Source organism: Plodia interpunctella, chromosome 6 (assembly GCF_027563975.2).
Source record: "Plodia interpunctella isolate USDA-ARS_2022_Savannah chromosome 6, ilPloInte3.2, whole genome shotgun sequence".
NCBI lineage: Eukaryota > Metazoa > Arthropoda > Insecta > Lepidoptera > Pyralidae > Plodia > Plodia interpunctella.
In genome coordinates, this window is record NC_071299.1 from 7,466,714 (window position 1) to 7,920,970 (window position 454,257).

General features: G+C 33.4%; 9 protein-coding genes across 22 annotated transcripts; 5 read left to right on the forward strand and 4 right to left on the reverse strand.

Annotated features, from left to right (window-relative positions):
• Positions 1 to 36,039: 36,039 nt before the first annotated feature.
• Positions 36,040 to 370,957, forward strand: dnc (dunce). 14 transcript variants are annotated; one of them, XM_053746313.2, is made up of 12 exons: positions 96,558 to 96,811; positions 101,509 to 101,979; positions 108,756 to 109,188; positions 287,214 to 287,411; positions 293,300 to 293,335; positions 326,130 to 326,231; positions 335,141 to 335,205; positions 346,086 to 346,198; positions 362,507 to 362,600; positions 366,928 to 367,037; positions 367,143 to 368,270; positions 368,467 to 370,957. In XM_053746313.2, exons 3-12 carry the CDS (start codon positions 109,100 to 109,102, stop codon positions 368,527 to 368,529), a joined length of 1,998 nt encoding a protein of 665 aa, XP_053602288.1. In that variant the 5' UTR covers positions 96,558 to 96,811; positions 101,509 to 101,979; positions 108,756 to 109,099; the 3' UTR covers positions 368,530 to 370,957. The 14 variants fall into 14 exon arrangements, with proteins under 14 accessions (XP_053602282.1, XP_053602288.1, XP_053602289.1 ...); XM_053746314.2 differs by having other exon boundaries at positions 101,509 to 101,749; XM_053746307.2 differs by lacking the exons at positions 96,558 to 96,811; positions 101,509 to 101,979; positions 108,756 to 109,188 and adding exons at positions 36,040 to 36,401; positions 44,089 to 44,257.
• Positions 301,019 to 304,074, forward strand: LOC128670559 (uncharacterized). The gene has a single exon (XM_053746319.2). It carries the CDS (start codon positions 301,474 to 301,476, stop codon positions 302,743 to 302,745), a length of 1,272 nt encoding a protein of 423 aa, XP_053602294.1. The 5' UTR covers positions 301,019 to 301,473; the 3' UTR covers positions 302,746 to 304,074.
• Positions 370,958 to 372,758: 1,801 nt separating the features above from the next.
• LOC128670878 (trypsin, alkaline C-like) lies at positions 372,759 to 376,022 on the reverse strand. Its single transcript, XM_053746894.1, has 4 exons — positions 375,896 to 376,022; positions 375,002 to 375,170; positions 374,611 to 374,866; positions 372,759 to 373,346 (listed from the first exon to the last, which is right to left on the reverse strand). The coding sequence occupies exons 1-4, from the start codon at positions 375,936 to 375,938 to the stop codon at positions 373,023 to 373,025; spliced, it is 792 nt and encodes a 263-aa protein (XP_053602869.1). The 5' UTR covers positions 375,939 to 376,022; the 3' UTR covers positions 372,759 to 373,022.
• A 1,482-nt stretch (positions 376,023 to 377,504) lies between these two features.
• U2A lies at positions 377,505 to 380,385 on the forward strand. The gene is made up of 6 exons (XM_053746824.2): positions 377,505 to 377,773; positions 377,874 to 378,021; positions 378,202 to 378,366; positions 378,790 to 378,974; positions 379,121 to 379,270; positions 379,960 to 380,385. Exons 1-6 carry the CDS (start codon positions 377,692 to 377,694, stop codon positions 380,004 to 380,006), a joined length of 777 nt encoding a protein of 258 aa, XP_053602799.1. The 5' UTR covers positions 377,505 to 377,691; the 3' UTR covers positions 380,007 to 380,385.
• LOC128670826 (serine/threonine-protein kinase Nek8-like) lies at positions 380,378 to 382,888 on the reverse strand. The gene is made up of 6 exons (XM_053746823.2): positions 382,691 to 382,888; positions 382,380 to 382,470; positions 382,079 to 382,249; positions 381,533 to 381,693; positions 380,978 to 381,128; positions 380,378 to 380,841 (listed from the first exon to the last, which is right to left on the reverse strand). Exons 1-6 carry the CDS (start codon positions 382,774 to 382,776, stop codon positions 380,587 to 380,589), a joined length of 915 nt encoding a protein of 304 aa, XP_053602798.1. The 5' UTR covers positions 382,777 to 382,888; the 3' UTR covers positions 380,378 to 380,586.
• A 121-nt stretch (positions 382,889 to 383,009) lies between these two features.
• Positions 383,010 to 384,508, reverse strand: ND-B18 (NADH dehydrogenase (ubiquinone) B18 subunit). Its single transcript, XM_053746825.2, has 3 exons — positions 384,239 to 384,508; positions 383,857 to 384,025; positions 383,010 to 383,154 (listed from the first exon to the last, which is right to left on the reverse strand). Exons 1-3 carry the CDS (start codon positions 384,345 to 384,347, stop codon positions 383,076 to 383,078), a joined length of 357 nt encoding a protein of 118 aa, XP_053602800.1. The 5' UTR covers positions 384,348 to 384,508; the 3' UTR covers positions 383,010 to 383,075.
• A 2,474-nt stretch (positions 384,509 to 386,982) lies between these two features.
• On the forward strand, positions 386,983 to 404,127 carry LOC128670606 (uncharacterized protein). Its single transcript, XM_053746398.2, has 22 exons — positions 386,983 to 388,219; positions 388,534 to 388,683; positions 389,128 to 389,237; positions 389,315 to 389,438; positions 389,952 to 390,093; positions 390,530 to 390,660; positions 390,899 to 391,102; positions 391,503 to 391,646; positions 392,113 to 392,280; positions 392,503 to 392,632; positions 392,780 to 392,914; positions 393,264 to 393,471; positions 394,032 to 394,197; positions 394,556 to 394,717; positions 395,168 to 396,893; positions 397,159 to 397,357; positions 397,776 to 397,959; positions 398,530 to 398,708; positions 399,365 to 399,558; positions 399,971 to 400,165; positions 400,463 to 401,797; positions 402,152 to 404,127. Exons 1-22 carry the CDS (start codon positions 387,413 to 387,415, stop codon positions 402,316 to 402,318), a joined length of 6,960 nt encoding a protein of 2,319 aa, XP_053602373.1. The 5' UTR covers positions 386,983 to 387,412; the 3' UTR covers positions 402,319 to 404,127.
• A 4,651-nt stretch (positions 404,128 to 408,778) lies between these two features.
• Positions 408,779 to 417,651, forward strand: LOC128670735 (uncharacterized). Its single transcript, XM_053746680.2, has 5 exons — positions 408,779 to 408,957; positions 414,144 to 415,019; positions 415,241 to 415,328; positions 416,323 to 416,470; positions 416,949 to 417,651. Exons 1-5 carry the CDS (start codon positions 408,925 to 408,927, stop codon positions 417,103 to 417,105), a joined length of 1,302 nt encoding a protein of 433 aa, XP_053602655.1. The 5' UTR covers positions 408,779 to 408,924; the 3' UTR covers positions 417,106 to 417,651.
• Positions 417,635 to 420,778, reverse strand: Dera (Deoxyribose-phosphate aldolase). The gene is made up of 6 exons (XM_053746681.1): positions 420,625 to 420,778; positions 420,338 to 420,531; positions 419,816 to 419,966; positions 419,281 to 419,510; positions 418,870 to 419,016; positions 417,635 to 418,626 (listed from the first exon to the last, which is right to left on the reverse strand). Exons 1-6 carry the CDS (start codon positions 420,650 to 420,652, stop codon positions 418,462 to 418,464), a joined length of 915 nt encoding a protein of 304 aa, XP_053602656.1. The 5' UTR covers positions 420,653 to 420,778; the 3' UTR covers positions 417,635 to 418,461.
• Positions 420,779 to 454,257: the final 33,479 nt, after the last annotated feature.

Genomic DNA, 454,257 nt, shown 5'->3' on the forward strand with positions numbered 1-454,257 from the left:
TCAAACATTGTCGGGACGGAAAGATAATGTAAATCCAGAAAACGAGTGGTATTTGTAAAAGCCAATGCTAACACTGTAGGTATTCTTGTTCGTGACACAAATGTTAGTTTTACGTCTTTTTGGTTTAGGTAACCCGAAATAGCTAGTAAACGTTTGAGTTTGGTACATAGATCAAGGAAAAAGAAAAAAAAAATGTTACAGAAATAACACTCGAAATTTTCGATATTTTTATATAAAATAAAACGTCATATTTAGTATTTCTTACTTACATGATGATAGAAAATAATAAAAGGATAAGACCAAATCTAACGATCCGTTAGCCCGAATCAAGCGTCTTATGACCATTAAACCACCATCCAAATTGCATTGCACAACCAATATACATGAAGTACCTCTAACTGTGACAGACTTGTATGAAAATTATCAGACAATCAGCGATCGCATGATAAGGGGCACGCCACGGCACGGAACGTACGTAGTAAAGCGGTGTTTACAAACGCTCTAGGCAGCTATAGTATAAGGCAGTAAGCCGACGATACCTACCTAACCTATAGCGTAGAGGTGATTCAGTACTACCGAACGCCAGTCGTGAAAAGTGAGCCCGCTCGTCGCCACGTCTCGTGCCGTAGCCACGAGCTACGAAATCGTAGCAGCTCGTAGTAGCGTAGCACGTTCTACGACTACGAACAATTATTTCTTATTCGTAGACCTAATGAGATTTTAATGAGTGTAAAAGCTAATTAGTGACAACTTATGTAAACTATCCCAAATACTTTGACATCACCAGTGAATAGTGAAAATGTTTTAAGTAAACAGTGAGATTTGGTTTCGAAGACGTTTCGTGTTTAGCACATATTGAATAGTAGACTGTTTTTTTTATAAACTGGTGAGTATAGGTGATTCAGTCAAGGTTTTGATGCCTATGAGTTTAGTTTACATGGATATCGTTACAAACAACTTTGAAATTTTAATTTTTTTGGATATTTGAATTTTAAATATCTGTATAGTCATTAAATGAATCGGCACAGCGGTCCTTTTGATATGAATATTAAAAAGACGAGTATTTATCGTCCAATCTGCTATTTAGTACTATTAATTGCGAGATGATAAGATAACTGAGCCTCTACTTAAGTATTACACACAACAAAGTGTAATTATTGTTACTAACCGAATTAAGAATTATTTTAAAATGGAATAATAATATTTTTTTTTCGCTCACTGTTCACTAATTACAATCGGTTTTCTTGGTATTTTCTCCCAGTCTTTACTCTATGAATTATCTCACTCTTTCATTTGAGTGTTTCCCCATCAGTAAAGCGACAGTTTCAAGATGCTTCTATACTTCGGTTGGTTTTTCCCACAATTATTTTGATCCAGGAGATCTTTGCCCAATATTGCGAGTTTCCAATAATAATTTGTTCAATTAAAATTAGTCATTCATGCATTCATTTTATACTTAACTAGCTGAAGCCGGCGACTTGGTTCGCGTAGAATTATTACTCCGGCGTATTATAATTATAATACTTAATGTATTATTTTATTGCTTTATTGTCCCAAATACTTTGCTTTATTTCATGGTTCTAGTTAGTTCCTTGTGAGCTAATGAATATTCAGTCAGCAACATTGTAACTGGTTTCTTAACCTACTTATTATTACATGCATGCGAACCCTTGGTTGTCTCATATCGTTTTGACATATATTAGAATTACTTGTATGAACGTGAGTTTTAAGGCAAGGTTGATAGAAACAAGAATGTTTCTAACAATCTTGGTAAGATAGAGACCAACACTGTTTATGTTATTAGTTGAGAGAGTCTTTCGGCATTTCTTCTCAGCAGTGGTGGTTCTGAAATGCCAGTAGTTTGTAGCCTTTTGAGAAATTATTATAAAATATAAAATTTGATGTGAGAAAGAGCCTGTGAAGGTATACATTCTGAATAAATGATTTTATTTGGTAGTTGACACTGTATATACAATACTACTTCTAACTTAGATCGCTAAATAAAGAATCAATACTACGAGGTATATACATTTTTAGGAAAAATCTAGGAGGATATAGGATTCCTATGGACATGGGTACATGGGAAAAAATTACAAAGTGATTTGATTTTTCATTGATTGATCATTGTCTATGATTTTCGGATGGGTTTTGTACACGTGCCATTCATATACGATCCGACAGTATGTGAATTGTACTTGTGTAAAATGAATCTTCGAGAATTCCATCACGAAGGTAAATACCTATTCTTTTGAACACGGTTGTAAATTGAATATTTCCGATCGTAAGAGAAATCAATAAATATGGCTTATGTTTATCTTGTACTTTTTACTTTCACAAGCGATCCTATTTATTTGATGAATCTCAAGTTGGTTGATTCCAAATTGAACAACGCTTTGGTTTAATTACCTCTGTATAGTCTGCTGGCTGGTACTAATTGACGGTGGGTTAAAAGTTATATCAGATCCCTTTCGGCGATACGACATATATATGTATACTAGCTTTTGCCCGTGGCTTCGCCCGCGTGAATTTCATAGCAAAATCTCAGTAATTTTTTTATCGCGTACTCTGTAAGACTGGTAAATATATATGATTCAAATTCGCAATTTTTTTTTCATCTTTAGTTCAAATTTCTGTTTCCCGCTGCGTGTCTCGTCCCGCAAACTTGTCCAATCCCGCTTCCTGCTATGTAATGTAAAGTAGATATCCCGTACCGTTTCCTACATATTGTGCCATCATGTTTTTGCAATGTGTCCCGTCCTGCTTCCCACTACGTGTCTCCTCCCCATTTTCCGTTCCTACTCCCACTCCCACTTCTGCAACGCGTGCCGTACCATTTGTCATGACGTTTTACGTCCCGGTTTTTTATTAACCACAAACGTAAATTAAATATTTTTTGTATTTACTATTACTGTTATTTACTACAAAAAGTAAGAGTGCCAATTTTCAGCTTTTTATCTTGAAAATTGTATTAAGTCCCATACAATCTTTCACCCCCCTTATAAAGGGGTTGAGGGGTAATTTTCAGAAAAATCTGACGCACGTATTCATTACTTTGTTGTAAACAACCAAAATCCAAGTTTTCAAGTCACTAACTTCAACGGTGTAGAACTTTCATATTTCCAGTTTTTCACCCCTTTCACCCCCTTCGGAGTAGAATTTCCAAAAATCCTCTCTTAGTGCTCACCTACACTCACCTGCATAGTTTCGGGTGTATGTTGTCTGTCAGTCAGTCAGTCAGTCACTCAGTAACGGAAGAGTTTTATACTGATATATATTGATACATACTGCGCCCATTATATCTATATCAGACTTTAATCGATAAAAATAATTTGTTTATATTCTGTTTATTCCTTTCTACAAAATTTCAAAGTAAATCGGCTCGTGGATTGTTATTTTAATTTTCTTACAGGACTCCCCTTTTTTCGGGATTTTTGATTCATAATTAGTTTTTCAATTATCCTACGGAAACCTGACCGGGATGAAATGTATCTAATTTTCCTACAGGACCCTCCACATTTTCCGGGATGAAATGTCTATAAGATGTTAACCAGGGATTCTGAGGCATTTTTATTCATAATTAGTTTTTCAATTATCCTACGGGAACCTGACCATTTACCGGGATGTATCTAAGATGTTAACCCGGTAAGGTACCTACATACCAAATTTCAAGCAAATCGGTCCAGTAGATTTCGAGTGATGCGCGTTCAGACGTCTATCTGACAGAAAGACAGACATAAATTTCCAAAACTATATTTTCGTTATCTATATCAGTAACTAAGTATATTCCATGAAGAATTTGAAAAAAATATCCAATGTACAAATTTGGCCTTCAATTTTATTATGATGATTGATAAGTACGTTATGGTCTGAAAACTGCAGTTGTATAGGAAATACACGTAGAATATTTTCTTTTTTGATACTAACTACGCTTTTGTCGGTAGGACGATTTTATTTCTTTAAGTTTTCGTCTATCTCTGTGCCAAATTTTTGCAAACAAAAATACAAATCTTTTATCTTTGTAATATTAGTATGGATGTGGATTTATTTATGTTAATTATACATATGTACAGAGGATAGAGTAGGTCAAACTTAATGCTAATCATTGTCTACCAATACATTTGGGATACCTAGAGAGAATGTTATTGTATTTTACCAAGGTGTGTGTAACACATATATAAGTCTGTGTGTGTGTGTGTGTGTGTAACTATTATCTGTATGAAGCACCGATGTTTATATAGCATATAAAACAGCTCTCGTTTCATATTGGGGTTCAAACCTATTAAAATCAGTCTCATTTTAAAGCGAGTAGCTGAATATTTGTGCTCCTCGACGACATGATTAAAGCTCCATTGAAAATCTTAAGCCACTTCACGCATTAATTTACGGCACTCCACAGTATCGAAGCGAACAAAGCAAGTTCTGTTTAATTTATTCGAACAAATTCGTGTGTGAACTTCGCTTTATTTGTTGATTTATAAAATGTTGAAGATTGAAAATATTTTCTCGTTGATAGGGTTCTTATATTACATGTACACACTGGAAAAAAACTGATACGAATTTTGTTTGCCTACCTGTGTTACTGTTTTCTCGGTTTTGAAACACATGATAGTTAAGCAAATACCATTAAACAAATATGAAATGGATAAGAAGATATAAGTTATTTAAAAAACAATATTCATTCGAGAGATTTCAATGTCAAAACAGGATAAAACACGCTGAAATAACTTCAGTATTTAAATAAGACGAATCTTAAGTATTTTACGACTTTAAGTCGGGTGAGAATCGCAATACCTTATCATTGGGTTCGTTGTTGAGACTTTTCCTTACAAGGGCGATCGATTTAAAACTTTATAAATTCCATGATGAAATTTATACTCTATACAAAAACATGATAACAGCTATTGTTTCTTTATTTTGTCTCTCTCGCAATAGCTGGCGTATGCCGGTCGACTGTAATACACCGAAAGCCTTGTTATGCGTAAAAAAATAACTTTTACATTTTGAAGATTTGGCTGCGATCGTCTGTCGTATGTTAACCGTCTTTGAGAATTCTATTGTTGCATATCAGCTCTCAAGGCTTTTTATACTTTAGTCCGTGCGATATCTACGGGAGGTCGCCACAAAAGCCGCGTAGTTTATTTTTTCTACTTAGGTTAGTCACTGACGCAATATATCATAAAGCTTTTTCCGCTTTTACTCAACTGAGTATTTCTAGAATTCTTGCTCTAAGAAAATATCCTATCGTACCTTTATTACATTTTGAATATTTTTATCTTCTACAACGTCGTGAACTAGTTTTCACCTGAATTTTCAACAAGTTTTTCTTTTTATAATCTTCTTTTTCACATAGGAACAAAAATGCAAAAATGTAATAAAAAAGTGTCTTCAACACTGAAATATAGTAACACCCTAAATTCAATAAGGTAGAAAATGCTGAATAATTTAGGAATTCGCCAGTCCCAATTAAAAAGTAAATTACAATTAAAACAAGCTCGCGGTAAAAACGGACAAGCGTTAAAGTGTAAAAATTAAAAAAAAATTGTTTCAAATTTAAGATTTAGTTTTTAAAACTTAAGTATCTGTCTGTTATTCATTTGTGACGAATGTTTCGAGTACCTACTTTAATGCAGTCCTCAAAATTAATGTCTATTGTTGCGCTACTGTTTAATACTGATATTTGTGTGAGTACGTTTGTTTTCACGCACTAAGCAACGAGTCCCTTGTTGCTTAGTTGCTTAAGAAAAGTCGTCACATTTAAATGTTTTTTTTAGCAAGCATATACTAACGTATAACTACAGCTTGATATATCTCGTGTCAGAAGTTAAAGTTCACTTCTAAATATCATTCTTGGTTGTTCAATTCATGTTCATGTACATAATGTAGGTTATGTACAGTCCGACACACTTTGCCCTGCGTGGACCTTTATGCGGCGGTGAAAGGGGCGAAATTGCAATGAATTTTGGTAGGTTGTGTGGTTGACTGTACAATTGACTTGATAAAGGGTTTCTGTCGACGGAATTAGTCAAAGTTTTTAAACTCCTAATTGTTGTATGGTTTAAGTGCTTACACACAAACGCACTTGCAAAGTAGGTACGGTGTTCATAAAGAGGACAAAATGTATAAACTTCAACGCTATATTTTGCTTGATGTGGAATTTTTGTACCTCTTCTGCGTGACTTGATACTTATTTAAATATATTTTTACAATTTATTATCTTGTAAAAAAACTGCTAGAATTTTCACGGAAAAATGCTTCTTGTATATTAAGATAAAAATAAAAATATAATTTATCTTAATACTTTAGATTTTATGATCTTTAACGCTACTTATACTTAAATAAAATTTAAAATTAGCGCTACTTTCTTAAATAAAATGGAATTAATTTGAATATATTTAATATCCCCCGAAAGAGGCAAATATCAAGCAGTGGGTCACGGAGGGCTGCACCTAATATATCAAGAATGTATTAGGTAGTACTTTTATATTTTTTATACATTATCATTATTGTTAGTTAGGTAATATGTCAATATCGTATGTGAGTTGAGTTTTATTATTCACGAGCCTGTTCACTATTTTCAGGTAGATTTTTTAGCGCAAGTTTTGGAACAAACAGAGAATATTTTGTTTTCTCTAACCCATGTCAAACTGTCAGAACAATTGTACACGAATCATGAGTACCTAAGTAAAACATATTTCCGTCCTTATTTTTATACATAACTACAGATTATAAAACAAAGTCCTCTGCCGCGTCTGTCTGTCCGCGATAAACTCTAAAACTACCGGGCGGATTCTTGTACGGTTTTCACCAATACATAGTGTGGTTCCTGAGGAAGATTTAGGTTTACAATTTATTATGTTTTACCCGAGCGAAGCCGGCCGGGCCGCTAACAATATGCCGATATGAAGTAGATACCTAAATGATCAAGCAGTGCAAAAGTTTCCATTCTAGTATGTTGTAAAATAGTTGTAATTACAATTTTAGTTGGATTGTAATAACTATCTTACGATGACATCGAGCCATTTGAGAGACACAACTCAGCACACTTCCTCAATGAGTGACGTTTATGTTCATATCTTGTGTTGGGTAGGTTAGTTTGATGTAATTTAATTTGTTTTGAGGTCCAGCACTACACACTCGGTGACAAGGGTTGCCAACAATGTCAGATGGTAGATAGTGCCTGATGTACTGAGGGCTGATAGCAAACGTTTTGTAACCATATGCTTACGTATTTGTATAGATAATGTTATAATTTTATTTCTGAAACAAAAATTAATTTAATACACATTAAATAAAAATCTATACTTACCTGAATCGTTATAAAAACCTTATTTATACTAAGTATACCTATTTCACACAAAAACTTATCTACTATTCTATACTAATAAAACCTTCGAATAGTCACCAAAATTAAAATTTTACATCCCTATACCCTATAGGATTTTCCGACCAATGAAAATAAAAATGCAAATATTGCGCGATTTGATTGTCACGTTCTGCATAGGACAAAACGAGTTATGTTTGTGTGAAAAATCAGGATTTTTTATTTATTGCAAATTAAAATTTTGTGTAAGTCATTTGTTCATCCAAAATAAATACGAAATCAATAAAACTCAATAAGTTATGCACTATTTCCACACTAACCTATTTATTGAATTACATACTATAGTCAGGCGAAAGTTTTTTTTCTAATCTACAATTTAGAAAAGTCATACTAACCACTTTCAGGATCTTTCAAAAAGTTGAAAAATTTCAAAAATTTACCGACGAAATTTCACGACAGTAAGGTAAATTAAACAAAAAGAAGGGAGTCGTATAAATAAATTATTCTATTTCAAAGTATCTTATTCGTCGCGAAACTCTTTTAGTACAACAAGACGATATTTACAATGTTGATGCATTAATAATTTAGTACTTAACTAAGTAAGTATTTATTATATTAGCCCGTGTTGCGTCTATGGCCGATGTCAATGTTGTTGTTCTTTAAATAAATTACGTTAATCTTTAATGAAATATTTACTATATTTCTGAATCCATTACTTATAAGTAATAACTTGTAAGAAAGTATTTTTCCCTGGAAAATTTTATTTGCTTCAGGAATACATGTGAAGAAAATATGAATTCGTTTCAGAATCCGTGTTGGAATAAAATATTTCAAACCTGCTATTTTATAGTCAAGTACATAGGAAGCTTTGTATTCGTTACTTGGAACTTTGAATGGTTCATAATAAGACCCACATTTGTTTATTGATGTATTTGGTGAAAAGGCTGCAGTGAAATTTGCACTAGAATAGTTTTAAGTAAATTTTTGACGTCAAAATTCGTGATGTTCCTCCTAAGTTGAATAAAGAATTTTGAATTTGTAACCTTTATATCATAAATATTCGATGGATTGGAGGTCCTTAAACGCCATTAATGTTGTTTGATGTCAGCAAATACTCGAGGGCCTTTGATAGGGTTGACCTTCGCAAACATAAGCCACACACTTCACAAACAAATAATAAAACATTAACAACATTATTGTACACATCATATTGTTTATAGCCATTTTCTTTCAGGAAATTCTTTGTTTTCAGGATAAAAGGCAATATAGATGCCATAGATTATTCTAGTTCTAGAATAGAACCTCTCCATATCCTCCACATAACCGTGGTAGTAGATAGTCAACAATAGCATTCCCAAGGGCGTCAGACGTGCGAATATTCGAAATGAAAAAAGAAATTAACACTGCCCCCGGGCTTTGTGACGTCACAAATTCGAACACGTGCACGTGCACACTTTCGAATCTATGTGTAAATTAAACATTTATCACACACTGAGTCAAGGAAAATAATAATTGAAACTACATTCTTGTTCCCAATGTATACTTAGCTATATTCTGAGTAAAAATGTTTTCATGTACTTGACTCAGTGTGTGTAAATTAAATATTTATCACACACTGAGTCAAGGAAAATAATAATTGAAACTACATTCTTGTTTAGGTATATTCTGAGTAAAAATGTTTTCATAGACGTAAATAGTAAACGGCTGTAATATTTATGAATTACCTTTTATTATGTTAAAAAGCTATGTCAACATTCTACATAGACTATACATGATTTAAACCGTGTGTCTGGAAATATAACAGAGTCGAAGGAACCGCATACATAATGCTCACATATGTATGAAAGTGTGGCTGGTTGTGTCGTAGCGACTAAGCATATATAATTTTATACATACAATATCGAGCGAACTTACCACAGTTAGGTTAGAAACACTTCATAAGGAATCACGGAAGCACGACACGACCCAATAATCAAATTTTGACAGCACTGAAGCCCGAAAAGCAAATTTCTTATGCCAGCTCCATACTGTCACCGAACTCAGACACATGCCGACTTCAAGAGTAAACATTGCGTAGTAGTATGCGTGCTTTTATTTACCGCAATGAAAAACTAGTGTTCGATGTTAGTGTAGAACCGGCATTAAAGAATACATGTTTTTTCCCAAAGACTAAAAGCGGAGTATAAGTACTCTTCTTTTCCAAACTCCAACTACCTACTCTGGATCCATCCAATTCCGCCTCGTCTAAAATGCTTCTTTTTACTATCTTGGCGTATAATGACTATTTTATATCCCAACATATACTTATATTTTATTTCAAAGTCAATAAAGTTTAAATAACTTGACCGACTAGATAAATGACGTTGAAAAAAACCAAGGTGGCAGTTGTGAGATGCTATGCACGCAAACGCAGTTGGTCTGCACTGGCCTAAAACTGTGAAGTCTATTCGTAAACTAACTATGTAACATCGCAAGGTCATTCAATAACAAAAGGAGTCTTTCCCATTCAAATAGTTAACATTGTGTTGTTCTATTTTTGGCGTATTATATTATCAAATACAATGTCTTTCTTTGATGTTTTCCCTTAAAATATTTATATTTCTGGTAACAACTATGCCTGCTACACACTATCGCCGAACTCGGACAGATACCGACGCGAATTCATGAACATTGCGCAGTTTGTATGAGGTACTTTAATTTACCACAATGAAAATTCATATTCAATACATGTCGAATTCGCCAAGTTCGGCGAACTGGCCCGCGATAGTGTGGAGGGGCATTAGACTAGCGTTAAATAGAGTGTCCTGTAACTATTGACATTAAACAGTTTACTTTTACCTATTGCTAACAGTTTTACATTGAGAATATAGTATTACATATATACGACATAGAGGTCGCTCTATGTCGTATATATGTCCTAATAATCATGCCGGACTGCTACACTGGAGATCCCGGGTTCGATCGATGGTCTTTTTCAAATTGACCTGGGTATTTGATGTTTATGTATTATGGTACTACATAGTATTTGATGCGATTCAAGAGTAAGGTTAAGGTGTATTATTTATCATGGTTTTACATGAGCAAAGCCCGGATGGGCCGCTAGTATGTTATGAAATATAGTATCGTTGAATTAGTAACCCATGACACAAGTCTCGAACTTACTTTGGGGCTAATTCAATCTGTATGATTTGTCGATATATATTTATTTGTTAGTTGTGTTTCAGCTTTCAGCCAAGTTAATAACGGTATCATATTTCAAACGGTATAAACCGTGTGACGTGTGGTTTTACCCTAGAATAGGACGGTTACTTCATGTGGATGTTGTACGAGGCGACTAAGGGAACGTATGGCCGTGTATGCAATAATAACATTCCCAAGGAGGGTTGACTTGACTGTTTTTTTTTGTCGTAAAAATATTTTTGATAACGTTTATACCTAATTTAATATAACTTTTCACCAACAAACCAAAATGCTTTCATCTCACTCTCTTTAAAGTGCTTGTTTTTAACTAACTTTTCCATTCAAAGTTTGGTGAAATATCGTAGGCATCGGCTAACTAAATTTAAAATAGGTTTTAAAAATTTTATAAAATAATAATATTTGAAAATACAAAACTTAAAAAACACTGCGAGATTATAGAAAAAAAAAACCGGTCAAGTGCGAGTTAAACTCGCGAAGCAAGAGGTTCAACAAAATGAGCTTTGTTAGTTATATACATATATATATTAAATTTACAAAAGCATTAAGGTAATGCTTTTGTAAATTTACAACAACAAATTAAATAATTATTATCTTTAGCTCGTATAGACTTACAAATATGATTATTTCACAGCGGAAATAGACCAAACATAGTAAGTATTTGATATAAATTTCAACTTTATACCTGAGTGTTCGTCAGAAAAAGGTTATTCAACACTTGACAGGATAACTCTAGATCCGATAAGGTTCAAATTTTTATCTTTTGTTGCACGGTACCCGAAAAAACATTCGCGTAGAAAATGCGTTGATAGGTGTATTTATAAATTGTGTAGAAAACATTATGTAAATTGAGTTACAAGATGATTGTGTATACTTTGAGAGCTATTTCGTAATCGTTTACATTCTACAACCTTTTTGTGGTGTTTTTCTTCGCAAAATAATAAGTTTTTTGTAGGTTGCTAGTAGATTATTATGGTAGGTAATAAGTCAAAGTCATCTCAGATGCCTTTTGGCGACTTGAATAGAATCTGACATCAGTGTTGCAATAAAACACTTGATAAGAAATAGCATATTAAAACTGTATGCTTATCTACTCCTAACTCGTACTCAGCCAGCCGAATGTCAAGTTACCCTATATGGATCTCTATGCGGCGGTAATAGATGTTTTTTATAAAATAAACTATCATGAAAAAATGCAGGGAAAGAATAACATAAAATTTCTACTTTTCATATTTAAGTGTTATTATTTTATTGTATTTAATGTGGAAGAAAGAACAAAAAATAACACATAAATTATTCATATTCATCGATTTATAGATTTTCTACGAAACCATCTTGGTTTAAAGTTTAAAACGATTTGATTGAAATTTAAAGTCAAACAATCAACATACAACTCATTCTACCCTTATAAGCTTTTATAAAGTAGAATGTCAAAAATATCTTCTCAGATGAGAGAGAGAAGTGAAGAAGAAAAAGTAGGTAACTATGTGAATGATATGACGATGATATAAACATACAGCCGCGACAAACCATAGCGCGTTTTAAATTTGAACAGCGCCATCTAGAATTAGACAGAGAAACTTATTTAAAAAAATGATAATAATGTTGGTTATTTCTGTTTTGATTTGAAAGAAGGAGAGACAAAAAAGCACCCTTTCACATTTTAAGATGTTAGTATAGACTTACGAGTATATCGTAGGTACTAACTAAAATCGTTGTTATTTCGTGGTTGAGTTTATAGCAACTTCGGAAAAATTATTGATTCTTCTAATAAATCCTACATTATATTAGAGCGTCTGTCCATACGAACGCTATAAACTCAAAAACTACAGGACGGATTTTTGTACGGTTTTCAAAAACAGTGTGATTTTTGACTTGAGGCGTATAATTTATAATGTTTTTACACTTGAGCGAAGCCGTGAGGGGCCGCTAGTTAACTCTAAAAGTAAGAAAGATGAACGAAGGTACTGTGAGACCAGTGCCGTTTTTTCTAGTTTCGCGTGTGGTTTCCGCCCTAGAATAGCACCACTCCATATTCGGCGAGGTGACTAAGAAATAAGAACTCTGACATTTGGTAGGCAGCAATAGCATTCCCAAAGGGGGAAAGTTATAATACCACAGCCGTATCTTAAAAATTTAAGTACCAAACTAGGACCACGGGAAACCGACTAGGTGACGAAACAGAGAAGGTTACAGGTTACAAGCTTTTATTAAATTTGCAAGATATGCAAGATATGTATGCGATTATGTTTGTTCAGGTGGAATCTTGCTTTGATTGAGCTGAAATATTTTATACGGTTTATAAGACAATGCATTATCATGATATGCATGACCTGATGGTGCATTCAGGATTGGCTTTCGACGAGGGAACATCTCAACACAGTTTACTACACGGTCGTGATTTTTGTCACGTGTTGAATGCAACAAATCAATGTCGTTAATATTGTCGTCAAAATAAAAGCTTGTGTTAAAAAAACAAGTTGTAAAACAAGTTTATTTGTTGGACAAATTAAAAAATCTTCGACTTCAATATTCATTTTGCTACAACTTTTGAATGGTTGAACCGATTTTGATCAAACATATCTAAGAACCACCGCATAAAAATTAGCTATCAAATAAAAAAAGACGCATCCAATTCGATTCACCCGTTGATGAGCTACGGTGTCACGTATACAGACAGACGGACACATTTAGCGATTAAACTTATAATACCCCTGTTTTTGCGTCGGGGGTTAAAAACTTATTTATTCTGAAGTCGATTGTCGTAACCGTTAAGGCCGGTTGATGGTCGGCCTCCGACAAAAGACTCCTTGAAATAACCGTTATCCTAATTACGTTACTGATATTTTGTAAATCGTTTTTTTATTGCTACGGTCCAGTGAAGTGTTGGTGATATCCATTTGTACATATACGTACTTGTACTTACGTAATACGCAATTATTTACATTTTGTTTATCTTTCTGTGTCGTTTAAAAGACATTTTAAAAGTTGAGGTTTCTGAAAAAAGTTAGTTAAAAAAATAATGAAATAATAGGTTTTGAAAGCGGTATTCCTTGATTATAATTTAATATATTTTTTAAAATAGATTATACTATTGTAAATGCGTAATAATACCACCGTTCTTATTTGCATGGCCAATATTTTTTTTATTACTATTTCAGCCGATAAAGTTTAAAGACTCACCAATTAAAAAAAATAATTCGTTAACTACTTCAAAAAAAAAAAATACGTGTCACATTTATTTTCCAGCCAGTTACCCGCAAGCTGTATGCAATGAATGAGATAATGAAAAAATATAGTGAGCCAGGTGCGAAGTGCCGCGATAAATCCTCAACGTTGGAAAATGCCCACGAGATTATTAAATTAATTTTGACGAGAGCTCAACAATTGTTTGACATTGAGATTGTTTAAGGTGGAAAATAGCGTTCAGTGGCGTAGCTTGCATCATTAGCACCCGGGACTAACTTATTATTTGCCGCCCTATTGACGTTGTAATTTATTGCGCATTAGATTAGCGACTCTAGTATCTTACTAGAACAAGATTGGATAGAAACGTAGTACTCAATGCGTGAAAGTGGGTAAAGTTTTTTTACGACATTGAACGGTTGGCGGCATTTCAGTATGTGTCTGCGAAATACTTTCTTCAAAATTGCGTAGCCAAGCCTTGTGATACTTGTTATTGGAACAACTTTTTTCGTACTGTTACGTCGTAAACATCTTGCTTCATACTATATTTTTCAATTAGTTTGTTTGTTTGTGTGTTTCAATTCGGTGACTTAGAGTGGAGTAACACATTTTACTCGGTAAAATTTTGCCGCCCTTCTAATATTGGCACCCGGGTCGGACGCCCTTTACCGCCTACGCTACGCCACTGATAGCGCATATCTGACATAGACATAGCGGTTGTGTGTAAATAGATTCCAAGCATGTTACATATTATCGTATGATGTTACTGTCGAATAACTAATTACAATGCCAGCTCCACACTGTCGCCGAACTCAGACACATGCCGACGCGAATGCGTGAACATTGCGTAGTTAGTATGAGTGCTTACCACTGTGAAAAACCAGCAATGTATACCGAATCCACCAAAGTTTGGTAAACTATTTGGCGACAGTGTGGCTTATGAACTAGCTGCCCGTCCCGGCTGTACTCGGGTAAAACCATAACACACAAACCTAAAACTTCCCTAGGGATCACACTAGTTTATGACACATATTACTTAAAATGTGCTGTTTTAACTGCAATTATTGTGTGTTATGTTTGTTCGCCGCGAACTTAGACCACGCAAACACTTTTTTTTTTTATACAAAATTGTGAATATTTCAAAAACTGCTTAACCGAATCGTTGCTTAATGAACTTAAAAATTCGATTGGCAGATCCTACATACCTTTTAAATTTCATCAAAATCGGACCAACGGTTCGAAAGTTATCGCGTTTCAAACAAACAAACATACATACATACATACAAAAAATGTATTTTTGCCCCAAGTCGAATTGTCAATAAATATAAAAAAGTTCAACCGTGTACACGCTGCAGTAGACGTTTCTAGATTACGCGGTCGAGGCAGGGGGTCTCGCAACAATTTCCCTTATGCATTGCAAATAACATTATTTTTAGTTCTTAATGACTCTACACCGCAGTCCGTTCACTTAGTATAAATATAAACTGGCTAGACTTTACAGGACTAGGTGAATATTGTTAAATTTACTTCCATAAATGGCGTCTCAAATATAAATACACTAATTTGAACATGTCATGAAAAATTAAAGTTTCTTCTGTATACTTCTTAAATATGTAGATACATATATAACAAATAAAAGTGTATTTTTGTGTTTGACGTACCTATAAGTGGTTTAATAATCATGAATTCAAATGACAGAATAGCAACGAAATGATAGATAAGCAATTATACGAGTAGCCTGTTTTGTTTCAAATCCATGGTGGCATGGGAGTTAGATAATTAGGTTATTTTGAAAAAATATATTTTAATTTACTATAACAACTTTATATATTATGTTCTCTGCTACATTCCGGACCTTACAACCGTCACGCAGGGGCTTGCTTGACATCAATCTTTCTTGGGACTGCTATTTGTTGTCTGCTGCTGTCTTCTTGTACGGCATCCACGGGAAAAAGTTGAGTGATCCTATTCTATGGCGGACACGCCAACAATTAAAATTATTTAAATGAATATTATTGACAGAACAAATTACTTTTTCCACAATAATTTATTTTAATTTTAAACACGTGAACCGCAGCACATTTACTTCTTATTACACTTAATATAACCTTCCCCATTCCTTCCCGTTATATTATAGCATTTCCCCGGAGGAGGTAAAGCTACGAAGGTGTTCCAACTAACCCGCCCGAGTTGAGCCATAATGTTTAAATGTAAAGTTTTCTGCCATTACGCTCTTCTTGAGCCAGTAAGGACGCTAATCCACTAATGCGTATATCGGCATGGTAGCGTATATAATATGATAATAACAATTATACATTAGCTACTAAAATTACGCTTTTATACTATCTTTTAATTATATAAAAAAGTTAAAACCTATTTGTTAAAATATGCAGTAAAATATATAGCTCTATATATGTATATAATAGAATATATATAATATATTGTTATATGTAATAATAATTTAGTTGTATGTTATACATATATGTAGATGTATAGCGTTTCAAATGTAATGAATTACTTTTTGTTTTGTTGCTAATCAGATAAATTTTAAAAACTAATACATATATTTAATCACTCGATCCCAAAGAATCGAGACACTATCGGTAGGTGAAAGGTTTAAAATTATTTAAAAAAAATAGAACAAGAAAAAACTAATTGTTACTTGTTTGTTAAAATGGCAGTGAATTTAAACTGGTGTTAGTTTTTGCTGTGTACAGTGAGTTCTATAGCAAGCATATATTGCGTTTATCTGAGTACTTAGTACTGGATTGCACCTTAAAGCTGTTGCTAATGAGTCTATTACACACCGACCCGATGTCTTCTGACTCTTTTAATATTACTTTGTAAAACTTTCCCAGACTCTTTTCGTTTGCCCAAAGTCTGTATTTATTTATCTTCACTATGCTTAAAAGCTTAATTAAAGCTTAAAATTATTTTTTTCTACTCTTACATAAAAGTGTAAAATCTTACTTTACCTCACAGCTTTTGCACAAATTCTACTGGACGAATCTCGATGAAATGTACACACAGGGCACTTTTTATCCTCCTACGGGAGAGGATCGCCGGGGCGCAGCAAGTTATTTATAAAAATAAGACTGAATGTGTTTTATTTAGATAATCAGCTTGCATCCCAAGACCATACTAACTAACAAATTTACCAGACTAGGTAACATAGTATTAAGCACAATAAAAACACATACTTACCTTAATTGTAAAACCTATTAGCTTTTAGTAGTCGGGATGAAGTTTATTTTACGACTATGATTCATAAACTTCCTTATTCATAAATATTTTAGTGAAGATTGTGTAGATTTAACAAATTGTTCCTTTCGGAAAATATAATAAATATAACGCCGATATAATAGCAGATCTTATATACCACTATTTATCAGATTTATACTTAATTTAAATTCAAATACATATATAGTTTTTACCCAGGACGGTAAAGCAAAATTCGGCTCAGTTTGGAATAAAAAGTAATCGATTTGGGGCACCCGAACAACTCGATGAACCCTAGAAATGTGACCAAAAATAAACTCTAAATAATCACCTATTGAAATTAAACCTGAAACACACAGTCTTGCTTCTTCTTTTCGGGTATGTTATCGCTAACACTGTGACCGACTGTGTCGGATTTATAAGGTGCCTAAAGGCATTTGACATTACTTTTACGACTACCTACCGACTTGAGTCAGATTGGTATACAAACTCATGTGGTTCGAGTAGGATTCGAACCTGGGATATTTTGTTCTCCGGCGGATGACCGTAATCATTGGACTACAACCGCTTGAGATTTAGTAGTATTTTATAGGTTTCGATAAGTAGAGCGTCCTTTGATCAATTGTCAGAATATCAATGAGCAGATTCGGGGTTCCGAAATCCTTTTGTATGCGTAAATCATAATCGAGATTCCACATGTGCTTAAGCTTTATCGGAAAATTTGCCATGAAATCGATTGAACAGTTTCCGAATACGACCGATAATATGTTATTTATGATCCCATTTTTATGTACTTTTTCACCAGCCATCAAAAAGCAATAGGAGACTCGGCAAATGTTGCCAAAATGCCAACATTTTTAAAGTATTTACTTTCCGAGAGTTTCTCACATGAGCGGTACTCCTGACAAAGCTACTTAGCAAATCCGAAAGCAGGAATGCAGAAGTAAAAACGGATAAAGAAATAAAAAAAAATGGTACTCTTTGTGTATAACTTCTGGGATAACCCCAGAGGTTATCTCAAAAGTACGTTGTTTAATATAACCACTCACCAGCTAAGTAATAACCATTTATATTTTTATCGGATATCATTCGTTCAGTCAACCTGGATTATTTCTAGATTTCCTAGCATACTAATATCCTATAAGGTCTACTACTATTTACTCGTACTTAGTATTATGTTGTGGAGACAAAATAAACATAATTTTGATTTATTTAATAATAAGTAGTGAACGGATTAATCATGATAAGAGGATAATATAAACAGATAATAATTTGGAATCTGAATTAATTAACTGAAAACGCTCTTGTTTAATTAAAAGCAAGTTACAAACCGCCGAGAATTAACTTAAAGTCAGCATCTTCAAACAAATTTCGGTTTACTGACTAAAAAATACAATTTCGAAAAGAGCTAATTACAAGTTGAAATTGGTGCTCAACCATTTGAGCACCAAATTTAACTTGTAATTAAATACGGATCCCGATCTGTTGTTGTTCAAACTGTCACCGAAATACTAGAGGGAGTTGTAGAATATCAGCGCTGCAGTGCATCGCGCTGTGGCTGTGGCCATTGCGACATGAATTTAAGGTTAGGAATAAGTTTGTATTTATAGATAGAAATCTATTATCTACATCATCTACAACATACTTATTGTGTCGCAGTTTGTATTTAGCCAATAAACTTATTTAGCCAATAACAATTATTTATTTAATAATTATGAATGAAACTAAAAGAACAACTTATATACTCGTATAGCATATATATATATATATATATATATATATATATATATATATATATATATATATATATATATATATATATATATATATATATGTATTTACCTTAATGCGATATATATTGGCTAAATACAAACTGCGACATTTAGCCAATAAACTTATTTAGCCAATAAACTTATTTAGCCAATTAAAACTTGAAATAATTGAAATAATTATTTTTGTTCCAAATTTATGTCATTAACCACATTTATATTGCGATACTTTTTCTCTCTATAATTTTGTCAACAAGATTTTATTTTGTTATGTTAGTATAGTTTTACCCTTTCTATTGTTCTACACGGGGTGTTGTTTTACAAAAGTTTATATTCTTATAGTGCTCTCTTCGAGCACTATGCGTTGTGTATCATATTTCACAATATGTGACAGACAGAGTTACAAAGACGAAAGTGTGTTTGGACGGTTCTAGGACACTAGGCTTCAAGTTGCTAAACTACTATATTCAGTCAATGGTCCCGATGGAACTTTACACTTGTGTAACAAATAGCCAGTAACATATAAGTCAAATAGGTTGAACTTTGTTTTTTGTTAGTTAAGGACAGTACTTGTGTAAAATTTTATTATATGTACATTCTGTATTCGCCGCTAGGTTTCCGATTTGAAGAAACGCGTTATACAACGGGGACTTGCGGTGGCGACGCGACGTTGTAAAATGGCTTGGCTTGTGGTTTCCCGGTTACCTTCCTAAAATCCTAAAAGCATTGCTATGTTAAGGAAATGTGTTTGGAACTTTGTCAGTTTTATTAAGGATATTAAAAGGAAATGAACATTTTACCCCCATATAATTTTTAAGTGTATTAGCGACACGTAGGACGAAAGAGCATTGAAAGGCATTGAGAATAGCGACTGCTACAATGGGTTCGTTTGGTTGATGGCACCAATCGATTTTATTGTATAGCCAATGAATAGACCTGCCTGGCTAACTATCAACTGTCATTTTCTGAAAATAATTTTAGGATTAGATGAAATCTTACTTCCAAGGTTTTATGTAAATGACTCAATTTATTATTATTTGATAAAAATCAGTAATTCAAACAGATATTTATATAAGAACTTAAGTCAATGTAAACTCGCTTATATCTTAAATGATTGGAATTAAAATAAATCAACGATAAGGGCGGAATGATGAAATCTATTAGACTGTCTGAATGAGAAAATAACTTTAGGACGAAATTTAATATCCGAAGATAATTTTAAGGAATATTTGTAAAGGATGGATCTTTTGTAGCATTGTCGATATTTTTAGAGTTGAATAAAATACGATGTTCAATAAAGCGTGTCTTCCGAGGCCATTATAGGATACAACTGATAAGCAACAACAATAAATATGATTGACAACAGGCATGCGGTCGGTCGTAAAATTACAAATGAATCTTCGAAATTTTAAGGTCTATTTTTTCACGCTGACCCTTGGTTTTTCAGTTTGTCAGCTCCGGAAAAACCAGGAAAGCGCGGATGAGTGAGAGAGTATTAAATAAAGCGTGAGTAAAATCGTATTAACTGCATGTTAACAATATAACGCTTAAAGTAAACTAGGATTAGTTGTTTATTGCCGGTGTAGGGTGCAGGTGAGCCGCTATAAACCGCTTTTCCTTCTATAAGGCGCTCCAAATAGAGAAAGAATGGAAGTGAAGCTTCTTAAATATTAAAATAAAAAGCTCGTACCCGTTTTGCAGTTGCAGATAATAATAAAAAAGAAATAAATTTTAACCTTTCGCGTTTTATTATTAATTGGTCAGTACTATTAATTAGTTAAACGCGTGTTAACGTGTTACAACGGTCCGTGGTCACCGAGCGACGTAGCGACGAGCGAATTGTAACACGACCCGCCCCATCTAAAGTAATTAAAAAGGAATCATTTGGGTAAATATATAGTTGATTTGCATTAGACTTGTGGTATCCACACTAGGTCGAGCCTGTCTGTCTCTGTAGATAAGTTAAAACTTTTTGAAATTTGCATCAAACTTTCTCTCTCATCTGTGCGTTTTCCTGGTAACAGAAGAGACGTAGCCCACGGGTGGAGCAGGAGGCAAAAGCTAGTATTTCTATAATTTATTTATTTTGATTCTGGTTTGCGGAGTACATAGAAGACCTTAGATTCGATACGTCCGTCTGTCTCCACGTCTCTGCTTGAGGTGAAACACAACCCATTAGCATTTATATTAACCATTAAGAAAACAGCTTTGTGCAAATTAAGGCAAATTAGATTACAGCTCGATTCCCGGCCTTAATGACCTTAACAGACCTGCTTACATCCATGGCCTTAATAATTAATAAAGTTAGTGCCCTAATCACTTTGTGTCTCCTTTAAAGGTGCTTTTATAAGGTGCCTTAGAATTTTTACGCACTTTGAGCTTGTCAAAAACAATTTATGTTTTGTTTTTAAGCTTTATTTGATTTTTGTAAAAGTTAGGTATATTTTATAAAATAATTCTCTGTTGTCTCTTTAAAAGAATATATTTTTATGTTATAGTCTTGACGGTGTTTTTTTTATTGTAGATATGAGTGGGTTTGACCTAAATTTTGACCCGATGTACCTATTTGTAAGTAAAAAAGTTCCTTTTTCTGTCTCGAAAACTGACTGTGTCAGTTTTCGGTTCGATATTTCGATTATTTATTAATATATAGATAGGTACAGATGTATTTGTATCCCGGATATAATTGACATCTACACACTGGTATTGAATTAGGTACAATAACTTAATATTACTTCGTAATGCTTAAATTACCTTTAAAACACATGTGACATTTCACACGTACGTGTGATGTACACATACGTGTTTATTTCATGTAACTGTCAACATATAAAATATACCATCATCCAACATACCATTATCGACCAAATAATGTTTGAAAAAGAAAGGTTTTGCGATAAGCCTTGTTATTTTTCCAATAATGAATTTCCTCGTTCGTTGCGAGAACAATATTTTTAACTCAAACACTTAATCCTCTTATATATGATTGTACTGGCCACGTTCACGTGTGATGTTTAACTGTAAAATGTATTACCAGACACACATTCAGGTACTTGTTTTGAATTTATAAACGGCATAATTTTGCCTGCGGCTTCCCCGGCTTGATTTTACCACGGGAGCATATATTTTTTCTGGAGTGAAAGGTACCTCAAGTCCTTCTACATACTTACTACACTACTGTAGGTATGCAAAATTTCAAGAATATTGATCAAGAAGATAAAGAGATAACTTAAAACAAACTTTCACATTTATTATATTAGTTAGGATTCTTAGTTAATTTATTATAGGTAATTAAAAAATATTATGAAGTCCGACGTAAGGTTGCTTTTCCACCAGAGATAAGCTAAGCTACGTTTTGAATCCACCATTCACATTAATTTATTCACTTCGCATAGCACTGGTGGAAACGGGTTCTGCTAATCTATGTTTTCTTTATGAAAAGATTTTTAAAATCAAGTTTTATATTTTGTGATTTCATAATTTTCAAAGCTACAAACTACTAGTACTTCAGAATGACTACTGTCGAGATGAAACGCCAAATGAAAGAAAACTCATCGAATATACTAAACAATATACTACAGATTTTTAATAATTATATAAGTGGCTGGACTCTGGCTGGAAAACGACGTTTTTCCGGGTTCATTTAATCGAATGCCCCAACAAAAGTAATGAGCTGGTACTTCATATATCACGAGATAATATTCCATTACAAATTGGATTTCGTCGCGAAGTCGTTCGGAAGTTACGATGCCTTCATTACAAAGTTCATTCTGCGGGATGTCACAGCTTCTACAGGGAACTGTGATATTTTAGTTGTTATTTTTTACGGTGCGACCTATTATTTTTTACGGACTTCGTGTTTGTTATTGAAATAAATCGTATGTAATTGCGAGTTGAATATTTTAATTTTTATTCCTAAACTAGATAAGCCACCGACAAAACTTTCCTATATTAAATATTCTATATATTTTATTTTTCTACTTTATTTTATTTAACGTATGTATGGATCTTTCGTCTAAAAATAAATGATTTAAGTATTATATTATTGTAATTTCAGGACATATTTAAATGTGTGACTTTTATCAAATCTGTTAACTTTTAAAAATAAATGAAAATGACGCATAACTTAGGTATGTTATATGTTAAGTAGTAGTATGAGTTAAGTACACGTGTAACATTAGTAAATAATAGTAAAAAATACGTTGTTTAGATATCCCATCTAGATTTTCCAAAACACTTTCCATAATTAAACCGTTCACCTAAGTCATTCACACGAAGTGACCTATTTTAGGCCAACGCGGGACGAAGCACGGACCCATTCGACGTGATTAGCGGGACCGAAATAGTCTATGAGGAAGTATACAATGGGACTTATATCAGGGGATTAAGGTTCAAAGTGGCTAAGCGACTTTTGTTGGCGACAAATTGACAATAATAAATATTAGTTCAATATAAATCGATATTAATCGAAATATGGACAGAACCTCGTTTGGAATGGACTAAAATAGTTTAATATACAACATTAACTAGAGCGATTACGATGGCCAGACATCAGTCGAAAATAAATCGACATAGCAACACCAGACAAGAATAATTATTTCAGCTTTATCAAAACGATAAAAAAATATTCACAAAAATACGAAAAATTATCAGTTTATTTAGGTCAGTCAGGATAATTAGGGTCTGCCAATTTAGATTCTTAAATGACAAATTAATCTGATCAGAATTAGAAGCGTAAAACTGTATTTATCAAAGTTTTACTTGCCTGTAGGCGTGGGGGTCCACCTTAGAATAGGACCACTCCATATCATGTCTTTGTAGATTAATTCTAAAATGAGTATCCTTATCTAAAAGTTAAATTATTATGTGACACTTACTTTACTTACTTTTACAGCTCTCATGCCGGCTCCACAGTTTCGTCGAACAGTTTGCCAAAATTTAGCTGATTCAATACATATACATTGCTGGTTTTTCATTCCCGTAAATAATAGCATTCATACTAACGCAATGCTCACTGAGTTCGGCGACAGTGTGGAGCTGGCATCAAGAGTGTCACATAGTCTTAGGTGTATGCTGATTTCATTGGTCATCTGAGAAATTAGTGCATCCGACTTGCACGGTAATATTATTATTACGTATGCCTATCATACATTAAAATAATTAACAAAAAAGCATCAGACAATAAGTACTATAGCAAACATTCAGTATGACGTTTTATCCCTTACGGGGTAACCATGGGCTCGAAGGTTTTAGTTTTATGGTGGCCTTAAATTAGATAGTGAAAAATTTCTAGCCTTACGTCTATGAGAATCTCTAGTTTATAGCCGTTTTTCTATTGAATTTCTTTTAAAAGTATAGTAAAATATTTGCATAAATTGAAAATGATTCGAAAATTTGTTTTTAATCGTGGATAAAACAATGACATAAATCGAAGGGTAGGTACGTAGGTAGTATAAAATATAGGTATGTATCCTGCAAATCAATTTTGTCAATGTTTCACCTGTTTTATCTCACTCAATACGCATACACTCCGAATCACCCTTTTTACACATTTATTTTTAGAACGTGTAAAAAGTTCTTATGCGTGTAAAGGGAGAAAATGGAAATATTCCTATCCCGTATGTTCGCATCGACCCTCGTTCCTATAAGGTGTACCTTACGCAACCTTCTAATCGATAAACCATTGACCCTTATAATATGTCGGGACATAAAAGTAAAAGTTCGTCTAGCGCAAAACATTAAATAATAGGTAGCTATTAACACTGCAAATACAAATAATATACTAGCTGCGCCCCGGGGCTTCGTTCCCGTGAGAATTTCGGGATGGAAGTACCCTATGTGTTATTCCAGGTATATTCTACCCGTTCAAAAATCCGTCTAGTAAATTTTGCGTGAAAAGGTAACAAACAGGTGTATGTTACATACTACAACCTCACAAAATTTCGCATTTTTAATATAATATTAGTAGCAGTAAGATTACTTCTGTACAAATCAAATAACAGTAGAGAATTTTTATTTGCAAATACAATAAAATCTGTGAAACTGCTTCTAGTATTAAAAGAAATTGTTTTTTATGTAATAGTAAAATTATGAGATAAAATATATATTTATACAAAAAATATTATAGTAACATGAAAAATGAGAGGAACTCAAATTACGAATGATACAATTTTACGATCTAGTTCATAGAAAACCATATTAATATGTAGATTTGTTGTCCTTTGCCGCGTAATTAACAAACTAATAAATTTAATTCCAAGATGTTTGGGTTACGGCCTCCAACCAAAACAAACAAGAAGCTGCCATTATTCAGTTCTGGACAATGGTGATTTGAGAATTTAGGTGAAGAACACTTTGGGGTCAAATAAATAAATCTTATTTGTAAGTTATTATAGCAATAGTTATTATAGCATTTTGATACGAACGTCCAAATGTTGATTATTAGTCAAGAGAATTAAGCGCGAGGCAAAACTGTGCGCTATAATAAGACCGGCTATATAATGACCAATGCACGGGTATGTCATACGGCATTTTTCAACGTACTTGAAGGCAGCAACTATTGCGCACAATGGCGTAAATGACACTAGTGCTGTAATGAACAGCAAGTATGTAGAAAGAAATATTTTCAATTCGATAGATCATGAGTATACACATGCATGTACATACAGACAATCATGATTGTTTAAAGAATACTCTAGCAAAATATACTTACAGATAATATCGATAGGTACGAAACTCTGGCAATAAGGACACAATTTCCTTGTGGGTACAAAGCTTAAAAGAAAGTAACAAAGCAATTTCGGGAGCATTATCAGAAGGTTGATTGTAACAAATCGTTCAGTGTGTGTATGTTCCTCTTTCCTAAAATTGATTAGCTTTATTTATTTTGTGTGCCTATTAAATATGCTATTAACAAGTTTTATATAACTTGCATTGTAGATAAGTATGTAATTTCTGGTGAAATATTGTAACTCAATTTTGAAGCAGATACCTTTAACCGATTGAGCTGAAATTTTGTACACACGTTTAGTTTGGATAACAAAGCATTATTATAATAAGTATGACCTGATGGGCCACCTAGGAACGGCTCCCGACGAGGGAACTCCTCTACAGTTTACTGCATGGACATGAATTTTTTGTCACGCATTGAATTTAATAAAATCTCTCTGACAACAATAAAGTTAATGTCGAAAATGACATTTTTGCAAAAACTTGTTTGATCTTTTTGATTAAAACTTTTATGTTACTGTGTGCTTTATAATCATACTAACTTTACATATTTATTAAACACCTACGGCAAGCCTTAGTTGGAAATATTAATAATGATTATCTGTTTTGTAACTTCATTAGGCCTCTGACGATTATTTAATGTATTGAAGGCAGCGGCAGATATTTTGTTGGTGTCTTTTTCATTTATTTATTTAAAACTTTATTGCAAAAAAAAGGACATATGGTAGACTTAACGCCATATGACATTCTGCCATTCAACCATTAGACGACATTTATTCATTGGCGTAGGTCTGTATAATTAGTAACGCGCGTGTGACACCCCTGGTGTTGGCGTCCACTCATTGCGATAACCACCATCTGGTGGGTCGCATTTCTGTACGCTTGCTCAGTACCTTAAAAAATACTTAGTTTCGTATAAAAATGTTAGTTCCTTACATATTAAATTTGTTAGACATTCGAGTACAGAAATTTAATATGGTAAACTCGAGCTACATTGTTTTGTGAATGAAATAGTCTTAGATGCATACTTATGATAACAAAATGGATTTACAGCAGCGCTGAAAAAATATTAACTCTTTTCGTGATGATTGCACTATAGATTTAACGATAATTGTTTTCGATTGAAAACTATTTTTAAAATGGGTTATGTTAATAAAAAATGGGTGGTCTTTAAAAGTGTTGTATAATACGAGTTAAAGCAAATAATGCTAAAAAGATAAATCCATTCAGTAACTTTAAATTGTAAATAAACGGAGATAATGAAATTCCTTCTACATAGTTGGATTAGATTTATTGTTGAACTGACGCACATAAAACATTCTTTTGCACCTCGTAGATTCCTAGTGCAATCTTGTTGAGAGCTTTCTGCTTCGCGACACATGCCTGACACCAGGGCAACTGACTGGACATTCAACGAGAAACAATAAAACTGTGATGCATTCATTGTCTGCACCATCCATCGGTTTTAGAGATGTTATTAGCATCTTACATTTTATTTTATCACTATCTTAACCATTGTTAAGTCTGTTCTAGGTCTAATCACAAACTTACTTGATCTATAGGTGGCGTGAGCTTTCACCCTATATACAATAGGACCACTCCATATCTTTCGGATGTCGTACGTGGCGACTAAGGTTCACACAGTTTTGAATAAAGGGTTGACGGCCGGCAGGACGTCGTTTTTAAAATCACAGCAAAATCTCCAAAATTTTAAGGTTTATTTAGCTTCGTGACTTTACAGCCTCGAATGCACAATGAACTCACGAAGAGAAGAGAGGAACAACCTTAATAAATCAATGCATTAAAAATAACCATAAATAACTGGTATTTGCACGAAAGGTTTGTATTGTAACATGTATTCTTTATTATTACTATATTAGCAATGGGCATAACATCTAGAACATTACTAACCAGTTACGTTTTGAGATTTTCCATCTTTTAAGAAATGCAACCGACCTTTGGATAGCGATGTGTGTCAGGTAATGTACTGGCTTTCAATGCAGGTGTGTCCTAATCAGTGTCGATGCTATTTGCTTATAGTGGCAGCAATGTCTACAGTCAGCAGCACACGAAGCTACCTAAATTCATTGCAAATTCGCTCCTATTTCTTCGACATAGAGATTCATTCAGGGTTACATGACATGTCAGTCAACTACAAGACAAGTTCACCCATATAAATTCCTATGTCGGTGTAATAGCGGCGAATTTTCAGTGATTTGTGTTAGTTTTATGTTCTGTTGGCTATATTATAGTGGCTCCAATATAGTGACTGCAGTATTATGCACTGTATGCACTGTATGCACGGAAGGCGCGGCCATTAGCCGCTTTATAGCCAATGCTCGTGGCGTAATGACAATAGGGCGTAATAGGACACGTGGTCTTTCTAAAAGGGCAATTGTCTACTTTCCAACTGGTCATAACAGATACCTTTGTAATGTGTAATTTCAAGAACAAAAATCATCACAGTAATGCAATAAGATTATGAAGTTGTAAAGCATTTTTAAAATATTTAAATAATAACGAAAAAATAGTACTTGAATCACGTATATTAAAACTGATCAATTTCAGTAACACTTTCTCACAATCACAGTATTTATTGGTGAAAACCGCATGAAAATTCAAATCAAAAGTTTTTGAGTTCAACGTGAACTGACAAACATACAGACGCGCTGACAGACGTGGCAGAGGACTTTGTTTTATAATATGTAAAGAAATAAATTATACACATAAACTTTTCTTAGGATTCACACTATCTATTCGTGCAGTGTTTTTGAGTTTATCGCGGACAGATAGACATTATTTTATAATATGTAAGGATAAGAATTAGGTTCTTTAAATACCTAATGTTATTATTGCCACAGAATAATAAGCTTGTATCAGCTTTCAAGGCTTTCTATCTCTGTCGCGGGGAGTATATGGAGTGGTTCTATTCTAGAGCAGCCCCTACACGCCAACTATTATGATATTTTATCCAAACATAATTTGAATATTAAAAATCAGTGATATGAAAAATTAGCGCGCGTTTGTACACGTAGCACCTGTAATCTCAATCTCGCTCTTGTGACTCTGTCTTCCTGAATCCTTCATTTTCTGGACTGGCTATGTCATGGTTTGAGATATGTGAACAGTGTGTTTATCGATACATCGGTTGTCTGGATGAAAACGCTTTCAGCGATAAGATCGGACATTGTTTAAAATTCAATCAAAATATTAAAGCAGGAAAATTAGTATACCTTATTGTATTTACTGCATATTATTTAGATGATTTTTTAAAGTTGAAATTGTTAGTGTAGCAAGAATAGTTTTGTAAGGGAAAAATAATATGAGAAATTATAATTAAATATAAATAATATGGGGAAATTATTATAAATACATAAATATAAAATATTGAGGTCACGCGGCCGGCCTCCTGTTTCCGTGTCGGTTTTGATTAGGACTCAATTTGTCAACCGAGGGAGGTAAGAATAGGGGCAATTATATGGAACAGTGGGGAACGTTCGATAAATTAATTTGATGAGTTGTTTCACCTAAAATTCCCGGACGTCGGGCGACGATACTGGCACAGAACACTATGCTTCTGTGCTATCCTTGTACAGTCTCGCCTATTATATGATTTTTATATGACTTATATACTACTATAAAATGAAAAATACTGTAGGTCTAAGTCATTTGAATACGACTCGTAGTTTATCATGTTTTCCCTTTGAATTTGAACGATTTGATGATTATTATATAACTCTTCTCGATTTTTAAATAGAACACATGTACCTATACGCACAGTATTGTGCGTATAGGTACATGTGTTACGTAGAAACGCGCATGAACTTAAAGAATATATGTTTTTTCTATGAGGCTAAAGTAAATTAATCTGAATCTGCAGTGAAAGTACATACTTAATTAGGTTAGGTACCTACATAAATGAATGGTCGCCCTGCTTCTACAAGTTCTACGTTTTATGCACTAGCATGTGCCTCGACGTCCTTTATTACAACACGTTTAATTAGAAACCTTAGTACTTCATTTACACGTTCAATCCATTATAATTGATTATTAATTCCCTTTTTCATGGTTTTGGCGGGACGTGGAATAATTAAAGACATAATACTAATAATAATACTAATACTAATAATAATAATAACTGAAGTGTTCCTATTTAATTACAATATTTTTTTGGTTTGTTATTCCGTTTTGATGTAACATTGTTTTTAATTATTTCGCAAAAAATTGCATGGCAGTTTTGTGGCGAAATAATCACACATCCTAGTGGTTTAAAACTAAACTAAACTAAAATTTTTATTCGATTCGATTTCAAATACATATTCTACAAACTAAATATATATTTTAACATTATATTTCTATAAAAATGGCTCGAATTTTCTAGGTCCATTATTAGCACTTGTTTACATTAATTCTTGTAATTATGACACCTAAATGAATCAACTGTTATGGTAGAATATATATATATATATAATCTACCAATATATATATATATAATTAGAATCTTCTAGGTCCATTATTAGCACTTGTTTACATTCTTATATTGTCCTTGAGAGAAACAAGAAGAACTACACTTACAACTGGCATTGTTCCAACAAAAATGGAGTTCTTGGGAAAGTCGCAGAATATTTTTTTATTATCATCATATAGGTATCATGCTTCATCAGTTATCTTAGTAATATGTTATGGCAAATGCCGCGTAGCAGATTCAATAATGTTGATGCTACGTATTCAAACGTAAATGAGAAAATGGTCTCGAATGAACATAATGTGATAAAATGTAGTATTGAAAACAATATTGTATATTGTACTGTATGTTACGGCTAAAGAAATTTCAAGTCTATATCTACTTTATTTGATATTATTCATGCAGGGAAATTTACACGAGTACAAAAAAGTACATTTTCAAGATTATTGAACTCCTTTTGGTTTTCATCACCTTTTTTCGTTATTACCGAATTATAATTTGAAATTAACAAATAAAACGTGTTGTGTATTAATTAGCACAAGTACTGATTAATGTACATGGCTCATAAATGTATCTGATAACAATGATTCAAAATAAAAAATCACTTCAGTGATTATTAGATAGCTATAGAAAGGTGAGGTGAAAAGCGGTTTCGCTTCGTACTTTGCCGAAAATGCCCTATTACGACAGGGACCCTCTCCCCAATGAATATAGACATGGCAGTGTATTCTACGAATTGGGGAAAATCCGAGCTCATTTGTTGTCCGACGTACATACTGCGCACGCCTGATTTCAGTAAAATTTACAAGTGTATCTTCAGTTGGTCTGGATTTGTAAACCTACATACGTAATCACATGATTATTTAATACATAAAGTTGGCTCTGCTACACATTCGATCTCATTAAACATTCAGAAAAATTAAAAAGCTTTTGAAAAAACATAAACATTATTTGTTTTTATTTTTCGCTTTAAGGTATTTTCTTTCATACATACCTATATATTTTTTATTTCGGAAAACAAATAAAAAATCAGTCTGATTAACTTTAGGAGTTTTACAAACCGAAGTTTACATATTACAAACCGAAGTTTTGTTGTTGTTAACCTTGATTGTCGTAGGGTGGCGCAAAAATTTGTAAGTTTGAAGGTCGAGTCGCGCCAGTGCGTTGATGAGACACCCACGGCTCCCTTTGTCGGCCTGATTAAGTGAGGGAGCGATAATAAGGTGCTGCAATAATCCGGGTAAAAGATTTCAAAGTAAGAGTTTTCTGACACGATATTTCTCTGTTATGGAACAATCATTTTTCTTTCGTGATTTTATATTTTTTATGTGGAATGTACATGTAATTTTTTTTAAACTAGGAGCAGTAAATATTTTAAGTAAGTAGCAAATATTTTAGCAATAGATAAAAACTCTGAAAAATATTCATACTTATCACGTATTTGTCCTAAATGGGGCTTGGCCGCGTTTTTTAAGTTAATAGGTTTTTAAGTAAATAGGTTTAGGATTTTAGGATGTACCCGAATGGCTTTGACAAGAACCTCTACCTATAGCCCTTTCCATTGATAGACTCTTACAATCTGAGCGGGAAGAGAGGCTGTTAGTACACTATGTTTTCTTTCGCTCGCAGACCAGCATAGAAGCAATTTATTATTCGAAAAATGTGCTGGCAAAGTTTCAGGGCGGAATTCCCATATCTCAAATAAAATGATTTCCGGTGCCGTTGTGAAATGAATTATAGCGGTTAATAACAATACGCTAAAGTGACATGTAGGTGGCAGACAAAGTTCCAATATTAAACACCTGCTGCAATTCAATCGGTTTTGAAAGTTAAAGTTAAACAATTATTCTTGATATCCAGCCATATAAAGCCGGCCGTTACCCAGTCATATAAAGCTGATATGTTTGATCGTATTCGAGCTAGGATATAAAACTCGAACTGAGAAATGGGAGAAATAAAATGGCGGGCGCGTGTTTATTTTATCGCGTAATTATAATCTGGTCAGAGCTTCTGCCTTTCAACGTCGAGATTTCGATTCCTTTTATACCCTTGTTTATATAGAGATTTTGCTGGGAAATTGGCTCTCGTGAGAATTGAAATTAGTTGTTTGCAAATGTTTGTTTATGTTACAAGATAAATCTGTTTTTATGTTCTGAAACTTGGGTCCCAAGTGTCACAGTAGGGTAAAAATTTTTTTTGCGAAATCAATATCAATTTGCTCATGTTTTTTCAGCCATATTGAAAGAGTGGAGGGTTTGCGTGGTGTGAAGTGGGTCGAGGCGTATAGCTTGGCGTCCTAGCTGCGTTGCGGTTACTACACGACGCAATGCGACATATTACGGCAATGATATACCTCGTATACGGGTGTTACACGATATAAGACGCCATACAACGAGCAACACATTTGTGTTGCTATATATTTATATAGTGGTTGATACGAGTACTTTTACTACTTCACCTGCGCTTTTAGCTAGGTATAAGTTAGTTTGTAACGTCAAATTGTATCCAATGTTACAAATATAAATAATATAGTTTTTTTTTTAAATATAGATATTGTTGAATCACGCTGCTTCGCGTTTGTAACTCAGCCAGGACCGGCTAACAAACGGGTCTGGTCTCAAGGGTCGCTGTCGCCGGTCGCTGCCCTCACAGATTCCCTCAATGCAGTTCGTCATGCATCATTTGTATTATAAAAACACTGAAAATCTTTTCTGGAAAAAGTATTTTGTTTCCAAAATCTATAAACTAATCCTAATACATGCAAATGGAAAATATTTTTCATATTACAACCCAGATTTCTCTCTCACGCGAAAATTGTTGAACGACAACACCATATCCGTGTACTTTTTTAGGGTTTTTAGAGTTCCGTAGTATATATTCAGAAAAGTGTACCTATGAGTTTGCAATTTGCTTATTGACTGAACCCTGAACACCCAAATGGGTTTCAATCCGGATCAAATCGTTTATCAGTTATATGCAGGAGTAATTAATGTCGTCGCTGAATATGAAAGAGAAGGGTATAGGAACCTTATGTGTGTGTTAGGTCATACACAACGTGATCAATTGTGCCGCACTTCAAACCTTTGGCTCTTTTGTACTCATTTCCATGCTTATCTCACTAGCGACGGGGTTTCTGAAGAAACTCCAATGGAGGTCGATCAGACAACTAATCACACTTACACATTTAGTGTAATTCCTAATTCATTCCTAAACAAAGCAATGAATGAAACTAACATCTATATTTTTTAGATAAAGATCCAACTGCTTCAGATTTTTCCTAAATCCGTGATTTATGAAATAAATTAGCCAGCTCAATCTTGTGTGAGAGGAATAGAAGATAAATCTCGCATGAACAAGAAAGGGACAAGAATTTTCAGAAATTAATTTTCCTATCTTCCTTCCTTAGCCTATCTGCAGTGCAAACAGTTCTATTGTATAGGATATGTTTTACGGAATAGACGAAACAGCTTTTGTACATTGTCAAATATGGAACCAACATATCTGAACGTATCAGATTTCTGTTTGAAACAATACCTTATGTGTAACTCTATTCCCAGGCTCAAGCCGTATGCTGTAGGGCATTACTGATAGTCATAAAGCGAGGTTGTTTACACCGATCGATAGTAGGGTTAGCTGCAAAAATGTTTAACTTCGGTCGGGTCAGGCAGGCAAACGGATTTACGCAACAAATGCTTGCTAAAGTGTTGCACTTAATACAATGTTCTTGTTGTTGGCGATCGCAAGATTCCGTGGAACATCACGAATCATTCGTGTCAAATATTTATATAGTTGACCTAGTAATATTCATCCAGTTCATTATGACCTTCCAGGATTTTATCTCTTTAGAAATAAGTAACTCAAGTAATTATTATTTTTAAATATTTTAACCCTCCAGGGATGTTATCCAGTTCCTAAAATTTAATCAGTTTAGTCGTTCTTGGGTTGCCTTTCAACTGAAAGGGCTTTGTTTTAAGCAACAGATAATAATACTAGTTTTAAAAAAACCTTTTTACCATGATAAGGAAACCGACGCGTCTTACACGCATTTTTCACATATACTAAAAGTATTATGTAAGTATATCGAAATAAAGACATGACGAATGTACTTTAAATCAATCAATCAATTTAAGAACGAGGTTCTTGACATAGATGTATTTTCCTTATAGGGAGGTAAAATCTATGGCAGGGAACAGAGTACTTTACAAAAACATAATTTATTATCCTTATTATTATTATCTCGGCCTTATATCCTGTTTGTCTTTGGGAATATGGAATGTAGTGCAATACATATGATTACATAAGCCGTATGTTATAAATGTTAGAGCTATTGGGGAAACTATGTGACGTTAGAATGTAGGACAAACTAGATCGAACTGAATTATCCAAATTCAGCGAATTGTGGACGGAAGATATTTAGGTGCAAGAAGAAAATATATAAATAAAGAAACTATGTACTTATTCTTGATGAAAGGAGAATGTTATAAATCTATGTATTAATCTGGGTTTTAACGTTGGGTTAAACGGATATCTTTTGGCACAAGTGAATAAAATAAATGTGATAAAAAGTATTAAACTTTTGTACAATTTAAAACCCCGCGTGATTAAAACAAATAAATAATTTTGACGAAAACAGTCGCTCTCACCTTTCGTCGCGGGTCAAAATTACTCGGCTTTTACTTTTTCGCGTGTCTGAGCAGACGGCAAAGACTTTTTTGCATATTTAGAAGGACGTCAATCAAGGAAAATTTTCGATTTTATGTACTTATCTCACTCTATTTTGAATTTTATATGCAACTTTATGTACTTATCTCACTCAATTACGTATACATATTTTTTTTAGACCTGGATCTAGCATGTCACCCTATACTTATATGATGACATGCTAGATCCAACAAAAATATATCTATGGTGATAGATTTTTGTTAAATAAGATAAATCGATTCAATGGTTAATTTATTTAAATGTTCATTTTAATTCACTACATTACAACCACATCCCACTGCATTATTCACGCTCACTCAGTATTTAAAATGCATTTCAATATGATAAAATTGCGAACGCACTGTTATAATATACTAGTAAATATTTCATCAGTTCTATTTGCTTTGCGTGACTGTGTAATTGGCAGTTCCACGTATTTCCTTTAAACATAGTGAAATTGGAAGCCAGTGTTGCTATTTTTAAATAACTGTTGGGTTTTCAAGTTTTGTAGGAAAAAATAATATGAAGTGGTTTACAAAGGGTGTAATTACATTTGCAACATTTACAATACAGAAAAAGCCATGGCATACTTATATTTATTATTTATTTTATATATTTATAAGTTTTTACCTGTAAGGGCGTTTTCACTTGGTCGATTTTTTAAATAAAATGGTATTGGAAGATGTTCTATTTTCAAATACCAATATGTGAGAGAGCAGACCACCGCTAGGCTGGGATTACAGTTAACTATTATTGAGGCACGAAGCTGAACCCAACCCATTCGTGTTCCTATTGGATTACCTAGACTTAGTGCTATACACATAATGAATTGCAAAGATAGAACATAATCTACTTATGGGATCAATCGATTTAAAGTTAATAATGCTATTAAATTCAGGAATATTGGTTTGTAATTTCCTTATCAGTTAGTTTGTTGAACATACTGAGTCGAATAGATTACAAGCTTAGGTATGATTGAGGTTAGCAGCCGTGGGACTTCAAGCCACGAATATGTAATTGTATCTAACTATATTTATCGGTTATTGTTACTATATGCATTAGTTTTTATTTTATCACCGAGTATAAAAAGTTACCAAAATACTACTTGCTTTTCCAACGAGCACTTGCATTTCTTAATTCAGTGAAATGTTTTTTTTCGCATAAAAATGAGATAAAAAATATTGGCACCTAAAAATCGAGAAGAGATTTTGCTTTCAAACTTTAGCTATAATGTTTTTACAAAAGAAAGAAAATGTTAAGGTAGTTAAAAAACTTACGATTAAAACTATCATAATTAGACTATTGAATAAGTTCCTAACAAAAAGCTGGATAGGATCGCACAGCTGTCAGTGCCTTGCAATTAATTAACCTTGCTTGAACTTGTTTCGAAATTTTGACGCACCAATTTTGTTTCAGATTGACGATCCTCAAACATTGAGTTACTCGACAGCCGAATATAATCTGTAATGCCAGACATGTTCCACAAGAGGCTCTCTTAAGCATGATGATGTGACGTGAGGTGCAGTGTATAAATAAATTTGTGAGTGAAAATCAATACGTTTGGTGCTACATTGATGTTTTGAGCCAGCGTGCTCAACGTATTGAAGTAAATAAAGTAAAAACAAAAAAGTTATGTCTGCGTGTGTTCTGGAAGAAGGCCGCGATGAAGGTGGCGGCGCTAGTGTGCCGGAAACGAGTTCGGGTTCCAGTGCGGGCGATGCGTTGTATGAGCGCCCGCGCAGGGATGTCTTGTTGAGCGCGCGTGGTAGACGAGCCTGCTCTGAACAGGGACCACACCCTAATCTTCACATACGTAAGTGAATTTATACTGTTCATTAGTAACATCATTTTTATTTTCATTTATTATCTTGGACAGGAATGTTCTCAATGGAAGTATCTCAGGCGGGTCTTTATGAAAACCGACCCTTGCACGTACATGGACATCGCGCGATTGAGCCGCTGAATATGTGAATCGCCTTAGAATAACGATGCTTAGAACTCGGAATTATTGAATCATTTTTATAAAATGCGCAAAGGTTTTCATAGGTTTATCTTCACATTTTTGGACGTAAATACATTTCCTCTGCTCGTTTTATTAAGTTATTAATCAAACTCCAATGCAAGTATATTCTAGTTTTTCATAGATTTGCTTCTTAAAATACATTTCTTCCATTCAATTTATGAAGTTATTATTCTAACTCAAGGGTGTGTATCTTCATTAGATCACTTTGAACTCCAGTGATTAAATCTGCATCCATATTCATGTCTCGTAAGCAAGACTGACTGCAACGGAGAGACCTGATATATTATAGCTCCTATACTCTATCGGCAAACTCAGATGCTGACGTGAATGAACATAAATTGCGTAGTTTCTGAGTAAATTTTGATTGATTTTGATTTAAATTTAATTTGTTGTGAGCCTATACTGTAACTAAAAAACGAACAATGCACGTCTAAGGTTCAGCGAAGTATCTGTCGATAATGTATAGGGAGCGTTATATGCAATTATGTATAAATAGGTATAGAATGGTTAATTAAGTAGGAAGTTCATCACACAATAATATATTTTGAAACTGAAAATATATAATTTATAAGGAACCAACCATTGTAATTGTCAAGTGAAACACACTTATCTGAAAATTAATTAAATTAAATATGCCTTGAACAATTGTCGTACGTTTTATGTATTGGGTACTTAATTCTCGTTTGTTAGGTATAAACCTGGGATAAATGTATAATTTCGACGAAACCGGATAAAATTTCAAAATACGTAAGCAGTTTAATTTATCATATCAGATGAAGTAGATCGTGGTAGTAGGTATTACACAAAATTAATTCATTCTATGTATATTCAAAGTTACATGTGTTACGCCAGAATGTAAGTAATACCACAAAGGAGGAATATGATACAAAAGGCTTCATTTCGCTAAATACCTATTACAATTGAGGTTAAGTCACGCAACAGCGGCGTAGGTAATTTAATTTTAATTGCGAGCTTTATTTGAGAGAAACAAAGAGCGAATCAAGTCATGAACTGTTACAGAGAGTAACAAATATAATATATACTGCCGTCTGATGTCCGGCGTCATATTGCAAAATAATCAAGGTACAGAAAAATAAAATGAGGCATGTGGTCCCGCCCTAAAACAGTTCCATTCTATATCCTCCCGACTTGGCAGCTATTATTAGCATTCCCAAGAAGAGTCTTCAATTTTATTGTTTATTTTTTATGTTGATCTTACTTTATACAATGTTCTCGGGCTTCGTGGCGTTATATGCAACAGGAAACGCGTAAATATGAAAGAGAGAGAAAGTCGGCGTTTTTGGTGGGTAGATATATGAACACAACATATGTCCCTTAATTTTCCATGTGACAAATGCCCCTTTTTGACTGTCATTATTTTTGTTATAATTGAGATAGTTCCCATATATATATATATAATTAGAAACACGTGTAATCCGTATAAATATAATAAAAATATATATGTGTATGAATCCGCAAATACGCGTCTATTATCACATGTATAATCCCAAATCGTCTCCAATTGTTAAGAATATGTATTGTATGACTATAGTAAGTTCTTCCGTGGGGTTTTAATAATACTCTTTTATGTTGTTACACAGGAAACATTTTGTCATTGCGGACCATTTGTTATTAAATGAACAAACGGCATGGTTTCGGGAAAGTAATTTCCGGGCGTATTGCTTCAGATGGTATTGATTCTTATAATTATAGGTGTTATCGAATTTACACGCCTTTTATTTAATTTCGGAAAATGTGCTTCGTTACATCGATACCAAAATAAAAAAATTATGGAGAAAGATGACGGCGGAGGAATCGAAATTTAACAGACAAAAAAAATGCTGCAATCAATCAAAAGTAGTAATTTCAACTAATTGAATACGAACAATCATCTCCTTTGAAAATTAAATGTTCTAAATGAGCCTTTTGAAAATAACTGAGGCGTATGCTCACGAACTTTGCGAAGATAAACAGGGAACCCGCGTGGAGCGAATTATCCAAATTACACTTCACGAAAACATATACCATGTTGCCTAACACTTGAATACAAATGGAAAAGTAATGCATACTTATAGGCTTGTTTCGTCGTAAAAAAAGGGCATTTCAATTTTAAAACACATTGAAAACCCATAAAAGTTTAAGTAGTTATTATTTTACGAAAAGTTCAGTATTTATTATTACACAACTTTAATGCTATTTGTGAAAATATCTGAAATAGCGACCAAAATATGGAGTAATTATTTGGACTGCGAGCCTAAAATTTCCACTGAATTTGTTTCGTTGTACCGACTTGTCTGGCGGCATTTGCTGAGGGACTTTCATGGGCGTCCGTTATCAAGCTGACCTACAACGCAATATGTCATAAAACCAAGGCCGCAACATCTTGGCGCACTATATGTGTTTGGCAATCTCTATTTATTTTTATTGCTTACATATGGTTTCTCTTTATTCGTTATGTATTGTATCGTACAGCGTCCATTTACATATAAATTTATTATATTAATTACAACAAGAAATTATCATAAAAAATATATGAAATATGAACGTTAAAGAAGAGAAGAAGATTTTAAAACCTTTTATTTTTTAAGCAGGACAAGGCACAATAAAACGTTTTATTCAGGTGACTTCTTTTATCGTACTGGTTTGATGGCAAAACTTTTTCCGATAGTTATCCGTTTATGTGATTGTCTGGTCAGGTAGATGAAATCTTGACTATAAGACTTATATTTGTTAATTGACGACCTTGGAAAAAAGGCTGCGGTGAAGTTTGTTGCGCCGCTTCTTCTTCACCTGCGCTTTGAAAGCCGGCAGTAGACTTAGTTTAAGTAATTTTTGACGTCAATAAGTGATGTATATCATCCTAAAGTGAATAAATAATTTTGAATTTGACTTGATTTATTCTATTTTCAAAGGAAAATTAAAAAGCATTACTAAAAGAAAATAAAATTTTGATTAATTTAGAGCCTTAATGGTTCTTGTTCCGTTACGCTCATGTTGACGGATCAACGCAGATCAACGTAAACATTTTCTGAAGTTTCGGCGTTCGTAGATCCGTGTCAGTGTCAAAACCAACAGAGCTACAATGTGCTGAGGTGCTGAATGCACCACGATTGTATTTTTTATCACGTTTTTGCACCAACAGTCACGGCCCTGTTTATGATATATTATCAAGTTGTGTTATGATATATTATCATGTGTACTTGTCATACATGCCCTAGGACGCCTCTATCTCTCGATGTGTAACATGACGATCTTGCATTTCACGCACTGCGTCGATATTTCATGGTACAACAACTGATTTAGGCCGACCACCTTTAGTTTTGTTCGTGAGCAACAATTGATAGTCGGAAGAAACAAACTGTGATTTCTACAGTTTTTTCTCATTCCTTTTTATGTAGTGGTCAGTTTCAAAATTCATAAATAGCATTCTTCGTAAGGGAAGGTTACACTGTCAACCTTGACGTTAACTTAACGTGCGCAGAAAAACGCAAAGTATACGCCATTTTGTCTAAACGTCAGCGTTGCGCCAGTTAAAATCAACGTCAAATTTTACGGTGCAACTGACCCTAAGAGCTAAATATATAAGAGAGTTGACAGTGAAGTGAAGAATACGAAGTTTTTGCAAAGGATAAACGAAATTTATTATTTAGGGCGTGCTTCGTCATGCTCAAACATTTTTTATCATAAAGAGTTAATTTGAATAGTAATATCTTTTCAGCGTATAATGGATAAGTTAATATTGCTGGGGTTTTGCGAAACACGGTAAGATATTTAAATGACGGTCGGGTTTTGCCTTGTAGCATCTTTTTAACATTAACTTAAGGCAATTTGCATGTAAAAAGGCTACAAGAAAGGCTGCCATAGAGATCAATGGCTGCAAACAACCGAGACTGGATTATTCATTAAGGTGTATTCAGACTGCAATTACTTTGTTTATTATATTATGTCAGTATATTATAAATCTATGTTTGCAAGTGACCAATATAAAAGTTATTAGTATGTAGTGAATATAGGAAGTTGCTCAATTTTATGAAATAAACAAATCCTCTTTCTCTCTCTTGCTTGACTGCATGTTCCCGGTATTTTTGGTTGTGACGTCGCAAAGCCCGGGATCGGCGTAAAATAAAATAACACATGTTAAACTTTCTGTCTTATATCCACCCTCTTTGGGAATGCCAATATTGCCTGTCAGCTGTCTAGGTTGTGTATCTCTTAGTCGTCTCGTGTTATATCCAAAGGAGGATATGAAGTGGTACTATTCTAGGGCGGAACCACACGCCAAACTTAATGTCATGTTTTGTTAATTTTTATTTTAATTTCCTTTTCAAATTTCATTAATTAGTATAATAATAACCTTCTTAGCTCGTTATCAAATGCTAACACAGCAGACATGTGCATAATAAACGATTTGCCTGGCGTAAATCTCTAGTAACAATGAACCGCTGAACAGATTTTCACAAAATTTGGCTATGAAAACTCGGGATGAAATTATTTATGACACAAAAAAAACTAAACAAAAATCCGTTCATCCGTTTGGATACACAGACAGACACGTTATAAAACCCATCTTTTTGCAAAAATATTGATTTGTTACTGTGATTTTGCGATTTTGTGATTTGTTATTGTGAGTTTGCTTCCCAAAAAGTTGTGAACGCGTCATTAGAATTAACCTACATCTACTCACGTTGCACACTAGCTATAGATATACTACTATCGAAAACTTATTTATAAGTTTATGGATTCGTGGGTATGCATCGATGTATCTTTTTCATTAATAGCTTTGGTTCAAAAAAATAATTCTAGATATATGTAGTATAACCCATATATGTAGTATTTTTCCATCAGATAATATCCATTCAATCACATAATTGCATAATTCATTATATACGCATTTGCACGAATTAGTAACTGATATTAGAGAAATGGTATTATGATTATCATACAAACTGACAGAAGACAACGTATTTGTTACATGGCTACTGATGATAATAAAGAAAATTAACTAAAAAAAATTCTTCCAACGACGGAAGCAATAATTTATAGTAATTATTGTCCAGGAATTTCACGTATTTTTGATCAGAAATGTATCAGAAAGACAAGTCAACCATAAGTTCCTTTTTCAAAAAAATACAGTAAGCTATATGCAATTATGTGTAACTGGTATGTAAAAATGAAGAATTATTCATATTTTTTACATTACTCATTGTTAAAATGTCAGCTATGCATTGTCTAATCCCATCCAAGTCCACGATTTTTCTTGTTATTGCATGGTCTTGTCAAAACACAACATTTCATTGATTTGCCTAATGTAAATCAATGGATCTACACCATCAAAGAGAAGGGCGAAGTACTAAAATATCAAAGAAGTATTAAAGTATCGAATGTAAACACTTCTATTTTAAACGTAATACACACACTCGTTGCGAAGCCGAAATGTCGACAGGAAGGCAGTCGTGTTGTGAGAAATAAACAATCGTAATTTATTAATTTGGCGTCCATTTCTGATTTTGATTTATCTTTGTAACATGGCCGTGCTTGCTTTTATGTTCATAACATCATTTACTTTCGGTTATACTTGGGGTCTGACGACCTCGGTGGCACAGTGGTAAAGTGCTTGCCTCTGAACCGAGAGGTCCCAGGTTCGATCCCCGGTCGGTTCATGATGGAAAATGATCTTTTTCTTATTGGCCCGGGTCTTGGATGTTTATCTATATATGTATATATTATAAAATATAGTATCGTTGAATTAGTATTTATAGAACTTACTTTGGGGCTTACTATTTTAACGTCTAATAAAAGTCGTGGACAGAGAGTCATGGTGAAGCTACCCATATGTCTGTTTGTTTATGATTTCAGGCTTTTTAGGGTTCCGCAATAATCATTATTATTAATAATAATAATTATTGCATATTAATAATAATAATTATTGCGGAAACCTAAAAAGGGGCTTGAAAGGATTTGCGACTTAATTCTTGATAGAAAATAGAAAAAAAAACCTACATTTTTACGATGACTACCTTCAAAGTACGAAGGCAGTGACAAAGTTTGAGAAGATTTCCAGTAAGCTCTAATAGATTGCAGATTATTACTTATCCTCTTCTAACTTGTTAGATGCCTTTATTAATTACAAATTTACAACGGAGCTCTTAAGATTTAAAGCTAATTATGTTTATCGATATTGTAAGGGCGTTTAAACCCATTAAATTCAACAACTTAGTTGATAGTGCAATGTCGGAATAGATTAACATTGCAACTTTATTATCATACCTTAACTGTATTTTGTTGATTTCATAGCATTTTGTCTTGTTTTTTGTATAATTAACTTCAAAAAACGAGGCCGTTATTAAAAATATATTAAGAATGAATTCAATTACAAAGCTCCCAAGGCCCCATAGTTACTCCAACTAGATCTGACGATGGGATCCTGGAGAAATCGAGATAGCTCTTCGATTTTTATATATTGGTTCACTTGCAGCGATTTTGATATATTCTTTTATGCACCCGATCTTTCTCAGTACTGTATTATCTCATTTATGTACTACCTTTTACCTAGTTCGATCTTTAATAACATTTATAGGTATTTTACAATTTCACAAGTACAATTATCACAATTTGTGGATTCAGTACACTTGTGTATTTAGCACTTTTCTTGACAAAGTACGATTTATTGCTTCCTTTAGAACCGCAAACGGTTCGTGAAAAACTCCCTTATTATATTACTCTCCATTTCCTTTTCACGACATTATGTAAACTGTTTTTGTCACTTCAAAAAATAGAATTGTATTATGTTGAAATAACGGGATTTACTGTTGGAAAATAGCTATTATCTTTTGTTTCCTTATCCAGAATTCTAACAGGATAAATAGGCGCTCAGCTTCTGGCGCTCTTCGTTGTTATCTCAGTCGTTTATCTTTGCAGTTTTGGGATTAATGGGTGCATATTACGTATGGAATAGAAGTATCTATTTTTCTAAATATGTGAAAATCTTTCTCGCTCGGATTTGCAAAAAAATAGTGCTTCACCAATAACTTTAATATCAAATGCCATGTTATATCAAATGTTGTGTTAGGTACGTTAAAATTTTTCCATATTCTCCTACGGGGTTGTCTGACGTACATAAAATCAGAGCTGCCCATGGCTTTGCGGTATCACAACCCGAATACAATCAAGAGAGAGGTATTAGGTACGATTTTTTCATTTGGTAGACTCCCAGAAAAAGGATTTCGTTCAGAAAACTGTTCATTTTTTAATAAGAAAAAAATATTTTATTTTCAATTTATTACTTCTTTCAAACTATATTTTTATTTGATTATCTTTGTAGGCCTATGTCATATAAAGCACAATGTATCATGTACATGGAAGAAAGTACGATTCTCAACTTTTTTCGAGTGAAACAAATAATGCAGTTTAGGTTAAGGTTTAAGGCAAATATATTACAATACAACAATTATTAAAAATACCAAATGTTTTGTCCCAGAGCACGGGACGGCCCACCTCTGGGGCGCCAAGGGCGGGGGCCGCGGTTGGAGTCGAAAGCGCACGTCGGCGCCGCAGATGGGCTGCAACATCCACGGCTCCATGCCCAGGGTTGCGCTAGTGCTGCGCTCGCGCAGGAGCTGGCCCGTCGCACCGCAGTCTTATCGCAGGTAAGTAAATCCGGTTAGCTAATGCCGGCTATCACTATCGGCAAACAGTTTGAAGGTTTCGACGAACATTGCTGGTGTTTGGAAATGTTTTTCTGTGTATAATCTCTCGCACTTTGTTTTATTATTCGAGGTCAACATCGCTTCGGCCTAAGTTCAGCTTGACAGACTGACTGACATAACGTCACTAGAGATATTAAATATTTTATTTTTGAGTTGCCAGTTTGTTTTGAAAGCATAGTCCTACCTGGTTTTTTCAGAATGACTAATCATTCATGGAATGATGAGAATTCTACATACATTTAAAGTTGAAAGGCTGCCCTGAGCATGGCGTCTAGTATTATTCCTTACCTATATTTTGTGCTAAGTACGTAGGAGAAGCACATGGTGGAATTAAAGTGAAAGCTGGTGTAAATTGTGTATGTGTGCAAGGAACAATAGTGGTGTGTATAGTTAAAGATTTTTTTACTTCATACTTCAATACTAATATTGTAAAAGTGAAAATCTATCTGTCTTTTTGTTCCGCTTTCACGGCTAAACCGCTGGACCGATTTTGATATGCGATAATATAATATTCGAAGGATTTTGAAAAAAGGGAACTGGTTCAAACATAGGTTACCCTTTTTTCAAAAATCAACCCCCAAATTACTATAATTGGTGAAAGTTTGTGTTCCGCTTTCGCAGAGAAATTCATGCGGGTGAAGTCGCGTGCAAAAGCTAGTGGTTACTGATTACATAAATAGTTTTTCTTGGGTGCATTCCCCAATAAGTACCTACTTATATACCTAAATAAATGATAAATATTAAGTCACTAATAGTGAGATAGTGGGGATTATCGACATTTGCCAATTAACAGGACAAAATGACGTCACTAAATACTGGGTAGTATTAAGTTACGTCATTTTGATGATGGCTGATGGCCCGGTCACTGTAACATCAATAGATTTATGGAATCCAAGTGCTACTGCCGTTAGTATGTTTGGTTGTGTATATCACAGTAATGGTTATCACAGTTGATTTGGATGTCAATTAATTTCGGGCGCATAGGTTGTTACTTCATTGGTTGGTTTGTAACTAATTAAGTAGGTACGCACGTATGTGAGAAATCTAAAATGTTTGAGAAAACGTATAAATATTTCTTCTTTTTGTTTAAATTTCATAAAACAGCTGAATATTGAAAGTTAAAATAAATAAATCCAATTATAAGGAGGGCTATTTTCTTAAGGAAAATCTTACTACCTAATCTTATAAATGCGAAATTTAGTTAGTTTGTGTGTTTATTACCTTTTACGCTTTAACTGTTCAACCAATAGTGACATTTTGCATATATTAGTTTGAAGTACGGAGAAGTATATAGGGCACTTTTCATTCCGGTAAAATAAATGTTCCCGTGGGAAATTCGCCTGCGAAGCCGCGGGAAATAACTAGTTTAGTTATAAAAGCTCAAGATTTTCCTTGAGATATGAAAATTTCTATTGAGATTTAACAAATTTTCAATATAAATTTGCATAAACTTTGAATACAAAGTTTACTTCATACTTGAAATTATTCGACAGTATAAATAACCATTTCCACTTAGTTAATTTGACTTAAAAATGTACGTATTTTACTATTACTCAATATGTGTCCATTAATAATATTCACGTGATAATAATTACAGCCTTTTAGTGGAATTATAAATGTATTAATTGAATAACTATCCGCTAGAGTCATCAAATTATAGTAGACGGCAATTTGATCATCAACTTTGTACAAGTAATTAATTTACTTGTCGACGTCATTCCGTTGTACATGTACGGTCAGCAACACAACAACCTCCACAAATTCATTGCAAAGTCATCGCTATTACAGGTGAGTAGAAGTCTATGTCGGCTAACTTGAGAGTTGACGGTAGCTTCCAGTCACGTGATGGATGGTAAGTCGCCGACTCAGACTAGAAGTCTATCGATTCAACGAATAAGTTTATTCAATAATTTATGTCTTTTGTATGTTTGATAAGGTTTTAGGATCAAACCATGTGTTGGTTAGACATGATGAAAGTTGATGAAAACCATATGGAGTTGAATCTCACAAGTGAGATAGCGGATCTTAGGTTCATAACAGCATCTGAAATAACTAGGAAAACGCTCCGATAGAAAGCGTGCGCGATAAGTGCATCTTTTAATGAGGGAACATATATTTCTTTTGGACACATTGCTGACAAACTGACTTCATTTGTTGTCTAATTATTTATTTATAAGTTATTTATAAGTGGATTGAACTCTTTTGAATCAGATATTTCCTAAATGAATATTTCAAATATATCAGCGATATATTAGAGTGGCACATAAAAATATGTGATTTCACTTTTACTGAAGTGCTGAAAAAGTGTTTGCTCAGCTTGATGAACGAGCTCTCATAAATCACAGTATATCGGCAGGTGGTATAAATATCTTTTTTATACCTTTAAATTTTTACTAATCTTCATTTGCTAAACCGATGCAGATATAACCTACGTTAAGTATTATTTTAAATTTTATTTTGATATTTTTTCTTCAGTATAATTATAACATAAACATCACAGTAAAATCCATAATATTTTTATTGAATTCGTGTCCTCGCTCGATATTTCTTGCACAATTGCAGGATATTTCCTTCAGCAAATAATATAATTTATTCCATCCGAACCACCCACAGGTTTTATTACGGTTTGCAATGATTGATATCCCTTTCAAGCCGGTCTGATTTCCATCTATTGTCCATTAAAAAGATTTCAATCAATTGTAATGCCCTCGTTAACATTTTGTTAACAAATATTTCAATACTTTACAAGGTTTTATATGCAGCACAATATAAATTGTAATTATCAATCTTAATTTCTATACATCCTACTACTCTTTGTTATACTACTAGCAGTCGCACGCGGCTCTGCCTGTTGCGCAAATAGCCCGAGTCACTCTGTCCTCTTCCGAATATCTGAACTCCACATTAATTCATTATTCTGTTTTTACGTGAAAAGACAAACAAACACACTCATATTTTTATAATATTAGCGGGAGTTTTAGCAAGATTGTGTGAAGAGATTTTTCTTACCTATCACTTCTTCCTTTATATCAGTATTGTTAAGTCGCAAACAATCGCTAGGTTTTTCAGATCTCGAGCTGTGACGTCGCGTCGTCAGCTCGTGACCTACATTGTTGTCTGTACGTATTTGTGTGTGTGTATACACACGCTAACCCGCGGCATTCAACCGGAAGAAAACTAAATTGACAGACAGACAAAACGATATTGGTTTTAGAGTAGATAAAATGGTTCAGAAGATGATGGACAGTTATAAGCTGAGGTTATTAGACAGCAATTTTTTTTAAAATTTCTGAATAACGTTCAAGTTTAGGTTTTTTTACAAGCTTTTATTTTACTTGCAATAATATCGTATGGTAATAATGATTGTCACAATCATGTTTACGTGGAATCTTTCAAATCAATTTTTAAGCACATATCTTGAACCGATTGAGCAGATTTTTCTTTACAAGTTTTAGTTTAGTTGACAATGAACAAATATGATATGTGTGATTTGATAGTGCACCCAGGATCGGCTCCAAACGAGGGAACTTTTAAACGGTCTTCTGTACTTATATTTTTTGTCACGCGTCGAATGAAACAAGACCTCTATGACGACAATAAAAGCTTTTGTTAAAGATGACATTTAACCGAAATCCCAAAAAAAAAACAAATTAATGAATACTCGTGAATCTTGTGAAGCCGAGGCATATTATCTACAACTATTTTGTATTTTTTTCTCCATTTAAGCCTCAGAAAATTCATTGAAGATACTGACATTAAAAGTAATCTAATAGTTTCCAAATCGTTTTGTAATAGTAGTTGTAATTTTTGTAAAAAGTTTTTAAAATTTGAAGTAGGTTGTACAATTATTTAAAGGTAAACTCGTACGAAACTAGTAATATATGTATTACAAAGGGTGAGTTGTACCACTAAACTTTGACCTTAACTTTAACCTGCTCAGAAAGACGGAAATAATGCCATTTTGGGGTAAATTTTACGTTTTGAACGCCGCCATGGGCTTTCATTAGTGTTTATTAAAATGTACATAGTAATCAATTTAATTATCCTATTTTATAAATAAGCAAAGTACTGGTTCAATGTTAATTTTATAAATATTTTATAATTTATACATAAAAAAAAGATTCTTTATTTTAAAAAAATATGCGATACTAATGAAACGCTATACGCCGCGTTTAAACAGTCGTGAAATTCATCCTTTATTTAAACGACGTAGGTTAAAATTAACGTCAAATTTGATTGCAACTCACTCTTACTCACATAAACACCCCATTAGTATTCTTTTAGTATTCTTTTCATGTGTAGTCAAAATCCATTTCTCGCGATGCTCTACAAAAGATCTAAAAAGACAGGATTTTAAATCTAATTTTCTCTGAAAACCTTTTGGACTCTGATCTCCTATTAACAAATTATCAGTCTTTTAAGCAAATTACTTTCGACGTTCTTGGATGTGAGATGGTCTTGCCAATACTAGAAATTACTGTACTAGGAATAATTAACTACATAAGTCAGTTCGTTATTCTGAGAAATAATTTAACTGATGGTAGCATTAGTCATTCGCGTTCAATTTCAATGTTTAGCTACTGAACGTGGCACAATATGCTGTTTTATTGCTGTATGTCATCAATATATATAATAATACAATAAAAACATCTGTACATTTAATATAATTCCAAAAAATAATTTAGGGCGATGTAGAAACAGCAGTATAATAATAATTTTGAAGAAAAAGTCTGCCTGTTTGTCTGTATGATGTTTGTACACGCTAATCTCCGGATTTACTGAACGAATTTGAATGAAACTTTTTGTTATATAGCTATTAAGCCTGGGCAACATATAGGGTATAAATGATTTTGAAAACTGCAACACCTGATGGATAACAACAATGATGGAACAGCTAAACTATAGGAAATATTGAAATGTCGCCTTAACAAAAGTTATTCAGGCCGATGAGCATTTTCTGTTGAGATATAAAAATCGAAGATCTGGAACACCTAACGCAGACCCATGATGGTACAGCTGAACTACAGGAAATATAGAAATGACGCCCTAACAAAAGTTGTTCAGTCTGATGAGGATTTTCTGTTGAGGTATAAAAATTAAAGATCTAGAACACCTGAAAAAGAGTCATAATAGTTTAGCTCTAAACTATAGAAAATATACTGTTTCAGTCTGATTAGCATCTACTGTATGCATGTGTAGGTATCGTTACATTTGTCTGTACAATTAAATTTCCCTAATGATTTTGACTCCTTGCCAAAAATTGTTGGTAAGGAGTCATTATAATATAGTTGTGTTATGTTCAACATTGATGGTTTTATGGGGCACATGCATTACTATGTAATATTTCTAGTTAGTATAAATATTAGAAAAAAAAAAATACACTTATCTTATGAAATCTGAACATTTTCGATATAAATAGTGTTACACTGCGTTGTCCTCGTCATGTAATGACATCCATCGACGGATCAACGCAGAACAATGTACAAGTTGTATGAAGTTTCGAGGTACATCAACGCACGTCTATGTCAATACCTATAGAAAATAACGGAGCTGCAATGTACTGCGTCGTAGCAACAGAGCGATAAAGCAATGGGGCATGGCTCTAACATCTCAACGCTACGTAAGCAATCGCAGCGAACGTGTTGTAACGCCACGCATTATGACCTCTTTAGTCATATCGCGTGCGCGCTGGCATGATTTTTATTTCTTTCAGTCTAAATTCAAAATTTTAAATTATTCTTCCACTTGATATTTTGACTCATTCATTACCATAACGATATCGGCACGTACCACAGTACGGTGTAATAATAATCAATTATATATATAATAAAATATCTTAAATTATTTATAGACCCTTGAAGGGTAAGTGTTTTAATATGTTTTGGAAAAGTGTTCTAAATTTTACAGTGATTTAGTGTTAGTTATGTATTTTTTTTATTGTTCACAGGTCTGTATTTTACTTATTAGTTATATTATTATACAACTGTCTGCCTTTGCCTATTTCTATTCCAACCCTACCTGAGATTACCCTACCACCTAACAGTGTGAACGGTGAGCAAGCGAAGCGAGCCAAGCGAGCGACCTCTTTGGAGATATTATGAAACATATACCATATGTAATATGGTACATATAATAGGCCACATATAATATGTATAAATATAAATAATTTCCAAGACACTCCAAAATTAATCTATAAGAGATGCATTTTAATTTTAATTTTTAATAGTCAAAGTTTGTTCTAACGATCATGTTCGCATCTTAACAAAAGCCACAAAGAAACAAAATAGACAGGACATAATAAATCTAGACAACATAAAACACCTGGTACATTGCATTTTTTCAGTGTTACCTAATAATACACATGGCCATTATTCTTGTCTGTTTGTTTGTATCCATCGAGTCGTGATCGATCGTTCTTTCTAAATGTGTATACGAAGAACATTTGGGCTGGTCGCATGTAAATGGAACATAAGTTTTTTAGATCGTTAACTGAATATACTAAACGAAATAGAATAACGAAAGCAAATGCAATATTCATCGTAAATGGCTAATGAAAAATGGATTAGGTAGACGGTTAATATTTATTAGTAGTACTACATATTTACTGTATTATATTATACATATAATCTAAATTGTCATAAATATATTTTTTCTCTATTTAAAAAAAAACAGTTCTTAGACCATTGATTGTGTTAAGTTTCATATCAGATTTCTGGTTTGGTAGATATTTCACTGCTAAATTACGTAATCTTAATAAGAAGTCGTTTATGTGTTGTGTATAAATGCCGACAATTTGACACTGCTGCTGTTGTCATTCTCAGGAGCGTCGTGTGTAGCCTTCCTATGACTTTCCTCATTTTCCTTATTGTGTCTTATATCCCGGCTCACGTGGCGAGACACCTGAATAATGGCTCATAATAACGCGAGAAATAATGTGCCATAGTTTGGAAAAATGGGCGTAGAAAGATTTAACAATTTTGTAGAAATAATTTTATCAGAAAATCAACAACACAGTACGTCAAATTTACAACACGTTAATGATTGCATTGGGGGTAAAATATATTTGAGGAATCATCCACGAAACTGCACAGTGTTAAGTAATTATCTAACATAAAAATATTTAATTTACTCGTATTGTGAAATACATTACAAGCTTATCTACAACTTAGACGACGAGTAATAATAATAATAATAATAATAATTTTCTTTATTCACTTCTCACAAGGATATGGGTACATAAGTAGTTACAATTTCAAGGTTTACATACATGTTGTGCAAAGAGAAATACCTAGTCCTTGTGAGAGTCTGGAGTCTGAACTAGGTCGAAACCTGTACTACAGATCTCCAGGCTCCCTCCCAATACATAATCAAGTGATCAACATTTTGTAAGAAAGTGAACGTTCAAATATGAAAGAAAAAATACATGCTTTGAAAAGAAGTTAAATATTTATAATATATTTTTCTTTTTAGTTCCCATTAAATGATTACAAAAAATGAGTAGTATGTGTACAAATAACAGTCCTATGATCTTATTTTAAAACATCTAACAAGTTTTCAGTATCCTCATAAGATAAGGTAAGTAACCATGCAGAAACATTCCTTTTGCACTGGTATTTTGTACTTGTGTAAATAGAAATCTTTTTATGTATTTTACTATATAGGTAAGGTCCTAAAAAGGAGAAAAATTTATGTGCAAAAAAAGTATTACATCCTTTTATTTTACAAATATTATGAGATTTGCGTTTTTTTAATAAGGCTTCATCGAAATGCATCTTTCCATGTTGTGTGAGAATAGTTGCTACAATGAACAGTTGTCGGATTGTAGGAACTTCACATTCTTGATACAGAGTTTTAGTGGGATAAAGAATATTTTTAAATTTAGATATTTTTAAAATTCCTCTTTGTGCAACCTCAAGTGGTTTCAGAATTGTTTTAGGAGCACCACCCCATATCAAGATGCAGTATGTTGCTACGGTTTGACATAAAGCAAAGTATATTGTTTTTAGAGTTTTAGGCTTCACACAGTGTCTTAGTTTCTTAAAAACCACCATGAGTTTCCGTAGTCTGTTTGTGACAGAATTTATATGTCTTTTGAAGCTAAGATTATTATCATATATTACACCTAAATATTTTAGATAAGTTGTATTTTCTAAATGTGGACAATTACAAGAGTTAGAATCTAAAGCGCATTTATGTATTATCAAATTTGATTTTAAGTTTTGACTACTGATGGTATTTCTAATGGAAAAGCAAATGTATTTTGTTTTATTTGTATTAAGGGATAGATCATTGTTATTTAGCATAGCTGTTATATCATTAAGTCCATTCTGAGCAGCCTCAAAAACCTCTCTCCAGGAATCAGCAGCAAACACAAGCGCTGTATCGTCTGCATATGCTACAAGTTTACCATGTGTTAATTCAGTAAGACATATATCATTTATATAAATGAGAAAGAGAGTGGGACCCAGTATGCTGCCCTGAGGGACTCCGTGAGTAATGGGCATGGCGTCACTTAAGTACGTGCCTATCTTTACTTGTTGGCTACGGCCCGAGAGATAGCTTTCGAAGATCTGCAACTGGACCCCTCTAACCCCTATGTCTTGTAGTTTATTTATCAAGATGGAGACAGAGACCGTGTCAAAAGCCTTGGCCAAATCAAGAAAAATTCCTAAACATTTTTGTCCTGCATCTAGATTTTGAGTTAAAAATTCATTCAGATCTTGAACTGCGTCTGTTGTGGATTTACCTTTTCGAAAACCGTGTTGGTTCTTTGAGAATATATTGTACTTTTCCAAATAATTTACTAGTCGATTATTAATAATTTTTTCGAGTATTTTTGAAAATGCTGGCAAAAGGGAAATTGGCCTATAGTTTCCGACACAGTCTCTGTCACCATCTTTGTAAATTGGAACTACAACAGATTTTTTAAGAGCCGTAGGAAAAATTCCTCTCGTAAAGCACAGGTTGATAATATACGTTAGTATCGGGACTAGGAATGGTTTACAAAGTTTTATAATTTTATTTGATATTCCATCCCATCCGACCGAACACTCATTTTTTAGTCCGTTGATTACCGTGTTAACCTCTTCCTCGTCTGTTTCTGTTAATACTAGCGAATTTAATGTATTTTTTATCTTTTTATCAGCTGTTTTATTATGTTGTTTATTTTTTGTTATCTTATCTGCGAGATTTTTACCAACATTTGTAAAATATTTATTTACTAAGTTTAAAGAGTCTTGTGGGTCAGGCGCTAGTGTTAGTAGTTCTTTAGGAATAGAATTCGATTTATTTGAAATATTAGAAATAGCCTTAACAGCCTCCCACATTTTTTTATTGTCCTTACCTGCCTTTTCAACTTGATCACTGTCATACGTTTTTTTAACTGATTTTAAAAGTTCATTGCAGTAATTTCTATAACGTTTATAAGTTATTTTAAGGGTGTCGTTTGTGGGATCCTGCTTTTGCTTAAGATGCAGATTATCCCTATTTTGTATGCAGCGGAGTAAGCCTGGCGTCAGCCAAGGTTTGATAATTCTTTTACGCCGTGAACTTTGATAAACTCTGGTATTTTTTTGGATTAGTTTACTTATTTCATCAATTAGGTAATTTATACAGAATTCCGGATCTTTTGATTGGTATATGATCTCAGCTTTTATTGTATTAATATCTTCAATTAAGGATTTTTCATCAAGGATTTTATGTACAATCGGTTCTTGTTTACATACACTAGTGTTTAATAAAAAAGAAATTACTGGTTTATGATCAGTAATCGTGGCATTGGGAACTAGTGTAAGTGCTGGAAGATTTGATTTTAAAAAGACGTGATCAATACTCTTTTGACTAGCGTCACGGGTAACTAGAGTATGAGCAGGAAGAAGTCCATGATAAGCCATGACATTTAAATAATCCTCGGAACTCTGATCAATTTTATCAAGGTTAATTGCAATATTTATATCCCCCACATAAATAATATTTTGATATTTATTTAGCTTTGTTAAAAGTTCATTTAGAGAGGCCAAGAAAGGTGAGATATTAGAATATGAAGGGGAGCGATATGTGCCGACTAAAACCGTTTGATTGTTCAGTTTTATAATTATACAATTTGCATCCATAAAAATAGGTTCTTCAGAAGTTACATTGATGGTGTCCTTAACATAAACTACAACACCATCATTTTGTATAGGATTTCGAGTAGTGTAATAAGAGTTATAATTTTTTAGACTTGGAACAGAGTTGGTATTAGCAAGTCGACACTCGGTTAAGATAAGTATATCTATATCAGTTTTTATTCTATCTAAAAGAATTTAAATCTCATTACAGTTGCAGTTTATGCTTCTTATATTTTGCGTCAATAGGGATAATTTAATTTTGGATCTAGGTATATGTTCTACAACATCTTCTACATTACAGGATATTGATTTATATTTAGTAGTGTTTTCTATATCATCATATATATTTAACTGATCGAAGACGGGATAGAAAAATTTATCATGTGTATCGTCACATATTTGACAATTATTTGAAAAGCAGGGTATTGGTACGTATTTGTGATAATGACAGTATTATTTTTGTATCTGAAAAATATATAGTGATTTTTAGTAATTTTTGTTATGTTTTCTATCGGTAAAAATCGGTTAAGCAGGTAAGTTAAATATTTTATAGCTAATGTAATGTTTTCAAGTATATGTTTTGTATGTATGAGCGTGTATGAAATCCATAACATAAATGAGACAAAAATACCTTTTACATATTCCAACAACTTCTCGTGTGATAATATTATTATATTACTCAGATGAAATGAATGTTTTATTATTATTCTTTCATTTTTGTTTTTTAGGTTTCTAAGAATGTATGGACAGAAAATCAAATCATCATACATGTAATCTACATTTCTATATCCAGTAATCAATCGAGATGTACAAAAAAACAAAGTCCAACAAAAGCTTATCTTCCACACAAAGTTCATTTTTGTTGCAATGAAATCAATTATTTGTAAATAAATGTCTGCAATTATTGAGTAATATGACTCAATTATTATTTGAGTAATATTGTTTCTAAAGTACAAGTAAATAGAAAATATTAAAGTAGAAATTTTCTGTTGTATATTATTTACATATGTATAAATAGTTCTAATATGGAAACTCGGTTCTATTTTCTTACAAGTACTTACCAACATTTTAATGTTACGTAGCACAATATTCACACTCCACAAAGACCTATGCTCAAATCTATCTGCAAATTTACCACCAAGTATATAGTTGATATAATTTAAGTGGGAACTGAAAAAACGAATCAATAATATTTTAAGTATATAATAGGAATTTAAGTGTGTATCACGAGGTTTGTATATTGTATAGAAAAAACATTTGCACCTAGGAGTTATAAACATGTTTATAACAAAGGGCCTTAAAAATAACACATTTCCATTAAAAAAGAATGTCTGTAATAGTCAACCTGATAGTAACTCACGCAGATTATCTTCGGATACTATTCTTATTACCTTAGCATCTTGCTGATTTTTCTGTTTGACATATATTTTCCCATATGAGGTCCAGCACATATATTTATTGTGTTTCTTAACGAATTCCCTTGTCCGGTAATACAGCTCACTGGTGTGTTTCGTCAATACTTCATCAATGTAGATAGTGCAGGGCTCACCTGGTAATCCAATATGTGAAGTGTTTAATCTGTTATTTTGATTTTCTCTGTCATAGATTCTGGAGTTTTTAATCACAGATGTTTTTAAGTTCAAAGTAGTAAAATCGACTACTATGTGGTTATTTTTCACATTTTTTGATTTAAGACGATAAATATCTCGTATGTCTGAGTCCATTATGGGTTTTTTTATCGTATGCCCGATGTTCTTGACAATATCCATGAGTACATTCTTATTTTCAGTACTTTGCTTAGGAATATTTTTAATTTGTACGCGGGACATGCAGGAACCCGATTCCAAAAGTTCTATTTTTGATTCTAAAGTTTCAATCCGATTTTTGTATGAGTCATTTTCTCTTTCGAGACGTTCCATTTTCAAGATAACATCATCATATTTTAAAGATAGGAATTCAATACTTTTTTGTATCTCTAAATTTTGTTCCGTAATTGTGGTCAAAAAAGTATCCATTTTTGCATTTTGTTTGTTTTCGAAAGAGAGAAATAAGGCTGTGATTTGAGGCATAAGCTCCGAATATATATCGTCTTGGTCTACATCCAGCTTTCTTTTAAATCTGCGAGTAATATTCGCTGAGTCGCGATCTCGTTGTTTTGTTATGACGTTTAGTTGTGTATCGGATCCTCCGCTCATATTCAATAAGTTTGTAGCAGGTAGCATACTGCTGTGCGGTGGTGTATGCTGAGTCGACATGTCAAACAGCCCGGTAGTGCGTCTTTGTCTTGCAGGCTTAGATATGTATACCGCTGTGAGATCTTCCGTCGCTTCGTGCTGCGTCGAAGCAGAACAGAAATATTAGTTGTCTTTTGTCCTCAAGGTGGGGAGCGAGTGCCGCGCTCGCCGTGACCTTGCAATATGACGTTCAATTGATACTTCTTGCAAAACGACGTAAGTGCACTTCTATTATCGGCCGGAAAGTATGAACACACTGTATACACTGTTAGAACCGTTTTTTGTTTGAGCACTTAAATAATAATTTTATTTAAACTTGTGACACGTCCACCTTCGAAGCGATCTCGGACGTAAAAATGAAAGTAAAGTTTTTAAGAGGCAGAAAATACGTTATTAAACAATATATCCAGATAAACTGTACGATGACGTTAGAGCCGTGTTGAATTTACAACACGTTAATGATTGCATTGGGGGTAAAATATATTTGAGGAATCATCCACGAAACTGCACAGTTGTTAAGTAATTATCTAACATAAAAATATTTAATTTACTCGTATTGTGAAATACATTACAAGCTTATCTACAACTTAGACGACAAGGTAATAGATGCTTGCGAGTAAAGATTTTAAGAGGCAGAAAATACGTTATTAAACAATATATCCAGATAAACTGTATGATGACGTTAGAGCCGTGTTGAATGATCGCAATAATATTTACAAACTAACAGATTTAGGGCACTACATAGGAGGTATGCATCGGAGATTTTATGGTGCAGAGGTATTTCTGGTTCGTGAACTACATACGGATCGGTCGTTCTTCAATTGTTGTGATACTTTTTATTTATAATTAGACAGGACAACGTAGATATGCATATCTTCAAAATAATGCCTTATATATATATATTTTATAAAATTATTTTCTTCGTAAATTTTGTGAATTTTGCGCTTGAATATATTATATATAGGTATATAGGTAAGCAGCCGATGTCATAACATATTCACAAATCAATACGACATCGATTGTGTTTGCATATTGTTACAAGACAATATCCAATTTATATTTGAAATCAAATGGAATATTAAGCTGGTACTTATCGATTATAACGTTCTTATTCGGGATCGTGTGTGAAATATAAATTGTGTGCCTATACATAAATTATCCTAACTGTTAAGCCGTCTGGTACTTTATTTTTGATGGAATAGTTTTAAAAGGGATTATATGCTGGATGACATGCGGCTGGCAGAGATGGGTTTATGCTTAGTTTCTTCTCAAATTGTCCGGTGCAATCCCATCAAATAGTTGGGTTTACGCCCGACTTTTTCGGAAGAAACTGGCAAAATACTGGGAGTTAACCCGTCTATGGTCTGGAGTGTTATATAATAATATTGGGTCCACGTGTCTACTGTGAGATTAGGGATAATTTTCCGTAGATGTATTGGATGGGTCGTGTGATAATTCAGTATTATAATTCAGTAATAGGGTTGACACCGTGTTGATTTTATAACGTTAAACCAGAATCGAACGTTAACCGTTAAACGAATATTCGTCGGAGTTCCTTTTTTTTAAATAAAAAGTTCTTTTTGTTGGAAAGTATGAAAAGTATGGGGCGCCAGCCAAGTGGGCAACTAGGTAGCACTATTAAAATGAGTGCTGTTCGAATAGGTGCTTTTAGGGATCGCTTTTAGAATATTATGATATTTTACTTATGCAAACCAACGTACCAGTACCTACTTAATAATACAATACAATTTGATACTTTTATGAGTGTTATCCCCAAACGTATAAGAATAATACATTATTTACTGGTTATAAGAAATTTGGGGCCAATATATCATTTATTTGCCTAAGTAAATTATTTAGTAATTTTTGTGATTCCTGAGCAAAGTTTAGGTATGTAATTTTTTATGGTTTTACCCGAGCGAAGCCGAGGTGGAGATGGCTAGTTTGCTACATTACAGGACATTGTAAAGGGATTAAGGATTTAAGGATGCTGGAATTATACAAATACATTACATCCTTGAATTTTAGTGAAACTTTTATTACTTATAAACTTATATGAATTTATATGTGAAAGTTAGGCATTACGCAACATCTAATATTATATGTACTTCTCTGTTCTTGGAAACTGCTGACCGACAACCAGCAATAGTTCAAGGCGGAACAGAAATAGGTAATCTACAAATGATTTATTGTTTGTACTCATTTTTAGTATGGTGGTAAATAACATATTATTTACCTTCAATTTATTATTGCTTCAAGGCTCTTGTCAACAGACATAACCAAAATACATTTGAAATTTCCAATCAGCTGTGAAAATGATAAATATTTTAAAATCTTCGCAAAATCTTTCATTGATTCTTGTTTCTATATGAAAATTTAACATCACAGATTGTAAAAAGTGAGCAGTACTTCCTGCAACTTTTGAAACAAAATTTTCTACGTAATTTTAAAATATTCAGTCAAGTTTTAGTATACATCGAATTCAAAAGTGGCAAACACAAACTTTATTTTGCTATAAACTTGGCTGAAACGAGCGCCATCTTGTATGAATTTTCAAGAGTAAATGAAATTTTCCCGAGCATCAGATGATGCGTCGCTATGTTATAAAAGTTGTGGGAAAAGCACGAGAGATGGCGTTACATTCTATTTGTTCAGTGAACCTACTTTTTTTTTTATTAAATATCTGAATGAACTTTGCTAGATGTCGCTTATAAAAGTAAACTCTACGTTTTCATATTTTTTTATTATAACATATTTTGCGCTTCCAGGCATTCTGGTGATTGGAAGGGTTATTTCATCGAGAAGTGAATAAGAAGGTATTTTTTTATGGTAAAATTCGTTCGGTATTTGTTTATTTATGTACTGAGCTGAGTGTATTGTAAAAAACTGTGTAGTTTTCTTGTTGAACACAAAAACTAAAAAAAGTTTATAAAATAGTACCCATTATTAATTTTTATTATTCAAATTTTTAAAACAGCCGGTAACCTTTTGAAGTGTTACTTATTTATAAAATAGATAAATAGATAGCCTGGTAAGGTAACAAAATATAAACCGCACCGTGGTTTGTTGCCGTGACGTTTTATTAAATTACTTTGAACAGCGGAAGAAAAATCTTGAGGCACTTATTGCCGCCGTCGCTGTTCGAACCATTAATCATTGGGTTGACCATATTTCATATTCAGTTGCTTTCGCGATTTGTTTTCAGCTGGAATAAATGTCACTGAAAAAAGTGACTCAATATTTTTTTTGACGTCGAGTTATACTGTAAATTAAGTTTCTAGTTAGATATTCAATAATTACGTTAAATTAAAAAAAATACATATGACTCAGGAATAACTCTGTACTAGTCTTAACAAAAGTAGATCTGTTAGATTTTTCGATGAAGTATAATTGAATTAAAAATATGACTTATAAAGTGTAACTTTCTCCCATGTCTTAAGCTAATATTTAAAAGTAGATCAATTAATAAAATAAGTTTTGCTTGAAAAACAAAGTCGTTTTGAATTTTTATCACTGTTATAGGTACTACCCACATTAAATAAATTTCTTATAAAATAAACTCTAAGACATTGCAGTAAACAGCTTGTCATAGAACTTATAAAAATGATTTTCGACTGCACATCAATCTATACAAATCGCTGTAAACAGTACTTACACAAGATGGCGTAGTTTTATTTCGAATTCAGAACGATAATCTTCTCGTCCGGAGCGCGGCTTCAGATTTGCGTATCGGATTTGGAGGATACATCCGAGATATTTCTACGCGGATTTCTAAAGATGTTTACTGACCTTTGTTAGTAGGCGAGTGCTGAGTGTTAGTTTTCATACGTCTCATCGCGTTCGTAGTAAAACTATTAACGATTAGGTTTAAGTTTTTTTAACGCTTAATTAAAAATACCTATATTTAATAACGCGAAATTGTCACAACACGTGGTGTCGTAAATTTTTTTCTACAGACAATAAATCTAAATGATATAATTTTAACATAATTATAACGTAATCTTTCTCTATTTAAAGCATATTATCTTATAAATATGTATGAATTAGACATCGAGAGAGTCAAATTGTGTGGCCAAAAAATATAAAATTAAACAGAGTTTCTTTTTAATATAGGAAAAAAACTGGGTCGAAAATTTCATATCTAGGTAGCCATTACCGAAACGGTCTATTCTACATAGACCGTTGTAATCTGTAACATTTATCATGTATAATGGACTGCCGCACCGTAATGCCTTATTCAATAAACAAAGCATTAGGTAGGTAGGAGTCATTCCCTCAAGTTTACGTTTTTATTCTATTTAGTTATAATTTAGATTGCTGTTTTATATATAGATCAGGGGACTGATTATCACGCAATCGAAGTTCACTTCACCGGTTTTCACAATTTCTGAATTTCTTCAAAGATCTTGTTCTGTTTCTGCATTTACAAAAAAACATCGTCAAAAAGTTCGAGCGAACGCATTGATGGATCAAACTGTTTTCGTTTGTAAATTTGCTTAAAACCATCGAATAAAATTGGAGTAGGTACATTGTTGAAGTGAACTTATATTGCGAGAGCTCTGGCAATAATTGGATCTACAATAAAAAAATCTCACTAGATTATGGATCTGGACAAAGGGTCTAGTAAGAATTCTAGATTATTTGAATCCCTGATTCTTCTTTATTAAGTCGACTGTTCTAATTGCAACATATTATAATTTTTTTTCTAAGAAAAATCTATTGAAACATTAGTGTTTGCTTATTAATTCTATAAAACGGGCCTCTATCTAGCTAAACCTGGCCTTCGAGTTTGATTGATGTCCTCTGCCTACCCCGTGAGCACAAAGACGTGGTATTGTGCCTGTGTTTTCGTGAATTAATCTGATAAAAATTCTGGACCAATGCTGTTTCTATAGGTAGTATGAGGAAATCTACTCGCTTCGTCGCATTTCCGTTAACATTCTTCATGTGTTTATGTGCCAAGTAAATATTTTATTTCCTCAAGACCGTGTATGAAAAATTCCTTCAAGGCGGATCGCGAAAAATGTTAAAAGCGTCTCACATTCAAGCAGTTTATGGAATAATTTAATATTTGTCGACTTGATTACTCAAAATAATTTGCAAAACAAGTTAACACACGTCGTAAATAAAAGTCTATAGAATATGTAGATATTAGTTTTAATATTACACAGTGCACTTTGATCATATTTATTAATTATAATTGATCTGATTATATTTATTAATTATAATTATATATTTATTAATTTCGGCTATGATCACAAGGAACATTCTCTGGTTCTAGTTACGATTGGTTTCTTATTTTTGTAGTTTAAGTAGCATTATTAGAAATGGATTTGTTAGAAATATGATGTACCAATAAATCCAGTAATTCTTCATAGTGTTACGCAATATAGCTGATATGAAAACGTTCTCCTATATTTAGAACGAAAATTGTAAACATCTCTAATAATGTTTGTGGAATTCGTCTCAAAAGTCACAGACGTCTTGAGCGAATGAAATAATCGGGAATTAGCGGACACGCGACCGTCACGCGATATTAACAATGAAGATGCCGACGTAACGACCGTCTGATTACGGCTGCCAGTTCCTGGATCCGGCGACATCGCCTGTCGTCACTTCGCTAGAACTAGAATTTAATAAGAGACTCGAATTTTATTGAACTACTTAACTGTTGCTCGTGGCACAGATTCTGTAAAAGTATCTAGCTTCGCTTTCATTTACACATTCCTCATGTGGTGTTATTTTTTGTCTGAGAATTCAAGCATTAATATATTTTAAAAACTAATGTAAAGTTTTATAGTGAAATATTATAGTTAATCTATCAATTGATGGGATGATACATTGATTATACATTTTGTCAATAGAATATGCCCAAATGTCATGGTTGCCAAGAAAATAAAGGGTATTTACGCATAAGTATACATATTCTAAATAATCCCAAAACGAATAGCTAAGAATCCGCTAAGGAATGTTGAAGGAGAGACCAAAACCCTTCATGTAACTTTGCACGAGCAATTTCGGCTGGGTTAGGCAAAATACAGTTATGTTGTCACTACTAAATTGTTTAAAAATTCCCCAGAAAATATGAAAAACTAATCTTAGCAACAATATGTTGTATTCCATTGAATAAATAAGGATTTATAAATATATGTAAACAAACTATGCGAAGCTAGCGATGTCACGGGCGGTTTCAACAGTGTCGGCTAGAATCCTTTGGCTAATGTTTTGAAAAATCGACTTTACACACTTCTATTTTCAGTACGTGAAAAGTAGAGGAGGTAGGGTCTTGGGGTCCCGGGGAGGGAGGGGACCAGGGGGCTAGCATTCAACAGGCGGCGGTCGATAAGGCCGGCGCCGCGGCGCAGCGGCACGCTTACCCTACATTACCCGATCCACCATGCCATAACTGCTGCTAAAGGCGGCATGGAAACTTTTCACCAGCAATAAGTAGGGTGTTTGGCAATATTGAATTATATAATCTTATTAGTTCAGTACATGTTAAATTAGGCATGCAGGGATAATTAATTTACAGTGTCTAAAATATTTATCTAAACATTGTAATTGTTTGTCAATAACTTCAATAAAGCAAAAAACTAGATTTAATTTCAGTCAGTGAGAGCTAACACATATTCGAATGTGTACCTAACTAACATAAGCCAGCCAACTAATATGTAAAGTACTGGGCTTCGTTAGTTCGTCTGCCATCGAATTGCGGCGTGTTCATTTTCAGACTCATATGAAAAGTGTGGGACACTAGCCTTATGGCTACACAATTTTTTAAAATATATTTTTATTTCTTATCCGATCATTATTCTTAATTCATTATGTTTTTGCCCTAGAATATGACCATTTCAAATACTCCCATTTCGTAGGAGTTCTTCAGGTCATAAGCGATTCCAATCTTGTACGCCTCGGAAGAAATTAGGGGAGAATAAAATAGGGAGGTGTTAAGCAAATATTCCCCTATTTTTTCCCACCTCTGTCGTGCGTGTGTCTGGCGTCTGAATGTCATGCAGATCTTTCGGATCCCTGACCTCAGGGCTATTCCACTTATATCTCTTATTTATGTTAAAAGTTATTTATATTTAATTCGATCCGTCAAATATTTACAAAAAGTCGGCATTGTGAGCCGTGTCTGGGGGCAATATTTACCAGCTCGTGAAATTCAGCCGCCTCCATTGTTACCCGTTTCTTTTGTTGCCGATGGCGACCCTTTTGAATGAGAAAGTATCTGATATTCTATCTCTGTTACAAGTTTTTTTTTTATAGATTTTTTTACTATTAACTTATTTTTTGTCAATTTATTGTAGTTTGATTTTTTTTTGCGTAATATTGATAATATTACATAAGGCAGACTTTTGCCTAGCGGTGGTACACTACTACAAAGAATGCAAAGAAAAATACGAACACCTGTACTACAAAGATTGTACTACAGTGCCATAGCAAGAAAAATCTTTTTATTGAAAAAAAAAGTCACGGACCGAGTTTCATTCTCAATAATTATAATGATTATAACAAAGGAGAGGACACTTGTTCACGTCATTTAATAAAAAAATCGAGTTTGATTCGAAATCGAATAATTAAATACTATTCTTTATATTGTGTGCAAAGATTCCCAGTTATTGCGAATCGATTTTACCTGGAAGGCTGGTGAGTTATAGTGAGATACTTTGTAAACTAGTGTCTTCGTAGATCCAAGCTTGAGATTGCAGAAGCTCGCTCTCTAGCTCTTATCTTACGGGCTTTTGTGAAACGACTCTAGACGGAACTCAAAGATACGCGAAATGTTCTAACATGAACTCTGTGGAGAATTTCACTAGTTTTAATTAATTAATGTCTTTCGGAATAGTTAAGTGATTAACAAGAAGCAAAGAAAGGCTGTGTAAATCCATATAAAAAGGCTTTCCATATTATGTCTTCGGAATTCATAAGAATATTTGAATATATTAGAAACCCTGACATTTCGTTTTTATTACTCAACCGCTGAACAGAATTAAATGAAAAAGGGTCTTATATTCACGACGGCGGTTTCATTTAAATGTGAGGATTCCAATAAAAACTTAGTGTAGCGTGTAAAGGAGTTTTTATACATAAATAGTTCAGTGTAATGCGTGGATCTGCCAGTCATAATTCCCGAATAAAACTGATTTACATTGCCAATAATGTGAGAATCCTTTCGATGTGTGATTAGACATCGAATGGACTCGCATTATTACACAATACTCTAACCGAAATGATAATGGCTCTTCGAGTATCGCCAAGCATAAGGCTACACACCTCACCTAGGTGTAATCAACTGAGACCGGCTGGACATAGATATAGACGGCTAAATCTAGGTATAGCCGCACGCAACACATTACCTGCGTGTTGAAATTGCTCCAAAACAATAGTATAATTACGGATATCATAGAAATGATAATGGTGCTCTCAACGTCGGTCGGATCTATTGTGGCTCGTGTCAAAACCGTTATTATATTTAATGCATCCCACTGAATATCTGACCTTTATGAATATTCTAGAGTGGTAGGATGTTATTTTTGTTAGTACGAGTCCGGTGATTTACTAGTTCTACGGTATGTTAGTTCTATGCTTGTATATTTTAATGTTTAGTAATTTTAGAAAAACTGTTTCTCTAAACTGTACAATGGCCTCCTTATTATATTGGTAATTTACGAGTTTTCACTATACTTTACATATGCTTTATAGTTAAATGATATATAGTTATCGACTTCGTCTTTAAGAAATTGACGTCGAAATTATCCATCATCAAGAAGCAAGCGCGAGAACTTCAGTTAGTCGAAGTTTAAATTTTCATTACAATTACTTGATTTAGTTTTTATAAAAAACTAGCGGCACGTTCCGGCATCGCTCGGGCAAAAACTTAATAAATTATACACCTAAACCTTCCTCAGGAATCACACTATCTTTTGGTGAAAACCGCATGAGAATTCGTGCCGTCGTTTTTGAGTTTATTGCGGACATACAGACAGACAAGGCAGAGGACTTTGTTTTATAATATGTAGGATAAGGATAGAAATGTTGTTAGCAAAAATTATTTCACGACCCTTGGAAGAACTAATGCATGAGTTGAGGTTCAATTTAGGCACGAGAATCAATAGTGATGTTTCTTAGTATCGTTATTTTCGTAATTTTTTTTCCATCGTTTGATGTCGAGATGCTGCTATATTTGTGTGTGTTTCGCCACAGTGAATTTCTCTAAAAGTTTACGTGTAAGGGTTCGCCGCCTCCCGCGGCCCGGGCCTAGCTACAAGCATACGTTTATAGATACACTTTTTATTTCTTTCATGTCGACAAACTAACGAGCAAATAATGTACCTGAAAATCATAATATTATTCATGAATCCAACATTATTTTATTTGGAAGAGGAAATAATATTTTCATATGATATATTTAGAATATAATAAGTAGAATATGCTGAATCTGAGCTACGATACTCAAAGACTGAGTAAGTCAAGTAATAAGTAGAATACGTTAATACTTGAATGTGTGTAAAGCCTATTTTTTGTACTTACCGTAATACCTATAGATAAATGAAAAGGTTTAGGACCTGTTTCACCACTTTCTGATAAAATATCATATTTTATCTGACAAATAAAACTTACTGATAAATTTGCCTAATGTGATTGGCCAGTTAGCCCCATCCAACACTTGTGAAACACAATGTTTAACGCATTCTGTTCGATATGTTACATATAGGAAGACTATCAGGGACATTAGCAAGCGGTGAAATAGGCTCTTAGAAAGCTATTGGATTGGGGGCTGAACTTTTTTATACAACATGACATTTCAGCTTAATCGTTTGAAGAGATCTGTTTCAAAATTGACTTTCAAGATTCCACCCCACCCCAATAGACATAGGGATATACGGAAATACACCAATTCTATAGAATTAGACAAAAACATAACAAATCATGTACATATTTATTTATTTATTTGGTTGTATAACCAATTTGTTGTCATGTGTAGTATAATCGTACTCTTGAGTGATTTGATGATGTCAGAGAAACGTCTCCGTTTCGTAGACTAGCCCTGGCAGATGTTGGGATCGATACCCGGCCATGAATTATTAAGAAGGATATACCGTTTTTCATACCCTGCATGGAAAGCAACCTTATTATGCGATTGCTCGTATGGGATAAAAGTTACGATAAAATGAGAGATTGAATAAGAAACCATTAAAAAGCTTCTTGCGTTTCTGGCTGCTGGCTATACATGATTGCGAAACAGATCGCCAAATATCGGCGGATTCGGCATTCATCGCGGTAAATAAAAGCGCTCATACAAACAACGCAACGTACGTGCATTTGCGTCGGCATCTGTCTGAGTTCGGCGATAATGTGTAGCCGGTATTAAATGTAAATATTAAAGTGCATCGTTATACGTATATTTATTTACCTGTACTTGTATGTCCTTGTTATTAGATGGCGATAGGTATACGCAAGTCATGTCGATTCAGTCAGATTCGTTTAGGCGATATGAATAAAATCTGACACCAGTGTTAGCAATACGACACTCGAAAAGAAGATGTATATTTATAAATATAAAACTTTTCTGTGGTTGAGTGACTGTGGATATTATGCTCAAATAGGTTATGAACTTCCTTGCGAAGTGTAGGGAAGCACTAACAGACGATTTCCCGAAATTCTCTCTCAATAGCTATATTTCATTAATAATTTCTATGTTTATCTGTAAAATAGATTTTCTAATTATCAAATTTTGACGGCTTAAGTAACACATATAAATTACATAAATCATTCAGAAAATTAGTTGAGCTCCGAAACTTTGTTAAAGAGAAATTGAAATTGGAATCTTGTTTCATTACAATGTACGATTTCAAATGCTTCTGGTTATTTTTTGCCTTTGTGATGTTTAAATACTCTCTCAAATATATTATACGGATGAAAATATCTCAATTGTATGTAAACGTATCTACACGTCTACTCGATATTAACACACTTATTACCAAGGTACAATACAAAAGCCTGTATAGTAAATTACTATGTATGTAAGGGTACATTAATTAATGGCTTAAGGTGGGCTACACCGTCAACCGAACGTCACAACGACAAACGTTAACTTTAACGTGCGCGCCGTTGACGCTTAGACAAAATGGCGTGTACCTACTTTGCGGTTTTCTGCACACGTTACAATTAACGTCAAAATAGACAGTGCAACCCACCCTAAGTCTAAAATTAATGTGCCCCTACATACATACTTGCTAATATAAGGCGCATGCTACCTACCTATTTAACAAAATGTCCGTCTATTACTTTACGCATACACTTACACGTTCTAATTGTCGCCGAAATTTGGTTCAAACAGAATTTGCATATTTAAATCACCCGCCCGCCACTTTTGCCACCGCCGCCTCTTTGGGATAAAACCTGTATAAAAGAGACCATTTCCACCAAATGTTTCTGCAAAGTTAAAAGTATGGCGGCAAGTAAAAAACTCTTGGGTTCGCTTATGAGTTAACATATACTTTGATGTGAACTAAACTGATTAACGTGCCTGATCATATAATGGATGGATATTTGAATTATTAAAGTAAATAATGTATTCAAATAAAATTCCAAAACAATTGTATCTAAAACCACACAACATGCTTCGTCATAATGCAATAGAGTTTCATCAGCAATGCATCGTCAAAAATTATAAAAATCCACATGTCACGCTAAAACTGGCTCTCGTTAAAATAAAATCAGTACATAACACCACCTCGTAAAATATCGTTAACTAAAATAAAACTAAAGTTGCAAATAATTTTACCTTGTGTGAATATTTTTAGTTGCTGTTCAAAATATCTTAAGTAGCCTGAAGCTGAGTTAGAGAAGCTTGAAGTTATAACTAGACTCAGCGGTTTGCATTTAAGTGCGCAGAACAGAGATTCTAGACTGAAAAGACTGTTGTTAACTTAAAGTGGAGTGCTGCAAGTGAAGCAGCCCGCTTATTTCCGAAATTTCATACCGAAGCGTGAATTTCACTAGCGTTTTGAACTCGCCGCGGGCTGTCATTGGTGTTTATTAAATTTTACCATAGACTAATAAATTATATATAAATTTAATTACCTTATTTTATAAATAAAGTGCAGCTACAATGTTAATTTTATAAATGTATAATAAAATGTCGGATACTAATGAAACGCTACACGCCGCGTTCAAACGCTCGTGACATTCACCCAGATTACGTCATAGTAAATAGGCACCTCACTCCCCGAAAGTGGCAAGGCGATTTGAAAGGGTCGCGAGTTTAGACTTCGGAGTTTAATTTGGTTTGAGTTTTAATACATGTTAGAGTATTCATTGCATTAATAATAGATCTACGGCTAATTGTAAGTGGTAATTTCTATGCTAAGAATAGGTCGTCACTTTTCTAATTTTATTTGATTTCGACCTCATAATACTTAGCGTGACAAAAGTTTTTTTCCATAGCAACGATTTAGGTATTAAGGTCACTCTAGTATCGCTAGCTGACCCAAATAAATATAATTTTCTTGTCACATTCTAGACAAGACTACGAGTCCCCACTGACTTCTGTTTTATCGTCTATTGCTTCGCTGTCATCCACTTAGAGTAACATGCGCTCGGCTGAGTCCAATCTACGAGGAAATCAAATGTTATCTCTGTGATAGGAAATGCTTTTTGTTTTGTTTGTTATTTTCAGTTGACGTCATTTTGAAGAATAGTTCAGATAAGCGAAATCAGATACACGTTACATACTTAACAACTTTTATGCAATTCAGTGCTGTTAAATTACGACTGTTATCTATGAAAAACTTTCAAAAAATTTAACTTTTATTTCAACATATAAAGAGATAAAAAAAAAAACATCTACATCACATTCTATTAATTTCATTTCTGGTAGTAGTATATCTGTAGGTGCTATATATATAGCACAGAATACTGTGCTATATGTATGTACTCAGATTTTCTTCTTCATTGATACAAACTTGTAAACAACACACATAAAAGATAAGGGGGTCATAAAATCCTACTGCACCAGGACACGTTCGACCCACTTGGTAATTAACGGGAAGTTTGTTCGTGTCTCCAATTCTCAATGGATATTGAATGGATTCGAGCGGTGGCGCGCAAATGTAGACTAGCGACTGAAAAGTTATCCTAATCCTAACTGATATTATAAATGTAATAGTGTAGTTTGTTTGTTTATTTATTATTCACGCTTTATCTGCTTAACCAATAAGTTTGAAGTACCTACGCAGAAGGATATTATAGAACATACATCTTGTTTATATATAATTTTCGGCAAAGTGATCCTTTATACTCCCTAAACAACCTACATGCAAATTTCAACTTACATATAACGCACTATAGTGCGTTATATGTCTATCAGCTATAGAAAAAAATATTGTTTGCTAACAATATTGCTAAAAATATCGTAGGTCTATGTAGCCCAAGATAAGTACCAACATTTTACGACTTCGCCCCTTTCTTCTTTCCTTGAGACATTTCTCTCTTCAATATTGCCCTCATTAGCCCTTGGATCGGCATTCAATCTAAAGAAATGTATTGAAAACTCCCAAGTGTAATCAATATGCGACTGAGTTGACCTAATTTTTTTTATTTCTATGAATTCCAAATGGTTTTTAAACATATTGCACCGATTATATATCAGACTGTTTTAATTTTTGTCAACCTTTTTTTGTAACATTTGCTGTGCCATAATGATTATGTCGCCAAGCATAAACATATATATCCATATTAATATTTAGAAGGACCTTCAGGAGTAACATAGGCAATTTTTGAGTAAAGCCGGGACGAGCCTCTAGTAAATATAAGTAATTATAATTTAGCAGGATTACAAGATCATTTTGTTTTACGCTACTTTATAATGGATGATCGATTGATGATGATTCCGGAAACGGAAAAATATTTTTATAATATCACTATATTACTAAGTCATAAGAAAAATATTTTTATAATATCACTATATTTATGTTAAATTCTTGGAAATAAGTTTAAATATAATTCAGAATTTGTAGAAATCCCCAACGGATTGAAAGAAAATAAACTTTATGGGAGAAAGTTTATTCACAAAGTGCTAACTTGTTTTTGTTTCTTATTAAATGTAGATTATGAATATCAAAGTGTAATTTCATTTATTTGTACAGAATTCTAATTATACATGAATAATTTGGGTCCAATTTTAATAAATAAATCTGTGGGTCCGGTTGTCAGGCTCTCGTTACATTAAGTTCTTGAGTGTCACTACCAAGAACGTAGCGGACAAACAAATTTGAGAGCGTTTCGGAACGAGAGCCTGACGGGCGGACTCAATGATTTTGATACAACTCACACATATAATCATCCATATTAGGCATCGGATCTTGGTCCTAAATAAATATTAGGATACTAAGATGCTGAAATGAATAATTCAATAGACCAGCTATACAGCGAATAATTTAGTTGAAAAATAAAATGTAAATAAAACAAACAACTTCATATGCAGCGCGCTTTGTTTACATAAAGTTGATATTTCAAAATCTCTTTCCAAGCAATATACGCGAGAGTGCGAGCCGAATATTAAACAGCTTTAAATAAAACACGTACCTAAACGAGATAAATTGAGTGAAGCGACGACATTCAATGTCGGCAGTGTTTTCATTCTGTTAGTCCTTTTAGAGAACTCTGAAACGCGTCGAATGAAACGGTTTTCATATTCAAACAAAATGAGGTCCGAACAAAAATGCCTAATTGAGGTTTTGAGGATAGCGGTTTATGAATACAACACTCAATATGTAGATACGAGTATATTTATTTCTCTCACCTGAATCTTTTCCCGGTTTCGTCCACAGCCACAACAACACACATAGTGTTGGAGCCCAGGGCTCTTTTCTATTTCTTGTTCTTAATTGTGAGACATAAAACCAGCATTTCTTGGGGTTTTCATTTCTGCAAGTCCTGGTCCTGGCAGTGGAAGCGGAGTAGCCAGATATTTATTCCTTTTATTAATTGAATCGTTATTAAATTTTGATCGTCTTTTGTACATAACTAAAGCTAGAGAAGTAAGCAGGATTGATCCGGCCATGTTTTCATTGCTTTGGATTAATAAACATTCAATAAGTAATAAAATAAACATTCCAACTTCGTAGGCTAATATTCAGATGCGTTTATAACTGAAAAAATAATCATGGTTAACGTCATTTGATATGGAATGGTTACATCAGAGATAAGTTGATTGGATTACGCCCATTCGTAAAAGTTTTGAACGGCGCGCGGCGTAAAGCCTCGTAGATGGGGTATACGCCCGGACCCATCTTTGACCATAGCACCGTTGAAATCAAGTTTTAATTCAGTCCTTCGTTTCCTGTGATTCACATAATCCCGGTCGCAGTCCCTTTGCAAAAAAATATATTACTTAAAACCTTATGAACTCGAGTTAATTAGCGAATCGGTAAAGCTTTCCTGACATTTGTGCGTTGCTGTATCTATTGTTCATTTGATTGTAACTAAACATCTTGAAAAAATATAGGTAGGTTTTAATTTTGTTTTGAAAATTTAAATTTTTTGCTAAATTCACAGAAATAGCTGTGCAAAGTAATTTAACATTGTGTTATAAAAGTATCATATCCTTAAAATATTTGCCAACCATGGCTTAAGTTTTTGTATTTAGAGACCTACAAATTTAATTAACGCACCACATACTGGCTCTTTGCGGAAGTTATTTGAGGTTTCTTTGTCTGAAATTCCGATAGGCCTTATTTAACCAAAGCCCTTCATCAATCACTATTAATGCCTGCTATGACCAATCACTGCGAATCAATCAGGTATATCGACCAATCGCAGTGAATCAATCAGGTATATCGACGAAGGGAGATTGCAAACAATGCCAGCTTTTCCATAAAAAAATATTATTTCTCCGTCGTTTAGTTGGTTGACATTGACTTGTGTTCTATTATAGACATTGAAACGGAGTAGAAGCGATTTCAAATGCGCCGCACATTTGAAAAGCCATTAGACGAATAAGTTTTTTACGTAAATGACATTTTTGCCATAAGCTTATATTGTCGTCAGAGAGATCCTGTGGCATTTAACAACTGACAAAAAAACCTATGTCCGTGCTGTAAACTGTTGAGGAGATCCCCCGTTGGGAGCCCAGTCTGCTTGCACTTTCAGGTGATGATTATCATAATAACGCATTGTCATGCGCTGAAGCGACGTGGGAAATTCCAACTCTAGGACAACTGTAAGTAGGAGACAAATAACTTGTAAAATTTGATTACAATCAGACATGCAAATATCGGGCAGGTGAAACAAAATACAAGGCATATATGGCACAAACGACACTGCTATTTTCGTGAGTTAAGCAAATCTTTACAGCCCCATTTTCTTAAATACACGACTTTATTTCTTTAGGGGTAGACAGAGACAAGAGTGGTTCCGCCCTAGAATAGGACTAGCGTAGACTGGCGACTAAGAGACACCTAGCCTAGGCAGCTGATAGGCAACAATAGCATTCTAAAGGAGGGAAGGTAGCCGGCTGTAAAATAGCTGAATCTTTATAAATTCCTGTGCTAGTATATTTATACCTAATATTTTTAAATACAGATATATAAAATATATTTTCATATCATTGATTTTACGAGTCTATCTTGATTAAAAGTCAATACGTGCAGGATCGCCGTGGTCTGGCACTGGCGCGGAAATCCGTGTATTTAGAGGGACTTTGGACGTCCGGACTGAATCGTTTTACAATTTTTTCCTCAATACCGTATTGATGGTAGAATTACGTGTATATAAGATCAGAAAACTTGTTGTTATGTAGCAATTTTTGTATATAGCTATCTGGTCCACTGCTGGGTGGAAGAGGTTCCCCTTCTGTTTCCAACCACTTCTATTCCTCGCTTTGTTGCTATCAAAGGCCGACATTTCATTAGTACTGACGATGGATAGAGACTGATGTCTGAAATAAGCAGATGCTTGTATCTCAGAAGATAACCCATAACATTAGTATGAATAGAGACAAATCACGCAGATTTCTGTAGTTTTAACTAAAGTTCCAAACTTGTTTGTGTTATTGACAATGGCTTCTCGTAGCCTGTGGCTAGCCATTGGTTGGTAAGCCAAAGTGGAAATAGAATGAGCATTCACTCCTTTGGTGTAAATCAGCTTTTATGCGATGGCAGTGTTCGTATAAAAAGTGTCCTTAGTTGGCAGATCAGTATTATTTAAAACTCCTTTAATTTAGTGCTTGATGTACACACACCGTATCAGCGAGTTACAATTTTATTGATGCGATGACACCATTAAATAAAAGTGCTAGGTAGGTAGAGAAGTTTCGTAAACACAAACTATGTTGCTGCACATTTTCATATGTCTGACAGTATAAATTCAATATTAAATATTGCAATAAAATGTATAAGTAGTGTAAATTCATTGCATCGTGTATATTTTGAGCGTTGACGTTAACTCGTAAGGACTGACAGTAAATAACAGATAAATGAAGAGTAGCAGTCGTATAACGCTTGCACAGACATGCAATAATGTCAGTATTTACGTATCAGGCCTAGGGTTACCATCTTCTAGAGCAACGGATCTCAAACTTTTTCATAGATGAAATCCTATGGAACGTGATACATCTCGGACACTTCTGACTAAAAAATGTTTTATATGTAGTCTGTTTAGTATTACTTTATGTGTATTATTACTGAAGTATGACTTAATAACTGACACAGTAAGTTATGCACATAACAACTAATAAGTAATAAATAATTAATATTAAACGGTTTTAACTAATTATTTTGCAAAATTCCTGTAAACAAGTTTTGTGAACATGTTGTGCACTGAGCACTTGATCACAATCATAATATGTTTCAGTATACCTTTTGACCATGTACTTTATTGTGTACTTACATTGTTAAATTACTGATAAAAAATTATACATAAATTTATATTTAAAAAATGGTAAGCCCTTCTGGCATAATAGGGACCAACACTGTTTGAACGAGTTTCTTTCGGCATTTCTTCTCAGCAGTGGTCGTTCCGAAATGCTAGTAGTTTGTAGCTTTGGTAAACATAATTTAATTTAGAATATGACGTGAAAAAGTGCCTGTGAAGGCTTAATTTCTGAATAAATGATTTGATTTGATTTGTGAAAAAGAACCCATGAAGGTTTTGTTTCTAAACCCGACAGACCGGACGACCAGAGACTCATGGTTATTTGGACACATTGTTTTTTTTAACCCAAATAAGTCCGTGCAAACCAGGCCAGCCGGCAACCCTACGGGGCAAATAGCTGGTCGTTTTATTGAGCGACTCCATGGCTCGATGAAACTGTTTATTTCAATCACATGGCCGCCCAACGAATATCGGAATGAAACTTCGTTCTGAGGGCATGTCATATAAAGGTGATGAATTATTACGAATTCTTTTGTAACTGGAATTGCAGACCGAGATACAGAGATACAGAGAAAACCAAATATTTTCATTGGAAAAGTTTGATGAATAGTTTATTGAAGGATTAAAAAGTTACTTTTTAAAGATGATACGTTTATATACATACAATTTTGATGTAAAAAAAAAAAAATTTTTAAGATGACTGAAATATTCTAAATGGTGTAAAAAATATAAAATATTTGATATAGGTACATATTTGCACAATTTTGCATCTGCTAGATCTGTCGATAAATATTGATTTTGAAAAGACTTAAAAAATCTTTAGTAAATTATTGAAAAGGTCCACCGGATAAAGTAATTTTTATATTTTTAAATAATTAAGAAATTTTAGAAAAACAGTTTACACCTTTCTTTTACAACTTTATTAGCAACATGCTTCATTAAAAATAAGGTTACAATTATTACTTTTACGAAATTAGACAGCGCGTTTCTTATAATATTTAAGTACGTCTTTTTGTACTGTCTAACGCTAAAACAGTGTGTCCACAGGTAATAAATATTTACGTACCGCGACTACATCTTTTTCCTTTACATACATAAAATATATCAATGGTTCTTCGAAGAGCGTCACTGCTGTCCCGGCTATAAATACTTCAAAGGGAGGCTATAATCGGATCGTTTTTATTTATTGTATAATATTATGTCCTCTATTATTAGTTATTATTTATAGGATGAAATTTGTTTGACTTTGAACTTGTGGATGATATTATAAATAGCTTTTGTTCTGGTATGTTCAGGGAATTTGTCTTTATAGGTATTTTATAAATTTAATCAACAGGTAACGGTTGGATCTTTGCTAAAGATGCTTTTATTTTCATTGATATTTTTGAATAAATCAATGTCGGAGTTACGATGATGCGCTAGACATTATCTTTATAAAAATTTAAGGTATAAACAGCATGGTACAATGTGTTAAAGTGTACTTGTAGTTGCTGATGAACATATCGACTGATTTGGCAGTTGATTCTGTCATAATATAAATGATCATCGTATCCCGATGATTTGTCTACTGTTTTTCTAGTCACAAGTAAACAAGGTCTACTATTCAAACACTATTGAGATGTGATTTTGGCTTGACGTTAGCTGAATTGACGCCCTGGATGGAAGCAAAGCGGCGACTAATCAGAGGTTGTGATTTGTGCAAACGGTGAAGCCGTAATCCACTTAGTTATGACGTTAGCTTGTTAGCGGTTCAAGCATAAAGCACAAAATAGAAATATGCAACAAGAAATTGAAGCGGACATTTTAGGAAGAAAAATTGTGTGTTCTTAAAAAAGAAAGAAGTAAAACAATAGTAGAAGTGGGAAAACATTAAGATACTAGATACGACACGATGCATTTATACGATATATCATAGAGGTGAAGGTAGAACAAAGAATTAAATTAAAAGCACAAGAAAAAAAGGCGACAAATAAAGGAAAAGTTTGCTTCAAATTCAAATCAAATCATTTATTCAGAAATTAGACCTTCACAGGCACTTTTTCTCGTCAATTTTTATATTTATAGTTATTTTTCACAAGCTACTAACTACTGGCATTTCGGAACGACCACTGCTGAGAAGAAATGCCGAAAGAAACTCATTTGAACAGTTGGTCCCTGTCATGCCAGATCGGCTTACCATTATTGTTTTTTACAATGTTTTTTTTTCAGGTTATGATTGTGATCCGAGTGCTGATTATAATATATATATATATAGATGTGAAACACAATTAACTTACATGAAAATAGATGAGAAACGAGACGACCAGTTCGTCATTGTGGAGTAGGTAACTAGAAGTGATACTTCACAAAAACAATGGAAGGAATTCCATTGAGCCTCGGTCTTTTCGATGATGATGATGAAGAAACAAGGGAATATGTTTATTTAGGTTTTCAACTTGATTTGTCTCTCAAATTTATCATGATTGTGTCTTCAAACTAAAAATAGGGATTAACAGGTTGTAACCTATTATATAAAGAACCTGATATAATAGAATACCTCTATTTGTTATAAGCACGGAGAATTTTCATTAAATGATACATACGATTGATGAGTTCGTTAAATCATGATGAAAAATGGGAAACAAAATAATGTGCGTCAAGAACACAACAAAACGGTGAATACTGTTTCAATTTACTTGAAGTGCTGAGTTATTTTTTACAACGGCATAACGTTTTTACACAAACAATGCATAGCAATGATTTTCATTCGTTTTCTTATGGGATTGCTTACTTAATTATGTTTCGAGTTGTATTATCATGATGTTATCGTAATTAGGTATAAAAATATTTACCCTTGTTTTAATACTTTGTACTTAACAATTGATTTAAAGAGCAACATAAAAAACTTGTGCATGTCTTCGTACCATTTCTCAAAATGAATGGTACGGTGAGCAGAAAATCGGCCTATCGAAATCCATTTCAAAATCGTCTTGTACGTACAGAGATCGATGCAGGGTAACGCGCTCGACTGTACGCTGTGCCGACATAACATTAGTTTTCTGTCTTATCTGAAATTTTACAAGTAGTGTTGTAACACGCTCGAGTCGCAACGCAAACAGTTCGGTTTTTGTCTAAATTGCAGGTTTTTTATTGTGCTAAATAAAAACTAATGTTAACTACACACTACGTTAATTTGTCAAGCCGAGTTGCATTTCGATTTTCGACACGTTAGAATCAAAAGAGTTGTCAGGAAAATGTTAAGAAAAAATACGAATTCAAAAGCTAGTTTGTAACTAAACTTTTGGAATTCGTCATTTTTCTCAGCGTGGAGTTTCACGGTTGTCAGTGTTGATCAATATCAGGTCTCGGCTACGCGCCGAAATTACGTAGTTAACTACGTAATCTAATTAGGACGTTGACAATAAATCTAAAGAAGAGTCTTCAGATCTCGAAGATAGCTTCGCGAGTTACAATTACAACTCAAGCTTATGCTTCGAACTGCGTTACATCACTATACGACGCGGCGTATATTGCCAGATTCATTATGCAAGCCGTCGTCAGATGGCCAACAATTTATTTCAATATGCGCCCACTGCGCAACCCTGTGAAGGGACCCCTACATAAACCCCAACGTGTATGTAATTTGGATTCTAAAAATCCCTGTATCGCCTAATTCGGGTTGTTTTCGCTTTGCATCGAATTTGTTGTAATGATTTATTCATTAACCTTTTTAAGGCTTCGTTTCCCCATATCAATAATTTTAGAAACCTACATGAAATTTCGGATCTAATCTAGCATACTCGTATGAGCATGAAGTACATGATTAATGATAATTCATTTACAACGAGATAAATGAAACACAATTTCACTGAGGGCTATAATAAGGGTGACAATATCGTGGGAGTGGCGGCTTGGCAATCTTTTAAATTTTACAGAGGCAGCAACCATTTGCTACTAACTTTTATTAAACCTTTAATTTTATCCTGTTTTGATGTCTGATTGTTACACTTAAAAGAAGAATAATTAAAATCAGCTGAAACGAGTAAAATTTGCATATAATATTCATATTGAATTGGAGCAAAATGGAATAGCAAAATGAAGGCAGAAGGTGTAAATGGTTCGTTGTGACAAGTAATTTTATTGTGCAAGTAATTTATAAGTGCTGTCAACGTATGTAGGATATAATCAACGTTGTATTTGAATAAACTTGCTTACACTGTTAGTTATCAATAATTGCGTATTTACCTTGTATTGACTTAGAGTAAGTTTAATTTTACATAAGTACTTAGGTATATAAATAAAGACATAATTGTACAAGAACGTCATTGGAAGGCTGATTTATATCGAAACCAAAAAAATATCCTCTACGATCTGTCTACAAGTTATTTTTCTGTTATAAAAACGTTTCAGTCAAGCTTGAAATTACTTGTGCGGAACATCGTATAAATATATTTTAGGCGAGGATTTATGGCCAGACTTTTGATTAAGGTAAAAAGTGTAAGTGAAAGGTACTTGAAGCGAGTGTTAAATGTACAATAACAAAATAATATGTAGCCTTAGTACTTAGTATAATCACTAGTGCCATCTATACTGTATACAAGGTAATAGTTGTATTACATTTATTATCTGTGCCTGTACTTCTAACAATAAAAAAGACTTTTCAGTTGATTGAAACCTTTCACTGTATTTTTATTAGGTTATGGGCCCAGAGCCTTAAAATAAATAGTATTAGTGAGAAATAAGTTCAGTGTGTTCAGTTATAATGTCTACAAACTATTTAGTTAATGTTCCGAAATTGAAGGGACGCGAAAACTATGACGACTGGTGTTTCGCCGCAGAAAACGTACTCGTGTTGGAGGGAATGGCGGATAGCATAAAAACCCCTTTGTTATCAACTGCTACAGGGGATGAAAAAAAGAATGATTTAAAGGCAAAAGCAAAACTTATATTGACAATTGACGCGTCTCTTTATGTGCATATTAAACAAGCAGCTACAACTTTCGACTTGTGGAAGACCCTAAAGAACATGTTCGATGATTCGGGATATTCTCGAAAAATTAGTTTGCTGAGGAACCTTATAAGTATACGCCTTGAAAACTGCGAGTCAATGACGAGTTACGTTAGTCAAATCATCGAAACTGCTCAAAAATTGAACGGAACAGGCTTTGAAATAAATGACCAATGGATTGGATCACTTATGTTGGCCGGTTTACCAGAAAAATTCGGACCTATGCTTATGGCAATCGAACATTCGGGCATTAACATAACTGCGGATGCCATCAAGACAAAGTTATTAGACATGAGTGCAGATATTGAGGTTAAGTCGGAAAGTGCATTTGCCGCCAAAAATTTTCACAAGGATCACAGACAAGGTCGTTATGTTGGTAATACCAAAAATCAAGCTCATCAACATAATGCGCACAATGGAACGTCATCTGTCAATGTCAGTGGAAACAACATGACGCGGAAAATAATTCGTTGCTACAAATGCAAACAGATTGGACATTTTAAAAACCAATGTCCGGGTGCAGATAAAATGAAAACAAATGCATTTAGTGCAGTTTTTCTCACAAATGAGTTCAGTCAGTCTGACTGGCACTTAGATTCCGGCGCAAGCACACATATTGTATCGAACGTGAACTTATTGTCAAATACTTGTTTTCAACCGAAGACTAAGGAGATAATTGTTGCAAATAAAACGATTGTGCAAGTTTTATGCTCTGGAGACTTGCAGCTTACCACTCGTGTAGGAAATAAAGAGTATACAATTGATGTAAACAATGTTTTGTGTGTACCAAACGCTACCACGAATTTACTATCAGTGAGTAGAATAATTGCTAGTGGCAACAGAATAACGTTTAACCAGCGTGGATGCTTAATTTACAACTCACAGAATGATTGTATTGGTGTGGCAAATCTAGAAAATGGTGTATACAGACTGAATGTTGTGAAATCAGAAAATCTCTTAGTAGCTGCAGTAAAAGTCTCAGGTACTACTTGGCATAGAAGATTAGCTCATATAAATGCTAATGATTTGAATAAATTGAAAAATGGAGGAGCTGAAGGTGTGAGTTTTGATGGAAGATGTGATACTAGTAAGGCCAGTTGCATAGTTTGTTGTGAGGGAAAGCAAACAAGATTGCCATTCCCTGAAAGCACAAATAGGAGTCAGCAGATTCTAGAGCTGATCCACACAGATCTGTGTGGGCCAATGGAGAATATGTCTCTTGGGAAGGCTAGATACTACTTATTATTTGTAGACGATTTCAGCAGAATGTGCACTGTATACTTTCTTCGATCTAAGAGTGAAACATTTATGTATTTCAAACAATATAGAGAATTTGTTGAAAATCAGCAATCAAAGAAAATAAAAATATTAAGATCAGATAATGGGGGCGAGTTTTGCTCAGTGGAAATGACAAACTATTTAAAGCAATGTGGTATACTCCATCAAAAGACAAACAGTTATACACCGGAACAAAATGGTCTCTGTGAAAGAAATAATAGGTCTATAGTTGAGAAGGCACGATGCCTACTGTATGAGGCTCAATTTGAAAAATTCCTTTGGGCAGAAGCTGTAAACACAGCTGTTTATATTAAAAATAGATCACCAACATCAGGTTTGGACAAGAACACTACTCCGTATGAAATATGGACGGGCAGAAAGCCAAATTTGAGTCATCTGCGGATCTTTGGCAGCCCAGTGATGGTCCATATTCCGAAAGAAAAAAGGAAAAAATGGGACAAGAAAGCAAAGAAGATGTTCCTAGTTGGATATTCTGAATATATCAAGGGCTATCGTTTATATAACCCTGTTTCACGAGAAGTTTCTGTAGCCAGAGATGTGGTTATAATGGAAGATATTAATGACAGTATAACGTCTGTCATTGTTGAAGATGATAAACAACCTGATAAATCAACTGTTCCTGTGAGCAGTTCAGAAGATGAAGATCAAAATGATAGCACATATATTCCTGAAGAGTCTAGTGACACAGATGAAAGTTTTCTTGACACTTTGTCACCAGAAGAAAATAACATCTCATCAAGCCAAGGCGGTGACACGAATTTACCTGATAAACGTGTGAGACGTAAACCTGATTTCTATCAAGTTGCTAACATGTGTACTGAAATCTCAAGTGATCTGATTACTCTAAGTGATGCAATGACTGGATCTGAAAAAGATCAGTGGCAGCGTGCAATAACAGAGGAACTTAAATCATTTAGTGATAGTGATTCATGGGAATTAGTTGAAAGACCGGAAGAAGGCACAATTGTTAAAAATAAGTGGGTGCTGAAAAAAAAATATAATAGTGAAGGTGTAGTGCGTTTTAGGGCCAGACTTGTAGCAAAGGGCTTTACCCAGGTGAAGGGTGTAGATTTTAATGAGACTTTTTCACCAGTTTTGAAATATTCTACTTTCAGATTACTTTTAGCTTTAAGTGTTGAATTAGGATTAAAAATGAACCATCTTGATGTGCCCACTGCATTCCTCAATGGGTTTCTCCATGAAATAGTATATATGGAAATACCAGAGTGTTCTAATTTTGAAAATTGTATTAATAAAGTGTTAAGGTTAAAGAGGGCTATCTATGGCCTTAAGCAGTCGGCTAGGGCCTGGTATTCTCGTGTAGAAGACTGTTTATTAAAATTAAAATTTAAAAAATCCAACTATGAGCCATGTCTTTTTGTAAAGTGTAATAATAATATAAAGATTTACATTGCATTGTTTGTGGATGATTTTTTTGTTTTTTATAATTGTCAAAATGCCTATGAAGAGTTGAAAAATGTATTAGTAACAAAATTTAGAATAAAAGATTTGGGTCAGCTCAAACAGTGTCTAGGGATGCATGTAAATGTTTGTAAAGATAAAATTACCATAGACCAAAAGCTATATATTGATACTATTCTAAAAAGATTTAATATGGTAGATTGTTCACATTCAGATACACCAATGGAGGTTAATTTAAAATTGGAAAAAGATGTAAACAACAACCTTAATAAAAATTATCCGTATCAGGAATTATTAGGAAGTTTAATGTACCTCTCTGTGCTTACTAGGCCAGATATTTGTTATAGTGTAAGTTTTCTTAGTCAATATAATAATTGCTTTAATGATATTCATTGGAAACATCTGAAACGCTTGTTGAAGTATCTTAAGAAAACAAAATGTTATGGTTTGGTATATCGAAAGACTAATTGTAACATTCATGGTTTTGTAGATGCAGATTGGGCATCCTGTACCTTGGATAGACGGTCATACACAGGTTTTTGTTTTTTGATGTCTGGATCTGTGGTTTCTTATGAGGCTAAAAAGCAAAAAACTGTGGCTCTCTCTAGTACAGAAGCGGAGTACATGGCTCTTTCTGAGTCATGCAAAGAAGCAATTTATCTAAAGAATGTATTAAGTGAACTTATTGTTATAAATGAAAATGTGCCACTTTGTATAAATAGTGACAATCAAAGCTCTATTAAGCTGGCAACAAATCCTTTATTTCATAATAAGCGCACCAAGCACATAGATATAAGGCACCATTTTGTAAGAGATTGTGTTTCATCCAATAAAATAGAAATTAAGTATGTTTCAACTTTCGATATGCCGGCAGATGTATTTACGAAAAGTTTGGGAGCCGATAAACATTATAAATTTTTAAAATTAATTGGCATGTCTGAAGTTTAGTATTTTTTGTTTGTTTTTGGAATTTAGATTATTTTGTTAGGTCAGGCTGTTAAATGTACAATAACAAAATAATATGTAGCCTTAGTACTTAGTATAATCACTAGTGCCATCTATACTGTATACAAGGTAATAGTTGTATTACATTTATTATCTGTGCCTGTACTTCTAACAATAAAAAAGACTTTTCAGTTGATTGAAACCTTTCACTGTATTTTTATTAGCGAGAATATCCAATTTTTCACCGGGTACTATATATACGAGTACTAACATAAAAAAACATCATTGCAATTCTTTATTGTTTCTGTTTTGTAAACAAGAATCTAGATAAAATGGATTATAATTTTAATTACATTATTTTGCAAGTTGAGCCATTTACATTAATCAACATATTTTGCATTTTATTTTCCTTTTGTGGAATGTTAGTAGGACAATTACGATTTATCTCCAAAGTTAAGTCCTCGAGCGAAGTTTATGTCCACCATGAAATTTACTGGCGGACGTACCTTAGAGTTATAGCTGAGCATCTGGCGTATTTACTGTGCTATTGTAAAAAACATGCTTCTGCCCGTGTTTTTCACTATAAATGCTGTATATCCTAGTATGTAAATAACACATAAGTAACATTATGAAACAAATATGAGCTACATCCTCTTATAGTTATTACAAAAATGTAATTTATTCACCAGAATTGATATATTTAAAAACTTGCCGTAACTAGTTACCTAAGTTTTTCATAACTTCACGACATGTACGTCCTTGCTAGAAATAAGTTCTAGGTAATGTAACATGTAATTTAAGATGTCATAACAAAAGTTTGTTTCTTCTTTAATTGAGACACATAATGTAACCCAGAAACATCTATATTTCTTTAAAAAAAATACAGGAAAATGTCTCCAGACAACACCACAAAACTTTTTTTGTATCATTTAAGTGTTAATTAAGTTTAATATTCATTTAGATGATGACATAAACATAAAATGGTGGTTTGCTTGTAAAATTGTAAACCTCCCTTCTGTTCATACTTATTTAATTTCGGTTCTCGAATTTCCATTAGCCTGTAAGAAGTTGTATAATTTTGTTGTTTAAGAATCTGAATTTTAAAATAATCAACCTTTCAATGTAAGTATGTTTATTCAGTATTTTTGATAGATATTTTTCTTTTTTCAGGTAACGTAGGCACCTTGTATAATTTGGCGATAAAGATGACATCATTTTATTGTAAGTATCAGAAATATTAATAAAGACTTATGAATTAATGTTTCAACAACCGACTGTAATAATAAGTCAGAAATTTCTTATTAATGATAACATGTTTATTTCTTACTTCAGTTTTAATCAAAATAATTATTTTCTTGTTTATGAAACGCAAGTATTTTATTTAGAAATCTGCTCGCAGAGTAAATAATTAGAATATCTGCGTTTGCATTGTGAAGCAACATGGTCGTCTATTAGTGGAAGGTGGAATATTGTCATGCCGGCTACACACTATCCCTGAACAGTTAACCAAAATTTGGCGGTTCGGTATACATTGCTGGTTTTTCAAAAACGACCATACAAACTACTCAATAATTCGCGGCGGAATCTGTCCGAGTTTGGCGATAGTGTGTAACCGGCATCAAGAGATCCTTCAAAATTTCGAATGTTTCTGTTTAAGTTCACACAGCGACAGCCAACGTGGGGCGGGAAAGAGTACTAAGAATATTTGTATTAATATTAAATTTATTTAACAGTTTATATGAAAAGAAAAGATAAACAGGTAAGGTAAAGATATCTAAAAGTGGCAAATCCCCGAATCATGATTTGTCACGGCCAGAGCGGTAAATAACAAGTAAAATAATTTCGAGGTTTCGCTAAATTCAGGCTGGAAACTTTGACGAATAAAGTTTTCTTCCCTTTTACTTTAATGAAAAAGTAAGAGGGAAGATAATTATGGTGAAGGTTTAAGGAACAACTTCTGATATTTATTTATGAAATTCGATTTAATGACAAACGAAAATAGCGAACCCAAGTTTAGATTTTAAAAACTTGACTGAGCTTAGTTTAAACGTCGACTTAGTTTAGACGTCATAAAACTAAGCTCAATCAATCATGTCTTTTAGAAGAATCCCCAGATATTTTAAACAAATGTACACATTTGTTATTTCAGTATATAAGTTATTCGTTATAATAACAATTTTATAGATTAACATTTAAAATTCAGTTAAACCTGAAAAGGATAATTTTGAGTGAAAAGTTTATGCTTTGTTTGGAATCTCTTTCGATGTATTTCACCTGCGCTGGCACATTTGGATCTACTGTCATAAATTTTAAAATTCTAAATCCGCTCGAACACTTTGACGCGTAAACATTACGATCAAGCTAGCAAGGCAAGAATATAAATATTAAATAAAATAATAAGAACAGACCTAATAAGGGTCTTACCTTAAGTTTTATAATAAACTTGCTTTACTACCTACTGCCTAGTGCCTATTTACTATCCAAACCACGATAAAACCCCGACAAAGTGAATCAAATCTGGGACCTCCAGTGTACCAGTCCGGCATGATAACTATTAAGTTACAAAGGTCGTCAAATTGTGTTAAATACCACAGCGGTTAAATAATCCCGCAAGTTTAATTTCCATACGTCTCGCCTAATAAATTGGGTGGTATGTTTACGACAACTCCAGAAATGTAATCAGCGGTAACATGAATATAATCAGTTTGACGACAGGTATGCCGCTAGTTGCAGAATTGTGTTCATTTTGATTGTGTCACTTGTAAATTATCTGGAAGAAATTGGCTAAAATTGTAAATACCACATCAAATTACAGCAACACCGAGTGATACCGAGATGAATGAACGGATCAGTTATTGATCTTTATTGCTTTATGCAGCCATAACATTTTACAAAAAGTAAATTTCTGTGGGTAGGTATTACATGTTTAGTCATCTCTGACATGCTAGAGACAACATATGTGTGTTGATATTGTTGTTGATGCGGGAAGCGATTTTATTTGTTGTAAGTATATAGTAAGCTGGTAAAAGCACCTATTCATAATATTTATCTTCTAACAATTTCTCCAAGAGTTCCAAAGGTAAATTGGCAGACAATACTTAGTTAAGATAAGAGTTAAGTTTAGCATTTAGTTGAGTGCAAGAAGTTTTTAATAAATGATATTATAAATGCGAAAGATAGTTTAGCAACAAAGGGTCGATTTCATCCATTGAATTGTGGGCGTGAATAAAAGTACAGAGATCTATATTCAATCTATTGAATGTGAAACTCCGAGCATTGATGATTTATTCAAAACTTTAACAATCAATATTCGTTACCTATTTGTAACGTTATGAATGTTATTAAGTCTAGACAGAAAGCGAAGTGTTCAATTAGTAATTGATTTACCTACTAGATGCTCCGGTACGAATTATGAAATCACACATTAAATGATGGCTTAGAATAATCTCGAATCAATATTTTTTCAAATAAAAAGTACCTTGATTGACTCAGGTTTATCCGTTTGGGAGTTGTGACACACATAGAAATGATAAATGGTACACAGATACGTTAAAGTCATAAACAATGCAAGTTTACTTGGTTTCTAAGCAAATTACGTTGAGAGTTTGTAGTAAATAAAACGCATGAAGAAAAATAACTCGAACATCACACTATACAATTAGCTAGTTTCACGAATGTAGTAAGAATGTGTGTAACACGTACGAAAGCCTAATTTTCCTGATTAATCAACAACAAAACTTCTTTGTGGATTGTACAAGGATTTGTTTAACACAAACACTTTAATCGCAAACTACTCACATTGTTTTTTTAATATTAAAAGATATCGTGGGAAGTGGAGATGTAACAGTAGCAAAGCGAAACCTGGGAAAATGCTCATATGAGAGAGAGGGAGAGAGAGAACTGAAAAGAAACAACAATTTTAACAAAACAACGACACATTACTTTGCTTAGACGAGACGCCCGCCAATATGCTTGCAAATATAATAAATTAATTTGAAACAGAATATAAAGTGTTATGGAAAAATGCGCATACAATGATACAAGTTTATTTATTATTTCTCATAAACCCTACCACAAATTTGCATTAAAATTTCGCTCATATCGTTATATTTATTTAAGCTTTGTGTAAAATACCGATGCCAAGAGGTCTTTGCCAAGATTTACGATGGTAAACACCAGCGATACTCGTTTTTCTATATGTAGTCTTAACTCGGATACACAAATACCTAAAATATTTATATGAATCTTAGGTATGAATCATATCTAGACACGATTTCGTCATAATCCCATAAGACTTCGCATGGGTACAATATTGTGCATGTTATATGTAAATATATCCCTTCTTCTTGAATCACTCTATCCATTAAAAACCCACTTTAAAACTTTTTTAAACTTTGGTTTTAAAGATCTAAGCATTCATAAGGACAGACAGTCTCATCATTATACTATGTAATGATGAATAGTAAACTTTAAAGACGATATGTATTAATAACATTTAAAAAAAATCGATAAAATTACTCGATTATCGATAAACACTCGTATCGAGTCAACAGCATTGAGTGGCAACTGACAGGTCTGAAATTATGTTTGCCGTGAAATATTGAATACTAATGAAATTATAAATTGAATATCAGATAGAATCGATACATCCATAGAGCACGCATAGCGGATAAATTAATTGATTCTACCAAATATCTAAAAATTTAATTAGGACGTTTACATTCTAGATTGTTTATAATTATGCCTGTATTTATGAGTTTGACTATAATATATATTTTTTAACTTGACGTAGATTAGTACAAAATTTGGTTTAAATAATAATTATATTGTTAGTATAGATTGATAAAGACTTATATTCTCAAATATATATAATCGCAAGATGTTTGATATGGGAGGAAAAGTGTACAAAAGTTAGAGGAAAGACTCTCAGAATTATTTATCTCTCGTTATAATATAAAATATTGTCGTTGATTCATTTTAAACGATAGCCACTCTATTATTTGGAAATACCAATATGTAAAAGTTGTGGTTAAAATATCCAACATTTTGATCGTTCTATCCATGTTGCGGTTTTACTGTTTAATATAAAATTATACTTACACGTATGCTCATTTACTTCATTCAGTTTTATTTATAATTAGTTTTGCAAAATATTTTTGTTTTAATAGTCATAATATGTCATCACAGAACATTGGGACAACACTGTTGGGACACAGGCCGTTCATATGGATGGATAAAGAGTATGGGCGACTGCAAATACAACCGGGACTAACGGCTTAACGTGCCTTCCGAAGCACGGAGGAGCTCGAGATAACATATTTGTGGTGACCCATCCAATGACGATTGTGAGAGTGACTTAACCGCCACCGTCTTATACAGTCCGAGCGCGCTAACCATGCCATTGAGCTCCTCATTTACATGTTATTATGTAATTCAATGAGAAGGTCATAGAGGAAATTTCGATTGAAACATTAATGTAGTTGCCCTTAAACGAGGTAGGTAGTCGTAAAAGTCATGTCAGCTGCCTTTAGGCCACTTGAATAAAATCTGACACCAGTAATAGCAGCACCCGAAAATAAGAAAATGTAATTTTGTATATTTCATATTTAGAATTGACTTGTTGTTTTTAGGGTTACATACCCAAAGGGTAAACCAGAACGCTATTACTGAGACAGCGCTGTCCGTCCATCTGTCTGTCTATCATTCTGTCATCAGTCTGTATCTCATGAACCGTGATATTTAGACAGTTGAAATTTTCACAGGTTTTGTATTTCTGTTGCCGCTATAATAAGAAATAGAAAAAACATAATAAAATATTATTACAGAAAATATTAATACAAATCAAATATTTATTCATACGGGGCATGCATCCCATGCAACAAATGTTACTTTTTTGCTATTTTCATAGATAATGGAACCCTTGGTGCGCGAGTCCGACATTTTATTACATTTACATACGCTTATCTCTAGTAGGTACTTAATACTTTATTGATTAATATATCGCATTTATAGAGCCACAAATAAACGGAATGTCTTTGGACGACACGTGTGTTTTACACCACAGCGCTATTATGTCTGTCACCGCAAAATTCAGTGGTATCTGCAAATAAATGCAACAACCTAGAATATATTAAGCATTATTAATGTGTTCGTGCAGGTGTGTCAATACCGCTTGCTCTGCCAACGTGGACACTCTGTTAATAATGTTATCTTTGCCCGAATTCCACTAAATTGTTGATAGACATCTTGGAGAGTCTCCTATCCACATAAGGCGGAAATACATGTGCAAGCTGGTTCGAGCGAATACATTGTGCCTGCTACACACTATCGCTGAACTTACACACTATCATATATATATATCACTATATGCTCAGACAGATGTTGACGCGAATGAATAAACATTGCGTTGTTTATTGAGAGCCTTTCTTTATTTCAATTAGAAACCAGCAATGTATGCCGAATCCGTCAATATTTGGTGAACTATTTCCGATAGTGTTAGATAGTATTAGTAGGGCTAAGACTAAGCTAGAAAACAAGCGTTCCGGTGTCTGTGGCGCCCCTTTAATACTTTCACACACACTGCGACTCCTTCAAAAATATGTGATACTTATAAAATTTGACATTTATTAACTTATTATTAATAAACTAACTTATTATGATACATATATCGAAATAAATATAATAATATACCTAAATATAAACATATAAAATAAAATAAAATAAACACGCGATAAAATCTAAAATAAATAACAAATAACGTAAACTTCACAATATATATAGCCCTTCTCCCATTGCAGCGCCCGTCACGGTCCTTAATTGTTACTATTTATTGTAAACAAAGACCTGTATGATACATTAAGGAAGCAATAAATGATTTGATTTGATTTCATATTGCATGCCAGTAAATCTTCTCTTCTACTTGCATGCGAGGTACAGGTACGTGCAAGCTGGCACGCAAGTGTGTAAGCTACTGGCATTTGAATTCCGCCTTTATACGTAAATCATGGATATAATTATATGAATATTTCTGCCCGTTCCGATTCTATATTACACGATGCAAACATATATTTATATATTCTCCTATCACATAGTACATTAGATATTTTGAAATATTTGGTTGATTAATGTAATATGCAATAAATAACAATAAACAAGAATTTATGAGACAATTATTATGAATTATTGTAAGTATGAAGAGACATATGGCTAACATTTTGTATGTGCCAAAATATTATATGTGATGTAATATATGGATTCACCTGTATTGGGCAAGTTTGTTTAATATTTTCGTAGTCGATATTTGGAAAATATTATTTATATATAGAAAGACTATAGTGACTAACTAATTAGTCACTTGTAAATATTTAACGAGAAGTTAGCTTAATTGGCTAACTTGTCGTCAAACTCCCGTCAATCAAACTATAAAGAGGTCGTTGTCACGTTGTCTTTGTCTATGACGAAACATACAAACGGGACAAAAATAAATTTGCTAGGGTGCGTCACGCATCAATTGATGTGACCAAACAGTTGTCATTCGAATCGTGCAAGAATAGTCTGAGAATTGCTGAAAAAACATGAAATTTTCCACGAGCATTTTATAGAAATAGTTGACAGAATGAACTTACGAGTTATACATCATACTACTCGACAGTTTAAAATTAACAAACAGCATATTGCATTTTATATCTTGTATAGTTTTCTTGAAACTTAGTATGAATTATCTAATTTAAATAATGAATTATTTTTAAATGTTAACTCAAATGTATATAAATATTCAATTTGTGAGCAACAATTTTAAAGACATCAATTTGAGGCATTAAAGAGGTATTTCTATTCGTAGAAAGATGATTTCAAATGAAAGTTTTTTTTTGTGTATAAATGTATATTTAAATTCCTGTTACGAAAAATATGAATAACAGCTTGTGCTACTTATAATCGACACACTCATAATTCTTGTCAGTTACAAAAAACATATATCATAAGAGACATTTTGGCTACAAGTTCCCGTCTACAGGATGTCATATGCCAATGCAAATCGAGCGAGCAACATTTCATAGAAATTATGTTGACGATTGTATGATGTGTGTGCCATTAATTTGTCACAAATTGTATTATCATAAATATAAAATGATGTACAAAATATTTGGTACTTAAGGGAGCACTGAATTTAAATCATAAGTGTAATTGCATTTAGTTGAAATCCTATGAGACGTTATCAGATGAATATTGATGCCGTTGTACGACTTAGCTATTCGATATCGGCCGTCGAAAGTTTTTGAAGTCAGACGCAGTGAATCAATCATAATATGGCATTGTGACGTGACATGTGGCCATACCGCAATGTGATTGGTTCGCTGCGTCTTGTATTCGAAAACTTTTGACGTTAAATATCGAATGCCTTGGAATACAAAAAATATCGTTAATGTATTGTCCGTAATTAGGCAAACAGTATTCGACTGTCAATTCAATTATCGACTTGGCGGGGGTACTGCCGTGCCCCCAGATAGATCTTGAATCGGCAAAAATGGAATGGGGAAATACGCACGCCTGCGGTGAAGTGTCTGCATAATCTGACTCAGGCATAGCAGTTGGTTTCCACATAAGTTTTCTTTATAAGTTCTTACTTCCGGTGAATGAAAACATCGTGAGGAAACCAGTTATGTAGTTGACAATGTATCATGCATGTTATTACAATTTAAAATAAAACTGTAATTTTGTTGACGTATAATATCAGTTATTGGTCTAACTACAATAATAACCGATAACAATATGGTTTCCTAAACGGCTGACGGATAAATATTTATTCATGAGCTCTTCCCTGTTTACATTAGCTTTGATCGTGTTTGGAAGTTCATTAATCATTATAAGAGGCAGCGAAAAACGTGATTAGATAAATGCTATAAGTCGCCGTTACATAGATATAAGCATTAAATACATATTATACATCTTGCTGACTCCTAAGTAATGTGGTGACAATTGTGCGATTTTCCATGCGCGACAGATTGATGTGTTAGTACGTAAATATAAATATATTTGATTTGGGAATATTATATAACAAATGCATCAGTAAAGTTTCAACAATAAAATAACTCAAATGTAGTGATTATTCTTGAGATTTAGTTTTGAAAGCGTGTATGAAAGAATAGAGAATATTATTATTTACAAGAGCTAAATAATCTGATGTATCCTTCATAAGTAAGGTTTTACTATTTCTATCACAGATATAAAAACATATTGAAGATTTTAATGCTCTAGTCATATATTCACTTTGAATTGCAGCCTATAGCAACATTCAGCATTTTTGCTGTGACGGCGAGATTGTCATGTTAGAACAATAAGTAATTATTTAAGTTATTTATTTACTCCAGTTAATTTTCTCAATGTGGTTCCACACTTCGATAACAAAATAGCGGGACAAAACATTTAACTTAAATCTCTTTCAAATAAGGACATTTTAATATAGGTTGTAATGAGATAGTAAAAATTACAATATTTAGTTTTCATATTCCAAGATTGGTCCCGTCATTTTGACTTTAATAAATTATTGTTAATAATTATAAGCGAAATCCAAAAAATATTTTCAGGAAATTTACAGCTAAATTGATTACAATAAAGTCGCTTTTAAATGAATTATGCAGCACGCAAAATGTAGTTTGCGTCCAATTTCCGCTGTTCTCTTTGTAGTCACGTCTGGTCTCGCTCCGGAATTTATTATCTTATTTACAGGAGGCGACTCGATCAATTACTCAGTAAACGTTAATTAACATTCTAGACCTTATGGACTCAGCTCCAGTCAACGTATACTAAGATAAATTGGTGTAAACTTCTAGAGATTAACGCGTTCAAACAATGGTAGTGTCCATATATACATAGTATGGACTATATATGCTTATACATTGGTATTCCGGTGGCGTTTATAATTAGCCAATATTTGAGATTTTCGTACTTATTATATTTCTTATACCAGTAGTTATAGACGACAAGGATACCATTTGTGTAACGTTAATTATACTATTCGAAAATTTCAGTTTTTCCTTGAATTATGGACTTTATTTTACATCTTGTTAATTTCACACAATTTTATTTCAGTATATTATATTTCAAGTTGATAGATTGAAAAATTACATTATGACATTGTATCCAATTGGTGCATCACTAGAGCTTCCAATCAAATTAAAGTATACGTCAAACGACCGGCAAGGACATCATTTTATTATGTTGGTGACACTACATCTATTAATTAATATACTTATGGAATGAAAGAGCAAGCGAGAATATGTACCGATGTCACTTTAATATTTCATATTTTCAAACAACCGCGTAGGGTGTGTGTACGGGGATAATTGCTTTTTTTGTAAAATTAATTAGGCTATAGCAGACGTTGTGTTGGTCTGGAATCTTACAAAACGTATTTTTTTTATTTTTCGGGGTCAAGATAGAATTGTACAGTTTTCAAATTGACCTGGGTGTTTGATATTTATTCGTTATCATTGTTTATAGCCGTTAGGGTCCAGCTGTTGCGCAAGGGACTTTTTATCTTTATTTCGACCAGTGAAACTGATGTAGTGCAAATAGGAAAAACCTATGATACTCGTATTTATCCTAAAATTTAGAACACAGCGACCAAAACACACTTTTTATTTCGGTCATTCGGCCTCGGTCAGATTCAGATATAAATAGTGATCGATTTGGCTGCAAATTGATCGGTGAGAGGCGCCGCGATATCTACAAACGCATACATCTTCTTCACTAGACAACTAACATTAGTCTAAACATAATGTATATGTTTAGACTAATGTATGCACATGTACATAATATACTTCAGTAGTGCGTTCGTGCTTACATTCATTAAAAGTTCATTGAATACACAATTATAAGGTGAAAGAACATACAAAAGTTCAGGACCAAGTTTTGTATTCATTTTTACAATTTACAAAAGTTTTTAATCAATATAAGCTTTAAGTATATTTAATAAAAACAAACGCAACGGTCGACAATACCATCAATAGAGTTATTATGGAATGTCCTTGTTTGTTCCTAGCTTCTGCTCAGCCAGGTCTGCATGCTTTCCTACTTTTTATTGTATTTTACAGGGTCTTATTATCTTATCTTATATTATCTTATCGTTCGTTAGTTGTCGAACCATTGACTCGCACATCATTCTTGACGACATCAAGCCAGCACGTCCACAAATAAATTGATGAAATTGACTTATTTACTTATGAAATAAATCAGTTTCTATAGGCATACTAACAAACTTCGTTTAATTTTGAGACGCACGTTTTAGGAAAGAACCATTGACTCGGATGACCCAGATGTGCCAAACAAAATGGCGCTCATATAAATCTTCTAAGACGAAAGGTGTCGAAAGACACAAAGACTCCTCAATAAAAGATTTTCTCAATGTTAATTTCTACCTTTTTAGACCAGCAACGTCTTTTGCAATCGTATGTTAAACTTAGTTATTTATAGAATTTTCAACAGTTTCTAATCTAAGTTTAAGTACATTTTAGCCTTCTTTATAATTTTATTATATATGGCTCAAACTAGCTATAACATACAAAAGAAAGAAAAAGACAAGGTATCTTAGGAGATATCTATCAAAAATACTATCAAAATATATGGAACAACTGTAAAAAACAATCAGTCAATCAATTAAATTGAGACATATTGATGCACAGATGCAGTGAATGCGACTTTGTTGATGCAAATCTTGTGTAATCTCGATTTAATCGTAAATGGATTGGATTTACATATAATTGATCAGTTGCAGACTTTGTTCCCGAATAGCTTTATTATACGGGTCTATCCAATATGTTTCAAAAGAGTCTTTAATGGGCTTTTCACATCTACCATAATGCGAATGTCTAATTATATAACATCTAAATGTACTTTTTACAATTCTTATTCTTCTTATATATATATATATATATATATATATATATATATATATATTGTAATATAATAGTATATATATATATATATATATATATATATATATATATATATATAGACATGAGAAGAACTTATTATTTGAAACAACATAATACGGGTCAAGAATACAACAAATGTTTTGGAAATATTTTGAAACACTATTTTCAGTAGATGACATTAAGAAATATACTTTTGAAAAATAAAAATCTTTAAAGCCATAGTAAATAAGTGAATAAATACAAAAGCACAATTTTTAAAATTTAATTATTTTGATAAAAATAGGCATCGGTAACATAATATGTGCGTTCGTAGAGCTTTGTAGCACTTCGTAGCCAGTAACAAAAACTTTCACTATCTGCCTCTTTGTAGCACTGCTACGATGCTACGAGATATTAACTTGTGAGTCTACAAATATTATGAATTAAGTATGTAGTTTTTTGACTATTGAAGTTTTTCATTTCATAAGATTGTAAACAATGTTTTTTAGATCCTTATTTTAACTTTTAAACGCAAATGTGTAGTTTTATACAATTGCATGTCAAGGTTACATCTAGCGAGCCATTTGATACAATTATGTTTTTTTAACTCATTCAAGTTCGCGTGCTGAATATTATATCAATGGTAGAATATCATAGAAAATAATAATATTTCCAACGCGAAGGCGATTGTTGCGTTTATTAATTCATGGAGGAGTTAATAGTTAGAGAGAGTTATTTTTTATTTCTATACATTTTTATAGTACCTAGAATTCACACGTTGTGTTTTAAAAATATTCGCTTTATTAAAAATAAGGCGAATTAGGGAAAATATTTTTTAGCCCTAATTCGCCTTATTTTTATATGTACTATTTTAGGTTATACTCTATCGGTGTATCAAATTTCATCGTTTAGTATATTTAGCCTGGTTGAGTAACAAATATGCTCTCACATATATTTATGAGATTTTTATCCAAATAACTTATTTTAATTTATCATCCAAATAACTCCATTAATTTGAATTCTAAATACTACTACCAGATTGCCTTTATTGTATGGCTACTCAAGTCAAAGCAGATCATAACATTAAATTGAAACAACAAATTGACTGACATCCACACCACACGTCACGTGAATGCCGCGCGACATACATCACGGTCTCTGAAGGCTCGGCTAACACGTTCACGGCCAAACAACGGAGAAACACGCTCAATAGTGACATAACATCAAAACGACTCATAGCATAGGAAGGCTACGCAGCATCTCTATCTCCAGCGTCTACGAAACACGGGGTGAAAACCCTTTGGTGCAAAACCATAAGTGACCGCCGGCGAACAAGGTAAATGAGAATCAAGCCGGAGGGTTCAAGGGCTAGAATCGCAGATGGAGCGTAGAGGTATGGTTGTCCCGCTCGCTCGTGAGCCGGAGCGGTCGGCGCGGCGTCGCTCCAGTCGCGGTCCGCCGGCCGTCGCGACGCTCGGGGCCGCTCGCCGCCGCCTCGTCCGCCGCGTGTCATGCGGGGCTCGTGTGAGATGCACTGCTGAGCAACCTTTTTGTGCGCTCAGCTGACCCGCTCTCCTCTCCAGTGCTCGCAGGATTACTCGCTCGCCACCGCCGGTGCGCCGCGTCGCGTCCGGACTTTGTTTTGTGACAGTGCTTCCGATTTCCAAAACACTTTACAGTGGAAATACTTGCGTTTCCTAACAGTGGTATACTATCGATTCACTCGTGGTCCTTGTTTGTTATGGTTTCTGCTATGCAAAGAATTATTTTGCGCGACACGATCTTTGTTTGGATTTACGACACGACGAGATAACAGTTTAATCTAAATATCACGCGGTAAAAAACACGCATTAGCGCTTTACCCGACGTGATGTGTAAAGTGTAATTACATAAAAGAAACAAGGCCTAGTACTACACGAAATTACACACTTTACACACCAACCAATGTTTGTCCTCCTGACACGGAAGCATTAAACCGTGTAAACATTCCTCATACTCTTATTCGAAGACTTCTTAATTGAAAATGAAACGAAAAGTAAAACATTTAAGGTATATATATATATATATATATTTATGAGTTTTATTGATTTCACGAGCAACTTGTTGAATGTTTACTAAATCAGGAGAAGGGCGAATGAAAATAAACGAACCATTTCTTAATATTGTTAATATGTCCGTCGTTATCGACTAATTAATAAAATGTTAATCTATTGACACCGTCGAGTAGTTTAACTGGCCTGATTTTTAGGGATTTATCTATAAATTAGCTCGCTGCTAGATAAAACAAGATTTATGCGATTATGGCAGGTCTTAATTACCTTTCATTTGGTCTTTATCTACAATAATGTTTACAATGCCTTATATGTTAATCTCTTAAGACTATGCTCCACATATTATCATTATGTATTCTGACGCTAACTTATCTCAAATAATATTATTAATGAAGTAACACTCACTTAGCAGAGGCCTTTTATGTAGGCGGTGATAATGACTATAAAATGTTCGAATTTCTAATAGATTAAATGTTAATATTCCTAAATGTTCAGGTTTAATTTGGAAATTAGGCTAGGAAATAATACCTCTCTTATGGTTGAGTGATAAGGTCGCAATTTGAACGAGAAGGGTTTTGAAGGTTTGGCCATTTGAGGGCTTGGTTATTCGCTACGATCAAAGTGAGGCGAGTCATTCTTCCATAGTTCATTTATTGCGATGTGCGGCGGTTGTTATTATTTCGGTGGGTGGTCGCCGCAGCTGCTCACTGTAGCATGTCGTTTGATCGTGTCAAACATTTATTCTTATATCGAATTCCGAAAGGGATAATATTAGATATTGACAGTTGAAAGAACAAATATAGTAAAAAAAAATTACTAGTGAAATCATAAACTCAGAGATAATTAACATGTACTTAAATCTCACACCTAAATGGCACAGTTTGTATTTCTGCTATTTTCAACCGAACTTCATAAAGGGAGGAGATTTTATTTTTTATGTATGGAAATCAGTTTCCCTGCTTCTCTTAATTCTTCTTTCTTAGGGACCTAAATAAAACCTTGATAAGACTTAAAATCAAGTGGAACGAATTTCAATGGAGAATTCTCGGTGAAAGCACAAAAGAGCTAGTTACATGGAAAAAGATTAATTCCCATATTAAGTAAAATCTATGTTCGTGTCTGGATCCTAACAAAGGTACGAAAAAGTGGGCATTCCCACACAGCGTTCTCGACATTTTTCATAGAGAATACGCGGCATCATTTTATTGACTTGACGTCGTCGATTCGTCGCTACGAAAATAAGTTCACAATTGAACTCTACGACCGCTCAACTAGTAGTAATTGATTGGATTTAGGGTTGAAACATATCTGTGACGAACAGTATGAAATTACATATGAACAGTCACATAACTTTTTCTTTCCATGGTCTATCTAAACGATATATGGTAGAAACATACAAAGTCATTATATATTAACGTATAGTTTCACCATACCATTGTCATTAATCTCGCTATATTAGGAAAAAAGAAAATAAAAAGAATATCATAATATAAAAAAAAACTACGATACTAAAAATTCTGTGATAACCCTGAATATTGTCGGTCCATTACCGGTGCGCCCAATGTACTTATTATACCCATCCATTATTCGTCTATTGTTACGTATCAATGATTAAAATATGTAGATACGCCATTCAATCAATGGACGCAGTTTATTTTGACTGCACGAGGAAGCTATTTGACACAGTTCGCTTATAAATGTATTGGGTACAGACGTCCTCGGTTATTTCTATCTATTCACTCGTGGAAGGCAGGATGCTGGTGGGTATACTCGACCAAACAATCCGGGTATTTATCTGCACACATTTGGCTTGTTGTTTAAGTGTGCTGCAAGGAAAGTAGTAAATTAGGAAACGCCAATACAAAGAACGTGAAAAAATAAATAATTATCTACATCGAAACTGAACGGTTGTATTGAAATTTATCTAGCAAATATTTGATGTTAGAACACACCTAAGCGTATGTATCATATGATTTAATAAAGATTCAGATAAATTTTCATGGAAATTGATGTCCGTATTTTCTTGATTTGTCATTTCAGCAATATCACGTTTAGGCGGCCGGCCCTTTGTTTCGGCTTTCTTTAGCAGAGTGACAAAACTTATTAGTTGTCATTGATCTATTTTTTATTACAAGAACCTTGACCGGCTCGTCCTCTATGATGCCGAAGGAACGGTGTATAAACTATTATATTAATGACTATTATTTCATGTTTACATTAACCTTGCTCGGGGCCTTTGGAGACTATTTTGTGGTGGTTATGTTTATTTACACGACCAGCTTTTGCGAACCGGAAATCGCGAAAACACCAACCAGGCGCCAACATTTTGTGACGTCATTATTTTATATGAACTGATATTGATTAAATTTCGTATGAACAAATAAATAGGGCATTAAAAATAGGAACAATACAAACCTAAACTCAAATAGATACGTACATTATAACCATTCTACCTACTCGAGATAAAACGAAAGCAAGAGTTTCCCGAAGATCAAAATCTCATTTCTTTGGTCTTTTTTCAAATTGCTTTACCTACCCGCGCCTTCCAATAAAATGTTTCCTATGCAATGAACGAATTCAACGAATACCTTCTTAGTGCCAAAGTGGATTTGGCTGTCACATCGCGGAGTTTAGGAGGAGCGGGATTAGACACGAATTATACTATAGCTCTACAAATCTCGTAATCCCAGCTTAAAATTTATCTAAATTTTGGTATTGAATACGAAATTAATAAAATGAAGTGCTTTATAAAATAAGGATAATAAACTACAATTATTCTAAAATTATAATTTGATTTTATTATCTTTTACCAAATTCATTCTTAAATGTATAACTTTTGGTGATACGTATCTATAAAACTGAAAATGACTATATATATAACTACTAAAAATGACTCGGAGAAAACGAAGGTTGTTTGCTAGTTGGTAAACACGATAAAAATGTACAATTTTTCGCACCTATCTACCAGAGGTGACGTTTTCATTTGCACTTTATTTTTAATTTGATGTCGTCATAGTTCTCGAGTTCTAGCGGACTCAAAGGAAGAAGCTGGGAAATCCCTTAAATGAGATATAGACAGTTCTCGAGTTATACATAATATATAAAGTTATCATTTTGAAAGACGAATGCAGGACTGTTGTTATGAAATGTCCATAAACTCTGACGTGGGTATGTATAAAAATAAAGATTCACTATTATGTTGAGTGGTAATTTTTCCACAGGAAATGAAACTATTTAAACATTTCCGTTAAATATATTCCTAATAATAAATATATTCTTTTTACATGAATATTCATGAAAAACAAAGTTTCTTTTTAAAGGAATTAAAATCTTTTAGACAAATAGATGACAGATTTGTTAAAAAGTAAGTCCAACCTCACATAAAATAACATCGTATCGTAATAGTTAATGTGAACATGTCGTCACGCTAAGTATGTGGCTTCTGTGAAATAACGTGAGAACTTTAGGTGTTTATCTCAGCTTTGATATTACACAGAATAGAGGCCAAACACATTATATTCTAAGAGGATTCTACATGGAAGCCAGAAATTTCATTTTCTTTGGTTAAATTGTTGTCGGCAATAACGGCATATAAGCGCCGTATGGTCTTTTTAGTCCACAGAAGCGCTTTAATGCAGAAATAGTTTATATAACGGAATATTAGCATGAATTATTTTCCTGTTTTTTACCGTAATAGGGTAGCCCGTAGATATTTTGTATAGTTGTTTTCATACTGTAATTAGTAACTTTTTTTTGGTGGTGCCACGATAAAATCATCTAAAAACTCCGTGGAATATTAAAATGATAATATATTAAGATTATGTACCAAACAACGGCAAACCACTTAGAATTCCGACATTTCTCCCGCCCCTGTGTTCTGCGTACCCCCGAGATCCATTCCGCAGAAAGCATGTTGATTGGCCGCGAACGTTCATAAATAATTTTCAAATTAGGTGAGGCGAAACTTATTCCAATGTCACCCAAGATGAGCGCTTGAGGTGATAATATCTGAAGAAGCATTGGCCTGGCGTTCAGCCAACGAATACTTACGAAACGTCTCGACCACGTATGTATAATGTGCTTTGATCAACGACTGTCATTAAATTCGAATACATTGGCGGAATCGCCCCTTAATCATATGTTAATTAACAGCTTTGCTTGTATTACTCCACCAATTACATTGTTATACTGTAAATATTATGGCATTCTTGAATTATGGTTTACAGAGTAATTGAACTCGCTCGATAGACGCAAATGAGCTGATATAATTAATTAACATGTTTACGAGTGAAATGATAGTATATAGTAAAAGGAAACCGTAATTATTTTCACAGTGTTTATAATTTGTTCAGGTTATCCAGTGAATCAAGAAAATGGGTTAAAGTGAAAGTATGGTGCAAATAGTGATAAACGACAATATTGAAACGGTTGTAGTGAAATAAGTACAAAGAAGACAGTGCTAAGTTTGTACTCTTCAAGAACTTTCCCTGTCCTTCCCTTTTCTATCTAAGATTCTCGACTGACATATCTTAAGCTAATCTTCAAGACTGATCTTTGAGTAGTGGTAGTGTCTTCGAAAGCTGGACGTGACTGGTAAGTGCAGTGTGTTGCGAATGGTGATCACGTCGGTGTATGGTGGGGTGTGTGCACGGGTAGCGTGGGGAGTGGCGTTGGCTTGGTGGGCGCGCAATCCTCCAAGGTGGTCGGAGGCGGGGTGTTCCGTTGCTGCGTGCCCTGGTGCGGGGCGCGCGCGGCGGCGCCCGTCGACGACGCCGATTATGCGCTCAGAGAGCGCAGCCCTCAGCTCTCCAATGATGAATATGGTGAGCACGCTTCGCTGGTTTTGCACTTGGTTTACATGGAACATTCCCGGGATTGGCATGTTTTTTTGAGAAAGTAATCGTATCGACCAGATTAAAATTTTATATGGAAGGTTAACGATTTTGTTATACGTAAAACGAACTAGTTTTTATATAAATTTTGATATGTTCGGTACGATTAGGTTCTCTCATGCCAACCGCAATTAGTAAGTGTCATATTTTTCTATAACATGTTTGCCTATGAAGACCAAGTATTGTTTTATTTTCGTAGAAAATAGATGGCACAAGCGAGGATGTAACAGCAAGTTTTATTTATTTACTCAAGAGAACAAAGCCATTTCAAAGCCACGTTTTTAAGCCAACCTATGTTAAAACACTAAAATGTTGTCCCTCGAAAACTGTTTGGCTAACCATGTTGTTACAACTCGTTTATTCCGAATTTTATTTTGTTTGACTTTCGCTTTGGCAGTTGAAAATGCTTTAATGAGTTTATTTGGTTTTGATTACAAGTAGTTCTAGGGTCAAATATCGTTGTGTGGGTGAAATTAGTTTTGCTAAACGACAAGAAACGGCAAAAATCAATTTGCAATGTAAATTTGAAGTACCTTTAACGTTTTATTACTTTTAAATGTGTTTGACTTCTAACGAAACTAGTGCATTATACATAAAAACTTTTAACAGTCGAGTTTCTACTCTCGCGGCACATAAAACTAATTAGATTCAAACTATAAAAACCTTCAGCGTACTAGATTCATAGACGTTTTATGAATGGAATAAAACAGTCAATGCAATTTATTTGAAACTAGATATATTTAGATAAATTTATTTTCTAGATTATTTATCGAATTTTCCTTCCATAAAATAATTTAATTCTGCAATTAGCCGGTTAATTGGTTAGAGAAATCTTGTTTTATTCCATGATTTATCTTGGGGTGATATCGTGCTTTTCACTTTGTTTCATTTATGGTAAAAAAATGTAAGCCATTATTTATGTAATACTAATTGATATTACCTAAACTACCATTAAGTTGGCAGAGCCTACACATGACATTGCGGGCACAAACACAGACACAAAGCGCGTACAAAGTTCCCAGTTTACATTCGCCCTGACACACTTCCAACTGTAAGTTGACACAGAACAAAACCTTTTACCAGCGCAACGACGTCATGACTTTTTATATTACTCGGAAACAAAGGCAAGAAGGAAATTTCTAAGAATGTAATCAGTTCAGATATTTTGTATAAAAAATATTATATCCATCGAAGACTTGTGTGCACATACGATACAAGCTTAGTGCTTAGTTTGTGCCGTAGAATATTGTCCATTTATCTTAATTCTTCATACTAATATTTTGGAACTATCATTGCCGAGAAAAACACTCAAAAAATTTGTTCATTTAATTTTTTACGGTTTAGATCACACGGGCTGTTTTCTTCTTCTTCATCCCTTATCTTATTATTATTTTATAGTACCTATACAGATATTTCACTTGGATTGAAAGACACAGAAGATATTTATCACATATTATTGCTATTTTATTTGTATACTTGGAAATTTGACAATACAATTAAAGACAATTTTGTAGTAAACTTTGGAAGATAGAAGATCTCTCTCAAACGATCTGTTTAACAAATTTAAATTTATTTGCAATCGTAACTCTGGAGCGAGACAGGAGGAAAAGCAATTGAGCTTTAAACAGAGCATTCAAGTTCATTCGTTCCTTAATTAATTAAACAAGTATATAAAAATATTTTTACTTCAACAAATTGTTCTTCAAAAAATTATATTGTTATTTGGTTTAGTAAGAAAAATCAACAATTGAAATATTCTTTCATTTTGTTTTCCTTAGCATTAGTTACACAGACTTATAAATATAGAAGTTTGTGATTAGTTACATAAAAATGAACCAATAGTAAATTTAAAAGACATGTTCATAGACAGAATACGGAATTAAAAGTGATCTTAATAAAATGCAAAAATAAGGTAAATATCACGTAAGTAGGTAAGCAGAGGCGAAAGTAGACGGCGTGATTATTTTTTGTGAAGATTATGCTAAGTCTTGTTATTCGTTGGCCTTACAACGGCGATAAACGAGTCAGCCAAATTGAGGTTTCACGGAAACCAAATTAAATAATCTTAAAAAAATATTTCCGCTTCGTGCTGATAACTTGAAAATAAAAATGTACTTAGGTTAGATTTTTACATATATGATGTGTTACATTACAGGTTAGTTAGATTACATGATATTTGAAAATTTTTCTTTTTCTTGTAAATGGAAAATATAATTAAATACACTTTAAAAATTAACGAGTTAAAATCGCGCATTTTTTTTCAATTACGCGGAAAGCAACTTATCTTGCTTAATTGATTTTATTTCCGGAGGTTGAAATTTCAAAACTTAATTGTTTCTTTTCATTGCCTCCTAAAATAAGACGACAGAATCTGTTTCCTATTCAAACAAATTGGCAGTACAGTCGTTTACTATTAGTTATATTACCCCAACGAATAGGGAATTTAATGGCTTCGGCGCCACGTTAAACTATTGAACTATGAAGTATCTGACTGGTGCTACCTAGAAGATTAACTAGTGTGTCGATTTAATCGAGAAGTTTCCAGAATCGATGGAGTAACTTGTTATTCCAGCAGGCTCATATGTTACTTACGCCTCCTAGACTATGTGTGTCAAAGAATAAATAATTACAATACTTTTTTGATGCGAACCTATGATGAATTAACAATAAAACAATTACTTAGAGTAATAAACTAAATAAATTATAGCCATATATCTTAATTTATTTATTATATAATGTACATAGTTACATATTACTCATAATAGTATGTGTGTATAATAATGTATTAATTATTTATGTGTCTGTCACATATTTTGTTATTGACTTCTAGGCGTACTCAATACATTCTTTTAAATTCAATTATATTTAAAAAAACTAAAATATTCATAATATAAAATATTATAGGATGGTATTACAAACAAAGCCCAGCTCTGTAAAGTAGGTACAAGATGTGATTGCAACTAAAGTAGTATGAATTCAGCTTAGCATAGCCTGGAAACGTAAAATTGTATGCTGAGTGGGGCAAGCTTCTATATTTTTAGGGTCTCGTAAAAAAGTTGTAAAAATTAAACCCTGGTGGTCCCGATAGTCCCTTTATACGTCGTAATATTTCAGTTATTTTAAGTGCTCTTTCTTGATAAGTGTCGTTAGTTCGTTTTAGTATAAAATCAATAAAAGGTTATAATGTAAATGTTGTAATGTAAAATTTTGCAAGATAAAAGAATAAAATGGACCAGTGTTAAAGACTCTGTAGTCTTTGGTAAATATGGCGAACGACAATTTGAATGACACAATAATTTAAAAAAAAAGGGTTAATATGTGAGCGAATTTTTGAAAATAAATTACTTAGATTCTTGATAAATCATTAAAATAAAATACTTGCCATTTGATGAATTATCTATCTATTTTATTAGTGAATATGAAAAATCTTGTTATTTTTCATAAGAACCTGTTGATTTAAAATAAATCCATACGGAACCGTTGCTGGTATTTCGTTTCGCTCTACCGGATCCTCGTTTTTATTTTTATTGTGGCGCATACAAAAGTCAAAGGTGAACGGAGCGACAGTGCGGCACAGCATAGCTATGACCGAAACTCGTGTCAATTCTATTTCAAATGAAAATATATTTATTCTGTATAGTACATAAAAATGAGTTGAATAATTATTTTGTTTGAATATGAGTATTATTGTTTTAGCTTTATTGTTTAGATAAAATGTGAAACTTATTACATTTTCAAATATTAAACAAAACAGCATGTGTTATGATGAAATAGGGAAATCAATAGAGGAATGATGTATCATCAAGACAGTTAAATCGATTTATATTTACGTCGATATTTACTTAGTGTAAAATGGCAAGGCAATGAAGTGAGTTTAATAGAAAAGTTGAATTTGTATTGGAAGATGCGAACATTGATTATAAAATAAAAGACGCCAAATTAATTAATCTTGAAAACCCTATTGGGTAAGTTTTGATTTACGATTAACTAGAAATTAATATCAGTTACCCCGTCTATATTCATTTAAATGGATATTAACCCTTAATGCTGGAATGCCTTCATTATCTAGAAAATTAAATTAATTAAGAAACATTTTGTAGTTGTTTTGACCTGTTTGGTTCTCATACTGAGAAATTTAAAAGATCTTATCTGATTTAAAGAATATACCGACTTAGAATAGCACCACTCCATATCCTTCGGTGGATGCCGTACGAGGCGACTAAGGGATATAAAGCCTTGGCAGCTGATACTCAACAATAAAATTCCTAAACGCAACCTAATAGCATGTTGGTAGCAATATTACAGCAGAATCTTCAAAGTCGTAAGGATTATTTTTCATGCTGAAGACTTTCTAGTTTTACAGCCTCAGACGTAACAAGGATGACGAGAGAGAGAGTTCAAAAGGCTCAAACTTACCTTTATTATTTATGTTCATGACGATTCATCATTGGATCTGTGTTGATTGTACCTAAGTTACTTTAAAACCTCGTCAAACATTTCTTTTTTTTTTAATTTTAATTATCGGTAGGTACCCATTCACTGACATACCTATCAGAAAGGTAGAAAATACTATTCTTCGACGAGAAATTTCATAGATAATTCATGAACAGTGTCAATGTCTGATTTGTGTCACACTGAGTCCAAAGTCTTCACTTTGTGCTTTGTGTTCCAGTTTGCTATACCTATTCCTGAGATACTACTAGTTTTTGAACATAATAGTACGAACGAAGTCTCCAAATCGATATATATTAAAATATCGATTGGGCGATGAGCTTTCGGGTGAATAATTAAACACACACGATACACATACGATGCCTCGTTCCGATCTCTAATTTCTCAGCCGATTAACCCTGTGTCTATCGATACACTGTTACGCATGTCGGTCTCCCGTAATCTGATCACTACACCGCATGTAATAGAGTTTACTTTTCAACTTCACCAAAAGTGCAGCCCCTATGAGGCAAAAGCTTCACTTAAACTACAAATAAAACCGAATAAAAGGTTTAAACGTATCATCAGTGAATATTTCATTGACATAGATTTATTCGGGCATTTTCTTTAGTTTATTGTGTTTACATGTCCCTATTGCAAATAAACATTTAGGATTAGTACCCAGTATCATACTGAAACAATTACATTCATGTGCTCTTAAAACAAAAACGATTTAATAATAATTATTTACAGATTTGCGACGTCAATGGCACGACATCAAAGATTAACTTTATTACATTGTACATATAATAAAAAAATGTAACTGGTTGTAATCTTTTTGCACATTCACCTACACAATAGGTACATTCGTGGGAAAAACATTTGTATTTGTTTTTATAATATGCTCTGTTTATCAGCCAGTCGGAGACAGCTACCTTTTCCACTTGTTTTTCTAGTTTAGTATAGGAACGAAAGTTTTGTATAACTTAAAATACCTACTTATTGGTAACATCGCAAAGCATTTTTTTGCGAATACTACATTTATTTTCATAAATTTGCCTTTTGAATCTGGGATTAAAAAAAAAAATCTTAAAGAAATGATCTTACCAAAGAATTTTACCTATTATGTATATAATACACTGACTTATAACGCTATAAGTCAGTGTATTATATACATAATAGGTATATTTATACACAGCTTGTCGTCCCGAGCGCCTCATTTCGCTTCAAGAAAAGTATTTTTCATAACAAATTTCGTTTATCCGCTTCTCAGGGACTACCTGCCTAAAATGGTAATATTGAATTTTATCAAAGCGACACGGTACATTGGATATTAATTTGAAGCGTTGGTCATAATGATAAGCTTTCATGTTTCGAACCCTATTGTAACTGATTTCATAGACTTTTTTCGGTTTATAGAAACATAAGCGGCCCGTCTCGGCTTCTATTGGGTAAAAACATAATAAGTTATATCCCTAAACCTTCCACAGGAATCACTCTATCTATTGGTGAAAACCACATGAAAATCCGTGCAGTAGTTTTTGAGATTATCGCGAACAAACAGACAGACAGACGTGGTAGAGGACTTTGTTTTATAATATGTAAGGATAAATATGGTGAAAAAGCAATTTCATAGCTCCAATTTAATCTCACATAAAACTAAAGCTCCAATAAACTAAAGCTTTTTATTAATATTATTCTTATTTATTTGGAGTGTTGAATATTGATTGGTCCACGAAAATAGTATCCGATTAGAAATTCTTCCCAACGCTTTCTCATGGGGAGTAGAAATTTGCCGTTAAAACCTTATTCAAGTCGAGCACAATGAAGCTTGAATACGTAATTTCAATATTAATAATTAATAACTCTTAAATTCTCGATATTAAAATTATGTTCCAAGCATAACAAGAAATGTGTTTTATAATTTAATACACAATTGACATTTCGGCTATTAAGTATTTAAATAAATATTTTTTCCTTATCGTACTTTATATTTTGGTTTTTTATATTTCAAACCTGAATGTAAATCTTTTGTTATCACACTTTTATAAAGGATACCTATGTAATTTTGTTTTCAAATCTAAACTTTTAACGCACAATAAAATTCTTACAATAATATTCCGAGCAATATAATTCAATTACAATTTGTTAGAGTAATATAAAAGAATAGTCGGAAATAAATGTTTGGCAAAGCTATTTTTATCACTCACCAACATTGAAATATTGCGTTTACCGCGTCCTCGTGTTTGCTGAACGTTCCTATTGCTTGTTTGCAGTCGCCCCGGAGCCAGTGATAAGCTCGCCTCGTCCAATCGGTCAACAGTCGCCTTTGCCGGGCATCGAGGAAGAAGACGACTCCGATTGGCCTCTAGAGGACGCTACTGACGTCACAAAAACACCTTCCTATAAGAGCACTAAAAGTACTGACACGGCATATACAGCGTCTACTAGGAGTTCAGGAAAGAAGCGTAGTTTTGGTAGTCCGTCTTCGGTGAAGATATGTATATCGGCAGCGGCTAGGAAGTCGAAGAACTTGCGTAAGCGTGGCTCCAGCGCGGTTGGCACCCCATCCTCGGGCGCCGAGGAGGCAGCGCCGGCTCCGGCGCCGACGCACGGCAAGATGCAGGCCGAGCAAGGGAGCATCGGCGAGCTGCAGAAGTACCATGGCAGATACCTTAAGAGTCGCCGCCACACCTTGGCTAATGTTCGGTAAGTTTAGAAATTATGACGACAATTTCGACAATTTTAGATTTTTTTTAGAATATGTGTGATGAAGACCGTAATATTTATACGTACAGCAAGATATGACTGAACATGAAGCTTCGAATAAAGGAATAACAAATCGAAGTGGAATATAGAAACTTCTTTAGACTACGAACAAAAATTATTCATCCCATTCCAAAAATCTCTTTCACATTTCTATCTTCAGACTTACTTCATATAAAAGTTACATACTTATTTTCCTTCATAAAAATAACTGAATATCTTACATAATAAAATAGGTTATTAGAAAAGTTTTAATCAAAAGCTTAACATAATCCGACATGTTGATTCACATGAATGCTAGAGCGTTAATTCGTAGGAAGCATCGTCACTGAAAAGGCTTTAAACGAAAATTGTCCGTCTGAAATTCATATACATTTATATGACTTGGTTTTTAGGCTTGTCCTTTTTGGAAGGTTTATATAATTTGATGTAAAAAGTTTTGCGTGATTGATAACATTTTTTATTCAATCTGAAAAATAATTTTCAATATTAGGTTTATAGCCAAAAATAGAACTTTATAAAATTTTACGGCAAAATAATTAAAAACGTCCCCGAAATTTAATTGGCAATGAGATGAATTGTAAACTTTTCTAATTTGAAGCATCAAACTAAGGGAAGTTCAATTAATATAGTGACGCTTCTGTTCCGTACTGGCAGAGTTCCAAGCAAAATTTAATAGTTAGGATCATCTCGCCGTTTAGAGTCGGATTGATGTACAATTTAACAATTACATAGACGTCTTTGAGTTATTGCGATTGATTATTCGTAATTAGTTTCGATTGCAATGCTCAACAAGGAGCAATTTAATTTAACCTTAATTATAAGTTCCATACTGATTGGCTTTGGTTGAATAATTCCCACGCGCATTGTCTATGGACGGATATTATAACGTTATTTTTTTATATTTTTACTTATAGATTACTCGTTTTATATCTAATCCCCAATTATCTAATGACAAAATACATAGCTTTCCAAGTTATGTATAGCTTTTCACGTATTTCCATTTTATACAGATCTTACTTTGTACTTTAACTTTACTTAATTTATTCAATACTTTTCAAACTACATGAAAAACATGATGCAAAATTACTTCAACCACGTAATATTACAATACACAAAAATATACGAACACTGTTATTGCCTATCGACAGCATCGTGTCTCTGAAATTAAAAGAAAACAGAGTTTTCTATAAGACATACTTTAATCTGCTTCGAATGTTGTCTTTATATAATCGTTTCTGATGATGTTTAGAGTTTACAAAACTCTATCTACGGCTAGCTCTTGTGGGAATTTCGGGTTAAAAGTTATCTACTTATCTTCTAAGCTGTTTCGGTGTAAGTACCAAATTTTAATTAACTAAGTATCATTTTTCGTTGTTTGTCGCGTAAGTATGTAATGAGCAATGGTGACGTGAGAAAAATCCGACATCAGTATTAGTAATAACTAATACTGCCACCTAAATGTACAACTATGCTGATTCTTGAAAACTTTCGCATTTATGAATATTAGTGGACATGTATGGAAAATAGATCCACAAGTAAAAAAAAGAAATAGGTACTTCAAATAATTTCTTTTTCCGAGTAATTCAAGGACGTTTCTTTATAAGTATTCCCTGATTATGAATAGTTATCGTATATGGATGTATATCGTATATGGACGTAGGTATATGGATTAGTAGGTATTTTTTATAATAATAAATATTCTAATATTCAAATTTGCGATGTAATCGACTTTTAACTTATAATATTTATCGTTCAATAAATTTATTTAACTTTCGAAGGTCAATCTCCCCAGACAGGTCAAGCTATCACCATAAAATACAATTAATATTGGCTCCGATGTTATGATTCGAAATTATAGGTTCAAAATGTAAAACGGTTGCGTATTATCTTTTGTTTTTCTATCCTATTCTGTTATTCATAAAAAATATGAAGTATAATTTGTCACAACACATTTTAGAATATTTGACATTGACAGAAAGAGAGAAAACATATTCTAGCTTAAAGTACGCTTTAACGTTTTTTTATTTATATGTTTAGCGACACCATTATTTACATTTTATTTTATTACAAATATGAGCTTTACTTATAAAATGTTTGTTGTATGTTCGGTTAGGCTAATCTCGTAAGTAGGCAAGTACGTGTCTGCTACACGAATAAAATACGGATTACTATTGTGATCTATTTCTATTTTCGTAGCAAATAACGTTTCTCTAGTATTTGTTTTGTCTTTATTTGTACGAATACTTTTGTCATGAATATAAATTTATACGAACGGTTTTTTTAAGGTTCAAAATCTATCGCAAAAGAGATTTATACAGGAACACTTTATGTTCCTTTTATATAAAGATGAGATCCTTTGACGAAAGATATTGAGGTAAAAATAAAGCAATAAAACTTACTACTTTTTCTATACGTCATTACACTTTCAGACGTAATGCTGGCTACACACTATAGCCGAACTTATCAGATGCCGGCATTTTCAGACTATCACTATTTATGGTTTTATACCGAATTTTCCCCTAGAAACTTTCTGAGCATAGCTAATCTTCCATAATAGCGTCCAACCATATGCTTTAACACTCCTTGTCACAGTTACGCATAAAATTTGATGAATGTTCTGGGACAATGTACATCTAATATTTTTAGCCAAATATATATTCTGTCACAAGGTCGCTAGAGTATTTTTAGTTATGAAGAAAGTAAACCAGAAATTTTTCGTGAACACGAATCAAGTAACAGTTGTTACCTTTTTTGCATTTAAAAACATTTTTATTCAATGCGGACTCTCCCTTTTAGCTTCGTGCAGTTACTGTAATTTACTACCGGTCCCTTTACTTATTACAACCCTCCTGTGAATGTTATTGTTGCCTATGAGCTAGCTATGTCGGCTGGTATACGACGTCAAGGGCAGGTTATGGAGTGGTCCTATTGAAGGCCATCAAATAAGAGTTCTTTGCCAAAAACAATTTTATAGTATATCATGTATAATAAACAAAAGTAGCATCAGCATAATTACTCGGGATAATAACTAGAATTCGTTACAACTGATTACTTCCTCAGTCTAATAAGGTTGGATAATGATATATAACCATGTAAAGCAGCACGTAATCATTGTTTATGTGTCAATTAAATCCGAAATCACTTTCATTGTCGCTCACGACATTATATTGACATTGTAAATTGGCTAATTACCAACGGTTGAAGTTCGTTCATGCACGACATGTCGGTTTGTCGGTAATAAGAATTATTTATTTCTCTCTTCTAGAATAATTAAATATTATAGTAATATTTTATAGTTATCATATAATTAGTACATTCCGCAAAGATTTTATTACTATTATTGCACTAATACGAAGTTTTGAATATTACGGTTTTCCGCAAATTCCGCAACGGTTTGCACCTTAATTTCAAATCACCTAATGTCAAATTGAGGATATTTTTATCGTGGAAATACTATAAAGGAATGCACCAACATTTTTACCGACAATGATCTAGAAAATTGAAGAGTTTTTCACTGTTTAAAACTAAGGTTGACCAAGACCGTACAAGTAGCGTAAATGCAGGAGAAAAAGTAGGATGAGTACCCTGGGCTCCGACGCTCTTTAGCGGCGGAAGAAACCGGGAAAATGTTCAGATGAGAGATAGATTCTTCTAAGTCTAACCATTCCATTTATAAAGAGTAACTTTAACGTATGTAATATTTAGCAGTGATTGATTGAATCGCGGAAGATAGATTTGGTGTCACCTGATTGATACGCATCCTCGCGACCTCAAACACATTACCTACATTACGCATCCTGTTTACTAACACATTACATCTTTCAGGTTACGTTTTCTATGTTGTTCCCACGTATATAAATAACAAAAAGTATAGATATAACAGATATGCTATGATTAGAATGTACCACTATTTATAGGCGCGCGCCCACAAATGATGTACGGGGTCATGTATATTTTTTATTCCACGTCCAGTTGGGAAAATTATGAAGTTGAAAACACGACTCGTGCGATCGGCGTTACTCGTTAACTTGCCTTTTGGTCCCGTATAAAAGCGATTGTGATGTAAAAAGACTTCATGTAACAAGCTCTTTATAAAGATATTTACTTAAAAGTAAACTTAAATAAGTACAATTATTATTATAATTATCATATATTTTCTCCTATTTTAACATGTTTTCGATTTTATCTACATAGAAAATTTGTCGACATATCTGGCGGCTTTTTTTGGCATCACTTTACTTTTACGATAGATATATCTGGCGACTTTTCTTGGCATCACTTTACTTGCCTAGAGCCTAAGTATTTCATATTTTCTCAGACTAGCTATACACCAGATTGCGACCCTAGGGAGACAATTACTGGGGCTGTTTCGAGTATTAAGCTCTCACTAGACGATGTTGACATTTTCGTCGAGGGTTCGGAAAATGTTTCAATAAGGACAAACCTATTAAAATGGACCGTCCTAAATTCGAATTATTTGAACCTTTATCACCAGATGATAATTGAGTTGAAATTGTTATTGGTCAGCGGTAATTTATTTTATTTGTAATTTGTTTTATTTTCTAAGGTTATAAATTAGAGTAAGAAAATTATAAAATAGTTGGCTTAAAATTTATTTTAAGTAATTTAATCACACGTAAGATAAGGCAAAACGTAATTTATTTCAAAATCTTTTTTAGATTTTATTTCAATCAATCTAGTAGTTAACTATTATTACTTGTTTATTCTAACGCGCGTTTGACATGGTCATAAAAATAACCTTTACATACCGCAAACATACTATTTTATTACGGCATCTCGACATAACGGTAAGGTCATTTTCCCGGCTCTGACATAAAATAAGCCCTCATTTTCTGCAAACGTTTTTATTCCAAGGAAAAGTGTGACAGGCAAATTGTTTTTAAAGATTCCCTCTCACCAGTGAATGCAGTATAAAAGACTTCTTATGCGAAGACATCCCTAACGGTTACGCCTGAGGAAATGTATGTAAACATGGAAAGTATAAACATATGAGCGGCTTAAGAGTTTCAATATATTTGGTTCTGTCAATTACGTACGTAAGTGATAAGACCTGATAAAGAAAATTGACACAACTAAATGAAGCGAACATTTTCATTCTCAACTCATTCATTTTCAACTACCTAAACAATATTTTTGAATCACTTCCTGATTTTTATTTAGGAAATGAAATAACAATGAAAGTTACTGACATACCCACTAGTTCAACGGAAGAACTAGTGAGACATGAAATCAATGAAAAAATTCCCCTATCTCACTCTCCAATTCCCCAAGCATATATCATACCAAAAGCACCTCAATTAGGAAATGATGTCAAACACACTTTCACAATTTGGATATGGGTGGAAGTAGGATTTATAAAAAGTAATTTATGTTTTAGGATTACAACATAAGGTTTATATTCTACCTTCAATGTTTTGTGCAAGTACACTCAAGGGGCAGCCTGCATGCGGAATGAAGTATGAATGGCCCTAACAATCTGCTCGAGATCTTCTGTTTTACTGCACTGGAACTCATTACACGTTTTTAGAGAACAGTAGTCTAAGACGAGGCATCTTAGACCTTATTTCTTACCCGATAAATTTATTTCTAAATACGACAGCCGTTCTATGATGTTTGTGTCATTTAGCACAAAAGTCATGGTGAAAATAAATATATACAGTGAAGACCAAGGTTATGGTACCCTTGCTGCAAACAAATAAATTGCGTGGTGAATTTTATTATACAATACACTATTTTAACATATTAGTGTGGATAGATTTATCAGTAAATATTTTCTCAATCTTGGTTGTTGTATAAATATCGAAAAAGTGTTTCTGGAATACTTCAGGAAGCACTAGGTGGCATATTTTTGAAGGTCGTTTTACGATGCCCTAAAGTGGATTATGAAACACATAATTTATACTTTTTGCGGTTATAACAACTTTATGACTACCGACTTAGAGTTTATTTACAGAGTAAGGCGATGTTGATTGAAACAGAATTTACCCAAAATAAAAATAACCCGCAAACGTGACTAGTGACCTGTTTCAGCTGAAAACATGTTTATCCTATAACACTTCTGGAATTTTAAACGCCAGAAACTGACGAGTCTGAAAATAGTAATTACCTACATAAATAACGTGTTACAACAAATCAATGGAACTAGTAACATTCTATATGTACATTTTTTTGCGGTTTTCATACCTATATCTCTCTCATCTTTCAGCCCTTGAGTGTCGGAGCCCAGGGTCCGATTTCCTACTTTTTCGTCTCTACTTCGCACGGTCTACTTTCAGATATTCCACTTCTAATGTACTTTTGTTATTTCTCCAATACACTCGTTTTAATGAAACACATTGGCTGAACATCACCGACCGAGATACGATTCAAAGGAATGCATATAAGAATTGTAGATACGTTCAGGGCTTAGCAGACTTGATACTTTCAATATATGCTAATAATTTTTTTTTCCAATCATAAAAGCGTGGTCAATGACAGGAATGATTTTTTGAATTGCTTTAAAAATTTCAAAAATATTCATATTGTGTTATAATTATTTAAAATAAACTAAACTGTTTTAAATTTATTGAAGCTGCATTCACATCCATTTAATTTTCTTAGAATGTGTACAGTCAACAATACATAAAGCTATCCAAATTTATTGCAAATTCGTCGAGATTACCGTTGCATAGAGTTCTACGCAGGGTAACCTTACTCGTAGGTGAACCTGAGATAAAAAAAATCGACTCGTATGAGGTATATGATATTGGGCTGATAGGACTGATTGAAAGAATGGATAGACAAGAACATCGCATGTTGGTGATGAAAATATTTGGTAGGTTAATAATTTATTTACTTTGTGCGGTCAAACGGTTGAATCAAACAAAAAAGTCTTTTTGAAAGCATACATGTGCCAGACGAAACCACGCGGATACCGGGTGAATCATATATTTGCGCACGATATGGACTACTAAATTAGAAAAAAAAGCTGTAATATTATCCTGCTTGCCCTGCGTAGAGCTACTGAACCGTTCCATTTCACGTGGTTGTTGGCTTTTATACCCGCGTTTCATTTCAGTATAAAGATTTGGAGAAAGAACTATGGTTGTCGGACTATATGTGATTGGTTCAGACATAGTACTCATGACGTTGTCTAGCATTGAAAATGCTTTGGAATGAATTACTGATGTTTCTATCCATCTGGATACTATCTAGTTACTTTATATCCACTTAGCTATTCTTGTAACGTAACTTAGAACATTTACTTATGTAAGAGGGTGATATAATAACGCATCAATGCACTTCTATTTGGCTAACATTACCCAAAATTCAGTGACAGCGGTTTACTTTGAAGTGTAAAACTTCGTATTCACTCGAGGAAATACGTCGCGCCAAATAATGCTCTTAGAAGGCCACTTTGGGGAAGACTTCCAAGAGTGACGTAGACGCTTTGAAATACTTAGTAGTGCGCCAAAGACTTTTATATAAATCTTATGATTATTTTTTGCATCCAATAATTATTTCTGTATCTTAGAAACGAAAAAGTGGATATGATCTAAGGAAACATGTACATAAACTGGTCTGGGAGAAAAAATAAATATAATGTACTAGCAGATTCTCCTCCCATGATTGTTAAAGTCAATCAAGGGAAAGGGCTTTCTAGTTTAGATTCTTCTCAAAGGCGAAAGACACCTATCGGTATTTAATCTCAATACTGCCTTACAACTAATCAAGACATGAGTCCTTTGAGTTTAGACTTTTTAACGTTGTCTACTCCATAAGTTCTCATTTCTTAATGTATAATGTAATTATGCTGATAATCTTAGTAAATAAAATAAATACTATTTCTGTGACTGTAATTTTTTTTTATCATTAATCATCGGTGTAAGTACACATGCACAACAATAAGACAAATAATTTATGTTCAACAGTAATAGTCACATGTCAATGCTCCAATGCAGATCAAAATAAAGTATTCAAACAAACGAGAAATCAATATCGTCTTGTCTGAATTGTTAGAAACTCGGTTTAAGTAATTGGTAAACTGAAACGTATTACCGACTGTCGGTCGAGATTAAGATAAACGGCCAGGAAACTATCAATCAGGTATGTTATAAGTTTTAATTACATTTGTAAATAGCTATTGAGTCGTGATATTGTAGAATAAGGTGATCGAAACCATGAATGTGAATTCCGAAAGAGAAACATAACAATAATAAATTTGTTTATTTTGGATAATCTTATAGTAAAGTAGGAGTGGACCCTGGTCGAATGCTCCATGACCGCGGAAGTAACCGGGAAACGCTTAGATGACAGAGAAGGAAATAAATCAACAGAAACAGACTTCAGTTCACTCTACTTGATTATCATCTGATATAATTACATACATTTTTTTAATGGGACTACTAAGTCCCATAAATAAAGAAAAATGATTCGTACTAACGAACCTATTTTATTTTATGTATGTTCGAAGCGCAAAAGTTTTAAAAACACTAAACAAAACCAAGTACTAGGAAAAGAATGCAATCAAAGAAAATAGGCAGAAACAACCCTATATCGAATCATGATAGACGAATGCATGTTTGTCGATTGTTTTTTTTAACGTTATCGACACTCGCGCATTCAACATATATACATGTATTAATTATATATATATGTTGATTTTGGTGCGCCTAGGTGCTTTAAGTTATATCTTTTAACACTTCAAAACTACAATGAGAGAGCTAAGCGCTTTACGCCTGGTTTAACAGCTAATGATACTCCGCGTTAAAATTTAACGAGCACATTTCACACTTCTGTGAATTCAATAAAAATATGTTGTTAAACCATAAAATTGTACTGTAAGTAGTAAAGTTATTTCCCCTCGTAGTTTATTAGTCTTCGATTAAATGTCAAATAAATATATTTATTACATTACTTCACATTAAATTCCTGACGATTATTACTGGAAATGATGAAAATAAATGCTAGAAAATTTAATTTGTAGTCAATAATTTTTTTTATGATTTTAAAAAGTGTTGTTTATTCGCGGCTGTAATGTAACATGCAAAGCCCGTGGTCAATATAAAAATATCCTTTAAATTTTGAGGGTTTTGCCCTCATTTTATGACCATCAACTCCTTGGCTTGACATAACTCTGTATGACATAAACCGGTATGCTGTTGTTGCCTCTTAGCTGTCAAAGCATCCCTTAGTCACCTCGTGCGACATCACAGGGAAGTTATGGAGTGGCTTATATTAGGATCTCCCTCCACTAGATCGTACCTATATGATATAACATAAAATAATTGAGTTTATCGTTTTCCCTAATTGTGTAGGTTGATGATATAAGAGCATCCGTTGTGGCGTTAGATGTACCACTTGCGTTCCACAAATACAAACATGACATTTCATTAGCAGCCAAATTATTTCGGTGACAATGTAACTGCATTAATTCGGGCTAAATAGTTGGTGATTTGTTTCTATGTCACTTTTTGACAGAACTGATAATGAAGACGTGTCGCGTATAAAGACGTTACGACGATAATACGATAGAAGTTTGTTTAAAAGAAATATTTTTTTTCAAAGTATAAAATAATCGAAATTTTCCTCAGGAATCTATTGGTGAATACCGCATGAAAAATACGTGCACTAGTTTTTGAGTTTATCAGATTGACAGACAGATGCGGCAAAGGAATTTGTTGTGTAAGGATGAGGATTAAAATTGTGATTAGAATTGGTTACTTATTCTATAAATGTAAAAATATTTTAGAAATACTATTAGGAATTTTATTTTCCTCAAATTCGAAATAAAAAATAGAGTATTTGACATTTTGATCCATTTCCAACCTTTTTTAAAACAATTTATTATTATCGTATTAGCCACTTATATAACTAGCTTTAACCCGCGACCTCGTCCGCGTGAATTTCCCTGCAAAAGCGGAGTAGACAGATAGACAGACAAGCCTTTCGAATTAATAATATTAGTGTGGATATTTGTAGAGTATGGTTACGTTATTATTATAAAGAATGACTTAATAAAAAAAATAGGGTAATAAATGTCATTCCCAAACCTTGTAGTCATAATATTCAATCCTGCCATTGCACGAGTAACGGCGGTATAAATGCCCTAGGAATCACCTACAATGACTTTCTCAATTACCAATCCAAAAAAATCGTTCCATGCCACAGACGTTATGAGCATTCTCACAAATTAATTTCCTGTTAACAATAATTCTTCCACACAAGCTAAAGGCGTGTCAAGCGAACAAATATACTATTTGTGTAGACGCCATTACTGTGTCATGACTGGCAATCTTACCGCCTCTATGAACTTACCCTATTGTGGGGTTAGCCATATAATGATATAAATGAATTTGATTGCGTGGTAGATGTAGTATGAAACGGAAAAGCAAAACTTAACACGCTGGTACTTATACCATAATGAAGAAGGAAAAACATTGTACAGTTATTATTATTACTTAAATAAGTAATTTCCCAAAAGGTTGCCTGGAAGAAATTGCTTACAGCGAAAAGGTCGCTTTTTGCACAAATCATCTAAATCATTATATGTCAGGGTATGTATGTATACTATGTAATTAATTTGTTCAATAAAGTACTACTGTATTGTAAATAGGAGTATTACAGCTGATAGGTAACTAAAGTTTTCCCAAAGATAGTTGAGATGTCACACAAATAGCTGGTCGCTGAATTATAGCCGAATTTTCATCAAAGTTTAGCTTTTAAGCGGATCCCAGGCTTCGTGGCAATACATCCCTGAATGAAATCGAGACTACATTAAACATGTAAGTTTGTGTATATGCGTAACGTATATAAGCGTTTTATACACGACAAAAGTTATTTGTTAATTGGCATTTTTTATTAATTTACTGAAGTTGATAGGTGAAGCCAAAATACGTACGAGATCGCGCGGCATGCAATTTACAGATCTCAACTAGGTCATTTATGCAGCTCGGTACGTGCTTGAGATACGTGTGCGATGCAATCCGATGCATAGTACATTCCACATCGAACTATGTTCGAGGAACTAGAATTGAATCAAGTTTCTGTATACGTTGTGAATGGTAAAAATATTGTTCAACAACAAATATGAGTCTATCGTTATCAATAACATATTTTCCATGGTAACCCACGCATGATTGGTAATTTTTGATATATAACTATCTTAGCAGATATAATTTTAGACTTATGCCAAAAAAACCATAGATAAAGCTTTGTGTATGTAGAAACTGCAGACAAGTTTAGTTTACATCCAACACCTTAAGGTTTATGTTTAGACATTTTATCTACAAATGTTTTCAGAACAATCTGAGAAGATTTGTGAAACCACCCCGAAATCTCCTGCCGAAGGGCTTTTAGGACGAAAAGTCTTCAAATCCCCTCTGCCTCAGCGACAAGATTCCTTTCTTAGTACTCGCCTATGCTACTTAATAAGAACTTACCTGTTTTGTTTGATAATATGTTACAATTATTAAATCGATTTCGTTCCTCAATGTTCTTTCTGTAAAGCCCGAATAAAACGATATTCGAATACTGTCACTGCCATCTTAGTTCAACTAATTATTCTGTTTATTTGTAATTATAGTACCGGATATTTGTTAATTTAATTAATTTAATGATTTAATATTTGTACATTTTTAAATATCTGGTTTAATTAAACAAATATATAAGTAGTAACAGCTAATTTACTAGCTTTTCCCGACTGCTTGTGGGATTACTCATCTTCCAACCTCTATTCGAATAGAATATTATACTTTCTTACATCTTCGTTGGTCACTTGTTATAAAAGAAGTGCATTTTATGATAATCCCTATCCCAGTTTATAGTTTTCTTGGCAACATATTTTTGCTTGATTTAAAAGTTTATACATTCACCCCGTTATTAATATTATGTCGGAAAAAAATCCAACGTCGAGCGGTTTTGACTTAACCTATTAATCAGCGTCCGTTTGAATGATTTACTGGTGTTTTTATAATAATGTTGCCCACCACAAAATTAAATCATTATTATTTATTATGGACGAACTTTTACCATCTGTTTCGCTAACATGAACATTACATTTTCGTAGTGGTGGATATTTTAAACCCCTATTATCACCTAGAATTAACCTTGTTTATTATATTTGCCTTTTGATGTGTCTCACTGCTGGGCAGAAATAACCCAAAAAATCAAGTTTCTACTCTCAGTGGCTTCGTATTTTGTAAATGTAGGTATATTGAATATGATATCGAGTATCTGGCAAGTTGGGTTCCATTTTAACATGATTCATAGAAGAATTTTGATCCAGGTCAAAACTTTCTTGCTTCTAAATAAAGTTTTCATAATTTGAATGTTATTTGAAACTAGTGTAACTGTGTGTACATGTAATATAATATAAATTATTTGATTACCTCCAAGAAAAAGTAAACGGTAAGTAGTACTCTACCTAATGCGTAACTTAGTATGTATTGCAAGGGAAAAGTGAAGAAAGATAAGCTTCTTACTACACAAGAAAATATGCCTTATTAGCTCAAATCCCCAGAAAGCTATTGGTCCAAAATTAATGTCTTCACGGAGTTTCATTGATTCTGTTTGGTTATTTAACCCAGCGCAAGTTACATTTGATCGACTCGTACCTTTTCCTCAGAAATAAATATATTTTTTAGGCGGGAAATTCGCCATCGGCCCTACGCTACGTCTCGAGATCCGTATTGGACATTTATTGGATTACTTCGAAGATAACATTACAGACAGACGTGTATCGTTTGTGTTTTTGAGGTATTTGTTTTATTTATCCGTACTTTTGATACACTTTTTCATCACTTGAAGCAAAATCGACGGTGTTATAAGCATATGATGCTAAATAGTAATGTCTTATTTCGTAGCGCCCAGTCGATTAGTTTAAGTGCGCATTTTTTAATGTGTTAGGTATCTGTCCAAATATTCTTAGTTATTTTTGATGAAAATCGTTTCAGTTTTTTTACTAGACGATTATATTTATATTTATTTATTAATTAGGAAGAAATTGTACGATATTTAACATTTTCGTAACATTTATTATATCATGTTGTTTAGACTTCAAAGTTATGATAGACGCTAACCTTTACAAAATGTATAATGCACGAGTAATAAGAGGTTTCACGATGCAAAACATTTTCTCGACGAAACTGCAATAATGCAGCCGATGTTGATGGATTCTTGAGAACCTGAGGGAATGTTATTACTTACATTACTGAATAGTGATGAACATTCTCTTTTATCATATAGATATAAATTGTGTTTATACTTAGAACCTTGTATTCCACGATTTCCAAGGTCTGACAATTCAAAACTAACAAAATCACTGTATTTCAACTTTATAGTTGTAAACTACAATTTGTTAAAGTACAGTCAAAGTAGTATCAATAGCCAGACTTGATGTTAAAAGCGTTATCTAACGGTAATTTTTTGGGTCATACAAAATGCTATGAGTTTGTATTAAGTAAGTTCTAATGTACTGCTTTATACTAGGTATATAAGTACAAGAAAAACGTTCAGGATCCATTTATACGATAAATATTTTTTTTTAAATATATTTTTGGTCATTACATTGTACTTAAACGTTAAATTTATATTATAACTAAAAGAAAAAAAAAACTAATTAAAAATAAGAAACTATTAATAAACACTAAATTAAACGTTAATTGAATCGCCTCAATATTCGAACGGATCTCCGACCCATTCAATATTCGGCTATGATCAACGAGAACTAAATTCTCGTTATCCAATGATCGCGAGCGTTATAGTTCGCGACGTCATCGCGTCACGCGTCAGCTCATGAATCTAAGTGGGACATTCAATTACATTTTTATGAACATTTCAAGGGATTTGCGTCACCCCCTCATGCTATATACACTGGGAATGCATTATGGAAAACACAGAAAATACGATTGGTACAAAGCGATTAAAGTTTTTTTCGTCTGACACTTGTTGCTTGTTGGTGAAAATGATTTTATTTTTTTGGATTTTCCAATTTCTTATAAATAGGAAAATTCTTAAAAAATATAGCAATATTTGTAATATTTTTTTATTTCATTTTTGATGTTTTGTATTTTATATTTTCATACTCGAAAGATTATATTGTACCTTCATGAATCTAAATAGGCATGTGTTAATTGGATATCCAAACTGTATCTAACAAACATTCATTTGCAAATGGGTACAAAATATCGTATTATAAGTAAGCAGCACGAGGCTAGAGCGAGAGGAATAGAGGTTTCAAAAATAAACCGCTAATAAATAAAACTGTTTAAAAATATTTAAACTTATTATAATGATTAAGTATATATATAAAACTGAAACAAGATGTTCAAAAATCCGCCCACTGACTCAGACCGACCATGTGCCAACATTTAAGATCCTTGTCAATTGTACGATCCGACACGTGTAATCTACGTCTAGACTACGGGTAAAGATGTTGAAACAATTCACATTAATATGGAGCTGGGGTTAATATATAAGTCTGTGATATGGAGTAATTTCCGTACAATCTCTATTGTGTGCCATTAGGGATTCTCATTAGCATTCTATAATATTCGCGAGGCTATATTAAAGGGCTCTTATTAAATATCCCTTCTATAGCTATTAATCATGTCTCCTGTGAAATCAATTCTGTGTTCCTTTACCTTTAAGCTAATTATTACTTCATTTGGTTACGTGAAATTCATTTAGCTATTTATACTTTTCTAAACAAGTTTCTCTAAGGTGTTTCTTGAATTATTTTGATATGTATTCGAAAATGTCTATCAGTGTTTGACAACTGTTGTAATTTGCTATATTCGGGTGAACGAACATCGACCCCGTTATTAAAATAACTTAGATATTTCTTTTATCTATGACTTTGATGAATTATTTCAAGCTAAAGAACTTTGATAAAACTGACAAACATTTCTGATAAATGGAGTTATGAATTATTATGAATATTTAAGAATTATTTATTTCTAAATTCATTTCTAAGTCGCATACTAGACTGACTCATAAATAAACCATTTGCCCAGCAGTGAGACTAAAACAGCTACAAAAATATATACATTGTTTTCAAATTATTACAATACATATTAATACAATTTTTTGCTTTTTGCTTTCTACAATGTCCTGTTGATGGCGGCTGGTATTTAAAAATACATTATGTATATACTTTAAAAAATATTTTTTTATATTATTTGTATTGTATGTGTGAATAAAATAATAGTACACGGGCAAAAACAGTGATACACGAAACAGTGATATGAAACGAAATCAGTAGAAGCTTGCGATTTCAATTGAACTTCAGAGAGTAGTACTTATCTTAGGGAACTTAGTTTTCTCTGTACTTGAAAACATTGATCTGAAAAGACAAGTATCTTAACTCATTTGATATAGGTAATTATATTGTACCCATTACTCCTGAGGTCGTTTAATGCACTTTGAAGGACATTTACAGCTAGGTTACTTCGGTATTCTTTATTGCGATCCGCAAAATGTCACAAGCGAGCCTGAAACGTTATTACATTGTCTAACTTTAATTGGATTTACGTGGCGAGGGTCACTGATTTATGACAATATATCCTATCCTATGTATTGCATTTAGAACATTTTAATATATACGGAATGAAGACAACATTTTTTTTCTATTTTATGAATATGTAAAAATGATCGCATGATCTAGTTAGTTATCTGGACTGTCGTTACTGTTTAATGTATTTAAAAAAGGCTATCGAAAATTTAGTTAATTCTAATTCTAAAATTCTACACTGGATAGAAGAGAAGACCATTGTTGGATCAAAGTAGTGACGGAGTGGAGGCTGATACAGGGTCTCTGTAGACCGGTTGGTAAACTACCAGCCCTCTGGCAGGATGACATTGTTTGGATCATAGGAAAGAAACGGATGAGACTGTCACAGGACTGTATGACGTGAAGAGAAAAATGTAAATTGTAAAACGATGTAGGCTGAAAATGATGATGATGACATGTAGGCATAAAATATGAGCTGAAAATCCACGAACTCCAAACGCTGAGATGCTACCTATGTATTTATATACTTTCAGCTTTACCATCTTTCATAAAAGGTCGTATCTTTGGGCACCTATTAATAAACTATAAGAAGAGCAAGATTAGGTGCTTCCAGCCCCATTAGTAAATGTCACAGTTATGTGTGACCAATCGGCCGTAAAGAGTTAGCAACCAAGGCCGCCTACACAACTTCTCTTGAAATATACATAAGGTACTCGTAGTATAGAGGAAGACTGACATTTGTGTGTCTATTTTTGAGAGGGAAACCAATAGTAAATTAATTTAATCTAGCGCGTGTTATGTATGTACCGTCTTATATACTCCTGTCTTACAAAGTGATAAAACTGATAGGTACATGAAAGCTGAGGTCTTTCAGGTACCTATGTCAGTTTTATCACTTCATACCAAAAAGTTGATGTCAGGCTGGCGGGAGACGAAAATCACAGTTGAATCTTCAAAATATTATAAATGCCGTGCTTGGCGTCACAACCTAGTATGATAACAAGAACGCGTTCTTATGAAAAAGAGATTCAAATTCACTTCCGCATTTTTCCCCGCCACTCAGTGAATATGATTAATGGATTGGTAGACTTCGTTTTCCCTGTCTCTTTGTTTAACTGCATAAAAAAAACACTAGAACGCAAGTAACCATAATAAGATAAATATTGTAATGAACATGAAGAAAGAACAATATGAAACACGCCACACAGTGACAACACAAGCATATCATTCGACGACGGGGTTGCCCTCGAAACTATCGATTAAATGCTAAAATACGTTTCGTTTAAATTGGTACGCAACCTGCGGCTCATCAAATATTTGCAGCGTAATTCAATTTGGGAATATTCAATTGTAGAGGTTGCTATCGATTCCTAATTTGTTGACTTTTATAATGTAATCGGACATAATATAGTTTGTTGCATAGATTTATATAGTGTGCAAAGTGGTACCTACTGAATGAAAGGAATCATATTAATAGGATTAAAATTATAGAGATATGTATAGGAAAGGAATATATATATATATATATATATATATATATATATATATATATATATATATATATTCCATATATCATAGGAATAAAAGATGGCTTATGTCTGGGCGAAAATATTTTTTCTGGATTTGATCAATCTATAAGCAGTAATCCAGAAATCAATGTGACATCAAGCGCACACATATAGTAATTTATTTTTTTATAAATAAAAATACCTACGCAGAAAAAGTTCCGAAATCCATCTAAATATCTAAATGTTTTGATAGATTTGAATAATAATTTTACACAATTCGATCAAAAATAAACAGGTAAGATTTATCTTTTTTATCTATATTTTATTTTTATATTTTTTTATCAATATTTATATTTTATTTATCTTTTTTTATTTTAACTTATGACTCTAAGGCGTAGTATAAAAAAACAAATTTATAGAGGCAGTATGGTTACGGCAATGGCGGGAAAAAGCTGGTGAAATACGACACTTGTGGTTTAGTAGATCGTAAATCTGCCGAACAAGGGATACGGAAAGCGGCTATTAGCCTAAAATCCTTATATTAAACGAAGCGGTACCAACTTTTTACGTCGAGTAAGGAAACATAATTTCATTAACAACAGAATTAGGGGACACTACATATGGTGCCTATTACGGCATAAGAAATTGTTAGGTTTGTTGTCTATTTCTTCGTCTCCATTACCATTTTTATCTTATTACTATGGCGAATGGATTTTCATGAAGTAAAACAACAGACTTAAAGGGAGGTCCCCTTTAAGTATTAATATACTTTACTATTTTTATGTTCAGTCGTTACTAGCGTGATAATTATCGGCACTATATAGAACAAATACTTAAATGAAATTCTACTCGACACTACAAGCATTAATTATATTATTTTTTCATAGCACAACACTCCAGGATATTTATGGCGAGGTTTTAATTATAATAAGCGAACTATATTGCAATGATTGGCGGTATGCCACTCAAAATATCTTTTCGAATGTTGGTCAAATTCAGGTTGCCAGATAAAAGCAACATTGTTGTTAATGTCCCTGTTCTATATTTCAGCACTGAGTTATATTTCACTCATTTCATTAATCCGATCACAGATTATTATATTTAACATCTCCGTCATTTAATGATTTGTCGACGTCAAGTTTAAGTGACCCATCACATGCATTTCTTGCTGCAGACTGAGATGCTATTACATTTAGCTGAGTGTACCGTGGTGTCCTTAGGTGTTCTACTAGAGACCTATATAGTTCGGTAATTTCTTATTTAAGTTTCCTCTGTCTTTTAAAGACTATACAGTTCGTTTTCACATAACTGATTTCTATGAAATCAACTTCTCTCAGCGATATTCCCTAATAGTTTCCATATTGGGCCTTACGTGAAAAAAATCTATCGTTTTCTCAAAAAGTCGGCAATGCACCGGTGACCCGTGTCGGGTTGCCGGTGTCCATGGGGTGCGGTGTTTCTTACCATCTGGCAACCTGCATGCTCGTTTGCCCATTAGACTACAAAATACTACAAATACAAAATAATTAGCGGGTATTTTTAAAGGTACCTATGTCAAAAAACATTTTCCCTTGTAATATAACAATTCAGAAGACTTAGGGGCACTTGTATCCATGTTCCAACAGGCCGTAACTGTTTCAGTAACTGGTAAGTCTGGCAACTGACAAATAGGCACGTGCCTTCTCTGAAGATATGATTTGAGAAATATTTCTACCGCCCACATTCAGGTGTGGGATGAATTATCTCTAAGGAATACTCGCATCATTCATAGTTATTATATTTTGTCTACAAACATAGCTACATTATAAGGTTTTCAATTAAAAACATACGTGCTATTATTACTGTAGGACCTATTATATTGACTCTCCTACTTGATTTTGTAATGTTTGTACAAAAATATCAAAGATTTTTTCTTGATATATCCAAATTATACCTACTATCAAAAGTCAGAAATTATAAACATAATAAAAGAATAATAAAAAGAAAATATAGGTATTTTCTTGAAAAAAATATTTGCTTTCAAAAGAAAATTCTTGTCACTTGATACTTATTATTAATTCTGTGCTCGGCGGAACTTGATGTTATAACCAGATTATAGGATGAATATAAAAGTATGCTCGTTATAAAATGTTTTCTCTCGGTTAGTTACCTGTGCTTTTAGCGAATGAGTTTGTACCGACATTGCGTCTTGCTTATTAGGGATATTATGATGGAGATAGCTTCAAAGCGATGTACTTTACCGAGAGCTAGTTAAGTGCAAGGATAACAATGTTTTCAATGATAATTTTATATTTATGCACAGGTAGGTCTGGTATATAAACATGCAGGGCGTAAGCGAAAGTGTTATTGCATGTGTTAGTTTCGAGCTAAGCAGCTTTCAGCCTGACGCACCGTCAAGCAATCATTGAATCTTTTAATTCGAATGTTGTGTTCTCTTTATTTGTTCAATTCTGATCTCTAATCAAAACAACAGCATTATAAAGAATTTATCGTTTCGAGACAAAAATATTGCTCAAGTTGGAATTGAGCAAGTTACAGCGCCAAACAATCTTGAGTACGAAATTCTTCGAGCGTCCGGAATCAATTCAGAATTAGAGGTATTTGACGGCTCCGGGGCTCTATTTTGGAAGATATGAGTCGCTAAAAATTTACGAGACGTATTTTCATTCGTTTTAGTCAAGTCGAGTGAAAATTTTTCGAATGATATTTCCGGATTTTCGAGTTATTTCAAAAAATAGAACACCATTTCTTTACTTCGGTACTAATTCACCTGAACTCGTTAAATGTTTATTGGCACCCGAGCCCTAAAAATCCGAGTTCCAGTTTTCACTTTGCCATCGCTTCGGAAGACTTCTAAGAAAATCGATTTGCTTTACTCCCTCGGATTTGAGGAATGTTTTTCAGACGATTTTCCAACAAAATTTAGTATTGAATTTGATTAATTATATTAATTAAAATAATTATAACTCGTCATTATTATTTTCCAGGCTGATTTTTGAGACATATTTGCAGTATTAAATAGAAATTATTATTTTTTTAAGATTTTTTAATACTTTTTTTTAAGATCTTGAAACTTAAATCCACAATATAATACCTATATTTTTGACCATCCCAGACAATTGCTATTATAATGTCCCATCCCTAGAGGTTACCCAAACATGAAGCAATAAATGCATATAGTATGCTATAACGGCTAAGTATCTCAGCGTAAGTAATTGGATCGTAACTATATTCCCTGATACGATATATCTTCGTTTTATCTCGTTATACCCGTTTATCAAGGTTTATTATTCTTGTTGTAAAGAGTGAATGATATGTCTAATAAACAATTCAAATTATGATAGATCATCATAATTTGAATTTATTGTTCTCTAAAAAAGTGACTTCGAGTTGCGCTAATTAATTTTCAATTTTGCATTTTTTTTTTCAGTTCGATCGGTATGGTTTCTTTTACTGCTGTGATGACCCAAAGCCCCTTTAAATTTTGGAAAGTCCGATTCTATTCTATTCCGAAGGGAATTATTGGGATGCTGTTATTGGATTGCTTATCGTCTATCGACGCCTTTTAACCCTTAGTTGCCTCGTACGTCGTCCTCAGGAGGGTAAGGAGAGGTCTCTTCCATGGCGAAAATCACAAGCCACAATAAAGGTTTGATACCCAATTTTAATAACATTGGTTTATATCATTGTGTGTATTGTTTTGTGTATTGTGGTTTCATGTAATAATAGTTAATATTTCGTATACACAAATAAATGAAGAATGCCTTACTTTAGTTGAGAAATATTTCTCACATCTGCATAATGTTTCTTCGAATGGTAAGACAATTTATTGAATATTTATAAGTCTCTCTCTTTCTGGACCTGCAGTTTTCAAAGAAAAAGAGCGAAACTATTGATTATTAAAAAAATAAATTTAAAAAGACTATGGCATCGGTGCTTAGCAACCAATAATAAAAATGATCTTTTGAGAATTCTTACAACATATTTTTAATTTTATTCCCTTAACCACTGCCCAATTTAAGTAATTTAAGTGAAACTACTGAAAAGCTTTCCACGACTTTCTGACTTTATCGCTTTTAACTTTGAAACAGTTTATAATTTTATGCAACTATGAAGTGTTTAAACATATCTACGTATCAAGATAAAGGTTACTTTGTGTATGTGCCAAAATTGATATATCGATGGTATATGCATACTCATTTACTATATACACTTAGTAGATAAACTGGATATGAACAGGGGTTGACAAAATTTCATTCCTTTTTGTAAAATATTGGGATATGAAATGTAAATAATGTAATATAGTTTGTCAATACTTTTCTTATAATTTGGCTAAATTTGTTTTTAACTGATAAATACCTAGATCATCAAAAAGAAAAAAAGCAGTAGGTACTGCTTAATGGATATGAGTGGATTTTGAAGACATTGAAGTACAAAATATACACCCGAAATTAGCTTTTGTTATCACAATATGTTACACAAGGGAGCAAATTAAGTATATTTTAACTAGGAACAGGTGTTCGAAGATTAACATAATTTTATGGCAATTTATTATTAACATAAATTTTTTTGCACATCCATTGTCCGTAAAACATTCGTAGGATTTTTCTAAATGCAAGCATACAAGTAACATGGATTAAAATACAGTATAATAGTCTGTCTAAAGGAATCAGAAGTATAAATATAATTTTCCAAAGTATAACGAATGCGTGGTAAAAGGGTGCGTAAAACTTTTCGGATTGAAATGGGTTGGGTCCCTCTGGGCTGTATGCGTATTATAAAATATACTAGTTGTTTTCAATGTCACTAGAGTTACAAGTTGAAGTAGTTTGCATTCGTAAATGAAACGTTTAAACAATTCATCATTACACAGTTTAATGATCTGGGTCGAAGTAATACTTTCCTTATTACTTTTTAACATTAGAAATGCTTAAACTATGTTTCGAACATACTCCTTTCACTAAAGCTGATAAATTGTTCGCCAGCGATATCAGTGTGAGTGAAACTAAAACAATGAATAGCTATCGATCAGACATCTGAAACTATCATTAACAATAAATAACACGGAAACAAATATTGACAACGTTAACGTCGGCCTTATACGGAGTACGAAAGCGGTGGCGTCATATTTACCCTAAAGTATATAGGTTCTATGTTCAATAGAGCGACAATTAAGTAATTAGGCAGCCGAGTGTAGGTAACACCAGCTGTATGTTGTAAGCTGATAAATGTTTTCAACAATTTGCGGATTTTCCTTAGCACATCTCTTGTGGATGAAATTGTACGTTTGCATTTTGTTGTTTTTACAAATATTTGCTAAAAAATATGTCAAAAGTCAGTTCAGTCAGGGTCATTTATAAACAAACTTATTTGAATTTAAAAAGAAATCATACTCTTGTAGCTAGTATCGTCTGTCCGGTCATATAAAATGCATATCAGACCACCAGTTTTTTATCAAAGATAATTAGATTAGAACCGACAAAAAGAATGATCCATCTTATTCTTGTCGTGTCCATCTCAATAGGGTATTTACCAGTTAATGTGTTTATTCGTTAATCGACCGAGACATCTGACGAGCACACCCCATTTGCAAGAAGAATGAATTCCCCTTATGGCTCATTCCCGCGTCCTCATTACAAGTTTATCTTATTATTTGTATTACGTCTCCCAAGTGTGGGGGACGATTTATGGTGGCGGCATAAGGAAATTACCGTCTGGGTCTTGAATAGATTAAGTCACAGACATTTAGGATTTTTTCTTGAAAATAAACATTTTTTTTTTTGATGTAGGAATAACAATAGCTACTTCTACGAAAAACGTATAGACGTATTTATATTTCTATATTCGTATATTATCTGTATCTGATATAATTTTGGAAATCGATTGAGTAATTCCGAAGATTTTACTTCATATGAATTTTTATTAATTGTTATAAACCTGTAAATCATGCTAATATGGTTATCTATCGTTTACAAATGCTACAAAAGCAGAGGTGCAGAAATGATCGTTTACTATCTGGATATTAATGTAATTTCCCTGGGCACCAACAATGTCTGCATATAAGTCAAAATTCACCTCGGATAGCAACTCTAGTGTTACTATTACTAGCATATTAACTATCAATATTATATTTTTAGTAAGTACTTTAATTCTCAAAATAACAGTAGAATATAACCGTGCCAACAGTCAGCAACGCTCCAATTAGAGGCGAGGAAAGCTCGCTGCTTCACTCGATTGACATTGCTTCTAGTTTGTAGTACTTTCCTGGCGCCAAATAATGAACAATTTATACAAGTCGGTACTCGACGACACGTGTGTGCCAGGCATACCGGACAGTTAGAGCCATGCCCCAATGCTCAGTTGCACGCGTCGTTTTGGTGTTCGTCTACAGATAACGCAGGAATTATACGAAGTTTCGATGTACGTTAAAGCACGTCAGTGTCAAAACCTATAAAAAACAACGGAGCACAACGGACCTACAACGTGGGGCATGATCGCAACGGAGGACGACTGAGCAATGGGGCATGCACCTTACATACAAAATGAACATGTATTTCTTTACTTAGCGTAGATTTATTTGCTTGCTTAGTACCTACACCCAGCGGGAATAGGTCGTAAGGAATATGTACCGAATAGAGGGCTATTCAAGCTATGCCAATTATTAGTATTGGCATAGCTTAGGATATGAAGTACGATTAAGAATTTAGGATAGGTACATACATAAAATTACTTTTCCAATTTATTATATTCCAATATATACTTGTTTGAATCAAAAATGTCAGTTAGAAACTGTCACATCTGCATGCTTATTAATTTCGTTACCAATCGAATCCATTCCAGGCAGATGAAATTTTCATGGCCCTCAGATCTAAAGTTTCAGCGCATCGAGATACTAAATCTGTCTTTTCCGCTGATAAATGATTTTATCGACGCCTCACGGGCAACTGAATATTGGCTGTGGTAAGTGATTCCAACGGTGATTTACTTCTAAACATGGCCTCAAGTTACTTTGTATGTGTCGGAGTCCAAGAGTTATAGTGCGTTGCAAAAAGGCAGAGAATATGCAATTCTTAATAAGTATACTATCTGCGCCCCGGGATATTGTTCTCGTGATAAATTCGGAATATATATTGTCTATTGCCCTAAGTCTTATTCCAAGCCGCCCTGTAGATTTTACGTGATTGATTATCAAATATCCTCATACAAAATCTAAAATTTATATTCATTAATTAGACAGATATATTCTTTAATTAGGCAGACAGACAACGAAACGTGTTGATTCGAATAATACCGATTGATGTGGCGTGGATGTGACCGAACCGCAGCCGAAATTTGTCCACTAAAATTAAAAATGTATTTTTATACTATATAAAAATAGTGAAAGTGTGCCAAGTCTCATGAATTTATGATTTCTTGGCTGTCATTATTTATGGAAATTTTATAAATAAATACCACGTTTCAACACGAACATTAAAAATTCTTATTACAAAAGCAAAGCTATGGTTTATTTTCATTTTTAATATATGTATTATATTGTATTGTACACTGAATTTCCGAAATAATAATGATCATTATGGTACATCTATTGCTATATCGAATATATAATTATAGCATTTCTAAAAATACCTAACAATAAACTCAGAATGGCCCTTCTCGGCGATGAGCTTTGTTTGACAGTGCGTAAATGTGCTCGGCTGTATTGTAAGCCAAGTGTAAATAAAAGACGCTTCGGTAATTACACGCGTTGCCCGACTTGGCCCGTCGTCGATCGATAAACCAGATGAAACGCCGTTTGACTATGTAGCTCTGGAGCAACAAGTAAATGATTAGACAATGATTTTTGTTTTTGCTCTAAAATAGAATTTTAGAGGGCAAATAGTGCCAAACTTAACTAGCAATTAAAGTAAAAGATATTTTTATTACAGGTCCTCTAACGTCAACTAAAATAGTGGTTACTACAATTTTACTGCTAGTACTAGGTAAAAACAAACGCTTAACGTTAACGATTTTTGGTTTCATTTACAAACATACATATAAAATTAATGCACCTTTCGTGTGAAAATTTCCGCGTACCTCAACTCTTCTGGCGATCAGCTGACGTCATCACTTAATATTTCATTAAACACGAAACAAAAGCAACGAAGTAAATGTTTTGACGGCAGAATTTCAACTACAGAATTTGGGCTCGTGCGAGCGAGTCAGCAGTTTTGCGATGGTTGGTTTTCGTACCCGTCATTTGCGGGTTGCTTCGGAAGCATATTTTGACACTTGAGATTTAACAGGTTACTTGGCGTTGACGACGTTTTTACAGATTTATACAGGCTGACTTGTCGAGCTTTTCTACAAATATTCAAAATATCAAAAACTTTAAATAAAATTCATGGTGAAATAAGATTAAAACATCAGTTACGAGTATCATAGACCTATCATAGACATATAATTAAGTAAAATCCATGTAACTTTTATTTATATTTATTATTTTTTTTAATTATCTGCTATGATTTCTCTAAATTAGGTTAACTCATGCACAGAAAAATCCTTAAACTTTTGTTTAAAATGAAAATCATTCTAGTCACTCCTTGGATCCGATGAATTTGATAATACTAATTTGCATACAATTTTTGCCTTCACGCCGTTGCTCGGAAGTCGTAAATTAATAACTCTCGTTAAATATGTACTCTGCGAGTTAAAATTATTCCCCGCACCTAAGCCGCACCTGCATCAAGAAATTCAGGAATCAACGATGTTTGACTAATTTACTCTCTTTTGAGTTTTGTTGAAATGAGAATTTAGCACACTATCAGTAATGTTTATAATAAAATCATCCTATCTAACACTTATTACTTGTACGCAGTTTATAAATTAGGTATGCACCATAATGTATATATTTGAAACTGCAGTTTTGACGTTTTTCTTTGCTAGGCTTCGCAGTAGCTATTATTAAGCTGAATAGTGTAGTTTACTAGGAAAAGAGAGCCAGAGAAGTACAAGCATTGGCTGAAGAATTCGCAAATAGTTTTTAATGCTTTGTTTTTCATCTCGTTTCCGCGGTGCTGTCACGCAACTCATTTGTTCTGATACGCTAAACAAATGGGACACATTTTCCTTCCCTTCTTTACGCTAAAATTTCAAACTCATATCCGCTAAATCATAAACGCTTTTGTAAAATTCTCTCACTAGCCAGTTACAAAATTTCTTCTTACATTTCAAAATAAGAAGCAATTTAGTTTTAAAGCATTCCTAATATGTTTACTTTTTAAAGAGATCTCACAGCAGACGCGCTTGTGCATAGAAATAGAACAATGCGCATTGTTTACTATTTACGATTTTCCCCGCCAATATTTGGGTCTGCTTTTATTAGCGTAAACACGCGGTTAACGTTAGTGTTGTCATAAACATACACACTATATTCTACTTTTTATGACATGCTGTGATTAATTCGTTCGGTTAATGTCGGAAAGTTATTTAAGTTTTATTTCATGTATTGTAGTTTTTTTGCAGTATAAATTTAATGCGTTTGAGTGGTTATATTATTTCACGATGGCAAAGTGTATAAGCGCTACAGCAAAAAAGGAAAATCCGACCCATCTCGACCCAACTCCACAGGTGAATAAAAACGTGGTTTACTTCCCCTAGGGATTAAAAGTAATGGCGGGTTGTCACTCACAAAACAAATTCAATCCAAACTACCTCATTGAGTGTTCTGTTATCTGACAGCCTGACACGAGGGGACATATAAAATATATATTCTCTGTGGCTTGGGCAATTTTTGGAAAGTCATCTACAGTACACCGTTTCTCGTCTACAGTAAACCGCACAAGTATTCAAAAATCATTAATTTTGATTTATTTTTTCACGTAAAATTATCCCAATATAATGCAAAAAATAAATAAATATCGGTATATAGTGCGAGTTTGCTGACAATATGGATATGACCGATTATTAATTTATTTTTTTCATTAAAATAGGAACGTAACGTTCTAACAAAAACTTGCACCGAGGCCTCCGATCCCAAGTTTCACAAGTAGGATTACTCGAGACTACTTTGTGTGAAATCCCTCTTCAATCTGTGTTGAACTGAGAATCGTGTAAGTAGGTATTACCTACATATTATACTAATACATATAATAGATTATGTTAGAAGACGTGTGTTGGAAACAATATGGGTATAATGAGCTCTTTTCTCCGCAACGAATCTATTTTGTTTGACTGAACCAAAGACAACTACAAATTAAATTTTCACCCTATTTGAACTTAATCAAGAGTCTTTTCTAAAGTTTAAAACTTTAACTTAAGGTTTAACAACATTACCAAAGCTTTAACATATTTACGTCGATTTGAAGTCTATAATATGTACCACACTTAAATATTTATTTTTTTACAAAATTTATAATTATAGCTTGGAAGGGTTCCAAAGCTTTACCCTCTGATATACCACACTGATGCGTAATACCATGTTACATTAGTACCGCACTAGTGTTATAATAAATATAACTTGCTGATGTCAAGTTCATACAATAATACATACAACATGTGTTCACAAAGCATTCAACGTTAAAACATAAGTATACTATATTTTATAGTAATCGTCAAATTTGTCATTAACGTGTTTGATAATGTAATGAAGAAAATATCATCATTCTAATATAATAAATTTATAAGACACCACAGTAGTCACCTACCCGAATGCCTATAAATTTTCAGGAATTACAACTTTTATTAAGAAAATTTGTTTACCCTTGCAATCAATTAAGGAAAACTCTTCCGAACTATTATCATTAGTAAATTTCGTTTGGGTCTCGCGGTAAAAAGTTTATTTCAACTTATGAGTTATGGACTTGCCTTTCACAGTTCTCCTAAACTACTTAATTAAAGTTAGTAATACATTATTTTTTATTTATCAATCATATATTCAGGGTTTTTGTTTTTCGCCTACCTTGTTGAATTGAAGAGATCCTTTCATGGGACAATTTAGACAAATGAAAAAACTTAATAATAACATTGAGTTTTATATTTTGTTCTTGTTTGTGTTTCAACATGTTTAAACAAACTAACAGTGAGAAGATGAAGTTGTGATGACGATAAATAGTGAGAGAGAATTTTGTCACTTTGTTCTTTTATCTGTGGCGTCCATCCTATTGCTGATTACAAAGATGTCTACATATCAGACATATTGCTAGTCTAAGCCTCTTACATCCTAAATTGAGTGAGGGCAACAGCTTAATTGGAGATTGGTTCAGGCAGCTGTCGAGATAGCCAAGCTGTAATTACACTTTGTTTCCAGTTTCTGTACATTCCATTTTCCAGGATCAGTTTACCTACTTTTTCGTCTCAGATATTGTCACAGATATCATCCTTTACAATATCCTGCCAGTATTATAAAGAGATAAAACATAAGAATTAAAAAGAAATGCTGTTTTTGATTATTATATGCTACGAATTTTTGTCTCGTTTGAATGCTGAGAGGTGAAGCTATTTGTTAAGAATTACTGTATAATATTTTAACCCTTTAAACGTAAACAATGTTGACGGCAGGCCCCATAAAGCGTTATTTATGTTTTACAAGTAATTCTGTGTAAAGGTATAATTAATTACAAAGCCAAGTAAAAATATACACAACTTTTTATAACTTTTTATATATTAAATATTTTTGCAAATTGTGATGACGACTTCTGTCTTGGTGTGATAGTGTAGGAATGACAGATTGTACTGATTGCAGTTCTATTATAGTATGGGACCCCAGAACTAGATATTATCTAGGTAGATACATATTTATACCTACTACTTTATGTATCTGTACCACGAGGTACTTAGACAGGTATTTATATATTATCTAAGTATATCTTCTCCTTTTTTTGGCCTCAATATCATTATCTAAACGCTGCGTATGGTTTTCGCCCTAAAATAGGACTTTATAATTTCCGCCGTGGATGCGGGGCATCACAGACAATAAGACTCTCGAGTACGCAAGAAAGATATGGGGATAAGTTTTATCGCGAGCAGTGCCCTAGGGCGTAGTTAGATTACTATATATTTCTTAAGGAAAAACAAACAAAAACCACACTTAACTCCCATTTGGCTCGACTTCTGGCCCACAACTCTGTTTTAGGGCGTTTTTCTTTATCCAATTTACATTTATTTGTGTCGGCCGTCTTGATGTTTGCCACACATCCTCAATTAGATGTAATCCATCCGAGTTACATATTCCAGGCACGTCTGTAATTGTCTGCATGGTGTACTTTGCATCTTCGTGATCTGATTTATCGTAGCACGAATGTCATAAAGATGCTAACACAGGTTCGCTCGCTGGACCTCCAATTAGTGTCACTTTCACAATAGACAGCATTGGATAAGCGATCAAAATATTATCTCATGCTCCTTCGTGCTGTAGAAGTATAGAAGGTTGGTCTCGGCTCTATTTGCAGTAGTTAAAACCCATCAACACGTGTTCGAGCGTCATGTCCCTTATACATTATACTATAAAACCTGAAGTTAAATGAAAGCTTGAAAAAATATGTGCATATAAAATGTTTAGTCGAGAAAATATAGAACAATATTCAAGAAATAACTTTAATTATTAGTGTACAATCCCTCTTACACTCCTGTTGTTTATTAAATAGCTTTTAAAAGTTTTTATAAGTTTCACGTTAGAAGCAGTGTTAGTTTTTCTTTGTGCTAATTGTGCCCATTTTAAGAATTTATAATTTAATTGTGCTTATTCAGTCACGTATCATATTTTGTTTCAAAAAGTTTTGTTACAGGAACTCATATTCTACATTTTCTGAGTTGAAATTAAGTACCTAAAATGCGAATGATAATATATTGTTTTAAGCAAAAAATATTATTTGTAGTAAACTGCTTAAAGTCTTAAGTACATATTATTTCGAAACGCTATGTTAAGTAAATCATATACTGCACATGCTAATGTATATATGGGTATTTTCATTTGAACATATTTTAAATTACTTTATGAAGCTTTGAATTAAAATATTAGTGACTAAAATATTTGTGTAATAAAGCCTGGATTACGATCATGAGTAATCCAAATCCTAAATATGAAACTAATATTTGATAACACGAACTAAACAAGTCGTATAGAATTTTGTTAGAGGCGCTTTCCAATGTGACAAAGTTGTAAACAACAATATATTATGAGAAAAATATTCAATTTTCTCAAGTTTTGATGAAATTGTAAACGGATACGCAATATTTTGTGATATAAATTTTGATGATTACTGGCACTATACCTCTACTATTTTAATTTCGAGACAAATAAATTCGTAAAATTTTATGCGGACGTAAAACTTAATAAAAGAATTTGTAAATTTTATTAATGACTTTCGTTATTTTGGGACATCATGGTAATAAATGTTGCTATAAAATAGAATGACGCAAGACTGTGGACAAATGGCTGCGGATTCAGTAAATAATTCAATGGAATTTGGTCTATCCGTCTTTGAGTCAATATACTTTTATCGCAACCTGTTCATTATTCTGGAAACTAATGATGATCATTTTTCTTGTCACTATTGTTATAACGTCTTATTCAGTATAACGAGATAATCATCAATTTGAAAGGAAAATCTTTTTAGGTTTGATAATAAACTCAAATAAAAAATGTAATGTCAAACGTAATATCATATTCAATTCAATTTATTCAATAACAATTTTACAATTGTGTCTGAAATTCGGATAAATAATAATACAATAATAATAATAAAATTAACAAGAAATAATATCAATATACATTACAAGGACATTACATAGCATGGCAAAAAAATTGTTTTAAAACTTGTCACTTAAAGAAATCCTCTATATATGTATATATATTTTATAAATTAGTATATATATTTATAAATTAGTATATAAAATTAGTATGTAAAATTAGTATATATATTTATAAATTAAATATAACTGATAACAAAATGATCTTAGATACATTTTTGTAAGTAAAATTTTCCAGTTTTAACTTTAACTACTAATCTTTACTAAAGTAATATCAAATGATAATATAAGATAATTAAGATGCATTTTAGTCTAGGTAACTATATACTACGTTAAATACTTGTCATGGTGTTCACTTAATTTAATGTAATTATGTATAATTAAATTCCTAAGGGGCCCTAGCTTTACAACGCAAGGCCCTTAAGTGACGCCTTTGAACTTGTAATAAACTGGAACGTTCATGATCTATTGATGATAATGCAGGACTGATTAACAAATAACATTAAATTTTATGAGGATAAACGTGAGAAGTAGATTATATTTTTGCTCTACTTGGCGGGGGCACTACCATGCCCCCAGATAATTAAAAATGTGGGTCACTCATGTATCGACAGAGATGCCTATAGTTTCGATTTCTTAAGGCATTTCAGTCAATAATTACACATAATTTTAATAAAGTTTTACACTTATTATATGTATTTACCTGCCAATACTATTCCATCTGTATTGACAGATACTTATTATTGCGTTTGGTTCGCTAAGTGTTGGAAGTGAGCGCGAAATTTTCTGATACGATTAAAAAATTAAGTTTTTTTTTATAAAGGTTTTATACTAAATCAAACTTATTTTCTGGTTTACATATCATTGCTATTTGTTATTGCAAACTTTCTTGCAAAAAGAAAAAATAATTTTACTTTTACAAAAAAACAGGAGCAAAGTAGAAATGGAATTTTCACAACGAATACGTATGTACGAATATGTACGTAACCATATATCATGTTTCTTTTAATCTTATAACTGAGTGAAGTCATGAACAGAAGCGCGAGTACAGGTGATTTTCTTTGTTTGGTGAACCTTTGAGTTCAATGGACTCTTTCATCGAGTTTGTTTTGTTTGGTTTATTCAATTTCCTAAAAAAAAAAAGAAAATGTCCGTGCAATTGGGTTGGTCCGTTATTAATTTCATTCAGAGATGAAAATATGGACCAGTAAAACCAACAAAGTGTATGGTTTGTTGCAGAGATTAGAAGGATAATAATCCAAATAATATATTTTATTTATACATATAATTAATGTATAAAAAATTGACCCTTTCAACGATTCTTTAAATCAACACTCGGGCTGATTGTTTTTTATTTCTTATATTGTAAATAGAAGCTTTTATCGTTCCACTATACAACGTTGAACTTTACGAAGATTTAACAAAAGACGCAGGATGTGTCGAGCTTCTTCAAGTAGGTATCACGCTGTCAATTATTTTGATCCTAGATTAAATAATAATTAATAATAGGTAGAGTAAGTAGAATATTATCCATATTTACCGTGTTGTTATTTTCAAAAACTTACGATTTCATAATTTATAAGCTTGCTGGTACCACTTTGCATAAGGCGAGATCAAAAAAGCAAACATACTCAAAGTAGGCGTCAATTGATGAATACGGAACAACTCTAAGATTTATCTATGTACAAAATGTATGTATCAAACTGATTTATCAAATACACAAAGCACCTAGTTTTTATTTAAAAAAACATAATGTATCTGAAACAATCTTTATTGTTCTTGTCAATCATTACGGTTAAAGAAACTTATTTTATATTTATAGTCGTTATTATGGTCTTGATTTTTTTCTTTTCAGGTAAGTTCGAGATTACTGAATAATAAATAAAAATCTGCTATAGATAAACAGGAAATCAATACCGTAAGTACATAATGATCACGAAAATATCAATTTAGAAATTGAAACTTAAATATTCTGTTTTGATTATTTTCTCCATTTTAGAAGAATTTAAATAAAACATATACATAATATATAAAGTTCTTGTAAATGCCTTGTAAAATTATACTTTCTAGACAAAGATCGTAACTGCACAGCTCCAATTAGGAACTGCACTGTTGTTGTCGACATGCTTGAAGTCTTTGTATCATAAAGTTAGAAGAAAAGAATCATTTTTATTTTCTTCTCTATGCTTTGTAAAAGCAATGTTCGTTGTCTCCAATCCGGAAAAATACACAGTGTGAGTATGAACTACGTAAAGATAAGTCTTCTGTATGATTTTAATAAAATCATTGTACCTTGAGCCCAGATTAATCAAAACACGCAATTTTTTTATCCATGTATGGTCTTCTCCATACTATCGGTGAAAAGACGTAAATAAACGCACATTGCATAATGTGTATGTGAACATTTATTATCGCAATGACCAACTAGTAATGTACGTAGAAAGTGCCTTTATAATCTATATTCAAAAATTGTTTCACGCTGAAATATCTATCATATAAACAGAAATATAATATTTTATTTTGGCATCATGCCTTCTGCTGTGATATTTTTATTTTAGGATTTATATGATATAAATATCGCTAACTACTTATATCATACGAAAACAGATAGTAAAATATTACGAAACGCTTCCTGAGTGACGCAACGGGAACGCAACATTTTCAGGGAAACGTTCAGCGCCATCTATCTTTCACGTCTGAAGTTAGAAACGTAAGTGACTTCGGGTTTTCACTTGAATTTTCCGCGATTGCGAATGACTCTGTGAAGGTGCTTTCTTGGTACTGCAGCAATGTAGCTGTTTTTATAATATTCCAAGTGAGTAACAGATGTCGTGTTGATGTTTTATTTTCAGCAAATTAAGTATATTTTATTTGCCTGATTGTAAGAACTGAAAATAACTTAGCTATCTTTTACTTTAGCCTCGATTGCACTAATGGTCAAAGTTGACTGATGCATTACTGAATATTTTTAAATTCATAAGGAATCAATAAGTGATAAACATAGGACCCTTTTAAAGTGAATTACATAGCTATATCATTTTTGTCTTTAAAATTAACAATTGACAACATTCATTTTTCGGAATGCTATAAAACAAAAAAACCATTTGTTTATTATCGTCTCTGATGTCTGAAAAAAAAATACAAACAATTTTTTAGGTGATTACTTCAGGAGAAAAAAAAAATGAAAACCGAAAAATAAACAATGAGTGATGACGTCACGTTTACAGGAGTATCTAATGAATACATTTGCCAGATTTGTAAGTATTACATAAAATAAAATAGTCAAAAATTTGAATGATTTTGTGTCACTGTCATCATTTATGTCAATGTCACTTTAGTATATTCTCGTGTCGTTGTGCATTATTTTATTTTAATATTTTTATAACTTGACTTCATTATAAGCAAATAGATGGAATGGATTCTTCGGAACACGTACCAATGAAAGATCCAAAGTACTGTTTTATTCCAACATGTAAAGACAATTCTGGAAAAGATGTGAACAACATTTTTTTACCGTACCTAACTCAGCCAAACAAGAGTGGTGTAGTGCAGTAAATGATTCAAAATACAGATGATATTGTTACTGCTACATGTGGACTAATCAACCCACAAAATCCTATAATAAATTCAGAATAAAAGATGATTCACATTTATATTTCTTTTAATTTGCACTTTCTAACATATTTTTAAAAATAAATTTCTTCCAAAATTCTTCCGCACCCGCCAGCAAAGTATTCACATACTCTTCATTGTAGTCAATCCAGTATTTATGGATAATTTTGAAAGTTCGAAACTTGGATCTGCAACGCAAAAAAGTCCCTTTTTTTCTTTGAAGCGTGCATTCCCAACATTGTTTGTGCTTAAAATTTTTTATGTATTTTCCCATTCTTATAATAATTTTTAAGGGTTTTTGCACTTATGGGACATTTTATTTCTAGCCCCTTTCATCAGATAATCCATCTGGTGATACTCCAATGATGGGATTTATTAAAATGAATTTTGCAGTGCACAAGTTTCCTTCGCGTTTGATTTCCACGAAACCTAAAGCTGTCTCCACGTAGGCCTCGCGGGACGCTAATAATGCCTTGGCGCTTCTTGTTTCCGCAACATTATAACACTCATTTTCGTGCATATATTGTATTAACATTAGATAATCCACCTTAGGCAGATTTATGCTGTCCGCAACTTGAAATCCTTCAGAAGTCTTCATGATAATAAATAAATGAAATAAACAGAAAATAGAAATAAAGGGAGCGCAATTCGTTATTTTCAATAAGACAACTGACGAACGACTGTCAAGTCAGGAAAAATAAACGTCTGAGTGACATACTTTTATTTTTTAAAGACATAGCACGGATTTTTTTGCATGCGGCTGAAATCGTGACGTCATGATCACTTACGTCGTTTTGGAATGAGCAATAATATAAAAATTAAATTTTATATGAAAACGTGTTCATTTTGAAAAATAAAAAAATATGGGTAGTTTATTTTTATATAAATTATATTCTAACAAAAAAAATGTATGTTAAAAAAATGAAATGTTGTCAATTGTGTTTAGAGGAAAAAAGTTGGCAATAAAATCTACCTATCATTCGTAAAAATAATATCGATACAAAATGACATAAAATATAGAGGTCATAATTCAATTTTAAAAGCAACTATGTACATGAAGAAGGCGCAAAAATTGTTTCGACCCGAGTTTATTGCCGACAAACTTCGTTGTTCAATAAAATGAAAACTTATGACGTTCATTTTTCCCGAGCATATAGGAACTGCACGGTTACAGGTCTTTCCGATTTCACGTGATTCGATTCATGCGATTTACGTTCAATCGAGTATATCTTTTTATTTTCTGAATGTCACTGTTCGGCTAGGAATATAGATCTCATTTGTTCCGACGCAAAATGTTGATTTTTATAAGCTTTGATTTTATTCATCGAAATAATAAGTCCTTATGCGGATAATGTTCTATTTGTCTGTAATCAAATGTTATTTTCACCTATTTCAGCTTGTCGCTTATTGAATGAAAGCTAAAGATCTTCCTGACGACAAAAAAGCTTGTGCCAAAAATGACATTTTTGTGAAAATCCTATAAATTTTTCGCTAGCTTGCTTTATTTTAGTGCCCGAGTAAATAAATTAATTTAATAATAGGTATACATATATGTTTTAAATACTTTAACGTTATTAATTTTAGGAATCACATGAAAATGTGTTAATATTGGTAACCATATGAAAATTCGTTTCGAAGTTTTCCAATCAAAACCAATTGAAACTATTATCAAGTTGCCCCTTAGTTTGCTCAGTTTATTAATGCTCCAGTATGGAAAGTTCAAACTTCATTTATAAAACGGAAATTACTTCATTAGAAATATATAAGAAAATTTGTACAGCAAAATTTTGGAATTTTAGTGAAAAACATAAATTTGTCTAATTATTCACTAAGAGAAATTTTATTTAAAAAGGTATGATATTAATACACAAACCATAATAGTGATCAATCTTACACAATCTGTAAGCTGGAATCTGACCAAAAATCGTATTTCACCGTTAAGATAAGACACGTAAGGAGATAAAAAGGTTTAAAACCCAATTCTATAAGGATTGTAACCTTGGATTGTATAAGAAAATTCCTTATTCCAGATCAATGAAAATATAATAGAAAATAAAAAATTAAATCGGTCAATGGAAGGAATAAAATTCGTGAATATTATTTAAGAATCTTGTCTTTTATTTAAAGATTCATATTAAAAAGACAGAACATTTCAAATTGCTTTCGCCGGAGGCTGAGAATTTATTGTCGCCCAGTGAAAAGCGGCCCAAATTGTGACCGAGTAATGAAAAGGCTGACAGAATGGTGTTTTTATTTCTTGCTAGGCTTAGCCCGGCTCATATTACTGGTGTTTAACACAAATTACAAGTTTGAAAGGTTATTGTATTAAAGGTTGGCTTTACTCAATGAGGAAGAACTATTTATTATCTACTAGCTAGCTAGCTGTTGCGCGCAGCTCCGCCTGCACCCCTGTTGCCTATATTTGACCTTGGGTCATTAACTTCAATTATTCAAAATTTCATTTAATGCCCAGTTAGCCGAGAAAGCATGACAAATACAGAATTTCGCATTTATATGTATAGTATATGGATTACTTACGACTTATAAATGGAAATAGTAAAAAAATTGTAAATGTATTTTTTTGAAACACATGAAAAGTCGGAGCAGATATTCGGATATCGGATTTGCCATCTAGTAATGACTGTTTTCCATAGCACGTCAGAGATGTCCTTTCCAATTGACACAAAGCCACATATTTGTACTATATTCCCCCTTTTTGAGTTACATAGTGCACGCGACCTGGATCTTACAAGAAACTTGTGAGTTTTGAGCGCGAGTTTTGACTTTTAGAAATAAATTGTTCCACCGCAGCTCTCGTATAAAGCGCTCATTTGCACGACTTGTTTCGAGTTCCATTTTGTTATGGTAACTTGCCAAAATTAACTAGGAACTTTCTACCAACTGTTTCAAACTGTAGGAACGGTGCGTTTTCGTAATATCGATGTGATGCTAAATTTAAGAATAGATTTGTTGATTGTGTATAAAATAAAATGTATGAATGCATTCACAGAATGAAACACCATAATCAAATGTCAGTTTAATTGATCAATTTTACAGGTTTACTGACCAAGACGTATCTAATTTTTATTCAGATCGATATCAAAGGTCAAGTTTCCATAAAGATCCATTTCAGGAGCACCGTGCTCTTCAAACGTCGATGATGAAGCCTATTTAGACATAGTTTAAAAAGAATTTTTGTAACCTTTTAGATTTATTGTTGTAAGTATATTATAAACAATATTGGCTCTGTGAAATTTATCTAACAGTATGGTCTAAGGGCGGAGTTAAGCGGAGAGTGCTATATTCACTTTAAAAAGTTTAAAAACAACTAACACAAAAAATATTATCCTATCTTTAATGAAGGTTTTTACTGGGTTAGTCAAATGTAAAAGTATTTTTTACAAAAGGCCACAATAAAAGGAAGCAGATATTTCAATTTCTTTGCAAAAATATTTATTCCTGTTGTAAAAAACTGTGTGTAAAAAAACATAGGTATTGATATCGGTGCATCGTAAGTAGTAAGTGAAAGCACAGTGCTTTACTGTCTATCGTTGAAGTTTTTATGTTCATAATAAACTATATCTTACGCCCTCTCTCTATTCCTTATTCATCCATTAAAACGGCCAATGCCTCTTCATTAAAGCCATTAAAATGGCTGATGATGTCGATGAGACATGAGTGGAGAAGTCAAGACTCAGCCCGGTAGTGGAAGACAACTTCTGCATCCTCATAAAAATGGGGTTCTTGAAAAACGGCGTGAAAAGATTTGTCAGGTCCGGCAAAGTGCGTATTGCAGGTGTTGCAGGCGTTCACAGGCTACAGTGACCACTTTCCATCAGGTGGACCGCATGCCTGTTTGCTTGCTCGGTTGTATAAAAAAGGCCAGTAAAACCACTTCCAGATAATTTTTAAAAGACAAACATCGCAGACAGGACAGTGACGCAGTTGTAACAAACTATTCCAGCACGTTTAACACGCGCATTAACTGAACCCCGAGCTCCGTCATCTCACGTCATAAACCATGTTTATAACTCGGTAACATCGATTTCGGGTTTATGTACCGTTTCCTTTTGTATGACTGTACTACAAAGTATTTAAATTGTAGAAATGGCACTGTTTGGTTTTATACTACATGGCAAACTGGCTTGATGTAAAGAGGTCACCGCAACCCGGTGTTGCTTACAATACCAGAAGCAGACAGGGGTATCGTGGGCGCGTTGCGTTACCAACTTTACTCTTTTGTACCTATACTGATCTTAAAAATTTTATTTGAAAGTACATATTTTTATAGTTTTCTACAAGGTGGTCACAGTTGTCTACACGGATTTTTGAGGTCACCATTTTCGGTTTAGTCAACTGTGACTATGTTGTGTAATGGAAAACTATTATTTTTTTCTGGTGTCGAATTATTTCTCAAGATAATTTTTTTCGGCAATAAAATAGAAAGAAATTAAATTGACAAAAATGTGTAAACCAAGCATAAAAATATGAGCTATGTACCAGCAAAAACCGGAAGTCTTTGATATACCCGATATATATATGAATCCGATCCAAAAAAAAGTTATAGTTTTGTGTAACTCTTAATTATTACCATATATTTAAAAAAAGAGCTAGGAAAAAGTTATCATAGTAACCACTAATTAAACATGGAAAATTTCCGTCTGTCGTCAGTAAAAAGGTTTTATCAATTTAAATTCCACTAACCTCTATTATTTGTTAATACAGTCACACACGTAGGACGCTGTGCTATGTAAATAACTGGAGCGCTTGTTTATTTTCAAAAGTAGCCAGAAATCTACATTGTGAAATTTAAATCTGTTGACGCACAATCAAAGCTGAAAGGCAGCCAAAAATATTTGTTTAAATTATTTTATCATAGCATATCATCACGGCTTATTTCCGCGAGATGTCAGAAGTTTATGAGTTCTTGGAATAAGGGGAGAAGACGTTAGTTAGATGACCGTGATTGACTGTTATGTTTTCTTCTTGAATATTGAAAAATTGCGTGTGTATTTGTAACACAGTGCCTAAATGTAACAAAGGTGACTTGTTACACAAAAACTCTGATGTGTTTATTTTAATATCATCGAATGAAATAATGATCTCTATTGCGTTACAGGTCCGGGTACATTACTGCTTTACTTTTTATATTAATTTAAATATTTAAGTAAATTAAGTAATATAAATTTAACTCACAATTTTTATATTCCAACTGTTGAGTCACTGTGCTTCCTGGATTGATAAGTCGACGAGCCATTAAATTATAAGGACATTTTTGTTACTAACACATGGATCTATGGTCTGTAATAAACGTTATATATTTATTTATGATACAGAGACAGAGACCGGTTGATAAACCACCAGTCTTCTGGTCAGGTGACATTGTTTGGGTTACGAGAAAGCGAAAATGGAATGAAACTGGCACAGGACCGCAGGAAGAGGCGCGAATAAAAGAGAGGCCTTACCTATCGGTGGGTTGATATAGGCTGAAATGGTGATGGGTTTGAACACTTGTCATAAATATACATTTAATGTATGATTTAATATGTTGATGAAAATGCCAATTTTCTGAAAATGTTTCTCGTGTAATCATAAATTAAGAGAGATCCCTTCGAAAGTCGTAAAGGAGTCGACAGGTTAATCTTTCCACCATTCAAAATGATTTTATTTTTCTTTCATGTTTTACTTTTATATCTTCTGTCATGAAACACGACTGTTTGCTATTTTGGTGTATTTCACGTTAAATCACTTGAACATATTTTTTCAACGAGAAATTTTTCCATGAATTTATTTTTAAATTTAAATATACCTGTGAATCAAATTGACTAAAGTGAGCAATAAAACATTATGTGAAGGAAGCAATTAAACGAAAAAATATCTTTTATGAAATCAATATTTTCGCAAAGACTACCTTTATATAATAATTAAGTTACGACCTTTATAAACCATGTATATAACCTTTATAAACATATATAGTACTACCTTTATAAAATAGATATTAAAATACTTATATAATTTGGTAAGATACTACTTATTACTTTCTTAGATTACAATGCAAATGATATCGCTGTCGCTATCTACACGAGTGCAATATCGTTTGCTTCAGCTACTGTAGCAAAAGCTCGCCCTAGCTCGCCTGCTGTGAGCTTACGTAAGCTGGCGCCGGTCGATAGTGTTGCCTAAATGCTACCCACACAGCTCAAATGAGGGATGTGACATAACATTTCTGTACATGTTAATACTTTAATTTGTTTTGTTTGTTTTCTTTTCAGGGCTATTTGAAGTTAAAAGTTTATAATTTTTAAACATTGTGTTTTACGACAAATTAGATAATTTTGATTTACATTTATTTTTCGGACGTTTATTATCTCATCAATCTGCCAAATAGCCCTTCGCTTGAAGCTGTTCCTATGATAATTTTAGGAAATCCACTTTTTGTTTTGATAAAGTGACGAACGATTGGACTTTGATGACAATTAAATCTAATAAATATAAATATGTTTATTAGATTGTAGTTGATCTGTATCTCACTAAATAGTGAGATACAGATCAACTCTATCACGTCTTTATTTTGACGACCTCGGTTGCGCAGTAGTAACAGTGCCTAAGTGCCGGGTCATGATGGAAAATGATCTTTTTCTGGCCCGGGTCTTGAATGTTTATCTATATATGAATTTATTATAAAATATAGTATCGTTGAGTTAGTATCCCATCAAACACAAATCTCGAACTTATTTTGGGGCTAGTTCAATCTGTGTGATTTGTCCTAATATATTTATTTATTTATCCCTGGCAGCCAGGGCACGAGGCACACAGCCAAGGGTCACGAGACTCGAAGAATTCATCACAGATTAGGCATATAATACTAGAACCCGTTTAGCTAATAAGGTTGAATTGACATTCTGAAATAGTGACGTGAATAGCCTATTTCCTAAGATGAAAATTCCAAGTTTAATCCTCATTTTGATTGACTTTTACAATAAGCATAGGAGCAAAAGCAGCTGGCTCATTGTATATTTTTCTTTTGTTTCTAGACCAGCATTGTACCGTGTACCAAATTAGTATCATAGTACCATATTCAATAGTGTACCTAATATCCTTCCGATTCCAAGATTTATGTTATGTTACAAAATTTTATAGCTCGGGCGTAGTGCGACGGTTGTAAATGCCTGAGAAACCATTTCAAGCTGCTTTCCCTTAAGCAGGATGGAAAGCTCCTTAGGGTATATAACATATTATTCCATAGCAATGTGAAAACATCTATTCGAGGTTCTTATTATTCCACGATCGTACATTATTGAAATGGAAACGTTATTTGAAACCGAACTCCATCATGTAGAGGCACATAGATCATCTATTGTGAATATAATAGTAGAAGTCTACTACGTCAATATTTGGATCTTTTTTTATGAAATTATATTTGGAAATAGTCGCGAATACACGAGAACAAACATATCATGGAAATCTGTTCCTTAGGGCCACGCCTCTTTCCGAGGATGCAACACGTTTCAAATCCATCGTGCTGCGTTGATCCGTCAACGGATGTCATGATATGACGGTGAACGACGCAGCGCAACTGAGCAATGGGGCAGACCTCTAAGACGTGAAAGAGTATATTTGTCTATTTTGGATTTGCGTTAAAGAGCTTATATATATAAGGATGCTTAACAAAATCTAGATACACAAAAAACTATTAAACTTGCCCAACCTTATTTAGAACCAAATGTGTAATTATTATATCTACGCAAAACTCGGTCAAAGTGCTTCATAATGAAATAATATCACCTTATTACCTTCATAAAATAATGAGTTCCCACAGATGGCAATTATGTTCTTATACGCCATCTGTTGTCATTTATCGTAAATGAAAGCGAGCCACATATTATTAGATTGAACCAAATTAGGAAAGAAAATATTCTTACAAAGAAACCCTTTTCGGAAGAAAATGGAATCGTAATATTAGGTTCCATTCTATTCAAAATCAAAATCAAAATCAAAATCAAATCATTTATTCAGAAATTAGGCCTTCACAGGCACTTTTTCACGTCATAATCTAAATTAAATGATGTTTACCAAAGCTACAAACTACTAGCATTTCGGAACGACCACTGCTGAGAAGAAATGCCGAAAGAAACTCATTCAAACAGTGTTGGTCCCTATTATGCCAGAAGGGCTTGCCATTTTTTGTATATAAATTCATGTATAATTTTTTATCAGCAATATAACATTAAGTACATAATAAAGTACATGGTCAAAAGGTATACTGAAACATATTATGATTGTGATCAAGTGCTGATGAAAGGAAAATATATATATATATACTTATACATATACGTATAATTAACCAAACAAAAAAAAAAAAACTTTTAATAAAAGATCGAGCTGACCAGTTCCCCCGGCAGCACCCGTTCACGAGTTGACGCGTGAGTCAGCCATCGCGAAGCTCAACCACAATAGAGGGAACCTCCCGACCCGATCCACGACGCCGCCACCGGTTTGACCATTTGAATGTGCATGACATACTCGATCTCCATAATCTAACATAATAGATACCTATGTTACTTTCAGACACTTGGAGATCACAAATCACGTATATGTTTTACAATAAATATATGTAATAAACATGTCAAGATAATATATAAATAATAATAAAAAAAATTAAAATCAAGTGTGAGAGGTGGAAGTTTTAGGAAGGGTCCAAGGTTTTTTATCATTTAAATAGTCGCTAATCGTGTAATAAGCATTAGCCATTAAAGCATTTTTAATATATGATTTAAATTTTGGCATTGGCAAGTTAATAGCCTCTACAGGGAGTTTATTGAACAATTTAACACTTTGACCCACGAAAGACCGCCTAACCTATTTAAGTCGGAACCTGTTCATACAAAGTTTATGCCTATTACGAGTGACTACACTGTTAACATCGCTCAATGTTTTATACAGGTGTAAGTTAGATTTAACAAAAATAAGTACGTCGAAGATGTACTGAGATGCAACAGTCATAATATTTATCGATTTGAATAATTCTCGCAAGGAATCCCGTGGCTTAAGTCCATAAATAAAACGAATTGCTCGTTTCTGTAAAACAAAAATTTTTCCTATGTCAGCTGCATTACCCCATAACAATAATCCGTAGGACATTATGCTATGAAAGTAGCTGTAATACACGAGCCTAGCTGTTTCGATGTTTGTACACTGTCTGATCCTTCTCACTGCAAAAGCTGCCGAACTAAGTTTTTTGGCCGTGATTTCAATATGTTTATCCCACTTAAACTTACTATCCACAGTAATGCCCAAGAACTTGGCACTGTGTACCCATTCTAATACTTTACCATTAACTACTAAAGGAATATCAAGTTGGGGTGCGTTTGAAAGAGAGAACTTAATACACTTGGTCTTGTCTGTGTTTAAAGCCAGGTTATTAGTTGTAAACCATTCAAGCACAAGTGACATAATGTTGCTTACATTGTTATAATTTCTACTTTTTCTATCAACTTTAAACAGTAGTGACGTGTCGTCAGCAAATAAAATTACATCACACAATTGTTGGGCAAGACAAGGAAGATCATTTATATAAACTAGAAATAGAAAAGGACCAATAATGGAGCCTTGAGGCACGCCCATGTGCACAGGAGCGCTGTTAGAGGCTGCTCTATTAATTTCTACTTTCTGAGTTCTATTGTCTAAGTAAGAAGATAGTACATCAAGGGCCGCTCCAGTGACACCATAGAATTTAAGCTTATTTTTCAGTATGTTGTGGTCGACACAGTCAAAAGCTTTTGAAAGGTCACAAAATACACCTATAACATCCTGTCCGGCTTCCCAAGCATCATTGATAATTCCAACTAGAGTGGCTGCTGCATCAGTAGTGGAACGACCTTTAGTGAAACCGAATTGACTATTGTGTAATATTTTGTTTATGTTAAAATAAGAAACTAATTGAGTTAAAATTAGCTTTTCAAAAATTTTACTTAATGCAGGTAGAATAGAAATGGGTCTGTAATTAGTGGGATCGTTTTTAGCGCCTTGTTTGAAAAGAGGTATAATTTTGCTGATTTTCATGAGGTCAGGGAAAACTCCATCTGAGATGCAATTATTGAATATAATAGTTAAGTGGGGAGCAATCAGATCAATAATAGTGCTAAGCACTGAGACAGATATACCCCACAGATCCTCTGTATTTTTCATGTTGAGTGCTTTGTAAGCAGATAATAATTCTTCAGGAGAAATATGTCTAAATCGGAAGGTAGATTTAGGATCTGAGGCATTTCTTTTTAATAAATCATCTGCAGCACTGGGACAAGATGAAAGGGAGCCCGTAATATTTTTAGAAATATTGGCAAAGAAGTTATTGAATTCGTTGGCCACTTCGTCATTTGAATTAATGGTTTTATCACCAATTTTTAAAGAAATATTGTTGTCGCGTGGGTTAAACTTGCCGGTTTCTTTATTAATGATTGACCAAGCTGTTTTGATTTTGTCATTAGAATTTTTTATTTTATAAGTTAAATATAAAGATTTTGCTGTTGAACATACCTTTTTAAAAGTTTTAGAGTAACGTTTAACATATGATATAAATTCCGCATTAAAATTATACTGTTTTTGACCATAAAGTTCATATAACTTGTTTCTGCTAATATAAATACCATTTGTAGCCCAATCGCAAAATTTAAGTTTCACTTTATTATTAAAGGTCTTAAGAGGAAAAGTTTTTTTGAATTCTGTTTCCACTGTATTAAAAATCTTATTATAATGTTCATTAGGATTTTTAGTTAAATCTAATTCAGGCAATTTCTTATTTATGGTTTCGCGAAAACGCATTTTGCGGTACTTAGTTAACGGCCTACGGATTACAGGAGCGGAGATAAGGTTAGACTCTTCGTTACGAATAAGTGACACTTGTTGGCCCAGGTGGTCAGACCCCAGACAGGCGAACAGCTTTCCTTCAGAAACAGTACAATCACAGAAAATATTATCTATACATTTGGCTGAGGTCGAGGTTATCCTAGTGGGTTCAAAGAATGTGTGCTTTAAATTAAATGAATCGAGCAAATTTTTAAAGCCATTGCTTTCAGAACATGAAATCAAAATGTCTATATTAAAATCACCACATAAAACTATGTGCTTATTGCTGGAGGTAACTCGCCTGAGGGCTTCCTCTAAAACATCTAAAAGAGTTTCATAACAGGCTGTAGGAGGTCTGTAAGCACAAATAATAATGTATTTATCCAACTCTACACAGGAAAGTTCTATTTTGCATTCAACTGACAACCGTACTATGTCTTTCCTTTCTTTATGCTTATAATTTCTATTAATTAAAATTAAGGACCCTCCGTGTTCAGAACTTTGTCTTAGGAATGTACTTCCTACTATATATTTATTTGGAAAAGCTAATTTAATTTCATTTTTTAAAAAATGTTCTGTAACACAAAAAATATCAACCTCTCTATGTTCCAAGAATAAACAAATTTCATTATATTTGCTGGTGAAACCCTGTATATTTTGATGAACAAGGTTTATAAAAGAAGGTTTCACCTCTGTCTTATTACCTAGTTTAAAACTAAATTATTAGTACTAGTACTAATATCTGGTGACTTCGTTATATTTGATATAACGGGTTCATTACGAGTATGTCAGTTTTAAAACGATAAATTTTGTATTTTACATATCATATGCAGATTGCTTGATGCTAAATAACACGCAGTCTTTAGACACCAGTAAACCGATGAGGATCACTGACGCGTTGCCGACTTTATGCGCTAGAGTTTCTTGCTATATATACCCTTTAACTACACTCTCTCTTTCTCCCTTCAAACACAACTATTTGGTGGCAGAAACAGATGAGTGTGAGGTAATTCATGAAACATTTCACAGTTAATTTGAGAATAAACTTCTAACTTATACACATGATACACATATAGTATCATAATTAACCGTCATTAGATACAGCGATGTTACATTTGCCTACTATTAATTATTGGATTGTCAAACAGTAACAGCGAGGAAGATCAAATAATATAAGCTGGAGTACGTACATTAATCAAGCGAGGGATGGATGGTGAATACTGATAAAAGTATCACAGTTACATCGTAACCTTGTATATTAACCTCGTTTTAATTTCCATTTCTTTCAGAGGTTGATAAAGAATCTCATTTAATATTATGATTTTTCGAACAAACTGTAGAATTTCTCCAAGTACTATTATGAGTTACACAAAACTGATTTGGCAATATTAATAGGTAACAGCACTAATGTATTGTAAATATAATAATAATGTTGAAAATTGAGAAATATTAAAATAGGGAATTTTCACATTATGACATAATCCACATTCGGCAACATTATTGGTTTTGATCATACATATACATAGTTAAATGTGCAGCGACTTAGAGGTATTGTATTTCTTTAGTTATGTGATTGCATTCTACTGGTCAAACACAAGCCTTAATTAGCTCTAGTAACAAGAGATCGGTAGTTAACTGTAGTTAACAAATAAGGTTCGGTTCGCATTGGTTGGATGTGCAAATGTTGGGAGATGCAAATTTAACTCAAGGAGATCGAGAGCACGATGGTTATAATTGACACTCCAAGATGTTCCATCTATGAATATTGAAATGAATAGTTTGGTTAACCAAAAAGGTGAATTTTTTCGAATTTTTCGTTTCAAATCCTTTGTCTTCTTTTTTCGCCTTATGAAAAAATGAATTAGAATATGCTAAGATACTCGTAGAATCTTCTAATTCATTTTTTACGACCCTCTTCGTACGATCTACTGCATCCTTACTTGTTACGATAATGAAAACGTATAAATCTTGACATCAACTCACACTTTTTTTCCCTTAAGCCAGTTTGTGCTTTATAAATATTACTAAAAGTGTTGCCATTTTATGATCTGAGATGCCCCTCATAAACGTTATTATAACTGTTCACCAACTTTACGCGCTCCCACCGGTCTTCCAGGCCCACAACTTTCAAAACAGATGGCAATGTGGACAGAAGTTGCGGAAGTTTCTTACCAAGTTGCATGTATACCTTTCAGTGGACGACGTCGGTGTAATACAAACTAGATCTGATTTTATTTACAAACAATTGAAAAAGAAATATTTTTGGAACCCTTGCAATTTTTTCTTTTAATTTTTTCTAATCACGTTTGCAGTGAGAATATGCTTGTCTCAAACAAATTAGTGAGGGTTGTCTTAGTTAACTTCGACGTGAACTTCCTGCCCACAAAGTACACCATTTTATATAAACAACGAGGACGCGCTGGTTAAAATAAATGTTAAAGTAGAATAGTGCAACCGACCCTTAATCAGTGGCATTAATGCCATAGTAGCAAACTTCTAGACATTGGTAAATAGTGCTGCTAAAGAACACTGTAATTTCGCATGTCAGCGCAAACAAGGACCTCAACGAAGCGAAGCAAAAAGCGTGTTACAGTAAAATGCAACTAAAGTATTACTTCGCTTACGTAGTTTAACGTGGTACTTCTAGTGGAGCGTAGTTCGTGACATGGAAGAGGGCCAAAGCAATTAAATCGTGAGGCCGCGACGCTCGTTGCCACTTTTCTCCACGAAGATCTACCAAATTGGTGGCATTACTTGCATTTTTTAGGTTACATTTCAAATTAAAATCTCCCAACGTGAACAGACTGATCGTCTATAATTTCTTGATTAAACCCATCGAGGGTTTCGACCGTCGATAGATTTGATAAATAAAATTATAACCTAAATTTCACCGAATGTTGATACTGGAAATGGTATTTGTTATAATTATTATAACGAAATTGTGCTGATCATAAATCATATCATAATTTACGAGTAGATCACTATAATCATCTTGATAAATGAGCATTTCAAAACAGAAAATGGAAAACCAAACAAAACAACAGTAAATTTATCTATTGTTCTTAATTAATATCCACTTAGTTTGCGAATATTAAATGAAGTTTTGACCTCATTTCGTATGATTTAGTACAGTGCTACACTATGGAAATGAGAAATTGATATTAGGGCATCAACCTTCATTGACAGTTGAGATGGTAGCTAATTTATTTGCATAATCTATTACTATTTTTCTGTGAGCAGTCTAACCACTTATTGTATACGGTTTCAAGTGTGAATGTGCGTAGAATTTATAAATTGGGTAGATACGAGGCTTGGAAACCACACGTGATATCCGCAACAAGTTAATTTCGATATGCAAATTTTGCGAGTGTTTCTGTATCCGCGTGTTGTTGCCACCAACAACGTCTTGACTAAATAACATATTCTCACATTTTAATCCTTCAACAGTAAAGTAGTAGGTATATCATAAGATTGTCTATAGCATCTTAATACCATCTTAATAATTAATTACAATCTAAACGATTTAAATTATAATATTACATGCAGGAGGATAATAAAACTATTTCGATTGAGAAACTTTAAAGTTAGGTGATGAAGATGGAACCTAAAGTAATAACGAGTTGGCTATCGCCTATTTAGGTGAAAATCTCAGGCCTATTTCCTTGATTGACTTTTACAAACTACGCAGAAGGAAAACGAGAGTTTTCTTTTCTTTTTCCAATTTACTTTATTGTTTACTACAAATTGTCTGTATTGATGTAAATGTACTTGCATATGGCATCACTTTTATCTTTTAGAAAACAAAAAACCGTTGGATTTATACAATTCATATTTTGTAACATAAACTAATGTAATGTGTGGAAAATATGGATTTTTCCTCTAGGCTTTTTATATGGTTCGTTGTAGACTCTCATAACTCTCATAAGATGAATTCTACCCGCTACTTTCTTCTTTCTTTTTATTATGGTTTTATGAATACATTATTTATCATATTTTGAGCTACAATTTACGATGATGATGATGATTTCTAAGAATATAAATGATTATAAATGATTATAAATGATATATAGTTTTGTACAGTGGAATTTGATATGATATTAATGAGACTATCATCTAAAAGAGATTCAAATTTATTTGTTAAAACAAACTTTGCTCTAGTGTTGAACAGTGCTGAATGCAAAAGTAATCATTGTCCTGTCCATAGTAGTAGTAACAGTATAATAGTAGTAACAAGCCTTCTTAATTTTCTAATAACCAAACAAATGGTAGTATAATAACGTTGGATTCAAAGAAACCATTCGGTATGCTTATCTCGTCTTCAGTCCAAGAATGGACTAATGATGGCCAGCCAATAACTGCCAACTTACCATAAACATTGAATGGATGATAATTTCACGTTTAGTACTCGTTAAAGACCACTCATAAGACGCTTTGTTCTTACTAGAACTGTTGAAAAGCCTATGGAAAATTGTTCAACAACTGAATATGTAGAAAGCCACAAGGACAAAACCGTAGTCGTAAACAACTTCAAAATGAACGTTTTAAATTTCTTGTCACTTAAATGATTAGTTCTTGGAAAAATAGGAGAGTCTTTGTATGAAGTTCGTATATGCGGCTGTTTGAGTTATATAATATTACTGTTAGTATATATGTTTCAGGCCATTTATATCATATTCTTCATGTTTCAGGCCTATACAATGATCATTAAAACCAATTTAACGTCGCGTTCTTTGATTGTATTACTTAATTGTTAATTAGGTGTAGTACATGTTATAGTTCCTTACTGGAAAGTAATATTCTTCGATGGTATGGTCACGAGTCACGAGAAGGGAGGAAAATCACTTTGTAAGAAGGTTTATTATTTAAGGCGTATTTTAAAGTCGTGTGGAATTCCAAGGTGCATGGTCATTCAAACTCAACGTGTTTACGAAATTTGAGCTCGATCGGTTGGAGAAATCGGCTTCAAAAGTTGAGTTATAAGGTTCCACGCGAACATACATATATAAAATAAAATAAAAATCCGTCTCAATAAATAACACAAATAACTTTTTAGCACGGATGGATACTCATTCTTACTTGGAATGGCAGAACATTTGTGGAGCAATAAACGGTTATTACCATGTTATTACCAATAATACTGATACCGATTTGAGGGAATGCGTCTTTGAGCAATTTAATACTGGCTCAAATAAGCATTTTCAACATCTATATGCAAAGGGGTTAGGAGACAGTCATTTCGTGCGAATATCGAAAGTATAAGTTAAACAAACTGGACCACAGTCACGGAAAAGGGTAGACCCTTCTATTCAAATATTTTCTTCCAAATATCAAAAATAAATATTGTTATTGTGATTTACGAATTTCGAAAGGGATGTACCTCATATTTCTAAAATAAATATCCATTTAAGTATGTTAACTAAAGTAAATAAGTTTGAGCAGTAGATATTCAATTGCATTTGTTTAATTACTCAACTATTACTAGATATTAAACGGATTTTGATAAGGTAATTAATTGCTTTGGCAAGATGATTTTATCCCTTATTACTTTCTCCATGGTTTTAAATGCTCACCAAAGCATATCTTCTAAATAAAAAAATCGCTCGTCATAGTGAGATGCTGATACTAGCTTGGTTAATTACAATGGCAGTCGGGCGAAATAAATTGTTTAACTCATTTCCGAGTTTAAGCCCATTTCGCGGAGCATTCCTAAACCTCCCGGCTCAGTTACGTCACGGGAATGTGGGTCAATACCGAGGACATGCAGGGCTGTCCAAAATCTGCGCAATCCGATCATTGGCGAGTACAATTCAAGTGTGATTGATTACGCTCGTTTACAGCCATGATTTATTTTAGCTTTTATTTTATACACACAGGTTTTATTGCATCATCAATACGCTTTAACAATATATTTTCAATTTCGGTTTGTATTTATCATGACAATCAATTTTGTATGTGAAACCTTTTTTTTTGCAACTGTGTTTACTTTTTTATTTAATTTAATGTATATTATATATACTTCACACTTTATGTGCTTATCTAGTATTTATTTATTTTAAGCTTGTAATATAAGGTAGGCATGTAATTTTCTCATCACGTTCAGGAAAAATCATAATACTAAGATATCCACTCGTTCTTTTTTACGTAAAATATGAAAACGACAAATAGAACATCCCACGGTTACTGATTTGAATGTAAAGTAGGAGTAAAGAACATGTAAATTAGTATTTATACTCACAAGTATATTTATATTCAAAACAACCTCTACGAAATACGATGGAGAACAAAAATATTTTGCTAAAAGGTTGAAATGAGGTTGAAATACAAATACCTATCATGCTCCGTTTTGTGCAATAATAATTTTATTAACGTACCATATTTTCACTTAGGTATTTATGCATTGCTGATGGACCACTATCAATTAAATCTTATATACAAATCACAGGATATCAAATCTTGAGGTCGTATCGTACTTACATTTTTGTTTGACTACTATACAATTTTTTTCACAAATCTAATTGTTTACATTCAAAGTACACGAAACTTTTTGAAAAAATGTTTTATATATTGTGATAAGCTTGTTTGCGGTATTTTAGTATATGTATCTAACAATATAAGATTTTTTTGATGTATGCTATAGTTAATTAAACAATGATTCTTTTTAATCTATTGTTAATTTTATAATTTTGACTGTAATGTTAACTACACTTTAAAAATTATAGTAAATAACAAATATTTTACTCTAAAATAAACCGTTTCCATAGAACGAAAAATCCACTTCATATAATCTCGTGAATCACAACAATACGACCTTAAATGGAAATAAAAGTCGTATTCATGGAATTACGCAATTTTCAGGAGTGGCAGCTACACGGCCTTTCTCCTTTCAGATCGTCGTGTGAGCATTCACACCCCTTTAAAAATTGTCTATCTTTTATTTCCAAGGCTGTGGTTGATTTAAGGATCGTATTAGCGCGAGTTTGTGAAGAGCTCTGGTCTAAATTATATTGAATTGTAGTATTGATTGAACCACAAATTGATTTCAGTAACTGTTGCTGTAATAAAAATAAAATAAAACGCTACTAAATTGCTCTAAAATTCAATGCTCATATTGTAGAAAAACAATTTTACGTTCTTTTTTATGTATTTCAGTAATGTTTTTCATGTTTGTTTCAGGTAAGTAAAACAATATTTCGGTTTAAATGGATCTCTGTTGCTACGTGTTGGATAGTAAGGTAAGTACATAATTTGTATTTAGTTTTTTGTGAAAAAAAACCGAAACACAGCAACTAGTAATTATTTTTTACATTTTAATGGCTTCATTCAATTTGAAAATATCTCTTTTCAACTTGAAAGAAGCCATAAAAACAAAAACTGTATGATATTATAGTCGTACATAAATATTTTGAGAAGTATAAAAAATGAATGAAATCATAGGAATGCACCGAGTATAATATGTACTTTGTCAATTGCAAATCGAATACACATGCTGAGGTTACAAACAACGAGGCGAAACTTGCAAGACGATTGAGAGAATGCCTTTATAGAACTTTCAGACGTTTCTAAGAAATCTGCATAGAACGTGTTCCTATTTCCTCTGAAGTATAATGCCGGCTCCACACTGTCGTCGAACCGTTTGTCAAACTTTGGCGGATTCGGTATACATTGCTGGTTATTCGGTGCAGTAAATAAAAGCATTCATAATAACTACGCAATGCTCACGCATTCGCGTCGGCATGTGTTGTTGGCGACAGTGTGGAGCATGGTGAACATACTTTAACACGAGCTGAAATTTACTTGAGTTGGTATAGCATGGCTGCTTAGCGGTAGTTAAATCCCCCTCATGCCGCATGACTTGGGATACTAATTTGACTCGTGTATATTGTAGTAGATTTCATCGACAATGCCTTGCTTCTAGTGAAGGAAAACTGATTGTAGTGGATAATTTGTTAGTTAGTATATGTAATCAAAAAAGAAATACAAATTTATTGAGATCAAACAATAAAATATTTCATTAAAATGATTATAAAAAAACACCTGTACTAATCGTAATCTAATATGCGTATTTAGGTAATATAATAAGCGTAAAAAATTGCTCAGTATCTGTCGGCAGAGGAATGTTTGGTTATTAATCAAGCAAGTTCTCTCTGGAGTGCTGAAATAAATCATCTGAGCTATTTGCAAAATAGCTGGCAAAGTCTGCTGTTATATAAAAAAAGCACATAGTTTTAATTTTTTTTTTAGTAACTATAACTTTTTTGCACACCATTGTTACAGCATGTTGGTTTTATGTTTTTAAACATTTGTGTTTAAAAATTTAAAACTAATTGGTTTTAAAATATCTTAAATCTCTTTAGCATCTTAAATCTTATTAGCTTTTGGAACGAACAAGTCCCTACCCATAATGATAGTTTAGTTTGCACAATGGATTTTATGTATCTAATTAAAACTTGAAAGTTTTTGTTTTCGAAACTTCATTAGCAGTTTAATAAAATAAATCATATTAGATAGATAATAAAATATTAATGTTTTTAAAAAATCTTAATGTATGTACTAGCTATTAGGTCCTCATGAGATAAAATTATAGACGGAAACTTTCCTCGGAAACTTTTAGCAAAGCGAACATCAAAGAAATTTAAATTTCTAAACTCCCAGATAAGTGATATTTTCATCGGAGAAGTAATGTATACATAAGACGATTTCATGACTCTTTAAATTTAAATGTAGTTATGAAAGCAATATTATAATACATGAGATAACTTAATGTCGTCATCAGACTCTGTAATGCTTTTTAATGGCAAACTTTTAGTATGTATACTAGTATGTAATCTTAAATTATATAAGTATAATCTTCTGTGGTTCGGATGGCACGTTAAACCGTTGGTTCTGGTTATATTTGCAGTCGTAAAAACCCGCCAATTCGCATTGGGCTCGTGTGGTGGGTCATTGTCCATACTTTTTATCCGAAGGCCTGTACCCCAACAGTTGAGACGTTTAAATGACTTATTGAAATTAAAAAAGAAGAGACGTAGTAATCTAAAAATATCTTGTCTTACCATTGCCTACAAATAAAGTCAATAATAATCGAATTGATTTATCATCTGATCCCCAAGGGTGGCGACTTATGTCGTTACAGCAGGCAATTCAATTAGCAGACAGACGGTAATTCAGCCGTCCATCTTGTTTATAGTTCAGCAACATGTAATTGTAATCCAGACGATCAATTACAATTACTCTAAGCAATTTACTTAATTCACGTTATAACTGCTAAATTAAACAAAAAAAAATTTTGCTTTCCACTACATATATAAGTTGATTTCTTCAAAATTTTAAATAATAATACTCTCTTTTTCCTATTAGACATTACGAGAACAAATTGTTTTTTTAATATATTATTTCTTCTTATTAAACACAGAGTAATTAGTAATTATTAAGAAACAAAAAAAATATCACAATAAACGTTTAAGTTAATACTTAAATATATATTGTGATTAAAATATTGTGTGAAATGTATATTGTGTAAAAAGTTTAAATACGAATAGAGGAAATAAAAAATTCAAAAAACGGTTACAGCTATTTATGAAACGGGACGGGCAGAAATTACGTTGACTATAGTTCACAATCCATGTGGCCCGAGTAAACAATACAGCTATTTTGGTTACATTTACTGCCCGCGTAGACGAATGCGTTGTCTATAATTGTTAACGTCGAGAGGTGAATTAAATTATTTTTATTGAAAAATTGAGATCAGCATTTTCATTACTGAATAAAAAGGCTCTATCACCCAATACATTACCTTGATATAACAATACATAGATGGCGAATAAATATCAGGTAGAAAGACGCCCGAGTAATGTTTAAGGGTCCTGTTTTTTCCTTTTGAGGTACGGAACCAGTTCAGTGCGAGTTGGACTCACGCACAGAGGGTTCCGTGTCCTTAATTTATTACGTAAAGTTTTTTGTCATATATAATATAATATAAGGAATAACCTTAACTCCTTATGTGTAGGACAATCATGCTTCTTGCTAAATATATAAATTAGATTTCCTATAGGTTTTGATTCCACGTCGATCGTGTTAACTATGACATTGATTTTTTCATAGCTTGCTAAGACCGTAAACTCGAATAGGTGTTTGCATAATATACTAAAATAATGTTATAAATAGCAACTTGAACTCTTAACGTTACTAAAAAGATCTTGAAAGATGGACAGACAGACAGTTAGATGACTTCTCATCTCGGGCAGTCGATAATAAAGTTTTAATATATTTCGTAGGAAAACCCTAAAAACTAAAATTTAACATGAATAATGATCCAAGGAACTCATCATTATAACTACAAATACTTTTATGGTAATAAACTAAGTGTCTAGATCAATAAACAACAAATTTTCCTCCGATGATTGGTAGTGGCTGAAGGTTATGAATACTGGCAACATTCCATATTGAGATAATGTATCAAACAATATACTGTTGTTTAGTTGCTGAGTGAATCATGAATATCATTTAATAATCATAACATATTTTGGAAATCGTTATTAGATACAGCTTTTTAGTGCGAATTCACCCTTTTACAATTTTTCAATGTAAATTAGGCTTCAGGAATGATCTATATGATAAAATACAAAAAATAACTCGCACAACAAAAAAACCTGGAAAACTTTAGACTACTCAAAAACTGTTAACTCTGAGTCCCGGGTTCGATCTCCGGTCCGGAGGTATGCGACATGAATTTTCAGTTTAACGTTTGTGGTTGAAAGCATAGGTTCTACAAAAAAAGAACTAAAATATTTTATTAGATGTTGGAAATGGCGCCACATTTATTCATAAACTGTAATAGATTGTAATCATATCTACAATTAAATCTTAAGCGCGTATTTTGAGCACTATACTTTAGAGGATCAATTGTATGAATTACAGATTGACGTGATATTGTGTCGTTACGATCTGATAATTGAAGGACAGAACTCAAGGGGCATTGAAGGAAGGTTACCTGATGACGTCATCGCGTGACAGTTATCGCCGGGAGAAATATTAGCGCTATTAACACGAGCAGGGAATCCAGGTCGCCGCACTCCCCACATCGCTAGGGTTGCCAGGTCAATTAAGATTTTAAAAAAAAAAGTAACCTTAAATCAGACTATTGTAAAGGGCATTTAAACATCCGAAGTTTTGAACGGATGAAGTTTCCTATTTGTTCGTTAGATCGAACATTTCGCGCGATTGAAACAGCTGTAGTATCAATCTTCAACATGAAATTCGAGCCCTCTACCTCTTATCCATGAAAACATATTCCGCCGCCGTTTTATGCTCGCGCGTGTACAAGAGGTCTAGTTGATTTATTATGTTTGTCTATTTGTCTGAATTAACTAATTCCTTAAACAAAAAAACAGAATATTATTTAGACTATTCTCTTCCTATAGTGTGATTAAGTAACGGCGTGGTAGATATGAGAAATATCTCCGTAAACATCCGTGATTGATAAAATATCCGGTTGTGCTGCTCAACAAATAGTTACTACGTAATAATCATACATTTTAACTCGATTTTTTGCGAATGTCATATCGAATTTGAACCAAAATGAAACGCTATACTTATATATATATTGATCAAACTACCTGAATGCCGATCGAGTCAAATAAAATATATCCACCCCCTCTGGACATGACCATGAGTGGAACGTTTGGAAGCCCTACCCGTTGCAGAACTGATTTGCTGGCTAATTAACGATTGCTGATCTGAACTGGTTTCTATCAGCATATGTAGTCGAAAACCGAGCATTTATTCGATAGGTTAAGGAAAAGCCATTATTAATGGCTTTAATACTTAAGCCATACTTAACAACTATCATATATTTATACTCTTATTGCTTTGTTTGTACACAGTTTTTCAAACATCATTGTGTTAATTCTGTTAACGTCAAAAATAATTATGTCGCAGCTAAACTATTCAAAAAACTATCACAATTTTACGTTAGGAAAATCCACATATACATCAGTAACTACTGTCTAACTAGATACATAATAAAAGAGATTTTGTCCGTATAAATTACTCATAGTGATGTCCGAATATTACGCTACTCGCTGGTATATCAATCGGCGCGGAAGAAAAATATTTACGTTACACAAAAGATTCAGGTCAAACCTGAAATTACGAGACTTCCTGCGACAACAGGAAGTCTCAGTCAAATAAAATGAACTATCCGCGAGTATCAGTCCAAATTGTGTCACAAATTATATTGTAATGTTGGGAAATTTTGCACGGACGGATTTCGGTTCTAATTATGAAGTGATTGAGAAATGAAACAAGACGTTCCCGAAACTATTTTTCTAGAACCTACATGGATTGATAGCTGCTTAAATTGGGTAGTCCTTGAACCACATTTATTTCTGATCAAGTAAAAAAATCTTGATTTTATAATTATTAATAAGTCAATTGTATTAACTTACACACTCATTATAAATAATAAAAAAACTAACAATTGTAATATTATTATTTACCATTACTGTCGTGATGCATGAAAAGCCAATAAAAAAAATGTCTGCTCAGATACTCAGACAACTCAGATTAGTGTAATGTTTCTATCACAGAAAATGAAATGTTAACGCAAATATATTATTTACACTAAGACAAATTATATTTTTATCTCAAATGTGTGATTGCAAAAATATTATGTTATTTTTATAACTCCAGGGATGCCTGAAACTATTGCGTGGGAGTATTTTAACGTGTTTTACGTAGTTAATGCTGTATGCTACGTAATATTTCGGCACTAAAAATACTTAGATTACATGCAAAAATGCTACTATAACTTACATATTTATTCGTTTTGTATTTGTTATCATATTTTCGTCGTATTTGCGTTTTATTATAAAGGTAGCATTCATAGAAGAACTTTCAGAAAAGCCGTTGCTTTTCTTTTAATGAAATTTGATATTTTAAATAAAATAAAGTTAGGAAGGTACAACTCAAGAAGGGCTTCTGGATGAGTCATGAAACCTTATGCGACATAAAATATTTGCATTATGGGAGGATCATATCGAAGGTCAGGCGACGATATGAATTTTGGTCAGCACACATATTTTATCCTTTGTAATCAAAATGTCATGTTTCAAATAAAATCGAGGTGTGTTTTTGTGATTCAATTGTTATGATACGGCGATAGGAGATAAGAAAGTAGGCTGGGCTTTTCGCGTCGAAGTAATTTACACAGAAATTAGGTATTTTAGTTTCACGTCAGATTTACACTATTGTAATTTGTCAGAGAAAAAAAAATCTCATAAGAACTGGAAGCTAGTTATTTGCTACAGAGCAATATGTCTTGCACGACGCCCTTATGTTTTGGTCGTCAGAGTACGAGCGGTGTTCGCGGAGGCAGCGGACCGCAACCAAGAATCGCACGCACTCACAGTCCGCATCCAACCGCGAGCGAGTGCGCTGCCTGACGCGGCGCACCCTCCGCTCTCAGCGGCACATGCCTTCGATGACAGCCACTTACCTACATGCTTCATTATACCCGACTTACAATTAATACCGCCAAATAAAAGAGTCAGTTCACGCGACCATCCTAAAACTTCCTATACGTCAGTGAAGTTATAAGTAAGCATCGTGATTTTTATTACATAAATGGAATGTGTTGTTAAAATTCATAACCTTGATTGTTTAATCTCAGTGCGAGTGTTATTAACCGGTAATTAAGAATTAGCGTGTTGATGTTGCGTCGTCGATGACGTTTTTCCACAAGTTACTTTTGCAAGTAAAACAGGAAATAGTAGTGAATGCAACCTGTAAACGCATCATTGCATTAGCGTTCATGTGTTGACAAAATATTCATAAATCAATTAGAATGTGTGAACTCCAATCCGGTTTATGTTTACGGATATGAAGTGATAATGACCTTGACGGTAAGATTCGCTACTAACTTAACATGTGTTCTACCATTCTATGTTGTATATTTTGACAGATTTAATGTAAGGGAGCGGAGTGCCTATCCCGTGAGATGCCTACATATAAATATAGTATATGCATAGAGATGCATACGCTTTATTTATATCAAATGAGTTCAAATTATTTGATAATATTATAAAATTTGTTCGTACAAAATAAAATGTTACATTTGATGACCTGCCGAAGTGCCATGCACTACTTATGTTTAAATTTATCCAACACCATTTCTTATACTGACTGATTTATCACCACGAACTACAGTCTGAGCAACCTGAAATTGGACATTTGTATCTTATATTTCTTATTTTACCGCACTAAGCTATTGCTCATATAAGATTTACAGTGATTCCCACGCGGATAAAACAATAGTTAAGTTATTTAGTATCAGATACACAGATAAATTATTATTATTCTCATCTGTCTATTAATTCCGGAAAGAACTTGAATCGACAAGAAACATTAACCCGCAATGGACCTTATTAAGCATTTTTAACTATAGAATTTACAATACATCGTATGTGGTTACTACATATTTACTTTCAATATGAATACTCAGTCAGCATTATGGGATATGATACTCAGTCAGTCATAAAAAAGGCATACAAAATTTGATATTGAAAAATGACTAGAAATATAAAAACTTGCTACCTGTTTTTACGCTGTAAAATATAGTTTTTTTTTTCGTGTAAGTATAGTTTAATGTTGTGCAGACATTTATTATTTTTGTAGTTTCATTTTTCAATTTTTCATATTGAAACATTATAAAAACAAATTAAAAAATAAATAACAAATGGTGTCTACTGGCAGCTACGTAAAACCGCAAATAGATACATTTTAATGATATCACGTTACGTATTTTACTTAAAAAGTGTCTATAAGTGAGAGTCGGGCAAGCATATCGAGGGTCCCTAATAGCAAGTAGATAAATCAGTAACAATTAAAAGTTACAATCATTTCGAAAGCCATTTGAACGAAATATATATCGAATTGTTAAAAGTTCTTAAGCAAAGATAAAAAGAATAAATAGAAGATAAAATAAGAAGAGTGACTGCTTACAAATTGTGTCTAACACTGTTTTTATAATTCTGTCAAATTATTAAATATTTTTTTTTTAATTTGCTGTTTAAGTCCCTCTACTGGGACATTAAATTATAATATTACGTCTGTTCAAATTAAAATTATGCGCAATTTAAATAGCTTTTTATATCGACACGTTCCGTAGCAAAATTACCAAAAATATTGTTGTTCAACAAAATATAGGTAGTTCATAAAACACATTCTGTTAATACTCAATCATCAGTTTTTGTTCTGTGTTCACCTACTTACCTGGTTTATTAAATAGCGTAGGTACTTACTAGTAATTTTATGATAAACAAGCCATCAATTTTTAAGACGTTAAACCAGTATTCGGAGTAAGTATGAAAAACACGGTTTTCCGGAATCGGTTCTTAAGGAAACAAATGAAAAAATGCACGAAAACAGTGTGATGCTTATATGTTATTTTTTCACGATTTATTATTAAATGGGATGTAATTATAATGATTAATACATTAGCCAATGTCTAAATTGTTAGCATCTAAGTTGTCTCGCTATCTTCCCCGGGCGGCACCTACCAGGACGCTGAATAAAAATATTATGTTTGTTACATAGGTATATGGCAACAGAATGATAATAAATGGACGCCTAGATCGCGATAAAACATCACTCGACATTTTTTTCCTACAGGAGTCTATCCTTGAGAATATAACGCAAACGCCATTGACTTGCATTTTGAATAATTTATAGATACCAGTGTTGTTGTATGCCATGTATCAACAGACACAATACAAAATTATCTCCATAAAGTATAATAAGATAGATTACGGGAATGTTGAATCGGGAAAATAATAATTTAACAATATCAAATAAGTAGACGGCTTACAAAATTGAATGTACCTAATATTTTATTTACAATTGACATCCGAAAAATGTGATCGTCACAATTCGAATTCTCAATTTATTTTGCAACTTTTTTACAAAGAACAAAGGAGATGAAAACTAACTCGCGATAAACTAATGAGAACTACGTTCATTAGTCTTTACTAAATTACCCTTAATGACAGTTTTTGCATGTACTGGACTCTGTTATTATTTTTGTCAATTTATTCGGCTAAATAAACTGACATAATGAAGAGATATAATAAAAAATAATGAAAAAAGAGAAGGTAACCTTCGATTAAAGTTTTATCGAAAGTTACCTTCATTACAATTCTACTCATAGTATGCTATATCATAGAATAGGACCATTTCATATCCCCCCGTGGATGTCGTACGAGGCGACTAAGGGGGACTCACAGCCTAGCCTACTGAAAGGCAACAAGAGCACTGATGTCAGGCAGGCGGCCGGTTGTAAAATCATAGCCGTTACGTTACATTACAACCGGTAAAATGCGGAGATGAGAGGCTTGTTTATTCTTAAAGAATTTTGACAACAGAAATTAAGGTTTAAGACATTTATTCTCAAAAAGAATTACAAAAAAAAAAATTCACTTACATGAGAACATACATAATTTAACATAAGTAGTGATACGCGTACATAGACATCGAGAACACAAGTAGTTGTCGCACGGTACCCTCACAAATTTATAAAAATGTCAATCCACTGCACCGCCGGGCGTAGATAGGTAAGTAGATGGCCGGTAAACAAGATGCGTACAAAGATGTACGACTGCGACTCCGTACTAGATGAGACATCGTCGCATCGTGTTTGGAACTGCGTGAGGTTTATGTTTTATGAACATTTAGATATATAAAACCTAACCAAAAAAATTATACATGTGTTTAATATTATAAATGAAAATGATATGTTTTATTTTAATTTTACTTTTAGGCGAGTATATTATTAAGTAGGGTTTTTTTTTTTTTTTTAATCAAACAATACGCACAAAACTTGATATATATACATAGATATATACACATATATACATACATATATATACACATTATTTAGCATTTAGGTAATTAGTAATTAGTGGGTTAAAAGTTGTTACTGATGTATTGTTTTAATAGTTTTTTAAATGAATACATTGATTTGGCTTCTTTGATATTTTTAGGAAGTTTATTATATAGTTGCCCTCCTTCGAACAAAATAGTTTTCTTGCCATAATTTGTTCTAGGCGCTCTTAAAACAATGTCATTTGCACATCTTAATGTCATTTTATGTATCTGCCTTTTTTTTGTAAATTTTATTTCGCTGTGAATATCATTAGTTAGTATTTTTCGGATTAAAAGGCATGTAAAATATATGTACGATTGAGTAATATTTAGTAAATTGGTTTCTTTGTATATCTTTTTTGTAGAAGTTAGAAATGGATAGTGAAAAAGCACTTTGACTAATTTGTTTTGAGCTCTTTGGATAACATCTAAATGGGATTTGGCTGCTGTACCCCAGATTTGAATAAGGTAATCAATGTGAGGCTTCACCAGGGCGTTGTAGATACAGTATCGCGTATTTTTAGGTAGGCATTTTACAATTACACGCAAAGCTCCTGTAAGGGATGATAGTTTGGACTTTATCTTTTCTAGATGTGGTTTCCAGGTGAGTTGGTTATCAAGCAGAAGGCCGAGATAAATTTGTTGGTTTGTCTTACTGATAGGTTTTCCATTTATTTTTAGAGGTTGATGATTGTCAATTTTTTTATTTTTAGCTTTAAATATGATGTAGTTGGTTTTCAGAACATTTATTGTCAATAGGTTGAACTGGAACCATTGATTTAATAAGTCAAGATCACTTTGAGCGTCCGAGATCACAGAGTCAACTGAGTTTCCAAAATAAAAAAGACTTGTATCATCAGCGTAAAGCGTGACGTCACCCTTCAAGCCTATTTCATGAATATTATTTATATATATGAGGAATAGCAGTGGACCTAAGATTGATCCCTGCGGAACACCGTATGTGATAGATTTAGCTTGGCTATGTTGGTTTCCAATTCTGACTACTTGACGCCGATTAGATAGGTAAGATTTGAACATACTGAGCGCAGTTCCAGTAATACCTATGGAATTTAACTTTTTTAAAAGTATTTTATGACTTACGGTATCAAAAGCCTTTTTCAGGTCTATGAATACTCCCATGGCTATTTGTTTCTGATCTATATTTGTTTTTATTTTTGTAATTATATCAACCGTTGCAGAAAGCGTATTAGATTTTGGTCTAAAACCGTACTGTTTACTAGATATAATGTTTTTTGTTGCAAGGTAAGATTCAAGACGGTTATATAAGACTTTTTCAAAGATTTTTGACATAGTTGGCAGGACTGAGATAGGGCGGTAATTACTAGGGTCTGTTTTCTTTCCTGTTTTGAATATTGGGGTAACTTTTGCTATCTTTAGACTATCGGGAAATAAGCCCAGTTCCAAACATTTATTTATACTGTTGGTCAAATTTTCCAATATGAGATTTTTTAGACATTTAATTGTTCTTACAGTTAAGCCATCTATGCCCGAGGCAGTGTTACTTTTTAAATTATCTATAATTTTTCCGACTTCTTCAGTTGATGCAGGTGTAAAATTCGAGAGATCGTGCAAGTCTGGGTTCGGAGGGCGGCTAGCAGCGTTAAAGATGTTGTCTTTGTGGTATTTTTGTGGTATTTCATTAGCCAAAGTTTCACCTATTGTAGAAAAATAGTCGTTGAAGAACTCGCACATCTCTTTTTCATCTGTAATGATTCCATTGTCAGATACAAGTTTATTTGGTGAGGTCGTGTTGGAATCTTTTACTTTATTTAGATATAGGCTGTTAATAAGTGTCCACATTTTCGCTGGTTTATTTACACAGTTTTTGAGGGCATTGTGATAGTAGGTTGCTTTTGTTTTCTGAATTTGACTTGTGACTTCTTTTCTTTCTTTGATCAACGCTTCTTGTATTGATTTGTCTTTTGGATATTTTCTATTCATAAGTCCTAGTTCATTTCTTTTATTGATCATGTCCATAATGTTTTGGTTAATCCAATCTTGTCTCGGAGGATTAAGCTTTTTAGTTTTGGTAAATTTACATTTTGATACGCACGAAGTTAAGATCTCTTCTAATTTGGTATATTCCGCATCTGTATTGTTAAAATCCACGCCTTTGACTGTTTCCAGTAGTTTATCATAATTAATTGCTTCATATTGGGTTGATTTAATAGCCGCTGGTATATGTTTATCAATTTCCAAATATATATGTTTGTGGTCTGACAAGTTTGATTCTATAATTGCAAAGTGAAACTTGTTGTTATTTACGTTTGTACATACGTGATCTAATATTGATTTTGTCGAGTCCGTTTCACGAGTAATGTATAATGGATCAATTTTGTTGAGAATGTTGAAACCACTTTCTTCCATAGCATATTTGTAGTCAGCAGATTTTTCGTGACTTAATAAGTCATAGTTAAAATCACCGAAGACAACAGCTCGTTTTTGCTTCTCTAACTGCGACGTGTATTCTTCTAGAAAACTTATGCTATTTGTGCGACCAGGTTTATAAATTGCACCTATGTCTAATGAAAATTTGTCTTTGTGTATCCAGAGGTAATGGTTATCATCAACAGTTTTTTCTTCAACGAGGCTGTGTTTCAGCGTGTTATGAGTGAATATGGAAACTCCACCACCCTTTGAGTCGTATCTATGATTATAATAGTGAGTATATTCGGGTATTTGCGCGGTTTTCACATCCTCTTCGGATTTTATCCAGGTCTCAGAGATCACTATAATTTGGATAGTTTCGTGCAGTGATTGTAGAATACACTTTAGCTCGTCCAATTTACCGGCCTTCATTATACTTCGAGCATTTGCGTACAGAAATTTCAGAGATTTTCTATTCATAGTAATGTCGCCATACTTGATGCAGTACTGATGAGAGACGTTGTTTATCTCGTTTTTGCTTGGTAAACTGCTCGTGGCAGTTATTGCTGGTAGTTTTTTGAATTTGCAGGTACGACGATCTTGGGTATGCCTTTGATATATTTGATGATAAGATTGGGTTCACCATTTTTGATACGACGATCGAGTTCTTCTTTAACAATTTTCATGTATGATTGTTGTTGAGGTGTTTGATCGGAGAAGATTTTTATGCCCTCATCTTTAAGGTTTTCTTTCTGCCGAAGTATTTGTAAAGCCTGCTCTTGCGACGTAAAGATAACTTTGATTAGGCGTTTTTTGTCGGTATAGTATTTTCCGAGTCTGAACAATTTCATGGGTTCTGCGCTGTCAGGACAAATAGATTTGATAATGTTACAAACTGCCTTTCGGTCTTGTTCTTGCCTGTCTTTGATGTTATTCGTTGTAGGTTCAGGTACACCAGATATTAAAATGTTTTTGCATCTTATCTGGCGTTCGTTCAGCTCAGCCACTATATTTTCCTGTGTTTGAATTGAGTTATGTGACGTTGGTGCTGGCATTTCTTTCAGACTTGATTCAATGGTGGCAATTTTTTCTTCATTTCTGATATTAGAATTTTTTAAATCTGAAATTTCTATCTTTATACACTTTTGTTCTTCCGCCAGGTGGTCTGTTGCTAATTTCATACTACTGGCTTGTTCCTTAATAATAGATATGTCTTCACATAATTTATTAATTAGCATGCATCGTGCTCATAATTTAATGTATTCATTGTCATTATTTTATTAATTTTGTTTCATTGAAAATTCAGTTTCGTGAAAAACAATACTGACTGACATTGTATAGACTTGAGTACATTTTCTTCAGACAACAATGTGCAGAATTCCCGTATCAAATGTTCGCTAGCGCTCCGTTCTCGATCCAGAAGCGATTTTAAACTTTATTAAACTTTTATACATGAAGAGAATGTCTTGCTCTTTATGGCAGCACCTACAGCCCCAAATAATAGTACATAACAGAAACTTTTCCCTCTTATAGTCATATTCTTATAGCTGAGGGTCGTGGGCATTACGTCGAATGGGTCGACTTTCTTGGCAATATTAATGGATTAATTTGCCATTGCTTTCTTGATATAACCAAACCAAGATAGGTTTTGTCAGTCTTCGTTTTACACACGATGTACACGTAATAGACTACTCTCAAATCTACATGTCTAGGTTTAACCGCACGTCAGGTTGTAGCTGTAACATACAGAAATAAATGAATATGACTTCACCCATTAAATGTTACATTATCAACTTTACAGGTTTCATCACGATGTTTCGATGATGGATGATAACGACTTTACATGAATCAGATTAATATAAAAATCAGATTGGTGGGATTTGAACCTGGGACCTTTCGGTCACCAACTGGTAAACTATTAGACCACCACAGCTTCACGCATTACATATAATGTGACACAATTTTGAAAGTATCATCATTATCATTACTGGATGCATTTTACATGCCAATGCTATGCTGTATATCATTTTACCTTATTTAAATTTTTGTCTTTTTTACTTCTGTGTGCTATATTTGGTAAGGTTTGGTGTCCCAGTTTTACTTTGAATTTATGAGATTTCCAATTCTCGAAATACTTATTGATTACGATATTTACCGATGTTATATTTCAAATAACTGCCTCCATGGTGGTCTGAAGTCAAAAGAATAACATAGAATGTGCCAGATGCATCTCCTCCCGTCCAAATTGTAAAAGTCAAGTCAGGGAAGGGCTATAAACTGGAGATTCTTTTCATAGGCGATAGGCGAGTTATATATACCTGTTTAATCTCCATTCCACCAATAAAACCACCATTCAGCTAAACGTGGCATTCGAATTTCGCAACTCATGGCTCTGTCAAACCCGTAAGGGACGTGATAATATACCTGTATACCTAAAATACCTAGTATTAGCCAATTATTGCTGTTATACATTGAGCATTCGTATGTGTATATTCGTACTTATTGATTTATTGTATCGAATATGTTATTGTAAATAAATATTTCTAATTTAATAGACATAAATTAATTCTAAGTTGATCATTTGATTCTAAGTTAGCAGCAGTAAGCCACTATGATAACGAATGTTATTTCCATAACGAATATAAATTAATAAAAATAATATGTTAATTTTTGCAAATCGTCTCATCAGACAATAATTAATTTAAATATTTATAGCTCCGTAAAATATTTATCAACGAAAAGAGCAAATTTATGATAGATTACATGAAATTTTAATATGGACTTAGTCCAGAACAAAGAAATGAAGACGCAAAAATAACGACATACCGTCTTAATGAAAAACGGTAAGAAAACGAAGGCGCTTTTGTATTGGTCATAATGTATCTGAAAATACGCAGCACGCACGCACACTGTCTGCTCCTTTTGATGGTGGCAAATGGCATTTCTAACTGAATGCTCCAGTTTTATCTGAAAGCATTAATTCACTGGCAATCACCGATCTTCTTTAGATGAAACCCATGCTCAACTGTCATGGTTCAACCTTGGACCCACCGAAACTACGCATCAATTACCGTAAGAAAACGATTTTTCAAACATTTTTCTATCTAAGGTAATGCAAACCGACACGACGTGCGCTAAAGTTTCACTAAGATGTTGCTTTTTTGCCGATTTATTGAGCGTGTCTACGATATTTATGGGACACATTAAGTTGGATTTATTCGCTTGGATTAGTACAGCCAAGGATGCAGGTCCCGGAATTTTGCGGAGCGTAAGGGCTTCTTCGACATCCATAAATCTGAATCAAACATTTGTATTTTGCATTTGAAGGGAAACGTCCATTTCATATGACCCTTCTCAAAGTGCGACACATGTACAACTTGTTCATATTAATACGTTTCTTGTATCTTATCAATGATGTCATATCCTTTTTGCACCATATGAAATGTGCCAATTTTGTGTCACAAAGATATAGTAAAATTTATATATTTTCTTTGTTTGTTTTAGGATGTGATTTTAGCAGCATTCCTTTTATTGTAGCTAATATGTAACATGGAAAAGAAGAGGAAATACGTGGTTCTTTTGTAGCTTTGATATAAAACGAGTTATTACTCTGTAATGCCCTTAAACATTCTGTTACTGAATACGAATTTTATTTTTTTTGTAAGGATATAAAAATCCGAATCTCTGTTTCTACCAACCGAACAACTTGTAAAATGAAAATCTTGATCTAACAAGGTGTTCGTTCGGTCCAAAATTGTTAGAATTCTTTATTGTCAGACCTTTTATTTAGAAAACAGCTACTGCTGCGATAATCATTAGTCCAGATGCTTTGCTTCGATTTATGGTATGGTCTCCACTCAAGTATATTGTATGTTATACAATCACAATGCATTCTTGTCAAATTTGTTCATTTGTGGGATCAAATTTTGATGGTAACTGCAGACTATAACAAACAAAACTATCCGAAATCAGTCTTAGTCTTATGATTTCTTTTTCCGAAACAGAAAAACGTAATTTTGTGACCAGCCTAAAACTTCCTGCGTCACCAGATTATCGAAGACGAAAAAAGCAAATTTTCCTGCAATCTTGTCGACGTAGCTGAATGGCGCTTGATTGACACTCGTTCGATTACTCGACCGCCACAGGCGAGTATCTTGGATGAGTAATTCCTGAGCTGCAAGATATATGGGCGCGATAATCTTCACTCCACTTCGCTCCATGAAAGCAAAGTGGCGACCTTCATCTCAAAATGCTTTACACTTGAGATTAAGGAGAATTTATTTTGTGCTTTATCTGAGTACACGTTCTTCATTGTTTATTCATATTTAATCATCTTTTATAATTATATCCTTAAGGTTTTCAACAATAGTGTGATTCCCGAGGAAGGTTTTGGTATATAATTAATAATGGTTTTACCTGAGCGAAGTCAGGACGGGCCGCTAGATCTCTATATGTATGTATATGTCTCTCAATTATGTATGTAATTTTTATATATTTTAAAATGGCTCCCTCATGTGTGGTCCTCTCCTGGTTTCTTTCTCAGACGTTGACCGTCGGACCCCTAGGTCAGGGCCAGATGGGTGGCATAGCCAACTGTTCCCTACGTAATTTACATTATCTCGGGAAAATAAATAATTATTACAATTTACATAAGCTAAGCTTAATTAATTGAGGTATTCATGTTTATAATCCTAGGATAAAGATTCAGCACCCTTGTATTTACAGAGTAGGCTCCGAAAGCGTTCAAGTTTTGTCTAACCAAAATTTTTACATTATGATTTAAAAACAGTCAAGGAATTCGACCTACTTTCTCCGCCTTAACTATATGCGATCGAAATCCATCTCAGGATTTCAGGTCTGAATTCGGTTCATAATGGAGCATTATTATCTTATTGGGGTATCATAATGGCGTTGAAGTATCGTTACGGTGGTTTTTCTCCAACTTAATTTGCTATAGAAGTTATCCAAACCTAAACCTCACCACAAAATAAAAATAGCATAGATGTAGTTTAATTGAATAATACAATATAATTGCTTGATTTATTTTAGCACACATTTAAGAAAACAGATGAAAATAATAAGTTATCGTAAAGAATCGTCTGCATCGTGCAAATTTGCAGTTTCCAGTTCTTATTTCAAAAATCTATTCAACCCTCGTGACCAGAATGAAATTCTTACAAATTGCAATGAGCAGAATGAACACTGATGTATATCATTATTTATATATCGATTTCAATCATCGATGCCGTTGTTGTCATGATGAGACGGCAGAGGATAAACGTAAATAGAGACTGCTCCACCAACAAGAACGATATTTCTATACTCACCATATTTTTTTCTTTAGTAACCTACGTGTTTGCAATAAAAGAGTAGTCACGTAGTATGCGGCCATAATCTGTAGCGCCCCTTCGCTCAAGGATTTCAGTAATCGGCCATCTGGCATTAACCAAACCACTCGACTAAGAAACTTCAGTATTTATTACATTATATTGATTCGAAAAGAAAAGTACAGGGTATTTACAAAGGGATTTTTAGAGCCGCGCGTTTGCGACCGTCTATGATTTTTGATCACTTTTAACACCCATGGCAAAATATAGGGACACTTACGTACCTAGATTAGTTAACAGTTACACAACAGTATGATAAGAAATAGAAATTAATATTTATAGCAAAATAATGTGTATGGAAGACTAGCTTATGCCTACGGCTTCGCCCGCGTGAATTTCCTTATCTTTTATTTTTTCGACATGAAAGGTACCCCATGTCCTACTCCAAAGTTCATACTACATATATGCAAAATTTCACGAAGATTGGGTAAGCAGATAAAATGTGAAGAGGTGACAAACAAATTTATTTTTGCATTTATAATATTAGTTAAGATAGATATATTTCGCTGCATGCATGCATTTGTATTCGCTCGTACAAGTCCTATTTTAGTAATTTATCCAACTGACATGCGTTTTGGTTTTTGTCTCAATCTTCTTAGAACTAGGTAGGATTCCAATATTTCTAATGTCCGAATACATTACAAAAAGGTGTCCAAGACACATAAATGAATGTTTACTAAATTGAATCGATGTTTTATTCATCACTCCGTTTTTAGTTACCCACCTTATTTTCCTGGATTTCTTTGTTCTTCGCTTCCACACTAACCGCGATACATTTATTTGTTCTGATTATACTCGTACGATAAATCAACTTAGCATCTCATATTTCATAGTGGACTAAGAGCGAAGTTTATCCTGTATTGTACAAAACTAACCAAAGATTCGGAACATTTATTTTCCTTATATAGTTGTAGGTACAATTTACGAGATATAGGAGAAATCACCTTGTATAATTGTAAAATCATAATTGCATTAATTTTCTTTTAATAACCTCCTGTCAACCGCAGGCGTTCGTTATTATGTATCAAAGTAAACTTTTTGGACACAGTAACGCCGAACTAACCGACGCGGAAATAAAATTGTAATTAGTCAATCATTCATATATATTAATCAATGTAAATAAATTTTATATTTTGCATAAAATAATAAATAAACTACAAGAATGCTAGTTTGTTTACATTCTTTATCATAAACACACCTTTGCGTTTATCGGCACTGTTAACTTAGGTAGGTATATCTGAGTGTACCTACTGCCATTCAATACTTGCGTAGATATGCGAGAATAAAACGACGTAATTAGATAGCGTGCGAATATAACGTTACCTACCTCTGCATAAATGATTATAGAAAACAAAAGAAAAATCTGTAATCATTTCTCATGTATGTATCTTTGATAGTGGATCATAAAGCTCATAAAGCAGGGGATATAACCGCGGACCAAATATCTCGATGGACTCAGTATATCAACTTGTGCACTGCAACAATGAAATGTGCACAGAGGGGTTAGTACGCAGCAAACCAATCACATAGCGCTATTGTGACGCAACGAAAACCACACTGCTATGTGATTGGTTCGCTGCGTCTCACTTCGAATCGATTCGATGGTGAGAAGTGAATTGCAAACCCGCACTTCGCCCACAGAAGGAATTTTTGTTTTCGGTTCAGAAAGGGGTGGAACTATGGCGGAACCGGAAAGCCGCTCGGTCTACCTTTTAGCTTTGTGGATATGACTTTAAGTTTAAGTCATGCTCGTGCGATGTACGATGTAAAATGGTGATCCATTTAGCAAAATTTTTTACACTTTTTGCTATTTGTTTAATGATTATACATTACTATATATGTATAATCACTGTTCATGTTCAAGTACGATGAGCAGAATCGTTAAATTGTTATTCTTTTTTTATTTGATAAATAAACTATTAATCATTACAAATTAAATGATTAATAGTTATATTATCAAATGAGATTAATTTTGTGTTGGAGGATGGAGGATGTACACGTAGCTATTTATGTACATGTAATGTTAACACTAATTGTATACGTTAAAGTATGTAAAGCGATAAAATTTTAGCTACAGTAGAGCTTTGTATTTTTTTATAAATATTTGTATTAGTACAAGAAAATAAGGATAATAGATAGACGTACTACCCTAAAAGGACTTATTGTGTATCGAAATTCTAGTATTTTGTTATTCATAAGAGTGCCTCCACGTCCGTCCATATTGAATTTAGGGAGCGAGGACGTTATTTCCAAAATTCTATCAAAATGAAAATGTTGTCTAACGACCTACTACTGTAAACAAAGCAGGATGAATATTTTATCTTGTACACTATAGTTGCGCCTTTTGGGTTGTTTTCCTAGGGATTTCAGGGATAAAAAAAGAAAGGTCTTATTAGTTTTGGATCGTCGCGTTATTTAATCAAGTTCTTTATGTAATGGAATAGAATCACTAACACCCTTATGAACTTTCGCGATGGATAGGAACAAAATACTGTAACTGAAAAATCGAACTCTAAAATTTGTCAAAGAAGGAATGAGGGTATCGTATATTTTTGATAAAATACGTAAAAGAGATACTATGTGTTAATTAACTGTTCGGTATCGGCATCCTAACTGCTCTGCGAAACGCGATGTAATGCTAGGCGCTATTCGCAAAAGATTACGGCGGAGATGACAAGCCACATCTGACAACGAAGACAAAATTAGCACACAAAATTGACAATGAGCTGGCGTAACCAAATAACTTTTCAGAAAACGCGTCCGTACAATTTTCCACCGATCATACGGTAATTTAATTGGCTCTGTAAAACCAGGCACACGGCAAGGGACAAAAACATTGCGCTCTGTCCCGTTTCTTCTATTGTATTTCTTATATGCGCCGTATTCTTTCTTGTATGTGCGAAAAGGAACTTATGACGATGTTCGTAGTTTTCTCCGAGTCGCGCTACGTTGTTGAATTCTTAGTTTAGCTAGGACTCCGCTAGATGTAATTCAAAACATAATTAAAACCGCAGGTATGCGGGTTCACTAAAACGCAGTGACCATGGCGGAACCCGTGAACCGAGAATATAATACAGTAATTAACTCTTATCAGGATTTATATAAATGTGTGACTAACCACAAAATAGTGCGACTGTAAATTAAATTAGCCATTTACATAAAAATAAATATAAATGAAGGACTTAAGTAAAGGTTTTGTAAAATAAATACGCCTCCACTACTACAAATAATACAAAGTTAATACGCGACGCTAACAGAAATAATGAAAAAAATAATCTCCAGGCTAGCTATTATATCTCTCTCTAATCTTAGCGTTTTCCATAACGTTTTCGGCCACTGACATTGAGCGTCGGAGACCGGAGTCCAGTGTCCACTTCGCACGGTCTTTGGCATCCTCAGTTAGAGTAATAACACGCAACAATAAAAACATGTTACATGTTTTTAGGTACAGTACCTAAACCTCCCAGAATGCTTTGTATGTAAATGAAGTAAATAAATTGCAATAACTGACACAATAACAAATGACTTTCTATCTACTGTAATAAATGCGTATTTCCTTTATGAAACTTTTATATTGATGGCTTTCATTTGTTTCGGAGTTTCATAATTTTAATGTTATGCGAAAACTGCCATGTTTTAAATCTGTAATCACTCACTTAAATATATTTTAGTGGTGACGAAAATAAATTTAGTAAAGTTGTTTCAACTACAAATAGATACTCAGTTGCGATGGAGTTTTACAAAACTAAGTGCGTTTCAGAGTCATGTGTCCATGGAATCCGATGTTGGCTTACCATTAAAGCATGCTCTTTTGCCTACTATTCTAAAAAAATTGACTAAAGTATCTGTTAAAAAATTGATTTTTCTTATAACAATTCTAATTTGTTTTTTGTCAAGCTTATCCTTCTTGGAAAATTAACATATCCCATATATCGTGTTGTTTGTCAAATTATAATTTATTGCGTTATAGTTTGAGATAATAAAATCATCGTCAGCCCACAAAACATCAATTGTTCCTTATAAATTATAGTTTTATGAATCATCTAAATGTCAACTATTGTTTCTACACAGAAAAACACATCAATTTATTCCGAATACGCCTCGCTCCGTATGAAATCAGGATCAATGTCGTCTCCCTTTTCTTTCCAAACTCGATTTATAAGCAAATTTACGGACCTATAATAAAACAGACGACATATTCTATTCAGGATGTATAGGGTTCGATTTGAGGCATGGAGCTTTATTTATTGCATTATTTTCTTTCAAGTTCTCGTCGATGGAGGTTTTATTAACATTATTAATTAACATTATTTATTTGTCTGTTAAATGAAAAGATTTCAGACTATATTGGAGAGAAGAAAACTGGATGATAGGTACTGAATATTATATAGCATAAACTACAAACACAAACTAATCATCTAGCAGTTCTGTCATACTACAAAGTTCCCAGTGGTCCTACCAGTAGTCCAACTTGTAAGAGCTATGGGAAAAGTGTAGAATTTTTCACAATAAACTTGTATTCCCGTAAATAACAAACGACACATGTAAAATACGCCCAGCGGAAGATTTAGATCAATACAATTTAAATCAGACGCTATAAAATTACGGACATACGCAAACTGACTTACTTTATATGGCATAAATTATCATTACAATTACAACTGGATAGCATCTCAATTGGTAACGTCCTTGTAGCGGCGGACGTGCCGTGTGTCTGTTTGTAAATAAATCTAAAACTGTATTCTGTAATTCCTTCGCGGTGTCAGTGACGATTATTTGTTTGTCTGAATCGATACTGCTAAGCAAATATGTCTGGAATGGACTGCAATCTACTTTCCTATACAAACATGGCACGTACCGTACACGGCTTATACGATATGGGAGTTGTTTTAATTGGTGTTTTTGCAAAAATATATAACTTACTACTATATAAATTTGGTGACTAGCTTAAACATAATTAACCATGATCTGAAATGTAAATTCCAGAGCAAAATCAGTATAGTAAATACTCTACTGACAATTGACTAGTTCTAAATAGCTCTTAAATAAGAAGATGATAAAAAGCTGACATTACTACCTATATTTAAAAGTTTACCAAAGACAACAGTCAAATTGATTACAAGACTTTGTACAATAATTAATCTGTATTAAGCACAAGTAAGATACTATTGCTAATTATATTGATGTTTGGTTATAGAAGCGATTACTTCCTCAAGAAAATTGACGAATAGTAAACGTGTTGTACGATGATCATCACTGTATTTTTGTGTGACTTTGATATTCGTATTTCGTATAATATACTATATATAGCTATATCTAATACTATGTATAGCTTAGTCATCGGCTTATTTAAATGCCACATACAAAGTAAACAGTGTCGTCCAAAATAAACAGATATTTCCATTTATAAGTATTTGGAGCACCCTTTTTACCTGCGATAATTTGGGGTCTGCAAAGGTGTTAGTCACTCGTTTAAATAGGATCCGGTACTCTAAGCACGTTTACGTGGACACCCTTTAATGTTTCTTTCGTATACCTTTGTCCTGTAACAGACAGTATACACTAGTATATTAGTATAACTCCCTTTAATATACAAAATATATTTTTTTAATGTAAATAGTTTTTTTATTATTTCATGTTAGGATATTATGCAATTTTTAACAAAATTGACGATGCTCGAGAATCATTTATCATGCTTAAATCAATAACCACAATATCATAGACAGTCTATAAAATAATAATTTGTATCAAGTTACATACAGCTTGAAAATAAATCCACACATAGTTTTCCGAAATTCATTCACCAGTAAAACGATACATACTTTTGAGCGATAGAGTACATTTTATTCCGATATACTAACGAGAAGCTCCGGGACGTAGCTAGTTATACGATAAGCACAACTCGTGTGTACCTGAAACTTAAAAGCCTACCGGACGTGTATATTACGAGGGATGGCCGGCCCATAAAGGCAATTATACGGCCTATGCGATCCTAAATGGCGTTCCAGGTTCTCAAATATCAACATCGCAGTATTCGATTTAAGCTATAACATCCACTTTCTATCAGAGATATTTTTTAGGGTTTCATACCTTAAAAATACTTGAAGATCACTTCATTGTCCGTCTGTCCGCCAATTAAAAATAAAACAGTACCCCCCAGTAGTAAACCACAAATAAAATTCAATGTGTTTTTTTTCTTTTGTATACAATTTGGAAGTTCAGTTCCAATTGTTGTCTGAAAACATCTACATTCTTGAAAAGCCTTTTTAGTTAAATGTACAGTGTACCTGAAAGTTCTTTTAATCCTTAGATTTGTCCTAATAAGGATTCACATTCACAATCGAGCCTTATATTCTAGCATTGATACTACTGTGCTTCATAATATTTGCTTTAGTGCTGGGCGTCGGCAATATGCTCCAATATAATTATATTATTGTTATGTACTTGTATTAGTATTACTTCTCTTTCCTTTATCCAATTGTATAATTTCCCTTGTATTTGTATAGGATAAATATCTTTGTCATATGAATTGTGATTCACTACAAGAGTAGCACATTCTCATGCCTCATTTCTATTGTTATTCTGACGCTGTAACTGAAGATCTGTCTCTTGAGATAATTGTTCCAAACTAAAGCTGAAACTTTCTATTTAAACTAACATGTATAGACTTACGTGAATTTTAAATCCCAACTAATATTATCAATGCGAAAGTAACTTACTTGTTTATTTGATTGTTTCCTCTTCACGCATTATCTACTGAACCGGTTGTTATGAAATTACCGGTACACGATTAGAAAATAACCTGGAATTACACATAGGGTACTTTTTATCTCGAAATTCTCACGGAGCAAAATCCCGGGGCGCAGCTAGTATATAATACAAGCCCAATATTCGACAAATTCCTCTCCTATTTCTCCCTTATATAGGCATCCCTTTTTCTATTTGCCACTTTTCAAAGAGCATTATTATAGAGAAATAAAATTATCTTTTGATCCTCTACAGTTGGATCCCATTCGGTGGATCAAACAGCAATGAGAGTTCAAACTCATCGAACAGAATTTTCCCCATAAGTCGTACGTAATAACGTCTCAGTTCAGAAATTTCGGGATATTTGAAGTATCAAATACAAAATTGTTTTACAACGTACTCCATCTATGCATATAGTCAAGTTGCCACTTTTTCTCCTATGTTTACAAAATATTATATTTGTACATACTTTTTGCATTAATGCTGCGAAATGTGATTAAGAGTTTATGCCAACGCAGTTGGGCAGTACGCGTATGTAGTTGCAACGTACCACGTTTATCGCACATAAAAAGTTATGTGAATGAACTTCGTTTGAAAAGGTAACAAAAACACTGATTCGACGTAATCCCAAACAAATATTGAAACTCTAGTCGTAGCAATTACCATACTTTTAAATGTATGGGATGTATTTTTAACGTTACGTAGTTTTGAATAAAAATGTGTTTGGGCTTCATATTTATTTTGATAACGATTGTTGTAGCTCATTTTTATGAGCTCATTTGAGCTATAAGCACGTATCTGGGATTCTTATGATGCATGATCCCTGTATAGGTATCTATTCTTATCTATATAGATAAGAATAGGTACCTATATAGGGAAGATTCAGTATTGTATTTTTCCTATTTGTAATTGTTTTGTATTTGTATTACATAATACAAATCAGTACATACAATACAATCAATACATAACAATAATGTATGTATGTATGTTGTTTTTCGTCTCCAGAATTTTAATATGCACAATGTTGTTATCTGATAGGAAACGCAAGCTTCCATAACCGCGTTCATTGGTTGCGGTATCCTCTTATCATAAAGCAGGCTGTAAACTAGTTTGCGTCTTCAAAGCCTACCTCCTATATACTTTGACCCTTTTACGATATTCAGCAGATTTCTGTGTAATATCAAGCTGCTACGCCATAAGCACCGGTTGTTTTGTTTTCCTTTACTAGAAAAAAACATGTATGACGTGAAATTTTAAATATATTTTATATGTATGCTTAATATAATGTATGAACAATAATTGTTTTGTAAGAAGTGGTATTTAAAATCTGTCATTTCCCTGTAATTGTCAGTGCGATACATTCTTGAACAAATAATGGGGAATTAATTAATTTTACAATTTCCTTTACTGCAACGCAGCAATCACATAATCATTATTGCGTATCTATTATATGCATGTAAGTACACGTTCATTTGTTTATGTGTATAGTATTTCTTTTTGTAATATTATTGGACCTTGAGTTTTTAAAGTTTGAGTAAGTAACTAGTTGTTAAGATGTAACAGAATTATTAATAATATCTACTGCCTGCCTAGCTCATCATACAGTTAACATCACATAAAACTAATCCAATTCAATGCGGATTCGTTTCTATTACTGCACATAGTGTTCCAGGTTTTTGTGCGGTTAGCTGTACAATGACGCTGAATATTTCATGTATGATCATACATAATGTTGTTAAAGAATCGAAATGGTACAACTAGTTGAATTTCGTACCTACTACAACTTTTTGTAGGTACACATTTACATAAATATGTAGAGAATTGTTTTTCTGATGTGATATACAAGGTTTCTTACGGCAAATACAATTTAACAGTTTTAAATTTACCTTTTAATCCTCAAAATAAATTAAACAAGCGTTCGTGTCAAATCCGAGATAGGATGTATAGTTTATTTAAAGATCTTTATTGAATAATGATTTTATAAAAATAAGTGAGCATATATATAAATGTTATTCCTGCTATAAACATCAAAATATGCTTCCCTAACCTTAGAAACGGGACAGAGCGCTAATGTCTTGTGTCTTTTTTGTTCCTCAGCCTACAAGGACTTGTCGGTATTGAATGATTCTGTATCATACAGCGGCGTTAACCCCTATTATGGTTTTCTTTGGGATATTACTTTTTCTCGCTCTTCCGCGTGTATTAGTACTCCTGCTATCTCATCATATATAGGTACACGACGCTCGTTGTCCAACTAATTATTTCAATAGCAGCAATGCTAAATCTTCCCAAATTTCTGTAAACGATCAGTCACTTCCAACATCGACTCAACGACCTCAATCTTGAACTTGTGACGTCACGTATTTTGTAAATTTTCAACCCAATCACAATGTCATTGCCATAGTGTGTTAAAAAGTATCAAGTATAGTGACAGTATTCGCAATTGAACTACAAATAAAATGTAGTAAATGAAATGGAATAACATTTTAAATGCTCCTAAAATAATTTGCTTTTTAATTTTTACTTCGATAATATCCTACATAAGCATATATTTTTCATATTGTACATCTTGAACAAATGTTGTAGGTGTTGAAAATAAAATTCATTTATTTTACTTTCCGAAATTAGAAGCCACAAAGATAATCGACGGTATCTATTTTATTAATTACTCGTGGAGGTACAAATAATATTACTTAAACTAAATTAACTCGTGTAAGTACTCGTATAATATTCATTTGAAATAAAATTTTAATAATAATAATTCAGGTCGGTTCATTGCTCCATAAACGAATTCTCGGTAATATCTCTAAAGCAATAAAATATTTTAATCTCCGTCAAAGTTGAAGTTAAAAAAGTCATTTTCTTTTAATGGCCGCCTCTTGGCTTTTCCTTATCATTATGACGTAGTATTCTTGTGTTTCTAGACAATTACTATAGCGTGTTGGGTTTTAATTGTGATATAACTAAGTAGAGGGTTGGACGACTGGTTGAGTCTGTAGTTAATAATATATTATGGCAGATAAACAACAAGCATACTATTCATTTGTAATTCACCACATTAGTGTAGTACAGCTCTAATAATACAAATGCGAAAGTCATGCTTTCACAGTATGGCCGGTTATTAAAATTTGGTGTAAATATGATCTGAAGTCAATATAGACGCCGTGGGCTAATACTTACTGAATGAACTATTCATATCTAGCCGTACCATTCAAATGTCCAGGCAGTAGTTCAATCGCTTTGGATCACTACAATAAAATAACTGGTATCCTACTCGCGAACCAAATTTTATTTTCGCGAATTTTCCTTAACTGACTAAATAACATCCCACACTCACACACATTAACAGACATCCAAACCTTCGCATTTATAAATAGTAGTAGGATACAACGTATTTGTAGGAAGGTTAATGTTGCACAAAAAGGTGTCTTGCGAAGCGCCACCTCACCAGCTTGCTGGATGACGTCTAGACAATGGAACATTTATTTATCGATAGAAAACAAGTGGCGACGTGACTTCTTTTTAAACTGTCCTATTTATTTACAAACAATAATAGGAACATGGACTCGTTATGACAGAGTTATAATTAAAACAAACTAAAGCCGTTATGGGCAGCTTTTTAGGCAAATTGAAATGGTATTTCCTTTCTATTTTTATCCTTAAAAGTAAATTATGAAGATATTAGTAGCTTCATTCGTTTAATACACGTTTTAATACACGAAACGTTTGAAAACTGACTTGGATACACTTTAATACAGTATTTCCCACGGTTTCTTATGTAAAATGGCTATCACAATTGTTACGTGTTGCTTTATCTTTGGTTCCCACCATTAATCCCAACATTGGTCTTTGATCCCACAACGATTATTTTTGTATTTCCGTGTAGACAGTATGATAGAATGACTTATTTTGGAAATGTTAAAAGGCAACAGGTCGAAATATCCTTTGAAACAGTGTCTTTCTTTATGGAAATGTTATTGTTTATATAAATTAAAAAATTAAAACGAATTTATTTAACTAATTTACATAATCCCTTGGTTCCAAAACTAATTTAGATTTGTAGCAGTCCAGACAAAGAATATCGCATTTGATTGTGTGTAATAACCAACAAAATTGTAATTTAATTTATTAAAGTGATATATTTTCGAGATTTACGCATTAGGTACGTTCTAAGCGCAGCATTTATTCCCTTCCTAAATATTTCCCGAAAAATTGCGCAAAAAACTTCTGGCACAATGGTAAAATTCGGTTTACAACTGTTGCTAATTGGACAGCACTATGTAAACATCGTAGATCGTACCCGGACCGGCAATAAAATAAAACAAGGCATCTCTTGGCCGGTTGACGTCAGCTCACCATGGGCTCGCCACTTCCATGGCCCGGATTATTACAACGCCCATGATATAGAACCAACTGAAAGTGATTCACTACATAATAGAAAACAAAGTCGCTTCCTGCTGTCTGTGCCTATAATATGTATGCTTAGATCTTTAAAACTATGCAATAGATTTTGATGTGGATTTTCTAAATAGATAGATAATTCCTGAGGAATATACATATACCTACACTAAATTATACGCTTAGTAATAACTGCAATATAGCACTTTATGTATTACTTAAAGGTTGACTGTCAAGTCCGCCTATTGTACTTTTATAAATTGTATTTTTGTGCAGTACTGCCTTAATAAATATGTAGGTATAATAAAAACGTCTGATAGAATATAATAAAAGATTGGACCACGAGAAATCGTTTTTACGCATAATTCACCCGAGTGGACCAAGGGCTGACCAAATATTTTCCGCAGAACACTAATGTAACATTCAAAATGTGTCGACTTCTTAGTTGTCACTATAAAGTATGCGTGGTATATTTAATGAGGAAATAAGTTTTTTAATTGGGTTTTGGACAGACAGATATTAACGAATAGACCGCAACAAATTACTTCCTACCATAGAAATAATTGCTTTTTGTAAAATCACAACCACGTCAAAGGAATTGATGTCTTAAAATAAGAATATGCGTTCCAGTACAAGATTATCCTGGTTTTCCATATACCTACAAGTGAATCCATTACAATGACGACGCTAATTAAATTAAATCACACTATGTGTTTGCACAATGATATAGGTAGAATGATATCTTATGTGTATATTATGCCTAACTACGAGTATCTGAAGGATTGTCACGTCGTATTGTTATTATATATTTATCTAACTCAATAAGTGCTCCTGTATTTTTTATAAAACAGTTATAACTCTAAATTATTCCATAAGAAATTATTTTTTATTATTTTAATAAGAAATTAATTCACATAAACTTTTCAATATCATATTTAAAAGATGCTGCTGAGAAGAAACGCCAGAAACTAATCAATTATCATCATTTATTCGATTATGTCAGAATTATTCGGATAGGTACCTAGAAACACACACGCGGGCATAAACTAGTTAACATAGCGAAAACTTATGTTATTCCTATCACGAGAGACCCGTGATGTAGTACGCCAAAACGCCTAAACCTAATTCACATTTGACACTCTTTATTAGATAATACTATCGCGTGCTCACTGCGCCATTATCAGATTAATTAACAAGAAATCAATGATCTTATCATGTGTATGTTATGTGGTTTATGTTATCTATACAACAGATATAGTTAATATTGAAAGCTAGGTACATACTCGTTAACATTTTGTCGTAAAATTAGACCATGGGCCAGCCAATCTATGCCGTCCACTTATATGAAAGATTTTATGGATGTAGCTTTTTATTAACAATATTCTATCAAAAAGTAATAACGTAATTAGTTATCTGAAATTCTCATTTCATGAAATAGGTATGACTACATGTAGGTATGTATTTGTTATGTAAATTATATTATATTATTACCTTATTTGGTGGTTTAGTAAAGCACGATCGGAACATATTTATTTTTAATCAAAGTATTCAGTAATCCAAGTAAGTATTTCAGGATATACGTATAAGTTTTTAGATAGCAAAGGATTGTTTTTCACGAGAATGTCAAAGCGCCTGATGGCATATCATAGCAAATAGTATCAGCGGGGCGTGCGTGCCGGGTGGCTGTCAGGCGCGCGCACGCAAAGGTCGCGATCTCAGTGATCGCCAGGGTTGCTGTTCATAAGCAATTCGCTGAATGCTTATTTGAATATTACACTAAGTAACACTCTAACTCTAATTCAAAATGAACACTGAATTCAAGGATATAATATACCTACTTACTATAAGAACGTTGTTCTAACGCGGAAAGATTTACTATTTCGATAATGTACTGAGTTAGATATTTGACATTGCGTGGTAATTGTTCATAAATAAGATCCATTTTTTTCTCTCCTTCCGATAATCATTGCAAAACAAAGCCAGCAATGTACGGATTCGTTTGAATGTGGTTTACCTAAATCCAACGAATTCTTGGCCGTTATACCTAATATCTGGCATTACAAAGATGTTCGATTGGTCTATATCTATAGATCAATTAGAACTATTCGATTTTGCTAAGTTGAATCGGGTGCTGCACTGACAACCCTGCCAATGGAACGACATGAGCAGCTTGCCCTACCCTGTTATGGCTCTTACCAAGCCAGGGTTCCGAACAAGCGAACAATGTTAAGGTCAATGGCGCCAGCAACACCACCCTCCCTCACTCATAACTCAAAAATAAGGTCATTAAAACAAGGGGCGAGCTTAGAGGCTACCTATTAAAAGATTATAACTTAGTTCAATATTACTAACTTAACCTGCTAGAATGTGAAAACCGCTGAAATTACCCACTTATTTCTTTTTTTATAGTGATACTATTCGCTCTCGTTGGAATATGGGAATAAAAAGTACTTACCATAATACCTATCAAGATTATTGTCCTAATGGTAAAATAATTTCGGAAATCAGTTTCAGAGTAGATCCGTAGATTTTCCCATACACAAACTTGCAAACACTTCCACTTTATATTATCACCTAGATCATTTATTTACTCTCGTATCGAATATTCAATACTTAAATAACCTAATTGTTATACTGTTATGAATAAGTTGTCTTAAAATTTTATTTGTTATTAATAGGTTTCACAAGCAAAATTCAAGATGATGATGACGAGATGTCAATCTCGATATTTAGAACCACATTACCTTTGGTTAGGTAGTAAATATGTACAATGTAAATATTTATTTATATTTCTCAGGTATTGATGTTATGTCAATAATATTGAAATTAGTACATAGTTTCCATGGTATTTCGTGGTCCAAACAATATGGAGCCGAATAATAATACATGATTTTTGTTGACGGAGTTGTTTGCATCCTCCCATCAGCTGGAAAAGAGCTGTTGGTATCCCAACGGCTGCACACACATTTTCCAAACATTGCTTAAAACACTCTCGATTAAATTCGCTATTTAATAAAAAAAAACTAAATCAAAATTAGTTCAGCCGTTTTGCTGCTACGATGCCACGGATATACAAACAGATACACGGATACGCTAAACTTATAACTCCCCTCCACTCCCCTCCGTCTGTTGTCGGAGGTTAAAAACATCACTGTTAGACTAGAATCAATATTTGGTCGACATAATACCGGGCTTATTGAACGAATATATAAATAGGTTGTGGTTGGATCTTGAGGTGATATCAGACATTTTTATTTAGTAACTACCTGCACTCCGCGGTGTTACCAGCTTAATTATTATAAAAACACATATGTTTTTAGGTACAGTAGTGCCATCACCCATCAACATTATAAAGCACTATTGACTATAAGATTATGACCAATTCTACAAGAATCGCGTACCTACTTTCGCAATAAAAAACTATCCTATGTGTAAATTCAAATTTCATACAAATTTAAGATGTAACCAACATACAAACTTTCGAATTTCTAATATTAGTGGGATTTACAAGACTAATTAACTAATTGAAAGCTTGTAAAATTAATAGAATTATATGTTTCATTTGGACGTCCGGTCCGATGTAACTCCAGGAAATTCTTCCAAAACAATTCCCTGTCGGCTTTTCTTTTTATCTATGCCTTTTGTTCCCATGTGAACCGGCCCTTGTAGTATTTCTATAGATAGGTTAATACCGTCGGGGTTCTTTCCATGTTTTACCACGGATTCATAATTCCGTTCTAAATTATTATTCATATGAACAATTATATTTTCTGGACACACCAGTCTCTCTTTCATCACAGCGTTTTCTTCTTACTTTTTTCATCTTTATTAAGTATACCTCATTGATGACATCAAGCCAGCACTTTTTCAGTTTGCCCCTCTGCCTCTTGAAACTGATCGTTCAGCTTCAAAATACACCAATTTTTCATAATTACTGTCAGCAATATTTATTTACACCACAGATTTGTAATGTTCTGTCTGATAATCTGTGATTAACACCAATATTGAGTACACTCGTATTACGTATCAGTAAGCGGATCTCTTATTTTTTTATGGTGCCAGATTTTATTCAATATAGCAAAATAAATAAACGAAGCAATTATTAATGTTTGTTTTGGTAGGAACTAAATGAAAAACACACGTCCCTGTGTTTGTTCGGTAAAAACGAGATATAATCTTTATATGGCGATTGCGGTTTTTGACGGGGATGTTACTATAATGACATACGCCATTTTATGTTAACTGACAATTTCATTCGATAACTCGAATTTAGGATTTTCAATATGAAAGGATACACTTTTAGATAATTAGAAATTGATTGTAGTCAAAAGGAATTCTTCTAGCTTTTTTCTTAATTAAATATCCGTTTTAGTGCGCCCTTTTCTTTGAAGAGAATTTTATTGTATTGGATTTTTAACGTAAGGACTTTGTGTATAGTTTTGAAATTTATTCTTTCGAAAATAAATGTTAATAAAAATTGAATTTACAAAATTGTTAGGGATATTTATCATAGAGAGGTTTTATTGAATACATACCTAATAATTAAATTAAGTTTTTTTTATCAGACAGAAGCGATTGTAAATCCTAGCAAAATCATTGCATTGAAATGCTCAGACGTTTGTGTTTGACTTCAAAATAAACTAAATACTGTGTCAAAAGAAACAAGAAGATAGATTAAAATCTGTTCAGCGGTTTGGCTGCTACAATGCCACGGACAGACACATAGACGCACTGGCACGTTAAACTTATAACTCCCCTCCGACTGTCGTCGCGGGTTAAAAAGGAGGTCGCATCGGTGCAAATTTTCAGTTTCCATTTAAAAGCGACAGAAAGTGTCACCTAATTCTGTACCGGAATTAACTTTTAGGTCGACATTACGTGAAATATGGGCAGCCTTGTGCGCAGGGCCGCGACAGGTATTAGGCGTGCGGCCAACATATGGGACAATCATTTGGGACGTACCACCCACTGCAATATCACAATTTTCCCCACAAATACGAGTATGTTCCTGCTTGAGTCATGCTTTGTTTTCGTTTTCGCAGATGTAAGAATATGCGAAGTATCAGAAATAGCCAAATTGTTGTAGAATTTATTATCAGAATTCGATCGATAACTAAAATTGTTTATGTTTAGGCTTTATAAACCAATAGCATTGTTTTCAGAAGAGACAAAACACGATTTAATTTACTAAAATAATCATTCAATACTAATAGATAAATTAAACAAAATATGGCGACGAAAAAGATAATATAAATAATTAATTTATAGATACATAGCCTATAATGTTTTATATAAATACATAACATATTAAATAATGACGTAGGTAATTTAAAAACCGTTTGCAAAATACGGTGCAAATAAAACGGACATATAACTGGCATGCCGGTAGCTGGCATGTGCACCGTGCCATGACTTTGACATACCAGTTACTTAGCAACTGCCATGCAAGTATACAAGCTATGTGTGTATCTACGTCATAAAACACAGCATTTTTAGTTTGCGTCAGATGCGAACATCTTAAAGGCATAAAGAGCCCTTTTTAGGAAATAACGTCTTCCGACAAGCTTTGACATTCTCCGTCGCCAGCTCATGACAGTGGGTCAAGGTTGGAAAGTAACGAGTGAAAATGATAGCTAACATGTTCAACCTTTTTTAATAGACAAATGAGTCGAACTCCAAACTGAACTAATGCATGCAGAAAGGATACGTATAATGAAATAAACTACACTACACGTACACATTGAGATTAATTTCGAATTGTAGGGAAATGCTTCTTAGTCAATTACCAAAATTAGGTGCTGTTGTTGCAGTGACATCTTGTATTTTAGTTATTAGGCGCAAAATTTATACTTAGGTATAAGTACAAATATATTTTTTTACATTACTCTAAGTAACGTACATATCCTTAAGATATAGTGACGTGGTTGAAGTATTTAATTGGAGCGAAAAGTTCCTTAGTGGCGTTGTGCTTTTGTTGTGTGCGCGTTGTGCAAATATCAAATTGTTGTCTATCTAATCATGGGAATTCAACGAAACATATTCTTAGCAGTTTTGTAAGAGAAAACTGTCAAGGGTGAAAAGCATTAAACAAAATCTTCTTACGTTTAACACCGTCACTAAGCGGATGTCGCGCGGGGCTTCTGGAACATAGCCGAGTCTGCCCGATGTCAATGCGAACCTCAATAAAGCTTACGTCACACAGATTAGGATTAACCATTATAAACTAATACAAAAATACTGAAAATAAAATTCCAATATTTTGTCTAGACGAATAATTAATAAAAACAGTATAAAATTGAAAGTATTGCAAGTTTTAGTAATGTACATCTTTTAGCTGAAAAAAATGGAAAACAAATTACTTTGACTCAACATCAACATGATGTTCATCGAGTGAAGTTATAATAACGCTTTATTTCTTAAATTCTTGCTAACGAAGTTATTGTATAAGAAACGAAAGCCAGAACTTACACCATACGGTTTTACAAGAGTATTTTAGGGAGTGCCATAAAGATTTTTTGAGGGTATTCGGATGAGAAAATTCTTCAACATCAAGTCGATATTTAACAACACATTCCAAAATCAAAATTTCCGGACAGTTAGGCATTAAACCATTCTTTTGCAGGTCCAATCTGAACTTGAACCTACAATCAAGTAGGCAGATAAAAGTGGAGTTAAGTGACTGATGAGTAGTGTTTAAATTATGGGCTTTTGGGATAGAAACTGATTGTGATGAGCGGCCGCCACCAGCTGCGCGTACCCGAGTTGCGGGTGAGTGGTGCGCCTGCGCAAGACGAACAGGATGACCCTCCGGCTGCGCTGCCACCCTTCGCCTTGACCCTAGCTTCAATCCCCAGGCGGAGACATTCCTGGATATGTGGGTAAGTCGGCTGTTCGATTTATATAATTTTAGTGTCATCGTCTCAAGAGCTGCAAGAAGAAAATAAGTCCAATATGACCGACCATAATGCCATAATGACAACTTATGGTGGGGAACGAGGGGTGGAGAAGGTTTTAACATTTTAAATTTAAAAAAACCTTATTAAATAAATAGGGACAAATCACACACCATGAGTTAGCACAAAGTAATTTGAAGACTTTGTGTTATGGGGTAGAAATATTTATATCATATCGTTTAAAGTAAAACATAATACCTTCGTCAGGAATCACACTATCTATTGGTGAAAACCGCATAAAAATTTGCCCAGTAGTTTTTGAATTTATTGCAAACAGAAAGACAGACGCGGAAGTGGACTTTGTTTTATAATATACTTGCTATGTGTTATTACAGTTTATATTCTACCCGTGTATGAAATTTTATAACAATTGGTCCTAGTAGATTTTACATAAAAGAGTAACAATCATACATCCTCACAAACTTTTACATTTATAATATTAGTAGGATAAGGATTAAAAATCTATTTGTTTAAATGGATAATCATGAAAAACAAAAAAAAAATATTCGTGGTTCTCACAATTGTCCTACCTCAGTGTGTGGTCTTAAGACAACAGTAGTGTACACTTTGAATATTCATAAGATGCATGTAGCGCATTGACTATGTGGACATTTCCACAACAAAAGCATCGCATAACTACTAATCTCATAAATGAATTAGAGTGACAGCAGATGTGTAACTTCATATACCTCTCATGTTCATGAGCCAATGGACACTTTCAAAATCGGATGTTACTCTGAGTGCAAAATGTCATAAAACATTTTATACTCTTCGTGTACCTAGTGTTCTATTTTTAAATAAATAACTGCCATTTCAAGTGCAGCAAATATTTATAGGTACATTATTATTAAAGGGCGTACATAATATTTTGTACAACGCTATCACAGGTTTTTCTTTAACAAAAAAAAATCTGTGGTACTAGACATACTATTATTTATTTGGCTATGTGCAATGTCGTTACCAATGCCATGCACCTGTTTTTTGTTACTATTTATTTTATCTACGTAATGTTTATGCGTTTGAATGACAGTTTTGCATCTATCCTATCGTTGGTTTGTGTCCCCACTAACCTCGTTTATTATTATAAGATCACAGTCTTCGGCTGTTTTTGTTTAGTTTCCATCTGTCTTTCTCTTGAAATGATCTGCCCTACATTATGAAAACACAAACGGTTTTGTACCTGCCACTTTCAGTCCGATATTGTATTTAGGACTAGGATTCTGAAGTTGCTATAGACTGCGCTAAGTTCATTTTAACGTATTAGGTTATAACCTGTAATGTTAGATGTATGATAATAATAAATAAATAAAAAACTTAGTTTCAAATAAATTAATGATGTTCGACTGTTCTGCTGAATACTTTTATAAAATGACTAACGAACTTTGCTTATAGCTATAGGGTTGATTCTCTAAGAACGTAAAATAATTGGAGCTAAAGAAATTAATACAAACACAAAACTATATCTAAATCGATCCAACGTTATAAAAAATCAATTTTAAAAATCCCACTTAGGTTATTATTGTGTAAATATCACTTTATCAGAATTTTATTTTCTAATTTACCAAAAAAGGTTTTTATTTTTCCCCCCTTCATAGATATTTCATTGTCACATTCGTTACCGCACACTGTGAACTATAGTAGACCATTTATCACAGTTTGGAAATCTTGTAATATATACTATTTACAAGCTCGTAAAGAATATATGTAATTTGAAAATACTGGGTTACACTCGATATCAAAATTTACTGCTCGTCAAAGTTTTACTAAACTAAATATTTTAGTAAGAATGGAGTTTAGAAAAGAGGTGTATTTCTGGAGGAATTTTGTCTCGTAGAAGGAGATAAAATTTAAAGCGTCTCACTTTCAAAATGACGTGTTTTCATCAAAACTTGCTCTCACTTTCTCGCCTTTAGGGGTGGATTTTCCAGGATAAAGATAGGTTATTACGGTTAAAAAAGTAACAGTAATTATTTTTTCATCAATCGTACATGAGAAATAGACAAATTGTGTAGACATTGTATTATAAGATCGAAATTAACACAGAACATTATGTGAAAAAATGATGGTTACTTACTCCACCTACCTTATCGCATAAACATAAGGATATTATCCTTTCCTAAGCCTTTATTATATCTCCTACTTACATTGGAGTCCAGATCCCATTTGCTTTATATATTTGTTATATATCTTCGATAGACTTTTAATATGAATATATGAAGCCGTCTAAATCAAAAGGAACCTTATGACGCCCGGCAATAACGCCATTATTGCTGTTGTTTTGTATTCGATCAACAACAAAAAAGAACTAAGTGCCAGCTGCAATCAGTCCCTTTTGATTTGGACGGCCACATATATGTACTATGTAAGTCCGACGTTGTACATGTATCTTTCTTGGATTCATTTTAATTCATGTACTTTTTTCCATTCAATGAAGTTATTACAAGCAACAAACTTCTGTCCTTCATATCTATAATAGCGGCCGCTCGCGACTATCTCCGCGTTTATTCCAAGATAAAATATATTACTGGGAAGGTCTTATATATATTTGTATTAAATTTCAAACTACAGGAAAGTAACATCCTGAATCGTGATTTTGTTTATGCTGTAGATTACATAATTATAGATTACATAATATACATAATAGAATCCTCGCGTGTTCCCACTTAACTCTAATGCACAGGATCCGCCTGAAAATCTAATCTTCCAAAACTACTAAATATTTTTTTACCAGAGCTACTTTTGGGGCACAACGATATATAAATGTCTATTTTATCTATTTTCATGACAAACATAACTGAACAAATAAGCAAAGAAAGGCAGATCAAATAAAGCCTTTTAGCAGGAAATAGTCCTATTCGGAAAATCGGAAATAGCCATTTGGTACCAATTAATGCCGTCGTGTCCCCGTGACTGGACGAATCGGTACTTAGAATTTTTGTATGATAATGTCGGGATAAAGTAAATAGAACATTTATTCCTTAGATTATGATGATACAAAGATGTTAAAAGAGTAAGTAAGTTATAGCATATTCGGCCTATTAGGCATAGAAATCCTAACATCCAACTAATATTATAAATGCGAAAGTATGTTTGATTGTTACCTCATCACGCTTTGTTTGCTATCTTCAAATTGTGCATGCATGTAGTTTGAAATAGGTACGGAGAAGGACGTAGGTACCATTCATCCTGGAAAGAAAATGTTCGACAAAACCACGGGGGAAAAGATAAATGTTATATTAAATAAAGTTAAAACATAAGATTTCAGTAGATTTATATTATGTATCACCTCTTTATGTAAGGTTTATATTATACCCACACAAATCGCATTCTTTATGTAAGGTTTATATTATAGTTTGAGAAAATCTGGACAAAATCTTATAATCTTATAATTTTTGTTTCAACTAGCGCTTTTTCCCTATAACTATAAAGTTTAAAGTTTGTTTCGTTCGTTTGTTATTCACATAATTGTTCGAAAGATAATTGTTGTTATAATATATTTTAATTGGCATGAAATAGGTACTACTAACAAACAATAATTAGGAGTTTGGCTTTATACAACAAAAACTTCCTCTCTTATCTGATGTAACCTGATGTTACATATATTCTATTATAATAATTTTGAAGATTCGACTGTAATGTCTAAAGGAGCTTATTAAACGAATAAAAAATAATAATTTAATACCAACGTAATTAACTTTAACTTAACGAGAGTTAGGAATAGCCTTTTTAAATGCTTCATTTTATCGTTTAACTCCGGCAATAAGCCCGCGTCTCAAAGGAAAGGGTTTTCTGAAGGTACTTGCCTTATGCAAATCATGTTTTATTATAATTTTGGCTAGGGAAAAACATGGTCCAAATTCCACAACTTTTCTATCTTCCTAAGAATCTATATAACTCATAGAATTAATATATTTTTAGCTAGCAATTCTTTGCATGGCTGCAAAGGGACAAGGGCATTTAGCCGGAGGGAAGACACAAAGACATGAAAATTTATAAGAAATAAGGTTTACCTTTACTTAGATTTGTCAGAAACCAACTCTTATGAATATTGAAATAGTATTTTCGTAACAATTTCAACATTTTTATTCTCACGAAGAATGATAATGAGGATGTTCGACTGATCTCCATCAAGGCGACAACTTCAATGATTTTGAACTTGCTGGTAAACGTTCTCATATATTGAAGACAAATCGGAAACGAAAAATGAAACTCTAGGGCGGTTGGTTTAGCTTTACTGAATTATCGTGACCTTTTGTGCTCATAAATTACTTTAAATTATATTCATTTTGTTATCGTGTTTACTTCCACCCCTACAGAATAATAATTACACCATGTCAGAAAATCGGAGCCTTTAATATTATAATTTTGACTTCGCATTCGTAAATTCCTTCAATAATATTTTTCCTGGCATTTAAATGCAATATAAATTATTTGTAGCTACTGCGAACCATTGTATATAATTTATTGGTTAATCGTCATCACAATGTATGGTTCGGCACTTATATATACTTCTAATTCTTGTAAAATAAGTTTCATATATATAAAGCAATCAACTCTTGCTAATTTTAAATCAAATAATGTTAAAAAAGTATGTGTGTTTCATGTCGTCCGTTTGTCTCTTCAAATTTATATAGTTATTGCATTGTCGTTACCAGTTATATACTCAGTCAGTTGTGATCATATCTTAGCTTTCCAAGGACACGATAGAACTGTATCGTTTGTACTGAAATATCGTGAACTGAATTGACGCAATTCGACAAACAATGTAGTTCTAATCTTCAATCTAGTTTCATGTAAGTACATTGTCCGAGTTGTGGTAAAGTACAACCGTGTTAAACACATTTTGATACATTCTAACACGGAATTTAGAAAATGGATTGAATTTAAAATTGAATGAATTTAGAAGATTTTAAAATGTATACGTTTTGAATCTATGTAAAACAATTTAATTTGAATGCGTCATATAGTTTTTTCATTAAAAACAATTTAGGGATATTTAGGGATTATTGTATCTATTGTAATTTTGTTATAAACATCACACTGTAAAGTAAAATATTACAATAAATCGCCTCAAAAGAACGAATTGCAATAATTAATCTTCATTTCAAAATGCGTAATGTGGTAATACATTTGTAACATTTTATATTCATAATGATCCATTCATAATTATCAATAATTTATTTAATTGAAATGCTATGGAACCTTACACGATCCATCAAATAATCTGATGAACTCGCTTTTTCAATAAAGCATAACAAAACAGTTAATTGAGTGAATGCTGTATCGATGGCAAGTGTAACCTTGGTGGCAATATATTTTTTTATTATTTCGTTTCTGACCATGTTGTTTACAGAAGAGACCTTTTATAATAAGGAATTCTATTGTTTCTTCAATTTTTATACGAATAATATAATGTCTATTTTCTCCTGTTGCATTTAACTCTTGTAAACTTTTCCAACGTAATATTTACTCTGTGGATTACGAATTCTACAAATAACCTACTAGCTTTTTCATCGTGTAATTTCACGCCCTATTATAGCCATATGAGGGTTTTTTTTTTTAAATAGCCTATGTTTGAACGGAAGTCTTTAACTATATGCATACCAAATTTCATCAAAATCGGTCTAGTGGTTTAGCCGTGAAAGCAGAACAGACAGACATTTTATAATATTAATATTAATTAGTATGGATGGATTCGGAGACCTATACCTAGACCTATACCTAGACCTATTTTAAATATAAATTATTACAATACATCGTACTAATATTTGAGCATGTAACAGTAATACAACTCAATTCACTTAGCCGGGGCCAGGCTCATACTATAACCTGTTTTACGACTTCGCACCTTCCCTCGTAATGCAATAAAGTTTAGTAAGTATTGTATTGTGTTTCGGCTAAGTTGCTATCACAAAATAGTGTAAAACCAGAACGAAAAACATTTTGTTTTTAAATTGAAAGAACATTTTTTTATTTATTTCTCGGAAATACTCCAACGCTAAATAACAATAATAAATTTTAAAAAATGTTTGTTATGAATGATTTTAATTAAAGGTTTTGTTCATTCTAATAAATTGAATTAGTTTTGTCGTTGAATTAGTTTCGATATCGGAACTGTGTACACAACCAATTAATATTATCCATTTACCCAAATGATTTCGCAAGCGTTGTATGGAAAACAAGAGAAGATTGAATTTTTACGATAATATTCAAAAATGTTATCGCCAATTGGCCTTTTTTATTTCGAAGTAAAGATGAAAAGATTTTTTTGCTAAAATAGAATACGCTCTCTTGCAAATGAACGGCATCTAGGTATGGAAGCGTAACGATTTTTATTAAATTAATAACATTTTGTAAGGGAAATCGGCACGCGCGTATACAAGAGAAATGAAAAAGAAAAACACCAAACAACCGGTATAAGTATACTGGTGAGTAAAAAATATGTTACGTAAATCTATATTTATTTTTAATCATCTTCCAAAAAAGGTTATTATATGTTCGGGTATATATATTATTAAACTGCGTAATCAATCAACAATAACTGTCTGTGAATTCATTACTAAAACATGATCTTCTGTTCTTATTTCTAATTTCCATAACAAAGTCAAACTCAAAGCACATTCAGAAATTAGTTCTTCAAAGAATTTTTTTTCATTGCGTCATTATTACATATTTTTTCTTATTTTAAATCCTAATGAATATTATAAATGCGAAAGTAAGTTTGTTTGTTTGTTGACGCTCTAACTACTCAACCGATCTTCTTCAAAATTTGTATACATGTAGTTTGAAGCATGGGGAAGGTATTACATAGGGTACCTACATTTCGTCTCGGAAAAATAACAGTTCCTGTGGGAAAATTACACGGCCAAAAGTTAGTTATATAGTAATTCTCAATAGGCTACAGACTAATGACTATTTCGTTTTTATTTGCCCTTTCCGTGGAAGTGTTTGTTTAATCACAGAGACTTTCTATTTTAATACTCCTTTCTTAAAAGAGCTCTGTAATCGCACAAAGCTATCCAGTTTCTAAATAATTACGAGGGATCTCGAACAGGTTCAAAGATGTGTCGTAATCGTAAATGAACCGAATATCTATCTTGTTTTATTAATAATTTAACAAATAAAAATGCGAATGTGTATTTATTTATCCTTTTTGTGTGGAGATGAGATATTTGGGTGGAGAGGGACATAAACATTTTTGTAACAGCTAGTTATTTGTTATATTCGTAGTAGTCGTTACGTTACTCACATGTCTTCAACTGTAAATTTGTCGATTCGTGAAAAATGGTTCTTGCCAAATGAATCATACTGTCTTTCTGTCAATCACTTTCCATTCGTTCGCTAGATTTTTGAATACAAGCTGATAAAGGAGCAGAGCAGTTGGCGTTCTACTGCTCTGTATAACTATTTGGATTATGGTCTAAACCAGGTGTACGATAGTTTAGACCTAACAAGCAAACTGGGGATTCTTTTGGTTCCATTGCTTTTATTTAAATTTTAATTTACATCTCCTTTCCAATCACAGATATATAAAAACACTTCCAATACATTATTTTCTTTTCTCATGACGTGTAAAACCATTGTTTATGGCATAGACACGACGTCGTCACACATAAATAAACACAAGAGGACATCATTATGGACATTATTATTTGAGCTACAAGGAGTGGTCTTGACAAGTCTTCGAGTTGAGGTTTAGGACAGTGCGACATATTTGAAACGCTGCCACAAGCTATTTCTGTCCCGGTCGCACGCAAACACATACAGATGCGTTATTATTATATCTTGCAATATTAATATCCTATGGCCGATATCGCACGTGATTCATGTGGAATAATATTAATTGTGGACTTAAAATAAAAATAAATTAGCATTTTGTGTTTTGGTTTCAGAATCGCAGTTGAATAATATATTATTTATATTTCGGACTTATTTTTGTCGAACAGTGGTCAAAACTTTTCTGCGTTACCGATTAGGAGAATCAAAAACGATTTGTGTGGGTATAAGGAAAATTATTCGTAATAAAAATCTTTTATCTATAACCGAAAAAAAATTCGGATTAGAATTAAATTATTGGAGTATTTTTACAACAAACACATGTAATCATTCTATTTACTGCTGGAAAATACATACATTATGTGGTAATTTAGACTTCAATAGATACCAATTTTAAATTAGGTAGACAAAAATACAATTATTTTAAAAATTATTTGGCCCTGTATTTGCTTCTACTTTTAATTCTTCAATATCATTATTTTTAATGTATCACAATTATCCCCAAAAAGCGATATGTTTAGAAATTCATAATAACAAAATAAAATTAGCTTTAAAGTAGTTGTACGATTCTATTCTAAGAACATACAAGCGTATTTTGGTACATTTTTTTTTCATTCGTATGATTCCTAATGGTATAGTGTAACATTATATTTTACAGCACTCCTGAGACTATACACACATCTTTCGTTTATTGCACTTTACTTATATAAGAGCTATTACGAACTTAAGTAATTACTTAAGAGTTCTTATTTTGAGGGTTCCTTTATTACTTTCCCTTGTGTTGCTCTTTCAGGGCTACTAGCATATCAGTAAATCAAAGATACGAGATTAATTAGAACATAGTTAACCAGTTAGTTGGGTATATGAGTAAACCTTACAAATTGTCACCAGTATTTCGAAAATTATATGAAATTGGTGGATGAGTTTCAAATTAAATTGTCACATTAACCCGTCGATCGCGGAGAATCGAGACACAATAAATAAAAACATTTGTTTGACCGGCGCATTTGCACCGGTTCGTGAGGTGTTTTAAACCCTTCTTGAGTGAGTCCGACTTGCCCTTGACCAGTTTTATCTTTGGTCTTTCAATGTATTTATTTAAATTCTTTTAAATCTCCTTTCCAATACACCGGTTCGTGAGGTAGACGTTAAAGTCAAATAAATATTACTACCTGAATAATTATAATTAGTTACTAGTAAATTCTTATTCGCGAACAATATTACCCCATATAAGTATTTTTAATTAAACATTTTGCTTTTATAATAGCAGTCCGCAAAACATTAAGCCTTTCAAAATCAATGCAAATTCACTGCTATTGCCGTTTCTTAGTACTTGTTGACTGTACATTGTACATTCATTAATTGTCATTAGGCAAAATGAAATCAAGGTAATATTGGAAACTGTCAGCGTTTTGTCTTGCTGATGAGTGATGAGCGGAGAACAGTAGACAGTGACATATCTCGATAATATTTCTTGAACCAAATATCCAAAGAGACGTGTCATCAGCGTTCTCGAGTTGACGGCCGCCGCGCCAGCCTCACGCGCAGTCGGAAAAACACTCCGCGCGCTATAAACGTCATTCCCAATTAGAAAGTACTACTTATAACCATATTTACCGGACCTTTTACCCGATACTAAACGACTTACACTTTGCGTCCTGTGAGTTTCGAATTAGTGACTAATTTATCGAGTTACACGAAACAAATTGTTGTGTTTGTGCGATGCGCACTCTTGAATTAGTGACGTGAATGTGTCAGTGTTTTTATTAAAAGTATATGCAACAAGCCTGAAGTATTTGTGAGTTGTACCAAATATCGTTAAATAATTTTAAGAAAGTTTATTTCTTGCTCACATGAAAGTGTTTAATTAACGGAGATTGCGATTTAGATGTCTTATGCCTTTATAAAAACAAGTACATACGCGTATCAGTTACATCTTTTGGCAGATATAAAACTGAATGACGTAACACTCTTAATTAGTTTTTCATGACTGTTATCATTAGGAAATTTATTGGTTGGTTACGACTACAAACTATTCGTTTCTTTCCAAGAGTGAAACATGAAACAAAACTCTTTAAGATATTTACTTGGTTCAAATAGTTTATAAGGTTTTTTGACGTGTCTGAATAATCTTCACATCTATCTGTGGCGTCATAGCTAATAAATGTATGTACCGACGACCGTACGAAGTGAAGACGCAAAAGTAGGAAAGCGGCCCCTGGGCTCCTACGCTCATCGGCTGTGGAAGAAACTGGGAAAACGATAAGAGAGAGACGTTGTACCGATTTTGATTAGGCCGCCACCCCAGTCAGAGCCACCATGTTTAAATAGCGAGGGTTTTAAAAATTTTTAGTCACAACGGCTTAGATAATTTAGTAGTTCGTATTTTGTTGTTAATTTACTGAAGTTAGAGTAAATAAAACTAGTGCTAACAGTTTCCCCAGCTTATCTGTGGCTATCAATCTATCGCCTTTCGTTCTCAATTGCTCACTTTGAAAAATTGCGATTCTTATCACTCTTTGTAATTAAGACATTCGATATTTTTGCCAAATTTAATTTACTTTATAGCTTTCAGTGGTAACATATGTTTATTATTAGTGTAATAGTATTCGTACTTTGTGGTTGTGTATGCATTAGTAGAGTTATAATATGAACTTCATATTATTATCTTTTGTATTAGATTAATATTTCATGTTTACGAAATGTCAATATTTGTATTCAAACACACCAAAAATTTAAATAATTATCACGAACTTATCTGAATGTGAATAAAAAATAAAATAACATTCATACCCATACAAATTCAAGGCACAATCGAGTTGTTATCGCTTACAAAAGCTCTATGAGTATCAACATAAATTCCGAAAGCTATACAATCAAAACAGAACTTTCGCAACATTTTCACTTCACCAACTTCTTTTTAACGAGGAAATAATATTCTCGAACCAACTCCGAATTTCTCCCCACATTTTTCTTGTTAACAAACATTTTTTGAAAGTTAAGTTTGTATAGGGTATTCATTCAGTTCCAATGCCTAACTAGAAAGTTTGGACAAGCATTTGGGTATGTTGAAATTCAATCGCGCCTAGAAAACTGAACAGATTTAAGTATGGTATAGGTAGGTACTGTAATATACGGATTTAAACAAAGCAATAAGCCACTAAATATTAGTGTCTGACTAAAATTCTATGCAATCGCGATTTTTGTCCGAATGGAAACAGAATCTTCAGCTCTTTATTATAATATTTTTACCAAAGAAATACTTACTCATTTTTTCATTGTAAGCTTATCCTCATTTCTGTAAATAAGGATACCTTTGATGGAAGAGTTGAAACGTGCTGAAATTGTAACCTTAATAAGATTTTCAGGCTGAAGCGTGCCAAAAGCAAATATTTGGTTGGACACTAGGAAAAAATGCAACATGTTTCATGAACTAAACTAATTTCCCCAACTGTTATTATCAATAAAAAACGTATTGTTAGGCCAAAGATCAATAAAAATAAATAGTAAAATACACATTCCGTTACGACATTTAGTGATAACTCGTATATTTTCACAATCGTCGTCGTTTAGTAAAGCCCGGTAAATTGAAAAATCCCTTTTCATGAGCCATGCGACTTCGTATCATTGACCGCGTTTCATCTATTTTTACAGTTCTCTGTCATCTATTGCTTTCTTGTCATTGACGAGGTTCATAACGGAGCAATTCTAGCTTTCATTCAGCTTGTTTAATTAAAGATTTTGTTTTTATTTTTTTACTCTATAGCCGAAAAAACCTATAAGAGTGTAATTATAAAATTATGATTTTCATTTCGATCTATCTTTTATTATTAGTCTGTTATTTTGACATTCTATTCATCCATAACTGTGCCGGTATCTGAATCCCACAATGAATGGACACATCGTTAGAAAAGATTCATACAAAACCATAGATCAACAAAAAGATAAAAAAATGAGGATGGATTTAAAATACACTACGATAATTATTCAACTTCGAGATCGACAAGATAGAGCTTTTTTTACTACGAAATCTTCTTTATTTTTAAACCACTTTGTGCTTGCTTGATGCCGTCGAAAACAATATTTCAACGAGAAACGATCATGTTGTTTGCTTGCCCGATATTGCGATGAAAATTTAAAATTCTGAGAAGATTTCCACTTTAATATTTTTTGACGCTTTAGTATAACAATAGGTGATGTTGTTATATCATCAACACACAGTTTCGGTCAAGTTTGCCACTTTTACGACACAATTAATGAAGGCAGAAATTTTATTTCAAATCTCTTATCATAACGATTTCAATCTGGTCAATTTGATTTTATTCTTGCCTACTCTTCTTATTGTTTCTTACCAAATCCCATTTTACATAGGGTAGGCAACATGTCACACTCACCAATGCTTTTCAATTTATTTTTGAAAATTATAATGACATGAAAATAATAATTGGCACGTAATGTTTTTTCCTTCCACATTTGTATATTACATTATGCCTACTAAACAGGAGCTTATATCTCAGTAATAGCTAAGGATTTAAAGTAAGCTTTAGTGAAGTCTCACCTCACATCAGTATTAAGTTATTTTAGTATCCAGGTAAGTCTTAATGCTAACCTCTACCGGTTTATACAAACTATTTCACTTCGAAGACAACGTAATACGATTTGGGAATACGTGTCTAACCCCGAGCCCTTGTTGAATAAAACAATGTTTTCAATGCAATCTTTACTGAATATTGTACGGTACAGACCTGTCCAAGTTTCTTCTCAAAAATCTATAATAACATCACACACGTAACACTACACAAAGAAAACAGTGAAAGATGGCAAGTACCAATAATAAAATACCAAAAATCATATCAAAAATGTAAATAGAAAATAACCAAAAATTAAAACAAGCATTGTACATGCTTGTTTTCTTTTTCTTTTTTGTTATTTTCTACCAGGGAAAGCTATAAAAATACTTTCGCATATCTCTCCAAATATTAATTTTATAAAGGCATAATGATTGTAAATTCTTTTAATTAGCAAAGTTCAAAAATAGAATAGAACGTAAACAAAAATGTAACGAAACAGTGGCGACATCTATAGAGCAATAGCTGTATTGATTGGACTTCGACACGAACCTCGAGGATGCTTCCTATCGCCGAGACTGATGAGGGCGCCACCTCTGTGGCGGCAAGTGCGAGTCGTCACCGGAGAACCCGCGACCGCGTCGTGACGGCTGAAATGCGTGCTGTGCGCCGTCGACGTGGGTGGACCGTTGTTGGCTCTGAAACTAGGTAAGGTTTCAGGACGGTAAACGGTTTAGTTTGCTCTTTGTTTCACAGATGTCAGCCCTGGAGTGATGATAGAATCTTCTAAGAGCTTTGTGTATAGGCTCCACGAATATCAGACACCACATTAGTAAATTGAATGAATACATAAGTTACCGCTTATGAATGGAAAAAACTTAAACTCTTCAGGAGATATTTTGTATTCATGATATAAGCTACGAAATTGTGTTTGTTTTGTTATTAACTACGTTTCATCATTCCCACAAAAGCTAAGATTTGAAAATAACAATGATATGAAAAATTTCTGGAATCGAGGAATATCGAATCCACGCCTATGCCTTACCATCTACATATCATAGCATAAGCCCGAGCCACGCACATTACTCACATAGTTAGCTACATAAATAAAAGAAAAAGAAACTGTATGCAGTTAAACTAAGATTTTTTTCTTTTATTTATGAAGCTAACTATTTAAGGGCTTATGCTATGATATGTAGATAAGCTACGACAGGTGCTACAAAGGGGCGCTACGTAGGTGCGCTACGAATATGTGCTACGAATTTGATGGAAAGAATATGTGAGGAAGATGTGCAGTGCAACTCGGGCTGTGTAACAATAGCTGTCGTTATATAATCGGTACATTTAATTTTTACCAAAATCGATTATCAGTATATACATTGTTTTAATCGTTAGTGATCTATCGATAGTATGTCGATAGATAGATTGTCGATAGCTAAAGTATAATAATAATAATATGTATTTATTTTTCGCCACAAAAGTATAAATTAACATTGAATTTACAGAGTCGTAACACAGATGTGTTGTGGAGAACTGATGCCCGTAGGCTTTCGATATAATCGACATTTGAAAACGTAGTATAAAATACTGTTTGGTTTATCGTCTTTCATACCAAAACATATAGCGTAGTAAAAATCTTTTCCGCCATTACTATTTTACGTAAATCAATATATATCAGCGGATTCAAAACGTATCCATAGCAACGTAGCACAGCTTATATCTAGGAAATGCAGCCTCAGGCTTTTCATTAGTACGTCTCTTAACTAAAAATAAATAAAACGTTTATCCTATCAACTTTGCAAAAAATATTCGTTGCGCACCGGAAAAATATTACACAGGTAAAAGAAGAAATGTTTTCATTATATTTTTCAATGAAAACGTTGGATTTTATTCTGAGAGCGCTGTGGACCCTCTAATTGGCTATTAGCTGCCGCCCAAAGGCCATACTATCGTGAATCAGTCCTCGCGCCAATTTAAATGGCACGTAACCACCGGATTTGCTTGCTTTCTATGACATTTTGAAAACAGAAAACTGCATAAATATGTTCCGCCTTAGAATATCGCCTCGGACAACATCAACATCAATGGTGAGTCAACATCAATCGAAGTGGTCCACTTCGAATCTCACCGTTGATGTCGTCCGAGGCGATTAAGGATTGCGTAATCTAGGCAGCTGCCAGGCAACACTAGTATTCCTAAAGGTTGATGGCAGGTTGGAGGCAGGCATGTTTTCAAAATAACAACCGAATCTTAAAAGTTATTTTTTGCGCTGACTCCGGGGTTCGCGGCGTCACAGCCTCGAACGAAACAAAAAACATGCTGGAGATGAGGGGAATAGAGATAATGTTTTTGGAAAAATACCAACATGAGGGTGCTCTTATTTGTATTATTACCCACGAATAAAACAAATATATAAAGGTCATTGTATAATTTGAATATTTACCCTAAGAACTAATTCGTAATTTTTTAAATGACATTTCAGGGATTCTAAGCACTATATGCTAAGTTTCGTTATAAAACTTTAAGAGATATGAATTTTATTTAAAAAAATAAAAATAAAAGTATCAATTTCCCACGTCTCATACTTTTTTCAGTTGCAAAAATCATTATTAACATCTCACATTTCGCAAGTTAACTGCATTTTTCACCTAATAAATAAAAAAAACATTTTATACTTTCGAGAAAATTATTTAAATTTGACAGGATTTATTATTTATTTATGTTTTCTAACTTCCTTTCTCATCTGTTACAAAAAATATCTTCTCGCCGCAAAAATTAAATTTCGCTGATGTTTTATACTTTGCAGGAAAAACGTGTTTTACTTTAAACATGATTCAATAAAAAGCTGACCACGTTCAAGGAGCGCGGGCTTGGTCTCAAAGGAGCAGGCGACCTCTAAATTCTGCCATTTTAATTTGATCACAAATGAATTTCTTAGCTCGATATCCCAGTTAATTTTTCTTTATATGAAATAATATCATAAAATATATATTACATTTAAATATTTATTACATAAAATATATATAACATCTTTCGCACTTAATAAAGTTTAATATTCAATTTATGATTATGTGTTACAAGCCATACAGGTAAGATACAGATACACAATTACTTACGTACTTAATTAAATCACTTCATAGCAAATGTATGGTCAGTTCGTATGATGTGTTATTTGTACTAAATCCTCGCCTGTGTGTAAATTAACAAAATAAAAAAAATGAAACAAGTAAAATTAAATATTAAAGAAAATTAAAAACTAATTCACAGCTAATCTAGTAATCAATTACTAAAGTCTATTGTTTGGCAGAACAGAAGCTTTTGTGGAAAAATCGTTCGGATTTTAAACATTAAGGATTCTATTGTTATCCTTATAAGCCTCTCTCACTGCAATATATAAGCCTCTTTTCGTTAGTCATATAGCTACAACTCGTTATATGAAAACGGTTATTACCTGAAATTCAAACAGTTCTTCCATGATAGATATTTATAACTGTAATAGAAAGCTAACGAGCTTTAAACAATTTTTTTTCTTTTTTCAGCAATGTTCTATGAACTCGTTATGACCCCTGAAAACATAAAGCTTCAATTCGTGGCAGTCGTGTAAACTAATTTCTAGTTCCGCATTACGAATTGGATTTTGCGCCGCAGTCAGCGTCGAGACTGAACTATGCGTCAAGCGTGAGTGTTCAGGTGACAGTTGATAAGCCGCCGGGCGTGTTGGCACTCTGCCCTCACGGATATAGACCGGTACACGACATATACCTACCTAATTTCGTACATGTACCTAGGGAGATACATAAAGCACGTTTAGAACAAACGAGCGCACGCTAATTTTATCTGCACTCTGTGAACCAATGGTTGGCCCGGGCTGACCACGGTCCGTGGCCAGCTATTGGTTCTACAGCTAAAATGGAGACTTACATTTACAATAGATTACTTTCATTTACATAGTATAAAACAAAGTCGCTTCCCACTGTCCATCCCTATGTAAACTTAGATCTTTAAAATTACGCCACGGATTTAGTTTTTTTAAAACATGAGTATTATGAGTATGATTCAAGAGGAAGGTTTATAACATGCATAATATTGCACCCGTGCGAAGCCGGTACGGGTCGTTAGTTCAAAGATAAGATTTCACTCGCACACAGCCTTAACGCCATTGTATCAGTTTAGGTTCTTACATGCTGGGCTGTTGAACTTCGCTCAGAAAATAGTTTAAAAGTATATTTGTTTCATACGAAATCGGATTACCTTATGCAGCGCCATTATAGAGAAGCTTACATTTAATTTTAAATATATCCCACGTTGTTTTTATATTTACATGTATAATTGAATCGTAAAAGATTCTATATTTACATAAAATTTGGTCAAAAAATTTTGATCCGATTAATAATTCATATACATTCACTTCATTCAAACAGCCGATAGCTTAATCACAATTTGAAGTGCGTATTGCATATTTATCAGAGGTTTCTTTGAAATCGAATAGCGCAGTGGTCCGAAAAATTGGCAATTTCTGGAAGTAGAATAATGTGAGAAGTTTGTACTAGGCACGAATTTTACTTTGCTTATTTAAAGTTTTCTAATAGGTACCCAATAAATTCAATTATATTGAAATGTTTTCGGATTTTCGAATTAGGTACCTACCTGAATATACGTCGAATAAATGTCCGTAATTGGTTAAACAACTTATTATTTCAATAACGTATTTACTTATGGTATCTAAGAATTTTTGATAAAGATTCATCTCAATATTTTTATCAAAAAAGCTATTAATATACAATACCGACCAGCGACCTATATTTGTGTCTATATGTTTGATGTTATAATTATATTATGACATTATTTGTATTGTTTTCAAGCAAATGAATGCTGTCAAACTATTTTAAAGTATGGCTTCTTGCCATGCAATGATTGATGTCGGTTATAACTATGAATCTTCGTGTTGAACAGTTTGACTTATAGCTGCTAGATTGTTATCTATTTGTTATTTGTAAGTACATAAATTATTTATTTTCACAAAATTTCGAAAGGAAACATTTTATAAAATTCTACGTATTATAGTCAAAGGTGCATTCAGAATAAATAGAGAGAGAGATAAGGATTTTTAAAACTATGTTCATGAAAATGTGTTAAATTAATGAGTTGATTTGCCACGTATTTGTCGGGTCCATAAATTGAATGTTAATTCGTCCTATACATACATTTTTTCATTACGAATTGAATTGTGTGATTATAACCTTGAAGGACTGAATACTAATTATTTTAAAGGTTTTAATGCAGAAGCTTTACGTATGCTTCGTCGTTCAACAATAATAGAACATACAATACCAATTAATCCCCTTGTATGTATATGTGGTGTAATACAGACCACAAATCTCAAGCACTAACGCTTTCCCGGTAACATGTTTCCCCTCATTTGGCGAGTAAACACACTATCTCGTTAGTAGTTTATTATTTATTTATACGACCTATATACTTAGCTGTGCACAATATAACAACCGGAAGAACAAATACAATTCGGTTGAAATTATCTTTGAGACATGTAACTGGAATACAATCTAGTGCCTAACTTCACTTTGTGCCTATACTTAAGACCTGTTTTGATTTTAATCTGTTTGTGTATCAACTAAATATATAAATAAAAGTAAAAGACATCAGATTTCCTCGTTTCATATCTAAAAACATTTCTCTCTTTTACCATCTCTTATTTAAAATTGACTTTCGATAACTGTAAAATAAAAAAAAAGTCATTGGTGTTGATACCTTCATAATGTTAGAAGAAACTTGGAAATAATTAGATTTATTTCAAAATTAAAGATAACAATCCAATGTGCCAGTAATATTTTATGGCTAACATAATAAAGGAAAATAAATAAAAGCCTTCTATAGGTTATAACTGTGAACGATAACTTCGTATTTCAAAAAACGCTGCTGATATAAATTTCCTGGTTCGTCCCCTAGGGCGAGAACGGTAATAGTAATATAACGTTTCTTTTCCCAAATGGATCGAATCGTTTGAATGTATTAATAATTCTAGCTGATTAGACTTCGAGTTCAAGTATTCATGGCTGAAACTTGAGACAGCTCGAGATACTCCCAGATAAAATAATTCTGATTGTTTCTTATTTTAGAAAGCTTTAGTTTGCCGGTTGGCGCAGTCTTTCTTTGTTACATTTGATTAGCTTCGTGTGTTGGTCTAGAACCAACAATCATTAAATTATTATCAATGTATTTTTCTTTTTATTAGCTACAACCAAAAAATATCATGACATGTTATGGATTTTATTTGAAAATATTTTGTAGTAGTTTTTCATTATACATTGAGAAAATTGGAACAAATTCTCCTAAATAATATCCTAATGTAAAAATATCAGTGCTCATAAAATGGGGATAAAAAAGTATAATATTATTTAAAGTCTTTTAACTAATGTTTCTATAAACAGGGGGAAAAAGCTATATCCCATCATGTTGTCTTCAAATTAAAAAAAAAGACACGGTATTCATCATTTTGCTACTTTATATAAACCTAATCTTAACCAAAATCCATCCAAGTTTTGACATGCAACTCTCATAATTAGGTTACTGTTCATTCATGTAGCAAGTTTGTCTTCCCGGAATCTTTCCGGAAATATGTTCCACATATTTGCTGCTTTACTCGTACTATATTATTCGTTAGCTGACTACTAAGAATGCCGAAGACAATCGAAACAAGAAAAAATAGGAAAATGGATTCTGGCCTTCGAGGGTTTCACCTTATTTTTATTTTTACTTTATTTATTCACTCCAAAAAATGAAATAAAACTCTCAGCTTCGATTTACTTAAATTCTTTTTGTATTAACAGCTTCTGATTTCGGATAGAATTTATGTTTTTATTTACGAGGCGACTTAAAGTAATCTTTGCAACAATTTACTAAAGCCGCCGCGGGAAAAAGTTTCTTCTTTTATACTTTTACAGTCAACATGAAAATTAAATGAAATCTCCCCGTTTAAACATACGAAACGGTACAAATTTTGTCTTTATCACATTATAACATTGGTGTTGTAGTAACAAGTTGTTGTTAGTAACAAGCTTTTGCCTTTGGAAGCAATGGAAAACTATATCGTTAAAACTTTTAGCGCAATGTTCATGTAACGGCTGCTTTAACAAAGGATATAAGGCTTTAAAGTACTTCTAACAAGTTAATCACATTTGTAATGCAATTTCCATTGATCAACAAATACTTAATGTCTGTCCTCCTATCAATAAATACAGATTGATTGTTTAGTTCGATTAATTAAAAGCAAATAATCTTGTGATTTATCACAGTTAAAAACGAAGAAATAAGCGATAATATCAGAATTTGTAGATTCAGTTGAATTAACAAATATTTTCTATTAATATTTATAGACATAATCGTCAGTGATCAATTTCAAACAAGAAATACTGTATATAAAAAGTACAGTTCCATATAAATATTGTCAGTTTTGTCCATACCATCCCCAAAGATTATCGCTCCAGTTTAAACAAGGTTCTGTGGGTAGAACAAAGCTGAAATCTTTTCAAGCGTGTACTAAAATATCATAAACAACATGAAAACTATATGAAATAGCACCGCAATCCATTTATAGATCGCCAAATGTATATTTGACCACCTTCCCCACACAAATCATATTTCTATACCGTATTCCTAATGTACTTTTGGTGAGATATTTGATGTTTCTTATTCATATTCATTACTCTTACTATCGAATGCCGACAGCTTCGTATCGGTATTCTATAATAGATTTACATTTATGCCAACAATATTTATGTAAGTATTCCTCGTTGTATAACTATCCGGTGAAATATTTAATGTATCAATTGATTATTCCACTCTCAAAACAACGAAGGCGTTTCACTAAAATAGACACACAATTTTCAATAAATTATTATTACCGAACATCCGTTCAATACAAAACAAAATTGAGATATTTGCATCAAAACTTCATAGGCAAAATTATGGCCAGAAAATCAAATAAAAGTCTGAACTTCCTGGACAGATGGAGGACTTCAGTTTGGACTTTTACAAGCACTCTCACGTTATAGCAAACATATTTCCTTTGAGATTATTTATTGTCCGAATGAATGGTCAAAGATGTCAGTTCTATTCCAACTACTTAAAATTCATATTAGATTAGACGTACTCATGACAACTAACTGACGATGATGAATAAACATCATGAGGAAACCTGCACCCCAGTGAATGTTTTATCAGGTAATGTGTGAAATGAAGGAGGTGAGTGCAAACTGTTATATTACCGACCAAATTTCCTTTTTTTTTTTCATTAAACGTTATGACCACGACCCTTATACTCGTATGACTAAAATACAGAGTTGGAGGCATTTTTTATATTTCCTATTTTAGAATATTTTACACAATTACTAATTATGGCGGACTATTGTTAGTTGAGTATTGTTAGTTACATTGATTTTTTTTATACTAACATGCCGGCAGCAGGTATGCTGCCCACCTCTTGGTAAGTGGTTACCACAGACTATCAACTCCTGCTACACCAATGATAAATATATTCTGAAAATACACTTTGTAATAAATCGTAATTTTTGTTTCAGGTAAGTGGAAGCATTTATCTGGGACGTTCGCATTAATTACTTCAACGTGACAAGCTAAATTGATGCTACTTCTGGCAAAGGTTAGTCCATTTTTATACTCCAGTTTGAGGTCAAGAAAATTATTTTATTTATGTACAACAATGCAATAGAGAAGTAATGAAGAATGCATCGTTGAAAACATTTTGCGGACTGTAAATAAAATTATATATAAAAGGAAAAATACATTGTATACATTAATACACATTCGTATTATATTACATGATAAAATGTTCAAAAATAGAAAACATGAAGATTTCCGAATGAATGTCTCGAAATCTACTGACCCAAATAATTGTTATCTTTGGAAATTGTGACGTCTTCCGAAGGGTTTTCTCCGTAAATAATTTTAACCCTGGATTTGTTGGTTTAATTGGTATCGAGCTCAAACCTAAACAAACGACGACTCGAATAAGGGAACGGTAATTGCGTAACAATGTATTTATCGATTTGTAAAAAATCTACTCTTTTTAGGTAGACTTAGTACTATTATTTTGTATACCTGCATCCCTTTTTGTTGCAGCGAAAGATTGCAACGTGTATGTTTAGTCGGTCATTTCAGAACTTTAAGGGTTAGTTTTACTTTGACATTAATTTTAACCTGCGCAAACAACGCAAAGTACGCCATTTTGCCTTACCGGCGACGACGCGCAGAGAAAAGTTAAGGCCAAAGTTACTGATGCAACCCAATATAAGTTATGTTAGACTGTTATCTTTGTGCCTGCAAAATGGTTGTCACGCGCAACAATGTTGTTTGACGAATCGGATACCGAGTAAAGAGTATCGATTCCTAACATTACTTATCTGTTGAAATATCACTGGTAATGAAATGGAAGATGTAGTTATGAAATTGAATGTGAAATGAAATCGAGGAAGGCCAAAGAACAGAAGGATGGAGTGCGGCAGAATACGGCTAAGAGGAATGCAACAAATCAACTTTAGACAAGATGCATCCTGTCTAAAGTTAATCGAGGAGACTGCATAGCACGTCAGTCTCCTCATGAGGAGACTGACATGCTATACCCACCACACATAAAGCGGGAAAAGGGACGGATGCGATAAACTAAAATGATATTGTACATAGCTCCAATTTATTTTCCTAAATCAACTGATAGTTCTTATGAAACATGCTAACTCATTTGAACGTGCACCGAGCAAAACCAAACCAGCTTTATTTAATACACGTGAGCTTATTTAAATACTACTGAAGCTGCAACCGGCACGTTTATGAGCTTGAAGAATGAACAGAAGCTCCATTGTTCTAACTACCAAGTTAATACTTTAAATTTAAATAAAAGCAAAATAGTAAATAGGGTAGAATTGCCTGGGTAACAGTAAAATGTTTTTAACAAAGACGTTTAAATGAAACATTATTCTAGCTAGTTCAATATTTTATTACAAGCTTTGAGTTGAGTTTCAACTTTCCCGATTTTTGTCTGTCTGTAATTATATCTTGCAAGTTAAATTTCACACGCTTCCATTTGTCCTACAGAGTTGGAATTTTCCACGTCGCTTGAGTTTTCATGACAACGCATTATTATGATAATCACGATCAGTGCAGCCAGGATCGGCTCCAGTCCAGACGAGGTAACCCACAACAGTTTACTACACATGTTTTATTTTTGTCACGCGTTAAATGCGTCAAGATCTTTCTGACGATATCGTCACGAAAAGTGTAATTTTTGTTAATACATGTTTTAGTTCTCATTAAGGTATCATATATCGTATATTTGGAACGCTTTTTAACTCAGAAAACGTGATTTCGCTTTTACTCACTGTCATATAAGCCTCATATAAATTGTATCGTTTGATGATTTGAGAAAAATGACATTCGAAATCTCAATCCAATATTCAAACTTTTCTAGAACTCGCTTCTTTGCATATCGGTTTTCCTTGGAATTTCTGTTTAAAATAGGAAGATTTTAGATATTAAAGTGTTCACCTGTTCTAACTTTATCTTTAAAAAGACAGGTCTGTGCCTGAATTTCTTGTATTTATGACGAAATGATATTAGTCGAACAAATTATAAAATCATCTGCTCATCTAAATAACCAGTGGTGTACAAAGGCCTCTTACACCAACCTAAAACTCTCAATTTAATACAAAGATTTTAATTCAAATTCTTACAATTTGAATACAGCAATATTTATATAGATAATAATTCAACTAAATGTCTATTAACAATTTTATTTATTACAAACGGATTTCCCTAATGGTGTTCTGTACAATTGATTATGAACATAATCCCCTAATTATATTCTGTGTACAAATACATGGTAACTAATGAAGCGTTGTTGTTAAGAAGAGCAGTTTAGTCTACAATTAATAGTCAAACAATTGTAGACCGAACTGTTTACTGGTTTGATGGTTCTTCACCATATCTTAAAATCCAGTTTGGTGTCGCGAGCCATACGTGATCACATACATAAGATCATCTAACTTAAATTCTGTTATATGTTTCATCTCGATACGTTACTTAGAACCCGAGATTGGCAATAATAAGATATAAGCAGACGCACGAAATAAACGCGGGCGGAGCCGCGGGCAAAAGCTAGCATCACATACTCGTAGTCTGAAATGGTGGTGATACCAAGTAATAAATATCCTATTAGTGTATAGCATTTTCATCGAACACAAGTGGCTTTCAGTGAAAGAGTACATCAATTGGAAATCTGCATGGTGGGCTATTTAGTTCAGGAGTGTGTGCAACTACTGTCACTAAATGCTGCAAACGTAAAAGGCATGTGCAAAGATACCTTATATCGACGCCGATGATAAATGATAACAAATGATTAGAGAGAACAACGTATGCTTCCGCATCGCTACATGTCCGTTCCATCGCTCAGCGAGGACATGTTATGAGCATCGTTGAGGGCCCGTAGCCTGCGAGTGAACGAACACCGCACTGTTCACTGACTCTAAATAACCCTTTATTCAATTTCTCCCTTAACATAAAACAATGCTACACTACACGTGGTGAATTCCCTGGTTTTACGATCGTATTTGATAATATTAGTAACACGATGGGCCACGTACGCGAGTTATTACATTACATTTTATATATAAAATTTCTGAAGCATGTTTTTAGATTCTTCCTTGCGGAATGTAATATTTTTTTATGAAGCTCTCAAGTCGCACTGCTGGGCAAAATCCTCCTATTTTTCCAACCACTTATATTCTAATCTAATATTATATATGACTATATAGTGTAATGTATGTATGTATAATTATGTATGTAATTGTAAATTGTAGTCGTATGTACTGTATTATTTATATTTTGTCTGTTTGACCCAAAGGTTGACTGTCAGATAATGTTTTAGCATTAAGTCCGCTTAATATACTTTTATATAAGAAGATAAAAGGCATTATAACAATGGTCTAGTAAAATAAAAAATATATACCTATTTTTCATCATATGATCATAAAAGGGCAGCTAAAATATTATTTTCCTGTAAGATGATTTACTTTCAGGGCAGCTAATAGCCCCAGGCCCCCAATTATCAACACACGAGGTTATTTGGACATACAATATGTGATAGCTTACAGCATCTTCCGTTGTGTACTAATCAAACAAAATGATAGACGTACAATATATTGCCCATCGGAAGGTACCCACAATATGTGTGCGAAATTTCAAATGATTGGTTATGTCAATAAAGCGTAAAGTACTTAGCTACAAACTTTCTAATCTATAATATTAGTTATGACATTAGAGATATTCCCCGATTTCGCATCGCTGCAATAATATGCACAACATTCCGTTTGAATCACTCTATCGATTAAAAACCCGCATCAAAATCAGTTGTGTAGTTTTAACGATTTAAGTTACATAGGAACAGACACATATCTGGAAGAGACTTTGTTTTATATGTAATTTTAATAATAGTATATAAGATATATTTATGACATACTGCCGCTGTACACGTATATTTATCGTGAAAATAATGATTAAGTAAATAATAAGTAAAAATATAACATTTTTTTTTATTTTAAAGAAACTATACAAAGATTAGAAACTGTATAGTTTCTAAACTAAAGAGAGATTAGAAACTGTATAGTTTCTTATATCTATGCAAATACATATCTATGTTTTATATACAATCCTGGTCACGCTGCGCACGACTATGCACATGTGTCCATCGCATTGTTATCAAACAGCGACTCGGTTTTGAATGCCACAGTTATTAATTAGCTGCGGCTGTAAAGGATGCTTTGAATGATGTCATTTAATTAACAGGGCTTCCCTCGTCTGACTGTGCAGTCTGGTTTTAAATCGTTATCTACGGGTAGAGTGCATAGTGGTAAGGTTGCGATAAGCGCAGGCCAAACCGAGCGGCAGCCGCGGCGGCGGCGGCAGTCATAGTCGGTTGGCAACCGCGGCCACACGTACGCGGCACACGCTGCCCGCGCCCGCGACCGCTCCCGCGCCCGCTATACCGCGACCTTACCCCAGGTAAATAAACTGTGCATAACTTAACTACCTACCATAAACTTGCTTAAAAAATGCAACTCGAACAACCACCCCGGAACCGCTCACAACAAAATTAAAAGTTTGCATCGCACATTTGGAATAAGAACAAAAATTTTGAAGTGTTTATTTCATGGAATTATTTTTGTAGTGGCGACAGATGTTTCTGTTACATTTTATGACATTTGTTGAGTCGTCTATTCTGTGCCGTTTTTATGTGACAATAAGTACACATATACACAGAAACGGTTGATAAATGTTTCATCAATCGTAATAACTCGATAAATGCACTGGTGTACTGGAAATAAATTGTCCCGAAACGACAAAGCGAAATTGGCTTTTACATCAAGATTAATTGGCGTACAAACTGTTCCATTCAGTAATGAGTTCGCCCCAGATAATAACAATATTTGGCATCTCAACAATAAGACAGGAAACATTTTATAAAGCATCATAAAATGCAGACCATAAATAAAGATGAAAAACTAACGAGGATTACTCTCGTGGACGTAACAGATAAGCTTATCATCCGAACCTTGAGATGAGCCAACTTCTGTGGCTTATCAGAATTAATGACATATAACGAGTTAATAAAAATGTTATTGAACGTTACACAGTATTATCTCACACAGCGTTCATAAATATTATACTACGTCTGCCTGAATAAGATACCCATGTATAAGATAACTGTACCTATCTTGTAACTAAACGACGTCAATAAGACAACTTATAAATATAAAACTTTGAATATGTAATTAAGAAAAAGGTAAAGGTCAAGTGTAACAAAGACGTTGGCATAAGACCGACAGTAACTTACTAATGAAACGACTTGACAGAGATACTCTGCATGTGGGTTTCTCACGAAAACGGTATTACAATAGAAATTTGGAGTAGTAGTCAGATATTGATACATAAACAAATGCATTTTGTGTGCGGTTTGTATACTTAATCATAAGGATGCTAAGAATTTAGTTGGTAAATTTGACACAAAACAATTTTTTTCAACATTTTTGATAATTATTTTAAGTATATATAATGAATCCTGAATTTTATAAATATAAATAATTTTGAAAATACTTAATGAGATAACGATCTCATTAAGCATTTTCAAAATTATTTAAAGCAGACATGTATAACAAGCCACACAAACATTATTCAAATCTGAAGCGATGCAATGGATTGAATTACAATCTTGAACTATTTAAGCTTAGATGTAAAAATATACCAATGGACTATGAAACCTAAACATACAATTCATATAATCCATATATCCAACCCTAAACATTCAGTCCATCAATACAAGCAATTTCTGATGTGACATGGGTAGAAAAATACTAAAATATTCTTAAAACCACATTTTTGGAGCAGAGAGAGTATTTTTATCATTTCAACTTGACAGTGGTTTTATCAATTTGCCAGAAATTTGAATAAGATTTATTGAATATCAAAAAGCTATTGGAGATCTGACATCCGGTTTCGTAGAAATCCTACTGAAACTTTAATAAATACGACAGTGATTTGATTTTTACCTGACGCAAAGTAAGTTTATTTACTATTTTATTTAAACATTTATGTAAATATTTTATAGTTATCAAAAACATTCGTAACAGTTTAAATGGTTTATTTTTTACATAAGTAACATTACTATTTGACAAGCTCAAACCCAGGTCATGTAATTTTAATAAATCAAGATTAAAATTGAGTATCTCGTAAATTGCAAGAAGCTTAGTCCTCCCCGTAGAAATGACGACGCGTTTTTCATAAAATTTGCTGTCATTTGGAGTTAGCCGGAGAATTTCGTGAGAAAGGTGAATTGAAAAATGATCTTCTTTTACAAAAGTCTTATAGGTACTTTCATTCAAAAGTAAAATTAGCAATAATATTAAATAATAGCAAACATTTAGTAGAATAAAATTACTATTTTTTACTTAAAGTTGTATAAGTACTTAAAATTAAATCTATCACTTATGAAACTACAAACATATCATTCGACATCGGTGAGAATCGTCGTCAATTTACACATTAAACGCTGTAAAGTTCTAAAAATATGCATAAAGTGACAAGTAATAGGCTATTTATCGGCCATAAAAGATGATGCGTCATAAATTTGATCGTTGATCGTTACGAAGACGCACCCATTTACCTCTTACTCTGTCTAGTAAAAATCCCTCTTGAATTTTGGAAATAATCAGAATTTATTTTTATTGCTAAATTTTTATTGTTAATATAAAAACAAACAATCTTAAATATGTATAGTATTTATAGTATATGGCGCATAATTTAATTTATCTAACAGAAGTTAAAGTGTTTTTATAGTCTTATCTTGTTATAAAACATAGATTTAAATAGATATAAGTACTTAACTACTTGTGTATGAACCGATACTGTAAAAGTTTTGAAGCAATTATGTAGTGATCTGATCTGCAATGAATGAGATAACTTTGTTGTTTTTTTTTTCTCTTTTCTTTACACTTTAAAGAATATGCTATGCTGAGTTATTAAATGTAATATTCCTGCCTACTTTATAGCAATTTAGAAAGTGTTGTGATATTACAGACAGGGTACATATTTTTTCCATTTGGTTCAAGCGAAATATCACCGCAAAATACTGAACTTGTCGCTTTTATGACAAAAATTTTGTTAAATTCACTAAAAATCTTAAATTATAGTCTTTTAAAATTAATAATAGTCAATTGAGTTTAATAATGATTAACTTATTTTTTTGGTTGTATATTATTTTCTTTATTTCTTACTTTTATGAAATCGTTATGTTTTTGTTTTATGCGAAAACCTTTCTTGATTGTACAAAAGTTGAAATATAAAAAGCAACTAAATAAACAGATGCAGACTTCCAAGAGAAATTCCTCCAACGTCTGGAAAATAAAACAATATTTACTTTAACACTACTGACGGCTAAAGATCAAACGTTTTTCCGCGAAGGTGACAGCTACTTCCCACTAATTTCCTGATTGAAAACATTTAAAACAAAGATTACCCTACATTTATTGTTACCTTTAACGTCGTTATTACCTAATTTTCATTAGCTTTCCTTATTTCGTTGAATTGCCCGACCTTTTTGAACAAAGGTAAGTTAAGTAAATGTATGCCCAATTAATTATTAATGTGTTTACAAGACTGCGTCTTTGTAGGTATTATAACGTTTACCGATGAAATACTGATTAATAAATTAACGTCTGTGAATTACTTGCAATACAATCTACATCAATATTATTGTTTAACATAAATAAATATCCAAGTCCCGGATCAATCTGAAAAACATAATTTTCCATTTTGGTCTAACCGGGGATCGAACTAGGACAATTGATAGTCTGGGATACAGAGGTCGTCAAAATGAAAGAATATTTAATACATTATTTTACTTCTTAAACTTGTACAGATCAATGAGATTACTAACTTATCTATGATACGCATGAAAGATAAACAATTATAACCTAGTCCACTCGGTATTGTGGGTACTTGAATGGGTCCATTAGGCGTAAACGGCCCTCAGTTATAAATAGCTATACCTTGTCTGAAATCGTGACAGATCTCTCTCCATTCATCTACTTGTCACTCTCCTCATTATTTACTCATATATTTCAAACTGTTTCCTAAAAATCATTTCGCATTATGTTTAATGCGAACCGATTTTTAGGAAACAGTGCACTGTTTCTTTTGTTTTTTAGGTTTTCATATTTTCAAACTATTTTTTTATAATCAGTAGATTGAAAAAGTCAATTAAGGGAAAGTAAACTGAACTCTTTTCCTCAAAGGCCTGCAAAACTTTCACCATTTCGTCGTAATCCCAACAATACCCCTGCGGTTATGTGTGATTTTCAAATTTCGCTTTTCGATTTTTTCTGCAGGTCGGTATGACGAATAGTCGAAAATAAATCTGCATTTTATTTGTCTTATTTCACCATATAACTTTAGCTCTGTTACGAGTTGCAAAGGAATCTCAAAAATATCGTAAAAATCGTAGAGCTGATTTATTCTTCTTTTTATGAAATGGTATAAAAATATTAAAGGTCAAACGAGTTGTGGAAATAGAATATTAGTTAAATTGTTGTCTGAAATTTATTCCGTCGAAGCTATGGTAATATATACCCCCGGCTTAAAATGCAATCATGAAATTCAGAGTGGAGATCTATCGCTGGGCCTTAGTCCGTGACCACCTGGTCATATAATATTAACACAAGCTTTTGCTCGTGGCTTCACCTGCGTTAATTTCCTATTTTAACAGATCTTTTTCCTTTTCTGTTCTTTTATACTAACTATACTAATGCGAAATATAAAGACGATTATTTGAGAACTGACGTTTTATTTCTAACCTATGCTTATTTACGTTAAAAGAATACTATATGCATAAGTAATATAATATTACATCATTGTAGGTAAATGTTGGTAAAATTGTTTGTACAGGGGACTGTGGGTTATGTCAGTTATGTTAGCCTCTAAACTATGGTAATCAAGAGGAATTTAAAGATAATTTGGTGAGGTTCATTATATATTGACTGTACTTACATAATGTAAATGAAACTTACATTTCTCCTTGTCATTCCTTGACTTTAAGATGAACTAGTAAGTCATCATATATGTAACGTTTCATGGGTGGTGGTTTAATTTCTTTTGATCGATTTTTACTTAAGCATATTTTAATTAAATGCCACGCAAAATTTATTCAGATCAGAAATAAGAACACATACATAAAAACCATCCAAAAGGTACCTTTACCCATAGAGCGTCACGTAATAAGTTGAATATTTTAAATAGAACATACTTTTAACCTTGGCTTTCCCACGCATTTCCCACAGAAACTGTAAAGGCATAAAATGTATCTTGAAATATCCATACTCCTTGCTCAAGTACTTATTCGAAATTTCAAGAAGAAATAGTGGATTTTATAAACCGATGAGACAACAAACAATCTCATTTATACATGTATTATATATATATTAGACTCTGAGGTACGCTCTGAGGCACTCTGAGGCTTTGTTCTCGCGGGAATTTCGGGATAAAAAGTACCATATGTATCGTTCCACCCGTGTACCAAATTTCATAATAATCTGTCCAATCGATTTTGCGTGAAAGAGTCACAAACGCATTTATAACAGTAGGATTTGATGAGATAGATAGTTCATTTGGAATTTAACTATGATAAAGAAATACAGTTCAAAGAACGTATTCGTATATTCAGTCATATTTGGACTCTCATCTGTCATTCGTGTGTTCTTTTGTTGTTTTTATAATGAATCTTTTACCTTTTCTCTGTATTCCATGTCACATTACCTGCCTACTTATATCTGCAAATAGACCTTGGAGAAATACATACTCGTGGAATATTTAAAAGTACCTAATTACACTTGTTTTCCTCGCATTGTTCGCTTTTTTTTGTTTTCATTTTTTTAGACTGAGAGACATTAGTGTTAGCTATTTTTTTTATTTTACCTAATTTTCGAACAAATTAAGAGAAGAACGTAAAATGTATAAAAGTTCATGATTCATAATAATCGCGGGCGACCGCTATTAATACATTAGGATTACCAAAACAGTTTGTATTCTATTATTATAATGTTATATCAATTTGGTCTAAAATTAACTAGTCCATCTATTCCCAATCTATTTCCATTAGTTTGTTGAAAAAAAAACCGAATCTTTAAATACTTTTCAAACTGCCCTCCATCTCAAATTCTATCAAGAATTCTCAATATGTTAATATTTACTGTACCACAGAATCTATTTTAAATATCGGATAACCTAACCCAGTGTCCTAGGTTAGGAACAAACGCAGCAAGACCTACGCGATTCAATGCGTCAATATCGAAGTCCTTCAGTATAGCTTGATTAGGATGGTGGGTAAAGATAGTCTGCTATTTATTATGATATTGATCTAAACTGTAACGAAATGTATGGCGATAGTATAAGCTGTCACGTAGGCCATAAAACTTGATAGTATATATTTAATAGTCAAGTACTCAATTCTTATCAAGTTGCCCAGCAGTGACCTCAAAGCGGCCGTACTTTTTTTAAAAATATAGTTTATGTATACAGACGTATTTGTATTTAGACGTATTTTAATGACTCATTTGCACTCCTTCCACCACCGTCTTGATCCACTACTTGAACCTACTTATTTTATAGGATACTTTTTCTTATCCTCTTTGACATGATCCTATGAGGTGATTTAAAAATTGGGTAGATTGATGTGCTGTTTACTGTACACTGTTGTTTTCCGTACATATAATTTATTTTTTTTAGAGAGTGGACGGCAAAAAAATTCCGGCGTTATAAATTTATATATTATGTTGAATTATTCAATGTTGTCTTAACCGAAAAATACACAACATTGCTTTACCCTGAACACCTGTTGAACGCTCGGCTATATAAATACGTTACTTTCGATAACAGATACATAGTATATTTTTTATTTAATGAAAAATAAAATCAGTATTCATGGAGTATGATTATTTTTATGTTATTTTCAGGAAAACCTTTGTAATATTAGCCTAGGCTAACATAGTAACAACTTCGTATATTATTCCCCAGAAAAAGATTTATTATATTGACCGGTATTATTTGTCATATTGAATCGGTAGATCTCACCAGTTGATATCAATAACAACGATATATATTTATATTTAGTCTAGTGTGTGTTACTTGGCCAAAGGATTCCTTCTTACAAATTAGTTCGAAGAAAATTCTCGTACCTTGTAGGTAGGTATATGTAGAATCAAAGAACAAAATCCGTATTATCCATTGTATATCCGGTTGGATTCGGCTTAAGGAGCCAATCACGAGCCTGGTATTGGACAAAACGCTATACTGTCCGTGTAATAGGCTATTCATCGACTAAATGGAGAATATTTTCTATAGAAATTTAAGTTTGCTTGTTGTTGAATTCCATTTAAGGTCGGTACACACTGAATGTACATACAGCACTTTGCAGCACCGATGTCTGTCTGCAACTATTAATAAAATTGACACTCAACTTATTTTATTACAAAACGAATAATAGCTTAACATTATAATGTAAAAAAAACTGAATTCAAGTGTGTTTAGATTATTTGAATTGTATGCAATGCGGTCTATAGACAAAATTTTATACTATAGGTATTTCTTTTACGCATGCTCCATGCTGGATTCCGTCTTCACTGGCCTTTTAAACAAATGGTTTCCACGCCCCGTATTTCTGGTTTACTTTATATATTTTTTAAAACTTTATTTACAAATAAAACATGATACAAAAGGCGAATACTGAAAACATTCTCTACTAGTCAACGAAGTGACCAAAACTCACAATAAATAGAATTATTTTCCATGCTGTAGGATAATTTTCAACCGAGAAGAAATTATAAAACATGTACCCTAGTCCTTGAAAGTACTTCCACGTATTGAATTGAGATTATCGGACGGGATATTGTGAATTTTAAAATATAACTATGTTTTGAAACATATAAAACATGTTTAGTGTTTATTCTTTAATTAGCTTTTCTTTTTGTAATTTGTAGTATGTATATACAAAATGTATAGATACCTAGAAACACAACAAACTGGATATCAACAACAAAGTCGCGATCGACTTTATTGTTGATAGCATAGCTGTCTCTTTTCAGTCCCATGTTCCATTTCAGTAAAAGCTCACATGATTACCGCATTATTACGTATCTGAAAGACTGTTTGAGAGCAAGACTTTGTTGACAAATGCTTCGAGACATAAACGTGAGTCAGGTGAACTCATTTCTTAATGCTTGGTGACTTTCATGTACTTAAAATATTGCCATCGTGTGATTTCACGATGTAATAAGTATGTTACAAATGTAGGTATGTAGAGAGTACTCTACATACTCTACATACCTACATTTGAAAAAGTGAAAACAAACTCGATGAAAAATGATAAATCAAACACACGCATAAATGTCAGACACATACACAATCGCGAACACCGATATAGAATGGCCATCGCGCACATGTGTATGCACCATTTGAACATTTCTCGTCCGGTGTAAATACAGTTTAAATAAGATGCCTTTGTTGTTCGTGAGGTTTATGTTTACACGTTACAAAACAAGTGGGTTAGAGAACTGACCAAGGCCCTGTGGTGATTACTCTGAAACACGATACGATGTTGAATAACACACACATATGTCAGTTCAAAAGAGATGGAGGGCTGAAGGCCTTAACAAGGTTCTTAAATAACAATAATTTAATATATTTTTTATATAAAATTGGCGTTACAAAAATTGTAGTAGTTTAAGAATAACTAAAGTTAATTTTATAAATACACTAACGACCCGTCCCGGCTTCGCTCCGGTATAACCATAATAAATGTTACACACAAAAACTTCCTCTTGAATCAAAAAACCGTTACATAGTTTTAATGATCTAAGCATAATTGTACATAGGGACAGACAGCGGGAAGTGACTTTGTTTTATATTATATAATGATAATAAAGTTATGCCAATGTAGGTGTGCAAGTTTATACTTCTATATATTATGTAAGTACAATATAAATTTTGCATAAGTAAGCTTATGAGACATATACCCGTTTCACAGCCAGAACTATACTGATATGTAGAGGTATGTTAGAGTGATATATAAATCCTGAGTTTCTGTTAATATATTATGTAAAATTCATCGAATAATATTTTGTTTGAGAAATTCATAGCAGCTTAATAGAAAAAAAAAAAGATTGCTCTCTATGTATTTTCTCTCAGATTGCTATTTACTTTTCCTCGTATTGAGACGTTACATTAATTTGCCGCTTAGTTATTACATCTCCATATGATACAAAGGTGTTTGTCTTTATAAATAAACTGAGATATACTTAATCTTTAACATTGGTTTTGTCTTCGGCAAATTCTACTTCCGCATTAAGATTTTATTATTTTATCAAGACAACTACATCTTTCAACCTGCAATTTTCAGAAAGAGGTCAACAAACTATATCGATTTCTATGACATCATCATAGTCGTATTTCACAGAGATTTCTATGATTCTATGAGATGGCTAAGGATCATGATCGTTACGTGGAATGAAACACTCATAACTTTCTTGGCACCATTAATGGGGTCAGTCCTCTTCTCCTTGTCTGGCGTTAATATGATACTCTTTATACGATATACTTGTGCAAAAAAAAACCTGAACATATATGATGACATGATTGACGTCAATTTAGTTTTTCAGGAGAGTTATTAAAATATCGACAGCGTACATTTTAACGATATTACATTTTAATTGGCTTTCACAGCACGAGGTAGGGCCGGCCGATGCATTAATTGAGATCAATCTACTAGCCGATGCTCAGTCCAATAAATCGATGATAAATACATCAGCATCGTAAGTGTAGGAAGTTATTCGTAAGTTTGGAATTAGGCCACAGACTGCACCGATTTAGTATCGACGAATGTGCGTTCCGTGTTCCTGGTTATTAATATCTTCGTCAAATTTCAAAGTTCAACGTAATTATTATCTTATTCTAATTAGATAAAAAAATGGAATCAAAAAAACCGAGATTACATGAAACATGAACTGAGATTTATAATTTCTAAATATTTTTATTTTTGAACTGATTCCTATTTTCAAAGCTATCACAACGCTATTTTTCTTTCGTTGTTTTTTTTTTTCCTTAATATTTCTCATTAAAAAATACATTTACAAAAATACATTACAATTCCATTTTTACGCTTTGAGCTAAAAACAATACAGCTACGACTCCCTTGTTGATGGGGATATCACTATCCTTATCGCGATCCTTGTAACCGCAAGTCAGATTAACGTCAGCACGCAACCCTGTCTTTTTCTTTCCTTCTATCTTGTCTATCTTATCCCTTTACCGTTGTAAATTATAGCTATGGATGGATAGATTAAACGGTATCTACTTGTCTGTCATTAGTGCTTTTTACGAGAAAAGGTTTCTTATTACATTCAGTGAAGTAAATATAGTGCGAAATACGTTATTAGTTTGAAACTGTTTGGAGGATAAATAGCGCGCTGCATAGCCAAAGATTACATAATACTTCCAGTAGTATAGCTTTATGCACCACATAATGATATATTACAAAAGGATTCTGTATTTTTAATTACTTACATCATACTATTTAGAAAAATAATGAACCCGAACGAACAAAGCCAACTAAAAAGTTTAATAGATTGATAGATGGCATTTCAGAATGGTTCAGCTTTGCTGCATAAAAATCTTATCACAAATAATAATAATCCAATGGTTCATAAAGCGTTTATTTGAGATGAGTTTTTTGGACGCTTATACCTACAAAGATAAACAATCTACAGATTACGCAGATAAAATTATAAAAGTAGGAACTTCGACCTTGGTTTCCGAAGTTTACTGGCTGCGGTAGCGACAGGGAAAACGTTCAAATGAGAGGAGGTTACAAATCGGGTTAGAAACGATATTTAAACCTAATCAGTTTTCCAAAAAAATAAACCTATATTTCGAGATTAGATTTTATATTTTGAGAGATAACATGATGACAAAACTTCTCGAAGCAATCAATCTACTTTAGAGTGATTTAACATAATGTCGTTTATTACGCCGTCCGTTATTAATGTGATACTATAGTGCCACATCAATCAAAACGTCACTGATATCGTCAGTGAACCCCGACCTTACGATTAAGATATACCTGAGCTATATATCTCACCACTTCAATGCCGCCTAATGACATAAAGAAATGCTAACCATACATTTTATTACTTAAGGGCCCATAAAATAAGTATTCACGTTCTCATTATATTACTACTAAACATAGAAATATTGATTTTTCATTCAGTACATTCAGAATGTTATTAGGTTCTTCAACTCTGTGGTGAAAGGATGTCCGAAAGAAATTATAAGTAAATATTTAGCGAAAATAATTTCCAAAAACAACGAAGGGTTGACGCGACGACTCGTGTTTCAGGAGCTCTGTCTAAACATAATATTCACATTTATTCGTTGTTTCCTACATTATTTAATTATATTTATTGCAGGCCTGTCTCGCCCAGCCACCGTGTGACAGTAACTGATATCCAAAATGTTGAATATTCATGAATATTCGATATCCAGTGGACGCTCCAAACTGTAGTTGTTGACAATTTGACAGAATTGACACGCTGAATCTGCGCTACTTTATCTATAAAACAAGTTGAAGTAAATTTTTGAGCAAATTCATTTATATACCTATACTATGGATATTATTTATGTTTTCACTTTATTTCCGCAAAAAACTGCGTTACTAGGTTTGTTTAACTTATACTATAAAAAAATGAATGTTTAGCAAAATGCTTTTAGCAAGTGCTAAGTAAGTACTTATTAGATTGATAATTGCTTAATTCAATGAATTGAATACATTAATATTGTAGTAGGTACATTATTTTCAAATATTTCCGTGGCCTTCTCTGTGTAGAACAGCGGTAGTAATCTGGCAGAAGCTGCGAAACTTATATCACTTAATTAAAAGTTCTTAATCTTTTATTTTCCGTCGCATTTATTCCGAACGAATACCACAAAAGAGTTCGTGATAGCTATAGATGAAATGTTATCTTTTGCTAATCAACTGAGCAAACCTCCGAAGTTTGCTGTTTAATTATATTTATAGACTGTAATAATACCCAAATTATTGTTTTCGAACTTGCATTAAGTTTAAGTTTCATATTTCCATTTCAAAATAAACGGAATATTAAAAGTTTACACCTCATTTCTGTAAGAAAATATTCAGAAATATAAATAAATTTATACAATTTATGTGTCTCAAAAACCTTAACTAAACATCATTAACAACACTGAAGGCTAGGTATGCGTTCGATAAAGCAAATATAACTGAACACCTTCAATATACGCAATCAGTTGCGTGATTCAAGGTCGCCTTATGAAAAATATTACCCAAATTATAGAGAAAATCAAATCCTGTGCTGTAGTGAAACTTTCACCTTAGCAGCTACACGTGAAATCGTGTTGTACACGCCACATTTTACCTTGAAATTTGATTTTATCGACACAATAGCAAACGTATGTTGCTCAAATCGGAATACCGAATAAAGAGTTCGAGCAATTTATTTAGAATCCCAAGGCTTTTAAAAAGTGAACTGTGATACGCGTATTTAACCAGAAAGCATATCGCACATTTTTTTGAATGAAAAAAATAAATCATCTTGACTGCGAATTCACAGCAGTCATCATCACGGGAGTCTATTGTAACAAAACATGACTGTCAGTATAACTTAAACTTTGGGCATGACAGTACAATATAATCGAGGCGCATCTATTTAGAGTGAGTTGCACCGTCGAATTTTATGTTGATTTTACGTTTAAACAAAATAACGTACTTTGAGTTTTTCTGCTTAAGTTAAAGTTAACATCGAAGGTGACGGTGCAACCCACCTTTAAATATGAAACCTTTTTACACAGACAGCAGAGTAGACACGGACGAGGTCGTACTTGGCGCCTCAGGGTCTCAGTAAGGTTAGGTTAGGTCGAGATAGGCATCGCCGGGACGGAAGCCGGCCGTACCTCGCGTGCCTGCATTGTACAGCCAACAGCATTACAGCCGAATTCATACTTTCGCCACTATTTGTTCCCGCATCTTCTATGTGGGAACGAATAGTGGTGAATTCATGCTAAAGAATTTTACATGCAGTCGACAATACTGCCATGCCATGGTGCACTACGCTCTATTATCTAGGACAAAGGTCTCCATGCAGTGAAAGGTCATGCTCCGTAAATACATCTTCATTATACATTTTCCCTTAGCGATTTACATTGTACGTTTCTATTGATTCTAACACCATTTACAGCTATTCCAGTATGTCCGTGGAATAAATACACTGCGATTGAGAATTCTAGATTTCAACAAAGATTTCTCTTTTCTCTTACAATATTTTCTTTGAATAATGTTTACAACTTGCAAATTTCTTTAAGCTTGCTAAATGCATTTAAGATATTCTTTCAGAACCAAACACAGGTATACTGAGGATGTAACGACATGGTGAGATACGTATTTCAAAATGTGTTAATTTCAAAAGAGTATTTTAATGTTTTTATTTGTTTAACTTTATTACAAAAATGTAAACGGCAGACTTCAAGCTAATTTATTTAAATATTATAAAACCTCTCGTCTGCAAACAAGAACATAGTATCTTTTCTCTTTCGTGTTCACTTGCATCCCAACCGTTAAGACGCGGCGAATCAGATGAATTCATTCTACTTGGCAGTTGTAATATATGAACTACTTTCACATTCATGACTTCTTCTGTAATACCGTCGCTGGTGTGGTCTGCTAGATTAAAAGCAAGGAAAAATATAAATATATGAGTAGAGCATTTATGATTCTAATTTATAATATAGTTTGCAGTACAATTATGTATGTAAATTAAAAAAATAAAGGTTGTTAAAAAAGTGTTATTTATTCAATTTATAATCGGCTAAAGATTTGATAGTGAAAAGCGGCCGCAGTTCTCATGTGGTTATCAAAAATAATGAAAAGGATATTAACTTTATTAGTTTTTGTATAAAAAGTAGTCACATTAGTACTGGCCGCTAAACTTCTGTACTATTTCAAAATGATAAAGTGTTATTTCAAAAATACTATAATTTTTATGGTGATGGTATGGTTGTTTAGTATAATCTATGGCCTATAATTTTATTGTTATTTTTATGTGATTACAATAATATTTTTATTTTTACACTCTCCGAGTTTCTTTTAGTTAAATCCTGGCAATAGGTAACCTTATACAGTATACTTACTATACCTAATGTACTAAGGAGTATTTCGTGTTTAGGTACAGTTGACTTATGTTTAACTGATTCGCCTAGAATGTATTCACGCATGACCCAGTTCTATATCGCAGTTACATCTTTGCAGTAGGATTCCACTTGAATTGAAAATTAGGATGTATTAAACTGGCTGGTGATTATGACACTTTGAATAATGAAACTAAATTTAAAATTTGGTTGAAATTCAAAAATATACTTTCGACTTTCAACGAAATTTTTGATCAATTTTTTTGCCGGTGCTCTAGGTGCTTACTCGGGCAAAAATCTATTCAACTAGGCCAATACTTGGAAAATTATTTTTTTGCAAAAATATTGAACAGAGCTCGGTTCGGCTCGTAGCCCAGATACTGATATGTATATTTTTATATACATGTATATGTACATGTGTATATATGGAATACTGTAACTAAGAAAATCTTTTCATTCCAAAAGGATCATGAAAAGATTTTCTTAGTTACAGTTTTCCACTGTAGTATTTTATATTATTTATAGTAAGAAAATACATATATTATAAATAAAAATCTGCGATTCTGTATTAATGAAAGTATAATCAAGTGCCTAAAAGTGAGCCGTGAAATGATTAATTAATTCTATGTTTGAAAGCCACTTGTTCCTCATTATTAATTATTTAAATCTCATCTGAGCTTCTTTATTCAAATGTACAACATAAATCTTATATCTGAAGACCATTCGGAGCTTTTGTGTCTTTGTCATAAAGTTTCGGACAAGTTTGTTAATGGTCTTCATTTGTAAGTGATAATAATACTTTTTGTTAGCATTTCGTCTTTGGTAAGTTTATTTGTCGTTATTTTATTATTATTTAAACTTTACTAAAAATTAACTATAAGATTCATAGCATACAAGTCATTCTTGTCAGTCAAACGTTCGGACCAAGTTGAAAATGGCAAAAAGGGTCACTACACTTTTTACATTTTTCATTACAACTAAAATGGCATTAATGATATTTTATGACGTTCATTTTTTACATTTGGACTATTTTGAGTTTCGTATATATTTTTCGCTAAATTATTATTTATCAACAATTTCACAAATAATTTGTACTCATTTATGTAAAAAATAGCTCAAACTCCATCTATAATAATTAAAATCTCTATCAATTTTTTATGAATAAGTGAATGTATCAATGTTTGTTTTTATTTCAAAAGAATAGTTTTTTATAATGTACAAAATTTACAAGCAATTCCACTATTGAAATATTCACGTAAAATTTAACTAACATTACAACCTTCCTAGAAAGATCTCCAAATAACGCTTTGTTTGTAACAAATGATGTCAAGCAAAAAAGGGCTATCAAAATGAAACATCGTATCGCGAATATAAAACATTCGGCATAGATTCCTATTTCAAGTACGATCGGAGAAACGTGAGAAGAATCTTTTATTTCAACATACAACTTCGTTATGAAAAATATGTTCGTCAAGATTTGACTATTCGATATTTGTAGTCTCCTTCTCAGGTTCATTCGTGGCTGTGGTGTCGAAAAGACCAAAAAATAAGACTAATGTTACATACATTATATAAGCTAAGACTATGCCTAGACATCCATGGGATAATATGACGTGATAATTAGAGTTTCGCCAAATTTGTGCTTCACTTGTATCGGAAACACTGTTTGAATAATTCCCATTTCTATTTAATTCATTAGGTAGTAAAATTCCTTTATCATGTAACTAGTTCCTTCGTGTTTTGTCCTGAGCTCTTCTATTATTTTCTTCTCTCTATAATTTTAAATGTTAATGATTAATAATGATGCTTAATGAACCTGTAAATTATAAAGGTCGTCGTCGCCTTATCGTGGGCAAATGAAATCGTGGGCATAACTATTAGCTATTAGGTACCAAAGTCGCTACAAAACCTAGAACAAATTATACTAAGATAACTTTATGTAAATAACCCCCATTTCTGAACTTTACTTAAGTTTCCAAAATAAATTATAAACAATAAAAATTCAAAAGAAAATTTGATTGTTCTGATTGTATTTCAACTTGTAACATGTGCTCGTAACTATTACTTATATCTTAGTAAAATTTTGCGATTTTTGTAGGTAAAAATTTGGGTCCTGAATACTCTATTTTTTACGTATATTTATAGCGTGCGTCTCCCTCTCTCTCTCTCTCTCTCTCTCATTTAAGCGTTTTTTCCGAATACTTCCCCAGGCGCAGAGCGTTGGAGCGTTCTTCTTCTCCACCAAAATCAGAACATAGACACGCATATCATCCCTGGCTACATCACTCGTCAACATACGCGAACACCTTTTCGGGTTGCCACTTCGGCTAGGCCCGTTTTTTGTTATATTTATAGTAAATATTGGTTTTTTAAATGTCATATTCTTTCCATAAAATCGATGAAATTATATGCAATAAACATAGGAATTAAAACATATCCAAGAAAAACAAACCTTTACCCACTGTAATACTATAAACTGAACAATAAGAAAAACCTAAGCTATAAACAAACGTTTGTATACGTAATATGTATCTGTATCTTAATTTCATTCAACAAGTAAAACATCATGACATTTTTGAAATAATGTGTATTCACAACGTAAATTTCCTACTTTTTTATCCCTCCGTCCATTTAGTACAAATGTTACATTATCCAGGTCAAGTATTTTAAAACGTTTTATTTTATACTAAGCAACTTAAATAATTAACTTAATACGGATGACATTTTCTAGCGTAATCTTTATCTTATTTTATTTAATTAAAGAGCTTTCTCTATTTCTCTTTGTTGCTTAATTTAAACGCTTCCTCTATTTTCATGAAATACTACTCAACTTTAGCAACTATACCACGTTACACAAGCATGACACATTATTTTTTGTATAGGTAGACTTATGAACTCCATAAACATGACTGCACTTGATTACATTATGTATGTATGAATAGACAACTTAATAATATGTATATGTTTTATGCACTCACCTCTTCTGGCCGGAATTATGAATGATAGTCAAATGCTGTCGTTCATTTCCCCAGCCTAATTTATTTAACTTTTGATTGAGAACTAATTAATTTCTTGTTATTTTTTTTAAATAATATAGGTACCTACTCATACGTTAAGTATTTATATTACAATTTTCTTACGAGAGCGAAGCTCTGGGACGCGTATAGCCATGAATATTTTCAGCTCATGATAATGTATCTATTGTCAAATACCTAAGAGAATACATTTTATTTTTGGCACTCGCCTCGTTGAATCACGAGCTGATCTATGGAATATGCTGTCTCCTTCAAAGCGTGACTCATTGTTATTTGGCTGAATAAGATACGGAAATAAATCGGTTCACGTTTTGGGAATCAAACTGAGATTCCAGAATACGTGGGAATTCTCTGGTGCAGTCGATGGAGTTAGTCACGGGATCGTTGCCAATCGTTAGTCATAATGTAGTGTTTATTGCCGCTACATCACGCCAGTCATCGTCTGATTCTCAGTCTTATGACGTGCAAGAGCTATTTGTGCATCCTTTGGCAGTATTTTCGTCAACGATTAATCTCTTAAGATCACTTTTGTCCATTCGTTGACATATTTTATTAATGAAATATTATTAATTTATAACTCGGGAAGCGTTAGAGCGTTTAATTGATACCAAAACTTGCTTCAGACTTGTTTTGCGACGCCATCAATCTGTAGGAATCATTGTATCACACGTCAGAATTAATTAGCAAGTCGGTTAATTTGCCAAGACAGATGTTCCGATGAAGACCGATGTTTGGCCCAAATGGTCAGTGTGAAATGTATATGTACAGTCTACATGGGTAAAATAATATCAACCAAAACGGATTTTCATGTAACACCGGCAATTTTATTATTCTTGAGTAATGCAGGTTCCAACTTTTGAAATGATTTACAGTTCAACATTTCTCTAGAGAGATACGGAGCATGACACATCTCTTTGAATTGTAAAATTGGGTGCATCAGGTAAAATTAGTATTTTATATTGTGGGATAAAAGCTGCACTGCTTTAAATTGTGGAATGTAAATGCACGGAAAAGAATAAATTTGAATAAACTTAAATAATATTTTATTTTAATATTACTTAAATTTCGCTTATTAGTAGCGCAGTATTGTAATATCATTTGTTAAATAGCAACATAGTCGTATCGCGAAGTAGGCTTAGTGAGATATAGGCCCAACAACACTTATTTGAAAAGGCGTCTTAGTCTCTAAACTGCGTTATAGGTATATAGTGAGCAAAGGAAAAATACGCTCATTTTCAGTACTGCTAAACAGCTCAAAATATAACAGTTGGGTAAAATTTCCCGCATCGCACTGTACATGTGCGTATGCGCATTGCGACGAGCCGCCCACGCAAAGCTCGTTCGAAACAAAGCGCGAAGCGGCGACCCCAACTCTCAGTCCATGCGCGAGCTTTCATGCGAAAACATCTCCTTGCTATTCGAATTTGGAAGTGAATCTGTTCTGTAAAGGATTTTTATTTGTTATCGGATATTTTCAGGTAAATTTTTGTTTCCTTTTTTTATTATTACTTGTAATTTTTTTCAAGTATTTTACTTTTTAAATCAATTTCTTTTTTTATTGGTTTCAATTTAAATAAATTCTACCCAAACTATACAAATTTAATTAAGAATTGCAAATCATGGATAGTGTATTTTCAATTTCTTCATTACAATCCCATTCAGTGATAAGAAATGCTTTACTCGATACATAGGTAAACACAATCAATGATAATTTTCTAAGAATGAGGTGATCATTTAAATGTTTTTCGTGTTATTAGGTATGTACAATGTACATCGGCCCGCGTGTGAAAATTAAGGATAGAAATTAATTAATATTTACACGGAATATGCTCACGGCAACTACATGAATTCTCTGCAAATAGATAATAAATTTCAAATAGTAGTTTTTAATAAGGTGGTTTTAATTTATAGATTTGTAGATCGAAATAAATTAGAAAAAATACCAAGTCAAACTAATATCATCTAATAAATAGGTCACGGAGACTCAGGTATGTGGAGCGTTTTTAATAGACGCCAAGAAAATATAGAATTTCTATTGTCTAGATTCAGGGCTGCCAAATAAATTAAAACGTATTAAGAGCTCGAGGTATATTTGGTAATAATTATTTGTTTAAACACGTAAAGATCTAAATCAGTACATTCGTACTTTTCCCATATGATAAATAATCGTGCACATTTCAAACTAACTATATACCATATGTAATAAATATATATCAGTATATAGATAACTATATACTGATATATATTTATTAGATATTGTATAAACATTATTTATTTATTGATTTCAGTCCAATGGTTTTTTTGTAGACATTTGTATAACTTTGAAATGTGCACGATTATTTATCATATGGGAAAAGTACGAATGTACTGATTTAGATATTTATCAATCTGATTCCGAACCAGTATTGCTTTTCCAATATTTCTGTTAACTTGGTTATATTATAATTTTGTTTCAAGTTTTGTCAAAAAATGATGATCCATATTGTTGAATCAAGAAAAATATATTTTGATATTTAGTTTCTAATAAAATGTAGTTGAAAAAACAATAATTTTAAAAACAGTTTTTTCCTAACTACAAAAATACTTTGGCATCCCTAGACAACATAGAATTGTCATCGCATACCTACCTCAAGGACTCTTACAAAATTAGTTCAACGGCTGCAATATGTCGTAAAAGATGAACGCGGTCCATTTCTCGTATTATTTCCACGTATACTTGTTGGGTTATTCACTACGTGACTTAGCCTGGCCACGCATGTGGTCAAATTTTTTTTTTTTTCTATTCAAAATGAAAACACACCAATGTTTGAGTATGAGTACAGTTGCCAATAGAGAGAAAAATTATTACTAGTACGTTTTTTTAAATGTATAACAATAATAGAATTGTATGTATGGCGACTGTACTGTAAAATAATGGTGAATGCAATATTAATTTAATTTTATCACTTGTCCACATACGTGGTTTTGTGAATAACCCTCAAGACTTTAAAAGAAGGCGCGCGGCCGAGTCGTCCGGAATTTTCTCCCAGCATAAATATAAATGCGAACCAAACATTCGTCTTCTGGCGGTAAGCCAGCTATCAATTTCTATCAAACTCGGATTTCTGAACTCACTTGTAACTGTGCTGTTGCTTTCCTTTGTTTAAAGCATTCTTTACGAATCTGGGGAAACTAAATCCATTTAATTACTATAAACAAAACCTATGCTTGGAATTTAGTTGCATGATCATAAATACATTGTTTTATTTAGCACGTCGCGTCGTAATTATTTTACAGTATTATGTCAATTTTATAGATATATCAAGCAAAATGTCTCAGAAGACTACTCAACTTGAAGCCGGCCAACAACTCGTGAAGAAAACCATGGATGAGGTGATACAACAGAAAAAGACAACAGAATCTATATCCATCCAAGCAAGACAAGAGTTCCGTGAATCATACCAGGAGAGTTATGAGGAAGAATTCGAAGAAGAAACCTTTATTGATGAGTTTGGAAACGCCACGACAAAGAGGATGGAGTCCAGTAGCGAGAGCAAGGAGCATTCGAAGAGTGCAGACGTCCAAGTGAAAGCGAAGGGACTGAATGCTGAGCAAGTCAAAGCCTTAACAGACTGCGCGAACCAGGCGGGACAGCTGGCCCTTGATTCGAAGGCTGCCAACTGAACGAAGTAATTAAATATACCAACTCAAATTTTGCAAACCTTTTTGACCTTTATATTATTATCAAGTATTTGATTGTTCAAATAATTAATTTATGAAGTTTTCTTATTATACAAACGTAAAAAAATTTTTTTTGTTTAGTTCATTGTCAATATCAAATCAAACAATACAAACAAAAATGGTTGTTCGAGTTGCAATATAATCTTGCTTTTATAAGCTCTATTGAGTATAATTTGTTATCACTTCATTAAGTGATAATTGTTATAAATTGACTCTATTTGTTTCAGGTTCCCTTATTTAGAAGCGGTTTGGTGTCTCAAAGAGTGATAAAGACTGTGCCCAGTGTTCCTTATATTATTTATATATTAAGCTAAAAATATGAAAATGCAATAAAGTTATATTGATGTAAAAAATGTGTATTGAATAGTGTTGTGACGAGTTAATAATTAGTGCTGTTAAGTACAAAAAAATGGAAGAAGAAGATGACGAAAGAAAGAACCGGCGGCCGAACCTTGCGGCCTTTAGTTCTTTGAACGCGCGTGTTGTACATTCTTCATTAGAAGAAGGCCATGTCCGTCAACAAGTGTCATCGGAGTCTGCCGATGCGAATACCTGCTCTAGCATTTCAACAGCTCAATATAGCGATAGGAGTTTTGTGTCGAAAGCGAGTACGTTTTCGAGAAGTGGCACCTCGAGCTCGAGCCAAGAGGAATGCGAAGTGGCAGCGCACACGACAGTCACGAGTGGGCAGTACTTAGTGGCTGCTCGGGTTGAAACAGCTCGGTCAATGGAAAGTCTCCGTCCATGTAAAGAAACATCTCCGGCACGGCCCGCTAGCTCTTGCACTTCAGTGCGGACGCATAGGAGTTCATTTCTGACAGCGAGTGAGCGGGACGTGCGGGAAACGAGGGGGGCGCCTGCCCGACGAGCCTTGTCTGGGGAGGATATGGGAAATGCTGAAAAAAGACGAGGTTTGTTCGCGAGTACGGAGAGGCGTGCGTTACAACAGCTAAGTTTACCACCTCCTGAACGACGGCTGACTATTCTTAGCCCACACAGCCCCATGGCAATCACGGAGCTACAGTGGCCTTCGGCCCCAGCCGGCATCCGTGGACGGCGAAAGAAAGGAATGGTGCTACCTAAACTCATCCTGCCTCGCAGCGACTCCGATGGCTCGGATGTTTTCTTTGAAAGGTGCCTAAATTTCCTTATTAATTTCTCAGATATAACGAATAAACTAATTTCAACAGGTAGTATTCTTCTGTGGAAATATAAATGACATATTATATAATATATAAATGACAATATTTTATATTTATCATTTATATTTACACAACCAATCCTAAGAAACTTATTAGTGGTCGAACTTTTTGCCAAGCTTTAGAACAAGCTGCTTGCGTCAGACGTAAAATACTTTATGCCGTTTTTTTGTTTATGTTTATCTTCCAATAAAAATTCTTCGTTTAATGTACAGGTTCTTAATTCTGACATACAATGTGCCAGCTGCTTCTCTTACTGTGCAGATTTTAAAAGTCATCAATGAAGGCTATAAACTGGAGACACTTCCTATATCCGATATACTATGATAATAATACGCATAATAATGCGTATTTAGTTTACTTCACATTTTTTCATATCATGTAAAAGAAAAACTAAATACTACTGTAGCTAGAAATGATACAATGGATATTTCTTAAACTTATAGAAGCAAATATAGATTATACAGGCACGTGTAAGTTTAGTCCAAAATCTGGATGAATTCCAAAACAATCGATCTTTTTATTTTTCAACTGTCGAGACTACAATGAACGAACAGAATTACATGTTGGAGTGATCACCATCGTCACACTCAGAATGTAAAAATAAAACAAAAATAAAATTGATTCTTTGTAATTAGTCCTCGACAATAACCACTGTTTATCCTAGACTGATTTTAAAAATACCTAACTATGTCGTCGTCTACTGCAGATAGTAACAGTTTTTTTTACAATTCTCCTCCACTTTGTGTGTGCCTTACAAGCTAATGTACATGCTAATTTCAAAACTGCTTCATAAATATTCATGAGGTTTTCTAAGAAAATTTAAACTTGGTTGGTAGCACAAAACTCAAAAATGCTGCTTTTGGAAGACATGAATTCAAAACACAAAACAATAGTTCTAAGATTTTTTTTCACTTCCCGAAAAACTTTAAGTACCTATATAAATTGTAAGATATCGTAAACTTTTTGATCTCTAATTAGCTCGTAGGCAGAATAAATCTACCAGTCAAGAACGTCAAGATTAAGGCGTGATTGATATGGGGCATTGGCTTAAATTTAATCTTTAAATTGCTGCTAAATTTACGTGCTTTATATCTAGTCTAGATGTTGCCCGAGGCTTCGCTCCCGTAGGAATTTTGAGATAAAATATAGCCTATAGCAATCTTTTTTCTTAAATTCTTTCACCATTAGAAAGGTATATTATACAATGTACCTTTCTAATGGTGAAAGAATTTTTGAAAGCGGTTCTGTAGTTTCAAAGAATTACCCGGCTCAAACATACAAACTCACAAACGCTTACCTCTTTATAATAATAGTATAGATATACCTATTTCACAACAATAACATCAATTATTTCAGTAAAACATTTTGTATGAAATTGATCGAAGGAAAATCGAAAATCGTAGCTAGAAGAAGGAAACAATTAAGGTAAAAATTATGGAATTAGTAGGTATTTCATGGTAAAAATAAGGGAACAGACAAATGGTAAATACACTATTAACAAGAATCGAAATAGTCTTAAATCAATTGATGATAATGAAGCTTTTTTAAATAATTTCAAAATATTGTTCAAAACAAGTGTACAATATTTTCTTCAATATTTACAAATATACTTTGAATCGAAGAGTTCATAAGCTTCTGCCCTGATTCCTCGAATAGAAGACTTAAGTGGGCTTAAATTAATTATTATTATACGAATTGAAGGTAAAATTGATACCACAGAGTAAATTATTTTGGTAATTTTATCTAATTTAGAGGAACAGGGGCGCGGTGAACAAATACAGTCTATTTAAGTCGGCTATCTATCACTATCGTGGCTTCAACGAAGGACATCGTGATTGATGAGTGGAGAAAGCGAATAAGTTTGGTTATATCCAAGATCCTATCAAACTAGTTTGAAGATATTGTTCCAGAGCGGGTAATAGTTAAATTTTGTTAAACTCTATGCTCTATGTGTGCCCAGGGCTAGTTTACTGTGGGAGATTTACGCCATAAATACCTGGTATATTATTATTACAGTGTATATTACACTCGCATACTGAATTTCATTGAAATCCCTGTTGTAGATTTTTAGTAATTGAGTTACAAACATACTCACTCTCTGATTTACACACATATTTCGCCATTTTCTCATTATTTTCCTTAGCCATAGATCGTCGGAGCCCAGAGTCTATTTGTTTACCATTCTTAGTTGTTATACTATTGGCACGCATATCATCCTTAACGACATCAAGCATTAATTACAGGTTAAATTTGACTCATGTGCTATATATTTCATTGAAATCTATACAGTCGTTTTTGCATAATTGAGTAACTTACTCCCTGATTCACGCACATTCAAACATTCGCATTAATAATATCAGGTTTACAGAAGGCTCATGTACTGAAGTGGACAAAATGAGTCACAAAACGAAGAAAAATAACTTAAGTACTGTTACAGATAACGATAATGATTATATAGTGCTTCCTATAGGCGTAATTCTTACATTGTCGCGTTTATAACGAAAAAGGAACACGCACATCGATTTTCTTTGCAAAGTTTAATATGTATTTTTCCATTCCCGTAAATATAGCGTTCGATATACATTAACCAACCTAACTGAATCGCAACTACATAAAAATATGGGTAGCGATGACCATAATTATATTTCATATCTGTTCAAAAAGGGTAAGCTTGTATCTATGTTAATTTGCTATAACTGTTGTTTGTTTGACCCGATTTATGTGACCCGAGGTGTGCAGCTATAATACTTTGTCACTCCAGTTAACTACAATAAACAGGAAGTGTCATATAATCTGTGCATATAGATGATGATGATAGGTACTGCTCACAATATTATTAAATCTGGTAACATAATAATATCTATTCACACATAGATGGATGTTATTACAAAACACTATAACATGTATATGACTGACTATAACGTGCCGAAGACATAAGTAATGTACGTAGGTACGTGATTATTAGATATATTAGTTCACGCTTTCTTAATTATTGAAATGTGAATGCCTCACCAAAGCTTGCCAATTCCAAGTATTTATAAAACCAGGGCTTCAGAACTAAGCTAAATATATTTTATTATTGCATTTGTATATTTTTAAATTTGTTGGATTCGAAAAAGGACACACAAATTTGCTATATCGATTTACTGCCCCCGCAAGCATCTACATATTTTAAATTTCAACAAAATCGTTCGTAAACACGAATATAGAATAAATACAAATATTGTTAGTAACAAAGGATTTACCAGAAATTTAATCACAAATTTTCATGTGTGTAATTGACATTGTAATAATTTTATCAGCGTGTTTGACAGCTTGATTATATACGATAACTACTGCTAAACCGAAATTGAAACGAATCTTATCTATTGATATCATAGATAAGACGAGAGTACAACGAGAGTGACCTTCAGACGGAGTATATTCCTATTATGATCGTTATCTTTTAATAAAAGCCTATTTAATAATGTAGATTTATTATAAATTATTTAATTACCAAAAGATTAGGCATTGACGGCTATTGTTATTGTTACTTTTACTTTCCAACGTCTTTCGACGTTTTAGCTTTTCGTATCATATAACTTGTCTAAAACTTTACAGAACAGAAACAAACGTATTGGCATGAAATTCTTTCGAATAAAAGATATGAGAGGAAATGAAAGAAATGTAAGTATGAAATAAAAATAATAAGATTGACAATGAACGACTTGAAACAGACAATAATCTACCTATGCCTCATTTATTACGACTTCAAGTACAGATACGTGAAAGTACAGATTTTTTTTTTATTTGTGATCCGAAGTTGAACAGCAATAAAGTCGCTATAAATGATTTTATTAAGAGAAAGAGTGCAGCACCGAGAAAAGAATCGTTACTCCCTACTCCAATTAACGGCGGCGCCGCGCCGTGCTACAAAATCGATGGTCCGGAACGAAACGACTTGAAATATTATCAGCACGAAGTTATTGCATTTTACATGGACTCATATGAACTAAAATTATACGAACTAGGCTAGTAAAATTGTATGAAATTTTAATCTAGTGCTTGGAAATTTTCAATCAACTGCAGCGCAGTTTTGACTGTTTTTGAGGTTGTTCTTTGTCTTAGTTATGTACTTGGTAGTAATTTATATTTGAGGCAATCTGCTCTTTTGCCTTGGTATAAAGTTATATGTGATTGATTAGATAGCTTTGATTACAGTACATTAATAAATAATGTGATGCCGTGCTAAAACACAGTAATATTCAGACTGGTGTAACAATAGTTTTAAACTATCTATAATACAGAAAAACCACTATATTGAATTTTACCTATATTTAGCCTGAGTAATACGTATCCTTGTTTTCTGGGCAGATATAAATTCTATTTTTAATAAACATCAGTTGTTATTCACAAGCACAAGATAGAATGGCTCCTAATGAATTGCTTGCAACTTCAAACTTCAGCGGTCTTAAAAGCGAAACTTTTTCAGTGAAATCAAGAAGTTTCTCTCTGCTGTGAAAATCTCATTTTATACTTTCTCGTCTTATCTTTTAACTTGTGATAAATTAAAATGTAATGTATAATGGATAAATGGCGGTGATTAAAAAAAAATATAATAAAAATTACAGATCAATGTTATCAACATAATGTTTGCGGATCGGGATTCAATGAGAATCTAAGAAGAATAAAGAAGATGGTCTTCTGAAGGATAGATGTTGATGACATGTTTACCTACAAATATACTTTATAGATAAATTTGTTCGAATGAGTTTACTACTTCTATTTGAAAGGTGCAAAATCATCCATATTAATGGCATTGGTAACCTCTTCGAAATACCTAATGTAATATCTTTAACAAATAAAGAATTTTCTATTCCATTTTACCAGGTCCAAAGTGGCCGTCCATGTACTATCAATATAAGACCATATATAAATTCATTGCGTGGGCCGTTAATACGTTAAGTGATATCGCAGCAGCACCCCCGACATATTACCAATTTAACAGACTTTGTAAATACACGGTTTTAAAAACACTACATTTTTTAATTTACTTGGAAGTGAAGTTTTATCATGAACATGTTTATTTTCTTTTCAATTGAAAATGGCCTGCATAGTTGACGTGATTCTCTTCTAAGTATTTTTTTATCTCCTTGTCTACTTTCAAAAGATATATCCATATGCTGATTCAGAAATTTTAACCATCAAAATAATTTAAGAGTAATAAAATATTTTATCAACTTACTACAACTGAAAATGCTTCATTCACAACCTTATGCTGTTATTTGCACAAGTGAATCAATGGTAAACAATCTGCTAAACTGAATACTGGTCGATGTGTCAACCTGAAACTATGTGGTTATGAAAGTCTTAAACTAGTCAGTACGAATTTGCTTTCTATTTTACTTCAATTTTTTTTAATATCCTGCTTGGAAACAATGTCAAAACAAAGCGATAACTTTTTTTGCGTTTTTGATACTAACAACGAGCTGAAGCTCTCGCTTCTCAAACGAATTTACCATGAATTTATACCAAAATATTTTATCTGGAGACGACCACTTTTTCCCACAAACATATGAAAACTGAAAATTTGACTGAATTATTCGCAGACATGCAAAGTAGATTGCGTTCTGACACAGGAGCGTGAAGGGGAAACTCATAGTCGACTGATGTTATGCTAAGTACAGGCAATGCCGTATCGTGTCTCCTTACGTGAACTCTACGCAGCGGTGATAAAGGCTTATCTTTTGACGACCTCGGTGGCGCAGTGGTAAAGTTCTTGCCACTGAAGTGAGAGGTCCCGGGTTCGATCCCCGGTCGGGTCATGATGGAAAATGATCTTTTTCTGATTGGCCTGGGTCTTAGATGTTTATTTATATATGTATCTATTTATAAAATATAGTATCGTTGAGTTAGTATCCCATAACACAAGTCTCGAACTTACTTTGGGGCTAGCTTAATTTGTGTGATTTGTCCTAATATATTTATTTATTATTTATCTACAATGAATTTGTCTAGATTGATGTGCTATTTTCTGTAGTGAGAAGTTTGTCGACGGAGTGATCTCGTGGTTTTGGCACTAATAACATATAAATGGAACATTCATTCAGACGACAGTAACGTCCATTGATTGTAGATTATGTGCCAACTAACTCACGGGCCAATAAAGTTTAACCTTATACTGTAATGTTTGTTATTGTGTATTCAAGTGTTGCGGCGGGGTATTAATAGACATCTATTATAAATATATATTTATGTTTAACGCAGATAATGTTCTCATTTGAGAACATAAAATATATAGGTTTTACTCAGAAACTCAATTAGTAGCTGAGCTGCAAGCTAAGCCGTAATCAAAGTTATGTAATGTCTGAACATATTCCATATACCTATAAAACTAAAGCATACTCGTATAACAAAATAGGGGTATATTAATCTGAATTTGTTGATCAAATCTGAACGCAACCTAACAAATTGAAAGAATAATTATTTATTTTCAACTTAATTGCTAATAAATATTATAGCGTAATAAATATTATATATTTAACCGACAAATCGTCTTGATAAACAATATACCGTAGCCACGACATGAAAAATCTCCTGGTTTTGTCAGACCAAATAAAATAATTTAGTTGACCATGAGTTGTCACTATGACGAAGGTGGCTTTACCTAATGATGTGCTTGTGTAGTGACAAATTGGGTACATGAAAAGGACAAAATACAAATCAGTGAAATAGTTTTATTTTAGCAAGATATTTATCATCAGAATAAGTTTTTCTGAAAAAAAAAAATAGAATCGTAAGTATTTAAAGTCTTGTTTAAAAGCCCTCATTCATATTATGAGCGCACTCTTAAAGAGTTATAGCCCAAGATCCGCTTTCCTTTCAACTTTGCACGGAATTCGACATCTGAACAGGAGTTCTGAGGACATTCCTTTTAATCGGACACGTTCTTGACGATAATAAGTTCACAAACAAGAGCACATCTTGGCTCTTTCAGGACCAGAACTTGTTCCCTAACATTATCGTTGTAATTTTTTATGAGCAACACATTGAACACTTCTTAAATGTAAGTATTCAAAAGCCTACTTTTAATTCTTGTGACACGTTGCCCTAGGTCATCGACTCATAATGTTATATGCACCGAGTTACTGACTACACTGGAATAATCGACAGTCAATTACCGCCGGATATAGATTTTTCAATTATAGCTTGCAACATGCCGTTATCCTACTAACCTAGGGCATCCTCGGTGAACAACAGAATGCTGCACAATGCGTTGCGTTGATGTGTGTGTACAAATGATTAAATTAGTGCCGACAATATAAGGCAATAAGTCATAATGCTCTTACTGATTTTGTTGCTCACCTAGGACATAGGTAGTTCTTCGAAAAGAGTCGATAACCTGGTAGAATATATTGTAAATAAACTTGACTCACGCTATTTTATAGTACCAGGGCCTGATGCGTGCCATGACTGTATCCAAGGATTAATTTACTTTGTTTTTTACTCTTCTATCGTGACACATAATCTCTCTCGCCTTCTATAAACTGATCAATCTCATAGTAAATTGGTGGTTTAAAATTTCGTTACTTTTTATAAATTTCAATAAAAAAAAGCATACGAGCTTTTAATAAAATTAGCATATTTGTCCTTGGATTTGATTTTTTTTTAAACTAAAATCTAAATTGCTTTGTCATTGTTCACAGATAGTGAACAAATTGTAATTTTATTTATTACGCAGTTTGCCCACCTTCAAAATTTACATAACACCAACATTTATTCCGCAATTTCCATGTAAAACCTAATTATTGTAAGTCATCGTCAGTATGCGGTATCATTATACTGCTTCCCTGTAGAAGGAGGAACTACTATGGAGAAGGCGATGGCAAACAACTCCAAGAAAGACGTTGTGTGTGTTTTATTCCAGGTAATGACCACGACCCTCAACAATGAGGTTTCCGGGTATATTCGGGATTAGCCTAAAAAGTAGGGGTGTTTAAAAATCGTTAAGTTATAATTTGGAAACCTCGGTGTTGTCATGTTGACGGTCAGTCAACATGAAAACATATATATTTTTCAGCTTGACACGTGTCTTTGATGTTTATGTTTATTTTGCATGTTATAAAATAATACAGTATTATTAAGATCGTATCCCACAATACAAGTCTCAAGCTAACTTTGGAACCGGCTTACTGTGTCATTTCTCTTTAAATAATCATTATTAATTATAGGTACATAACAATTCCTAAACTTGAGAAATAGAAATGACATTACTGATCGAAGGCCATCTTTGTCTACCTTTTTTAGGTGACAATTAAAAAAAACAAAATTAAGTCTTTAAAATGTAGTTAGAAATATAAGTAGGTATTATTTTGTTTATGGGGCCCTTTAAATGTTCAATCCACTTAGGCTTCCCTAAACCTGATCGACGTTCATAATAATCTCTTGTTCATAACAATGTCTTGATATTGTGTAAATAGCTTTCAAAATTGTAATTTCATTATTTAGTAACGGAAATTTGTTTATTTATCTGCTATGCATAAAAAAGTATAATTTAAAAAAATGCAATAACAATGTTACATGATTATGTACTGTAGTAGTACAATTTCGTCGGAAAATTGTACTCGCTTTATCGGATTTTAGTTCAGCACTTTAAATTTGATATATAGTTATATCTATATCATTTAGAATTGATTTATATAAATAAGCTATCTAGATTAATTTATTCATTGGATCACCTAACTACATTATTTAGCTACCAAATATTCCGAATCTCATTAACGTTGTAACAAGTATTGCCATTTTAGACCAACGCTAAACATCACATCTCACGTAGATAACACGCTTTCATTATAATGTATGCTATTAATTTATAGTACAAGTTACATTATACAACTATTGGTTTTGATGTATTATATTATTATATTTACAAATCTTTAAGTGACTGGAATATAAAATTCAGTATATTGACTAGGCTAGGCCACATTTCATTTTAATCACATCTGTATCACCATCTCACATACGAGTAGATAAAGTACCCATGCCTGCTTATTGTGTAATTAAAGTGGCTGAACTTCGCCAGAAAAATAGGGAAAAACTACTAGTTTTCACTAAATTTGACATTTATTTAGCTTACATTTGACTTGATAAATATATTGTATTAAAACGTTTCTTTGTAAGAAAATTTAATAATTTAATTTTAACTGAAATTATGAAATGTTATTACAAAAAACAAAGCTTTTTCAAAATCTTACTTTATTTGACTTTTTTTTTATCTTTCATCAATATTAGTGGGATTCGTACACAGGCTAATATATGTTTGAATACAAGATACGTTTGAAATGTAACCTATGATAATGAGATCTCTTGTTCATCACTTGGTTTCATATGTAAATCTAAGTACCTACAACAATATTGTTATAGCGAACCGTTTCCTTTGATACCGCCTCTTGGCTAAAGGGAATAAAGCAACCAACATTATATCTTAACTGAATCGCCACAAATAATACAAAACTAATATTATAAAGGCGAAAGTGTATGAGTGTGTTCTTCCTTTTGATTTCTAGATGAATAAAACATAGCGTGACGTATTGCACTAGTGATTTTTGTAAATCAATCAAGTATATATGATATGTATAACATATCACATCACGTTCATCATGTTTGGCAAAGAATCCATTATTAGTTAACGTTTTGTTATGTTACTAAATAAAAATGAATGTATAAATTCTAAATACTAAAAAACCACGCCGAATGCATATAAATGAAGTCATTACTTATTGAAGGTATTTTTGTAAATTGTATTATTTTGGTTACCCTAATGTAGCAGCATTATACCAGTTTTATAGTAATTAAGTATTAACTATAAATCAAAACACTTTATTTTATTATCTACGTTTCCTTTAATATATTCTATTACCTATACATTTCATTTGATCACTATAATCATTGTCATCTATACTAGTTAGCACATGGCTATAGCACCATGGATTTAGATAATTCGTTCCTAATTGGTTTTCTCCTACATATAAACCCACTTTTCTACCAAAGCCTAGATAAGTATGTATAGGATTAGGGTAATAGTGAGTGGGATTTTGAGCTGATTAAGACATTACAGTATAATAAGGAGTATATTTCAAATCACATTTAAATTACAGAAATGCTGAAAAATAAGTGCTCTCTCTCTTCTATTTTCGGAATTTCAGAAAAAAATGCATGAAGCAAAAAACTTTATTATTTCAGTGGAAAGATAGACGACGTACATTAGATGAATTTACTAAAAATTTTGATGAATCTCTCCTCAGCCATTCGAGATTCATCGAGATATTTAGCATATATTATGGCAATAAGTTTGCTAGCGAGCTATTCCGCCAGCTATAAGGAATAATTACAATCCCTGCAATAACAATTTATTGCAGGGATTGTAATTATTCATTAATACATTAATACATATAGAATTGAAAGCATTAACCAATGCTAATGCTTTCAATTCTAAATGTATTAAGTTGAACACAGAACGTTTATAGTTACCTACTAGTTGTAAGTAAAGAGCTATTTTGCGGTAAATACCTGCAGTGAGTCGGCTCGAGCCAACGGAGGCCCGTGAATATTTAAACCAGGGTTACCATCGGACCATACGACACGTCAAATTTAACGAATATCTTTGAAGAATCTTTATGTGTGGTAAATATGTCTATTGGGAATGAAGTCTGTTTACTCAAAACCCCAAAGTATATACTCTTCACATAAGTTCTCATAGACATTTCAAATATTTTTCAAAGAATCACAGATTATAGACCTAAATTCATTTCATTTCATTGAGAATGCCAAACACTAAATAAACTGAATCTAAGGAATATGTAGGTTGATATAGGATGTAGTGGACTGCTAGTCTTCATAGAAATAATGGCACCATGGTATTTTTCAATCTCGATTTTCGATTCAACTCAACTCGGCTTGTTCGACCATTGACGAGGTGCAAGCCAAACACAATGGAACCATTTATTTCTCATCTCTACTCATTCAGCCGTGGAAGAGATGCAGACTAAAATATAACTAAATGTAAAATATATCAACGAAAATTTAAAAAAAGGTATTTTTCCTTGTTGTATCGCCCCTGAGCAGAGATGGGTGGGTATAAAAGGCTCATCGCGGATCCGTGATCTAGCTGGCAGAGCCCGCAGCCATACACAGTCTGTTTGAGGCTTCTACTTTGTGCACACCGCGACGACATGTTTATTTTCCCCCAGTCCATTTTTTGTATGTTTATTTTTATGCTTGTTGTTGTTCTTTGCTTAAACTAATTATAATAATCAACAAACTTCTCGGCATTTGAACTGTGTTGCAAACTCTCTCTTTCACGTGATCGGAGCTGTGACGTCCCAAAGTTCACTTAAAACCATTGTGAATATTTTGCTATGACTATACAATCGGCCTACCTGACGTCAACCCTTATTGGTAATGCTATTATTGCCTATCAGCTATTATAACTGTATATTCCTTAGTCACCTCGTATAACATCAATAGGAGATTATTGAATGGCCCTATGTTTATATAGGAAAATTATTAATATTTATATAAACTTTAAAGTTAAACAAAGCGTAATCTATAACCGCTCATGTAATTTTTATCACAGATTCAGACATATTTTTCAGTTCTTCTATGATTGAATGCTTTTCAAAAGGTGATGGCTTAGTAATTTCGACATTAAATTATATATATAATTATGGTATAGGTAATATTATGATGATTATATGGATATTAATTAATTATAAAAAATTTGCGCTAATTTCGGTGGAGATCGAGTTACAAATTTCCAATCTAACCAATGTATAATAATTGTAATTACGTTAATAATATGACATTCATAGTAACCAACATTTGAACATGATCATTAATTTTATGCTTATATCCGTGACCGTTCGGAGTTTACTTATTTAAAAAATCGGTCAAGTGGGAGTTGGACTCGCGCACCACAGCTTCAGAAAAATAACCTTTTTTTGTTTTAAGTGCATATTTAAAGTTTTCAGCCGTAAGGCAATGGCTTCATGCGAAATTTTATTATTCGAAGTGAAATTTTTAAATAGCTTACTTTGTGGTATACTATACTCGAAATCAACAATGTTACAAGCTTATATTTAACTTGCAATGCAACTATGTATGTCCCTATCTGAATATGAATTGCAATTGAAGCAAATATCTTCAACCGATTGAACTGAAATTGCGTACACACTTTTAGTTTGGATGACAATGCATGATTATGGTAAGGATGAACTGATGGTACACCCAGGAACGGCTCCAGATATGAGAACTCCTCATCGGTTCACTGCACGGATTTTTTGTCACACATTGAATGCAATAAGATCTCTTTGACAACAATAAAAGCTTGTGTCAAAAATGTCGCTTTTGAAAACTTGTTATACGTACTAGATGTTGCCCGGGGATTCCCTCCCGTGGAAATCTTGAGATAAAATAGCCTATAGCTATATCTTAGATAATGTACCTTTCTATTGGTGAAAAAATTTTTGAAATCGGTTCGGTAGTTTTGAAAATTACCCGCTTCAAACATACAAACTCACAAACGCTTACCTCTTTATAATAATAGTATAGATAATGCATCTGAAAACTTATTGTTTCCAACTTTTGACTAAACATTATGTATGCATAATATGTATTTATTAGAGACTGAACTTTCTGCCCATAGAGACATCACGTAAGTTACAGACCTGACCTCCAGAGTCTTGAGGCCAGGGCGATGTTTACGGTCCGGCCCAGAAATTCGATTTCAAGGTACGCCTGTACCGATTCTGGATATATTGAATATTTTACGAAGTAATATAAACATTTTTTGTTCTACTTTTATAATTGAGAAATATTGGCATAATACATAAGGTTCAGGGATATTGTAAAAGATAAATTGATTAGATGATTTCAAAAGGCCAAATCCAAATTTTTAACGAACGTGACACTAGTTTTTGAACAACAGTGCGACAAAAAAGACCATTAGTCAAAAATCATAAATAGAAAAACATGTTTCAAATAATAAGTTTGCGAACACAATAGGATATAATCCTGAGCTGCCCTAATACTTTTCCAATCTCACTTATCCAGGCGTGTGATTTTCGTGATAACATTTGGCAATATCTCATTTTTCTGTTGAACATATTTGAAATACGATACTAATATTATCTGATAAAACCTGGCGTATTAATTTCTTTTTTCACTGTTTATTTTTAATGTGTTAGTTAGTTACTTATTAAGTACAAAAGTTCAAGAAAAACCATTCCATTTCATTTTAGTCTGAAATCTGCTGAAAACTTCTAAAAACTTTTGAATTAATCATAAAAATTGAGAAAATTACTTTCTCAATTTTTATGATTTATATGCATAAATTTTATGCATAAATTTTATTTGATGAAATTAAAAAAAAAACTCTTTATTTGAATTTTTAACTTTGAGAAAGTATGTATGTGAAAGTAACTGTTGGATCAAGTCGGTTCATATTTAAAAATGTTTTATGTCCAATACCTATCATATTTATTCTTTATTAGACTATAAGAATAATATAATTCATAATTTTAAATTGAATGAATGAATACTTGTGAGTGAAATAAATACAAATTTCTGTTTTCCCTGAGGCTTCCTCATATGAAATTGAAATGTCTTTATCAGGATCCATACTGATATTATAAATAAATATGAATATCTGTTTGTTTATCTGTGTGGTCTGCTTTCACGACTAAATTGTTGGGCTGATTTTGATGAAATGTAGTGTGCATGTAGTTAAAGTTAAAAAATAGATTACACTTTTTAAAAATCATCCCCCAAATGACTTACATTTTATAATAGGGGCTGAAAGATTGTATGAAAATCTTGGCTGTTCCGATTGACAAATTAAAATATGCACTTATTCGTTAAATGTTGTCTGACAGCTGCCATTGAAAGTTACAAGATGGACACCGTTCTTTGGTTAGTTATATTGGTTTTCACCGCAGATGCGTTGATAAGCAATATTTTTTATAGATATTCTATGCTAAAAAATATTAGCCAAATTTGTGAAAAAATATCGAACTTTCGCCGCGTATAATTGTGTTATTAGTAATACATTTTTCTGTATCTTATTCCATTAGGTTGACGTTCCGGCGCCAAAATCCTCATTCAAAATTAAAGAGATTACTTGTTATTAATTAAATGGTAAAACATACTTTAAGCTAAAGTATGTTTTGTCACTATAGCACTTTACAAAATTTGTCATTGACAGAACGAGACAAAACTTATCTTTTTTATGAATAAATGAAACTTAATTTCAAATGCAAAAAGCAAAACGTAGCTCTCTAGTTTACTCTGAATGCAAAATATTTCGAGCTAAATAGTATGAAAATGCCCCAAATATTAAAATTGATTTCTGCTAGAAACAAATTCATTTTGTTTTATTTTTTTTCAGGTAAGTCGGAGTCAACTATAAAGAAAAAGAAAAGTATCTAAAGCCAGTGAATTAAACCAGTGAAAACGTAAGTAAGCTTAGCATTACACTCAACGAGAAACACATACAAAAAGTTTATTACCTTTAGTTATAGTTTAAAAAGTAAAAGTACAAGGTCCACTAAATTTTATGTTAAAATAAAGAATTTATATATATATATATATATATATATATATATATATATATATATATATATATATATATATATATATATATATATATATATATATATATATATATATATATATATAAAAATTCTTTATTTAAAGAATTTCGTCGTGTCGTTTCCCGATTGTACTCGTATCTCGAATGCAACAGATTGAACAATGATCTGTATTAGTCTGCATGACGAGTTTCAACGAGTTCAACGAACAACTAAGCGGGGTGGTAGGACGGGCGAATCTGTGGACTGTGTGGTATTTTTATTATTATTTTTCTATTGTAAAGAACATTTTGAAATATATATTTTTTAACTTCTATTGTTATCGAAGCTTATTAATAATCTCTACTCGCTATATTTTCGCTTATCAAGAACATGCTTATGTACTATATGAACTGAAAGCTTTTATTACTCAGTTGATGCGTATTGAGCAATTACGGCGGCCGTATTTTGGGCCAGTAACAGCTGGCGTTTGATTAAACCGTTTATTTACGGGCTACTAATTGTAGTGCTCACTTTGATAGGTCGCCAATTACAGATTAAGTACAAATTGTAGAAATAACTATTTATGGAAAGGTTTTGGAATATAACAAATTAACACCATAGATTCTGTACGTAATGCGCGCGACGCGACATCCTCTGATTCTGAATGAAATGATCTTTGAATTCAAACATACATACAACTTAATATTCTTAGATAATTGTTCTGACTAACTTATCTTGCAGACTATAGCTAAAAGTTTAGAAATCTGCAACTTATCAAGCTGCATAGGTATGCTAAACCCGTATACCTACAATTATACCTACAGTTCATAACGTGATTAACAAAGATAATAAGCTTGAAAGAGAAATGTTACTTTATAGATAACATAAAAAGTTAAAGACTGCAAAATGTATATAATATTTATTTGTTAAAATTTATATTAAAAGTGAAAAACAAATTCATAAAATTCATAAAACTGATGTCAGTAACAATAACATACGAGTATACCTACTCGGTCTGTTATTGTGTACACTAGTGCTGGTAAAAACAAACCTGTTTTATAAAGTAAATAGAAATAAAAAACGCCATTTTGAATACGTTCGAGCTAGCAGCCAAGACTGGCTTTAAAAACAAATTTGTAAATTGAGGTTATAGTGTCGCGAGGTTATGTACATTAATCGTAGGCATTAAAATCTGGCAAAATCGGGTCTAGTAAATCCATTATGGTTTCATTACAGTGGAATACAGGATTTTTTAAATACGGAACCGATGTGTGATTGTTTCATAAAGAATATATTTATTAATTTATATTTTGCCCCGATATTCTTACGACAATAGGGATTGGCTGATTAAAAACTCGAACATACATATCGCGTAGCCGACCAATAAAGTCACAGCCAGAAAACGAACAACGATTGAATCCCAACTATATTGTCACGATTTCGGCTCTGTTCAATTTAAATAGTCTTTTGTACTTCTGGCCACGATTATGCTGCCTCGACTCTTTGTTCGCCCGGGAAATTGAACTTCGTGATCTTTTAAACGTTCATTAACATATTTTTCTGTGATTATCCCGCGTTACATATTACCCGCGTGGGTGGGTACTTTTTATTGTGCCTAGCTTCAAGTTCTAACATTTTGTTTCACTGAAATTATAATACCTAGTAAATTTCGTTTTGATATAATATGAACATAAAGTGAATGAATAAAACAGCAAATTAGAAATTCTATTAGTCTAATTCTACTTATACTATTTTAATCTAATTTCAGTTTTATTACATCGTGTTTTGCTTAGCGCACGTTCCGCTCATCAGAATCTCATTAAACATGCCGGTAACTATCCGGGGTTTACACAGTGGGCCTAAAGACAACATTTACCTGCAGTGGCCTGCCAGCTTTTGAAGTTACTAACATATGATGTCACAATGGTAAAGCGGAAGTTTCTGACCGATATTGACACGGCAAGACATTGACACACTATTTAGTCATTGTAATAGAAATATCCCTTATATTTAACATTTATTTAGCATCTAACTAAGAACATAAGAAGTCACCTATTCTTTTACTATTTGTACTATCATTGTTCATAATGAAACCAGAAATATTTGAGACGAAATCTGAACATGTGGCACTTAAATTCTTCTGAACCCGAATGTAAAGTTTCTGTTACTTCTCCTAGATTTTTCTTAGATAATTTGGTGATTTTTTTTTCTCCAATATTTTAGATAATATTTGATCAAAACTGGCTACGCTGATCATTGCCTTCGTTCGAGTCCTACGTAGTGCAGGACGTAGAGCAGTTGGGACTAATCTAAAACATAGCAATGTATTTTGAATTTAGATTTGAGATTCTATTAGCTGGGCTCAGACACGAAGAAACCGGGAAAATGAGAAATAAAAAATTACACTTTTTCAGTGTTAATATACTTGTTGTAAGTACATAATCTCAGATGTTTATGTTTACTACGAAACACTTGAAATGCCATATAGGCGAATGGCATTTCAAGTAAAATCATAATCTAGATTTAACCGGTAAAGGATTTAAATCAAATTTTGATAAAAATAATGTTACAGCATTTTTCATTTCATCATATATTGTCTCTTGAAACGATGTAATAAATTCATGGCCCATAAAGGGATGTTTGCGGTCGTGGATACAAGGCACACCCCTGGGTGATTGTGGACAAAGAGAATATTGTTAAAATCCTGCCTTTACTCCATATTAAATACAGCAATATGTTTTTTTGGCAAAATATGTTTATTTTTTCACAGAACTAAAATGATAATATTTTTTTCAATCTACCGCTTTCTTATGCTCGAGTCACCTACATGGCCATTGCTAAATTGATCAATCGACTAGCACATTGTTATGTCTGTTTTCCTAAACCACACGTCTATTGTCTAGACCGTACTGTTTGATCATAAAGTTGAAAGAAAAAACTAATCATAGCTTTTATGATATCCATGGTTAAGGCCATAGAAAGCGACTACAAAGTACGACATACATCATATCCGTAAAAATATTGTAACAAGAAAAGATTAGTATTTTAGTTTCTTTGTTTGTAATTAATAAACTCAAAAACTACTGGGTCGTTGTAATGAAGTTTGCCACAGGGGCAGAAGAAACCTTCAGAGTAACATAGGCGATTTTTTTATAGTTTTACATGAGCGAAGCCGTAGCGGGCCGCTAGTCGTTAAATAAAATGGAAAGTATGTGTCACAATTCAATAGCGAATTAATTTACAAAAATCTTGTATTATTTGTATATTGCCTTTCTTAAAAATAGCGATCAGCCTATTGCTAGTATGTAAGCAAGGTCTACAAGGAACATAAAAAGTCGGCTCATTATTTTCTATTGTTTTCTTAAAATATTAATTTTAAGATTAAACCGACAGATTGTTATTAGATCAAAGGAAGGAATTAAAATTTGTTGCGTAACAATGGCGATGTTGTCTTAATTTGCTATATTTCTTTAGAAATAAAAATGAAACTGAATACTCATTTCTGTTATTCCACCTGACGTAACTGTGCTGACCTGTGGTGCTGACGGTGGCTTGACGATACTGTAAAATAATGTGCATTTCATTTCCGTTGCAATTTCTTGCGCATGACCGTTTTAAATGCAGGCAATACATCTTCTTGCACCTCCATTAACTGATTAAAATAGTGTTAATGATAAAATTATAACTTCATGTGTTCCTAGTAGCATTCAGGGCTGTGATTCAGCATACACAGCGGGTTCAGCATAAAAAACCTTAAAATTTGGAAAATTTGGCAGTGATTTTAAAACCGGTCGCCTGCCTATCGTCAATAATCCTCTTTAGGATTGCTATGTATTTCAGCCGTTAAAAAATGTGTTATTTAGTCGCCTCGAACGATATCCACGGGTGGATTTATAATGGTTCTGTTATAAATCCACCCGTGGCAAACTATACACCTCAGACACGCGGATAAAAATCCTATTTCAACTTATTTGATTGGTAGTTAGACTGATATTGAGGGAAAAGAAAAATCAATACATACTTACTACTATGTAAAGCGAAACATCTTCAATATATTTTCTTGAATACCTCCCAATATTTTTACCAGATCACGTTTCAAACAAAAAGAAACTAAATCAAAGTTTGTTCATCTTCTTGTAAAGGAAATAGGCACAAGACAATGACATACATTGACATTATCATTTACAATCGTAATTTAACCAAAATTGTTGACGAAGATAGAATGAAGTGATAGTACGTAACGTAACCAGCTTGCCGCCTATTTAAAATATTCCCTTTGGATTACGCCGACTTTTCCGTCAATCATTTGGGAAAAGACGTGTTATACCTTTTTTATTTATATTGCAATTCCTTGCTAGCATTTCAAAATAACACTTTAGGGAATTCCTCTTTAATAGTTGATGAAGGTAGCGATGTATCACATTTAGAAAGAAGTGAAAACTTCTTTAGCGGCGTTTTGCACTATTTGTTATGTACGTCAAAATTGCATAACGTTTATATTCAAGCACTACCGGAATGCAAGCCGTTTTTTTACATTATTTTGTCATGCTTAAACGATTTCATTTTTAAGATGTATTCGACAAATAGTTCCCACAGTGTTTTTAAATATCACAAGGAACCTAAAGGTTCACTTTAAATAGCTTTTATCTGTCTATGCTAATTGAAACTAATTAGCTTTACCTTATCTGCCACTCAATAAGCTGTCAGAAAAATAAAGATTTTGAAACGAGACAATAGCAAATCTACGATACAAATACAAGGTAATCATTGAAGCTTATAATTTAATCATCCCTACCCGTGATCCCAGCACGTAGGGTTACAACAAAGTAACTGGGCCCTCGATCTCGGCTCCTCGATCTAGATAATGGATGGCTCGCGTGAAGGTTTATCTGAAGCCCATCTGTCCCATAAACGTAAGTGCCATATCAAAGATCCCTTTGACACGAAAACATTGCAATTCTTTCACATTCATTTTTTATTCACGCTAGGCAAGACTTTTCATACGCGGAGTATTAACGTCTCCATTTTTTGCCTTTTATGTGACAAATTTTATAATTATGTCATATGAAATCAAATCACAAAATTTACATGTAATAATTTTGATACACCAACATTTTATTATGTGTTATTAACTTAAGACTTAAGAGTCATGCCTTGTTTTCAATAGGTTTTGACATTGACGTATGTTGATGTAGGTACGTCGAAACTTCATTCAATTTCGGCGTTGTCTATTGACGGACGTCAAAACGACGGAGCACGACTGAGTAATGGGACATGGCTCTATAATATATTCTTTAGTCATCCATGAAAGTTTCACAGAACCAACAGCTCTCTAGAGACTTTCAAACGCCTTCTAGTGAATTTCCTCTGAAACCAAATGATACAGGCAACTCCAGCGCCATCTATGAAAATCGTAAAACTAGGAACTAAACAAATATCAGCACCCTGCCCAACCGCTACTGCGTGCTTTCAGTTTCAGGTGCCAAGACAAACGTGAAGTTCCAACCATCGACAATAGATGGCGTTACGTTTGTGCTTTATAAATACCTACTTTGGTTCTGAAATTTCGTAAAATACATTATTTTTTTTTTACTTTTAAAATATAGAATGTGATAATGGTTATCTACATAAGAGACATGCCCCATTGCTACGTTGCGTTTTGTTGCGACGACGCAGCTCCGTTGTTTTCTGTAGGTTTTGACACTGATCACATATGTATTGATGTTCATGTTTTTCTGCGCTGTTTCTGTCGACGGACGACGACTGAGCAATTGGGCATGGCACTAAACGCTGGCGGAGCTGCGGACAACACCATTATTTATACATAAAAAAAATATTATAATAAAAATATTAAACAAACAAAAATATTTCAACAATATTTAGTTTATTTATTTGTCTGTTTTTACTTGAAACAATAAAGTTAAATAGAAAAAGTATAAAAGAACTAATCCTATACTTCATTAAGAAAATATTTTTTCTCAGAATAGAAAATAACAGAATTTTGACGAAGGGCAGAACACGCTTATGTATTTGTAATTTATGAAATATTGAGGTTTCATGAAGTTTCGGTCGTCGGCCGCGGCGCCCCGCCTCCGGGTTTGACGTCACACGTGTGACGTCAGAGCGCCCCAATAGCACCAGCCGCTCCCCCCACCGCCGCGCCCCCTTACTTGCTGCTGAAGAGTCTCCCTCTCTTGCAAATTTATTACATCAGAATCTATTTTCATAATACTAATAAGGTAATCGGTTTATTTATAATATCATTATAAGCTGATTTTAAATTTTATGAATGAGTTTTATACAAAAAATTCCTTGGAAGAACTATTTAGGTACTTCGTTTAGTTGAAAATACAAACGAAACACAATTTTACGTAATGTAACAGAAAGAGAAATGCGCAAAGAATATGAATGTATGTATATGTAGATATACTATTATTATACCAATAATAAATAAGCTATTTCATATTTTTAAAAGTTCTCAATATGTAGCGAACCGAATCAACAACGGTTTGTTTGGCATTGGCGATCAATAATTGGCGGTTAACCAGGTTAACCATGACTTACCAGCTTCTCGTTCCAGTAGGCAGAGACTATGGATTTATTCCCTACATTAAAATATTTTTCGTTAAATGAAAATATACACTCATTTATTAATTAAAACGCTTTAAATTGCTACAAAATGTATTATATTTGTCAGTCGTAAATCATCTCGAAAAAAGTGGCCTAGTGCGAGTCGGACTCGCCCATGAAGAGCAGCAAGTAACATAACATAAAAATTCTTGTCGTTCGATGTTTTAAGAAATAGTTATTGATAAGTAAACATTATAATTAGGTAGCTAAATTATGGTAAATTGGGGTGTAAACCCCAATTTACCATAATTGAGCTACCTAATTAGTCACCTAATTTAGTTACCTATTTAGCTTTATTTATGACGCATATAAAAAAAAACTACTTACTAGATCTCGTTCAAGCCAAATTTCGGTGGAAGTTTACATAGTAATGTACATCATATATTTTTTGAGTTTTATGATTTTCTTATTTTAGAAGTTACAGTTACAAACACACACATTTTACTACTTTGGAAGTGTCTCTCGCGCAAACTGTTCAGTTTAGAAAAAAAATATATTAGAAACCTCAGTATCATTTTTGAAGACCTATCCATAGATACCCCACACGCATGGGTTTGATAAAAAACATTTTTGAGTTTCCGTTCTAAGTGTGCGGACCCCAAAATTTGTTTCTTTTTTGTCTATTTTTGTGTAAAATCTTAACGCGGTTCACAAAATACATCTACTTACCAAGTTTCAACAATATAGCTCTTATAGTTTTGGATAAAAGTGACTGTGATATATGGACGGACAGACAGACATGACGAATCTACAAGGATTACGTTTTTGCCGTTTGGCTACGGAACCCTAAAAAGGAGAATAATCTTTCAACGATCATCAAAATACTGTAGTACTTTACGAAATTAATAAAGATGGGAGATAGATATTTGGATTGGATGCAGACTTCTTGAAGCCTTGGTAACCGTTTTGATTTTTATCTCATCTATTTAATTAATTATAGAATAAATAATTCAATTAATATCAGCTGCGCACTAGAACTCCACTCGGATAGAAATATCCTGATATTTCTATCTACTAGGCACTATGTACTATAATCCAGTTCAGTGATTCAAATTTTATCGATACGTCTCTCTCCTCTCTACTTAAGAGCATTTACGCCGTTTGGCTCTACCGCCTAAGAAAGGTTTAAGTGTAAAATTTATTATGTTTTAATCCGAGCGAAGTCGGATCGGGCCGCTAGTTTATTTAAAAACAAAAGCAAAAAATATGAGCTCATCGGCACGTCCGGCCTAAACGCGTAAAATTGAGCGGAACGTCGACAATAGCCACAAGAGCATACTGTTCCCATAAGAGGTATATTGTTTCCAACCTGTTTTCCTCCACTTGTGCGATACCGATCTCTTTGTCGAGCGTAATGAGGAGTGTTTTCCCCAGATAACAGTTGACAACCCTGTCGTGTGGCGACTTTTGTTACGTCGCCAGTCGGCAATGCTTGCTCGCCAGGGTTGGCAATCAATTCCGAGATTTTGGGCCCGCAAGAAATATAATCAATTATAATCCAATTTAAATTAGTGATTTTGATTTGATTTTAATAGAACTACAACATATATAGTACATGTTTTTATTAGGGTTTATCTTTAGAAAAATTTTATGACTATTCTTACAGCTCGAACGTAATTCATGGAATATTCCATAACAGCGCACTCTATGTGATCGTTGTTGGTAAATTTAGGATGAGTATATATCTCTATTACATATTCTTTCTAGAATTTTAGCTAAGATTTTTTTTATATTAAAATACCTATCACACTAACGGGGATATATAACATAATTCTTTTTGCATAGGTGGCTAAAAATAGGTATTGAAAGTGCGATGAATATGAAACGATTTCACGCATGGTGGAAACAATTTTATTCTACGTTTGCTTCTGTCATTTTGAATCCAAAATATATTTCCGGATATGGGAATAGTTTCTTGAGACGAAATTTAATATTCTTGCATAACAACATCGATTGTTCCATATTGCTTTTATTAAATTATTTTATACTCACGAAATAATTCGTTTTGTTCCAATAATGTGACTGCACTGAATGAAAGAGAATGAAATCAAGTCCTGCGTCCACCTACGTTGGTCTACACGGCGGAATGCGATCCCGCTACGACAGGCTACGTGCGTAGAGGTTTGTAGCGTGTCGTAGCTGTCTCAGCTAACATTTATTTAATTTATTTTTCTATAACTCATAATAATACACGCTTTAGGACAGTACTTTATTTATTATAAAAAACGATAGTTATGGATATAGTATAGTGATGGATGTAAGCACCACATGTATATACATACATCCATCACTATTAATAAAATGCGATCATAAATATCTTAAGCAATGCTAATGAATTTGACGGCATCGTAATATACACCTGGTTGATCTCGATCCCCAGAACTGCAGCTCAAAAATCGATTAAGTCCCAAAGCGGAGTTGAGGTCTCGAGGTGGAGGGCCCTCGTGGAGTTTTTGAGTATGCTGGAAGTGTTAGTGTGCGCATGCGCGAGGCGGGGTACGCTCTGACGTCACGCGTCACGTCGCCCCCGGGCGGCGCGCCAGTGCTTCGCGATCTCGCGGCCAGTGACGCGGGACGGCCCTTAATGCATCAGCTTTCGATGTTAATTGTCCAATATTGACAACCCTTGAATTGTTATCTGCGACCGTGGTTTACAGTATACCGCCACGATGCCACGTGGCGCAGTGACAGCCGCTCACAGCGCGACCCTCTGAGTATCGTAGACGTAGATGTTTTGAAGTATGCTCGTAGATTACTATTAACTTAATTATCGCACTGTACACGATAGTAGTTCAGTGAATCGGTATCTTATGGTAAACATTACAGATTGTATACAATGGGCGGTATACAGATTCCAAACCTAAATAGCATGAACCTGCGCTCATTTAGATGCTAGAGGGAGACACCTACCTAGTCCAAAAATGCTGCGTAATCAGACCACTTATTTTCATAAGTGGTGAGAGTACTCACGCATTTTTGTATAGTAAATATCATAATTAAACATGTATATAATTGGTGACATAGATTATAAATAAGGGAAAATGAATGTTTTATGATGAAAAGTCTATAGAACTAAATGGTTTGCTATACTGCTAAAATATATTTTATAAAGAAAATTCGGTTAAAGGAAGAGACTACTTTATTTGCATATAAACAAATATAGTAAGTATCGAAGTTATTACTTAAGTTTTGCCAGACTAAAACAAGCCCTATGACTATTAGCTTACGGATTAGAATTGTGATGCACAAACTATATCTACATAAAACCCTCTGGAGGATAAGGGCTTTCTGTATAGATATATCTTATGATTGTCTTAGAAGCTTCCAACTCAGAGGCTTTCGTGTCCTCCTATTTTGTTATCAACTGTTGGCAAAGAGTCTGTCGTATATATGACTACAGAATATAATCTACAAAATATTCTTGCACTGCATCTGGCTTTCAAAAGCCTTTTATATATTTTAATTTACTAAAGTACTGGCACGAAAAGTAAATACATTCGTTGTTGCATCGTAGTGGCATATCAAGCTTTACTTTTAAAAAATGGAATTCTGCTATCAGCTGATAAGATCAATGAACTGGATACGTCACTTTGCATTGTAATGACGGTACTTATGACCTGTTTGCACCTGTTTATCGTCGACCATCAAATTTTAACACGGACAGATTAAGTCAATGAACCCTGGTTAGCAGGTGCAGTTAGATAACAGAATTCTATTTTCGTTCTTAATAAAAGTTCAGAGAAAACTTGTATTAACCCCTGAATCTCTCTTATTTGGTATACAAATAATTAAATTGTATTTAATTAACTTCTCTAAAATACGATTGTGAATAGTACGAATAACTGATCAGATACCTATCTTACAAGTTCCAAGCGAATATTTGAACTATTACGGAACATTGTGTAATAATTGCAACTTGCAAACAGGCAACAATATGTAAAAATAATCTATGCCTATGTAGAAAACACTGTTGCTTAAAACATAATAAAGGCTCTTATAATCGCGATTTACCGGTTAGGTATTTTCTTAGTCGTGAAGAGTCGGAGCCAAGGGTCCACTATCTTGTTTTTTATTTCTCAATTTTGCAGTCTTTGACATCTTTCGTTGACAAACAATATAACAATGAAAATAACAATTGGCACGAAAATTCTGAAAATTGGGGATTCTAGTACACAATTCAGATTCTAGTAGATATTATTTCTATTGTTTTTCTCAAATTAACTACTAAAAACACGAAAGATATATTTATATACGCTGAAAGAAATATAGTACGTACAAATAGAATGAGTTCGCTGAAATATTAATTAATTTTGAGGGTTTCGCGGTTTTGGTTTGAGAGAGAAATATAATGTTCTATATGCTTATTCCGAGAATTTACACATCTGAACATCACAAATGGCACTTAAGAAATAATTGTTTCTCAAATAATTGTCTTTAAAAAAGTTGCCGCAGATTGATCTTCTGAAGCAGGCTTAAACTGCTTCATTATTCATGTACACTGAGTGTCTTTATTTAAATTAAGCTCTTTAGGCTTTTCCGTTCATTTAATATTCATAAAATTTTACTCAGTGGCTAAAGATCTATGTTTAGAGTTATATTGTACCATTAACACGTGGTACTTATGTAATAAAATCTATAGGCTAAATTGTCGTCACCTAGTCATGTACGTAACAATGTAAGATTAATATGTAAAACCTAGTAGTCTGAGCCTTTTAGCCTTAGCACTACTGTTTTCTCAATACATTTTAAGTATTTCTTATTAGCAGGTCATGATTTTTATACCTACTTATTGATTGAATATGGTATCAATAGATATTTTCGGTGCCAAAAAATTTACGGAATGAAAAAATGTGGAGCTCTGTGTTAAGTTGCGACACGACGACTTTCGTTTCATCACTTTATCCAATTTCGTTCCTTACATTCCTCTATGCCCTTGGGCTTATTACAAGTCCCGAGGCGAAACCATGTTTATATATTTGAGTGCGTAAGTCGGAATAGTCTGCCTACGGTTTTGACAAGTGCAAAATTATTGCATGTCCCAAATTTTTCACAAAGCGGTCACATAAAGCGTGATCTCTATATTTAGGTATGCTGAAGCATTCCATTGCCTATTTTTATTTCACACTATAAAATAAAAATATAGTCTATAAGGGTATGCCAACAAATGTTTTTTTATTTATTTATAAATAAAGTTACTTGGCCACATATCTTTAAATTCCTAACATAGATAAGTTAATACGTCTTATCAACATCATAGTTTTTATGACAAATTGAATGTTGCGGCAAATCGACAGAAACACGTCAATTTCTACGTCTCGATCTCAAAAAGTATTTTATTTCTGACACGTGCAATGTTTTGATATGTAATACTCGTAAATTCTAATATACGCTTTCGGAGAATTTTATTACAATTGTAAAAGTAAATGTAGGTATATTTTCCTTGTATTATCTCTCTCTCTCTTTCATCTGAGCGTTTTCCTGGTTTCTTCCACAGCCCTTGAGCGTCGAAGCCCATAGGCTCTCTTTTCCTACTATTTCATCTCCACTTCGCACGGTTATCGGAATTCCTAATTGTCAGATTTCTCCTAGATTCTTGTCAGTTGCTTATTTGCGACATTTTTTTAATTATTTATTCAAATTGTGAAAAAACATTATGGGAATAATTATTGAATTGCTCCCATAATGTTTCGCATTTTGAAGACAATAGTTTACACGAGGCCAATAATTTACATGTGATTATATTTATAAATTAATACAATCAAAAGTTACATTTGTTCCCATGGGCAAATCGAGTTAGAAATCACAACTTGTGTGCAAACACACCCAAATTATGTACATTTTACCCGCAAAATTCCTCCAAACAGGGATGTATGATTTGGGCAAAACCCTTTTCCATGTGACTGTCACATTTTGATATACCTGTAATTGATCTGAAAAGGTCACACGAGTTTCGAGTACGAGTTAACTAGAGATTTTAAATATTCCATGTCACATTTGTATATATGTTTATTTATGTACTTCAACTTTTAAAGTAAAAGTTACTATATAAGATCAAAAGAAAAACAAGTAATATCGTCTTAACCCATTGATCCTATTGGTTTAAGAGCAGGGTTGTCACTATTGGACAAGTTTACAAAATGTCTCTATAAATCAACCACAAATATTAAATAAAACAGTGTACAAAATTGACTCGAGTGAAAAATGTCTCCTGGTCGTAGTGACTTGAAGAAGTAGACAAGAATTGAGTGGGATTCTGAAAACCATGGTGGTGTGAAGCGCGCGCTGGGCGGAGGCGGGTCGCGGGCTGCCGGCTGTGATGCGATGGGCCAGGACTGGTGCTTCCGGCGCAAGAGGAAGCGCAGCAGTAGCCAGGAGGACCACCAGCATCACACCCGGTAATACTGACGTAGCTATAGTATTGAGGAGGGTATGAGCAGTGAAGCGATGGGCCAGTATTGGCGCTTCCGATGCAAGAGGAAGCGCAGCAGTAGTCAGTAGACCACCAGCATCACACCAACATCAACAATATCATAGCTGTAGAACTATCTTTGGTCGCGGCTTCGCCCACGTAATTTCTTACGGGAACAGATGTTTCCACATACTTCAAACTACATTTATACAATTTTTAGAAGATAGAGTGTGAAGAGGTAACAAACAAACTTACTTTCACATTTAAAATATTAGTTAGGATTCTAATATCAGTTAGGATATGCCATTTATCGACCTACAGCTTCAATTTACTTAAGTTATTAAAATCTTATATTGGTATTATGTTGGTACTGGTATTAATGAAGTAGGTATCTATAAGCCAGGATTAAAACGGGAGAAAGTAATGCTCAGTCCCACGAGAATCATGGCCTACAGTAATATTACCTTTCTCGATATTTACCCTGGCGGGCCGTAAATGTATTTCTGAAATTCCCTTATAACAAAAAGGTAGCTTTTAATGTTTTAGAAATATTAATTAATATATTTTACGCTCTGCTATTAATTGAATAATATTACATTTAGACATGGTCTTAAGTTAAAGTGAGATGACACGATAGTTTCTGTTTTACCCTCAACTCTTTAAAGTCGAATGTCAATGAATTGATTGATTAATTCATTGATATTATAGACATTTTTAAACACCATTTTTATTAAAATAAGATTGATGTAGGTACACCTTTTTGTGACAATATTTTTTTTGGTTTCATTGGCAGGAATTTTTGATATTACTTTTTGAAAATATTTTAATAAAATATTGTTAAAATAAAGATTTACTATAGCTTTGTGTGCTCTAAAGCTTTCAAAATTTCCAAACGAAACTATTTTAACTCCACCAAAACAATACACTTAAAACGTGAAGAGAATCTTCTTACACAAACTTCAAGAGAAATTCTTCGAGCACTCAAATATTTAATACTCAGTTCTCTTCAGAATTCACGGCGGACCACCAAAACATAACTGTTACAGTTTTACTGCAACAGTTTTAAAATTTTAGACCACTTTCGTTTATTCAATTCAGCGAAACACAGAAAAGATATATTTGCAGATGTCTCTTGCTAGATCAATAAGGAACGGTTTGTTTTAAAGAGTTGTGCTGTAATAACTTTATTTTCTTTTACTACAAAGTTTTGGAGCTTTTTGTCTGAGAACAAGTGTACAACTTAAAATTCTTAAAAAATGTTCAAAAATTTTTAAGTAAAGCTTTACCAGGCTTTGATTTTTCAAATCCACAATTTTACAAGCTCGGAGTAGATTAATATGATAATTCCCTTCGATTGTTAAGAATCATATTAAAAGTAATTAATGCCAGCCCACTTTTGAGAAAAACAAAAGAAATGACATATTTTTACAGAGTGGACGTTAAATTCTTGTATGAGGACTCATTGAGTACTCGATAATGCAAACAAAAATAAAGTAGACTGAGGATAATACATCTCATCAATAGAAATTATTTAATGTGATACGATTCGAATAGTACCTACATGAAATCACACAGATTTGTCGATATATATTATAAAAATATGTATATACTAATAAAGTTTACCGAAATACAAAGTATGAAAAATTCCCCATTGCTATTTTAGTAAAGATCTAAAATTATTAAACTACACGAAAATAGAGCGCTATATCACAATTAAATGCATAGCACCATTCTTTGTTTCACTAATTAAGTAATTATAATTACCGTAATAAACAGAAAATTAAATGTAACACGCACTGTAATATGACAGGGCTCATAGTACAAAGTATTATTAACATAGTTCCGGTGACTAACGACATGTGTGAGTTTCGATATTTTTTTTAGAGTTAATAAAAATAATACATCGGGTTTACGTGTCAGTTTCCTGAGGACCAAATATTTTTTTCTGTTTCTTTCATGTTTTGTGATGGCGGCACAAGTACATAATTGCATCCTAATAGCCAGCCTTCCCTCGCAATACGATTACGCTTAACTCATCCCTATAATCTTTATCAGTTGACCCGGCTAAGTACGGCGTAAGTGTCGGTCTTCGTCCCCGAGGGAATTGACGTGCGAAGACTTTGTGATTGAGTTTCATTATTAACGAGGCATTTGGAGAAATCAGTAATGTTTTATATCCAACCAGAGTATACTGCCATAAAATATTTCAATTATCCAATGAGAATAAAAAATATTGTTTTTTATATAAATATTTTTAAATTGTTCCTTCATGAAAAGGTGGTGACAATACAAATGCCAGTCTAGTAATTAATTTTATTTGTTGCTAGCTTTTGCACACGGCTTCGGCCGCATTTATTATGTGTGGACACTCATAAATATTTTTTTAAAATATCTAGGGTTCTAGGCAACGTAGTTAGACCATATGCTATTCAACTGTGAATACTGCATCAAACTCCATTCAGTAGTTTTTGCATGATGCGCGAACAAACATACAGACAGACAAACAAAATTTCGTTGTGGCTTCTATTAGTCCTATAAAGACCCGTTTAATTATTTTTCTTTCATATTTCCTATGCATTTACAGTTTTATTATATGTAGGCATAGATCAAAGCAAAACAAACTGTTCAGCCAATCCAAATCTGAGCACAAGAAAAAACAAAATGATCGAGGGACGAAGTTTTTATCTCCCGACATGGAGATTGTTAACTCGAAGGATTCCTGTATAAAAGTTTATTTTCAGAGTAAGACGCTACCGTCTACAAAATCTTCATTTATATGCAGGTCAGAAAACTACCCTTTTGTATATATTGAGATGTATCTTACCTTTATAATAGTAGAAAAGACTATAGCTTTGCGTTAAAAATTTGCCTGAATATCCATTCTATCAATTTACTCTATGACAAAAACACTACAAATTAAAGCTTTCTAAAAATCTAAGTTACTAAAGTGAAATACACTTATAGCTATCGAATATCACTTTATTACGGTTCAGAATTATTCACTTAGTTTTATATTATTAACCATTTATAATGGGACTACGTATCTATATTCACTTTTACGGCATCTAAGGGTATATGACTCTCACAATGAGAACTCTGAGAAAATAATAATCATAATCTAGTGCAAAGATATCATACATGGAAATACTAGTAGGTAGTATGTGAAATAAACTACCTTTTAAATTAAAAATAATGAATATATAAAACGACATCGAATAAATAAATGTTTGTTTAAATAAAATTATATGACAAAAATTTCAGTTGTCTTAGTCTTATAGCATTATATTCTGTGCCTGTTATCTAAGTAATTGCTTTAGCATCTTGACGTAACTATAACATGTACGTGTGAGTGTTTCCATTATACACTCAATGCTTGGACTTGGAGGTGTGCAGTAATTGCATCTACGTGCAATCCTGCGCTAATTATATTTGGCCACAGCGTAATAACACGGTACGAGATAGGCCCATTATACGTCAAGGCAACTGGCTTTGTGTGATGACAAACGTATCATTTTGGTATCTAGATACTAGTGTATTTCATGAAGTATCAAAAGTATATAGTATTCATGATTGACCACGTTTACATCTCAATGTAAACCTAGGTTGTCAATCATTTTCGGGATATTCCCTTATATAAACTTATTATTTCATTTTTGTATGCAGAGAGTCACGAAGCGAACGAAAATCAATTCGTAGATGATTTTGTAGCACAATTTTTTGTAGCTATTTCGCTTAGCTAGCCTTCGATAGCACTACATGCCAAGTAGTTCGCTCTATGCCTAGTATAATTTCAAGTTCAAAAATGTATATTAAGTAATATGTTCTGTAGCAAGCAATCTTAGATGAATACAACAACAAATTTTATTCTTTGTTCATAGTTGAAATATAATATCAAATTACATTAATATAATTTATTATTATTTTATCAGTTTATTACCTTATTACATTCATTCCAAACCATGTTTACTTGAAACACGAAATATTTATAATAACTAAAATAAGCATGATTACATCGACAACATAAACGTATACTATACTTATGTCGTCTAAGTAATACCATAAACAACAAGTTTTAAAACAAAAGAGCTAAAAATAGAAGTCCTCATTTACACTCTTTACCATAAATAATATGTCATTGTTTTCGAAAACAAGAGGCGGTCGCAGACGCTGCCGCGCACCGGCTCAAACGGTGAGTTTCGACCAATGTGGTTGATCATTGGTTTGATCTGATACAATGAGGTACAAACATAAATATAGTTGTACTTTATATGTCGTAACTTCCACAAAAAATTAGATATAAATAAGAACTCTTGATTAAAATGTGAGTATGTGAAAATTATAACCAACCTCGCATCTTCTTGATACTTTTTAGAATATTTTAAACTTATGACTTGCTGATAAACTAATGATGTTTATCTATATCTATGGTTTAAATTGTAACATAACAGCCTCAATAGTGTAAATGACAAGGTCAGAAAATTGTAAAAAATATAAGTCAGCTTTGGATAATATTTAAGATCATTATGATAATTCATAGACTGTAACAATGACCCTGGATCGTTTTGAAGATTTAAAGTTGGTTGGAAATTCTATTTAAAAAAAATGTATAAACAAACTCCAACATTTAAAACATTAAAATTTTGAAAAAACTTAATAAATAAACCATAACCGCAAAAATTAAGGTAGTCGTTATCGATTTGTTTGAATGGACTCCTTGTTTATAAGTAAAAGGGCTGCTAACATAACGTAATTTGAAAGTAAATCCTCTAATAACCTAAATTTATTAAACTGAAATCAGTTGTCGTGATTCGCAGCAAGCTTCATTGGATACATTGGCACTTTTCGTGTGACCTAGAAACGAACGCAATCCGGCGGTTATATCAAAGTGATCCTTAGGCCCGTGCTTTAAGAATCGCTTCCGCTCGACGAAGAAGCGATTTGCGTCATTTCCTCCACGAGGGTTGCGTGACGACGTACGCATGCGGCTTGCCCCTTTCGACCCCGGTAAAATGGCGGAGACAACATGGCCGCCGGGCAGCCGCAGGATACTCGGCACCGCTGCTCCTGACCGACACGAAGTGGACACGCTTTTCCGCCTTTCGTCACCTAGACACCACATCCGCGCGGAAACCGCCGGTGTCATCGATTTACCGCCCGCTGTCGCGATACAAACGCCGATACGAATCCCGCGTGCAACAAGTGATAGCGTTTCAAAACTCAGTCGTATAAATGACGCACTCGTATTATTCTCTGGCTGTGATGTGATTGTGGGTCGCTTATAAATATAGAACGTGCCCTTTTGGTCAGTGGCGGCGCGGGTGAGCCGAGCAGCGCGTGACGTAGCCCGCTCACGTTCCCCGCGCCGCGCAACGTCAACAGTGGCGCGTCACGCAGACCGGTCTTCGCTTCACATAAATATTATCAACACGCAAGCGTCAAGAGCTCGCGGTATTTTCAAACGCTGAATTACCATATTATTGATGGTAGTATGAATCGCCATGGTGTTTTCGATTTCATAATCCTTCAATAAGCTTATCTGATGATGAGTAATTGATAATAAGACTGGAGTTACAGTTAATGAACACAGATATGACGATAATACTAGTGCATCATTGCGAGAGTGAGGCTCGCGCAATTCAGTACACGGACAGAGGTAGTGGCGCGAGCGCGTGAATCGCGCACTTCGACGGGGCGCAGCGCACGTGCTACGATGTGTTTACTACCACGCCGGACATGCTGCGTTAGTGATTGCCTGTTGATTGTGAACTGAGACTAATGCATTCGGCAAATGCACCCTGTTTGCCGGAAGCAGGGAGGCCTCACGTGCGGCGTGTGGCGCGATAGCTCGCGATGTTGACGTTCGTGTTCGCGGTGTGGTCGGCGGCGCGCGCGCTGGGCTGGGCGTGCGACGTACCCACCACTCCTGAAGCCGAGGACGTGCCGCTCCTACCGCGCCTGCGTTCTGCACGCGCGTCCAGTGATCTCTCCACTTTAAGCGCGACCACCACTAGCTCCAGCCAGACCAGTAGTGAAGATCAGAACAAGAGGTCAATGCCTCATGACCTTCAATCTATTTTAGATACACGACACTCCTTTAACCTTTTTTAAATACAAGCTCTAGTTATGACCACACAAAAGCAAAAATATGAAATGTATATTTGTTAGTTCAGGATTGTCATTGCGTTACATAATAAGAGTAAACGTCGTTTCTAACAAATACGAGAATCTTTGACCTTTTCATTAAAGACGCGATTAGATAAGTGCTCTTTGTTAATATTTTATCATGTACATACCTACAGTACATAGCTTGACTATAGTCTAGTCAAGTATATGTGCGAAGAATTATTTATCAAACCCTTAACTCAATATTCATAAAAGTAGATGTACCTACCTAACACTTTAGTGAAATTAAAATGGCACGGGAGGAATAGTCTTCTTTTCTCCTTTTATCTCAGAAACTTTTTGATTTCACTACTCCCTCTTGATTAACGACAATAGAAAACTATGTATAGGGAAAGTATATTATTCGAAAAATAAATAAAGCTTTTACAAAGACCATTTCAGTGCCTTTAGTCTCATGTTCATTCTCAAATAATAATAAAAAAACTTAACTATATAAATGTACCTTGCTACCCTTTGATACACATTGTATAGGGCCACATAAGAGCTCGACAATTCCATTTTGTACAACAATACTTGAACTTCCTGCGAGTCGAAGCCCTTTCAAGCATTCGCTAGAGAAAATTGATTAATAATAAGGAAATTGCTTTTCATAAAATCAAAGGAATAACTGACAAATATTAAAAATTTGCATGTCAACCAGATTTTCGAGCAAGCAGGCCTATTAAAATACTAAAGTGTACTTAATTAAAACTTTAGCCAGTCGTAAACTTTATAAGGAATCTTGTTTGGCGTTTATTTTTGGATAAAATCGTTAACGGAGATGTACCTGCTAACTTCATATTTCTTTTGGAATGTCAAGATTTTTATTTAATAACGTCATACTAATTCTTATTAATTTTATTTAATAAATCATTAGATAGGTATACTATCGTAATCTACATCTAAAAGACTTTTATATGTCATTATATATGTCATCATATTTGTTATTATACTTTATATATATTTCACGTCGATCTTTAACCTATTCTCCTTTTACCTATTCTCCATTTTCCAAGATCAATTTGTATATATGCCGTGATATTTCGTGTTATTTTGTATGTATAACATCGATTCATAGCAAATAATTACTTATTAATGTTAGTACAAAAGGCCTCTAATAATAGATAGAGATTTAATTACCTGGCGAAGGTTACTCAAGCATTGTACGGCGCATTCTTTTCACTCCGATATCTAGGGTAGAACACTGACTTTTATTAAGTCGGTTCAATCTCAATACGAAGCAGACTGTGGATTTTTTATAACGATTTTTCTAGAAAGATTTTTGCAATAAGTATGAGTCAATAAGTTAGGTATTATAGTTACACTATATAGTATACACTATCTATATTAGTCGTATTCCTCATTGATGAGCCATTATAAAGAACATATAACACACACAAACAATTTTTTGGCAATTTAAATTAAGTGATTTGTCACCTTCACCTTCTCCATTTTGCACAGAAGTTAATAATCAACAGTTAGAGTGCAGGTCATGATGTATTCCTTCACCAATATGAAAATCGTAGTTGATGAAACTACTGCTGATGTAAGACAAGTAGGATTGAGACCTATCGATTACACTAGCCTACTCCACAACCTACTAATATACGCTTTTTTAATTCACTTTAATGTTGGAACATTAAATGCTGTATCAGTTTTCCTTACAAATTACGAAGGACATCGCCCTTTTCAATCTTCGTCGTCTTCACTACTTGAATCGTCATCAGACTTTGCTTGTTCACAGTAAAGGTCTTCTGATTCTTCATCTCTTCTATTATTAAAAATATAATCATGCTTTGTGGTAGACTACCTATTATAGAATTAATTGTAGGGTTTCTCATGGTTAGCTTAGGCCCGGGTATACTCTGCTGCAATCAATTAAACATTCATCTAAGTATATTATATTAAATGACGAACCACTGCCTGTAGCTTCTATCCGGCACCCTAAGTCTTCAGCTCAGCACAATGTACGTGATAGCTCCCAGTCAAAAGACGCAATGGCCCAGAATGACTTGAAAGAGTCTCCCCCTTTATTATATTTCGGTCGGTTATTGGATAGTACCGGCTTCCGTAGTCCTTCAGTGAGCATTTATCTTTTTGTAGATTGCTGAGGGACATATTGACAACTATGTTGTTAGATATGATTTATTACTGATATACTCTATATAGTATGTAGGAAATTTGCCATTTTTAATAAGAAAGTAAATCCACTTGTTATATATTACATATTATTTTGAATCATTACGATTCGATATATCACAGAGTAGAGATATTTTCAATGATCATAATTGATACAGTCATAACGAAAACACGCAACGTTCGGTGCTTCAAATGAGAATAACACTTCAAATAAAAAACTATGATGTTGCTTCTATAGATAAAACTAATTGAGACTAACGTCATTTGCGCAAATACAAAGCTTAACAATTTTGTAATATTATAGGGTCAAAGTCTAGATTCATTATTATTCTTAGGCTATTTTATACGTCAAATTATAATCTATCACAGATACAGATTTGGCTAAAATATGAGTGAATGTAATGCCACCGAGCTTAGACGGATGTCGACGAGAATGAACAAACATTGCATAGTTTGTATGAAAGCTTTTATTTACCGCTAGGAAAAACCAGCAATGTACGTCGAATCAGGCAAAGTTTGGCGAACTGTTTGTCTATAGACATAATAGGTAAGTGGAATAGACAATTCAAAATCACTTCATTACGTCAGACAAGAGTTGTTGCGTGCACAACTTTTTACAGCGTACTTGTATAAATAAAGACATTACAACAAAGTAAGTCAGACATCAATTTAGCACGATTCGTTCATACACTAGTACATACTAACATTTACTCATTTTTTTTGTTTCACAATCCATGGAACATTTACAGTAATTTCATGCCTACATTACTGCGTAAATATTACGTTTAGACATGAGTCTGGGAATAAAGACTCAAGGTTTCTGGCAACTAGACAGCAAAATAATTAGAATTTGTTTTGTATTTATCATTGTCCGAGCATTTCAAAGTATTTCGTCGCTAGATACTCATATGAATATCTAGCGATTGAAGTTTGAAGTTAATAAGTAGAATTATATAATTCTACTTATTTACTCGGAGCTGCATCCTTTTCATAAAACTCATATTATAAATTAAATTCCTTTAGAAATAAGATAACTCATGACTTCACTTTAGGATAAAAATATCTATAATTGAGAAAAGGTTTTCGAGCTTTCAGTACCTAATTAACTTTATATGGCTCGCACCATTGTTCGTATTCCGTAGTTTTTACTTCCATCGGCGGACAACTCAAAAATTATACGGAGATTTGACGTACGTCAACGCACGTCAATGTGAAAATCTATTTTTTTTTTTATTTATTTAATTTATATTTAGGAAGACTTTGCTTAAAAACAAATAAACAGAAATGAAAGTTAAAAACAGGAAGCCAATTAAAAGTCTCCACAGATAGAAGAGAAGTAAGAAATTGAAAACATCAAATCGAAAACATGTAAACAGAGTGTCACATGAAAAACATAGCCAGAAGTTATATGGTACTAGATACACATTAGTAGTATAAGTTACAAGAGAGGAATAGTATAGATGCGACGAAAACTGGAATACAAAGGAGTAGCAATAGAGTCTGACTAGATTTTGATGTAAAAATGTCAGGGCATATTAGATATTGGATTTCGGTTTCCATTTAATGATGTCAATAAACAATAATATACATACACATAAGTAATTTCAAATATTTTTCAAATTATACTTAGGTTCACTCAAAATATACGGCATAGGGCTCCTTATATGCCGTAAGGAGTAATAACTTTTATACAATTAAGTATTTTGATTGACAACCCCAACAGTAACTAAATTCAATCAAAAAATGAGTATACGTATTTCGTGATACACCTATCATAAAACAAAATTTTCACTTTACGAATAACACATCTCAGCGACTTCTCACTATTGTAACTGGTCTGGCTGGACATGTGCTGATGGGGAATGTGGTTAGGTGGAGCGAAGCGCCCAGGCGATGGAGTGCAAGAGGAGCAGCTCGGAGGCCGCTAAGAAGACCGCCAGTGTCGGCCAGGAGAAGAACCACTGGCAGGTAAATTGGTCAAATCTTATTCGTCCTTTCTCTAATTTAAACCACTACAAATACACTGCAATCTCCTCCTTAAGGCCTCCGTTTATATGGATAAGCCCCCCGCAGCAAGGGAATTCGTCGCTAGAGGCCGGGTATCGCAAAACGTTCGTTTTTAAAAAAAAGATGTTTGTGTAAATACGCACTTGCGCATTGCTTTGCAATCACCCAAATTTAGTTTAAAAAAACTCCGAAATTATATTAAAAACAAAACCGTCATTGAGAACTAACAAAAACTATTAGTGCTTGTAATTTTTTTATTTTTTTTTATTTTTTATTTCTATAATTTGTCTGGTAAAAAATACCATATGGTGTCATAAAGTCCAACCCGTGTACCTAATTTTTATTAATTAACTATTTTTTTTTTGTAACTTGGGGAAATAAAGTTTTAAAATAAAACAAGAAATCCAAAGGTGTGGTGTAATATCCAAACATTACACAACACCTTTGATTGTCTACCTAGACAATAAGTATTTATTTTTATTAAGTTTAATTGTATTTATAAGTAAACAAACGCAAGAAATTAAAATTTAAGTTACCACCGACTCCGAAACTTTCTCAAATTCGATATTTTTTCAAAATTTCATCATCTGCCAAAATAGAGCTGACGGTTTCTATACGGCTGATCACATTTTTTCCAACATAGCTAAGAACGCTCTCTATGAAATTATCTTTCAAATAAATAAAAAAGGAATCAATATCGGTTCAGTCAGACGTTTGGCTCCTACGATACGATGCCACGGACAGACATACATAGACACGTTAAACTTATGACTTACAACGTAGTCGTGGTTTATAAAAACACCCACTCCAGTCGCCTGCCAGAAATCAGACATCCACATAAATGCTTTTTCAGATGGAAACTTACGTAAGTATATTCATAATTTAAGATTTCTTGCAAATATAAGCTGTGCGTAGAATGACGTGGACAGGTCAAGGTAATAATAAACCGATTACGATATTCTATGATGAGGCTCTCCTCGCTTAAAAATCAAGTATCTTTGACAGCCTTGCCATCCATTATGATACCTTTGTATCCAAGTAAGATTTCTAGTAAGAATCTGTAATGACGGATTCTTACTACAGAGATTACTTATGAGCCTTGTGTTAACAAATTTTTATGTCTATAAAAATTGTCACCTAGTTGTCTAATTTAGAATGAAAAGTTAATTAAAGTTAAAAATATCTATCGTTCAATCCTTCAATATTCCCTCAACACTCACTCGCACTCTCAATTAATAAATTTCTATAGTAAAAATTTATAAAAATTTATTATATTATAAAATATTTATAAATAAGGTTGTCAGTAATTACTTACATCTATATAATTATCATATTTTTTTAATATTTGGACGGTGGAAATATATTTTATGGCAAATTAATTCCATAAAGCAAGAAAAAATAATATATCAATAAATTATATGTAAACAGAGAGTTCGAATAAATTTATTTACAATTATAAATTGTTAAAACTTTTCTTCCTTATAATATTTTTACCAACTAGGATCGCGCTTGAATTTTTATTTTCCGCTTTTCCGTGGAGAGACCTCTAACGGCAGCTATCGACATTACATGATACCGCGTCGTAGCGGACTAGAGGTGCAACGTTTTATAAACCACACCTAGATGTCACTTCTGTTACAAAATATGAATTTTCTTGGAAATGAAGAAAATTTATATTGTAATAATTAGTTTAGGTAAGAAAATAATTAGACAATAATCTAATTAGTTAATATATTAAATTTTACGTCACTGATTTAATTAGAAAGATTGTTTTTATATTGTGCGATTTAGATCTGCTTCTGATAAATAATCGATTGAAATACGATTAATCTTGATGATTTAAAGGTATGATATTAAAACCTTTGAAGTTATATTTGTCAAAATTTCAGCTTCAGCCTCTATTAGGTAGCAACATCTACAGAATTTAAATAACTTAATATTAAATATTACGGTCGAAGAAATAAAAGACTCAAATAGGTTAATTTTCTTTTTTACAACTTAAAAATATAGAAAGCTAAATATTTACTACCCAGTTTCTTTTATTGTAATTGAATCTTACTAGAAATAGGATGGTTCTAAGAAAACTTTGACGAAAAGCGTACTTCCTTTGTTTAGTAATATCCTTATGTTATGGAGAAATGCTAAACCACTGGACCGACATAACTAAATAATAACCAATGACCCGAGGTTAAGTATAGGATACCGCATGCGAAGCTGTGAGCAATAGCTAGTGTGTAATAATATCATATCTTATATTCAAAAAGAACGAAGTATATAGCCTAAATAACTTTCAAGGCACAACTTTATTTCTGATCTCTCACCTGAGCGCAGTCCGTTTGCTGCCTCAGACATATAGTGTCAGAGTCCTGGGTTCTGGGTCTATAGCAACGTCACTACGATCAATTTTATCTACCGGTGCACATACCATTGTAACGAATTTATTAAAAAAATAATAATTCCCGTTGTTCAAAAAATACAAAATTTCATTGAAGAGCTCCTTTCCCGTCTCAACTTGAGGTCTGAACACATACTTTTTCTTCTCCACCTCGCATGGTCTTCGAAATCTTCTGTCATCTTTCAACGAACACAGAAACAAAGCATTTTGTCAAAAATATGATTAAGTCCGCAGGCAAATTGGAATGTTTTATATAACCAAAATAACACGCGACGAATTGAGAATCTTCTTCTTTTTTTGAAGTCAGTAAAAAATAGACATAAATCGTAACATTTATGTAATATTCAAATTAGATAAAAAGAACTCGGCCAGTTCCACCCGCATCGCAGTGATAACGTTCCGTTATCGTTCAGTAATTTTCTCGACGTTCCGGAACGCACAAGTCGCGCCCGTGTCAAAGGAAATAGAAATGTAATCTGTGTGAAATTAAGTGAAACTTATGTATGTGATTATGACCGTTTTAATAAGGTAATATATTATTCTTACTGCCCATATAATATTCTGAGATTATACTTACTTCCCAATAACCACACGTGAGCAATTTGTTTCTGGAGATTTACTCGTATTTTTCTAGATATTAATAGTTTCCTACCATTTTTATATAACGAGTCGATGCGTCTGGATATTATTTGTCTGTGCAATATTTGATAACTAGATAACACTTATGCTTATTGTATTTACTGTCGTGAAGGTCGACAGCACATCAAGATACGTTGCAAATTCGCCCTTTTGACCGTAGCATAAAAGGCACTGCAGGGCAATTTTCCAATGAAGAAATACTTATTTGTAGTAACAAATAAGTATTTCTTCATTGGAAAATTTTAATTAACCACCGACGTCAGAAATATTTAACATTAATCAAAGAGTTTTAATACTTAGACTAAAGTTTATCTGACCATGACACTCAATGAATTGATAAGCAGGTGATAGTGTTTTACCATTGTTAACCAGAAAACAAATACGTCATGTGATAATTTAGTTGCTTCGCGGAACTATTAATATTATGACGACATCATGGTGATGACAATCGTCTATCGTAAGAACGTGTCATCACTGATCAGACATGCGTGCTCCGTTGCGACCATGCAGTATAACTCCTTCGTGCTCCGTTATTCTATAGCGTTTGATACTAACGTGAGTTGTCATACATGGAAACTTCGAACAATTTCTACATTCTTCTGCGTTGCTCCGTCGACGGATGTCAACATGACGAAGGACGTCGGAGCGCAACTGAGCAACGGGAGCACGCTCTAAATCGTAATCAGATCATGGATTTAATAAGTAGGTACTTCGTCAGAGTACCTACTAATTCCATGAATCTGATACAATCATGTTCATGGCATAATTTGTAAAATAACAATTTATTTGCACGCAAAAAGTAAATAACATAATATATTTTGAATTCTGCACTATATAACAAGCTATGCATATAGCTGCTTACAAAGATTTAGGGCCAATTTCTCCACAGTCTGATCATATATAATATTGTAATCTCTTACAGATAAACTAACAATTAGATCTACCTGAATATATTTATTTGTCAATTAACCCTATTCAACAGTTATGAATTACAATTTTTAACGCTAAGTATTTAGCCTATTTTCTCAAAAATCATAGATACATAAGTAAAATGAAATTAACTTATTTCTAAACTACCATTTGCCGTTTATACTTTATACTATAGATAAATTTGTATACTTTCTATATTTCATCTCAAATTTCCCACGGAAGCGAAGCCCCGGGCAACATCGAGTACGTTATATATATATATATATATATATATATATATATATATATATATATATATATATATTTTTTTACTATATATATATTTTTTTTGACTAATCACAAATGATAAAAAATATTTATGAGTAACGCGTGTAATCCACTTAAATTTTTATGGTGGGGTTTTCCCCATTTCTTTTTATTTATCACTGATACGTTTTATTGAACTGACTTAGCTTTAAAACCTACACGTCAATTGTTGATTTATTGGTGTATATTACAAATTCAATAAATAATTTATGAAGGAATTTTCCTTCGTGGTTATTTGTTGTTAAAATTTATTTATTATGTTCCATGAGAAATGGGTACCTTTCCCATGCAACGTCATATGATTATGGAGGGAAGTCGCTTATGATGTTTCATATGCTAATTTTTAATATTCTATTTAAGTAGGTATATTAGATGCGCATCGTAAGCGCTGTCCATAAAGTAACTTTTCTCGTGGAAGGTTTATTTTAAAGTTATAAAATGTTGTTATTTATGTTTTCATTTAATCCATCGATATGCATTTATTATTAACATTTTCATAAAACACAAACTTTTAAATTAAGATATAAAAAAATTGAAAAAAACCGTATTGTTTGCAAAAATAAGGATACATTCTGTTTGTACTGAAAGTAATTCAGAAATTGTTTGTTGCAGTTTCGATGTGGAAAATGGGGGAGGTGCGGGTGGTGGGGCAGGGGGCGCGCGGTCACCCCTCGAGGGGGGCTCCCCCTCTACCGCCCTCGTCCTCCAAGCCTTGCCGCAGCGCCGCGAGTCCTTCCTCTACCGCTCAGACTCCGACTTCGAAATGTCACCCAAGTCTATGTCGAGAAACAGCTCAATTGCCAGCGAAAGGTGAGTTTATTGCACTCATTCATCCGGTGTCCTAGCTGCGCTGCTGGTACACTATACTATCCGACACGATGCGAAGGCCACCGCGTCCTCATTGAAACAAAGCGCTTTGTCCCAACCGTGCGCGTCAACATACGTAAATACTTACATGGAATCCACGAAAGAAGTCCTGCGACAATATGTGGATCTCTATCACAGCGGCCACATTGTTGTAATAAATACATTGTCAAGTGATTGACAACATTCGACGGCCCACGCTTACTTAACTTGATTTGCGAGTTCGATAGACACAAAAACAGGAACAGGCACAATACACCCATAACCGCTGAAAAACATCTGAAATCACACTTACAATACAGGGCCTCCTGATAGCGGACGGGTTTGATAACCACTACTCCATGGAGGTCGACAGATATTAATGTATGAACAACATGCCACACTAAGCTTGTATAAGCGACTGTAGCCCTGCCGCTGCTGTCTGCTCTGCGTGGTTTCCTTTCATGATGCGGACTCCATGTTTTATAGATATTCGGGCTATCTTATCTCTTTGTAGCTCAGTAAGGACGCGGTTTTTGGTTTGACATATTCTTATGGTTTCTATTCGGCCGGGTTATCCACTTATTCACAACTTGCTCAAACTACGCATAGTATGACACTGTCTTACTTACGCAACAACTTTTATACTTTAATATTACTTTATGCACAATAGACATTCATCACGCATTTATTTTTTATGACCACGACTTGTGCGACATTTTCTGAAACGTCTGGAAAAGTGGTACTTAAGTTTAAATACCTACCTAAAGTCTAACATAATTGTAACACAGAACAGGTCCAAAGATGCAATCCCATAGTTGGGGCCTTTGGGCTGCCCACAAACATGAAAGCAATGTATTTTGGCTGACCGTATATTTAATCGCACACCAATATGTGAACGGCCTTATGTTTATGATACTTTCATTCCGATGGGCGATAAATCTCAAGTGACGCTTGATGGAAAGTGGTCTCTAGATATGGACACATGTAATACATAAGAAATAAATTTATTTCCCGTACATAATAAAGATAATCGCAAGTCTTATTACTATCATTGAAAATAGGCACTTAAGTTAATATACTTATATCACATAGGTACACAATATTTTACATTTTTCATTTTGTGGGTACATCAGACTTTCACATAGTATGAGGTTCTGGTCAAGAAATCGTATTCATAAATTCATGATTTTAATTTATTATATAGACTTCAAAATATTTTTGTACTTGTTATAGTAATTGAAAAGCAAAAAACGCCCAAACACAGATTAATTAAAATTAGACTAGAAATTTATTTTAAATCACATTTATACGTAGATTACTTTGTAATTAGCAGTCTCGTTATTCTTTTTGTTTTTTTTTAATGAAAATGTTATTTTTGCCACCCACACTTACTTTTGTAGATGTAGGTATGTCTAGTAATTATCTACGTAATTGTCGACGCTGAATTCGTGCATGTTCTTGACATTTTCCATTACGCCTTTCATGTTCCGTCGCTCTTCCTGCGATTGTAAAACTATTTACCCAAAAATAGGTATTATATTTTATACTAGCGACCTGCCCCAGCTTCGCACGGGTGCAACGTCATCACATATTAACCTTCCACTTGATGACTGTCTAATAAAAAACCGCATCAAAATTACGCAAGGGAGTTTTAAAGATTAGCATACATGGAGGACAGATAGACAGCAAGAAGCGACTTTGTTTTATACTAATTCATGATAAAAATAGCCAACGCAAGTCCTAGATAAATAATATAATAATAGGCGCTTTACTGTTACTAGTATCATCAATAGTTAAAGGGGACATTTTAAAGTGGATAGCAATATAAATATGGATGATAATATAAATCATTATCCATATAAACAAAAAAAGGAACTATTTAATGGTCAGTTAATTGTGTTCAATAGCCTGTTATAAATGCATGCTAGCAACTATTTTAGAATATTTTAAAATAGCACTACTTATAATAAAAATACTCGCGAGTACATTTTCTATCAAGTTTTTCTAGGGTTACTTTCAAATTCCGTGTTGCGTCACTTAAATTAATCATTCATAAATAGTGTTGTATGTAAATGACGAATCACTGTGAATAACTCAAAAGATTCTTTCCTACAAACTAAAAAGGCAATATATCGTGTTGTTTTTCTCAAATAATTGTATAATTTATATTAATTAGTTTCATCATCAGAGAGATCAATGAATATATCTTATAAGTTAATTAATGAGATTTCGTCATAAACGTATATTAATTAATATGATTTCATATTACTTACAGGTTAGTGACATAGTTAACTCAATGTTACTGATAATAGTTATCAACTCAATGACACCAAGTTGTGAAACATTATGACTTCCTCCGAGTGTAATAAATACCTATTCGGAGTTAATATTATATTTATCTTAGACACATTTTATGGGTGTATAAATCCTAGTAATATTATAAACGCGAAAGTTTGTGATGTATGTATGTTTGTATGTGTGTAAATTTGTTACTCTTTCTCGCAAAATCTATTGGACCGATTGTTATGAAATTTGGTACACGGGTAGAATATAACCTGGATTAACACATAGCGACTTTTTCTCCCGAATTTCCCACGGGAGCGAAGCCCCGGAACGCATCTAGTACAAGATATTTTTCTTTAATTCCTAAGTAAATGGCCACCACGCTGCTCACACTCATAATCGAACAACGATTTACCCCCTGTAGTGCTAGACCAAAAATAAGTATATATAATGGTCACCCTCACATACCCTCCTCACCGCCTACTTAACAGCATAAAACGAAACATGGAAAATCACTTACTGATCAATAAGCGAGCAAGTAACTCTTATATCCACCGAAGCGGGGGCCAATCAAGAAGTCAATTTCAAACTCATTAAGTACTTGAGTAGTTAAGTATCCTCTCTTCAAATTGTGTTTACCTGAATAATTATTGTTTTAAATAAAATAATACGCTTCCCAAAGTTTCAATAGGCGATCTAATTAATCAAACCGAAGAGTAAAGTTCGAACGTATAAAAAGAAGGAAACTATAGGAATCAAAACAGATCAGCGGGTAGACAATAAAAGGAGCTATTGAATTAAGAAAACATAAAGTAGAACAGTGAATCACATGAAGGGATCTTTTTCAATTATTATTTTTTATATTTCATATCATCAAACAACTTTCAGAAACTTCCACAACTTTCAAAAAGTTAGTAAGCTATTAGTAAGCAATATAAAAAATCTAATACCTATTTCAAAATACCTATTAGTAAATAATCTAAAATCAGTTTTGAAAATCATCTATAAAACAAAATTATTGTGTTTTTCAAATCTGAATGTGATAAATCCCGCATCGAGCATGTGTTACTAAAGCTTACACCGCCATAGTACATTTATGGTAAGGAGACCTACTTTTTCATAAGCATCTAAACAAATGGATTTTCAGATTTTTGTAAATATCGAAATAATTATATTTTAGACATGCTTATTTATCCATTATGCTTATTATCATTCGAACCTGTACTTAACAGACATAAATTAAAATATATAAGTATCTGTGACTTACCTAACAATATTGAAAGGTTAGGTTTTCTATTTAAAAGTCTCAAATTTATATTTGACAGAAATAGAAATCCAATCTAACAAGACTATAAACTTACTGTTTTTTTTTATTTAGGAAACGTTTAAATATGGCTGAGGCATATTATTTTTCAAAGTAGACAAGCTTGAGGCGAGCGGAAGCCGGTGACATTTAATTTCCACTTGACCCGAGACTGGCCAACTTCATATGAGTTGTTATTATGCCTTCGAGTCCGCAACTAATGTGGGTTTACTCGGTAACTTTAGACGTCAGATTTCTATTTTCGTTTTATTTAATAACACGACCAGACAAGTAAAAATGAACTCCACATTATGGGACACCACGAAAACACCCACGCAATCAATTAATTCAGGGAAAGAAGACTCAAAAGTCTCTGAAGATTTTAATAGTCAATGAAATTCGACGAAGTTTGAGATATTTATAGACATTATCTAAAATGCGTGATATTATCACAACCACGCAAATTCAACGATTTTCCGAACCAACTTATTTTTTCTCAGCCTTATGGGTTGAAGCTATGATACGTGTATGTGTAATCTCAATAGAGTCTACCCCGCATAAAGAAAATTTAATTAGTTTCATATTATAAGCTCCACACCATCTGTTTGTGGCAGGAGTCAAAGCCACCCTTTAAACATGAAATAATTACTTTACGTACATACAACTATATTATCGTACAGTATATACATTATCACGTCGCGTCTTTATCCCTGATAGAAGGGATTGTCAAAGAAAACATGAAAATAAAATCAATATTTTGCTATAACAGCTACGTATTTCAAAGATACAAGTAGTCTAATTACATATTTCAGAATTTTAATCATAGAATGCTGCAACCAAATACGACGCCATTTCTGTTGTGGCAAATTAGTAGTTTGTTTGTTTGTAAACTCTTTATTGCACGAAGAAAACACATACAAAGAAAGCAGTGAATTAAAGAAAGAACGCGTACAAAGGCGGACTTATCCCAGAAAGGGATTTCTTCCAGGCAACCAAGTATTTGAAAGGAAAAAATTCAACGCACAAAGTAAGGTAGCGTAAGATAAACGTGCAAAGTGAAGAAAATAGAAGTACACGAAACATCAAGTAACAACAAGCAATGAAAACTTAAATAAATATACTTTATTAAAACTACACACAATAAGTACAAAAACAAAATAATAAAAATATAATAAAACCATATATCAATACTAATATAAATAATTAATTATAACACTCAAATATCTGAGGCCTGTTCATAGTGTCCCTTCAGCTGGGATTTAAAAGAGGCAAGTGAAGGAGCCACCTTATAATAATAGTGTTTGACAAGCAGAAATTTGTCTACGATACTCATCATTACTTGGATTATTTACTTATTTTTTCTTGTGTATGGTGTAATACATTTGTATCGTACCAATTTTTAATAATTTTTGAATACAGCAAAAGAAATGCTACGGACTACTTAAACAAAATATTCTATGTAATAGGTACATAATATATATTTTATTTTTTACTTCGCATATTTATACTTCTAGTTTCAATTTATTATGACTTAACATGTAAGCTATACGTAGATTCTATGTTAAATCATAATAAATTGGCTATTGAATTTATTGTAACATTATTAATCCATCTGGATTGATGTTACATTAAATCATTTAAATTATATTTTACTCGCAGATTTATTTTATGTTTAGATAAAATTTTCAGTTATATACTACACAAGAGATGGACGCGTAAAGTAAGCAATAATGTTTATATAATGCAATGTATAATAATATTATGTAAATGTTGTGACCAACTAACAGTACAGTAGTCAGCTTACTCACATATCGCATACCTACAGTACATTACGGCAATAGCATGACATACAAAAAACAATAATAATATCACAAATCGTCCCTACTGGCTGTAATATACGATTTATTTTTTATGTACTATTACAGTTTCATTAAAAAATAAAAATATGCATTCATGAAATATACCTACTCTGGAATTTGCGGAAGTGTTTTGGAACTATGAGTATATCTACAGGCTTCCTTTTAATGAACTACGCCCACTGATCCAAAGCAATGCCAGTATTATTAAAGTCTTATTTCAATAGAAAATATAATATGTATGTTTAATAGTCATGCTACTGCTATCACTTCTACAAAGCCTACACTATTTCAGCACAGTTTCGGTGTGAGCTACCCCGCTGTACTCGCGACCTACCCGCTTAGGTGGCATAACAATCCCTCGAGTCATTGTCGTTTCTTTCTTTTCCTTATTATTTAATTGCTTGCAGATTCAAGGAGGTGGAGGCGGCGCAGCTGGACAGAGCGTATGTACTTTTATCTACGCACGATTTTAGTACTAAAGCTTTTTTCTGTGTTCTCTTTGCTTGCTTTACCTCCTTTGTACTCTATACTCTATTGCCTGGCTTCCATTAATACCAACTATACCTGTATAACTGTGCAGTATCTTTTGTGCTTGCTTTTATCTTGAATTTAATTAACTCGTCAATATAGTTATTTCTTTTGTGTAAGTGATTTTAATTACGCAGGTGCCTTTTTGATTTATTATCGAAATCGGCCTATAAAGTCATTATTTGTGGTAAGTTTTATGAAGAATAATCATAGAATTTAGCTTTATAAGTAAATTTTACAAGCTAATTTGGTCAAAAAGATTTTTAATAAAATCTACAAGACTTGTTTGTTTAGTGACGCCACATTTTGATTGATGAGTGAAGCAATTGTTGATTGATTGAATCATGCCATTGGAGTGTAGCTTTTATTTTGCTAGACATTGTTTGTAATAACTAGGTTTTTGTTATATTAATTAGATTAGTTATATAGTGGCTATATTAGGATAAAGGCGCCTAACTGTTAATGAAATATTGTCCGTGTAATGTTTCGATATACATATATTATTATTAGAATAAAGTTTAGTCGTATTTTTTATGAATAATAATTACTACTACAAAGCAGAAAAAATATTTTATTTATTTATTTTAAAACTTTTTTGCACTAAATTAAAAAAAAATGTATGAATCTTTATAAGGAATGAATTCTCATGATCGAAACGATCTTACGCTTTATAACATAAAGAAACAAGCGTAGGAACATTCCCAAAATAAAGAAATCTTTGATAATACATCCTCCGCAGGCCTGCGATAACATGTCACTTGTAGCATTTGTGACATTTATGTAAACATGTATATAATCTCCCATAGAAATAATAAATTGTTACGAATATATACACTTCTTTGAATTTCTTTGTGGATCTAAGTTATTTGTGTTATTTTTAAAAGCGAAAAATGAATGCAAAACAGACAGACGCGTCCGCCAACGCTCAGTCATTATAACATCTGAAACCGGTTTGGCGAAATATTTCACATGCCAATAATATTTACGTAGGTTGTTATACTTGAAATATATATATATTTCATAATTTAATATTTGAGTTGAGTTCACTATTATATGTGAATTTTCCGAACAAAAGGTCATAAGAATCATAGAGTTCAAGTGAGGTTTTAAGATGAAATTGGTCTTTGAAAAAGCAATGAAAAGTAAAAACTTATTTTCTCAAATTCTACCATTTTTGCATTTTATAATTTTCTCACGCAACTTAAAGAGTTATAAAGTCTAAGTTTTGAAAACAAAGAAAATGAAAAGTAAAAAATATTATAGATGCATATTTTTTCTTCAATAAAATACAATTAAAAATATCTTTATTTCCCATAAAAAACAACATCAGAATATACAAATGGACCAATGCCGAGCTTATAGCCAAACAATCTCTGCCACCCATTGTTTGTGTTGTAGTTCAATTGTCCTCGCAAAGCCTAGAGCCGTAGTACTCAATCAGAAATCGACCACGAGTCTATCAAGCTACAAGTGAATTCTAGCATTGATAATGCTGGACCTCGATTTCCAAGTGTAACATTGATTACCGGCGCCCACCGCCAGTTTCCATTAGCGCCAGCCAAATTTATCCTCGGGCGGCGTCGCGGGCTGTCGGGCCAGGCCGGGCGCGCGAGCGGGACGCGCAGAGCTCGCGGCGTCTCGGCTCCATTGATAGTCCGCGGGCGCTGCCGGCGACACGCCATCGACCACACCACGCCGCACTCTCCAAACCCCCCCGACTAACCCCGACAATGTGACTCTGCGCTCTATCCATCTCCAACATTACACGTGTGCCGCTCCCGCGAAGTGATACGTTTGTATATTAACGTGCCGATATTTACCCAGTGTAAATAAAGTTGCTGACAGTGTCGAGGTCGTTCACTGATCTGACAAGTTGGCCACCGGACCGGCGGCGGTCAAGATAGAACCACTATTCATTGGTGCCAAGTATGAGGCCTAAACAATAAGTCTAATAATATTGTTTTAGATATACATTGCATTTACAATAACGTTATTGGTAAATTAGGCTATTGTGATATTTAATTGTTGTTGTTACTTATAAATATAATAAATCATAATAATTGCAATATTGTTGTTGATAAGAACGAACCAGTGAGATAAAGTTATCAGCAAACACATGTCAGTATTCGTCGATGTGATTGAAACTCTCGCATGAAAAGAGCGTTTTATTGTATGCATTCTGATTAAGAACGCTTACGCGAGCGCCGTGTGTGAAGGAAAGTCGTGGGTGTAAATATCAGACGCATAGCAGACGGACTGGCGACGTTGTCTGGAATCGATGACTGTGCGCGGTTATAAGGGTAATACGAGTGCGAGGTGTGCGATGTAGGGCCAACAAGCGTCGAGATGCAACGCTCGGGGTCTCAGTCGGAGCGGCTGGGCGCCGGCGGAGGCAGCTCGTTCATCGCTAAGAGCTCAGCTTCCGAGCACAGCATGTCTACTGGCGTATCCGCCAGCAGCAGCGGCGGCACGTTGCCTCGTACGCTTAGCACCAGCGTGCTGCGCATCAAGAACAGATCCACCTTCTGGGAGAAGTTTTGGGACGAGCGCACGAGGCGTGATGCGTAAGTAATGATTTTACGTCTCGGCAAGATATGGATGCTATGAAAATAATCCTATCGGCTTAACAGTCACCAATGGAACCAGAAATCGTACCATGTATGTTGAAAATTGACACAATACTTCACTACCGAAATTCATATACGATTATCTTAAAATGTTGCGTTTTCATTGCTACGTAGTATTATAACAAGGCTCATAACAATAAGATAAGTCAACAAAAAACTATCTTGAAAAGTATTTCTGCATGAGATTGGATGTTTTCTACAACACGCGTCGTGTCATCATAGCCAGTCCTATGCTATTTGTCTGCCGAGAAAATTGGATGCCCAAACATAAAGTACTCCACAAAATCAAAGTAAATAAAGAAGACGTTTTCAATTAATATTCAGAAGAATAGCTTGCATTCATTGAAAGCTTCTTTTTATATTGTGTATAAAATTCAAATGTAAAATTAACCATTTTCAATCATAATTTCTATCGACATTTTGCTTTGAGAAATTCCCTCAGTAATATTTTCACTGGTCTTCTATTTAAAATTAAAAGTTTGTAGCAAGTCAACAAAAATAAGACACAATCAAAAAAGTACTATCTTCACAAAGTGCCCTGTAGTCACAAGGAAACACTCGGTTCCGTAACTATGAAAAGTTTCACCGTTTTGAATGCAACTGCAGCTTCAGAAATCTCTTTTATTAGATTGAATTTTACTTTTACTGCATATTTTTTAAAATAACGTTTGAGATTTGCGAATCTATATAAAAATTATCCTATCTGCCAAATTATGAAATGAAAAATCTATATATACTGGACTAAAGTAAAAATCGGACAAAATTGAGCGAATGACTGCATATAGAAATACAATAAATTAAATTCAATCTTTGACAGTACATAAAACATTTTAAGTAATAAAACTAGGCGCCAATTAACGCATGTCAATGACTTCGTTAAAACGATGGTAGCTTGTTTCGTTAACTATATTCTAATTTGCAATCATCATTAAACCGAAACTCATTGTGCATGTTAACTGAGGTCTTAATTACAAGATCTCTATTAAATGTGGCTAAATTAATAGGTATTAAGACGAAATGACTAAGGGAATTTTTGAGTACATTTTCTAAAGTCAATATATCATGTAGACTTAATACAGTCAAGTGCAATCTAATTAAATGAAATAAAAATAAGCATTCTATTATCTCTGTCAGAAATATAGAGATAACCAAGATGAGTTATTTCATCCGATGTTGAAGATAAAATGATGAATAAATTCTAAGCAAGCAGTAATTTAACCTGCGTATCTTAGAATCTCTTGAATAAGTATTTGCTTAAATATCAAGTCTTTCTTCTGAAGAATGTGATTATTTAAATATGTTACCACAATGCATTTATTTTAATTTAGGATATTTCGATAAAATTCTAAAGACCTGACGATGCTGCTACAACGACTTTCCATGGACGCAAAGTAACTAAATACTATGCTGATTCTAAATTTTATAACAAGTTTGGATTGGATTTTTGCTTCAGTGATCAGATTGCCCGTGTACGATTCAAAGACACGTCTGAAACAATTGATTTCAGAAAAGATTAAAAGACAAAGAAATTGCAGAGAATTTTCTCACATCCTACAGCATTTTATTTCTAACTAGTCGTCACTTTGTTTGAATTGATTCTGAAAAAAATTCAATAGATTTTCAACATGAAACATATTGATTTGTACATGGAGACATTTATTTCCTTTTAATTCCAGCAGCCAACTAATTCTACTAATTAGATGGACGATGGTAATGAAATAGCATATATTTATAGAACAAATACCTCGAAATTAACTAGTCAGATACATGTACAAGCTTTGTTCATTTGGCTGTCTGCGGTAAATTTGGAAATTACGGTAAAATTTTAGCAACCGTCAGTTTTGTGAGACAATTCATAGAATACTAGCTGCGCCCCGGGGATTCGATGCTTCCATGGGGAGCTCCAGGCTATTTTCTACGCGTGTACAAAATTTCGTAACATTCGGTCCACTAGGTAATGTGTGAAGAGGTAACAAACAAACTTACTTTCGCATTTATAATATTAGTTGGGATATTTTTGTCATATATATAAAACCGGCAATGCAGACAAACAAAAAAGGTTTCTTGATTGATATCAGAGATTTTCATAGCTTTGAATCATTGATAATCTTCAATGTGTGATTAGTTATATTACCTACCTGCGAACTTGAAGAGCATAAGTTGATATTTTCGTTTTGACTGATTCACGACTAAATGAAAGTTGAAACTAAGCCCACAGAGTCCAAAAACTCCATTGATAAAGGTCATCAATAGTTAGAACTGTAGTTTATAACTTGGAAATAACTTATTCGCAAATTGTAGACAAATTTTCACAGTTTGTAACAATGATCGACAATTATTATGACCTATTCAAAATGTAGATTCTCTTTGTTAGATAACTTTAATTGAACGTAACCACAGATACATTCTGACTCCGAGGTCTGGCGCCTTGCTGTCTATGCAAATTTAATAAGACTATTTTGGCACAGTAACAAATATTTCTAATAAATTCTATCGTTTAGTTGGCATAACAATTGTCTTCAATAATATACATGACATGAATTGTGATTTATGATATTATTTTTATGTGCTAGCTTTTGCTTCTTAATTAATATATTCATTAGACGGTGATGGCTCTTATTTGTTATGCAATCTAAGTTATTATGTGTAGAGACACACAGAGGTGTGATGATCTTTCGCATCTTTACAATGTAAAAACGTGAAAACAGAAAAATAAATAAACCTACTCCCACTTTTATAGGATAACGTCGTATCGTTCTATGTCACATCGAGCGAGCGTATAAATAACATAACGAGTGAGAAGTCCACGTATGTACAAATACATTTCTAAATACAGAGTAAAAAGGAAAAGATAAAAAAAGTCACAACATATATTTCCCACTTTGACAAATGATTCCTTGATTTATATCGTTTATTGTTATCATGAGCCTAATTTTATTTATCTAAAAAAATATCGAATATGAAATCGAGCTACTTTTACATTTATATAGCTAAATTACCACTGAGTCTACCGACTATGTCCAGCTTCGGGTCCCGGTTTAATAAATAAAACGTTTTTTATGAGGAGACAGGACACTTTTACTGGTAAACACTCCATCAAGATCGCCAAGATAGTCGTTCCGTGTGTTTTATTCCACTTAATGACATCGATAAGAGCATAGCTATTAAATATAAAAGGGAATGAAATTTTTATTTGTTATCTTCAGTATACTTCAGTATACTATATTAGTAATTAATTAGTTAACGCACTACCCACCTCTGTAAAAAATGACTTAACACCTAAAAATATTAAAAATAAACTTAAGTCCTACTTTATCGAACAATTGTGTTAGATTGCAACTTACTACTAGGTACTTGTTTTGTTTAAAATGGTCTACGTACGTGGTTCCTATATTACTGTTAAGTGATTAATACAAAATATTTTATACTACTGCTGACGTTGATGCTCACTGTGGACAAACCTCTGTGGTTTTTGTCAGTGTTCTTATATTATGTACTATATATATTTGTTCTTTATATGTGAAATAAAAAAAAAATAAAAAAAAAAAGTAAGTAACTTGCAGGAAATATACTTGCGTACAAATGTAAAATATTTCTTATTTACTTTATGCCCAATTTGGCAAAGTCTCAATAGGCCCTAGTGGATTTCTTTAGCAATAATCAACCATTAATTATTATGTAAACGCTTTTTTAAAGGTTCGAAATTTAATTCAGTTGCCGTGAGAAGGTAAGGTTAATTCAATAGTTACGGATCGAGGATCTCATATCAATGACGCAAATACACGTGTTGACTCTGAAAAGGGCAGAAATATCAATGTTAATTCGCTTCACTGGGCAAACGGATAAAACTGGGATCTTTGGGCATACATGCCTCATATTTATTCACAAGTTTTAACTTCCCTTCCAAATAGTCTTAACATTATTCATTCATTCTTGAATCAAATTTTTACGCAATTTGAACTGGTATTAAAAATAATAATAAAAAATTGCAAATTTAAACTTACAGAAAAATTACGTTTCTTCCTTTAAAAAATGTTGTTTGAGTTAATAACAAGGCAATTCCACATATAAGAGAACCACGAAAGCCACGAACATTAAAGGTTCCGAATATTAAAATAAGGCCTTCTTATACGTCTCATTCATTTTGATGAAACTTCAATTCTGCGATATGATATTGAAAAATAATTAATTATTTTCGTCATTTCAAAATAAAGTGTCTTTCAAAAAGTTCTACTAACCATGAAAAAATAGTCGCTGTGCCAGAGTCAATCTTCCTAATAGCCCTTCAGGGAACCTGCGAGATTTTTCCTACAATTACACAAACTGCTCACACGTTCCAAGAAATTGACACAATATTCTATAAACGGTATCTACAACAACTACATGTTAAGTTTGTATACACGGATCTCTAATCAAATTTAATAGCGACGCATGTGCAACGAAGGAAACTGATGATGTGATGTTGACTGTACGTATTGCGTAAATAGTTGTTGCGTGCATTAAATGTGTTATGAGACTACGTTACAATCGGCTCCATGGGGCTATTATCGTTAATAGCTAATATCTGAGCCGATGATGGAAGGACATAAATACTGTCTGTATATCATATCCAAAATATGACATTATTTTTTCAGGGCATATACTGTCTGCCTGACAAATCTAAATAGAGATTTTAACTTTCGTTAAAATGGTACACGCGACACTCATCCGCTTATTTTTAATGATCCTGGCTGTATATAGTACAGTTTGGCATTATCATTACCTTTTTATTGATATTTTTTTAATTATGTCCATTGTTAAAATTTACCCCCACCGAAGGTGTGATTTGGCATCACCGAATAAAAATCGCGCACATATTAACACCGCGCATGGGTGCGCTCTTCAGATCAAATATTCACTACTTTCTTCGCATGATAAATGAAAAAGCTATTATCACGGGTCTAAACCACAGTCAAATTCAATATAAATCCATCCATGCGTAGAATGAATCCCAGCAATTTTGACGCAAAACAGACCCAAGCATTCGTTTCATTGTGGTTTTGCATCAGCGGTATCTAGTTGAAATATATCTGTGCAGTGAACTTTGATCTTTCGTGCACATAACAGACTCCCACGTACAAAATGCTAGCTTTGCATACAAATCCTTTAATTCCTGTAAATTGTTGTGTGTGGTCGACATGGGTGGTACTTGTTATCACTAATGTATTTTACTTCTTTATATTCTACATGATGGACGGAAATCTTATGTGGGCGCTTATGGTAGCAGTTATAATAAATTGATATATAATTCAGTTTAAATTTTAATATTTTGTACGTAGTTGCTAAAACTTCACATCGCAGTGTCGCGCACGCACCCCCCCGCGACGGGTGTGTTTGCTCTAAAATAAATCGGTAACCGTTGAGTTGTTTCGTGGTTAACATTTAAAATGACGCAAGTTGTAAAGTGCAGTGCATGTAATATCGTCATTGACGAATTGCTTTGTTACATACAGGACAAAGTATCGATAGCTGATGAGGAAACTCTTGTGCGTATATGTACCTCGTCTTTTTCGAGTGAAGAAATTAAAAACGCAAAGTCACTTCTGTTCGAATCTATTCCAACAGACGTGAGGAAAATACACCGGAAAAATAAGGGAAAAGAAGGGCGCGAGGTGGGTGATATTATAAATTTATTTAAATCTACAGAACCAGATATAATGCCCATTTTTGTAGCGAAAAATTTAAATAAACTTCCACCGATTTCATTCGATCACTTAGATTGTTCCAAACTTCTAAAGGATATGATGAAGATAAGGGCTGATGTCGAGATAATTAAATCGACGTATGCTACGATCGATAGCATACAGGCATTAGAAACGGAAATTAATTTGATAAAAACAAATTCCTTGCCGCCAACATTGGCTTTAAAGGTAAACACAAAGCGCGGCGCTTGGCTAGACAGTGGTCCGATGGGGCTTTCTAACGATGACTTCAACAATTTAAGCAACGATAATCATGCGATTAATGAAAACAATTCTTTGGAAGCAGAATCATTTTTGCGTTATCGAAGTTTGAGGGTAGATGAAGATAATATTCAGCGTGATTTGAATGAGCGGCAACGGTCTATAGAACGAGCGCAGACGAGCGAGGTTGCAGCCCGCGGTGCGGGAGGGAGCCCTTCAACCGCAAGTGACGAAGCGAGCGCCCAGACCGGTTCCGCTCAGGTGACGTCAGATTCGCATAGCGGGACAAGTAACGATAAGGCCGCCCGTAAACAAGGTGAGCGTTCATCGATGCAACAAACTACGAGTACGAGGAATGAAAGCGAAAATGATGGATGGCAAGAGATCACATATCGAAAAAAACAAAAGAAGTATCGATATGTGGGAAAATCGGGTATTGCAAGAGATTCGGAATGTACCTTTAGGGCGGCAGATGTAAAACTTCCTATGTTTATAACTAATGTACATATGTCCACAAGGGAAAAAGACATAGTAGACTATATATTTAAGAAGACGAAGGAAACAGTTTACCTTGAGAAAATTAATATGAAAGTTGAAAGAGGACATAAAGCTTATAAGTTTTTCATATCGGAAGCTAATTTACCAATGTATATGGATGAAGCGATGTGGCCAGCTGGAGTAATATTTAGACGCTTTGTTAGTTTTACACAAAGAAAAAAGTTGGAAACCGGCCAGGACAAACCCCATAATGGATAGTACCTCCCATAAGTTTGCCACTTTTAACTGTAAAAACGTAAAAAGATCCATTGAGGATGTGAGAAGATTATGTCAGACGTGTGATATCATATGCCTTCAAGAAACGTGGCTGCTCCCGCACGACATTCCTGTTATAGGAACTATTGACAGCGAATTTGGGTACACGGCGACGTCTGCGGTCGACACGTCTGCGGGCATCCTTAGGGGTCGGCCGTATGGAGGCACGGCGTTATTATGGCGGTATAGTGCTTTTCAACAAGTGACAGTGCTGCAATGCGATAATAATCGAATTTGTGCTATAAAAATCACAACGGGAGATAGGCCAGTGATAGTGTTAAATGTGTACTTACCAACAAACAGTGCCGAAAACCTACCGGAATTTGTCGATTGTTTAAGTGTTGTTAGTGCTATTATTGACGAATATGGAATCGATGCGGTGTTTATTATGGGAGATTTTAACGCGAATCCGGGTGAGTTGTTTTACAGAGAGCTTATTAGTATTTGTGATGATCAGTTGTGGTCGTGTTTAGACGTAGATAGGCTGCATCCTAGTACATTTACTTTTATTAGTGATGCGCATGGAACACGCAGCTGGCTCGACCACTGTGTTTCAACTCACTCGGCTGGGCAATTGGTTACGGATGTTTATGTCTTGTATGACACTTGGTGGTCGGATCACTTCCCACTTATTATTCACTGTGATTTAAAACTGATATCACCCAAAGTCAGGAGTAATTTTAAGGATGAAAATAAGGACGTCCAGTGGGGTAGTAGAAGTGAGGAACAGACAATACAATATACCTCAGAGTGTCATAAAAGACTGAAACAAATTGATTTTCCTTCGGATTTTGTTACATGTGCAGATCATTTTTGTAATAATCGTGGACACAGGCGTACGCTAGACAGGCTATATTCTGACATTGTGGCCGCACTCCGTGACGCTGCCACGGTGGGTCGGGGTAGCGGACGTCGGGGTGGGAGTGGTCCGCGCATTATTGGGTGGAACAAGCATGTCAGAGAGGCTCACGTTGTGGCCAGGTCTAAATTTAGGGACTGGGTCCTATGTGGAAGACCGAGGTCCGGTATTGTTTACAAAGAAATGTATAAAAGTAAACAAATTTTTAAGGGAAGGTTAAAATGGTGTCAAGAAAATCAGGACCGATTGAAAATGGAATCCCTAGCGGAAAAATATTCCAAGGGCGACTTTCGTAGCTTCTGGAGCGACACCAGTAAATTCAATGTACGACCTGGCCTTCCCGTGAGCGTCGCTGGTTGCAGTGATCCAAAGGACATTGCCAATGTGTTTAAGGATCACTTTTCTGTTCATTCACCGCTTGTTGAGTATAAGTTAGTGGACAGCCACCACATTTAAAGGTTATATTCTATTATATATATTGTTTATGGTTATCTCATGGAGTGACATTGTTGTTGTGAAAAATGGTTTAAATTTGTAAGACGTTAAAATGTAGCTGATAGAAATAAAAGAGAAATAAAATGATTTAATATAAAGGAACTTTAATTAATTGAGGCATTCAGATCTACAAAGCCAATAGCACGCTTCCACTGCGTCAGATGCGTACGGTATAGTATGTAATAAATTTATTTGAATTTTAGAAAAATTACACAAGATGTCGGCAAACAAAGAATGTAATATTTTAAAATATAATGTGGTGCAATTTTCCGGAGAATCTTTTAACACGTGGGCCTTCCGAATCAAAAGTATTTTACGTGAAAATAACTGTATTGAAGCGATAGAAAATGAGGAGTTTTATAAAAAAGAAATAGCTACACAAAAAAATCTAGAGGCACGAGCCCAAGCTCTAATAATAGCAGCTGTAGCGGATAGCCATTTAGAATATGTAAGAAAAGATTCGGCCTACCAAATGTTTAGAAATTTAGAACAAAATTTTAAAGAAAAAAGTACAAGAAGTAAACTATTTTTACGAAGACAATTAAATGAAATTAAATATATAGAAACAGAGCCTTTAAAACATCATTTTACAAAAATACAAGAAATTTGTACTTCATTAAAAGAGGCAGGAGGAGGAATTTCGGAAGAAGAACAGGTAAATTATATATTATTGTCGATGCCAAAATCATATGAGCCAATAGTAACAGCTTTAGAAACGATTGGAGATTTGAAAATAAATATGGTAATGGATAGATTATTAGGAGAAGAAGAGAAGAGAAAGAATTCGTCACAGGAGAATGAGAATAGACAGAGTGCTTTTAATTGCGGAAAAAGAGGAGTAAGAGGTAATTTTGCAGGAAGAGGTAATTATAATAATAGAGGAAGTTATGATAATCGAGGATATGTTCGAGGAAATTACAATAGTAGAGGAAATTATAACAGTCAAGGAAGATATGACGGTCAAGGAAATTATAACAGTCAAGGAAGTTTTAATGGTCAAGGAAGATTTAATGGTCGTGGAAGATTCAATTATCGAGGAAGATTTAACGGTCGAGGAAGAGAACAAAGAAATTCATATTATATGTATGGTAATAGTAGTAATCAAGATAATGTTGCATTTTTCGGAAGATCTGAAGATTCTGATGACTGGGTGGAATTTATTGTAGATTCTGGATGCTCAGATCATTTAGTTAATAATAAAATTTACTTTTCTCAGTATATAGATTTAAAACAACCAAAATTGATTTCAGCTGCCAAAAATGGTATCTCTCTCCAAGCGGTAGGTATAGGTAACATAGAAACTCAATGTTATGTTGGAAAAAAGTCAACTACATGTACAATTAAAAATGTTTTTTATGTGCCTGATTTAAGAAAAATTTATTGTCAGTGTCAAAAATGGAGTCAAGTAATTTGTCTGTCACTTTTGAAAGAGGTAAAGTTCGAGTTTATGATTCTTCTAAGTTTTTAATTATGATTGGGAACTCTGACAATTCTCTATATAAAATTTGTATGAAATTCAGTAAGAAAAATTGTAATAACTGTTTTTTATCTAATTCGGATAGTTTGTTATGGCATAGGCGTTTTGGTCATTTAGGTATGAATAATTTAAATGTTTTAACTAAAAATAATATGGTTGACGGATTAAGTGACTTAAAAAATTTAAACCTCGAAAATATGTTATGTGAGACTTGTGTGTTAGGGAAAATGACTAGATTACCCTTTAATAAGATAGGTTACAGAGCTAAAAGACCACTTGAGCTAGTGCACACAGATGTTTGTGGTCCTATTACTCCAATTAGTAGGGAAGGTTATAGATATTTTATCACGTTTATTGACGATTACACTCATTTTGTTATGGTTTACCTTATGAAACAGAAAAGTGAAGCTTTTGAAATATTTAGAGAGTACTATTATTATGCTACGAAACATTTTAACTGTGACTTATTAAAATTGAGATCTGACAATGGTAGAGAATACGTAACTAGAGAATTTTATAATTTTTGTAGAAATAACGGAATTCAAGTTCAGTACACGGTGCCATATAATCCTGAAATGAATGGAGTGGCGGAAAGAATGAATAGAACGTTGGTGGAAAAAACTAGGACACTTTTATTAGATTCACAATTGAATAAAGAATTTTGGGCGGATGCTATTTTGTGTTCTGCATATGTAACTAATAGAAGCCCAACAAAAGGGAAAGATTGTACACCAAGTGAATTATGGGAAGGAAGAAAACCAAACGTGATTAATATGAGAGTTTTCGGAAGTGTTGCTTATAATCATGTGCCATCTCAATTAAGACATAAACTTGATAACTGTGGAAAAAGAATGATAATGATAGGTTATGCTAGAAACGGTTATAGACTTTACGATGAAGATACTAAAAAAGTGGTGATAGGAAGAAATGTAATTTTTGATGAAAAAGAACGAAAAGAAAGACAGAATAATGTAGAACTAGAGTGCCGAGAGGTAAAAGAAGAAGATGTTTACAAAGAAAATAATAATGAAGAAAATGATAATGAAGAATTTTATGAAGCGGAAGATACATTAGAAAAAGATGATAATTCGAAGGAAAATTCTGAAAAAGAACAAATTGTAAGGGAGAAAAGAATAATTAGAAAACCCAAGTGGCAACAAGATTATGTTACTGATTTTGAAGGAAATGAAAATGAAGTAATGTATGCTTTAATGACTGGACAAATAGAAGATACGCCACATACATTTGAGGAAATAGATAAGAGAGAAGATAGTGAGTTATGGAGAAATGCAGTTAAGGAAGAGTTTAATGTTCTTGAAGATAGTGGAACATGGAGGAAAGTAGAAAGAAAGAGAGATATGAAACTTTTAGATACTAAATGGGTATTTACAAAGAAAAAAGTAGGTGATGCAGAGATATGTAAAGCGCGACTTGTTGTTTTGGGATATCAACAAACAGGACATATGGATAATTTATATTCACCTGTATTGAAGATGCAAACATTAAGAACATTATTAGCAGTTGCTGCAAAGAAAGATTTTAAGATTAAACAAATGGATGTAAAAGGAGCTTTTCTTTATGGTCGAATTGATGAAGAAGTTTATTTAAAAATACCTAAAGGATATTATATTGGAAAAGAAGACAATTACGTTTTCAAATTAGAAAAATCACTTTATGGTTTAAGAAAATCTCCGAAATATTGGTATGAGAGATTTACTGAAGCAATGTTGGATTATGGCTTTCAACGTTCTGAAAATGATTATTGTTTATACATGAAAGATAATGTTTATGTTTTATTATACGTTGACGATCTTTTAATTTTCGTGAAGCAGGAGACAGAGATAGGAAAAGTGAAGACGTTTTTGACAACACAATTTAGAATGAAAGATCTAGGTAATACTGACATGACATATTTAGGAATTTCTATTAAGAGACTAGATGACTGTATTTTAGTTAATCAGACAAGATACTTAAAAAATATTCTTAAAATACATGGGATGAGTGATTGTAAAGGGATTGATACACCTATGGATGTAAATTTTAAATTTGAAGATGAAACTATTGATATGAATTATGAAGCTAAATGTAGATCTTTAATTGGTTCTTTGTTATATGTAACAGTGAATTCTAGGCCAGATTTAACGTTCCCTGTAAACTATTTAAGCAGATATCAATGTAAACCGAATTTGACTTTGTGGAAAGCTTTGAAAAGAATTTTGAGATATGTTAAACAAACTTTATATTATAATTTATGTTATAAGAATTGTAATAATATTTCATTAGTTGGTTTTGCTGATGCAGATTGGGGTAGAGACGTTGATAGGAAATCAACTACTGGTTATTTGTTTTTAATTTTTGGTAACACTGTTGTATGGAAATCTAAAAAACAATCTGTAGTAGCTTTAAGTACGACGGAAGCAGAATTGGTAGCACTTTGTGAAGCTTGTGTTGAGTCTTGTTTTGTTATTAAGATTTTAAATGATTTAAATATTGAAGTAAAGGATTTTAAAATTTTTGAAGATAATCAAAGCACTATCAAATCTGTTCAAACTTATGATCAAAGAAAACTGAAGCATTTAGAAATTAAATATAATTTTATAAAACAAAAGGTTGAGCAAGGTTTTGTTAAAGTTGAATATATAAGTACTAATAACCAATTAGCTGATATTTTTACTAAGCCTGTTAGTAAGTTATGTTTAAAAGAATTTGTTGTTAAGTTAGGAATTTTAAATGTGATGTCTGAGGAAGAGTGTTGAGTATAAGTTAGTGGACAGCCACCACATTTAAAGGTTATATTCTATTATATATATTGTTTATGGTTATCTCATGGAGTGACATTGTTGTTGTGAAAAATGGTTTAAATTTGTAAGACGTTAAAATGTAGCTGATAGAAATAAAAGAGAAATAAAATGATTTAATATAAAGGAACTTTAATTAATTGAGGCATTCAGATCTACAAAGCCAATACCGCTTGGTCCGCCGCGGGAGGTGCTCAGTGCTGACTTAGGTAGTAAAAAGGTGGAGGCGTCATTTCTTGCGAAAGACGTTGCCAAAGTCATAAAACTCATCTCTAAAGGAAAGTCTCCGGGTCATGACGGTCTCAGCATTGAGCACTTGCTGTTTGCCGGACCTCATATTAATAGGGTATTAGCTATGTTCTACTCTCTGTGCGTGAGCCATTCCTACTTGCCGGGGGATTTCATGAAAACGGTGGTAGTACCTATAGTGAAAAATAAAACGGGAGATCTCACGGATAAAAGTAACTATAGGCCCATATCCCTTGCTACCATTATAGCCAAGGTATTTGACGGATTGCTTAATACACTGCTGGACAAATACATTGTGCTTCATGACAATCAATTTGGATTTCGACCCCGATTGTCGACTGAGAGTGCCATACTGTGTCTTAAGCATACCGTCAAATATTATACTGACCGCAAAACTCCTGTGTACGGCTGCTTTCTCGACCTGTCACAGGCTTTTGACTTAGTTCGATATGACTTACTGTGGAGTAAGTTAAGGAGCGTAAAATTACCACTTGAATTTGTAAACATGTTTCAGTACTGGTACGCTCATCAAACAAATAGCGTGCGTTGGGCGGGTGCAGTGTCGGAATCATATGGGTTAGCTTGCGGCGTGAGACAGGGCGGATTAACATCTCCTACCCTCTTCAATTTATATATTAATGAGTTGATCATCGAGCTCAGTAGCCAACATGTTGGCTGTCACGTTGATGGAGTTTGCGTCAACAATTTAAGTTATGCGGACGACATGGCGCTGTTGAGCGCGTCGGTCTGCGGTCTGAGAAAGCTCGTTGAAATTTGCGAGAAGTACGCGTGTGGCCACGGACTTTTGTATAACGTTAAGAAAAGTCAAGGTATGGTCTTTAGGGCGGGTACTAATTGTCCCAGGGATGTACCACCGGTAAGAATAAGTGGTACGCCTCTGCAGTGGGTTTCTCAATTTAAATACTTAGGTCATATTATAGCTGCCGACCTTAAGGATAATGCCGACATTGACAGGGAGCGGAGGGCATTGTCAATCAGAGCCAACATGATTGCCCGCAGGTTTGCACGATGTTCACGGCAGGTCAAAATTGCGCTGTTCAGGGCTTACTGTACGTCGTTGTATACCTGCAGCCTGTGGGCTGACTATACTAAAAGGAGTTACAATGACCTCCGCGTCCTTTACAATAACGCGTTCAGAGTGATATTGGGGCTGCCCCGATTCTGTAGCGCTTCGGGTATGTTTGCGGAGGCGCGAACAGACTGTTTTCATGCAGCCATGCGTAAGCGAAGTGCGTCCCTGGTGCGCAGAGTACGGACCAGCTCCAATGTCATTTTGAACATGATAGCCGACCGACTGGATTGTCCATACACCCGGTGTTGCTGTGAAAGACATGTCGCGGTGTCTATGCCGCTGAGGAGGTATTGACATCCTAAACTTTTAATTATTTGACATTTTTATTTTATTTTATTCCAAATTATGTTTTATTATTTTACTGTATGTGTTACTTTTAATTATTATGGTTATTTAATTTTCATTTGTATTAGATTGTATTTATTTTTATGTAATTGTTATAAAGTCGTGTATATGGATCTTTGTTGTCCGAAATAAATGAATTTTATTTATTTTTTTTTTTTTATGAATATTTTCAGAAAATCCTCTAGGAAATTGATACTTCTATATTACGCATACTTCATCAATATCGCTAAGCCGTTAAGCACTATAGTCAAGCGTGTAAACATAATTAAAATGATACATAAATTGATTCATGATAGGTGGTAGGTCCACCTGGTAGGTGGGAGGACGAATCTAATTAACATAGGACTAATGCATGCATGAACGCTATGTTGGTGTTGTATTATGCCGGATCACTGGGGAATCCGCATGGAATCTGTATGAATGATTAATTGCAATTAACGTTCGATGACAATGAGGACTGTAATCAGCCAAGTGCATCCAAAATAGGTGTAGTACTTAAACCGAAGTCGATTTTCATTATTTTCCATGGATGCATTGTACAAAATAATTTGCAAATTTAATTTTAATAGTTATAATATCAAAATATTTACTGATTCGCGATAATGATAATCTATATAAAAACCAAATAGATGCATCAAAATACGAAATTGAATAAATCCTATGATATATCACTAGTACCACAGAGCAGTACAAAGTGGAATTTGGGAATCCTATTGGCAGCCAAATCACATTTACTCCGAATTTCAAAAGGTGTCTGAATATATTTCATTATCTATGCTAAAAGCTGCTTTTAAGAATTGAAATTTATTACGCATCAGAAGCATCCCACATAAAATTAACCCAGAGTGTGGGTTTCTGACCCAGGGGCGTAATCAAAGAGTTCCAATATTTTTGGCGTGATTACAGAGTTGCTATATTATTGGCGCGATCAATCAAGAGTACTAGATTCGCCTTTCTTTACAGAGAAGTATTTTAGTCAGCTAATATTTTTTTCTCGAATGTAATTGCTGACTTATTTCATTAATATTCATAATATTAAATTTAACTTCTCATGAATTTCACAATTGTTGCGACATTTAATTCATTCTATACACCCACAATAATAGTGAGACTTATATTAGAAATTAAATTACGGGTTTATAAAAAAAGATTTATTGATGATACTTATTATTTTACTTTATTTATATGGTTAAAACATATCTATTAGACAAATAACACAGATTGAGTTAAGATAAATCAGATCAAGACTTGTATTATGGGATACTAAACTCAACGATACAATATTTTATAACACTTATACATACCTATATAGAATAACATTCCCACAGCCAGGTAAATCTAAAAAATATTATAAAACAAAAATCTAGACAAAAAAAAATGTTTTTTTCTGGTCAGTTCAATAACATAGAATGTAATTGTAACAAAGCAGTCGCTGTAGCAGGTCTGTACTATCTATTTTCAATTAAGGTTTGAAAGAACTGCATTTGTTTCTGAAAACGCTTTACATTGTTTCGCAATACTAACCTAAACAATGAAACATCAATTTTCATTTGAAGTTGACGGTATTAAATCTATTCTTTTGGATTAGAAACGCTACAATATTTAGGTACGTTTAATAGAGAAAAACAAGAATTTTTAATAAAACTTAATTTAAATGCTTTTTTATCTACAATATTGATAAAATAATTACAAGTTTTCAGTTGTGATTTTTTAAATTAAATGTGACGTTCCACGAGAAAAGGTATTTTATGGAGGGCACTCGCTTACTACATATTGTATGCATCCTTAGATTATTATAAAAAGAAATCCCCCTGTCGCATGTGTGTCTGTTTGTGTGACAAACTAAAAAACAATTTTTGGAACAAGGATTTTTGTACATTTTGCACCTGTAGCTAGAAGAACGTTTAGATATATATAATTTATTACGGTTTTACAAGAGCGAACCGAAGCCGAACGTTACAAATCAAATATTTTGTTCAGTAAAGCTGCCTTTGGTTGTAAAATGAATTTTTATTGCAACCAGCAGCGCAGTGGACAGCAAAAGCAAAAAGTTACTCGCTCTATGAAGCTCCCACTACGTTCGTTCGGATGGATTTTTCTTTTTATGTATGCTGACTTGCCTGATTTATTTTTTGTTACAATGCATTGCATACTTTACTAAACAATGTACCACAATTATTTTTTAAGTAATAACCGCTCATTGAAGTTAGAGTTTACATAGAAAATCCTCATTTCAAAATATGTTTCTTGCAGTGAAACGAAAGAATAGATAACATCTTAAACAAAAACTTAAAATAAAGTAAATAAAAATAGTACAAATTATACAGCCCATCCAAGGCGTTGTTATGCGGCAACATGTCCAAATAGCTGACAGCAACGTGCCCAAATTGCTGGCAGCAATACGTGTTGCAATCCCGAGCCTCTGTCCAAAGAAGTTCCCAGCTCTTTGGTTTCCTCGACCAGTTTTTTTTTGAAATATCAAATATATTTCAAACGACATTTATTGATCACAAATTGCAAAGAATTTAAAATTTCATGAACGTACCTATATCTGTTGCAGCCTAGTTTATTTTATTCTGAGTTATTAATATTCTGTCGTATGTACTGCAGCACAACGTTTACCTATGCTACGTTTCATGAATATTGCTCGTCCAAAGCCTGGATTATCGCGTAGGCGCTAACAGGAGACACGTGGATGCAACAAACTACCCCAGGCCACTGGGCTATAAATACCTCGGAGCTTCACCGGAGCCGCGGAAAACTACCCATTATACAAGAAAATTAATTTCACTTAATATCCTTTATGGTTTTTCCGTTCCTTGTTACTGTCTCTGGGGTTTATTCCAGATTTGTGCCACATGTTCCTGGTTACAGGCCACATCACCCTAGCCGTGAATGGAACCGAATAAAAATAGTTATAAAACAAATAATTAGATCAGTAATTTCAGTTTTATTATCGCACTACTCTTATTTAAGAGTACTAAATGAGAAGGAAAAGGAGCATTATCAATTTCCTTCGAATGATTGGCCTACTTAAGAACAAGGGCAAAAATAAGCTAAGTAGGTGATCACAACAAAAAGTTGTTTGTTGAAAATATAACTTGTTTTACAGTTTGGCTAGTTTCCAAAAGCGAGGCAAGTGATCAGTGTAGTTTTAACTACGCGGAAATTGCGAGTGGAGACATAAAATATGGTTATGTGTAATTTACTTTCATAAAGTAATTAAGCTTATAATCTAAAGGTTTTGGGTTTTAATCAAACTCGCACCACATGAGTGTGATGTGAATACATACCATGTGAATGTGGTAAAAAAAAAACACGCTATTGTCACAAAATGGAATCCGTTCCCCAATATAAGTGACATCGTGTAATTCTTATTGACCACCATTTGTTTATACAAAATATTTAGTTACGGGAAAGACATATCTAACTATAAGTACATACAATAATAAAACTTCACGTGTGTGTATGTATCCGATAAGCAAAGTTTACCTACAAATATAAGTTATGTGCGACGGAAAACATGTCGGGGGAAATAACTGCGAACACTGAACATCCTTCTAACTTTATCTGCGTTTGTTATCGATGAACAAGGCACGCGATGCAAATTCTCTATAGATTTCTCTAGAGGAATCCACATTTTATTTCAACAAGCTTTTGTAAATAAATACAAGACGACTATACTATACTCCACTATGTGTTCCTCTTTTCTCCTTTGTTAATCCCAACTAACATTATAAACGCGAAAGTAAGTTTGTTTGTCACCTCTTGATTGTTATGAAGTTTGATACACGAGTAGAAAATAACCTGGAATAACACATAGGGTACTTTTATACCGAAATTTCCACGGAAGTGAAGCCCCGGGGCGCAGCTAGTATGTAATAAAATAATACAAAGGTATCCCCATTATATTACTAGACCTAAAATCATTAAAACAAAAACAATTGAATATACTCTCCGAAGTAGTTACAGAAATATGATGATTGGTCAATATAGAAAATATTAGATATCATGGTTATGTAACCTTTGCGAATTGTAACAAATAACGTATTGCAACCCTCCCGCCCTGCCTGCTCATGTTTCTATATCAAATTCGTATTGCCAGATATATTTTCAAGTTTCATCCGATACCAACTATCTGATATTCTTTGAGGATGAACGTGGTCTGTTTATTTGAAATCGATCTTGACAAACTATTGCATCGCTCACAAAAGCTTGAATCTAATTCTTTGAGGGACACATACAATATTTATGAGGCATGCGTTTATTTCACTTCCGAAGTGATAAATTATGTATGGAAAACAGGTTTGTTTTACAGAGTACAATTAGAGAAGGTTGCTTGTAACTATTGATAAATTATATTTTTTTCCTTTTACAATTTCTTAAAGGTATAAAAAATATTTTATTTTAGCCAATGTATACTATTACTATAAAAAGGTAAGCGTTTGTGAGTTTGTATGTTGGAGGCGGATAATCTTCAAAACTACCGAACCTATTTCAAAAATTATTTCACCATTAGTTACATTATCCAAGATTACTATAGGCTATACTTTATCTGAAAATTTCCACGGGAGCAAAGGCCCGGGCAATATCTAGTAACAAATCAAAGTAGATTTTTGAATATTGTTAAAAAATACAACCGGCTTATCTATATTTTGTGGTCAATTTTTCTTGTCAAGACTTGTGAAATGTATTCAGCCAGACACAACGATACACAGTCCCTGCCCCTTCTCAAATGTCCAAACCACTATATTGTAGTAGATGCCGTACTAAGTTTATTAACAAAGTTGGCAAAACAACACGGAACCTGAAGCGTAAAGTCTATTCAAACTCAAGACAGGCCCTGCATAAATTTACTACATTACCATGCTTTCTGTTGTGTTATACGAGTGATTTGTGTGCAAACATAATTATTATTCGGCAAGTTAATAAAATAATACCCACTTCTGATAAAACTTACGAATAAGAAACGGAAATCGACTGAAGTCAACGGAAACAGGCGAGCCTGTAGGAAATCTACACATTTCCGCTTTTAGAAGTACAGCTAACCAATTTTCTTCCTTTTACTTCACGGAGGAGTATTGTAGTAGCTATATCAAATTATTTTCTTCTGCTTGATTTATTTATAACAAATTATAGAAATGTTATATAAATACATACAAAAACATTTTAATTGTAAATTATTTAACTGACAGAATCAGTCTTTGTTGCCTAATTTTGTTCAATAAAATCCGTGAGACGATTGTATTTAATTTATTCCGTTTCATATTATTTCGGTAAAGTAACCATCTGAGGGATTTATTCTTGACTTCATGAGTAAGCAAGGTTACTGGTCAGCCCACGATGATGGCGGTGTCCGACATTATAGTTTGCTAATCCTCCAATTTATTATTAATACCGTGTAAACAATGCATATTCTAAAACAATTATAAACCATAATTTTCCTGTATACGATATTTTTGTTAAAATTAAAGTTGCGAATGGAATCCTGTGGAAATAACTAATTCTTAAATAAAATTTAATAATATTTAAAGGAAAACTGTAACTCAATATTACTCATTAAAATGTATTAAACTTCTAGACTGGAATGACCAAAGTTACGATGCAGAGAATTTATTAAATGGAAGACTCTCGTGAATTCATTGTAGTCTGCAATATCAACTGAATAATATTAATTAACTTACAATATATTTTAATATATTGTATAAGTAATACCATATACTAATAATATACTTACAATATATACGTATATACAAATAAATTAACTACTAGAGAAATGACAATGTTGGAAATATAATTATAAAGAATTGTGTTTTTGTTAAACTTGAAAATAAAACATAAAAATATCCGAATGAGATACAATGCCTGCTTGTAACTGAAAACAATCTCGCACCACAGGCAAAGTCCGTGATTTATTAGCTAATACAATTGTTTATCAGACTAATTTCGTTTATTTTTCAATGAAATTTATTGCGGCCCGCGTGTTGGAAATCAAAATTACTTTGTTTACGATATACCTACAGGCGGATTCTCATTTTCTAGGAAAAAACAACATACATTGCTTTAAAATTTATTGGCAATTTGGAAATATGATTAGTGGATTTTCTTGAAAGGAAACAAAGCATTTGAACTCGTATCCTCACTTTCACGTCTAAAGATAACGTAGGCACTAAACTTTATGAGTAATTTATTTAACAAAAATAATTACATGCACATTACATTATAGGTATATGTCGAATGATACCACACTAATCTGGGCCTGTATCGTGAGCATCAATTATGGAAGTATTTTTTTAATACAACATAACGATCACTTTATTTGAAGTAAATAAATTTACATCGTAATAATTAATTTCGAACTAAAATATTTCCAAACAATAACAATAATAGCATGAAATATAAAATAGAAAAAGAAAATACTGATGACATAAAGTCACATAGAATATGTCTTTAAAGACACGTTCACATTCACATTACACTTATCAACTTTCATTGCGAGATCATTTCATATTCGCCGTAAAAAAGTCTTTATCACACAAGCACCTGTGCTCAGTTGAAGGCAGCAATATAACTTGAGCCAACTTGACATAGTTCGACTTACCCAAATTACTTAGTACTACCAGTAAACCCCACAGTTCCTTTGTATCCTTTGAACAGTGCTCTAGATCTTTTGATTAGATCTAAACTTATCGGCAAAGTTTAAACGCTACTATTAACCGATTTTGAACATGGAATAGAAAATGGAACCTTTCGTATAACAGTCTACTTTAGGCAATGCTAACGGCTTATAAAAGCCTTATTGTTTGTCAGGATAATCCACACAATCCTGTTTCTGGCATGTATTTCAAAGATTTAATATGCACGCAAATGCATACTGGCCATAAAAATACATATAATTATTTTTTAATTTAACCAAAAGTATAAATACAAGATAAAAAGACGATCGAAATATCACTTTATTTATATTTAAAACAACCTCTTATGCATACAAACTTTTTTGTAATACTCTTGCAATAAATTTTAATGCGACCTTAAATGAACACGGGTGAAATATTTGTCAAGCAAAGGAATTTGTCACCTCACGCCAAACTTGACAGTTTCACACCGATTACAAAATGTTCAAGAATTTATTGCAAAAATAACATGGAACTAACGGACGTGAATTCCAGTGCTAACAGGTAAATAGTCTCCAATAATACGTCCCTAAAATATGTATTTTTTACGACTGAGCTACTCGTATTTCTAAGACAGACAGCCTTCTTATACATTCCCGATGAAACCAAATAAGACCATACAAAATTGTCCTCTATAGCAATGCTCTTCAGTTTATGTGGCGATATTGGTGGACGGAAATATTTCAACAAACATACATTGGTTTCTTTAAAAGTGAATACAAATTTTGACATTATTTTTATTAAAAGTCGATCAGAATATGTTTTCATTTGAAAACTTGTACTTAAATACCACTGTGCACTAAGCTGATTGGTCCCGAGCAACTGCAAAATCAATAAAACGATCCTACTGTGTAGTTTTCATTAGCAAGTGCCACATAGAGCTATATAATGACTAAGTGACGTCGCATAATGCCACTTCTTTGGCAAATAGTTGAACAAAGATTTAAATAGTGCCGAAGGGAACTGAATGGCCTTCATTGCGTCGTACGCGGTAAATGACTGTGTACTAATAAAACTGTTTACAAGACGAATTGTACCGAATTCAATAAACGCCATCGTAATCGGGAATAAGGTCTCATTCAATTTAGCTCCCGTACGTGATTTGGCTACAGGCCCCGACTGTAAATGTCCTCAAATTAGAAATTCCGTCAAATGTTAAGAACGCCATGTTATTCTGTAAGGACACGCTGGTTCTAATTTCAGTGATCTCGCATCCAATCGATATATTCATTACATTTCAGTCCAAAAGAATTCTATGAATGAATGTCTTCATTGTATAGTAGACCATAATAGATTACAAATATGTGATGCTTCCTTCCTTAAAGAAAGGCGGTTTGTATTTATAACTTATTTCCGTAACATATTTATCTTTTATGACTGATTTTTTTACTATACTCATTTCAAAATACATTATAAGCAGTTATAGGTCTGACCAACAGAAAGCTATCCAAATATTGTAAAATAAAATCAAAACAATTTTGTATTTGATTAGGAATGTAAATATTATTTTTTAATACTTTTTGTTAGTTCATACGTTGAAGATGCACATACTTACGTCAATTTGACATCAAGACATACAAAAATGACGTTGAGTACGAAATGTATCAGTTGAGTACTTCATAGGCACTAAGTTATTTATAGTACTTAAACAGAGAAATGTGTGTCGTCTATTGTCCTTTTTAATAGTGATTGTAATCTAGCTATAGGTCTTACTTTATGGGTACTTAAGACAGACTAATAGGTAGCCATTTTAATGATAAGGGATTGGCTGTGTACTTAAAGTTCATTATTAAACAAAGGTTTATCGTTCGATCGAACCACAAGGGAGAGTGTTACATGCTGATAATATTACACACGTGAAAGTTTAATATAATAGGTAGTATATATATATATATATATATATATTAATAATAAGATTTGTTTTTTTGTAATGAATTTAATGAAGAAAATGAAACTGAAAAACTACTGGGCTGGTTCTGGACGAAACTTTCAGGAATAACATAGGTTAGGCTACTTTTTACTATGGGTTTATGGGAGTGAAGCCAGGGCAGCACTAAATCAGGGATCACACACTATGTATTTAAAAAACTGCATCAAAATCCGTTGCGCTGTTTTAAAGAAGCGACTTTGTGTCATACTATGTGGTGATTTTCTATGTCCCGTTTCATTTCCTTTAGCAAGAAGCGCTCTCTACGCCTTAAAATGTCTATTGACATTGACTTTATCATATCTTAAATAAACCCTGGAAAATACAGTCAACAGTACATCAAGTTACCCTGCATGAACCATTATGGCGCAATAATAGCGGCAAGTTTGCAATTAATTTGGGTAGGTGGATGTGCTGTTGACTGTACCCAATTTTAGCTACTTTTTATGAAATTTGATTGAAATGTTCATCAAAAAGCAGCTTCAAATTGGGTACCCGGTGATTTAGCTGAGTGCTCTCTATTTTTTTAGTTTTTCGGCTGTGATAACTTAAAAGCTTACCTTTGACCGGTCAAAATGCCAATATTTTCCCCTGTATGTACAACATAGAATATCAGACTTTTATGACTAGCAATTTTTTAATTGAGGATCATATACTTTATACGCGTGTCCTGAGTAGATTAATACATCACACTAATTGTTATGAGCACTTTACTGATAGAGGCAGTTGTCAACGCCATTGTAAAGCAAGTTTTATTCGTTGAATACTGAAATAGATGTGACAATTAACCACTGCAGAGAAAAATGTTACTAGCAGAAAATTAATCATTGGCTACTATTGATTGGAAAGTAACTAATAAATGACACTTACTTTAAACCCTATTTATTTATTTTTAGAAGTACTCTATACAACATACACTATATCAGGAGTGACATAGGCTACTTTTTACTATGGTTTTACGCGGGGTAGGCCGCTAGTATTTCAATGCATTTATACTATGAAACACACCCAAAAGATCGCTGCAAATACGCTTCGTTTACAACAATCGTTAACTAAAAATAACCTTCTCTACAAATTGTCACGACAAAGTCACTGAGCATTATCTGCAGCTCAAAATAGTGTCGACAAAAATAACTGGATTAGGTATCAAGAGATAAAATGTTTTTATCGTTCAACTTAAACGATTTGTACATAATTTTTCCACATCCATATGAGATTTTGAATCACGTCACGTTTTACAAATCTATATATCTATACATATAATCAAACTGTAAATCAGCTATGTCTGTATATAAAAGATATGAAAGAAAAATAATTACGCGGTGTCTATGTGGGACTAATAGAAGCTAGAACAACTTTTTTTTTTTTCATTTTTGCCTGTCTTTCTGTCAGTATAATTGTTCCCGTGCGAAAAAACTACTGGATGAAATTGGAAGCGGTTTTCATACTTGTATAGCGGAAAGATGGCTGTTAGATAATGTCTGCTTGTAATTATTTTTCTCCATAAATGGGCTTATATTTTTTTTATACTAATTTTTTTAATTTTAATTTGATCCAATGTCAAAAGACATTACTACTATTAATAAACACATAACAATTTGAATAAAAGCTACCGAATGCTGAAACATTGTATTTTTCATATACTAAGTTATATAGATGGTTCATATTTTTATGTTCGCATCTCCGCATAAGTATATGAGCCCATAAACAATTACTCGCTTTGTTTATCCCTACAAGAGGATAGCTAAGTGGAACACAGACATTGCCTGTTTACTATTCCTTCTCGATCCACTATATAACTGACTATAATCAAGCGCTTACTTGCCAAATTGAGTACACTGACCTAAATTCGTCTTTTTAGATCTTATCTTTTATGATAAAGAGAGATTTGATTGCAAATTTAAGAATTGTATGCGCATTTACCTTATTTTGACGTATTTTGTTTTGGGATCACTTCTCCTTACTTGATTGTAAATTACATCAGGTCTTTGATATTCAATAAACTAAAACAAACAGTACATATTCCGTATTATACAAAGTTTGAATATATTAATAAAATGTCTTCATTTTGCAAAGCAACTTGTCAATAATGATGAATGAATTGCATAACCCGAGTTCAGCTATGTTGATGATGTGTCAATATCGCGCAGTGACATCTACAGCAGGCCGTAATTGGGTTAGTTCACAGGATGCTGCTAACTACAAAAGTGGCCACTCGCCTGTTGCAGCCAATCTAGTGAGCGTCTAACCTAATCGCTCGTATGCACCGGGACATAAATCTACAACGTCAACATTCCAGTATCTATTAGTGCTTCCTTAGATTTATCTAACGCATTTCCTTTAAAATCTGTAATTTGAAAATTGCCTTTTTCAACTACTCCATTCTCTGTTGTCTGACTATATTATTCTCATCTTTAGTTTCAGTTTTATGTATGGCAGAGGCCTAGATTTTCTTACTACTTACTAAAATACTAAATATACAAAAGACAAAACGTTCCGTAGAAATTTGTACGATCGTATGGTTCATATAGCATCCTATCTGATGACGTACCAACCATTGCAAACTGCGTCTTCAGCCTTGCCCACCCAGACACATACTTGGCCATGGCTCGCTATGACGTAGTCATATTATATAACGTACGTAGTGTACTTGGTTACTATTATTCACGTGGTCTAGTGGGCAAGAGTCCAGAATATGCCGCCAAACACTTCGTTTTCATACGATTACACTCTCACGTGAGCGTGACTGGAACCTCGTGATTTTAGCGTAGTTTGAAACAAATTCAATTATATTCATATGTGTTTGAAGATCATGTTCGCAGATTATATACGTTTTATGTGTCAGTTAATTTCTATTATATTTAATTACCCTATAACAGGTTATTGGGCCATATAGTATATAGTAGTACGCCACATAGTAGTTTTAAATTAAGTTAACTTTCCACATAAGTAAACTCAAGACTTTGTTACTCACACGTCTTAGCGCTGTTTAATTTTATTGCTCTTATAATACATAATGTAGATAAATACAGTGATAAGAAGATTGTGGTCGAAGAAACACCAGTACAGTCGTAATTCAAGACGAGCCTTGAGGCTGAGCCACCGCATACACTTAATGAAACATTTAAAATCTCAGATCTTAACCACGAATGAAGATTTTAATCATTACAGAACTCAAAACAAGATTTTTCATTTTGTAATGTTATGATTACGCGATGATATAGGCATTTGCATAAAAACCAAGTTAGAATATTTTGGTGGAATCTTAATCTTAGGTAAGATTCAGGACAATAAAATGATTGGTATTTCCCGATATAATATTAAAAGCCCTCGCAAAATGTAGTGGTTTATAGAATGCGTGACCGGTCTTAGAAATATTGTCATTTTGCCATCCAAAACAACGCTCCGGACCAGGGAATCTACATAATGCCCTCGACAAGTATCTCTTCATACATATTTTACGCTCATGAATAAATATTGAATATATTTTGGCGTTATATATTCTATTCGTATATTAGACTTGACACCATTACATAGTCATAATTGTTTTTAACAAATTTGATTATTTGCCTATTTTATTAAATTATTATATTGACCAAGCTTTATAGCTTGACATGGTGAACGAGCCGTGAAATACAAAGGCAATCTTTTCAAATAAAAAAACCCGTTGCTCATAAAAAAATAAATGTTAATATTGTTGATATAAAAACTTTATTAATTCTTGAAAAACCTTATATATAAATCGGCCTCGTAAAAGTTGAAGGGTGTCGTTAATTTTCGAACCATTGAACTGTTCTTTATGGGCGAATGAGAGCTACCGCAATAGGCACAGGCCTATAAAGAGTGCCATAAAACACACCTGTAAAATCTGCGAGGCTCCGTAATGAGAAAATATGAGCTATAAGCAAAGACAATGTTGTGTTACTGAGCGATCGAAGTTTTATGTTGTTACAAAATAAATGACGCGAATCGATAATTCGAATTGTTCAATTCAAACATGATTTGGATCTTGTGGATGGGGGGAAAGGACTCTGGATTGGTAAATACTAACAATATATTTTATTGCGTATTCACTCGAATTAAGTTTAGAAATTTTTAGTGCACAGTTTGATACTCATGATTATCATTTCAGCCTTTATGCTCAGGGTTGAGTGAGCATAGGCCTGTCTTGGAAGGCTATTACTATTAATCATCTTTTTCTCTTACTTATTATTTGTGATTAGAGTAGTAGTATTGTTGATTAGAGTAGTAAAAAAATACGCATGAGAATCCATTGCGTTGTTTTAAAGGTCTAAACATATATAGGGACAGACAGACAGTGAGTAGAGACTTTGTTTTATACGATGTAATGATAATGATGAGGAGGTTATCCATATTCAGTAAAAATATTAATTCTAATTGATAAAAATTCTGAACTGATAAATGTTGTATTAAATATTTCATTAGTTGGCAGCCCTAAACAAATATTTCAATAACCGAAAAGTATTTCAACATAACCGCAAACTTGCGTGAATACGAAAATAATTTTACATATTATAAATCGAATACGCATAAGATAAGCCTTTTTCTATATTACACAATTCATGTCTGTAAGCAGGTGTAATTTTTCTCACGATATTCATACATTGATAATGCACAGTACGTTGGACTTATTGATTTTCACGTGAAACATAGCGGCCAGCGCATACCATACTTTTCATTTAAGTATTCTGAGTTGAACAATGATTCATGTTGCCACATAAATTCTTTATTTGTTACTGGCCAGTTGGGTCACACTCGGCACCATGGAATTAGTAGGTACTCCAAGTACTTACTAAGTCCATGCTCGGCACCTTTTTTCAAAATATATAACCTGATACCTAAAAATAGTTCTCTACTTCCCCTTTCACGAATTGATGCACGGGATTAATGATAAAATACGGAAAAATTAAATAGATTGTCATAAATTGGTCAAGGAGATCGAACCTGATAGATCGCAACTTAATTTGAACAATGAGCATGATTTACTAGCTCCCAGCGTCGACGTCAAATTTGCAATATGCACTTAATATACACTTAGGGTGGGTTGCACCGATAACTTTGACGTTATCTTTAACATGCACAGAAAAACTCAAAGTACGCCATTTTGTCTAAACGTCAGCGCGCCGGTTAAAATCAACGTCAAATTTGAAGGTGGAACTCACCCTAATTAATTAAAAATCACGCATTAATGTAAAGCATTGAATCAGGGAGGCCAGAGTAGTTAAAAAAATATTCAAAAAAAATCGTAATCATATTTAACCAAAGATAATATAAATATTATGTATGGAGTGGTAAGATGTTGGGCAGTTGTTTTTCAACCCTTAAATTCATCCATATCAAGTTTTTACTTTCCCCGAAATTCCAACAACAAATAGTAACAAGATAGTTCATATTTCCATATCTAATATACAGGTAGATTGTGTATTTATTTAAAACAATATTGTCATGAGAATTGTAAACAGATATGAACGAGGCATATATACGTAAACTTTGTGGCATCACTCACATAATATTATGCGAAGGGACAATATCAATTAAACTTAGTACGGTCTCCGGGGATAACGGACTTATCTCTAAGATATTGTGTGTTATTTGCGTAGTAGGTAAGTGAGATATACACCTATGTGGTCTTTAGTATACGTTATTAGCTTTCGCCAGCGGCTTCTATATGAGTGAAGATATATTTTTGTCATTTCGAGCTGTACCTAAACGTACATCCATTTTAAAGTAATGTGCAGAGTAGCATATGGTAGCAATGTAATGCGAAAGCATACTTCTTGTTAGGTTAGAGTGATCAATTACTAACTTGAGATGAAACGATGAAATCAATGGTACCTACGGATACCGGTGTTTTTATTTCTCATATAATAATTTATTTGAGAAAAATTCTTCATTATTAAATTTGTTATTGATTATGGCTTTGTTTGGAATTTCCCTAGAATTTACATGGGTTTCCAAATATCAATGCTTATTCATCTGTAAAGCCACTATGTCAACGATAACCTCGTGAGTTTGAAACGGCCTAAAGCTGTGTCTGGTAATGACTAGAGGATAATGTATCATATAGTATGTGTAACGAGTGTATGTATAAACAAAGCCTATTTGATAGCTCATTTTGCAGAAGTTACCTTTGTGTTAGTTGCGGTTACTTGATAATTGAGTTAGTTGAGATCTCACTATTCATAACTAAGTTTAGGGACATATTGAATTATTGATATTCACCATACATACAAACTTTCACTGTAGTTGTTAGACAGGCTTCATAAATGCTAACGATCTTTGGATCAAACGTAAAGTTTCAGTGAGGAGTTTTCTTTTTTCACAGATAATCGTAAAATGTATCTTTTTGTCCTAATTACTTAACCTTATATATCTAATAATTTTTATCAATTCGTGACACTCAGAATTTTCATCATAATTTCATTATTACAAAAAATTCTTTATTGGTGGCGTGGTTTAAATAAAAACAATTTATTGGCTGTGTAGGTATATTTTTTGTGAAAATATTAAATTATTGAAGTAGGTATTACAAGGTGTATAACGAGTTTCGTATGATGCGTAGGTAACATTTAATTAATGCCAATTAATATGTGTACATATAAATAACTGGTTCTATCAGGGCGAATGGTACATACGTTTTTGCTATCACTTGAGGACAGTTCACAAATTACTTATGCAAAATACGTTGTAGAGTTAATGTGTAGTAGGTTGTAGACCGTAGTAATCTTCTATAAAATACGTTGTCCTTGTATATATTATTGATGTGACAGTAATCTAGATCATTCATTCATCAATTTATTCTTGTAATTAAGAAAAGCCCCATACGTGAGTTAATAATTTATAAAACGGCATATACTCTATTGGAGAATATACTAGCATACATTTATAACCACTAATGCGTCACTGAAAACTTGTATACAATTACAAAATATGTAACTTAATTTTAAAGAACCTCTTAAGCCATGGAAAAAAGACATGTACTTATACATATCTACCTATCTTAAATGAAAACTTCTTTTTATACTTCGTAATGAGCCTTTGTTAATTTTTTTTGCATGACATATGCCTTTGATCGTTATTTTTTTAAGAAGCTTACCTTCTATTTTCTTTGCAAACTCCTTTTGTTTGTGATTGTTATAAAAGTTTTTGCATTTTATCTCGACTGTTTTCATCAATATTTTATTTTTCCATATTTTTATCAAATCTTCAAAGGGGTAATACAAGTGTGGAACATTTTACAAAGGTTATTAAAGAACTAAATCAAAATATTCGGTTGAAGTTAACTTTTATAAAATGTGGTAAATCTTTACTTATATAAATCTTTAATATATTTTTTATTGAATTTTGAATCTCTAGCGGTGTACTTATAAAGTTGTGTTTTGTCCGCAGTCACGGTGAAGACCTGATCGTGACGCCCTTCGCCCAAGTGCTCGCCAGCCTGCGCAGCGTCCGCAACAACTTTTTGAGTCTTACTAATGTTCCAGCTTCCAAGTAAGTACTTTCAACTACTTTTATAATAACTAGCGACCTGCCCAAGCTTTGCATGGGGCCATTTAGGCATGTACCAATTCCAGTGAAAACTTCATCAAAATAAAAATAAAATCTAGGAAACACACAGACGCAGAAGGCAACTCTGTTTAATACTATACAGTGATGGTATATCTACACAGAAAAACAATAAACGAACGCATAGTAAATAGGAGAATAAGTACAAGGTACTGGCTTATTTCAAATGTTTCCTTTGTTTTGTTTGCTTCTTATGTATAGGTATTATCTGTTGTTAAAATACGCTTTTGAATATAGGTCGATTTCTGTATATGGAACGCTTCTAAATTCAAAACGATAAAAAAGCGAATCGTCAGAAAAATCTCGGTATGTAGTATTGGCGTTTTGTTATTCAAAAAACAAATACAGACCACGTTTTGTTCCTATTTTGACTGCGCCCAGTTAGATAAGATATCTATCTAACAATGTATCCCCCTTCAACGTCAAAAAGTATATTTTGCGAAAATATTCCTTCCATCCAACTCTCCGGATTTAAATTCAAAATTAGATATAAAGTTGCCAACGGTACTGAATTTATCGTAACATTGTTGCGCCCATAACATACATCAAATAAATGTTAAGTGGCACATATCACGTCAGGTTTTTATATCAATGGCCGAGGACATTATAATTCAAATTGTTTCATGGTTTTTAGCAACATACGCAATAAAATATTTTTTTCAAGACTACAATATATACGGAGAGAAAATATACATGTGGGGGGGGAGATGGTAAATCAATGTTTCAATTATTTGCTTTACAATCATATTAATTAGCAACTTTCTTTTGTTTTAGTACGTATATGCGAGTACTGCCTAAAATAATTACTTCTTCTCGTCTTTAATTCTATCCTTCCCCCCTCGCCTCCTGAAATTCAATATAGTCAATAAAACGGACTTTATTTTTAGACATCAAATTAATTTTATTTAAGTTACCTTAAGAAACAGATTAAAACAAGCACTGTGTTAAGACAACAGTAAAACCGATACCGATTGTTTACTGTTTAATGTAGAGCTATCGATTCTTAATTAATAAACATCGAATTTCCTTTTTCTAGTTAGTAATTACTTAAATTGATTTGACGTTCTTTGAGTTCGTTCAATGGCGAATATCCTGCTATTTTATTTTCGCATTTGTATTACAAATGCAAAAATTTGTGAAAATGTTTGTTACTCTTTCACGCATAATCTACTGGACTGATTGTTATCAAGATACATAGAACTTTTAGGACTTTTTATGCCGAAACACCCACCGGAGAGTCCCCGGTGCTAGTCGCTACATATTATTCAGTTTCCTCAATCTTCATAACTAATCACAGAAATTTGCTAATTGCAGTGTATTATGAGAAAATGTATGTTCGTGTAATTTTTGCTAACATTTTTTAAAGTCATTTTTCTTTCTGCCAATAACATTAGATAGATCCTTTTGGTATTAACCAAAAGGATCAAATAAAGTACCCGTCAAATAGAAGAATTTACGCCCGTTTCTTTTACATGTGAACATTTAGTCCGTAAAAATGTTTCCGTCTTTGTCAACCGACCGGTTGAACACATTTTGTTAATATTTATTTCTATAAAAATCCACACATATTACTCGTAATCTATATACATACATGACATAGCCAGATTACTGACATTAACTCAAATTGGCGTACAAATACATATTTGAGAGACAATATACATTAATCTGCAACTTAATAGTTGTGAGATAACGTGTTATTAACAAGCATAACACAGTAATTCCAAGGTAACATACATGTTATGACGTCTAACAATAATGACTACTACGTGCTTAGTATATCTTTTACAGGGTGATGCAAAATACATGTATACATACTATACACACATACGAAATGATATCCTAATGGTCATTATGCCGGACTGCTACACTGGAGGTTTTGAGTTCGATCCCCGGTCAGGTCAAGATGGAAAATGACTTTTTTCAGATTGCATTTTGCAGATTGGTTATACTCGTAGAATATGGGATCATTGAGTTAGTATTCCATAACACAAGTCTCGAACTTACCTTGGGTCTAACTCAATCTGTGTGATTTGTCCCTATATATATTTATCAATTTATTTATGATCACCGGTACATTCTACCTTCATAGTCGTATTCCTCATGGCTGAGGATCTTGATTATTACGTGAAATGAAAGACATACAACGAATTTCTTGGCACTATTAATGAAGTAGAGGAGTGAATGCCTTTTCCATTTCACACACAAGTTGAGCAGGTTTTCTTATGATGTTTTCCATCACCGGAAGCAAATGGCGGGCGTCTTAACCACGGCTTCGGTAGATCCTTCATGCAAAGTTTCAATTTAATATAACACTTCTAGAAATGGTGCTGGTAGGACATTTCCGTATTCGTTATATATAGTGTATGCGACTGACGACAACGTTAGAAGTGTTAAGATTAATTTGAAATTCCTGTATTAGAAGCTAGCAACCGACCCGACTCACCTTCATCGGTTTATACAAATGCTTTTGAACATTCAAATAGATGCCGACACGAACGAACGTTGCATTGTTTGTATGAGAGTTTTTATTTACTACAATTAAAACCCAACAATGTGTGCTGAATCCGCCAAAGTTCAGCGAACTATACCGCGATAATGTACAACCAGCATAAGGAAATTACTTGTGTTTTGAAATGGTGATACTGAAAACTGGTTGCTGTCACGTAAATTTATGAAAGTAACATCATGGAAATATTTTATTAATTTGTAACTTAATCGTAGCAATCTAATGATACGTAGCTATGATTAATGTATATAATTAATTGTGTAACCGCTACGTCACATGCGCGTGAGCGTCACAAGGTTAACACAGCGAACGATGAATCATTGGATGCGGCACACGAATAAGCTCGTATTATATTTTCACTCATAAGAGTTACTGACTTTTATTATGTAATTTTACAGTTAAGTGTTTTTATTAAATATTGTGCAATTTCAACAAATTATTTTGTGCATTGATTCGCAAATGAAATCAGCATTGTCATTTGGTATCGCCGGGAAGTGACAGTAGAGTATTTATTGGTATAACATAAAATAATCTAAAAAACAATGACAAAGAAAGCTAGCGTAACCAAATGAGATAGAACATTCTATTCAACTTCCCGGCCCATCTGCAGATTTGGCATTATGAAACCGGGATCACACATGACGTGACACAAAAGATTTATATCTTTTGTGTCACGTCGTAAGCGCTTTATCCCTTTTCTTCTCATGTATTTCTGATTTGCATTTCTCTTTCTTGTGTCTATGATGTATGTATATATGAACGAAATGAAAAATACGACGAGAATGTACCTAATGAAGATTTCTTTATTACATTCATTGATTAATTTTCGACAAAAAAGTTATAGTATATTTTTTAACGTAGACAGAGAAATCTATTAAATTTATTCTCTTCATATAAAATTATATAATTATATGAAGAGAATAAAGATCTATAGTTTTATATATATTTATCACTTTTCTGTCGATAATTAATCAATAAACGAAAACATTACTTAAATATGGCAAATATTATATAATAATATGACTTAAAAACAAAAAGTGCACTGCTTAAGTGCACAGCCATAAGTATTTTCTTTTTGTACTTCTTACTTTTATGGAATAGTAAGATGAATACATGAAGTGATGTCATATGATGTCCGCATTTTAGCGGTTTACGCAAGAGATTTAGCTTACAAAAAGTGTAAATATATCAGACGTGGAGCGTCACATTGCCAACTGAGCACAACACATTTATGGCTCCATGATTCAGTCGTGACGTAGTGTCTCGTGGTATGACACATCGGCGACCACGCGACTATCGGCAGCGTCGCTCTATGCCGAACGTTCTGCCTCATTTTAGTCATCGCCCCACCCACTAATAAAAAAATATATTTCTCTTCACATAAAGGCTACATATAAAACACAGTAATTTAACCTGTATTGCGAGAGAGTAGTATCTGTGATATATTTCAAAAGAAACCTATAATATAAGATTACCACGGAATTCATTCGACGTATATAATTACAAATTGCACTTGGTTGATAATTTTATATTTAAAGTGAAGCGTGTGCGTGTGATTTTAGTTAAGCTCAAAAAGTCATTACATTGACTATCAGCAAGCAAAACTAACTTGAAGCTCCGACGTACATTACTGGTGGATTTTCTTTACGGTAAAAAAAAACTCACAAGTCAAACTACGCAACATACGTTCATTCAAATCTGCATCCGAGTCGTCCACCAATGTGAGCCGGCATTAGAATAGATGCATAGCACAGGCAGCTGAAACTGTATAGAAATTAAGATAAATTTTGTCTTTCGAAAAATTGGTACAAAAACTTAAGAATAATATAATGAATTTTAAAATACCTTTAGTCATATTCATTGATTCAAGTTAATAGTTATTAAACCTTTATATATTATAACCAGTATAAATTATATTATTTATAACCAGTAAAAATATTTTACTGGTTATAAATATTATCATCACATTAAATACCTACGTTTTTGTTTTATTAATAGCGAAGATTCCTTGTGTAGCTAAGCTGAATGCTTATGAATAGCGTGAATGTCCCAATGATTTATTAATACATGTCCAGCTTAGATATTTCAAAAATTCTACTAATATTATAAATGCGAAAATTTGTGAGGATGTGTGTATGTACTTTCACGCAAAATCTACTGGACCGTTTGTTAAAGTACTTTATCCCGAAATTCCCATGGGAGCAAAGCTCCGGGGCATATTCTAAATATCTAGAGATCGATAAATATAATATTATATTTTTCGATTTTTTAATTAACTTTAAATAGTGAAACTTGCATAATAATTTAGTAAAAAGATCGTCTTTAAGTACTCATAAATGCTTCAAGATAAAAACGGGTTATTAACACTATCTGCAGAGAGAATATAAAATTTTCAAGTAAATAAACGAAACTGATTAACGAAAGGTTACCTCTGACGTCAGTCACGGAACCCAGTAACTTGTTTATAAATCATTCCATTCGTATAAAAGTAGAAAAGAGTTTTGTGAAATGAGACAAAATACATTTTAGCGGGTCGGGTCTGTCACGTTTTAGGAAATAAAAGTGCTTTAATTTGATGGGAAAATGAAAACGCGGGACTCGAAATCTTTGGCATATCAGTTTATCACAGTTCGTTTTTAGCTCTCAATGCCTCTCGAGCGTACGTAAGTATTACATGTGCTAAACAAATGCAACTCGAAACATTTTGTGCAATATTTGTTGAACGCAAGGCCGACCTAAAAACTACATACTCACGTTGGAAAATTCGAGATAGTGGTTGTATATTTGAGCAACAATAGCTAGGTACAACAACAAACAGTAATACAATCAATATGTTGTATTATTTTCTGAATCGCTTCTTTCTCTTATTGTATAATGTAACCTATTTACGAAAGTTCATTGGAATCTCTAAACGGTCATAAATATTCCTTTCGATTTTTAATGAATGTATAAATATCTGCTTTTTTGCTCACAATAGTCAATACCAATCTAATAATTTAATTGATGAAAAAGACATTGTGTAAATAGTAAAAGAAACTTTAAAACGTTTACAATAAAATAAGTACACGTGAAATCAATAGATACCAACCTATTTGAATTATTGCGATGATAGATCACCATGACACTTGAGTGAACGATCACGCGAAGCTGGTGGAAGCACCGTAAAGTCTGAAGCTATAACTTTTACGTGTTGTTTGTGCGCTTGAAATCTGTTTCATGTCAATGTTGCTAGCTAATCCCGAGTTGTTTGGCTTCCCATTAACGTAACTAGTCCATTCAGCTCGTGAGCAAGTTAGTGAATGGCAAGTCTGATGATAGTTTTCGAGTATCATGTATGGGAACATGTTTGACATGGGTTCACTGTTTGCACAATATTTTTAGTCTGAAAAGTTTTCCACAAACTCATGTATATTGGTACTACAAATTCGTGGTTTAAAAATACTTCGCACAAAATTTTTGAGCAGATTCTTTAAAAAAAAAAGGAAAACGTACAACACCAATAAATTGCATTAAATAAAAACAAACGCTTATTAATGAAGCATATTTATAGAAGAGGTCGGTTTCGGGCGGCGAGAGCGCTCCACCCTGCTGTAAATATTTACTCTGGACACCGACATGACACGGGCCACGGGAATTGTCCCACGTATATTCAGATCAGTGAAACCGGCGTTGTCGTAAAATGTAAAATGCTTTAATAAAATTGCAAATCCCGCCTTTTATTGCGATGATAATGAATTCGCTAATTTTAAACTTTCATTGTTCAATATTTGACATTATTTCCTTTGCGATTTTTTGGTTTTCATTTCGAACTTTATAACGTTTCTAAAAATGTAACTGTTGTTTCGTGAGGTGAAAGCGAGTCATATTTAATTTGTTATTTTACTTAAAATACTTAGTTCGTTAGTTTCATCTCTATCACATTTTACGACTTTTGGATTTGATAATAATTAATAGTATAATAATAATTATCAATGCTATAATGGTACCTATTAAAGTTATAATTATAATTTTACACTTATCTCAAAGAATATCCGTCTCTTGTTATAATGACAATTCAATTTCTATATTTAAATATTTTAAAATGGAATCTCTAAGATACAGGATGAATTCAATTTTATCTAAAGTTTATGACTGTATCAAGCACGTATGGAATGTAAAAAATATATTGTACTTTTAAAAAACGTATATTGCGACAAGCAAGCAAATAATACTCAATTTCCAGCCGAAGCGATTGAGCGATATCGCATCACGTTACGCTTAAATATTTACCTGCGATCAAAGTATTGAATTCTTCAGCAAACAAATTGGGAAAAATCCAAACAAACAGAGAAGGCTACCGTCATATCTTAGCTTAAATAAACTGTAGAAGTAGAAAAAAAACAGACTTCGTATTTATTTACATAATATATGTCTATTATACATATTAATCTCGTTCAAAGTCAGAATGCTATATCATATTTTCCGTTATCAAAAGACCTAATTAAAAGTGCTATTTGTTATAATTTCAAAAATTATGTAACAACTGAAATATAAATAACTTTAAAACAACAAACGCAATCAAGCTTTGGCTTGTGATATTATTGTTTACACCAATATTTTATTATGCACGTCAATGATAACCAATGTCAGCCAAACTAATATTGAACAAAAGTTAGCCAAAGGTTAGATCTGTGTTTTATTAGTATTAATATGAGAAATACAAATAAACTATTTAGAATCAAAACCGTCGGAGGCTCTTTCCTGTAAATTTGAAAAATAAAATGTTTTGATATATTTCCATGAAAGTAGAATGTTACTAAGACGAGTGCACCTGCACACGGTTTGCTCTATAAAATAAATCTTATGTAAGGCCAAGCTTCTAACTCTTTATGATCTAATCTTAAATGCCATACTCTCTACACACATCTACAAATAGAAGCTCTAGCGCTTTATTGTTCTATGTTAGTAGATTTATAAAACCCATCTGTCATTTATAGCAATGTTCTTGACCTTCATTGCGTTACGATGATGCTTGCCAGCAGTTAGCTAATTTTAGCTTATGTGCATCAAATGTGTCGTTTATGGTCCGTCTAAATATAGGACTAGGTTGTAAACCCAGATCGTAACATATAGGAACCACGTGTTATTTATGTCTGGGACAATATTTCAGATATCCCGTACATTTTCTCTGAATACTAATATTTTATCAAGGTTCAACACATAACATGAACATTATTTAATTCCTCCTTTCCACTATTGGAGTGGTTGATATAAAATATTTTAGATATCATGTGGTCCTCTATTTCCGTTTCTTATTCAAAATATTATATGAATAAAATCATGTACTTACACGAAATCATTCGAATAACTCATATTACATAGTGATGTAATATGAGTAGTGTATAATATTTGTGTGTTGTGATTTTCTGCGATTAGTTGTCATTGTATTTGTAACAAACATCTCAACCTGAAACTTCGGCTTGTCGATCCGTACGCTCTCGTACTCTATAGAAACCTTTGAATACACAAAAATAAATTTAATCTCATTAAAGATAAGAGCTTTTCTCCAAGTAAACAGAGTTATTAGATGTACGCTTTCATTTCTCGACCCTTAGATGTTTACTTTCATCTTTTTATTTAAGATATTATGCGCACTTTGCCGCGATGAATGATATAATTGCGCGTCTGTCTTTAATTCAAAATATATAACAACGCGTGTTTGGGAATAGATAAAGGCATATTTAACAATATCATACTTAATAGGATTTATATCAAGTTTAGGGTTCCGTACACAAATGAAAAAACGGAACCCTTATATAACATCACCGTCTGTCTGTCCGTCCGTCAGACAAACAATTTTCTCCTAATCTACTGGACCAAATCAGGTGAAGTTTGGTAAGATTGTATACGACCTACGACCCAAAGTGCAGAGTATATTTTTTTCAAATAAGAGGGGGGGACTAATTAGAAAATATAAAAAAGATTAGCAAAACTTATGAAATGAAAGGGTTCCTTATGACAAACCTAGATATCATCATTATTATAAAATAAACAGTTTCGATGTTATTCATGAAAATAGACGAATATTTGACCATAATTGCTGAATATTATTGATTGGTGATGAAATTCTGAAATAGTTAAAGGCCGCTAGCCTATCGGCTATAATAGGAATATCAAAGTGGATATTCCTCTCATAGGCGATTGAGGGCATAGTCGAACAGACCACATGAACAGAGCGCAATAACTCATATTACATACCGTAAACTTATTACCCTCAATAAAATAACAATAATAAAAAACATACTTTTTATTTATAATTAATTATATTTATGCCATCTTGATCTTTCAGATCACGAAGATCATCGGGGGCGGCGACAGCTGTGACACCACAACCAAAGAATTTCAATCCAGGAGGTGAGTCGATCTATACATAATACCGTATATACTGAGAAAAAAATCAGAGAAAAATGAGAGAATAATTGTTAAAAATAATTAAAAACGTAACTTTAGCTACTCCTGACGCTACGACAGCCGTGGCCAAGTGGTAAACACGCCCGTCTGTTATCTGGAGATCCTGGGAACGATTCCCAGCTTTGACAAATATTTATTTTTGTGTACCTGTGATTACAAATATTATATTTCTTCTACGGTTTTGGTGTGTTATTATGCCCCTTTCTCTATTCGTGCCCATCGGACCCGCGCCGCGATACAATCATGCAAGTTCATAATATGAAGCCACACTATATTAATTTATTATTAGAAAGTTACTTTCTTTATTAGCAACAGAAGTTGTATTACGGAGAGACTTTGGTCTCCTGTTATTAATGAGCCCGTTTCCTATGAACATCTACTTTTATGTCATTATGTTCATTCGTTCACGAAAATCTTTCATGTTATTAAAGAGAGTAACTGCCATTTTTACGGGAACACTAGCCGGCATTGGGAAAATTATTCTCAACTAGCGGCTCGTCCCGGCTTCACTCGAATAAAACCATAATAAATTACACATCTAAACCTGGTCATCACACTATCTATTAATGAAAACCGTATAATATATACAGACGCAACAGGAGGTCTTTTTATTATATTTAAGGATACTTAAGTACTTTACGGGTTCAAATAATCCTATTCTTAAATCTGTATGTAAATTTTATTCTATTTTGAGGCTAAGTTTCATGAAAAGTTTATCAAAATAAATATTACTGAGTTTTATTTTACTTAGCTCTATAGATCTCCTCTTAAAGTAAACCACCCACGCGTTTTTGTTGCGGCGTAGTTCGTTACTATCATATAAAGCTGTGCTTATACGCAGGGTTGCGGAAAATCCTACCTTTCTTCACCCACCTTTTAATATACCTCACAAAATTGTACAGAAAATATATTTTTTCTATACCTATTATTTTGTGAATAACCGAATTGGTTGGAAACTAGTAGCAGTAGTACCGCCGATTCGTACATGAGAGACGGGACCAAGAGAAGAATCTAAAAAAACTCGATTTAAATTCGATACATGAATCAAACTTTTAAAGAATGAAATTCGTTGCCAAAGGTTGTCATGAGGAAAAAGAATCGTGTATTATATATTTACATTTTTATCGCATTCAGAAACGCAATATCTCAATTAGAATTCATCGAAATCGATACCAATTTAATAACATTATATTTCATTGTATCATCGACAGAAAAATAAGGGTACTTGAAAAAATATTTATGCGCAATTACGATGATTAAGGAAAGTAATTAATAAACCTTTATCTATTAAGTATGATAGATATATACTATAGATATATCGACGTCGAATGGTGGTTGTAAATCTTTGCATGGGTGTAATCCGATTAACCTCGTTAGCTTACTTCATCCTTACATATTATAAAACAAAGTCCTCTGCCGCGTCTGTCTGTTCGCGATAAGCACAAAAACTACTGCACGGATTTTCATGCGGTTTTCACCAATAGATAGTATTATTCCTGAGGAAGGTTTAGGTGTATAAATTATTGAGATTTTATCCGAGCGAACTCGGGACGGGCCTTACTAAAAGTAAGGGTTGTTCTTATTAAGATACTTTATAAGATTTATAAAAAGTTTAAGAATACAGGTGGCATATGAAACCAATAGTTTCTTGGATTGTAAAACACGAATGGCTGCTTTATAATCCAGCTAACTATTGATATACCACTTTGTAGTATGTCACCAGTACCAACGGTTAATCCAGATCACTATTACTTCATTATTTTCTAACGTGTGATAATTAAATGCGCAGTGTACAATAATGTCGACATAACCACATACACCCCTGGGCTATCGATATTCCTCTACACATCAGCCAAGATCGATGACTATCAACATCGATAGTTGTCGGTGTACATATGTAAGCAATGTACATACATTGCTTAGTTTTCAAGGAAAAATTTATAGTACTTTTAGTTATAATAAACTTGTAGTGATACCAGCCAGCATAACATTTTATAACAATTATCGCACAAGTAGCTAACAAGTTTTTGATAAGGTTAACGTCAGTTATGTGATTAATAACTTGAAAAGCGCTGATAATCTTCAAAAATTGAAAGCTGGTCCGGGGAATCGTCTTGCCTAATGGCCCTAACATGGTTAATCCGGCCCTGCTGAGCACCGTTGACCTCGCTGAAGACTTCACTCGAGTAACAAGCTAGACTTGAGCCTGAGACTCACTTGGTTTGTCAGCCAGCTCTAATTTTAAAATGGTTTGACGGAGAGTGGGATGGGGTTATTAATAAATATAGCTAAAAGCCTTATATAAATACGGATTAATAATCAAATATTGTAGAAACAATATTTGGTTATTATAAAGTGTGTGTGACAGACAGATAGACACCACTCACACTAGGTGACGGCTGAAAACGAGTGCTGGGCATTTTTTGCTTAGCGTAACACTAAACCGTTACCTATTGTAATGCGCACGCCCTAGTAAATAAAACTTAAGTTTTTTTTTATGTGTATGTTCACAATAAAGACTATTCTACTCATTAAACTTTCGCATTTATGTTAAGTATAGATGACCCTTCTTATCAGTAAAATGTAATACTACGGTACTAAAATAATGTTGGTTATCTGAGAAGAGCTTGTTAAACGTGAAACCGTATCTCTTTTCAACCTCGCCAATATAATTAAGTAGGTAAATCTGATAACGTTCCCTAATCTCCTACGATTGGATTGTTCCACGCCTTTATTTAGATTGCAAAGGAAACCAGATCCCGAAATTATTCGCTTTCTATTTGTTGTTTTACGGGGTTTCGCTACTGTAGTGATTCTAAAATAAAAGTCCTTTGTAGATCAAAATCTGTTATTGTTTAGTGAAATAATTACTTCTTAACTTCGTAACTTTCCTTATGAAGTTTAACTTTTACCTAATCCCGAACAATGTAAATGCAGAAGAAAAGGTAATAATTTTCTTCTGGAATTTTCGCATACATATAGAGAAGCGCATAGGGTAACTTTCGTCCCGAAAAAAAGTACTAATGTTATGGAACATTGACGAAAGCAAAGCTACGGGCAAAAGGTAGTATTTTTCAAAGAAAGAAAATCATTGTTGACGATGAAAGATTGAGATAACATATTGTAATTTACCTTACATAATAGTACGTATAGTTCATATTAACTCCCTTCGTTTCGATCTAAAACTTGCACACTTATTTCTCATCTTTGATAGATATTATCAAAATTCTTAATCACCTCGTTAACTCAATCTGATTATATTAATATACAAATATTATGAATGTAGGTGTTCTCAATCCCAAGCTTATTTTCCTGTATTATTTTCCCTGATTCATTCATTATATGTGTCTGCGGCGTACGTACCTAATCCCTATGGTAATTCTCGGTACTGATACGCGGCCGTCATTATTATCAACAGATGATCTCGCTCTGTATGACTTGATATGACTCCGGATGTTTTGATTCACCATATTTTTGTAAACAACACCCTCCATATCACCATTGCGCAACTTAGCATTATGTATTTCTGTGTCCGTTATCACTTTACGCCAAATTAACTTGAAGGTCCTTATTATCTGTTTATTTCCTTATTTTTTAGTCTATAAATACGATTAGAAATGTAAAAATTCCGAACATACGTATTCATGAATAAATTAATCGAGAATCGTCCTAAAGTAACATTCAAGAATCTGGGTTAATTAAATAGAGATTTCCTTAAAGTCTTGTTCATTTGAACTAAATCAATTTACACGCCCATTAAACGGTATATATACGCCCATAATATTCATGAATAAATATCCCAAATAAATATTCACAAAAATTTATACTTTTTTCTATTTTAGTTGTTCTCTCGAGGCAGTATTTAGGGTTCAATTACTAAGTCAATGTTGTCTGTCCTTCCGTCTGCCCGAAATAGTATAGATTCCCACAGGCAATGTTAAGGTAGATCTATAGGTATACAATCCAATACGAGTTAGTTTTTCACGCAAAAGTTTTTAAAGTAACTATTACTCAAATTAATGCCAATATTTTCTTGATATTTATTAAATCCATTGTCTATATGAAAGTACCTACATTACATTTGAATGAATGTCGATATTGAAAAAATATTACGTCGAATATACACGTCATTTCTTTGTAAGCAATATAGTAAGATTTCAAAAATATATTTTCGTATTATTACATGGACAAAAGCGAGTGACTGAGCCCTTGTTTGTGGAAGATGCTTTGTAGGTAAAAGGGTGCTTGAAGATCTGAGGGCAAGCGGCAAGCGGGTCGATATTAAGGACTCTCACAAATTCTCACAGGAACGGGACGGTAAGACGATCGAGCAAAACCCATCAACAAAATTAATTCGAAGCGACTGCATACATAGTCTGCACGTTACATGTATGCATAGATTTAAAATCGTAGCGCAGACCGTTTCTAAAACTTTTTTCTTTCTTTCTCAACTTTTTTTTCTTTTCGTGTGTGCTTGTAGCCAATTTTACCAATGAGATTTATCTAGCTCTCAGTCTCAGTAGTTGTACAAGTAACTAAGTACTTGTTACTTAACGATTTTTTATTTTCCTATTTGCGCTTACGAAAAATGTATTTTTAAACTATATTTTATCTCTATAAATGTCATACTATAGTATTCAATGCATGAGTTGGCCAAGTATAAGTTATAAATCTTCTGTACATACTCGTAGATAAGAGCGTAAAGTGTCATGAGTGCATTGGTTTCGAGATCAAACAACATACAGACAGAAACAGTATCGTCAGTAGTGCTTTGAACTGTGGCTAAGTACATCGTTTTATTTAATTTTCTGATTGCTATTCCATAGGAAAAGACAAATTTATTTGATCGGAAAATCTTTGCTGATCGTGACGAAACAATTGTCACCTCCAATTACTGTCTGTTTCAAATCAGTTGGAGCCGAATATTAACAGTATCCTGCCGTAGCTGTGTCGGTTATGTATTTTAACTCCATTGCCGTGGTGATAACAAAGAGTGATATTACTGTTCCTGGTTTATCAAATTTTGCACAGAACAATTACGAAATCGGATAGCAGGTGTTTGTGTCTACGTGTAAATTTCGAGGTAAACATTCTCTCATCTATTTTGATGTAGATAATATTTTGGTTCTAACTTACTTGTCTATGCAAATTTCAACGCTGAACGTCTGAAAGTTTATGAAGTTTCACATTGTTGAGACGTGAGTTCTCTGAGACGTGACAGAATGTGTTTAAAGTGAATCAGATAAAAAACAAATTTCATCTCGTGTGACGACACGAACTGATATTTTCTGGAAATTAATGACAAACACTGACGAATCTAAACAACGTATTTATATTCCTAATATAAACATCATAATCATAACGTAAAACTTTTCCTATGTAATATAATTTAGCCTAAGAGCCAACGTTAAAAACGCTCTCGAAAAATAGCGTGCATTTGGAGCGTGACAGGTACTAATGAGACGACGCCGGTAACTCCCGGATTGCCGGATTCAAGTCGCCCGGGGCGTCGACGGCACGGCTTCCCGTCCGGACGGTGGAATGTAGGACACGAGCCATTATACACACACGTTTGGAATAATTGTATTTTGTTCAGGTAGAAGGCTGGGTTAAAAATTGTAAAATTCATCAGTGAATATATACTAGATTTCCGTTTCTTCGTGCGGGCTCTTTCTTAAAATTCCATATTTAAAATAGAATAAAAAATGACTACGCTTTTAGTTCCAGTATTCACATGACATTTGAAGTTATCAAAAGTCTGATGTGTATGAAAGATTGTAAGTTTAATGGACACGGTTTAAATGGACCAAATTATATTTAGTTAGCGCTCAGTTGTATCGTCAATATTTTAATACCTTCGTCGTATTTGCGTCATTCATTTTAATTGGAAGATTCATTGAACTTTTTGATGCTAATTTTACGACTTTGAACTCTATCATGAATTGTAATAAGAGACAGAAATGTACATCGCTAATGTATGTTTAAAATATTGTTCAGTTACACAACTATTAACAATATTGTTTGTTAAATTGCTAATCATAACGAATTTCTCAATCATCTTCTACCTCTTCACTCACATGTTCAGTTCAGTATAAAACCACAAAACTTACAATACAATACATAAGAGGCACGTTATATAATAACTTTGATTACAGCTCTGTAACTAAAATTTGTGCAAATATTTTTATACCTCTTTCATTAAAAAAATGACCTGAATTTTTAAATAACATGAACGAATTTCAGATAATATGTGTATAGATTTCGATGTTCCTAATTCGGGTGAAATGTAATAATAGTCTTATTAAAAGCCAGTTACGTTACATTGGGACAACGTTAGAGCTCCAATATAGCGACTAACTCGATTACATGTTCAGCACACGTGGACGCCTCGCCGGATCGTTGCGGTCGGCGATCGAATGCGTGTGCAATCTAGCCTTTTATTGCTGAATCTGAATATTTTTCAGTCTCTCCCTCTCTGGCTTTATAACTACGGAACATTTGTATGATCCAAATGGACTGGGACAGGAGCGCAGCTAAGCTGTTTCGTCCTTATTGGATGTCTTTAAGATCTTCGAGAACAGATGTAATAAAGAAATAAAATAAGATCATTTCAATTCATTAATACAGCACATTGAGAGGCAGACCGATGGACGGACCATTTTATCCCATCGGGAAAAATTCCTAAAATACGAACAACATAAAAAATGAAACAAACTCGACTCATAATCTTCAGACAAGAGAGACTGTGTATGCTCTATGCATACATTGGTATGTGTACTTCGTTACTGTGTGTGTTCAATTCGTCTAATTAAAATGTGCTAACCAATTTAAATTGTTCTAAATACTTCTGACGAGTCGAGGACGCAGCCATGATCTATATGTCTTTTGCAGAACTATTTGTTTCTTGTTACCTCAACTTGCCGGCGAAATTTTTTTTTATGTATAGAATATTTTTGACTAGCCTTCTCAGAAGGATTTGAAAAACCAATAAAATAATGTACGTAATATTACCGGGTATCCTCTACGTTTTATATTAAATCAATTTGATATATTTTCTCTTATGAGTTACGTGTACAGTCGAGAGCAGATAAACCTGATTCACATCTGTCCTTTCTGTACGTACGTCTGTCCAAGCTTACAAACTTTCGTATTTATTATATTAACATCACTTAGTACTTGGTTTAATTTCTTTCCTTCTTTTAGTTATGAGCGTGTGCTAAACATGCTAACTTTCAGGCTGCCTAAATGATTGGTTAAACCGTTGAATTTTAGCGTGCACTAGAATGAAGTTTCTAATTAAATTAAGTTTGAACATATATATCTAAATATAGCTGGCTATTCCTCATGGCTGAGGGTCGTGGTTGTTACGTGGAATGAAACACACACAAAAACTTTCTTGGCATTATTAATGGAGTGGGTTGCCATTGCCTTCTCTCCATTTCACACTCAGTTAATAAGAATCAACCAGTGTGCAGGTTTCCTCACGATGTTTTCCTTCACCGGAAGCAAGTGGTGGACGATGAAAACTACTATACATGAGTCAGATTGGTATACAAACTCATGTGGCACGAGTAGGATTCGAACCTGTGACATTTCCATCCACAGGCGGGCGTCTTAACCATTACTCCACCACCGCTTCTGCCTGGACACTTGTAACTATTTCTTTCAAAAATACCTATACTGAACGAGTTTCCTATATTAGGGCATTCGCTAATTTTTTGCACAAAAATGGTCATCTGTTACTGTATTAAATACCACCTATATTGTAGTAATAATATTGTTCTAAGATGCGAACGTTTAAATATCCCATCCAAATTTACGTCTTAATAGGTAATGTACTCATGTATGTTTGTTATTCAGGAACGTAAAATCTACGTAGTGGATTTTGATGTAACTTAGTACACCAATAGAATATTTAATGTCCCAAAGTTCCCACGTGAGCGGAGCGCCAAGGCGCTACCAGTATGTTATAATTTTGTTACGCGATATTTCTACCGCAGCCCAGTAACGATGCTAATTCGCTACCAACAGCATCTGGCCGATAACAAAATACCCAACAAGCAGTTCACATAATAATCTATTTATTGCACGGGTCACAGAGAGATCTCGAAAGTTATCTACTCTGTGACGTTCGTTATCACGGTCTGTACCCGTGCTCTTAAACGAAAAACATTGTCTAGTGGCGTAGCTATTGGAGGGCTAGATGATGTTATGTAAAGGGCCCTCAAGCTCAGAGGACCTCGAATCGTGTCCAGTGACTTTTTTTTGGTCATACATTCATCATTTCTCATAATAAATTTGATACAAGTTAGCTAAGTGGATATCAAACCTTTAGACCAAGGTCTATAATTACACCAATGTTTGCATAAAGTCCGCCCTTTTCACCCTTTTTGATTAATAAAGTTTACTTCCTATTCATCATTCCATGTAATAAACCTTACAGCTTAGCTTTTTGCACTAGGACTTATGGTTTCTTAAATACGCCACGGCTAAATCTGCTATAACTAGACCTTTAGACCTTCAACTTGACGCATCGATAAGATCGTATCAGAAGTGTGTCATGCCGGAACCGCTACCCGACATTCTGTTATCTCTTGGGGATATGGTATTTATAACTATATGTAAATTGCATAAATATGATCATATTCATCATTGTTACTATCAAAGCTGTCTAGCCTAACTATGATAATTCATCTATATCGGATAAATTCACGAAAGAAATGGAGAAGGAAATAGATTTGAACCAGCACATCGTGAGACTTTACTTGCTCATAACAAATTTTGTCATTAGTCGTCTTGCTTATAACACACCATTCTCCTTTAATAAAGTCTCTGCGATTATACCAAATTGCTTCCATTAATGTAAATGGCTACAGAAAGGAACTAGGGAACTTCATCTGTGGAAGGGCAAACAATAGGGTAGCTGGTAAATGGCTCCTGAAATTTAGACATAATGTTACATTTCCATTTTTAGATGCCAAAAAGGAATACGTCTTGTCAGATCTCAGTGAGGGTTTAATTCCTCTTTCATATGTTCCTTTCTCATGAATTTATTAGTACTTTTAAAAAGTTCTCCTTATACGTCTGTCTTCATTACATTCGAACAAATTACGACTGATAAAAAACATCCAACTATTAGAAAAAGTAGAAAAAATTATGTATTTGTAAATACTGCATATTTTAATTTTATTCAAAATACATAGGTAATTTGAATAAAATTAAATAAAAATATCGGGTAAATAATAAGAACATTCCGAAAACGAAGCGTATTTCTGATATGTACAATGAAACGTTTTATGAACAACCCTCATCAAAATTCTCTTTTATATTCACAAAATAGAGTCATGCAATTGAAGAGTTATTTACATACGAACAAAATTCTATGAAAAGGTTAACGAGTTTCGATTTAAGTTTGAAGTCTGCCTTTGGTTTACGAATTCTAAAATTGAAGTATTTATTCAATTCTACGAAAGTTTTTATTGAAAAGTATTGCAATCAAACGTGAACTCAATGTATACTTATAAAAACAATGTTGAGTTAGGTATAACACGAAAAATGAGGACTATACTTACTATTTATACTTATTCGAAAACTTTAAAATTGCAACTAAAAATGTACTATATATTGGGTACAAACTTAAATTGGTCAGGAAATGAGTCCCTCGTCTGAACCCTATCCAGAAGGTAGTCACGCCTGTCTTTTGCGCAAATACCTAGTTACAGTAACAACATCATTATCCCACGCCCTACCTTTACGCACATCTTAAAATATCTAACTCATACACCCACCACCTTGCTTCAATAAAAATACACATTCTCAGAATATTTATATTGAATATTATGATTTTCACAATCAACACGTTTTAGTGAGATTTAGATTTTACGAATCTATTTTATGATAAAAAAGAAGGTATATGTGAAATCTACAACTTAATTAATTTACAATATTTGCATTATTACAGTACAGAGATACTATTTTGCATATTCGGATGTTGATGTAGTAGCTTGCTTCTAAACCGAGAGGTCCCAGGTACGATCCCCGGTCGGGTCATGATTGAAAATGATCTTTTTCTTATTGGCCCGGGTCTTGGATATTTATCTTTATACGTATTTGTTATAAAATATAGTATCGTTGAGTTAGTATCCCATAGCACAAGTCTCAAACTTACTTTGGAGCTAGCTCAATCTGTGTGATTTGTCCTATTATATTTATTTATTTATTTATCCAAACAAATTGTCACAATGATTAAGATAATCATATTAATCCATAAAATAATACTAAATTTCGTAATAAGCACGTGCGGAGCCAAAGACGAAAATTATATTACATGAATATACTTAATGTGTTTAGAGTATGAAATTTGATTAAAGTAAATAAGGAGACAAAGAACAGCAAATTGCTGCGAGCAGCGCTACGCTCACAGCTACGAATTCGTATTTGCTACGAAACTTGCTACAACCTCTACACATTTGTTAATGAAATCACTTCACATTTTTGATCGACTTTTATGATCTGTGTGAAAAAAAAGCAGGTAGACTTTCTTTGGTCCCAAACTAGCATGAAATATTTTAAATCCATAGATAACTAAACTAAATAAAATATCAGATCGAGTTATGGTTCAGTATAATTGAATAAACTATGCATTGGAACTTTATTTTTTTAGTTTGCGTGGCTAATCGACTACAATCCATAAGCATAAGATTTTTGGGATTAATAGATTCTATGCCACGACACAAATTTAACCAATGCGAAACTCAAAAACTTTTATCGTTTTTTGTGGTTACTGTAACTATAAATGGCTAAAATTATTCCGTTTGTTTCAGACGAAGCCTACATGAAGCTGGCACTGGAGACGGTTGAGGAGCTGGACTGGTGTTTGGACCAGCTCGAGACCATACAAACACACCGGTCGGTCTCCGATATGGCTTCGCTCAAGGTAAGCATGCGGTTTGTACAGATTCACAACAGTATGTCACTAATACCGCACAGTATAAAAATTTATGCAGTAGTTGAAATCGGATTTAAAATGCAATATTGGAATTAATAGTTACAGATCGGACACTAATTTAAATTTAAAATTTCAACCACTTGAACGCTTCGATTCGTTCCAACGCGCGCGTTCTCTTTATAAATTTTCGACTGTCCCCGTGTCAAGCATCACTTGTGTTTTTAATTTGTGAAACGATCAATAGTACGCTTCATATTTTAAGTAATGATTTATGACGTGAACTGCGTAGTATATCTTGTGGGATTCTCTGAAAATGTGGAAAATGCAATTATCTCTCTCATCTCAGCTTGTTTATTATTACGTTCTTGTCTGTGACTAGTGGTCGCATTCTAAGGCACCTCATGCCACAATGAAAAACGCAAGGAAACGTAATTTTCAAGAAAATAAAGTCATGCCTTCAGTACTTTTTCCTCATTTGCTCCACGTGCCGTCGCTATGTATTTTAATATTACACGTGTAATGGCTACAATTTTAAAAGGTGCATTGCTTATTCAGACGCAAAAGGGCTATACAAAGGATGATGGTATGTTAGCCTGTCTTTCCGTATCACATATGTGTAAAATATAGGCGTATTTTAGCCAAAAAATTATATAGAACTAATAATAGCGACGGTCCAATAGTCGAGATTCCCGTCTGTGAACCGAAAGGTCCCAGGTTCAAATCCGACAGTTAAAGTAGTTTTGTATGATTAAATCCACTTAATTACCCCGACCCTCAGTTGTGGGAACACGACTATAAGGAAGGAACAATAATAAGAAGTATTAACTATTTGACATATTCGACCAAAACTTTCAGTATTTCATGATAACATATCTATGTGATGTCATAATCCTAAGCACATCAGTTAAGGCGTTATCAACGATAGTGATGGATACAAACTGATACATCGAGGTCTGCAGCTGTTGCCAAGTTGTATCTGTTACTGAGATTGATATATCTCTACGTAGATACATCAAGATGAGTACACAATCATACGGAGTTGATAAATGGCCGTTTACATTAGGTGTTTCAACTTACATAATTATAATTTCATGTTGCCATTCCGATTAGTTAATAATCAAAGAAGATATTCAGTTTTTTATGTAATGTCTGTATAATTATGTTCGGACGTCATATTTTTTTCTTAAAATTAATAACCGATATACTATTGTGGGTTCATTTATTTGTATATAAGTTTTATTTCAGCGAACGTATTGTCTCTTGGCGTGATACTGTTAAAAACGTAAGCTATTATTGCTTACGTTTTGTATTTATAAAAAATTAATCATTGTGCAGAACGTACAACTTCTTCTTCTTCAACATCAACCTACCCAAATTCATTGCAAACTCGCCGCTATTATCGCGCTATAGAGATTGATGTGCTGTTGACTGTGCAGATGTTTATTTTGTTTTACCTTTTGATCTTCTATTGTTTTCTAGTTTCTAGTGTGCCTAGACACTTTATGCTCAAACGACGCTAATTTACATATTATAGCAAGCTATAATGCTACTTCTAATAAATAATCGTAAATTTGAACATATAATTGACTTTACAAACGCCGCTATTGAACAACGCAAACAGTGCCTAACTGAATGGTAATTTTCTGTCGTCCTTACATTTCCCAATTTACCGAGTTGGAATTTATTTTCTACAGCCGTACCTTCGATCATACGTCAAAGCCTCTTTGAGCGGCAAACTTTTAATGATTTCACGAATAAGACAGACTTTTACTACCTACGAATTCTATAAACGTAAACAACATTATTTTCCTTTTAGATCGTAAGTTCTAAAGAGTCCAAATCCAATTTTCTATTTGAGATTCGCCTTTGGAATAGTAAGCATTTGAGAAACGTAAATGGTTTTCATCGGTCAACAATTTCTTTTGTATGCTTATGTACTTAAATATAAAAAAATAAAGTGCGGAATATGAAGAATTTAGTACTTAAAATGTGTGTTGCATATTTAATCACATTAAGTGTTTAACTTAACTACTTTCGAATAAGGGTAAAACCACTATTATCCCTAATTGTTTTGTAAAAGTTTATTTTTCTTTGTTCTTTTGTATGTTTATTTCGTGAGACATCGTGACTCAATTGACACAAATGCATATTGCAACTATATTATTATTCATTTTCAACAGACGACAAAGGTATTTAGGCGACAAAGTGCAACATAATTTTCGATTCTATAGTACCTTCTAAATTTTAATTCAACATCCTCAAATTCGTATGAGAGTAAATCCACGGGCCGTAGATAGTTTAAAATATTTGTAGTACTCGGAATCGCTAATTCATTTATACGAACGTCACTCAACGTTGTAGAATTGAATAACATTTACCACAATTTCGAATTCTGAAGAGCAACTAAAAATATTGTTAGCGGAAAGTTAACAGCGCAGTTGGTTTCACTCTGAAAGTTTACAATGCTTTCAGAGCCTAACTACGTGGATCGATGTATGTGACGTCACTATGACGCAGCTACTTGAGTCGAATGTTTTCGTGTTATTATACTATTGCAACATTTTTGCGAAATCCAAATCAATGTTTGTACTAAACAACTGTTAACGAACTGTTCACGTACTGAGCCATGCATTATTCGGAGAATCACGAGCAGTGTTTCCTTGTCTCAGAAAAAATCCAAAATCATTCGTAATTGTAATATTAACGTCATAACTCGCGCTAGGTTCAATTTTCTTCACTCTACCTCATATTTAGACTTTTGATAGAGTACTTTTTACTGGTGTAAACCGCGTTTTAATGACCGCAAATACAACTGGGGCCAACGACTTTACGTGCCTTCTGAAGCATGAAGGAGCTCAAAATAATTTTGGTTACCCATCCAATGACCAACGATTATGAGAGTGTCTTTACCGCCACTGTCAAAGACCGAGCGCGCTAACCACTGTATCATTAAGCTCCTCTATACTATATTATCTTATTATTGGGTATAGTCACTTACTCATATTACTTATTTCCACCCCAGCAAATAGTTCCCTTTCATATTTCTATGCCTTTTGACGTACTTGGGTTTGCCCGAAGATCTGTGATTCATTTCCTGTCATAGAATAGACTCGTATTATGACACGAGTAACCGTTATTTTTGTACCTATTGAAACACAGAAATTGATATTAGGTATTATACACATATGTCTATCCATTTATTGTCACCAAATATTGAAGGTTTTTAAGTTTAAGTTATATTAAAAGGAATATCATATGTAATTAATCAAAACATTTTTATATATCTAACATTAAAAGTCGTCAAAAATTATTTAGACAAAGGAAGGCCTAGCAAATAAAATTAATAATTTATATTAAACATTGATGATTAGCTTCATTTGAAATTTAAATCATCGGCACATGTAGATCCATGAATACGAAATGAGAACCTAATTGATTTCGTTTGTTCCCAGATTTTCATTTAAATACCTTTTATTGTTTTTACTTTGTCAAAAAAAACGATTAAAAGCTCAAAAATTTAGGTTTTAACATCAGAAAGCATTGAAAAATATTATTATTTTTTACATCTCAACTAAGTACAGCATAAAAATTATTAACAAAGGTAACTTTATATTTTCTTTGCGGATAGATCAAAGTGCTAAAAAAACAAAATTAAAATGTTTCCCAATTTCTATAATTATTTTCAAAATTTCTATTTTTAACCCCGACGACATAAGTCATAACTTTAACATGTCTGTGTATATGTATGTCTGTCCGTGTCATCGTAGCAGGCAAATGGCTAAACTTTAATCTAGTTTCCATTATTTGAAAGAGAAATTTAAAACCGCTAGCTCTCTTCTAACGGATGCCAGCAGCTTCGGAGTCGGTAGTTTCTTAAATATTTAAACATTTTTTATTTCCACAACAAGTTTATAGTTAGGTAGTTATCCTGCTTACAGAATCTCGATCACATGCAACGTCTACGTAAAAAGCCCATGCGGCCTTATCGATAGAGCAAATAAGCAATCTACGTAATATTTATCTATGCACAATCACATACGTACGAGTTTCAGGGCTGCGGATACGATTGAGGAAGCGACGTCACTACCAAATCAATTCCCGAGCATTTACATTATAAGTAAAATATTTATTCACCAGATTTTCCCTGCAATTAGCCGCGACCAACCGCTTTCCTAAAACTATTGGTAAAAACTATAATATAGTTTTACTATACTATATTTCAAACAAAATAATGTACTAGGTAGATAAAAGCCACCTGTATTGAGCAATTTTAATCATTTCTTCCCACTGGACTAAACAGCGATCAATATCTCCGTTTTTCCGCATAGCTCAAAATCACAGTATGTTGAACATTTCATCTCTCTCGGTTCTACTCAAATTATATTGCCATATCGCTTTCGCAAGGTCGTTGTTCGAACGCAAAATATTTTTCTGCGAAGATCTACGAAGAGAAAAAATATTTTCATACAAAATTTTTCATAGTTAAGTCGGCCACTTAACTATGAAAAACCACTTATCTGATATGATAAAGTTTTGGGGTAAGCACGACTGTTATTATTTTCAGAATTGAGTTGTTATCTTCCATTTCAATTGTAACACATTTGACAATTATATGACGTGAGAAAACATGCGTTTTGATCTCATGAATGGCCATCGATAAATCGTAGTGGCTTTTCCCATTTTAGAAACCGTTTAGAAACAGCTTAGCCTGTAGTGTACGATAGCGCATATTTGCTTAACACGTTTATCATACTATGCTAACAGGTCTTATTTTTACAACAACATTACACATATTAAAAGGCGAAAATGTGTGAAGATGAATATTTATATATTTGTTACACTTTCAATGACTAATGGCTGGAAAGTTTATGTAGGACAAAAATCATATTCTAATACTCGATGTTTTGTTCAAATTCCATAATTTGAAGACCATTCTTTCCTGGTATGACTAATGACTGTGACAAACTGACATAAACCCTTTAATATCTTAGGGTTAAATTGTTCGTTTGGTTGAACTTTAACTGATAATATGTGCGTGTCATGACATCGTTGACCTAAAGCTACTGCTGAAAGGCCCTCGGCCAATGACGCAAAACCGACTGGAAAAATAGATGACAACTATATGATTTATTAATACTTCTATTCAGTGTAAAGTCTTTCTATTTTTAGATCTACACTGGACGTGCCTTAGGGTATTTAGCTCGGACGTTTTGAAGAAGCGATTAGATTAACATTTAAATGAATCTCCATTTTATTTCATTCATACTAATCTTATTTAATAAACTATAAGTCTTATTGCTGTATTATTTTATTGTAATAAACACTTACACGGGCATAGATCATAAATTAATAGTTTATATATATTAATAGTTTATAGCACAAAGAAAGATAGAAGTACAATAACCTCTCTTTCCGAATTTTCATGTCTCCAAAAAATTTTATTACACAAAACTGATGACAAATTGGATCAGGGATATGGTTTATCTCGAAAGAGATATTAATATTGTTTAAATTTAAAATGCAAAAAAACATACGGATGTGGGATTTTAAACTCAGTTGGATTACAATAAGAATAAAATAGTAATAATATAATCACGTGCCCCATACACACGAGGAATATTATTATACTTAGATAATTAAATATTTTGATTAAGCACATCATTAGAATTAAAATAAATATTATATTTTACCTGTTAGTGGAATATTAACGCACTTGCTGTGTTTGTTATGTACTATATGACTCCGGAATATCAGGATTTAGTACCGTATGCCATTAAAATATAAATATATTAGTAGTTTTGAACACAAAGGGAGATAGAAGCACAATAACCTCTCTTTCCGAATTTTCATTATGTCTCCAAATTTTTTTATTACACTAAACTGATGACAAATGGGATCTAGGACATGGTTTATCTCGAAAGAGATAAATGACTATTTACGAGTAGCGAAGAAGCAATAGTACGAATGTTAAAAGAATTTTGTAAATCGGGGAAAAAAAGAATATTCCGAAGACACTACAAACAAAATTATAAACACTAACAACGTTTATATTTCTGTCCTTACAAGACTTAATATTTTAATTAAAATTTTAAATTACGTTGCTTAATTATTTTTATTTAAAGCAGGTACGAAATTTCTTAATACAACGATATTAAATTATTCATTTGATTGTACACAGCTGAATTTCATTTAGACACGCATTATGTGCGTTTCTATATAACTTTTGTACTTTACAAATTCTTTGTTTTTATCAAACTTTAAACATAAAAACCCGACTATTTGGTATAGCACAGATTCATGAAAAATTTGAACCTTCATGCGATTATTTTATTTCAATTCTTCTAGTAAATAATTAGATCTAAATAAATGAAATTATTATTATAGATCGAAGGGCGCCCTACGTTGGGCGTCATTGTCGAGGTTTTATCGTGGGTTGGATAGTAAATAGGCACTAGGCAGTAGATAGTAAAGTAAGTTTATAATAAAACTTAAGGTAAGACCTAGAATAATTAAATATAAATTAAAAATCTAAAATAGAGATTAGGTGATACGTTATATATATTCATTCACAATAAATGGAGCACTTACCCTTATTGGGTCTGTTCTTATTATTTTATTTAATGTTTATAAATTTATCACGGCCACCCTCTTGCCTCGCTAGCTTGATCGTAATGTTTACGCGTCAAAGTGTTCGAGCGGATTTAGAATTTTAAAATTTATGACAGTAGATCCAAATGTGCCAGCGCAGACGAAATACATCGAAAGAGATTCCAAACAAAGCGTAGCTGCGTTACATACTCCTGGAGTGATATATTTTCATTTATTCCTCAAAACACTAATTTTGACTGGTGCGCTAAACGGAATTCTTAAGGTGCGATTCCCAATACTGAGCCCAATAAATGGAATACCTAATTTCTAATAATAAATTTGAACATATAAAACACTATGTAAATATTATTTTTTACATATCGTAAACTACATATTAATTTGATCGCGCACTACAATAATCAGTCATAAATACTCACATAATAATATCAATCAATGAAGGCACCTATAAACGTATCACACTTCCTGAACACTACTACAGTAAACAATCGTTAATGTTTCTGTTTACTATTCTGAACTTTTGGCCACTGATAAAATCACTATGGTGCGTTGTACGCGGGCCCGCACCGCACGCTCCAACGGTCACGTACGCACCAGCGAGGCCGCCCGCCCAGATGGCTAAAATCAATCCCATTTCAACAAAATATCTCGCTAAGCCAATCTCCGATGAAAATTCATCAACTTCATTTAAATTTTCTTTCATAAAAAAGTCGGCCTTATCTTATAGTATTATTCATTCCTTTTTAAATTTTGAGGTCAAAGCAACAACTGACCCGCAATTCCCACGGAAGCGGAATCCCGCACCGCAACTAGTCTCTCTATAAATCTACCTGAAACGTCTTCAAAGGACGACGAGGGATATTTTCCACAGCACAATACGGCTTTGGTTTATTTATTCCACTTTGCCGGATTCACCTCAGATTTTTCTCTGGAATCGAGATTTTGCATTTCTTATAATGGGGAACCGTTTCAATTTTTAATCCGCCGCTGTAATGCTTCATAAAGGGCTAGGGTTTTTTTATTTATGATAAAAGATGACGACATCATTTCAATTTGAATTGTACGTATACTAAAAAAATAATTTTAAATTGTTTAATATTTAATCGACTTCCAAATAAAGTAGGTATATGGACTTATCTTAGAAATAATTCTTACACGTGTAACATCAATTTAAATAATATGCTTGATGAAACGACCAAATAATAATGGATTACAATTATATTTGATCATTTCATCAAGCATAATAATGTGATGTCTATCAAATCTTAGATACGAAAATCCGGATATTGAAGTCAATAACGGCAGTCACCTGTACCGAACATCAGCCTTCGCAATAAACATCAGGGAAAATTCAAATAATGTCCAATAACCACTAAGTTTCCGCCAGAAATGAGAGTATTTTCGTGGAAATAGCAATTTTCAGACCTTTTGATAAAGCGACGGTGGCACAAAATTTGTTTATAACTACGTTAGGCCGTCTCCAGTGTTTTAGTTTGGATGAATTTCATTATATTTTATTTTGTAGTTTATGTAGGAAAATATGCCCTGGAGTGATTGAAATCTGAAAGTAACTAACTACATAATAATTTCTTATGGGACATCTAATCACTTAGTCTGCGTTGGCGGAAGTCATTTCTCAATGATATAATGAGCATTGTTTGCTTACAAGTGACGTGTGAAATCATCCATAAAACATTATTCCATTCATATTATGTTTCTGTCACGTGAATAAACTTATATTTTAACCGAGTTCTTTCGCTTTAAATTACAAAAACCACAGTATCCGTATGAAAAAATTGAAAGAATCCTTGAAAATGTCGATCCCATATCACGTGGAATCTACGTCACATCCATGGAGGGTTACGGCACAAAATGACCTGGTTAGAGAATGACGTCTGTGACGACCTCACGCCAGCTACCGGCGCCCGCCGCCGGCCGCCCCGAAGGTTGGGTACAACGGGAACAATACATGCGAAACATATGCCTATGTACGGTGAGCACGTCAACCTAATTTATTGCAAATTCACCTCTATCGCCGGAACTTTATGTTGTTCCGTGCAATGTAACTTAAACTATGTGTAAAGCGCGCATAGTTATTTTGCAGATAGTCCCGACTTCGAACGTTTCCTGAATGAAAACTGGAGCGTTCATTGTCGTTCGTTTTTCCAATGTTAGTGTATACTGCGCTTTATTAATTGGAACGCAGCTACACATAAAATTAAATTCCTGTCTTTGAGTTTTATTGAAATACAGGTTTAAAAGCGGCTTATTTATTCACCGAGTTAATTAAGTCAATAGGATCAATTTTCAAACGGAAGATAAGCTCCTGTCCCTTTTTAATTTTTTCATTATTCATATTTGTCATTTAACAATTGTGAATAGGATTGGTTATTCTAGGGTTGTTTTACCTATGGGTATATGAATGCATTTAATTAATAGTTAATAGTTTAAACTATAAACGAGCCAAGAGCAACAGATAGAAGGAGTAATATTTTAATTATTAAATTTATTGAAGTATTTACTTCAACTTAACCTTACTTTAAACTTAGTCAAATTACTGGAATTTAAACAATAATGAGTTAGTAATGTTGATATAATGGAAAATCAGTCTTACAATGTCATTATGAAGATTAGGATTTTGTCATAATCTTAATGATCTCGCATTGTAAAGCCGAGCCTCGAACAATAACTGAAAATTTTCCACGTCTGACAAAATTCCGTGAAAGTATACTGTTTACGACAATAGGGGTATTCTGTTAAAATATTGTTTTAAATGTTGTTCTACGAAATAAAAGAAATTTTATATATGTGAGGTGTCGCTAGTGTGCTGGGAGTAATCGCCTTAAAATTTTGAGTTAAATATTTTTTATCAATCAATTTTAAAGCTAGTTATCAATATATTTGCTTACTCAGATATATGTAAATTTAATTGAGATTCGAGGAAAAATCTTATCTTATTTGGAGCTCCCGTATATACTGATGAGTTTTGTTGACCGTAAGCAACTGTTAGATAAGAAATGTGAATAATTAATCAATTCGCAGAAGCTGTATATTATGTATCGATGCAAAACAAACTGTGCTAATATCTCGAGACTTAACAGTAATTCTTTGGGTATCTTATCTCCCACATTACGCATCATCTAAAAATTATAATTTATACCTTAAGGCTCAAATAAATATTCTCAAGGTATTATTAATTTGATGTACTTTTATTTAATGAGTAAATTCCTATGGTCGATGTAGCGAAACGTTTTCAGGGTACAAGTAGTAAATAGTAGTAAATCTAGAACTTCGCCATCTCTCTCTTTCATCCTGTCGTATTGACACGCTTTACTTTTCAACTGGAAAGCCCCAAAACCCATGTTCCAATAAATACAAAAGTTCATCACCTGTGATTTTAGGACCAGCCACCTGCTATGTCAACCGTATCTATAATATTGTTGCTTTGTCTAGGTATTAGGTTCTTAGATTGGGTTCAAGAAGCCCCTTCATTATCCCGTAGCTGATTTATCATAGTTTCTTCTTCTTTACCTTTTTTCCATTAATCTGAGGTCGGCACACTATGTTAACTCCTTTCATTTAACTCTATGACTTTTCATTTCACTCAAAGTCATTCTTATTCATACTTTCTTTGATACAATCCGTCCATCTATTCCTGGGTTTTCCTCAATTCCTGACACTTTTAATATCCATTATTATTATCATAAATAGTCTTTGATATACGATCGCATGGACCTTATTGCCCTGTGTAACTGAGATAAATATATATGAGGCGGCTCTCGCATGTCTATTGTCACGTCAGCCTCTTGTAAGTCCACGTACTACGTGTTGAACAACATGATTCAATTTTTCATAAATAATTATCGCCTATTAATCTTGTTATTAGATTTACAATCCATAATAAAACCGTACCGTAATAAAGCTTCTATTTTTTTTTAACTGAATAAATAAAAATAATAACTGAGTAAATAAATAAAAATAATTTATTTCAGGCACAAATCTATCTTTACATTTAAATTTGACACAATAAAATATGAAATATTAAAATAAATGAATTGTTTAATTGTTTGAATAATTACACATATGTGCATAAATGTAAAAGTATAACGTTTTATTTAATTATTTATAAAAATCTTTATATAATAATTATTAATAATAAAAAGAAAATACATAAATATATTCTTATTCTCGATGTTGCAGGCTACAGAAATTACTTTTTCAACAATTTTAGATAGTTAACAATAATTTACAAAGGCGGTCACACATTGCGATGTCAATTAGAATTGAATGTTCTAAATTACTTGAAACATAACTTCTTCCCGCAGGGCAAACGGAGCCCTTTACCTTCGTTACATTTACCATTATACAATTTCTACGAACTAGATCATTACCTTTTACCGTAAGTAGGATTAGTTTATGCGGAGCTAATGGCTATGTGCAATGTAAGGCAATTAAATTTAGATTGTGCCGTGAACTGTACACGTGTATTTTATCCGTGACACGGTTGGTGGTTTATATTTGCTATAAATAATGCATTAATCATCACACAATATTATAAAATGAAGTCCCCTGTCACGTCTGTCTGTATGAAAGGTATAAATTCAAAGGGCTTGTTTAATTTTCAAAAAGTTTGCCTTATAATACTAAATTAGAGCAATTGAAGACGTGCATTGAGATGTGAATATAAATCCACATAAACTATAATATGAGTAAATAGCTACGAAAATAGGTACATACTTAGTTTATTTTTTACAAGCTGTAGAGGACGTTACAAAATGAACGAAAGTCGCCGTTATGCCTTCGTTTTTTAGAGCAAACAACTCCAAAAATATTATGTAACTTGAAATATATTTTTCAAGTATTTTATTCTATTGAATCGTGCATATTCATAGCTGTGTTGTTCACATTAGTGTTGAATATATTATGTATTATTTAGGTCATGGTTGCAACCATTTGAACAACTGTCTGGAGTTTTTCGTCACATTTAACTTCTTAATACTGTCTTATATGTCATAATAATCATGCTGGTTATCACATATTAACTTAGATTATCTCCGATTATAGGTTTGTGCAGTAATATTGTAGCTATTTTTATCATTTTTATTGCAACATATCCGTCACATGTTGACTGATAAGTGGTTGAGAAACAAAGGATTATAGAACCAAATAGAGTTTAATTATAGCAATTGCTTAAGCTTAGATCGGTGACTCTTTCAAGCAATTACCGTCATATAGTTACAGTTTTGTCAGCTGGAAAATTACCTCTACTGAAATGAATATTCTAGATACGTTATTTTTTTAATTTTCTTTTTTATAATAATAATTGTCTGATTATGAAAAAAAAAAGAATATATGGCTAGAAAAAATTTATGTATTTACCATCGATGGTATCCCAATGTGAGTTTTCCAAGGGTAATTTGAATTATTTTTATTAATTCGAAACGTAATTTTTGTAAGCAAGATTTAGAATTTCTCATGATGATTGATATAAAAACCTATAAATTTTATTTAAATAATATTCCACTTTTTAATTCCTCATAACTATTTATACATAGGTAATAGTTAAAACAAGGAAATTGACCAAATAATATACGTCCAATTAAATTCTATGGTACCAGAGTTGTGAACCTTTGGTTTTTACATGAGGATATTACTTTAAAAATGGTCACTTTAAAAATTATTCATGTTAATAGTGACCGAAAGGTCAAAATTTCATTGTGATTCACACAGACTAAACAATTCGTTATATTATACTTACCTACTCGTACTACAGAAACATTTACTTAAACGAAAATTTCACAAATAGTAATATTTGAACATGTAGACTTTGCTACCAGATAAATAACTTAACAGAGGAATAACTTCAATAATAGTCAACCAATATTTAATTCTGTATCACTCTTATTGATTGTTTACTTAAAGTTACAAGATATTGTATTGTATGTAGCGAATAAATAAATAGGCATTTTTTGCTTGCGTCAAACACTATTGACCTCTGATTCGCTTCCCATCAATTAATAATAATAAAAATTGCAAAACAACGAACGGTCTGCAATTCTTAATAAACATAATTCATTGAACGATAACTCCAAACAAGTCACATTTGTCGGTAAATGAGTGGCGTTGGGAAAGGAAGTGGTGACTGAATCACCAATAGTTCCAGCTAGCCAACGTTAGGAAAACCAGTAGACTTCGTACAATCAGGTAATTTGCTCGGGCATTGTTCTCTAACCAAATATGGAGTGTTGATGGAAACAACGTCACATTGAGTATGAAATCCGACTGGGCTCCAGACTGTTAGTCTAAAAAAATCAGCAACCGATAAATGTAGACATTTAAAATATTGCAGAGATGTTCTTTACATTACATTAATAATATTTATATTACATTAGTAAGAAGTACCTATGCATAAATTGGTCAACCACTCAGTGGGAGAAATAAGTAGGAACAAAATTGACGCGGTCGAAGCTAGTTATAATTTTATCATACAGTTAATTTTTTATAAGAAATACTAGTTAATTGCAGTCGTTTCTTACAATGATTCTCAGATTTGGTTAAAACTCGTTCAACATTCGTCGTTCAACATAAAGCTCATGATGAAACCAATCCGAAACATGGCACACCTTATCTCCTTGTTCTCAGTTTTTCTGAAAACTATAACAATAGCATAAACTAGGCAAGCAATTGAAGAGATTCGGAGTGCCGGTGACTTTACTCATCCATCTGGCCACAGTCCAGCTTTAAAGATTTAACCTAGTTTTCAATGAAATTCAGATGAATTTTGGTGAATTACGTGTTATTGTTATTCTGCGAAAGATTAAACCTTGGTGTTGAAAAGATTTGCTAAATTCGTTGTATTACATTTTAATAAATTCGTTTTCCTCGTCCTATTTTATTTCCGATGCTCTTCGCGTTTACGACGCTCTATTTCATTACCTCGAACTGTCGATGGCTAAAAAACACACTTGATATTGCTTTTAGTATAACGATTGACTCGTAAAGCTGTATAAACCTAAGAAATTGGTCAAGGTGCGTCTCTACGCAGATCAGTCGGCTTCAAAGGAGTGACGTAAATATCCTATTACATTACAGTTTTTTTGTCATTGTGAGGAAATGTGTTAGCAGAAAAGTTGTGTTAATTTAAAATATTATTAAATTATTTTCAGGGTTAACTTTTATTTGTCATATTTTCATAAATGTTTTAAGTCTAGCATTGATTGTCAAATCTGAAAAAAATATGAATATTCAAACAGCAAAATCCTTCAGTTGTTTCCGGTTTGACAGATTCCACACAACTGATTTATAAAAAAAAATGTTACCTAGAATTTTAAAAATACAATTTTATTCAATTTATATAATGGCTGTACCATAGGCAACGAGTTAATATAAAGTAGGAGTATTTTATGAATCAGAGTGATTGGCGAGCAGCGACAAAAAAATGTTAGCAAAAAATATCACGTCAACAGTATAAATAGCATTGCTTTCACGAGAACTGTTCAAGTGTATAAATAAGATACTAAATTAAAGAATCAGAGATATTTTTGATAAGATTCAGCCAAGAATTCAGAGTCCAATACGTTACCTTGTTACGTGTCACTTGAGTGCGCAATCTTTTTTACGATCTCAATACATTCGGAGTGATGCAGCGAGGCCGAGATCTTGTGAAACTAGCTAACATACGGGACTTGTCGTACGAGATGTAAGTCGGGTCGTAGTCTTATTTCTTAATATCGTCTTGTAAATCTTATGTCGTTTGACGATTACATATCCCGCCCGGGCCTGGCAGAAGGGGCAATTCCAAAAATGCTGGCTTGATATTGTCCAGGAGGATATGCGTATCAATGTTCGGTCTACTAAGGATGCGACCGTGCGAAGTGGACGAAATAATGTAGGAAAGTGGAATTCGGGCTGAAATTTGTGGTCGATGATTTATGGTTGAAAAAGTAATCAGTAAAATGCTGAGATGATTCAAATGAATTACATATCCACTGATACTTTCTGGCTTAAAACAAATTGTCTTTCCACACTTTTTTTCAAATGTTTACTTTATTTATAATAACAATTGTCAGGTATAGTTATATTTTCCCACTAATTAACAGTAACATTAATAACCCCTTCTTTTAGGACTCTGTAGAAAAATAACGTGCAGAAATTAATTAAAATACTATTAAATACAAATAATTTTGTTATAATGATGAGTTGCATAATATGTACAATAGGTTTTATGCCCTTCTCATTTAAAATGTACCTATTGTTCCATCCCACAAAAAACTGTTTTACGATGCAATGTATGCGTATTTACAGTGTTGAAATTTTATTGACTTAGCATTATTTAGATGTAAATTTTCCTGACCGCGGCGAAACGAAAAGAGGGGTTTTGATTTTATGCAGTAAAAAGTGACAATTACCACTCCCCTAAAATATAAGTTGTTGTTGAAACAAAACACTAAAAAGCGCAATTTTCTTAATGAATATTCACAGATCAAAATCAGTTCACAGATGTGTTCGTGATAAGTCATACCTACACAATTGAATAACAGTAAGATTAGTGTAATCATGATGAACCCAAGAGGCCTCGATAGGATTTACTTCCTACCCAAAACATCACTTGTCGAGGACAGCATGCGTAGCGATAAGGAATCGTGTCAAGAGCATTTCTAAATTTAACGTAGTCTTGGTGACATATGCCTTTGCGGTGATTGAAACCGATATCCGCTTGGTAATTTGAGGTGAATCTACGCTATATTAAAAAAAACTGTTTACAGCGATAATGTCATGACAATTTTTTTGTTAAATTCAAAATCTGATATCAATATTCAGTTTAGCGAACTTTTTAAGTCCAAATATTGACTTGTCTATGTTTGTTCGTGTATAGAGATAAAAGTCTTCTAAACATTTTTTTATCGGCTTGATTTAATCTATTAATTATAATAACACGTGAAATGTAAATTAGTGTAATATAAAATACATAAATGACACAAATAAATCTTACATTCACGTCACCTTAAACTATGCAAATGTATTGTGGATTGTAAAAATATACTTGGGATTTCCATTCGATCAAACAGGTTCAATAGCTAACAAAGACAATTTTCAATATAGACCAGCTATTGCAATTCTTATATTTATTACAATTTAGAAATAGATAAAAACATGTAAATTATATTGGAAACATATTATAAATTGAATTTGGCACAACTACCTATCTACTTTATATATTGCCTTTCTACAAAAAGCTGCCATAATGAGCCACATTAGACAATAGCTTTGTAACACTACGTCACTAGCCCCAATATCTGAAACTTTTCCTCCTGAAAGAGAAAATTAGTCGCGTTCGTTGAAACCAGACCGATACCGGTACGAGGACGACATTACTCGGAAAGCTATTCCGTGCCTTGTGACGAATTGACGATGCGAGTGTATTACAGCAGTACGCCGCGCTACGCTTCAGTCTAGCGATAGCGCTCGCCCTTGATAGACGTTTCAGTGATTGTGCTCAACTACATTTTTTTTTAATACGAGCTTAGAACTCACGCTGCATTTCGAATTCGGAACTTTCGTTTTTTTAAATTGTGCGATTAAGCAATGCGTATGCCCGCGGAGAGACAAAACGTTCGTGTCGTGTCGGGCCGCTGGTTGCGACGCCGCGCCAGGAAGATGGCGAACTCACTGGAGTTGTTGCACTTTCAGTTCAAACGGATGCTGAACAAGGAACTGAGCCATTTCTCCGAGTCGAGTAAATCCGGCAACCAGATCTCCGAGTACATCTGTTCCACTTTCTTAGGTGAGTCCTTTATTATTTTATAAATTTTTTCTCTTTTTTCCCAAAGGTTTTATGCGCTTTTTTCGCTGATATTATTCGCGTTTAGATTTTCATATTTTTTTTTAATAATATTAATCACTTTTGTTTACTTGCTTAACAAATGCGACCTATGCACTTTAGCACGACATTAGCAAAAACCGATGCTAAATTTAATTTCAAATAAGTGAATGGCTTACCTATGTATGTTCATTCAATTATTTCATTCTGCAATTAAATCATTGAAAATAATTCCTATGCTGCAATTTATTGCATTATTGATCTATACCTTTGTGTTATATTCCATAACGATTACTACGCGAGTGAATTCCTGCATTTAATTTCCTTGTGATGTGTGTAATTGCAATGATTTAGTTGACTAATGCGTAGGTACCGAAATATTACGCACACACTTAACAGAATAGGTACTACGTAGGTAAAGCATATTTACAAACACCATTATTATTGCCAACGATATGTAGACAAAACAATTCTGACTATTATTGGAATGCATTGTTTTGCATAAATATTTTTTTGGCTGCGAAATTTTCTATGACTATTGACATATACATCGTTCTTCTTTCATGGCATTATATTATCAATATATTTTTATATCCATATGAATAGACATAATATTTAGTTTTTATATAATATCGTAGATATATTCTCATTAAGAAACCCTCTACTAGGTCTGAGGAATATTAAATGATAGAAATCTCAAATGATAGAGAAATACCGTAAATAAATCGATTTTATTATCATTTTAATCTCCTTGTCATACGATATAAGCGCGGTGTCAGAGATTGCAATAAAGCCTGATTCACCAAACTCTAGCGACCCCAGCCGTATCCTATGATAACACCCTCAAATTGCGGCAGTTAATTAATCATCTCGTGCGTCACAAGAGACCTGAGGTTAAAAATTCAATAGCTTTCTGCCCTAGTGACGTCAGCGCCCTAACGCGCCCGCCCAAAATAAGCTGCCTACCTGCGTGCGATTGGTAAACATATAATATTATATTGGCGTGCAATATAATATTATATGTTTACCAAAGGTTGACGACAACCTGACGACTGGTGGTAAAACACATATCTCCAAAACTTTAAGCTTTGTTTGTACGCAATCCGCTGACTACAAGGCATTATGACTGCGAATAAAACATGTGGATGAGAGAAAGTATTATATATGTGAGACATTTTTTTATCGATTTTAAAACCTGGCGGCTTTATGTATAATTTTTGAACAATACGACTGCGATCACTTCTTTAAGTTCAATAGTTTCTACGGTCAAATAAATAAAGCTCAAGAAACAAATTTAAATATTCAAAATTGGTAATTCTCGCTCCAATAAAAACATCATCTCATTTCGATCCGGTCATAACTGGTCAATACCGAATCCAGCCACGACGACAGTGACGTCCCGAATTTTCTTCAAATGGTCACTTGCAAAACATTCACATACAATATGAGATCTGAAACATATTAATTGTTGATATTGATTGAGTCAATTGAGACATGACCTATCATATCAATATTTGTTTAACAATACTTCAGTTTTGTCTGCAGTTATTTATACTTACGTTAAAAAGACGAAAACAAACCTATTTTTGTTTACCACATTCATAGTAACTTCTTTTCATATTTTGATAAATTATTATTATCATTAATTAACGATGATTATTGTCAAAAGTTTATAGAATTTAATTATCGACGGTCTAAGAAAAATCCTAAGTTGAATTTCATAATTTTAGCTTATATATGTGTGTTGTTACAATTACTAAATTTATTTCTTAATTTTGGCTTTAAATATTTATTACGTTACTGAAATAAGTAAACGTTTTATTGATCTTTAAATGTGTAGTGCAAAGTATGTTAAATTTGTAAATAAATATCATGATATCAGAGTGAAGCTTATCATCTGCGCCTATCATGTTTGAGCTTACATATGACCCCCTTATCTTTACAAATATATAGAAATATCACACACACACACTAATAGTGTCATTAAACAAATAACTGCCAAGATATGCATATGAACGTCAGTTTGATTTATTTGAGTAATTAACATTTTAAAATAACTTCGCATCTGAAAGTGATAACCTCATATAGGCTCTCATAGTAACACTATCAAAGATTTTGTAAAAAAGTTAAATCCGTATGTGTAAGTACGTAGTAACGTTTTAAACAAAATTGTATGTCTGGACCGTGAAATAACCTTATGTGATAGTAACAACAGTTCCCATGCATGAAAATATGGCACTATTTTAAGCCAAAGACATAAAGTGAGAAAACAATAATAATAAAAAGGTAGACTAAAATGTGCGGTCGTTTTCGTTTCAATATTGAAATTGATGGGAATTTATTAGTGAAACTGAAGTTACACAGGGCACGACGGGCTCATTGAGCGACCATTGTGCCAATTGTGATGGTCATGCTGCAAAATGTGGAATGCATGGACATAACTGATCCTATCAATTCACATTAATTTGAACCCATTCTATACAGGCCTATAAATAGCGACTTTGATAGACAGTTCAAAAAGGGCATAAACACGCCACATCGCTTTTATCAATACTTTTTTTCGATATTGACGATAAATTATAAAATGTTTATCATTCACCCCTTTACTTGTAAAAAAGGTTAATGCATAATTTGAGCTAAAGTATATTTTGCCTCGTTTTATCAATGTCAAATATTGTAAAATGCGATAGTTACAAAATATTCAACTTTTTTAGGTAGTGTATTGATTTATGGGAAATATCACAAAGGATTGTTTATTTAATTCTTAGACTAATATTAGTTTTCTTCATTTAATAATCCCCATTATACTGCTGTGACTGTGACATTATATACTGACTATATCTCAGTGAGTCTAAACTATCTTAGACACTCGCGAAAACTGGAACTGGTCGAATCGTTTTGTTTCTCTGTACTATTTTTATTTTTCTATGTATTCTCATTACCACTGGGCTCGTAACTTTTAGCCCTACGTAATTAATTCGTTTGGGCAACATCCCGTGGTACCAGCTGAAGTTACGGCCAGTCGATTAATTCAAGTCATAAAGTTCCAAAATTTCGCTATGCATTCTTAATTGGTTTGACCTTATAACGCGTTAATATAGATTATTTAGGGCAATAAAACTGTTATGATTTTAATTTTAATTGTTCAGATAATTTAGATATAAACATATTTATGCTATTAATTTTTTTTTTTCATGTACCACGTGAGATAACACAGAATGAGCACGTGTTTCAAATTTTAAATAAACACATAGTATGATAATGTAAAACCATTAAAATATATTTACATTTTAAAAAGTGATCTCAATATAAATAGTAGCTAGGTCTATGTAAAACATAAACACGCAACAAAAATTCCAATCTGTTTTCAATAACATATAATATATAATCTCGAAAGATGTTTTTGAATATATTTACTTTTCATGTATAAATAGATAACTTTCAGCGATCCTGTATATCTCATGATTAGATATAAACTAGATACGTAGTACTATCACATCATGTTGTTATCTCCGTAATCTTGCTAGTGGGTGTACTTAGGGATTTATTTCATTATATTTTGGCCTCTTTAATCTGCTCGTTACATACTTTGATAGAGAAAACAAATTATTTGTTATATTTAATATATTTATAATTCTAACCTCCATACCATGGCGGGTTAGCTCTTAATTTATGTTTTCTAAAATTATTATTCTCGATACGTAGGTGCTTAGTAGTTATCGAGAAATGAAAGTGCAGCCTTATATAACTGTCAAATTTTCAAAAAGGAAAGTAGGAGTATAGATTTTTGTCACAGTACTGGCTGTTACCAGAGTTGTGTAATATTTCTAGTTTCTATTGCACTGATCAGTCGGCCATCTACGGGCGCAGTTCCCCTGTGTGGCAGATATCAATCAACAGAATAATAGCCACTTGACGTGTTCACCTACTTTCCTTCGGCACACAGACCTATTGGCACAGATTTGGAAAAGTGATAAATAACGAAATCGGCTCAATATGGACGCATAAATCTATTTCTAGAATTTCTGCGAAGCTTTTTCTATTCTTTTGGATTTAGGTTGTGTAGTTATTGAACTGTTTACACTTATATGTGCACTATTTTCATTTTCATATCTCTGTTATCATGGCCTCAATCTATTTACTATAGATATAATCAATAACTCGATTATCATTTGCGCAGCTGTTTTATATTACTCTCCTTTTTAGGACAAAGATATCCAGTTAAATATACAAGAGCCTTGACTTAATTTTTTTATTTGTTTATGCCTAATTATTTCCCTTTCCTTTTCAGACAAACAGCAGGAGCTTGATTTACCATCGCTGCAAGTGGAAGAGGGCTCGGAACGTGCCAAGAAAAAGGAAAAGCCTCGCCATGCCGGACCGGGCTCTACTATGTCACAAGTAAGTTTCTTTACTAAAAGTTTTTTCTCTCTCGTTCTTTACCATTTTCCAAGTATTATTATCATCATAAAGTCTGGTGACTAATCACAAAATTTAAATTTACAGATATCTGGAGTGAAGCGAGCGTTGACACATACAAACAGCTTTACTGGAGACCGGGTACCGAGATACGGAGTAGAGACACCACACGAGGAGGAGCTGGGCCGGCTGCTCGGCGAAATCGACCGCTGGGGCGTAGACATCTTCCGCATCGGAGATTTCTCCGGCGGTCGCCCGCTTACCGCCGTCGCCTATGCCGCCTTCACCTCCAGGGAGCTGCTCTCCACTCTTCAGATTGCGCCGCGAACCTTCATTACGTTTGCTGTTACTTTGGAGGAGCACTACATTCGAGACAATCCTTTCCACAACTCTCTTCACGCCGCTGATGTGACACAGTCGACTAACGTGCTGCTGAACACACCGGCTTTAGATGCCGTGTTCACCCCACTAGAGGTCTGCGCGGCATTGTTCGCGGCGTGTGTGCACGATGTCGACCACCCGGGCCTCACGAACCAGTTCCTCGTCAACTCAAGCTCCGAGCTCGCCCTCATGTACAATGACGAGTCTGTACTCGAAAACCATCACCTTGCCGTGGCCTTTAAGCTGCTTCAGAATGATGGCTGCGACATCTTCGTCAACCTACACAAGAAACAAAGGCAGACGCTAAGGAAAATGGTAATCGATATGGTGCTCTCGACTGACATGTCAAAACATATGAGCCTATTGGCAGATCTAAAGACAATGGTAGAAACGAAGAAAGTCGCCGGCAGCGGCGTTTTATTACTAGACAATTATACTGATAGAATACAAGTATTGGAGAATCTCGTACACTGTGCCGATCTCAGTAACCCTACTAAGCCGTTGCCTTTGTATAAACGGTGGGTTGCGTTATTAATGGAGGAGTTCTTCCAGCAAGGGGATCGGGAAAGAGAGCAAGGCATGGACATTAGCCCTATGTGCGACAGGCATAACGCCACAATAGAGAAATCTCAAGTCGGATTCATAGACTACATCGTGCACCCGCTTTGGGAGACGTGGGCTGACCTGGTACACCCGGATGCTCAGGACATCTTGGACACGCTGGAGGAGAACAGGGACTATTACCAAAGTATGATCCCTCCGTCGCCGCCGCCTGCGTCCATCCAAACGCATTCAGCTGCCGATGATGACCGCCCCGAACAAATACGCTTTCAAGTAAGTTATTAATTTTTTATCAGAAATAATAATATTAATAGGTACATCAGTAATATAAGGATGAAAGTTTTATTTATTAACACTCACATGAAGTTTCACATGAAGTTTTATCTATGCATCCTAAAATGCCTTAAAACTCAAGTACCTTGAGTTCGTTGTCAAGTGTTCCTAAATGTTTTTGTTTTTTTTTCAACAGGTAACACTAGAAGAGGGGGAAGGTTCAGAAGAATGCGAAGGAGAGGGCGACGGCGGGATGTGACGGAAACTACTGGGAATTTGTAAGAAACTCTCTGAAAAGATGCAGGTGTGGTGGAAGCTCTGGCAGTAGAGCGTCAGGACCGCTGTCCGCCCCGCTCGCCGCGCCGCTCGCCGCTCGCCGCCACGGAACGCGACTTCTTGTTGGATAATAATTACACTTGTTGACGCTTAACGTCGAAATGGGACGATCTGCGGGTGCGTCGTTACATTTCGATCATAATTATTTTTGTGATTATGCAATGTTGTTTAGAGTTACCTAACGACTAAAATGATATGTCCCTCCAATGACTGTGTAACATTCGATCGTCTAGTGTTTTTATTACTATTGTTTCGTTTTGTCTAACCAAAGATATAAAGTTGATTCTTAAGTTCACAGAAATGTTCGATATCCCTGTAAGTAGATAGTATTCGGTTCGTAAATTAAAGTCGTGTAATTAGATTTAGGCGCCGACTCCGCATATATCGGGTCGGCTAAGTAAGGACATTGAAAACGCTTATTAATTGGTATGAAAGGGTAATTTATATTGTCATATCATCCACGTTTCTCATATTTAATACGGGTTTGCGATAATGATGTTAATCACCAAAATATATTAACATGATAGGTATCCTAAATATAAATCTATTTTAAGGTAAATTTTAAAAATTGCCTTTCGGAGTTGTTGTTGTGTCTTTTTCTGAATATAAAATATTCGGCCAGGCATCTACTGAAGACACGGGCGTTGCCAAGTTCACCTGATTGCTTCATTGAGTTGGTATACGTAGCCTCCACCTCATTTCTTGTTCAGGGTCGCTGGCGATCCTTTTATTTTCCTCTTTAGAATAGTGTATTATTTTTGTAAATTAAATATATTCTAGTTCTCTTTTACCCAAAAATTTAAATAGTCATGAATCTTTAAAAGTTTTTGTGTATGCAACTAACGGCTTGGAGTGTTTACAATGTTAAGTACTAACAAAGAGTGGTTTGTGAAGTTTTTCTCGAGTAAGCTCATAATGTTTGAAGAAATTGTGTAAATGGAAAGGGACAGAGCGGGCCGGGCCTTGCAATAGAAGATACTAAGTAGGTAGTTTCACAAGCACTCTTCGCACAACAATCAATTCTCGTGTATTCATGTGTTAGCTCGTACCCCACCCGACACTCATGTCGCAATGAGCAGATCTGACTTCACTCCTCCCAGTATTCTGTCACGCTCATTCTACAGTCTCATACATTTCATTCACATTGATAAATTGTAGGCACCTTCTGAATGAAGTGGACAACCTGTATTATTTGCATTTCATTGTATTCATCATTTGTTGTTGTACGATTTTATTACTTATGAGCTGGTCTCTTAAAACTTTCATGTACTCAGAAGATATTTATACCAGATTAAATGATTTTAATTCTTGACAATTCAATTTGTTGTATGTTTTATTTCTACGATATTTCCTAGTTGAAGTATTATTTTCGAGTATTCTCTAAGTCATCATTTTTAGCATTCATCAGAGAAGAATGAAGGTCCAATGTACATTATTTTCGTAGGTAATTTAAGATTTGATTCGGCGATCGAGATATAAATACGCAAATTCGCCGAGATGTCTTCAAATGTCTGATTTTGAGAATGCATAGTATAGGATTTGGACAAAAAAATAATAATAAAACGCTTATCTACTCGTGTGTTAAAAATAGAGACATTACGCTTAGAATGATTTTGATTTCTATTGTACCTATATGTAACGAATTGTGTTATAATATGTACTACAGTAGACCTGTGTATGACACGTAACCAATCTTTCGTAATTTCATATTGTGAACAAATGTGTACCTCTCCTGGCGCCGTGGCGGCTCGCCACAGTCTCCCGAGACTCACGGAAACTACCAATATTTACCTTCTAGACTTGTATAAAATATATGCTCGTTGTTAACCTCTCATTTCAATAGAAGTACATAAGTAATGATAAAAAGCAGTATTTGATTATGATCTTAACCACAAATTGTAACCTTGATTTAGTAGAAGGGAATGCTACCGCAGCGTTTTCATTATGTAAAAAAATGTAAACGTTGTTTTTTGTGACGAACCTGACATGTCAAACACGCCCATGACACAGCTGTACCGAAACAAAGAATGACCCTTGTGAAATCGCTTGTGCGTGTGACATGTCATTTTTCAATAGTTATATTTAGAATTACCGACTAAATAAAATTATTGTTATTATTTTATGCCAAAGTCGTTTCAGTGTTGTGGTATAATGTTTTGTCAGTATGAAAACTATCGCTAAGATCGGATAATATCTAGATAATTAATACCGAGTTAAAGTGTGCAATGCTGGACATTTGCATTACTTATCATTTGTTTTAAATAAAAATAGCTTGTAATAGTTTAAATGAATATTTGAGTTGAATTAAAGAATATTAATGTATTTAGAATAAAAAAGATATGGGAGAAATATCGTAAGCTGTTTTATTATCTACCATATTATTAGATCTTCCCCCTTAAAACCTTTTTAGTCTTCAAGTCGAAATTGTAGATAAATTATTATCTGGTAAATAAGTAGCCAGAAAACCACACGCCATCCATCTCAACTATTAGAGAAAGCAACCGGACAAACACTCAGATGAGATAATTGTTACAATATACGGTTAGAGTATTAGCTATACGATATTGGTAGCATATCAGTAGGTACATACTAACGATTTGATTTTTTAGCACGATGCCTACTATCGCCCTTCGTCCACTTTGTCAGTTCCACTATGTCGCCAAACAGTTTACCAACCAACAGTATACATAGGTGGTTTTTCATTGCGGTAAAAATAAGCATTCATACTAACTAGGCATTGTTCACGCATTCGCAACTAGGCATGTGTCTGTGTGGAGCTGGCATTCGAAAAATTTCATACAATAGGCAGCCCTATTATCAAATTTTAGGGACCTTCGAACATAAGATCGAACTATGCATACATTAGCGTTTACTTTTCATGTGTAAACCAGGCTCAAAAGTTTATAAACTTTTCCAAAATGATTAAATACGTTTTTACCACGATTACTGGTTTACAAACTCAACACTTGGTTCAACATCGCACTCAACTCACTTGGTTCAACATAGCTCGCCATTAATGAAGGAACAACCAGTAATAATGCATGCAAATTGCATTGCAAAAAAGTAGAGTATTTATTGGAGTATTCAGAAATTAACTTCACAAGGACTTTTCCATGTCAAATGTATTTGACATGGAAAAGTCCTATTTGACATGGAAAAGTCCTTGTGAACATTTCATTCTTTGTTACATTATATAGTAATTCCTCATAAAGCTACAAACTACTGATTCCTTGAACTGCGATGTTTGCTTAACATCAAGCAACACAACGCATACTCATTTGCTTACTATTATATGTATGCTATAAAACTATTCATCTACACAACCAATATTCTTTAAATTTATAACAAATAACTCCCCAGTATTCTACGTGGAAAACACATTAAACAACATATGAACGAACGAACCGGTAAAAGAAATGGCAAACGGCAAAATGGCAATTCCTACTTATGTAAGTATCTAATGTATGTATAGGTATTCGTTTGGCTAAAATATCAATTCAAAATACAATTATCGCTTTAAATACTGAAACAAATTTAGATAAATTGATAGATGAACTCTTTATTTAGAATCATAAGTTATAAATAGGTAATCAAACATAAAAGAGCGCAAAGGAAGAGTTATCGTGAATGAAATTTCTAATAAAATTTACAGGATACTATGACACGATAGTACTTCTAATCTAGATTTCTATATAACATGATCAACACAAAATAAAAAAGATACACCTATTCAAATCTTTGTGCTAATTCTTGCGGAAGGGTTACAGCATGATCTATGGCGAGCGAGCATACATAAAATCTAATCTATAACTACGACACCACACCTTGAATAATTAAGTACTCCGAGTACTTAGTCTGAGTCTAGCGAATCCAAACTAAACTAGTTTATTAGGGTTTATTTAATGAATATGTGTAACAGAAAATAAAACATGATGTCATGAAATTCAACTTCATAGAGATTTCAATAAAAACTAATATATTATGCTGTCATAAGATAACTTTAGTCTGTGTAAAAATGTGTTATTCGTACCTGATTACTGTCTTGCACAGATAAAATTTCAGATTATCTTCATTATTGTACCTATTTGTACTTTATCAGTCTTCGATATCAGACTTTGATAAATTAGGTTTAAAAATAAATAACGTTACCAATATTTCTATATTTTTTAATCTGAAGAAAGGTGTTAATTATTTGATTAGTTCAATCAGAAATATACAATTTAAAAATAAAATGGCAAAATTGTAATTTTTGCAAATCGTGACGTTTCCAGCCAATTATGTACTAAAATTAGATTTATTCATTTATATACCACAGCACGAAAAACATGATAAAAAAACATATAGGCATTTTCAAGAATTTATTAACTATATTATTTTAAAATCATCGAATCAGTTATTAAGCGTAAAATAAATAACTTAAGCGTTGTCCACGATCCATTGGGTGTAGGATGAGACGCGAGCGTTCACTCCGGGGTAGAACGCGTGAGCGCATCCGAAGCCCCAGGAGGTGATGCCGACGACCACGTCGGAGTCATGAGACAGGGGACCTCCAGAGTCTCCCTGGCAGGCGTCCTTGCCGCCGACGTCCAGGATGCCAGCGCACAGCATTCCGTCAGTAACGTCGGGCCAATTCTGGTAGCCAGGTTGAGTCTTCAGGTAGGCGTAGCGCTCGGCGCAAAGTTCCTGGTTGATGATGTTCACGTCCACGTGCTGGAGCTGTTCGGGACTGCTGCCTCCTTGCTGCAATGGTAACTATTGGTGAGACCCGGAGCATAGCTACCTTTCACTAATCCTGTTGGATTGCTGTAAGATGCATTTATTGTTGTACACCTTAATAAAAGTTTACAGATTTGAGAGGTTATGCTACGTAACTTGGCTGTTTAAACGAGTATAAAAATAATTTCCTCTGAACATAAATTGTTGTGTAATTTTGCATTTATTTGAAAGGCGTGTTCATAACTTTAACATTTTATCTTTATATTACATCTTTAGGTACAGGAAACAATCGTATCATAATTAAAAATAGTTGATGTAATTAATCTAAATCCGAAGTACTGCTTATGATAAATATTTATGCGTTTAAAAATGTTTCAAGCTTAGATCCGATAGCGTGAAAACACTTTCCCAATTTCTGTCAATTTGACCTAATATATTTATTTATTTATATTTATTGTCATCAGCCCACTACATTTGCATACAAGATAAATAGTTATTTCCACCAATAGTTAAAAAAAAGTAAAACAAGCATTGATTACCAAAAAAAATCCGAATGTAGAAAAAGATTAAAGCCAATGAGAAAACTTGCAAATGAACGTTACCAGCAGCGCATTCAAAGTCAACGGTTTAAAAAATATGGGTTTTGTATTGCGTTCAGTTAGGCTATTTAGAAGCATACACGCGATTATATCGTTATATAATGCGCTGGCGCGCAGTCAGCCGGAGGTAAACTCATTTATCTGGGATCCGTCTAATGCTCGAAAAAATACAAAATAAGTTTACAAGGTTTTTGTATATGAGACTATATGGAGTATACCCGTTCTACCCTTTGATGTATCCTACTTTGTTTATATTAGGCATGGTGGGGTACAATCAGCTAAAGGTGCGGAGGAGTCTGACCCTCGTGACTTATATATTTAAAGTACTAAGGGGTAAAGTGTTTCATGCGGATGTGCTGGCGCATGTTGGTTTGTATGTGCACGGCAGGTACATGCGTCGTCGCCAGCGCCCCCCCTGCTGGCGGTCCCCATCGCGCGGACGAATCTGTTATGGGAGGCCCCTATGACACGGGCGCTGCGCACACTTAATCTCATAGCTAATGAGATTTATTTATTTGCTTGCACACTGAGTGACTTCACACGAGTAAGTTTGTATATAATATGTTACAGGATGTAATATTTAAGCTGCACTATCGCAATAGTTTATAACTATGATGGTAGTAGTAAGTAAGATGATGAAATAAATAATAAAAAAAAACAAAAGCCTACACATAAATAACAAAACTTACAGTGAGAGCACCCCATCCGATGGCGGTGACGACCGTGTTATCAGGGAGCTGATAGTTAGGGCCGGCGACGCGCGCGAGGCCTACAGAGTTGGAGAGGACGGCGGCGGACGACAGCCTGATGATTGCAATGTCGTTGTCGATTGTTCTGCCGTCATACTGAGCGTGCAGCACCAGCTGGGAGGCCGGGATCACCTGTCCGCCGCTTGATGCGAAGGAAGAGCCGAGACGAATCTGCCAGGCAGATGCGAGGTCACCTCTGCGACAAAGATTTTTTTAACATAAGATTTTGTCATTCTAAAGTAGCCAGGGTTATTTCTTTCTTTCTTTTCAATTGCTAATGCTGGTGTCAGATTTTCAATTCGCCTAAAGGCATCTGACATGTAATACATACTCGTAGCAATGAGCCGCCGAGAGAACAGCGGTCTGTGTGATGAGGGAGCCTCCGCACCACTGCGTCCACCAGATTCCCCACAGGTGGTACAACATGTTGCTCATATAGGGGTACTGCTCCACGGTGGTGGATTCTCCCCCCACGATGCGGGTCCCAGATTTGGGGGCCGCTGCAAATGGAAATGCCTGTTAGTGATTTCGAAAAAGCACATATTGAAGCATCTGGTTACGTCCTAGAATAGGACCACTCCATATACACATTATAGAAGACACTTTGCCTAGGCAGCTGATTGGAAACCATAGCACTTCCAATAAATATTGACGTAAGCCAGGTAGGCGGTTGTAAAATCACTGCGGTATCTTCAAAATTTTCAGGTTATTTTTTACGCTGACCCCAGGCTCCGGGGCGTCAAAGCCCCGAACGAAACTGAGAATATACGGATATAAGAAAGAGAGACAAAATACAAGTGAAAGATGTATCCACATTTAATGCTGGGATCTATACGGAAAGTGATGTAAATACCAAACACAATCAGTCGTCACGAGTTTCCGTTAGGCAAATTCCGTAGTCCGTTCCATTCCATTCATTCAGCTCTTGGGTTTAAAGTTTTCTAATTGGCTTAGCCAATGTATATATGTAATGAAATATATAGCCGGCATTAAGTGAAAATGGGTAGGACACCTGGCACGTCGGAGTGATGACAGATGGAGCCCTATGGTGGCCTAGGATAGGGGAAATAAGTGTCGGAAGGCTAGTAGCGAGATAGGCAGATGACATCATCAAAGTCGCAGGTCGTACATAGATTAGATTATTATATTAGGATAGAAAATGTTGGCGTAATAGAAGAGAGGCCTATGTTTAATTATGTATATTTAAATATAAAATATTACATACCTAGGGCAACGCCTACAAGAGCTAACAGGAGTAGAGCACGCATCGTGTACCAATTGATCAACTCTGGTGAAAAAAATTGCCCAACTTCACTATTTATTGTGAATACTATCAGTATGTTATCCTAATTTGGGATATTCCACATAATTATATAGATTAAAAACTTAATTATAAATACCTATCAGGTTTAAATGATAAATGATTAATTCCATTTAAGGCTTCCTTTATCATTTCCATTCAGTCTCAATGAACATTTAATTCGTGTGAATTCGTTAAATTTTAATGGAGAGGATATAATGTGGTTGAGGAGAGAGGATCGAGTTTGCAAAAATTACTACTCACTCTTATCAATTTATTTAATTTTAAACTCCTGTTTTCCCAGGAAAAATCAGTACAGTATCTTACCTACATGCAAATTTAGTATTTACTTGGTTCTATTGCTTAACATGTCACTCGCCTGCTCTTAATTTTCTTATCATCATTTCTTTGCCCTTATCCAGTTTCTGTAATGACGGCTCCAAACTGTCGCCGAACTCGGTCGAACGCGGCCAAACACAAATGTCTAGATTCGTCTATCGTCGCCATGCATTGTAAATTACAATTTCAGGGTTGGCACGGCTCTCTTGAATTTCCCCTTGCTACGCCCATAATTATCAGTTATACTTTTATGTGGTCAGGGGTAAAATCTTTGTAGTTAAAATTTCTGCGATGGGCACGGCTCATTCGACTTCCACTATCTACGCCCACGAGTATAATTAACTACTTAAATATTTAAAAAAAAAGCCAGCTCAAATATCCCTCATTATTCCTAAAAACTTGCAACACATACATTGTGTTCGTGGCCTACACAAATACGCTCACAAATGTGCCACGAACGACGATCGAGATGGATGTCACCGACGAACATGTTGGGCGACAATGTGGATCTGCGGAGTAGGTACCTACTAATTCTATGACCCTAAGAGCACGTTCCCATTGCTCAGTTGCGCTGCGACATCCTCCGTCATGACATCATGACATCCGTCGAAACTAATATCATGGCATGGATTTAGTAAATACTGTTGTATGGAGTACCTACTAATTCCATGTACCATGGTTAGTACCTACCGAACGGACTTATAATTTCTATGCAGTTCTGCGTTAGGTAACGTGTCAACGCAGAACAGCTTAAAAATTGTACCTAGCTATGTAAATTTCGACGTATGTCAACTCTTGTTAGTGTCAAACCCTTGATATAAAGAAAAATCAACGGAGTTACAACGTGACGACTGAGCAATGGGAAGGCGCCCTTACCCCTAGGAATAACAAGCAGTGGTAGGTCGAAACCGCCAAGTTTGGAGAACTGTGTTGAGCGACATCTAGCGTTGAAATGTTATATGTTTACTATAACTGGAAGATAGATGGCAGCGCTACTGCTTTGTTTAGGCTATTTGATAATAGATGGCAATAGTAAAACGTGTTTTCAAGCGACATCTAGTGAAGGTCGATGGTAAACTATAACTTTTACTTACCAATAGATGGCAGTACTTCATTGTCTGTGTGAAGTTTCAGACAATAGATGGCAGTAATGAGAATAATTGTAGAAAAAAATTGTTTAATGGCAACCCTAAACAAAGCACAAGCCAACCATCCATACCAGCCAACGTATTTTCTTACGTCAAGTAATTGAGTCAATAAAAAATAAACATCAAACAAAACATACCTTCGCCATCGCCGGAAGATTTTTGATAACGTGCTTGTAATAAAAATTAAACTTTTGTTGTGATTGTGAATTTAGTAGGTACCTATATGCAGCAAAAATGGTGAAGCTTACAAACGAGTTAATACAAAATTCCATGCAGTATATGAATCCTTGCAGAGATCGCGAGTTGGATCTTAGAGGTTAGTTTCACTGATATTATTGCTGATATTATTTTAATTCAATAGTAGCTAAGAATTATTTACTAAAGATGAAAATATACATTATAAATAATCTTTACAGGTTATAAAATCCCACAAATTGAAAATTTGGGAGCGACGTTGGATCAATTTGATACAATAGATTTTTCTGACAACGACATCAGAAAGCTTGATGGATTTCCTTTATTGAAAAGGCTAAAATGTATGTTATTAAACAACAACAGAATTGTGTAAGTACCCATTTGTATTATTTCGTAAACTACACTTACATATATTTTCTACTTAAATTTGCCAATCTTGTTAATACCCAGCTATAAATGAAGTTAATATGAGTATTTATTTCCGAATTGCTGGAAAAAACACAATGAAATGCTAACTTTTCTTCTAGAGTCATCTATTATTATTTTCAGACGAATTGGCGAGAACTTAGAACAATATATACCAAACTTGGAGACCCTTGTTTTAGCAAATAACAACATAACAGAGCTGGGTGATCTCGATCCATTGGCAACTTTGCCGAAATTACGTACTCTATCGCTAATGCACAATCCAGTTGCTAATAAACAACACTACAGGTATCTTGTGATATTATTTTTCTATATTGAATTTGCGATCAGCCTATGTGGCCATGAGCAGATATGTTGTGTATTTTTTAAAGTGCAATTTATTTCCCAATCGAAGTAACTTATTTAATTTTGACGCTCAATATAAGTTTTCTCGTCATTCTCTTCTTATGTGGTCGTGTAAATCAAAAGGGACATTATGGCGGCTAGCACTTAAGTCTTTATTTCCGTTCTACCAATACAAACAATGGCAATTATGTCGTAAGAGCCAGGCACCGTAAGGTCCCTTTTTACAGGTCTACACTGAACCAAGTTAAAAATAAACTAAAAATCTGCACAAATATCTTCCTATAATCACTATGCTTTTTGTGATTTATTTTTTTGTAATAGAATTTAAGGCACCTGGTTTATTTTAATGTTGTTTTCCTTTTACAGAGCATATATTGCTTTCAAGCTGCCAGGTCTAAGACTATTAGATTTCAGAAAAATCAAGCAGAAAGAGAGAGATGACGCCAATACACTCTTCAAGAGCAAGAAAGGGAAAGAAATTCAGAAGGAAATAACCAGGAAGGCTAAAACATTTGTTCCTGGTGGAAATGTGCCTGATCCTAAAGTTACCAGTAAGTTGAAAAACAAAATTCATTACGATTGTATTCAATAGGAACAATGGATCTTTGGCTCCAGCATTCAGTTATTGAGGATGGAACCCGGAATATGCTTATATGAAAGAGTATTAAAAATAGCACTAACATTTTTTAAATTTCAGATCTCACTCCACAAGAGATCCACAAAATCAGAGAGGCAATCAAAAACGCGTCATCCTTGCAAGAGGTGGAGAAGTTGACAAGAATGCTGCAGTCAGGGCAGATACCTGGACAGAAGCCATTGCAGCCACAGTCACAGAACAATGGCCAACGTAAGTTTAATACAACATATTTACAATTTTGCTGTATTAAATACAGCAAAACTAGTATACATAAGCTATTTTACAGAACACCAATAAAGCCTTATATGAAGTTAAGACATTAAATTTGTCAGTCACCACAGCCAGAAACAACTGGGACAATGACTTAATAAGTGTTCATACAATATTTTGAAAACATAAATTGGTTGAAGTTCTGAGACAGATATTATTGCATGATAGTGCAAATATCCTGAAAAAGATTTTCCCTTTCTAGTATTCTTGTATTCACCAAAAGATTTTTGAGTGCACAGCTTTAACTATAAGATTATTTTAATTTCTTTTGACAGTGAACCTGCTGCAGACCTTCGGCTGAAGTTTGGTATTTAGTAGGCCTCAAACTCTTGAAATTACAGACACTACATTTTCAGAAAGATAATAACTTCACAGCTAAATTCAAAAGATGTAATCTTATGCCTAATTTCACAACACTTTTCCTCACTATTAAGATTGTCTGGCAGTGGCCAGTCGTAAAATCAGAGCCGAATCTTCGTACTTCAAGGTTTATTTTATTAACGTGCGTCACAGCAGTAAATATAACTAAGTATATGCAAAGTTGAGTGAGAGAGAGATGGAAGTTAATTCATGGCTCAAAGACTCAAATAATCACGTCATAAAAAATATAATTTCTTTTATGTTTTCAGAAGAGGATGATGAAGAGATGGAAACAGATCAAACCAATGGCCAATGAAGTAAGAATTGACCAGCAAAGCTGTCAAAAAGCTGACAAGATAGATACTATGGTTTTACTTTTAGTTTTGTAGCAGATAAGAGTCAATTTATGTTAAGCTGTTTAGAACTGATTACTACACTTGGTACTGGTGGAACAGATACTACATGGGTACTTCTGGCTGGACTAACAATAAAAATCAGGCAGATGTCAGCTGTTTTAGGCATCTAGACATCCACTTGACTTAAAAAAATCGAGATTATTGGTAGTGCAGAAACAGGGAACTGAAGTTGATTAACTCAGAAAAGAACAGAACTCACTATGTCACGGTACCAAGCTATATTAACTTATTAGTAATTAAATTTGTGAAGCGTATTTTAAATAAACCACAATTTTAAAATGTCATTGTTTTATTTGTAGTCAAATCAATTTATCATTTTTAAAACTACTCAAAAATGTTTACTAATAATTACATACATTGTCACTATTTAAATTAATTGATTAAACAACAATAAATAATTACTCTTAACATTCCCTAAGTAAGACTGATAGACCACGATAGACATACTCCTAACCATAATATATATTTTCCTCCTTATCTCTATAAATCATATTCATTGAGGAATTCCTTGCTGGCTTTCGAAAACAATAGCTCTTCGTTCCCAGCGTCCAAGAATACAGAATAGACAGAGGGCAGAATGACCAGTCTCCCCATGAGTTCTTTTACTGCAGGCCTCTTGTCCGGCAAGATGGATAACATTGAGTCTATCAGGTCCTGCATTCCTCGGCTGTATATGGTCATGTCTATCGGGTGGACGCTGCCGCTGGTTATGGCTTTCACTAATCCGACTAGCGTCTGAAAAAATAGAGTCAAAAAATAAATGGAAGTCGAACTCAGAGCCACTCAAATTTCTTGATGTGTCTCTATTGTTTTTTGATGTGCGAAAATTATTGAAAGTTGTACGAGGATCAGTTGGTTGTTATATGCTTACCTCAGCATTAAAAGCTCGAGTATGCGTACACATTTCATACAATAAACATCCGAGGGCCCATACGTCGCTTTTGGTATCATAGGGCTTGCCTTCACACAGCTCTGGAGCCAGATAATAAGGGGTCCCGATCACTGTTGAAGTTTTCTTCGCACTATATTAAAATAGATGTTTATTATCTTATCAGATAGGTAGATTAGACAGTTGACCAACAAATAATTAAAAAGTCCTTTATCGAGTCTGCTATTGCTTACGCGCTGGTACAGATTTTACTCAAATCACCTAATGGCATCTGACGTGAATTTTCACATCTACCTACCGCCATCTCACTACCACATCACAGGCAAGTACTTAGTTGCATTCACACTAGTGAACTGAAAAGTTTTCCATCACCAACAGCAAGTGGTGGCTTATAAAATGAAAACCGATTTGACTCAAGTAGTAGATGTGATATACCTACTCATGGCATGAGGATTCGCACTTGGGACCTTTGATCACATGCTGTTCTTTTGAACCATGTAGGTACAGAGGGAAAAAGATAAGTCAGGTAAATCTTACCTCGCTAGCATCTTCGAAATACCAAAATCACCAATTTTAACCAAAACCCCACGTTTGCCAGTGAGCAAAATATTTTCAGCTTTCAAATCTCTATGAATAATGTCCAAGCTATGAATATAATTTACTCCCAGGAGTATTTGGCAGAAATAAAACAGAATCTCCTGTGAAAATAAAAAAAGGATAAGATTAAAAACAAAAAAAAAAAAATAGTACTTATCTATTTATGACTTCGTCCATCAGATGTATTATTCTCTGTAAGTATTTATTAGGTCGGATTTGAAAAAATAGACTACGAAACTCTGAAATCAAACCTGACCTAAACCTGTTTTTAGCTCTTCTTGACGAAAATGCCTTATGAAGTAGACTGGGACAAATTGGCATACATTGCTGGTTTTTCAATGCGGTAAATAAAAGCTCTCATACAAAGTACGCAATGATCAATCATTTGCTTGGCATCTGTGCGAATTTGGCGATATTGTGTAGCCGGCATTACATTCAAACTTTATTTTTATGCCCAGAGACGGTAAGGATTGCAAAGCAACTTACCTGCTGCTTTATAAGTTTAGGGTACCGCTGATACATATACTCTGCTAAGTTACCATTAGTGGCATATTCCATGTTGATCATTACATGGGCTTCTGTGTAATAACATTCATAGAATTTCACTATATTCGGGTGATTCATTGAAGATAGAATATTCACTTCATTTGCAATTTCCTATAAGAATGTATATTTTAACCATAGGTATAAGTATGTATATTTTGGGTGTACACCAACACCACTTTTAATAATACTAATATTATAATGTGAATTTCAAGTTAGGTAAATAATATAAAACTTCGGTTACCTGCTTGTGATCTTGAATTTTTACGTTTAATTCAATATCTTTAACAATACTCAAAGCATTATCTAGACGATTTTCACACAAGTATACATCTCTGTAACAAATTTCATTATACATATTACTTATATGTATATCTAGCTACCTATTGAATGTACCTACTATTACTGAACTGACTCTTTAATATTATGTACCTATGAACTTATGACAAAATTATTTATATTTGAGAAAATATTTAAAATTCTGTAGCTTTAATCTATACATAGATAGTTACAAGCATATAATTTTCAAATAATGACATACAATCTGGCACTTACCCATAAGTTCCTTTTCCAATCGTCTTTAGAACTCTCAAATTGTAACTCTTAAATCTTTGTGTAACATCCATGTTCTTTATGTTCATAAAAATCACAATTTCAAAAATTTTAATTATTGTTACTTTATAATAGTAAAGGACGCGAAAAAATTTAGTGTACCTACTACTTGCTTTTTCTGCTTGATAATGCTTACAATTTTTTAAACTACCCTCTCATATTTAACTTGATACAGTTATCTAAGCCATCAGAATAACTATCTGAGAACTAAATTAAGACAAGGATATTTTTATTAACTTAGGATGGATATTAATAAAACCTATTAAGAGAAAAAAATTTATTCTATTTACATTCTGATATAAATAATTATTGTACTCCTTTACAGAATTCAAGCAGCTCCGACCAGGCGTTGTTCACGTAGTCTCAGGCGACGCTCACGTTCAAACTCTTTCATTCTCAAAACGTAACTGCAACAGAAATAAGAAAAAATATTTTAAAAGACTGTTGTCTTCTCAATACCAGCTGTGTTCGCTTAAAAATAAACATTTACATTTTGAAGATTGAGCTTTGATTTTATGACCGGCCACCTGCCTAATGTCAACCAATGATAGACTATGTGTCCCTTAGTCACCACATACAACTTCCACAGAAGCATATGGAGTGGTCCTATTCTTGGGTGGAACCACACTCCAAAAAACTAATCATCAAATAAATAAAGATTTTCACTCTGTAGTTAGGTTTGGCTGTATTTATTAAAGCATAGTTTTATCAGAAAACTTGTTGTTTGTAAAATCTTAATTACAGAAAACACATACCTTGTATGTGTTTTCTGTAATTATGTACACATTATATGCTGACATTTCTTGGAGGGTTTTGTTCCAGACAATCATTGATAAATTGAGAGGATAGTTTTACTCAATATAAGAGTAGAAGTAATAAAATACAAACTTAATAAATTATGCACTGTGCTAATGTGCTAATCATCATGAAAACCACAAATAAATAAAATTTTATCTCTTTTAAGAGTAAAGTTTCAATTATATGTTTCTGATTATACTAATGATGGTTGGTAAAAAATATATCTGAGCATGGCTCCCTAACAGACACAGTTCAAATTTCAGTTTTTAATGATAATTTAAAACAAGTTAATAGTTAACACTTGTTCTTACTCTTGTTGTTCGCAGTTCAAATAATGATGTTTTTCATGGGCACACTTGTAAAGCAGGGGCATGTTCTTGTAACGGCACTGATGATACTCCATCAAATAATGAGCACAATAATCTCTGTACTTCGGAAGGATTCTTGCTGATACCAGATCTTCCTCCTTGGCAATCATCTCTGAAAATACAAATTTCTTATCACATCATAAAACCGAATAAATTTACAGGAATCGCAAGTTGTTGTCTAGTAAAAATGACTGGAACCCCTACGTCACAATGTTTTGAAACAACATAACCAATCTATTATTATGTAACCAAGATAGACTCATTCTTAATCATCTAAAGATAAAAGACAGTGGTAGCAAAAATATATATATATTTTTGAAATTACCTCGAGGTTTTCGTTCATAATTAAACCCAGCTTGTTGGTCAAAAGTCATGTTATCATTCATGTGAAGATCAACGTCTCTGGCGTTCAAGGATCCCAGAAACGACCCCATACTGAAACAGGTAGGTATAATATTCCACAAGAATGAAATTAAATTACACCGTCGCTGAAATCGATTGGATTCTAAAAGTTGATTAATTAAAATTAAAAGGAACCATCCATCAGCGGAAAGACTTCGCTGCAGTCGATCTCTATTTTTTCTTTTTTTTTTCTTAATATCAATTTGTCAAACTATGTCAACCTGACAGTGACATCTGAATGGCTAGACTGACTGACTGAATGGCTAGACCTGGCTGGAGTTCTAGACCAATACCAATGAAACTGCACACAAGCTTTTGCTATGTCGATTAAAACATTTATTTTAGAGTACTTTATTAATTCTTTCATTATGTAAGCATTCGTTTGTGAAAATATTATACAACAATGTAGCATATTCGGGTGCCGAAGTATTGGGAAAAATCGTTTTCCATGAGATAAAAAAACTTCGAAAACTATGGAATACGCATCACGCTGTAAAATTTTCGAGCCAGTAAACGGTCGAAAAGACGCTCGGAACACTTCATACGTGAAAACTTATTAAAATATGGACTTCATACAAGTAAGATCTTCAGTCCAAAACAATCTTATATCAGTTTATGACCACAGTTGACCAAATAATGCAGAACAAAACCTAAAATAGGTTTATTATTTTCAGGATAATTCGCTAAATCCTTCCCTTTTCCTTTAAACTCGCACCACGATTGCGTAGAAGGTATTTTTGGTCGTAAATCTACAACAATATCGAAAATTGGCGCTTTTTGCATCCATTGGCAATTTTTGTGTACCTTAGTTGTACCAGTAACGCCATCTGCGCTGAGCTTTGCGTAATGTACCCTATTCCTGCTGCGCTGTACTGTGCTGCATTTTTTACATCTTGCTTCTTGGTCGATTTATATTTTGTTCTCATTTTTATTTCAACAAGTGAGCCATTCGAATGATATAATCACTGGATTAATATAGATTACTACTGTGTCATTGTAAATTAGGACTATAACTAATGGACAACTCATGAATTTAGTAAGTGCTTCATACAACAGTACCTACTAATAAGGAGTATTACTGCACATTTATCCCGCCAGATTACAACACTGTATGTTAGGTACACAAAAGCTTTGCCGCCTTTTGCTATGTCGATTAAAATGTTTATTTTAGAGTACTTTATTAATCCTTTCATTATGTAAGCATTCGTTTATGAAAATATACAACAATGTAGCATATTCGGGTGCCGAAATATTGGTAAGAATCGTTTTCTATAAGATAAAAAACTTCGAAAACTATGGAATTCGCCTCACGCTGTAAAATTTTCGAGTTAGTAAACGGTCGAAATAAAGCTCAGAACACTTCACACGTGAAGACATATTAAAATATGGACTTTATACACGTAAGATCTTGAGTCAAAATAAAGTTGATATCAGTTTATGACCACAGTTGACCAAATAAAGCAGAACATAATTAGTAAAATAGTGTTATTATTTTGAGGATAATTCACTAAATCGCTCCTTTTTCCTTTAAACTCGCACCACGATTGCGAAGAAGGCTTCAGAACATAAAGTGTAAAATACAAAACGTAAATATTTGCTAAATGATTAAAGTCCATTGTAAAACACAAGTATTTATTATAATTATTGAATACTAATTGATATCACATTGCACTATTTGTAGAATTGGGATATGTTTATTGTTTTCGACCACCACTTCTTCAACATAATCAATTAACCATTTCCACCCAAAAACTATTCAAATCCAAAATATAAACACAAAAAACCGTTTATAGGACTACATATTAGCTTCACATTTAGTAGCTCTTTGTCGCCTTTGATACTTTGAAGACTTCAGTTTTAGACCATGAGAAAACTGAAGGATGGTTAACTGGTCCTGAAAATAATAACACCATTTTATGATGTGGTAACAAACTAATAAACTTGATTTTGACTGAAAGCCTTACCTCTATGAAGTCCATATTTTCATAAGTCGTCAGGTGTGAAGTGTTTCGAGCATATTTTTGACCATTTACTGGCTCGAAAAATTCGCAGCGTGGCGGTTACCCATAGTTTTTGAAGTTTTTTATCTTTTGAAAAACGATGTTTCCTAATATTTCGGCACCCGAATATGCAACACTGTTGTATATTTTCGCAAACGAATGCTTACGTGAGGAAAATATGAATAAAGTACTCTAAAATAAATGTTTTCATCAACTTAGCATAGGCGGCAATGCTTTTGTTTACCAACAATACAGTGCTGCATTCTGGCGAGATAAATGTAGTCATACTACCTATTTTTCTATGCAATACTATTCAACCTCAAATGACGAGCTCGAGCAAAGTAGACGTTGGCGTGTTATTTGCTCGTACGTGGATGATGTTTTATTTTTATTATCACCCATAGATAAAATTCAAGAAAATTACGTTATGACAACATTGAACAAAATCAATAATGTTGCCACTATTTAAAATATTTGTTTGTAACTTTAACTTTCTCTGTCAATGTTGATAAGGAAGGTTTTACTTTGGCGCATTACAAAAAATATTAATAAATTACTCCAATATCATTCATAGACACAAGCAATTTTATATCTTATCAGCTGCAAGCATTAAAGTCGTCGTATTTTATCTGACGTCTGTATAATTTTTGTAAACACGCTTGTCGAATACACAATTCTATAGTCAAATAGGCTATTTATTGCGGAAGTAATGGCTTCCTAAATTTTAATTGCAGACATTATATTATTAATGATAATTAAATCCTGTAAACAAACAAATATAAATCCTGATGTGATACTTTTCAGGAAAGACAAGTGTTTCTAGTGCTGTATGTGTTATCCGGCATCCGTCTGCATTTTGCAAATTTGTAAGCCGCGTCCAGGTGAATTTGTTACAAAGAATCTTGAAAAAAAGGATTTGTTTGTGTTAAATGGAAATATTTCTTCAAATCTCTTAAACAAACATTGAATACTAAGAATGACTTAAATGTTTTATCTATGATTGGCGAGAAAAGACAATAGTTATGACGACTCACGCTAGGTTGAACAGGAATACGAGGTAATTGGAGACAATCAAAGAATCAAACTTAATCTGCATTATGGATAACGGTAGCAGAATGAAAGCAATTAAGAAGAAAATTAGTAAAGAGGAAGAAGAGGAAGATTCAGATGAGACATGGGACAGTGATGACGATGAAGAGACGATTGCTAGGATTCAGCGGGCGCACTTCGCACAAGCAGCAGCTATGAACTCCCGCCGGCGGCCTGCTGCGCGCCCCCGACCTATGAGCCACAAACGAAAAATGGAAGCAGTGAAAACATTTCACGATTTCACAAAAAAACTTAAACAAGACACTGGTATTACAATTCGTAGTTTAGTTGGTAATAATATACTAGAGTTAAGTGATTTAGAGAGTGAAAGTAGTATATCTGACAGTGATGGACTATCAGAAGAAGAGTTTGTTGTTGATCCTAATGCTGTGACTGAGTTAAATGAAGAAGATGGCAGTTATATTGACCCGGAGACCGGTGATATAGTAGAAACTAAAAAGAAATCTGCCATGGTTGAAAATAAACCAAATGAAATGTTGGTACCTTTAGAAGACAAAGAAGATACTAGTGAACAATGTGAAGAGCCGAAAACATTATCTATAACTGATATCATAAATGAAGGAGACCTAGATTTGACAAATAAGAATGTTGAGATATCTGAAGTAGAAGGAAGTGAGCTGTGTCCAAAAGCTGAGGAACTATTGGATATGAAACAAGAGGAAGGTAGTCAAGATTTTGATATTACTGAAAAATTAAAAGAGATGGGTGAAATAAGTGTCAAACCAACTAAGAAAGATGAGGGCGAAGAACCTTCTACTGAATCTGGGGAAATGAAACCTGATACTGATGAGGAGGTAAGTTACTCCACTCCTTTTTGATTATACTTTTGGGATAAAACACACTTTTATTGTATTTGTGGGCTTAAATTTGTTAATTTTGTATTTAAAAAACATCATTTATTTGATGAACTTCCCTTTTTTGTATGCTTTCTATTAAATTGCCTTGCCTTATGGCCTTGATAATGTAAGTACTATAATCCTTGTCACTCAAGTTTATAACTTATCTCCATCTATTTTAACAATACACTTGAAATTGACAATTTTTGGATTAACCAAAATTAGAAGTGTACTTACGCAAATGAAATTACCTATTTTTTAAACAATTTCAGAAAAAAGCCAATTTGAGTGCATTAAATGTCCGTCGTAACATCAGAGAAGTGATGGATGAGAAAAATCTAGATGCATCAACTTTGGCTGCACAGCGTCAGGAGTCAGAGCGTCTAGCTCGTGTTCAAGAACAACAGAGGATTATTAGAGAGGTAAATATTGTTTTATTGTTATTTAAAACGACGTAGTACAAGCAAAGTAAAAATCATGATTATAATTTGATATTCATTTGAAACAAAAAGTACATTTTCATTCAATTTCATTTATTTTGTGTACATAGGTGGGTGAATTTCACAAGCATTTTGTTCTCATTAGTGTTTATTAAATTGTACTATACACAGTAATCAATTTAATTATCCCATTTTATAAATAAGTACTGGTACAATGTTAATACAAATTCTTTATTAAAAACAAATGTGCGACACTAATGAAACACAGTGAAATTCACCCAGGTATAGGTAACATAGTTTGGCATATATAAAACCATATAACTAAATAGCTTGTCACATACATTATGGAAAGGAATGCTGTGTCTCATCATATGTTCCATGTCCCAGCATGGGTATCTTATGTATCTTTACCATGTTTTTTTACAGGTTCAAAGGCAAATAGCATTAAATCGTCAGAACAAGATACATCAAAAAACTTTGTCACTGCTACAAGGTGGTTCATCAATTTTAAAAAAAGGTCCTGGACATAAACTGAAGTATGTGTATTCCTTATTAACTGTGCTGTGATATCCATTCTGTTCATGGATTTAAAATATTGCCATATTTATTTCAGCTTGCCCAACACAGTACTTATGAAATTGCCATCTGGAGAAATGAAAAAGTCTGCAGTTAAGCATGGACAAGTGGAGATTACTAAAGTACCTAAACCAACCACATCTGGAACTACTAAAAGAGAGGTGCCTTGTATTTTATTAATTTATTCTTTCAGGATAGTTTATTTTCTGTATCCTTTTGTATTATGTGTAATTTTTAGTATTCTACAATAGCACTTTTTCATTCGTATTTCTTATGGCTGAGGGTTGTGGTCATTACATGGAATGAAACACACACAACAACTTTCTTGGCATTATTAATGGAGTGGTTTGCCATTGCCTTCTCCATTTCACACACAAGTAAATAATCAACCATTGTGCAAGTTTTCTCACGATGTTTTCCTTCACCGGAAGCAATTGGTGGTCTATGAGAACTACTATACATGAGTCAGATTGGTATACAAACTCATGTGGCACAATTAGGATTAGAACCTGGAATCTTTCGATCCACAGGCGGGCGGGCGTCTTAACCATTACACCACCAGCATGCTTCACGCACAATAGCACTAAGCATTCTTAAATAGGTATAAGTACTTGTATTTGTGTAATATAGTAAACGAAATAAAGTGTAATAGTAAAATGTGTCTCTTTGTACAGTCAACATCAATTGTGGAAATAGTTGACAGCAGTAGTGGTGAGGAGTCTTCCTCGTCGTCATCGGATTCCGACGACTGTATCATGCTGTCGGACTCTGAAGTGCCGCCTAGTCCTGAAGCCGAAGAAGACCCCCATAACTCTGGTATGATTTAGTAATTTCTCTTGTTATTTGAAAATATTTTTTACACATTTATATTCATAATGAACTGGCTTTCATTAGGTCATTTGAATTTGTTCATTTTAAATATATCTATGAAATTACTACGATTACAGAAGAAATAATACTCTGTTCACTAATTTATTTGAAGAAAAAACGTACCTAAATAGATAATAATATTTCCATGTTATAAAATGTGCCCACTCAATATGTGGGATTAACAAATTATTCATTGCATTGCTTGCAAATTTTATTGCATTATAGACTTCATGGCCTAATGGGACTAGCTAATCAGCGAATGCACCACCTACTGCATATGTAACGGGTTCAAAATCCAGATCCAGATTGGTTAAATAGATTGGCTTGATCAGTAGTAGTTGTAAGTGGGAAATAAGTGAAAGTTATAAATATATATTTTCAGGTTTACATGTCAATGACGCCTACAACATACCTGATGAGCAAGGCCGTGTTTTGATCAACATTGGACATCCTGAAAACGAAGAAGACATATTCTTGGCACCTCAAATTGCGAGGGTTATCAAACCTCATCAGGTAGAAAATGAAATTTTGTGACTTTTTGAATCATATTTTATAAAATTATGACAACTAATTTATGTAGCTTTGTGCTAACTACTTACGTTCAATACAATAAAAGAGTTTTATGTTGATTGAGATTCTATTTTGCATTAGCTTTATATCTATGTAAAGTTGAAACTTATGTATGCAATTTTTAATTGAGGTCCCAATTTCTTAATTTCAAATGTTACAATGTTAATGTATTTTTTTGCAGGTCGGTGGAGTAAGGTTCCTGTTTGATAACATCATAGAATCTGTGGAAAGGTTTTCAACATCCACAGGATTCGGATGTATTCTAGCACACTCCATGGGTCTCGGGAAGACTTTGCAAATTGTATGCTTCTGTGATATTTTCCTAAGGCACACCACTTCCAAAACTGTTTTGTGTATCATGCCAATCAACACATTACAAAATTGGGTGAGTGAATTTCTCAATGTCTCAGTTATTTGTTTATTACTGAAACTCTTTATCAAAAGGTTTTACAAAATTTTGATTTTAGTAAAAGCTGTAAGACCCGGTGAATATGTTGACTGTTAGAAATTGGAAATATTATATTTCACCGCATGTTACCTTTATTTCAGCCGTCTTTCCATAAGCATAAGTAATCTATAGATGAATTATACATCCTATTACTAAACTTTTAAATGCGAAAGTTTTTGAGTATTGGTGTATGTTTGTTATTCTTTCACGCAAAATCAACTAAATGGATTGTTATGAAATTGGGTATACGGGTAGAATGTAACCTGGAATAACACATAGGGTACTTTTTATCCCGAAATCCCCACAGTATATAGTGTATGTTTTTTCCTGATGTAAGGTGGCAGAGTTCAACATGTGGCTGCCGCTGGACGCGAGCGGCAGCCCGCTGGCGGCGCACGGCACGGTGCGCCCGCGCAACTTCCCCATCTACGTGCTCAACGACAGCCACAAGACGCTGCAGATGCGAGCCAAAGTTGTTAAGGTTAGTTAACCCTATTTAATCAACATTCTTGTTCGTTTTTTCATTCTTGTTCTTAGAAATTGAGCTTACAAATTCTCATAATAAATACGGAATTGGATAAATTGAATACTAAGTTTTTTAAATAAATTGGGGCAGATAATACGTACGTTTCAGCTACCTAACCTGCTAGCTAACATGTGGGTTAAATATTTGCCCCCAACTGTACATTGGATTCACATAATAGACGATCAATAATTCAATAACTATTAGAAAGCAAAGTTTGTATGTGACCAATCCTTGTATCCTTATATATTATAAAACAAAGTCTCCAGCTACAGCACGGATTTTCATGCGGTTTTAAACAATAGATTGTGTGATTCCTGAGGAAGGTTTCGGTGTATAATTTATTGTGTTTTTAGTTTAGTACTGCTAGTGTAATATAAACAAGTACTTACCTATTTTATGTACTATACATTTTTTTTTCTAGGATTGGAAAACGAGTGGTGGCGTACTCATGATAGGTTATGAACTCTACAGACTTTTGAGTATGAAAAAAGATAAGAAACCTCGTAAGAAAAAGAAAGCAGATGCGAAGCTAGAAGCGGAGAAAGACAAGGAGAAGGATAAACCAGATGGGGTCAATGAAGATACTCAGGTAAGTTTTGAAAAAATACCCTTGCGAATACCATTGAAAAAAATTATGTATTTTTGTTCAAAATTTGTATTTGAAAATGTCAAAATGAGAGAAAAATAAATGAATCAAGTCACTTTATAACTCTAATCTATAAGAGGCAGGAACTGAAGAATTTGCAATAAATTTGCATAGCTTGATATGTTATGGACTGTTCCTGTTATTTTACATGCTTTATTTCAACAGATTTCCGACGAGTCCAAATTAGACAAGGAGGACGGAGATACCCAAACGAAATTGGACGCTGAGATAAAAGAGGAAGTGGCTAAGAAGGAGGAAAATTCTCCTACGGTGGAGGATAAAAAATTATTGGATGGTATGCTAATTTCTAATAGCTAAATTTATTTTATACATTGATTAAAGGCCGATTTATGAACATATGAATAATAGAAATGGCGAAATGTTAATCTATATAATATATTTTCGAAAAGAGGAAAAGTAAATTTTGCTTTTATTATTACAGAAATGTATGAGGCATTGGTTCGTCCCGGACCGGATTTGGTGATATGTGACGAAGGTCATAGAATAAAGAATTCTCACTCTAATATTTCATATGCTCTGAAACAAATGAGAACAAAACGGAGAGTGGTTCTTACTGGTAAGATATGTGTACTTGACATTTTGATGAATATGAAAGAACGAAAAAATTGTAACCCATAATTTCAAGATCATTTTTAAAAATTTTACACAATTTGGAGACTCAATGAAGTGGCTGTTGCGTTTTAATTATCATATCTAAAAATATGTATTTGTTACTATTGAGGCTGCGCTCTCTTTATATGGAGAGCTCACCCAAGAGAGATGAAGTTATTGTTAAACATTAATTTAAAATAACTCTAAAAAGAACTAAAAAGAAAAATTCTTTGTGAAATCATGCGTTCAGCCTTCTGGCTATGAGCTGATGTGTTATGTGATTTTGTAAATATAACTTAAAATGTTATTTTTAGGTTATCCACTGCAGAACAACCTATTGGAATATTGGTGCATGGTGGACTTCGTTCGTCCCAACTACCTCGGCAGCAAGACTGAGTTTTGCAACATGTTCGAACGGCCCATACAGAACGGACAGTGTATAGACTCCACGCCTCAGGACATCAGGCTCATGCGGTATAGAGCTCATGTGTTGCATTCGTTGCTAGTGGGTTTTGTTCAGAGGTTAGTAAAATGAATCTTATGCTATTAGTCATAAGAGTGTATTTATCTATGAACACTGAAAATTCATTGAGTTTTATCAATCTGGTAACACTAAGAGTGATATTTGAAGAGGTCAAACACGAAATCATAAAAATAGAGTATACACACCTCTCTGTTTTCTAGATGTATCATCTAGGTGTATCATAGATGTAATTAGAGTTAGTAAACATTTAGTAATCCTTTCATATCATAAAACAAAATCCTCTGCCGCGTCTGTCTGTTCGCTTTTCATGCGGTTTTCACCAATAGATAGTGTGATTCTTGAGGGGTGTTAGCGATCCAGATCGAAACATGGGCGGGCGTTTGGTACATATGTAAAAAATATATAATAATACTGATAAATAATAAATAAATACTTCTAATACTTATACAAAATACAAAGAATAATTTGTACAAAATTATATTTTCTTTATATTATTTGTCTAATATACTTAACAGTCCCAAATTTAAAAAATGCAATCTCAGCTGACACAACCCCATTCATATTTTTGCATGTGTACAAAATCTTCTATTTGTTTCAGGCGATCTCACGCCGTGTTACAATCAACATTGCCCCAGAAGGAAGAGTACGTGCTCCTGGTCCGCATGACGCCATTACAACGCAAATTGTATGACAGGTTTATGAACGAGGTCGTCCGCTCCACTTCTGTGCCAAACCCGTTGAAAGCGTTCGCCATTTGTTGTAAGGTGAGATACATTTTATTTCTCGCAATAATGTTGAATATACAATACATACCTACATTCTTTATGTATTTTCTTATAATAGACGTGATATGACTGAGCAAATTAACTGAAAAAATTACGCATGCAATTACTCCCCAATTTCAACTTAAAAAAAATGTTATTTTATACGCATTCATAATTTCTTATACATAAAAGATATAGCTTAATTCGGCCGAGTTTGTCTCGATAGCCTAATTGTAAGAACTTAAAAGCCTCTATTTTTAAAATGGATTGTTCATTCTTGAAATGGATTCAGATTATTCTTTGAAATAAAAACTAAATTAACCTTATTTAAAAATAAAAATATCTCATTGTTCGCTAGATATGGAATCACCCAGATGTACTGTACCACTTTCTTCGGAAGCGTAGCGAAGTGAACGCAGCCATCGAGGAGGATTTAGACTTGGAAGAGTTGGGAGGCGGGAGCAAGGGCGGCCGCGCGCGGAACAGCAAGGCGCAGGCGCGGCGGCCCGCCAAACCACGGGTCAGCTTATATTTCATTTACGCTTTATTTACAATGGCCATCAAATATAGTAAAATCAGTAGGGTTTTTCATTTAGGGCCTGTTCCATCATTTTCTGATAAAAAAAATCATATTGTAATCTAGAGGACAAACTGCCTGATAATTCTGCCTGAATTTGTTCTATTCAACACTTGTGATACACAATTTTTAACGATATCTGGTAGATATATATAACATAGGTTTGCTTTCTTATCCTTCTTATCCTCTTAGTCCGTAAACATTATTTTAGCCAAAATGTGTTCTATTCTACCTAATCTCACTTTTTTATTAATAAGAGGTCTGACATAAGCTAATATAAGTTTTAGGATAGTACCGACTTTTCAGATGTTTTTAATTTAAAGTACCTTAATAGCGAGCATAAATTATTTCAAATGTGATCATCAGTATATTGAATTTGATGTTTTTATGCAGGGTGCACCTAAAAAACCAGCTGCAACAATACCACCAAACACAACAACGGGATCCATGCCGTCAAAACCTGAGCCAAATGCATACGGAAATCCCCCATACCAGCCTAACGGACCGTACGGACCAAACCAATACAGACCAGACCAACACGGAGCCTATCCGCCGTACCCGCCTAACTATCAGAACTCCAACTCCGGGTACTACCCGCCCAATCCACAATACAATCAAAACTACGACAGTAATTACTACCAACAGCAGCCGCCATACAGCAACAATTACCCTAACCAATATTCTCAAAACAACCCCGAATGTAACCAACAATATAACCAAAATTACTGGGGCAACGGGAACTATTACGGCAATCCTGGAGGATATTACAACAACCCACAGTTCCCGAACAACCAACCTCCCCATGGAGACTATTCCAACCAACAATATCCCCCTAATTACAACGCGCCTCCAAACGAACAGCCGTATCAAGGAAATGCCATGCAGCCTTATCAGAACAACCAAGATGGCTATGGCAACCAACAACGCCCCCCTTACCCCGGATACAATCAGCCAGGGTATCCGCAATATAATGCTAACGCTGTCCCTCCGCCTTACCCAAGTAATTCTTCCTCACAAGAATACCCGAACCAATCATACCCGCCCCCGCCTTATAGCGGAGATCCCGCCTACGCCCCCAATACTCAATCTAACCCATATCAATATAATTCCCAATCTCAAAATTATCCTGGCTATCCGAATAATACGCAAAACTTGCCTCCGAATCAGCCAGAAAATGCCCTACCGAATCCAGCAATTAAAGAGGAGCCCAATCCTGCTGGTTTCCCTGTTAATGAAATCAAATCTGAACCTAATGTTCCTCCATCCTACGCTGATCCTTCTTACGGATACCCTCCTAATACTAACTACCAATCAGGAAATGGTAACGGAAACTATCCGAATCAGTATCCCTTCCCGCCTCATCTAGAAACTAAACCGCCTTTGGGCAGCGCCAGTTCTGGCAGCCCAGTTACTTCATGGCCCATAACGGAACTAAAGACTGAAGTCGACAGGCTCAAAGCCGAAGAAAAAACAGAGATAAAATCTGAATCAGACGGCGAAGTGAAAATAGAAGATTTAGACACTAAGAAAATCGTCAAAGACGAAAGTAAGAAACTCCTAATAGAAGCAGTTCCTGTTAAGCCTGCAGATGTTCCTAACCCAGAAATTGTTGCCAAGAAACCTGAGAAAGAGTCCAAGTTAGGGAAAACAGATGTATCGGAATCTGACGAAGAAGAGAAGAATACAAAGAAAGGCAAACAGAAACGTAAGGGCAAGGAGAGTAAGAAGGCTGAGAAGCCAAAACCCAGAGGTAGGCCGAAAGCGAAAGGTAGGAAGGACAGGAAAAAATCGAAGGAGAAGAATGATGAATCTGAATCAGAGGAAAGCGAAAAGGAGGAGAAGCCGAATAGAGAAGAAGAATTAGCACTTGTCAAGAAAGCGGAGGAAATGACCTATGATTGGGCAGCGGAATTGTTGAAAGATTACATCCCAGGCATTATTGAGAATTCCGCGAAGATGGAGCTATTCTTCTATCTGCTAAATGAAAGTATAAAACTAGGAGATAGAATTCTATTGTTTAGTCAAAGTTTGTTTACGTTGAATCTCATTGAAGACTTCTTAGAAAGAAATTATATTCCCGGAACGAACTGTCTCTGGGAAAGAAATACTAATTACTATAGTAAGTAGCCATAGTGTTACTAATAAATACCACAACTACTAACAATCTACACTCTAAAGCAATTTAATAACTTTAAGGACTTTGAGGACTATCTGCGACTTGTTAACTAAATATAATGTTATAAATAAAATAACTATTTCTTTGTTAATTATTTCTTTGTTAATTTTAAACATTAATATCTAGTATTTTTTGCTTTAACACTTACATTTAACGAAATTTAAACTAATAAAACTTAGCAATTTTAACATATTACGTATCGTTTTAGGACTGGACGGTTCCACTCACGCTTTAGAACGCGAGAAACTCATAAACGAGTTCAACGCCAACCCCAACATCTACTTGTTCCTGGTTTCCACTCGCGCGGGGTCGCTGGGCATCAACCTCGTGGGCGCCAACCGCGTCATCGTGTTCGACGCTAGCTGGAACCCCTGTCACGATACGCAGGCCGTCTGTAGAGTCTACAGGTGACTATGACTTCATACAAGCTTTTATTGTTGTCAGAGAGATCTTATTTATTCAATGTGTGTCAAAAAATCATGCATTAAACCGTTGAGGAGTTCCCACGTCAGGAGCCATTTCAGGGTGCACTGTCAGGTCATGCTTATCATAATAGTGCATTGTCATTCAAACTAAACGTGTGTACAAAATTTCAGCTTAATCAGGTGAAGATATCTGATTCAAAATTGAGTTGCAAGATTTTACCCGAATATAGGTAGAGGCACATAGGGTCATACATAATTACATTACAAAACGTAAAATGCCTTCATCTTTTGAGATAAAACTGAAAACTGTTATGTTCTCCATACCTTAGTTGCTAAAAAAGAAATTATTATTTCGGTCTACATTTATCTTTATTAATTAACAATTCATATTATTATCCAGATACGGGCAAAGGAAGCCATGTTTCGTGTACCGCTTCGTCATGGACTGGTGTCTTGAGAAGAAGATCTACGATCGTCAAATAAATAAGCAAGGCATGGCCGACAGAGTGGTGGACGAGTGTAACCCCGACGCGGTGCTCTCTATGAAAGAAATCACTAATCTATGCTTCGATAACGATGAGAAGGTACATAAAACTAAGCTCATTTTTATGATAGTAGAATAGGTATAAATAACCATACAAGACAATGTTATTTTCCTTAATTGATTAATATTTTACATATTTGTGATGTAATTTTTTGTTGTTATTTTTAGTGTATAAGAGAACAAAAAAAATTTAATAATATAAAATGGTAAATTAAATAAATGATAAAATAGTATACTCACTAGCTGCGCCCGGAGGCTATCTCTTTCTTTCTTTTTTCTTAATCCTCATGACTGAGGATCGTGGCCATTATGTGGAATATAACACACACAACAACTTCCCGGGCATTTTTAATGGAGTGGTTTGCCTTCTCAATTTCACACACTAGCTGATAAATCATCAATATAGTGCAGGTTAACAATGTTTCCTTTACTGAAAATAGATGTTGGTTAAATTACTATACATACATGAGTCAGATTGGTTTGTAAATTTTTGTAGCAACAACAAAAGCAAGTGAGATCCGAACCTGGGTCTTTTCGGTTTGGTCTTAACCACCGGACCCCCACCGCATTAACTACAAGTATTCTTCTATAATTAACCATTCTTTTCCAGGAATCTGAACCCAAAGACCTGTCGGAATACAAAGACAAGTACATCGACATGCTGATGCAAGGCATCATCACGCAGCACTGGCGGCTGCTGAGCAAGGAGCCGTTCCAGCATGAGTCGCTACTCGTTGATAGGAAGGAGAAGAAACTGTCCAGTGCCGAGAAGAGATTGGCGCAACGAGGGTAAGAGTTTGCTCCTTTAGAAGTAACAACTAAAAAATCTGTCAGAACTCACACTAGTATATTAATTAGTTAATTTCGTTCGCTAATAAACTTATTACTGTCAATATTTCGGGTTCTAAACAACGTATCGCGATGAAACTAATACCAGATTTTAAGTTAAGACTATCCCACTATATAGCTGTGAAAATCGCATCAAATTCCATCTAGTCGTTATTGGGCGATGCGCGACAGACAACAATTCTAAAAAAAATTGGAAATAAATTGTAAAAAAAGAAACTTTAATATTCCCTATGTACAGACGTAGTCTACTTGCATTTTCATTTATATATATAACTGAAACTACTGTGACTGTTTCGGCCTCGAAAAACGGTAAAAGCATAATAAAACGTACCCTATGTCACTCCTAAAGTTTATGCCTATCTCTGTGCCAAATTTCATCGAAATTAGCCTAGTTGTTTTTAGTATATTCATAACAAACAAAATTACGAATCTTTCCTCTTTATAATATTATTACAGTAAGTAAAGCTTTCGCCTATCACTGTGCCAAATTTCATCAAGTTTATTAATTACAAACAAAAATACAAATGTTTCCTCTATATAATATTAGTATCGATAGAAGATAGCCTATATAAATATACGGACATGTTACCTGACAGCTACGAGTTGGAAAAGAAGGCGGCGCTGGCGCCGAAGCCGACGACCGCGTACCGCACCGTGCGCGGCGCGGACGGCGCGCTGGTGCAGCGACCCGTGGCCTCCGTGCGCCCCATGCAGCACGCCGCGCGCTGGATACCCGCCGACGTCTGGCGGCGGCAGGGCATGACTGCGCAGGAGATGACCTTGCCTCTCGGTCAGTCTGCACCACTCTGCTTACTGACATCCTGTTGTAACTAATATATGCGCAAACTTATAGCGATATACTCATACGCCTATTTAAACTACGATCCTTATTCATACAAGTCGGTCGCAATACAAACGTAAAAAGTAAATATATTAGGACAAATCGCACAGATTGAGCTAGCCCCGAAGTAAATTCAAACTTACAAAACAATGAAATCAAAGGGCTAAATACTTTATAGTTTCGTTTGTCAAAATTAGCATTATTATAAAACGATGAAGATATATTTGTAATATAAATAATACCACCACACGAATTTATCCAAGAAGAATATACCATGAACATACGTGATGAGAGCGAGTTTGGTCTGGAAGCCTTCCTGCCATAAAAGTAAAACTGAAATTTATCAAAATATTTATTGCAGATGTCGTGATTCCCACAAATTCTGCGGAGAAGACTAATATAGTTCTCAAAGCGGGCCAGCGAGTGATGGTGCTGAAATCGCCTAAAGGCATCTACATGCAGCTCGAATCCGGCAAGATTATAGCCATCAAAACTTCTTTCAAGGGCTTGGGAGGGCAAAAGAACGACAACAAGGACAGTCCTATAGGAAAGAAAGGTATTTGTATTAAGTAGTTTATTTAGAATATATAAAAAGTCAAATTTAAAATTCTTTATTTAACTTAATATTCAAAAATGACTACGTCAGATAGATGTGAAAAAATTTTAAAACGAAATTTACAGCCAACTTCCAAGGCACGTGTAAAGAAGTAAATAAGTAGTGTATGCGTCACTGTACAGTGAACACTTAATAATGCAAACATAACTTTTCATCGCAACTTCAACACTCCATTACACTATGTATTTTTTAACTAACACTGAAATGTTTTTATATATCAATGATGTTATTTTTCAGTCATAGGCAGTCGACCAATATCAAACATCCCTGGGGCATTGAAGAACAATTCAGCAATAACTATTACATCCCGGACCCCTCGAGGAGGATTCCAGAGAGTGATGGCTCGGCCCAACATGATGGGTCACAAGATGAGGCCCATGTTACAGGGGCAAAAGATTGCAGAACTCCGGTCACGACTAGGAGACCTGAAATCATACTCTAGCATGAGACCAAGGTCGCCTTTGCCCCACCCTAGATTAATAAAGCCTACTTTACCAGGCTCAGTCAGTATTACAAAGATACCTAGGGATACAAAGAAATCGGACGATAATAGTGATAGTAATCCAGCAGGCAAGATGGACGTTGAATCCGATGTCGATACGCAGGTTCTGGACAGCGATGATGAAGCACCTAAATCTAGTAAAAATGCCTCGGCTAGCAAAAGAGAAATCAATATAGGAAATCAGGATAATAAGAGAATTGACGGTACAGAAGACTCTAAATCATCAGATGGTTCAGACAAACAGAAGCGAAGTGAAGATTCTAAACCTTTAGTATTAACGACAGACGAAAAGCTCCCGGCGGAAGACAACTTTGAAGACAGATCTGGGCCTGGAGAGACACTGGATCTTTCAAGCTCTTCAAAACAGTCCAAAAGGCCGATGTCCGGGGATATGACAATGGAAAGCGAAAGGATGCCAGTGGAGCATGGACATTTATCCATGGATGCAATATTATCTGAAGAACGGTTGGGGAAGAAGACAAATTTATTGAAAAATTACAGACACCAACGTCTGGGCAGTCGAACGCAAAACGAATCGAGCCTCAGTCAGCTAGAAAGAACGGCTAGTGTAATGAGTAAAGAAGGAATGCCCGATTTCCGCAAGAACCTAGATGATATTACACAGTCTTATTCGCCTAACAGCGAGGAGAAGCCTGCCATGAAATCTAAAAAGAAGAAGTCTCCAAACAAGGTCGACACGCCCGAATTGCAGAATGAGAAATTACCGCCGTCGAATTTGGGGATGTCCCATAGCGTGTCCAGTTTGTTAGGGCCGGGGAATCAGAAATCTAGGAAAAACGAGCAGAATACTATTTCAGTGGCGCCAGTGGAGAGTTCTATGCCTCAATCGCGGATCCTCACCTCGACTGGTCGGCAACCAATGCCTATTCCTCACGAACATTTAAGTGCAATGCACCACTCAGGAGGGTCCATAGTTCCTAGTCATCCGGCGGGCGTTTCACCTGGATTGGATAAAGCCCCGCCCACCGCGCCGCTGTCCACCAATCCCGTACCCGGTCAGGCCTATCCCGTACCTAATCCACCCCCTGAAGGCTATGGACAATATCCAGGTACGTAATTGAAAACTGTCACATATCTTTGATACTATTGATTATTCATGTACCTTGTTTGTCTTATTTGTACGACACCTGATCCGAAAGAATTTAATTCCGAAAGAATGTTTGAACTTATAAGTAAAAATACATAATTGAACACCTGGCCTGAAAAATTGTATGATAATTCTTTGTTCCTCTTTGGAATTATTTATAACCCGGTCGATATAAATATGAACATCGCTGCATATCATTTAGACAGGTCCAAACACTATTCCGTCGTGTTACATCAATATTGACAGCAATGAGTATTCTTTTTTAAAATTTATAATTCAAATTTGCAAAAATATGATTTTATTCATCTTGTAACAGGATACGGAATGGGGTACGGCGGGTACCCCAATCCCGCTTACTATGGCGGGTATGGTGGCGCGGGGTACTACCCTCCGTACGGGGCTCCGCCCGCCGCGCCGCCCTACGCCCCGCCCACCGCTCCACCGCACGCCCCGGACTACCTGCCCCCCAATCCACAGTGGTAGACTAGGCTGACTAAAATGTGAAAAATACTCGAAATAATAACATAAGTGTGACTTTAAACACGTGATTCCCGCAAAGTTTACCGATTGTATTCGCGATTTAAGTGACGGTAGTGTTTATTTCCTATTTTGTAATTGATGCATGTTAACTTCCAGTTAAAATACGACGTATTCCCATTGTTTAGTTCTCAGTGTTTATGTTGAAATGGAGGACGACGTTCGAGCCTGAAATCGTTTGGCGTAGCAATCGGTGTGACGAATTACCGTGGCAAGAGGAACTAATCTCAAAGTGGACATTTTTCATCGGCAAACTCTATGATATGTTTTAGTACTTACATAATAATACATTATTAGAATGCTAATAAGTATATGCCGATTTCGAGTGAACAAACTAAATGTATGTGAATAATTTAATTCGTGAAACTAAACTTTAACAACCAGTGAGTGTAGAACTTATAGTACATATTCAACCCCATAAACCTAGACGCGCACTGTGATTATAATGTTCAATTGGCAGTTTTATAATACAATTTTTACTCGAATTTGTGTAGCGCGCATCTATAGCAATGTGATTACAATTGTTACGATAAATAATTTCGGATGTAATCTCAGTGCGCTTCAGGAGTGAGCGAACGAATTGATGTTTAGTGATGTTTCTCCATTATTATGGCTATGTCGGTCGATGGATGTGATATGTTGCTGAATTAGTTTTAAGCGTGTATGGAGTATTTATCAAACTAAATAAGTATAGCTTAGATAGGCGCCCATAGATATCTTAGAAATTAGTCCTCATTTAATCATTCAACAGGCCCGTGAGATGTGGCGGTCATATCTAACTTATTTTCATGTTTTTCTTATCTTTATCAATGTTTTGTATTACAATGTGATCTGAAATTGTAAACGTATACTTTACTACCAAAATTTCTATTTTTTCTTTGGTGTGTGTTTCGAAAGTAATTTTTTTTGTAGTATTTTAGGTTTTTTGCGATATTTTTAGTGATTATTTAGGCTCAAATTTTTGCTGTTAACTATGACTCACATGTAAAGGCATGTGTTGACTTGAATAAATCTGTACATTTTAAGTATGATTATTTTATCAAGTTATCGTAGATATAACTATTTAATTTAATGAAATCCATCTGCTACGCATTTAGCGTATGCATACTCGTCTAAATGAACGAGATTTTATTCTGGTCATTTGCAATGTGTATAGAGAAATTACACGTTGCTTATAGTAGGACATAGTCGAATCTATATTGACTACTAAGGATAACTTAGTTGCCAAAACCTATTTTGTGATTTTATTTACTATAACACTGGTATCAGGAACATAATAACATCTATTTAATTCGTTGTCATATTTTCTGATCAATTTTTCCAACAGTATTATTATTATTTCGCTTTTTATAAGGTTACGAAATCAAAGAGATTTTATTAATAATGGTAATTATTAAGATACCATGAAAGCTATTGGTACTTACCAACACAAATGCACAAAAATCTAACAGTATATATATATTTAAAATAAATTGCAAAGCTATTATTTTGAACAACAGTTATAATAACCCTTTAACGATAGATCTCATATTTGTGCAAAAGTAATTTTCGGGCAATAACGATACCGTTATTGTTTGCACACCAGATAAAAAGTAGAAAGTCTCATTTCATCCGACGTTCTTCCAAACATGATCTGTGTATGTTGTCCTGTGTACAAATAGTGTTCGGCATAAATGTTCGAAGTGATACATTATACATTGCATTTTAAATTGACATAGTAATATGCCGGCGATATCCAATAAATAATAAACAGTATTACTTTATTTCATTTGTTTGTTCCGTAATTCTGACTATTGGGCAAATTCGTAAAGTGAAGAAACTATGGCAATACACATGGAAGTAAATTAAAAATTATTTGAAGCCAGTTTCTCAAAAGGCACTCAATCAAGAGACGTGACCTTGCGTTGGTTTTGGATTTATTCCGCTGATCAGTTACGAGCACTGCCTAAATATAGCGGTTCTGGCTATATTTTTCGTGTCTTCTAAAGTGATGAAATTTTAAAAGCTCTGTCGAATTCTGTCTTTGTAACCATGTATAGAAATTGACAAAAAATTCGTTATCTAGGTCCTAGACCCAAAACCTAGATGATTGATTACCTGCGTATTTTTGTTTAGCTGTTTAGGTACAGGTTTTAGCAATTTTAATATGATTGCAACAATATAAATAAATTCGAGCTGTCCGCGGATCTCTAAATAAAACGATTTGCACAACAAACCCATTGCAATTGTAAAAGGTTTGAACGATTGTGAACCAAAATTCAGTAACCGCTCGGATATAAGCGTGCAATATTATTTTGCCCTCAGCTACCTAGCGCAATGAATCGATTCACGCCTGGGCTAAATCGAATCGAAGGACGTTCTTATGTAATCTAAAGATAAACTCGATTCCGATGGTGTCTGTAATGATTATTATTTGTAATCGTAGTCACGACGTGTCTGATTATGATTATACATGGGTTTTCCTTATTGTCCTGCGTACCTACTTTATATGGGTGGGTTCCGTCCGACGTAGCTACAAAGTACTTAGGTGCATACATGTAATATTCTTTGTTCTGGTAATATTTAATTTCTTGAATATTCATCGGGACCGAAGTCATATGTCTGCTTTGAACGTTCGTGATTCTTTGGCAAAAACGTTATAAAATTTTCAATTAAAAGATAGCTCGGAAAAGGATAGGACTAATCCCGAATCGAAGTGATAACAATTATATATACCTAATTATATTTTTTTTTCATGCATATTGACAGCGGAAAATAATCGGAGCCTATGATTTGGTACGAACACAAAATACCTACCTACCTACATAGAAACAAAAACGATACATACTGTTTTTGTTTCTATATTTATTTATATGAGTAAATTATACCACATCAAACCCAATCCATATATTTTTTGCTGTTGTCGGTCAAACCCAAAAGCCTCATTCGGATATTTATTCTCTTCATTTGAAGGAGTATTGTCTCTTTCCTTAAGATATTCGCTCCGTCTGTAATGTAAGTAGTGTTACCTATTCATTATGGTAGGTAGATAATAAGTTACAAAGGAATACAAAGAAGACAAATGACATAGCGTTTTTGCTCTATTCGAATTCAGTCGTGTCGTGAACCTCTTTCCAGGACGTTTTAAACTGTTCAATTTCAGACCAAAACCAAAACTGTACAATTTCTAGAAGGCTGATACAAGATTTTTTGAAAGTCTAGTTTTGGTCGGGCTATAGCCATGCGGCGTGCGCCTATGAGGGCGTTGACCACGGATCTTTATTTATTGCTATTAGTATCCAAAATGCTTTATTCGGCGACTAATCGCGAGACAATAAAAAATTTCCTAACGGTACTAATCACAGTCTATTATCTACTCTATGCCTGCCTTGAACTAGAAAAGCAGTAACAATATGCAATTTGCAGTCGGTACCTGATTAAATCAACTTGTTACATCTTCGTTCTTGGTGCCTATTTGTCACGGAATTAAGATTGTAACTTGATAGTGTCTAATAACATTTTTTTGTTGTTTGAAAATCGGTCTTCCATTGCAGACCTCTTACAGCAACACTGTTAAATAATGCCGGATTTTTCAGCGGATGCATTATTGTGATATTCTTTCGCTTCTTTTTAGAGCTATATTTCACTCGAAACATAACTTTTAGATCATCTGAAAAAGGAAGTAAAATTCATATTCATATTATTTATTCGCCAACCAAGTGTTACAATGATCTTAAAGTAATTACAATTAGTGCTTATAACTTAGTCACCTTTTACAGATATTGCGAAATTTAGATGCATCTGTAATATTAGGTACCTACTGTGATGGAAGTCGGATACCTAGTAAGGTAGCAGATAAGATTAATATTAGTTTAATAAGCTTGACGTAGGAATATAACAACAAAGTAATTATATGCGTACTTATTCGTTATGAGATGAAGATCTCATGTATACCGGCCGTTAAGGTTCTAGCAGACACGACACGCTAAAATATTCTATGCTCATAAAAATATGTATGCTGTTATTTGGCAACTACTCTACAAGAGCAAGCATGTAGTCGTGGTTGCTCTTGTAGAGTAGATTTAAGTAAATTATTCGCTTTTCAATATTTCTTTTATCTATGGCTTTTCAAAACTTATCAAAATGTTCATTTTTAAGTTGTTAATTGCTTATTGCGTCGCGTTATATAGGTAGGTACTTACGTAGGTATCTATCTACTTTAGAAATTCCAGTGCGTTTGACCTCTATCTAGTTTGGCCTGATGGAAAGCATTGATGAGGTGTAAAATGTTATACGCAAGCTCACACAATGCTTATTCACTTCTGCCTCGAAGGCAAATTGTAGAAGGTACTTACTTATTCCCTAAATCGTATTATTCGGGAAATGTCGATGCAGGGAGATAAGTATGATAGCCGCATAGTAAATGCAAAAGTGTGTTTGTGTATTCATTTTGATCATAAATATAAACGCTATTACTTCACTCTTTATCTATTCGAACAATTTTAATGAAATTCCGAAAACCTATGAGTCTTCTACTTACATACAAACTCGTATAGATACTAAGTCACTCTGAAAAAATCTTATTCCCGGGATAAATTCAGGCGAAGCAGAGGGAAAAAGGAAGTAGTTAAATAAAACAGGTGTGTTATAACCTTTAGCGACCGCAGTCGACCGTCATTGTGTGGTCAAGTACGTGGGTGTTTGGAAGCATTAACTTCCCACAAATCTGCTCGCGCCATACATAATGCGCGGAAGTTTAGGAAGCAGGTAGATCTTGATTGATGAGATCGAAATGAGCGGACCTCTGCCTTTGCTTAGGTATTAGATCAAGTAGATAGATATTTATAGTACCTATTATTATTTGTTTATTTAACATTATTACAATATTTTAAGGGGCACTTAGAGCGTAGGTTTTTTTCTAAAAGTCAACCATCATTTTCATAAGATAGCCAGATGCATAATCATAATCAGTAGGTCATATATAGGCATAATATATGATTTTTATTGGTACATTTATTTATGTACCTATCATTTAAGTATGTATTTATTTACAATGTAATATTTTACACCCGTCCGTAAATACGTCTCCAACCTTGTTGCACATTAATTGTCTATTCCAATAAAATAGGTACTTACTTCTAAGCTTACTTACAATACAATCAAAATCTCTATTAAATCTCTGTTCCAATTTTATTTAAAATTTTATTGAATAATGCCAAATAAGACACTAACCATGAGATATGATTTATGTAAGTACAAGTGATATTATTTTCTGTCATCATTATTTAAAAACTGAAACAGGAAATGTTTATGTTACGGCTAAACGCCGAAATGTGGTTGCCATCTAGGTCTAGCGGCTAGAACTACTAAGTTCAGGGATTAAAGATACATTAGGTATACGTTAGCTCATTGTAAAGTGTAACTACCTACCTATAAGGTATACATAATTAAAACTACGTATCGTAAATAAGTTAGCCATGAAATTGACCGGCTTAAAGGAAAGGAAGGACAAGAAACTTGACTCATATTTCTCTGAAGTGACATTTGTACACAATGTCTTTATGACCGAACGTGTTGTGTGTTTATGTTTATTCTGGTCATTACCACGACTTTGCATTGAACTTTTGGAAGCAGATTATTTAACAGTTGTTAGCGGAAATAAAAAATAACCTAGTTATTTATATAAGCTTTACAAAAAAATTAAAAGATTTTGGAGAAGCATGACCTAGATTAGTTTGCCCTTTCATTAAAAGTAAAGTGTATAGGTATTGTATTGAGAAATGGATTAGATTGTAACCACCTTTAATCTAATTAACCCAGTGAAAAGAATCCCTCCTAACTAAACTAATAAGTACCTACTTAAGTAAGTTCTTAATTAGATATTTTTTTTCTTAGTAAATTATGTAGGTACCCACATACTAACTGTATTATATAGTATACGGAAATTACGAAGTTAAATAAAGCACAGACGCATTTACGATTAATATTATAGATAGGTATACCAGTTTTCAAGAGAAATTTGATAATTAAAGCATACCTACTTATGCTACTTATGGGCATTTATTGGGATTTAAAAAAGTAAAAAATAAAAAATGCGAAAATATTTATTTGATTGAGTCTATGAAATACTTTCCGTAATTTCGCCTACAATAAACTTTTTTGACAGTTGGTCGAGATGACACAAGATTTGCCACTCGACTTATTCGACGCACTTTTTCCATCCCGATAAAAACTTTTTAATTAAATGTTTTAAGCAAAGACTTAGACAATGTAGTGTCTGTGATAATTTCATGCATGGATGGCTTTTAAAATTATGATGAGGGCAGTATTAGCATTATCTAACTTTTGTAAAACAAAACAACATTGTTGGATTGAATTTTATATTCTGTACATAGTAGCGATGTTATATAAATGCGAATTAAGCCAGAGATCGGGTCCATTATTACGAACTGCGGGGACTGCGCGGGCGCATTGCAGACGGGGACTCTGTCTGGTGTAACTGTCTCGGAAAAGTATTAAAGTGGTGTGACAAAAATATCGAGACTGAACATCGTAGTGAAATAAAGTTGGTAAATGACGAGCAAGATGTGGCGGCTGTTAACTTTGGTAAGTACTGCAACAACACAAAATAGGTTCAAATTTTATGTTAGGCACATAGTTATTTTAGTTTAGAGTTTAGGTGATTGAAAACAACAAAAAAAAAAATTGATAATTATTATTATTTATTTACATCAAGAAATTGAAATAATTACTTACATTGGTTTAGTTTTCGGAAATAATAAAATAAATTAATGAAATGAACCACGCCCAAGCTTGCAGACAAGCTTTGCATTGTTACTGTTAAACACAGTACATCTATATACGCACTATTTAGGTAGGTACTTATTATTTTGTAGAGTTTAGACCTAACCTACCGCTACATATCTAACCTACTAATATTCAATAGATACTGTTTAATTACATCAGTCTTCAAAGCCAAAGTAGGTAAACCAATTTTCAGATAACTACACTTTTCGTAGATTCAAATTGTTGATTAAGTTTCTTATTAAATTCTAATTTCTCTATTTCAATTAACAACCCATTGGTGTTTACAATGTGTCTTAAATTTCAACAGAAATTGTATAGCTCTTTTTTACGTCCCTTTTAATTAACGAACTTGAATTTTTAAGGGCATGTCAAACTTGACAATTTCTCCACGATTCGTTGGTTTATCTTATTAGCTTCACTTTCATTTCAATATCGTATAATAGTTGAGAAAGAGTTCATTATGACTATAATGCTGCGTAAAATGGCTATTGCGATCCCATAACGACCTTATTGGATAATCTGCTGCAACCGTGTTTTAGGGAAAGCATCTAGATTTAGGTAAGTACCCGATATCCATGAAATTAAGGATATTTATTATCGGAAGGGCTTCCGTGGGTTATTAAGTATCTCCTATTATGGACCCATAAGTTCCAGTAGGGTTGTGACTTGATAAGGACCGGTATCTTTTATGATTTTTCATATTTTATTTATTTGATTTAATATTGTGCCATCCGAATCGTAATATACTCAAAATGTGTATATCTGCACAGTTAATAGCACAACAAGCCTCTCAAAATTATTACAAATTCGCCTATATTACCTATGACATAAATCCATGTAGGATAACTTGACATGTGGTTGACTGTACATGTAAAAATTATCGAAGTATGAAACAGAAAAAAGGAAGGATACTTTAGTGTTGTTACGTTAGTACCTTCACACCACAGGTTTGCACTATGATAACCTATTTAGCTAATTTAATCAGGCACGTACCCTACCTACTATCTTCCTAGATGATAATAATGAAGCCAACCACAACCCCACAACCCTGCGAAATACCTACTTCCGGTTCAGATGTTTACCTCCCTTCAGCCTCTACTAGGCAAAATGTATAGAGAAAATTCTAATGGTCGATTAGGATTTGGTCTAGTAGGCGTCTAGCCCAAAATAGCACCAATTAATGTTTGTATTTTATGTTAGTTAAATCTGTATTCTGTTATGTTTAATAACTTCGCTATTTATAGAATTAACTTAACTAATTCCTTATATGTTTCGGCACTCCAATAAATGAAAACATATTGCTTTACTTACATAACTATCTATTACTAGTAAGTAGCTGCTATAGATTATATACTTACATAGAAGTGCAGTACCACACCCTGATAGAAATAAACAAATGCTATTGGCTTATTTCAAATCCGTTTTGTCATTTTTCTTAGGGAAAACAAATAAAATTAGCTAAAACTTTCGTATTTATAAGGAAGTAGGATAAAAATATCTTCATTAATTATATTACTAAAGTTTTGCTATTTTATAAACAGAACAGATAACAAACAGCTGCAGTGCCACTATCGATTACAGTCTGTGGTTGTAGATAGATATAGCCTAACTTTCTTAGGACTAGAAAGTCAATAGGAAGTACAAGTGCGACAGACCGACACTAAACTTCAATAAACAAGTTTTAGCATACGGTAATATATACATATTTTATTACCTCCTTGATTTCAGCTTACGTAGGATTTTCAGGAAACACTCGTCTTAGGTCGAATGTTTATGCGTTAATCGAGAAAGGTAGTATTAACTATTAAGTACTAACAGAAAGGTTAGGATAAACTTATTTGATTAAAGAATCAATGATTTAAAAAGTTAAATCATCGAATAGTGTTTATTACTTTTTACATAGTGCAGTGCAGTTAACATTTTAAGTTTTTATTGCCTTTTCAATGGCCACTGGCCTTCTCTGTGGATGGATAAGGAGGACATACACGCGACTGTGTGCTGTGCATAATCCTCCACGCGGGCCCAATGCGGATTTGTGGCCAAAAACGTAACGTACCTTCCGAAACTACTATCTCGTGATCGAAAATTGTTTTACCATCACCGAGCTTTTCAAGACTCTGAAAATAGAAAGATGTCTCTGCCAAGCAGAGGGTTAGGAACCAAGGGTTACCCCGAGTCGATAAGTTTGAAAAGTCTGTCTGTGGCATCTTAATTCCCAAACTCGGCAAAACTAATCAACTGTTATTTTTTATATTTTATCTTATTTCAACGCTGTATTACCTATAAGGAGTCGACGTTTGTGGCGTTCGCAAAAAATGTTTTGGGTAATGGTAGGTACAGTGTAGAATTTTCAAAGACAAAAAACTTACTTGTACAAAGTCAGGTGTAAAGAGTTTAACTTTATATCTTCTCTCTTGGTTTATACTGTGGAAGTCTCAAACATAATATTGGGGTATTATAAACAATTTATTAGTTCCAGTTTCAATTTCAAAGCCAAGTTGAATCAACCCGTGACAAATGTTCCGATAGCAGCGAAAGTGTAATAAAATATGAAAGGAAATCGTTCGTTGACTTTGGTTATAATTCTCTGGATCTGTGAAGTAACTGGTGCACCTAATAAATTAATTCATTGTTTAATTTAAATATTCATTTTGTGACGATAATATTTTTTTTTGCCCTGATCTGTTAGCTACATACCTATACGTATGTAAGTTTATGACCTCTTCATCTTCTTCAATAGGCAGTAAAGAATCTAAGTGTGTACGTAATAGTACTTATTCGTTTTTAGGAACGTCTAAAAACTTTGCCATTACCACGGAAGCAGATTGTTTTGTTATTAATTAGCGTATTAAATGAATAAAATAACTTTGCATTATACAAAATTCTGACATCAACGAAGTATATATTTTATGTATTATGTATTTTACTATTAATTATGTATTATTATGTATCTTAGTCTGAAAACCATTTCTTAAAAACCCTTCAATTGTCTTGGTTACGTGTAATTGGTCAAAAGATTTAACGATGTGACTAGGAAGGTGCCTGCTACGACGACGGCAGGGTGAAGAAACTAATGAGCTGAGCTTAGAGTAATATGTGGAGCAATAAAATAAATGTTCTGAGTAACTAAAGTTCATTATACTTATGTTGATAAAGATCATGCATATAAAAATGCATATCAAATACAAATATTTTACTAGCCAAGCCAATTACACATCGTAATACATATAACACGATTCCGTAAGATTACTTATAAATAAATATATAAAAAACCACTTTGTGGTTTGTTATTATTGTTATTTTGAGTAGGTAACCCACATAATCTTAACAATTGATGGTGTAAACAATCGCGTAATTGTACAAAAACTTTACTTATTTGTATATTATAAAAACAGTTTTATTTTTGATAACATCTACCTATAGATTCAACCTAAACGTAACTTCCAATTTTAATATTTCCTCGATATTATATGTAGTGTTAGGTACAGTGTAGGTAATTATTGACGCAATAGCAATTAATATTTCATTAAAGGTTGATATAATACTGCTCGACTGATTTATTATTCATAGAATAATGGGAAATAATTAAGATGGCTCATAATAATCGTGTCCTATCTAAAATTAGGTAAGTACTTATTTACTTACATACCTGTAATTCAAAGTTTTTTATACGTTTTATATTTTGATAATTATTGAAATTAATTTTGATAAGGCTTTAATCGTAAAAGAAAAACAAAAAATGACGACGAACGGAACCCTTTGGAAATACATATACTTAGATAGGTATCCACTACGTATCTATATGTAAATCTTGGATGAAGTCAAAACTCGATTTGATCAAATCCACAAACGAAGTGTAACAAAGAAACCACATAACATCTACCGACACAAACACGCTCGAAATAGGTACCATCTTTCTGGGACAGTCGCGAAAACAATAAAATGAGCTGTCTAAAGTTCGGTCAAGTTTATCGCAGACGCCACATTGCAACATCAAAATCAAAGCGCATAAAAACTGCTTCCGTACACGGTCCATTTCTCTCCGCCATCATTTCTTTTTTTTATTATTTTGCGCCTGAACCATAAGTAGGCTGATTGCGTAACGCCTGGTAGTGTTACATGCAAGATTTTTTTCCTTTAAGACCATTCCTCTTATTATATCACGTCCACGTTTGTTCCTGATATGGAGTGAGGAAACACGCTTGATTTCCTGAAGGTAACTCAGATGTAACATTAGTATTACATAGACGTAGATATCAGTCAGCTTATTAGCTGACTACCTGACTGCTGTTTATAGTATAGCACGTGACTGGAATAACTGATAGACCAATGCAATCCAGAGATGAGTTTTCGACTAAAACATATTCCTAAAAAGTCATGCGTAAACTTTAACTTAGGTATTTTTCAATTTATTCCTATACTAGGTTTTACTTAATTTCTCATCTACCTATTCTTTGTCTTTCGTATTCCTAAATATAGGTATAATACACTTCAATGCCTATGCGAAATTTCAACAAGGATCTGTGGATAAATAAAGCGTGAAATAGATAAACTTATTTTCGCATTTATAATATTAGGATTAGGATAAATAGTATCTACCTATTCATTCATGATTTCTGTATTTTTTACAATGTAAAAACATTGTCCAGCCTATGGAGAAATCAACTCGCAACTAATTGCAAATTTATTCAAACATTCTAAACCAAAACCGCAGTAGATAATAGGTATATGAAAGACATCGATTCGATTTGGTGGATTGCTTTATACACAACTATTGTTACGCTGAATAAAATTTTTTACTATCACAACATAAGTACTTTTTTCTTTTATTACATAAAGTAACCTAATTATACATAATTGGAGATTATGCAATATCTGAATGCGAAAACGCCCGGAGTTGTTTCTTTATTATTTATCTGCGTAAATACGATACTTTTGTATCCGTATAATTAAAATACATTGTAATATAATTTAAATTGTTTCAGATGGTGACGCTCTTTCTTGCCTCTGTGGCGATAAAAGTTCCAGTGGATAATATTGAAACACATTCAGGCAATACAAATAGTACACAAGACGAGCCAGTTTACTACGCGTCCGAGGACTCCAACATCGACAGCTATCTGATCCCGCCAGACCCACACAAACCTGAGGATGTGGAACGTGACATAGTGACTCCAGCTACTTATCTCCTACCTCCTTCACTTGACAAGCAAACGAACTACTATTACACTCCTACAGAAACTGGAGACGAAGGAGAAAGCGATTGGCTCCCGATATCTGCACAGCCGCAACCTGTCCCCATAGGAAAGCAGAAACATAGAATTGGCAAGTTGCTTAATCGAGGTAAAATAGCTGTGCCGATTCCGTCCGACCATCTCGAGCCACCGAACTTGGACGCTCCTAGCGATTATGTTGTGCCAGCCCTATCAAAAGAATTGGAGCTACCCTTAGAAAATCAAAGAGAACAGTTTATTCCAGAGGCAGATTATTCTCAAATTTTGAACGCAAACCAGAAATATAGACCCACTTTAACGAAAGACGTGCCAATTTTGATAAGAATACCGAATGAACAAATTATTTCACCTCATCTCTTGCCACCACGGCTGGCACCAGCAAAATTCAAAAACCCCACTAAATTGTATCCGAAGAAATTTCCAGTACCGTTCAGGCCAGTTCCTATCCCAATAGAACAATTTGCAGAAGAAGGTTTGCCTCAGGTTCCCAGGGCGAAGCCTGTGAAACCCTTCCAGCCAATCCCCATTGACGAAATCAACTACTTGACACCTTCCGAAGAAAAACAGCGATATCTTTACGAACAAGCTGAGCTTAAACGACAATTAAAGGAAGAGGAAGCCGCCAAGGTAAAATCAACACCATATACTTTGATAATTAAATTAGCCAACCGCAATCCTTCATAATTTTTACGTGTTCATTTTGATTTGCAAAAATTTCATTTAATTTTCCCGTGATGAAATCTTTGGCTTCAACATAACAAGAGCAAAAATTTTATATGCATAGGTATAAGTAAAATACATTACATTGTATAATAGAAAATAATGATATGAATAATACTTACTTTCAGCAACATAGTTCCGCGGTGGAGCCACATGGCAGCAGCGACGCGCCGGAACAAGAAACTTCAGCCACCCTGCACAGATACCCCGCCAGTAGTATGTACCTCTATATTCCGTTCAGTCATAGATGCCCAGTACGACTAGTATTTGCCTAGTATTTGTCCAAATATTCAGGCTTTGCGCCCGACTGTTTGGGAAGACTCTGGGCGTAAACCCATCTCTGGTTACATTACACTATACAGTTTCTCTAATTGCAACTGCATTCATAACAGCCATGTGTTTGTATTAAAGTTTTAAAACAGAAATAATACAAAATACTGTATTTTAAATCTGAATGGGACAAACAAAATACAAAATGTGTCTGAAAAATAGAAGTTCAATTTGATTCTTAATCCTTACATATTATAAAACAGTCCCTCTGCCGCGTCTGTCTGTCTATTCGCAATAAACTCTACTGCACGAATTTTCATGTAGTTTTCACCAATAGATAATGTGATTCCTGACGAAGGTTTAGGTGTATAATTGATTATTTTTACCAGAGCGAAGTCGGGACCGGCCGCTAGTTAAATATTAAAAACTCTAATTGACGATAAATAAAACTATTTTCTGATAATCACATAAGTACCAAAGTTATATTAAATAAATTACTTAACATGTTTTAATAATTAATTGTCAAGACAATTTCTCCTAATTTGTAAGGCTCTTAGACTTAAGACACAAACAAAATTGTGTGTGCACACTCAAAACTAATTGCAATTAGTTTAACTACATATTCGATTACACTTTACGATATTTATTTATTTTCGATTGACCTTTCAATGTTGTTTAAAATCAGATCAAATTTGAGACGGGCATGTGGTATAGAAACCTTGACACCAGGTTGTAAAGATCGATTGTCTATTGTAATTTATAACCTACTCGATAAGACAGACTGGACATTATGTGTCTACTTTTTGTGCACACAGGATCGGCTAACAACGAGGGAACTCCTCAACGTTACTGGACATGAATTTATTTGTCACATGTTGTACGAACAAGTTGTTCTGATGACAATTTAAGCTTGCGTCAAAAATGTAATTTTGTTTTTCAGGGCCAGCCCCGCTTAGGCAACAGGCGTCTGCTCCGTCGAACCAGAACGAGAGTGGCGCTCCACCCCCTTCAGACGACCGCACGGAGTTCCGCATGCACGGCATGAAGGGACCTCACAGCTACCAGTTTGGTTACGACACTGGCAAAGGGTTAGTATTATTGGAAGAACAGAATCCTCGCAAAGCAGTAAATAGTTTGGTAGATCTGTGATCTAAGCTCTGGCTGGCCCAATTCCCCCCCCAAATTTTGAAGGTTAAAAAGAATTTCTGCATTTACAGAAAATAATTGGCTACTTTCCAACTAGTCAAATCAGACTTTTCTTTTGTTTTGGAGTCAAAATGCATTCCAAATATAATTTAATGAGAATGAAAAATATAAATTATGTAATAAAAAAAACTGATCAATTAAAGAGTCTGCTTGGTTATTTAAATACCCAGTCAAGTAGCCAAATTACAAACATCGAAATAAAAAAAAAAGTGATGAACTTCGATTGTGTGAGGATCGGGACCAAGATTGTGGATTCGAATCCCACGGGAAATTGAAATATTAGGTCCTGTGCGAAACTGCGGACTGAGATGCCGTTAGGTGATTAAAAATTGGCTCATTACAATTTCCATGTTGTTTCAGTAAAAACCGTCAGTTTCGCTACGAGGAGCGAGACAATGACGGCTCAGTCAGAGGACACTACGGCTACATGGACAAGCACGGGAAACTCCGTGTTGTTAACTATAGGGCGCATCCTGAACTCGGCTTCCAGGCTGATGCGCCCATAGAGAAGGAGTAATGGATAGCGAACTAGATATATATATCGAGCTGGACTAACTTTGTATATATTACCTATAAAGGTTTTGTAAATAACAAATATACGAGTAAGGGGTTCCATATGTTGTTGGCATGTCTTTCAAAAGTCTTAAATTATGTAGGACCCAATGTCATTAACTTATATTTACGTCGTGCTTAAATGCCTCGACCTGACTTTAGTTTGATAATAATAGTATTCGAATAGATATTTAAGTCATATAGTCGATATCTTAACATACAATGGGTGTGTGTACGGTATAAATGCGACAATAAGTTTTTGTAGTAGAAAAACTACGATGAGGAAAATTAAAAAAGACAATTGTAAAAATTATATGCATGCTCAGTGTTAGGATGAAACACTTCCACTTTTTTCGTATGTTTGTAACAATAAATATGAAACTAGGTAAGTATATTGTACAAATTGTACATATCTATAAGTAGATAAGTGTCATACTAATGTTGATAAGATGTTTTGTTATTTATGTTTTTTTTTTTTGTAACGAAACAAAAAATAAAGTATAAAAATGCAGATATGTTTTATTAAAAAATTAAAAATTTAACAAACAATAAATTTATATTTGAACACAAAAGATATAAAACGAACGATTGGTTAGAGTGTATGCTAATACATACAGGTATGTAAATGAAACATATTTAGATGTCACGTGCATATTTTAGACGTCTGCTAGACACATGCACTCTTCATTTATTTTTATTTTTGTAATATTAAAATAAAAACGTGCTTACCTACTAGCCTTTGGTTACCTATACATATTTAAGAAATCAAAAATACATTGTAAATATTATAAAAAATATAATTATGTGTATTTTAGAGTTTATATTTAATAGATTTTGTGTAATTTAATATACAACATACTGTATAAATAACGCACCTCTAATAAGTTCGTATCGTTTTACTTTGGAATGTGAAATGTAGGCACATACCTACTATACTAAATAACACACAGTTATTAAATATACATTCAATATAACATTACAAAGTTGTCAAAAAAATTACCTACAAATTCAAAAATATTAAGAGCACCAAGTTATAAACTATCCTATTCCTGTCATCTATAAAAAAGATAAAGCATACTGTAAGATAAAGTAGGTTTTTGTCTCGTTTTGGCTCGCATTATAGCATTTTACAAAATTAGATATTTTGTAAATGCTATTTATAATGACAATACATACTTTAACATAAAGTATTTTAACAGGCTATACTTATAAAACTAATTAAAATTCGTTACAAATATCCCAAAAATAGTAGAGAATATAAAACGTAAATTATGTTATATATGGCACAAAATAATGTAAAAAAAATATTCAATTAAAGAAGTTAATGAAGATTCAAACTTTTCTCCAAAACATCAAGCAAACTAGAGGCTCCGATACGGAAGAGTTTGGGGGACAGCCACTCCGGGCCCAACTCATTGTTGACCAGAACGAGCCAGTTGACCGCATCTGTTGCCGTCTTTATCCCACCAGCCGGTTTCAGCCCCACCTGGATAAAAATAAAAAATTACAAACATTCATTTATTTTGTAAATAATGTAACCAGTTTCGGTGGAATTTTACAACACAATTTTGAAGCAGGCCTTCAATCTTCAGCCAACTGGCCTGAATTTGTGTTGTTAAAAGCAACAAGATAAAAGCTTGCCTCAAAAATTACATTTCCAACATGTCCCAGAAGTTTCAGTGTCTGAGCCCAGAGTCCGCTAGTAGATAACCTATAGTAACAAAATTACCTTTTTGTTGGTCATCTTATAGTAACGGCGTATAGCTCGACACATGATCAGCCCCACAGGCAGAGTAGCATTGACAGCTTCTTTGCCGGTTGATGTCTTGATAAAGTCGGCTCCAGCAAACATTGATACCATGGATGCTTTGTAAACCTAAGACAAAACAAGAACTGTTCTAATAAACCATTAAATTTTGGAAATATGGCACCTATTTTATGACAGGCTGCCTGTCGTCAACCCCCTTTGGGAATGCGAATATTGCTTATAAACTGCCAAGGTTGAGTTTCCTGGTCGCCGCACGACATCTACGGGAGGATATAGAGTATGGTCACATTTTAAGGCTTTTACGTGTCTTTTTTAATTTATATAATTAATCAATGTATCCTATGTAACTGTAAAGAATATTCTTTGACTTACATTTTCATAAGTACCAAGTTCGCCCACCCCAAGGATAACCTTCATATGGGCTTCACCACAAGCCTCTTTCATAGTGATCACTTCATTAAACAGTTCTTCCCATTTGCCTCTGAGTACAAGGCTGCGGTCCAGGACTATATCTATTTCTTTAGCCCCATTTGAAACAGCCATTTTAATTTCATCCAGCCTTGAATTCAGAGGGTAAAGACCAGATGGAAATCCAGTAGCAACTAAAAATAACAACCTTATTTACTTTGGTGCATTTTAGAGGTAAAGCACACTTTTAGTACTATAAAAAGACATATTATAGTTATGAATACAGCTACTGATGATAAAGCATTTCAAAGACTAAAGAAAAAAACTAAATTTTTAGGCTAAACTAGGCAAGTGGTTAAATATTTTGAATAATAATGACCAACATTTTTGCTTTGTTGTGTTAAATGATATTGAAAATATGTGCTAACTACTTAAATGTATTATGATGTAATATATAATGTAATGCCTGCAAATAAATTTAATTTAATTTCATATTCACCTGAAGCTACAGGCAACTCATTAACCAAACCCATGCGTCTGATAGTAGAGTATGCATCTTGCACCCTGCTAGGATAAACACACACTGCGGCAGTTCTGATTTTCTGACCCTCCACAGTTTTGATAGTGTTTGCAGTTAGTGGATATGCAGCCTAAAATCCATAATAATTAATTAATTGAAATTGTTAATTGTTAATCTGTCTGTAAGGGGAGGCAACCACAAGACTAGTAATTGGTTATTTCATTGAAATGTACCATATGTAACAGTTATTTTTGTAATTATTTTTTAAGGGTTTTGAAGTAAACAAGTAACTTATTATTTATATTTCATAATGTATTAGATATTATGTTTGAAAAATGTTTACCCATCTGCTCGTATTATTGTTATTTTTATGTGGAAGACGATTGTATGTATGTACCGGACCATAAGACTGACGGAAAGCTTTATATTTCAATAGATACCTGGGTATCCCTGAAATTATTCGTTAACAATGTTATGATTTATGTCAAAAAATAAACTTACTTTTATACATAGCCTCTTGACGTTGGAGGGAGTGTCATCACCTGAGAGAGTAGTCAGGTCTATAACACTGATTGCTCTCAGCAGCCAAGCAGCCAGCAGATCTTTGCTACTAACTTTATTCCTCTGGAGTATTGCCTGCACTTGTGCTTCGACGCTGTTTTTGTTAATATGGATATTCTTAACGATTAAAGGATCTGTGGAAAACATGAAGATAGGTAGAATAATCCTTGCATAAAGTTTTATACCTATGTAGTAAAATTTATTTTTGGGAATAAAAATGTACTTACCAAATTTCTTAACAGTCGGATAAACCATGGCTGGCGGTTTTGTATAACAAAGATATACGAGGTGGTGTGGTGAATTAGAAAATAAATAAAAAACAAAGCAAACAGCGACAACGAGAGTTCGAAAAACAATGGAATGTAAAAAAGACGTCAAAACTTGGGTTGTTGTCAAAGTCATGTCATGTCAACACTGTCAAACTCAAAGAATGGTCTGCAAACGGCCCGGTTCGCATTTTGTTAATTAAACTAGACTTTCTCTAAAGCATAAATTCTTCTTTTCTTGTACAGCTTCATCATCATTTTGCCAACGTCAAGGTTGTAATAGCACGGTAAGTATAGTAAAAAAGGATATATTTAACAGCTGTAAGTTAAAGTCTAAATGGTCTGTGGTTAAAGTACTTAATGTTATTAGATATGTTTTATCTCGTTCTGTTAGTGTTAAGTTTTTTAAGAGGGTAGTAGAGTAAGTATTAAAGCACTGCACTACTGCCAAAGACGAAGGTTACGATGAGGAGTAAAAGTTTTCTTTGTCCCGGTTCTTCTCGTGTATTTCTAGTGCAGCGAGTTTCATATCAGATTTTTCAGATTTCGATTTTTGTACGTCAACAGAGGCTGAACAGCTTTTGCTAAGGCGCCGTTACTAAATACGCCACACATACGAATATGTCATATACTTCAGATTATGGTACTGCATCAGGTCTTCTAATTTTCGAAACTCAACTCAAATATTTATTGCAATAACTGTGTTGGCAGTTAGTACATCAAAATGAATTAGTTATACCCTATAAGTATTTTTTCTAGGCGTAATAGCTATTCAATAAAAAAGTTTTATCAAAATCCGTCCAGTAATTAAACAGATTATATAGGAACTTACCAATACTTGGAAGGAATCACGTCGATTGGGGGGCGGAGAGTGTCTACTTGTTTTTACTCTTCCGTGGTCTCTACTGTACGTAGTAGTACGTAGTACTCTTTATTACTGCTTTTGAAAGGATTTGTTGGTAGGGATTAGCCCTTTCTTTTTCTTTTTTTATACTGCCAAGCAGGCGAACAGGGATGAGGTCCACTTGATATTAGGGGTCACCACAGCCCATCAACGCCTGCAATGATTTCATGTTTATTTGAAAGGGTGTCACACTTTCAAATAAACATGAAATCATTTGTATATAGTAGCAGATAAAACAGTATATAGGTAAGTAGATACCTACTTTAAAAAAATAATCAAGTGGGTCGTCGCGTCTCTTTGCTTGCGGTAAGCCTGCGTTTAGAACCAAACGGATGTTCCACTGATTGAACGCAAACATCGATGTCGGAGCCGGAGTCTTCGTTTACATAATTTAAAAGCGGATGCTTGATAGATTTATTTACATTTACTAGGAATACAGGAAAATAAGTTAAAAAAATATTATTTTAAAAAGTGTTCATTTAAGTACCAAGGTAATAGCTTAGTGGAACCTTTAAATAAGTTCATATCGTTATCTATTAGAATACTGAGGAAGATATTAATTTCAAATCAGACCTTTTCTTTCCCGGCTTAGAAACAGGGGCTGGACTCGTGTTGTGTTTATGACAGCGTGATATGAATTTCTTTTGTTGTGCCCTACAAAAGCTTATAAGCCAAAAAATATATTCTTATAGCGACTATTCATATTTATAACGGCGAGTATTATGGCATCAAATTGTAAGAGGAAAATAAGCAATTATTAATTCGATCATGTTTACTTTTTGAAAAGATTGTGATGAGTCATTGAAAAGTGGGTACCTAATTAACAATACGTACTCTAAGTATAGACCAATCCAATATATTTGAAATAGATTTCAGCTACTTACTGATCTGGCCTTACAAATAGACCGTGACAAACGTTATGTAATTAAACGACCATGTTTTACCGATGGTTGACAGTTTAAGTTCACTAATGTGTATGCGACAACTAGCCACTGTATGTCAGTAGGTAGTTGTAAATGCCTTGTCAAATGCCTTTAGACGACTTGTATAAAATCTGAACACATTCGAAAAAAAAAGTACCTAAGTAAAGCATGTAGTGTAGGTACAAAGTACTTTGTAGATTCGTGCAATCTCCAGGTGGAGAATTGATATTGATTTATGATTAGGCCTGTGTAATATAGCCTGCTATTATTTTACACGCTACAGATATAGTATACGTAGACAGAGCCAAGAATTGCATGTACGAAGGCCACGATTAGCTGTATGATATACTAGATTGCCCGGGGCTTCGCTCCCGTGGGAATTTTGAGATAAAATTATATCCTATAGCAGCAGGCAATCTTGCATAATGTACCTTTCTAATAGTGAAATAATTTTTGAAATTGGTTAGGTCGTTTCGCATATTACCCGCCTCAAACACAAACTCACAAACGCACAAACGCTTACTTCTTTATAATAATTGATATATGATGATATATAGGCTTATTTTTTTGTGGAATTGAGATTAAATTGCATTATCCCTAGACTGATTTTTACAATCTGCGCGGGATCAGAAGTAGTTGGCATATCCTATGTTTTTATTCATTATTCATAATTCTAACCCCTAAGTATGATATAAAATATTGGACCAAGGAAATGGATTAGCATGTGCTTACACTGCACTTACGCTGGCGTAATTTGTGGGTAAAAATGAAAGACTAATATGTAAACTTGCCCGGAGAAGCTTCAACGGAACCAACAGATTTTCGGTAACTGAGTGGGCCAATAGTTTCTAGACTCCTGATGTATGCGATTGTTTGTTAGTCTAACATTTACTGCAATGCAGAGAATAACTTCTAAGAGAACAGTTATTGGCACACAAATATGAATTTGACTCTGTATTAAGTGTAACATATTTACATATGCAGTGCTGAAAAAAGCCTCTCCCTCTTATTTATAAAAAAGATAAAGCATTATGTACCCCTGTCATTCAAACCTGTCTTGTAAAATTAAAATATACTTTACGATAAATATGTTCAGTCACTATCGCACTTTACAAAATTAGGCATTGACAGAACGAGATAAAAATTATTTTAGCCTATAGTCGCTTTGTATTTTTTTATGAATATTGGTATAGTCTATGATAAACAGCATTATTTCAGCGCCAATTCTCGATTTATTACTCGTGTAATCAGAACGTTAGTATTGTTTTTTTCTGTTGTGTACTTTGCCAGTTCGTATTCGGGAAATAGAGACGCTAATCAAAGAATAAATCTCTGTGTCCGCACGATTTATGGCGATCTGAGATTTGTTTCAGTGCAGGACCTCGCGAGCGCGCTATAAACATTTCAGCACCATAAGGCTGCTTTCACATTGATATGTTTATCTCTCTCATCCTTGCGTGTTTCCGGTTTCAATCGAGGCTTTGTGGCCTGAGGCCCGGGATCTGATCCCGGGCCTCACAGACTTCGATAACAATTACAACACATCATTTAATTAATCACATGTATCGGAAGCTATCTAAACAGAAAACAAAAGTATTCAATTAAATATTAAAATTAACTAAACAATGCATTATATTAAACGGTATAGAAACAACTATTAGATACCTACCTACCTGCCAAAAAATTTGGCAGTTATCTCAAATATTAGTAGTATTAGGTTCGTAACTCAAACTAAAAAGTCACCAATATGCGAGTAGCCTTATATCCCCACAAAGAAAATAGCGCCTTAGTTTAAGCCTTAAACTTTAAAAGGTATTACAGTTGTTCTCTTGTTCTTGACGCAACTGATTGAATGAGACTGGTCCAACTTTTGTTTGAGTTTGGTGGATTTTTAGACGAATTGTTGCTATACTATCGATTGACAGATAAAAAAAATTGAAACAGAACTTTATGTATTTATGTACCAAGTAATGTTACTCGTAATATGATATTTTTTAAAACTACAATTAAAAGAAAAAAGCTATTAAAAATAAAACTATTCGAAAAAATGACAAGAATTATATACATTATTTACAAGTGCCAGTTCCCTGCAGTATTTAGTGATTATGGTTCGCGACAATTAGTATCACGGTTATATAAAACAGTATATTTTTCAGCTATCTTCAAAGACAAAGATTATTTATTTACAAAATTTATTTCTTCTTTTAACCACGCAACGGATTTTGATGCAGTTTTCAGACAATGTGTTTCCTAAGGTTCACAGACCTCATGCGAAGCCGGACCGGGTCGCTAGTATTGCAAATAAAAGGAAGGCTGGATTTCTACCATGAAAAGCGAACAAGATATTGTATCTACTAATTAGTCCTAGAGTCGGTTTATCATTTAAGCACACATTTAATACTTGCTTATTCACTATGCGTATAGAATTATGAGTTGAACATGAGGTACTAACTAAATATCATTAATATTATTAATGATATTTAGATAGTATGATATTACTTCCTGCTTAATTATAAGATTTCAGTTATCAATTTCTAATAAAACCACTTAGAACTTCGACAAGTACTTACCTAAATCCGCATTAGCCCGCGTTGTGGGTCATGTATGGTTGTTTCTCCAGGTGACCCAGCAGTGGGTACTAAAACAAATGATAATGAAGTACTCAGAGGATTTTATTACAAGCTTCTATTTATTTTCACCACTCCTGAGTTGAAATGGTATACTCACTGAAGTGATATTTTTTATAAAAAACTTATTTATACTGACATTCCTAGAACGTAACAGAGGGAACGCTATAGTAGCTACCGGAGAGCTAGATGGGATGGTGCACCGGAACCCATAAGCTCCGGGGGCCCTTCGGACTTTGACTTATAAACTATACATTAAACTAGCGCAAAATTGTCCCACATTTGGAGTAAACCAACTTTAATAATTGCAACTGAAATATATATTTTTTCAAATTACAACCACTAAATTATATGCCATTTTTATGCACTTAAACGGGAATTCCCAACAAGTCTCTTTAATTTTTTGCCTGCCTGCCTGGACTTTCGGATACGTGGCTATGCCACTGAGTGCAAAATAGGTGTTTTTTCTCTTTGTCGATGTTTGTTCATTGTAAACGAATTGATGTTAGGTATTAAAATTGGTTGGACATGTCAGCTTGATTGGCTGTAAATTCTGTCGGCGGACGGAATGAAACGTAAAACATTGTTAGTGATAATTGGACAAAGTCTAGTTTAACTACGAGCTCACATAAATAACTCTGTCCTTGCATCACGGTTCTGATGAAAATACAATTAAAATTGGATATCTAAATATTATTATACTGAAAAAAAGAACAGTTATAGACAGTAATAAACCCACCAATCCGCAATAGGCACGTGGTGGATCATGACTCAAACTTCTTATCTATCCGTAAGGAAGGCCAGTGCCCCAGCAGTGGGGACGTTTAAATGGCTGTTGATCATGCCACATTATTATAATTACCTTGTATAAATACATTTATACTAGAGGTAGATTGTCGAAGTACAGCGTAAATAATAATAAACATTAAAATGTTGACATTTCGGTTGTGATTTTACCAGGTTATTCCTAGATTAATACAAAAGTCAATTCTGTTGGGAATACTATTGTTGTCTAACAGCTGTCAAAGTCATGAGTTGACGTGGCTTATAGTCGCCTCGTACAACGTCATCAAGGTGGTCATTTCTAAGGAACAACGTGTCAATTTTTATGACTTTTATATCTAGTACTTGTAATCATTATCTGTTTGTGAAGATATTGCCAAGTCTAGTCTTTAGCATCTTGCGAAAATGTGGGGCTTACCATTATCTTTAGATGCGATCCAGTTCGAAACATAAACTGATATTCATCGCAAATTCGTACTATAAAATTAATTTTTAACTAATGCGATTTATTTCATCAGGCTTCTAAATTGAACTGCGCAGCATTTGAACCGTTCCGTAAAAGTTGCTGGTGGTCCCGCTGTTATTGATATTCAAATGTCGAAATCAAATCAAGTCTCGAAAAGTTTCGAAATATTATAAAAGGTTGAAATAAGAATTGACTTTAATAAAAGTTTAAAAGGTTTTAGATGAGTCTGTACTTATAATACCTTATACCTTTCTTTATGCTTTGAGTACTCATTTGTTTTCATTCACCGGGAGCAAGTGGTTGTCTCTGAAAATAGATTGGTATACAAACTACTGAACTCTGAGGCACGAGTAGGATTCGAACCTGGGACCTTTCGATCACAAGCGGACGATCTTAACAACTGGGATCTGGCAACCACCGCTTCGTACATTGTAAGTACTTAATGTATAAATTTATACCACGATATTGAATCTTAGTAATGCCGGGACATTATTGTTTTTATGATGTCCATAACTTCTGCCTTCTAATGGATTTCGGTATACGGCTATATATTTTCCAACTGTAAATGTATTCTACGACCACAAAGATACAGTACCGACGGGAGAGAAGAATTTTCATGTTGCAAACGTGACTAATAAAAAGGGTGAGCAGGGTGGCTCAATAAATCCTGAATCACAGGAGTTGGAGATTTATATTTCTATTAGGGAGTCCGAATGGATGACACCATGGTTACATGGCATATATATGGCGAAAACATGCAAGAGTATTTTTTTACGAAATTAATATTGATTTATGTACCTTTGTGACTTTTGAATTCTGACCCATATTTTGAATAGAAATTGATGTTATTTAAGGGTATATATAATTATAGGGCGTTTTAGAAAAATGGTCAAACATTCGTGTATTTACATGATCGGAGGCCGCCATGATAGAATATATAACGATATCGAGGAATCATGCAAAACAAGGATTTTCTTAAACTTTGACTTTTATTTACCATATTATGTGAACGTATGTTGCTTACTTGTATTAACCAAGATGTATTTGAAAGAGGTTGTTTATTTGCTTTTAAAAGTTACGTTTTATTTCCACCTCCATAACCATTCATCGAAAAATTTGTTTCTTTCTTCTTTCCATGGTTATTTCCATGGTTATTTCCATGGTCATATCTAAGATTTTTTATTGAACATTGACAACAGAATCATCAATCTTAAATGTTTGTTTCAGTAGAAAAATAGTTTCTCTTTTTTGCTAACACTACGGGAGGTTCCCTCAAAACAAATGACAAATATTTTGAATGTCGCGATTTTGGTCATTGGTGAAATGTTTGAAGAAACAACAAAAATATGCATGTTGAAAGATAAACTTTTGACAAATGTTTCTCTAAAACTTTCAGTTTTCTCTCAATTTTTGTGGTGGTATTTACGATTTTAAAATATCTAACAAGATTAGCTGTCAGGAATATAGTCATCTCTATAAAGCTTTCTACATTCTACTGAATGTTTATTGAGCATACAAATATGAATACCTAATCTTCTGTTGTAGGTATGATCAACAGATTACAACTCATACTGTTAATATTAGTTAGTTACACGAATTGTATTACTAAAACGTAAAATTTTTATTCATTCAACTGTACAGTTTACCACAAAAACTTTATTTTCTGGTTTAATATTTTTTTGTTTTGTTGTCTGTTTGCATTTAAGAATCATTATCTTAGTCTGCTGGTGGAAGCATTCTGAGAATAAGGACCTCAGCTCCTTTACTCTGTATTTAACAGTTAAAGTTCTGTCGCCGCCTGTTGCCGCTCCGTCGCGAGCACAAACAACAGTTTATGTGAGAGCACGCTCCGACATCAGCCGGGAATTCTATTATCGGGATCCAGCGGCTGATTCTTTTTAAATAATTTCCGAGGAACTCCCCTCCGGCACGTCCGATTCATAAAATCCCGCAGCGTCCTATTGTAGACTCGTCCCATCAGCCATTTTTATTTACATGGACTCTCAAGTCATATTAAACATGCCTCTCATGTTTCCCAGCTCGTTTACTGCCAGAGATTATCCATCTGAATTCCGTCTTATTACGTAATAAAAATGCCACAATGAATGAAGCAGCGCTTGTTTGTTTCATTTCGAATATTTTGATAATTTTACTTGAGAAATTCTTATCCTTTCTTAAGGGATTGCTCTCAAGTTAGTTTCCATTATTCATCAATGAAACTTTTAAGATGTTAAAAATTAGAACGAAAAAGGTTTTTCAACGTTATTGTGTCACACGCAGACAAATAATCTCCTTTTTGTAACTTCAAATGTTAATTTTACCAAAATCCTTCACAAAAATATTTTAATTGAATGTTATAAATAGTACGTGTTTGATCTAGAATGACTTTATGTAAGTGCCTTATAAGAAAAACTTATTACTATAGTAGCTCCAAAGAAAATATAAGTTTGCAAACAAGTGAAAACTGCATGAAACGGCGAAGTTGGTTCAAGCATTCGGAATTTAGCTTCTTTCTCTTCATTTATAATATTAGCAAACTTGCTAAAAGATCCGTAATTCTCACTGAGTAAGCATGGGCTACTTCTAGTCTTTTAATATCGCACGGACTTTGACTAATGTGCTTAGCTGAGTTTAACTTTATACTTGGCGTCGTCGTCTGCAGGTTAACTTGTATTTAATAACTTGCATTAAATTGAATCAAAGAGTTATAAAAGCTCAATAGGTATCTATGGTAAAGATGGCCGTCAGGCGTTATCGTCATTGATACAATAATATCTAATAGAAGTATAGTCGCTTAGTAAAGCGACTATACTTCCATAAATTATATAGTAATCAGCAAAACGATTTTTGTCATACTGCGTCGCATCGCATCGCATCGCGTCGCGAACACAGTGCGTCTTCGCTCGGGTCAATTTTCCACGGTAACATTTTTCTTTCTTTGATAAAAGTACCCTATGTTCTTCTCCGATATATTTATTCTATGGGGTAAATACAAATTTAAGACTAGCGTTAAGTCACTTGACGATTGTTAAGTTATCATACTTGTATTCTATATACTTGAGAGTTGATGTAAGTATGATACGTTGTTTGTGATGCCGTAATCAAATGCCTTTTAATCAAATCCGTGGCTCAACTGGTAATGTAATGTGTTTGAAGATAGCTTTAAAACAAACTGCGCCATGTTAGATTGTAATAAATACATACCTCTATTTATATTAATTAATTAATGAACTTTTATTCGCTTTTGAAAAGCGTTGGTTAACAAAATATAAATCGCTAGTTCAGGTATTATTATAGGGTGCAAATACAAGTTTAAACAGTAATGGTTATTAACGACACCTGAAAAAAAATTTGAATGTTTTAGATTAATATTTGACTGATTATTGAGACGCTTCGACATCGTTACATGATTCGATAATTGATCTCCTAATAACCATCAATTCAATATTTCTAAGAAATCCTTTCCTGTTGTTACTAACAAGTTGTACGAGAGATAAGAATACATAATATATGAGAACATATAACTAACTAGAGATAGCTATTTACTCAATACAAGCCATAAACTATACAAGCGCTGTATGGCCGCTACAGTATTGATACATTCGGGCAAATCCGACAGCAAACCAGACATGATCAGCATTATATGTACATAATGGCTCTGTGTCAATGTACACCCTAGCATACAGGAAGACTGGGTCAGTGTACTATCTCCAGTCGGCGGTAATTGACACATGTTGTTATACTGAATTGACGTCAATAGTTACGAGCTAAGTACAAGTAAGAATAGAAATTCTTGGAAATAAGCAAGGTTTTGTTACAAGTTTGACTTGGTAATATATTTTCACATGGCTTGATATTTCATCGGTTATATTTTTATTAATTATTTTAGACAACCAAGACCTATTGTGATAGTATAACTTATATATCTATATAACTTCTTAACTATCTACGTTAGTCATTCTCTAATTTTATCTTTTCCCGGTTTCTTCCTCAGTCGTTGTATGTGGAAGTCCAAGGTCTGCTTACCCAATTTTTCGTCTTCATTTCGTACGGCATCTCTAGTTGTCAGACAATTTGCATGCACATTATACTTTTCGAGATCACAACTCCTACTTGTTGTAAAATCAATATAAATATAAAGCAATGCATAAAATTCTTCTGATCTAGTCTAAGTGATGATAAATTTAATGGAACATTCCGGACTAACACCAGAAACAAATAATGCAGCGAAAAAATATGCTAACTTTCTACTGTGCTATCCTACTTTTCTATTGAAGCTAAGCTCTAGATGAGAGCTTGTAATCCTACTAATATTTTAAATTTTGTGAGGATGTATGTGTGTATGTTTGTTACTCTTTCACGCAAAATCTACTAGACGATTATAATAATATTTGTTACACGCTTAGAATACAACCTGGAATAACATATGGTACTTTTTATCCCGAAATTCCTACGTAAGGAAAGTCTCGGGGCGCAGCTAGTAAAATATAATTTATCGATGGCAACAAAAATCAACTGTTCTGCAGAAAATATTACTTGTCTAAGAATGAGCGAAACGAATTATAAATGCTTCATTATTCGTGATTAATTAAGATGTTAGACGACTTTGTGACTAGTTAAATCAGGATACAATTGTGAAACTTGGCCGAAAGGGCCGCTGTTTGAGAAGTTAAATTACGGACTTATAATTATAACAAATTGAAACCTCTTAAGGGTTCTTATTTCCAAGTGGAAATGAGCTGATAATTATTATCATTTTTCCGTCTCAACCGAATATTAAGGGGTATTTTGTGTATGTCTTTTTCAAAACGTTTCTAAAACTTTTTCAACATGGTACCTGATAAAAGTGAAAACAATTAATTCTAATATAAAATTTGCTATATTCCAACAATGAACTTATTGTTGTTGAGATGTAGATAAAATATATAAGTATTTATAAGTTCTATACATTATATTCTATATTCAATTCAATCTCTTCGACAAGACTACGGGCTATTTTGAAACAAATAACTGCAATTTTCTTAATGCAAGCCACGTGCGGTCTCATCCTCTTAACAACGTAACGAGTTGGCGGGAATTACTGAATTACTCCTCCGCTAAATTATCGCCAAACGCGGACGACTTTAATTCCACTTCCGCTAATGGAATTCATTCACTTTTCAACAATTCAGTGTCCACTTTCTTTCTAAAAAGCTTTAAAAAGGGACGTTTTGTTTCTGACACTTAATCAGGCCCGCGATTGTTACTTTGATTATGATTGTGCCTCAACAATTTTATCCTCTTTAGTAATTTCCTTTCCGCTTAATAAGGGATGTGTCATTTCTTGATTTATTAAAATGGAAGTGGTTTCTATATCTTTTTTCCCAAAAAGATTTAATATTTGTTGATATTTGTTGTATTTGAAATCGTAATAGAACATTTTTGTATAATATGATCACTTCTAAGTTAATAATTGGCTAATTATATTTGCAGGCAGATATAGAATCCAGACTAATGTTCGTAAGTGGAAAGGGTACACAGGGACGATATAACGAGCGTTTAGAAATAGTTTTGTTAACCACCACTTGATACGATACACGTCATAAAGTATACTGAACACACATATTAAAATAGAAACTGATCTAGCTTTTCATAGAAACTTTACCCTAGACAAACTAGAAGCAACAAGACACTCTGGTCTCACTCATTTATGCATAACACACACATGTGTCTACCCTAAATATGTACCCGCACACGTATACTCTTGTAGTATTTGTGTTTGTTCTATGTGGCTAGATTACAGGCTCTAGCGAGCCCGAGGCGACCGAGGACAGTCTCAGACGTTCCAGATCTTTTGGGATTCAGTTCGGATCTCATAAATTTGTTCAGCAGACTTGTTGCATGCCCCTAACGACTCCTTGTAGTGGTGATGTGTTGATCGAATCTTTAAATTAACGTTAAAGCCGCAGTTATGCGGTATGAGACTGAAATACAGAGAGAATAGAAATCAAATTATAAATGTTTCATTTATATATTTTTTCTTTGATTAAGCGAAAACTTATTACACAAGGATAACTTATGGAACAAGGGTTTTAGTTATAAAGAAAATAAATAGCTGTATCATTAAACAATTAAGTTACAAGATTACAAGTGAAAGAAAATATTGTTTCAGCATTATTAAATGTTGTTGACCGTAAAATATTGAAATTAGGCTCACTTTTGTGCATATTGATAACACCTACATACTTATTTTAATTACATCTTTGAGGTTATAACGATAGTTGATTTTTAATGATGATTTGTATACAACGTTTTACCTCTGTATTAACAGTGTGTTGCTCCAGAAGCCCCAAATATTTTCACATACGCTTACAATTTCACACTCCGGCGCTTCTCTTAATTAACCAGCTCGGCGTATTTTAAATGAGTTAAAACGCGTAACCGCCTTCATTCGAGACCATGTAGTCTTTCAACTGAAATCGTTTGTTCGATCCGAAGCTATATATATATATAGTATATATCGTAGGTAAGATTTGACCTAAGCTGGATGCTTTCGCTATCTAGTTTCGGTCCCATTTGAATTTCAGTAATGTTTGTGGGTAATCGACTTGAAAAATTTTGATTGAGTCAAAATTAAAGCATTTATTCAGAAATTAGGCGTAAACAGAAACTTATACAATGGAATATATAAATTTAAAACAGAAATTATTAAATTTTATTTTCAATCAATTAAATGGCTTGACGTCATATCATTAATTATATTTATAATGCATTTGAATATGTTCTTCAATGATCTCATTGCGTCTGGTGAAGGAAACAATGATTTTTCGATTTACTAATGTACACATAAAACTCTGTTGTTAGTCCACAGTAGCTGTTAAGTAAAAATGGAAAATCGAAGCGGTGGTGGTGCAAAAGTTAAGACCATTTTCTTTTATGTATGGTTAAGACACAAATCTGGGAACAGAAAGATCCCTGGTTTAAATCCTACTAGTGCCACGTGAGTTTGTATTCCAATCTAAGACTGTATAGAAGTTTTCATCGATCGCCACTTACTTCCGCTGAAGGAATACATTGTGAGGAAACCTGTGAGTTGATAGTTTGTCATCTAGTGTGTGAAATAGATAAGGCCATTTATATTTTAAAGAAAGTCGTTGTGTTTCATTCCACTCAATGACCATGAAGGAAGGAACGTGAAAAATGATCAAACAAGCATATTGATTTCAAACGGTTGTAAAAGTGGGCATTTTGCCCATCGCCGAAATAGAGCAAACTTGTTTACACGTCCAACTTTTATTCCCTTTGGACACGAAGTTCTGTCGTTGTTCGATTTAATTGGAAACTCGGGTTAAATGGCGGATACAAAAACGAATTGGGTCTTGGGCTTGACATCTTTTACTGGTTCCGGTCCTTATTTATATCGATCGTAATAACTTTTGCTATAAACATGTTGCTATTGTTTAGCCCGTGGCCGATTTGGAACTTGTAAATAATAACACAATTTTTTAAGCAGTGTACAAGACTGTAATTTGGATTCAAATAGGATCCATTTTTAGTTGAGAAAAAAGCGAATGTTTTAACGCATACTTGTATTTGTTATTTTAATTTTCAAATAAATGTAACAAACCAAAACCATCGAAATAGCAAGTAATTACCTTTATTCTGATCGTATATTGTAAAGGATATAATTTAAAAAACATATTTTCTACAAAAGAATCTGATTTCTGTTGAAATATTCTTAAACATTTATTTCACATTTACATACGTTCCAATATTTTCAGTTAAAGCGACCAAGGAAAATGTGTTAACATTAACTCTAAAATAAAACGGCTGAAGTTTTTCTCTCTTGGTCCACATTGTAGAGCGCGTAGCGTGTCGTAGACGTCTACGGCTACGAGCTACGACGGCTTTGCTACGAATACGGCGCCATGTGAATATTTTAAGCTAAAAAGTCAGTTCGGCGAAAAATGTGCCGCTATTTCATTTTGAAATATTTCAGACATAATTGTAATTTTTAATAAAATTCAGGTACAGATTTATTTCAAGTTTCAAGTTGTTACTTAGATGGAAAATAGATACATGGAAGATAGATACAAATCACGCCCTGCAACGGCAAAGCAAAAATATAGGTATTAATATAACAGATGTTTTTTCTATGCGCAAATTTTGAAATCGTTTTGTCCAACCATCAATGTCGTTTACATTTATAATTAGAAGATAATTACATTTATAAATACTTATTAGTAAAGTAGTTAAATTCACATTACGTAGTTATATTAGTCGTTATATTGTAGTCCACCTGTGTAATCTAACTAACACGATGTGGTTTGTTCTACAGCTGACTTTAACACTACATAACCAGGTGAGGTGAGCCCCGAATTTGATTAAAAGTTACGGCGCCACAAACATTCCCACAACTTAATTGAAGCACGTTTCATATGACTCCAAACAAGCGTTACAGCCTTAAAATAACTCAATATATCTTAGATTTGAACGTGGGTAGATTTGCGAAGTTGAAATCTATGTAATGAAATCCAGTCTATAAAAGACCTGGAAGTCGTATTTTAACTTAAAGTTGCGATGTAATTAAGGAAGTTCTGGCTAATATTATAAATGGAGAAGAAGCAGAATTCTAGCCTCGGTCCGCAATGTTTCTTCATGCAGTTTCCTCTTGTTTGAAAACTTACATTTTCGTGGGGTGCTTCGAAGTAAGTTGTTTCTTATTAACTTCGCGCTCGCATGTATCTTCATAATCTACGTGGTGAATAAAACATATACATTTCTGTTTGTTATAATGCTTATTTCTTCAAGTAATTATCGTATAAGTAATAGGATAAGTTTACCTGGCTAAAAATCCAGTGTTTTTAGACCTTTTCAGAACCTTGTCGGCTACCGGTTGTGTACTGATAAAATATAATCTTATGTCACAAATAATTGTCAAGACAATTTAAGAATCCCTTTTCACAATGAGTTGTGAAACTCAGCTGATTTGGCGATCGAAAGGAAATTACAATATAATGCGATCACATAACGCAACACGATAATTAATTAATCAAAGGTTATTATTATTCGACTTAGTACGTTCAGGGTTCTTTAAAAAGCTCAAGTATATAAATGGGAACACATTCTGACTCCACCATTTGTGATGTCACCTGTTTTCACTGTCACATAAGCTCATTGACTTTACGTCTTTAGGTATCCCCATAGATAAGAGAAAAATAGATAGATAAACAACTTTATTTGCAGCAACAGCAATAAAAAAGGTTATGGTTCAACGATAATATTGCTCGTCGGGGAGCAACGCGTTGATTTTCAACCATAGCCACAGTAGGTGCAGTGCAATCAAGTAATGTTAATAGGAAAATTGCTAATGAAATAATAATTTTTAGACTATCAGTCGCAAAAACACGTCACGCAAAAGTATTACAGTTGAAATATATGGTATCCCATTGCTAGATCAGTTTGTTTATTACAAGCTTTTATTTAACTTGCAATTAGCGTCTGGTCCCGACTTCGTTCGGGCAATAATATAATAATTTATACATCTAAACCTTTCTCAGGAATCACACTATCTACTGGTAAAAACCGCATGAAAATACGTGCAGTAGATTTTGAGTTTATCTCAACAGACACACGCGGCCGAGGACTTTGTTTTGCAATATGTAAGGATGTATACACGTATGTATGTTCGGGTGGAATCTTGTAACACACTTTTAAAGCAGTGTCTTATGATATATAGATTTTTGATACAGATATTTTTTATACACGTCTAGTTTTGATAGCATTGCATTATAAACAGAAGTTTCCAGGAATCACCCAGGAATCGTTCCACACGAGGGATCTCCTCTACGGTTTACTTCATGGACATGATTTTGTCACGCATTGAATACAATACGATCTCTTTGACAACAATAAATGCTTGTGTCAATTTTTTTTGTAAAAGATTATTTATCGTGACTGCTGGTCGACAAAAGAACATAGTTTTGAGACCATTTGCTAATTATATATAGTTGTAATGAGACACACATGATAAAAGAAAAACAAGCTTGAAAAGGAAAAGAAGTTTGTTGCGGATTTGTTACGTTAGTTCCTTATATGAGTTGTTAAGGTAGTTTTCGAGTTCCTTTCAGTTTGACTAGTTTGTTGAACTTCACAATATATACTAATATACAATATACTAATTGCTCGTTCGCATAAAATATATTTTTTGACATATCATATTTAAGATAACACAGCATGTTGTTTTTGTGTCCAAAATGTAAAAAGTCACTGATGAAAACGGATTTTCACTCGCGAGGAATTTTAAAAAAAGAATTCCCCGAATTAAAATTCTCAAAACACTCGACGTAAAATTACACGACGCTTCTTCATTCATTGTGGCATTTTTATTATGTAATAAGACGGAATTCAGATGGATAATCTCTGGCAGTAAACGAGCTGGGAAACATGAGAGGCATGTTTAATATGACTTGAGAGTCCATGTAAATAAAAATGGCTGATGGGACGAGTCTACAATAGGACGCTGCGGGATTTTATGAATCGGACGTGCCGGAGGGGAGTTCCTCGGAAATTATTTTAAAAGAATCAGCCGCTGGATCCCGATAATAGAATTCCCGGCTGATATCGGAGCGTGCTCTCACATAAACTGTTGTTTGCGCTCGCGACGGAGCGGCAACAGGCGGCGACAGAACTTTAACTGTTAAATACAGAGTAGAGGAGCTGAGCTCCTCATTCTCAGAATGCATGCACCTGTGGACCAGGCCGCACTTCCTCGCCTTATCTACCACTGAATTAATTACGACTCTAGGAAATCCTCTTAATACAGGACAGCATTGTTGTAGTTCATAGACATATCACACAATCTAGATACCGAATGTATTTTGTATACTGTTATTTCACGATACGTGATTTTTATTTTTTGATCAATTTTGTACTTTTTTCACCCGAAATAATCAATAATTTTTAAGAATTGACAATAAAAATAAATAATTTTAATAAATTGTTTTTTTTTTAATACAGGGAAAAAAATTGGATTCGAATTTGAAAACAGAGTTTGAAACCACGTATATTGTTTTAAATCTCAAAGCTAAACAAACACACTGGTTTTTTTACATACTCTAAATACTCTATGGCCGCGCTAATCCGTAGAGGTCGGCGATGTCGTAAGTGCAAAGCTTAGTTTAATTTATTGTTTGGAAAAGTGGTTAATTAAAACAAGTCATACTTTTTCAGAGAAGGTCAGACTCACAAGTAAAAATTGTCGTAATATTTTTTTTTTCTCTTAAAACTTCTAAGTAACTTGACGATTTTCTGGTTACGATAACGGAAACATTTATTGAGAGTCCTTTGACCACAACTAAACTTTTTTGTTGTTTTACCGGAAAGAACACGAACGAAATAAATTAACAACATAATAGAATTGCAGAAAATCGCTTATACGGTTTGTTACGTTTTAATAAAATCAATAACAACTTTGTATTTAGGGTGTTATATTACATTTTACCCTTGTAACATAATTACTCCAAATAATTTAAATTCACTGCACATATGATACCGGTTTGCTTAATGACTTTCGCTATTGTTGTTCCTGAAACCTTAATGTTTCATATTATGGGTTGCTAATGAAGGGAGCCACAAAGCTACAAAGAAGCTTAATGAGCCCCCTCTATAATACCCCCCCCCCCCTACTAGAATAAGGATGCTGTGATGAAACTATAGTAGATGAATTACCCTCCCCACACGTCCGCCCATTCCTGCCAGTGCCACGCTATGGGTTATTACACAATAACTACTACCGTCTATATCAAATTTTAAATTAAAAGAACCCATATTTTTCGACCGTCAGATCGCACACTCAAGAGCCTTGTTACGCCCAACGCCGCCCTGCGCTGTCACTACTCAACTTTATATATTTTTCTTTTATCTATGCCTTGCTTGCTCATCCGTCTATGTTGATATTTTTGTATAATAGTACAGGATAGTTTACATAGTTTTATTAGTGTATGTGTTATGTCTTTGCCTAGTAACTATGTACCTTGGAGTTCTTATAATAAATATTTATTTATTATAAGAATTATATTTATTTAAAAGTAAATATTTATTTACTTTTAAATAAATAAATATTAATTATTAAGTATATTTCATGTTTCTGATTGGACGTTGGACATACGTTAAATTACAAAATAATTTATCGCATCTCATGTCTTTACATAGGTTCTATACTGATGTAAGATTCCCGATAAAAATAATGCGATATTTTTTATAATGTAGTAAGTATAAGTAAATTAATAAGCATGCTAATTAATTTAAATGCTTCGCAAGTTCAATCAATCTACCAATGTTTAATTCAATGACCTATTTTTGAAAATAAAAAATACCTATAACAAATCTTCCAAAGTATGTATAGAGAATAACCCACGAAATGACTTGCGACTTGGTACGTTGTTGTTCGACTTGCTAATGAGTTCTCGATTTAACTGTAGACCGAGTTTAAGTACGCATTTTACTGCCATTTCTAAGTATATAATACAAGCTGCGGGCCCGGGCCTTCGCTCTCGTAGGTATTTCGGGATAAAAGTAACCTATGTATTATTCCATGTTGTATTCTACCCATGTACCAAATTTCATAACAATCGGTCCAGTAAATTTTGTGTGGAAGAGTAACAAACATACAAACACACATCCTAATAAACATTATAATATTATTAATTTCGTATTTTTCATATTATGCGGTATCAAGAAATTAAACAAATAGATTAAAGAAAATATCAGTATAGCTTTTTTAATTTTGATTTCATTTGAAAAAGCTTCTTTAATCATACACTTTACCTTGTAAATCGAAGTAGCTATTTAGAATTAATCTAAAAATATGTACTAAAGAAACTTACATAGATACACGCATACTATACATGTAGTTATAATAATTCATTTTTACCAGTATTGTAAAAAAAAGGATTGCTCCCGAGTGGGCGATTGGCGATTACTTTATATTTTACATTTTGTAGTACAAAAATACGAATACTCTGCATGCGAAAGGTAACTTCTGGGAATAGTAGCATAACGCACCGCACTATCTATATAAATATAAAGAACAAAGACTTTAATGTTTGTATGTTATTGTAAGCTGCACCCTAGGGCTCTCTACTGTAGAAATTTTGGGATAATATGCATCACATATGCTATTCCAGATTCTAGGTTCCATGTTATCAAGACCCACATTTGATAAAATGAAGTTTTTGAAGAAATATCTGCAGTAAAGTTTGGTGCGACGCGTCTTCTTCACCTACGCTTTTGATGGCAGTGGATGTAGCTTTATGTAATTTTTTGAGGCTGTAATTGATTGTATCATATTTTCGTTGTTATCCTTATATATTATAAAATATAGTCCTCTGCTGCTTCTGTATTTCTATTTAAAATTCGAAAATTACAATATAAAGTATTACGTTTTTTTTTTTGAGAGTCAAAGTATGTAAAGAAAACTTATATTTTTTCATTACATACTTAAGAATAGCATTTGTGTACAATGGAACCAACCATATCAATAAACACGAGATAAGTAACTACATAAATATACTTATTTCACATAGACACAATAGAAGGTTAATATTGACGAAACTAGAAACAATTTCCTCGTAAATATAATACAGTGTGTAGAATATTATAAAACCAAACAGAATTTCTCAGTTGTCAGGTTTGAATAGAGCGCGTATATTTGTTTCGATAAAACGTTGTACCTCTTTGTTCGATTCCGCTACATAATGCTACTGTACTGTCTCGTGTTGCTTGGCTATTACATAGAGTTAATATGTGTAGAAAAGCAAATTAGATTGTTTGTTTTTTTATATAAACAAAACTACGAATCACGAAAAGTCATGGAATAAAAGTTGCTTATTTTGATGTACCCAATTAATCTTTAGGAGGTTTTGCATTTGATACAAGTAACCCTGTATAATATTTTAAAATTAATATGCGTATTACTCATTCCTTGGCCACCGATTATTTTAACACTTACTAGTAACTTTGTTCAATTAGTTGGATTCAAATTCAAATCATTTATTCAGAAATTAGACCTTCACAGGCACTTTTTCTCGTCAATTTTTATATTTATAGTTATTTCTCACACAAACTACTGGATATTTTAATGGTAACTCATCAAAATGTATTATTAATTTTAAGGATTAGTTTTTCTAGCGACCATACCGCTCCATGATAAACGCACTCTATATTAGATGAAGAAAACTTACTTAATTCTATGGTTAGAGATCATATTCTTTTTATGATACCAACTTATCGGTGTTTGAGGGAGACGTGATCTTGTTTATGGATCACAAAATAAAGTTAGCATACTCATTTTATTGCTAGTATTCGACTTGAATAGTTTTTAGAGTATTGTAATTATTCTAAGTGATTGTATCATGTAAGTTTATGTCAAAATCTATTATAAGACACATTTTATTAATAAGAAGTAAGTTTTTTAAAACTATAATTTTAATTTTGTGTATCGATCAGTCTCCCTTTTTTGGTTTTTCGGCGTTACTGTGTAGTTAATTTATTTTTATATTACTATTAAATGGTATGATTTGGTGAAGTAAACAGTTTTATATTTTATTGTATGTATTATTTATACGAAAACAAGTGAAAAAATTATATACATAACTGGTCATTTTGTGCACAATATTCGCCCAGACCTACAGAAACCGTCAAAATGGCAATAGTCAAGGATATATTTATCAGAAATCCCTATCCGGTGGATAATCTCGCGATTATGACAATGGGAGCTTTATTGTATCGGGGGTATAAGGGTCAGATATTGTCGTGAAGGGAGCGGAGAATTCCATTGTTGTCATTTTCGGATGCTTCCGAGATTTCTCTCGAATACATATAGCAGAATTAACAGCACGTTGCGCAAATGGAAAACGTACCGAGTTGCTGTTGATAAATGGAATACAATTTTCGGACAAAGTTCTGTGGTTCTGTGGTTCTGTTCGATTTATATTTTTTTATTATCTCTTGCTGAAGTCTTTAACATGTGTCAACATTAAACTTCAACACATATCCGTTCTTAATAAAAGTTGTATATATCGATAAACTAGGTACTTGTTCTCAAAATAACATAATAATGTGGAGTTATTTGTAAAAAATACGTAACAAAAATTAATAATTTCTTTTTTAATTTGACATCCGTTTTAGAATTCAAAATGTATCTAAAACGTTAGTAACTAAGTTAAAATTTTGTAGTGTATTGCCACATGATTGGATAGAGATCAGTTTTTATTCCACCTAATAATATTCAGAGATATATTGGTCACTACCCTTTTTCACTTCGCCGCAATTGGATACTAAAATGTTTAGCATGTCTGTGCTTATATTCACAAAACACAGGTATGCTAAACATTTAAGTACCTTCATACAAATTCGAAAGGTCGTGATAAATTCCCGGAAACCGAGGTTTCTTGCCGCACCGCGTGGTAACAGCCATGGTAAGTACATATATTTTTCGAAGAATATTTCGTAAACGACAAGTCTACGACCCAATCAAAAACAGATAGCAAGACCTTGCTTCAAAATAACGAGTGTTTAAATGTGTTGTATTTTTTTTTACCAATAATAAATTGAGCCCAATACGAATAAATTCATAGCATAGTTACACTAATCTACGATATAGTTGCACTAATCTACGATATAATATAGATTATGCGCAGTCTAAATTAGAATTACGCGGTTGCATTGACCCTGTATTGAAGTTTTAATCGATTGTATTTTTAATCTGTTTGTATCGTATCTTAACATGGTGTATGACGCAATGATATATATATGATACATACGCAATTTATATGAAGAAGGAATACGATAAATATCAAAGGCATAAAGTCGGCGTAACTGGCTATTTATATTAAATTTTTAAATAAAAAAATGTTACTTATTCCTGAACTTTTTGGAATCTTTATTCGCTGATGTCTTAACATACATAATTCTATTCCTTATTATAATTTGTGACTTCGATGTGTACAAAGACCATTATATAGACGGGTGTATTATACGAACGACCGCTGCTGTCGTTACATAACTCTGTTCTCTTTTATTCTGCTATTTTATAAGCGTATAATATTTGGTAGGTTTTTGATATGATGAAATATAGTACTTTTTTCTAAGCGCGTGTAGCTCGCAAGCTAGATAAACGCCTATTTGAGGGCAAACCGCTCGTGTTTACGTGAAACTTCAGTTTTCCGCCAATAATTGTATTAAAAAAAAAAACATATGAACATGAAAACCTCAAATAATCAGTTAGCAGAAAAATCTGCTTAAAGTGAAAAAATATTTACATTGGTATGTAAACGTATTGTGCCTCAAACACAAAGTACACTTCTACGCGGAAGGAAAATAACAGTTTATTTATAGACAGGTACAAGATAAATGCGTATATCGAGTATCAAGTCGACAGTAGGTACCGGAGAGTCTCGTAAGGTTAATGAAGGTGGAGATCCGAAGACAATAAATTATTATCAGCTTTACCCGCGATACAAATGGGTTATTCTCTATATGACCATGCGAAACTTCCACGAATTAGGTCCTATGGTAAACCTACCTTAAATATTTTTTTATTAGAAATACGAGTAAGGTACAGTACAAAAATTGTCTCCATTAGGCTTTTAATTAATTATTATCAATTAATAATTCATATTAATTAATTCATCATAGATAAAAAATACAGGTGCTAGATTTATACACGAAATTCTGAATTCGATTTTGATTCTGTTTTGAAAAGAGAAGAAGCTTTTATATATATATATATATATATATATATATATATATATATATATATATATATATATATATATATATATATATATATATATATATATATATATATATATATACGTGCTGAATACAAAAATGTATGTTACGTGCTGAATACAAATAATGTTTTTGAGTTGACCACAACATAATGAATAACCCACTATAATATATCCCGGTATAACGACACTCTTGTGGTCAGCTAACTACAACTCCAAGAACAAGAGATGTACACCACATAAACATCTATTAGCACCCCACACAAAGTGGAGTGCTCACTTCAATCTTGATAGCAATAACTTTTGATTTCTATTGGGAAATATATTGTTATTGCTTGAGATTCACTTTTGTTGTTTTGATGGTTTTGCATGTTCGTGCATCGCGCAAAATGTACATGATAGAAATGGATGAGCTATGAGCTGTATGGCGGATGGTTTGAATTAAATTCTGATACATGAATTAAATTCGGTTACATCGCGGTGCGTTGCTTTGAACCCGAGATATTTAATAAGTTACGCATTAAGTAAACGCGGCTGTGGGTACAAGTTATTATTGTATAAGATCATAGAAGACGTAAGAAAATATTAATGTTAGTAATATTAATTGGTTATTTAACTCTGAGTTTATTAAATTGTACCATACACAGTAATCAATTTAATTATCCTATTTTATAAATAAGTAAAATACTGGTACAATGTTAATTTTGTAAATGTTTAATTTAAAAAAAAACTGAATAAATTAATCGAATCTTTATTTGAAAAAAATATGCGACACTAATGAAACGCTACACACCGCGATTAATTGACTGGACGAATTAAATTGAATTGACGCGGGTGAATTATACTATACTATACGACTGTTAGTCGTATAGTATAATTCACCCTAATATGATTTCGTAGAAATATGAATTTTATACTTAACGGAATCCTCGTTATTACAAGTATTTATAATTCATTTATTATTTAGTTACCTTTTCCCGATCATAAATCAGATTATCTATAGTAGTTGCAGTTTAGCTATACACATACCAAATAACAAAAAAAAGAACCACAAATTCCCGTCGCTCCGGCTCTAAGGAAATAATAGATGGCCGTCTCAGATTCTTTGTTAATTAAATTATTCAAATGACTTAAGTCCCTCAAAGTGCACGGTACTAAATTATTTGGCACACTTAAGTCCACCGAAGCCTCTTTAGCTTTCAATGACGTCTTAAAAGGACGCCTGGCAAAGTCTACGTAATTAGACAATCGTGCATTTAAAGGGTAGCAGCATTGCGTGAGACCGGCGCACGACTAAAGGACGGTCTCGCACCCACTTCCCAGAATTCCTCATAAATTATGTTTTTAGCAGTGATTTATTATATTTGCTGAAATCGCAAGGAAATATACCTATTGGTCATGACATGAGTCCGTCACGACCAACAGCTTTGTTTCCTGGGCAAAAATATTGGGCATTCAAATAACTTATTTTTATTAAACGCTCTAATTCTAAGTTTCTTATGTATTTAATATAGAACATATATCATCTAATAAATCTTAAAAAATAATAATAACTAAATTTATAATCATACCTTATATATAAGGTTGAAAAATTTATATTTTAAATATTTTTTGTGGCTATGAATCTTTAAAATTATTTATCTGTAACTTTATGGGTATTTTTAATAAAGTAGTTAAAGTCACGAAATGTTCTCAGTTATGAGTGGGTGCGAAATCAAAGAGACGGCTTCTCTCTATGGGAACGAAATAGTCTACCACAGTTGTCCTGCGCAACCTTTCTTGTCCCAAATGTCAACAGAGATATTTCTGTAATCCATATAATTTCGTGAAATTACATTGTTTAAATGATGTCCAACTGGCTAACAAAATTTACATTAAATTGTAGTTAATAATTAATAAATTATTTCGAATTGGAGCGGAATACAAGCAGAAGGAGATTTAATTTTCATTTGAAATTGAATTACTACAAAAAGCGACAAATTGTAGGTACTTTAAACTTAAGGTAAAAATAAAAGTACTGAGAGTTTGTGGCTTGTAATTATTTTCTCCTCGTTACATGTTCCTGGTTATATCCGGGACTGTGAGGCTGCGAAGCCCGGGATCAGAGTAAAAATAAATGGTGTAATTTACCCACTGTCCACAATAGCGTAAGTATCTTGATGAATTAATAATTAAATATTTTTATGCTGTATGTTATAAGTAAAACGTTTTACGTAGCAATACATCTAAAAGAAAACACAATGATACTTATATTTTTTTAAATAATGTATATTACATACATTTAATTTTCTTGTTTTGAGATGTATCTTTAACACGGAGATGCTCAAATTATTTAGTCACATAATCAATAGGATCAAAATCTAGAAAAAACCGGCCAGCTATTTGAAGACATACAAATGAATCCGAAATTGAGAAGATTAATAATATAGTATAGATATACAGAATCCAAGTTTGGATTTACGTCTGTAATGTACAATGGCATAATATATCATTATTACACAGTCTTGTTGCCATAAACCTGTTCCGTTACACATTTGGCAGTTTATGTCCAGCTTGAGGAATGGTCTGCTACAAACATATTACGGTCCAAAGTACTTCATCTGGTCATTACAGTACTCTTAGGGCACAGTTAATTTAATGCTTGTTTAGGCCAAGTTCACACTAATGTTCTTTGTACTTATTTAAATAATCATTTCTGAATATCCATGGATATCATGCTTTATTTTTATCATCATGATAAATAGTTACTACAATACGAAGAAGTCTGTAAAAATGTAAGCGATTTGCCAGTTCATTCCACAGTAATAATGCTGTCATGAAGAAAAGTCGCAAAAATACTGATATTATCTTAAATTTATCTTAAATTGTTATTTTCAATTAGTTCCCTGTTGAGTTTTCAGGAAGGAAATATTTACATTCATTTACGGGTGTTCTCTGGTAAATCCTGCACAGAAGCAAAGGTTTCATGCAGATCATATGTTATAAAACTGAATAATTTGTATTGTATCTGATGTGGCTATTGGAGGCGAATCTGTTACAGTACGTAGAGTTTTATGATTTTAATTTTAAAATAACATTTGTTCTTCTATAGTCTATGGTTATATCAAAATAGTAATAGGTTTCAGATCTGAATTCAGATTAAAGAAAACTTAAAACTGCGAATTTTTATATTATTAAAAATTTATTGACCTTTGAAACTTTTCAGTAGCGCGATGGTTGTGCAAACTACATTTAGTGCTCAATGCATTTCCATTTCGACTAAACTAAGATTTGGAAAGTTTGAGTATTTGTTTTTTTTACTGATCAGATTTAAATGAAGTTTAACGTGTATTATATTTACGTTGATAAATATGTGGGCTACTACACTACATAAGTAATATAAAAGTCGCTTCCCGCTGTCTGTCCCTATGTTTGCGTAAATTTTTAAATCTACGCAACGGATTTTTATGCGGTGAAGTGGTTTGAGGTTTGTGCAGGAGGTGATGAAAAGAATGTCATCCACATTACAGACTTTATTGTCCTAAACACACGTACAATTTATAGCAATATAGAAGGAGAACAGAAGAGATAGAAAAGAGGGCAAGAATAGTCCAAACGCGACACAAGAAGATAGATAAGAAAGTTCTGAGCACTAGCGATAAGTAGAATAGATGTAAATACATAATTATGAAGAGTTATATATTTCTTAAATAATAATAGGTAAGTTGCCTACATGCGGGATTATTATTAAATAGGTGATTCCTAAGGAAGGTTTTGATGTATAATTTATTATGGTTTTACCCGAGCGAAGCTGGGACTAGTAGTAATAAATAAAAAAACGTCTGAAAAACACAAAAGAAAGAATACTTACGAACCTTTTCAACGGCCACGGAAACCTTAAGCACTCGGAATAGTAATCAATAACGCGACAATAGAAATTATGACAAATGACACAAAGAAAGGCTAAGTTACAAAGTAACCTTTGAAATCAAGGCCAAGAAATCTGAAGGAAGGTAATAAATTAGTGTTACAAAAGGCTTTGAGGGCAGGACTTGGGAAGTGAGGGCGACACACCACCCACTATAGCAAACACTTTTAGTTTGTACCCTCCAGCTTCTTATCTTTATATAGACGTAAATAAAATAAATAAATATATTAGGACAAATCACACAGATTGAGATAGTCCCAAAGTAAGTTCTAGACGTGTGTTATGGGATACTAACTCAACGATACTATATTTTATAACATATACATATATAGATAAACATCCCAGACCCGGGCCAATCAGAAAAATATCATTTTCCATCATGACCCGACCGAGGATCGAACCCGGGACCTCTCGGTTCAGAGGCAAGCACTTTACCACTGCGCCGTCGAGGTAAATTGATAAGAACAACACTCGTTAATTAAGGAAGTCATTTTTATTTATGTGGCAATTGTGACCATAATATACGCGAATGAAATTTAATATAAATATAATAGAGCCTATGCCGCTCTTGTCTGAGGAAAAAGTTTTATTTTCATACAAACTTTCACCTTCCATTAAAGCCATTAGGGGGTCGAATTAATAAAAAGTAATAGGCTTTGTATTGTTTCTCTATAACAAACATCAAAGTAGGTCTGCTATGAAAAAGGTATAGAATTTTACATTTATAACATGCAACGACACTGCAATATTAAAGTAGTATACCTACCAATTTCTGTTGGTATGACACAAGTATTTTTTTAACTAAGAGAAAGAGAAAGTAATAATTTAGCGGTGTTGTCAATTATTGTCAATAAAACAAATGAATTGAGAAAATCTACTAAGTAAATGAAAAAAAAACATTTGTCTCTAATAACCTCAATGTAAGTACGCACAACACTTCATATATGTATTTTTTTTATTGTTGTTTTTCATATTCGTAAACATTTTCTAAGAACTCAGCTCTAAAAATAACTAAATACTTTCTTTGTGTCGTAGGAGTTATAAGAATTGATACCCAAAACAGTGCGGCTCAAACCCAACTTATAGTATACTAGCTTTTGCCCGCGCCTGTGTGGATTCCTACGGGAGCAGCTATTTTTACATGATGAACCCTATGTACTTAACCGTACTTCAAACTACTCGTGTGAAAAATTTCAAGAAAATTGGTTCAGTAAAAAGCGTGAAGAAATAACAAATAAAAAAAAAATAAACAATCAAACAAGTTTACTTTCGCATTTATAATATTAATATATAATTTAGGATTAGGATGCTTCATTTCAAGCAATCCACATTGTAGATAATAATAATTTTGTGTCGATTTCGCCTCCGCAAATTTATTTTTAGCTAAACGGAACATAAACGGTTCTGCTTCTAGGAAAATTCAATAATGTCTTTTAAATTCATTTCAGCTAGAGAGCGCCCTCGAAAGTGTTTCAAGCAAATGTGTGCTATTTGTGAATGTTTCACACAATATGTAAATATTTCAGCGAAACAAACTGTAAAAAGAAAAATTGCGGCCATCACTATTTTATTATTCCAATTTACTTGTACAAACGTGCAGTAACATTGGGAGATTGAGGATTACAAATGTGACTTGCCGTCTCCACCTGGTCATTTTATTTAAAACCTCTCTCTATCGTCTTAACGTGTGGTTGCATTCGAAGCTGTGGCTCCTCAAAGCCCAGATTTTGCGTAAAATAATGCCATTAAATTTGGAAGATTAAGCTATTATTTTACAACCGCCTGCCTGACGTCCACCCTATTAGCCTACCAGCTATTCCTTAGTCGTACGAATCCACGGGAGGATGTGGAGTGGTGCTATTCTAGGGCGGAACCATACGCCGCATATTTTGTTTAAAACCGATGAAAAATTAATATTTATCGGAGGTTTATTGAAACCGCAGAAGTTTAATTTGTTGAATTCACTTTCGTTATTAATGTTTCTAACTAAAAATAAAATAATTGTGGTAACTTATTTCCATCTAGGCTTTGACAGTGGTAAACTTAGTTAAAAGTAAATGTTAGTGACATCAAGTAAACCGATTGTTTAGTTACTTGAAAGATTAATATAAATATTGATTAGTGTCTGAAAAGTGGTATCTGGGCTCTGACACTCAACGTTTGAGGAAACAACTGGGAATGCGTTCAGATAAGAGATGCATTGATACTTAGTGGTAATATTTTACTTTCCTAATATATATTTCAATATATTTTCTAATATATATTCAAACCAAATAACTTTTGTCACGATATGGTTGTATATCAAAATCTGGATCTCGCGAACGAAAAATGTTAGATATTGCTTTTTTGGTCATTTATCACGCAGTGGGTGGCATTTCGCTCGTTAGTTGAAGCATTTTCGTAATGAAAAGATTATATTATTTACTGTATTTAAATAATCTGAACATAAAAGCCATAATTAACTACAAATTATCAAAGGAAAGCAAGTAAAAACACAACTAATTATTTTTAATTACTTTAGCTGTATAGTTTAAAAATTCAACAAATAAAACAAATTTAGCCTCTTTATAGATTTAAGATTTAACAAAATGGTTTGCCTGAAAAAGGTTTGTAACCTGTGAATCACTAAACAGGGATTCCTAATAAATAAAAATGATTTCTCAAATAATCATAATAACTTCGATAATACGATAATAAAAAATATCATTATTATTTCAAAAATATCATTATATTTCTAAGTTTTATTTCACTGTAATGTTTGCCATTTCAAATTTGGCCGTTTCAAGATTGGCAACATTTATGAAATATCAGAATTCTGTGGAATTATTAATCAGGGTGTTATTCAATTCACATTTTCAGTAACTTATTTTTAACATATATATCTACCTCTCTGATAAAAATCATAGCTATGTCAGGCAAGTAAAATACAGGTTTACATTTTAACGAGCGCATGTCATGTCATGTTCAGTGTTGAGATCCCAGTTTCAGATTATGTCGGTATTCACAGTTAGAAGCACAATATTTTTTTGCATGAATAATGGTAAACCGCACATATACATATGGCCTTTCATATGATACATTGAAAGGTTAAAAATAGCACACAACATATGAAATCAAGGAAAACATGCAGACCATATATAAAAGACAATATGAAGCAGACTTACCAACTTCTCTTTTACGGAACGATTCAAATGTAGCACAGTTTATAAAAAAAAAATAACTTAATGGTACGTATTTGTTCACATTTCACATTAACAGATGATAGTAGATAGTAGTCGTGGCAGAAGTTCTCTTAAGGTTGATAAATTGTGAAATAAATGTCACATATAAACGTTAGATATTGATCATTCGTCTATATTTTGTCTATTTTTAAATAAAAAAAAGAAATGTTTGACATTTTGTTGTCAGAGAGATCTGATTGCATTTAATATTCAGTTGCATTCAATAAATCATAACTGTTGAGTAGTCCCCAATTCTGGAGAGGAGAGATCACAGGCACTTTTTCACGTCATATTCTAAATTAAATGATGTTTATCAAAGCTACAAACTACTAGCATTTCGGAACGACCACTGCTGAGAAGAAATGCCGAAAGAAATTCATTCAAACAGTGTTGGTCCCTATTATGCCAAAAGGGCTTACCATTTTTTAAATATAAATTTGTATATAATTTTTTATCAGTAATATAACAATGTAAGTACACAATAAAGTACATGGTTAAAAGGTATACTGAAACATATTATGTTTTATTTGTGATCAAGTGTAAGTGTATATATATATATTTATATATATATATATATATATATATATATATATATATATATATATATATATATGTATATGTAATATGTATATGTGTCAAAATATATGTAATAAACATGATAAACATGTCAAGAAAATATATAAATAATAATAAAAAAGTAAGATCAAGTGTGAGAGGTGGAAGTTTTAGGAAGGGTCCAAGGTTTTTTATCATATAAATAGTCGCTAATGTATAAGCATTAGCCATTAAAGCATTTTTAATATATGATTTAAATTTTGGCATTGGCAAGTTAATAGCCTCTACAGAGAGTTTATTGAACAATTTTACACTTTGACCCACGATAGATTGTTGCAAGATTTTACCCGAAACATAGGGACCTAGCGACATACGACATTGCAAGTTAAATAAAAGCTACCGTAAAAAATAAATTTAAAGTGTTCGTTAACTTTTGTTTACTAAAGTGAATCAGTTCTCAGATTCTGTGGTTGCGATCTCATATGAAAATACTAAAGTAAATAAAGAGAGAACATTAAACATCCACTTGCAAGACAAGTTTGCGAAGAAAACATTTAAAAGTATATTAAAGACTCCAGGCTAGAACTGGTGTCGGTAAATAGGGTCCACGGATTCATTCGCCGCCCGGACACAATTGTACACTGAAAACTTCAAACTGGGTCAGTGTGGTCAACACACGACTGCAGACATTATTTAAATATAGTTTTAGTCCAGTTAGTTAGTTTTATATTCCATTTTTACTTTGTTAGCTTCAATGGACCAAAATAGTTTAGAATAAATATAAAAAATAAGCTGTTTACAACTCCGGTTTGAAGACTAGATGGTAAATTAAATCTAGGTTTGCAAGCCCGGCTATTATTTGCCCAAATTGTATGTAGTTCTATTTTGTCAGCTTGTTTTTTTGTCCAAGATTATGTTTTTAAAATTATACGAGCATGCCCCTTCGGTCTGGGCAAAAGCCGGAGAGGTTTTATTGTCTTAAATTTCAATTTCGCTTTCCTCAAATCGTTGTCTCTCTCTTTCGTTTGTTTAAAAATATTTATTGAAACCTCGTCAACTGTTAACTGTTTTTAATACTTCGATCTTGGAGATAATAAAAACAATTGTACAACAATAGGATCGCGTTAGATCGGGCCGCGCGTGAATTGATAGGTTAAAAGGTTAAAAGAAAATACTATAATTCCTTAGATAAGAAATTTCTTTGCTTATCCAAGGCAAAGTATAGTTCCTAGGGCATTGTTTTAAATATGTAGCTCAGACAATATGTGGTGAATGAAATGCAGCGCCGGTGGGATCTGCACTTTTACAAAGAGTTTCTGTTTGTCTCTAGAGTGTCGCTGCATTGCTGCAATGTAACATAAGCGGCACACTCTATACATTCTAAGCTTCTACTCTGGAATTCAATTTAGAACCTGTTTCTGAAGAATGACAGAGTTGCTATACATACAGATCATATACCGCGCATTATTTAGGCTAGGGAATATGATTTTCACAAATATGACTAACAACTACTTTTAGGATTGTTTCCTTTCAGAAAAGCAAAAATGCAAATTGGTGTTTTGTCGAACAAAAACATACATTTAAATTATAATGTATATTTTCTGTATGAAATAGTATGTATTTATTTGTATTTTATAAAGAACATTGAAATTGAAACTATTAAATTTCAATTTCAATGTTCCTTTCAACGTTCTCGATTCAAAATTAGAATACAATCTATAGAGAGACGAAACGTCTACACCAACTGGCGTGAGGAGTCATTATTTACTCGTCTGCAAGGCTGCCGTCACACACATCTGTTGAATAACCCTTAATCTTAATACCCTTATTATTTAACGTACCACGACGCTGCAATTTGTGTGCAGTATTAGTTCCTACTTTGAAAAAGTATTTATTTATTTATTATATATAACTTCTATTAAAAACCTATTGATAAAGCTCTATCTAATAATGTCTATACATCATCCCCATGGAAGTAAATAAAACCAAATATCGTCGATTATGTACTATCCAAAATGCCATTCTGATGTAGTAGTCATTAAACTGTATATGTAACTTTGAATAATATATCTTAATTCGAAACGAATATAGTAAAGTTTAATTACTAAAGGGAATTAGTACAAAAACTAGATTGCTTCGCAGCTAACGTCAGAACAGAAAAACTCGGATACAATAAATTGGAACAGCCAACGTCAGGTCCATCCTCACTCCAGGATTGATTAGACGATTCCTGGCTAATTAATTGGACACATTCACCCACTTCAATCTCTCTTTTTGTCTCCAAGCTGTGATTAACTGGAGGTTTTTCCATGATTGTAATCTTCTTACCTATGTTTATTTGTCTATTTATAGAAAAAATAAAATTTAGAAATTTATAAGTATTCTTGTCCATATTACATCACCCTATTTCGTTACATTTTCAAAATTATGAAATTAGAAGTAAATTCGAATTAACAAAAACTGAAAATCTGTGGCCAATTCAGAAAAAAGTCAACAAACGAATAAAAAATTTTAAGAACCATTCTCAAAAAGTATATACTTGCCAATACTATTCCACTAATGTTTTCGCTGGAGAGTTTGGTGCTCAGTGGAATTACTAACTATTAATCAATTTAACTGTAATTGCTTTAGCCCCTGACATTAGATCCCGGAGCTTATCCAAAAACAAACGTCTGCTGGAAAAATATTTACACCATGCCAATGTATCTTAAATTATAATTAAAGTTTTGGGTTGTTTATAAAATAAATAATCATCGTTCGAAGGAATTATTGGAGAATATTTGAGGCTCATGACTGAATTGAAATTGTTTTCTTTGTGCGTTTAAACTTACGTATTTATGTTGTTGTACCATATCGTATAACTGGTTAAAGATAGTATGCGTACTGTATCTATATTATTAGACTACAGATACTGAAAAGTTTTTGTGTGTGTATCTGTTTGTAATATCTGCATATTCACAAATGTTTACGGCAAACTTCATCAAAAATCAATCAAATGCAAATAAAGATGATAAGAGTAAACGCCGTATTCGCATGATAAGACATAAAACTGATTCCTTATAGAATATGAAAATGGACGGGAGATATCTTGAAAATTACGAGTATGTGAACTGGCGGGTAAGCGAATGCTGAAAGGCGAGCAAACGAGTCGGCAGCGTGAGATACCCGGCGTTCGATCAACGAGAATTTGAAACTTTGATGGCTCACCTCTTTCGATAGATTCAACCCACTTTAGTTTATAGAGGTTCCATTTTATTACTCCAGCTTCCTGCGTCTTGCATTTTAGATACCTAGGTGCTTAGGGTATTGCTTAGATAGCTTGGGATATACATTGCGTATTGACTCTTCGTAAAACTTCTTTTGTAGGTAAAGTTTGACATTGTGCTTGAATGGACGCCACAAATTAGATTTCTACAACGACCTAATATAAATAAAT

What these genes read in the sequence shown, in the direction of transcription:
- dnc (XM_053746305.2), top strand. Translation starts at nt 243,586, where the DNA reads ATGGAAGAAGAAGATGACGAAAGAAAGAACCGGCGGCCGAACCTTGCG. An exon ending in TCGGATGTTTTCTTTGAAAG is followed by an intron (nt 244,311 to 287,213) that starts GTGCCTAAATTT and finishes TGTTTGTTGCAG; the next exon opens with TTTCGATGTGGAAAATGGGG. An exon ending in AGCTCAATTGCCAGCGAAAG is followed by an intron (nt 287,412 to 293,299) that starts GTGAGTTTATTG and finishes AATTGCTTGCAG; the next exon opens with ATTCAAGGAGGTGGAGGCGG.
- LOC128670559 (XM_053746319.2), top strand. Translation starts at nt 301,474, where the DNA reads ATGACGCAAGTTGTAAAGTGCAGTGCATGTAATATCGTCATTGACGAA.
- LOC128670878 (XM_053746894.1), bottom strand. Translation starts at nt 375,938, where the DNA reads ATGCGTGCTCTACTCCTGTTAGCTCTTGTAGGCGTTGCCCTAG. An exon ending in TCTTGTAGGCGTTGCCCTAG is followed by an intron (nt 375,171 to 375,895) that starts GTATGTAATATT and finishes TTCCATTTGCAG; the next exon opens with CGGCCCCCAAATCTGGGACC. An exon ending in TCGGATGGGGTGCTCTCACT is followed by an intron (nt 373,347 to 374,610) that starts GTAAGTTTTGTT and finishes TTACCATTGCAG; the next exon opens with CAAGGAGGCAGCAGTCCCGA.
- U2A (XM_053746824.2), top strand. Translation starts at nt 377,692, where the DNA reads ATGGTGAAGCTTACAAACGAGTTAATACAAAATTCCATGCAGTATATG. An exon ending in TTAAACAACAACAGAATTGT is followed by an intron (nt 378,022 to 378,201) that starts GTAAGTACCCAT and finishes TATTATTTTCAG; the next exon opens with ACGAATTGGCGAGAACTTAG. An exon ending in GTCACAGAACAATGGCCAAC is followed by an intron (nt 379,271 to 379,959) that starts GTAAGTTTAATA and finishes TTATGTTTTCAG; the next exon opens with AAGAGGATGATGAAGAGATG.
- LOC128670826 (XM_053746823.2), bottom strand. Translation starts at nt 382,776, where the DNA reads ATGAACATAAAGAACATGGATGTTACACAAAGATTTAAGAGTTACAAT. An exon ending in AAATTCAAGATCACAAGCAG is followed by an intron (nt 382,250 to 382,379) that starts GTAACCGAAGTT and finishes ACATTCTTATAG; the next exon opens with GAAATTGCAAATGAAGTGAA. An exon ending in ATTTCGAAGATGCTAGCGAG is followed by an intron (nt 381,129 to 381,532) that starts GTAAGATTTACC and finishes ATTTTAATATAG; the next exon opens with TGCGAAGAAAACTTCAACAG.
- ND-B18 (XM_053746825.2), bottom strand. Translation starts at nt 384,347, where the DNA reads ATGGGGTCGTTTCTGGGATCCTTGAACGCCAGAGACGTTGATCTTCAC. An exon ending in TTATGAACGAAAACCTCGAG is followed by an intron (nt 384,026 to 384,238) that starts GTAATTTCAAAA and finishes TTGTATTTTCAG; the next exon opens with AGATGATTGCCAAGGAGGAA. An exon ending in TTGAACTGCGAACAACAAGA is followed by an intron (nt 383,155 to 383,856) that starts GTAAGAACAAGT and finishes TTTCTGTTGCAG; the next exon opens with TTACGTTTTGAGAATGAAAG.
- LOC128670606 (XM_053746398.2), top strand. Translation starts at nt 387,413, where the DNA reads ATGGATAACGGTAGCAGAATGAAAGCAATTAAGAAGAAAATTAGTAAA. An exon ending in ACGGAGAGTGGTTCTTACTG is followed by an intron (nt 392,915 to 393,263) that starts GTAAGATATGTG and finishes TGTTATTTTTAG; the next exon opens with GTTATCCACTGCAGAACAAC. An exon ending in GGAGATGACCTTGCCTCTCG is followed by an intron (nt 399,559 to 399,970) that starts GTCAGTCTGCAC and finishes TATTTATTGCAG; the next exon opens with ATGTCGTGATTCCCACAAAT.
- LOC128670735 (XM_053746680.2), top strand. Translation starts at nt 408,925, where the DNA reads ATGACGAGCAAGATGTGGCGGCTGTTAACTTTG. An exon ending in TGTGGCGGCTGTTAACTTTG is followed by an intron (nt 408,958 to 414,143) that starts GTAAGTACTGCA and finishes AAATTGTTTCAG; the next exon opens with ATGGTGACGCTCTTTCTTGC. An exon ending in GGTTACGACACTGGCAAAGG is followed by an intron (nt 416,471 to 416,948) that starts GTTAGTATTATT and finishes ATGTTGTTTCAG; the next exon opens with TAAAAACCGTCAGTTTCGCT.
- Dera (XM_053746681.1), bottom strand. Translation starts at nt 420,652, where the DNA reads ATGGTTTATCCGACTGTTAAGAAATTTG. An exon ending in TCCGACTGTTAAGAAATTTG is followed by an intron (nt 420,532 to 420,624) that starts GTAAGTACATTT and finishes TGTTTTCCACAG; the next exon opens with ATCCTTTAATCGTTAAGAAT. An exon ending in TCAAGAGGCTATGTATAAAA is followed by an intron (nt 419,967 to 420,337) that starts GTAAGTTTATTT and finishes TATGGATTTTAG; the next exon opens with GCTGCATATCCACTAACTGC.